This window comes from Mastigoproctus giganteus, chromosome 1 (assembly GCF_048544385.1).
Source record: "Mastigoproctus giganteus isolate SK-2022 chromosome 1, ASM4854438v1, whole genome shotgun sequence".
Lineage (NCBI taxonomy): Eukaryota > Metazoa > Arthropoda > Arachnida > Uropygi > Thelyphonidae > Mastigoproctus > Mastigoproctus giganteus.
The window spans coordinates 218,870,463-219,285,320 of record NC_143575.1 but is presented as its reverse complement, the minus strand read 5'-3'; the positions used below and the strand labels follow the sequence as shown (position 1 = coordinate 219,285,320).

The following is a 414,858-nucleotide window of genomic DNA, read 5'->3' as shown; positions in this document are numbered from 1 at the left end:
GTATACAGTACTAAAGGTGTGGCCTGACCATTGCCATATACAAGGGAATAATCACCTCCTTATCCCTGCTAGAAAAATTCCTGTATATCATTGACAAGACACCATGAGCTACTCTTGCAGCCTGTCTGCACGGCTCAGAGAACTTCATATCTGCCTGCACAATTACCCCCAGGTCCTTTTCATTCTCTACCACTGTCAGTGTAATACCACAGAGTTGATACATTGCTCTGGGGTTGCTGTTTCCCATATGTAGTACTTTACATTTGTCAATGTTAAACTTCATTTGCCACCTCTCAGCCCATCTGCTCAACCTTTCCAGATCCTGTTGCAGCAGCATAGTGTCAGTAGTGTCCTTGACAACCCTGCCAACCTTTGTATCATCTGCAAACTTGGACATTAAGCTTGATATACCATCATCAATATCATTTATAAATACAGAAAACAATAATGGACCTAACACTGAACTCTGAGAGACTCCACTAATAACATTAGTCCACGATGAGCAGTATCCATTGATTAACACTCTCTGTCTTCTCCCCCTCAACCACCCCTTTATCCATAGCGGCAATTTGCCTCCAATGCCACACTGCTCCAATTTGTGCAGCAGTTTTCCATGTGCAACAGTATCAAAAGCCTTTCTAAGATCCAAGCATATAATATCAAAGTTATTCCCTGCATCCATTTCTTTTGTGACTTCATCATAGTATCCAATCAAATTGGTCAGGCAAGACTTCCCCTTAACAAAACCATGCTGTGTCCGAGCTATAACTGAAGTCTTGTCTAGATGATCCTGCAGTGCGTCTTTAACCAGTGCTTCCATTAATTTTCACACAGTAATTATAGACTCACAGGTCTATAATTACTTGTGAGCCTTTGATCCTCTTTTGTGAATTGGGGTCACATTTGCACATCACCAGTCTGTGGGTACCTCCCCTAAAGTAAGCAAACCCTTAGCCATCATAATTATTGAGAGCTTCCTTGAGTCCAAGGAAGTTCTCATAATTATGGCTACGGGTTTGCTTACTTCCTTTGCTGCCTCCTATAATATAACTGGATAGATCCCATCCACCCCAGGTGCCTTTCTTGTGTTTATCTTCAACAATTTCTTCTTCACTTTACTCTCAATTATTACAGGATTATCTAGCTTACTGCCAGAGTTGAATACACCTCTGGCAAACCCTCGCTGAATAACTCCTCATGTATGAATGTCAATGCAACATATTCATTTAGTTTGTTAGCTACCTGAGCAAGATTATTAACAGTTGACCCATCGATATCAAGTGGACCAATCTGATTCATTCCCTTCCTTCTAGAGTTTACATAAGTAAAGAACTTTTTGCTGTTTTTCTTTGCATCCCTTGCCAAGGATTTCTCGTAATCTGCTTTTGCCTGCCTAACCTCCTTTGTAACTTGGTTACAGATCAACTTGTATCCATCATAGGCTTTTGTGTTATGTGTTAATTTATATGTATCCCATGCATTTTGGTTGGCAGGGTTGTTAGGGATGCTACTGATGCTATGCTGCTGCAACAGGATCTGGAAAGGTTGAGCAGATGGCCTGAGAGGTGGCAAATTAAGTTTAACAATGACAAATGAAAAGAGCTACATATGGGAAACAGCAACCCCAGAGCAACATATCAACTCTGTGGTACTACACTGACAGTGGTAGTGAATGAAAAGGACATGGGGATAATTGTGAAGGCAGATATGAAGTTCTCTGAGCAGTGCAGACAGGCTGCAAGAGTAGCTCATGGTGTCTTAACAATGATATACAGGAATTTTTCTAGCAGGGATAGGGAGGTGATTATTCCCTTGTATAAGGCAATGGTCAGGCAGCACCTTGAGTACTGTATACAGGTCTGGAGGCCTCATTTCAAGAAGGATGTAGAGCTGCTGGAACGAGAAGGGCAACAAGGTTAGTGAACGGAACGAAGGGTTACTCTTCCGAAGAAAGGCTTAAGTTTTGCAAATTACAGTGTCTGGAGACTAGACACTGGCGAGGTGATCTGATAGAGGTGTACAAAGCCTTGAATGGTTTGAGCATGCTCAATGCTGATGGGAGACTGCCTCTTGCTCAGAATAATCACCTGAGCGGGCAAAAATTCAAATTGAGAAAAGACAGATGTAGGATAGATGTGCGGAAATTTGCCTTTAGCCAGCGGGTAGTTGGTTGGTGGAACAGACTGCCATCCCTTGTTGTGGAAGTTGATAGCCTAAATAAATTTAAGGCTCAGTTGGGCAGGTATTTCGAACGAATGGAGGGGTGAAGTGGAAGGGTTTTTTTTTTTTTTTTTTGGCTGATGCTGCATAAGCTTGCTTTCTTGCATCATATGCCTCTACTAATGCTAATGCTAATTTTTCTTCTCTGTCATATGTCTCATTACTTCATCTGACATCCACTTAGGCCTAAACCTTGAACAATATTTCTTAGTTGATATGTAAAGCCTGGCAGCTTCCAAGATAAGTTCTTTGAATGCTTCCCGTTTTGAATTTGGTGTTGGTAACATCTTCAGTTGGTCCCACTGTACAGAATTTAAATACTGTCTCAGACCATCGTAGTCGCCTTTACGAAAGCAATAACCCTTCCCTTTACCCCTGATGGTAGTTACCTCTTTGAGTAAATCCTACTTCAGCACACTGTGATCACTGCCATCTAGTGGTTCATTTACCTGCAGATTCTTAATGCATGAAGAATCACTACTGATAATCAAATCAAGAGTATTACTCCCTCTAGTTGCCTCCCGAACATGCTGATGTAGAAAACAATCATCCAATAAATCCACAAAAGCCTTGCTAGTGTGTGAGTGACCAACCCACAAATTCCAGTCAATATCTGGGAAATTAAAATCCCCCATTATAAGACTCTCTGTACTGGCCCACTCTATTTCCCGGTACAGTTTCTTATTATGCTCATCGGAGTCATTAGGCGTATAGCACACTCCTACTCTGAATTTTGATCTCCCAATGCTTACGTCACACCAAACTGACTTGACACTGTACTGTCCAGCAATGTCGACTGGCTTCACTTCGTGGATTTTATTTGTTTCTTAACTAATAGCATAACCCCTCCTCCCTTCCTATCCCTCCTTTCTGTAGACGTTGTACTCCCCAAATTCTAGTTCTGTATTCCTTATATCTGTGTGACACCATGTCTCTTATATACCAACAATATCTGCCTTTGATGCCTTGAGCAGTACCTCAAATTCATCAAATTTATTTACCAAACTCCTAGTATTGGTGTATGCACAAGTATACATACACCTGTTTCTATTCTTAGCTACCCTAACACAACCCATGTGTTTACTTGTACCGCAATGACTCCCAGCAGTCTCTGAAATATCCTGCATCTTGTTTTTTAGGCTTCTGCTCATTCCAATAGAAGCAGTGCAAAAATCACTTTCACCTCTGCCAGTGGCTACTGTTAATCTATTACTCTTTGTATCCCCCCAATCTAGCAGTTTTCCGACCCACCTAACACTGCCTCGATAGCATCAGCAAATATTCTTGCACCCTTTCTATTTAAGTGTATCCCATCCTGTAGAAGCACTCTCTCCTGTTAACAAGTACAGTCCAGGCTGAAAAAAATTCAACCCCTTGAGCCTTGCACAGTCTTTCCAGGGCCGAATTGATCGACAAGGCTCTCATCGTATACTCCCTCCTGTCGTGTCTGGGCAGAATTGCAGACACTTTCAAATTCAACCCTAATTCACGGCTTTTTTTCAACAGTGACCTGTACTTGTTAAGTAATTCTGCCCGTCTCCTACTGTTGATATCGTTAGTGCCAACGTGTACAAGTATATCACCTTTTGTGCCCTTAAAAGATGATATCCGCTCTACAACGTCATCCACCTTTGCCCCCTGGCAGACATACCCTGGTCCTGTTCCACCTATCCTTTTTACAAAGCATGCTCCCTCTTTTCCCTGACAATAGAGTCACCAACAACTACTAGTTCCTGTGGGACCAGCACATTCTGCCTTGGGGGTTGCCACTGTGTTGCGTGATGAACAAGTGCAAATTCTAGCATTGATGTGGGCAGCTGAGAGCTTAATGGGCCCCTCAGTTTAGTTCCTTCGAGGTCATCCACCCTGTCCTTCAAGCTCTCATATAGGCCCATAACAATGCTGAGTTGTTGCCTGATTTCGTTACACTCCTTGCATCGCGCACACACAAAGACATCCCCCATGGCAATATCATGTCCCGTACCTGATTGCTCCACAAACATCATGCAAGTAGTGCATCTTAAAAGGCTGTGATTCAGAGAGCAACTGCCCCCCCCCCCCCCCCCCAAGTTCTCCTCTGAGCCACAGCACTTCCATTAGCTTGAGCTTTTTGCTTTGTGCTCTGGTCTGAGTCATGATTTTGATTTACTTTCAATAAAATTTCAATTTCAGTACAAAATTATAAGCCTAAACTTGTATCCCAACACAGTTATAACAGTATATATATTTTTCAGTATCAAGTATTAATTATCTATGAGTTCCCTTTATATAACTTCCGTATCAAATTATGTATTAATTAATTATGTTACGTTTGTAATCTGAGTCGTTATATATATTTAGTTAAAAGTACAATTTAATTGACAACGAAGTTTAACAAGTTTAATAGATTTTACTGATTAATTGACAATATTATACTATACTATACCAACGCTATCTCGTTCGGAATGTAACGTATCATATGACAAAGGCGGCAAGTTACGAACGGTAAATCTACAGACACTTAAGTATTAATTAACTTCCAAATCTTGCCTTCTCAATTCAGAATAAACTAATGATCCTGACTAGGTCTATAAGTTACTTATAGAAAATAATTTGATGTAAAAAATATTCAATAAAGTGGCTAAATATGGCTAAAAACTTCTCGTTCAGCGGAGTTGCAACTTGTGACATGTGGATTTGATACCCTTACCGATACTTTTATGCAATTACAAGGCCGGGTAAAGAATAAATACACCAGATCAATCCGAAAATCAATATATGCATGCTGATTTTGGTATATTGATTTTACTTGAAGATACCATAGTCGGAAAAAGTTATGGGGGAAAAAATTACCATGCATGTTGAATTCACAGTATAAAATGAATTTACATAGTTCATTCTTTCATCTGACCAGATAGGAAGGTTGCGGAAATTATTACTAATAACTCCTTATGAAATTATAATTATGTATCATCTTCATGATGAGTGAAATGTAATATGTCGATAATTTTATAAAACTTGTGTGGGATTGTATAGTCATGTACAAAGAAAGAATGCATATGGAGGATAATCTTTTCCACAGATCTCATATATTGAGCATTGGCTTAACTATCCATTATGGAGATTCGTGCATTGAAAAGCAGTGCAAGTTCCTTTTGTTCCTGTATATTAGTGCAGAAATTTTTTTTCTGTGAGGACTAAAGAAGGGTCTATAATCATTCCAAAGTAATAGTTCTATATTACCAAAAAAGTTAGTAAAAAGTTTCTTGCATAAGACCAAACAAAGTGAAAATACAGTGTACACCACTTATTGTGTTCATGGATAATATTAAAAAGGTAAACTGCAACAATTATCAACCCACTGCAGGATGGAAGCCTCCTGAACAATTCATGCTGAGGGAAATGGACCATAATCTGCCACACTGGTCCAGTGTGGGTTGGCAGATCAACCGTATTTAGCAGTCAGGGGCTTAAACCCCAGTCTACTCAAAGAGCGTGTGCTACTGCATTCCCGCTCCTGACCACTCGGCTACAGATAATATTATCATTTGTGTAATTAAATTTTATGAAATTCCAATCAAAAACATACTAATGCATAGGAATAAACAACATTTATTGTAATTGCCTTATCAAGATTTATACATGTGCAGTGGTAATAATTACTTAACATTCAGATTTGTTCTTCAACTTTGGCATGTTGCATATCTAGTTACTACCGTATGTTGGTGGTGTTACTCCGTGAAAAAAGTACTGTATCTGTACTATTGTCAATTTGATTTTTTTGCAGTAGAGTATTAACCCTCTTCTAATTCTTGATTTTAATATTTTCTTTGTTTTTAATGGTTTGTATGGATATTCCAGAATATTCTACTAATGCTAAAATGCTAAAAAACTTCCATCTGTTGTAGAAGTTGACAGCTTAAATAAATTCAAAACAAAACTTTTGGAGACAAGACAATTCAAGACAAACATTTGGAGTTAATGGATGGGTGAAAAGGGAAGGTTTTTTTTTTTTTTGCTGATGATGCAAGAAAGCAAGCATGCTTGCTTTCTTGTATCATATGCCTCTGCTAATGCTATTGTTGGTTTTTTTTTTTTTTTTTTTTCGAAAATAACATTCCATGCAGAAAAAAATTCCAAATTGACAAGTTCAAAAACAACATTGCACACTTTGGGCAAAAAGAAAATTGTGGTTGCTTTTAAGCCTAACCATGTACCCCAAAAGAAGAGAAGATTGAATTTTACAAGGAGCCATATCTTGCTTCAATAAGCAGAAAAAATATTGCATAAATCATTTATCTTAATGCTATTTGATATTGTAGGAGAGTGCATGTGGATATTCATAAAGAAATGACACAAATTAGATGCAAAACTTTCTAACTTGCATTTACTTGAAAGGTTCCCTAAAATGCAAATTTCTTCATAGTTCCAAGTTATATGAATGATTCTTTGAAGTTATTATGGCCAGACTGAGAATCAACCCATGGCAAAAATATCTCCTTTTTAGTGGCACTTCTAATATGTGACAAAGCGGTTTCTACATTACAGGTTTTCTATCCAACCCCGATCCACATTATTGTTTTCTAACCTCGTGTCTTATTTAGGCTTACAGAAGAATTTGGGAGAATTATATCATGTATAAAAAAGATCTTTGTAAAAGCTCCTGCACATGTAGCTATTTACAGATATTTGATCTGTCCTTCCTCTTTCACAAGCACCTATTTTTCCAAGATGAACATGGTTAAATTCATGGTTATTCTTTGTGCTAAAACTTTTGATTTTATAGAGAGTACTGTTTATGCTTGGGATACTGCAGCTCTGACTTTGCTAAAGCAGTTCTTTCCACTTCTTTAGTTAGAAAACATTTGCTGTTCATCGAGACACGTTTAGCTCGATAACCTAATTCTATAACTGAAATTGAGGGGACCTTCTTTGAGTGGTGCAATTGTGAAGAGTAGAGCAAGTTCAGTTAGAAATTTTGACACCCCAGGATACTTAAGAGAACTAATAAGAAATGAATTTGATAATATTTTTACTAAAGAACTCTAGATTTCAGATTTAAAAAAAAAAAAAATAGAATGACTTTGTTGATGACTATTTTTTAATTTAGCCACTCACTTCCATTAATGTGTCAGGATCATTCTCCAAATTGAATAATTTTGGATGATCAGCACCATAGATTTACAATCGCCACTTTGAAAATACGTTGTTGTTTACTGTAATAAAGGTTATTCCACATGTGAGTTGTAAAATGATCCTTATTTAAAACTTTTCATTAATGGTTTTGGTACTTTTACATTTTGAATACAAATAAATTGTAATTTATTTGTATTCGTATATCATAATTCAATTAATTATCATATAATATTTGTGCATATTTTCATATACAGTAAACTCCCGCGAATAGCGGGGGTTACGTTCCTGAGAAATGCCGCGAATACCGAAAACGTGAATACTGAGTTATGGCTCCCATAGTAATAAAGGGGTTCCGTTCCAAAGTATGAAATATATAAGAAAAACTAGTCTAAAATTTTGTCTATGTATGTATTATATGTACCTTCATAATGACTATGTACATAGACAGTACATAGTGAAATGCAAACATATGGCATCGAAATGAAAATAAGAAACAATTTAATATTAAATGTAATATTTATTAGAAATTTCAAACAAATCTTTCAAACCAGCGCCTTTGCTTGCCAGCAAAAAAAACATCCCGCCAGTGCTATCACCAGTTTCGCTAAAGTGTTGATAAAGGAGTTTTGCCTTTTCGCGAATGATGAGTGAACTTAACGGAATTTTATTTTGAGTTCGGTCTTCTATCCACGGATTTAAAGCTTTTCCATTTTTTCTAATTTAACATCACGAGTTACAGAGCAAATTTTTGAAGCAATTAGCGCGTTTTCACGGACACTACGGCGGATTTTTTCTTCCGATTTTTTGATTGATCGTACCGTTGACTCATTGATTTTATAATGTTTTGCCACTGAGGAGACACTTTCACCATTAGAAATTTTGTCTAATAACTCAATTTTATTCGCTAATGTCATCACCTTCTTTGATATTTTTACATTTCTCTTTTTATTCGTAGCCATAATTTTGAACTTGTCCACAATAAAGTCACTTTCTTCCGTTAACACACTCAAAAAAGTCTGTTTTACACTGCAAAATGGTAGATTTATCATTTTTGTAAGCATATCAATTTATAAATTGATAAATTTATTCAATTTATAAGCATATAAATTAAAAGCAAACGACGAAACCTTCCATGACAAACGCATAACACATACTGAACAAGGATTAGCGAGAAACATCCACACACACGATTTTTTGACCCCTCTCCCCCCACCCACTGAGCGCGTTTTGACTGGGAAAGATAATTTTAGCCATGCCCATGTTTTTTATGGCGGAAAATATTCACGTCGTTTTAAAATTCACATTTTTTTTAGGTTTCATTTTATATTAAATCGGCGATCACGAAACAGCGAATACAGATACCGCGAATAGTGGGGGTTACTGTATTTTATTGCATATTATCCAATGTCTATTTATAACTTTAATTAATGAGCCATTGGTGTATAAATGGGTTTTAGGACTTAGATGCAGGATTAACTCCAAGTTTTGTTACTGTACAAATTCCAATAGCTTGGATGTCACTCTATTAACAAAATTTAGGAACTGATATCTAGTTTACTTTCTAGTAGAGTCAAAGGAATAGGAGATGAGGGCAAAATATATGATTGCATGCCTTTCCTATAATTCTTTTATACAGTTCCAGCTGTTGAGGTAGAAAGTTGCTGAAATACAGAAAATTGCTGATTCCCTTTAATTTAGGCTGTAACACCAGTGCTCATCTTATTTGTTGGGGAGACATGACATGACATAGATTTGCATAGGTCAAAACTCTGCTTGACTACTTAGCTGGAGTGGCCTTGAAATTATAAATGAAGGTTATATATACTTTTGTAATTTCCAGAAGGTAAGAGATCTCACTGGCCTTACTCAATATTGGTCCTGGTTTACAAAACACAATAGGTTTCATGTAAGGCATCATCTGCAGAAATACATAATTAGCTGCCACATAATTAGCAGCTGCAGAATAGAACCTTGGCAATAACAGAACTCAGTATCACCTGGTTATCTTTGGAAAGATGCCTCAGGAAAGAAATTGGGAAAATTGAACCAAAATTTGAGCAGCAGGAGTGAGGTCCTTTGAGAAAACTCAGATCTTCAGGAACTTTTGCAAATCTGCAAGGAACTAAGGTATTTGAGCAGCATGATGTCTAAATAAACTGTTGTGTTTGAAGATAATGAAGCATTCAAAACCTATGTTGGTACTATTATGTTTAGTTTTGAATTGGAAATTTGTACATAATGGGGTAGTACCATTATGTACAAATTGTGGTATTTTCTTACTACTTCCTTCAGTGATTGTAAAGATGGTAACTAAGGATTATTATGTGGAGGAATTCTTGAAGTTTCTTTAGTTGAATTAAAATTTTGGTAAATTAAACTAAGATCTAATTCAAAGAATTTTGTTTTAAGGCCAACAACAAAATGTTCTACCCCATTTCTTCCATCATGCAGTATGATTGATTACTTTTGAGGTTATGATGAACATCATGGTGAGATCCAATATTCCTTACATTTCGAGGGTACAGCTCTAAAACAGTGTTCCCAGGCCGGCCGCTAGCTAGTACACCAGACCGAACCAATTGGTAACTCTCTAGGAGGCTTCTGGATCAACTAGTATATAATCTTGCTACTTGTACTCTGCCAGATAGTAACTGGAGGGAGTCAGAGTAGTGTGTATACGGGGAACATTGTCGAGGCCACGTTATGTAAAGGATCTGGGTATATTCTTACCATGTGTACACCATATCCAAAAATTTCATTATGTCATACAGCATGTCCCAATCACTTTTTCTTACTATTGAATACACCATGAATTGTCAAAATAATAGAGCAAGCTTATCTGTGAAAAGATCTAAACCTCCCAAGCACTTCCTGATTCATTTCACAAATATACGTAGTCTCATTTCTAATCTGAACGATGTCCATTTCCACTTGCAGTCTACCAAACTCACGTACATTTTCTAACAGAATCTCAGTTGTTTGTTCATTCAACTACTGCTCATCTCAGATGCCCAAATTATTCACTGTATGATTCCTTTCACCTCAAAGGTGGTACTTGTGTATATGTCCATTCTGATATTTCCTATCAGAGACTTAGCAATTTGGAATCTCCCCTCTTTGATCTTCTCTGGCTTAAAATCTCTCTACCTCGTTGTGTCAAATTCATCTGTTGTCTCTACCATTCTCCCAACTCCACTAATCACTTGGAGCTCTTTGACTTCCTCTCTTTGCAACTTGACTTTCTCCAGTCCAACTTTCCTAACAGTGAGGTAATTTTCCTTGGTGATTTTAATGTTCACAACTCCAGCTGGCTTCCGTTTTCTAGTCACACCGACCCAGCTGGTCGAGATGCTGAGGCTTTAGCAATTACTAATGACCTTGCACAGATTGCTCATTTACCTACAAGAATACTGGGATCCTAATCATACAGCCAACATGCTTGATCTTTTTCTCACAAACAACCCTTCTAAGTACACGGTCGAAGTGAGAGAGGTTCTTTAGGCACTTCAGATCACAACTTGGTGATTGTCTCTTCTCCAATAGAGCCTTTGTCTCATGGTGCTATTCCCAACCTCATGTTGTTTGTCATTACAAAAATGCAAAATGGGTTGACCTGCGAGATTTCTTTTCCTTGGTCGGATTACTGTTTTAAAACTTCTGATGTCAACCTTTGCTCACATCGTGTCGGTGATATTCTTGCAGGAATGGAATGCTTTATCCCACACTGCACTTTAAAATCTCATCCTTTATCTAAACCCTGATTTTCCAATAAATGTGTTAAGGCTGTTCAAGAGAAGAATGTTGCATATCGTAATTGGCTTGTTTCTAATTCTTCAGTTTCATTTTTTGCCTACACCAAAGCTCGCAATAATTGTAAAGCAGTTATTAATCAGTCCAAACTAGAGTTTGAACAGGCTAAGAGTAGAAAACTTGCTTCTTGCCCTAATGGTAGCTGAGCATTCTGGTCTCTTGCCAAAGCTATTGGCCGCAACTTTTGCCCACCTCTATCCAAACCAGATAGTTTGGTTGTCACTTCAGCCGAGCATAAAGCTCACCTGCTAGCATCCCATTTTTCTTTCAACTCATGTATTAATGATCTTGGTAAAACACCTCCCACCATTCCCAACATGCTCCATTCAGTGCCTCCTGTGGTCTTCCGCCAAAAGGATGTCAGAAGGATTTTGACGAATCTTGATGCTAAGAAAGCTCCAAGGCTCGATGGTATTTCTCCACTCTTTCTAAAGTAATGGAGAAATCAATTAACTGCCAACTCTTAAACTACCTAGAAACCTTCCATCTGATCAACGATCGCCAGTATGGATTCCGTCAATGTCGATCCACTGGTGATATTCTGGCTTATGTTACCTATTTATGGACTAATTCAATGGAAAGGTTCGGTGAAACACAAGTAGTTGCTCTTGACATCTCAAAGGCTTTCGATCGTGTTTGGCATAAAGGCCTTCTAAACAAGCTTCCATCTTATGGTTTGCCAAATGTTTTTAGTAATTGGTTATCCAGTCTTCTCTCTGATCGCTCACTGAGGGTGATGGTAGATGGCTCTCAGTCTTCTAACTTCTCCACTAATGCATGTGTCCCTCAAGGTTCAGTTCTTTCCCCCACTCTTTTCCTCTTGTATATTAATAACCTTTATCCATTGACTAGAAATTCTATCCATAGTTTTGCCGATGATAGCACATTGCATTCTACTTTCCATTTTGAGAAACCTTGCCCTACTCAATTAGCTTCAACTTCTCGAATATCTGCTTCCAATTCCTTAAATGCCAATATCCAGGTAATTCTCCAGTGGGGCAGACAACTTAGTTGATTTCAACCCTTCTAAAACTCAGTCTTGTCTTATATCTCGCAAAAAGGATTCTTCTGCTCCTATGCTTATCTTTGGTGACACTCTGATTTCTAGGCAAAATGATATATCTCTTTTGGGGATTACCCTGACTTCTAATCTCTCTTGGCACAAGCATATTACAAATATTGCTTCCTCTGCATCTAAAAAACTTGGTTTTCTCTTTTGCTCTCGGCATTACTTTTCTTCCAAACAGCTGCTCACTCTGTATAAATCGCAAATCCGCCCTGCCATGGAATATTGTTCCCCCATCTGGGGTGGTGCTCCCAAAACCTCTCTCAGGCTTCTTGATTCCATTCAGAAGAGGGCAGTTAGGTTAATTAATGATTCATCTCTAACAGTCTCTCCATTCGCTGTCTCATAGACGTACTGTTTCTGCTTCATGCCTCTTCTACAAATACTTCCATGGGCACTGTTCTTCTGAATTGGCTTCTATAATTCCCGCTCTCTCTCTTTCAAAACAGTCTGAACGTGTGCCGCCACCAGCCAACATCCATTTACTGTCCAACTTCAAACTCACAGAACCAACTTTTCATCTTTCTCGTTTATTCATTCATCTGCTGTTTTCTGGAACAACTTTCCTTCATACATATTTCCTGAAAATTGGTCTACAGAAGTTCAAGTCCAGTGTCAACAAATATCTTCTTTCGTCTTCTCAACCTCCAACCCAAGCATGGTACTAAGTACTATAGGTTCTGATACCTCTCATGTGTGGGGTTTACATAAAAAAATATATATATATTTCCAATTTGGAAATAAACATAATGTAGGCTTTGAGTTCTTTATTATCTTCAAACACCACGAGGAATTGCAACACATTCACAAGCACAAGCTGCAGCATACAACCTATGCAAGAATCTAGGAAATACTACTGTGAGGGGTATTGAAAAATATTTTGTCTGCTGCTGCTGGCATTTTTTAATTTGCTCTCACAATGGTACACCATTATTAAACAACTAGGAGACCCTCTGACTTCTCTTTGGAAAATATATCCCTTTGGAAGAGTGACACACTTAAGCAGCTGTTAGAGGTGTATTTTCCAAGCTCTAAGCTTTTGTAATAAGTGGCTCTTTCTGCAAAAGAGACTGACAAATGATTGCTCGTGTATTTTAACACTTTCTTTTGGCTTTATATACATTCAGAATAACAATGCAGTGTTCTTCAAGTGTTACCATTGCAGCAAGAGTATAGCTACAACTGCTCTTCTTCCCTACTGTGTTTAAAAAGGCTGATAGAGTTAAGAGCTTTTTCGCAGTGATTGAATCAGTTTAGCAACAATTGCATGGTTTTCATCAACAGGTAAGAGGATACATATAATTTACAGACACTATACTGACATCTTATCCCCTTAGCTGCCTTGGTACATGTTCTAAATAGTCCAACTCTTCAGATGACCACTGTCCTTAATTAAATGAGAAAATACTATTCCATTAGCTCATTCAAGTACCTTAAGAACTATTGGCTCTCAACTCTAGTTCTATCTAGGACATGAGAACTAGATAATACATTCTGCATAAGTGAGATCATAAATCACATAATTTATGAAATCTGAATAAAATATAATTATAAATCTTCAACATAGTCACCACCTACACTTATTATTAAGTTCACTATTTTTGGGGAAGATAACTACTGCCATCAAGAGCTCATTTCAAGCTTGATTTAATAATTAGTATTGCTATTAGTAAAATCATACAAGGAGAAGTAAACTTGTACTGCATTAGCCAAAAAAAAAAAAAAATAAATAAATAATCTATTTCTACAATAGTAGAAAGTGGAAGTGTATTCCAACAATTAATTGCTCTGCTGATGCAAAAAGTGCGCATCTATTCTGGAAATACCCCATTATTGTTGGTTTTTTTTTTTTTATTTAAATTTGTTTCCTTGTTTGTGTCTTCTGAAAAAGATTAAAGATGCCATTGGCAATTAGTTTGCTCAACCCATTTAAAGCTTTATACAATTCAGTTAGTGTACTATGCAGATGCCAGTTTACAGAGACAACTTTATAAAACTGCAGTCTTTCTTGGTAAAAATATCATATTATGCCCTAAACAATCTGTGTTGTCATTTCTATGTTCTTCCTAAAAGGAGGATTCCAAACCCATATGCAGAATTCCAGATGTGGCCTTATACAACAAGACAATCACCTCTTTGTCCTTACTGACACAGTTCTCATATATCATCGATTTGAGAAGGCAGTTATCCCAATTTCTGCAAATTGAAAAATTTCTATGCCACAGAAAATTTCAGATACCCGAACAGTTTATCCAAATCATTTGACAAAAGGAGGGTGCACCATGAAATTCCATCCTCAGTGCAATATTCCAATCAGAATAATTAATATACAATAAGAACTTCATACATGTTTGCTCAAAACCTCATTATCTTTCATCAGTGACAAACTATGAATACCATTAAAAGGCAACTTCAACCTTCCACAGCCAAAATAGAATCATACGCACTATGCATTGGCTATTCCCTGGCAGAAACTAAATCCACTGCAGTTCATTTCTTAAAAAATGCAAATTAAATCTGGATTTGAAAATATATTGAAAAAAACAATCTGATTTCTTATACCAAAAACTTTTGTTTAATGGGCTTCAGGGGCTCACATCTGGTGAGTATGGGCTTGGCAAACCCAGATTTGAGCTGGACATCATCATTCTTCTTTCTTGGTGATTCCCTTCTACTTCTGACTCTCTCTCTCTCTCTCAGGGTACACAGGAATTTTTTTTTTTTTTTTTTTTTTTGGCTTGTGCAGCATAAGCCTCAGGCTTTCTTGCACCATGTGGCTAATAATAATAATATTTTGATAATAAACTTAATTTTTCTACTCATATAACTTACCTTTGGGCTTTTTATCTAAAAAATTTGAACAAACCATCTTGTGTATTATATTGGAGATTATATTTGTAGAAGAATAAGAGAAATTTACCTCAATATGATACATAGAACACTTCCATATGATACTCTCCAGAAATTAAAATGAATAAAAGATTAACGCAAAAATATTACAGTAAAAAATCAATTGAAACAATTCCAAAAACAATTTTTTAAATTTAACTTAAATTATGTTAATATGTTAAAACTTTTGTAATTTTTTAAAAATTAATTTATGTAATTTTTTTTGTTTTTTTGAATTTTTTATTCATTTTTGAATTGTTTTCAATTGATTTTTTACTGTAATCTCTTTGCGTTACTCTTTTATTCGTTTTAATTTCTGGAGACTATCATACAGAAGTGTTCTACTTATCATATTGAGGTAAATTTCTCTTAGTTTTCTACAAATATTGATATAAACATATTGAGCATCATAGCTCTGTTTAAACACTGAGTGATCACTGAATTATGACCACCTACCTAATACTTCATAGGTCCTCCTTTTGCACTCAGTACAGCAGCTATCCAGCATGGCATTGATTCAACATGATGTCGGAAGCTTTCCGGAGGTATTGGTCAACCAAGCTGTGTGTAAAGTGGCTAGCTATGCAGGTATGGAGGTGATTGGTGTATCCAATGCTTGATATGCCTTTCCATAGTGTCCCACAAGTGCTCTATGGGATTGATATCAGGGGAGTTCGGAGGCCAGTCGATAGTTGATCCTCATGTTGATATGCTAGAAGTCAGAACTGTGTTCCTCAAACCATTCCTGCACTTCGTGCCCGATGGCTTGGTGCATTGTCATCTTGGAAGACACCATCGCCATTGGTGAAAAAAGTGTAACATGGGTGTACACAGTCAGCAAGCAGTTGACGGTAGCGGAGACCAGTGATATGTTGCTCCACATGCACCCGGGGTCCAAGTTGCTGCCAGTGAAACATGCCGCACACCATACAACCCCCTCCACTGGCCTGAACTTTTGATACCATGCATGACGGATGAAGATCCTCACGTTGACACCAAATTCATACACAAACATCCACAGTTTGGAGTAAATAATGTGACTCATCTGACCAGCACACCTTCCAGTCTCCTAACATCCAACTTGCATGCCCTTCGCACCAGGCGACTCTTTTATTCCAATGAACCTTGGTTAGGAGAGGATGCCGTAGGGGTCATCTGCTGGCATAGCCCATACGTGCAAGCGTGCAACACATGATCATGCCAGATATTATTCCAGGTTGGCCCATGTTGTATTGGGTAGTCAACTCTTCAACAGTGCTGCGCCTGTACGAGTCATCGGACCTGGTGCTCACCTCTAACATCAACCTTTGCACTTTTGCCATTGACTGCATTTTGACGCCAGTCCTGGTACACTATAACAACAACAGCTCTTGAACACACCACCAATTCAAGTCATTTGTGAAATCAAGGCACCAGCTCGTTGAGCTCCCACAATCTGTCCTTTATCAAAGACTGATAAATCCTTCTTTTTACTCACAACACTCGGAATTTTACTACCTACTGAATCACTGACACCTTATCTATGCTACGTAGATCGACTAACTGCGCACTCTCGTACCTTACATCGTCAACAGGTCACATTCAGTTTTCATAGGGATGATAATTCAGTGATCACGCAGTGTATACTATCAAATTCATATAGAGATTATTAATTTATATTAGCATTTAACATTAGTAGTGGCATACGATGCAAGAAAGCAAGCTTGCACAGCATCAGCCAAAAAAAAAAACTTTCCATTTCACATATCCATCCAAAAGTTCTTCCTTGAATCTATTTAAGCCATCAACTTCCACAACAACAGATGGATGTTTGTTCCACAAATCAACTACTTGTTGTATAAAAGCAAATTTCCACAGCTATTCTGCAGTTTTAATTTATGCTCCTCGAGTGCGTAATCTAGGCAATTGGAAGAATCCCATCAGCACCAAGCTTGCTCACACAATTCAAAGCCGTATACACCTCAATCTAGTGCATAGTCTATGGAACTGCAATTTGCAGAACTTAAGCCTTTCTTGGTAAACACACCCTTTTGTTCCATCACCAATCTCATTGCCCTTCTGTACTTATTACAACAGCTCTACATCCTAAAATGAAACCTGTATCCAGTAGTAAAGGTGTGGCCTGGCCACTGCTTTATACGTATACTCTTTATTGATGAGAGTAGATTCAGTCAGAAGAGAAAAAGCAGTATGTACTTAAGGTTTGAGTTCTGCAGACCTTTTTGGATCAAGATATCGATGAGGAATACTACAACTTTCTGAAAGTGATAAAGCCCAAGAAACCTATGGGTAAAAAGAAATCCAAAGAAGAGAAAATTAGTCAAGAAACACTTGTCATGCTGAACCGAAAACAACAAATGAAGAGCAAGATAAATGCTGACAAGGACAAAATTGACTATACTCAGTTAGGCAAAACCATTAGAAAGAGACTCAGAGAAGACATAAGAATATTTAACACAAGAGAAAGGTAGAACAAGCATTAAGGGAAAACAGGACAAAGCAGTAATATAGAAAGACAAAATGATACTGAAACTGAAGAACAGTGATGGTATACTTATAAATAGAGAAGTCATAATTCAAATAGAAGACTCATATAAAGAATTATATAAGGAGTGAGGGAATGATGCCAGCAGTGGGGAAGATGGACCACAAATTAGTAACACATACAACATGCCCGATATCCTTCCTGATGAGGTAGAACATGTGTTGAAGAATCAGAAATCCCCGGGGGCAGATGAAGTTCCTGTAGAGTTGTTAAAATTGGGAGGAAGAGAAATGACAGAAACTGGCAAGACTTCACAAAATACATTAGGAAAGGCATGATGCCTAAGGAGTGGAATAATGCAATCTTAGTTTTGTTGCATAAGAAAGGGGATAAATCAGAAATTTTAAATTATATACCAATTAGCTTGTTAACCGAATGTACAAGTTCACAAGGGTCATTACTAACAGATTAGAAAGAATAATACTTGTTGAGAATCAATCGAAAGAGCAAGCTGGCTTTAGGACAGGATTCTCAACTATGGATCACCTTCACGTAATATCACAGCTAGCGGAGAAAGCGAATGAAGATAAAACACCATTATGCATAGCATTTGTGGATTATGAAAAGGCATAGATACTCTTACATTATGATTTTGAAGAAAATGTATGGGAACGCTACCTCCTTTATTAGACTAGACAAAGAGAGTAGCAACTTTAAAATTGAAAAAGGAGACAATATCTCAGAAATTGTTTACTGCTGCCCTTGAAGCTTTCAGAAGATGTATAATTAGACTGGTCACAGAAAGGAGTCAATTGTGAATGGAGAGTACCTTTGCAGATGACATTGCGATCGTAAACCATGATCCCAAAGAATTAGAGGAAAATCATTATTTTCCTCTTTATTTTCATTATTTTCCTCTAATTGTGAATGGAGAGTACCTTTGCAGATGACATTGTGATCGTAAACCATGATCCCAAAGAATTAGAGGAAAATCTTAATCAGTTATGTAGAGTTATTAAGGATTTTGGACTACAGATGAATATGGCTAAAACAAAAGTAATGATGAACAGGTATGCCACAGAAAAGGATATAATTATTGAAGGAGCAGTAATTGAAAAGGTGGATTCATATACTTATCTGGGACAAGTCATTAGCTGTAATAATGATATATGGCTGGAAGTCATGAGAATAATAAATTTTGGATAGACAGCATTCAGGAAATATAGTCACATACTGAGGAGCAATATCCCAATTTGTCTGAAACGTAAAATAACAAACCAATGTATACTCCCCACAATGACATGGAAGTGAAAATTAGGCACTCACCAAAAGAATGGAAGGGAAGCTAAAAACTACACAGTGAAGAAGAAAGAAACAAATTATATTAGGAATCAGACTGTTAGATAAGATGAGAAACATATGTATTAGGCAGCAATCACGAATAAAGGATTTTCTTGTCAAAACTATAGAACTAAAATGGTCTTGGGCAGGACACATAGCTCGAAGACATGATGATAGATGAACTAAGAAAATAACAGAGTGGTACCCAAGAGGAGCTAGAAGAAAACCTGGAAAACAACAATGGAGATGGATAGATGACATTCAAGAGTTCATTGCATATGCTATGAACCTTCAACGCATGTTCTACCTCATCAGGAAGAATATCGGGTATGGTTTATGTGTTACTAACAATGGGCATCATTTACATAGCAGTAAATGGATGCCCATTGCACAAAACAGTGAAGTGGAAAGATGTTGCAGAGGCCATCCTGCAGTGGATTTTAAAAGCATAATGAATCGCCCTTTGCACCTGCACTTGCACTTGAGAGTGTGGACCGACACAACAGTCAGAATCTGAATCACACTTAAAAATTATGGTGGTACAACTTCATTGGCCGAGCCTGCACAATTATGACTACCCGATAGAAGTATTGAGAGTAGTGATATGATGCAATGATTTAGGGTAAATATGAATTAGAAGAAATGCATTTCATTTATGCATTCGTCTATTGACAAACCTTTTTGCGAAATTGTATCATTTAACCACACGAATTTCATTTCACGACGACGAGGCCATACTTGAAATTTTTAATTGCACTGTGCTCAACAATTGCTGCATTTCAATTAACGATTATTACTGTTTCCCCCAATATTGAGGCGTTCTTTGAAATAACATCCATCTAAAGTCCCTACTGTTCTTAAAACTAACATATCGCAAAACTTTCCTGGTAACCTTTTTACTACAAACAGTTGCTGTTCCAAACACAATTGAAAGCAGCTCAGTTGTTCATACAGGACGATCTGATTGTTGATTTGCACGTGAATTCTTTGGGTGAGTTATCTTTGCTTTGTCATAGTGTGTAACAATATTTGAATTTTTAATGGTACAGAAAATTTTAAATATAATAAAATTAATTATCATTATGGACACGGTTAAATTTTGTTTAAAAAGACAAAACTGGAAAAGATGTGATGGATGTTGGAATATCCTGAAGTAATAAAAGGACACAGGAATCAAATAAGGGCACACCTTGCACATCAGTGGCATAGCTACCATGTAGGCAGGCAAGGCAATTTGCCTCCAGCCCTTTAGGGGCCCGGCGTCTTTGGCTGTCTCCTGTTTTTGCAATTTTCATTAATTAAGTAGGGGACCGAACATGTTCTTTGCCTCTGGGCCTGAAAAAGGTTAGCTACACCGCTGCTGCACATACAAAAAAAAGGGGAAATATGATGAATCGTTTTTGCAATATGGATTTACTTTTATCTAATCGAGATGAACAGCAACCAGTCTGTTTAATTTTTCGAAATATGTGTAAGTGTTCAAGAAAAATATTTCATCACATCTTATGAAGTGTCATATTTAATAGCAAAAGCTAAAACACCATATACAATTGGTGAAGATCTTATTTTGCCTGTTGCAGTACAAATAACAGAAACGATTCATGGAAAAATTATGCTGGCGACTTACATAAAATTCCTTTGTCAAATGACAAGGTCGGTAAAAGAATTTCGGAAATTAGCAGTGACTAGTTCCAGATAGTCTTGGCAAGGAAAGCTCCAAATTTGCTATTCAGTTAGACAAGCAGACAGACATCTCAGGCTGTTAAAGATGGCAATGTGTACATGAGCACTTACTATTTGGTCCTTGAGATTGTCATAGACATTCTCTCAGATATGCCAGACAAGTTGTACTTGCTACCTGGGAGTCTACAACGCTGATGGAACTGATATTCAGGAGACACTCAAGTCAAGTGGACCCAATTTCGGCAAAGTCCAGATGGCCTGTGGCAGCCAAATGCTCTGCTTGCACCTTCATGATTGTGGGACGGTTAGTAATCCTGGGTGGTCACCCACCATGCACAAGTACATGGTGGGTGACCACCCAGGTGTGAACCAACGTAAGCAGGGGTCGTTGGTGTGATGCACCCACACCACATGGAGGAATGCTGCCCCTCTGTGTTACCAGGCAGTACTAGTTGGTAGATGACTCTCATCAACCAGTGCAATACCACCACTTAGCTTATTGGAGGCTTGAAGTGGTGGAACCCATGTTTAGTTTCCAGAGCTAAGTTCCAGTCAACCCTTCCCCATTTCTTAAATCATGCAGTATGATTGATTACTTTTGAGGTTATGATGAACATCGTGGAGAGATCCAATATTCCTTACATTTCGAGAGTACAGCTCTAAAAGGGTGTTCGCAGGCCGGGCGATAGTTAGTACACCGGACCAAACCTATTGGTAACTCTCTAGGAGGCTGCTGGATCAGCCAGTGTATAATCTTGCTCTAGAGGTAGCTTGCTACCTCTACTCTGCCATATAGTGAATGGAGGGAGTCTGGGTAGTGTGTATGTGGGGGTATTGTCGAGGCCACGTTATGTCAAGGATCTGGGTATATTACCATGTGCACGCCATATCCAAAAATTTCATTACTTCATACAGCGTGTCCCACCCACTTTTTCTTACTATTGAATACACCATGAATTTGTCAAACTAATAGAGCAAACTTCTCTGCAAAAAGATATAAACCTCCAAAACACTTCCTAATTCATTTCACAAATATACGTGGTCTCAATTCTAATCTCAACGATGTCCATTTCCACTTGCAGTCTTCCAAATCCCATGTACCTTTTCTGACAGAATTTCATTTATTCGTTGATTCAATTACTGCTCATCTCAGTTGCCCAAATTATCTGCTGTATTATTCCTTTTGCCTCCGAGGTGGTACTTGTGCATATGTCAGTTCTGATATTCCCTGTCAATGACTTGGTAATTTGGAATCTCCTCTTTTCGATCTTCTCTGGCTTAAAATCTCTACCTCATTGTGTCAAATTCATCTGTTGTCTCTACGGTTCTCCCAACGCCACTAATCACTTGGAGCTCTGACTTCCTCTCTTTGCAACTTGACTTTCTCCAGTTCAGTTTTCCTTGGTGATTTTAATGTTCACAACTCCAGCTGGCTTCTGTTTTATAGTCGCACCAACCCAGTTGGTCGAGATTCTGAGGCTTTTGCAATTACTAATGTCCTTGCAGAGATATTTCATTTACCTACAAGAATTCCCGGACAATGGTAACCATTCAGCCAACACGCTTGATCTTTTTCCCACAAACAAAGCTTCTAAGTACACGGTCGAAGTGAGTTGTCCTTTAGCCACCTCAAATCACAACTTGGTGATTGTCTCTTCTCCAATGGAGCCTTTATCTCATGGCTATTCCCAACCTTGTATTGTTTGGCATTACAAGAATGCAAAATGGGATGACCTGTGAGATTTCTTTTCCTGGTTGGATTACTGTTTCAAAACTTCTGATGTCAACGTTTGCTCAGATCATGTCAGTGAAATTATTCTTGCACGAATAGAATCCTTTATCCCACACTCCACTTTAAAATCTCGTTGTTTATCTAAACCATGGTTTTTCAATAAATGTGCTAAGGCTGTTCAAGGGAAGAACGTTGCATATCGCAATTGGCTAGTTTCTAATTCTTCAGTTTCATTTTCTGCCTACACCAAAGCTCACAACAATTGTAAAGCAGTTACTAATCAGTCCAAACTAGATTTAGAACAGTTGGTGCCTCCGTAGCCAGGTGGGAAGGAGCAGCAGTGCATAGCACATGCTTCTTGATTAGACCGGGGTTCGAGCCCATCACCACCAAATACGAAGGATGTGGAAAGGTCAGGGAATGACCACCGCATATCCCGGAACAATATGGCCTTAGTTGCTAATGCTCTTAAAAACCAAATAACTAACTAATTTAGAACAGGCTCAGAGTAGAAAACTTGCTTCTTGCCCTAATGGTAGCCGAACATTTTGGTCTTTTGCCAAATCTATTGCCCGCAACTTTTGTCCATTTCTGTTCCCACCTCTGTCAAAACCAGATGGTTCTGTTGTCACTTTAGCCAAGGATAAAGCTGACCTGCTAGCATCCTATTTTTCTTCCAACTCATGTATTAATGATCTAGAAGGTGTTTTACCGTGGAAGGTAAAACACCTTCCACGATTCCCAACACGCCCCATTCAATGCCTCCTGTGGTCTTCCGTCAAAAGGATGTCAAGGATTTTGACAATCTTGGTTCTAAGAAAGTTCCAGGTCCTGATGGTATTTCTCCACTTGTTCTCAAAACCTGTACTCCTGAACATACTCCTGTTATTTTCTGCTTTGACTTTCTTATTCCAAACGTGTTTTTCCTTCTCCTTGGAAATTTTGCTCACATCTAGCCAGTTCCTAAAAAGTGTGAAAAATCCCTCCCATCCAATTATCATCCTGTTGCAATTACTTTTACTCTTTCTAAATTAATGGAGAAATCAATTAACTGCCAACTCTTAAACTACCTAGAAACCTTTCGTCTGATATCAACGATCTGCAGTATGGATTCCGTCGGTGTCGATCCACTGGTGATATTCTGGCTTTTGGTGAAACACAAGTAGTTGCTCTAGAAATCTCAAAGGCTTTTGATAGTCTTTGGCATAAAGGTCTAAACAAGCTTCCATCTTGTGGTTTGCCAACTGTTTTTTGTAATTGGTTATCGAGTTTTCTCTGTGATTGCTCACTGAGGGTGATGGTAGATGGCTCTCTGTCTTCTAACTTCTCCACTAATGTCAGTGTCCCCCCAAGGTTCAGTTCTTTACTCCTCTCTTTTCCTCTAGTATATTAATGACCTTCTTCCATTGACTGGAAATCCTATCCATAATTTTGCCGATGATAGCACATTGCATTCCACTTTCCATTTTGAGAAACCTTGCCCTGTTCAATCAGCTTCAACTTCTTGAAAATCTGCTACCAATTCCTTAAATGCCGATCTTCAGGTAATTCTCCAGTGGGGCAAAGACAACTTAGTTGATTTCAATCCTAAAACTCAGCCTTGTCTTATATCTCGCAAAAAGGATTCTTCTGCTCCTATGCTTATCTTTGGTGACACTCTGATTTCTAGGCAAAATGATATATCTCTTTTGGGGATTACCCTGATTTCTAATTTCGCTTGGCACAAGCATATTACAAATATTACTTCCTCTGCATCTAAAAAACTTGGTTTTCTCTTTCGCTCTCGACTTTACTTTTCTTCCAAACAGCTGCTCACTCTGTACAAATCGCAAATCTACCCTACCATGGAATTGTTCCATGGGGGTTCTTCTGCTGGACATCATTAAATGGGAATTAAGGCAATCAACTCTTACTATTATTCAACATTCAATGTATACAATAAGGGTTCCGGGCAAGTTCATTCAGGTATTGATGTTCCAGAAAATGCCTGTGTTTTATATGATTGACTAGTGGTTTATATTTTAGGTCAACAATATCGTGTTCTTAAGATCTATTCTGAATCTTGGAGAATAGATTCGCAACATCAATATCAGCATTGTGTTTATTCATTCTGAAATCTTTCTATTAGTTACACTTCAAAATGCCGCATAACATGGGTCTTTTAATATAAAACTCGTGCTGTGGATAACATGTAGCAAGAGAATGGCTAGAGGCAAGGAAGATCAAACAAAACATGGTTTATTAATCATAGCATACAGATAGATGTAAGAATCAAATTGTTGCATCTTTCGTATAGCAAAATAAAAACTCTTTACCTCTTATTAATGAATAAACAATAGATTAATCGGATAATAGTGCATGTGTAGAAGCTTGTCTGCGTTCTTAATGTAATCTTTAATTAGCACTGCTGCTCTTACTCTATGGGGCCAACGATCATCTCGCTATTCAAATATCTGGATACAATTGTATGGGTGCCATATCAGTTTAACAATCATAACTGATGAAGTTTCATTACTACAAATGGATCTTGTTAACCTTAAACTCTAATTTCTAAGTGTGGTATAATAGATGCTACCATAGTGTGTTCCTAGGAGGAGGGTTGTTTGTCAGTGGACTTTAGTAAACCTTGAGGGTTGTTTGTCAGTGGACTTTAGTAAACAAGGAGTTAAGTCATAACGCTCAACACTCATTCTGTTAGCTATCGTGTTGCAAACATAGGGTGAAACTTACCAGAATAAACTTTGGTGTGTTCAGGACTTGATGATTAAGAGCAGGAGCCAGTGGCACAAGACTCTCAAGAGGTCCTTTTTGGTGAGATAGCCTCAAGAAAAGAAAATCTTACTCAGGGTTTGGCTCCCTTCATCTCATTTTTGTCTCTCCTCTAGATTTCTCCTTTTAGTTTTCTGTCTTGTCTCTCTGCGTCCATGCTCTAACTCTCCCTCTCCATCTCCCATCTGCATATATATATGTTCCTCCCTTTTGAGTTCCCAATGCTTCTATTGGTCAAAAAGGCTAATTTCGTGGGGAAAAGAAAATCCCAGGGACTGTTATTTTTGAGACCTGACAGTAAAAGATGGAATTTATGAGGAGAAAGAGGAACTTCACATCTGCATGGGGTGGCATTTTCAGACTGCCCAGCGATAGTCACTAGACCTAAAGTCTGTTCATTCCTATACAAGGAATTTCCAGACAACAATCACCCCATAGTTATCTGGTTCAGATTTCACCCTAAAGTATATTCCTTAATTGACATTACTCACTTTTCTTCAACGAAAGTCATACATTCTCACATTTTATAAATCATACATTTTATGTATGATTTATAAAATGTGTTATAGAAAGTCATACATTTTATAAATACTACATCCACGATGTTCATCCGATCCAATCTCTTGCTGTGAACCAGCCGGACTCATAACAATGGAATAGTGTTTCAACTGCTATTTTCCCTAGCACGGCGTCAACGAGCATACGCTAAAAAAAGGAAACCACCTTCTATATGAAGTAAATATCACCCTACAAGTACAGTAATGGCAAGAGTATTGGGTGACTTGTTGCGGTGGCAGCCCTCAAAGGTAAATGAAAAGTAAAATGACATTTTTACACTCCTCCCCTTCAACGCCAGATTTTGGGCAGGTTAAAAAAAATGCACCTGTCCAAGATCCAAGCGCTTGTACAGGCTCGAAAGGGTGTGTATGGAATCTTTTGGTGGGGGGGTAAAAGAATTAAAACATACCTCCTCTTACAATCTCATGTGAGTCTCAACTAATCCTAGATAGTACCTAAAGAAAACACGTTCTGAAAAAATTTCACTGATTTTACATACAATTATTTAAACCGATATCCCTTTAAAAGAGAAAAAAAAATTACAAGGCGTACTTCTTCATACAAACACAAAAGTGGATATAGACACTTTCTTCTTGGTCATAAAGTTCATTAAAAAAAGTTCATCTGTTTAATGTTTTTTTTTTTTTCTCATGTGTACAGGTGAAAATGTCCATAGTTCATAACAGTTTTATTTTGTCGCAACAAATCTCTGCTCCGATGCGAGTGAAATACACTGCTTGCAGCTATCCTTGGGGCACAAAACTTTTACATTGCGCTGAAGAGATGGCCTCCCACTGAACTGCAATGATGCATGGAGTTCATCTTCAGTGACTCTGGCTTCCTTTCCACTGGGTTTATCGACATTGCATAAAAACATAAACAAACACTGGGTTAATATCTGTTCTTCATTAGTATATCTATACACAATTCCATATTTAGCATTAATTGTCTAGTATAATGTTCACCAAATGGCATGTATTGATACAATAATAACATATGCATATTATTATTGTTATTAGCCATATGGTGGTGCAAGAAAGCCTGAGGCTTATGCTGCACCAGCCAAAAAAAAAAAAATTTGAGTACCCTGAGAGAGAAAAAAAGTAGGAGGGAATCACAAAAAGAGAGAAGAATGATGATAACCAGCTCAGGATCCTGGGTGTGCCAAGCCCATACTCATCAGATGTGAGCCCCTGGGGAGCCAGTGTGTTTCAAATCTGTCTATATAACATAAATTGTTTATATGTTGTATGTTGGTTAGGTGGAAGCTAATGTTGATTATTCATTGTGAATATCATATATAAATCATGTACTAGTTTAACATGGACAATTGCAAGTTAAATTTATGCACTAATCTAACATGGACAAGTTATCTCCACTTTTTTTTTTTTTTCTGGACTCCGATTCTCATTCATTCCACCACTCTGACTGGGCAGGACTACATCTAATCTTTACCAGTCCTTCATGCTCAAGCCATTGAGTGGTAATATTCGCTGCACACACACTGCACAGTGCTCTGTTGGGTGGTCCCATTAGCATTGAAATCGATCATTTTTCTCAGATGGCAATGACTATCAGGGCAGGAGAAGTCCCTGATATCGACCACGGTCTTAAATGGAAGGATTTCCTGAAGGTAGCATGCCCTCTCCTTCCCTTCAGTAAGAATCATCTGATACAACCTGGTGATCGGTCTGATACATGACCCGAAATAGGGTGCTGGGAAAACTCCACATTCCCATGGAAGGCCAAGGCGCTGGTCGCAGAGCCAGAGGTTGCGGAACTTCAACTGATTCGGGAGTGAGGAGAACTTACCTTCTCCCTTCAGTACTGTATTCTTATAAAGTTTGTCGCAACCTATGACGGTGACCTCTTCTTTAGGGGAGAGAGCACCTTCCCCATCCCTGCAGAACTGTACATCGACGAATGCCCAATTGTCAAAGGGAATTGGGAATGGCGTGAGGGGGCTGCCTGTTGATGACATCTGGGACAAGGAGGATCGCATCAGGGTCAGCTGAAAAGGGCACTCCACTACTCCAATGCAATGTGCAGAAACCTGCACTTCGCCCCTTTGAGGAAATCTCCAGTGTGGTTGTCTGGTGCACGGCGGGGAGAGAACCTTTCACAGGGGATTTCCTCTTCATATTTTCGTTTCAAGGCTCATTCCCCTACATTTGATCAGCTGTTGGTGGGGAGCACCAATTCTGCCCTGCAAAACTCTCGATGGGTATCCATGGCGGGGGAAGAAATGATTCCCAGCAGACAAACCTAGGGTCTTCATCACTCTCTTCTCTTTGGGGACTACGCCTTGTTCTAAGCCTTCATAGGCCAACAACCACCCACCACCAACATAAAGGAGGAAGGACCAAAGCTTGTTCAAAAAACTCTGGAAATTCTTAAGAAACAATTGAAGTGGCTATGAATAGGAAGAGAAAGACAGTAAGTGCAGTAAATAATTCCATTTACTCTTTCTTTCTTACTCATTCTTCCCTTTCAGACAAAAGATTTACCCCATTTGCATGCTTTCTCTCTTTTTTTTTTTTTTTTTTTTTTTTTGTATCTTATATCGTTTACATGACATAAGATAAAAAAGGGGTATCTTATGTTATTTACACTTCTCATTCACTCTTCTTGCTCTCCTATCTCAAATATAACTTTCTTTATCCCTTTTCCTTTTCAATTGAATCGGTTAATGTATTTTCGAAAGCATGCCATGCATGAAGAAACAACAAATATTCCCAATGGGAAAAAATGCAAACCATTTTCTTGCATTCTTCTCTTCCTGCCAAGTGTATCGTTCCCTGTATCACCTTCCCTTGTTGTGATGTAAAAAGAAACTTCAATGGTCCTGGAGTTAGCATGAACTCACGCGGTACTGCTGCCTTTAATGGTGCTTTATTTATTACGTAAATTCTTTCATTACCAAATTTTCTTATTATCAAGGTGCCCTTCTCTAATGTAGTGAAAACTGGGTCTGTAAACATGACCGCTAACCCTTGCTCTTCAAAATGAGCTTCCTCATCAGACAACACATGTCTTGTGTCTAACCTGATTCAAGTTTTCCATTGGTGGTGTCAAACACATTTTGTATGAGATAAGTAGCAGATTTCTGACAGTCTGTGATCCACACTCTGCTAGCCAATACGTTTTGGCTGCTTATCTCTGACATATACATAAAGCCTGCTGATTACACAGGCACCTCCGTAGCCAGGTTGGAAGGAGCAGCAGTGCGTAGCACACGCTTCTTGATTAGACCGGGGTTCGAGCCCGTCACCACCAAATACAGAGGATGCGGAAAGGTTAGGGAATGACCACCGCATATCCCGGAGCAATATGGCCTTAGTTGCTAATGCTCCTAAAAACCAAATAACAAAATAACAAGCTGATTACACTAAGTTTCGTAACAGTATTCAATGCTTCCTTTACACCGATCTTTACTGCATTCGCAACTCTCCCAATATCTTCGACACTGATAAATCACTGAAGTGCCATTTTCTTTTAAAGATTGTTTCAAGATAAAATGCGCTGGTGGGATCAAAATGTCATTTTTAAGAAGAATCCTGGATACCCACTGCTTAAGGCAATTTCCACAGTTCATAATGGAACAACTGTGGGGAATTAACTTGCACAGAGACATGGAGGGTCTCGTCATTTCGCACACATACACCCCATGCCTCACTTGACAATTCAATATCGGCTTGACTAAACCAAAAATATTCCTAGAGGTCGTCATACTTATTTCAGAACACAATAGTCAATCTATAAATAGAGAAAAAGAAACTGTCATTCTTATGTATCTCCTTTTCCTAATAGTTTTCTTAAACAAAAGAAACACAACAGCGAGCCTTCTCACAAAGCTCTCTCATTCTTCAGAGTTTTAATTTTAAGATTCATCACCTCCAAGCATCTCGAAGAAGACCTGTTAAATCAAAACCTTTGTCATTGTTTTCTGGGTCCAGTCTCGAGGCGAGTGGACCTAACATCCACTGTATTGTTCTCGCTACTCCACTTGGCTGTTCTACTTGACCTGCATTTCCTTGTTCTTCAATATTTTGATCTGGAGGTTCACCTCTCTCCATCTCTGTTTCACAGGTGGGATTACTCTGTTCTGTTTCCACTTTTCTGATAGACGCTGACTCGGGTACCATCATTTCATTTTGTTAAGGGGGGGGTAATAGTTACCATGTGGGGTATGAGTCACGCGACTGCAAATTATAACCATGTGACTGGGTTGACATATGGGCAATTCTGTTTTCACAGACTGCTCTATCTCCGATTGCCTATTCTGATTCTTACTAGGGAGAGACATCAAGGGGATGGACACTGGAATAGTTACAGTTTTAGTTGGCTGGGTTATCATAGGTCTGGGGACTCTTGGTGGGATCCAATCACACTCTTCCATTACGGGATCATCAAGGTACAGGTTTCTTTAGGCACTATCTCTGTACACGTTTCATCTGGGAGTTCAATACCTTCCAATTCCTCTATTCTAAGTTCGGGAAAAACTTTCCAATTAACTACCTTCATCAATCGGTCTACAGAGTGTCTCAAAAATATTGGTACAAACATTTAGGGGAGGTAGGTAACATCTAAAGGAATGTGAATCGCATAGGAACCCATAACCGGAAACATCACCGTAAGTCGGTAGACGGTGCAGTAGTCGCCGCACGAAGAGCATGCATTGATATATGAACTGTGAGCTGGCAGACGTGCACCTAGTGTATGGATGAGCCGCTCAACGAATTTAGGGAGAACACTTCCCAGACAGACATGTACCGGATCACCATTTCTTTGCATGTGTGCATCATAATTTGTGCAATTATGGGTCATTTAGATGTAACAGGAGTAGTGTGGGCAGACCGCATTCGATGTGAATTCCCGCCATGGAAGAAAGTGTGTTGAATGCCGTTGCCTCTGCCTTAGGAGTGTCTCGTTGAAATGTACATCTCGTTGAAATGTACATCATGTCTGGCAAAACGATTCCTTACACCCCTTTCATCTCCAAAGGGTTCAGTTACTGCTCCCCCAAGATCATCCTGCACATGTGGCTTTTGTGTAGTGGTTTCTCCAAGAAAGTGTTCAAGACTTGAATTTTCCAGCCTGTTTTTTCACGGATGAGGCTTATTTCATTCGGGAAGGCTTATTCAATCAGAACAATTCTCGTGTGGGCTCACGACAACCCACACGGTGTGTGCTCCCCATGCGGCACAACATCGCATTGCAATAAATGTGTGTGGGCAGGTATGATCGGTGACTGCTTAGTCGGCCCATACCTGTTACCATCCCACTAAATATCAGATCTTTCTTGAACAAGTTCTACCAGGGTTACTTGACGATGTTCCAGCAAATGTGAGATGCAACATTTGGTTTCAACATGACGGGGTGCCTGTCCATTATGGAAGGTGTGTTCCTGACCATTTGAATGATGGATTGGCTGTGGTGGACCCGTTGCCTGCCCCCCCATGTTCACCTGATTTATCGAACCTTGATTTCTTTCTGTGGGGCTCTCAAATCTATCATGTATGAATTGCCTGTGGAGACAGAAATTGATCTCGTTGCGAGACTCATCTGTGCTGCTGCTACTGTCAAAGAAACTCCAGGTGTGTTCGACCATGTCCGCCAATCCATGCTGCGTCGGTGTCATGCATGCATCACGTCTCATGGTGGAACCTTCGAGCATCTGTTGTAACATCATGAAATGCATCCATCTCATACGCCATTGTTAATATTATGTCAAATAAATGTTTGCCACTGTCTTGTGTCATTTCTGCTTCTTGTGCCTCTGCTACTACTTTTCCGTGACCTTTCCTGTTATGGGTTCCTATGCAATTCACATTCCTTTAGATGTTACCTACCTCCCCTAAACGTTTGTACCGATATATTTGGGACACCTGTATATGTACAATCTGCTTATCTTTTGGGTATACAGATTCTGTATTTCATAGTTATAAGGACCTGTACTCAAACGGCCAATTTCTTTGTAGTACCTACTTTTATCTTAGGAGTAATAAGATAAACAAGGCTTCCTACACAGATATTCTTGTCTACAGCTGTTGATGCTTTACATTGTTCTTGCTTTTGCACTGCTACCAAATGTTGAAAGGCAATCTCATAAGTTCTCCGTAGGCGTGCACACATCTACTCTGAATAATTTTCCAAAGATGTATAAGAAAGTCTTACTTTAGCATGCCATAGGTTAGAGGGCAACACCAAATCTCTACCATAGATCAAAAAATTGGGTGATTCCTGCATGGAACTGTGAGTTGCGGCATGGTACACAGCGACTGCCAGTGGAACCACGACATCCCAATCTGATTGAGCCTCGTTGACTGCATGTGACAAAATCGTTGCTAATGTGCGATTCAAACATTCTACTTTATCATTGCACTGAGGGTGAAAATAAGATGTGTGGAGTTGATGGACATTTAGCTTCTCACTACAGCTACTACCTTGATCTGTAAGTATGTACTTAGGAATTCCATGTCTTGCGATCACATTGTTGATGAAAGCTGTGGCTACTTCAGCCTTTTGAGTCTCGAGTGGAATCACTTCAACATAACGGGTAAAATTATCCCCTGCCATAAATAGATATTTATGTCCTCTAAAAGTCATTGGAAGAGGTCCTAGAATGTCCAGAGACACTCTTACCCAAGGTGAGTTTTCAACAGGAACTTTCAACAAGGCTGCTTTGGCCTTAGGGTTGTATCCTTTATGCTCCATTCAAGATGGACATGACTTGATGTAGTTCTTGACATCACTATACATACCTATCCAGAAAAAATTTTTTCTAATTTTCTCCAATGTCTTCTGTAATGCCAAATATCCCCCACTGAGAACATTGTCATGACATGATTTCAACACTTCTGTCTTCAAGCCAACTGGGACCACTAATTGTTCAATTGGTTCTTGATGAGTAGCTCCAGGGTCAGATAAAGTGAAATATTCCATCTTCACTCAAATAAAAGGAATCTGGGATTTTCGTTGATGCCTGGAGTACTCCCTCCAGCTGTTCAATTAACCTCTGCAAATTCGGATCCTCTCTTTGATGGGTTTTAATCAAAGTTCTGGTTTGTTGATCCAGCATAACCAGTGATTCCAAAGTTACATCTGCTGATATAGGAGCGACTAATTCAGTAGGTTTTGTTTTCTTTGGATTTTTCTGTTTTTCATCTTCCTCTAACACTGGTCTAGAAAGAAAATCTAGATTTGAATCCACTTTTCTAGGATGATATACAATTTTGTAGTCGCACTCTTGTAACAATGTACTCCAACATGCTAAACGTAGTGATGGATTTTTCAAATGGAGTAAATAGCTCAATGATTGGTGATCCGTTATCAGTGTGAAACTATTCGACACTAAAAAAGGGTCTGAATTGCATTACCATGAAAATTATCACCAAGGCTTCCTTTTCTGTGGTGCTATACATTTTCTCTGATTTCTTTAATAGTCTGGAAGCATAAGTAATAGGCTGTCTCAAATTTTCACCTACTTGCTGTTCCAAGACGGCTGCAATAGCGTATGATGAACCATCCAAAGAAACAAAGAATGGTCTTATGAAATCCGGATAAATCAACAGGTTGCCAAATATCCAAAACAGTTGCCAAAACAGTTTTCAGCTTGTCAAAGGCCTGCTGAATGGAGCTGTCCCAAACAAAAGGTGTTTCTTGGTAAGCTGCATCAAAGGATGTGCTATTTCAGCAAACTCTGGCTAAATTTTCTATAGAATCCTGCCATTCCAAGAAATGTTTGGACTTGTTTGACTGTCCTCTGAGGTCGACACTCTTGGATTACAGCGACATTGGCTGGATCTGGGCAGATACCATCTCCGCTATTCCTATACTTGTCAAATAACATTCATTTCCTGTAGGAGAGCTGTTTCTCTGAATGTTTTTGCACATGCATGGCGACGCCACCCTGGTAAAAGCACCAGCTGAACCCTTATTCCCCACCTGTTAAGTGTCCGGTTGATTCTTGCAACAGGTTGTTATTTGACCGGATCGGACAAACGTCGTAGATGCAATATTTACAAAAACGGGGAGAAAGTATCTGACTCTTGTCGGCAAAGGATAATAACACTAGACAGCAACATACTTCTGTGGTAATCTGAACCAAGTATCTATGGAGTGTGTTGTTTTGAGATTCCTTGGGTAGGAGTGGGTGAAATTTATAGCTAATAATCTTCACTTGGCAGTCAGAAGACAATGCTATACACATATGAGTTTCCCCTTATCTCATAAATTCCATCTTTGTTTGTGTCCGGTGGACGAAATTGACAGTTCTCTCAAGCCTTTCTACTTCCCCGGTTAATTAACCCAAACCAATGCGGGCTAGGTAAGCTCAAAAGTGGGGGGGGGGGGTGTATATATATATATATATATGTATATGCATATGGAAAGGAGAGAGAGAAAAAGGGCTTTTTTCCTTGTTCTTGGGCAGATATAATGGTGACAGAAAAAGTGTGTGAAAAAGTATATCTGATGGATTGCAGTCGGGAACTGAAAATGAAAAAAAGAAACAGAAGCTTTCTGGTAAGTTGTCTCTTGTTGCCTGATAGCAAACCATACGAAACTACCCAACAATAACACCTACCCTTAATTTTTATTGAATTAGTTTACATACATCTCCCCTCCTGTATACATAGTTTAAAGAGTATCTATGTTATCTTATTGCGCAATTAGAATGGCATGACCCATCACTATAAGTGTCTTAGTATTAAATATGATTATCAAGTTCACTTCTTCCCTTACATGTGTATCAAGATGATGGGATAGTGAGATGTCTGTTAGTTCACCCGAGTACAAGTTATAGCTGTCTTCCTGGAGTTACATGAAGAACACAGACAAATTCATAATAGTGTAACATTATCACATTAATCTAAAGATATGTATAACATGATGTTACTATATCGATGACATGACTACTAGTTCCTTTAACTATTTGTGTAATATGTGTTTATGTTTAATAAATTGTGTTTTGTTTGTTCACTTTTGCCTCCTAGCCATTCACTTGCTACACACTATCCATAGCACTAATAACAGAAAAAGAACCACCATTTGCGGCCGCTCTGGAGTCCAATCACCTGGTGGGACCCCTTAGTGGAAATCACAACGCAGTCTTTTGTTGCGAGTCTATTCTCCATGTCCTAGAATAGGTCTTGAGGGCACGAGACTCTGTCCTGTAGTGATAGAACTTGCCCGATAACTTTTTTTTTCACATTAAACATTCAGAGTAGTATGAGTTGATTGTCTTAATCGTTAGGTGATAAAGGTTGTCTGGCAAGCACACTATAATGGGAAAGCCTGTGGAACAAAATGCTATCCATAGTTTTGCCGATGATAGCACATTGCATTCCACTTTCCATTTTGAGAAACCTTGCCCTGCTTCAACTTCTCGAAAATCTGCTACCAATTCCTTAAATGCCGATCTTAAGTTAATTCTCCAGTGGGGCAAAGACAACTTAGTTGATTTCAACCCTTCTAAAACTCAGTCTTGTCTTATATCTCACAAAGAGGATTCTTCTGCTCCTATGCCTAGAAATCGGAGGGTCTTAGTGACCATCCGATTTCTAGGAAATATGATATATCTCTTTTTTTGGGGATTACCCTGATTTCTAATCTCTCTTGGCACAAGCACATTACAAATATGGCTTCCTCTGCATCTAAAAAACTTGGTTTTCTCTTTCACTCTCGGCATTACTTTTCTTCCAAACAGCTGCTCACTCTGTATAAATCGCAAATCCGCCCTGCCGTAGAATATTGTTCTCACATCTGGGGTAGTGTACCCAAATCATCAGGCTTCTTGATTCCATTCAGAAGTAGGCAGGTTAATTAATGATTCATCTCTAACAGAATCTCTCTACTCGCTGTCTCATTGACGTACTATTTCTGCTGCATGCCTCTTCTATAGATACTTCCACGGGCACTGTTCTTCTGAATTTGCGTCTTTAATTCCCGCTTTGTCTTTCAAAAGAGTCTGAACACGTGCCGCCACCAGCTAACATCCATTTACTGTCCAACTTCAAACTCACAGAACCAACTTTTCATCTTCCTCGTTTATTCATTCAACTGCCGTTTTCTAGAACAACCTTCCTTCATACATATTTCCTGAAAATTACAGTCTACAGAAGTTCAAGTCCAATGTCAACAAATATCTTCTTTCGTCTTCTCAACCTCCAGCCCAAGCACGGTACTTAGTACTGTAGGTTCTAATACCTCTCGTGTTTGGAGTTTTAATTAAGAAAAAGACTTCAGTTATAGCTCGTACACAGCATGGGTTTGTTAAGGGGAAGTCTTGTCTGACTAAGTTGATTGGATACTATGATGTAGTTACAAAGGAACTGAATGCAAAGGATAACTTTGATATCATATATTTGGATCTTAGTAAAGCATTTGATACTGTTGCACTTGGAAGACTGCTGCACAAATTGGAGCAGGGTGTCATTGGAGGTAAACTGCTGCAATGGATAAAGGGATGGTTGAGTGGTAGAAGACAGAGTGGTAATCAATGGACACTGCTCTTCATGAACTAATGTTATTAGTGGAGTCCCTCAGGTTTCAGTTGGGTTCATTGTTGTTTTCTGTATTTATAAATGATATTGATGATGGCATATCAGGCTTAATGTCCAAGTTTGCAGATGATACGAAGGTTTGCAGCATTGTTAATGACACCAATGACAGTACACTGCTGCAACAGGATCTGGAAAAGTTGAGTAGATGGGCTGAGAGGTGGCAAATGAAGTTGGGAAGCAGTAATCCCAGAGTAACGTATCAACTCTGTAGTACTGCACTGACAATGGTAGAGAATGAAAAGGACCTGGGGGTAATTGTGCAGGCAGATATGAAGTTTTCTGAGCAGTGCAAACGGTCTGCCAGAGTAGCTCTTGGGGGTCTTGTCAATTGTATACAGGAATTTTTCTAGCAGGGATAAAGAGGTGATTATGCCCACGTATAAGGCAATGGTCAGGCCAGACTTTGAGTACTGTTACAGGTCTGGAGGCCTCATTTTAAGAAGGATATAGAACTGTCGGAATGAGCACAGAGAAGGGTAACAAGGTTAGTGAATGGAACAAAGAGTTGATCTTATGAAGAAAGGCTTAAATTTTGCAAATTACACTGTTTGGAGACTAGGCACCTGCGAGGTGATCTGATTGAGGTGTATAAAGCCTTGAGTGGTTTGAGCATGCTCAATGTGGATTGGATTCTTCCTCCTGCTTAGAATAATCGCCTGAGAGGGCATAAATTCAAATTGAGGAAATACAGTTGTAGGATAGATGTGCGGAAGTTTGCCTTTAGCTAGTGGGTGGTTGATTGGTGGAACAAACTTCCATCTGTCATTGTAAAAGTTGATAACTTAAATAGATTCAAGGCAGAACTTGAAAAACATTTGGAGTGAGTGTATGGGGGAAATAAGGGTTTTTTTTTTTTTTTTTTGGCTGATACTATATAAGCTTGCTTTCTTGCATCATGTGCCTTTGCTAATGCTATAATTAAAATATCATTCAGCGAATGTTCTAACGTTCCAACTATAAGCATGTTATTGACTGAGGCTTGTTACTATAGGGGTATGCTTTTTCTCTGTACTTTATATATATAATTATTTAATTAATTTACATATATATATTTACCACCTACTGTTAATTTATTTAGGTAACTATATGTTACCCTTGGGCCTCTGACTGCATATACAAGTCCAGGGATTTTGGGTTAGCAAGCATAGAATGAGAGAAACTGACAAATACACATAGATAATTGCAACATAATATAAGGGTTCAACTTATGTACATCCATTATTGTAATTAAAAATAAGGGTTAATTTCACAACTAATTGTCCAATACAACAAACTCCACAGGGATGCACAGATGATAAAGATTTGGCCGACTGGGCTAGCCAGGTGGGTATAGCGCCTGCTTGGCAACCCAAAGGTTGCAGGTTCGAATCCCGCCTCGGGCTTGTATAAAAGTACTGCAAAAACCTTGGGAGGTGCATTATGGCCACAAGCCAATGCACCAACAACTACCAAAAAAAAAAAGATTTTACTAAATCTCATTACTACGAGGAATTATTACAGTTCTCAGTAGTTTTAAAGAAATCAGTTGGGTGTTCTTCCATCTTACAGGTTAATCAAGTCATTCACAGACAGGAATGCGGAGTGCCTCATTTTGTCATTCTCTTTAGTTCCAACATTACATAATTTCTCTCCCGAACTGTATCTTGGACTAGGTATAATAATGATAACGTACTCACAGTTAATTGTCCCCTTCTCCAGGTTGGGCCAACTCCTTGGTTTTAGAAGTATGCTTTAGGACTTTCCATTATTGTCTTGATTTTCAGAATTCCTTTGTTCTGTACTTCCTCAAAAAAACGCACCGCCCAACTCAATCTGTAAACGACCAACTCACCCCTTATACGACCTATTTACTCTCCTGTTTCCCGCTGAACAAATCCTTGTATATCCCATTGCGTCCAAATCCCCCCCCCCCAATTTTAATATAATCCCCAATTAATTCCTTCGTTCTTGACCTCCGAATACTTCTCCTGGCCCGGACCTTTTCGAGGAATTCTGACCTGACGTTCTTTCTGTAGGTCGAAGTTCACCATCTTCTGAGAAATTTGCCTCGCCCTTAAGCACTTTCCTACATCATTAATATGCCGACCGGGCTAGCCGAGTGGGTAAAGTACCTGCCCGGCAACCCAAAGGTCGCAGGTTCGATTCCCGCCTCGGGCTTGGATCAAAATACTGCAAAAACCTTGGGAGGTGCAATATGGCCACAGAAGCCGATGCGCCAACAACTACCAAATCAATCACATCATTAATACCTGATCCTGTTTTAATCGTTCATTGGCATGGTTAATTAAATGTTTACTGAATTGTAAGAATATATTCCAATGTTATTTAAAAACATAACAAAAGAAATATGTTTTATGAGCATCCAGTTAGTTTTGGACTATATTCCAATGTTAAATGTATATATTATTATTATTTTTTTTTACTAGTAAGCCAAAGCTTACATTACCCCTAACCTAGCCAACAAGCTTAAATCTCCTATTCTATTCCAAGACCAAACGGAATCCATTAAATAAATAAAGTCTTAATATCTTTAGATGTTTTGTTCTTTATATTAATAATGCAACATTGATCCCAACGAAAGTGAATGCAGTTCACTTCCCCTCGTTTAATTCTTGTTTCTGTAAAACCCGGTAATCCATATCTATTTACCCAATCCTGAAGAATAATGCGTAAATTCTCCTGCCCCTCCTCGGCAAACAGTAATAAGTGACATACCCCTATATATTGTTAAACCTTACTCTCTCCTGATCATAATAATTTACGTTGTTTTCTCTTTCAGTAATATGATCCACGTCATACATGACAGTCTCATTTTTACTTTCTTCAACTACCATAATGTTAAGACATGGAGCTATCCTTTAAGTTTTCTGTAGTGGAATTCCATACAAATTCTCTAGCATTTTCTCTGATCCCTCTTTACGTTCTCTTTTATATCCTTTAATCCTTTTACTAATTTTCATTTTTCTGTAATTAAGTTTTCCTGTTCTGTCTCCTCTCGCAACGCTCGTTTTAGAGTATTACTTGCATCTTTACACTCATCCGATGGTTCCCCCTTTTCCTGTAAGTCTGACATTTCCATGCTTGGCTCACTAGTTTCAATTACCTTTTGACCGGAATATTTCCAGCAGCATAACATCACTGATATCTAATTCTATCTTTCCCATTATTCACGACTGAATTTTGTTTCTCTTTACCCCTAATTGCATCTGCAAAAGACCTTAAAGAGCAGAGGCGGACTAGGTTAAAAATTCATACCGGGGAAAACTTATGGCGGTCTCATACTAGTATTTATGGCCAAAATCACACCGGCCGCCAGCCTCCGGGGTTTTCCCAGTAAGTCTTATGGCCAGTCAGCCTCTGTTAAAGAACATTCATTAATCTTATGGTCGCTAGGTTTATATTTGTCACAGTTAGCCTAAAATTTTGCTGAAACGAGTCCAGGCAACTGGCAGTAAAAACATTTTCATAAATCACAAATTAATAAGCTTAACTTGATCTTTCTCTCCATGTCGGATACACATCTGGTACCAGTTGTTTCATTTCCATTACTATTCCAAGCTTACCAGGCCATAATTCCAGACACTCTTCAAAGGTCGGCTTGACCACCCTCATTATTTTACCATATTTTTTTAATTCTTTAGTCTACATGCTATCTGGCATTTCCAAAAGAAATTTCTCAATTATTACCTACTTTTTAAAATTACAAATTTTGGATGAACAACTTTTAAGAAAAACCACCTAATTACTTATCCTTGGTCACTGTGTCCATACAGAATACTTCATATTTCCCATTTGCAAAAGGTGCGAGTCCTTGTAAACTGTTTAATAATAGGTCAAACGTCAGACGTCAAACCTGCCACTATTCCTCTAACCAAGCTTTCTATTTCGAGAACAAATTCTAAAGTTCTTTCTCTATAAAAGAGACTCATGGTTGTCAACTGCGCTACATAAAATAATAGAGACTAATTCCACACTAACTTGTACAGTAGTGTCAGCAGGAATCCTATACTGATTTAAGTAAAGTTAACAATAAAAATCTATCAAAATTATATAATGATCTCACCAAGTAGAAATTCCATCATCAAACTTTACTTTCTCTTTAGCACTCAGACTACGCTGGTTCGAACCTTGTTGACCTCTCATCAGTAGGCGGGTAGTCCTGGTGTTACAATAAGTGATAACCTAGTTTTATGAAGCATAACTCCATGATATGAGATGCCAGATGGTGTGCAACAGTAAAGACATAAAAAGGTTTTAGGGCTGAAAGCCTCAGACTATGGAAAATTGACTAATTGAACAATTAGTGCACAATACCACTCTTACACCAGGTGAAATTAATAATATAATTTATTAAGCCATTAACCTAAACTGCTATACATTAAGGTAACGTTTTAGGTATCTTACCGATACCCATTATCAGCCCATGGTGGGTATAGGTAATCTACCTGAAACGTCACTTTCATGTATATTAGTTTATGCGAATGGCTTAATAAACTATATTATTAATTTTACGTGGTGTAAGTGTGGTATTGAATGTAATAATAATCTTAAGGGAAAACAACCACATACCTTCCTTCTCTAGCTGGGTTTAAAATAAACAATGAAAAATCGAAATATATCATTTTCTCACCTAGAGCACAAGCAGACCTCAATCCAGCAGCCTCTCTGCAGTCCTCCATTGCGGGGCATGTTCTCGTCGCCACTCATTCTGTAAAATTACTAGGAGTGGTAATTGATGAAAACCTAACGTATAAGGAACAAATCCAGCAATTGCGTTCAAGAGCATTACGGGCTTTCTGGGGTATGAAACTGATCTCTGTAGAGCGCACAACAAGGAAACAGTCAGAAAATTTCTCCTCTACTATTTTAGTTCTAACTATTTTAGTTCTGTCATCAGTTATGGTATTGAAGTTTGGTCCGCTGCTCCTATGTCCAGTCTGAAGATGATCTGGAATTCTGGGTCCTAAAGTGGGCCAACAATTGGGCTCACCTACTCTATACAACATCAGAATCACAGCTCTGCATAAATCTGAGATACACCTGGCATATATGAGGAAGCTCACAATGGTGCTTAATCTGTGCTCCGCTGCTCTCGACTTCGTTAATATCTGGGAAATCGTAGGGTGGAAAATCCCTGGTAGAGCCCTCAGAAACCATGCAGTGCTCTGTTCTAACCTGCGGAAGCTCTCGACCTTCAAGCTGCAATTTCCGAACAGCATCATCGGCCCGCTAAACTCTGCAAACATTGATTTGGATGTGTGATTCAAGAGATTCTGCCTATAGAAGAGAAAAGCGCAAATCCGTAGTCAAGCATTCAGCATTCCTCAGCGGAATAACTCCTGGTGAAAGTTTCCAGTTTGTTTCAATATGTTGCAGCTTGTATATAATAAGTATAAAACCTACATACTGTAATGCATTATAAGCTCTGTATAATCAATCTATTATAATAACTATAAAATCTATTAATTGCAATATTAGTGGTGTATATTGCACTGTATGTATTTGCTGTGTACCCACGTAGTTTCTTATGTATTGAATGTAATGTGTCCAGTTAATTGTAAGATTCCTCTGGCTGCCAGTAGCGGGAATCGTGTCCTACATTTCTATGAATAAAGAATTTTATTATTATATTAGTGCATAGCATATTATTTCATAGTAAATCAGTGAAGTAGATGAAAAGGAATCGTTTGTATTATACCTCATATTGTAAATGCCCTCACGAGTTGCCCAGATATTGGAGAATAAGTAACATTAATCTTCTCCACCGGCGAAGTAGTGCAATATCAGGACAACTCGTTGTGAAGGCATTCACATGAGATATTAAAACGATGCCTTTTCACTTACTTCGGTGATTTACTACGAACTATGATGCTATGCATTAACTTGTTCGATTAGTCAATTTTCCGTAGTCTAAGGCATTCAGGCTTAAAACCTAGTTCCGTCTCTGTATGCATTCTATGCATTTTTATTCTCAGCCACAAGTGTCATCAGTTCATCTGACAGCCATTTCAGCCTAATCCTGGAATGACATTTCATTAGTTGGTATGAAAAATCTAGTAGTTGCTACTATTACTTCCCTGAATGCTTCCCATTTAGCCTTTGCTAATGCATCATATTGCATCATCAAAATGTATAGAATTTAAAAACTGTAATTAGTATTAAAAACTAATTCTGAATGCAATTATTGAGTATCCAGAGCCGAAACTACGGTGGGGCGAGCGGGGCCCCATTCCCAGCATTTTAATGGCGTAATCGGTTATTTATTTTAAAATAGCGTCATTTTTGATTTAACGAACTTCTTTATAGCGAATGTTTTTGAATTCCCCTTGATAATTAATTGATAATTGAATTCCCGTTGAACGAAGAAAATTTCCATGTAACGAACAGATTAGGAGAGACAAACTGTGTATGCATTGTTCTCGCCTCTGGCCTGTAGAAAGTGTGAATTAAGGATAAAAGGGATTACCGTTTCCCAATGTTAATGGTGGCTGTAAAACCTATGCAGTCACATACGAGAAATCGCGCTATGCTTTCCATAGCCAGTCAGGGGATTAAGAAGGTTCTCTACACGGAGTATACCATCTAGTTAACTTGTGTTGTGGTTCCCCTTTACTCCGACAAACGGGCATATGTTTTTCGGAGAAGTGAGCGATTCATGCCTTCCAGTAAATTTCTCCGATATTTGAATAGTAGTTGAATATTTGTGTTATTCCGACATTTTGCACTGTATTCAAAGAACTAGTGATAGTAGAAACGTTGGGGGATTGAGGCAACTAAGATATTATATAAACTTTACGAATTTAATAAATAAATTTTCTGTTTATACTCTGAAACGCTGGCAGATTTTGAAACTTTTTTGAGCCTTTCACTGTGTGGAAAATGTTCTAAAATATAATGGCATACAGGCAATAATTAAAAAAAAAAAAAAAAAAAACTATCACCAATCTCCAAAAAACTAGCACGAATTAAGGATGGTTGCTAAAGAACTTGATGTGGAAACTAAAGATCGGTCGTGTGTTCGTGCCGAATCCCGGAAAAAATATCCCATTTTCTTGTTAAGATTATTATTATACATAAACGTTTGATTATAATTTGTATAATTTTTTGCAACTTTTAATTTGTGATTTTGTTATAATTAAACTGTGGTTATTGTCAGTAACGTGGTGTTTGTGAAATAATTGTATACTGTCATTATTTTAGCATTAAAAAATATTTCTTTTTGTTTTCTCATATTGTCTTATTACAGTGAAAATGATGAATATTATATGATATAAATTCTAAAAGGTGAACAATTCGTAAATTAATTAATTTATACAGATATCTAATAACAATTGTAATTTTATATTTATTCAAACTATGAGATTCGAGGGGAAACCTCTTCGACCTTTGATTACGAATTATCATCTTTGCAATCTCCTCAACTGGCATAGGAGCTTTTATGGAATTTGGAAGCTGTGATACCGCTTCTGCATAAATCTCTAGAGGGTTACATCCACTACTAGAGGCTTTCACTTTCATATTAGCAACACATTTCAAGACTTCCACTTCTTCATGGTCAGCAGGATGGTTATGTTCACAAGTAGGAACAGGATCCAGTTTTAATGTTGAAGTTTTCAGGTCTCCTCTACACTTAAGGGAACCACATTTTGAGCAACGCCAACGAATGTGTGTTTTGCAAATCTTAGTAACAACATAAAAAAATCCGTTCTTTCCCTTTGTTCGCCTTAATTTCCATATTAGATGGAATAAAATTAAAAACATTAGAGTAACACAAAATAAAAGTCCAGTTTTAAACGTTCTTAGAAAAGTATCTCAGAATGTCATGTGCTCAGCTGTGCCTAATCCTCTGATGGCTATGGAAAGCATATTGACTAGCTGGAATTCTCAGTATGTGACTGATAGGTTTGAGCACAGAGAAGATATGTTACTACTCTGTGGGTTTTAGATACCACTAACATGGTGGAACGGTAATCCCTTTCACCCTTCGCACTTTCAAATGACCTAAATTGCCTAAAAGCCAGAGGTGAGAACAATGCTTGCAAAGTGTCTCTGGTAATCCGTTCATTGCATGGAAATTTTCTTCATTCAACGGAAACTATTTTAAATTTTAAAACAAAAAAATTCACTATAAACAAATTCCTTTAAACAGAAGTCCGACTGTAATTAAATCAAAAATGAAGTAATTTTAAAATACATAACTATAACTGGTCGGTTGCACCATTAAAATGCTACGGATGGGGCCCCAATCGACCCACTGTAGTTCCGGCTCTGGATACTCAATAATTGCATTTAGGATTACATTTATAAAATAAATGATCGTCTCAAAAATGGCCAAAGGAGGGAAACAGACCACCAGTATTAAAATTAACAAATTTAGAGGACGAACAAGTCCACTTCAATTTGTACAACTCATAACAATTTCTTACAAGTTCAATTTTTAGCGTTGAGAAGCAGTTTTTTGTTATTAAATTTAATTAAAAAATTTTGTCTTGCATTTTGACAGAATAAATCCTTATTCAAAATTAAACTTATGTTTAATATCTCTCTCTTAATCTAGCTGTCTTAACCCTCACTCGAATATGTATTAATATCTTTAATGATTGTTAACCATTTCTACCTTTCTTAATGTCTGTTAATCCTTGCTCTTAATATCTGTTAACATGCAGTTAAAAGCGATTTGCTTTTGATTTTATGGGAGAAAAGTCAGCCATACAGTATCTCAATTTTCCTTAAATATACAACTAATTTTTCCTTAGCGCTGATTGAATTTCGAAATTACGTATTTTGCCCTTGTATGTCATCCTTAATTAGATTATATAGGAAATTAAATTCTTCTTTATTCATCTGTAAATACAACTTAAAGCCATTTTCATCTTCTAAGTCCTGCAGTAAATGATGGAATTCGCCTTTTTTTTTTTTGTTCTCTTCCAGTTTATGTCCTGTATCCATTGCACACTCTTTTGTTTTCTCGGCTATAAGAAAAGCACATGCATTTTCTAAATCTTTTTCAAAATCAGAAGATGATGAACTGTGGCAATTCATTTCACTTCAGCTTTCCACAAAGAAAATAACACACATGCAACGTTACAGTAGGGTTGCCAGACGTACCCCTTTTCGGAATTATAATAAATTTTCAAGATACCCCCTTTTTTTTTTTAAATTTTAAATGGTATATTTGAAAAAAGCAGAAATCATAAAACACCCTGTTTAGATGAAAGAAAATTTGCTCAAATGAAAAGTATTGCTAGGTAAATATTTTCTTTTTTATAAAATAAATCAGGTTTATTGAATATATATTGTAAACAATTATGTAAAACATTTGTTAATATTTAAAAAAAATTCCTTTAGTGTTTATAAATCTTGCAGTAAAATTTTCCGAATTAAAGTACAGGCCATAATTCGGTTAATTTTATTATTTGACTAATTTTGCATTCCATGAACTTGTAAAAATCAAAAAAAATATAGAAATAAAATAAATATTAATATAATTAGAAAATAGGATATTTTTTCCGGGGAATATTTTTACCGGTTACCATTCGGGCCACGAGGAGAAGCTTGTAGCTTGCTGACGGCAATTGTGGGTTGGAGGCATTATCCTGCTTTGTGCAAACATTTTGAATCCGAAGTTAAATATTCCGGATTATTAAATCGACTTTTAAATTTGGAATTTCTTAACCATTTAGCACTAATGATCGACATCCTGCAGGAAGCTTTACAGAATCACAATGGGCATATAAATTAATTTTTGGAATTATTATATTATTATTAGCTATATGGTGCAAGGAAGCCTGAGGCTTATGCTGCACCAGCCAAACAAAAATTCCCGAGTTACCCTGAGAGAGAGAGAGAAAAAGAGAGAGTCAAAAGTAGAAGGGAATCGCCAAAGAGAAGAATGATGATATCCAGCTGAGGACCCTGGGTGTGCCAAGCCCATACCAGATGTGAGCCCGGGGGGTTATCAATGCTTTGCTAATTTGAAAAATTGTGAAAGAAATTATGAAGCTAAAATTGAGAGCATGTTGAAGTGGAAAGAATTTCCACTTCAACATGCTCTCAATTTTAGCTTCATAATTTCTTCAGTATTTCAATATTTCCCTAGTGGAAAGGAATCAAATCGAAAGTAAAAAAAAAAAAATTACCTCGTGACAAGCTATTAAATGCGCGTTTTATCCTTAAAGGATAAGTTATTAAATGCAACAGGGTGATTTTAAATTAAATAAAGAAAATAACGATACCATTTGAAAGAAATTTTAAACGTATGCTACCCGAAATCGTGGAATGCGAAAGAACTTTCGTCTCGATGGCAAGACGGTGAAAACCGAATAAGAAATTTAAGTTTTTTGATAAAATATGAAATAAAAATTAATGATTTTAGAGATTTTGTCAAAGACAGTTTATCTTTAAAATCGAGTGAAATTACCTTTTCAATTAAGAAAGCCAGAAAATATCTTTGAAACCATTGCGATTAGCAAAAGCTGAGTGAGCTTTCAGCGTAATGAATAATATTGTGACAAACACGTTGCAGATTACGATAACCATACATCTAAATGGAAAACCATTGCTTCAGTTTGATCCGGATCATTACGTCAAAGTCAAATCATCGACAAAAAATATTAATAAAGTAAATTCTATATGGCAATTTTTAGAATAAATTTTTCTTGAATAGTTGTGAAATAATTTTTTTTTCATGTAATCTGTGATTTTTTTGTCTACATTTTCTAGAATTTTTTTTTATTTATTTTTTTATATTTGTTTTTATATTGTGGAATGTTTTGTGATAGTTTTTATGTTATTTGCGATATGGGAAATATTTTATGTTATTTTTTATTCGCAATATTAAAATTTTATCATGAAAAAAATGTATCCATTATATTTCCCTAGTTGTTAAAAAAAAAGACAAATAAAAAAGTTGCGCGGTAGACGGTTTATGCGAAACATCCTTCGCGTTTCTTTTATTTTGATTTGTATATATCGTTTATGAAATAAAATAGCTATTTTATTGATCATTCACAGATTTTCATTTCTGGAAAACAAGATACAATGGATTTATGATAATTAAAGTAAGAAACTTAAGATACTTGCGAGTGCAATGTATCTAAATATCTCTGTAAAATAGCACCGATTGATGTACCGATCTTGTAGTTGAAGCGACATACACAGATGTTAGTGGAACCTAATAATGGAATGTGACGAAAAAAGAAATTTACAAGTATTTGTATTGTTGCAATCATACTTACTACAGTAGTAACTTTAGGAAGCATGATTGCGACGTCATACTATTAAAAAATTCTGAAAAGTTATAACTCCAGACACAGTCGCATCTAGTTATCATCGTAAGGGGAGTATTGACGACCAGGTTTTTAAGTTTTTTTAGATAGTTCTAGGAACGTTTTACACATTGTATTATACGCATAGTTAGGGGAGTAATAAGCCGCATCTGTCCACCCCCCTAAATCCTCCCCTGACTCGAGATATCATACCGATCACGAAAAATGCGTCACACGCTCTAATCACAGTAGTGCGAGGTTGGGAAGCGCCTCTAGCGGAAGCCGCCACTTCTGTGACCGCTCAAATTTACTAGTTAGAAAGTCGAAAAACTGCGAGCCCATTGTTAAAATATTCACATCTCACCCCTACTCTCATTTTTGTTTCCCAATGCTTGTGTCACACAAAATTGACTCAACATTTTACTAACCACTCATGTCAGCTGGATGCACTGCCTTAGATTTAATATGCTGTTTAACTGAGCACATTTTACTTCCCACATTCAAATTCTACCATAATTTTAAACATGTATTCATGAAAAATTAATGTAATACCTCATAATATCCACAAAATCATCGAAAACATGGCTAGCCGAAATATTTATTACATTTGTATAACGTTTTTAAATTAATATTTGTAACAAATCTTTTTTTTTTTGTTCTGTTTACAGCGTTTTTTAATACAATTAAATCATTATTAAAAAGGCTATATTTTTATTCTAAATTTCATTTCTTTATTCTAACATTTGTGCAGTGCAAAAAAAAAAAATTGAAAGTGGGCAATGGTTGAGAACCACTATTCTATGTGATGGATATTAGCAAAAGCAGGTAGTGGGGCATACAGTGGACCACTGACTTAGCAGCTCTCATTTCGAGGGTTTAGTATCAAACAACGTTAACTACAAAATCATTTTGTAATTAACCAAAAAAAGTCATTTGAGATTTTCTTGGTTTACCAGAAATGTACGTACAGCCTAAGCTAACTTGTAAAGTATTAGAAAGATACAATTCTATGACATTATTTGTATAAAGTAAAACTTAAGTTGATATGCAAAAAGAAAATGCAATTTTGTAGTTAACGTTGTTCAACACGAAACTCTCGATTTGAAAGGATAGAATCCATTCTATTTGTTTTAGATAAGGTTACCAGACATTTCCAGTTTCTGGGATTGTCCTCAGAATTGGCCACATCTCTCCAACGGCCTCCGTAGCAGAGTAATCAGGACCGGAAGTGCAGTTGGTTGGTTGGCACATCATCAACATAGGCTATAATGCGCCAATGTTAAATTAATAACAAACAGTAATGAAATCGGTAAAAGTAGAAAGCTGATAAAAGATGATAGTGACCCATTAAAATTTGTAACTATGACAAGAAAAGGTTTGCCATACATATATAAAATAATAAAAGTATAATCGATATTTAAATACAGTTAAAAGTATACAAAATAAAAGTGTATATTTTATATGAAAGGAACCGAGTTAATTTTAAAAATGAAAAACATCCGACACGTGATCGTTGTCAGATACACTCTGAGTGTACAGGCTCAATTTAGATGGTTAAAAGCGATAAACGATGATCCGTACGTCTAAAACGTGAACATTCCATTGAAATGTTTGTTAAAAAGATGTTCAATCCTCGCACATAGGAGGGTCATCCTCCCTCAGCAGAAAAGTGCGTGTAAAATGACTATGTTCTATGCAGAGGTGAGCAAGAACTTCCACTCTACGGTTCCAGTGCAGACTAGACTGCCATGTTTGGATTACAGGCTTAATCTAATACTTGTTTGGACTAGCCATGCCATGATTGTTGCCATTGGGAATGTAGTACGTTTCATATCACTTGCCTTTAGTCTGTATGTGGGACCATCCAGCTGAGATTTCTTTGGGATTGTGCTGATCTGGCTGCAGCATCTGCCAGATATAACCCCTGATCCCAATGTCTTGGGATCCAATAGAAGGGGATGTCAAATAGATTCAGTTAGAGAATGCAATTTCTGCTGGACCCTGAACAGGACTGAATGAGTATCATATTTCATCATTGATAGAGCCTGTTATGCACTCAAAGAACTTGTGTAAACCATACACCTTTGATTAGTGTTTATGTGGTCCAGATATTGTGCAGCATGGGAAGACTGCAGCCGATCCTATGGATGACTCCAAACCATCCATAAAGACAGGCAGGAAACCAGAGTAGGAAGATCGATGGGCAGCATAGAGTTATAGGTATACAGAAGGTGGCATGACTCACTTTCCCCCGTTAATAAGGGAAAAGTTGCATAATGGAAAGTGGGCATGCCAGGGTGGACGGGGCTGCCTTGGTGCCATTGTTCAGTTCTTTGAGCAGCTCTTGGACACGAATACCAAAGGGGCAGTCGGCAGTTTCACAGTTATATTTTCCTGTGGTTGGAAAATGGATGTCTACGTAGGTTTGTCCAGCAGGGACTTCAGTTTAAAAGTATATTTGAGTGACAATTGCTTTCATCAAAGCGACAAAGGTGGTCTATCTGCTTTGACATATAAACTCTGGAGATGGGACGTTCTAAATGCTCCAGTAGCAGTGTGTGGATGGTGAATTTGGTCTAACCACCACAGCAGTTTCTAGCCGATGAGTAAACTCGGGACCCATAATCTAATTGTGATCGGACAAGTGCACAATAAAGGCAGAGTAAACAATGGTCTGTTCCCATTATTAGAGATGGAGTTCAACAGATTCAGCCACAAGAAATTTATCTCCAGTGCTACTGGAATGATGTTTTGTCTGAGTTTGAGTTCTAGTTCAGGGTGAAGGTTCGATTTGCAACAAAATTGTATGTAAACGGTCTTCTGAAACGAGAACCTGAAACCATTACGCAAGAGTTGACATGCTCAAAAGTGTTTTGCAATTACCTTTTGATAACCTTCATGTTGCATGACTGAAAAGATAGTCATCAACGAAGAGGGCATTGTTTACAATTGGAGGAAGTTGTTCAGTAACTCCCACATGGACCTGGAATGTGTGGTTTAACAAAAAAGTGCTATATAAACTCCAAGATCAAGGTTTCGGATACCTTTTAAAATTTCAAATTTCCATGCCGTTATACGCCTTTTCCCAATAAAGAATATCGACACCAGGTACATTTGAGGAAAGCATCTCGGACAGATGTTTTCAATCTTGTTAAATAGTCGTGCTGACCTCTTTTTTTCAGTAGCAACATTGAATTCTGCAAGGGAAGTCGTTTGCTTCTAAGTACATGATGTGGGCAATGACCATCCTTTCCAGGATTTTGCAGACAGCTTGTCAGGGAAATTGGGCAGTAACTAGTTGTAATTTGTGGATCCTTCCCTGGATTGGTAAAAGGAAGCAAAATTGCCTTATGCTAGGAGTCCAGAAATTCAGTGATATATCCTGTTGTACAGAAGATCAATCCATAGATTCAGATGAAAGGTGTTTAATCATTACATAATGGATGTCATCTGGCCGGGCGTCACTTGCCTGCATTTGAGAGTGCTGCTTTCAGTTCCAACTGTGTGAAAGGGCGATTGTTTGAAAGCCAGAAACTCACAGGAGTAAGATGTTTCAGCATACACTTTAGCAAATGTTTCCCCTACTATCCACAATTGCAGCTGGGTCTGCAATTGCACATTTTGTTCCAGGATTGATGTAGCATGTGATGAACCTTCATTTTTCAGAATTTCTCCCAGACAGCATTAGGGACATAGTCTGGGTGATGGAAGATGAGAAATGGCTCCACGATTCTGACATCTAATTTAATGTGCTTTGGCACGCGCACAATTGAAGATTAGATTATATGTGGTGGGATCACGACAGTATATCCCCCCCCCCCCATTGTTTCGAGATTTTCTTGCTGCTGTGCATTTAACATTCCACCATGGTTTTGGAAAGTGGAAATTGGGTCGACTTTGGAATTGCTATTACTGCTACCTGGACAATACTTTCTGCAATGTACTTCACTGCATCATTAATTGGCCCCTTGCCGACATTAAATGATGTCAGATGTTTGAAGGCATTTCAATCAGCATTATCAATCATCCAGCGTGGTATCCCAGGCAGTTGACGTGGTCTCCCCTTACAAAGGGTGGATATCACGGGGAAATGATCACTACCATAAAGGTAATGCTCAAACTCCCATGTACACACAGGGAGAACGGGAGCATAATGAAAGGTCAATTGTAGTAAATGTACTGGTCGCCATGTGGAAGATAGAACCAACACTTAAAAAAGTTTTTCAACATACTCAATTGATAAACCCACTCCATTGATGTCAGCACTACCTCATAGAGTACTATGTCCATTGAAATCCCCTACTAAGAGAAAAGGGGGTGGCAATTGCCTAATGAGATCATCTGCCAGGTGGATGTTATTTCCAGGCAAATAGATTGAGCAGATGGTTAGAAGAAATCTCCGAAAAACATATGGCTATGGTTTCTAAATTATCCATCCCCAGTTGTCTTTCCGAATGGTAGAACAGCTACACATGAGGGTCCTCATTTGCCTTTAAATGTCTCCTGCAAGCAGAAGCATGTTGGTTTGTGCTTATGTAGGAGGGCCTTCATCTCTTCAGTTTCAATGGATACCACAGCAGGAATTTGAAAGTGGACATTATTTAGATTTGGTGGGTTTCCCAAAGGGCTGAGGGCTTTACTTTCTGTCTTGGATTTATCCTTTCTGGAAAAGAATCGACACTCTCCAGTATCCATATCTTTGTCTGCTAAAACTTCCAAGACTGTCACCATTTGTTACCTTCACCTGTCTCCATATTTTCTTTAGGTAGAGGTGGTATGGATAAGTAGCAGCTGACCCGGTGTTTTGAACTGAATTTTGAGCAAAGTAGTGTGCAACGGGAGCAAAAGATTCTTTTGGTAGGAAGGTCATAGCCATTTCAATTCCAACGGATTGCTTCCTTGAAGCCTTTTTTAGCATGTGTGGGTTTATCACTACTTACTGGCATTACCAGTTTTCTCGCCTGCTGAGGAACATTCAGCTCTGCCTTGTGTCGCTGCATCTTTGTTTCCACCTCCGGCATGCATCTGATTATGCAGGGTGCTCATCTTCACAGTTGACAAAAGTAGGTTTGGTGGCTCTACATGCATTGCTTTCATGGTCTTCTGCTCAATGACAAGCCATCTGCAAATGCCCATATTTCTGGCATTTAAACAATGCAATGGATTTGGAATATATGGCCTTACATTGAAATTTATGAATGCTGCTTTTATTGAATTTGGAGACTGAGAATTAAATGTAAGGATAAAGTTTCTAGTTGATATTGACTTCCCATCTTTACACATAGAAATTATTTTAACAGCTGTAATTCCCTGTGGCTTCAATTTGGAGAGGAGTTCCTCCTCAGTAACCTCAAGGAAGTCCCAATTTGAGATTAGTAGTAGTAGTGGCATGCGATTCAAGAAAGCAAGTGTATGAGCTTATGCAGCATCAGCCAAAAAAAAAAGATGGAAGTTTCTTCCAGCAATTAACCACCCACTGGCTAACGGCAAATTTCTGCACATCTATTCTACATCTGTCTTTTCTTAATTTGAATTTATGCCCCCTTAGGTTTGTAATCTGAACAAGTGGAAGAATCCCATCAGAATTCAGCGTGCTCAACCCATTCAAGGCCTTATACACCTCAATCAGATCCCCACACAGGTGCCTAGTATCCAGTCACTGCAATTTGCAGAACTTAAGCCTCTCTTGGTAAGAGGACCCCTTCATTCCCCTCACCAATCTTGTTGCCCTTCTCTGTACACACTCAAGCAAATCTACATCCTTCCTAAAATGAGGCCTCCAGACCTGTACGCAGAACTCAAGGCATGACCTGACAATTGCCTTATAGAGAGGGACAATCACCTCCTTTTCCCTGCTAGTAAAATTTCTATATATCATTGACAAAACCCCATTACCTGCCCTGGCAGCTTGTCTGCATTGCTCAGAAAACTTCATATCTGACTGCACAATTACTCCCAGGTCTTTTTCATTTTCTACCACCTCAAGTGTAGTACCACACAGTTGGTACATTTCTCTGTGGTTACTTCTACCCATATGCAGTACTTTGCATTTGTCAAGGTTAAACTTCAGTTGCCACTTCTTAGCCCATCTGTCCAAATTATGTAGATCCTGTTGCAGTAGCACACTGCCATTACTGTCATTAACAACCCTGCCAACCATTGTATCATCTGCAATCTTCAACATTAAGCCTGATATACCTTCATCAATATCATTGATAAATATACAAAACAACAGAGGACCCAACACCGAACGCTGTGGGACTCCACTATAACTTGGAGGCTACCAGGCTTTACATACCAACTAAGAAATATTGTTCAAGGTTTAGGCCTAAATGGTTGTCAGATGAACTAATGAGACATGTGGCAGAGAAGAAAAATGCATGGGATACATACAAATTAATGGGTGACATGGAAGCCTATGATAGATATAAGTTGGTCTGTAACCAAGTCACAAAGGAGATTAGGCAGGCAAAGGCAGACTGCGAAAAATCCTTGGCAAAGGATGCAAAGAAAAACAGAAAAGAGTTCTTTACATATTTGAACTCGAGAAGGAAAGGGATGAATCAGATTGGTCCACTGGATATTGATGGTTCAACAGTTGAGGATCCTGCTCAGGTGGCTAACAATCTAAACGAGTATTTTGCATCTACATTCACGCATGAGGAGTTATTCAGGAAGGAGAATGATGTAGGTAAAGTAAATATTGGCAGTGAGCTGGATGATTTTGTAATAACTGAGAGGAAAGTGGAGGAGAGATTGTTGAGGATAAACATAAAAAAGGCACCTGGGGTGGATGGAATCTATCCAGTTATATTAAAAGAGGCAGCAAAGGAAGTATGCAAACCCCTAGCCATAATTATGAGAGCTTCTTTGGACTCAGGGGAGGTACCCATAGACTGGAGATGTGCAAATGTAACCCCAATTCACAAAGGAGGATCAAAGGCTGACACAAGTAATTATAGACCTGTTAGTTTAACTTCTGTTCCAGGTAAATTAATGGAGGCACTGGTTAAAGAAGCACTGCAGGATCATCTAGACAAGAATTCAGTTAGAGCTCAGACGCAGCATGGTTTTGTTAAGGGCAGGTCTTGCCTGACCAATTTGATTGGATACTATGATGTAGTCACAAAAGAACTGGATGCAGGGAATAACTTTGATATTATATATTTGGATCTTAGAAAGGCTTTTGATACTGTTGCACATGGAAGACTGCTGCACAAATTGGAGCAGTGTGGCATTGGAGGCAAATTGCTGCTATGGATAAGGGGATGGTTGAGTGTCAGAAGACAGAGAGTGGTAATCAATGGACACTGCTCAACGTGGACTAATGTTATTAGTGGAGTTCCTCAAGGTTCAGTGTTGGGTCCGTTGTTGTTTTCGGTGTTTATGAATGATATTGATGATGGGATATCAAGTTTAATGTTCAAGTTTGCAGATGATACAAAGGTTGGCAGGGTCGTTAAGGACACTACTGACGCTATGCTGCTGCAACAGGATCTGGAAAGGTTGAACAGATGGGCTGAGAGGTGGCAAATGAAGTTTAACATTGACAAATGTAAAGTACTACATATGGGAAACAGTAACCCCAGAGCAACGTATCAACTCTGCGGTACTACACTGACAGTGGTACAGAATGAAAAGGACCTGGGGGTAATTGTGCAGGCAGATATGAAGTTCTCTGAGCAGTGCAGACGAGCTGCAAGAGTAGCTCATGGTGTCTTGTCAATGATATACAGGAATTTTTCTAGCAGGGATAAGAAGGTGATTATTCCCTTGTATAAGGCAATGGTTAGGCCACATCTTGAGTACTGTATACAGGTCTGGAGGCCTCATTTCAAGAAGGATGTAGAGCTGCTGGAACGGGTACAGAGAAGGGCAACAAGATTAGTGAATGGAACAAAGGGTTGCTCTTACGAAGAAAGGCTTAAGTTTTGCAAATTACAGAGTCTGGAGACTAGGCGCCGGCGAGGTGATCTGATAGAGGTGTATAAGGCTTTGAATGGTTTGAGCATGCTCAATGCCAATGGGATTCTTCATCTTGCTCAGAATAATCACCTCAGAGGGCATAAATTCAAATTAAGGAAGGACGGATGTCGGATAGATGTGCGGAAATTTGCCTTTGGCCAGCGGGTGGTTGGTTGGTGGAACCGACTTCCATCACTTGTTGTTGAAGTTGATAGCCTAAACAAATTTAAAGCTCAACTGGACAGGTATTTCGAACGAACGGAGGGGTGAAATGGGAGAGGGTTTTTTTTTTTTTTTTTGGCTGATGCTGAATAAGCTTGCTTTCTTGCATCATATGCCTCTACTAATGCTAATGCTAATAACATGTCCACGACCCATTGATTACCACCCTCTGTCTTCTCCCACTCAACCATCCTTTTATCCATTGTAGCAATTTACCCTTAATACCATTCTGCTCCAATTTGTACAATAGTCTTCCATGCGCAACAGTATCAAAAGCTTTCCAGAAATCCAAATACATATCAAAATTATTTTTTGCATCCAGTTCCTTTGTAACCACATCATAATATCCTATCAAATTTGTCAGACAAGACTTTCTCTTAAAAAACCCATGCTGTGTCTGAATTATTGCTGCAGTCTTGTCTAGAGGATCCTGCAATGCATCTTTAACCAGTGACTCCATTATTTTACCAGGAACAGAAGTTAAACTAACTAGTCTGTAATTACTCGTGTCACCCTTCGATTCCCCTTTGTGAATTGGGGATACATTTGCACATCTCCAGTCCGTGGGGACCTCTCCCGAGTTCAAGGATGCTCTCATAATTGTGGCTAAGGGTTTGCTTAGTTCCTTTAATATAACTGAATAGATCCCATCCACCCCAGGTGCCTTTCTTATGTTTAACTTCAACAATTTCTCCTCCATCTTGCTCTCAGTTATTACAAAATCATTAAGCACCCTGCTACAATTTGATAACCTTTTGCCATTTTCAAACCTTAACTCATGTGTGAATGTAGATGCAAAATACTCATTGTTTGTTTGCTATCTGAGAAGGATCATCAACAGTCGAACCATCGATATCAAGTGGACCGATCAGATTCATCCCCTTCCTTTTAGAGTTTATATAAGTAAAGAAATCCTTGCTGTTTTTCTTAGCATCTTTTGCCAAAGATTTCTCGTAATCTGCCTTCGCCTACCTAACCTCCTTTGTGACCTGATTACAGACTAGCTTATATCTGCCATAGGCTTCTGAGTCGCTTGATAATTTATATGCACTCGTGCATTTTTCTTCTGTCACGAGTCCCATTTAGGTTCATTTAGGTTCCCATTTGATAACCATTTAGGCCCAAACCTTGAAAAATATTTCTTAATAGGTATGAAACTTTTAGTAGCATCCACGATTAATTCCTTGAATGCTTCCCACTTGGAATTTACTGTTGGTAACATTGTCAATTGATCCCACTGTACAGAATTTAAAGCGTCTGAGACCACTGTACTCACCTTTACTGAAGCAAAAACCCTTTCCTTTACCCCTGATGGTAATTATATCTTTAAGTAAATCCCACATCAGTACACTGTGATCACTGCCACCTAGTGGTTCCTTTATCTGCAAATTCTTAATATACGAATGATCACTGCTGATAACCAGGTCAAGAGTATTACCCTCTCTGGTTGCCTCTTGAACATGCTGCTGCAGAAAACAATCATCCAATAAATCCACAAAAGTCTGACTAGTGTGTGTGATGAACCCACGATTTCCAGTCAATATCTGGGAAGTTAAATTCCCCAATTATAAGACATTGTGATTTACTAGCCCACTCTATTTCTCTGTACAATTGTTCATTGTACTCATTCGAGTTATTAGGCCTATAACACACTCCTACTCTTATTTTTGCTTTCACAGTGCTTATATCACACCAAACTGACTGAACAGTGCACCGTTCATCTATATCAACTGGATGCACTTCTTTTGATTTTATGTTTTTCTTAATTAACAGCATAACACCGCTTCCCTTCCTATCCTATCTATCCTTTCTGTACACATTGTACTCCCCAAATTCCAGTTCTGCATTCCTTATATATGTGTGACACCACGTCTCTGCTATCCCAACAATATCCACCTTTGATATCTTGACCAACACTTCAAATTCATCAAATTTATTTACTATACTTCTAGCATTTGTATACATGCAAGTATACCAATGATTAGTATACCAATCATCAACTAATGATGATTAGCAGCATCATTAGTTGATGCATATGATGCAAGAAAGCAAGCTTATAGAGCATCAGCCAAAAAAAAAAAAAAAAAAAAACCCCTTCCCATTTCATCTATCCGGTCACTCCAAATGTTTGTCTAGTTCAGCCTTATATTTAAATTTATTTAAACTATCAACTTCCACAACAGAGGGAAGTCTGTTCCAGCCATCAACTACCGCTGGCTAAAGGCAAACTTCTGCACATCATTTCTGCTACAACTGTCTTTCCTCAATTTCTATCTATGCCCCCTCGGGTTCTTAATCTGAGCAAGCAGAAGTATCTCATCAGCATTGAGCCTGCTCAAACTATTCATGGCCTTGTACACCTCAATCAGTTCACCTTGCATGTGCCTAGTCTCCACATGCTGCAACTTTCAGAATTTAAGCCTCTTGGTAAGAGTCCCTTTGTTCCTCTCACCAATCTTGTTGCCCTTCTCTGTTCTCGTTCTATAAACTCTACATCCTTGCTAAAATGGTCTCCAGACCTGTATGCAGTGTTGAAGGTGTGGCTTAACCGTAGCCTTATACAAACATATAATCATCTCCTTGTCTTTGCTAGCAAAATTCCTATATATCATTGACAAAATCCATGAGCTGCTCTGGCAACCTGTCTGCACTGCTCAGAGAACTTCATATCCAACTGCACAATTACTCCCAGGTTTTTTTCATACTTCACCTCCCTAAGTACCACACAGTACAAACGTACCACACAGTTGGTACGTTTCGCTTGGGTTACTGCTACCATATGGAGTACTTTGCATTTGTCAATATTAAACTTCAATTGCCACTTTTCAGCCCACATACCTAACTTTTCTAGATCCTGTTGCAGTAGCATACTGTCTTTACTATCATTAACACTGCCATACCATCTGCAAACTTGGATATTAAGCCTGACGTACCTTTATCAATATCATTAATAAATACAAAAAGAACAATGGGCCCAGCAACGAACCCTGGGGGACTACACTAATAGCCTTAGTCCATGTAGAGCAGTGTCCATTTATTACCACTGTGCCATCTCCCATTCAACCATCTCTTTATCCATTGCAGCAACTTGCCCTTATGCCATACCGCTCCAATTTGTACAGCAGTCTACTGTGTGCAACAGTATCAAAATCTTTCCCGAAACCCAAGCGTATGATATCAAAATTATTTTTTGCATCCAGTTCCTTTGGACCACCTTGTAGTGTGTGTGTGTGCGTGTGTGATGGGGGTTTAATGGCGCATGAGCTGGTGGGGCTATAGTGCCCCTGCCACATTGTAGTATCCAATCAAATTGGTCAGACAAGACTTCCCCTTAAAAAACCCATGCTGTCTGAACTATTACTGCAGTCTTGTCTAGGTGATCCTGCTTCACTTCTTTAATTAGTGACTCCATTATTTTTGCCAGAACAGAAGTTAAACTAACTGGTCTATAATTATTTGCATCACCCTTTGAACCCCTTTGTGAATTGGGGATACATTTGTACATCTACTGTCCATGGGACCACCCTTGAACCTAAGGATGCTGTCATAAATATGACTATGGGTTTGCTTACTTCCCTCGCTGTGTCCTTCCAGATAACTCGATAGATTCTATCTGCCCCAGGTGCTTTTTATGTTGAACTGCAACAAATTTTCCTCCACTTTGCTCTCTGTTATTACAAAATCATTTAGCTGTCTGTTAAAGTTTAGTAAACTTTTGTTCTCCCCTTCCTTACAGAATTCCTCATGTGTGAATGTAGACACCCCTTCATGAATTTACAGTTCTGTGTGGTGTCATGGTAACTGGTATTCCTCCAATTGATGTCGCTCAGAATGCCTGTCATTTTTGGTTTCAATTAAGAGGTCTCCAGAACAAAGCCTATAAACTGAGTCAGGGGAGCCTGCTAAACCATCTGAATTAAAAAGTTTGACATACTTGCAATAGGTTTCTTGGTATTGGAATGCATGATCAGAAATCTGGGTATGGGACCTGACAGAACTTCAGTTCCTGGTCTCTTTGCTGTAGTGGCATTGTCTGTTTATAAATTATTTTTGGTACCAGGTTGGGGTCCCAGAAGAAATAGTTTTATCAGGATTCATGAGTGTTTTTGTATTGGGTTGGTGTCTGGGCTTCCCACCCACCACGGAGCCCAAAGGGATGCCCACTACATGGGAAGCAATAAATGCACTTGGGAGTGGGATGCCAGCCAGGGTTACCCAGACACCATACTCACATTGTGCCGCCAGCCTGAATTCTGTCCCTCGGACCATAAGGGTAGGAGCGTGGCATCGACATGGTTGACCCTTGCAGGCGAACCCAATAGCCAAATGATCCTAGCTGGGCCACTAGTATTACCCATCTTGTTGAAGCAGGGACCAAAGTAGTGTACTGAAGCTGGAACCCCTCAACCAACACCAGGATCCCCCCCCCCCTTCCTGAATTTTCATGGGTCCTAGCACATGGAAAATACACCTGATTCCATTGATGCTAGTCTGAAACTTAGGCTGCAGGCATTAAGTCCCAGTGATGCTAATCCGGAGAATTAGCAGTGTCACCGGGAGGTCCCCTCAACACGCACAAGTGTTGAGGGGACCTCCCGTCAGGAGTGCAGGAGTGCAGCAGCACGCACTCTGAGTAGACTGGGGTTCAAGTCTCTGACTAAATACGGTCGATCTGCCAACAGGCACTGGACCACGTGGCAGATCATAGTCCATTTCCCTCAACATGAATTGTTGAGGAGGCTTCCCAGCAGTGGATTGATACTGGCTGCTGCTTATATTTTAAACCTTAATCGAAGGTTTAAAATATGTCCCTGGAAAGGCATCTCACAAACACTGCAAATAACCACATACTACGACAATTTTCAGGTCAATATTCTACATGTTACACTAGAAACTCTTGAAAAGATCAACATGACATGTTTACTTACCAAAACTATAGTGGCTTTAGTGCAAACATTCAATGGTGCAATTGTAGGCCAATTTGCCATATCTTTTTCAATTATTAAAGTCTATAGCTTTTATATAAAAGCTATAGGCTTTGGATAATATTTTGTTTTATAACTTATTTAATATTATAATGTAATAATTTATTTATTATGGCAATTTATTTACTAGCTGACAATTTTATTTATTTATATTGCATTTATATTGATATTGCAATTTCAAAAAAGAAAATGAAGATTTTATTTTTTTATCACATTGGAGTTTTCAAGCCTTGGCATAGCTATGCATTAGCGTTATATAACATTCAGTTACTGTATGTTATGCGGCTAATGAATAACTTCAATTCTTTTATTTTGGTAGAAAACAGATTTTTTTTTTGCAATGTTCAGGAAGAAATGGTTGATATGCAAGTTGAAAACTTGCACACTATGCTTGCTGTTTGGCACCTTCAACATTTCTTTGCATGCCATTAAAAAGAATGAAAATTTTAAAAAAGATTTTATTAAATTAACCTAAACATGTCTTGAATATTGTTATATAAATATAGTATTAATATAATGAAAATGCTGTTATTACTGAAATTTATTCATGACACGTTGAATACACACAACATACTGATTACTGCATTGGAGAGGAAAAGATGAAAAATGTGAATTAAAAAAAAAATAATAATAAATAAATAAAATAAGCTGAAGACAGTGTGTGAATGCACTGACAGACTGAATTTTAGAGCCTTTGCACCTTCAAAACTTCGAGTTGAATATAAAATAAACAAAACACCACCTGCATTGGAAATAATGAAAACAAACTGCACCATGAAAGATTTTTACACTTTAGTCTGTATCATGTTTCACAAAACCTAAACTCAAGAGAAAGAAGGATTATATCTGGATTTACTTCTTGGACCTTGAAAAAGGGATATAAATGGAAAATCTTTCATATGGGAACATTATAGATGTTAAAAAAAAGACAGACAAAAAATACATGGCAATTTTTTTTATGCTGATACAATCCAGTGAACTTCAAATATTTAATATATTTGAAGATATTCAGAAATAACTGTTAAATTTTGGGTTTGTTAGGTAATTTTCATCAACTTTCTATTATGAATTTCTAAGACCAGAGGATGTTTCCTTTTGGCAGTCAAAAGTCTGTTAAGTTGCCTGCTGGATTATCAGAGGCATTAAGTTAAATATTATAATTGTATTAGGAGAACAAATTCATCATCCACTAATGCTATTCACAGAACAAGTTTTTTTTTTTTTTTAACCAAATTGATAAAATGTCTAGTAGTAATGCTGTATGTCAGAGAATATTTGGGGCAGGGGCTGAACCCAGATCTCCTTCTCATGGTTTTGGAAATGTTCTTGACAGCCAAGTCTTAACAGTAGTGCTACTGTTATAAACAGAACTTTGACTCAACTTTTCTGAAGATCTGCAAAATCTCCTAGTCCTTTTCTTTTATATCATAATCAGTTGAGGCTTAGCTGCCAACTCTCAGGATTTACAAAGGAGAATCAGTCTTTTTAAACTTGATATTGTCCCTTCTCCATCACATTTTGCAAATACTCAGTTCTGGCTTTTACTTTTAACAAAAACAGAAAACTATTTTAAAGTTGTAAGTTTTTTTAAAAAAGATTCTGTGAATTCCTGCTTATTTTTATTAATGAATTAGATATTGGGTATGCTGTGCTAGTCTAAGTTGCAAAATAGAAACACACAGGATAATAACATTGTTCTCTGTTGTCTGATCATTTCATAGTGCTTCTGCAATGCAAAGCTAATTAATAGTGTCTTTCAGTAAGATGCCAAAGAAACACAACATAAAATTTTGGAAGATGCATATGATATGCAAAATTATCCATGTATTGTAAAATCTGAAAAAGTTAATCTGAATACTATACACATCTGCCTTGTCTACTGTATGCAGATGTGATTCCTTCAATTTCACAGTGGGAAATGCAATGTAATATTTATAAGCAAATAAGCATAACTACAGTGTATAGCAAGAAATGCAGAACTTGATGTAGCATGTCATAGTAACAATCATCATCATCATCAGCCATTTTCAATCCACTGCAGGATGAAGGCCTCTCCAGCAACTTTCCAGTTCCTTCTGTTTTGCACAATGGCCATCCATTTACTACCCACAAACTCGTGAATTTCATCTGTCCATCTCCGTCATTGTCTTCCAGATTTTCTTCTAGTTCCTCTTGGGTACCATTTTGTTATTTTCTTAGTCCATCTGTCATCATGTCTTCGAGCTATGTGTCCTGCCCGAGACTATTTTAGTTCTTTAGTTTTGATAAGAATGTCCTTTACTGGAGTTTGCTGCCTAATCCATGTGTTTCTCTTCTTATCTAACAGTCTGATTCTCAATATAATTCATTCCATTCTTTGCACTGTGTAGTTCTCAGCTTCTCTTCCATTCTTTTGATGAGTGCCCAAGTTTCACTTCCATAAGTCATGGTGGGGAGTATACATTGGTTCATTATTTTACGTTTCAGACAAAAACTGGGATATTGCTCTTCAGTATGTGACTATATTTCCTGAATGCTATCCATCCAAAATTTATTCTTCTCTTGACTTCTAGCCATTTATCATTATTACAGCTAATAACTTGTCCCAGATAAGTATATGACTCCACCTTTTCAATTACTGCTCCTTCAATCATTATGTCCCTTTCTGTGGTATACTTGTTCATCATTACTTTTGTTTTAGCCATATTCATCTTTAGTCCAAAATCCTTACTAACTGTGCATAACTGATTAAGATTTTCCTCTAATTCTTTGGGATCGTGGCTTATGACCATAATGTCATCTGCAAATCGTAAATGGTTTAGGTACTCTCCATTCACATTGACTCCTTTCTGCGACCAGTCTAATCTTCTGAAAGCTTCCTCAAGGGCAGCAATAAACAGCTTCAGAGATATTGTGTCTCCTTGTCGAACTCTTTTCTCGATTTTAAATTTCCTACTGTCTTTGTCTAGTCTAATAAAGGAGGTAGCGTTCTCATATATTTTCATAAAAATCATAATATATGGTGTATCTATGCCTTGTCTTTCCAGTGCCTGAAACATTGCCTTATGCTGTATGAAGTCAAATGCATTTTCATAATCCACAAATGCCACACATAATGGTGTTTTATATTAATTTGCTTTCTCCATTAGCTGTGATATTACGTGAAGGTGATCCATAGTTGAGAATCCTGTCCTAAAGCCAGCTTGGTCTTTCGGTTGATTCTCATCAAGTATTCTTTCTAATCTGTTAGTAATGACCCTTGTGAACAACTTGTAGATGTGGGATAACAAGCTAATTGGTCTATAATTTCCAATTTCTGATTTATCTCCTTTCTTATGCAGCAAAACTATGATTGCATTATTCCACTTCTTAGGCATCACACCTTTTCTAATGCATTTTGTGAAGAGCCTTGCAGTTTTTGTGTCATGTTTCTTCCTCCCAATTTTAACAACTCTACAGTAACTTCATCTTACCCCAGGGCTTTCTGATTCTTCATTTTCTTCAATGCATGTTCTACCTCATCAGGAAGAATATCGGGCATGTCGTATGTGTTGCTAATTTGCGATCCATCTTCCCCATTGCTGGCATCATTCCCTTGCTCCTTGTATAATTCTCTATAGTAGTCTTCTCTATTTGAATTATGCCTTCTCTGCTATTTATAAGTACATCACCGCTATTCTTCAATTTCAGTATTACTGCTCATGGCTGCTGATTTAAATCCTTTGTTTTCCCTTAATGCTTGTTCTACTTTTCTTGTGTTAAATCTTCTTATGTCCTCTCTGAGTCTCTTTCTAATGGCTTTGCATAACTCAGTATACTCAATTTTCTCCCTGTCAGTGTTTTTCTTGCTTTTCATTTGTCGTCTTCGGTTCATCATGACAAGTGTTTCTTGACTAATTTTTTCTTCTTTGGATTTCTTTTCCCTATAGGTTTCTTCGGCTTTATCACTTTCAGAAAGTTGTAATATTCCTCGTCGATATCTTGGTCCCGAGCAGTCTGCAGAAGCTAAAACTTGTTCTTAAGTTCCAGTACATACTGCTTTTTCTCCTCCTCTGTTATCTCAAAAACCTTTGTATTATTTACTTCAGTCAGTTTTTTCCTTTCCTTTCCTACAGCTATGTCAAGTATACATTTTACCATTCTGTGATCACTTCGAACATTTACCTTATTCAGGACAGTAACATCATTCACGATATATCTTCTGTTAGTGAGGATGAAGTCGATTTCATTAGTTGTTAATCCATTGGACTCTTCCATAATCCACTTTCTGTTCACCCTTTTCTTGATAAACGTGTTCATTACTGACAATCCTTGAAATTCTGCAAATTCCACAAATCTTTCACCTCTTTCACCAATTCCAAAATTTCCTATAGTTCCCCTTTCTGCACTGTTTTGTCTTTTTCCAACCTTAGCATTGAAGTCCCCGATAATAATAGTATAGTGGGTTTTCTGCTCATCTAGAAGACTCAATTTCGGTGTACATTTCTTCAACCTCTTCATCATCATGGCTCCATGTTGGTGCATAAATCATTATAACCGCTTAGAAATCTTGAGTATTATTCTTGACACCCTTGGTGATGTACTTTTGAATTCCCAAATGTTGTTTTTTAAATCTTTAAGGACTAGAAACCCAACTCCACCTTCACTCCTTTCACTGTTTCCATTGGTGTACAGCAGATTTCCACTTGATAAACTTGTGATTCATTTCTTCTTCTTGTTTCAGCCAAACTGATGATATTCCAATTTACATTTTCTAATTTCTTTTCCAGCTCTAATATCCTGTCTTCACCAATGAGCGATCTTACGTTGTAACAGGCCAAGTTCAGTTTCTGTGCATGGCAGCCTGGTCATACCCAGAGATTCTTAGCCTCCTCTGCTTCCACTCTGATCCTCTTGCTGCTGTAAGAGGGGGAGTGAAAGCCACTGGGGACTGAGGGCCATTTGTTTCATCATGCTTGTCATATGCTGGAGGGTTTGGTCTTTTCCTCTTCATGTTGACCAGACGTCTTGAAAAGAACTACTCTACACGCTTATTGCCACCTAAGTGATGTAACAGGGCTTACCATTGAGGTGTGCATGAGTGGATTTTAGGGAGGCAGGCCAACCGGACGTCTCCTAAATAGCAAGATATTGGATCCATCAGTGTTTTAGACTGAGTGTCTGATAACACACAGAATACCTATTCCCCTCCAAGACCCCATAGTAACAATGTCATATTTCAAATATTTATTTGCATTTCTGATCATAAAACATAATCATCCTTTGAGGTGTACTGATCATGCAAGTGCTTTGTTCAGAAATGTTTCCTGATGGTGAAATACCAAAATAATAAGGTGGAAAAACAAAAATAATAGGCAATGTTAGTAAAATTTTCACAGATAGGGAGAGAAGAGAACATGATGGGTCAGAAAAATGGGCCATTTTTGATTGCTACAGTTGGCTGTATTCAAAGTAATTCTATGTTATATCCCATTGTGGGATATAGCTTAGAATTTTACCTTTTGTAATAAAAATAATCATCAAATCAGAAGAAGTTTTCTTTCAATGCTGGCATTGGAAGATGACTCTGCAGGGTACAACACGACTTTTTTTTCCTGAACAACTCAAAATTAGAGTAGCAAGGGTATTAGAAGATTGAGCACTTCTCAGTAACAGGCTCTCCTTTTCATTTTATTAATTTCTGTGCTGAAAAGGGAGCCGCATGCCTGCTGTTAAAGTTGATGAGTACTTGGTTGACATTGACTGCTATCTAGAGAGGAGTGCTAAAAGGAGAGGTAGATTTAAACAATTTAAATTGTGCATGCCACTGAGGTAAAAAAAAAAAAAAAAAAAAAAAGATTTTGAAGCATGTGGGTACACATTGGCTGGGCTATTTTTAGTTAAATGTGTAAGCAGACTAATAGAACAGTTGCAACATTTGACAGGCCTGTATAACCCTGAGCCTATTGGGCAGGGCCAATGAGACCCCAGACAATATTTCGGCAATTCATGCTCTTTGATTAGTCCATCCACATAGATGAAACACCTAACAGCAGTTTTTGAAAATATTTTGATTTTGACAGTGAAAATTCCAGAAAAAAAATAAATAAATAAAAATAATAAAAATTCAAGAATTAAATTAAACCTAATGATGTCGATAGTTAACTGGCTTTATTGATACACACTTTCCTCAATCACTAATACTCACCAGTTTTGTGACATTGGAGGGTCACCTGGAATCAAACTTGGCACATATGTCATGTTTCATGCAGCAGCACCCTTGTTACTGATTAGGCTGGTGTCTAATTGCACGTGTTGATTAAAATGGACCATTTTTCAATTTGCATTTTGACACCAACAGGTTTAAAAGTTTTATTTCAAAAATTAATTTTTGAAAATATAAAACTTGGAGTTTTCACAGTTGTACTCAGAAAAGATTGAAAATAAAGGTAGCATAAACAAAGTGGACAGTTCTGATTTCTATCTTGCCGATTTTTCAGATGCACATGCATATAGGAAAAACAATCCTTTGTATGCCTGGTGACTGATAAAGACTAGGTTAAAAGTGGTCAGAAAAGGCCACATGAGTGTTTTTCTTAGTTACCAAATTAAATTACAAGTGATCACTAGTGAGCTCATATCCAAGTCCAGTTCAAAATGCAAAATAAGTTTTGAAAGACGATCAAGTTACTGAAGTCCATGAAAAAAGAAATGAATTACAAGCTTCTGGTCGAAGAAATCCTAAACAGATCAAGCTAGCTGATAATTCTAGGCACGTTATCCTCACCTATTCAGAAAATTGCGTGTTTCTCTCCACTCTGCCTTGAATATGCTGCTTTCTTTTAAATATTATGCCAACATTTGAAAAACCAAACAGAGTTCTTCAAACCAGTGTACCTTACATCTATGTACTGAGGTAATTACTCCTAGGTATGTTAAAGAATATTATGTGCAAATTTATTTACCAATGGTGTTTAAATCTTCCACTTCTATTTTGGAAACTGATTACCATAGCAGACTATACTACAAGGATAATTCTGACTCAATAAGGCATTTCTCCTGCCAAGCTCATGGAGAGTCTGAAAAAAGAGAAGTTTCTGTTCTTTTGCTCAGTGGAGAGGTACATTATGGCTGAATGTGAATAAATGGTGCACAAGTTCCCACTTAACAATATTCTTATAAATGTTGCATAGCACAAATTTCTTTGATTGGCAGTGTATTTTAAAATTTTATTTTAGTCTCTAAGTCTACTGTATTTCTCCTTTTATCACTTTTTGCCTTACTGGCCATAAGCATATGATATAAATACAAATTAAAAACTAAAATACAAACCACAAATAAATTGATGAAAATTGAGACAGACCACTGCTTGCTTGGCAACTATCCAATACAAAACAATTGATTGCATGATGGGATATATCCTCGTGTGATCAACTGCATCATCAGCTGATATTCCCCCGCAATCTTGAAAAAAATCTTGATTTTTTCCTAAACATGTACTTCATGGTCGTAAGTCGAGGTGGTCATAATTTGAGGGATACCTGTAATGGAAGATTTTAACTTTCCAGATATTGACTGAAACTTGCAGGTTGGTCACACAGAGTAGCAGAACTTTTCTGAATTTATTGGATAACTGATTTCTACATCATTACATTAGAGAGGCAACAAGGGAAAGTTGATCTGATTATCAGCATCAACTGAACCATTGGTAAAAGGGACTTTGCTTTCGCTAAGGTGACTCACTAGTCTTAAATAGTTTTTAAACTGTTTTCAGTGGTACCAACTGATAATGTTGCCAACTGAACATTCTAAATGAGAAGCATTCAGGGAAGTAACTGAGGAAGCTATGAAGCTTTTCATACCAAATAAGAGATACTGTTCAAAGTGTAGACCTAAATGAACAAATGAGTAACTACAGAGAAGAAAAATGCATGGAATGATTAAAAATTATTAGAGGACACAGAAACACAGTAAATACAAACTGGTTGGCAGTCAAGTTCACAAACTGGGGCTAGGCAGGCTAAGGCAGATTTCAGGAAGTTTTTTGCTTGTTTGCTTAAAATGCAAAAAGTAGCAAAGAGTTCTTTGTTTATGCTAATTCTAGAAAGAAAGGAATGAACCACATTGGTTCACTAGATACGAATAGCATAATTGTCTTAGTTGCTGGCAAACAAATATTTTGCATCTGTATTCATACATGATGAAGTGTTTGGAGAAAATGGCATACTAGAAGTATACCATCTTATAATTAAGAGATAAATGGTTTTGTCACAATTGAGAAGAAAGTAGAAGAGAAGAAAACGTTGAGGCCAAAAGTAAATAATGCATCTGGGGCTGATGGAAGATATTAAAAGAAGAAGCGACAGTAAGTAAAACTTTGAACATAAGAGAGAGCATCTTTGGATTCGGGGTGGCAGGGAGGTCTTATGAATCGGAGATGTGCAAGTGTTTCCCTATTCGTAAAGGTAGTCAAAGGGAGACGTAAGTAATTACAGACCTGCAAGCTTGACTTCTGTTCCTAGATGGAGTCGGTGATTAAAGAAGAATTATTTTTACAGGATTGCAATTATGGAGAAATCGAAGATATGTTAAGGGAAAGTGTAATCTGACTATCTGATTAGCTACTATGATGTATTAACAAGGATCTAGAGGCAAAAATTAATTTTGACATCATATACTTAGATTTCATCAAAGCTTTTGATAATTTTCCAAATGAAAGACTTTTAAAGAAACTAGATGTAAAAGTATTAGGGGCAAGTTGCTACTACGAATAAAGGGATCGTTGAGTGGCATAAGACAGAGTGGTTATTAATGGATGCTGCTCTTCACAAACTAATATTATTAGTGGAGCTTCTGATGGTTCAGTGTAGTGTCCTGTACTATTTTCAATGTTTATTAATGATATTAATGAAGACATCTTAATTAGGCAGGACAGGAGGAGTGGGGTGTAATGATCTTGGTTCCTAAGTCCATAGAATCTAAGGCAGTGAACCCATACAAAGTGGGTGGCCAGCTCAATGTTGATTCAGTTTGATGTGATAAGCACTGGAAAACTAAAATGAGAGGAGCGTGCTATAGGTAGGGTGACCATATACTTTTGGAACAAAACTGAGATAAAACGTGGCAAAGAATGAAATCCAGGACAACATTAGTGTTTGTGTTTTTTTAGTTATATGCACATAACTGCATGTAGTTGTTCACTAACAGTGAATTTTCATTAACATGGCGGAAAATAAAAATTATTTTATTAATTATTATAGTTAAGTTAAGCCTTCCCCAGTGGATTTTTAAATAATTGATACTTTTTAACACTGATCCGATCCCCTGGGTAAATATCTACCCAGATCAAATTACAACTAATAAATTCTATAATTTTTACTCTACTTACATAGCTGAAACTCGCTATAGTTGGAGCCAGAACTGTTTTCTTGAATTTTCCCACTTCAATTTTCAAAATCTTCTATTGAATTTCACGAAATTTACAAAAATGTGACATCAAGTGTGCATTAAACCCACCTAATTTGCCTATGGCTTATGAAACATGACACTTGATTCGTTCGTTTCTTTTGGAGGGGGAGTTTCTCTTTACAGAGCGAAATTGTTTTCGTGGCGCGGAGCGTGAGAAAACCGTTGGCTACGTCACACCGTCGCCCGTAAAGTTACGTCGAATATTGAAGGGAAGGGAAGGGAAGGGAAGGTAGGTAAATACTTTTAGTTGAGTAGCAGTGTTTTTGAAAGGCGAACAGATCGTATTTCCTTTCTTCAACGTGTATTGCTCCTACGAACAGAAGATCAAGGAAATTCATCTGTTGTAAACCGGACAAAACTGTAAAACTGATAACACTGCAAAGCGCATTTTATGAAAACAAAAAAGTTTGCTTTATTGTAATTATTTTTAGTAAACAATATCGGAACAGCAGTTTCCTGGGTTTGATCTTGTAACGAAATTTCGAGAAAGTATTTATTTATAGTTGCGTTATAAACTTCGAAAACTTGTGCATAAAAGGAAAGAAAAAAAATCATCCGCTATGAATAACGTTCTTTCTTGAACTGTGTATTCTTCACAAAACTGCAATATTTATAACAATTCAAAGCTAACAGATTACGACTAACGGCTGCTCAAAACCTATTGTTAGAAGATATTTGCTTGTTACGCTTTGATGTCATCACAAAGGGAGAAATTCATATTTAGTACAGAAGCGGAATAAATTCACTATCCACGGTCATAAAGCTGTTCTAGCTGCAATAAACAGATAACCCCGCTGAAAAAATATATTTTCTCCCCATCACTTCTCTTGTTTTTCTGTGATTTTTGGCAGATGGGTCGCTGACTGTTAAATGCGGTCGGTGACCGCATTTAGCAGTCTCCCTCCTTGTGGTCAAAGATCCCGAAATAGAGAGAGAGAGGTCATCCCGGAATATAAATGGAATTTGTTTGTCGGAATGCTGCCCACCAATTATCAACTCTTTTAGTGACCTTCTAATGTAGGTTGTGTTCAAATAATACACTTTGCCAAAATTCGAAATTGCTACATCAATTAGGAGCACAAACCGTTTCCCCCAACATAACGAATTACTTTATAGGTATAATAAAGGACGACTACTGATGATTTTTACTGACTGGAAGGAACTGTCCGCAATAAAACATCTGTACAAGGGCGCTCACTCAAAAGAAGCTATTTGCATTCAGGGACAAGCTATACAGCGATTTTTGAAATGCATAATGCAATTCACTCGCTAATATTTCCAGAGGGATTGTTCAAACTATTGTTCCTGAAAATAATTACGAAAAAGCTAATCGGCTTCACTGTAGGACTTAGGCGTCCTACGTTGAAGCTGACTTATTAGCATTTGTTGTGAAACTGAATTCAAGCATCGAAACATATGACTCTTTGTGCTGAATATTTCGGGCGTGTGTTCACAATGAACAATTTTTGATGGTATCGAGGAAATATCTGATTTAGTCCTCTAAAAACAATTACAATAAAGCCAACTTTTTTTTTTTGAAAAAAAAAAAGTTGGCTTTATTGTAATTGCGCATTGTGGTGATCAGTTTTTTCTTCTGTTTTCCTTCCGTTTCCAGTATGGCTTCCAATAGATGAATTTCCTTGATATTTTGTTAGTAGATACAATACATACTGAAGAAAAGAAAAGATATTTTTGTTTTTCAAAAATTCGTTGCAATTCTTTCGTACAACAATTACGAAAACCAGTAAAGCAAACTGTTGTGAGAGAGCCATGCGGGAGAGCTATGCAAATTAGTGTAATGATGCTCAACTGTTTGTTTTCCACGAAAATCGTTTACATTTTTACGTTCTCCTTGGATCACCTTGGTAACGCTAATTGACGTAAGCTCGATCAGTCAATTATCTCTCCGCTTGCGTTGATTCGTTTTAGCCAGAGGCGTCCAGATGACGCGCGAATTTTTGAACTAATGATATAACTCGTTTTATTTTCAAAGCTTGGATCTTGTTTTGCCGACATCAAAATTTAGTAAATTGAAATGTGATCGTACATTTTTGCTGTTTTAGAGTAAATTAATAGTTTTTGCTGAGCGCTAAAGGTAGGAAATCAAAGAATATACTTCTGTTTATGTATATTGGGAGTTTCAATTTTGTAAATTGAGTAGAAATTATGGAAATTACTTGTTTTTTTCAGGAGGGGCAACTTTCAAGTTAGGGTTAAAGTAGAGTTAAAAAAAAGGTGGACCGGTTCGGGGATGAAAAATATTTGCTCTGAAAGTAGCTAGAGAAACGTTCGCAGACGGCCATATGGCTTAGCTACTTTGCTATTTGGTTGTGTAATAGATAGCACTGCTCTGTTTGAGATTTAATACAGCATATTTATTCCATATTTATTGTTTGCGTATGATTCTACATTTGTGTATAATTCTCTTATTAATAATAAATTCCATTTATTAGCTCTTGGTCACAAGTTCCTACAATACAGAGAGGCAACAGATACAAATAGGCCAGTGGTTGCAGGTTTGTCCAAGAGACATTCTGGACAAAGTGACGGGGCCAGCGTGGCCATGTCGAGATGTACCATCTATACTGTATAGAAATATACTGAAGTGGGCCAGTCCCAATGGGGCACGTACTGTCTCGATGTGAGACTCTGACCCACCTGATAATGAAACAGCCATAGGGGCTTACAGTAAAGTTAGGAAAACTAAAATGAAAAAAGACATTCTGGACAAAGAGATGGGGCCAGCATGGCCATGTCGAGATGTATAGAAATATGCTGTACTAATGAAACGGTTATGGGGGCTTACAGTAAAGTTACAGTAAGTAACTCAGAAGCCATAAATTCCTTAGGAAGTTAGTGTTAATTAATCTCTATGGAATAGAAAGATAGATCAATAAAAAATTTACATTTGAAATAAAAATATTTTTAACCGGGACATATACTAAACTTGCTGGGATGTATGGTCACCCTAGCTATAAGCCAAATGACTGTGATCAGTATAATTAATAACTACAGAGAGAGAGTGGGCCAGTGGATTGGAATGTCATATAATGGGGGACTTGAACTTTCCAGATATTGAATGGAACTTGTGGGTTGGTCACTCACACAACAGCAAAATTTTTCTAGATGACTGTTTTCTTTAGCAGCATGTTAAAGAGCCAAGACAAGAAACCAATATTATTGATTTGATTATCAGCAGTGACTGCATATATTAACAAAATTCAGATAGAGGAAATACCAGATGGCAGTTATCGTAATATAATGATGTGAGATTTACTTAATATATACTACTGTGAATGGTGAAGGGTAAAGGGATTTTACTTTCATAAAGGCAACCTCAGTGGTCTGAGAGAGTTTTTAAATTTCTTTCAGTGGGACCAACTGATGATGTTACCAACTGCAAATTTTAAATGGGAGGCATTTAGGAAATCACAGAAGATACTAAGCTTTTTTGTACCAACAAAGAGAGACTGTTCAAAGTTTAGACCTAAATCGATGTCAGATGATCTGATGAGACTAGTGGCAGAGAAGAAAAATGCATGGGATGATTATAAATTAGCAGGGAATATGGAATCCTACAGTAAGTACAAAACAGTCTGTAGTTAGGTCACTGGGGGTTAGGCAAGCTAAGGCAGATGATGAGATCTTTAGATAAGAATGCAAAGTAGCAAAGAGTTCTTTACTTATGTTAACACTAGAAGGAAAGCAATGAACATCACTGGCACACCAGATATGAATCTCATAACTATTGACAATCCTGTTCAGATTTTTGATAACCTAAATAAAAAAATCTGACAAACCACTTTGAATCTACATTTGCACAGGAAGAAGGCTACTAGGACTGATGGAATCTATACATTTATATTTAAAGAAGTAGCAAGAGGTAAGCAGAACCAGGCCATAATAGATATATGTCTCAAACGTGTCTGCTATTCACAAGGGGGGGGGGGGAGGAAATCAAGGGTGACCTAAGTAATTAGACCAGTTTGTTTTGATTTCTGTTCAGGGGAAATAATGGAGTCCCTAGTTGAAGAAGTAATGCTAGCCAATCTAGACAGGAACATAGTTATATTGCAGCAACATCACAGATCAGTTAAGGGATGATCTTGTGTGACCAACCTGATATTGGATGCAAAGATATTGACATCATATACAGCAGACTCTCGATTTACGGGATCGCATTAACCAGGAAGGGGATTAATCAGGACACTTCAACTCCAAATAAAAAAAATCAACTAGAAATCATAAAATTCCAAGTAATAACTAAAATAGGTATAAACAGATGTTTTGCAAGTCATGTATAAGCAACAAGAAGAGGCATTATAAGTTGTCATTGGGAGATTATTATCTTGCAACAACCACTATCTTCACATTGGAAGCTCAAAAAAAAAAAAAAAAAAAAAAAGTTTACTTTGTTTTAGTGCATCGCGTTGATTGTTGTGTTCGTTATTTATGTCAAGGATGTCAAAAAAAATTTTTTTTATAATAACTATTATTGTTTTTTTTTTTGTTTAGAAATCACGAAAATGATGGGCAACCGCAAGGGTTGTGCTTTTCAATTAAACAAAAACTTGAAATTATTCAAAAGTTTGAAAACGGTGCATCCGTTAAATCAGTGGTTTTCAACCGGGGTGCGGTGGCACCATAGGTTGCCGCAACAACATTCCAGGGGTGCCACATAATTTGGGTTTATGTTACTTATAATCATTATTATTTTTTAATTTATATGTTTATTTCATTATAAAAAGGTGTACAGTATTTTTTAATTTTGTGGTGATCTATAATTGATGTTTACTTAGTACCTCTATATAAAGAATAAAATTATATACTGTATATATATAATTTGTATTATGAAATTTAATTTTTATAATTATATTATTGTAATAAATATCACATATATATATATATATATAATTACAAATAATAAAAATTAAGAATAAATAGGATAGGATGGTGAATATATAAATATCAGGTAGAAAAAAGAAATAACAAGTGTATATAAGCTGTTCTAGGCGGCGTGAGCTCAACCTGGATAAAGCTTAGGATAATAATTATTACGAATAATAAAAATTAAAAATAAATAGAGAAGTCGGATTTGAAGTGCGATAATATGGATTATTTTATTGTTATATGTAGAATTTAAATATAGAATTTAACTAGTGCTAATAATGAAAATACCGTGTATCCTGGTAACGATATATGTGTTGAACAAAGGGTGGAAAAAAGAAAAAGAAAAAGTGTAACGATATAAAAAAAAAATGTAACGATATAAAAAGAAACAAAATGCAAATTTTGAAAAAACAACGACCAATGTGGAAATAGCATTGCAGTATTTTTCATAATTTTTGTGTCTTCGTCAGAGGTCATCCACCAAAATTATGAAAAAGAACAGCAATACTCTTACTTCTGTTTCTGACATATTCTGTATGTCAAAGAGCACGTTTAAGAAGCCACGTGGTAAAAATAATTTAGAATACAAATTTAGAATAAGTAAAATACAAGTTATGTAAAACTATAGTAACACACAATAGTTTTATATAACTTGTATTTTACCTATTCTAAATTTGTATTCTAAATTATTTTTACCACGTGGCTTCTTAAACGTGCTCTTTGACATACAGAATATGTCAGAAACAGAAGTAAGAGTATTGCTGTTCTTTTTCATAATTTTGGTGGATGACCTCTGACGAAGACACAAAAATTATGAAAAATACTGCATTGCTATTTCCACATTGGTCGTTGTTTTTTCAAAATTTGCATTTTGTTTCTTTTTATATCGTTACATTCTTTTTATATCGTTACACTTTTTCTTTTTCTTTTTTCCACCCTTTGTTCAACACATATATCGCTACCAGGATACACGGTATTTTCATTATTAGCACTAGTTAAATTCCATATTTAAATTCTACATATAACAATAAAATAATCCATATTATCGCACTTCAAATCCGACTTCTCTATTTATTTTTATTATTCGTAATAATTATATATATATATATATATATATACAGAGAGAGAATCGGATCTAACAGGCAGAAAATTGAGTAGGGGTGCCGTTATTAAAAAAAGGTTGAAAACTACTGCGTCAAATCTCTAAAGAACCATTATAATGTTGGTGACCAAACCATACGTAATCTTGTAAAAAATATTGTGTTGCCGTTGATTGGTATTTTTGCAATGCTGCTGCATATGTATTCTTGGGTGCATTGAGCATAATTTTCTTTTTTGCCTCTTGGTAAGTAACTTTTCGCTCTATCCTATTCTTCTGGATTTTTTTCCGTTTTCCAGAGATCACATGATTTGGAATAGGCTGGATGTGCGCCTTTGCAATTCAGACAGTGCGATGTTTTAGCATCACAGTCTGATTGCGAATGATCTTTTGACCCACAGTTTGGACAGACTGGATCTCCTTGACAAGCCATTTGTGAGTGGCCAAATTTTTGGCACTTGTAGCATCTTATAGGATTCAGAATATAAGGTCATGCTTGGCAGTTGAGATAGCCAGCTTTGACATTAGATGGTAAGATAGGTGTTCCGAATGTCAGCATGATGTTACAGGTGGGAATAAGATCGTCATCTTTCCTAATCATGATGCGTTTGGCTTGGATCACTTTTTGATGTTTCAGTTCCTGGACCAGTTCGGCTTCTGTTACGTTCATCAGATCCCACTCTGCAATTACTCCCTTGGAGGTATTTAATGTGCATATGGGATGAATTGTATGGGTAGTCCGCCAAATGTTGATAGATTCATCAGAGTCTCAGAATGTTTACGACTCACCGTTTTGACCAATAGGTCTCCAGATCTGAGTCTTCTCACCATTTTGGGAAAGTACACCACATTTTCTAAGCATTTTTGTATGAGAAATGGTGATAAAGTACTCATAGATTTGTACGAGAGAGAATGAAAGATAAGGAATGATGGGCATTCCTGTTGTTCTGGCTCTTTTTGGCTTTGTTGTCATGGTCAATGTCATGATCGACATTGCTGATAGTACTAGATGAGCGCCTAGGCTGCTCAAGTTCAGGATAATTGTCGTATTCCATTGCTAGCTCCTTTTTTGCCCTGGAAGGTTTCTGGCCCCACCACGGGGAGGCAAGAGCAGTGCCTTAACCACCACTGTGTCTAAAGATTGGTAAGGCAACACTTTACAGATGAATGGGTCATCAGCTGTTGTTTCCAGACATCTTGGCCACCCCGATCACCGGACCTCACCCCATGCAACTTCCGGTTGTGGGGTTTTTTGAAGAACGAGGTGTATCGGGAAAGATGTCAAACTCTGGCAGATCTGAAAGACAGCATTAGACATCATGTGCTAGCTATTCCAGTTGACATGTTACATTCTGCTGTAGAAAATGCTGTTCTTCAAATGGAAACTGTTGTTGACCAAAATGGAGGACACACCAAACAATTGTAGTACTGTTCAATTGATTTGTATTGCCACAGCATCATATAGTGACAAATTTTGTAACTATTTTTTTTTCTTCCAATAAATGGTGAGTGCATTCTTAATTATACCTGTTGTCCAAATTTCTCTTTAGTATGAGCCTTAGAATTCACTCCAGAGCCCTCTATATAGGGATACTTTAATTTTAACAACCCTGTATAATAACCAAAGCTAGGAAATACAAACCAGTTTTTATAGTACAATAACGTGTTTTTTTTCTCTTCCTTTTACGTTTTATTTTCTTATATGCCACTCTGGCTGCTTCACCGCTGTCCCCAGATAAAGTTTTTAACTGAACTAATTAAAAATATATAACTATTTTTCTTCATTCTTCTGAGGATATCATGTGGTTTTTGTAATTTTAGCATATCAGAGATATAGTAGCAATATTTTATTAGTCATTTCCGAGTTAGTTACATAAGCAGTCCTGGAACGTATCTTTTACGTATGTCGGGTACTTACTGTAGTTTTGGATTAAATAGGGAAATCGATTACCCGGGAACTTTTTTTTACCATCTATCCTGGAAAATCAAGAGTCTACTGTATTTAGATTTCAGAAAAGCTTTTGATACTGTTCCACATAAAAAACTGCTATACAAAATTGGAGCATTGTGGCATCAGAGGAACATTACTGCTATGGATTAATAACATTAATAACATTAAACTAATGTTATTAATGGGCTTGCTCAGGGTTCAGCACTTGGCCCCCTTACTGTTTAAAATATTTATTAAAGTAACTGATGAAGCAAGCTTAATGTCTAAATTTGCATAGGATACAAAGGTTGGCAGGGTGGATAATAACAAGAATCAAGGCACCTTGCTGCAGCAAGACCTAAAAATATTAAGCAGTAAGCTGAGAAGTGGAAGATGAGGTTTAACATTGGTAAATGCAAAGTACTGCAAACGGGCAGCAATAATCCAAGAATAAAATGATATACCAAGAATGATGGTATATCGGGCTTAATGTCCAAGTTTGCAGACGATACAAAGGTTGGCAGGGTTGTCAAGGACACTACTGACACTATGCTGCTGCAACAGGATCTGGAAAGGTTGAGCAGATGGGCTGAGAGGTGACAAATGAAGTTTAACATTGATAAATGTAAAGTACTACACATGGGAAACAGCAACCCCAGAGCAACGTATCAACTCTGTGGTACTACACTGACAGTGGTAGAGAATGAAAGGGACTTGGGGGTGGTTGTGCAGGCAGATATGAAGTTCTCTGAGCAGTGCAGATGGGCTGCAAGAGTAGCTCATGGAGTATTGTCAATGATATACAGGAATTTTTCCAGCAGGGATAAGGAGGTGATTATTCCATTGTATAAGGCGATGGTCAGGCCACACCTAGAGTACTGTATACAGGTCTGGAGACCTCATTTCAAGAAGGATGTAGAGCTGCTGGAACGAGTACAGAGAAGGGCAACAAGATTAGTGAATGGAACAAAGGGGTGCTCTTACGAAGAAAGGCTTAAGTTTTGCAAATTACAGTGTCTGGAGACTAGGCACCAGCGAGGTGATCTGATAGAGGTGTATAAAGCCTTGAATGGTTTAAGCATGATCAATGCTGATGGGATTCTTCCTCTAGCTCAGAAAAATCACCTGAGAGGGCATAAATTCAAATTGAGGAAAGACCGATGTAGGATAGACGTGCAGAAATTTGCCTTTAGCCAGCGGGTGGTTGGTTGGTGGAACAGACTTCCATCCCTTGTGGTGGAGGTTGATAGCCTAAATAAGTTTAAGGCTCAGCTGGACAGGTATTTTGAACGAACAGAGGGGTGAAGTGGAAGTGGGTTTTTTTTTTTTTGGCTGATGCTGCATAAGCTTGCTTTCATGCATCAAATGCCTCTACTAATGCTAATGCTAAAAAAAAAAAATACCAATTAGGTGGTGACACCTCAAGGCAGTGAATGAAAGAGACCTAGGGGTAATTGTACAGTCAGACATACAGTTCTCTGAACAGGATGGATATGCTGCTAGAATAGCTTGTGCAGTTCTGTCAATGATATAGAAAATTTGCCAACAGGGACAAGAAAGTGCTTGTCCAATTGTATAAGGCTATGATTATGTCACATTTTGAGTACTCAATACAGGTCTGGAAGCCTGATTTTAAGAAAGGTGTTGTAATTCTTAAAATAGGTGCAGAGAACAGCAGTGGGATTAGTTAAAAGCACACAAGGGTACTCCTACTATAACAGACTTTGGTTCTGAAAACTGCACTGCTTGGAAACTAGGCACCTGCCAGGAGACCCAATTGAAATATTTAAGGCTTTAAATGGATTGAGTAAACGCCATGATGATGGTATTCTTACTCTCTCTCAGACAATAGGCACAGTGGGATATAAACTTAAATTGAAAAATTAGATATTATTAGAGGGGATGGCAGATGAGGTAGATAGTTTTTTTTTTTTTTTTTTTTTTTGCTGATGCTGTATAAGCTTGCTTCCCAAAATCATTTGCCACTACGACTACTACTAATAATAATTTCAAATTTCAAGCTCTCAATGCTTGAGCTTACAGATAAGATGAAGGCTGGCAGGTGGTTTTTGACAGAAATCAGGGTATGATGCTGAAGTAAGATCTCAAAAAATTGGCCAAATGGGCTGAAAATAGTACCTGAGTTTTAACTTTGAAAAATGAATGGTACCACACGTGGGTAGCAGTAATCTCATATTAATGCAAAAATTGTGTGGTACTACTAAGCTGAAGTTAGAAGAGAAAGAAATAACCTGGGGGATAATTATGCAGTCAGATATTAAGTTCTCTGAGCTGTGTAGACAGGTTTTAAGGACAGCTCATGGGATTTGTCAATGATGTGCAGGAGTTGTGCAGCAGTGATAAGGAGGTCATTATCCCATTGCATAAAGCAATGGTTAGGCCATATCTTGAGTATTGCATACAGGTCTGAGAGCCTTATTTTAAGACAGATGTGGATCTTTTGGATGGGTTCAGGGAAGGGCAACAAGATTAGTCAAGGGTGCAAAGAGGTTCTCTGACCAAGAAAGACTATTTCTGCAAACTACTACAGCATCTGGAAATGAGGCACCTGTGAGGAGACCTGACTGAAGTGTTTAAGTAAATCACTGTCTAATCAGAGTGACTAATTGATTGCTGGAAAAACTTCCATCCATCTGGTTGTAGAGGTAGCTGAAGTACATGTAGAGGTGCATGCAATTTGAATAAATTTAGGGAAGAATTACAACAAATTACACTAGCCCAACAAAAATTATTTTTTTCATACCTCTGCAATGAAAATATGTGATTCTGGAGGAAATAAACGTGCTGATTCCAAAAATCACCATAAAAAGTATCTATCATGTCTACATCAAAAGATGTACCAACGTTTAATGTTAAAATAAAAAGATATATATGTATAATTCAAGTTTGTAATACAAGTGTAAAAAAATATTATATGTTCTCTATAACTCATTTAACTTCAGAAAAATTATCATAAATCATAGTGAAATAGTTATATTTCAATAATATATAATCGGCATACCTGTAATTGTCCTTAAAAAGGTTTGCTACTAGGGGATTTTCTCTTGTATTCCTGCTTACTCTCCCTCACAAGGAACCAGCAGTAATCCCCGATCATTACAGGATCCCAGTGGCCTTGTTACCACTTTTCCCACCTTGGAAATATCTTGATGAAACCGCTCCCCTTGTTCATCACTCACATCTCCCAGATTTTCAGGGGAAAATTCGAGATGGGAATGAAGAAAATGGATTTTCGACGACATTCGACAGCCCATGTTTTTGTAGCATTCGAGTAAATTAGACACCAACATTTCATAGTTTTCTTCTTTCCTATTACCCAAAAAACCATGTACTACCACCTTAAATGATTGCCAAAGATGGTTCTCTCCAAACCACAGGGACTGCAAAAGGTAATGCTTTGAGTTTGTCATGTAACCACTTCCTAAGGTTTGTTATACAGGTAATACAACACTTGTGAGGTGCCCAAGGTTTGTCTTGATCATAAATTTTACATCCGAAATAAAAAGAATACGAAAGTTTTGTAATGTCATAGATATTTTTCCTTTGAATCTTTGTGGTAAATCGTCCACAAACATAACAAAAATTGTCTGGATGATTGAAACACTTCCTATTCGCTGTAGCACTAAATGAATTTCTGAAAATGTAAATTCAGTTTTGAACACTACAATATAAAAACAATGCAAATTCAATTTTTATCACTACACAGTACACAGACATGGCAACTTACTAGTTCTACTCATGTGAAAACACTGAAAGGAAAAATATTTGCAAATCAACAAGTAGAGCCAGAAATTATTTTAGTGCTACCACAAGGTTGGGGGCCACACCTTCCTACTTTCAAGGGGCTATTTATGTTTGGAGGATAGATTTACAACCCTGAAAATATGTCACAATCAGTTAATACTTGGAAAACCTTGGCACACAGACTACAAAAATCCTCACCAAAAATGCTAAGTGTGCTCTCTTCAAATTGTAAATTGTTGCATTGGAATTTGAACATAAGAACCATTACGTAGAAGTCTGATTATGTTTATCACAAAAAAACAGAGGCCAGAATCGATAGCTAAAATTAAGAGAATTGGCATATTTTGTTAAAATATAACTCCTCTATATATGATGTCTGGTGATGTGATATGAAACTATCATGGTGATTTTTGAAATCTATGCATAAAAATTGGTTAAAAACAGCATTTAAGTTCTTGAAGGTAAAATCATGTTGGCTAATGTTATTAGATGGGAAGGGTAGAGGGTTTTTTTTTTTTTTTTTTTTGGCTAGTACTATATGTTTTCTCCCTTGCATCATTTGCTGCTGATAACACTAAGTTCATTTTAACAGAGTTTTGGTGTGTGTGTCAAACAAAATGATAGAATACTGCAATTTTATAAAGTAAAGCTGGTTCATTGGAAATAACCATAAAACAATCAAATTTAACTTTAAAAATTAATTTTTAAAAATATTTGTGATCCCCAAGTAATCCCACCCCTTGAGGATTGGGTGCCATGACTTCCAGACTCCAACTGTTGCATGGTATTATGCTAGTACAGTTGAACCTCTCAATTCCAGCAACCTCAGGACCTGTTCCAAAAAGGATCTTGAATTTTCTAGATTTTTGGTGGTAATATTATAACAGCAGTATTCCCAGATTTTACTTTTTTTTCTTCTGGTGTGTGTGTGTGTGGGGGGGGGGTTATATCAGGGTTGCTGCTGCATTGAGTCATTGAACTAAAAAGAAAATTGCTCAGCTTTTTTTTTTGTTGTTTTTTTTTTTTTTTTTTTTCGTTACAAGAATCAGAAAACCATCACAGGCACCTTCCTGGGTTGTCCCCTGTATTATAGTCATAAAAAAGCAAAAAAATATCACAATTTTGAATAAAATAATGTATATAAATGCTTCCTCCCCTCAAGAAAAAGATAATGCACGATATAGTAGTGTTGATAATCCAAACTAACACAAACTGGGACCGGGGGTAGTTCAGACTTCCGGTTTGTTGGAATTTTCGAACTTATCATAAATACAGTTCTGGAGACTAAGAAAAAGGTTTAGTAAGTTTAGAAATAAAAACACTAAGTTGTACTTACATATTTTTATTCATAAGTAACAAAACAAATGGAACTTTCAGCCACAATAACACATATGTATAGGCCTTTAACGAAAATAATTACTTATTTTTTGCTGCACCATTTTCGAACTTTGTTTCTTTGTTGCCAGATCGCTCACTCTTTTCAGCAAGAGTAGTTGAGTTAGACAGAATTCAGCTTGTTGCTCATACCTAGCCCTTGTGAGTAGTACAGTTGGTAAAATCACCGTCCTCCCCAGCCTGGATTTAAAAGACCTGAGTTTGAGTCCTGTCAATGATGGCAGAAATTTTTATGGGTCCTTTTCACAACGTGGCTGAATTAGTCAGCCTCAGGCGAGGGTAGCATCGTTTTACTCCCCGAAACTCACTTTTTCGTCCAGCAAACAGAAAATCAACCACAGAACACAATTTACAGACAGTATACACAGAACAATATGGCCTTAGTTGTTGATGCTTACAGAACCCAACTATAACAACAAACAGCATCTTCGAGGGATGGGTCATTAGCTGTTCTCCTAGTTTTTTTTTTTTTCACCCCATCATCTGAATCAAGTTTCAATGCAAACTTTAAAATTTTCCTTGTTGTTTTTAATTTCTGTTATGGTTGACTTTTCCACCTCATAAAATCTTGCTAATGAAGACCCACTTTCTCTCTTTGAAAGTCTGTTTAAAATCTCAATCTTCAATTTATTTCTAAAAATTTCAACTTCCTTTTAAAAGAAGACCATAACTTCAGTACGATAAAATAAAACTGTAAATGTTCAGAATCTCTTCATTGCTATATCTAACCTTCATTAACATTTTACTTCGTATGTCACTTGCACGAATCGTGTTAGTTGCAATTTCTGCTTGCCATATTCTTGTTTATTGACTGACATCTTTTTTTTTTTTTTTACTGTTTTAGACTTTACAGCAAAAAAAAAAAAAAAAAAGTCAGTGAACAGAAATATCAGATTACAAATTGTTATGTTTACTTAGTACTGTGTGTATATTAATTAAGCTATGTATTGGTATTTAAGGGCACAAGGGCAGCTGGGGCCAAAATATGCCAGGTTCTTTGTTATTATTCTACAGTAATGTAATAATTTGTTCCATTTTGACATCAGAGGAATTCTTATATGTGTAATTGTTTCGGGAAGGTATAGAGTTCAGTTAGGTTACCATTATTTCCAATCATGTGGGTAAGCGATAATGGTTCTTGCAGTTGTGATTGACAGTGGAAAGTACTTTTCCTGAAATGGGAACAGTGAGGACAATCTAAAAGCTTGACTGTAAGTGGTAATGTACAATGTGTGCACCAAGGTGGGCCATCCCCCAAGAGTAGAAACATATGAGTTAGGTACGTAAGTCCTATCCTTAGTCTTTTAGGTACAACTTCTTCCTGTCTATTTTTTCTGAAGCTGGAAATCCATAATGCTGGGTCTTCTTTTATTTGGAGCAATTTGTTATTCCTTTGTGACTACCATATTTCTGACCACTGAAATGTACAGACTTTTTTATACGCTTCAAATAATCTATATATGGTACTTGGTAATTTTCTGGTGTTGTACTGTTTGGTTGCCTGATCTGCTCTCTCTCATTACCTGTAATACCAGAATGTCCTGGGATCCAGCAGAATTTTACTGAATGATTCCTACTTCGTAGACGGTGTAAACAGGAAATAATTTGTTTTTTGATGGGTTGTTGTTGTCATTTGGTTTTTAGGAGCATTAGCAACTAGGGCCATATTGCTCTGGGAATATGCGGTGGTCATTCCCTGACCTTTCCATATCCTCCGTATTTGGTGGTGACGGGCTCGAACCCCGGTTTAATCAAGAAGCGTGTGCTACGCACTACTGCTCCTTCCCACCTGGCTATGAAGGCGCCTTTTTGATGGGATGCGATATTGAAAATTGATTGCCCAAAGCTGTTTGTTTGTTTTTTAGGAGCATTAGCAACTAAGGCCATATTGCTCCGGGATGTGCGGTGGTCATTCCCTGACCTTTCCGCATCCTCCGTATTTGGTGGTGACGGGCTCGAACCCCGGTCTAATCAAGAAGCATGTACTATGCACTACTGCTCCTTCCCACCTGGCTACGGAGTCACCTATTGCCCAAAGCAGACACTGCACTCACGGAATCTGTGTATATCACACTGCTAGCATTATAGAAAGAGTTAATATTCTCCGAGTCCAATTTGATTATAACTCTGCAGTATAACTGTTACATTCAACCGGCAGTGATATGGAGACTGTAAAAGAAGGAAAGACAGCTGCAGCACCAACAGCGGAACTTGTTTTCGAGCCATCTGTATATATTTGGCAGCTTTGTGCATTGTTGAAGGCATGTTCTTGATGTAGTTGTTTGATATTTTCATCTGCCAGGGATTTCTTTCCCCATTGCTAACGGTAGGTATCACAGTAAGGGAGATTTACAGACCAGGTGGATCAGGTATATCAGTCTCTTGAAGTATGTTAGCAAAATCAATATTCCAGGTGTGAAGCAAATCTTTTAGTCTAATGCCAGTACTCTATTTTCAGTTGGCTTACTGTTATAGAACACTGTCCATTCAGGGTTTGAATTCAATGGTCGAACGGGATGTACTAGAAGGCTCCGAATTTTAACTGCATAATTAAGCAGCAGCATTTTCATTCTAAGATGCAGTGGAGGTTCATGTTCCTCTACATACAGAGGATGTTCTAAACATGCCCAGAGCAGTACAAAGGGCATTGTGTTGAATGGTATTAAGTCTGATTAATGCACTTTTCCTAGCTGAGTCATATACAACAGCACCATAATCTAAAAGAGACCTGATAAGGGCACGATACAAATGTAATAGACTGTATCTATCAGCACCCCATGCCAAGCAGAAATGGACCTAAGTATATTAAGTTTCTTTAAACAAACTGTTCAGAGGTATGTTATATGCAAAGCAAAGTTAAGTTTGGTGTCCAATATTAAACTAGGAAAAGAAGATTACCGGTAAGAGGGATCACATGGTTTTTTAATCTAAGTGCCAGTTCTGGGTGTATCTTATGTTTTTTGCAGAAGTGAACTGCAATTGTTTTTTGTTCTGATAGACGATATCCATTCTGCAGTGCCCATGTCTCCAACTTATTTATGGAAAGTTGCAGCTGTCTTTCAATGGTATGAATATTTTGTGAATGGCAAGATATAGTGAGATCGTCAGCATACATTTGTATAGTTCTACAGTATATTGGGGATGTTCTGCATTATGATGTTCAGTCTAAGTGAAAAAAAGGGTAGAACTAAGTATCTTTGTGGAACATCTTCTTCTTGAGTGTAGGACCAAGAAAGTATAGATTGATAGCGGACCTGAAAGGTTCTGCATTGAAGAAAATTTCTAATGAATTCAAGTGCCCTCGCAGTCCTATGGAATAAAGTTCTCTGAATATGCCATACCTCCAGGTAGTGTCGAAAGCCTTTTCTATATCGAGACTTACCATTACAACATGTTCATTTTTGACGTAAGCATTACGGATGTTAGTCTTGGCTTTCGCTATTAGATCCAAAGTGGATCTATTTTTTCGGAATCCAAGCTGATCACTGTTCATCAGCACTTTAGTTTCAAGAACCTAGGCAAGCCATCTATGTATCACTCTTTCTAGGGTTTTACTTAGACAGCTGGTTAGAGAAACAGGTTGGTAATTTTGTGAAAGTGAGTGATCTTTTCATGGTTTAGGAAAGGCTAAAATAACAGAGTGATGCCAGGAAGATGGATATGTACCTTCAAGAAAAATCCAGTTATAGAACATTAAGAGTAAATCCAAGGCTGTATTGTTTATACGTTTCAGCATTACATAATATATACCATCAGGTCCAGCTGCACTGTTGAGTGATCTATTTAATGTTGTTTGCAGTTCAAATAGGTTAAATGGTTGATTATAGGCTTGATATTGGGTAGTATGGAATTTTATCTTGTACCTTTCAGCAGAAGCTTTGATTTGAAGAAAAGAGTTGTCACATGCTGAAGTAGCAGACATTTGGTAGAAAGTCTCTGCAAGAGCATTAGCTATTTCTTCTTCAGAAGATAATTCCTGTTCATTTTTGGTTAAGATGGAGGAGGAGGGAGATATTTACCGTTTAATAGCTGAATCTTTTCCCAGATAAGTCAACTGCTAGTATCCTTTGTGATAGAGGAGGCATATTGTATCCATGATTCTTTTTTGGCTTTTCTTCTACAGATTGTGCCCACTCTGTAATGGATGTATTAGGAATAATTGATACCTCAGTTTGGGTTGAAACAGCTTGGCACTTTTGTGTAACAGAAGTGTACGTGCATTTTGGGATCGTTGACTTTTTTTTGTTTTCTTGCTTCTTGATATGTGACCTTATTCCCGATCTTATACGTTTGTATTCTTTTTACAATTTTCCAGAGGCTGCATGATTTTGAATATGCTAGATGGTCGCTCTTGCAATTTGGACTTTTTTTGGAGCCTTTGCAGTACACTCTGTTTGTGAATGATTTTTTTACCCACAGTTAGGACAAGTAGTTTCACCTCTGCACGTTGTCTGGGAGTGACCAAATTTTGGCACTTGAAGCATCTTAAAGGGTTTGAATGTATGGTCAGATATGGCAGTGTGGGTAGCCTGCTTTAACTGAGGTCAGAAAATTTGGTGTACTAAAGGTCAGTATAATATTGTGTGTTGGAACAAGCTTATCATCCTTCTGGATCATAATTCACCTTGATTGAGTTACTTTCTGTTCTTGTAATTCCATGACTATCTCTTCTTCGGTGATGTTCAATAAATCTCACTTTTATAGAGGATATTTTTAATAATAATTCAAAATGCCTTGCTTTTGTGTTGTCTCAATTAATAGATCTCTTGACTGGAGTTGTTTCACTATTTTTGGTGTACATACTGAATTCTCGAGACATCTCCGGATGACAGAGGGAGAGACTTTCTTACTGGCTGAGTCAACAACGAATGCATTATCAGAAAAGCTGGTGGAGTCCTTTTCTGATTTGTTAGAGTCCTTTTTCATTCTTTTTGGAAGACTGAGATCGTCTTCCATTCTGCAGGTTGAGGGTTCAGAATGCTGAGAGCCAGTTGGCTCCAGTAGTGGATATAAATCGCCATTCAATGTTGCTCCTTTTTAGCCCTGGGAGTGAGAGCTTTTCCTCTCAGGTTTCTGGCCTAGCCATAGGGAGGCAGGAGCGGTGCCACCTAGTGGCCAAGCGGCTGGGCAAGTTAGTTTTTTAAATATAAAAATTAATAAATATACTAGGAAAAGAAAGGTGATTTTCTTTTCTGGGTTCTTACTCAAGATCAGTTAAGTACAGAACCACTTACAAAGAACTGAGGATGTGAAAAGCACTGGAAAGAAAACAGAACAAGGTCACTCAGAAAATCACTATTTTTCACTCGAAAAAAATGGCTTGAACACTATGCTTGGCACTCGAGGCCAATTAAGCTATGTATGTAAGTTTAAATTTATTTTTATTTTGCTAACCTGCAGATAATATTCTTCTGATTTTCACGTATCACTTAATTTCATGTATTAGCATAAAAAAAAAATAAAACAAATAAAATAATGAGATTATTGACGTTCAGATTTTCGACGCTCTACTGTACTTGAAAAAAGTGCAGCAAATACTGCATAGTATTATGAGAAGTTTCACATAATCGCTTCACCAAAGTTAGAATGTGGACTGCCTAACAACACAAACTTTTCCACAGTAGATAATGTCTTAGTTTGCATTTTGAACAATTCTCTGTTGTTTTGGTGCTATTTGAAAACAATGTAAATGCTCCAAAAGCTTTCTCTAATGAACTTAGGTAACAATCAATTAACTGTATTTAATGAACTGTCACCGCACTCAAATAGCTGAATATGAATTGTGAAACTCAGAAAAAGAGTAATCCATTGTTTATTATCAATGAATTGCTGATATTATCCACAAATAGCAATTGGACAACTCCATAATCTTAACAAATTTTTTGAGGGTAGTGGCAAACACTTTCATGGCCCTGAGGTGAGATCTCCATCCAATACAACCAACTGTAACGTACTGCATTTTTGGTAAATGAGAAATCCGAGAATTAGTTCACAGTTTGGAGGTTTGAATGTATACATTAGAAGTCACTTAGAATAACTTTTTTTGTAGTAGCCTGTAGTAGTTTCCTTATTATTAAAAAAAGAGAGAGAGAGAGAGAGAGAGAGCTCAACTATATATAATATCTGTAACTTTTTATAATAGTGCATACCTACTGAAAAAGTTAAATCTCATTTCACTTTTTATAACAACAAATAATTAGAAAACAAACATTTTATTCTTCAATAACTTGCTTTTTTAAAACTTCTAAAAACAAAAATACCTACAAAATTTACAACAAAGCATAATTAATCTGACCATCTTTGTGACATTCCATGTAAAAGTATTGTCATTGCATTCTAAACAGAGAGAGAGGGGGGCAGGGGGAAGACAGACATAATACAACATAGTACTTATATATTTCCTGAAACATAATATTATCAGAGTCAGCTGATTTTTAAGAAAAACTGAAGCTGGTAAACTTTTAACTTTGGCAGTGTGGAAGCCCAGATATCAAACACTGTATACAACTATAAACCTCTAAACATGAGTACAAACGCAAGTGGTCTTAAATTTTTTACCTTTGCTTAAAATATGTGTTGTACAAACACAGAGGAAAAACTGACTCTCCTTTTTTTTTTTTTTTTCTCTCTCTCTCTCTCTCTCTCTCTCTCTCATGCACACTCGTTATACCTTGTCATACACAAAAAACAAAAGGGGGGGGGGGGAAGCATAAGCACAAAGTACAGTCAAAACTCCTTTCCTTCACTTGACTACAGATGAAGAGACTAACACACAGATACAACTATGAAAAAGTGAAAGCAGATGCCTGACACATGATGATGTACCACCAAGTGGAAAGATGTAAACAGATAAAGTATATCAATCTGTATTTTCGTTTATACCACAATTCATTAACATGTACTGTACAAAAATGTATGCTGCCTCCTGATAAGTTTTTTTCTTTGTTTACTGGGGAATAAAAGAAATGCCAAGTTCTGTTTTCTCAAAACAGACTTGTGCAGATGTTGGAGCTGCTGGAACTATGTGGCATTAACTAGTTAATTCTCTCGTGTTTGCACGTCTGTAATTACTTCTGTGAGGTTCCAACCTCTCCAAGGCACTCATACAAATTTACTACACTTAGTATTATCACTTAGAAAATTTCACTGCTACACGAAAAAGTGAGATTCATGTTATGTGAAGAGTTTCTTTCCCAAACACAAACACAAGAAGAATATAGTCCACAATCCAGCTCATCTGATTTTTTACGAGTATAGACAACAACACCTGCAACAGCACTGGCGTCAGACCTCTTGATGCTTTGAAGGAGAGGAACTGATAAATGGCTCACTCCACATACGACGTAAATCTCCCTAAAAATAGAAAAATTTGTGTGGAATTAGTTTTTTAACTGACTTAATATTATTCATATGCAGGTGGTTTGAATGAAAACAGCAAAAGTTAAATAATTCTTAATTTAGACTCAAGCATTTAGGGCATAAGCCTCGAGCTATGGAGGAGTCTAGACTATGTATAAATATAGTGCAAGCCCATCAGAAATACATAGCGATATCTGAATAAATCAGAATATTAGTAAAACGGCATCATTTTAAGTTCTCATATTGTGAATACCTTCACAATATTGTGAAGGTATTCACAATCTCACATTGTGAATACCTTCACGAGTTGCCATGATATTGCACTACTTTGAATAAGTAATGCTTCACCTAAGGAGAAGACTATTTACTTATTCTCAGATGGATGGTGGTATCCATCTGAGAATAAGTAACAATAGTCTTCTCCTTAGGTGAAGGGTTACTTATTCGAAGTAGTGCAATATCATGGCAACTCGTTGTGAAGGTATTCACAATATGAGATATAACTTAAAACGATGCCATTTTACTAATATTCTGATTTATTCAGATATAGCTATGTATTTCTGATGCACTTGCACTATATTTATACATAATTCTTTATTCAACTTTGATGCAGGAATTTTTCGATATGATTTTCTCCTTTTGCAATCTTTCATCACAAAACTATTATTCGGATACCATCAGAGAAGCATTTCTTTGGCTGCATGATATGACACTCATGAAACTAAACAACAACCTTAAGGACTGGAGAAGTGCTAACATATCTCCAATTCATAAAGTGGGATCAAAGGGTGACATAAAGAATTACAGACCCATTAGCTTAACATCTGTTCCAGGGGAAAATAATGGAATCGCTGGTTAAAGAATGCAGGACCATTTGGACTAGCATGTAAATATACTGAAATCACAGCATGGATTTGTCAGGGGGCAGTCTTATCTAACCAACCTAATATGTTACTATGATGCAGTGAGCAAGGAACTGGATGAAAAAACTAATTTTGACATGGTATACTTAGATTTCAGGAAGGCTTTTGATATTGTTCCACATAAAAGACCGTTGTACAAACTGGAGCAATGTGGCATTAAGGGTTACTGCTAGGAATAAAGGGATGGTTAAGTGGAAGAAGACAGAGAGTGATTATCAATGGGCACTGCTCTTCATGGACTAATGTTATTAGTGGAGTTCCAAAGGGTTCAGTGTTGAGTCCATTGTTGTTTTCAATATTTATCAATGATACTGGATGAAGGTATATCAGGCTTAGTGTCTAAGTTTGCAGATGATACAAAGGTTAGCAGGGTGATTAACGACAGTAATCATGGTGAGCTACTGCAACAAGATCTAGGAAAATTGGGTTGATTGGCTGGGAAATGGCAGTTGAAGTTTAACTGACAAATCCAGTGTACTGCACATGGGTAGCAGTAACCCCAGAGTAACTTATTAAAATTGAGCACCATTTTGTGCCCTTCACCAGATTGGTGAAGGAAACAAAAGGGTGCTCTTACCTTGAAAGGCTTCAGTTCTGCATGCAAACTGCAGTGTCTTGAGACCAGGCACTTGCGGGGAGATCTGATTGAGGTGTTTAAAGGCTTCATTGGACTGAGTAAGCTGAATGTTAATGTATTCTTTGCTTCATAAGCTTGATTTTCTTGCATCATTTGCCATTACTACTACTAATACAAGATGGTGAATGCTGCTCAGTGTGAAGTTGAGGAGAATGATCTCCTAGAATGTACAGCGATCAAGTGCGAGTCAAGGTGATAATTACTTTCGGCATGAAGCCAGCAAGCAATTAAAGAGCAGCATCATTCCAGAAGAAATTACAAGCCATGCATCATCTCCAGGAAAGATTATGTTCACCACATTTGAAATAAGAAAACAAAAATGGATATGGGATTATTTTGGAGAATTGCAGAATGAGGTTTGAGAGGGGAATCTATGGCATTATTATATTGGTAACAATCTGTATTTCAATTGTAGCCTGCAATCTGGAGCAAATGCTGAGGTTAATCCTGAAAGCGGTTTGTTGACAATATGATAATACCACTCACAGTGTCAATAAACTGTTGACACCAGCCTCCAAGTCCTGAATTCTAAAGTATTATTAAACCTTTCTCATCCTTCTGACTTGGCCCCAAATAACATCATCTTTTTGGACTACTCATAGAGGATTATTATTTTATTATTTTTATTTTTTTTGGGGTGTGGGGGGAGCACCTCCATTCCAATGTTGAAGTCCAAATACTGTAGGATGAGTGGCTGAACAAGTGACCAATGAAATTCTTCTCCAAGAGTATCCAAGCTTAGTTTCTCAGAGAAAAACAAGTATTGTAAGAGTAGGAGATTTTGTTGAAAAATAATATGGTTCCTTACCACAGGTTTGAATAAAGAATTATTTAACTTTTGACATTTTCTTTTGAATCACCCTTGTAACGTGTGTTTTTATTATTATGGCATTATTGCCTGATTATAAGTTTTTTTTTTAAGGTTTTACAGTTACTAGCAAATTTGTAATCACTTAATGCAGCAGATGGGTGTTTAAGGGAGTTGCCTTTAGTAAACGCTTAATGGCATTACCACCTAGCTATAACCCACCTTTACAAATTAACCCAATCTTTCCTATTTCTGATAATTTCCTTTAAAATAATCAACAATTCTTGGTAATAAGGCAAACATGGATATGAACATAACTTATTCAGTTGACACTCAAAGTCAAGCGGACCTAATTTCAGCAAAGCCCGGTCAGCCTGTAATAGCCAAACCCTCTGCTTACACTATCCTACAGGTGTTTAGGATTGTGACTTTCTGGAGTTCCACGTGAATGTTCTCTGGGATGCTTATTGCTGCTAGGTTCTTATGGAAGCTCTTTATCACAATGGTGGGATTGTTAGTAACCCTGAGTATAAACTCCCATGTGAGAGTCCTGAAATATGGCACCCAGCATCCAGATCAGCTAGTGTATAATCTCGCTACCTCTACTTTGCCATATAGCAACTGGATCGAGTCCAAGTAGTGTGTATGGGGGGGGGATCAAGGCCACATCACGTCAAGGAGCTGGATATATTATATATTCTTGCCTATGTACGCCATATTTAAAAATTTCATTACTTCATACAGATTGTCCCCTCCACTTTTTCTTACTACTGAATACACAATGAATTTTTAAACTAATAGAATAAACTTATCTGCAAAAAGATCTTAACCTACCAAACACTTCCTCATTCATTTCACAAATATATGTGATCCCAGTTCCAAACTAAATGATGTCCATTTCCACTTACAGCTGCCAAACCACCATGCATGTTTACTGACAGAATCCCAGTTATCAGTTTATTCAACCATTGCCATCTCAATTGTCCGAATTATTTGCTGAATGACTTTTCGCTTCAAAGGTGGTACTTGTGCATATGTCCATTCTCGAGGTGCCTTCGTAGCCAGGTGGGCAGGAACAGCAGTGCGTTACACACGCTCCTTGATTAGACCGGGGTTCGAGCCAGTGACTACCAAATACGGAGGATGCGAAAAGGTCAGGAAATGACCACCGCATATCTCCGGAGCAATATGGCCTTAGTTGCTAATGTTCCTAAAAACCAAATAAAAAACAATATGTCCATTCTGATATTCCCTGCCAGTGACTTAGTAATTTGGAATCTCTCTTTTTCGATCTTCTCTGGCTTAAAATCTCTCTTCCACATTCTGTCAAATTCATCTGTTGTCTCTATTGTTCTACGAACTCAACTAATCTGTTGGAACTCTTTGAAATTGGACTTTCTCCATTCCAACTTTCCTAACAGTGAGGTAATTTTCCTTGAAAATTTTAATGTTCACAACTCCAGCTGGCTTCTGTTTTCTAGTGACACAGGCCGAATTGGTTGAGATTCTGAGGCTTTTGCAATTATTAATGACCTTGCACAGATTGTTCATTTACCTACCAGAATATCAGACAATCCTAACCACACAGCCAACACACTTCATCCTTTTTTTCACAAAACAACCTTTCCAACCTCATATCTTAACATGCATATATATGCAGTAATGCATCTAGAGATGCCTAATTTAGGTGGCACCTGTGGCAAGTGCCTCACTTGTGCACCCCCTAGCACCAGCCCCTGTAACTTAATGACGATCTCTTATTTTCTGCCTATGCCAAAGCTCACAACAATTCTAAAGCAGTTATTAATCAGTCCAAACTAGAGTTTGAGCAGGATAAGAGTAGAAAACTTGCTTCTTGTCCAAATGGTTGTCGAGCATTCTGGCCTCTTGCCAAAGCTATTTGGCTGCAACTTCTGCCCATCTCTGTCAAAACCAGATGATTTTATTGCCACTTTGGCCAAGAATAAAGTTGACCTGCTAGCATCCTATTATTTCTTCCAACTCGTGTATTAACGATCTTGATAAACCACCTCCCACCATTCCCAGTATGCTCCATTCAATGCCTCCTGTGGTCTTCTGTCAAAAGGATTTTAAACAATCTTCCTCATCAGTACCTGGAGCTAAGAAAGCTCCAGGTTCTGATGAGGAAGACTAGACTGTTCTGGGGAAGATCACATATTGCTATTATCCTGAGTTCTAATCTCTCTTGGCATAAGCAACTTAAAACAGTGTAAAATTCTATTTGTGAACTGACCGTTTGGAATGGTACTGTTTATGAGTGTTTAAAGTTGGAATGTGAAAAATGTCAGTGCAATCATGACACACACACACACACACACACACACACACACACACACACACACACACACACACACACACACACACACACACACACACACACACACACACAAAATAAAATAACTATTGGCAAAGTAATGTAATATTTCAGTTCTAAAAGTTGTTTCTAGTATTATTGATCAAATAAAATGTAAAAAGATGAGACAAATTCATAAACACACATGCCAAAAACTTATTTTGTGGGTCAAATAGACCTCCATGTCACTACTAACATCATAAAATTGGGCTTGCCTCTTATTTCACAAATCAAGATATACTGTTTTATTCTGCTTTAAACTGTAACACCGACATGCTAATTTTACTACTGGGTTTCAAGGTTTTAGAAATAAAATGAACAAAAGGCAATGATCCTTGCATTTTGGAAATAAAATACATAAAAAGCAATCATTCAAGGCATGATGAATTTGTACAACTTTTCCCCTTTCCTCTCCTCTCCAAAATTTCAAGTTGTCCTAGAATTGAGGTAGCATATTAGATTCATTAAATATGGTATTTAATGAATTGGTTGAAATCATCACATTCCCAAACACATACCTTGAGGTAAGCCATTGTGAGAAGAGGGAGCAATGTAAAGGGGACCAGGTAAAGGAGAGCAGGCTGAGCAGCCTTGAAAACTTCTGATGATACAGTAGCTGTCAATAAACCTATGAAGGCAAAAATTGAAGAAACTCTTTAGTAAAATTATTAGCAATTGATTTTTAAACATCATTAAATAATTTTAATTATCTAATCAGATCATTAATTAATTCAATTCCAAAGAATTATTAACTGAAATGTTACTTTTGGCTGTTTACTGTGGCTCTAGGACAGTGATACAAATTAGAATATAGAAAATAACTATAATGGTCTTATAGTAATTTTTTCTTAGAATTTAGCCATATGGTGCAAAGGAAGCCTTGGGCTTCTGCTGCATCAGTAAAAAAAATAAAATAATAAGAATAATAATAATAAAAAAAATAAATAAAATAAACTACCCATTTGAATCCCTCCTATGCAGCTGACCTTTCAATTTCCTCAAGCTATAAGCTTCAATCACCCATGGAGGCAACTTATTCTAGCAATTAACAACTTGCTGGCTAAAAGAAAACATCCTGCAATCCAGGAAGTTTTCTTTTAATTCTAAACCTCTTTCCCTGTATTTTAAATTTATGGTCTTCAGTTTCAGAATAATTTATAGCAGCGAAAATTTTTCCCTCATTCATTTTATATTTATCTTCGGGGCCTTATACATCTAAATCATTTCCTTTAAATTGTCTAGTTTCCAAGCTCTGTAATCCACATATTTCAGTCTTTTCTTATGGATGCCTTTTGAAGAAGCTTGATGTCTGTTGTTTCCATTCAACACAGTATTAAAAGTGAAGTCTTGCAATTGCCTCATACAGAAGGATTATGAGCTCCCTATCTCTCTCTCTCTCTCTCTCTCTCTCTACAAGCGGAAGTTCAATAAATCATCAGTAAGACACTGGGCTTTCCTTGCTGCCTATCTACACTGCTCAGAGATCTTCATATCTGACTATAAACATAAACAAACTCCCAAATCCCTTTCTTTCTCTAGTGTTTTTAGTTCAAACCCACTAAGTGTAAAACTTTGCATTTTGTTGCATTAAAACATAGTTGCCACTTTTCTGACCATTCCAAAAGTCATCTTGAAGAAACTCTCCTTGACCAACCTACAAGTTACAGTCAATATCTGGAAAGTTACAATTCCATTATAAGACATTCTGATTTACTGACACTCTATAGGCCAATAACACATATCCTACTTTTATTTGCACTGGTCACCCATGTAAACTGGATGCACCTCCTTATATGTTACATGCTTCTTAACTCAGAGTATAATCCCTCCTCACTCATGTCCTTTCTGTACACATTGTATCCCTCATATTCAAATTCTGTATCCCTTATGTCTGACATCATATAAAAAACATTATTGGATTCCTATTTTCCTTATGTCTGAGTGACATCACATCTCTGATATCCTTACAATATCCACATTTGATGATTTAACCAGTACTTAAAATTCTTAAAATTTATTTACTATGCTCCAGCATTAGTGTACATGCAACTGTTTTCACTCTTAGTCACTGTTACACAGCTCATCTATTTGCAGGTTCCATGAGGACCCGCAGCAGGTCTTGAAATCCCCAATACCTTGCTTTCCAGACTGTTACACATTCCAATAAAAGCATTGCAAGAATCACTTATACCTCTGCCTGGAGCTGTGGTTAATCTTTTAGTCTGTGTCACTCACCAAGCTGGCAGTTTTCTGGCTCATCTAACATTGCCGTGCCGTTATGGTATCAGCAAATATTCTTACATTCCTTCTATTTAACTGTATCCCATTCCTGTAGAAACATATCTTCTGTTAACAAGCACAAAACACACAGAGAAAAATTCTAATCCATGAGTCTTGCATAGTCTTTCCAATCCTGAATTGATTGACAAGGCTCTCATTGTGTACTCTCTCCTATTGTGTCTGGGCAGAATTGTAGACACTTTCAAATTTATTCCTAATTTTTGTTTTTTTTTCAACATTGCCCTGTATTTGTTAAGTAGGTTCATAGATGATGTTCTACTTTTAATATCATTGACTATTTGTCAGGGGAAAAATTAGGATTAAATTTGAAAGTTTCTGCAATTCTGCCAAGAGACAATAGGCGAGAGAGAGAGAGAGAGAGAGAGAGAGAGAGAGAGAGAGAGAGAGAGAGAGAGAGAGAGAGAACACATGATGAGAGCCTTGTCAAGCTTCAGGGAAACGGGAAATATATTGTGCTAAAAGGAACTAATTCAAACTAATTGTGGGACCAGTGCATTCTGCCTTGGGGTTTGCTGCTGTGTTGCCTCATGCACAAGGGCCCTGGTATTCAGTTAGGCAGTTGCAAGCTTGATGGGCCCCATTTTAATTCCTTTGAAGCCATCCATCCTCTTCTTCAAGCTCTCATATGCACCCAATCTACATTGAGTTTGTGACTAATTTCCTCATACTATTTGTACCATACACACCATCTCTTTGCTGTATCATGTCCCATTCCAGACAGATCTGCAAAGATTGAACAAGTACATTTTGTAAGGCATTATCCTACGAATGTACAAAATGTACATTCGTAAGAGAACTGCTCCTTTCAGTCCCCCCTTCCAAGTCTCAGTACTTCCACTACTTTGAGCCCTTTGATGCCTAGTCCAAGGCATGATTTGAGTATACTAACAATTTAATTTGAGCATACTAACCGAACTAATATCTAAATGCAGTAAAAACACTACTTTATTCACAGGTTATGCAGCAATAAAACATATTAAGCTAGGAAGTTTTGTTATTATATATGCATATAAAATAATAATGTTGTTGTTGTTGTTTGTATTTGGTTTTAGGAGCATTAGCAACAAAGGCCATATTGCTCCGGAGATATGCGGTGGTAATTTCCTGACTTTTCCGCATCCTCCGTATTTGGTGGTCACGGGCTCGAATATATTAATGTATATATGCATATATATATATATATTTACACTATTGTGTTTACATTATATGCATTGCCTATATTGGTACACTTGTAAAGTTATAAATTAGTTATAATAGATAATAAAAGTATCTATTAATTAAATTGTCCTAACTAAAAACAAAAAAAAAATATGCCGAACTACGAGATTAGAATTTTTCAGCTACTTACCTACCACAGTTAAAAACTACAATTCCACTATGACGCACTGCACTACACTACAAGTTATGAGATAAGATATTTGTGCCAAATCACTAATACAAAGGTACCATGAATAATAAGTTGCAAAATCTCTAGCTAAATTTAAAAATAACCCAATTAATGTGAACTACTAAACTATTTATTGCACAATTTAATGTGTTAAGTAAAAAAAAAAAAAAAAAAAGCTAAATTTTTTCAAAAAACTTAAATGTTTCCAAGAGCTTGTACTTTGCCAGTTTATAGCCTCAAACCCATCTTAATAAAAAAAAAACTGATATGCATAAAATTACTTGTGAACTTACCCAGAAAATATCCTATGAGTGAACAATGGAAATAGGAGATCTTATTAAGATGATTTGGAGGAGGTACCCCTGTTTCTGCTGAACTAACCTGGGCTTTCTTATATGCATCATACCTTAGAACAAAACATAGCAGCAGACCAGGCATTACCTTAAAAAAGTTTAGAAAGAAATAAAACAATTATTTTCTATAACAGCTATGTTAGCTTTACTTTATTATCCATGTCAGTGATTCCCAGTCTTATAAAGCTGACCATCAATTATTATTAAATAATGCTAAAAAATGTACACATTAAACAAAACAACATTTTAATCATCTATATTTGTTATACTAAATGGGTACCACATCAGTATATAACAGAAATAATTTTTATGGACTAACAGTCTTTCATTCACTATTTTCTTCCATGCTATCCTGTTAGATTTTACCCTTAGTCAAATCAAGTCCTCTTTCTTTTCAATACTTGTACGCCATTGATGTACCTTTTCCCAGTCTGCATCTGGGCACATTACTATTCACGTTTTGCTTCATATATCTGTTTAGCTAATCTCCCCCTTTCGTATTCTTTCTGCATGCCCAAATCATCTTAAGTTTCCACTTACCATTGAATGAATATACTGAACAACAAATTTTGGGTCATATCTTGTTACCAGCATGAAAGTAAGTTTACTTTATACATTTTGGGGTGCTAAACATGGAAATAGTGCTTAAAATGGCACTATTTCCATTTTTCGAAAACAAGAGCCAATCTTGTTTTCGAAAAAAGTAGTTTTTTTTTAACAAAGATACAAAAGCAAATGGCACTCAATTTGCTTTTGTATCTTTGTTCCATCGCTGCAATGTCTTGATGGAAGCACTCACCATGTTCGTCACTGATGGCAGCACCACCGTTTGACGGAAAGAAATCGAGGTGCGAGTGCAAGAAATGCATCTTTTTCATAAGAAGTGATGAGATCTTCCACAAGCTGCCTGTAGTTGCCAGCTTTAACATTTCCTAGAAAAGTAGTCGAAACATTTCGAAAGGCGTTCCACGCTGATTTCTTGCTATCACTAAGGACACATTCGAACTGTCTTTGAAAAGTTGCCTTATTTGTAGACCAATGAAAGCGCCTGCCTTAATCTTGGGAATTTCTCTTGCAAGTATGTGAATGCAGGACCATTTACTTCCAAGGCTTTCACGAAATTTTTCATGAGCCCCAGTTTGGATGTGGAGTAGTGGAAGTCAAAACTTTATTTGGATCTACCAGAGGTTCAAATGCTATGTTCTTCATTCCAGGTGTTAATGATTTTCATTGAGGCGAACTCCTCTTCTCGTAGTCCATATCCTTGGCACGACTATCCCACTAGCAGAGAAAGCAACAATACTTTTGAGTCCTAATGTGTAACCCTTTTGTAGTCCTAAATAAACGGCGATTACCTGGCAAATAAGTGTTTTGCATCTACATTCACACATGAGGAGTTATTAAGGTTTGAGAGTGGCAGAGGGTTATCAAATTGTAGCAGGGTGCTTGGTGATTTTGTAGTAGCTAGGAGCGGAGTGGAGGAGAAGTTGTTGAGATTGAACATAGGAAGGGCGCCTGGGGTGGATGGGATCTGTCCAGTTGTATTGTTTGTTTGTTTGTTATTTGGTTTTTAGGAGCATTAGCAACTAAGGCCATATTGCTCCGGGATATGCGGTGGTCATTTCCTGACATTTCCGCATCTTCCGTATTTGGTGGTGACGGGCTCAAACCCAGGTCTAATCAAGAAGCGTGTGCTACGCACTGCTGCTCCTTCCCACCTGGCTACGGAGGCGCCTCCAGTTGTATTGAAGGAGGCGGCAAAGCAACTAGGCGGGCCCTTAGCCATGGTTGTGGGAACGTCCTTGGACTTGTAGGAGGTCCCCACGGACTGGGGATGTGCAAATGTGTCCCCAATTCACAAAGGGGGGATCGAAGGGTGACACGAGTGATTGCGGACCGGTTAGTTTGACTTCTGTTCCGGGTAAGGTGGTGGAGTCACTGGTTGGGGATGCATTGTGGGATCATCTGCACAGGACTGCAGCAATAGTTCAGACACAGCATGGGTTTGTTAAGGGAGAGTCTTGTCTGACAGATTTGATAAGATATTGTGATGTGGTTGCAAGGGAGCTGGATGCAAAAAATAATTTTGATGTCATATATTTGCATTTTGGGAGAGCTTTTATGCTGTTGCGCATGGAGGACTATTGTACAAATTGGAGCAGAATGGTATTAAGGGTAAGTTGCTGCAATGGATAGGGGGATGGTTGAGTGGGAGAAGACAGAGGATGGTGGTGGTGGTCAGTGGGTGCTGCTCTTTGTGGACTGGTGTTATTAGTGGAGTCCCACAGGGTTCGGTGTTGGGTTCTCAGTTGTTTTGTGTATTTATCAATGATATTGATGAAAGTATGTCGGGCTTAGTGTCGAAGTTTACAGCTGATACAGGGGTTGGCAGGGTTGTTAATGACAGTAATGGTAGTGTGCTACTGCAACAGGATCTAGATAATTTGGGCAGACGGGCTGGGAAGTGGCAACTGAAGTTTGACCTTGACAAATGCAAAGTGCTGCATATGGGTGGAAGTGGCCTCAGAGAAACGTGCCAACTGTGTGGTGCTGCACTTAAGGTGGTAGAGGATGAAAGGAACCTGGGAGTGGTTGTGCAGTCAGATATGAAGTTTTCTGAGTAGTGCGGACAGGCTGTTGGGGCTGGTAATGGGGTTTTGTCAATGATATATGGGAATTTTGCTAGCGGGGAGGGGGGAGGTGATTGTCCCTCTGTGTAGGGCAGTAGTCAGGCCGCGCCTTGAGTGCTGCGTACAGATCTGGATGCCTCATTTTGGGAAGGATGTGGATTTGCTTGAGCGTGTACAGAGAAGGGCAACAAGATTGGTGAGGGGAATGAAGGGATCCTCTTGCCAGGAGAGACTTAAGTTCTGCAAGTTGCGGTGGCTGGAGACTGGGTGCCTGCGCGGTGTTCTGATTGAGGTGTGTGGGGCCTTGAATGGGTTGAGCACACTGAATTCTGATGGGATCCTTCCACTTGTTCGGATTACGAACCTGAGGGGGCATAAATTCAAATTAAGAAAAGACAGATGTAGAATAGATATGCGGAAATTTGCCTTTAGCCAGCGGGTAGTTGATTGCTGGAACAGACTTCCATCTGTCGTTGTGGAGGTTGATAGGTTAATGGATTTAAGGAGGAACTGGACAGGCGTTTGGAGGGAATGGTGTAATTTTTTTTTTTTTTGGCTGATGCTGCATAAGCTCATACACTTGCTTTCTTGCATCACATGTCACTACTACTACTACTACCTTTAAAACACCACATATCTGCCACTTATACTTCTGATATAAGCGGCAGAGTGTACACCTAAGAGGATGTTCTCATTTGTGTATGTTTCTTTTTTGTGGATGGCACATGCAAGAGGTATTGAAGGCAGCACATTTCCATTGTGTAATAATACAGCCTTAAGGCTAACCTTAGAAGTGTCAATAAATAGCTGCCATTCTTTGGGAACATACCTCATGTTCATTGCTGCTATTAGACCATCAATATCCTTACAAACAGTGAGTTCACCTTCTGTTTGATACAATTTATCATAGTCTTTATTTTGAGTATGAAATGTTGTCACTTTCACAGACTTATCTAGAACAGCGTTTCCCAAACTGGGGTCCACAGACCCTTGGGGGCAGGTAAATCAATTCCAGGTGGTCGGCGAAACAGACCCTCTGGAACTGGTAAAATTATTCATTCTATGTATAGCAAACTGATGATAAATAAAGTTATTATTATATATTTATGTAAAAATAAGAATAAAGTTGAGTTGTTTTAAACGTAAAACTTTGAATTTTCTTTTCAGAAAACCCAATGTTCACACACACACAGAGTGAGTGAGAGAGAGAGAGAGAGAGAGAGAGAGAGAGAGAGAGAGAGAGAGAGAGAGAGAGAGAGACGTGTGCACACACACACATATATATATAGGGGTACAAACTTTGTTTTATTTTTGAAGTTTTTGAAGGGGTCGATACACTTTTTTGATTTTTGAAAGGGTCAATAGAGCTCAGTAGTTTGGGCATTGATCTAGAAGATTCCACTGTTGTAGCCTCAAGGACAAAAGCTCTGCCTTATTCTTCAGCAGTTCGAGGTCCCTGATGAGGTCATTAAGCTCACTTTCTGTGATCTTATGTGTTTCAGAAGGATAAAGGTTTAGACAAAATGATATATCAAGTTGATGCTCATTAGTGTCTTCATCTTCATCAGAGTGTACAGAAAAACAGTTGAGTGGTTCAGGAATAGGCAGTACTTCACCGTGAGGCATGGGACAAATTGCAGATGGTATATTTGGGTACATCACTGTCACCTTTTCTTTATTGTTATCCCTTTTCTAATACAAGGAGGCACCATACAGAAGTAACAATCGGTGATGCTTTGTTTTGTTTTTGTTTTGTTTTTATTGGCGCATTAGCTGCGGAGGCTATAATGCGCCAATCGGCGATGCAATTTGTTTGGGTGATACAGACATCCTGTGTCACCCAAGTATTCTTGTTTGACTTCAATTTTGACACATCTGATCCCAACTAAAGTGTCAGCCTGTCTTTTGATGCTTTAAAACCAGGAGCCAACTTTTCTTCATGGGCAATGAAGAAAAGTTCTTGAGGGCAACTTTTTCCAATAAAGGCCCATTTCATCAACAATGAAGGTGAGATCTGAAGGATATTCACCCTCCGCTACTATGGCCTGAAACTCTGCAAGGAATGCAGTAGCTGCCTCAGCATCTGCACTTGCTGCCTCGCTGGTAATTTTCACACTTCTGCATTTGGTTCTTGCTTTAAATCTCATGAATCAGCCATTTAAATCTCATGGACTAGCCAAAAATATTTCATTGCACTGACCTTCTTTCTTCTTTAAGTCTTCAAAAATTGACTTGGCTTTTCAGTTATTACAGCTTGGGTCAAATTGGTCCAGTGCAAAATGAGGGCTACTTGTATATATATATATATATATATATATATATATATATATACCCCTGATGGATACTACACCCTTTCTCTATTGCATTCTTAAATTAACACACACATAGGCACATGTATGTACAATGTCTAGTTAAAACATTATGACTATCCCCATGTTTTAGCAATCGGCCATTCCTCCCCACCTGCTGGCACACGTGCTGCAGTGAGAGCCAGTAAATGTGATACTGCAGGTTTGTCTCACGAAGTCCATACGAAGTACTTGATTGACAGACAAGGGGTATGATCTGACAGACTTCAAAAAAGAGATTGCTGTTGGGTACTGGCTAAAGAGTAGCAATATTACAGAAACTGTCAATTTTGCAGACTGCTTGTAGAGTGCTGTAGTTAAGATGTTCCAAGAGTGGGCAGTCATTGGGCCAATTTGGTTGGTTGGTTGGTTTAAAATTTTAATGGCAACATTGGGCAAATAGTGGGTGCCCATGCCTATTTGATGGTTGTGGTGAATGTAGCCCTTGCTTCTTGTGTAAGCTAATAGATGGAAATGGTGAAACAGCTGACCATGGCCTTTAACCAGAGGAATACCAGTGGTGTTCCTAAGACTGTGATCCAATGAACTCTCTTCCATATGGGCAATCCAGAGTAAGCATCCAGTCAAGGTACCCATTCTTATGGCCACCCATTGCCAACAACACCCAAAGTTCGCATCTGAATAGTATCATTGGAACATGGACGACTGGAAAAAAGTTTCCCTTTCTAATTACATTATTATATATGATCATGTTTCCTGCTATTTGTGTAGATGGTGGGTATGGTGACAAACTTAAGAGAGGAATCAATCCAATGTCCTGGTCAAAGAGAAACAGGTGATTGGCAGCAATGTGTTGGTATGGGGTACGTTTTCCTGGGAATCTCTTAGAGCTCTCATACCCCTAGACTGCACTATGAATGCTCAAAAATACTTACCCATTGTGGCTGATCAGGTACACCATTTCATGGTGACTGCCTTACCAGATGGCACAGATGTGTTCCAGCAGGATAATCCACGGTGACTCATGATAATTCATGAGTGACTCCACGATAATTCATGGTGACTGCCTTACCAGATGGCACAGATGTGTTCCAGCAGGATAATCCACCCTGCTATGTTGTTGGCATTGTTCGAGAGTGGTTTGCCAAACAAAAAAATGACTTCCAGGTGCTACTGTGGCTGTCAAATTTGCCAGATATGAATTCCACAGAACATCTATGGGATTATATGGATCGAGACATTTGGATCCTCCACCACAGACTATTACAGACCTACAAGATATAATCCTAGTGACATGGTATACCATATCTCCTACAACGTTAAGAGGTCATTAGAGTTCATGTCTCACCCTGTGGCAGCTGTTATAGGAGGCAAGAGATGGACATACCCACTATTAAGTAGGTAGTCATGTTTTGACTGTACAGTGTGTATGTGTGTTCACATGTTAATTTAAGAATGTAATAGAGAAAGTGTATAGTATTCAGTACACAGAGTGCCAAACCGAAAAAGAAGGCAGAAGAAAAGTAAGAAAGATGAAAAAAAAAAAAAAAAAAAAAGAAGGAAATAATATCTGATGGTCGCATATGTACTGAAGTACAAAGATTAAATTATAAAATGTCAAGATTTAAGTATCAAAGCCAAAATTATTAAATAAAGAATATGCCAAGTCTAAAGCATGGGGATGTACATAATAGAATGAGAAAATTAAGAGATAAACCATTTTGGCCATCATAATCTATCTGGGATGTAATTCTTTATTTCTGTGATTCTGGCCTTCATACTTAAATATTAGTCTTCTTCATATATTAATCTATGTTCAACCATTAATTTATAACTGATTTTTGCAATTAAATTATTTCCTGCAATTTACCTTTAATTCTAGCATTAGGCATTATTTCCTTTTTTTTTTTTAATACTTCCTACTTTTCTATTACCTTCTAAGTTTGGCAATCTATGTACTGGACATTGCACCCTTTCTCTGCTGCATTCTTAAATTAATATATATATTTTACTTTACATTCTTATTAAGATGCTTTGCACTTAGAGATATAATTTCTATACTTCATGTTTTATTTATATCTCTCATATCTGTCTATACCAGTCTTCTACATCACATTAAACTTTTTTCCCTACTTTATTTATATAGGTTTCAAAAGTATTTGTAATGTGTCTTGTGATTTTATTTATTTGTACTGCAAACCTGGAATTTTAAATAAACTAAGACAAAGTAATTTCTGGAATCTAAAGGAATGAATGATCTTCAGAAATATCAAATTGTCAAGTGGCATTTCATCTTTTTAAATGCCTAATCTTGTATGGCAACATGTAAACTAACCACAACTAGGTGTTTGTTTTTAACAAATGCATTTCAGATATTCAACTAAGCTTTAACTATAAGATTAATAAAGATCAATTTGTCTGAAAACTGTACTGAGTCTCATTTATCAAGTTCTAAGTTTCAATGGAAGTCACTTCAGTATATTTTTCAACATTTTTTTTTTTTACCCAAAAAAGCTTGAGTGATTTGTTTTCCAGTTTTGGAAAAACGAAGGTGATCTGAGTATCTCAGAGAATGAAGTTTTCCACTGAATTGTTTTAAGTATGATGTCGTATTTCTCATCCTGACTACTATCTTCTTTTTGTAAGACTCCCATAGATCAATCAGTATAAAGGGTCTGTTATAAGATAGATTTGAAATGGTATTAAAATTTGCCAGATATGAATTCCACAGAACATTTCTGGGATTACACAGAACAACATACTTGGATCCTCAACCATGGACTATTACAGATCTACAGGACACAATCCTAGTGACAATCCTGTACCTTTGAAATGTTTTGATTAGTTGGAAGAGTTTATTTATAAGAAGCCAAAGCTGATGATTGGCATACATTTCTGCTGGAGCATTTTTTATATCTGCAGAAGAGGATCTATACCACCTATTCCAAGTAAATATTGGGAATGATGTTGTTGAATTCTGATATCTGCATCTTTAGTGATGGGGGATGCAAATTGAATCAAAGAATCCACTGCTTTCTTTCTTATCTGTCATGCCTTTGCTTTCTGTGTTTCATAGTTAATAAGATTTGCAGTGGTGGGTTCTCTGCAAATTAGATTTTGTGCTTTTTTTTTTCTCTTACTACTATCATAAGCACAATTCTATCAGCATTCAACATAATTATGCTAACCAGTAATAGATTTAGGTATTACGGTGGAACATTTGTTTGGTAATGTCAACTGTGTGGCAATTTGAATAAAATAATCATCAAAGGACATGAAAGTTGAATATGTAACTTAATCTGCTTTGAAGAATTTCCATAGGAGGTGGTTGAGGGATAAAGTTATGAATGCTATTACAAGGGGGCTGCTAAGTTATTTATAGAATCAGAGCGGGAGTGCAGTAGCACACGCTCTTTGAGTAGACCGGGGTTCAAGCCCCTGACTGCTGAATACGGTCGATCTGCCAACCCACACTGGACCAGCGTGGCAGATTATGGTCCGTTTCCCTCAGCATGAATTGTTGAGGAGGCTTCCATCCTGCAGTGGGTTGATAATGGCTGCACTTTACTTTTTTTATTTTATTTCCCTCTGCATGAATGGGTAAAAACACCAATGGTTTCTATATTTAGTAAACAATGCATTGAAAGGCTTTACACCCTTCCAATATCAATTTTCTTTTAATATCAATTTTCTTTTACTATTTATGACACTGTAGCTATTTCATGAGTAGTATGTGTTTTTCTCTTTGAAATATCATTGGTTAGAGTTTGCCTGTTCCATGTGCCCCCTTGATAAAACTAGTTGGCAAAAAAAAAAAAAAAAAAACAAACACATTTTTTCCGTCCCTGTTAAAATTCAGGGTGATTATTGTAAATCAGACATTGCGGAATTCAAATATGGCAATCATATTGCTGTACCACCCACCAATTTTAAGGGAGAAGGGATTAAAGTCAAATAATAAACTGCTAGTAATAAGGATTTCATATATTTTAAGAAAATTTATGAAATCTTTGAAATCTAGTACTATATGAAATACGTACAGTACTAAATAATGAAAAATGGGTCTATTAACCTCATTCTATTTATAAAAATTTTAGCTGATAAAAAAACACTTATTTTGTAATTTTTTGCCTTTTGTAATCATCCATTGGTGTCTCCTGTACAAGATTCCAACAGTAGTCTGCAATCAAGCATATTTGGACTCCATTTTCTCTGGTATCTTTTTTCCACTTGAAAAATACCTTGGTGAAACCTTTCACCATGTTCATCGGAGACCGCTTCCAAGTTTTCAGAAAGGGGGGGAGAGTCTAAACGGGCACTTAGCAAATGAAGCTTTAAAGACATATTGCAGTAGCATGCAAACTTATTTTGCTTGTGACCCCTTTATTAAATATAAAATTGACGTGACTCTTCAGTGTAAACCCTGAGGTAGGATGACCAGATTTTTAGAGAAGAAAAATGACATTTTATAAATTATGTAGTAGATAGTATGACTCAGAGCTGTAATACTCAATACATTCTACGTTGATATTAATACAGTCCATTCCGGTTATTTGGGACACATCGGGCCTAGAGCATTTTGGCCCGATTAAGCAGCTGTCCCAATTATCCAAAGTTTCATGTAAATAGTTAAAAATACAATGCCCCCCCCCCCCTTATACAACTGGTTTACTGTACAGTAAACCCTTGCTATTCGCGGTATCTGTATTCACGGTTTCGCGTATTCGCGATCGCTGATTTAATATAAAATGAAACCTAAAAATATGTGAATTTTAAGGTGCCGTGAATATTATCCCATAAAAAAACATGGGCGTGGCTAAAATTATCTTTCCCGGTCAAAACAGCGCTCAGTGGGTGGGGTGACAAAATCGCGAGCGTGAATGTTTTTCGCTAATCCTTGTTCAGTATTTGTTATGCGCTTGTAATAGAAGTTTTCGTCGTTTGCTTTTAATTTATATGCTTATAAATTGAATAAATTTATCAATTTATATGCTTACAAAAGTGATAAATCAACCGTTTTGCAGTGTAAAACAGACTTTTTCGAGTGTGTTAATGGAAGAAAGTGACTTTATTGTGGACAAGTTCTTTCTAACCCATACAAAAATATGGCTACGAATAACAAGAGAAATGTTAAAATATCAAAGAAGGTGATGACATTAGCGAATAAAATTGAGTTATTAGACAAAATTTAGCATTAGCAGATGCATTTGATGCAAGAAAGCAAGCTTATGCAGCATCAGCCAAAAAAGGAAAAAAAAAAAAAACCACTTCCACTTCACCCCTCTGTTCGTTCAAAATACCTGTCCAGCTGAGCCTTAAACTTATTTAGGCTATCAACCTCCACGACAAGGGATGGAAGTCTGTTCCACCAACCAACCACCCGCTGGCTAACGGCAAATTTCCGCACGTCTATCCTACATCTGTCTTTCCTCAATTTGAATTTATGCCCTCTCAGGTGATTATTCTGAGCTAGAGGAAGAATCCCATCAGCATTGAGCATGCTCAAACCATTCAAGGCTTTATACACCTCTATCAGATCACCTTGCTGGTGCCTAGTCTCCAGACACTGTAATTTGCAAAACTTAAGCCTTTCTTAGTAAGAGCACCCCTTTGTTCCATTCACTAATCTTGTTGCCCTTCTCTTAATTCGTTCCAGCAGCTCTACATCCTTCTTGAAATGAGGCTTCCAGACCTGTATACAGTACTCTAGGTGTGGCCTGACCATTGCCTTATACAAGGGAATAATGGTGAAAGTGTCTCCTCAGTGGCAAAACATTATAAAATCAATGAGTCAACGGTACGATCAATCAAAAAATCGGAAGAAAAAATCCGCCGTAGCGTCCATGAAAATGCGCTAATTGCTTCAAAAATTTGCTCTGTAACTCGTGATGTTAAATTAGAAAAAATAGAAAAGGCTTTAAATCTGTGGATAGAAGACCAAACTCAAAATAAAATTCCGTTAAGTTCACTCATCATTTGTGAAAAGGCAAAACTCCTTTATCGAAACTTTAGCGAAACTGGTGATAGCACTGGCGGGATAAGTTTTTTTTTTCCTAGCGAAACTGGTGATAGCACTGGCGAGATAAGTTTTTTTTTTTTTTCCTAGCAAAGGCGCTGGTTTGAAAGATTTGTTTGAAATTTCTAATAAATATTACATTTAATATTAAATTGTTTCCATTTCGATGCCATATGCTTGCATTTCACTATGTTAAATGTAAAGAAATTACATAGTCATATTATGAAGGTACATATAATACATACATAGACAAAATTTTTGACTAGTTTTTCTTATATATTTCATACTTTGGAACGGAATCCCTTTATTACTATGGAAGCCATAACTCAGTATTCGGGTTTTCGGTATTCGCGGCATTTCTCAGGAACGTAACCCCCGTGAATAGCGGGGGTTTACTGTACAATCAAATCACATTACAACGAACTTGGGTCTGCTGACGAGGCTAGTACGGGCCAGACATGTTCAAAGCCGCTAAGTGGATTTTTCTTATTTATTGATTTGAAATTATTGTTTTTCTAAAACTTTTGATTTAAATTTAGTAGTATAGCATTATTTTGTGATATTTCTGATTAATCTGGTGTATTTATTCTTTACTCGGCCTTGTAATTGCATAAAAGTATCGGTAAGGGTATCAAATCCACGTGTTACAAGTTACAACTCCGCTGAACGAGAAGTTTTTTTAGCCAAATTTAGCCGCTTATTGAATATCTTTTACATCAAATTATTTTTTGTAAGTAGCTTATAGACCTAGTAAGGATCGTTGGTTTATTCTGAATTTGGACAGCGAGATTTGAAAGTTAATTAATACTTAAGTGTCCATAGATTACCGTTCGTAACTTCCGCCTTTGTCTTTGTCATACGATCGTTATATATCGAACCTAGATAGCGTAAGTATAGTATACGTTATAATATTTTCAGCGATCGGTAAAATCTATTAAACGTGTTCAACTTCGTTGGCATTTAAATTGCACTTTTAACTAAATATATATACCGACTTAGATTACAAACGTAATCTAATAAATACGTATAATTAATTAATACATAACTGATACGGAAGTTATATAAAGGGAACTCGTAGATAATTAATACTAGACTGATTGATTAATACTTGACGCTAAAAATATATATCCCGTTATAGCTGTGTTGGGAGATAAGTTAGGGTTATAAACTGAAATTGAAATTTTATTTAAATTAAAAGTAATCATGACTCAGACCAGAGCACCAAAACAAAAGGCTCAAGCTAATGGAAGTGCTGTGGCTCAGAGGAGAACTGAGGGGGGCAGTTGCCTTCTGAGTCACAGCCTTCTAAAATGCACAGCTTGCATGATGTTTGTGGAGCATTCAGGTACGGGACATGATATTGCCATGGGGGATGTCTTTGTGTGTGCACGATGCAAGGAGTGTATCGAAATCAGGCAACAACTCAGCGTTCTTATGGGCCTATATGAGAGCTTGAAGGACAGGGTGCATGCCCTCGAAGGAACTAAATTGAGGGGCCCATCAAGCTCTCAGCTGCCCACATCAACGCCAGAGCTTGCACTTGGTCATCGTGAAACACAGCGGCAACCCCCAAGGCAGAATGCGCTGGTCCCAAAGGAACTAGTAGTTGTTGGTGACTCTATTGTCAGGGAAACGGGGAACATGCTTTGTAAAAAGGATAGGTGGAACAGGACCAGGGTATGTCTGCCAGGGGCAAAGGTTGATGACGTTGTAGAGCAGATATCATCTTTTAAGGGAACAAAAGGTGATATAGTTGTACACGTGCGCACTAACGATATCAAGAGTAGGAGACCGGCAGAATTGCTTAACAAGTACAGGTCACTGTTGAAAAAAAGCCGTGAAATAGGGTTGAATTTGAAAGTGTCTGCAATTCTGCCCAGACACAATAGGAGGGAGTATATGATGAGAGCCTTGTCGATCAATTCGGCCCTGGAAAGATTGTGCAAGGCTCAAGGGGTAGAATTTTTTTTCAGCCTGGACTGTACTTGTTAACAGGAGACATTGCTTCTACAGGGATGGGATACACTTAAATAGAAAGGGTGCAAGAATATTTGCTGATGCTATCGAGGCAGTGTTAGGTGGGTCGGAAAACTGCTAGCTTGGGGGGATACAAAGACAAATAGATTAACAGTAGCCACTGGCAGAGGTGAAAGAGATTCTTGCACTGCTTCTATTGGAATGAGCAGAAGCCTGAAAAACAAGATTCAGGATATTTCAGAGACTGCTGGGAGCCATTGCGGTACAAGTAAACACATGGGTTGTGTTAGGGTAGCTAAGAATAGATATAGGTGCATGTATACTTGCTTGTACACCGATGCTAGGAGTTCAGTAAATAAATTTGATGAATTTGAGGTATTGCTCAAAACATCAAAGGCAGATATTGTTGGGATATCAGAGAATTGGTGTCACACAGATATAAGGAATGCAGAACTGGAATTTGGGGAGTGCAACGTCTACAGAAAAGACAGACTGGATAGGAAGGGAGGAGGGGTTATGCTATTAGTTAAGAAATACATAAAATCCAAGGAAGTGAAGCCAGTGGACATCGCTGGACAGTGCAGTGTCGAGTCAGTTTGGTGTGACATAAGCATTGGGAGATCAAAATTGAGAGTAGGAGTGTGCTATAGGCCTAATGACTCTGATGAATATAATAAGAAACTGTACAGGGAAATAGAGTGGACCAGTAAATCAGAGAGTCTTATAATGGGAGATTTTAATTTCCCAGATATTGACTGGAATTTGTGGGCTGGTCTCTCACACACTAGCAAGGCTTTTGTGGATTTATTGGATGATTGTTTTCTACATCAGGATGTTCGGGAGGCAACTAGAGGGAGGAATACTCTTGATTTGATTATCAGCAGTGATTCTTCATGCATTAAGAATCTGCAGATAAATGAACCACTAGGTGGCAGTGATCACAGTGTGCTGAAGTGGGATTTACTCAAAGAGGTAACTACCATTAGGGGTACAGGGAAGGGTTATTGCTTTCGTAAAGGCGACTACGATGGACTGAGACAGTATTTAAATTCTATACAGTGGGACCAACTGATGATGTTACCAACAGTAAATGCAAAATGGGAAGCATTCAAAGAACTTATCTTGGAAGCTACTAGACTTTACATACCAACTAAGAAATATTGTTCAAGGTTTAGGCCTAAATGGATGTCAGATGAATTGATGAGGCATATGGCAGAGAAGAAACATGCATGGGATACATACAAATTAACACATGACACAGAAGCCTATGATAGATACAAGTTGATCTGTAACCAAGTTACAAAGGAGGTTAGGCAGGCGAAGGCAGATTACGAGAAATCTTTGGCAAGGGATGCAAAGAAAAACAGCAAAGAGTTCTTTACTTATGTAAACTCTAGAAGGAAGGGGATGAATCAGATTGGTCCACTTGATATCGATGGGTCAACTGTTGATGATCCTGCTCAGGTAGCTAACAAACTAAATGAATATTTTGCATCGACATTCACACATGAGGAGTTATTTAGCGAGGGGAATGCCAGAGGTGTATTCAACTCTAGCAGTAAGCTAGAGAATCTTGTAATAACTGAGAGTAAAGTGGAGGAGAAATTGTTGAAGATAAACACAAGGAAGGCACCTGGGGTGGATGGGATCTATCCAGTTATATTAAAGGAGGCAGCAAAGGAAGTAAGCAAACCCTTAGCCATAATTATGAGAGCTTCCTTGGACTCGGAGGAGGTACCCATAGACTGGAGATGTGCAAATGTGACCCCAATTCACAAAGGAGGATCAAAAGCTGACACAAGCAATTATAGACCTGTGAGTTTAACTTCTGTTCAAGGAAAATTAATGGAGGCACTAGTTAAAGAAGCACTGCAGGATCATTTAGACAAGACTTCAGTTATAGCTCGGACACAGCATGGTTTTGTTAAGGGGAAGTCTTGCCTGACAATTTAATTGGATACTATGATGCAGTCACAAAGGAACTGGATGCAGGGAATAACTTTGATATTATATACTTGGATCTTAGAAAGGCTTTTGATACTGTTGCACATGGAAGACTGCTGCACAAATTGGAGCAGTGTAACATTGGAGGCAAATTGCTGCTGTGGGTAAAGGGGTGGCTGAGGGGGAGAAGACAGAGAGTGGTAATCAATGGACACTGCTCGTCGTGGACTAATGTTATTAGTGGAGTCCCTCAGGGCTCAGTGTTGGGTCCATTATTGTTTTCTGTATTCATAAATGATATTGATGATGGTATATCAAGCTTAATGTCGAAGTTTGCAGACGATACAAAGGTAGGCAGGGTTGTCAAGGACACTACTGACACTATGCTGCTGCAACAGGATCTGGAAAGGTTGAGCAGATGGGCTGAGAGGTGGCAAATGAAGTTTATCATTGACAAATGTAAAGTATTACACATGGGAAACAGCAACCCCAGAGCAACGTATCAACTCTGTGGTATTACACTGACAGTGGTAGAAAATGAAAGGGACCTGGGGGTGGTTGTGCAGGCAGATATGAAGTTCTCTGAGCAGTGCAGACGGGCTGCAAGAGTAGCACATGGTGTATTGTCAATGATATATAGGAATTTTTCTAGCAGGGATAAGGAGGTGATTATTCCCTTGTATAAGGCAATGGTCAGGCCACACCTAGAGTACTGTATACAGGCCTGGAGGCCTCATTTCAAGAAGGATGTAGAGCTGCTGGAACGAGTACAGAGAAGGGCAACAAGATTAGTGAATGGAACAAAGGGGTGCTCTTACAAAGAAAGGCTTAAGATTTGCAAATTACAGTGTCTGGAGACTAGGCACCAGCGAGGTGATCTGATAGAGGTGTATAAAGCATTGAGTGGTTTGAGCATGCTCAATGCTGATGGGATTCTTCCTCTAGCTCAGAATAATCACCTGAGAGGGCATAAATTCAAATTGAGGAAAGACAGATGTAGGATAGACGTGCGGAAATTTGCCTTTAGCCAGCGAGTGGTTGGTTGGTGGAACAGACTTCCATCCCTTGTCGTGGAGGTTGATAGCCTAAATAAGTTTAAGGCTCAGCTGGACAGGTATTTTGAACGAACAGAGGGGTGAAGTGGTAGTGGTTTTTTTTCTTTTTTCTTTTTTTTTTTTTTTTGGCTGATGCTGCATAAGCTTGCTTTCTTGCATCAAATGCCTCTACTAATGCTAATGCTAATGCTAACTCAACATAGTAAAGTACTGTTCTATACGACGTGCAGTAAGCCCCGGTCATTGTGATCACGTTTGTGAATTTAATTCTATTAAACAGCGATGCTAATTAGCGAAAATAGGAGGAATATTATCCACAGGCTATAAAAGCAAAGATATGTTAAACAGAAATTTACCTTTTATTACCTTACCAATTAAAAAATACGTGAAAATCGGAAGAATATACATCATTATCGGAATAATTAATACGTACTGTGATATGTGCATACGAACTAGTTGTCATTTCTGTTCACTGACATTTGTGGGTGGGAGTTAAAATTTAAAACAGTAAAAAGATAAGCAATCAATAACAAAGAACACGGCACACACAAATTTCAAGTAACACAATACGCACAAGTGAGAACCGAGTAACGAGTTACAAAGCTTTAAAAATACGAATGAAGAGAAGATCTGAAAATTAATTTTTTTATATGATTGAAGATTTCATGGAAGTGTAAACACATTTCACCATAATAACCCACAGAATTCCAGCTGTCGGTATTATCGCATATTCAGTAAGATCGAGTTTACTGTCCGTTTCACTAACAGAAAAGCCCAATAAACAGGTGACAGCTAATTGTTTTTATTATTTTATGGTTGTGACCTCCAGAATTTTGACCGAACCACGTGGTACCGTCAGAGACAATTGTAGGGTAATCTCCAGTGCTGCAGTCTCCTGCCCCAATTAAACGGCATGCTGTCCCAATTAAGCGAAGTAAATCCTGGCTATTTTCTCGATTGGTTTCTGTTTTTTAAGATTTGCCCCAAATAAACGGCTGCCCCGATTAACCGGTGGCCCAAATAACCAGAATCCACTGTATTTGTAAAATAATAAGAGGAGTTTACCTCAATATAGTATGTAGAACACTTCCATATGATACTCTCCAGAAATTAAAACGAAAAAAATCGTCAACTTACCGGTAAATTAGAGTAAAATATAAATAATTAAAAACCAATTTAACACATTTCAAATCAATTTAAAACAATTAAACATCAATTTAACGCAATTTAACGAAAAAAAAAACCAATTGGTTTTTAATTATTTAATTATTTATATTTTACTCTAATGTACCAGTAAGTTGTCGATTTTTTCGTCTTTTCCATTTTAATTTCTGGAGAGTATCATACGGAAGTGTTCTACATACTATATTGAGGTAAACTCCTCTTATTATTTTACAAATTATGTAGTAGAAAATTTTATTCGAGTACTGAGAAAGGAATAAAAAAAATTTGTTTCCTTTTTAATTTACACATTAAAATAATTGTTTAATATTTTAACTGAATACAACAAATCAAATTCTTATTCTTCAATTAAAATTACAAAACAAAACGATTAATGAGAAGGATGAATCTGGATAAACGATAATATTTGAAATTGCTAATTTCATGTCACCTTCTGGATGAAGTCTGGAATGCTGTTTTGTTTTAATAGTTGTTAATTTTGAGAAACCAACCTCTCATAAATACGTAGACCCAAAAGGTAGCAATGTTTGTATCACCATTAAGAGAAAGCCAAAATTTTTCACAAGTTGTAGTCTTAAAATGAGCACATAATGCTTTGTCAGATGACAGGTCGATAAGATCTTCCTTTTGCTGAATGGTGATTTCGGGGCATGAAGAAATTTCAAAAGCAAAGGGATCACGAATCCAATACAACTTTTTTTTCTGAAGATAAATAAAATTATTTGGAAAAATTCTTAATTAGCATTGTCATGTGAGTGACTGATATCCCTAAATTGTAAAATGTCAATATTATTACTATTAACATGGGAACATTTCAGTATTATTATGCTCAAATTCAGTTTTCCAAATATTAAGCTTCTATTTTATCACAGAGTATTAAAATATTTGTTCCCTGTCCCTGATGACATATTTAAATCAACAAGTTTTTCAAATATATCAAAAAGGTAAGATTTCCAAGCCATTTTTTAATTTGTAAACAATTGAGCAAGGTTCTGATTTTTATCCGATAAAAGCAAGCAGATTTTACCAGTAAATTAAGTGAGCTAAATTTGGAATTAAGAGGAAAAAATAAAAATATGGGTGACATGATTAGTAGTATTTCTGCATATAAATATCAATTTTTGGCAATGGTTAAGGATCTCAAAAAAAAAAAAAAAAAAAAAAAAAAAACGATCATTTTGCAAATATGCAAGGTCATTTGCAAAAGTATCCTTTTTTTGAATTTAATAGTGAGAAATATGTTTCTGAAATTGAGAAAGTTGTGGATGATTTTGAAACCAGATTCAGTGATTTTCAAACAATTGAAGACATTGTTCAATATATTTCTTGTCCATTTAAGGTCGACTAAGATACGAAACAAATTGCAGAAAAAATTGCTCAGATTTTTCACACTGAGAAAATATTACTTGAAAATGAAATTATTACACTGCAAAACAATATCTTCCTAAAAGCCAGGTCATCAGAAAAAGACTTTTGGAAATATGTTTGAAGAGAAAAGTACTGTAAAAAAATGCAGTGAATTTTTAAATACCTGTTTTGGTTCCACATATCTATGTGAATCGGCCTTTTCATATTTGGAAAAAAAAAAAAAAGAAGAAGAATCACTCTACTCTTAAGGACTTGCATACAGAAAATTCTTTATGGTTGGCTTTATATATATAATATAATCTTTATTGTATACAAACATGGTATATACAATCTTATGTTTATACTTATCACAGTATATCCCCATTTTGAAAGCTTGGCAGATGACATTAAGACACAAACTTCACATAAATTAAAAATTTATGTATGTATGAATTTATAATAAGAATTCTGAATGGTATTTAATTTTAAAATTTATAAACATTTTCCATTTTGTGTTGATTAACCTTTTTAACCATGTGCAATGAACTTCTTGAGATGGTAGATCATGGCATATTTTGAAGAAAAAAAGTCAATCGCATCATAAATTAAGTTGGCCACCCCTGCCTTTATCCATACCAGAAATTTGCCTCCAATGCCACACTGCTCCAATTTGTGCAGCAGTCTTCCATGTGCAACAGTAACAAAAGCCTTTCTAAGATCCAAATATATGATATCAAAATTATTATTTGCATCCAGTTCCTTTGTGACCACATCATAGTATTCAATCAAATTGGTCAGACAAGACTTCCCCTTAACAAAACCATGTTGCGTTCGAGCTATAACTGAAGTCTGGTCTAGGTGATCCTGCAGTGCTTCTTTAACCGGTGACTCCATTAATTTCCCTGGAACAGAAGTTAAACTAACAGGTCTGTAATTACTTGTTTCGCCCCTTGATCATCCTTTGTGATTTGGGGTCACATCTGCACATCTCCAGTCCATGGGTACCTCCACCGAGTCCAAGGAAGCTCTCATAATTATGTATAACTGGATAGATCCCATCCATCCCAGGTGCCTTATGTTTATCTTCAAAAATTTCTCCTCCACTTTGCTCTCAGTTATTACAAAATCATCTAGTTCACTGCCAGAGTTTAATGCACCTCTGGCTCCCCCTTCCCCTCCCTGAATAACTCCTCATGTGTGAATATAGATGCAAAATACTCATTTAGTTTGTTCGCTATGTGAGCAGGATCATCAGCAGTTGAACCACTGATATCAAGTGGACCAATCTGATTCATTCCCTTCCCTCTAGAGTTTACATAAGTAAAGAACTCTTTGCTGTTTTTCTTTGCATTCTTTGCCAAAGATTTCTCGTAATCTGCCTTTGCCTGCCTAACCTCTTTTGTGGTGACTTCGTTGCAGATCAGCTTATATCTATCATAACCTTTGGTTTCACCTGTTCATTTATGTATCCCATGCATTTTTTTTTTTTTCTCTGCCATATTTCTCATTAGTTCATCTGACATCCATTTAAGCCTAAACCTTGAACAATATTTTTTAGTTGGTATGAAGTCTAGTAGCTTCCAAGATTAATTCTTTGAATGCCTCCCATTTCGAATTTGCTGTTGGTAACATCATCAGTTGGTCCTACCGTATATAGTTTAAAAACTGTCTCAGACCACCACAGTCACCTTTATGAAAGAAAAAACCCTTCCCTTTACCCCTGATGGTAGTTACCTCTTTGAGTAAATCCCACTTCAGCACACTGTGATCACTGCCACCTAGTGGTTCCTTTATCTGCAGATTCTTAATGCATGAAAAATCACTACTGATAATCAGATCAAGAGTATTACTCCCTCTAGTTGCCTCCCGAACATGCTGATATAGAAAACAATCATCCAATAAATCCACAAAAGCCTTGCTAGTGTGTGTGACCAGCCCCCAAATTCCAGTCAATATCTGGGAAATTAAAATCTTCCCATTATAAGACAATCTGATTTACTGGCCCTCTCTATTTCTCTGTTAAGTTGTTTATTATACTCATCAGAGCCATTAGGCCTATAACACACTCCTACTCTCAATTTTTTTCCCCAATGCTTATGTCACATCAAACTGACTCGACACTGCACTGTCCACCAACATCAAATGGATGCACTTCCTTGGATTTTGTGTGTTTCTTAACTAATAGCATAACCCCTCCTCCCTTCCCGTCCTGTCTATCCTTTCTGTAAATATTGTACCACAAATTCAATTTCTGCATTCCTTATATCTGTGTGACTCCACATCTCTGATATCCCAACAATATCTGCCTTTGATGTTTTGGCCAACACCTCAAATTCACCAAATTTATTTACCAAACTCCTAGTATTGGTGTACACACAAGTATACATGCACCTGTTCCTATTCTTAGCTACCCTAACACAGCCCATGTATTTACTTGTTATGCAATGACTCCCAGCAGTCTCTGAAATCCTTTACACTTTGTTTTCTGGGCCACTGCTCATCCCAATAGAAGCAGTGCAAGAATCACTTTCACCTTTGTCAGCGGCTACTGTTAATCTACTAGTCCCTCCAAGCTAGCATTTTTCCGACCGACCTAACACTGCCTCAATAGCATCAGCAAATATTCTTGCACCCTTTCTACTTAAGTGTATTCCATCCCTGTAGAAGCAGTCTCTACTGTTAACATGCACAGACCAGACTGAGAAAAATTCCAACCCGTGAGCCTTGTGCAATCTCTCCAGGGCCGAATTGATGGACAAGGCTCTCATTATATACTCCTTCCTATCATCTCTGAGCAGAATTGCAGACGCTTTCAAATTCAACCCTAACTCGCGGCTTTTTTTTTTTCAACATTGACCTGTACTTGTTAAGTAATTCATTAGGAGGAACACAGTCATCCGAAGTTAGCGAAGCTTGAGAGCACTAAAAACAAATGAATCTTGATGAAATGAAAACTTTATTGATATATTAACATGGGAAAATCATTACAATAACCTCCTTAACGAAAATCGACTTCAATATCAGAATATAATTACCCATCCATTGGTGGATAAAGGGAAGATAGATTTTACAAAACATCAAGTACTAGATGGCACAAAGTTATTGAAGAAGAAAAAATCACCAGGCCCCGGGAACATAGCGATTGAACTTATTAAGTATGGACCACCAAGTTTAATTGATCTGATTGCACAGCTGTTCAACAGACATGTACAGCTAAGAAAAACACCGAAGGAACAGAAAATTAGTTATATATCATCCATTTATAAAAAAAGGAAATAGGCAGGATTCTGGGAACTACAGAGGCCTAAGTGTGAATTGCACAATGTCCAGATTGTACTCTAAGGTGCTTAAGTTAAAATTATGTGAGGAGGTAAAAGATAAGATTATACGAAGAACAAAGTGGATTTAGGGCCGGTCGCTCATGTGTGTACAATTTGTTTATTCTGCAGCAACTAGCAGAGAACAGAAGAGAAAGAAATAAAGATACCTACTTGGCCTTCATCAATACAGAATAGGCTTACAACTCTGTTCTAGGAAAGGAATTATGGAAAGCCCTACAACAGATGTCAATTGACCCAAAGCTTAAACTGATTAGGGAATTATACGATAACAACGTGGAATTTATTAAAGATGAAAAGTCTCTATCTAACCCAATCTATCCAACAAAGGGGCTGAGTTAAGGCTGTAGCTTAGCTTATCACCTTTATTGTTTAATGTTTTCTTGGAAGAATGGAAAAAAAAGTTCTTGTGGAATGGGAGTACCCTGCTATCATGTCTGGGCAGAATTGCAGACACAGTTCCAAATTCAAACCTAGCTTGCAAATTTTTTTCAACATTGACCTGTACTTGTTAATTAAATCTGCAGATCTCTTACTCTTAAGATCATTAGCATCAACATGTACAACAATATCACCTTTTGTGCCCTTAAAAGATGATATGTGCCCTACAACGTCATCAACTTTTGCCCCTGGCAGCCATATCCTGGTCCTTTTCCACCTATCTTTTTGCATAATATATTCCCCATCACCCTGACAATAGAGTCACCAACTATAACTAGTTCCTCTGGGACCAGCACATTCTGCTCTGGAGATTGCCGCTGTGTTGCCTGATGCACAGGAGTGAGCTCTGGCATTGAGTTGTGCAGCTGACAGCTTTATGGGGCCTCTTATTAATTTCCTCGAGGGCATTTACCCTACAACTCAAACTCTCATAGACACTGATCAGAACGCTGAATTGGCACCTAGCACACACACAAAGACATCCTCCTTGGTTAGAATCATGTCCTGTTCTAGACAGGTCCGCAAACATTTCACACTTCACGCATTTTTTAATACTGTGATGTGTTGGAGAATCGCCCCCTTCAGTTCTTCTCTGACACACAGCACTCCCACTAATCTGTGAGCGTTGCTTTGCTGCCCTAGTCTGGGTCATTATTCCATTTAAGTACAATTTAATTAACAATGAAATTTAATAAGATTAATAAATTTTACTGATAATGATAATACTATACTATACTAACAGATTTCTAATACAGTGCTATATGTTTCGCTATCTAGTTTTACGTTAAACATTACACTATCTAGTTCGGGATATACATTGTATCGCATAAAAATGGAGGCAAGTTACAAACAGTAAAATCTACAAACAGTAAGTATTAACTTTGAAATTTGCTATCTAAATTCAAACTAAACCAAGGAGCTTGACTAGGACTATAAGCTACTTATACAAAATAATTTAACATAACAATTAAGTCAATAAAAGGGCTAAATATAATTAAAAACTTAGCGTTCCATGGAGCTGCTAAATCTTGTCCAACACGTGGATACCCTTACCGATACTAGCCTGTAACACACTATAAATTTTATTTTTTAGAGCTGTTGCTAGTTTTAGAGCTGATTCTTATGATCAATAACTTTCATAAGGAGGAAAAAATTATAGATTAGCCTGCTGCACATTATCAAAACCAGTCTTGAAACTAACTAATATTTGAGAAATAGTGAAGTTTACTGGCTATTCTGATGGTTCTACTTCAAAGTGGTTTCTTTGTACATACTGATACTAATGTCTCTGCAAAGCCTTTAAATTCTGGAACTGCTAATAATTAGTATACCTGGTTCACTGTTTGACCGTGAGGTGGCTCCGTAGCCAGGAGCAGCAGTGCGCAGCACACACTTCTTGATTAGGCCAGGGTTCGAGCTCGTGACCACCAAATATGGAGGATGTGGAAAGGTCAGGGAATGACCACCGCATATCCCCCGAGCAATATGGCCTTAGTTGCTAATGCTCCTAAAAAAAAAAAAAAACTGTTTGACCATAGGGAACAAACTCATAATGAACAATGCCGTGTGGGAGTCAAAAATAATATAAACATTATCTCCACATTTGACTGAAATTGTCTTGCTGTTCTGGGCCTTGAAAAAAAAAAAAGAAAAGCATTTTCCCTTGAGAAGATATATACTCAATATATCTGGGTTATAGCCACATAATCAAAATTCATCACTAGTAATGATGAAAGAAACAAAGTGTAAGTCAGCAGCAGCACACCGACAAAAGATATCTTGGCATGTGAGAACTCATCATTCTCTGTGTTCATCAGTGAGAATCTCAGGCACAGCATGACTGAAACAGCTGAATTCTCAAATCTTGTGTTAAAAATGATTGATATATTTCATAAGAAATGCCACTCATTTTTGATTGGATCAAAAAAACAAGCAAACGAATCATTGGTTTTTGAAGTTGAAGGGAGGCCTGAGTTAGGATTACCCTCAATAGAGTAAACTTAAAACTTTGCAAACCAGTAAAAAGTCTTCGACTGACAAGGTATCCTCTTCAAATGCTGTTTTTAATATTATGGGTTTTTGTTGGACTTCTTTAATTTGAAACAAATTTGATGCCCAGTAAAATCACTAATTTTAAAATGCAATGAAAGATATAAAGCACCTTCAATCAAGGTAGATTCTGATAATTCAGACTGATTTTGCAGTTAACAGGTGGTTCATGTGCTACTTATGCTAGATCAGTTAACAAACATGTTGCGGTAAGTCAGCACGATGCTACAATTTCAAGATGTAAATTAAATCCCAGAGTTTTTTGATCACACCCCATGTTTGTTCACAATATTTGCATTGAGTTTTGCATCTACAAAGATAAATCATATATCATTCAAAAAAGCTCAATCAGGAAATGAGTTTATGATATTAACCAGAATTTAATGAGTTATTTTAAAATAGGAAATTAAGTACATGATGCATTTGCACAAGTGGCTACCTTTGTTTTTAATGTTTACAGGAGCGGTGAAATGGAGTAGTTCATGTTTTCATTACTTTGGGGGGGGGGGGGTATAAGTGATCAAATACGTTTTAGTGATGTAGATACATTTTATTTTTCTAACTATTCTTTTTGTAGAAAGACTGAACAAAGTGATATAAATGCAAGAAATTAATATACGAGTATGTCACCAGGAAGAACATTTACTGATTAAATAAACTAACCATTGGAACCTTATTTTTGACTTTATATTACTCATATCATTAATCTGAAATTAAAATATTTTGAAATTTTGATTTTTGTTTAAGATATTTGAGATTATGTGCTGGTAAATGTTAAGCATTAGTACTATGTTATATATTTAGCATTCTTTTATAAAAAATTCATATGAAAGGCAGAACTTTAAATCTTACCCAAGTGTCACTGGGTTAATTTAACTTATGTAAAGCTAAAGGACTGCTAGACTATTATAGACTAAGCATCCTATCAAGGACAATTACAGCGGGCTGTAACTTGGGAAATTTTAGTATGTGGTTCTGCCAGTAGGCATCAAGTTAAGTTTAGTGACACTTTTAAAAATCACAAAAAATTATAAAGTGCACATGAGCATTAGTCCATGTGCTAATACAGTGTTAGTTAGAACATGGCATCTATACTAAGCATGTGTATACTGATAGAGGTATAAGTAGTAAATAGGTTTCTGTGGGCAAAACACACACCCAATCGAGCAAAATCCACTTGGAACTCACAGGATGTGCATAGCTCTGATGTTATGTCAATATACATGAAGAAGTGGTGCCAAGTTTGCAAGTGGTCAGATGAACATGAGCAGAGAGAGCAGAAACAGGAATAGAGTCCATCCACATCATCTGATGTGGAAATAGTTGGGACACATTTCCTTATTGCTATCTTATTGATAATGATGAAAAATAGTGTAAGTGCTTGTATTCATAAACAACATATGTACTTCAAAGCACACCTTTTAGACTTAAAGTAAAAAATAGGGTACCTTCTTACTTAACTTCCCCTCATATATGAAATGAGTAATATTAAGTAGTGGGTGAGGTATTTTTATTTCATTCAATGTGTGTTACCACAGCCAGAGTTTTTTTTTTTTTTTTAATACAAGCAAAATCGCTGAAAGTTTCATAAAATAATAAAAACATGGGGAAAATACAAGTGAACAAGAATTTATATGATGTTTAAATTAGTTAGAATGTTAAATTTCACTTTTCATAATCATTCATTTTGGCATTATGGTTGCTTAAATGATAAGCCAAATGTGCCACTATTAATTCTGTATACAGTTCAATCACAAGACACTAGGTGGAAGTATATGGTTTGATGAACAGGCGATTAATTTTCACAAAACTTCTAAAAATCACAAAAATTATAAGAAAATGCAGCATAATACTTACTATGTCTCCAAGTCCTAACATAGAGAAGTGTCCACTGTTGTGCATACTGTAATAAATTTTTTAATTAAATAAGTGCAATATTATAATGCTTTAGTTAACTCTAGTGTAGAATATAAATTTTCCTAACGTGCAATATTTGCTATAAATACAAACTAAAATTGTGAGGCAAACCATACTAGTGACACAGCCATACATTTAGAATCATTACAGCAGAAAGCAACAACTTTTTTAACTGTTTTGGAGCCATGTGTATATCTTTATATATATATATATATATATATATATAATAATTAAAATAGAATTTTTGCCAGTAGCATGGCAAACCAGTAGAGTGAAAATAAAATGAACCAAATAAAAAATAACAATAACAGAAAATATAAGGGGGGGGGGAATAAAGAAGGAGAGGGTAGTGTTGAAGCAATGTTCCTAGAATAATTGAGAAAATAAGCCAATTAAAAGAAATTTAGCGGTGCCCCCTCGTAGGCACCCGTTTCCGAATTATGTGAAATCTCACTAAGGTAGAAACGTAGACTAACAACATTACATGACCAAATAAATTAAAAATAATAAAATTATTATTATTATTAGCCATATGGTGTAAGGAAGCCTGAGGCTTATGCTGCACCAGTCAAAAAAAAAATTTCCCTATTACCCTGAGAGTGAGAGAGAGAGAGAGAGAGAGAGAGAGAGAGAGAGAGAGAGAGAGAGAGAGAAGTAGAAAGGAATTACCAAGAAGGAGAAAAATGATGATATCCAGCTCAGGACCCTGGGTGTGCCAAGCCCATACTCACCAGATGTGAGCCCCTGGGGGTAATGAAATGAAATAAAATAGACTGACCATTATGCCCCATCTCGACAGAGGACCACGAGGCCAATAATAGTCAGGAATCACTGCATTTCGAACGCTAAACAAATCCATGCAGCGACAGAACGACACCAAGATCAAACAGCCGATGCAATAGATTTGCATAGCGGTGGTCCTTATGCAGCAAAAAATAATAAAACAGAAAGCCTAGTACTCACATGGCCAAACCACACCACCGACAAAACAATAGTTAAACTGAAAATATATAGAAATAAATTAGGCTATAGATGGCGGTACAAATGCAGCATTAGCACATCGTCAACGCTACCCCCATATAAATATAATCCAATTAATCCAAAAATTAAATAGAGATAAAAATTAATTAAAAAAATAAAAAAGAAAAAATAGTACGAAAGCTAACATCAGTGGCAGCAGAAAAACATAGTCCACTACATGTTGCTCATTATAATAATAATTAAAATAGAATTTTTGCCAGTAGCACGGCAAACCAGTAGAGTGAAAATAAACTGAACCAAATAACAATAACGGAAAATATAATGGAGGGGATAAAGAAGGAGAGGGTAGTGTTGAAGCAACGTTCCTAGAATAATTTAGAAAATACGCCAATTAAACTAATTTTCTTTTAATTGCCTTATTTTCTAAATTATTCTATATATATATATATATATTAAGAAGCTAATTAATATGGGGGTGGAATGTGCCTGTAAGATAACATAGCTTATGGATCAGGGACACTGCATTAGCAAAACTTTAGGACCCACTACTTTAGGTACATTGTTATCTTCATTATTATTTCTATTTTTATGTTAATCAATTTATTTCAGGTTATCTCCTTCACCTTACTAGCCTTCTCAATTTTTCCATGGTAATTACAATTGACAGGTCAATAGTTTTCTCAAAATGTAGGTGGTAGATGACTTTCATCAACCGGTGAAATACCACCACTTTGCTTATTGGAGGCTTGAAGTGGTGAAATCCATGTTTAGTCTCTAGAGCAAAGTTTCCGGCATCCCCCCATACTTCTCCTTCAACGCATGCACGGTACTAAGTACTATAGGTTTTGATACCTTTCGTGTTTGGGGTTTTCATAAAAAAAAAAAAAAATCAGTTTATTCATTTCTTTTCACTTGCTTCTGTAAGGTCATCCATGATCTGTATGCACCACGTAACATAACCACTTTTATTGGCACAATCTATTAGACTCTTACCGCAAACTTTTAAAAAATTTAAAATTGCTTTCTCAACACATGGCAACCGCTCACGTGCACCACAGCATACAGAACATGTCGGAAACAGAAGCAAGAACATTGCTGTCTTTTTCATAATTTCGGTGGATGACCTCTGATGATGACACTGAGATTGTGAAAAACACCGCAATGTTACTTATTTTGGTCGCCTTTTCACTTCTTATCTTTATTTTAATTTCCGGTCTATTTCTTCTTCTTTTTTCATACCATATATCGCTCAGTGCATACCGTATGTTCATTAGGTTTAAATCAAAATCTTCTTCACACTTTCTACTTACAATATATTTTATATATATATACAGTGGAACTTCTCTATTACGAACTTCTATTTAACGAATTTCTCTATATTACGAATTTTTTCGCAAAACATTGCACCTTGAAACGAAATTACATGTAAAATTAACCCCATATAGCGAAGTGTTAGTCTCTCTATAACGAATTTTTAAAAATATACGACCTCCTTCCCTCCGAAATTACGCATTAGCATCTGGAATTAATCATTCTTTTAGTGAATACTTGTGGTCATTGACACCCGTAGGAAGGTCTTTGTTTCATTTTTGTTACAGTTATAAAACCAAATGGGTTTTCTTAAAAGTGGTCATAAACTTTACAATAAATAGGATAGATTTGTAAATTGATGTTGGCTCAGGGGAAAACGAAATTCGCTGCGGTAAGCCTTTAGCGTGCTGCGGCGGCAATACATAGAATGATGCCATAGTCGATTTTTAGTAACAAACGTCTACTGAGTGACATTCGCTTCTCACCTCAACCGTACCACGTGACCTTCCTGTCAATCATTATATGATATGTCCGTTCTCATCTAACTGGACTCCTAGTAGATGGTTTTCATGAAATTTTTTTTTTTTTATTTAGTTCTTTTAGAACAATTTGTCATCAATCACATAGGCTATATGCTCTTGTTTTTTTTTTTTTTTTTTTTTGAAAAGTAACATACAGCATACATTAACCGTAAATTTTATATATGAATGAAAGTCGTATATTTCTTCAAAGTGATTGATAGGAAAAGTCACGTGATACTGTTGAATTGGCAAGCAAACGTCATTGAGTAGGCGGTACCTGTACTAACAATTCACTATATGGCCAGCGCAGCGAAGTTTGCGGTGTATGTATCGGCAAGAGCTACAGTCCAGTGATTTTTACATTTGGGGAAAAAATGTCGAAGAGAAAATGTTTAAGTATTAATGATAAAGTAAAGATTCTTCATGATATTGACCAGGGTTTTAAGAAAAAAGATATTGCGGAGAAATATGGCATACCTGCAAGCAGCTTATCTACGATTTTAAAAAATCAAGAATCAATTTTAAATGCAATTGAAGGAGCAGCAGACAAGAAGCGAATTAAGTTGTGTATATACGAAGATGTTGATAAAGCTGTTCTAAAATGGGTGCAAATGATACGTGAAAAGAATATACCAATATCGGGTCCGATAATTAAGCAACAAGCTCTGGAATTTGCACAGTCCCTGGGACATACAGAATTTAATGCGAGCACTGGGTGGCTAGATAAATTTAAGAAGCGCCACAGAATTGTGGAAAAAGTTATTTGTGGAGAAAGTGTTAATGTAAGTGAAGAAGATTGCAACAGTTGGAGGAACAATACCTTAAAGAAGATTTTGGAAGAATATGAACCTAAGGATGTTTTTAATGCTGACGAAATGGGTTTATTCTTTAAATGTTTACCGAATAGAACTCTTGCTTTTAAAGATGATAAATGTTTTGGCAGAAAACAAAGCAAAGAAAGAATCACTGTGCTAGTTGGAGCAAATATGACAGGAAGTGAAAAATTAAGACTTTTAGTAATCGGAAAATCAAAAAACCCAAGATGTTTTAGAGGCACAAAATCTTTGGAAGTTGACTACACCTTTAATAAAAAAGCATGGATGACCAGTGATATCTTTGAAGACTGGATATTAAAACTAGACAAGCGTATAACAAAAGAAAAAAGGAAAATCGTGTTGGTAACTGACAACTGTCCAGCACATCCTGCCAGTATTTCTGCCAAACTTAAAAGTGTGAAGTTATTGTTTTTACCACCAAACGTGACGTCAAAACTCCAGCCAATGGACCAAGGCATAATTAAAAATTTTAAATTTCATTATCGAAAGAGAATAATAATGAAGATTGTCAATGCGTTATCAGAAAATAGAAACTTGGAAGTTACAATTAACCTTAGAGATTGCATCTCTGAACTGGCAAAAGTTTGGACAAACGATGTCACTGAATACACTATTCAAAATTGTTTTTCGAAAGCGGGATTTGCATTGAATGCAGAAGTCGAACATCAACTGGATAAACAAGATGAACTGCCCCTTTCACAACTGAAAAACTTTTGGAAAATATTAGAATCGTCCGGAAACATCGAAAATGAAATAACACTGGATAGTTATGTTTATATAGATCAAGACCTGACTACAACAGAACATCCAAATGAAGATGAAATACTGCTGAAGTGTTAGACACGACCATGATCACGAAGAAATTAACGATGACGCTGAAGACACATCAGAACAACCCGTAGAAAAGCCAACTTGTGAAGAAATGAGTAACGCTTTTAAAACGGTTCGTATGGGTCTACAGTTTTGTGAAAATGTTCCTGATAATGTTTTTAATGCTCTGAACAAATGTGAGGTTTTCTTTGAGAATCAGACATTTTTTAATTGTACTGTGCAAACGAAAATTACGGATTTTTTTTAATTTGTGATACTTACTGGCGAAAATTGTGTAAGCGTAATTTAAATAAGTGTTTTTGAAATAAAATACATTAAAAATAAATGTAGATTCATTTTCATTTTCTAATTAAATAACAATTTCTAATAAAAAAGATATTCTCTGTATAACGAAATTTCTCTATAACGAATTTTTTCGCTGGATTTATAGAATTCGTTATAGGGAAGTTCGACTGTATATATATAAATATATCTATAATATTGATAAAAATAATTAAGTTACTGAATGAAAGTATTAAATCAAAAATATTAAGCTGATGGATCCGGGTACTACTATTTACAGTAGAGAAACCTGGCAACCATAATGAAATATAGACAAATGTTTATATTTCGTGTATAGGGAAGGGACGTTGATCTGTCAATTGTAATTACCATGGAAAAAAATTAGAAGGCCAGTAAGGTGAAGGAGATAACCTGAAATAAATTGATTAACATAAAAATAGAAATAGTAATGAAGATAACAATGTTACCTAAAGTAGTGGGCCCTAAAGCTTTAACTACTTCTTCAAAGGGTTGGCAGCCAAAACCACAGGAGTCACAACAATAAGCAGGGTCTCTCTGCTTCTGTTATGATGTATACATGTGAAATGTATAAATCATAGCTGACCCAACAGAGACCAAAAAGAAAAGAGTAAAATTTGAAAAAAAAAAAAAAAAAAATTGCGAAATAGAACTTGGGGGGGGGGGGGTTGAAGTCAAAAGGATAGATGTTGTTTGTTTTTTTAGGAGCATTAGCAACTAAGGCCATATTGCTCCGTGAACATGCGGTGGTCATTCCTGACCTTTCCGCATCCTCCGTATTTGGTGGTGACGGGCTCGAACCCCGGTCTAATCAAGAAGCGTGTGCTACTCACTGCTGCTCCTTCCCACCTGGCTACGGAGGCGCCTCCAAAAGGATAGATACATTACAAAAATTACTTCAACTTACTGCGTGTTTGGAATGGAATCTGTTGAAGTAATTTTTGTAATGTATCTATCCTTTTGACTTCAAAAAAAAAAAAAAAAAAAAAAAAAAAATTTTTTTCCCTTAAAGTTCTATTAGCCATTCCCCCCCAAATTTTACTCTTTTCTTTATATATATATATATATATATATATATACTTAGGTAAAAATTGAGAAACTGGGGAAAATATGCATCTGTAATTGCCTGATATTTGTATTTGGGATGACACTTTTTTCCTACTGTTGGAAGAAATCACTAAAATATAAGTGAGGAGTGTGCTATAGTAAAGAAAGTCAGACTCTGGAAGTATGTTATAAAAACTGGGACCTACACATGATCTGCAGCCAAATTCCAATTGGTTTATTTATAGCTGCTGTGTTTCGATAGAGATTTTTAACACTGGTTCAATAAGGCATTACCACACTATGACTTGGGAGGCTTCTTAGTTCTTCTGCATAATTGAACAGTGTAGTCTGTGAAGATGCAGGCACAATCACTGGCTTCTATCACAATGCACAAAGTATATTATGATGTATAAAATCATGCAATTTCATCATACTCTGATTGAGCTGAGGCATAAACAGGAGTACCATAATCTAGTGTTGATACAGTACAAATGGAACAGCAGCAAGTAATGTGACAGAGAAGATTTAGTTTCTATAATTATGCAATATAAATGAATTTTACCTGTTCCAGAAAGTTTAATTTTACCTGTTCTAGAAACTTCATAAAGTGATTGAAATAAATTTCATGAGCAAGATCTTAATTGTTTCAGGATCTGGAGGCAATCAGCATTTTCAAAAAAAAAAAATAAATAAAATAAAATAAATAAAAATAATAAAAAATAAAAGAATGCATCTGTTTCCTGTTTGGAGAGACTTCTTTTCATTCAACAGTCCAACTTATTTATGGTTTTGCCTTTCCATTAGTTCATATTTCAAGACTGGAATGAAACGGCAATATTATTAGTATAATACTACCGTTTCATTTGCATAGTCTGAGCAAGAGGAAGAATCCCAACAGCATTGAGTTTGCTCAAGCCATTTTAAGTCTTAAACACCCCAGTCAAATCACCTTGCAGATGCTTAGTCTCCAGACACTGCAATTTGCAGAACTGAAACCTTTCTTCGTAAGAGCACCCCTTTCTTTGCCACACCAATCTCGTTGCCCTTCTCTGTACCTGCAGTTCTACATCCTTAAAATCAGGCTTTCACACTGATATACAGTACTCAAGATGTGGCCTATCCACTGCCTTATACAAAGCAATAATCATCTCCTTATCCCTTTTACCAAAATTCCCAAATACCATTGACAAAACCCCATTATGTGTCCTAGTGACCTGTCTGCACTGCTCAGAGAGTTTAAAAACAGACTGCACAATTATTCCCAGGTCCTTTTAATTTTTCAACTTCAGTTACCATTTCTCAGCCCATCTGCTTATAAATTTTTATACTACATAAACGAGAGCTTACATATGTTCAATTTTTCCTACGTTCTATTAATATTTTGGAAATAAACAAGGAATTACCTTTTATTCAGTGCGTAGGATTTCTTCTTTCCCAAATCTCCTTATACGAATAAAATATGAAATGATACTTAAAACAAATTTACATAATTAAAATAATTTAAAATTCATAATGTGTTCCTCACTATTGACACACGGACAGTCCTACATCCCAGGATCACAGCGGAGAACCTCACTCCGACCCCAGAAATATTAAACCCCCCCATGCAACCTTTAGTGAAGGAAGACATTTTGTCATAAAATAAAATGCTATTAAAATAAGATGAAAGTTCAATAATTTTTTGAACTTATCAATCCTTTAAATTAATTTGTCTCATCATATATTAAATAGTAATTTATTGATATTCCAGTGAGGAATTTTAATTGCATTGTTTTACTGAACTTTCATCTTATTTTAATAGCATTTTATCGGTATTGTAATTTTGCATTTATGACAAAATGTCTTCTTTCACTAAAGGTTGCATGGGGGGGTTTAATATTTCTGAGGTCGGGGTGGGGTTCTCCACTGTGATCTTGGGGTGTTGGACTGTCCGTGTGTCAATAGTGAGGAACACATTATAAGTTTTAAATTATTTTAATTTTTAAATTTGTTTTAAGTATCATTTTGTATTTTATTCGTATGAGGAGATTTGGGAAAGAATAAATCCTAAGCACTGAATAAAAGGTAATTCCTTGTTTATTTCCAAAATAATTTTTTATAGATCTTGTTACAGCTGCATATCTTCATTACTGTCATTAACCACCCTGCCAACTATTGTATCCTCTGGAAAATCAGACATTGAGCCTGATATACTCTCATCAATATTATTAATAAATACACAAAACAAAAATGGGCCCAGCATCGAACCCTGTGGGACTCCACTAATAACATTAGTCCACGAAGAGCAGTGTCCACTGATAACCTCTCTCAGCTTTCTTCCACTCAACCTCCCCTTCATCAACAGCAGTAACTTTCTCTTAATGCCACACAATGCTTCAATTTGTACAGCACTCTTTTATGTGCAACAGTATCAAAAGCTTTCCTGAAATCCAACTTTACAATATCAAAATTATTTTTTGCATCAAGCTCCTTTGTCACTGCATCGTAATACCCAACCAATCAAATTGGTCAGACAAGATCTCACCTTAACAAACCCATGCTGTAACTGAAGTATAACTGCACTCCATCTAGATAGTCCTGCATTATTTCTTTAACCAGTGATACATTTGCACAGATCCAGTCCACAGGGACCACCCACTGAATCCAACAATGCAATCACAATCATGACAAAAGGTCTGCTTACCTCCTTTGCTGCCTTCTTTATTATAACTGGATAGATTCCATCCACCCCAGGTGCCATTTTTATGTTTAACTTCAATTTCTCTTCCACTTTTCTCTCATTATCATAAAATCGTTTAATTACCTGTTAGAGTTTGATAAACATCTGGCCCCCACCCTAAAGAATTCCTCGTGTATGAATGTAGATGCAAAATACCTATTCAGCCTGTCAGCAACCTGAGCAAGATCACCCACAGTTAAACCATCGTTGTCAAGTGAACCAATTTGATTCAGCCCCTTCCTTCTACTTTTAATATAAGTAAAGAAGTCTTTGTTGCTTTTCTGGGTGTTCTTTGGTAGAGGCTTCTTGTAATCTGCCTTGGTTTGTCTAACCTCCTTTTTTGCAGACTAGTTTATATCTACAATAGCTTCTGTAGCACCAAATAATTTATATGCATCCCATGCATTTTACTTCTCAGCCAAAAATCTCATCAGTTCATCTGACATCCATTTAGCTCTAAGCCTTCTAAGCCTTGAACTGTATTTCTTATTTGGTATGAAAAGCGTAGTAGTTTCTATGATTATTTCCCTAAATGTTTCCCATTTAGAATTTGTTGCTGGTGTAACAACACTAGTTGGTCTCATTGTATAGAATTTAAAAACTGCCTGAAATCACTGTAGTGTCCTTTACAAAAGCAAAAACCCTTCCCCTTAACCTTGATGGTAGTTACATCTTTAAGTAAATCCCTTATCAATACACTACGATCACTTCAACTTAGTGATTCTTTTATCTGCAGATTCTTAATGCAAGAATGTGAGTACAATATGTGAGAATGTATTGTACTCACTTGTTGTCTCTCTAACATGCTGTTGTAGAAAAAAATCATCTAATACATCCCCAAGTCTTGCTAGTGAGAGTGACCAGCTCAAGTTCTAATCAATATCTGGAAAGATAAAATCCCCCATTATACGACATTCTGCCTTACTTGCCCACTCTATTTTTCTGTATACTGTAGTTGTTTGTTGTACTCATCAAAGTCATTTGGCCTATAACACACAACTACTCTCATTTTTGTTTTATCAATACTTATGTCACACAAAACTGATTCAATATTGCACAGCCCGCCTATGTTAAATGAATGCAGTGCCTTAGATTTTATGTACTTCTTAGCCAAGAGCTTGTTTGTTTGGGGATTTATTAGGCACATCGGCAACTATGGCCATAGTGCACCATACAAATGGTAAGTATGTATGCTATTTCTTGTCAGATAGCGATAATTGCATAAAAATAGTACCATAAAGTTAGTTTTTAATTAACTAAAGGAGGTGGTATACTTTGATCATTTTGAGAAAGGTAAAAATGCTTGAGACATTTGTTTTATTATTGAAAAGTGAAGTAAGTGTAAGAAGAAGTTCTTCTGTTGTGGCTGGAGTGTAAAGATTCTGGCATTCTCTTGTATATTTTTGCATCTGAACTCACATGACAACCGATAGTGTGATGCTTGGAAAAACTGTAGCAATTCCAATGTGGGCATCATTCTCTGATCAATCAGTATGTACTATGATGAAATTGGGAAAATGGTCCACTACTGCATGGTCTAGTTGCAAGAAGTTTTCTCTATGTAATGTAGATTTATTCCATTCATGTAGGTGTTAAGTCACATGAAGGTGGAGTGATGTTCCAAGGAGCAAGAGAGAATGGGAGGGTATGCGCCACATTGTGTAAGGTTAAATTTAGTTCTTCTAAGAAAAGTTTTATTCTCATACCCAAAGGACGGTTAGCAGTAGGGCGATTTTGGTATAACCTGCTGTACCGTGATGTGAAAATTATCTGCCAGTTTGGGTGTTCTGGAATAGATCTAATTTTATATGCATAGCGTAGTATCAATTGTTGTCATCTGATTGAGAGAGGGGGGTTCACGTGCGTCAGCACATAAACTATGTATTAGAGACATGTGATATGTTCCTAAGGTAATGCGTATTCCACTATGATGGTTAGGGTCAAGCCACCAAAGGACACTAGGTCTTTCTCAGCTATACACTGGTGCTCCCCAGTCAAGTTTCGATCTTATTAAGGCTCTATATAACCATAATAAAGTAAGGCGATCAGCTCCCCATCTAGTTGCTGAGAGAACCCGGATGATATATAGTTTTTGTTGACAGGATGTTAGTCTTTTGATATCCTCTAGGAAGGTGAGTTTATGATCTAAAGTGAATCCTAAGAACCATATGCTAGGATGAACTGCTATTACTTGGCGATTCAGTTGTAGTTCCAGATTGTGGTAAAGTTTACATTGGGGGAAAAATGGGTGCACAATGTTTTATGTGGACAAAGTTGAAATCCATTAGTCTGTGCCCATGAGCAGATCTTAGTTATTACCCCTTGCAACTGTCTCTCAATGGTATTCATGTTTTTTGCATAACACCAAATACAGTCGATTCCGATTATTTGGAACACATCGGGACTAGTGCATTTTGGCCCGATTAAGCGGCTGCCCCAATTATCTGAAGTTTCACGTAAATAGTTAAAAATACAATGGATCCCCGCTTTACAATTGGTTCACTGTACAATCAAATCACGTTAAGATGGACTCACCATAGTAAAGTACCATTGTGATCATGTTTGTTAATTGAATTTTAATTCTATTAAACAGCAATTCTAATTAGCGAAAGTAGGAGGAATATTATCCACAGGCTATAAAAGTAAAGATATATTAAGCTCAAATTTATGATTCATTACCTTACCAATTAAAAAATAAAATGATATGTGAAAATTGGAAGAATATACGTGATAATAGGAATAATTAATACTAACTAGTTGACATTTCTGTTCACTGACATTTGTGGGTGGAGGTTAAAATTTAAAACAGTAAAAAGATAAGCAATCAATAACAAAGAACACAGTACACACAAATTGCAAGTAACATGATACGCGCAAGTGAGAACGGAGTAACAAGTTACTAAGCTTTAAAAATAGGAATGAAGAGAAGATTCTGAAAATTCATTTTTTTATGATTGAAGATTCCATGGAAGTGTAAACACATTTCACCATAATAAACCACAGAATTCCAGCTGTCGGTATTATCGCAAATTCAATAAGATAAGAGTTTACTATCCATTTATGATAGATTGCACTAAGAGAAAAGCCCAATAAGCAGGTGACTACTAATTGTTTTATGGTTGTGACCTCCAGAAATCCGACCAAACCACGTGATATGGAAGAAGACAATCGTAGGGTAATCTCCAGTGCTGCGGTCTCCTGCCTCAATTAAGTTAAATAAACCCTGGCTATTTTCTCAATTGGGTTCTGTTTTTTTAAGATTTGCCCCAAATAAACGGCTTTCCCGATTAACCGTTGGCCCAAATAACCGGAATCCACTGTACCAAGGTCGTCTACAAACAGTGTTTTATCAATAGTGTTTCGAAGTTGTTCAGCAACGGTGTTTATTGTAATTATAAAAAGTGAAGCACTGAGTACAGAACTCTGAGGAACTCCTTCATCTTATGAGAATACTTGGGACAAAATTTTAAATTGAACCTGGAATGTACGCTTGTATAGGAAGTTAGCATTAGTAGAGGCATATGATGCAAGAAAGCAAGCTTATTCAGCATCAGCCAAAAAAAAAAAAAAAAAAAACACACACACCACTCCCATTTCACCCCTCCATTCACTCGAAATACCTGTCCAGTTCAGCCTTAAATTTGTTTAGGCTATCAACTTCAACAACAAGTGATGGAAGTCGGTTCCACCAACCAACCACCCGCTGGCCAAAGGCAAATTTCCGCACATCTATCCGACATCCGTCCTTCCTCAATTTGAATTTATGCCCTCTCTCAGGTGATTATTCTGAGCAAGATGAAGAATCCCATTGGCATTGAGCATGCTCAAACCATTCAAAGCCTTATACACCTCTATCAGATCACCTTGCCGGTGCCTAGTCTCCAGACTCTGTAATTTGCAAAACTTAAGCCTTTCTTCGTAAGAGCAACCCTTGGTTCCATTCACTAATCTTGTTGCCCTTCTCTGTACCCATTCCAGCAGCTCTACATCCTTCTTGAAATGAGGCCTCCAGACCTGTATACAGTACTCAAGATGTGGCCTAACCATTGCCTTATACAAGGGAATAATCACCTCCTTATCCCTGTTAGAAAAATTCCTGTATATCATTGACAAGACACCATGAGCTACTCTTGCAGCTCGTCTGCACTGCTCAGAGAACTTCATATCTGCCTGCACAATTACCCCCAGGTCCCTTTCATTCTCCACCACTGTCAGTGTAGTACCGCAGAGTTGATACGTTGCTCTGGGGTTACTGTTTCCCATATGTAGTACTTTACATTTGTCAATGTTAAACTTCATTTGCCACCTCTCAGCCCAGCCCATCTGTTCAACCTTACCAGATTCTGTTGCAGCAGCATAGCGTCAGTGGTGTCCTTAACAACCCTGCCAACCTTTGTATCATCTGCAAACTTGGACATTAAACTTGATATCCCATCATCAATATCATTCATAAACACTGAAAACAACAACGGACCCAACACTGAACCCTGAGGAACTCCACTAATAACATTAGTCCACGTTGAGCAGTGTCCATTGATTACCACTCTCTGTCTTCTGCCACTCAACCATCCCCTTATCCATAGCAGCAATTTGCCTCCAATGCCACACTGCTCCAATTTGTGCAGCAGTCTTCCATGTGCAACAGTATCAAAAGCCTTTCTAAGATCCAAATATATAATATCAAAGTTATTCCCTGCATCTAGTTCTTTTGTGACTACATCATAGTATCCAATCAAATTGGTCAGGCAAGACCTGCCCTTAACAAAACCATGCTGCGTCTGAGCTATAACTGAATTCTTGTATAGATGATCCTGCAGTGCCTCCATTAATTTACCTGGAACAGAAGTTAAACTAAAAGGTCTATAATTACTTGTGTCAGCCTTTGATCCTCCTTTGTGAATTGGGGTTACATTTGCACATCTCCAGTCTATGGGTACCTCCCCTGAGTCCAAAGAAGCTCTCATAATTATGGCTAGGGGTTTGCTTACTTCCTTTGCTGCCTCCTTTAATATAACTGGATAGATCCCATCCATCCCAGGTGCCTTTTTTATGTTTATCCTCAACAATCTCTCCTCCACTTTCCTCTCAGTTATTACAAAATCATCCAGCTCACTGCCAATGTTTAGTTTACCTACATCATTCTCCTTCCTGAATAACTCCTCATGCGTGAATGTAGATGCAAAATACTCGTTTAGATTGTTAGCCACCTGAGCAGGATGTTCTGTATGAAAATCAGGAGGTGACCCCGAAGTCCATGGCAATATAATTCACAGAGCATTCCATACTTCCACGTGGAATCATAGGCCTTACTGATAGCAAAGCAGACCAATACACAATGTTTCGATCTAAGGAATGCATTCCAAATGGAATTCTCTAGTCTTACTAGTATACCTAGTGTTCATCTGCTTTGTTGAACACCGAATTGTGCAGAATGTAGCAGATTGAAATTTTCAAGGTACCAGATCAGTCGACAGTTCACCATCTTTTCAAGAATTTTGCAAATGCAACTGGTCAAGGCATTAGGTCTATAATAAGTGGGATTTTTTGGGTCGTTACCTGGTATAGGGAAAGCAAGTGCTGTAGCATGATGCCATAATTTATGGAATTTATCTTCCAGGTAGAGTCTATTGAATAGATGAAGAAGTGACTGCAATGATTCAGCACTTAGTTCCTGAATCATCGAATAATGAATATTATCTGGTTCTACAGCACTGTGTCTAGATGTTGACAAGGCTCTATGCAGTTCGTGGATTTTAAAAGGTAAGTTGTATTGTTCATCTCCTTTTGAAGAAAAGTTTAACTTTTTGTTTTTCTGAATTTGTTTTGAATCTTCTGAAGGTTTCTCCTAGTATATTGACAATTTCAGCAGGATCATTTACATTCTGTCCCCTCCATTCCATGGTAGGCAGAGATGTTGTTTGATATTTGCCACTCATTTTTCTGATTGCTTTCCAAATTTTATATGTAGGAGTTGCTTGATTGATGGTTGAAGTAAAGTGGATCCAAGCAGACTTTTTATTGCAGCTTCTAACATATCTCACTCTTGCATGCTTATATTGAATGAGATTGGCTGTAGTTGGACTCCGCAAAAAATATTCCAAGGTTTACTTTGTTCTTTTTTAGCCACAAGGCATTCATCACTCCACCAGATTTTTGGGTGTATTGGTAATTTTGAAGAGGATTTCAGTATGGTTTTTTTCTGCTCCATGTAATATTGTTTTTGTGGCATAGTCAACCGCTTCATCAGTTGTGGATTTTTGGATTATTTCGGGGTCAACTTAAGTTAATTTTTTATAGGTCTGCCAATTTGCTTTATCAGTGAGCCATTATGGAATTTTATTAGGATGATGAGAAGGCTTATTTAGTAATTCAATAGCCATGGGGAAATGATCACTATGTAGTGGATCATTGTTTATCATCCACTTAAGAGTAGGATACAAGTTTGCTGAACAGATAGACAAGTCCATTGCAGTATTTTTTCCAGAAGGATGGTGAACATACGTAGGTGGGCAGTCATTTAGAAGAAGGAGGTTGTTATTGTCTAAACACTGTTCAATTAGTTTTCCTCCTTGGTTGATGTTGTTGTTGTTACCCCAAAGAGTGTGATGACCGTTTAAGTCTCCCAGAATGAGGAAAGGTGTGGGGAGTTGAGCTATAAGATTGTTCAGATCATTTTGCTGGAAGGCATAGCTTGGTGGAATGTATAAGGAGTAGACTGTAATATGGATGTCAGCAGCTACACGGACTGCTATTGCCTCGAGGGTAGAGTTCAGTAAGACCTGTTTGGTAGGGATATGTGGGTTTGTTAAAACAGCTACACCACCATGTGTAATATTCTGATGGGTTCTGTCTTGTCTAAACATATTATACTGAGACAGTTTTGGTGTGTATCTTGAGGTTTTTAAATATGTTTCTTGAAGGCAGAGGCATATTGGTGAGTATTTAGAGGTAAGATTGTATAGGTCATCTATATCGGCACAGAAACAACTACAATTCCACTGTATTATTCTGTTCATTATTTATCTCTTGTTAAGCGTTTCTGAGGTTTTCTGTTTTTCACTCTTGTTTTTATCTTTTTTTGGGAAGGAAAGCCTTTCTGTGTCCATTTCTTGTTGGTGGCTAGAAGTAAAGATATATTTTTTTCTGCATCCTTGATCCAGGGTTTGGAGATTTTTGAGGGGTATGGAAATTGGCGTATTGACTGCTTGGGTTTAAGTTGCATTGTACAATGATTTTATGTAGTTCGAGAAAGACTCTTTTAGTTCAGTTTGAGATGCGGTTGATTGGAATTTTTTGGTGGCTTGGGCATACATAGGTCTGTTTGCATGAATTGGAGGTGAGATGATTCTCTTTGATTCTTGATAAGACACATTATGGTTGGTTTTATATTTCTGGATAAGTTTCTCACTTTTCCAGCGCTCACACGTTCTAACATAAGTGAGATGATCTTTTTTGGAGTTTGGACATACTGGTTGAGGAGCATCACAGGTTTTGCAATCGTGCTCTACTGAACCACACTTTCCGCAAGTAGGGGTTCCCTGGCAAGCTGTTAGGGAATGTCCGTACTTCTAACATCAGAAACACCGTAGCAGGTTTGGGATATATGGTCTGACATTGCATACCAGATATCTCACCTTAATGGATGTTGGACGATTCGGTGTGTTAAAGGTCAACGTCAGATTTTCGGGTAGGGATCAGATTGCCATCTTTTCTGGTGGAGATTCTCTTGACATGAATAACTCCTTGGTCTTTAAGTTCTTCTAGCATCTCCTCTTCAGATACATCTAGTAAGTCCCTGTCTGAGATCACTCCTTTAGAGGTGTTCAGTGATCTGTAGGGCATTACAGTTACTGGTAGTCCTGCAAAGAAATTAATTCTCAGAAGTCGCTCAGAATGTTGGGCATTAGAGGTCTCAATGAGAATGTCTCCTGACCCGAGTCGTTTTATGGATTTCGGAGATCAAGCTCTGCTTTCCAATTCCTTTTGAACTCTAAATGGTGAAAGTCTGTCAACTGCATTGTCACCAGTTGAGTGGATGATCAAGAAAGTTAGAATTGGGTAGGTAGGTCTCTGATTCAGTTTTCTGATGTTTTGCAGATCCTGCTATGAAACTATCTTTCTTTTTTAGATATCTGGGGCAGCACCTGGCAGCCCAGATAAATCCGAGTTTGACTTACTCATGATATGCTCTTTTTGGCCTTGGGAGATTATCTTTTTCTCCCAAGTTACTAGTCTCGCCACATGGAGGCAGGAGTGGTGCCACCTAGTGGCTTAAGTGAAGAAGAAGAAGAAGGTTAATATTAACTAAAAATAAAAGAGTTTAAAGAAAGGTGGCTTTCCTTTCTAAGTTATAGTATTTGAATAGATCTATTTAATTATAATACTCAGGAGTTAACAGACTTGCGAAACTCAGGAGAAATGTATTTACAGTTAAGCATACCAGATAATCACTATGAAAAGGTGTTGTGGTCACTAATACTGCTTAGCGCTCTGGGCCTTAACTAAGAGAATAACCCCCTCTCCTGTCCTATGTCCTTTCTGTATACATTTCACTCACCATATTCAAATTCTGCATCCCTTATATCTGGGTGACACCATGTAACCTTGCATCCATGGCAAAGGATGCAAAGAAAAACCACAAAGACTTCTTTGCTTAGCTAAACTCTAGAAGGAATCAGATTGGTCCACTTGATATTGGTGGTTCGACTGTTGATGATCCTGCTCAGATAGCTGCCAAACTGAATGAGTATTTTGCATGAGGAATTCTGCAAGGAAGGTGAGGACAGAAGTTTACCAAACTCTAACAGTGAACTAAATGATGCAAAATGGAGGAGAAATTGGTGAAGCTAAACATAAAAAAGGTGCCTGGGGTAGATGGATTCTATCCAGTTATATTGAAGGAGGCTGCAAGGGACATATACAAACACTTAGCCATAATTATGAGAGTATCTTTAGATTTAGTGTAGGTCCTCATGGAATGGAGGTGTGCAAATGTTTCCACAATTCACAAAGGGGGTAAGGAAAGAATACAAACCCTTAGCCATAATTATGAGAGCATCTTTAGATTCAGGGGAGATCCCCATGGACTGAAGGTATGCAAATGTATCCTCAATTCACAAATGTAGGTTCAAAGGGTAACACAAATAATTATAGACCTGTTAGTTTAACTTCTGTTTGGGGAAAATAATGGAGTCACTGGTTAAAGAAGTATTGCAGGATCACCTAGACAAGACTGCAGTAATAGTTCAGACGTGGCATGGGTTTGTTAAGGGGAGGTCTTGTCTGACAAATTTGATTGGATACTATGATGTGGTCACAAAGGAACTGGATGCAAAAAATAATTTTGATATCATATACTTGGATTTCAGGAAAGCTTTTGATACTGCTGCACATGGAAGACTGCTGTACAAATTGGATGGCATTAAGGGCAAGTTGCTACAATGAATAAAGGGATGGTTAAGTGGGAGACAGCAGAGAGTGGTAATAAATGGGCACTGCTCTACGTGCACTAATGTTATTAGTGAATTCCCCTAGGATTCGGAGCTGGGTCCATTGTTGTTTTGTGTATTTATTAATAATATCAATGAAGGTATATCAGGCTTAATGTCCAAGTTTGCAAATGATACAAAGGTTGGCAGGGTTGTTAATGTCAGTAAAGACAGTTTGCTACCACAACAGGATTTATAAAAGTTAAGCAGATGGGCTGAGAAGTGGCAACTGAAGTTTAATATTGACTAATGCAAAGTACTGCATATGGGAAGCAGTAACCCAAGAGAAATGTACCAACTGTGTGGTACTAAACTCAGGGAAGTGGAGAATGAAAAAAGACCTGGGGTAATTGTGCAGTCAGATAAGAAGTTCTGTGAGGTGCAGACGAGCTGACAGAGTAGATCATGGAGTCTTGATAATGATATGTAGGAATTTTGCTAGATAAAGAGGTGATTATCCCTTTGTATAAGGCAATTGTCAGGCCATGACTTGAGTATTGCATACAGGCCTTGTTTTAGGAAGAATGTAGAGTTGCTGGAACGAGTACAGAGTAGGGCAACAAGATTGGTTCAGGGAATGAAGGGGTCCTCTTACCATGAAATTCTTAAGTTCTGCAAATTACAGCAGCTGGAAACTAAGCACCTGCAAGGTGATCTGATTGAGGTGTATAAGACCTTAAATGGTTTGAGCAGGCTCAGTATTCTCTCAATTTAGACACCATTAAATTATTTATAAACAACAGACTTATCTCATAGTAATAATTGCAGTAAATGTTCAGTTTCTCCTTTGACAAAAGTAAATATTTATCTCTGAGAGGAGAACTAGTTACCTTATGTCAATTGTAATTCAATTATCAATTTTATAAACAACAGCACATGGCATCCTTTTCACTGTGTCCAATCAATGCTTAGCAGGAATCAAACTTGCCATAATGTTTGGCAATATACAGTACTGTATTCAGATCTTACCAAACATTTGTGTCATTTGTGACAAAAACCAATAAGATACACTTTGACAAAAATTGTGGAGATTTGTCCTTGAATAAGTAATGCATCCATAAATGAAAAGAGGTGGCTGTCTCTTTACGATAAAGTTGACAGTTAGAATATGGTAAAAAATATTGAAGTGGAAAAAAAAAATTTTTATTTATCGATAATTATCTATAGTTTAATGGAAAAACAAAGTGATTTTATCTGCACTGGAAAACCTTTATACAAACAAGAAAATGAGGACGTGACTTGGGTGACGTTACAACAGCTTGATAGCTTGATTGTTTTAAAAATCGGCACAACTCATGTGAAAGTCAGTGGAGAAACCCTATCAGCAAATTATAAAATGTCAAGTGAATGGGTGAAAAATATTTGGGTAGGATGTATGAATAGTTACAGAGAAAAAGACATGTTGTTGTTTGTGTGGTTTTTTTTTTAGGAGCATTAGCAACTAAGGCAATATTGCTCCGGGGATATGCGGTGGTCATTCACTGAGCTTTCCGCATCCTCCATATTTGGTGGTCACGGGCTCGAACCCCGGTCTAATCAAGAAGCGTGTGCTACGCACTGCTGCTCCTGCCCACCTGGCTACAGAGGCGCCGGAAAAAGACATCCACAATGCCCAAACATAATAGGAGGAAGTATATGATACAGCCCTGTAAATCAATTTGGCTCTGGAGAGATTGTGCAAGGCTCATGGGTTAGAATTTTTCACAGCATGGGTCTGTGTTTGTTAACAGCAGAAACTGCTTCTAATGAGATACACTTAAATAGAAAGAGCAAGAATATTTCATCCTATAGAGGCACTGTTAGGCGAGTTGAAAAACTGCTAGTTTAGGGGGCAATACACAGTCTAATAGATTAATAACAGCTGCAGGCAGAAGTGAAAGTGATTCTTGCACTGCTTCTTGGAACATGCAGCAGCCCAGAAAGCAAGGTACTGGGAATTCCAAGGTCTGCTGTGGGTTATCTTGGAAAAAGGAAATATTTATGAAAAGGAAATTTATTACCAATTTATGAAAAGGAAATATTTCCTTTTCATAAATTAGGGTAACTTGGAGCAAGAACAGGTGCATATATATTTGCATGTGTACACCAATAAACAAATGCACAGTAAACAAATTTGATGAAATGCTGGTTAAGTTATCAAACGCAGACATTGTGGGGATATCAGAGATATGGTGTCACTAAGATATAAGGGAGACAGAATTTGAATATGGGGAGTACAATGTGTACAGAAAAGACACAGATATGTTTTTATGTTTTTTTGGCAGTTTCCAGGGTTTCCCCCATTAGCTGCTGTAATGTCTGTTTAGGCATGGGTCAACGCCGGCAGTGTGGTGAGTGTGGATTTTTTTGCCAGCACCTGGCATCAGGCATAGAACAAGACAATCACTGCCCCCTGCCTCCCATCCATAGCCATGCCAGAGTCTACCACCAGAGCACTTCACTGGGTAGCCCAGGGAGTGGCTCCTCCTTAGAGGGGACCATCCCCCCCCAAAGTGAGAGTGAAAGGAAGATTGTATGTCAGTGGGAGAAGTCAGGTTTCAGAGGGGGGGGTAAAGTTTTTGGTGGCGAGGATGGAAGACAGAGGTACTCCCTGAGAAAAGTGGAACCTTTTGGTTTTGATCAGGATTCTTTGACTCGGCATCGCGCTTTGGTCTTTGTCATTGTTGGCGAGTGTCCAAATGGGTGTCCATCTGGGTCTGGTTTCTGTTGACAGTAGTAAGGATTCTTCGCTTGCGTTTCACGAGGCTGCCTTATTTAAGTCAGAACAAGGTGAATCTTTCAGGAGCTGAGATGAGATTTTTGATGTTTTCTTGATAATATATTTCAGTGATTACAGGTGGTGCCCAACTTTACATGTTAATTCATTCCTAGAATGCACTCACAAAGCAGGAATTTATGTCCCATATGTTAAAAACAGGGATTACGTTCTCAACAATGATTGGTTTTGGTTTTTTATGGCACATTGGACACTAGGGCCATGATGCACCATCTCAACAATGAAATTTGACCATGTGTTAAATAAAGGTAAACAAAACAATAGTTTATGCTTAAACAATGATTCATTTAACCAAAGAAATTAAAACGTCTTTAAATCAATCAAATTATAATAAAGTAATTATGTATATCATAAATGTTAAAGAATGTTTAACTGTCATTGTTGACCAAATGCACACCCGTTGATGGTTCGTCACTCATTGTTGCTTTGTTGGAAGCACAAGGTGTCGTGCATTAAAGCCAAAGGAGCTTATGCATCATCGAACCCCCATAACAACAAAGAGTCATCTTCTTCTTCTTCTTCTTCTTCAGAAATGCTTCAAGAGTCATTTGTTTCCAAGATAGTCATCTCTTTTATTTATAAATTTCACAACAGCATTTTTCACAAAGATCTTTAACAGCCATTCCGGCCACATTTTTGCTCATGATCTCATATTTTGTTTCCAGTGTTACTCCTCTTTGCTGTTTCTTTTTATTAACATCACTCTCCAGAGTATTTTTGGTATGCTGTACAGTATTAATAAGGAGGATAAATTTGAAATAAGACAAGACAGAAATATGATAAGACAAAATTGAAGAGCAACACAACCACTCTTTGTAACACCAGAGTTGTAAGTGCTTTGTGTTATGTGAGTCAGTCAGACGCGCATGGTTTGAAATGCCTTATTTATGAATGTTTAGCATTTATTTATTGCAATTAATATTCATATTTTCGATTTTGTTGGGGGAAAAAAAAAAAAAAACCTCGTAAACCTGGAACTCGTAAAGAGGCATCTGCCTGTATTTGTAGAACTCTTACGTCCTGATAAATGTGGCACTGGAAGATTAGGTGATTGACTGTCACTGGTGATCTGCAGGGGCAGAGAGATCAGTGGCCTGAAAGAGTATAACTTTGAGTTTGTGCTGCCATGGCTGGTCAGCAAAAATAATGAAGTCCAGGCCTGAACCATGTGGCATACTGTTTGTCGAATACTTTAGCTTCTGGCAGGAATTCATACGTGGTACTTGCTGGTGCAGAGCCAGTCCATTCTCTTTTCCACGCATCTGTCATTTCTTGGATTATTCTCTTATTGTCTTCTTTAGTTGATACGTTCAGGTTTTTGCATAGTCTCCATTTCTTGTGGGAGGCTCTTCCTTCTGTAGTACTGAACAAAGTAAGGCTACTTCACGTTGGAGTGGTAGCTTGCTGAAGATGACCTGGAGTGTAACTGTTGACAATGTTCTGCAGGCTCTCAAGATTGCAAGAAGGAAAAATCTTCAGGCTTGCAGTAGCTGTTTCTTCACAAAGCTATTGGTGATTCTGTGGCCCCAACTACCTGCAGCGTAACAAGCAATGGGGATGAAGATGCATTCAAAAGGTCGAAGGGAGATGAAGATGCATTCATAAGGTCTGAGGTTGAAGACTTGACACCCTAGTGATCCTGATTAGTTTTCCTGTAACCTGTTTAATCTTTTATATTATATACTTGGTGTGTGGGATGAAGCTCAACTTGCTGTCCAGCAGAATGATGATATATTTTTATGTAGTCTTCATCTCGATGGCCTGATCATTGACTTTGACTGTTGGTGGGCGGTTTATGTTTAGAGTTCCTCTAAGTAGCACCTGCTTTGTTTTAGGAATAGAGATGTTAAGCACCAGCCGGAAAGGCGATCCAAGACATCTTCTGCAAGGTCCTTCAATTCCCTCCTTGAGCTGCCGAGAAGCAGGATGGCCAGATCATCTGCGTAGGCCACTTTGATGACATTTTCCTGCTTCACCTTCAGCCACCCATCAAAGGCTGCATTCCAGCAGAGGGAGAGCCTAGAACAGATACCCGAGGGAAGTCTCTGGTGACTGTGCAGGTCCCTGAAGTGAAGTGAGGGAGGGACCTTCCCTTGAAGTAGCTAGCAATTAATTCATAAATCTGGGGCAAACCCCAGTCTCCTTGAACCTCTCCAGGATGCTTTGCCACCAAAGGGTGTCAAAGTCCGCTTTGTAGTCCATGAAGAGGCCGAGGATGTATTTGGCACTGGCAGTTGAAGCCGTGTCCACTACCATCCTGATGGCATCTACAGTGGATCTGCCCTTTGTAAAGCCAAACTGATTGATATATCCTAGTCCCTTATCGTGCTGTCTGGAATCTAGTAGCAATTACTTTCTCGAGTACTTCCTCTATTACGGGCAGCAGGGCAATGGGTCTGTATGAGGCAGGTGATTGTTCTGGTTCACTTGGATTCTTTAACAGGATTTTCAGGTTTACCTTTTTCCAGGTTATTGGGAAGCAGCCATCTTGTAGACATGTATTTAGAAGGTTTTGGATTAGTTGGGACCTCATAGACCAGACCCTCTTCAACACCTCCACCAGGTTATGGCCAGGGCATTTTCTTCTTCATTGATTTCACTGCTGCTTTAACTTCTTGGGGACTGACTGGTTCCTCCTCTGTATGGCCAATATACATCAGGTTGTTTCTTCTGATCTCAGTTTGTTGAAGGGTCTTGGATTGTTGGATTGTATTTTGTCCGCATGTATGAATTCATCTACGATGGCATTAATTGATTCCACCCAGGAGAGAGTCATTGAACCTCCAGAAGTTCATACAGAAGAGTATCTCTCTCTCTCCAGGGTGTATTTTTCCAGTAATGATTCAATAGGCAATGCCCCAAGGATCAGAGTCTTGGGGATTCTTAACAAACTTATCACAGGCTGCTTTTTTCTCTTTGTATTGTGTTGTAGTACTCTCTTCTGTGGTTTTTATAAACGTTTTGCAATCGGGTTGTCTCCTCCAGTGTTCTGTTTCTTATTGTTGTTGTTTGTGGTTTTATTGCGTAAAAGGTCTGTTTCTTCTTTTAGCTTTTTTGGTAGTCCCTTCGGGTCACCTTTGTGGCATTTCTCAGATGAGTTAGTTGCTGGGTCCATAAAGGGACATGGTTCTTTCTTCTTGTTTTCTTTTTGAACATATCTTTGCATACGGAAGAGATAAGCTCCTGAACCTCTTCAGCCTGGATATTTGCAGGTAGTAAGGCAATCCTATCTATTTTTTTTCTGGCATGGCTTTTTCTTTGAGGTTCATTTCAAATAATTCCCAGTTGATATTAAACATCTTAAATCCGAGGAACTTGTACAACAGTCTGGCAGGGAACACTGTTTGAGAGGGATGGTATTCAAAAGTGATCGAGTGGTGATTACTTCTGATCTATGAAGTCGTGATCAGCCAATATTTGATGCTGTTTTGCTGGTTAGTTTGTTATGGTCAAGTCTATGAATGACTGCTGTTGCTGAGTAAAAGGTGAGAGGGTATCCAGGTGTATTGCATACTATTAATCTGTTTGCCTGTATAAGTTCTAGAAGTTCACCTTTTGAGTCTGTTTTGGGGCTATTCCAAAGGGTGGAGGAGGCATTGGCATCTGTCTTGATAATTACCTTCTTCCCCGGCAGTCTGTGCAGGGCCTCCTCCAGGTAGCCCAGGTATGGTTTAATGGATTGTCTTTGTTGGCTGCATTGCATATAAATCGATATGGCATAGAGATGGAAGAAGGGACCTTCTGGGGCTGTAAAGGCACACTGTATGTACAGCCCTGGAAGTCTTGTCTTACCAATTTGATTGGATACTATGATGTGGTCACAAAGGAACTGAATGCAAAAAATAATTTTGATATATACCCCAGGGTTCAGTGTTAGGCCCATTGTTGTTTTGTATACTTATCAATGATATTGATAAATACAAAAAAGGTATATCAGGCTTAATGTCAAAGTCTACAGATGATACAAAGGTTAGCAGGGTTGTTAATGGCAGTAATGACAGCATGCTACTGCAACAGGATGTAGAAAAGTTAGGCAGATGGGCTAAGAAGCGGCAACTGAAGTTTAACACTGACAAATGCAAAGTACTGCATATGGGTAGCAGTAACCCCAGAAAAATGTACCTGTGAAAGGTACATTGGTAAATGGCTGTGAAAGGGTCAAAAATGAATCAAGGTGGAATATGCACTGTTATAAAGAATTCCAGAACTATGGGCCATAAATTCAAATTACAGGGGAAGAGGTTTAGACTAGACTCAGAAATTTTGTTTTAGCCAGCAAGTTGTTAATTACTGGAACAAGTTGCCATTGCAGGTAGCTGATTATTATTTTGTTATTTGGTTTTTAGGAACATTAGCAACTAAGGCCATATTGCTCCGGGATATGCGGTGGTCATTCCTTGACCTTTCCGCATACTCCGTATTTGGTGGTGACGGGCTCGAACCCCGGTCTAATCAAGAAGCATGTGCTACGCACTGCTGCTCCTTCCCACCTGGCTACGGAGGCGCCCCAGGTAGCTGATGCTGACAGTTCAAAGGTCAACTGGATAGTTACCTACATGAGGAGGGAAGCACATAATTTATATTTTCTGATATAAATGTAGATATATAGGGTGATTCAGGAGGAATAGTAAATATTTTGGGAAGTTATAGTATTGATTATTCCGAGTAAAAAATTTCATATAAACGTGTCCAATTCTCAATGGATACAGAGATACAGCTGTTTGAAACTGGCATGCACAAAACCATTATGAGAGGTATTAAAGAACAATAAATGACTTATTGTTTGCATTTATTCACTTTTTGAATGATAAAAAACACAAATAATTGACAAAAATTTTTACAGTTCACATTAAATGTCCGAAAATCCCACTGCCGACCTCAATACAGTTAGCAACTCTTGTGGTAATATGATGTGTTGTTCTTCTCAGGTCGTCTTGGCATTCCTTTATGAGGGCAGCAGTATCCAAAATGCGAGTGAGCAATTCATCTCTTGTATTCACCTTTTCTTTGTATACTACACTTTTTATCCATCCCCACAAACAAAAATCTCACAGAGTGAGGTCTGGAGACCTTAGTGGCCAACAAACAGAACCACCGCAGCCGATCCATTGTTCAGGGAAAGTTTGATTTAGATATTGTATCACCAGACAAGTATAATGTGCAGGAGCTCAGTCATGCTGAAAGTACATACCAATCCTTGTAGCCAAGAGAACATCCCCCAATAGTAGTGGAAGTTCATTTTGCAGAAATCCTAGGTAAATGGGCTCTGTAAGGCAATTTTTTACACAACAGGCCCAATCAACCGATCGTTGATGATAGTGCACCACACATTTACAGAGAAGCGATTTTGTTTCTACAGTGGCATGTGGATTTTTGTCTGACCACCTATGATAGTTACAGGTGCTGTTAATACCGTCACGGGTGAAAGTAGCTTCATCGCTGAATAGTATTAATGAAATTAATTAACGATTAACATTTACCCACTGAAAAAATTCCAATCGCTGGGCATTGTCTCCTAGTTGAAGGTGTTGCACCCACTGTATGTGAAATGGATACAAGCCGTACTCACAAAATATTCGCCATACTCTTATCTGTGGAACACCAATACGTGTAGTCTTCGTGTGCTAATAGTAGGACTACGTTCTATCCACATTTTGCTCATTTGCATGTTCAGAAGAAATACGGGTACTGGGAACTGTACCAGTCTCAAACAATATGGTGTAAACACTAGTAAATGCTCTTGAATTCGGTATTCTGTGGTTAGGAAACCATTGACAGTATTCTCTACAAGCAGCAGTAGCACTTCCACCACAAAAAACAACAGATAGACACCATATTGGCATATTCAACATGTGTGAAGATGTGCACTATTCTTAACAACTATTCCAACTGCAAACAGCATCAGGTTATAACTGCTTCTTGGTCATATCTGATTCAGGGAGCTATGCATGCCAGTTTCAAACAGCTGTATCTCCATACTACTCAGAATTTACTCAGAATAATCGATACTATAACCTCCCAAAATATTTACTGTTCCTCCTGAAATATTTATTCACCCTGTTTATTTATATCTACTCTTTTTTTTTTTTTTTTTGGCCAGACCAGCAAAAGTCTATAGCTTTTTCGCACTATATGGCTAATACTCCCTCATCAGATGAAGCTCGTGTGTGCGTACACTACTTCTTTAACCAGTGACTCCATTATTTTCTATGGGAAAAAAGTCACCTCTGTAATAACTCGTGTCACCCTCTGATCCCCCTCTGTGGGGATCAAAAAGGCTTGCTTACCTCTTTTGCTGCCTCCCTTAATATAATTAGATTGATCCCTTCAACCCCAGGTGACTTTTTTTAACACTTAGCTTCAACTTCTATTCCACTTTCCTTTCAGTTACTGTCTCTCAAAGAAACTGAGCACAACCAGGCAATGAGTGCAAAGATGATGAACAAGAGCTCACACTAGTCTTGATGATGTCGCTGTGTGGCTTTATATTTGCAGTTTGATGTTGATGAGAATGCCATTAATCAGTTCTCAAAATGGTTTATTATTATTTACAAATTAGGCCAGAGCAATAAGAAACAAAGCACTGTACTTATCTTTTTTAAAATGTTTGATAATTAAATACACATTTTTCTGGTCCTCTGAAAATTTTTTTATTATTATTATTTTTTTTTGTTTGCTTTTTTTTTTTTTTTTTTTTGCTGTTACTTAAACTTCACTGAACATATCGGGTGGTTATAAAATAAGTTTCCCTATTCAGAAGACCCTAGTGTCAAAACGGTTATAGATAGCGCTGTGAAAATCAGTGGGTATGTCATTTAGGGTACGGGGAAGCGATTTGTAGAAGAAGAAAAAATTAATTCAAAATTCTGCCATCAGGGGAGAAATTGGCACTGTAAACATGAGATGAAATATTTAACTTAGGATTAGATTTTAATAAACCTACAGATATTGTTCTATGTGCTTTCCTTCACTTGAGATAACATTCTGAAAACAGAGGACTGCGTGCGATACAGTTTCACGTAGTATCTCATTGGGGATGTTGGATACGTGCTGTTTAATGCTTGCTTTCAAATCAACAAGTGTCTGTATGCTGCCACAGTAAACTCTGTCTTTCAGGTATCCCCATAGCCAGAAATCACAGGGATTGAGATCTGTTGATTGGGCTGGCCAGAAATCACAGAGATTGAGATCTGTTGATTGGGCTAGCCAGAATTGCGGAAAGTCTCTAGAAATAATGCGATCATTTCCGAATGTTGAATGGAGCAGTTCCTTCACTTTTCGACCAACATGAGGAGGGAGGGACACCATCTTGCATGAAAACTACAGTTTCCAAGCATTGCCTTTATTGCAGAGTAGAAACAATGTGATCTCTAAGAAGAGCACAGTACCATGCACTAGTTACCGTTCACCTTAAGGGGGAGAAGGCATGAGGTGTAGACTCTTCAAAGAAAAATGGTCTGATTATAAACTTGGCTGTGAATTCACACCGTACTGTAATGTACGGACTTTGTATTGGTCTTTCATGCCGGGCAGGTGTATGAGAAGTTCCTCATATTTGGTAGTTTTGTGCATTTACAGCCCAAGAAGGATGAAATGCGCCTCATCAGAACACAAGATCATTCGAGTTCATGTATCATCAAGTTCCATATGAGCCAGAAATTGTAGAAGAGCAGCAAAGACCAAAATATCCAAAGCCAGTTAATGCTTGCTTTCAAATTGACAAGCATCTGTATGCCGCCACGGTAAACTCTGTCTTTCAGGTATCCCCATAGCCAGAAATCACAGGAATTGAGATGTGTTTTTTTTTTTTTTTTTGTTAGTTGTTGGCGCATCGGCTTCTGTGGCCATAATGCGCCTCCCAAGGTTTTTTTTGCACTACTCTGATCCAAGCCGAAGGCTGGATTCAAATCCGCGACCTCTGGGTTGCCAGGCAGGCACTTTACCCACCTGGCTAGCCCGGTGGGCGGGATTGAGATGTCTATTCATTGTTCCTGATCACAAGACTTGAGTTCTTGCATTATGTGCATCTTGTAAGGGAAACAGCATAAAATTATTCGAAGCACATACAGTAGACCAAAGAATGTTCAAGTCTGTTTTTTTTTTTTTTTTTTAATGAAAACTCCAAACACGAGAGGTATTAGAACCTAGAGTACTTAGTACAGTGCTTGGATTGGCGTTCGAGAAGACGAAAGAAGATATTTGATGACATAAGAGTTGAACTTCTGTAGACTGTAATTTGCAAGAAATATGTGTGAAAGAAGGGTGTTCCAGAAAATGGCAGTTGAATGAATAAACGAGGAAGACGAAAAGTTGCTTCTGTGAGTTTGAAGTTGGACAGTAAATGGATGTTGGCTGATGGCAGCACGTATTCGGACTGTTTTGAAAGAGAGAGCAGGAATTATAGAAACCAATTCAGAAGAACAGTGCCCATGGAAGTATCTATAGAAAAGGCATGCAGCAGAAATAGTACGTCAATGAGACAGCGAGTGGAGAGACTCTGTTAGAGATGAATCATTAATTAACCTAACTGCCTTCTTCTGAATGGAATCAAGAAGCCTGAGGATTTGGGTACGCTACCCGAGATGTGAGAACAATATTCCATGGCAGGGCGGATTTGCGATTTATACAGAGTGAGCAGCTGTTTGGAAGAAAAGTAACGCCGAGAGTGAAAGAGAAAACCAACTTTTTTAGATGCAGAGGAAGCAATATTTGTAATGTGCTTGTGCCAAGAGAGAGATTAGAAGTCAGGGTAATCCCAAAAGAGATATATCATCTTGCCTAGAAATAAGAGTGTCGCCAAAGATAAGCATAGGAGCAGAAGAATCCATTTTGCGAGATATAAGACAAGACTGAGTTTTAGAAGGATTGAAATCAACTAAGTTCCCTTCGCCCCACTGGATAATTACCTGGAGATCAGCATTTCAGGAACTGGTAGGGAATATTCGAGAAGTTGAAGCTGATTTAGCACGGCAAGGTTTCTCAAAATGGAGAGTGGAATGCAATGTGCTATCATCGGCAAAACTACGGATAGGATTTCCAGTCAATGGAAGAAGGTTATTAATATACAAGAGGAAAAGAGTGGGGGAAAGAATTAAACCTTGGGGGACACCAGTATTAGTGGAGAAGTTAAAAGACAGAGCCATCTACCATCACCCTCAGTGAGCAAACAGAGAGAAAACTGGATAACCAATTGCAAAAGACAGTTGGCACACCATAAGATGAAAGCTTGTTTAGAAGACCTTTATGCCAAACACCATCGAAAGCCTTTGAGATGTCAAGAGCAACTGAACCGAACTTTTCCATTGAATCTGTCCATAAATGGGTAACATAAGCCAGTGGATCGACACTGATGGAATCTATACTGGCGATCATTGATCAGACAGAAGGTTTCTATGTAGTTTAAGAGTTGGCGGTTAATTGATTTCTCCATTACTTTAGAAAGAGTAGAAGTAATTGCAATTGGAAGATAATTGGAGGGGAGGGACTTGTCACCCTTTTTAGGAACTAGCTGGATATGAGCAAATTTCCAAGCAGAAGGAAAAACACCTTTCGAATAAGAAAGTGAAAAAAGGCGGCAAAGAACAGGAGCAAGATCAGCAGCACATGTTTTGAGAACAAGTGGAGAAATACCATCAGGACCTGGAGCTTTCTTAGCATCAAGATTTGTCAAAATCCTTCTAACATCCTTTTGGCGGAAGACCACATGAGACATTGAATGCAGCGTGGTGGGAGGTGTTTTACAAAGATCATTAATACATGAGTTGGAAGAAAAATGGGATGCTAGCAGGTCAGCTTTATCCTTGGCTGAAGTGACAGCAGAAAAATCTGGTTTGGATAGAAGTGAGAGCTGAGATGGGCAAAAGTTGCGGCCAATAGCTTTGGCAAGAGACCAGAATGCTTGGCTACCATTAGGGCAAGAAGCAAGTTTTCTACTCTTAGCCCATTCAAAATCCAGTTTGGAACGATTAATGACTGCTTTACAATTGTTGCGAGCTTTGGTGTAGGCAGAAAATGAAACTGAAGAATTGGAAACAAGCCAATTACGATATGCAACGTTCTTCTCTTAAACAGCCTTAGCACATTTATTAGAAAACCAAGGTTTAGATAAAGGACGAGATTTTAAGGTGGAGTGTGGAATAAAGGATTCCATTCCTACAAGAATAATTTTGCTGATACTATCTGAGCAAACACTGACATCAGATGTTTTTAAACAGTAATCGACCAAGGAAAAGAAGAAAGGAAATCACGCAGGTCATCCCATTTTGCATTCTTGAAATGCCAAACAATATGAGGTTGGGAATACCCATGAGATAAAGGCTCCATTGGAGAAGAGACAATCACTAAGTTGTCATCTGAGGTACCTAAAAGACCACTCACTTCGACCGTGTACTTTGAAGGGTTGTTTGTGAGAAAAAGATCAAGCTTGTTGGCTGTATGGATGGGGTTGTCCGGTATTCTTGAAGGTAAAAGAACAATCTGTGCAAGGTCATTAGAAATTGCAAAACCCTCAACATCTCGATCAGCTGGGTCAGTGTGACTAGAAAACTGAAGCCAGCTGGAGTTGTGAACATTAAAATCAGAAAGTGGAACTATAGGAAATTTTGGAATTGGTGAAAGAAATAAAAGAGGTGAAAGACTTATGGAATTTGCAGAATCTCAAGGACTGTCAGTAATGAACACTTTTTTTCAAGAAAAGGGTGAACAGAAAGTGGACATGGGAGAGTCCAAATGGATTAACAACTAATGAAATCGACTTCATCCTCACTAACAGAAGATATATTGTGAATGATGTTACCGTCCTGAATAAGGTAAATGTTGGAAGTGATCACAGAATGGTAAGATGTACACTTGATATAGATGTAGGAAAGGAAAAAACTGACTCGAGTAAATAATACAAAGGTCTTTGAGATAACAGAGGAGGAGAAAAAGCAGTATGTACTGGAACTTAAGAACAAGTTTGAGCTTCTGCAGACTGCTCAGGACCAAGATATCGACGAGGAATATTACAACTTTCTGAAAGTGATAAAGCCCAAGAAACCTATAGGGAAAAAGAAATCCAAAGAAGAAAAAATTAGTCAAGAAACACTTGTCATGACAAACCGAAGACGACAAATGAAGAGCAAGAAAAACACTGACAGGGAGAAAATTGAGTATACTGAGTTATGCAACGGCATTAGAAAGAGACTCAGAGAGGACATAAGAAGATTTAGCAAAAGAAAAGTAGAATAAGCATTAAGGGAAAACAAAGGATTTAAATCAGCAGCCATGAGCAGTAATACAGAAAGACAAATGATACTGAAACTGAAGAATAGCGATGGTGTGCTTATAAACAGCAGAGAAGGCATAATTCAAATAGCAGAAGACTACTATAGAGAATTATACAAGGAGCAAGGGAATGATGCCAGCAGTGGGGAAGATGGATTGCAAAGTAGCAACACATACGACATACCCGATATTCTTCCTGATGAGATAGAATATACATTGAAGAAAATGAAGAATCGGAAAGCCCCGGGGGAAGATGAAGTTACTGTAGAGGTGTTAAATTTGGGAGGAAGAGACATAACACAAAAAATGGCAAGGCTCTTCACAAAGTGCATTAGAAAAGGTGTGAAGCCTAAGCAGTGGAATAATGCAATCATAGTTTTCTGCATAAGAAAGGAGATAAATCAGAAATTGGAAATTATAGACCAATTAGCTTGTTATCCCACATCTACAAGTTGTTCACAAGGGTCATTACTAACAGATTAGAAAGAATACTTGATGAGAATCAACCGAAAGAGCAAGCTGGCTTTAGGACAGGATTCACAACTATGGATCACCTTCACGTAATATCACAGCTAATGGAGAAAGCAAATGAATATAAAACACCATTATGCCTGGCATTTGTGGATTATGAAAAGGCATTTGACTCCATACAGCATAAGGCAATGTTTCGGGCACTGGAAAGACAAGGCATAGATACCCCATATATTATGATTTTGAAGAAAATATATGAGAGTGCTACCTCCTTTATTAGACTAGACAAAAAAAAAAAGACAGTAGGAAATATAAAATCGAGAAAGGAGTTCGACAAGGAGACATGATATCTCTGAAGCTGTTTACTGCTGCCCTTGAGGAACCTTTCAGAAGATTAGACTGGTCGCAGAAAGGCGTCAATGTGAACGGAGAGTACCTAAACCATTTACGATTTGCAGATGACATTGTGGTCATAAGCCACGATCCCAAAGAATTAGAGGAAAATCTTAATCAGTTATGCACGGTTAGAAAGGATTTTGGACTAAAGATGAATATGGCTAAAACAAAAGTAATGATGAACAAGTATGGCACAGAAAGGGAAATAATGATTGAAAGAGCAGTAATTGAAAAGGTGGAGTCATATACTTATCTGGGACAAGTTATTAGCTGTAATAATGATAAATGGCTAGAAGTCATGAGAAGAATAAATTTTGGATGGATAGCATTCAGGAAATATAGTCACATACTGAAGAGCAATATCCCAGTTTGTCTGAAATGTAAAATAATGAACCAATGTATACTCCCCACCATGACTTATGGAAGTGAAACTTGGGCACTCACCAAAAGAATGGAAGAGAAGCTGAGAACTACAAAGCGAAGAATGGAACAAATTATATTGGGAATCAGACTGTTAGATAAGAAGAGAAACATATGGATTAGGCAGCAAACTCAAGTAAAGGACATTCTTATCAAAACTAAACTAAAATGGTTTTGGGTAGGACACATAGCTCGAAGACATGATGACAGATGGACTAAGAAAGTAACAGAATGGTACCCAAGAGGAGCGAGAAGAAAACCTGGACGACAAAGGTGGAGATGGATAGATGAAATAAATGAGTTTTTGGGTAGTAAATGGATGGCCGGTGCTCAAAACAGAAGGAACTGGAAAGTTGCTGGAGAGGCCTTCATCCTGCAGTGGATTGAAAATGGCTGATGATGATGATTCTGACTATTGCAACCGCCACTTCATCCACTACCTCCATTCCGATACATGGTCATCCCCTGCCTGGAATTACGCCTAACTCCACGGTCGCTTCAAATTTCATTATAACAAAATGGAGACTATCCTTTTCAAGACATATGTTGAAAATGAAAAGGTCACCGCGAGGCTGCAGGCCTATAAAGACTGCGGGGCAAATAAAATGCAACAGCGTGCTCCCACATATGCTGAAACCCTGAGGAGTAACAAAAATCAGGGAAAACAAACTCAGCACGGGCCCCCAAAAAGGAAGCAACCTCTCTTGATGACACCCAACTTGGTTGTGCTTAGACCTGTGGCCACAGATGGCCCCCAGGAAAAGAGAACTAGTGAAGAAATAAAGACAACTGTGATGAAGGAACTAAAGGATGACCTCAAAGCTACTAAGATAAAGTCCATCCGGAAAACGAGGAATGTAGGACTCGTTATTGAAACGGAGGGAAACGAAGACATACAGACGATAATGGATAACCCAAAAATTGCCACCTTGGGTTTGACTGCAGAATTGCCAAAAAAGAGAGGACCTGCTATCATTGTCTTTGACATTGACAAAGACCTAACCCCGGAACAGTTAGCCACAGAGATCATAAACAGAAATCTGAGACCGACCCCCCCCCAGCAACTACAGGAACAGCGAACTCTGGTGCAGCCCAGATACTCCACCAGATCTAGGGCTGGCCCCGACTGTCTGGCAGCAACTAAAGAATCAAGAGAGAAGCTACATTGAATGGGGATCCCACCGATTCCGGGAGCATGTGGCAGTCCCGAAATGCTTCCGGTGTTGTAAATACGGCCACACAACCCATACGTGTACACAAACAGAATCAATCTGCGGTCACTGCTCTGGCAGGGAACATGAATATAAAACATGTCCAAACAAGGAGCAAGATCCAATCTGTACAAACTGCAAGGCAGGGAAAATGGACCATTCGTATTCTATCAGAGACCCGAACTGTCCAGTTTATCTTAAAGTAAAAGGGTTATACCAATCACCAATCGATTATGGAGAGACGCCCTAAAGAGTACAACAGATCCAAAATTGCAATAATACAGCATAACGCGCAGAAAGATAGAGCAGTGGCCCAGCAACTTAGGGTCATAGCGGACGAGGAAGCAGCTGACGTCCTACTACTACAGGAACCATATACCCACTCAAAACGAGTGTGCGGATATCCGGCTGCATACAAATTAGTCCATGACGAGAGTGACACCCCTTGGGCTGCGGTGTGGTCCGCAATCCCAATTATACTGTGACTAAAGTAACACAGCTTTGTGCACCCTGGGCAGCGTGTGCCCACATCTTAACGCCATTGGGCCAAATCTATGCTGTTGCCCTTTACAGCAGGCCGGGCGAGGACATCACACCCATCACCAGGTACTTGCAGGCCTTGACCGACATGCTCCCTGATCAAAGGATCATAATTGGGGCAGATGTAAACTGCCGCTCACCAGCCTGGCACAGTCTGACTCCAGACTGGAGAGGTACCAGAAATGGACAGATTTTAGAGGACTTTCTCTCGAACTCTCGGTTCACTATCCTGAACAGACCACACCAGATGCCTACATTTTGTAATACCCTGTGGGAGGCGACTATTGATGTCACGTTGTCCACGGGAAACCTTGCAGGTTACATTGATGAGTGGATCGTCAGAGACTCATGGACGACTTCCGACCACAGGGTGATTACCTGCCAAATCAGAAGATCATTAAACAGGCTACTGATACCTAAACAAACACTAAATCGCTTCGCCATCCGCTGGGCGAACTGGGAAAGGTTCAGAGAGGTCTTAATGCCTGCTGCAGCCCAACACATGGAAACAACAGACCAGAATGGGGACCCAGACGAGAATCAAAAGAGGGTAACGGAAATAATACTTGCGGCGAGTGAAGCATCAATGAAGAGGAGAAATCCCAAACCGGGAGCAGTCCCGTGGTGGACTCATGAGATCCAGCAACTCAGAAGGGAGACCGTGAGAAGAAGAAAATTCTTTCAATGGGCAAGACGCACATGGCCTGCTGCTGAGGTTCAGATACTAAAGGAGCGCTATAGAGAAGCAAGAAACAGACGGATGCGATAAACAAGAGCAAACAAAGAGCCTGGGAAAACTTGGCAGGCATAACAGGAAATAATGAGCCATGGGGGGTAGTCTATAGGATAATCACAAACAAACTCCCCAGGGGGGAAGTTATTTCTACCACATTGACACCACAGGGGAGCCAAACCACCACATGGCAACAGTCAATCACAAATATTCTGGCCACTATTTTCCTGCAGACTGCCATGCCTACTTCACCTGAACAACATAGAATATGCCAAGAAAATGACATATACACCACTGACTCCCGTGAACCACCGTTCACGCTAGATGACATCAAATCTGCGGCAAATCACGTAAGAAATAATAAGTGCCCAGGCCTCGATTATCTCGAACCGTAAATTATCAAAAAAGTAACGGATCTGACCCCCAGAACTCCTCCTAAATCTGTTTAATAACTGTTTGCATCAAGGCATCTTCCCAAGAAACTGGAAGACTGCGGGACTGAAGCTGATCCCAAAAACACCCACGAAGCCTCCACAACAGCCAACCACCTACAGACCGATAGCTTTGCTACCAGTGATCAGCAAACTATTTGAGAGAATGCCATATGCCCGAATTGACACACATTACAAGAGTGCTGAACTGCACATGTCTACCCAGTTCGGCTTTAAGCCCGAGTCTTCGACAGTAGAGGCACTTAGACATCTGCTGTACGGTGTGACCAGTTCCAACAGTAAATACTACCTAATCATCTCCATAGATTTTGCCAGGGCTTTCGACACCATTTGGTGGCCAAGTGTCCTGGCAAGGCTAAGGCGGGCCAACCTTCCCTGCAATTTGTATCTCACTATCAAGTCTTACCTTACCGACAGGAGTATTAGTGTCGTGGCACCCTATGGTAGGGTAAACCACAGTGTCTGCAGGGGTTGCCCCCAGGGTTCTGTCCCGGGGCCGCTGTTGTGGAACATTGTCTTGGATGAGTTCCTAGCCATGGACCTTGGTGACGTCCAAACCCAAGCTTTTGCCGACGACTTAATCTTGAAAATTGCTGCCGACAGTAGAACCCAGTTGGAGGTAAAAGCAAACCATGCCATCAAGATACTACAGGACTGGACCACCTTACACTGCCTAAAAATCTCACCAACTAAGACATCCTCAATCTTACTGAAAGGCACCCTTGACCTGCACAGGCCGCCTCAAATAAAGGTGAACAACACCACAGTGAAACTCCAAAGCCAGCTTAAGTACCTGGGGGTGATATTAGATTGTAATCTTTCCTTCAAGCAGCATCTCACACATCTAAGAACAAAGATAAGGAAGTACTCTGCACTGTTAGCACGTGTGGTCCGTCGTGTCTGGGGACTTAAACGTCGCGTCCTCTCCTTATATTATAAAACGACATTCCCACCAGCTATAACATATGCCTCTGCGGTTTGGTATCACAAGGCATCAACCGCCACAAATAGATGCATAATCGACTCAATCCATAGAACTATCCTGTTAACCATTACCAGAACCTCCTGCAGCACCACTAGCACTGTTGCCCTACAGGTCTTGGCCGGAGCCCTTCCCCTTGACCTGGACATCATACGTACTGGAAAAGCCTATTATATAAACAAAGGAATGCCTTGCACCCACCTAGACTACACAGTGGATAACAGTGCAACCCACAAGGCTGAAAAGAACAGGCTGCAGAAATACTTAAAAGAAACCTGGCAATACCGCTGGACAAACACAACAAAAGGGAATATCACCAAAAAGTTCATCCCGGACGTAGACAGAGTTTACCCTATTCTTCCAACCTGGCTGCAACCCAGACTTTACACGACTTACCTCCTTACGGGTCACGGGGCTTTCAATGCAAAGCTTACAGCATTGGGAATAGTGGAGGATCCGCGTTGTACTTGCGGGGAACAAGAAAGCTGGGTGCACATTATGTTTGAGTGTGCCCAATACGAAGACCTTAGATGCAGACTAATAACTAGAGTTCACTATCTACCGAGGGATCTTGAGTCACATCTACTAGATACACAAGAGGAATATTTAGCCTTAACTGATTTTGCCCAGGGATTATTTACCAGGCGCCAAACACTAACCGCCATATACAGAAGACTTTAAAGGAATGAGACAAAACAAACCTGCAAATAGCAGCGAGATGACACAGAGGAGCCGACTATACAGACCTTGGACTGAGTACAAAATGAACTGGGAAAAGACAAGTGACAATATATTGTCTAATCACAAGAGTCATGATTACCGCCAATGGAAGCGGAAAAAAAAAAAAAAAAAAAACACCTTTAAATAGTTGTGACATCAGAACAAAGGGACACTGCCCCCAGACCTTGCAGCATAGACCCACTATATAATGAAAAAAGGTAGCGTGAGGACTATCAAACATCACGGAAGGGATAAAACCCCATAATGACAGCCAGTAGACTTGATTATGACCCCAAGATAATGACCAGAAAATAGGACCCAGACCACATGCAGTCTGGAAGGATGACATCCCAGATTTAACCCCCTATTAGTGTCCCACCTAGATGAGACTCAACGGCCAGCTTTTTAGGGCCTGCAAACTGATGGAGACAACATACGGTGGCACTCTCCCGCCGGAACAGCCTATTGGCGACCCAAATCTGCACTCTCTTGAGCGGATCTTTCTTTCCAAACTCCTGGGGAGGAGAGGCTTGCCTCTCCTTGCCTCCCCAATTTTCTCACTCTGGCGGGGCACGGGCATGCCTCACTACGTGCAGGGGCTATCTACTCTGTCGGCCCCTTATTTCCAACTTCTTCCCCCCAGTCTTCATCCTTCCCCCAAACTTTTGTCTTGCACAGCGTTTAGCCCTACATTTCAAAATCAAAAGAGAACATCAAAATTCTTGCCCGAATCTATTTGGTTTTTAAAACTCACTTTCACCGCACAGCCCCACGTCGCGTACTATTAATACTAACTTGCTAAGTATCACTAATATCAACCTCGATTTATTTATTTATTATAATTATTATTATTTATTTATTTTATTTTATTATTTTATTTATTATTTTTTTTTTTGGTCCTAGCCACTGAAATCCCAGGAAAGTAAGTGGCAAGACCAGCCAGAGTACAAATATTGGTAACACCCAGCCGGCCTCCCTGTGGCAGGTATTGGTAACGTCGGGTCTCACTAGGGGCCCGGCGGCTAACAGGCCGGATGAACAATGGGCACAACAAACTACACAGTACATATTCAACACACACTTTTAAATCTCTGGCTTGTCCGATACAGAGAACATACGCGGAGATGGGAGAAATCCCAGGTGCCGTCAGACCCCGAACATACCTAATACCTAATATTAGTTTTCGAAGCCCCACTGACAACAAAGATCCTTTATGCAAACCTTCAGGTTTCTGATATTCGCGTAGTGCTGCATTAGTGCTTTTCCCCTGGTGACGGAAATTTGAAATAACTTTGTTTCTTCTACAAATCGCTTCCCCATACCCTAAATGATGTACCCACCAATTTTCACAGTGCTAACTTTAAACGTTTTGACACCATGGTCTCCTGAATAAGGGAACATTTTATAACCACCTGTACATCTGTTTAAGTTCACTTTTAATAAATCAAATAAGGGATATGATGAAGTGTGCTTTTTCAATCATTACCGTAGCTGCCAACTTTCAAGTTATGAAAAGGTGGAAATTAGGCATTTTTAAACAGAATGAAAAGAGTTTTTTTTTAGCCAAAAGGCAAAAAATAGTAGGTTTTTTGCTTGTTTTAATAAAAAATATCAAAAATGTATTGGGATAACTTGTTATATTTCATGCTTTCTTGTGCACATGTAAAACTGACAAAACTGATTTGAAAATATCTATTTCTTACCTTGAATGATACTGAGAAGTACTGGACACTTTTATTTTTTTTTTTTTTGCAAAATCAATTTGTTTTTTTTAATTTGGTTCAAAAAACTTCTCTGAATAGCATTATTGCATGACAAATTGGTTTCCAAATATATGCATAAATACATTAAATTAAATATTTAAGTTAATGCTACCAATAACTAATCATGTAACTTGCTACATATGAATTCTATTCATAGTTAGAAGACTTTCAACTGATGTAGGGAAACAGGCTTTGGTCTTAGGAATCCATAAAAGAAAGTCACTGGTCACCAAACAAGTCTGAAATTTGCCAGCTTTATTCATAAAGTCACACAACTTCTGCTGTGAGTGTATTAAATATTTTAAGTTATATCATTTCATTGTATCATATCAACATATAAATCACTTTGATGCAGAGTTAAACTTATACTAATGATTTAGTTGTTTGTTTGTTCCGCCAAATCCTTACACATCAACCTGTTTTGACATTCAACAAGAATGTCTCTGCACTTGTCTCTCACTGGTCTTTTGTAATTGCCATTAACAAAGGAAGATGACCTTTACTAATTTATTGTCAGAGAGGGCTATGTTTTGGCTCGCATTTCTAGACTATAAGTAGTGCAAGTTTGGAGTTAAAAATAAGTAATTTATTTATTTTGAAAACAAATCTTTAATTATAATAGTTTTTAATACATTTATTTCATTAATCTTTATTGCATTCTAAATTGAGAGAAAAAATTATCATCCATGGACCATATGTTTTGTATTTGGAATGAAAACATACAAAATAAAGTTTCCTTCTTTCATTTTTAATGGCTATAACTGAGCAATTACATCAAACTATTCTCTGGTGTTCATCATGGCCATATTCATTAATGGAATTATGGGTTTCAATTAATTAACAATTCCAAATTTTAATGCAGTTTTACTAATTATTGCAAAAAGAAAAAGATGAAGAAAAATAGTGCTTTTGCAAAAGATGGAGAAACTTTATGGTATCAACTCTATTATAATGGTGAGGTGGAGAAGGGGATCAAACTGAGTCAAAAAGAACAGATTTCTTGTCATAAATCCAAGTTGGCAGCTATGCATTACTGTGGGAATGAATCTGGTTAAAAAGCCCCAATGTAATCAAGCCAAATAACTGCCTCACTAAAATAATGCAAATATACATTATTTTCTCTATGCAAACCACGTGATAAAAAACTGGAACTTTAACAGCTTTAAAATAACTGAAATGAAGAAATAGTAAGGCCGAGAATAATTAATCTGAAGCAAATGCTTACCTTGGAAATACAAGTTTTCCAGGCAATGACAGCTTCGGAGCTTCCCTTACCACTCCTCCTAAATGGAACTTTTTTGCTACAATACCAACCTACAGAATGTTTCATACATTAACTTATCTCATTTAAAAATTCACGTGAAAAATAAAAGGGTTAAAATTATACTTGTACACAATACCCAAATATAAATATCATGAAAACATAAGAGAATGCTATTGAATTCTACAAAAAAAATAATAAATAAAATAAAGTGGATATAATTCTTATCAGCTACAAATGCACTGGAACTGAAGAACAGTATTATGCCGCAGAACTATTTAAATAACATAAGATGAAGTATTATGTATTAAAGATAAACAGGAAAGAAGCCATGTAAGGTTGTTCCAGGACTGAGTTGTTTACTTTCAAAAATATAGAACTTATCTCACATAAAGTGAGATGACGTTCTATATATCTGAAAGTAAAGAAACCATTCTGAAGAGGCTCCTAAAATGAGGATTAGCCTTCATCAACAAAAAATAATTCCGTTTCTTATTTCATCCTTTTTAAATGTTATTCTAATTTTTCCAACTGTGCTATTAGGGTAGCCATGGGCTAACAGATTTCCTTCTATTCTCTTTTTTTATGTGATGAGAAAATGTCCTAATGTTATGTAAATCAAAAGGTGCACTCCACTTATTCGTAATATATAAGGGTTTAGTTCTCTGATATAGAAAATGCTTAGTATCTTAGTTTATCAACTGTCAAATGATATTATAATTGAAAGACATCAAATGTACTGTCAATTATCTTGGCGAAATTAACTGTATTACAGTAGTTGGCATTTTGCTCAAGCAACTTTATGGTTTTGAATTTCAGCGCTGGAAGATTTTAAATCAATACCCTTGGTGAATATTAACCCTCTAGTAGTCATCTATGCTCCAATATTCGAGGGAGGGGGGGAGTGTAAAAAACTGGGAAAGGGTGAACTTTACAATTCTATTTATTCTGATAAAGAAAAAATAATACATTCAGTAAGCAGGCTTCTTACAAAAAAAAAAAAATAGCTACTTCACTTCCAGAACAGTAAAAGAAACCAAATACAATCCAAAACTATGAAAATAATATACAAGTGGGTCTCCAGCATGCTTTTTACACTAACACAAGTTTTTATGTCCATGCTTTGCCAATTAAAATATAATAAGTGATTAATATAAAAATTAAAGACATGCTAGAGAGACATTAAAATTCATACTGACATAATTCTAACAGATACCATATTTTAACAGTTAAATTACATTTTTATTTACTTATTTATTTAACTTTTTTTCTTTTCTTTTTTTTTTTTGGTACAAAGTCAACACTGCACCTGATTGTGGTCAACCCTACATTATTTACCTATCTGGTCGATGCAGGGTTGAAGAGATCTTAATTTTAAAGAAACAACAGGCATTTATAAAAAAAATTTATAGATTTTTTACCCTCTTTGGTCAGTAGTACTATTTAGTTATAGACACTAAAATATTTACAGTAATTACTGCACATGCATACACGTACACACCTATTCTAATTTGTTTCAATTTGATACCAGTTTCTGAAAGTTTATATAATGCAGCTGGAAATAGACTACCCTTTTTTTTTTTTTTTTTTTTTTGAAATTTTGTTAACAGATCAAATACATATCCAAGAGATACTATAACAATATATTTTTCCCAGAAATAATAAATCACAGCAGGATGCACTTATTTTTCTTTTCTGTCCAATGAAACATAAACAAAAATTGCTAAGTTTCTATTTAACATTAATTTTTGTCTATAACGTGGCTTCAATACTTGAAGAAAATTTGCTATTAGATTAAGTACACATCTAAGTGAGATGTTAAAACAATGTGGAGTTCAAAAACAGTTTTTTATTCCACACAATTTTTTTTTTAAATGAAAATCTATCTTTGTGCACAGCTAAAAAAACAAAAAGTAACTATAGCTAACATGAAAGAAACACAGGAAGGTCTTATCTGCACAAAAGCTCTGAGCCAACATTTTATTATTGCACAGCAAACTAAAATTAGCAATGCTTTTTTTTTTTTTTTACTTTTACCATAACTGATAGTTATGTATGTTAACAAATATCTGCGAATTGCTAATATTTCTGCAGGAGCCAGCCAAGAAGTAACATAAAAGATATACCTGTGAATGGAATGAACAACTTTGTCACAGTATGATTTAAGAATAATTTTGGTGTGAATAAGTACATTCTTTCCTGCATCATAAAATACATCTCAAACAGAAAAACCTGTGCACACATGAAATTCCGAAAGAAAAAAATAAAATAAAAATTACGTGGAACTATTTTGTGATAGAAAAATATCTTTTTCCAGACAGAACACAAAAAAACCACCTTATTAATACAAGTTTTTTTTTTTTTTTTTTTTTTTTTTTTGGCACATTGGCTTCTGTAGCCATAATGCACCTCCCAAAGTTTTTTCATTTTTTACTCTGATCCAAGCCGAGGCGGGATTCAAACCCACGACCTCTGGGTTGCCAGGCAGGTACTTTACATCTGGCTAGCCCGGTCGGCATTAATAAAGTGTTTTGTGTTCTGGCTTATGGTGTTTACAACAAAATGGAGCTGTTCGGATGATGTTTTATGACATAAGGGCAACTGTGGCCAAATTGTGTCCGTTCATAGTTCATTTAACTTATTACAGCTATTGAATTATATTGATGTGTATAAGCCAATCGACTCCAAATTTGTTTTCTTCTATGTTGTCACGATTTCCAAGGAAATGGGATAAATTCTGAGCTTAATTAAATCTGTAGAACAACTGGAAGGTGCTAGAGCAAATGGATGAGTAAAGAGGACACTACCAAAAAATGACTGAATGTGAGTTGAGTGTGACAGGAGGTGCACTGGGGTGGATTTTTCCCCAATAATAAAAAACAGGTGTGTAAGATGAGTGTGCCCAATCCTTAGTCTTGCCAATACCAGTTCTTGTCTGAATCTGGAGAGCCACAATTTTGGTTTTGTTTTATCTGGTAAAGTTTGTTGTTGCTATTACTTTGCCAAATCTGTGACCAGTTATCATAACTTGCCTTGCAAATTACAGGATTGTAATCCACATAAGCAACCTGAAGGTGTTGTGAGAATGGGGAAAGAGGTTGTTTAGTAGCAAGGTCAGTACTCTCATTTTCCAGAATTCTGGAATGTTCTGGGATCAAGCAAAATGTTTCTGATTGATTGGACTTGCTGCAGGAGATAATTGGTAGTGAATGATTTTTGTGGAATGAGAGGAAGAGAAATTTTCCTTTATGGCACAGACTGCACTGAAAGAGTCAGTATAGATTGGAGCAATTGAAATGGAAAGTTCAATAATCTGGTCAAGTGCTACTTTTATGGCATACAGTTCAGCAATGAAGATGCTGCATTCAGCTGATGATAATGCTGTAACTGTGAATAAAGGAAAATCTTCTGCAGCACCTACCATATTGTAAGTTTTCAACCCATCTGTGTATATTATACAGGCACTGGAGTCGAGGGTAACGAAGCTGCATGCAACTGTCCAATACTGGAAGATAAAAAATCCTTCCCCCATTGGCAAAAGTGGTTATCAAGAGAGGCAGGAGCATTTAACCATGATGGTATAGGGAGAGTTGTGGCCTGAGAAATGTTATTTAAATTAACATTCCAAGTTTGAAGAATTTCTTTAAGGCCAAGGTCCACAGGTTGGTTTTTCATTTGGCTTGATATCATAAAAGGAATCCCATGGCTATTATACAGGTATCAAAAAAAAATATGATGGGAAATTCTCTATCTTTGCAGCACAGTAAGACAGCAATGTTTTTCTTCAAAGGTGTAATGGGAGATCATGAACTTCAACATAAAGGATTTGGATAGGAGAAGTCCTGAAAGCTCCCAGGGCTTTCCTCAGAGCACTGTGCTGGATGCTTTAGCCATTCCAATGTGCTTCTCCTAGCTGAATCACATACCGGAGAACCATAATCTAAGCATGACTGGATTAGAGACTTGTAAAAGTGTAGTAGTGTGTACCAATCAGCTCCCCATGACATGGACGAGACTGACCGAAGTATGTTCAACTGTTTTACACAATCAGTTTGTAGATGAGTGAAATATGCTTGGAAATTTAGCTTTCTGTTTAATATCAGACTTAGAAATCTGATGATATAAACTAGTCCTATCAGACTGTTGTTTAGCTGTAGTTCAGAATCAGGATGGAGAGCACGTTGCTTACAAAAATGAGTAGTAGTATAGTAGATTTCTGCTCTGTTAGTTGATATCCATTGTGCGAGGTACAGGATTCAATTTTGTTTATGGTAAGCTGGAGTTGACATTTGACGATGTTCATGCTTTGTGACTGCCAGGAGATCTGCATATGTGTAAGCTTCAACAGTTTTGGGGATGTCTCGTGCCATGCTGTTGACTCAAATTGAGAATAAGTCTGTGCTGAGTATAGATCCTTTTGGAATTCCTTCTTCCTGAATATGAACTGTAGATAGTACGTTTTGATAGCGGATCTGAAAAGCGTGTAGGTGAAGAAAATTCTGAATTATCTCAGGGAAATGATCCCTTAACCCTAGATGGTAAAGGTCCATAATAATATCATGATGCCAGGTTTGATGAGTGTCAAATGCCTTTTCAATATCTAAGTTAACCATGACTATATGTTTCATGATAAAGGCATTATGAATATTGGATACGGCTTTAATGAGTACGTTGAGAGTGGATTTGTTCTTATGAAAGCCAAACTGATGATCTGATAAAAGATTCTCTAATTCTAAGGTCCATATAAGTCTCATATGAACCATTCTTTCAAAAATTTTTCCCATGCAGGTTGTAAGAGATATTGGCCCATAATTTTGAACTAAGGAAGGCCCTTTGCCTGGTTTTAGTAGGGCAAGAATGAAAGAATGGTACTAGGAAAGAGGATAAACATTTTCTGATCAGTAGAGTATATAAGTCCTCTTCAGGTAGTTGGTTTAGCATAATGTAATGAATGCCATCTGGGCTGGCAGCATTATTTGAAGAAAGTAAATGGTTGATTGTATGGAAGCAAAAGATGTGTGGAGAAGTTAATTTTGTGGTGTTTTGCATCTGATTTGATGTGTTGAAAGGAGACAGTGTAAAAGGAAGAAGCAGATACTGTCAAGAATGAATCTGCCGATGCATTGGAGATTTCTTTAGGAGCAGACAGATCTTTCCCATCCCAGCAGAATATTGGAGAGGGTAGTTGAAGGAATTTTCTATTTAGCATTTGTATTCTTCTCCAAATAAACCCTAAGTCAGTGTTTTTGCTGATAGTTGAGAGAAATATGATTCACAAGTCATGTTTAGCTTTCCGCCTAATTTGTCTTACACAATTAGATTACTGGTGGAAGAACTTATGAAAGTTGTTCCACGCAAGGCTTTTCTCACATTTGGCACCAGAGCAATTTGTATTCCACCAGTTGTTTCGGTGGGTGTACTTGTGAAGTCGTGATTTTGGAATGGAACTTACGCAGCAGTTAGAATCTGAGTAGTAATATAGGTAGTTACATCATCAACGGGCTGTTGTTGTTGAACCTAACTCATGTCTAACTGGACATGATGTATGGAATAGCTATGCCAGTTTTCCTTGTTGAACCTCCACGAAAATCATTCCTCAGGAAATGGAGGTGTCTGTGTTTGTAACAAGCAAATGATTGGAAAGTGATCACTGTGTAGAGGGTTGTTTATCACTGACCATGTCATACTCGGAAAGATTGATGGTCAGCAGATTGATAAGTCTATTACAAAGGTAGATCCTGTAGGTAGATGAATATAGGTGGGAGATCCACAGTTTAGTATATTTAGGTTGTTATTATTCAAGAACGTTTCAATCAATTTGCCTCTTGTGTCAACTGTGGGTGACCAGCGTAATGGATGGTGGCTACTGAAGCCACCAAAAACACACACTGGAGATTGGAGATGCTTAATAAGATTATCAAGTTCTGTATTTGAGTGGTTTAGAATGTAGAATATAAATGGAAACTAAGTTAACTGATATGCCAATTGAAATATGAGCTGCCACAGTTTCTAGAGCAGTTTGTAACCAAATATACCTAGAAGGTATATTTGAGTTAACAAGAACAGCTACTCCTCCAAGGGTAGGAGTTTCTGAGTTCCAGTCTTTTCTATACATGGTGTAATTTGCAGCTTGTGATGATAAGAATGTTTCCAGAAGACAACATACAGTCAGTCCTCGTATAACACGTGTTTACATCACACGAATTCGATTATACACGATTTATAAATAGTGGGAGGATGTCGTATGTAACACAAACCGAATTCACTTAAGCATAATTAGCCTTTGTGTTTACAAGAAATGGCAGTCGAACGTGGGAATCACCCTAACTGAAAGCAACACAATAGGAATGAAGAGAAGATTCTGAAAATGTATTTATGTTTTTTATATGATTGAAGATTTCAGTAAAGGGGAAACACATTTCACCATAATAAAGTAAAAACCCACAATTCCAGCTATTGGAAAATGCAATTAGATCCAATTTCCATTTGCAGAAATGCAAATTGTTTTTATTGTTTTATGGTAGTGCCCTCCGGAAATGTGCTTGAGTAAAATGTGAGCTAGTGAGGTGATAACAGTGTGTTTCTGCCTTTATGGTGTTGTTTATTCAGTTGCTACACGAGCGCAGCTTTGTTTATGTGTATCGAGCATACCTCCTCATTTTGTAATTGTGCTTTATTCCCTAAAATGAATAAAATACTTGAAAAAGCTGTGAAAAGGAAGCATACTGGCGATGATACTACAGATTCAGAGAGAAAAAGAAAACCAATATCAATAGATAGAGGCAGACTGGGTCAAAAATTCTTACCGGGGAAAACTTGTTGCAGCTTCATACTAATATTTATGGCCAGAATCACAATGGCCTCCATCAGCTTCGGGCCACCGGCCCACCACTGTTTCCCCCAGTAAGGTTTATGGCCAGTCCACCTCTGTCGATAGAGCAAAAATATGAAATTGTAAAGCACTTTGAGCAAAATGAAAGAACATGTGATATTGAGCATGGTTACAGACCTAAATGAGGCAACGCGAGAACAATTAGAAAGAAGGCAAAGAAAATAAAAAACAACTTTCATAGCAGGAACAACTCAAAGTGTAACAAAATCCATTAGATTAAGACACAAAGAATTGGAAGAGACGGAATGTCTGTCATCTGTTTGGATAGAAGATCAAACAAAGAACAAGTTTGCTTATGATAGAAGCAAAAGCATTAGCAATGTTTTACTACGTAATAATTGTAATAAAATACTTAGGAGTTAATCAGGCAGGTGAATGCCAGAAGTTTATCAAACTCTGGAAGAAAGCTAAATGATTTTGTAATATCTGAGAGCGAATTGGAGTAGAAATTGTTGAAAATGAATATAAGAAAGGCACGTGGGGTGGATGGGATCTATCCAGTTATATTAAAGGAAGCAGCAAAGGAAGTAAGCAAACCATTAGCCATAATGATGAAAGCTTCTTTGGACTCTGGGGAGTTCCCATGGACCGGAAATATGCAAATGTGTCCCCAATTCACAAATTTGGTTCCATAGGGTGACATGAGTAATTACAGACCTGTTAGTTTAACTTCTGTTCCAGGAAAATTAATGGAGATGCTGGCTAAGGAAGCAATGCAGGATCATCTAGACAAGACTACAGTTATAGTTCACACACAGAACGGGTTCGTTAAGGGGAAGTCTTGTCTGACTAATTTGATTGAATACTGTGATGTGGGCACAAAGGAACTGGATGCAAAAAATAATTTTGATATTATATATTTGGATTTCAGAAAGCTTTTGATACTGTTCCACATGGAAGACTAAACAAATTAGAGCAGTATGGCATTAATGGCAAGTTGTTACAATGGATAAAAGGATGGTTGAGTGGGGGAAGACAGAGAGTGGTAATCAATGGACTCTGCTCTTCATGGACGACTCCAGGGTTCGGTGTTGGGCCCATTGTTGTTTTGTATATTTATCAATGATATTGACAATTAATGACAGTAAACTACTGCAACAGGATCTGGAAAAGTTGAGCAGATGGACTGAGCATTGGCAACTGAAGTTTAACATTGCATATGAGTAGCAGTAACCCCAGAGTAACATATCAACTGGTAATTGTGTAGTGAGATACGAAATTTTCTGAACAGAGCAGACGGGCTGCAAGCGCAGCACATGGTGTATTGTCAATGATATACAGGACTTTTGCTAGCAGGGATATGGAGGTGATTGTCCCCTTCTATAAGGCAATGGTCAAGCTACACCTTGAATGCTCTATACAAGTCTGGAGGCCTCATTTTAGGAAATGATGTAGAGCTGCTAGAATGAGTACAGAGAAGGGCAACGAGATTGGTAAGTGGAACAAAGGGTTTCTGTTACCAAGAAAGGCTTAAGTTTTGCAAATTGCAGCTTCTGGAGACTACGAGTTATATCGCCTTGCACCTGCTAGGCGATATAACTGAGGTGTTTAAGGCCTTGAATGGTTTGAGCAAGCTCAATACTGATGGGATTTTTCCTCTTGCTCAGATTACTCACCTGAGGGAACATAACTTCAAATTGAGGAAATACAATTGTAGAATAGTTATGCAGAAATTTGCCTTTCTTCAGCGGATGTTTGATATTTAGAACAAACTACCATCTATTGTTGAAGTGGGATTTATTGGTGCAAGGGTTGCTATGGCCAAAATGTGCTTTTTACTTTGGAGTGTTAGTCAATATATGAAAGAAATTGTTCTAGAAGTGACTGTATATGTTTATCATTTTTAGATAATTAAACAGCTCTGATAGATTGGCATCATCTCCAAGTATATGAGCTAGTTGCAAGGGTTTGTGTGAGTTAATTAAAGAAATGAAACTTTTGATTCTAGCTGAATCGTAGTGTGCACTTCAATGATAATATGTTTCACTGTAAGAATGAAACTACAATGCGAGCAGATTGGAGGCTCTTCTCCTAGCAGTAAAAACAGATGTGTTAGATGTGTATGGCCAATTCGTGCTCTTGCAAGCACGACCTCTTCATGCCTGGTTAATTGGGAACTAGATCTCCATAGCTGTGGATTTTGTTTTATTTCAAGAAGTTTGTTGGCTATCTGATTATGCCACATCTCAGTACATACTGTATGATTGGCTTTTAGTCAGAATAAGGAACTGGGATTGAATCAAGGCGAGCAGGGTGTTTTGCTACTTTGTCTGCACGCTCGTTTCTTCGAATTCCAACATGGAATTCGAGGAAATGAGTTGAATGCTGCAGCAAAACGTGATAGTCAGCTTAAATCTATTGAGGTGACATAACTGTGATCTGATTTGTGTGAGAAATGGATGGAAATTTGTGGGTTTTTTTGTAGAGCATTCACTGCACTTAAAGAGTCTGTGTATATTATGACCTGGGTATTTAGAAGATCATTAACGAGATTTAAAACCATTTTTATTGCATATAATTCAGCAGTAAAACACTACATTCAAATGGTGATTGGACAGAAACAGTGGATGTAGGACTGATTACTGCAGCTCCCACGGATATATCAGTTTTGGATCCATCTGTGTATATCTGAAGATGGTGAACATTAGTCAATGCATGGTCCGCATGTAACTGTCTAAGATTGTGGTTTGATAGGAGTGTTTTTCCCCACTGAAGAAAATAGTTATAGCAAAGAGGTATTATACATTGCCCATGGTATTTGTACTACATCTGCAGCTTGAGAGATGTTTCCCAGACAGATGTTCCAATGTTGGGTTAGCTCTTGTAGCCGGATACCAGCAGGTTTGTTTTCACTGGGTTTATTTTTATACAAATTTTCCCACTGAGGTTCAAACAGATATGTCCAGATGGGGTGTGAAGGGAGGCTACGTAATTTGGCTGCACAGTTAAGAAGCAATACTTTTCTCCTAAGACGCAGTGTAGGTTCATTGACGTCTATATACAAACTTTGCACTGGGGATGTCTTAAAGGCTCCTAAAGCAATCCTGAAAGCACTATGCTGGACTGGATTGAGCCAAGCTAATGCTGTTTTATGTGCAGAGTGGCGCCTCCGTAGCCAGGTGGGCAGGAGCAGCAGTGCATAACACACGCTTCTTGATTATACCGGGGTTTGAGCCCATGGACTCAATGATATTGAGTCCATCCCTTTCCGCATCCTCCAAATATGGAGGGAGGATGCGGAAAGGTCAGGGTATTGACCACCGCATATCCCCCGGAGCAATATGGCCTTAGTTGCTAATGCTCCTAAAAAAAAAAAAAAAAAAAACATGCAGAGTCATAAACTGGAGCTCCATAATCTAGACAAGATCTTATTAAAGTACAACATAAGTGTAAAAGCGTGAAGCGATCAGCTCCCCATGTCACAGAAGAGATAACTTGGAGAATATCCACCTCTCTCATGCGCTTAGTCTTAGTTCTCATTTGCATTATATGAGCCTGAAAGGTAGGTTTAGTGTCCAGTACTAAACCCAAGAAGTGGATATTGTTGCTAAGTAATATTGGTTGGGTTCCTAACCTTAGCTCAGGATCTGGATGGAGCTGGCACTTTTTTACAAAAGTGAATAGCAGTTGTTTTTGTTCTGGAGAGGCGATAGCCACTGTGGGATGCCCATGACTCTATTTTGTTTATTGAGAGTTGCAGTTGGCATTCAATGGAGCGCATATTTTGCAAATGGCAGAATGTTGTAAGGTCATCTGCATATAGATGTGTCGACATTAAGCAGAATATTCTCTGTTGCATTGTTCAGCCTAACTACAAAGAGCGTAGCACTAAAAAGATAATCCTTGTGGGACTCCTTCTTCCTGGACAACTATTTGGGACAGTGAATTGCAGTAACGCACCTGAAATGTTCTATTTTGGAGAAAGCTCTGTATGATTAATGGTAGCTGACCCCGAAGATTTTGAAGAATCCCACAGTGCCAGGTTTTATCAAAGGCTTTTTCAATGTCCAAGCAGACCATGAAAAGATGTTCTCTATGGATAAAAACATTCCGTATGCTGGATTCTGGCTTGATCATAAAGTCTAGAGAGGACTGATTTTTCCTAAAGCCGTACTGATTCTTGTTCATTACCGAAAAAGATTCTAGATACCATACTAATCGAGTGTGAATCATTTTTTTCTATTGTCTTACCGAGGAAATTGCTAAGGCATATTTGCCGATACTTTCGTGGATCTGACTGATGCTTTCCAGGTTTAGGAAAGGCTAGGACTATTGAGTGGCACCAAGAACGAGGGAAGTAACCTTCTGAGAATAGCCGGTTGAAATATGTCAGTAGTGAATTCAGAGCTTGATTGTTTAGGTGTTTAAGCATCATGTAGTATATTCCACCAGGCCATGGTGCAGTATTAGCTGACCAGTTTGGGGAACTCTCTAGTTCCAGTAATGTAAAAAGTTGGTTATATGGAAGAGATGTCGTTGTATGGAAGTTCAGTTTATACTTTTCTGCATTGGCTTTTTGCTGTTTAAAGGCAGGCTCATATGCTGACATGCTATTAGTTAAGAAATACATAAAATCCAAGGAAGTGAAGCCAGTCGACATCGCTGGACAGTGCAGTGTCGAGTCAGTTTGGTGTGACATAAGCATTGGGAGATCAAAATTGAGAGTAGGAGTGTGCTATAGGCCTAATGACTCTGATGAGTATAATAAGAAACTGTACAGGGAAATAGAGTGGGCCAGTAAATCAGAGTCTTATAATGAGGGATTTTAATTTCCCAGATATTGACTGGAATTTGGGGGCTGGTCACTCACACACTAGCAAGGCGTTTGTGGATTTATCGGATGATTGTTTTCGACATCAGCATGTTCGGGAGGCAACTAGAGAGAGTAATACTCTTGATTTTATTATCAGTAGTGATTCTTCATGCATTAAGAATCTGCAGATAAATGAACCACTAGGTGGCAGTGATCACAGTGTGCTGAGGTGGGATTTACTCAAAGAGGTAACTACCATTAGGGGTAAAGGGAAGGGTTATTGCTTTCGTAAAGGCGACTACGATGGACTGAGACAGTATTTAAATTCTATACAGTGGGACCAACTGATGATGTTACCAACAGCAAATTCAAAATGGGAAGCATTCAAAGAACTTATCTTGGAGCTACTAGGCTTTACATACTAACTAAGAAATATTGTTCAAGGTTTAGGCCTAAGTTTATGTCAGATGAACTAATGAGACATATGGCAGAGAAGAAAAATGCATGGGATACATACAAACTAACACGTGACACAGAAGCCTATGATAGATACAAGTTGATCTGTAACCAAGTTACAAAGGTGGTTAGGCAGGCGAAGGCAGATTACGAGAAATCTTTGGCAAGGGATGCGAAGAAAAACAGCAAAGAGTTCTTTACTTATGTAAACTCTAGAAGGAAGGGGATGAATCAGATTGGTCCACTTGATATTGTTGGGTCAACTGTTGATGATCCTGCTCAGGTAGCTAACAAACTAAATGAATATTTTGCATCGACATTCACACATGAGGAGTTATTCAGCGAGGGGAATGCCAGAGGTGTATTCAACTCTGGCAGTAAGCTAGAGAATCTTGTAATAACTGAGAGTAAAGTGGAGGAAAAATTGTTGAAGATAAATACAAGAAAGGCACCTGGGGTGGATGGGATCTATCCAGTTATATTAAAGGAGGTAGCAAAGGAAGTAAGCAAACCCTTAGCCATAATTATGAGAGCTTCCTTGGACTCAGGGGAAGTACCCATGGACTGGAGATGTACAAATGTGACCCCAATTCACAAAGGAGGATCAAAGGGTGACACAAGTAATTATAGACCTGTTAGTTTAACTTCTGTTCCCGGAAAGTAATGGAGGCACTGGTTAAAGAAGCACTGCAGGATCATCTAGACAAGACTTCAGTTATAGCTCAGACACAGCATGGTTTTGTTAAGGGGAAGTCTTGCCTGACCAATTTGATTGGATACTATGATGCAGTCACAAAAGAACTGGATGCAGGAATGACTGAAATTATATACTTGGATCTTAGAAAGGCTTTTGATACTGTTGCACATGGAAGACTGCTGCTCAAATTGGAGCAGTGTGGCATTGGAGGCAAACTGCTGCTATGGATAAAGGGGTGGTTGAGGGAGAGAAGACAGAGAGTGGTAATCAATGGACACTGCTCATTGTGGACTAATGTTATTAATGGAGTGTCCCTGAGGGTTCAGTTTTGGGTCCATTATTGTTTTCTGTATTTATAAATGATATTGATGATGGTATATCAAGCTTAATGTCCAAGTTTGCAGATGATTCAAAGGTTGGCAGGGTTGTCAAGGACACTACTGATACTATGCTGCTGCTGCAACAGGATCTGGAAAGGTTGAGCAGATGGGCTGAGAGGTGGCAAATGAAGTTTAACATTGACAAATGTAAAATACTACATATGGGAAACAGCAACCCGAAAGCAACGTATCAACTCTGTGGTACTACACTGGCAGTGGTAGAGAATGAAAGGGACCTTGGGGTGGTTGTGCAGGCAGATATGAAGTTTTCTGAGCAGTGCAGATGGGCTGCAAGAGTAGCTCATGGTGTATTGTCGATTATATATAGGAATTTTTCTAGCAGGGATAAGGAGGTGATTATTCCCTTGTATAAGGCAATGGTCAGGCCACACCTAGAGTACTGTATACAGGTCTGGAGGCCTCATTTCAAGAAGGATGTAGAGATGCTGGAACGAGTACAGAGAAGGGCAACAAGATTAGTGAATGGAACAAAGGGGTGCTCTTAAGAAGAAAGGCTTAAGTTTTGCAAATTACAGTGTCTGGAAACTAGGCACCAGCAAGGTGATCTGATAGAGGTGTATAAAGCCTTGAATGGTTTGAGCATGTTCAATGCTGATGGGATTCTTCCTCTTGCTCAGAATAATCACCTGAGAGGGCATAATTTCAAATTGAGGAAAGACAGATGTAGGATAGACGTGAGGAAATTTGCCTTTAGCCAGCGGGTGGTTGGTTGGTGGAACAGACTTCCATCCCTTGTCGTGGAAGTTGATAGCCTAAATGAGTTTAAGGTTCAGCTGGACAGGTATTTTGAATGAACAGAGGGGTGAAGTGGAAGTGGTTATTTTTTATTTATTTATTTATTTTTTATTTTTTTTGGCTGATGCTGCATAAGCTTGCTTTCTTGCATCAAATGTCTCTACTAATGCTAATGCTAATTCTAAAAGCATTCTGCCAGGGCATTTGCAATTTCTATTGAAGAGGAAAACTCTTTACCCTTCCAGCTTAGAATAGGCATTAATTCTGGGAGGTATTTTCCAATCAGCTTCTTGATTTTGATCCATATTTTTCTACTCTCTGAATTTTTAGTAATGGTGGAAGCAAACCAGATCCAAGAGTCTTTTTTCGTTTTTTTCTGCACGTAACGTGCCTTGGCTTAGAGTTTCTTAAAATTAATCAGGTTGTCTGTTGTTGGGTGCTTGCGAAAAAGATTCCATGCTTTATTCCGTTCTTGTTTTTTTTTAGCATCATGGTAATCACCATTCCACCAGATATTGTATGTCAGTAAGGACCGGCTGTGGCTTTGGGTATGGTACTGGTTGCAGCTGTTATTATCTGTGTAGTAATGTGGTCAGTAACATCATCAATAGGCTGGTTTTTAACAACTTGATCATTGAAGGAAATTGCATTGGTGAACTTGTTCCAATCTGCCTTGGAGAATTTCCACTTTATGGGGCTGATTATATGTGAGGTTCTGTTTGTTTGCAATTTGCAAATAATCAGGTAATGGTTGCTGTCAGTGAGTTATTTGAGACTGACCACTGAATGATTGGGAACACTTTTGGGGAACATACTGATAAGTCTATGGCAGTAGACACTCCAGTGGGAAAATGAATATACAGGTGGCCTCCGCTTAACGCTGATAATTTGTTCCCGAAAAACAGCGCGCTAAGTGATTAGCACTAAGCGAGCACCGTATTCCTGTAATGTAACATATGTATCTGTGAGTTTCAGTCTATGCCATAGGATATTTCCTAATCAATAATAAACAGTAGCAAAAAGATGCACAAATATTTAATATTAAAAAATTTGTACATATAAAATATTCTCCATTACTTACATATATAATTATGTGGTAAGTAATTACATTACGTATCAAAATTAAACTTAAAACCATGAATTTATTAATCTGATGGTCCTGGGCTGTTGAGTTTTCATAACTTTGGTCGATTTTGGGTTGTACTTTGGCTGTCTTCCTAGTAAACTAAAAGGGGTTTTACTTTAAAATCCCAGCAGTGTTACCACCCAACAATTAAGTCAACTGATCCTTCGCCGCTTTGAAGCCTGACATGTTTTTTTTTTTTTTTCTTCTTCTTCTTTCGATACGAAACTTCTTTTAGGCATTCGTTTCCAAAAAGGTTTGTTTGTTTGTTTGTTATTTGGTTTTTAGGAGCATTAGCAACTAAGGCCATATTGCTCCGGTATATGCGGTGGTCATTCCCTGACCTTTCCGCATCCTCCGAATTTGATGGTGATGGGCTCGAACCCCGGTCTAATCAAGAAGCGTGTGCTATGCACTGCTGCTCCTTCCCACCTAGCTACAGAGGCGCCTTTCCAAAAAAGTCCTGTTTCACCTATGTTAAAAACTTGTTGAGAAGTTTAACACCACTCTTCAATAATTTTTAGAAGTTCTTTTTTGAAAGTTTTGGCTCCTTCTTGATCTGCACTTGTGGCTTCTCCCTGGATTTTAAATCCATCTTACCAGCCCTTACTAGTTTTAAATGGTTCCACATTTTATTATTATTTTTTAAAGGTGAGTTTTGTTCAGATCATCATATAGGCTAATCGATTTTTCTTTAATAATATTTAACTTAAAGGAATTGTGTGTTGGATATTACCTTCAATAAAATTATTTAGAAGTCTCTCCATTTCAATTATAATAGCTGGCCTAGTTGCTTTCAGTGGGACAGCTGTCTTTCCCGCTGCTAAAATTAATTCTTTATTTTTTATAATTGTTCTTACAGTGGAATCTGCCAGTCCTAAATAATTTCACACATCCACTTGTCATTGAATGGAATCGATTCACTTCAAAATGTATAATTTAATTTAATTTTCAAATTCAGTATTTTTCTGACCTTAGTAGGCTTTGTACCACATCCAGACATTCCTTTTTAATTCTTATCCGCCATTATTCATCTTCGAAAATGTAACTGTGTTGCATTAATTATGATACAATGTTCAAGTAAACTAACAATATCTAACACTGTACCCGAGTGATGACTAGACTTCGGATAAATGCATATAACGCAAATATTACAAGCAATATACTTGATAATTTTTTTAAAATGTTGATCTCGGAACTACATAAGTCACCATAGTGCAATTAAATTAGCGTGGGAGAAAATTTCGCAAGTCAGCGTGGGAAACTTTGCTATTAATTTTCAAGCTATCAAACTACATCAGATGAAAATTTTTCGTTAAACATGCCAAAAATTTAATCTAATCTGTACACTGGTAAAAAGAGCGTTATAATGAGTTGTGAAAGTGTTAGAGTGAGATATAGGTTATAATATAAAAACAGCTTTATAGCGAATCAGTGTAGAGTGAACCGCATTATAATGAGGGCTTGCTGTAAGTGTCAGCACCAGTATTTAATAATGTGAGATTCTGGTTATCAATAACTGTTTCAATGAGTTTTCCTCTTTTGTCTATCTGGGGAGATCCCCACATAGGGTGGTGCCCATTGAAATCTCCTAGCAGAATGAAAGGAGATGGAAGCTGCTTTATAAGTTCCTCCAGCTCTTTCACAGTGAATTCTTTGTTTGGGGAAAGGTACACAAAGACTATGGTTAACATAAAACTCAAATCAATTCGTACTGCTACAGCCCCTAATGTGGACTGCAGCGGGATCTGTTTTGTAGGAACCTTGTTGTCAATAACTCAACTTGTTGTCAATAACCATACTAACACAACAAGAGGAGGCTAGGCCTCCTCTTGTTGAGTTAGTATTGTTTCTGTACTGTTGATAGATACTATAGTTTTTGATCACTGGAGTCACCTATAGCAGAGTGGAGTCACCTATATGGAGTCACCTGTAGCAGATATAAGCTAGTCTGTAATCAGGTCACAAAGGAGGTTCGGCAGGCAAAGGCGGATTACGAGAAATCTTTGGCAAAAGATGCTAAGAAAAACAGCAAGGATTTCTTTACTTATATAAACTCTAAAAGGAAGGGGATGAATATGATTGGTCCACTTGACATCGATGGTTCGACTGTTGATGATCCTGCTCAGATAGCAAACAAACTGAATGAGTATTTTGCATCTACATTCACACGTGAGGAATTATTACAGTTTGAAAATGGAAGAAGGTTATCAAATTGTAGCAGTGTGCTTAATGATTTTGTAATAACTGAGAGCAAAGTGGAGGAGAAATTGTTGAAGTTAAACATAAGAAAGGCACCTGGGGTGGATGGGATCTATCCAGTTATATTAAAGGAGGCGGCAAAGCAACTAAGCAAACCCTTAGCCATAATTATGAGAGCATCCTTGGATTCAGGGGAGGTTCCCACGGACTGGAGATGTGCAAATGTATCCCCAATTCACAAAGGAGGTTCGAAGGGTGACACGAGTAATTACAGACCAGTTAGTTTAACTTCTGTTCCGGGTAAAATAATGGAGTCACTGGTTAAAGATGCATTGCAGGATCATCTAGACAAGACTGCAGCAATAATTCAGACACAGCATGGGTTTGTTAAGGGAAAGTCTTGTCTGACAAATTTGATTGGTTATTATGATGTGGTCACAAAGGAACTGGATGCAAAAAATAATTTTGATATCATATACTTGGATTTCAGGAAAGCTTTTGACACTGTTGCGCATGGAAGACTACTGTACAAATTGGAGCAGAATGGTATTAAGGGTAAGTTGCTACAATGGATAAAAGGATGGTTAAGTGGGAGAAGACAGAGGGTGGTAATCAATGGGTGCTGCTCTTCGTGGACTAATGTTATTAGTGGAGTCCCACAGGGTTCGGTGTTGGGTCCACTGTTGTTTTGCATATTTATCAATGATATTGATGAAGGTATATCAGGCTTAATGTCGAAGTTTGCAGATGACACGAAGGTTGGCAGGGTTGTTAATGACAGTAATGGCAGTGTGCTACTGCAACAGGATCTAGATAATTTGGGCAGATGGGCTAAGAAGTGGCAACTGAAGTTTAACCTTGACAAATGCAAAGTACTCCATATGGGTAGAAGTAACCCCAGAGAAACGTACCAACTGTGTGGTACTACACTTAAGGTGGTAGAAAATGAAAAAGACCTGGGAGTAATTGTGCAGTCAGATATGAAGTTTTCTGAGCAATGTAGACAGGCTGCTAGGGCAGGTCATGGGGTTTTGTCAATGATATATAGGAATTTTGCTAGCAGGGAAAAGGAGGTGATTGTCCCTCTGTATAAGGCAATGGTCAGGCCACGCCTTGAGTACTGCGTACAGGTCTGGAGGCCTCATTTTAGGAAGGATGTAGATTTGCTTGAGCGTGTACAGAGAAGAGCAACACGATTGGTGAGGGGAATGAAGGGATCCTCTTACCAAGAGAGGCTTAAGTTCTGCAAATTGCAGTGGCTGGAGACTCGGCACCTGCGCGGTGATCTGATTGAGGTCTATAAGGCCTTCAATGGGTTGAGCACGCTGAATTCTGATGGGATCCTCCCACTTGTTCAGAATACGAACCTACGGGGACATAAGTTCAAATTAAGAAAGGATAGATGTAGAATAGATGTGCGGAAATTTGCCTTTAGCCAGCAGGTGGTTAATTGCTGGAACAAACTTCCATCTGTCGTTGTGGAAGTTGATAGGTTAAATAAATTTAAGGAGGAACTGGACAGGCATTTGGAGGGTATGGTGTGATTTTTTTTTTTTTTGGCTGATGCTGCATAAGCTCCTACACTTGCTTTCTTGCATCAAGTGCCACTACTACTACTACTACTACCTGTGGGGTTAGATTGGTTTCTTGCAGGCAGATGATAACTGGACTATGCTGTTTGATTAGGTCATAAATATCAAAAATATTGCTTCTTAGACCTCTACAGTTCCACTGTATAATGTTCTGCATTATTTAGTTTTATAAATTGTGTATGGTTTCTTTTTTGGAAAAGTGGGCGTCCAATTTCCATATCATCTTCTGCATGTAGATCTAGGATTGGCTCATCCTGCAGGGTATCAGTATCAATATCCATATTTGCTGAGCATGGTTGGTCTGAATTGTTTGGGGGTGATGCTTTTAATTTTGCAGTTTCCATGCTATATGGCAGGGTATCAGGAGCAGTTGGTGGGACTGTTAGCACAAGCTACTTTACATTGTTCTGTAGGTAACTGCTGTGGGGATGATAGTACTGATCGAGCCCAATCAGCAATTGAGATGGATGGTGGTACTGTTACTGCCGTTTGTGTTGCTATTGACTGGTATTTTTTGGTTGCTGCGGCATACATAATTTTTGGCATATTGAACATAACTTGCTTCCTAGCTTCCTGATAGGTGACCTTTTTGTTCGACTTTGTACTTCTGGATCTTTTTGCCTACTCTCCAGATCTTGCAATTTTTTGAATAAGCTGGACGCTGGCCTTTGCAATTTGGGCATTGTGGCTTTTCTGCAGTGCAGTCAGTTTGTGCATGGTCTTTGGAGCCGCAGTTTAGGTATGTAGTGTCCCCTCGGCATACTGTTTGCGAGTGTCCAAATTTTTGACATTTGAAACATCTGATTGGGTTGGGAATGTACAGACGTACTCGACAATTTAGGTATCCGGCTTTCACACATGATGGTAAGGTTGGTGTATCGAACGTTAGAATAATGTTTCTAGTTGGAACAAGTTCACCATCTTTTTTAATCATTATTTGTTTTGCCTGGACAACTTTTTGCTCTTTTAGTTCTTCGACTATCTCATTTTCAGGGACATTCATCAGGTCCTACTCAGCTATTATTCCTATGGAAATATTTAGCACTTGGCAATTTAGGCATCCGGCTTTCACACATGATGGTAAGGTTGACGTGTCGAATGTTAGAATAATGTTTCTAGTTGCAACAAGTTCACCATCTTTTTTAATCATTATTCGTTTTGACTGGAAAACTTTTTGCTCTTTTAGTTCTTTGACTATCTCATTTTCAGCGACATTCATCAGGTCCCACTCAGCTATTACTCCTTTGGAAATATTTAGTGTAGCATGAGGGGTAGCATTAGTGTAGCATTTGACAGAATACCTGTATAGGTATTCCGCCAAAATTTTATAATTTTAGTAGAGCCTGGGAATGCTGATGTGTAGCTGCTTAAACTAGTAGATCTCCAGATTGGAGTCTTTTCATCATTTTCAGTGAACCAGCCACGCTTTCTAAAAATTTCTTTCTAAAAGGGCACTCATAGGCTTGGATAAAATAGAATGGAATATAAGGAATATTGGGAATTCCTGCTGATTCTCATTTTTACATTGTCTCTTTGATTGTGATAGGTCATGTTCATTTTCAATCAGGTCATGAGTTGAGCATCTAGAATCAAGTGCTAGATAATTGTCAAAATCCATGGTTGCTCCTTTTAGCCCTGGAGGATAACTTTTCCCCCAGGTTACCAGCCTCACCACGTGGAGGCAGGAGCGGTGCCACTAGTGACCAAGCAATAAGGGGTTAGTGGTTAGTGTGTTATATAGGTTAGTTCTACATACAAGGAGAAGAAAGATACCTTTCCTTTCCTTTTTTTGAAGAGCTTACTTCTTTATTCAGAAGAGCAGAAATGAAATAATTTTGCAAATAAAGACTTAAATTCTCAGTAATCTGCTGATTCTAGAGAAGATGCTTTGAAATTCGCTTGGCACTCAGGGCCGCCATCTGTTGTAGTGGAGGTCATCAACTTAAATAAGTTCAAGGCAGAAATAGACAAACATTTGGAGTGAATGGATGAAATGGGAAGTTTTTTTTTTTTTTTTTTTCTTTTGGCTGATGTATGCTTTCTTGCATGATATGCCTTTACTTGTGGTAATGCTAACTGCTGCTTAGTCCTCTGTAGTTCCACTGTATAATACTGGACATTATTCAGGTTTAGTTGTGACCGACAGGTCTGTCTGTTTTTTTTAGGTGAAGCATTTCTGTTTGTCTTGTTTTGTTTTGTCTATTGTTGGAAAAAGGCATCCAGAATCCATAGTGTCATTTGCATAAGAGTTTCAAAATGGGCTCCTCATTATCCTAAAAGCTCATCTACATCCATATTATTGGCGGGAGAATCAATTTTTTTTTTTGAGCCTGTGTCAGATTTTGATTGATCACTGTCATATAGGATCAATGGAGTACCACTAGGGATGCTGATAGGGTTATTTGTAGCCTTGCTAGTTTTCCCTGGAAGAATATAATTTTTAGTGGTTGTTAGTGTAGATTTGACCCAGTTAGCTACAGAGGTGTTAGGCAGAACTGATATTTCCATTTGAGCTGCAGTAGAAACAGTTTTTTGAATGCAAGCAGCGTAGGAATGACTACTAGGCATTCTCACCATATCTTGCCTATGTGCCTCAGGAAATGTGACTTTATTTTCTATTTTGTATTTTTGAATTTTATTTCCTGTTATCCATAATTCATAAGCTTTGGAAAAGGTTGGGCAACTTTCTTGCAGTTTGGACAAACAAGGATTGTGACTGAGCAATCTGCTTGAGTACGCTCTTTATATCTGCAGATGGGACATATGGCATCACCCTGATATGCCTGCTGGAAATGATTGTATTTCTGGCATTTGAAGCGATGAACAGGATACCGAGTGTAAACTTGAATCTGACAGTTTAAATAGCCAGTTCGAATTGTGGATGGTAAGTCCCAGTGCTGAATGTTAAAATGATGGATCTAGTTGGAGTGCGATTTCCATCTTTTTTAGTCATGATCTATTTCACACAGATTATTCTTTCACTGCCGAGTTCTTGGAGTAGTTCCTCTACAGAGACTGAAAATACGTCCCACCAAATGTTGTTGTCTTTAATAGCCACTCAGAATGTTTTGAGGTGACTGTTTCAATAAGGAGGTCCCCGGATTATTATTATTATTATTAGCCATATGGTGCAAGGAAGCCTGAGGCTTATGCTGCACCAGCCAAATTTCCGCATTACCCTGAGAGAGAGAGAGAGAGAGAGAGAGAGAGAGAGAGAGAGAGAGAGAGAGAGAGAGAGAGAGAATCAGAAATAGAAGGGAATCACCAAGAAAGCAAGAAAGAGAAGAATGATGATATCCAGCTCAGGACCCTGGGTTTGCCAAGCCCATACTCACCAGATGTGAGCCTCTAGGGTAATTGTAGCCTTTTCACCATTTTTAGTGATCTAGCAATAGATTCCAAATATTTTTGTATCGAGAATGGTGATAATGTGCCCACAGGTTGGGTGAACAGAATGTACCACCTGGAAATTTGGTATGTCATCTTGAGACAGTGCTTCTGCAAATTGCAGATTTTGGAGACTAAGCACCTGCGAGGTGATCTAATCGAGGTGTATAAGGCCTTGAATGGTTTGAGCAAGCTCAATACTGATGGGATTCTTCCTCTTTTAGTCTTTCTTCCTTCAAGGTCTTTTAGGTTGACAGGAGCCATGGTCAATGCCAGAAGGTTCTGGCCTTCTTCAGCTTGAAGGCTCTAAAGATGGATAACTGTTTATATCCATGATGGCTTCTTTTGGCCCTGGGAGTTTATCTTTACCATCCACGTTATGACCCTGCACGGGGAGGCAAAAGCAGTGCCATTTGGTGGCCAAGCATAGGGGATTAAGTAAAATTAGCAAAACTAATAAAAATTAAAGAAAAAGGATATCTTCCTTCTGGACTCTTTTCCAAGGACTTTAAGATAGAGCTATTTACCAGAGAAATGTAATAAGCAGAGAAAAAAACAAGGGAAACTCGGTTGCAAGAGAGAAAACCCCTTTTCAATCTCACTAGAAATGCTGTGCCATAGAAACGCTTCGTACCTGGGGACCAACTAAATGGAAATTTCTTGTATTTTCAATAGAGAATTCAAAGAAAACACTTTTTCTTTAAAGGTATATTAGAGTTCCATGGGCGAGGTAGCTATGTAAATAGTACAAAATAGCTAAATATACCACAGATGGATTAAAAGATTTTAGTGAAAGGATACAGAATAGCATGGTATATTTTTGTGGGGGGGGGGAATTGCCTGAAATCAGATATAGCCCAAATTTAGAGACAGTTCATAATCATAATATAATGCAGTTTTAAGTATATAAATAAGTGGGACCCTGGTACAAATGGAGCCAATTCATATCAAGGTGACATATATGCAAGATTATTCATGTTAACTGCAACACACTGCTTGCTATTAATTGCAGATGTAAGAACAAATGCATGAATGGATCTAAACTGAAATGTCTGTATTTCACTCTGGCAGATCCATTAAAAAAGCAATGGAAAATTATAGCAGATCTGCAGGAAAATCAACGAAAAATTATTCAGCTGGGAGAGAATTTTGGCAGAATCTCTTCCTTCAATTGTCAGTTAATGTGCCCTGGAATACCATCCTGCACAAAGATTACTTCCTCTATGCAATCTACACAAAGAAGAGGTGAAAAGCCATTACCAATGTGCCATATTATATTTTAAGATATAGATAAATATTAGTAATGAATCATTTAGTTTTTTACCCCCATCTCCACCTCAACGTCAAACATGCACTATTTTGGGACCCAGACTATTCTGGAGAATCAATTTAATTCTGGCTCTTGATACTATACTTTTCATTAATTTATGACAAACCTTAATAGAAATGACGCATCAGTCAACATTCAGAACTACAACTTTATAGTTAAATTCTGCAGTTCTTCAATTCAGCAGGACTGAAGTGACATATTCACTTTCATGGACAGATCTCCCTCATCCCTATTCTTCTCAAATAGGGATGTAAAAATCTGTGAACTCTAAGAACCACTCTACAGATTTCACATTGTTGTAGTTACACTAGTTTGAACTACAGGTGACCCCCGCTTAATGCTGATAATTTGTTCCGGAAAAACAGAGCACTAAGTGAAGCAGTGCTAAGCGAGCGCCATATTCCCGTAATATGTATTTGTGAATTGTAGTCTATGCCATAGGATATTTCCTATTCAATAATAAATGGTGGCGAAAAGATGCAAAAATGTCAGTAAAAATATTTAATATTCAAAAATTTGTACATATAAAATATTCTCCATTCCATATGTATATATTTATGTTTAATCTTTATTGTATACAAACATGGTATATACAATAGACCCTTCACAGCAGCAATGCCAGGGGTTTTACAACCAGGGGTTTTATGTGGTAAGTAACTACATTACATATCAAAATTAAACTTACAATGTCAATTAAAATCATGAATTTATTAATCAGATGGCCTGGGCTGTCAAGTTTTCATAGCTTTCGATTTTGGGTTGTACTTTGGCCCTCTTCTTGGTAAACTAAAAGAGGTTTTACTTTAAAATTCCCCGCAGTGTTACCACCCAACAATAAAGTCAACCAATCCTTCGCTGCTTAGAAGCCTAGCATGTTTTTTTTCTTCTTTCGTTATGAAACTTCTTTTAGGCATTAGTTTCCAAAAAAATTCCTGTTTTATCTATGTTAAAAACTTGTTGAGAAGTATAATACACCTCTTCAATAAATTTAACAAGTTCTTTTTTTGAAAGTTTCAGCTCCTTGATCTGCACTTACAGCTTCTCCCTGGAGTTCAAATCTATCCCTTACTAGCTTTAAATGGTTCCCCCCCCCCTTTTTTGAGGTGAGCTTTCTTCAATAATAATTTGCTTTTTCTTTAATAATAATTAACTTAACAAAATTCTGTGTTAGATATTATCTTCAATAAAATTGTTTAGAAGTCTCTCCATTTCAATCATAATAGCCAGCCTAGCCCTAACCAATTTAGTTGCTTTCAGTGGAACAGCTGTCTTTCCCACTGCTAAAATTAATTCTTTATTTTTTTTATAATTGTTTTTACAGTTAAACCTACCAGTCCTAAATTACTGCACACATCCACTTTCCGTTGAGCGGAATCGATTCTCTTCAAAACATCTAATTTAATTTTCAAATTCGGCCTTTTTCTTATCTTTGTAGTCTTGGTACCGCATCCAGAAGTTGCTGCTTTTTAATTCTTATCCGCCATTGTTAACTCTTCGAAAATGTAACTGCGTTGCATTAATTAAGATACAATGTTCGAGTAATTTGTCCGCTACAGACAATGTCTAACACTGTACTGAATGATGACTAGGACTTCGGATAAATGCATATAAAGCAAATATTACAAGCAATATACTTGATAATTTTTTAAAATGTTGATCTCGGAACTACATAACAAGTCACTGTACTGCAATTAAATTGGCACGGGAGAAAATTTCTCAAGCTGGCGTGGGAAACATTTTAATGTTGTTTTGCTATTCATTTTCAAGCTATTCATATTCATTATTTGCTATTCATATTCATTATCGACTACATCAAATGAAGCATTTTCGTTAAGCATGCCAAAAAATCAATCTGTATGCTGGTAAAAGAGCATTATAGTGAGTTGTGACAGTGTTAGAGTGAGATATGGGTTATAATATAAGAACAGCATTATAGCAAATCACCATAGAGCAAACTGCATTATAACGAGGGCCTTCTGTACTTCATTTTGTAGCAGGAACCATATGAGCATTCATTGTAAAGCCAAAGCAATATCAGTTATAACATCACATTATGACTCAGTTTTACACATTCTTTGAATCTCCCCCCCACCCTACTAAGACTATATATCTTATTACTTACTTAATAAGCCTATATATACAGTAAACCCCCGCTATTCGCGGGGGTTACGTTCCTGAGAAATGCCGCGAATACCGAAAACGCGAATACTGAGTTATGGCTCCCACAGTAATAAAGGGGTTCCGTTCCAAAGTATGAAATATATAAGAAAAACTAGTCTAAAATTTTGTCTATGTATGTATTATATGTACCTTCATAATATGACTATGCACATAGTGAAATGCAAGCATATGGCATCCAAATGAAAATAAGAAACAATTTAATATTAAATGTAATATTTATTAGAAATTTCGAACAAATCTTTCAAACCAGCGCCTTTGTAGAAAAAAAAAAAAAAAAACTTATCCCGCCAGTGCTATCACCAGTTTCGCTAAAGTGTTGATAAAGGAGTTTTGCCTTTTCACGAATGATGAGTGAACTTAACGGAATTTTATTTTTTTGAGTTTTTCGGTCTTCTATCCACAGATTTAAAGCCTTTCCCATTTTTTCTAATTTAACATCACGAGTTACAGAGCAAATTTTTGAAGCAACTAGCGCGTTTTCACGGACACTACGGCGGATTTTTTTGATTGATCGTACCGTTGACTCATTGATTTTAGAATGTTTTGCCACTGAGGAGACACTTTCACCTTTAGAAATTTTGTCTATTAACTCAATTTTATTCGCTAATGTCATCACCTTCTTTGATATTTTCACATTTCTCTGTTATTTGTAGCCATATTTTTGTACGGGTTAGAAAGAACTTGTCCACAATAAAGTCACTTTCGTCCGTTAACACACTCGAAAAAGTCTGTTTTACACTGCAAAACGGTAGATTTATCACTTTTATAAGCATATCAATTTATAAATTGATAAATTTATTCAATTTATAAGCATATAAATTAAAAGCAAACGACAAAAACTTCCATTGCAAGCGCATAACACATACTGAACAAGGATTAGCGAAAAACATCCACGCTGGCGATTTTGTCACCCCTCTCCCCCCACCCACTGAGCGCTGTTTTGACCGGGAAAGATAATTTTAGCCACGCCCATGTTTTTTTATGGCGGATAATATTCACGGCGCTTTAAAATTCACATTTTTTTAGGTTTCATTTTATATTAAATCAGCAATCGCGAATACGCGAAACCGCGAATACAGATACCGCGAATAGCGAGGGTTTACTGTATATATATATATATATATATATATATATGAGCTTATGAAAAGTAAGTAATAAGGGATCCCCGGCCATAATCAATTAACCAAACAGTGCATGACAAGGATAAACCTTAAACTACTGTACTGAACTATGAGAATTATCCTTTAGTCCAGGATTATAAATCAGCACTCCCTCATCTTTGGAAAATAAAGTTTAATTAAAAAAAAAAAAAAAAAAACTACAATAAAAACCTTCCTTTTGACCTTTTCACGAGTATGTATATAAATCTATGCTTGAAATGTATATTCATAGGAATCTACATTTCAATCTACACTTGAAGTGTAGATTCCCAAGAATAGGTACATAGATCTACATTCTTACATGGTCACTGGTACATTTCAAATGAGGCAGCACTTCTGTATGAACTGGCTTCAAACTTCTCCCATGCTATCTCTTATCTGTGTTTCCAACCAATAGTAGACAGAGTTTTAATATATGGTAACATAAAAACAAGTGAAAATCAGAAGAGGACATCATTGCATCTATTGGCCATTGTTGTTCAATTTTAGCTTATATAAAAACAATATTTTGTTTTTAAACTTATGAAGGGGGGGGGGAGGTCAAGGAGCTTCATAAGGCCCAGATGCTAGGACCCCTGTATAAAATAGTCATGTTACTATCAACACTTCTTGGAGCAAAGATGGTTTGCTTTTAATTTAGTACAGCAAAATATACAAGCCCTGCTGTACTTATGATTATCTAGACCAGGATTTCCCAAAGTGTGGTCCGTGGCCCAGTACCAGTCTGCAAAAAGAAAATACCAGTCCCCAAACAACTTATTTGAAATATACCCACATAAAACTATAAGAAAAATTTCCTGAAAAAATGAAAATATAATAAAATATCAAATACTCAGTTATTCTAAAAATAAATTTAATGCTTTTACAATTTATTAAATTTATATCAATGATGCCTCCAGAAGACACTGCTCTTAACAGAAAAAAAAAAAAAAACCTAGTGGCTGATGCATTCATCAATTTTATTATGCCATTAATTAGCATGCATGTGAACATCTTGCATCTGAGGTGACAGACTGCCTGTGCCATCTCTAACTTATGAACCATGTCACAGTCATCAGCAGTCAGTGAGAACCCGACAAGTGGAGTGTATGTGCCTATTGTTGTGTCTTATTCCTTTTCGTTGCTGTTGCCTGTGAAGTAATAAATTTAATACATAGTATTACACATTTTTTTAAAATAAATATTTATATAAACATCCTGTCATTTTTAATATGGATAAGTGACTGAAGAAATGTCCACCTAACAAGTCAAGTGATGTGCAGCCTAGTTGTTGTTGTTGTTGTTTTTGGTTTTTAGGAGCATTAGCAACTAAGGCCATATTGCTCCATGATATGCGGGTCATTTCCTGACCTTTCCGCATCCTCCGTATTTGGTGGTAACGGGCTCGAACCCCGGTCTAATCAAGAAGCGTGTGCTACGCACTGCTGCTCCTTCCCACCTGGCTACGAAGGCGCCTGTGCAGCCTAGTACAAGAAGAGATAATGAAAATAATATTAATAAATGCCCTGGCAATGGGTAGACTGACAGCATGAAAAAGAAATCCAAAACCTTGTTGGACAAGGCAATATTATGAAGATTATTTAAAATTTGGTTTTATCTGCAATAACCACATGCCATTGTGCATTATTTGTTTTGAAACATCAAATGAATGCATGAAACTGTTGAAACTGAAACAGCACTTAGATTTTGCATCCAAAATACTCAAATAAGCCAAAAGAATTTTTCATTAATAAGAAAAATAAATATATTTTGTCTAAAAAAAGTTTTGTAAAGACAGTTTCTGGGAGATGTTGCAATGAAGACTTGGTTATGGCTTTACATACAGTTGCAAAACTACATGTGAAGACATGTAGTTTTGCAACAGAATACCCTCATACTATTGGTGAAGTTAATACTTCTCGCATCGAAGCAATATGGCCTTAGTTGCTAATGCTCCTAAAAATCAAACAACAAACAAACTTCTCGCGCTAAAAGTAATTACATCTCACTTTTATAAAAAGAAAGAAAGAAAATCAGCTGCATTTACTCTCCTTATCAAATAATATGGTGAAGCATAGAATTGTGGAAATGGTGAATAATATTGAAGAAACTCTCATAAAGCGCATTCGAAGCTGTCAATTTTTTTCTTTACAAGTGAATGAAGGTACAGACATAGCAGATAATGCCAATTTAATGTGCTTTGTAAGATATGATTTTAAGGACAGCGTCTGTGAAGATTTTTTGTTTAGTAAACCCATACCAACGAGAACAATGGCTGAAGAACTTGTGACATATTGAGTTGCGATGGTGCCCAGTCAATGGCAAGTTCCCATATGGAACATTTTCCAAGGGTACAAGAGGTGGCTCCAGGTTGTTAATGGGTGCATTGTAGTATTCACAGAGAAGCGTTAGCTGTAAAAAAATGCCTTTGGTTTTGAATACAGCTATTCAAGAATGTATCAAATTTGTTAACTATATAAAATAGTTAACAAATTCCTCGTTGCCCATTCTTCAAATTCTAGAATCTTTACTGCTTTATGCAAAGAATTAGGAAGGGATTATAAACATTTTCTATTACACTGTTATATTTGATGGTTATCAAGAGAGAATGTACTGAAACGATTAATCGAAATGAAGAATGAGTACTTATTGTTTTTGGAGCAACATCCTCCATCAGCAAACGACACAGTATTAGAATTTAAAGACAGATTTAATGATTTTAATTGGTTAATTAAGGTGTCCTACTTATGTGATATTTTTGGTTTTTTAATTACCTTAAATTTACAAGGTATTGATATAAATATTTTTAAAGTTCAGGAAAAAGTAGAAGCAGCTACAAAGAAAATTCATCCGTGGATACTTAGAGTTGAAAAGGTAAATTATAATTTTTCCTAGTTTAACTAAATTACAAAAAGAGTATGTTCGAAGCTACATTCCAGCTGAGATTTCTAAGGCGATTAAAGAACACCTCTTGGAATTTGAGTCAAACCTTCAAGAATATTTTCCTCCAATTGACAGCAGTAAAATGTGGATTCAAAACCGATTTACTTTTAATGTGGAACATGTGAAAGAATTCTGTCTCAATGAACAAGAAATTGATTTTGTTATTGAACTGTCATGTGACAGCATTAAAAGATTGTTTCAATTCAGGTCTCATTGATAAATTTTTGGTTAAGTTGCCATGAAGAATATAAGCATTTATCAGAAAAAGCAGTGAAATTTCTTATGCCATTTGTAACAACTTACAAATGTGAAACCGGTTTGTCAACATTAGTTTTTTTTTGAAAAAACAAGTGCCAGAACAGATTTGACATCGAGCCAAATTTGAGAATCAAGTTGACATCTTTCCCACTTGATTTAAAATTACTATGTGATGGAAAACAGCATCATCCTACTCATTAAATAAATATTTATTTGCCCAAAAACAGACTCAAAAATATATCAATTTTATGTACACATTTGATAATAAACAAAGAAATGAATTACCTATCCTTTATATATATTTACTGATGTTAATTTGTTGTTGTTATTTGGTTTTTAGGAGCATTAGCAACTAAGGCCATATTGCTCCGGGATATGCGGTGGTCATTCCCTGACCTTTCCGCATCCTCCGTATTTGGTGGTGACGGGCTCGAACCCCGGTCTAATCAAGAAGCATGTGCTACGCACTGCTGCTCCTTCCCACCTGGCTACGGAGGCGCCTACTGATGTTAATGATTACCTAATTGCATTATTACTGGTATGTTAAATGGCCTAACGGTAGTGTCATTATTTCTTGAACCTACGAGTATAATTATTGAAAATACATTAATTTATAGCTATAGGTGGGCCACAAAAAAAAAAATCTGCAAACACCAGTCCATGCTTGAAAAAGTTTGGGAAACCCTGATCTAGACCATCTAGAAAAAGCTACTAGGTCAGTGGCTCCCAAACTACTGAGATCTATGGATCCCTTCAAAAATCAAAATAAAAGTTTGCAGACCCCTATATATATAAATGCATACGTTTGTGTATTTGTCTATATATGTAAGAACACTGGGTTTTTTTAAAAGAAAATTAAAGTTTTATGTGTGAAACAACTTTATTCTTATTTTTACATAGATATATAATATTCTGCACATTTTTAACATTTATGATCACTTTGCTATACATAGGACAAATAATTGTACACCCATTTCAAATTTGAAATATGTATACAATTAAAAGTAAAAAATATATATATATATAAATAAATAAATAAATTACATATATAAAAATATATATACCAAAGGTTCCCTTCAATCTGCAACTTCTGCAAGCTGTTTTCTACTAGCTGACTGTGTCAACAATTCATATTTGCATAAGTGTAAATGTGCACTAGCGGTGGAAATTGAACGTGCTCTGTTAGGGAAGCAACTTGTACACACTAATAGTATCAAAAATAAGTAATGTTCTATAAAACTTGTTGTGATTCTATCAGTAAATTTTTCAGAAAATAAACACATATTACTTAATATCCCCTCTGAATGTTTCGCATACACTCTGGAACTGGTCTGCGGACTCCATTTTGGGAAATGCTGATCTAGGTGTTATAAGTAGAGTTCCAATTCTAAGACATCTAAATCTAAGAACCATGTTTAGCTACATACTAAACAAAGAACCCATAAAGAACATTAATTTACTTTTCTAACCAATCAGTATGATTCTATTATACCTGCTTACTGCTTAACAGGAAAATAAGAAAGGCTCAAGTCCGTGACAGCATCACAAGTCAATGTTGGGTTCTATGAAAGAGGTGGAGTTCAGTTGTGCTGCTATGCTAGCCAATAGAGTTAGAAAGGCTTTTGTATCTGCAGAGGCAATTTGAAATAAACAATACTACATTCATAAATAACTGATCATGCAAAACCTTATAGATACAAAATCAATAAGTTTTGCATACAGCATGAACAAAAATTATAGAAATTATCAATGCATAACAAGGTTCTGCACATTTTTAACATGCCGAATAGTTCTTCGCATTACATGTTCAAGGTGTTCACTAAAGGTGCTGAATTATCCCATAAAGTGAAGCAAATTATTAACAACATTTATTTAAAACTTTTCTGTGTTGCATGAAACTAACAATAACAAATCCTATGAAACAAATATAAATGAGCAAAACACGATGTGATTTTTAATCTTGATGTATATGCGCGCGCGCGTGTGTGTGTGTGTGATCGTATCAAACGTGTAATCGTGTGTAAGTTTATTCCACACATCTTATATAATTAAATTTATATATGCTGCTGTAAATATATTTCCATTTGAAAAATCTGATCAAACAGGGCTGAACGGTCTACCCTTTTCCACAGAAAAAGTCTTCAGTGCACATTTGGAACAAGGTAAATAGGATGCCTCCACAGACTCAACATTGACTCACGATACTATTGCAAAATATACTTACAGGATTTTCTGCTGGTCTAGTTGCTACTTTCACCATCACATTGGCATTGAAGATATAGGAAGAAAAAAACACCTGTAACAAATAAGTTTTAACTTAAGCATAAACTTGAACATTTTAAACATTTAAAAATTTTGATATGGATGATTCAAAGTTAATGGGGAGTACAAAAACATTAAAATTAAATTTATTTAATTTTAATATTTTCAATAATTAAAATTTTCTTTACAAAACAATGCAGACAAACAACATCATAAAAAGTATTTTAATGGTAAAAGTGAGAATGCACACTGGATCAAGGACTGATATCCCATATTATAGCACTGCACATTCTTTTGTACTGAGTATGCCAATAAAATTTAAATAACAAAAATAATAAATAAATGTAACTAATAAATTTCTAGTAAACAATTTATTTCATAAAACTTGAAACTGATTATGAAATTTATTGCTCACAGGTAATATTTCATTATGGTAGTTATTATGATAAATCGGCAAATTTTTTTTATATATAATAAAAGCCTTACCAATCCAATCCTTAGGAAATTCAGAATTTCCCTTCAGTTTATTTTGTACTGCAAAGTGTAAGCTGGTTGTTACTAATTTAATAAATACAGTAGACTCTCGATTTTCCGGGATAGATGGTAAAAAACAAATCCCAGATAATCGATTCCCGGTTAATCCAAAAAATACAGAAGTCCCCGACATATGTAAGAGATACGTTCCAGGACTTTTACTTTGACGAGTTTTACGTAACTCGGGAATGACTAATAACATATTGCTACTATATTATTATTGACAAATCTGAATTCAGCATGATACTTGTTAATGTTTGACCATTTTCATACATCCTTATTATTTGAATTTTCTGATCCACCTCGGTCGCTTTCCTTTTCTTGGTTGATTTACTAGTAGCGCTGTCACTTATTCTCTTAGTCGGCACCATAATGGTCAAAATGAAATTTTCTGTAAAGAACTTCACCAGGTTTAGGCAAAAACTCATTATTATCACTCTGCGCAAGTTCACATTTTGCTAAAGCACATTTCTGAAGGTCACTACCATAAAACAATAAAAAAAATTTGCACTTTCTGGTTTATTGGGCGATACATAAAAAACGAAAAAAAAACTTACCCCGCACTACTGGTATGTCCAATACGATGCTTCCCTTTTTCTTTTTTTTTTTTGTGATGTCAATTTTAAGCCTATAGTTTTCCTATATTTTTTACGATGTTGTGCATGGTTTGGTCACCAACAATATAATGGTTCATTAGAGATTTAACGGATGCACCGTTTTCAAACTTTTGATTGATTTCAAGTTTTTGTTTAAACTAAAAGCACAATTCTTTTGTGTTTGCCCATCATTTTCGCAATTTCTAAAAAAAAAAAAACAAAAAAAAAAAATTATTATAAAAAAAAATTTCAACTTCCGTGACATAAATAACGAAACAAAATTTTGTGGTGTGACGGAACACAACAATTGATGAAACGCACTAAAACAAACTAAACATTTGGTCTCTCTCTCTCTCTTTTTTTTCCCTTTTTTTTTTGAGTGGCGGGTGGGTGTGAAGACAGCGGGGACTGCAAGTTAATAGGCACATTAACCTCCCAATGATGACTTATAACGCCACTTCTTGTCACTTATTTAGGACTTGAAAAATATCTGTTTATACCTATTCTAGTTATTACTTGAATTTTATGATTTCTGGTTGATTTTTTTTTTTTTTTTTAATTTGGAATATTGAAGTGTCCTGGTTAATCTGATCCTGGTAAATTGAGAGTTTGCTGTACTTTTAACTATGACACTGTTTAGTGCAAATGCTTCATTACTAGGTAGCTGAATTTTAAGATAAATCAAAAATTGTACTTCAGGCATCATTATTATTACATCTTATATTGTGAAATCTTTCACAATCAATTGCCTTCCTCTTATACTTTGAATAAGTAATATTTCCCCATTACAGAAGATAGTTGTTACTTATTCTCGGTTGAGTACCGCCACCTAGAGGTTGAAACTTGCCCACTGATGAGAAGCCAAACAACTTCAAAACTGTAGATGGGTTTGCCTACTTGCATTTGGTTTGGATATGTTGAATGGCTGGGTCAACATTAAAATTTACATTTTGTCTGCTGCATTTGCTTATTCAACCTATTAATGGCAGTGTCCATGATATATGATTTGGGTTTAGTTAATTTGTCATTTTCTTTATGTTTGGGTTGTATATGACATTTGGCCAAATAGCAGCCAACTCCTGAAATATAATCCTTTTCAGAGTTCACAAGCACTGATGTTCAAATGAAGTGACAAGACACTTTTGAGTTCCTGTCTTTATTTAATTCTGTTTTTATTATGAAAGTGGTACTCATATTTTGCCGGGTGTGACGGCATCTCCTCTGGGTGGGAAGTCATGCATCTGCACTGATGGGGAGGGTTGTAATAAAATAAACAATTTATTTTAGTATTATATAACAACAAAAAATTTAACAGAAAAACTTATACGTAAGTTTTTGCGGGACGGTGCAAACTTAAAAAATTCATGGAAATGTATTCTGAATCCCGTAGGAATAAATAGGGGTCTCATGAAAATATTGTAATGTGAACCCAATAACACCGATTGATTTTTTTTTTTTTTTTTTTTTGTAATTTGTTCCAAGTCCTTGGAAGTTGAACGCTATATTACTAAGCTATTTATCTCTCTAAAAAGGTCATTTTTATAATGGAAATTGCACTACCCTTTCATCATTATCATATGTTCCATTATAAGAATCAATTTCAAACGCCTTTCTGATATTTTTCTAAAGCACGTTTCTGGAGACCGAAAAACAACAAAATAAATTTGCACTTTCCGGTTTACTGGGCTTTTCTGTTCGTGAATCTAATTATAAATGGGTAGTAAACTCTATCTTATTGCAGTTGCGATAATACTGATAACTGCAATTGTGTGGGTTTTTATGCTGTTATGGTGAAATGTGTTCCCCTTCATTGAATCTTCAATCATATAAAAACAAATTTTCAGAAACTTCTCTTCATTCCTATTTATGTATTACAATGATGAAGAGAAAGCAGCCAACAATAAGTGCAAGTGGTGGTAGTGTCAAGAAACGAAACAAAATTGATTTAGAAATGAAGATGAAAATGATTAAGAAGTACAAAGCAAGACAAAGTTTGTCATCTATTACAAGGTAATTAGGTTTCACTGTTTCAACAGTGAATACTATTTTAAAGGACAGTACGTGTATGAAAGAACATTTCAAAGGATCAACAGTGATCACAAAACAGCATTCAGGTTCTATATCGAAGATGGAACAGCTGTTAATAATATGAATGGAAAATGAGATTCAGAAGCGAGTGCCCCTGAGTCTAATGACCATTCAAGCAACAGCAACAAGTATTTATAAAGATATTAAGGATAAGTATGGCGAACTCCAACCCAAGTTCGTGGCAAGCAACGGGTTGTTTAATAGGTTCAAGCATCGCACTAGTTTCCATAATGTTAAAGTATGTAAAGTATGCAGTGAAGTTGCCAGTGCTGATTCTGCAGCTGCAGAGAAATTTTGTGATGTGTTGGAAAAAAATTATTGATGAAGGCAGCTATTCAATGGAGTAAATTTTTAACGTTGACGAGACTGCTCTGTATTGGAAAAAAATTCTGGATCAAACATACATTGCCAAAGAGGAAAATACAATGCTAGGTTTCAAGGCGTCAAAAGATAGGGCCATGCTCTTGCTTTGGGATTAAAACTACTGCTTGTGTACCATTCTGTAAATCCTCGTGTATTTAAGGGCATCAAATAAAGCCACTCTACCCATGCATATCTGATCGAACCAGAGAACATGGATAACAATATCTCTCTTTGAGGATTAGTTTTAATGCTGCTTCATTCCCAACACTGAAAAACATTGTAAAGACAACGAAGTTCCTTTCATAATTTTGCTTCTATAAGATAACATTCCTGGACATCCTACGCATCTAGATGATTTCAATTCGAACACAAGAGTCATATTTCTTCCACCAAACACTACTTCACTCATCCAACCTATGGATCAGGGCATTATTTGGAATTTAAAACCATACTATTTATGCACAATATTTGCTCAGGCATTGTCTGCAGTAGACGATGAGAAAAATTTTATGTTGAGAGACTTTTGGAAATCTTACAATATTTGCCACACCATCTTAAACATTAAAATAAGGCCTGGGCGGAAATTACTAAAAGTTGTTTAAATGCCGCATGGAAGAAAATATGCCCACGGCATGTAAAAGGCTACGAAGGATTTCAAAAAGATGAATCATATGAAAAGGTTACAGATAAGATTGTAAAGGTTGCAGAGCACTTCAGTTGGAGGTTGATGCCAAAGACATGGAGGAGTTAATAAAGGAAGAAGAGAAGGATTTATCTAACGAATAACATATTGACTTGCAGGCAGCAATAGTGAAAGAAGAAAATGTTGACGAAGCTCAAGATGAACCAAATGAGGAGCCGAGATGCTTCATCACCAGAGAGATGCAATGGCATTTTGTGAAATTGCATCAGCAATGGTGAGGTTTGAGAAGATGGATCCTGACAGCAAACGATTCTTAAAAGTTAACAGAGGGGTGAATGATATGCTTGCTTGCTAGAAAGAAATCTATGATGAAAAGAATAAAGCCACCATTCAGTCATCCATTAACATGTTCTTTCGTAAGGTTGGGCAGCCGACCCCTTCTAAATCGCAACAGCCCTCAACCTCCACGCTGTGGAGGTTGAGGGTACATATCAGCTAAAAACGTTGATTCTGCCAACGATGCTCGAGATGTAAAACTTACTGATGTTATGCCTGTCTCCTCTCTTTTTTTGCAAAACATTGTAAAGACAACGAAGTTCCTTTTACGATTTTGCTTCTATCAGATAACAATCCTGGACATCCTACACATCTAGATGATTTCGAATTGAAATTTATAACTTTGAAATTTTTTTTAAATTGCACGCTTTTGTAATTTTTCCTGCGCATGAGATAAAAAATTGTATAAATACAATAAATAATTCTATTCACATGTTCGTCGAACATTTCTTTTTTTTTTTTTGATTCAATCAATTCAGCGATTGAATTGAGAGCACGGTTGCGAGTGCTGCACAAGCATGGGGGAAATTCCCCGACTTACGTAGCATTCCACGTAATGCAACCCTTATGTAAGTCGGGGAGTTCCTGTATTATTATTATTATATAATAATAATATATAAAGGTAACCCTCATATAACACGGTAGTTAGGCAATTATAAAATCTCGTGTAGGGCATTTATGGGACTAAGAACCAGCAATAAAAGGGAGGTTATGTTCCAAAAGCTAACGAAAATATACCATTTCTTTATAACTGTTGGAAACTTAATTTTTATTAAAAATGGTAATAACTGAATAAACGTCCTACAAACTGTGATACTTGTATGTCAGATAATGTACGTTCACTTAATTTTCTTCCTCTTCATCGCTGGTAAGCACAATCAAATGAGAACATTTCCTCTGTTGCAGAATATCTTCACCTTTTGAACTTTCTTCTGTGGCATCTAGATGTCATGTATCTTCTGCTCTTTTTAAAAAATCTGGGTTTTATCCTTAAGTAATCTGGATTTGTGTGATAGATCTTTGTAAATTTATGGCATGGAATTAAGCATTTTTGAAGCTCCCTTTTGAACTTTGTGCTCCTTTCAATCGAAGGATCTGCATTCAAAAAATAAGATTCTAATTGCTCGGCTAAGTTTATGCCTTCCCTTATACTTTTAGTGTAAAATTTGGAACTTCGGAATTTTCATCAGCACTATCACCTCCTGAATTGATTTGGTTTACCTCTGATGCCATTTCCACCATATCCACTTTGCTAGCCTCTTTTACTACCAGTAATTCTTGAATGTCTTCAGTAGTCATATCATCAAAACTTTACCCTCATACTGACTTAGCAAGTTCTACTTCGCACTGATTCCGTTTTATACCGGTTTGACCATATTTCCCGAATGAACTGACTCTGCCAATAATTTTTTCCAACAAGCATTTCATTTTGATGGTTTTACTTCTTTGAGCAATAAAGCTATGATTCCAATACAGTCCACAATTGAAAAATGTTCCATGGCTCCATTTCTTCAATAGATTCAGAATCAATTTTTTTCAAAATACATTGTAATGATTTTCTGGTTTTAAAGGTAGATATAATGACTTAATCTAATGGCTGAAATAAAGAAGTATTAGGTTGTGGGAACATTACTTTAACGTTTTGGATGACTTAAATGTTTTGGATGGCCTGGTCTCACGTTATCCAATAGTAATAAAACTTTGAAATCTATATTTTTCCACTTTAACGAGTTGACTGCAAAGCTAGTTTAAGAAAAAAATTCCTCCGGGGCCAAAAAATATTTAGTAAATACAGTCGGTCCTCGTATAACATGTGTTTACATTACACGAATTCGATCATACACGATTTATAAATAGGGGAACGTTATCTTATATAACACGAACCGAATTCGCTTATGCACAATTCGCCTTTGTGTTTACAAGAAATGGCAGTCGAACGCGGAATCACCCCAACCGAACGCAACACGATAGGAATGAAGAAGATTCTGAAAATGTATTTATATCACTGAAGGGGAAACACATTTCACCATAATAACGTAAAAACCAACACAATTCCAGCTATCGGTATAATCGCAAATGCAATTAAATGGAGTTTACTACCAGTTTATAACAGATTCCACTAGCAGAAACGAAACTGGAAATTGTTTTTATTGTTTTATGGTAGTAATCCCCAGAAATGTGCTTTAGTAAAATGTGGGGTGTTAATAGTGTATCTCGGCCTTTACGGTGTTGTTTATTCAGTTGCTATATGCGAGCAGCTTTGTTTATGTGTATCAAGCGTGCCTCCTCGTTTTGTAATTGCGCTTTATTCCCTAAAAATTAGTAAAATATTTAAAAGGTGTGAAAAGGAAGCGTCCTGGCAAAGACACTGCAGATTCAGAGAGAGAGAAAAAAAGCAATATCGATAAACAGAGGCGGACTGGGTCAAAAATTCTTACCCGGGTTTATGGCCAAAAATTCTTACTACGGTTTATGGCCAAAATCACACTGGCCTCCGGCCCACCGGGATTTCCCGGATAAGGCTTATGGCCAGTCCGCCTCTGTCGATAGAGAAAAAAATGAAATTGTGAAACGCTTTGAGCGAAATGAAAGACCATGTGATATTGCACGTGCTACAGACCTAAATGAGGCAATGCCGATAATTACAAAGAATGCGGAGAAAATAAAAACAACTTTCGTAGCAAGAACAACTCAAAGTGTAATTAAAATCCATTAGATTAAGACAAGAATTGGAAGGGATGGAACGGCTGTCATCTGTTTGGATAGAATATCAAACAAAAAACAAGTTTGCTTACGATAGAAGCAAAAGCATTAGCAATATTTTATTACGTAATAGTCATTACGTATTATAAAATACGTAAGTATTTTATTACGACTATTTTATTTAATATAATAATTTTTTTACGAATAACATATTTTATTCATAAAAAATACTTTTTAGTATTAAAAAATACTAAAAATACTTTATTATAATATAATAAATAATAAAAAATTTATTATATTATAATAAAAATATATTATATTTTTTATTACATATTTTAATCATTATAAAATACGTAAGATTTTATAACGATTAAAATTACCCGATTATTTATTGTGTTTGGTAATGTTTTGGTTCCAAATGTGTGTTCAATCTTGGGTGGTCGGCACCTAACCCCACTTTTCCCATAGGGCCTGTTGTTTATATTGCACGATTTTGCATTACACGAGGTTTTCTAGGAACACAACTATTGTGCTATACGAGGACAGACTGTAATTTGATTAGTAATTCTAAAACAAGTATTGTAATGTCAGTGTTATGTAGTTTTTTTTCGCTTAAAATATCAAAAAAGAGGGTTTTTTTTTTTTTTTTTTTTTTTTTTTTTTTGTGTAGCATACATGTGGCCAACATGGCCCAGAAGGTTACTTTATTTCTTGAGAAGCCATGTCTGCCACATACGGGTGACACTATTATGGCACACAATAAACTAATCACAATAAAATAAACTCACAAACATCACAATAAGCTTGTCAATATTGTTAAAGATTTTGTCAAAACAAGTTCGTTAGCACACTGTATTATCCATTATATTATGTTGTGCATTTCTCCACAAGTTTGTATAAGTGTATTGTAAAAAAAGCAATGGCTAAAAGAAAATTACTAAAAGAAGAGGAAAAAGAAGATTTTGACTCTGATGATTCAGTAAAAGATCCTGATTGGGATATTTCTTCAAATGAAGGAGGAGATACTAAAATACTGGAAAATATTGAAGAACCTGAGATTGAAGAGACAAACGAATGAAGTTACTGAATGGACTGAATACGAAGGATGCCAAATACGAATTCTAACAACCGCTGATGAGATAAGAAAGTTTTTCAGGCTTCTTATGTGGATAGGACTAGTAAGATTGGGCAGTATTGCATCCTACTGGTCAACCAAACCTATCTATAAAAATAACTTAGTAACAAAAATTATGTCTCACAACAGATTTGAATTGTTGCTACACCTCATTCACTTTTCAGACAATGAAACCACCATTCCAGGGAACAGACTCAGTAAGAGACAACACCTGACAGATTTTTTGCAGCTCAAATATCAGAAAATATTTCTCCATGGCCAAGATTATGTCATTGACGAAACTCTTATTTCTTGGAGGGGCAGGCTTATATTCTGACAATATATACCAAATAAAACTCACAGATATGGAATAAAGCTGTTCAAGTAATGTTACTTGAACTGAAGGATATACTTGGTCGAGTAAGATTTATTCGGGTAAATCTGAAAATTATATAAAATCCATAGGTTTAGCTGCAAAGGTCTGTGAAGAATTATCACAAGGACTTCTAAATGAAGGTTGCACCTTGTATGTAGACAATTTTTATATGAGCTACCTACCTGGCATTATCGTTTCTTCATCAAAAAACTCACGTTATTGGTATGTTATGAGCCAGTAAAAAAATTTATGCTTAAAGAAGTCATGTACTCAAAGCTGAATAGAGGGGAGATGATCACCAAGGAAGAAAAAAATGGAATTATTGTTCTAAAGTGGCGAGATGCTCGAGATGTGAGACTACTAACAACAAAGCATGCCCCAGAAATGGTTGCACCCTCCACCATTAAAGGAAGATGAAAAGAAGCCAAACAAAAACCATTTCCTAATCTAGCATATAATAAAGAAAAAGAAGGCACTGATCTGTCGGACCAAATGGGTTCATATCGCACAACTCTAAGAAAGGAGATAAAGTGGTACCGCAAATTGTGATAGAATATATACACTTCAAATGGTATGTTACTTGTCAATGCCTATGTAGTGTACAAGGGTGCCACGCGAAAAAATATACAGATAAGAAGCTTTCGGGAAGAGATAGTTTCAGATTTAATAAATATAGAATGGAAAAGAAATGTGAAAAGCCAAAATGTGGTAACACTCATGCACTAACTACAAAATTTGATGCAAACAACAAGAAAGTTAGAAGAATATGCATTTTTTGTTATGCAAAATTGAAAGTGTCTGAAAGAAGATCCATTGCTAGCAGAAAGGGGGAAAGTTCCTACTTATTGCCCAGACTGTATTCATCAGCCTTTCATTAGAGTGTTTGGACAACACCGTAAATCTACATAATTTTGTAATTGTAAAATTCATATAATAAAGAATTATTAAATGATGAGCAGTTACTTGCTAATTTTTTCTCATAGTGCTATGCAAGTTTCATCACATGTATCACCAAAGGACATAACATAAATTTCCAAAAATCGTCAGCACTATATAGCCGACGCAGTTCCCACTGAAACTGGATATTGGCAATATATGTCCAACGCGGCACCTGAAAATCCTAATGGTGTCAGATATATATTGCTGAAGCGGCAGTCAACATGTTAAATAGTTTTCCACAGAAGGCACAAAACAATTTAGAAACCATTCTCTAAATATATCGGCATTTACTCAAGCTTTTTTATTTGCTTTCCAGTATACCGTAAAGCATTTTTTATTTACACCTTTCACTGCACAAGGATTAGAGGATCTATAAACTAGCATGGGTTTTATTATGTAATCTCCTGAAGCATTACTGCACATAAGTAACATTACATGATCTTTTGATGCCTTAAAACCCGGAGCAGTTTTCTCTTTTTTTGAAATCACCAAAGACCTGTCACATCAACATTTAAAACTTGATGTGGTGTGTGTCCGTGTTCTTCAATATTTTTTTTAAATTCCTCTGCTACTTGGCAGTTTCATTATCAGTCAATACACCTTCCCCTTAAATTTTTATGTTACGTAATGAAAAGCAGTTTCTAAATCACTCAAACTAACCTTTACTGGCACAAACTCTGGGTTAACAGAAGATTTCCATTTTATTTTAAATGGTTATAAATTTTTAGTGCCTTTTGTTTAATTACATTGCCGTCTAATGGGATTCAATTTTTACTGCTATCATCAATTGAAATACTGAGAGCCTTTCCCATTTTCTAAATTATTGGCACTCGGAGGCAAACTGTTATATTTGCAGAAATGAAAGATCCTGCAGCAACAGCAGTTCTAATTTTCTGTTAATTTTTCTTTATGGTCCAGATTGTTGCTTCATTTAAATTTAAACTTTTTGCAATGTAGGATAACTTTCCCCCTTTTTTAAGACGATCCAAAATTTGTATCTTTGATTCTAGAGAAATAAAGTTTCTTTTGAGCAGTGCATAATTTAGGGCTGGAATTTTATTCAGAACAAAGAAATTATTCCAATATGGTTCTTAAGAACAAAGTTTAGTAATACATACCAAGGAAAAATTTATAAACAATTTTTTATGGTCTCAAACAAGCACAAGTTCAATAGCACAGAACCAAACATGGGAGTTCCCAATAAAATAAAACATGGGGATTTCCCATAATTTTTTCTGCATAATGACTAGCGAGCCAACAGCGATACACAAAAAAGAAGGGAAATGTTGAAAAATTACATCCAACGTAATAGCAGGGTTTTCCTGCACAAAAATACTTTTCACTGCGGTGTTATGCAAGGTTTGGAGTAATTCTACAACCTTGAGAGCAAAGCCATGTCATAAGTACCACATTGTGCAAAGATTGCTGCAATTTATAAAACGTGTTAGAGCAAAACCATGTTGCAGAAGTGCCATGTTATACAGAGGTTGCCTGTATATTCATTTAAGGTATATTGGTACTCAAGTAGCAAACTTGCACTTGGACCAGCATAGCCCTAAATGTATTGCACTTATTTCTTGGTCATTGGTGATCTTTTTTCTTGCACAGAAATTTGCCTTTAGCGAGCAGGTAGTTGATTGCTGGAACAAACTTCCATCTGTTGCTGTGAAAGTTGATAGCTTAAATAAATTCAAGGAAGAAGTGGACAAACGTTTGGAGCAAATGGATGGGTGAAATGGGAAATTTATTTTTTTGGCTGTATAAGCCCGTTTTCTTGCATCATATGCCTCAAATAATGCTAATGCTAAAGGGGCTTAGATAGAACCTAATGTGCCTTCATGCAGCATGGATGGTAGTCACGGGGAACTGGCCTGGTGTTATTTGTCCATGGGCTGCTAAATACCAGATGCTGGCCAATAACATAATCACAAAACAATACATTACACGGACACTCCTGACAATATACTCACACAGCCATCATATGGCTTATGCCATGTACAGAAGACACAGCAACAAATTGGGCAACCAGTACACAATGACAACATCCTTTCTGTACACATTGTACGCTCTATATTCAAATACTGCATCCCTTACATCTGAATGACACTGTCTCTGATATACCAACAACGTCTGCATTTGATGACTTGAATAGCACTTCAATTCATCAAATTTATTTACTACCCCTAGAATCGGTGTACATGCTTCTGGGTACAGCTGCATATACAAAAATACATGCAGCTGTTTTCGCTCTTAGTTACCCTAATCCAGCCCATGTATTTACTTGTTTCACAATGATCCATAACCTGAAATCCCTGGCACTTTGCTTTCCAGGCACCAGCACTTTCCGATAGAAGCAAGAATCACTCTCACTTCTGCCTGCGGCTATTAGTTAGTCTGTTAGTCTGTGTATCGCCCCAAGCTAGCAGCTTTGTGACTCACCTAACAATGCCTTGATAGCATCAGCATATATTCTTCCACCCTTTCTATATAAGTGTATCCCATCCCTGTAGAATCACTCTCTCCTGTTAACAAGCTGAGACTACATCGAGAAAAATTTTACTCCATGAAATGGGCAGAATTGCAAACACTTTCAACTGTAACTCTAAGTGAAACTTAAATGATTTTATAATAATTGAGAGCAAAGCGGAGGAGAAATTGTTGAAGTTAAACATAAGAAAGGTACTTGGTGTGGATGGAATCTATCCAGTTATATTAAAGGAGGCAGTAAAGGAAGTAAGCAAACCTTTAGCCATAATTATGACAGCATCCTTGGATTCAGCAGAAGTCCACATGGACTGGAGATGTGCACATGTATCCAGAATTCAAAAAAAGGAGAGATCAAAGGAGGACACGAATAATTACAGAACTGTTATGTTAACTTCTGTTATGGAAAAAATAATGGAGTCATTGGTTAAAGAAACATTGCAGGATCATCTAGAGAAACCTGCAGTTATAGTTCAGACACAGTATGAGTTTGTTAAAGGGAACTCTTGTCTGACCAATTTGACTGGATACTACAATACGGTTACAGAGGAACTGCAGGCATAAAATAATTTTGATATCATATACTTGGATTTCAGGAAAGCTTTTGAAACCGTTGCACATGGTAGACTGCTGTACAAATTGGAGCAATATTGCATTAAGGGCAAGTTGCTGCTATGGCTAAAGGGATGGTTGAGTGGGAGAAGACAGAGAGAGAGAGAGAGGTAATCAATGGACAACGCTCTTAGTGGAATTCCCCAGGGTTTGGGCCTATTGTTGTTTTCTATATTCATCAATGATACTGATGAAGGTATAAGTTTGCACACAATACAAAGGTTGGCAGAGTTGTTAATGACAGTACACTACTGCGACAGGATCTAGAAAAGTTGGGCAGATGGGGTGGGAGGTGGCAACTTTAACATTGACAAATGCAAAGTACTGCAAATGGGTAGCCGTAACCCCAGAGTAACTTACCAGCTGTGCAGTACTACACTCAGGGTAGTGGAGAATGAAAAAGACCTAGAGGTAATTGTGCAGTCAGATATGAAGTTTTTTGAGCGGTGCAGACAATCTGCAAGAATATCTCATGGTGTCTTGTCAATGATATACAGGAATTTTTCTAGCAGGAAGGGATAAGGAGGTGATTATCCCCTTGTATAAGGCAATGGTCAGGGCACACCTTGAATACTGTATACAGCTGGAGGCCTCATTTAAGAAGGATGTAGAGCTGCTCAGAGGCCTCATTTAAGAAGGATGTAGAGCTGCTCAAACGAGTACAGAGAAGGGCAAAAAGACTGGTGAATGGAACAAAGGGTTGCTCTTAAAAAGAAAGACTTAAGTTCTGCCAGTTGGAGACTAGTCACCTGCGAGGTGATCTGATTGAGGTGTATAAGGCCTTGAATGGTTTGAGCAAGCTCAATGCTGATGGGATTCTTCCTCTTGCTCAGATTATACAATTGAGGGGGCATAAATTCAAATTGAGGAAAAACAGTTGTAGAATAGATGTGCAGAAATTTGCCTTTAGCCAGCAGGTGGTTGATTGCTGGAACAAATTTCCATTGGTCATTGTGGCAATTAATAGCTTAAATAAATTCAAGGAAGAACTGGACAAACTTTTCGAATGGATGGATGGGTGAAATGGGCTTATACATCTTATAAATGGGCAAGAAAGCAAGCTTATACAGATGATGCTGTACAAGCTTGCTTTCTTGCATCATATGCCTCTACTATGCTAACTCGAAACGTTTTTCAACATTGCATATAGAATCAGTGATTCTACATGTATTAAGAATTTGCAAGTAAAAAGTCCCACTGGGTGGCAGCGATCACAGTGTACTAATGTGGAATTGAAGACATAACTACTGTCACATGGTAAAGCTTTTTCTTTCGTAAGAGTGAAGAAAATGTCTCAGACAGTTTTAAATTGTATGCAGTGTGACCAACTGATGATATTACCAGCAGCAAATTCTAAATGGGAAGCATTCAGGAAAGTACTCACAGAAGCCACTATACTTTTCATACCAAAGAAGAAATACTAGTAAAGGCTAGACTGACTGCCAAGTGAAATACTGAGACATGTGGCAGATAAGAAAAAAGCATGGGACACATAAATTATCAGGTGATACTGAAGCCTATGGTACATATAAATTAGCCAGTAATCAAGTCAGAAAGTAGGTAAGGCCTACATTTATGAGAATTTTCTGGCAGAGAATGCAAAAAAAAGCAACAAAGACTTATACGTTTATATTAACAGTAAGGAAGACACTGAATCACATTGGGCCACTTGGTGTCAGTGAGTTAACTGTTGATGAAATGTTGATGTCAGCAAGCTGAACATGAGTTCAGCTTGCTGACAAATTGAATAGGTATTTTGTATATACATTCACACATGAGGATTTCTTATGGGAGGGGGTGCTAGAAGTTTATTAAACTCCAATGGGGAGATAAATGAGTTTGTAATAACTGAAAGGAAAGTGTAAGAGAAATTGCTAAACCTGAACATAAAAAAAGGAACCTGAGATGGATGGGATCTATCCAATCATATTAAGGGAGGCAGCAAAGGAGGAAAGCAAACCCTTAAACATAATTATGAGAGAATTGTTGGATTCAGGGAAGGTCCCTGTGGACCGGAGATGTGCAAACGTATCCCCAATTCATAAAGAGGATCAAAAGGATCAACGAGTAACAGACCTGTTAGCTTAACCTGTTCCAAGGAAAATACTGGAGCCACTGGTTAAAGAAGTAATACAAGACCATCTGGACAGGCATGCCATTATACTACAATCAGAGCATGGATTTGTTAAGGGGTGGTCTTGTCTGACCAATCTGATAAATAACTATGATGCAGTAACCAAGGAACTGGATGCAAAAAAGATAATTTTTATATCATATACTTGGATTTTAGGAAAGCTTTTGATATTTGTATGCATAAAAGACTGTTGTATAAACTGGAGCAATGTGGCATTAAGGATAAGTTACAGCTATGGATAAAGGAATGGTTAAGCAGAAGAAGAAGAAGAAGACAGTGTTAATGAATGGGCACCGCTCTTCGTGGACAAATGCTATTAGCAGTGTCCATTTTTGTTTTCAATATTTATTAATGATATTGATGAAGGTATATCATGCTTAATGTCTAAGTTTGCAGATGATACAATGGTTAGCAGGGTGGTTAATGACAGTAATCAGGGTGAACTACTGTAACAAGATTAGGAAAATTCAGTCAATTGGCTGAAAAATGGCGGTTGAAGTTTAACATTGACAAATGCAAGGGCAGCATTTGTAATATATGGGTAGCAGTCATTCTAGGTTAATGTACTCACTTTGTGGTACTACACTCAGGGTAGCGGAAAACGAAAAATACCTGGGGTAATTGTGCAGTCAGATATGAAATTCTCTGAGCAGTGCCGATTTTCTGCCAGGACAGCTCATGGGGTCTTGTCAATGTTATACAGGAATTTTGCAAGCAGGGATAAGGAGATGATTATCGCTTTGTACAAGGCTATGGTTAGACTGCATCTTGAGTATTGTATACAGGTCTGGAAGCCTCACTTTAGGAAGCAGATCTGCTGGAATAGGTGCAGAGTAGGGCAACCAGATTGGTGAAGGGAACGAAAGGGTGCCCTTACCAAGAAAGGCTTCAGTTTTGCAAAATTACAATACTGGAGACTGGTCACCTGTAGGGTGATCTAACTGAGGTGTTTAAGGCCTTGAATGGATTGAGTAAGCTGAATGTGAATGGCATTCTTTCTTTTCCTGAGACACACAATGAGGGGGCATAAATTGAAGTTGAGGAAAGATGGTTGCAGGATAGACGTGCAGACATGTCTTCAGCCAGCAGATTGTTGACTGTTGGAACTGGCATTTCCAGCTGCTGTTGGGGAAGTGGATGGTTTGAATAAGTTCAAGGAAGAACTAGACAAATTTCTGGAGGGTATGAATAGGTGAAATGTTTAGTCCCCCCCTTTGGCTGATGCTATATAAGTTTTCTTTCTTGCATCATTTGCCACTACTAGTACTACTCCTATATTTACTCTGCTTTTTATGACTAAAACGAACATCACATTGTAAAGGCAGCAATAAAAACCAACGTGCTTATAAACAATGGTAATCTCATCCTTTTTTTGTTTGTGTTTTTTCAAAATCGTAGACATTATCATTTCTACAAACATTTATTTTGTAGAAATGAATGTTTGTAGAAATGATGAAATATCATATTCATTATACAGACTTCTGTAAATGTCATTAACCGGCGAGTAAGAAGGCTGCTGATCTAATGACTGTTAGTAAATCTGAGAACTTTCTGAGTTTTTTTCAGATTACATGCATGAAACAGCCTGTCAGGTGCCATATCACTGCTTAACAAAAATTGCTGCAAGAGCAGTTGCATGTCACTTTACAGGTGATGAGTGGAAAATCTGATTGCTTGTTTATGGTTAGTTTAAGGCTATTTGCTGTTATTTTCACTTTAGTTTTATAAATATTTCAAATAAACCAGCTCAAGTAAGATTAAATTATAAATATTTATAATTCAGTCTTACTTGAGCTGTTTTTGAAGCAATATATTGTTGTTTCTTGCAGGAAAATGTTAAAATACAATGTGATAAGATGTTCTGGACACTTCTTGTAACTGTTTTTATTTCAGAGAGAGAGAGAGAGATCAGAGTAATATGAAAAGTGATATTTTTTCTATCACAGTGCTTAATTGCTCTTTTTATGGTAAACTAGATACTGTTTGTTTTTAGAAAATGGTTTCTTGTTATTATTATACTTTATGCATTTGACAAAATATTCATTAGGGATTATCTCTTCCATCAACACTGCATAAATTTTTATTGGAGAAATGTAAGCATGCATGATTTTGAATTTCCCACACTTAGAATCATGTGAAATTTGAAATGAACCAAACTGAAAATGGAAGTGATGGCTAATAGTATAAAGTGTGTGTGTGTGTGTGTGTTTAAAATAAACTGAAAATGGAAGTGATGGCTAATAGTATAAAGTGTGTGTGTGTTTAAAATAAACTGAAAATGGAAGTGATGGCTAATAGTATAAAGTGTGTGTGTGTTTAAAATATTTATTTACACAATAAGCAAGAAATATGTGTGCATGTACAATTCTGAAAATTTGCACATTTTTGTTTTTTTAACTAAAAAATGGAAGAGATTAATAGGCACATTTATATTTTGTCTATTTTTTTTTTTTTTTTTTTTTTTGAAATAACGTGTATAAAATGACAATTTTAAATATCTAAATTTTTCATTAAAAACCAAAATTATATTTAAAAGTATTGCAAATTAGTAAAAGGTCAAACATCCATATAATCCAAACAGAATAAAAAAAAAAAACCTAAAGTTTCTCCCAAAATCCAATTCTCTTCGTAATGTTCTTTCAGCGGTTGGCTGATAAGGTCCTTGGTTAAGCCTTGTGACATGCACATTATCGTGTTGGAAGTACCCATTCGCATATGGATATATGCGAATGGGTACTTCCAACTGGGGCTGATGGCCTATGCTTCGTCAGAACAATTTATAACCTGTGGCATAAAATTGTTCTCTACTGATATAAAATGACCCACTGTGCACCATAAAAATACTTTTCACACCATTAAAACACTGCAAACAGACTGCATTTTTACACGTGGAAGGATGGGTTCATGGACTTGTGCAGTTTTCAGCATATTTTGGTCCTCCCACCAATGTGAAACCAGCAGGAACTAGGATTCATCAGACTAGGAAATGTTTTTAACAATCCTTCATTGTCCCAGTGCCAATATTCCTGGGCCCAGACTATAACCATACCTTCTTATTTTTGATGACAGGAGTGGAATGCAGTTTGGTTTCCAGAAACAATAGTCTATCTATAACAAGGTTACAAGTTGTACATTCTGAAATACCACTTTGGTTACAGTTGTACTGGGTTGTTAATTGGCTAACTAGCCTTTCTCTTGCCTTACATTATTCTTCTCAGCCTCCACTGATCACTCACATCAACAATCAACAAGATGTTTCCAACCAAAGGATCAACTGTTAGATCGATGTTAATCAGTTATTACAACAACCTTGAAACATCCAAGATACATTTAAATGCAAAAACTTCAGCAGAGCTGAAGTTTTTGAGATACACATACTGGCATATCTGGTGTTGACCACCATGTAATATTCAAAGTCATTAAAATCTTAAGTTTTACCCATTCTTGCACTGAATAAACACATACAGTATTCTTCAGTATCTGCCCACCTGCTTAACACTGGTAATGCTAATATGCGATGCTGTTACTAAAGCAGAGCTCCATTTCATGAACAAGGTGGGTATACCTAATGAAGTGGCTACTTAGTGTATATGTGTGCACACACACACACACACACATACATACACAGCGCTGCCACTTTATTAGGTACACCTACCTAGTAGCGTGTTCAGTCTCCTTTAGCCTTCAAAACAGCCTGAATTCGTCTAGGCATGGATTGAACAAGATGCTGAAAACATTGTGTAGAAATGGAGTACCATGCAGACATGAGTGTGTCACGCAGTGACACACTCATGTTTCAGTTCCTTGAAATTCGACGGAGGTGTAGGCCTGCAGTGAACAGCCCTTTCCAACTCATCCCAAAGATGTTCAATAGTATTGAGATCCAGGGACTGAGCGGGCCACTGCAGCAAAGAAAAGTCATTGTTGTGTTCCTGGAACCATTTCATAGTGATTTGGGCGTTGTGCACCGGTGCATTATCCTGCTGGAAGTAACCATCCGACTGAGGATAAACTGTCAACATGAATGGATGCACTTGGTCAGCAACAATGTTTAGGTACGATGCGGCATTCAGACGTGAATCTATAGGTATTAATGGACCAAATGTGTGCCAAGAAAACATTCCTCACACCATAACACTGCCCCCCCACCACCTTGCACAGTAGTCATTAGACATGACGGGTCCATGGATTCATGTTGTTTTCGCCAAATTCTGAGCCTTCCATCAACATGATGCACCAGGAACTTCAACTCGTCAGAACAAGCAACTGTTTTCCAATCCTCGATAGTCCAGTGCTGGTGTTGCTGTGCCCACAGGAGACGTGCTCTCTTGTTCTTCATTGATAACAAAGGTATGCGATGTGGCTGTCGGCTGTTGTAGCCCATTCCCGACAAAGTGCGACTAACGGACCATCGCGATATTTTGTTCTGCGCACCAAGGTTGTATTCTGATGTGATGTGCGACATTGTGGCCTGTCTGTTTGCTTGCACAATTCTAGCCATCCTCCTCTGACCTCTCTCATCAACAAGCGATTTTCTTCCACAGGAGTGCCGTTGAGCGGATGCTTTCTGTTCATTGCACCATTCTCGATACACCCTTAAAACTGTCTGTTGTTCGTGAAAAGTTCAGGAGAACTGCCATTTCAGAGATGCTTTGTCCAGCATGTCTTGCACCTACTACCATGCCACATTCGAAGTGCATTAGATCACCCCCTTTCCCCATTCTTGCTACGGTTTGTATGCTTAACTGATACTAGAAAGGTTGTTCTGCTGCATTGTGTGTGAAAACCCACAACTGTGGTCATGTGACTTGCAACATTGTGGGGCAAACCATTTGTGTGCACAGCAGGGGTGTACCTAATAAAGTGGCAGCACTGTATATATACACAAATAATAAATAAAATCATTTATATACAGATAATAAATAAAATTATTTATATACAAATAAATAAATACTTTATATTTTTATAAGATTTCATATACAGGGTGTCTCAAAAATATTGGTACAAACGTTTAGGGGAGGTAGGTAACATCTAAAGGAATGTGAATCGCATAGGATCTCATAACCGGAAACATCACAGTAAGTCGGTACACAGTGTTGTTCGTCAGTTCAGGAGAGGGAAAATTTCTGGTTTACTCATTCAAGCAGTAGCCACCACACGAAGAGCATGCATCGATATACGAACTGTGAGCTGGCAGACATGTACCTAGTGTATGGATTAGCAGAGGGCCCACACAGTGTGCGCCCACATGCAGCACAACATCGTTCGCAATAAATGTGTGGGCAGGTAACTGCCCACACATTTATTGCGAACTTAGCAGGTCATTTATTGCGAACTTAGCAGGTCAGTGACTGCTAAGTCGGCCCATATCTGTTACCATCCTGCATGAACTCCACTAAATATCGGATCTTTCTTGAACAAGTTCTACCAGGGTTACTTGACGATGTTCCAGCAAATGTGAGACAACATTTGGTTTCAACATTATGGAAGGTGTGTTCGTGACCATTTGAACAGGCATTTTGGGCGTCGATGGATTGACCGTGGTGGACCTGTTGCCTGATTCACTGAGCCTTGATTTCTTTCTGTGGGGGGCCTCAAATCTATCGTGTATGAATCGCCTGTGGAAATGGAAATGGATCTCATGGTGAGACTCGTCTGCACTGCTGCTGCTACTGTCAAAGAAACTCCAGGTGTGTTCGACCGTGTCCATCAATCCATGCTGCGTCGGTGTCACGCATGCATCGCGTCTCATGGTGGAACCTTCGAGCATCTGTTGTAACATCATGAAATGCATCCATCTCGTACTCCATTGTTAATATTATGTCAAATAAATGTTTGTCACTAATTACTGTCTTGTGTCATTTCTGCTTCTTGTGCCTCTGCTACCACTTTCCCATGACGTTTCTGGTTATGGGTTCCTACGCGATTCACATTCCTTTAGATGTTACCTACCTCCCCTAAATGTTTGTACCAATATTTTTGAGACACCCTATATATATTGACACAATCTACTATATTATTGATGGCAAATCTTGTCAATTTTATATTAAAATAATTTACTTTTTTATTAGATTAGTTAATTGGCAATTTTAATTGAAAATTATTTGTAATATAATTACAAATTATTACTATGAAACAGCAAAAATAAATTTTACTTACCCAGAAGACATCATAAATAAGTAGTCCAGTTAACAGTAAGGTAGATACTTTTAAACTGGGTAATCGAACAAAGGCTATGAAAGCTACACAGAGGCCCATGCCCATCGCTATACAAAATTTAATAAGAAAAATTTTACTACTTTATGTATACATTAAAACACACTCTCTCTCTCTCTCTCTCACACACACACTCTCACTCTCTCACACACACACACAGTAGAAGCCCTCTTAAATAACTCATTGGATTAACTGATGCTTTTCTCTTTAAAATGTAGTCTGATGCCCACTGCACACTGCAGTAGGCACTAGTCCAGTACACTTGTGGCTACTTGTGTGCACTATTTCATTTTTTGCATGGGCTACAAAACTAAATCTATCATCCATCATTATTCAATATTTTTTTGTTGTGCTGCACCCCGAGCCACCCAACAAGAATCATATTCCAGCAGACCAGTCCTAGGAGAGGGCCCCTGAATAACAGCATGAGAAACCAAGCAGACACCAGAATACACCACAAGACTACGACCATGTAAATAATCAGAAACTAGAAAAAGGCCCCTTTTCCCAAAGGCAACTTTGAAATCCCCAAAGAGGATGAGGACATACTTGGAATCCACATTAGAGACCAAGTCCATTGCAAACTTTATAGCATCCACAGTTGAACAGCCTTTTGTAAAGCCAAATTGGGTGTTTACTTGTAAATTTTTAGCCTGATATTTCATAAATCTAGTTACAACCTTTTCTAAAACTGGAAACTGCAACAGGATGACAGGAAGAAGGAACATTTAGAGGTTTGTTAGGAATTTTAACCTGAATTTTAAGATTGTCTCGCTTAAAGGGAAGTGGAAAAAGCCCTTTAGCCAAACAAGAATTAAGGCATTTAATTAAATGCCAGCAAAATGCAATGCCTGCTACACTGGAAGTACCACTACCAAGTACAGCACCACAAAAACCTCTAATACACGGGTTTATTACCACTACAAGTTTCAGAACAGAGCAATCCAGTACTGAGCTTACACTACACGTACATTCCCACAACCACACCCATCTAGTTGATTCAGCCATCACCATTATAAAATTAAAAACTAGTTACAAAATTTTTCAATACGAAGCCCTTGTTATAGAATGGTTCCGCAGTCATTCTAAATTAAACATCATAAATGCGAAACTACCCTCCAACCTTTCCCCGGTCTGGAATCTCACGCACCTTAGATTCGCGCATGTCACAAAGAGCATCACGGGAACATAGAAATTCTTTTAAATAACACGCGTTCCCTCCTCACTTAGTATTGCCAACTGAATACATTTAAAAAACAAAAGTCAGTCGTTATGACTTTTGGCTTCACCAGGTTTCATATATTTTAGAGTTTTTAATTAATTAATTCTTCAATGAAAACCAAGGACGGAGTTGTGCACTTCTAATTCCTTGAGCATATTTTAATTCCATTTTAATTTTAATCCCGTATAATTACTAATTAACTCATTTAAACTCTAAATTATTTAAACTTTTCAAACTCCAAAATTATCTATCCATCCCCACTCCAAGTAACAACTGCAGATTATATAAGGTGGGTACCGTCTAATTAAGCTTTACTATTGAACTTAGAATTAAGAAGATTAACAATTGTGGTTTGATTGACCAGATTCTTTTTAACACTATAACTTCAAGTAAATCTAAGCCTAGACATTTGTTATCCCTCAAAGAATCAATGGCTATACCAATTTCAAGGTTAGTAAATGGATCCTCATCATTTAATCCAGAATACATCAAGTGCTCCGTCCTTAAATTTGTTTGTTCCATACTCTCCGGTACAAAAATATCTTGGCAAATAATGCCATCCAATACTGCATTCATCAACTCTGTCCAAGAAAGTCTCTTGTCCATCAGCCAAGATAGAAGAAAAAAAGCTCGCCAGGGTGCAACTTCCCCACTACAAATTTGTAAGCAAGTCCCCATGATTCATCCTTTAGTGTCAATTTAACTAGTTTTAAGCATTCTTCTTTTCTCTGTAAATTTGATTAAAGTAGGTGTGCCTGGGCAACTTGTAAAGGTCACCCAGATGGTCCACCTCAAATCTCGCCCTATTATTTCTCTTGGCATGCTGATAATTATGCCGAGAAGTTATGTTATGTTATTTGGTTTTTAGGAGCATTAGCAACTAAGGCCATATTGCTCCGGGATATGCGGTGGTCATTCCCTGAATGACCTTTCCGCATCCTCCGTATTTGGTGGTGACGGGCTCGAACCCCGGTCTAATCAAGAAGCTTGTGCTACGCACTGCTGCTCCTTCCCACCTGGCTACGGAGGCGCCCCGAGAAGTTATGAATACATTTCTCAGATTTGTGAAAACCCAAGACCACCAGGGCACATAATTCTGTTTTCTCTTTTACAGCTACCAATCTCTGACATGCTTTATAATGCAATGCTCTAGTAATTTCATTTTCTTCTAAATTCATCGGTAACCCTCCAACTTGAATCCAATCTCCAAAGTAACTGTATACTGACATTATTAAATGTGATGCATCACTGTCCCAATATTTCAAGTCCTTTTTGAAAAAGCATTGTGAATCATATGTATATTGCCATGTTCCAATATCAAAGTTTCTCACCTCAAATTCTTTTAACTTATTCACTCAGGAGGCAAAATACTTTTTTTTTTTATTTCCATTAGTACTTGCACTAGTAACTGCAAGAAATTTATATAAGGGTGAGTCAACATTATTGATAATTATCAAAATATATTCTTTTAAGACCTTCATCATCATCATCATTAGACATTTTCAATCCACTGCAGAATGACAGCCTCTCCAGCAACTTTCCAGTTGCCTCTGTTTTGTGCAATGGACATCCATTTACTACCCATGAACTTGTGAATTTCATCTATCCATCTCTGTCATTGTCTTCCAGGTTTTCTTCTAGCTCCTCTTGGGTACCATTCTGTTATTTTCTTAGTCCATCTATCATCGTGTCTTCGAGCTATGTGTCCTGCCCAAGACCATTTTAGTTCTTTAGTTTTGATAAGAATGTCCTTTACTTGAGTTTGCTGCCTAATCCATGTGTTTATCTTCTTATATAACAGTCTGATTCCTAATATAATTCGTTCCATTCTTTGCTATGTAGTTTTCAGCTTCTCTTCCATTCTTTTGGCAAGTGCCCAATTTTCACTTCCATAAGTCATGGTGGGGAGTATACATTGGTTCATTATTTTACGTTTCAGACAAAAACTGGGATATTGCTCTTCAGTATGTGACTATATCTAACAGTCTGATTCCTAATATAATTTGTTCCATTCTTTGCTGTGTAGTTTTCAGCTTCTCTTCCATTCTTTTGGCAAGTGCCCAAGTTTCACTTCCATATGTCATGGTGGGGAGTATACATTGGTTCATTATTTTACATTTCTGACAAACTGGGATATTGCTCTTCAGTATGTGACTATATTTCCTGAAAGTTATCCATCCAAAATTTATTCTTCCCTTGACTTCCAGCCATTTATCATTATTACAGCTAATGACTTTTCCCAGATAAGTATATGAATCCACCTTTTCAATTACTGCACCTTCAATGATTATATCCTTTCTGTGGCATACCTGTTCATCATTACTTTTGTTTTAGCCATATTCATCTTTAGTCCGAAATCCTTACTAACTCTACATAACCGATTAAAAGATTTTCCTCTAATTCTTTGGGATCATGGTTTATGATCACGATGTCATCTGCAAATCGTAAATGGTTTAAGTACTCTCCATTCACATTGACTCTTCAGTTTAAGACTTTAGCTATTGCATAACCCACGTGTAAACTCTCCAGGCAATGTAAAATTACAGCTTGTTTAGTTTTAGACCAGTATCTTATAACAGTTTATAGTTCTTTTTGTCAGCACTGTTATTCATTGATGATCTGGCTTCTTAATAAAATCTCTTTATGGATGTTGTATTGATGAATCACTAATAATGTAGCCTACGTTCACAGGATTAAGTTTTTTTTTTTTTTTTTGTTATTTTGGTTTTTTTTTAAAGGAGCATTAGCAACTAAGGCCATATTGCTCTGGGGATATGCAGTAGTCATTCCCTGACCTTTCCGCATCCTCCGTATTTGGTGGTGACGGGCTCAAACCCCGGTCTAATCAAGAAGCTTGTGCTACGCACTGCTGCTCCTTCCCACCTGGCTATGGAGGCGCCACAGGATTAAGTGGAAATCCTTCTGGTATTGCTCCTGCTGGTTAGGAAATGTTAATTTTCAAACATTCCTAATCTGAAGTACATGAATCTTAAGACACAGACAGTTCTACTGCAACTACTAGAAGTTCCTAGAATGTTTTACTGTTTTACAATTTTTTCTTTGCACAAGTCAAGTGAAACTGAAGGTCCCAATAAGTTGAGCCTTATTTGATTTTTAAATATTCCTGTGTTGTAACCCTGCTGTATGCTAAAAAAGATTCTTTAGAGTCTTTATTAACAGCTTTAGAGTACACAATACAAGAGAGTTTACTGTTGCTGCTTTTCTGTTCATGATGAAATGAAAAGTTCTCTTGTGTCATTTTTATTTAGCCATTCCAATTCCAAAGCTACATCTGCTCATACTGAGAGTTCAGTAAATCCTGAAGGAAGACAACAAGCCATATTCAAACAAATGTTGCAGTCTTGAATCCCAAAATTAAAATACATATCACATTATGTTGAGAAAAATTTAGGATTCTAGTTACCTACTAAGCAACAAAAAGCCAGTGAGACTTCTTAAAACAACTTGGGGATGATTGAATGTTCCATCTTGCCAATGAGCACACAAATCGAAACAATGAAGAAGCAAGGATAACACTAGCCAACATGATTTTTACCTCCAAGAACTTAAATGCTGTTTTTAGCCAATTTTTAAGCACGGATTTTGAAAATCACCACGATAGTTTCACATCGTGTCACAGTTAATAAATATAGAGGGAGTTACATTTTACCAAATTATGCCAATTTTGCATAATCTAGCCAGTAATATATGACATAATGATTTATTTTAACAGATATAAGCTAATTCTCTTAATTTTAGCAATCGATTTTGGCCTCAGTTTTCTTGTGATAAACATAATCAGACTTCTACCTACGGTTTTTAAGTTCAAATTCCAATGCAACAATTTACAATTTGAAGAGAATACACTTAGCATTTTTGGTGAGGATTTTTGTAGGCTGTGCACCAAGGTTTTCCAAGTATTAACTGATCGTGACATGTTCTCAGGGTTGTAGATCTATCCTCCAAACATAAACAGCCCCTCAATAATAGTAGGAATGTGGTCTGCAACCCTTGCGGTAGCAATAAAATAATTTACGGCTCTGCCTGCTGACTCGCAAATATTTTTCCTCCCAGTGTTTTCACACGAGTAGAACTAATAAGTTGGCACACCTGTGTACTGTGTAGTGATAAAAATTGAATTTGTGTTGTTTTTATATCGTAATGTTCAAAACTGAATTTACATTTTCAGAAATTCATTTAGTGCCACAAAGAATAAGCTGGCACAAAGGAAGTTTATCAATCGTTCAGACAATTTTTGTTGTTTGTGGATGGTCTAACCCAAAGACTCAAACGAAAAATATCTATGACATTACAAAACTTTTGTATACTTTCGGATGTAAAATTGGCAATCAAGAGTTGTACTACCTGTACGACAAATCTTAGGATGTGGTTAAATGGAAAACTCAAAGCATCACAATTTGCAGTCCCTATGGTTTGGTGAGAAACAACTGTGGCGATTATTTAAGGTGACAGTACATAGTTTTTTGGGTAATATGAAAGAAGAAAACTATGAAATGTTGGTGTCTAATTTACTCGAGTGCTACAAAAACATGGATTGTTGAATGTCATCAAAAATCCATTTTCTTCATTCCCATCTCGAATTTTCTCCTGAAAATCTGGGAGATGTGAGTGATGAACAAGGGGAGCGGTTTCATCAAGATATTTCCAAGATGGAAAAGCGGTAACAAGGCCACTGGAATCCTGTAACAATGGGGGATTACTGCTGGTCCCTTGTGAGGGGATCTTAAAAACCAAATAAAAACAACATCAACCTTGTGAGGGAGAGTAAGCAGGAACACAAGAGAAAATAACTTAGTAGCAAACATTTTAAAGGACAATTACAGGTATGCTGATTATATATTATCGAAATATAACTATTTCGCTATGATTTATGATAATTTTTACGAAGTTAAATGAGTTATAGAGAACATATATTTTTTTTACACTTGTATTACAAACTTGAATTATACGTATATATCCCTTTATTTTAACATTAAACGTTGGAATATGAAACGATAGATACTTTTATGGCGATTTTCGGAATTAGCACGTTTATTTCCTCCAGAATCAGATATTTTCATTGCAGAAGTATGATAAAAAATGTTTTTTGTTGACTAGTGTAATTGAAACAAGGAATTTGTGCTGAACAGAAAATTTTTAAGAGCTTCCAAAATGCTTTGCACACTCCCCTCAATTTTCTATTACTGAAAAAAACTGAAGTAGAGATGGCAGTAATTACTATAAAAAAAGTATTAATTGTAATAATTATTTAAACCAAAATTAATGAAATATGATGGCAGAAGTTGAAGATTTCTTTCTTATTAAAGCCATAGCTTCAGAAAAAATTAAATTCATATAAAAAAAAATTTGATTAGTATTAGCCATATAGCGCAAGGGGGTGCAGACCTTTTCTCACTAGCCAAAAATAAATAAATAAATAAAACAGATAACTAAATTAAAAAGAAAAATGTAAAAAATAATAAAAATATATAAAATGCTGAAAATAAAAATTAAATAAAAATACAGGAAGTATCAACAAAATCAAAAATATGAACCTTAATTGCAAAAAATGAATGTTAAACATTCATAAATACTGCATTTTAAACCACATGTGTACCTATACAATATAGTGTACCCCGCTTTACGATATTAATCTGTTACCATCGTATTGCGAAAATATCATAATGTGAACCCAATAACACATTGTTTTTTGGTAATCCGTACCACGACCTCGGAAGTTCAACTTTTCGCTATATAACTCCCTAAAAGGTTGTTTTCATAGTGTAAATTGTATTAGTTACTAATTCAAATCATTACACTTTCATCGTTATCATATGTTAAAAAAAATAATTTTTAATGGCTCTTTGATATTTTTCTAAAGCACATTTCTGCAAGTCACAACCATAAAATAATAAAACCAATTTGCACTTTCCGGTTTATTGGGCTTTTCTGTTACCACAAGTAATTATAAACGGGTAGTAAACTCGATGTTATTGCATTTGTGAAAATACCGATAGCTGGAATTGTGTGGGTTTTTACATTATTATGGTGAAATGTGTTTGCCCTTTACTGAAATCTTCAATCGTATAAAAAACAAATTTTTAGAATCTTCTCTTCATTCCTTTTTTTTTTTTAAGCTTCGTAAACTTGTTACTCCATGCAAATCATGTTAGTGGCAGTTTGTGCATTCTGTTAAAAAATGTTTATGCATGCAATTGAAATTTATAAAGAAAAGAGAAAATTATCTTGGAAATAGATGCCTCTTGAAGCATTTCTGAAGAAGACGACTCCTTGTGCAACAAACCAATGAGTGCCAAGCCAATAATAAGTGATCAACGAGTGTGCATTTAGTCGATGATGATGATGATGATGATGAAGAAGAAGAAGAAGAATAAATATTCTTTAACATTTGTAAGTCAATAATTTTTCTCTATTATTATAATTTGCTTGATTTTACAGGCTACATTTTCATTTCTTTGGATAAATTAATCATTGTTTAAACATAAACTAATTAGCTAACTAATTTCATTGTTTATAAAGTAACCCCTATTTTTAACATTATGTCTATGGGAAATAAATTCCTGCTTTACGAGTTTGCTTTACAAGTGTGCGCTAGGAACAAATTAACTTGCAAATTCAAGAAACACCTGTATATAAAATTTCAAAAATAAAAATTAAATAAAAAATATAAAAAATGATAAAAATAAAGAATAAAAAATATAAAAGATGATAAAAATAAATATATATATAAAAAAACAGATAATAAACAACCTATGCATTTCCCTCCTTAAATAGTAACTATCCAACCAACCTTTGAATGTTTCTAGATGAGTGTCCTTTTGTAGATCTCACAAAAAAAAAATAGGGTGCCCATTTCCGGACTCATATTCAGATGCAGTATTTTTCAAGTGTGGTCTTACAATTGCCTTATACAGGGGGATTATGAACGCCCTATCTCTCTACAAGCAAATATTCAATAAATTATGAATATAAAATATTCAATATATTCAATAATTATGAGAGCTTCCTTGGACTCGGGGGAGGTCCACATGGCCTGAAGATATGCAAATGTTTTACCAATTCACAAAGGAGGATTAAATAAAGGGTTACACGAGTAATTACAGACCTATTAGTTTAACTTCTGTTATGGGGAAAATAATGGAGTCACTGGTTAAAGAAGCATTGCAAGATCATCTAGACAAGACTGCAGTAATAATTCAGACATAGCACAGGTTTTTTAAAGTTAAGTCTTGTATGACCAATTTTATTGGAGACTATGATGTGGTTACAAGGGAACTGGATGCAAAAAATTATTTTGCTATCATATATAGGCAATCCCCATATAACAAGGTACTTCGGCAACACAGTTCCGCTCTAACATGGTTTGAGAATTGCGGGAAATCTTGAATAACAAGGTATTTTGGAGCTTTTGTGCTGGGAAAACCCTGCTATTATGTTGGACGTAATTTTCAATGTTTCCATTCCTTTTTGTGAATCCCTGCTGTTCACTCGCTAGTCGTTATCGCCTTCATGGGATTTTCCTAAAGCACATTTCTGAAGGCCACTACCATGAAACAATAAAAACAATTTGCAGTTTCCAGTTTATTGGGCTTTTCTGTTAGTGTAATCAGTTATAAACCCTGTATAACAAGGTACTTCTACAACACAGTTTTGCTCTAACATGGTTTGAGAATTGCGGCAAACCTCACACAACACGGTTTGAGAATTGTGGAAAATCTTGCATAACATGGTATTTTTGAGCTTTTGTGCTGGGAAAACCCTGCTATTATGTTAGATGTAATTTTCAATGTTTCCATTCCTTTTTGTGAATCCCTGCTGTTGACTCACTAGTCATTATCGCCTTCATGGTATTTTCTCAAAGCACATTTCTGGAGGTCACTACCATAAAACAATAAAAACAATCAGAGCACCTGTGAGGTGATCTGATTGAGATAAGGCCTTAAATGGTTTAAGCAAGCTCAATGCTGATGGAATCCTTCCTCTTGCCCAAATTAATTGCCCGAGGGGACATAAATTCAAATTTAGGAAAGACAATTGTAGAATAGATATGCAGAAATTTGCCTTTAGCCAGAGGATGGTTGATTACTGGAACACATTTCCATCTGCTGTTGTGAAAGCTGATAGCATAAATAAGTTTAAGGTAGAACAAGACAAACATCTGGAATGAAATGGGAAGGTGGGTTTTTTTTTTTGGCTGATGCTGTATAAGCTTGCTTTCTTGCATAATATGCCTCTACTAATGCTAATCCTAAATCATTGAACTTCATTAATATTATTACAACTTATACAAACACTAATGCTAGACAGGTACACTACTTCAGTTTATATAGCCAAACTTGAAAATTAGACTCATACGTAAGTGAAGCATTTTTTAACTTTGGCCATTCTGGCTATTGAATTTTGAAGACAGTAGTACACATCAGGTAGCCTTATGAATCTAATAAGATAATGGATGCAATTTTTCCTTTTCAATGCATTTACAACATACTTTCTGAGATATCCATCATTCCATCTCATTGCTCTGCAATGAGGCCCAACTACAATATTACATGGAGCATTTTATCTCATTAAGTAGGCAGTTTATTGCAATAAAACTCGTATGTTTGAAAAAGCCTGAAGTTAACAACACAGACCCTGAAACAAAACAACAAAACAAAATGGCACTACTGTTGTTATATTTCTTTTGTTTAAGGAATTATATCAAAATAAAACAAGCATTACTTATCAGACACCCTGCATTATATTTTGTAATTCATGATATTTCCATAGCTGTCAACTTTTGCCTTACAAAATGCCAGGGATGGTGAATTTTTAAGCAGGAGGAAAATAGGAGGTTTTTGAACTAAAGAGGTAAAAATTAGGTTTTAGGGCTAAAACAGATGAAAGAAAGGTGCCTGGGACAGGCAAAAAAAAAAAAAAAAAAGAAAAAGGAAAAAAAAAAAAAGAAAAAAAAAAAAAAAAAGAAAAAGAAAAAGATAAAGAAAAAAAGGGAAAAAAAAGAAAAAAACCCAGGATTTTCTTTCCTTTTTTTTTTTTTTTAACAAAAGCAGTAAAAGTCCACAATTGGGAAAAAAAAAAAAAAAAAAAACAAATAGAGAAAATCTAATGAAATTATAAAATATGTAACATAATAAATTTTACAAATTTCTGCTATATAGAAAGAGGACAATCATCAACAATTTCTGGGTTCAACTGTATTCTTTCTTGGATTAGAAATACAGCTGCAGAAGCAGAAAAACCTTTTACACTGCTGGCAGGACTAATAAGAATGAAACAAGCCACAGCTGCAAGATTTTGAAAAAAGTCTTTTTTAAAGCCATCTCAAAAAATGAAAATACATTAAGTCCTCGACTTATGCGATTAATTCATTCCAGCGATTTCCACGCAAGTTGAGTAGTGCTTAAATATTATCTATTTTTAACTGTATATTCGTTTGAAAGAAAAATTCAAGCAAATCAACTTTTATTTAAGAAAACTTTGTGGAAATAAAACTTTATTCAATATCCTATGAAGTACATACTCATACATAAATATAAAAATGTATCTGATTTAGCTGAATACCCATTCTATACTAATCGTTTAATATGTTCTCAGACTGGAGATTTTGATGGTCTCTTGAAGCACTTGTCCAATGATGTCTGCACTGTAGCTCTTTTTTTCTCGTCGTAAATCAGTTTGTAGTATGCAATTGCATCATGCACTGTTCCAATCACTTTTTCAAACCATTCGGTGTCTGGATCCTGAGCTTTTAGGTCAGCTAGTCCTTCATCGATCATTTTAAAGCATTTTGCCATTTCCTTAGTATCAAATCGTTTTGATGGTTCAACTTCTTGTACTTCCTCCGACACATCATCTTCATTTTTATGGTCATCAAGCTCCATTAAATCTTCACTGCTTAATTCCTTTCTATGACTTTGCAACAATTCAATAGTCATTTTCCTCTAAATTTAATTCCAATGTTCTAGTCATTTTCACGTGCTCTCTAATTACACCTTCATTTTCTTCACTTCCCAAAGCATCTTGAACAATCTGGAGTGAGTTTCTTCCAGACGGCATTCATGGTTGATACTGTAATTTCACTCCAGGCAGCATCGATGTTTTTAACAGCTTTGTAAATGTTGAGTTCTTTCCAGAACTGCTTCAATGATCTGGCATTCTGTCCTTCAGTGGCCCTTACTGCCTGTCTAAATGTTGTTCGTAGATAAAACTTTTTGAATGTCTGTATTAGACTCTGATCCGTGGGTTGAATGAGGAAAGTTGTATTTGCAGGCAAAAATATAACTTTTATGTTTTCGTGATAGTCACACATAGTTGCTGGGTGACCAGGTGCATTATCAACCAGCAGTAATATCTTAAATGGTAGGTTGATTTCTTGGCAATAATTTTTAACTTCTTGCACAAAATGATGGAGAAACCAGTCCAGAAAAATTTCTTGTGTCACCCATGCTTTTCGATTGGACTCCCACACAACAGGTAGCGATGCCTTTGAAATATTTTTGAAGGACCTTGGATTTTCCTTACGGTAAACTAACAGTGGTTTTATTTTGCAACCTCCAGCAGCATTTCCACCAAAAAGGAGGGTTATAATCTGTCCTTTGATACCTTAAATCATGGCATAGCTTTTTCTTCTTGCGATATGTAAAAACGATCCGGCATTTTTTCCCAATATAAATCAATCTTGTCTACACTGAAGACCTGTTGTGGTAAGTAATCCTCGTTTTTGATTATTTCTGCCAAAGCCTTGGGAATCTCCGTAGCTGCTACTATGTCTGCACCAGCAGACTCAACTCTGATGTTGTGTAGTTTAGCACGGCACTTAAATCTTTGAAACCATCCGTGGCTTGCAATGAATGTTTCACTAGCAACATTCTCACCACATTTACACTTTAGTTCTTCAAAAAGACTCAAGGCTTTTTCTTGTATGAGAATAAGACTTATTGGCATTCATTGTTGTTTCTTGTCTTCTATCCAAATCATCAACAATTTTTCCATTTCTTCTATTAATAAGCCTCTTTTGGATATCATCGTAGATTGCATTGGCACAGAACATTTTATGTACTGCATAATCTGAACTTTATCTTTTATAATGGTTCTAACAGTCAATTCATACATTTTGTAGTAAACATGTACAATGTCCACAAATTTTGTGGCGTTTTCATGTTGTTTAATGATTTCGACTTTAGCCTCATTAGTTATAATGCGCCTCTTCTTATCACTATGATTACTATTCTCATCAATTTTTAATTTTGCAGACATATTCAGGGTTTATATTTATTTTGTTTTCAACAAGTATAAGCTCACAAGATACAACTTACACTTAAGTGGTTAAGGTGAAAACAAAGCACCAATGCCACTATCAATTCACATTAGCAGACACTAACACAATCTATTATATTTAAAGTGGCGCTTAATGGATGACGTGGCTATTCGTAAATAGAAGTAGTGCAACTGCTTATCTATGAATCCGTGTAAGCCGAGGACTTACTGTATTCTTCATTGTCAGAAATTGCTTTCGGAAATTTCTTCATGATATAATTTTGAATTTCACCAGGTGGAGGTTCAACATTTTCATCTCTTGATTCTTTCACATCAAATTTCTGCCTTCCTCCTTTTTCTTTCTGTTGAACCTTTTAAAAAAAAAAACTATTTAAATCTCTCTTTCCTTTATAACACTTCTTTCTGCCAAGTATTCATCTACTTTCACAAGGAAGGCATGCAGATCCCTTTTCAGCACATAAGATAACAAGATCTATTACCAACTAGTGCTCAATCTCCTTTTTTAATACCTTTGCTACTCCCCATTTTTAGGCATACACAATAAGAGGAGCATTATCAAAACTAAATATTAGAAATTTGTTTAAAGGCATCCCACATGCTTTCAGGTTGTTCAGAAGATGTTTGATGTACCCTGCAGGGTCACATCCAATAATGACAGTACTGACAGCAAACCACTCAATCTGACTTTTTTTTTTTTTTTTTTTTATTACAAAAAGTCACCAAAACGGTAAACAGTATTAATTCCATCTTCAGCAATCAAAATTAGCCCAGTTTTCAGAGCCATCAATAAATCTTCTTTCCCTATCCATGCAATTTCACTAACAAAATCTGCCACTTTTGTTCTTCCATAACGGTACTTTTTTGCTATTTCACTATCAGAAAACATTTCTGAACATCTTGCCTGCATGACCAGCATAACTCAGAGGAAGATTATATCTATTACAAAAGTTGCAAAACATTTGGCACATATGACATCATTACATGAAATGTGACATCTATTTTTTGTGATTATTTTTATGCACTGAATGCAGCCTCTATGCTTTTTTTGTAAATGTCTGATTATGTCATATTTGGCCACTGCTTAAAATTGAAAAATAACATCTCCATACAGTAGTACATCTTCATACATATGTTACCATTTTCAGATTTTAGAATACATAAAAAAAACCGTGAGTATGAGGTTTTTTTTTTTTTTTTTTTTAATTTGTTCTGAAATTTTATGTCATATTTCTTTGGCATCTTACTGAAAGACTGTCAATTAGCTTCGCACTACGCAACTGAAATGACATTACTGCACAAATGGCACATTTCTATTTTGCTATATTAGACTAATACTGCACATATGATGGCCAAATCATTAATGAAAATAAGCAAAAATTCACAAATAAAAAAATCCAAATTTTAACACATTTTATTATTATTATTATTTATTTATTTTTTTTTGTGAACATAAAAAAGGCAGAGAAACTCTTTGTAATCAACTATATTATGATAGTGAGATGGAGAAAGGTCTATCTGAGTAAAAAAAAAAAAAAATGAAGACTCCATCATAAATCTGGAGAGTTAGCAGCTATGCAGTAATGTAACATTATTCAAAGTTAGTATAACTACAGGTGACCCCCCCCCCCCCGCTTAACGCTGATAATTTGTTCCGGAAAACAGAGCGCTAAGTGAATCCGCGCTAAGCGAGCTAATATTCATATGTATTTGTGAGTTGTGGTCGGTGCCATAGGATATTTTCTAATCAATAATAAACAGTAGTGAAAAGATGCACAAATGTCTGTCAAAATATTTAATATTCAAATATTTGTACATATAAAATATTCTGCATTACATATATATATATATAATTATGTGGTAACTACTTACGTGTCAAAATTAAACTTAAATTCCAATTAAAAGAATGTATTTAATTGATCTAAATTGATTTAATTTAATTGATAAATTTAATCATGAAAAATGTGTCGATTTTGGATTGAACTTTGGCCCTCTTCCAAATAAACTAAAAGGGGTATTAATTTTAAATTCCCCGCAGCGTTAACACCCCAATACAGTCAAGCGATCCTTCGCCGCTTTGAAACCTGGCATGTTTTTTCCTTCTTTCAATATGAAACTTCTTTTAGGCATTCGTTTCCACAAAAGTACTGCTTCATCTATGTTAAAAACTTGTTGAGAAGAAACTTGTTGAGGATATTATAACACATAATATCCCTCTTCAATAATTTTAACAAGTTCTTTTCTGAAAGTTTCAGCTCCTTGATCTGCACTTGCAGCTTCTCCCTGGATTTTAAATCTATTCAACCAGCTCTTACTGGTTTAAAATGGTTCCACATTTTTTTTTTTTTTTAGGTGAGTTTTCTTCAGATCTTTATATTGGCTAATCTCTCTCTCTCTCTCTCTCTCTCTCTCTCTCTCTCTCTCTCTCTCTCTCTCTCTCTCTCTCTCTCACGTTTATAATTTTTAACTTAACTGAATTCTGCATTGGATATTATCTTCAATAAAATTAGTTAAAAGTCTTTCCATTTCAATCCTAGGGCCTAGCCCTAGTTGCTTGCAGTGGAACAGCTATCTTTCCCGCTGCTAAAATTAATTCTTTATTTTATTTTTTTTTATAATTGTTCTTACAGTTAAATTTGCAAGTCCTAAATTATGGCACACATCCACTTGTCTTTGACCGGAATCGATTCGCTTCAAAATGTCTAATTTAATTTTCAAATTAAATTTTTAGTCTTCATACTGTGCCCAGACGTTGTTGCTTTTTCATTCTTATCGGCCATTATTAACTCTTCGAAAATGTAACTGTATTGGTTGCATTAATTATGATATAATGTTCAAGTAAACTGTCCGTTACGCACAATGTCTAATACTGTACTGAGTGATGACTAGACTTCGGATTAATGCATATAACGCAAATATTACAAGCAATATACTTGATCATTTTTTAAAATGTTGATCTTGGAACTACGTAACAAGTCACTGTACTGCAATTAAATTAGCGTGCGAGAAAATTTCACTGAGAGTGGGAAAATTTCTCAAGTCGACGTGGGAAACGTTTTAATGCTGTTTTGCTATTCATTTTCAAACTATCGACTCCATCAAATGAAACGATTTCGTTAAATATGCCAAAAATACAATCTGTAAAAGAGTGTTATAGTCAGATACGGGTTATAATATATGAACAGCGTTATAGCGAATCAGCGTAAAGTGAACCGCGTTATAATGGGGGTCTGCTGTATATGAAATAAATAAATATATGTAAAAAAATAAAAAATAAAAAACTGCATACATGTTCTCTCAATTAGTTTATATTATTAATTTGTATATTCCTAAACTGCACAAATTAATAATACAAACTGATTGGAGAATATGTATAAATATTAATGCAATAACTCACCATCCATAAGTAGCCAATGGCCAGTCAATACCCATATACACACTATTGTTACTGAAAGGGCAAAAGAGACTAATTCTGCTGCTGTAAACCTTCCACACATACCAAATGAAATTCTGAAACGAGGAAATATTTAATTATGTCACTGTCACAAAATACTTGCTAAAATGATTTTACTAATGGTATATAAACAATGATGAATTACGAAAACTTGGTAATTGTGAGGCTCTGCCAAAAACATAAACCTCATTGATAATCTGCCAAATGATCCACTCCAAAACCCTGATATTAATTTTTTCTTTAAGAATCCTTTGCACAGTTAAAATGAACACAGATTAGAATATCAAATAAATAATTGCACAGAAAGGGGGGAGAATTAAAACTAATTTAGAAATACATCTGAGGGGGCAAATAAAAGTGGAAATACAAATTACACTGAGTGCTCACTGAATTATGACAACCTACTTAATACTTTGTAGGTCCTCCTTTTGCCCTCAGTATAGCAGCTATCCGACATGGCATTGATTCAACAAGAGGTCAAAAGAGTTTGGGAGGTATGCCAACCAAGCTGTGTCTAATGTGGTCAGCAATGAAGGTTATGGAGGTGATTGGTGTATCCAGATACCTGATATGCCTTTCCACAGTGTCCCACAAGTGCTCTATGGGATTGATATCGGGGGAGTTCGGAGGCCAATTGATATGCTCAAAATCAGAACTGTGTTCTTCAAACCATTCCTCCACAACAAGCGCCTGATGGTTTGGTGCATTGTCATCTTGGAAGACACCTTTGCCATTCGGGAAAAAGCGTAACATTGCAGGGTGTACACAGTCAGCAAGCAGTTGACGATAGTGGAGACCACTGATACGTAGTTCCACATGCACCAGGAGCCCAAGTTTCTGCCAGTGAAACATGTCCCACACCATACAACCACCTCCACCAGCCTGCAATTTTGATACCAGGCATTATGGATCAAGAGCCTCATGTTGCTGATGCCAAATCCATACACGACCATCCATGGTGTGGAGTAAATAATGTGACTCATCTGACCAGCACACCTTCTTCCAGTCTTCTAATGTACAACTTGCATGCTCTTTGCACCAGGCGAGTCTTTTACGCCAATAAACTTTGGTTAGGAGAAGATGCCGTAGGGGTCGTCTGCTGGTATAGTCCATACGTGCGATACATGGTCGTGCCAGATATTGTTCCGGGTTTGCCCATGTTACATTGGGTAGTCAACTCTTCAATAGTCTGCACCTGTTCGAGTCATTGGACCTGGCACTCACCTCTAACATCAACCTTTGCAGTTTTGCTGTCAGGTTGTTGTTTGAATATTCTGATGCCAGTCCTGGTATACTTTAACAACAGTGGTGCTCAAACACCTCACCAGTTCAGCCATTTGGGAAATCGAGGCACCAGCTTATTGAGCACCCACAATCTGTTCTTTATCAAAGTCTAATAATTCCTTCCTTTTACTCATCACGCTCGGAATTTTACTACCTACTGAGCCACTGACACCTTATGTATGCTACATAGGTCGACTAACTCCACACTCTCATACCCCACGTGGTCAAGGGGTCGCATTCAGTTTTAATAGGAGTGGTTATAATTCAGTGATCACTCAGTGTATATCATGCATATAAATTAAACATACTGACTTCGTTAACATAAGTCATTCAAAGACATTATGCTGCAGGTATTACTACTTGAGGACACAACATATAAATTGGTTAATATAAGTTATATTCTAAACCCTTTGTTTAGGAGCTAAGCAAAAACATGCAAAATTCTAATTTCTAAATTTTATATAGATATTTATGAGTAAGTCAATAATGCAATACATGCAGGCATGTATTGCATTATTGACTTACTCACAAATATGGCAAGCATTTTTTTTTTCCAAGTTTCAATCTTAAAAGTGACATTGTTCACTCTAAGAATCCTTTCTAAACAGTAACACACTTAGTAAGTCTACCATTCATAATTTGGTAAGTCAAGAGATTTGCACTTGAGAAGATCTATAAATACTAGGAGAGTGCCACAATTTGTCGGAAGATGCAAGATATTTCTGGTTCCAACAAGACGGTACCAATTGTCACAATGCTAATCTGACACCGAATCTTTCAAGAATTTTTTAGTTAGTAAATTATTGTAAAAGGATTATGGCTACCATACTCTCCTGACTTTTGCCTCTAGATTATTTTTTGTAAGTAACATAAAAGGAAAAAGTGTAGAACGATAATCCACAATAACGGGAGGAATTTAAATATAATGCTGTTAGTATCTAAATCGTAGGCCTTATAATACTTCAGAAAGTGGCACAATATGATAAACAGGAGAGATGCATTTACACTGGTGTTCAGATAAAGTGCATCACCCCTTAAAATTGTAATTATCGTCCAAATAATGTAAGTAAACCCCAGGGGCTCACATTTGGTGAGTATGGGCTTGGCACACCCAGGGTCCTGAGCTGGATATTATCATTCTTCTCTTTCTTGGTGACTCCCCTTTATCTCTCTCTCTCTCTCTCTCAGGGTAGTTCAAAAATTTTTTTTTTTGGCTGGTGCAACATAAGCCTCAGGCTTCCTTGCACCATATGGCTAATAATAATAATAATGGCAATATTTCTTACAGATTGCATCAGGTAAGATTGACATGCATAGGTAATGACGTAATATCGCATCAGCTGTTACTTTCAGCTATATAAGCATGCTCTGAAAGAGTTGCAGTCATTCCTTGCTTATGACGGGATGGCAAGTTATGTGCAGTTGACACCATGAAGAAAGAGTGCTATTGTTGCTTTACATGAAGAAGGATGTGCTTCCCATCATATTGCTTATAGAGTGCCTTGTAACCACTTGACAGCGGGTTGATTTCTTTCCAAACTCAAAAATACTGGTTCTGCTGATAGGAAAAAAAGGAACCGGATGCAAACCAGTCTCTACGGCAAAACAGGACCACGTTTTGAAGCGCTTATACATTAAAAACCATAAAGCTTCTTCGTCTGAGCTGAAAAGAGAATGGGAAGAACATACAGGAGTGGTAGAAAGTGCAGTGACAAGTCAGAAGACGCCTCTTCAAAAATGGATTTGTAGCCCATCATCCTAAGAAGTCGCTCTTCACACAAAAAATGAAAAGGGTCTGATTAATTTGGTGTAAGGAGCATATCAAATGGACCCCTGAGCAGTGGAAGTCAGTTATTTTCTTGGATGAGAAGAAATTCAACCTGCATGGCTCTGATGGGAGACAAACGATTTGCTGCAGATGGTGAAGAATACCATCCAGACTGTACGGTGTCTACAGTGAAATTCCCTACCACCCAAATGATATGGGGGTGCATTTCGTATCACAGAGTAAGTCACCTGCAGTTTATAAAAGGTTCCATAAATGCCAATGGATAACTGCCTATATTGGAAGGCAAATTGCTGCCAACCATTACAGACCATTTCAACCTGCCAAGCAACTGCATCTTTCAGGACTCTGCTCCTTGTCATCAGGCAAAAAGTGTAAGTAGGCACTAGTACTTGAGCTTCATTTCTCCATTAGAGGTTCGACAGTAATGTGTTTACATTTGTTACAGGTGAAAAAATGGTTGGAAGATCAGTCCATTACAACTCTTAGCTGGCCAGGAAACAGCCCAAACCTGAACCCTATAGAGAACTGTTGGCATCGTGTGAAATCTGCAGTTGCCAGAAAGAAACCAAAGACCCTTCGTGAACTTCAGGAAGCCATAATTTGTGTTTGGAACCACGAACCATCAGTTGATTATCTTCAGAAATTGATCTTGTCAATGCCTCAATGGTGTGCTGCTGTCATCAGGGCCAAAGGCGGTTTAACTAAATATTAGTTTGCACCTGGTGAAATTTTCATTTTGTTTTCCATCGAACCCTACTTTTGTCTGGTCCCCCAGTAACCTTAATTTTAAGCCTACTTTGAAAATTTCCCCCCTGAAAAAAAAAAAACTAATAATTTTCATAATTTCTACTCAATTTACAAAACTGAAACTCTCAATATACATAAACAGAAGTATATTCTTTGATTTCCTACCTTTAAATTGCAGCAAAAACTATTAATTCACTTGAAAACAGCAAAAATGTACGATCACATATCAATTTATGAAATTATGACCTCCAAAAACTACGGCAAATCTTTTTATCATATTACGAGTTATGACATTCGTTCAAATTTTGCGTGTCATCTCGGCACTGCTGGCTAAAACGAATCAACACACGCAGAGATATAATTGACTGGTCAAGCTTACGTCATTAGCGTTACCAAGGTGGTCCAAGGAGAGTGTAAAAATGTAAGCAACTTTCTTGGAAAACAAACAGTTGAGCATCATTACTTGCAAACAATATTTTGCATCGCTCTATCACAACATTTTGCTTTACTGCTTTTAGTAATTGTACGAAAGAATTGCAAAAAATTGTTTTTGAAAAACAAAAATATCTTATTTTCTTTCTTCAGTATGTATTGTATCTACTAACAAAAAAAAAAAAAAAAAAAAAAAAAGGGAAATTCATCTATTGGAAGCCACAGTAGAAACGGAAGAGAGAGAAAAAAAAAAAAAAAAAACTGATCACTACAATGCGCATTTCATAAAAAAAAAAGTTTGCTTTATTGTACAGTCGGTCCTCGTATAACACGTGTTTACATTACACGAATTCGATCATACACGATTTATAAATAGGGGAACGTTATCTTATATAACACGAACTGAATTCGCTTATGCACAATTTGCCTTTGTGTTGACAAGAAATGGCAGTCGAACGCGGAATCACCCCAACCGAACGCAACACGATAGGAATGAAGAAGATTCTGAAAATGTATTTATGTGTTTTATATTAGTGAAGGGGAAACACATTTCACCATAATAACGTAAAAACCAACACAATTCCAGCTATCGGTATAATCGCAAATGCAATTAGATGGAGTTTACTACCAGTTTATAACAGATTCCACTAGCAGAAACGCAACTGGAAATTGTTTTTATTGTTTTATGGTAGTAACCCCCAGAAATGTGCTTTAGTAAAATGTGGGGTGTTAATAGTGTATCTCGGCCTTTACGGTGTTTATTCAGTTGCTATACGCGCGCATCTTTGTTTATGTGTATTAAGCGTGCCTCCTCGTTTTGTAATTGCGCTTTATTCCCTAAAAATTAGTAAAATACTTAAAAGGTGTGAAAAGGAAGCGTCCTGGTGAAGACACTGCAGATTCAGAGAGAAAAAAAAAAGCAATATCAATAAACAGAGGCAGACTGGATCAAAAATTCTTACCCGGGAAAATTTATAGTGGCCTCATACTACGGTTTATGGCCAAAATTACACCGGCCTTCGGCCCACTAGAGTTTCCCTGGTAAGGCTTATGGCCAGTCCACCTCTGTCGATAGAGAAAAAAATATGAAATTTGAAACGCTTTGAGCGAAATGAAAGACCATGTGATATTGCACGTGCTACAGACCTAAATGAGGCAATGCCGAGAATTACAAAGAATGCGGAGAAAACAAAAACAACTTTCATAGCGGGAACAACTCAAAGTGTAATTAAAATCCATTAGATTAAGACAAAGAATTGGAAGAGATGGAACGGCTGTCATCTGTTTGGATAGAAAATCAAACAAAAAACAAGTTTGCTTACGATAGAAGCAAAAGCATTAACAATATTTTATTACGTAATAGGCGTAATAAAATACGTAAGAATTTTATTACAACTTACGTATTACAATTTATACTTATGTATTATAAAATACATAAGTATTTTATTACGACTTTTTTATTTAATATAATAAATTTTTTACGAATAAAATACGTATTTTATTCGTAACAAACACTTTTTTAGTATTAAAATATACTAAAAACACTTTATTATAATATAATAAATAATAAAAAATATTTATTATTTATTATATTATAATAAAAAATATATATTATATTTTTTATTACGTATTTTAATCGTTATAAAATACATAAGTATTTTATAACAATTAAAATTACCCGATTATTTATTGTGTTTGGTAATGTTTTGGTTCCAAATGTGTGTTCAATCTTGGTTGGTCGGCACCTAACCCCACTTTTCCCATAGGGCCTGTTGTTTGTATTGCACGATTTTGCATTGCACGAGGGTTTCTAGGAACACAACTATCGTGCTATACGAGGACAGACTGTAATTGTTTTTAGAGGACTATATCGGAACAGCAGTTTCCTGGATGTATATTTGATCTTAAGAAATTTCAAGAAAATATTTCTATTCATAGGTGTTATAAACTTCGAAAACTTATGTCGAAGGAACTTCGCATGCATCTCACCTGGTGCACAAACAAAAAAAAATACCCTACGAGTAACAGATTGTTTTCACAATCCGTTACTCATCTCGTAGTAACAGATTGGGAAATTGTAAATAACTGTTACCGAATACTTCGTTATTTCCTTGATATGCATTTGATACCATCGAAAAATTTTGAGGGAAAAACTGAATTTTTCATAATCACACGCCCGAAAAATTCACCATAAAGTGTCATACGTTTGGATTCACCATAAAGTGTCATATGCCTGAACTTCATTCTGAGCTGCAAATATAATTTCACTTCTCTTACACTGACAAAGTAGCTGTTTACTTAATGAAGGAAAATAGGGTTCGTTTTCCTGAAATTTCCAGTTTCTTTCAATCACTTGGGGAAGAAAACTCCTTAGGGGAGGGAGGTCACCTTTCTAGTCCAACCCTAAAGGAAAGAGACAGAGAAAGAAAAAAAAATACTCTTTTGGTGGGAGGAAGGTCAGGAGATTGTCAAAGGTCCAGAGCTGTAACTTTCATCACAGATGCTGAAGTTCTAGTAAGTCAGTTTCATTGCGGATGCGAAAGTTCTAATAAGTCAGATTCATCTTAGGATGCCTAAGTTCGGATAAGTCCGATTTTTGTCCATTGCACATTTGATAAAAAAAACCACTCTGCTTTATTGTAATAAATAAATAAATAATTGTTTTACGGAACAATATTTTGCATTATAGCTGTAAGTCAGCTTCATCCTGGATGCTGAAGTTCCAATAAGTTCGATTTTTGTCCAGTGTGCAATTTCACAAAAAAACACCTCGCTTTTTTGTAATTGTTTTCAGGAACAATATTTTGCTATAATCCCTCCGGAAATATTAGCAAGCGAACTGCATTATAAATTTCAAACATCGCTGTATAGCTTGTCCTTGACTACAGTTACTTTCTTTCGAGCGACTGCATGTTTTTGCCTTGTACAGATGTTTTATTGTGCATACTTCCTTCCAGTCAGTAAAATCGTCAGCAGTCGTCCTTTATTGTACCTAAAGTAATTTGTTATGTTGGGGGAAATGGTTTTTGCTCCTAATTGATGTAGAACTTTCAAATTTTTGCAAAGTGGATTTTCTGAACACAATGTAAATTAGAAGGCCAGTAAAAGAGTTGATAATTGGTGCCATTGGTGGGCAGCATTCTGACAAACAAATTTTCTGTTTATACTCCGGGATGACCACAAGGTCAGAGGAGATCCCAAGACACAGAGAGAGAGAGAGAATACAAGAAACAGCACCACATTTATCAGTCACTGACTAAAAAATGAACAGCAAATGCTTAGAAAATGGTACTCACCTTGTATAAATCTGCAAGAAATTTTTTGGTAGATGGTGGCCAAATTTGGTTGGAAGAAGCATTAAAAAGAACAAGGCGGGGTGAAAAGAATGGGGTGAAAATATTTTAAACAGATTTTAAAATGAGCGCAAGGAAGTAGAAATGCAGATCTCCAATCCTTGGTTGTCATAAAGAGATTAAAAGAAGTGAATGAAAAAATGAAAAAATGAAAAAAGAGAGAATACCGGTGGTGCCAATAGTTGTTACAAGGGACTTTCATTGAATAAACTGTCATCAGTTGGCAAAAGGGGGAGAAGTGAGCGCATGTTGTATTTAAAGTTTATCTATACTCTCGTGATGCACTTTTTGACACGTGGGAATTTTAGCCGTGAGAGGTTCCAAGCCAGTGAAAGGTTGAAGGGAAGTTTAGCGTTAATAATGTTGAGATCGGAATGGTGCCGGTACCATTCGATGGTGAGGGCTTCATATTGAAGAATTCTGTAGCTCGATCTAAGTTTAATAATAGTGATGGCAGAGTCAACAAGGGGGATGTGGTTGTGGGTTTCAGCATGGGTTGTTAACTCAGTGTAGGACTGACCTGTCCTGAAACTGTTGAAGTGGTAGTATGCGCGGGTATTGGAAGTTGTGGAGGAACCGAATTTGGTGGTAGTGCTGCCGATGTAACAGGTGTCACAGTTTGGTTGGCATTTTATGAGATATATTATATTATTGAGATCATTGATGGGATATTTGTGTGTATCTTTATAAGAATTAAATAGGGAACCTAGTTTATTGTAAGTAGAGAAGGTGAGGGAGATGTCGGTATCTTTGAATGTATGTCAGAATTGTGCTGCGAGTTCACTACGGTAAGGGAGAACTATGCGAGTATTTGTCTTGTTACTGTGTCTGGTGGGGTTATTAATACTGTTTTTAATGGTGGATATTGTGTGTTGGATGAGTTGAGGGGGGGTAGCTCCTGGCTATGAATTTATCAGTAAGGTATTGAAGTTCATTGTGTAGATCGTTTTGTGAAGAGCTGAATTTGATAGCGTTGTAGATTTGGTTGTGTAGGATGGCTGTTTTGGTACTAAGGGGATGATGTGAAGTGAAATGTAGATATTTACCGGTGTGCGTGTTTTTATTGAAAATCTTGGTATTTAAATTTGTGTGTTGTATAAATAGTGAGATTAGAAAAATTAATCTGGTTGTCCGTTGCGATTTTGAGGGTAAGGTTTAGCCTGTCATGTATTGTATTGAATTTTAAAAAAATATTGTCTATGGTTGTTCTGTTGCCTATTATTAGGATATCATCGGCGTAGCGGATGTATAATTTAATTTCAGAAGGGAAAGGTTGTAAAATTTGGTTTTCAATAGTGGTGAGATAAATTTCAGAAAGGGGGACAGAAATACCTAAACCCATTGGTAAACCAAATGTTTGTCGATAAATTTTATAATTGAATCTAAAGTATCTAGCGTCTAGTAAAAGAGTGGTAAGTTCAAGGATGTGGTCAACTGAAAGAGAGGTACGTTTCGTTAAAGTGTCATCAGCTGTAATGCTTGTAGGATGAAAGGGATATGCACATTAGTGTATAGGGATATGACGTCAAAAGAAGCTAATACGTCTTCGTCAGATATGGTGGTGTTGCTGATTTTTTGGAATGCTTGGTTGGTATTATTAATTTTGAATGTAGAGAATCGAGTGAGTGGGGATATAATTTTGACAAGGAAGGTGGATAAATTAGCAAAAGCTGATCTACTAAAAGAAACGATAGGTCTTAGTGGGTGGCCAGGTTTATGTAACTTGGTTATTCCGAACATGTGTGGCAGAATGTTGTTGCGAATACCTATCTGTTGTAATGTAAAAAGGTTGATTTCTTTGTTCTGTCTGAGTTTTCTGAGAATTGTGTCAAGTTTATTTTTAAGTTTTGTAATGTTGTGGTTGCTGTCATTTGTATATGTATCTTGGTTGGCTAAAATTAACTCCATTTTTTCTGTGTAGGTGTTCTTGTCCAGGATAACAATTGTGTCTCCTTTGTCAGCTTTTTGGATGATGATATTTGGGGTTTTGCTTAGTCTTTGTAAATCCGAGAGTTGTTGTTTTTTTATGTTAGGGAGGGATGTGAGTTTAGAATTTATTATCCTGTTAGACTGGTGTATAAGTCGCCACTTATCGGGATGTTGATCGAGTTTAGACTGGAGTTCGATTATACAATCTTTTATTGGATAGTGTTGTTCTTTAATGGTAAAATTGAAGCCAAATTCTAGGCCAGAGAGTTTGGAAGGGGTGAAGGATTTAGAAGAGAGGTTAATGGTGTGGATTTTTTTTGGGGGGGGGGGGGGTTGGATGTGAGTGTGTTCCATTTTTTGGTGTGTTTTTGTGCTATGTGTTGGATGGTGACGTTGATATGTATATTGTTGTGGTTAATATATTCAATCCAAGCATCTGGTGGCATGTCTCTTTTGAGAAAGAATCGTAATTGGTGTATACAGTTTAAAAGTTGGTGTTTTTTGTTAAATCTTTTCTTAAGTTCTTCATATATGATCACGATGGACGTGCGGTGTATGATATGTGGGTATTTTTTAGTTATTTTTGGGAAAAATGCGGGCGAATTTGGGGATGATGTTGTGATATAAGCATTTTTGTAGCATTTCTCCAACAAATTTTGTGCAATTTGTTGGAGAAATATTTGATAAGCGCTTTGGAGAGTTGTATTTTCCTATCAGGCATGTCTAAGGGCATCAAAGATGAGATTAGAAATATATAAAAGGTATTGACCCAGTGCAGATAAGGTGTTGATTATGACGTTAAAATATCTTACAAGTTTGACAATAGTGAAATTATAGTAATCTTATAATACTGTGATAAATCTGACTAAAAAATGAATAGCAAATGCTTAGAAAACGGTACTCACCTTGTACAAATCTGCAATAAATTTTTTGGTAAATGGTGGCTAAATTTAGGTTGGAAGAAGCATTAAAAAGAACTAAGGCGGGGAATGGGGTGAAAATATTTTAAACAGATTTTAGTTCTTTTAAAGAACCCGCCTTAGTTCTTTTTAATGCTTCTTCCAACCTAAATTTAGCCACCATCTACCAAAAAATTTATTGCAGATTTATACAAGTTGAGTACCGTTTTCTAAGCATTTGCTATTCATTTTTTAGTCAGCTTTATCGCGGTATTATAAGATTACTATAATTTTACTATTGTCAGTCACTGACTTGATTGTGTGAAATTGCACATCTGCCAAAAACCACAGTAAAACAAGAGAAGTGACAGGGAGTAAATCTATTTTTCAGCAGGGTATATCTTTTTATTACAGCTCAGAACAGCATATGACCGTGAATTTATTCAGCTTCTCTACTAAAACAGAATACATCCCTTTGTGATAACATCAAAGCATAACAAGCAAATATTTTCTAACAATACTTTTTGAGCAGCCGTTAGTCGTAATCTGTTAGCTTTGTATTGTTAGAAAATATTGCAGTTTTGTGAAGAATACACATTTCAAGAAACAATCCATTCGTTATTCATAGCAGATAATTTTTTTCTTCTTTTGCACACCAGTTTTCAAAGTTTATAACGCAGCCATAAATAGAAATATTTTCTTGAAATTTTGTTAGAAGATCAAATATACAGCCAGGAAACTGCTGTTTCAATGTTGTTCCCTAAAAACAATTACAATAGAGCAAACTTTTTTTTTTATGAAATGAGCATTGCAGTGTTATCAGTTTTACACCAGTTTTTTCCATTTCCAATAGATGAATTTCCTTGATTTTCCGTTAGTAGGTGCAATACACATTGAAGAAAGGAAATATGATCTTTTCGCCTTTCAGAAACAGTTGTTGCTACTGTTTCGCTTTATTGCTTCTTATGTCAACTAACAGTAGCTTGCGTTTGCCTTTTGTTCGTTTTCTTTGCCTTCTCGATATAGCTGTACAGGGGACTGCTGTGATGTAATTCTAGCTGGTTCCCGCGCTCCGCTCCATGTAAACAATTTCGCTCTGTAAACAGAAACTCCCGCTCCAAAACAAACAAACGAATCAAGTATTGTGTTTCATAAGCCCTAGGCTAGTTAGGATGGGGGGAAAAAAATAACTGAAAAAGGCCTTAAAAAAATGCGCACTTGATGTCACATTTTTGTTTGCGTAAAATTCAATAGAAATTTTTGAAAATTGAAGTGGAAAAATCGAAGAAAACAGTTCTGGCTTCACCTATAGCGAATTTCAGCTGTGTCCATAAAGTAAAAATTATAGAATTTATTAGTTGAACTTTGACTTGGATCCACTGGACCCAAGCGAATAAAAATACAGTTAAAATGACATACTGGAGCAAATTGAGGCTTCTGATAATACCTCAGCCGTAATTGTCATGTTTATCAAAACTGTTGTATAAAGGTTGCAAATGTTCATTTTGGAATATTTTGAGAGCACTTGTCAAATATTACTTGGCTTTGCCTTAATATTTCTATTTGTGATGCTAGTCACTAATGTCACTAGTCACACCATCGAGAAAAAGGGTTAGAAATACAAAATTCCTAGGTGATGCACTTTCTTTGAACACCAGTGTATATGTGCATAGGGTCGACATTTTCAACACTTATTATAATTAATAATATGTGTATAAAGCATTTTAATAAATACTTTCAAAGTTTTAAATTTGCATTATTTTAACTTCTGCATATAGAGTTTTATTATAAATAGATAATCTCGTATAATTAACAGTTCACAGATCTAGACCAAATCTTGAGGTCTATGTACTATTTGAAATAATGAGAATCATTCAAGTGAGTGAAAATCCTAGGGGAATCAGACTACTGTAAAATAAGATGCCATAATGATCTCAAAGACATGTTTTTTAGAAAAGCTACTGAGGTTAAAAGAGGGCAAAGCTCCAAGGAAGAAGGGTGCGTACTCAGTTATAAGTAAAAAGGATGAAGATGAGTGTATCAAACCATTGGGAATGTTACTGAGAGCATCATTAGACTTCAGATAGATTCCCATCAACTGGAGAAGTAATAATGCCTCCTTAATACACAAAAAGTGGCAATAAAGAGGAGTTGAGTAATTATAGGCCAGGTGAGTGGCCTTTTTGTTAGATAAGTTAATGGGGGTCTATTGTTAAGATACAATTCAGGATCATCTCAACATCTTGGACATGTGTGCATTAAGGGGAGATCATGTCTGACCAATCTGGTAAATTATTATGACTCATTAAACAGTTGAATGCACATAACAATTCTGATATTATATACATAGATTTTAGTAAAGTTCACCATCATTCATGGAAGGCTACTATATAAATTAGAGAAAACTGAGATTACTGGTAAGATCTTATGCTGGATCACAGGTGGCTAAAAAATAGGAGATAAAGGGTTCTCAAAAGTGGTCAGTCTTCAGAGGGTGTCAGTGTCACAAGCGGGGTTCCTTCAGTGCTTGGTGTCAGGTCCTCTCCGATTTTTAATTTTCATAAATGGTATAAATGAGAGTATGGGAGCAAGGGAGGCTGTCAAAGTTTGCTGATGATCTGAAGGTGGGAAGGGTGGTTGACAACCTGAGCCAGGCCATGATGCTTCAAAAAGAATTAGTTGGCTGGATATGTAGTCCAAAAAAATGGCAAGTAAAGTACAATGCTTCTAAATGTAAGTTTATATATTCCAGTAACAGAAATCTTGAGCTACATATAATTCTGGAAAAAAGGAGTTAAAAGTGATTCAAGACAAAGAAAGAATTAAGTGTTGTAATTCAAACCTAATATGTTATTTTCCATGCAATTTTGGTTGGTTGGTTTGGACTTTATTGGCGCATTGGAAACTATGGCTATAATGCACCAAAACCATATCACCCCATGCAATGTAAACAGGTGGCTAAAGCACACAGTGTCCTGTCCATGATTTACAGAACCACTGCTAGTGTGGAGAAGTGCATCATTATCCCCCTCTATACAAGATAATGGTTAGACTGCATTTGGAGTATAAATCATTTTTTATATGTGCAAATCAAATCAATGCACATATAAAAAATGATTTAGAAGATACAGAATGCAAAGTTGACAACCAGACATCTAAGAGGAGTATAAAGCACTGAAGGAACTGAGCAAAATGAATGAGGGAGGTCTGTTCTCCCTCACAGGTAAGACAGGAACTAGGGAACTCAAATATTAAATACCAAGGAAGAACAGAGATCTCATGAAATCCATCTATGGACAGCAGGTTGTCAAAAACTGGAATAAGTTGCCTCCCATAGTGGTAGAGGTGAGTCTGACTAAATGCAAAGCAAAATTATATGGCTACCATGTTAGAATAGAAACAGTATGAATATTCTGTTTTGTTTATTATTTTATTTTATATTATTATTCATTTAAATTTTATTTATTTTTTATTTTATTTATTTTTTTTTGGCCAATACAAAAATAAGCACACTTCCTAGCATTATTTGCCCTTATTAGTACTTTTCTGGTGGCCGATTTTTTTTAATGAAAATTTAGTACATAAATTCTTTAAAATATTAATGTGTTAAATTATCAATATGTTTATAATTATTGCCCACCACCAGAGTAAAATTACTGTCAAAAATCAAATCAGAATTTTTAAAAAATTCCCAAAAAAAATTAGCCACATATAAAATTACAACTCTAATCTATTTATGCATTATTTGATTCAGTATTATCACATTCCTGATCTGTTATGGAAGAATTTCATCGAAATTCTTCAATTTTGGTAGTTATAAGTCCAAATTGGATAAACTGAATTTAACAGGCACGATCTTCTCTTCTGATTTTCAAACTAATTTCTAATCAATTCTAATTTCATGCTAACTGTTCGTCAATTAGCTAGAAACAAAAGGCCTACAACTTCTCAGCCTTCAGCCCACGGTACTAAGTATAAGTATAAGTTCTTATAACTTTCATATTTGAGTTGACATAAATAAATAACCATTAGAAATGTTTTTCAGATTATCATTAGATATATGGATGTATCTAATGATACATCTAATGATACGTATCTAATGATTGCTGACAGTTAAAAGTCAATCAATCCTAATCAGATCACAAGTGGTCAAAAATTGGCTTTTGAAGTTGGAGTGCCAAGAGCAAGGTACATTGACTGAGAAGTGGTCCTCTTTAAATTTTGTAAACCACTGAAAAGTCTTTGAATGACATATAGGATCTTCTTCAAAAGCTGTTTAACATTTTGTGGGTTTCTAATTCCACTTTTCTATAATTTGCATTAAATTTTCATTACATTTTCATTTTAAAGTATGATAAAACATATAAAACAACTTACATTCAATATACACTAATTCATATTGACTGAAAATAAACAGCTGATTCATGAATACTATGCCAAGATGAGTAGTGAACGTGTTGTATTGCACTGCTGACGAGGCTAGGGCACTGCTGACAAGGCTAGTGGGAGCCAGACGTGTTCAAAGCCGCTAAGTGGATTTTTCTTATTTTTTGATTTGAAATTATTGTTTTTCTAAAACTTTTGATTTAAATTTAGTAGTATAGCATTATTTTGTGATTTTCTGATTAATCTGGTATATTTATTCTTTACTCGGCCTTGTAATTGCATAAAAGTATCGGTAAGGGTATCAAATCCACGTGTTACAAGTTGCAACTCCGCTGAACGAGAAGTTTTTAGCAATATTTAACCGCTTTATTGAATATTTTTTACATCAAATTATATTCTGTAAGTAGCTTAGACCTAGTAAGGATCGTAAGTTATTCTGAATTGAGACAGCGAGGTTTGAAAGTTAATTAATACTTAAGTGTCCGTAGATTTACCGTTTGTAATTGCTGCCTTTGTCATACGATACGTTATATACCGAACTAGATAGCGTTAGTATAGTATAGGTTATAATTTTGTCAGCTGATCGGTAGAATCTATTAAACTTGTTGAACTTCTTTGTCAATTAAATTGTACTTTTAACTAAATACATATAACGACTTAGATTACAAACATAACATAATTAATTAATACATAACTGATACGGAAGTTATATAAAGGGAACTCATAGATAATTAATACTTGACACTGAAAAATATATATACCGTTATAACTGTGTTGGGATACAAGTTTAGGGTTATAATTTTGAACTGAAATTGAAATTTTATTGAAATTAATAGAAATCATGACTCAGACCAGAGCAGCAAAGCAAAAGGCTCAACCTAATTGAAGTGCTGTGGCTCAGAGGAGAACTGAGGGGGGGCAGTTGCCTTCTGAATCACAGCCTTTTAAAATGCATTGATTGCATGATGTTTGTGGAGCATTCAGGTAAGGGACATGATATTGCCATGGGGGATGTCTTTGTGTGTGCGCGCGATGCAAGGAGTGTATCGAAATCAGGCAACAACTCAGCGTTGTTATGGGCCAATATGAGAGCTTGAAGGACAGGGTGGATGCCCTCGAAGGAACTAAATTGAGGGACCCATCAAGCTCTCAGCTGCCCACATCAACGCCAGAGCTTGCACTTGGTCATCATGGAACACAGCGGCAACCCCCAAAGCAGAATGCGCTGGTCCCACAGGAACTGGTAATTGTTGGTGACTCTATTGTCAGGGAAATGGGGAACATGCTTTGTAAAAAGGATAGGTGGAACAGGACCAGGGTATGTCTGCCAGGGGCAAAGGTTGATGATGTTGTAGAGCGGATATCATATTTTAAGGGCACAAAAGGTGATATAGTTGTACACGTTGGCACTAATGATATCAAGAGTAGGAGACCGGCAGAATTACTAAACAAGTACAGGTCACTGTTGAAAAAAAGCCGTGATGTAGGGTTGAAATTAAAATGTCTGCAATTCTGTCCAGACACGATAGGAGGGAGTATATGATGAGAGCCTTGTCGATCAATTCGGCCCTGAAAAGATTGTGCAAGGCTCAAGGGGTAGAATTTTTTTCAGCCTGGACTGTACTTGTTAACAAGAGAGACTGCTTCTACAGGGACGGGATACACTTAAATAGAAAAGGTGCAAGAATATTTGCTGATGCTATCGAGGCAGTGTTAGGTGGGTCGGAAAACTGCTAGCTTGGGGGGAGACAAAGACTAATAGATTAACAGTAGCCACTGACACGGGTGAAAGAAATTCTTGAACTGCTTCTATTGGAATGAACAGAAGCCTGAAAAACAAGATGCAGGATATTTCAGAGACTGCTGGGAGTCATTGCGGTACAAGTAAACACACGGGTTGTGTTATGGTAGCTAAGAATAGAAACAGGTGCATGTATACTTGTGTGTACACCAATGCTAGGAGTTTAGTAAATAAATTTGATGAATTTGAGGTATTGCTCAAAACATCAAAAGCAGATATTGTTGGGATTTCAGAGACGTGGTGTCACACAGATATAAGGAATGCAGAACTGGAATTTGGGGAGTACAATGTCTACATAAAGGATAGACGGGATAGGAAGGGAGAAGGGGTTATGCTATTAGTTAAGAAACACATAAAATCCAAGGAAGTGAAGCCAGTCGACATCGCTGGACAGTGCAGTGTCGAGTCAGTTTGGTGTGACATAAGCATTGGGAGATCAAAATCAAAAGTAGGAGTGTGCTATAGGCCTAATGACTCTGATGAGTATAATAAGAAACTGTACAGGGAAATAGAGGGGGCCAGTAAATCAGAGAGTCTTATAATGGGGGATTTTAATTTCCCAGATATTGACTGGAATTTGGGGGCTGATCACTCACACACTAGCAAGGCTTTTGTGTATTTATTGGATGATTGTTTTTCTACATCAGCATGTTCAGGAGGCAACTAGAGGGAGTAATACTCTTGATTTGATTATCAGTAGTGATTCTTCATGCATTAAGAATCTGCAGATAAATGAACCACTAGGTGGCAGTGATCACAATGTGCTGAAGTGGGATTTACTCAAAGAGGTAACTACCATTAGGGGTAAAGGGAAGGGTTATTGCTTTCGTAAAGGCGACTACGACGGACTGAGACAGTATTTAAATTCTATGCAGTGGGATCAACTGATGATGTTGCCAAAAGCAAATTCAAAATGGGAAGCATTCAAAGAACTTGAAAGCTACTTGGAAGCTACTAGGCTTTACATACCAACTAAGAAATATTGTTCAAGGTTTAGGCCTAAATGGATGTCAGATGAACTAATGAGACATATGGCAGAGAAGAAAAATGCATGGGATACATACAAATTAACACGTGACAAAGAAGCCTATGATAGATACAAGTTGATCTGTAACCAAGTTACAAAGGAGGTTAGGCAGGCGAAGGCAGATTACGAGAAATCTTTAGCAAGGGATGCAAAGAGTTCTTTACTTATGTAAACTCTAGAAGGAAGGGGATGAATCAGATTGGTCCACTTGATATCGATGGGTCAACTGTTGATGATCCTGCTCAGGTAGCTAACAAACTAAATGAATATTTTGCATCGACATTCACACATGAGGAGTTATTCGGCGAGGGGAATGCCAGAGGTGTATTCAACTCTGGCAGTAAGCTAGAGAGTCTTGTAATAACTGAGAGTAAAGTGGAGGAGAAATTGTTGAAGATAAACACAAGAAAGGCACCTGGGGTGGATGGGATCTATCCAGTTATATTAAAGGAGGAAGCAAAGGAAGTAAGCAAACCGTTAGCCATAATTATGAGGGCTTCCTTGGACTCAGGGGAGATACCCACAGAGATGTGCAAATGTGACCCCAATTCACAAAGGAGGTTCAAAGGCTCACAAGTAATTACAGACCTGTGAGTTTAACTTCTGTTCCAGGAAAATTAATGGAGGCACTGGTTAAAGAAGCACTGCAGGATCATCTAGACAAGACTTCAGTTATAGTTCGGACACAGCATGGTTTTGTTACGGGGAAGTCTTGCCTGACCAATTTGATTGGATACTATGATGCGGTCACAAAACAACTGGATGTAGGGAATAACTTTGATATTATATACTTGGATCTTAGAAAGGCTTTTGATACTGTTGCTCATGGAAGACTGCTGCACAAATTGGAGCAGTGTGGCATTGGAGACAAATTGCTGCTATGGATAAAGGGGTGGTTGAGGGAGAGAAGACAGAGAGTGGTAATCAATGGACACTGCTCATCGTGGACGAATGTTACCAGTGGAGTCCCTCAGGGTTCAGTGTTGAGTCCATTATTGTTTTCTGTATTTATAAATGATATTGATGATGGTATATCAAGCTTAATGTCCAAGTTTGCAGATGATACAAAGGTTGGCAGGGTTGTTAAGGACACTACTGACACTATGCTGCTGCTGCAACAGGATCTGGAAAGGTTGAGCAGATTGGCTGAGAGGTGGCAAATGAAGTTTAACATTGACAAATGTAAAGTACCACATATGGGAAACAGCAACCCCAGAGCAACGTATCAACTCTGTGGTACTACACTGACAGTGGTAGAGAATGAAAGGGACCTGGGGGTGGTTGTGCAGGCAATTTATGAAGTTCTCGGAGCAGTGCAGACGGGCTGCAAGAGTAGCTCATGGTGTATTGTCAATGACATAGGAAAATTTCTAGCAGGGATAAGGAGGTGATTATTCCCTTGTATAAGGCAATGGTCAGGCCACACCTAGAGTACTGTATACAGGTCTGGAGGCCTCATTTCAAGAAGGATGTAGAGATGCTGGAACAAGTACAGAGAAGGGCAACAAGATTAGTGAATGGAACAAAGGGGTGCTCTTATGAAGAAAGGCTTAAGTTTTGCAAATTACAGTGTCTGGAGACTAGGCACCAGCGAGGTGTATAAAGCCTTGAATGGTTTGAGCATGCTCAATGCTGATGGGATTCTTTCTCTTGCTCAGAATAATCACCTGAGAGGGCATAAATTCAAATTGAGGAAAGACAGATGTAAGACAGACGTGCGGAAATTTGCCTTTAGCCAGCGGGTGGTTGGTTGGTGGAATAGACTTCCATCCCTTGTCGTGGAAGTTGATAGTCTAAATAAGTTTAAGGCTCAGCTGGACAGGTATTTCGAACAAACAGAGGGGTGAAGTGGAAGTGTTTTTTTTTTTTTTTTTTTTTTGGCTGATGCTGCATAAGCTTGCTTTCTTGCATCAAATGCCTCTACTAATGCTAATGCTAACAAGTCAACTCACTACAAACTTCAATTTCAAGATACAAAGCTTTTTTTGTACTTGAAATTGTGATACAAAGAAGAATTTTGTTTCCCAAGCTTGAAATTCCCCATCAAAGGTCACAAATTTGAAATCACTGAGGAAGTTATTCAGAATACAATTCAGGAACTATTAGCAATTTCAAAGGAAACTTATCAGGACTCTAATCACACATCATATGTCATCCCTGATTTGCTATCCCCTTTCTATCCACTTTCTGATGAAAGTCATTGAAAAACTCATATAAAAAAACTCATATTGCTTGGGCTTTTCATTCAGTTTTTACAGTTTCATAAGTAAATGTTGTCCAAGAATATGCTAGATTGAAACATATTTAACAACTAGGAGAAGTCTTACAGGCTGTGCTGCAAAATTTCTTCTAGGTGTTACATTGCTTCGTGACATGAGGGTGACCAGAACTCCCCATGCAGTCAGTCATTACCTTCAAACTGCTTACAATAACTGCAACTTGACTCATGTTGTAGAAAGCCCTTTTTGTAAAGTTGCACACAAATAGCTAATTTGTTTTTGAAAAAAGTGGATGACACACAAAATGCTTTTTCCCATAGTATGCTATTTTATTCACGTAATGTTTCCAACCCCCCCCCCCCCCGGACATCAATGAAAATACACTTCTTTCAAGGATTTAAAAATTATAATAATAATAAAAGTAAAATAAAAAATGGAGAGAAAACAGAGATGCAACTGCCTAAAGCTAATAAAAAAAATCAAGGAGAAAGAGACTGTTTCCTACTATGATATTGAAAACCGAAACATCAAACGGAGGGATGCAAGTAAACATGCAGTACAAACATGCAGAAAAAAAAAAAAAAAAGGTTTTGAATATACTATCAATGAACTCAATCAATTATACAGATAAATATATAAAAAAATTTTTTTTTTTTAAATAGATAAAATACTCCTCTGCATTATAATTTTTCTGTCTTGGTAACAAATCTGCTTCTTTACTAGTAAACACAAAAATTAGAAACTTATAATCCATAAAAGATAAGCATGCTTCAAAAAAAGGGTAAACTAATTGCACTTAATTTCATATCACTGACATGTAATCATAATTACAAAAGACTTATAATGAATGAGTCAACAGTGTCCTACTTAAAAACAATGAAATCACTTATACTAATATGATAAGATGTATACAACTCTACCTATCACCGAGAGATTTCTTACTGATTTGTATTGTTTTATATAAATTCATGCTATATTTTTTAAATAACACATAAAACATAAAACTAAAAATAAGCAAAACACACAAAACTAAAGTTAAATTGAAGTTAAACTGGGATACATACTTATTTCCATCTGAACATGGCCTTATAATGTACTGGCACATGGGCAACAGTAAGAATGCTAGTGCTATGGTGGCTATAACTGAGTTGGTGGGGGAAGAGAAAAATATATGATCAGTTTATAAAATAATATGTTCATTTGACTTTAAAGAAAATATGAGTAATCACAACTGATGTAACAGAAAATAAGCACACTAAAATTTTAAACAGACAATATTTACATAGTAAAGTACTTTTATCAGTTACATGTTATTCACAAAGATATCTGTGTAACTTTTTTTAAATACTAAAAGGAAATATTAAATATTTTTTGTTCTATTCTATTCTGTGCTGTAAATTTAGCAACACTGCTTTAATTCGGTGTTAGCAAAACACGTGCTTCAAACATTAAACAACTGACATGCAAAGATATGTTAAAATAATATGCTAAAAATGAAAAAAAATTATAATCTTTATAAAAGATTTACCATTTGCTTTAGTTGAATAAAAAAATATATGAATGTACTCAAGCATTATTTGATTCAAATTTTCTCCAAGGAACATACACAAAATAATAGTAAGGTGTACTTAATTTATGGGTTGGAATAAGTTTGCGAAAACTTCTGAATATAAGAAGCATAAATGTACCCACAGAGGATCAATTCACTGATCATAAAAATTCCTAGTATATCAATCATTAGAGTTCTTCATAATAAGGGGGCTGTTCAATAAAGAATGATCATAATTTTCAAAATAACAGCACCTTCAGGGATTCAAGGTGCCATTATTTCAATTTTTCCATTATCTAGAAGATTTTATTTTTAATGTATTTAATACAGAAATAATGAGGCCAAATAAGAAACAGAGATTAAGAACGCAATTTTATTAACTGCACATAAAAAAACATGATGATCCAATGTTATATTCTGCCATTAATACACTTCTTCTTACACCCCTTTTATTTTCTTTATTACATCAAGTTTAGTCTGCATCTGTAGCACAGTGGTATTGTCACGGTCCTCCCCACACCGGGTGGAAAGGGCCTGGGTTCAAATCCCATCGATGATGCGAGGAACTTTTATAGGTTTTGTTTCACTCCATTGCTGAGTTAGTGGGCCTTAGACGTAGATAGCAAGGTTCCTCAACCCCCCATAAACTGGAGTTTTTTGTTCAGCAAAACAGGCAAATCAAGCAGAGAACACAATTTACAGACACTATGCACATGGGTATATGAATTAACATTCCAGGTGACCCTAATGTAATAGTTTGGATTACATAGAGTTTGTCACTAAGCTTTAATGTTGTTCTTCTTTTCTTCTCTGTTATGAAGTGTATTAACTTTAGGAGCCATAATGAGAGGTTTTTAATTTAAAATAAATGTAAAATAGTGGTATAATCCATGATATCAGTACAGATTTCACTTTCAAAATGGCAAACATAAACAAATACAGTAATCATGACTTGCCGTTTTCTTTTTTGCCACTGCAAGACATCTGTACTGTATGTATGCATCAGATCTCAATGTGCCATTATTAGGTGCCATTATTTCGGCAGTCTTCTCTGTAGGCCTTCCTCAGTGTGATTAATAAACAGTTTTTTAAAATCTGAAGTAGTCTACTGTATTTCTAACTGAACTGCAGAATTTAAGACTAACCAAGCTGCATCACATAGTAACTCCACAATTAGCTCATTTGTATGGTGTGACTATGACAGTCAGTCAAGTTTATGCTTGTTCAGTTTTGCCTACATAACAATGGACGTGGCATGCAAGGAACAGTATGCTGCCCTCAAATTCTGTTTCTGTCTCAAGAAAACATCAGCTGAAGAGTATGAAGTGTCAAAGGAGGCTTATAGTGAATCTAAGCTTCCATATAGCACAGCTCACAGGTGGTTTAAAGATGGATGTCAATCTCAAAAATTGGCGATCAGTGACTGCTGTGACCACAGAAACCATAAACACTGCTTCTGTAATCATGAGAGATCATCATATAAGAGTAAGGTAACTAGCAGAGATATTGAGAATATCAGTAGAAGGCATGCACGGTATTCTCCATGACCAGTTGCATATGACACATGTTTGTACATGCTGGGTCCCAAGGCTACTCACACCTCAGCAACAACAAGTTCGCATGGTAGTTTGTCAGGAGCTGCAATGGATGGTTACTGAGGTGGTGAGGTTCTGCACAAGGTGAGATATGACTCCATCATTTCAACCCAGTGAGCAAGCAACAAAGCTCTGTTTGGAAGTCTACATCATTGCCAACACCACAAAAAACAAAGGTTGTGGCTTCTGCAGGAAAGGTTATGGTCATCTCTTTTTTTGACATTCAAGAAATGGTTTACCAGCATATTGTGCCATGTCACCCAACTGTTACTGAACTGTACTGCACACTTTGCAGATCATATTCATTACTAATGGCCACAGCTGCACGCAGGTGGGTAGATGTTGCATCACGACAATGCAAAACCTCAGAATGCTCATACTGTCACCGAGTACTTAGCCAGCATTGATGTCAAACGTGTTTCTCATCTGCCCCATGGCCCTCACCTTGTACCTTGCAATTTTTTTATTTTTATAGTTAAAGAAGGAGCTGTGAGGAAAACATTTCCAGTCACCAAAGTTGTAAAGACATTGGAGACAACTCTCAAATGCATGTCAAAAACGTTGGAGTAAGTGAATTTTTTATCAAATGGGGATTACTTTAAAAGAACCATCAAAATATGGTTGATAATTAAGATTGTTGTGAAAAAAAAAAAAAAAAAAAAAAATATATATATATATATATATATATATATATATATATATATATATGCTCATTCTTTATTGAACAGCTCTTGTAGTAGTAACAGCACTAGAAGCTATTGTAGGTAACAGTCACTGTTTTAGAATAAGGTCATTTTCACTGTATACATTGTGACAATTTTAAGACATGGTTTAAAAAATATAAAGACTGACAGGGAGTTACATACACTAGTTATTAAGATGATAATATGGGCTCACATCTGGTGAGTATGGGCTTGGCACACCCAGGGTCCTGAGCTGGATATCATCATTCTTCTCTTTCTTGGTGATTCCCTTTTACCCCCCCCTCTCTCTCTCTCTCTCTCAGGGTAACTCAGAAATTTTTTTTGTCTGGTGCAGCATAAGCCTCAGGCTTCCTTGCACCATATGGCTTTAATAATAATAATAATAATAATAATAATAAAATAAACAGCAGTCTATTTCAGTAGTTCTATTCTATTCCTCTGTGACAATATAGTGTTTCACCACTTGTCTTAGTTAAAGTCATATCATAGACTTGAGTTTGTAAAGGCTTCTTTGATCAGGGCTGTAGTCAACTAATCTCAGTTGGAGGGGGGTTATTCTGAGTTTTTCAGTCTGCACAAAAGCTTGATTTTCAGACAGTGTGAATCGGCCCATAAACACACACTTGTACAGACATGATATACAATGGAACAATATGGTTATAGTCCAAGTTGCTGACATGACTAAAACCCAACAGCAACAATCTCTGTAGGCCTTCCTCAGTGTGATTAATAAACAGTTTTTTAAAATCTGAAGGTTAGCTATATTATAACTGACATAAAGGGTAATGAAAACAACAATCTGTAATGAAAAACTACAGCTAAGGAAGTATACACCTGTGAGACGATTGAAGGTCATAGGTCTGAAGACCTGCTTCTTACTGGCTGGAGGTGACCTGCTTGTACCACAGTCCTATGAAATTGGCTATAGTAATTACAGGAGTTCAGGAGTTGGTTGTGCCTGCAAATTGTAGTACATGAATGATTATTCCCCAATGAACACACTGCACCATCTACTGCTCTGCTAGGCGCACAAAATCCAGGCAGACCATTCAATCCGTGACAACAAGTGCCCTGTATACATAAAGGCCAAGGGAGTATACCAAACAAGACTCGACTATGGAAGCACGCTCTAAACAGTATAACCAAATAAAAGTTCAGTTCACACAGCTCAACGCGCAAAGGTCTAGGGCGGTTGCCGCCCAGTTGGTAAAAAAGGCCAACGAAGAAAATGTCGACATTATGCTCGTGCAAGATCCGTATACACACAGCAAAAAGGTCAGGGGGATACCCCATGCAATACAAGATTGTGCATACTGATGCTGAAACCCCGTGGGCAGCCATCCTAGTTAGAAATCCGGATTACACAGTGACTAAACTATCAAACTACTGCCTCCCCTGGGCTGCGTGTGCCCACATAGTCACTGCACTAGGGGAATTTTATGCTGTCTCAATATACAGTCGACCGGGGGAAGATATCCTCCCAACAATTAACTACCTACAGACCATGCACACAGAATTTCCTAATGCCAAAATAATTGTAGGCGCAGACGTAAACTGCCGCTCACCGGCATGGTATAGCGAAACCCCAGGACGGAGAGGCATTGTGAACGGGCAGCATCTAGAAGAGTACCTCACAAACAGTTGCTATAATATACTTAACCAGCCAAACAACCTCCCAACATTCTCCAGTACTATGTGGGAGACAACAATTGATGTCACCCTTGCCACAAGATCCATCACTGATCACATCACAGCCTGGACAGTAACGGAAAACTGGACAACATCGGACCACAGAGCAATAACCTTCCAACTAAACCGAACAATAGCCAGAAGCACAACACCCAGACAAATACAGCACAGATACGCCATAGGAAAAGCAGACTGGCCCAAATTCCAACAAACCATACAGGTGGCCGCCCACACATTCAATACAGAAGAGACAACCCCAGACCAACACTAGGCAAAACTGGTGAGACTTATCACAGAAGCGGCGGACAAATCTATCAAAAGAAAGAAACCATCTCCGGGGGCGGTACCCTGAGCTTCAGCAACTAAGGCAGGTAGCAAACACCTGTCGGAAAAAATTCCAGCGAGCTAGACATGATTGGCCTACTGCAGAAGTAGAGGTGCTCCGGGAACGATACCGCACTGCAAGGAATCAATACACAGCAAAAATCAGAGAAAGAAAACAGCATACATGGGAGCACCTAGTTTCCACGACAGGAAATGACAACCCCTGGGGAGTGGTCTATCGGGCGACTACAAATAGGCTTCCCAGAGGCGAGGTACTCCCAGCAATGAGGAAACCGCAAGGGGGGGGTTCACAAAGACGTAGCACGAAACTGTCAACAATATTTTGGATGCTATGTTTCTGCAGCACACTGATCCCGCTACGCCAAAACAAGTACTGCTCTGCCAACAGAACAGGATATACACAACCCAGCAAATTGAGGAACCTTTCACCAAGATTGCGTTGGAGATCGCGGCGGCCAAGCTGAGAAACAAAACGTCCCCAGGGGAAGATCTTCTAGAGCCAGAGATCAAGAAAGCAGTGGACACTATCCCGGAGGAAATACTGAAACTATACAATAAATGCCTCAAAGAAGGCTATTTCCCGTGCAGTTGGAGGGTGGCGATGCTCCGGCTAATCTTGAAGAATCCCACGAAGAGGGAGGACCTCCCAGGGTCCTATCGCCCGATAGTGCTCCTGACAGTTCTCAGCAAGCTTCTTGAACATCTCCTGCGAAACAGGATAGAGAAGCACTATAGAAACGCAGGCCTAGGGTCACCCAAACAATTTGGATTTCGAAAAGGATACTCCACCACCAATGCCCTACGCAGCATCATCATCAACGCTGCAACAAAAACAGACTGCAAATACTTTCTTGCCATCGCGGTTGACTTTGCCGGGGCGTTTGACACCCTCTGGTGGCCAAGCGTCCTCAGCAGGCTCCGTGAGGCCAAACTCCCAAGTAATCTATACAATTGCATCAGCAGTTACCTATGCGACAGGTCAGTAAAAGTCACTGCTCCTTACTGTACAATAACCAGATGCATCTACAGAGGATGCCCACAGGGCTCCGTCCTGGGCCCACTGCTCTAGAACGTGGTCCTGGGCGGATTCCTCAACCTCAACCTCGGAAATGCAACCTCCCATGCGTATGCGGATGACCTTGTCCTGACACTGGCAGAAAACTCCAGGGCACAGCTGGAAAACACAGCAAACCGGGCGCTCGCCACTCAATGGGCTGACGAAAATAATCTGAAGATATCATCCACTAAGACAAGCTCCATCCTACTTCGGGGAACCCTGGACACCAAGAGACCCCCCCCCCAAATAAAAGTACAAGGAACCACCGTCAAGCTGACCACAGAAATAAAATTTCTTGGGGTTGTCCTTGATAGAAACCTATCCTTCACTCCCCATCTTAACTATCTCAGAAATAAAATCAGAAATTACTCGTCACTATTTGCAAGAATCACCCGCAAGGACTGGGGCATAAAGAAGAAAACCCTTGCTGTTTTTCACAAAACTGTGTTCCTGCCAGTCATCCTCTATGCCTCGGGTGTCTGGTACAAGAAAGCAACCACTGCAACTAATAAAAGAAAACTAGAAACCATACAGAGGTACATCTTACTGACTATCTCACGAGCTTGCAAAACAGTGAGTACACACGCGCTTCAGGTGCTCACGGGTGCCCTCCCCTTGGACCTGGAAGTGATACGCAGTGGACTCCTCTACAGCCTTTCCAGAGGCATACCGGATACCTGCCTAAATTTCACATTAAATGTAGCCAGTGAACCGAAAATAGAGAAAAGAAGACTAACTGTACATCTTCAGCAAACCTGGCAAACACGGTGGCAAAACTCAACAAAAGGGCAAATAACGCGAAAATTCCTCCCAACTGTCTCGGCCGCATACCCAAAATACCCAAGCTGGCTCTCCCCAGGATTGCTGGCCACGTACCTCCTAACTGGACACGGCGCCATTAGATTCAAACTAATGACCTTTGGACTGAGCAACACTGCCCTCTGTCATTGTGGCTTAGTGGAAACGTGGAAGCATTTAATGTACCACTGCAAGCTTTATGAAGACCTCCGATGCCGACTAATTACAGAATTACATTATGTACCAGAGAATCAAGAGGAACGCTTATTGGAGGAACAGCATAGCTACAAAGCACTGGCAAACTTTGCACAAGATCTTTTTCACAGAAGGTATACTCTTCTGCCCCCACAGCCACAATAGCGTTTCTCAGGCCCACAATATATGACTTTGCAAACAACCATATAAGGTGCACGGACAGTCACCATCAAGACAATCCACAAAGGGATTGCATCCCAGGAAGAAATAGCATTAAAAAAAAAAAAACACACCCGGACTCGACAAACTCGGATCCAACAAATGGACCCAGGATCCAATAACTAATGACCATGACTCCAGATAGAGACATAAGTACAGACTGGACTAAATACCCACAACTACGGACCTGACTAAGGCACCTGTCCTGCTGCCAAGTGACAACCACAGACAGGAACCTACACACGGATGGGACAACAAGGACCTGACTCAAGCAGACATGCAGCCGCCAGGCCATATGGCGACCTGTGCCGGCTCCCTTGCCGGGCACACTTTCTTCCCTTCCCTGGCAGAGGGGGAGGCGACAGCCTTCTTGTTGCCTCCCCCCTGCCATCCCACATCTTTCTCTCTGGTGGGGCATGGGCATGCCCCACTGGCACATGCTGGGGTCGTCTACTCTATTGACCCCAGTCTTTCCTAGCTATTCCCCCCCCTAGCCTTCAGTCTCCTCCCCTCTCTATCTCTATGCCAGCGCAAGACCCACACCAAAATTCTAGCTTCTCTAAATTATTTCGCCCTCTCCTCAGCCATTAAATTTTCAAATGCAACCCCTTAAAACCGGGAAACATGTATGTGATCAACATACAACGTGCGAATTTTTTTTTTTTTTTTTTTTTTTAAGGTCTTAGCCACTGAAATCTCAGGAAATTAGGTGGCAGGACCTGCCAGAGTAAATTAATTATAATACTGGTGTACCTGGTCTGCCTCCACGGGGCGAAAGTGGGGCAACGTTGGGCCTCAGTAGGGGTCCAGCGGCTAAATGACCAGATGAACAACAGTACACAACACTACATATGAACAATATCCACACACTTTTAAATCTCTGGCATTTCCAGCAAACTGGTACACTTATCACAATGTAAACAACGCGGAGATGGGGGAAACCCCTGGTGCCGTATGACCCTAAATACATTTTACACTTTACACTTTACCTACTGCTCTGCTGTGACATTGTCCATGAGTCATATAGCTCACATTCGGATTTATTTACCAGGCATAGTAGTGTTGCAATTTTATGATAATAATGTGGTGCATTTTAGTTTATAATGCTGAACTGAGCAGTATATTGTTCTAATAACTATATGCGTCTTAGTGTAACTTATAAATACTACTCTTTTATTAAAAATGACAAGAAGCAGAAATGGCTTACTGCATGCAAAAGAAAGTAGTAAATTATTTAAAAAAAAAAACAACAACAACAAATATGTTCTCAGCATTTTATAAAGAATTCTTTCTTAACTTCATTACATCATGCTACATTAGTTATAGAGTCCTATGAAACCAGAAGAAATCCCAGCTCTAAAACTTCCAAACTCAGTTTCAGAAAAGAAAAATGCTTCGTGCAGGCAGGCAGGAAGAGGTTAAAAAAAAGGCAGAGAAAGAAAACTGTCAATAAAATTATTCTCTAGAGTGCACAAAATGGTAGCACTGTTTCTGAAGTAAAATCTTAACCCTTCTAAATAATGCAGAGAAATTCCCTACATGAGAAACTGAAATCTCAAAAAATGAAAGATGATTCTTTACAAACTACATGTAAAGCAGGGTTACCACAGCTCCTTGGTTACCAGAGCAATCCAATTAAATTAACCGACCCAGATTTTTAAAATGTGTTCCTGGAAAGATGGCGCAAAAGAGCTTCAATTCAACGTGTCCTTGAGACTACTCTCTTTCCAAGTGAATATTCCTCACATCATATTATGAGTTCTCTTCAAATAGTCAATGATCACATATTTACTTTATGACCAGTAGGAGTAGTGTCTTAATAAAAGGCCTTAACTCTTAACAGAGTAAGTTCCTAAAAGTAAAGAATCTGAGTAGTGAGTTTTGTTAGAGCCAGCCATGGGGAGTGAGTTTCTGAATGAAATTTTCAAAATTTGCTAAAAAATACTTTTAAATATTAATTTATTCTGATTTTGACTTGACTGTCCAACATTAGAGAGTTAAATTACTAAATTTCTGATAAAAATCAAATCAAAATTTAAAAAAAAATCATAAAAAATAGAACAGTTTATAAAAACAACTCATTGTCACTTATTTTTTTCATATTTCATTGATATTTTTCATTTATCAGTACTGTATTCACAAATGATGTACGGAAGCAAACTTATACAGCATCAGCCAAAAAATAAAAATTAAAATTAATAAATAAATAAATCAAAGAAAAAATAAACAAAAAACACTTCCAACATCACTTGTCCATCACTAATAATATGTAATTCTTCCTTAAGTTTATTCAAACAACTCATTTCCACAACACTATACGGAAGTTTGTTCCAACAACCAACTACTTTCTGGCCGAAAGAAAATTTCTACACATCTATCCTGCAACCATCCTTCTTTAGTTAAAATTTATACCCTTTATGTGTATTATCCAAGCAAGAGGCTGTCACAGACATTCTCTTGGGTGTGACAAGCTAAGAATTGCTACCTGGGAATTTAAAACATTGATGGATCTGGTATTTAGGTGATGCTTGTGGACCGAATTTTGGCAGTCTGGTCATTCTCTAACAACTAAATACTCTGCTGCACCTTCACGATGGTGAGAGTTAGTAACACTGGGTATAACCCTAGTATTGCTTGGTAACACAGACGGGTGGACGTGTGGGATCCACACAACACAGAGGAATGCCACCCCTCAGTTATCAGGCAATATAATGTGGTAGATAATACTCATCAACCCGTGCAATTCCACCACTTTGCTTACTGGAAGCTCGAGGTGGTGAAACCCATGTTTAGCCTCTAGAGAAAAACTCCAGCAACTCCCTCCATCCATTCTATCATGCAGTATACCCTTTATGTGTATTATCCCAGTATAATTGAAGTCTTCTGATGGGCAACATGGTGAAATCAAATCATCTGTAAATTTCGAGGGTATAGCTCTAAAACAGTTCGCAGGCAGACACTAAATAGTCCATCAAACCAAACCTATTAGTAACCTTCTAGAGGCATCTGAATCAGTAAGAGTGTAATCTCGCTGCCTCTACTCTGACAAATAGTGACTGAAGAGGAGTCCAAGTAGTGTATACACAGGGACATCGTCAAGGCCATGTTATGTCAAGGAACTGGGTATATTCTTGCTGCGTGTATGCCATACCCAAAAATTTCATTACTTCATACATGCTCACCCACCTTTTCTTACTACTGAATCTATCATGAGCCAAACTAACACAACAAATTTATCTGCAAAATGAGCTAAACCTCCCATATACTTCCTCATTCATTTCATAAATATATGTGGTCTCAGTTCCAATCTCAATGTTCATTTCCACTTCACTAAACCTCCCATATACTTCCTCATTCATTTCATAAATATATGTGGTCTCAGTTCCAATCTCAATGTTCATTTCCACTTAGCCCCACTTATTTTTTCTGACAGAATCTCAATTATTGGTTGATTCAATCATTGCTAATTTCAGTTGTCCTAATTATTCATACATTTTTTTTCACTTCAAAGGTGGTACTTGTGAATATGCCTGCTATGATATTCACTGTCAGGGACTTGGTAATTTAGAATCTCCTCTTTTCAATCTTCTCTAGCTTAAAATCTTTTTACCCCATTCTGTCAAATTCATCTGTGGCCTCTACTTAGACATTAATGCCTTCATCATTAATAAATACTGAAAACAACAATTTGCCCAGCAATGTTGTAAGAAAACAACGAGCCCAGGGGACTTCACTAATAATATTAGTCCACGAAGAGCAGTGCCTATTTATAACCACTCTGCCTTCTCCTACTCAGAAAACTATCTTCTAGTAAAGAAAACCCCAAATACCATGCTGCCCAAATTTGTAAAGCAGTATTTCGTGTGGAACAGCATCAAAAGCTTTTCTGAAATCTAAGTACATTATGTCAAAATTATTTTTTGCATCTAGTTCCTTTGTTACTGCATCTCAGTATCCAATTTCCATATAATTGTATTCCTGTCTAGATGGTCCTGCATTACTTCTTTAACTAGTGACTCCATTATTTTCCTTGAACAGAAGTTAGGCTTATGGGTCTGTTAAAATGTTAAGATCTTCTTTCTGAAATGGGAAGACATTTGAATCAAAGAATGCATTTGAATTTGAATCCCTTGAATCAAAGAATGGTCTCGTAACTGACTAAAGGGGTTGTTTACCTCCTTTTCTGCCTCTTTTAATATAATTAGATAGATCCCATCTGCCCTAGGGGTTCTTAATGTGCTCTCTCTCTCTCTCTCTCTCTCTCAGCACACAAACAAAGACATCTCATGTGGGATTATGTTCAGCTACAAAAACTCAAATTATTATTTTGACATCATCAGAGCTTGTCGCTCCTAGCTATTCTGTTTTTGCCATCTGCAGAAATCTGGTTCATGAGCCAATTTGCATTCAGAGTTAACTTGCATTCAGAGTCAATGATATATAGGAATTTTGCTAGCAGGAAAAAGGAGGTGATTATCCCTCTGTATAAGGCAATGGACAGGCCACGCCTTGAGTACTGCGTACAGGTCTGGAGACCTCATTTTAGGAAGGATGTAGATTTACTTGAGCGGGTACAGAGAAGGGCAACAAGATTGGTGAGGGGAATGAAGGGATCCTCTTGAATGGATTGAATGGATTGAGCACGCTGAATTCTGATGGGATCCTTCCACTTGTTCAGATTACGAACCTAAGGGGGCATAAATTCAAATTAAGAAAAGACAGATGTAGAATAGATGTGCGGAAATTTGCCTTTAGCCAGCGGGTGGTTAATTGCTGGAACAAACTTCCATCTGTCGTTGTGGAAGTTGATAGCTTGAATAAATTTAAGGAGGAACTGGACAGGCATTTGGAGGGAATGGTGTGATTTTTTTTTTTTTTTTTTTTTTTGGCTGATGCTGCATAAGCTCATACATTTGCTTTCTTGCGTCACATGCCACTACTACTACTACTACTACTACTAACTGAAAAACCTGGAATAACACAGGGAAAAATCCCACTCTCTCACCCGAGATCAGTCTCAATCGAAGAGGACCTAGGAAAACCTCTAGTCATCAATAGGAATTGAACCCAGACCTCTCCACCAAGTAACAGGTGGTAATGCACTGTGTCAGTTAAGCTGTCCAGCTATAGTTGGTTCCATATACAGTACATGCAACACACACAGTGCTAGCAATAATGTTCTGATTTGCAGAAATGCCTTTGACAAAAGGCATTTCTGCCCCTCCTCCCAACTAAGACATCACAGTTTCTTATAATAATTTCTTTTCACAAACCACACTTCAGTAAACCTCCACATGGTCACCTTTAGTAGCATGTAAAATGTCAAGACAGTAGCCAATTTCATTCCAAGTGTTTTGAAGCATTTCTTGAGAAATAGAAGTCACTCCCGGTTCAATCCAGTCTTTTAACTCTGTGACAATGTTAATTTATTTTTTTTCTTCTTTTGTATACATCTTTTCCTTTATGTAGCCACATACAAAGAAATCCATACGTGTAATATCTGGGGAACAAAGAAGCTGTGAAATGGAACCATCCAGGCCCCTCCATCAGCCATATGACTGGGCCATTTTGATTTCACAAAAATTCTGTGAACTCAGCAAATTACCTAGATATGCTCAAATTGTTGCTGAACCTTAACTAGAAGATAGGCAGCCACATGTTCTATCAGCAAGATGTGGCACCAGTACACTGGAGCTCTCATGTGTGTGATTTCTTCAATAAAAAATTTCCTAACCAACTGATCGGCCAGGATGGTCCCAATGAATAGCCTCCTTTGTTCCCTGGATATTACACCTATGGATTTCTTTATATGGGGCTACTTAAAGGACAATGCGTATGTGAAAAAAAAAAGGTTAACAATGTCAAAGAGTTAAAACACCAGATTGTACAGGCAGTGACTTCCATTTTTTAAGAGATGCTTCAAATACTTGGAATGAAATTGGCTATGGTCTTGACATTTTTCATGCTACCAAAAGTGTCCATGCGGAGGTTTACTGAAGTGTGGCTGTGTGAAAAGAAATTGTGATAAGAAATTCTTTGAGTTGCTTTATTAAGTGCAGCAAACTGTTTTACAATAGCTATTACAAAAAAATTTTAATCAAGCTTCATAATCATGTAAATAATTTATAGACAACCTGGTATTATATACATATGCTTTGCTACTCTAGTAAGAGGCATAATATTTAAAAAATTAAATCAGGCTCAGCAGCACTTAATGTCAAAACAACACTACTACCACAGTAACAATATGCAATACACAAGTATAATAATAATGCTACAGTTTTAATATTAGTCTTAGGTGGTGCAACAAAGCCATATAGTGCAACAAAGTCCTAGACTTTTATTGCACCAGCCAAAAGAATCATTGTTAGAGCAAGCCAAAAAGTTAGATAGCCTGATGCTCTCAACAATGCTCTGCATTTGACTTCGGCATCGTCAAACATTCAGCTATAGCAGTGTGGCATTCAGTCCCTTTCACTAATCAGAAAATTATTGATGTAAAAACATCTATAGTGGCACCTAACAACAATGTGGATTGCAACAATACTACTTGTATTGTTGCAATCATAATATTCAACATATGACTACAATGAAATGGGTATTTAAACTATTGGCTGGGATTTCTCTAACCGCTTCTAAATATTGATTTGGTAGAGTAAGTAGCGGGCGTAAGCTAAAAACGTTGCATCTTTCATACTAAATATTTCAGACTGAAGAATGGCGCTAACATCACTAACACTGATTTAGCATTAGTAGAGGCACATGATGCAAGAAAGCAAGCTTATACAGCATCAGCCAAAAAAAAAAAAAAAAAAACCTTCCCATTCAGTCCAAATGTTTGTCTAGTTCTGCCTTGAATTTATTTAAGCTATCAACTTCCAACAGATGGAAGTTTGCTCCAACAATTAACTACCAGCAGACTAAAGGCAAACTACCGCACATCTAAAACTGTCTTTCCTCAGTTTGAATCTATGACCCCCTTCTCAATCTGAGCAAGAGGAGGAATCCCATCAGCATTGAGCCTGCTCAACCCATTCAAGGCCTTATACACCTCAATCAGATCACCTCACAGGTGCCTACTCTCCAGGTGATGCAATTTGCAGAACTTAAGCCTTTCTTGGTAAGAGAACCCCTTTGTTCCCCTCATTAATCTTGTTGCCCTTCTCTGTACTTGTTCTAGCAACTCTAGATCCTTCCTAAAATGAGGCTTCCAGACCTGTACGCAGTATTCAAGGTGTGGCCTGAGCACTGCCTTATACAAAGGGATAATCACTGCTTATCTTATCTCTGCTTGCAAAATTCCTGTATATCATTGACAAGACCCCATGACCTACTCTGGCAGCCTGTCTGCACTGATCAGAAAACTTCATATCTGACTGCACAATTTCCCCAGGTCTCTTTCATTCTCCACTACCCTGAGTGTAACACCACATAGTTGGTACATTTCTCTGGGGTTACTGCTAACCATATGCAGTACTTTGCATTTGTCAATGTTAAACTTCAGTTGCCACTTCTCAGCCCATCTACCCAACTTTTCCAGATCTTGTTGCAGCAGCATACTGTCATTACTGTTATTAACAACCCTGCCAACCTTCGTATCATCTGCAAACTTTGATATTAAGCTTGATATACCTTCATTAATATCATTGATAAATTTACAAAATAACAATGGGCCCAACACCGAACCCTGAGGGACACCACTAATAACATTAGTCCACGTAGAGAAGTACCCATTGATTACCACTCTCTGTCTTCTCCCACCCAATAATCCTTTGATCCATTGTAGCAACTTGTCCTTAATGCCATACTGCTCCAATTTGTACAGTAGTTGTCTATGCGCAACATTGTCAAAGGTTTCCTGAAATCCAAGTATATGATATCAAAATTATTTTTGTATACAGTTGCTTTGCGACCACATCATAGTATCCAATCAAACTGGTCAGACAAGACTTCCCCTTTTCAAACCCATGTTGTGCTTGAATTATTACTGCTGTCTTGTCTAGATGATCTTGCAATGCTTCTTTAACCAGTGCCTCCATTAATTTCCCTGGAACAGAAGTCAAACTAACAGGTCTGTAATTACACGTGTCACCCTTAAATCACCATTTGTGAATTGGAGATACATTTGCACATCTCCAGTCTGTGGGACTTCCCCCAAGTCCAAGGATGCTCTCATAATTATGGCTAAAGGTTTGCTTACTTCCTTTGCCACCTCCTTTAATATAACTGGATAGATCCCATCTACCACAGGTGCCTTTCTTATGTTTAACTTCAACAATTTCTCCTCCACTTTGCTCTCAGTTATTACAAAATCATTTAACTCCCTCTTAGAGTTTGATAAATATCTGGCCCTCTCCTCCTATAACTCATGGAATGTAGATGCAAAATACTCATTTAGTTCGGCAGCTATCTGAGAATGACCATCTACAGTCAAACCATTGATATCAAGTGGACAAATAAGATTCAACCCTTCCCTTTAGAGTTCATATAAGTAAAGAAGACTTTGCTGTTTTTCTTTGCATCCTTTGCCACCAAAGATTTTTCATATTCTGACTTGATTACAGACTAGCTTGTATCTACCATAGGTTTCTTGTGTCACCTGACAATTTATGTGCATCCCATGCATTTTTCTTCTCTGCATTGAGTCTAATTCATCTGACATCCATTGGGCCCTAAACCTAGAGCAGTATTTCTTAGTTGTAACAAAAAGCATATTAGCTTTCAAAATAAGTTCCTTGAATGCTTCCCTAGAATTTGCTGCTGGTAACATCATCAGTTGGCCTCACTGTATAGAACCTAAAAAATCTGAGACCACTATAGTCGCCTTTACAAAAGCAAAAATCCTTCCCTTTATCACTGATGGTAGTTACATCTTTAAGTAAATCCCACATCGGTACACTGTGATCACTGCCACCTAATGGTTCCTTTTTCTGTAAATTCTTAATGCATGAATAATCACTGCTGATAATCAGATCAAGAGTGTTACTCCCTCTTGTTGCCTCTCTAACATGCTGCTGTAGAAAACAATCATCCAATAAATCGACAAATGCCTTACTAGTGTGTGAGTGACCAACCCACAAGTTCCAGTCTATATCTGGGAAGTCAAAATTCCCCAATATAAGACACTTTGATTTACTGGCCCACTCTATTCCTCTGTATAATTGTTCACTGTGCTCATGAGAGTCATTAGGCCTATAACAAACTCCTACCCTCATTTTTGCTTTCCCAGTGCTTATGTCACACCAAACTGACTCAATATTGTACTGTCCATCTATGTCAACTGGATGCACTTTCTTAGATTTTGTGTTTCTTAACTAACAGCATAACCCCTCCTCCCTTCTTATCCTGTCTATACTTTCTGTACAGATTGTATTCTCCAAATTCCAATTCTGCATCCCTTATATCTGAGTGGAACCACATCTCTGATATCACAACAATATCCGCCTTGGATATCTTCACCAGCACTTCAAATTCATCAAATTTATTTACTATACTCCTAGTATTGGTGTACATGCAAGTATACATGCACCTGTTCTTACTCTTAGTTATTCTAACACAGCCCATGTATTTACTTGTTTCACGACCCCCAGAAATTCCTGAAACCACCAGCAAGTGGCTTTCCAGGTTGCTGCTCATTCCAATAGAAGCAGTGCAATAATAATTTCCACCTCTGCCTGCAGCTACTCTTAATCTATTAGTCTGTGAATCCCCCCCCCACAAGATTTGGTAGAATAAGTATTGGACATGAGCATAAAATGTCACATAGTTCATAACTTTGGTTCTAGCCGTTTAATTTTAAAGCGGCTCTGATTTTCATCAAAGGTGTATTCTCATAAAACATCTTTCATGAGTAAGGGTACACACACATTTTTTTTTTGCATTGTTACAATATTCATTCTGTCAATGACTTACATGTCTGTAGCTGCTTGACTGAGGTTGTGGAATGGCAGTACACACAGCTGCTAGTATCTGATTTATAATGTGATCAGTGACAACATTAATAGGACAGAAATGATCTGATCATCAAAGAAACACTGATGCAGATTTATGAGGCAATGGATAATAAAATTTGTATCTCATATATCAGCAAGTAGTGGTCACTATTACACTGATCATCAAGAGCAATCCACTAGGAAAGAGGGCTGGAAAGCAGATGGAGAGATCTATTGCAGAGATTGTTTCTGTAGGGAGATGAATTTAAGTTGGTGAGCCAGTATTCAATATAGTTAGATTTTGTCTGTCAATCAGCATTTCAGTCCTTATCCACTTGCATAATAGATGATATCCACTGAAGTCATCCAACAAAAAGACAGACAGGAGTTGGTAACTGCAGAATTAAATCTTTAAGTTCAGATACGATTCAGAGGGGGGCTAGATCAAGACAAGTATTGAAGTAACACAAATTATTATACATGTAGCAATAGCTACTATGGAGATTTGTAAAAAAATGCATTTGCAAGAAACCATGAATCCAGGAGTATAGGTAATCCCTTTATGAGCAGATCTGTCTTGTTAAAAGATACTATAATTTTTTATCAAGGGTAATACCTGTAAGATTTGTCACTTGTAAGCAGATACCATCAGAAAATTATAATGCTTAATTAGCTCACAGATGTCATCAATATTGCTGCAAAAGCCTCTACAATTCCATTGGGTGAACTTGCTCATTGTTTAGATTTAAATAAAGAAGTTGAGTCTGCTTTTTGGAAGAGGAATGCTTGTGATGATCAATTTTTCTTTTTTCTGTTTTTGGGAAGACAAGTTGAGCATTAATGTCATCCATCCTCTGGATAAATCTCGAGGATGGCTTTGTCTTGCGTGGAATCAGTGTTTTTTTGAACAGTTCAAGTGGAAATTGAGACTGGTGTATTATCAGTTCTCTCTATAGCCTATTATTTTGGGCACAAGAACAAAAGTCAAGCCCATTCAAAAACTGAGATACCTTATGGAAATGATGTATATTAAACATTATCTTTATTTCTCAAAGGTTCCATTCCATGTCAGGTCAAACTGACCTGATATGGAATGGAACCTTTAGGAGGTTTCAGCATAACTGTTTTCTCACTTTTGAGTATAACACTTGCTTTTATATGTTGTACTTCTGGAACTTTTTTTTTTCTCATATTTCCACTGCTCACAACTTTTATAAAAGGCTGGATGGTTGCCTTTACTGTTTGGAACTATTGTCAGATTCTTTCTCTAACATGCTGGTACAAATAATAATAATCTAGTTTATTTAAAAAAAAAATTCTCCATGACTAGTTTCCTTCCCACTTATTCCAGAGTAAATACATATATTCTTTCATTTCCTTCCCATTATTGTAGTTACCACTTTCCAATTAAAAAAAAAAAAAAAACTTAAAACATTGATTTTGGTGGTTTTTTTTTTTGTTATGAAAATAATGTTTTAAAATTAATTAAGAGTCAACAGCCAAGAAAATCTGTTATTAAAAAAAAGGATAAATTATACTTACTAGCTGTACAAATGGCAAACAACATCTGCATTGAATCAAAAAAGAAGAACATAACCAAAAGTGAAATGGAGGCTCCTAGTGGTAGGCAGAGGGCCTGCATCGTATCAAGGGTCTGAACATCTGTTTTCAAAGATGAAAAAAAAAAAAAAAAAAAAAAAATTAAAATCAAAGCAATTTTCTCTGCATATATTAAACATTATCTTTATTTCTCAAAGAGAACAGCTGAGCAAATGAGAACATCGAGATTTTGTGATATTATTCTTAGTAGTAGCAGCAATAACAGTAGTCATAAGAGTGGCAAATGATGCAAGAAAACAAGCTTATATCAGTCAAAAAAAAAAAAAAAAAAAAAAATTACCTATCTTATCAGTCCACCCTCTAAAAATATGTCTAATTCTTCGTTAAATTTATTCAAACTACCCACTTCCACAACATCAGATACTAGTTTGTTCATAATCAATTACACTCTACCAGAAACCAAATTTTTCCACATCTATCCTGCAGCCATCCTTTTTTGATTTATGTCTCCTTGTGTGTGTGTTCATGCATCACTTTATCATTGACCTCACATACCGAAGAATAAGAATTCATCATGACATGTATTAAGAAATTGATTGCATTTTAATGTCCAGTTCAGAATATATATCTATCATGGTTTCAAAGTTAAAATAAAATGCCTCAATTTCAAAAGAAATTACCCATCTCTGTTTTTATCACCAGCACAAAACTTACTTTTTGACAAATGATAATCTTGGCTTTCATACATGCATACATATGCATATATGAAAGCATGTTGTTTTATCCTTTTTTGCTCATATTCTAGCACTAAAAAGCTAGACTGTCATGATCGCACGAGGTATCAGTGCCATGTGACTGTACTCCCTTGGCTCACATGAGATAAATTATTTTGGTGATTCAAAGTGATTCTCTGGTATCTCCTCAGCAGTGTAGGTGGGGTTGAGGATAAAAATATTGTTACTGATGCAATGGGAAGATTTGTTCTTGTTGGGGAACGGGAGTATTAGTATTATTTGAATGTTCGTTTTTAATCTTAGTCATTACACTTCTCTTATAAAAATGTATTTAGTTAAACAAAAGGATGATACAGAAAATATCTGCACAACAAAGTAAGACCCAACATGCCCCTTCATGAGAAAGCCATTGAAGGGTGGAATTTTCAGGAAACAAATCTTAAAAATGCAGGTTTTACAAAGAAGCTTTTATAATACAGAGAACAGATAACATAAACCAAAATAAAGGTAGCCACTTGGATAAAAAAACAAACCAGCTAATACTGACATCCCCACCGGTGCACAAAAGCAAAATCCCATAGCACAATAGTAACATTCATTTCATCCTTACCACCTACAGAGCTTAAAAAAAAAAAAAATCACGATGAATCACTGAAAGGCACCAAAATAGTTCATCTAGTTCATAAACAATCTGGACTAGTATTGTAAACACTAGAAGAAAACAAAATGAAGTTTTTAATTAAACAAATTTATACATTAGCACCATTATTGCGATATATATCGTGAAAACCTTCATGAGTTGCTATTATACTTCAAATAAGTAATACTTCACATTAGAGAAGACTACTCATACTTATTTTCATTTTTAGTTGATTTCCACCACTCAGACAGCACTGTTTCAAAGCCATTTGGCTTCTCATCAGGGAGGGGGAAGGTACCCAGAGGAATAAGGGATGACAACCCAGTTATCACTTATTTACACAATAGTAGCCCACAGATGGATGAACATTCCCACAGGAAAGTACGTCAGTTAGTGAAGTATAAGAGGATTGCTTAACTCTTAACTATATTATAATCCTTTCTGAAAATGTCATGTAATCTTTTGGGGAAAACTACTAGGTGTGTGTGTGTGTGTGTGTGTGTGTGTGTGTGTGTGTGTGTGTGTGTGTGTGTGTGTGTGTGTGTGTGTGTGTGTGTGTGGACAATTCATATCCTTTAGGATTTCCTTCAGTGAACGTTGTCAGTCTTTTCCCTTCAGTGAACCTTGTCAGTCTTTTCCCTTCATTTCACCCACTAACTGAGTGACAATCATTTCAGTGGACAGTCAAATCAGGAGCTTCACACATCTTTTGAAGCCATTTATTTGTGTATGTAATTATTTTAAATAAAGAAATAATAATTAGTGTTTACTTATTTATCATGAATACTGAAAGAGGGGAAGAAGTGTCCTATGATTCTTTTGTAGAAGGAGAGAGAGAGAAATGTGCCCAAAGGTGTAGTTAAAGATTTCATATGTTTACAAGGATCATCCTGCTTTATGGCAAATTAAAAAAAAAAAGAACTATATAGCAATAGAAATCTAAAAGTACAAGGACATGCTGAACTCGTGAAAGTTTGGAAGAATTAGGATCTGGAAGCCACCATAAAGACCATTAAATCTAAAATTCAATCCCTCAGAGGATCATATTGGAAATAAAAGAAAAATGTAAGACTACAATTATTATTATATTAATCAATTATTAAGAATAAGAAATTTATTTACACTTACATAACAACTTGAATTATATACAAACTGACAACACATATTTCGAAAGAAAATTAAATAAATTACTTTTACGGTTCAATAATATATGCACTCTAGAACTGGAACCGAAGGCATTTACATATAGCACCTATGGTACTTTGATCATTTACCTTTCTTGTCTCGTCATAAACTACCTATAGAGAGCACTGACAACATAAATGATGAAACTTCACCAAGCACTAAAGAACCCAGTACCAACGTGGATAAAGTAAAGATTGTACACACTGAAGTCGAAAAAAAAACGAGGTAAGATCAATTTTTTTTTAATAATTTTTTATTTTTAATAAGGTTTACCAGATGAAAGTAATTTGTCTTGCCATTGTACTCTACCTTTTCCAGAGAAAAAGTGAACATATCTTTCTCAGCTTTCCTTTCCTGCCCTTAACAATTTATGTCTGCTAATTTTCTGTACACATCACAATTCTACACTTCTAAGGAGCCATTCACCATCTCACGCCTGAACTCACGCCTGTTGATGTCTTTTGAATCTACCATACTATTATTGAAGTATGTCTGACTTTTACATCACAAGAAATTGTGTAAAACGCAAATGGCCGTAACTACATAATTAATACTTTTGGGTTTCAAATTTATGGCAGTATGTAAAATCCTAAATCTCAAATTGATAATTCCAAAAGCATTTCCAAAAACACTTCTTTCCCTTGAAAGACAATAATTGAAAATTCATAAGATATCAGGTTGGTTTGGGCGAACAGTGTCATTATGTTTCTTTCAAGGCTGAATGCATCATCTGCTACGAATACAAAATGCAAATTCTCTACACTTTTATTTTGTTGATACAGTACTCTGTACTATATCAACAAACAAATTCATAATTAGCATTTACTATTACCACCAATGCAACACTAGAATTTCTTTTAGTTGTAATATTCAGCTTCTGATCCTGGTGTACAAGTGATTTGAATGTGTTTCCCATCAATTGCCAACCCACAATTGGGAAACTGCCATCAAGAATAAAAATATTCACCGATTTTCTTCCGTTCATGTATGTTGTTGGGAAACTGAAACAAAAAAAATTTCTGTTTATTTAAGTCTACATTCAAATAATAAATTACTACCTATTTATTTTAATAATTAAATTTTTATTTTTCCAGAATGCCAGTAATAAATCACAGGTCAGTGACAATAGCATATGATGAAAAAGTAGACAGAAATATAATGAGGATATTGAGCAAAAAAAATTTATTCAGAACTTCAGAACAACATCTGGTTAGCACTGGATGCTAACCAGATGATACAGAGGCATTTGGGCAGTATATTACTTCAAAATTTAAAAAAGTGGAAAACTCAGAGCAGAAAATGCATACCGAAACCAGCAAAGTGTTGAATAAGGCAATATTAAACAAGATAAAGAAGATACTAATGTCATTGATTCTGCATCATCCTTCTCAATGACTTCACATCATTCTTCTTTATGTAGTTCACCACAAAGTTAACATTTGCATTAGTAGAGGTGTATGATACAAGAAAGTCAGTTTTTTTTTTTTTTTATAGAATCAGCCAAAAAAAAAAAACCCTCCTACCGTTTCACCCATCTATTCACTCCAAAAGTTTGTCTAGTTCAGCCTTGAATTTATTTAAGCTGTCCACTTACACAACAACAGATGGAAGTTTGTTCCAGCAATCAACCACCTGCTGGCTAAAGACAAATTTTTGCATATATATTCTAAAATTGTCTTTCCTCAATAATAAACTTCTGATCCCTCAACCTCAAATGTAATGTTCAAATGTAAATAATGATCAGCCAGCAGATCAGGTCAAATACAATATTTCCATAAGGTATTATCTGAATAATTTTCTTTTTAAATAAATTGTATTTTTGGTTTTATGGCTTCATGCTTAAAAAAGAATGATCTTATATTTTTTCCATTAATTTTGGAATAATACGGTCCTAATACGGTCAGTTTGGCTATAGGAACACGGTACACATGTTCCTAAAAATCTCTGCATTGTGGTATTTCACGCATTAAAAACAACAAGGCTTATGGGAAAAATAGGGGTGCAGGCAGAGCACTCAAAAAAAGTTCAGTCTGGTAAATAAAACACTAAAACAAAGTTAGAAATCCAATAAAATAGAAACACATCTTAAATTTCTAATAAATAAATAAATATTACACTAAATATAGCTGGTGGCACCAGCTGTATGCTAGCTAAATTAGTGTGCTATTAAAATTAATTAATAAAGAAGGTTTTTGGGAGTCTTGCTCAAAAAGAAGTTATATTTTAGATAAAATAAGTGTGTGTGAGTGATAGGTTAAGATTTGGGACCTAAAGGTGGTTTTATTTTTCGGACTGTGAACATTTTTAAAATGGCTATCATTATGTTCAGACATAGGAAAACATAGGAAATTTCAAGGTCATTAAATTTTTAAGGAACTATAATCTGGGAATTCTTAGTAGAACAGTTGTGCTACCTGATAGCTTTGATGTAGAAGTTTTCAGGATACCAAATTGTATTTAAAAATACTCACGTGTTGCTGAGTTATACATTATTGGTATTTTCAAGGTCACAGTAATTCTACTGAGTCAGCCATTCGGATGTTTCCAGGAGATAAAAGAACTACAGCAGTGCCTCCTGCTTGTTCAGTGGTGACTAGAAATTCGGCATAAATTACATAAAATTATTAAATTGTGACATCACAAGGAAGCTTCACCACTGAATAAGAGCTACTCCATTTATATGGATGCGGCAGGTTTAGTAGATCGGCAGCTTAAATCCCAAGCCCGGATAAGTGGTGAGGGTTGACGTCAGGAAGGGCATCCGGTCGTAAAAACTATGCCAAAACCAATAGAGGTGTTCTGGTTAAGAAGTTAATCCAACTAGAGGAGAAGAAGAGGATGTAAAGTGCGAATTGGGAACATTGAATGCCAACCCCATATAACGTAGCAAAAGGCGAAGACAAAGAAGAAGAAGAAGAAAAAGAAGACAGTAAATATAGCACTTTACCCTGACAAGATATGAAATTTGCTTGTTTGAAGTGGGTGTGGTGAAGGTCTGTAACTGGTGAGATTTATAGCAAAGAGGTAGAAGGAGGGTTATCATTCTTAGGACGAAATGTTGTATACCCGATGTATTAGTAGTAGTAGTGGCATGTGATGCAAGAAAGCAAGTATATCAGCTTATGCAGCATCAGCAAAAAAAAAAAAAATTTCACACAACCATTCCCTCTAAATATTTGTGCAGTACCTCCTTAAATTTATTTAACCTATCAACTTCCACAACGACAGACGGAAGTTTGTTCCGGCAATTAACCACCCGCTGGCTAAAGGCAAATTTCACACATCTATTCTACATCTGTCTTTCCTTAATTTGAATTTATGCCCCCTTGGGTTCGTAATCTGAACAAGTGGAAGAATCCCATAAGAATTCAGTGTGCTCAACCCATTCAGGGCCTTATACACCTCAATCAGATCACCGTGCAGGTGACTAGTCTCAAGACATTGCAATTTGCAGATCTTAAGCCTCCCTTGGTAAGAGGATCCCTTCATTCCCCTCACCAATCTTGTTGCCCTTCTCTGTCCATGCTAAAGCAAATCTATATCCTTCCTAAAATGAGGCCTCCAGAGCTGTATGCAGTACTCAAGGTGTGGCCTGACCACTGCCTTATACAGAGGGACAATCACCCCTTTTCCCTGCTAGCAAAATTCCCATTTATCATTGACAAAACTCCATGACCTGCCCTGGCAGCCTGTCTGCATTGCTCAGAAAACTTCATATCTGCCTGCACAATTACTCCCAGGTCTTTTTCATTTTCTACCACCTTAAGTGTAGTACCATATAGTTGGTACATTTCTCTGGGGTTACTTCTACCCATATGCAGTACTTTGCATTTGTCAAGTTTAAACTTCAGTTGCCAATTTTCAGCCCATCTGCCCAAATTTTCTGGATCCTGTTGCAGTAGCACACTGCCATTACTGTCATTCACAACAACCCTGCCAACCTTTGTATCATCTGCAAACTTCGACACTAAGCCTGATATACCTTCATCAATATCATTGATAAATATACAAAACAACAGTGGACCCAACACCGAACCCTGTGGGACTCCACTAATAACATTACTCCATGAAGAGCAGCACCCATTGATTACCACCCTCTGTCTTCTCCCATTCAACCATCCTTTTATCCATTGTAGCAATTTACCCTTAATACCATTCTGCTCCAATTTGTACAATAGTCTTCCATGCACAACAGTGTCAAAAGCTTTCCTGAAATCCAAGTATATGATATCAAAATTATTTTTTGCATCCAGTTCCTTTGAAACCACATCATAATAACCAATCAAATTTGTCAGACAAGACTTTCCCTTAACAAATCCATGCTGTGTATGAATTATTGCTGCAGTCTTGTCTAGATGATCCTGCAATGCATCTTTAACCAGTGACTCCATTATTCTACCCGGAACAGAAGTTAAACTAACTGCTCAGTAATTATTCGTGTCACCTTTCAATCCCACTTTGTGGATTGGGGATACATCTGTACATATCCAGTCCGTGGGGACCTCCCCTGAGTCCATGGATGCTCTCATAATTATGGCTATGGGTTTGCTTACTTCCTTCACCGCCTCCTTTAATATAACTGGATAGATCCCATTCATCCCAGGTGCCTTTCTTATGTTTAACTTCAACAATTTCTCCTTCACTTTGCTCTAAGTTATTACAAAATCATTAAGCACCTTGCTACAATTTGATAACCTTCTGGCATTATCAAACCTTAATAACTCCTCATGTGTGAATGTAGATGCAAAATACTCATTCAGTTTGTTCTGCTATCTGAGCAGGATCATCAACAGTCGAACCATCGATATCAAGTGGACCAATTAGATTCATCCCTTTCCTTTTAAAGTTTCTATAAGTAAAAAAATCCTAGCTGTTTTTCTTAGCATCCTTTGCCAAAGATTTCTAATGATCTGCCTTCGCCTGCCTAACCTCCTTTGTGACTAGATTACAGACTAGATTATATTAGGTTTCTCAAAATGGAAAGTGGAATGCAATGTGCTATCATCAGCAAAACTATGGATAGGATTTCCAGTCTGTGGAAGAAGGTCATTAATATACAAGAGGAAAAGAGTGGGGGAAAGAACTGAACCTTGGAGGTCACCAGCATTAGTGGAGGTTAGAAGACAGAGAGCCGTCTACCATCACGCTCAGTGAGCAATCAGAGATAAAACTGGATAACCAATTACACAAAACAGTGGCAAACCATAAGATGGACGCTTGTTTAGAAAACCTTTATGCCAAACATGATTAGAAGCCTTTGAGATGTGTAGAGCAACTGCTTGTGCTTCCCTTATCTTTTCCATTGAATTTGTCCAAAAAATTATAATATAAGCTAGAATATCACCAGTGGATCAACACTGGCGGAATCCATACTAGTGATCGTTGATCAGACAGAAGGATTCTAGGTAATTTAAGAGTTGGTGGTTAATTGATTTCTCCATTACTTTAGAAAGAGTAGAAGTAATTGCAATAGGACAATAATTTGATGGGAAGGATTTGTCACCCTTTTTAGGAACTAGCTGGATATGAGCAAATTTCCAAGCAGAAGGAAAAACACCTTTGGAATAAGAAAGTGAAAAAAGGTGGCAAAGAACAGGAGTAAGTTCAGGAGCACAGGTTTTGAGAACAAGTGAAGAAATACCATTGGGACCTGGAGCTTTCTCCACACAAAGATTCATGAAAATCCTTCTGACATCCTTTTGATGGAAGACCACAGGAGGCATTGAAAGGGAGCATGCTAGGAATGGTGGGAGGTGTTATACCAAGATCATTAATACGTGAGTTGGAAGAAAAGAATGGGATGCTTGCAGGTCAGCTTTATCCTTGGCCAAAGTGACAACAGAACCATCTGGTTTTGACAGAGGCGGAAGCAGAGATGGACAAAAGTTTCGGCCAATAGCTTTGGCAAGAAACCAGAATGCTCAACTACCGTTAGGGCAAAAAGCAGGTTTTCTACTCTTAGCCTGTTCAAAATCTAGTTTAGACTGATTAATAACTGCTTTACAATTGTTGCGAGCTTTGGTGTAGGCAGAAAATAAAACTGAAGAATTGGAAACAAGCCAATTACGATATGCAACATTCTTCTCTTGAACAGCCTTAGCACATTTATTGGAAAACCACGGTCAACATGAGGTTGGGAATAGCCATGAGATAAAGGTTCCATTGGAGAAGAGGCAATCGCCAATTTGTGATCTGAGGTACCTAAAGGACCAGTCAATTCGACTGTGTACTTAGCAAGTGTGTTGGTGTATGGTTACGACTGTCCGGTATTCTTGTAGGTAAATGAACAATCTGTGCAAGGTCATTAGCAATTGCAAAAGCCTCAGCATCTCGACCAGCTGGGTTGGTGTGACTATAAAACGGAAGTCAGCTGGAGTTGTGAACATTAAAATCACCAAGGAAAATTACCTCACTGTTAGGAAAGTTGGACTACAGAAAGTCAAGTTACAAATAGAGGAAGTCAAAGAGCTCCAAGTGATTAGTCAAGATGGGAGAACTGTAGAGCCAATAGATGAATTGAACAGAATGAGGTTGAGAGATTTTAAGACAGAGAAGATCGAAAAGAGAAGATTCTAAATTATTTGGGCAACTCAGATGAGCAGTAGTTGAATCAACCAATAACTGAGATTCTGTCAGAAAAAGTACATGGGGTTTGGCAGACTAAGTGGAAATGGACATCATTGAGATTAGAATTGAGACCACGTATATTTGTGAAATTAACTAGGAAGTGTTTGGGAGGTTGAGATCTTTTCGCAGATAAGCTTGCTCTATTAGTTTGACAATTCATGGTGTATTCAATAATAATAAAAAGTGTGGGGGGGGGGCATTCTGTATGAAGTAATGAAATTTTTGGATATGGCATACACATGGTAAGAATATATCCAGATCCTTGACATAATGTAACCTCGACAATGCCCCCCCCACCCACCCACATGCACACTACTCAGACTCCCTCCAGTCACTATCTGGCAGAGTAGATGTGGCAAGATTTTTCACTAGCTGATCTGGAAGCCTCCTAAAGAGTTACCAATAGGTTCGGTCCGGTATACTAACTAGCAGCCGGCCTGCAAACACAGTTTTAGAGCTGTACCCTCGAAATGTAAGGAAGATTGGATCTCGCCACGACGTTCGTCATAACCTCAAAAGTCATCAATCATACTGCATGACGGAAGAGATAGGGAAGGGTTGACCGGAACTTCGCTTTGGAGACTAAACATGGGTTCCATCACTTTAAGTCTCCAATAAGTAAAGTGGTGGTATTGCACTGGTTGACAAGAGTCATTTACCACTTAATATTGCCGGGTAACACAGAGGGGTGGCATTCCTCCATGTGGTGTGGGCACCACCCAGATTCACATCTGGGTGCTCACCCGCAGTTTGCTTGTGCATGGGGGTTATACCCAGAATTACTAACAGTTCCACCATCGTGAATGTGCAAGCAGTGGATTTGGCTGTCACAGACCATCCGGACTTTGCCGAAATTGGGTCCACTTGACTTGAGTGTCACCTGAATATCAGTTCCATCAGTGTTTTAGACTCCCAGGTAGCAAGTACAGCTTGTCTGGCGTATCTGAGAGAATATCTGTGACAACCACAAGGACCAGAAATTGTTGAAGATAAATGTAAGTAAGGCAGCTGGGTCTGATTGCACCTATCCAATTACACTAAAAGAAGCAATAAAAGAGGTAAGCACACACACAGCCTAATTATGTAAGCATTCTTGGATTCAGGGGAGGTTGCTATGGATTGGATTGCTCAGGAGTTCTGACATCTCATTTAAGAGAATGGATTCTACTGCATTTCAGCTGCAAGACATATAGGAAAAGACTTGTTGCTCATGCATATATTTTTACATTCTTGCAGAACTCCTCTGCCCTTGTTTGATCTGATTGATCTTTGTGAAGAAATTGGCATTAGTCACAATTCAAGAATGGCTTCTTTTCATAGACAGTTCATATAACAGTTTGAAAGCTTTGTTGCTTCACTATGGGAATATACACCCATAAATTCCTGTTGTGCATGCTATTCATATTAAAGAAGACTATAGAAATGTGAAGCATGTGTTAGAGAAGATAAAAGTATGAACAGTATAAATGGGATGTCTTTGGTATTTCAAGCTGGGGTTCCCTCTGTATTTGCAAGATGGCTTCACTAAATACCCTTACTTACTCTACTGTAAGCCAGCAGGTAAATAGATCAGTACTATAAGAGAAGAGAATGGTCTGGCATAACTGCATTGCAGCCTAGTGCACCCAATATAGTAAACAATCTCTTGATTTCAAGACACAGTCTTGATTACACTGCTCCATATTAAGTTGTGGCTGGTAAAAAATAATTTGGTAAAATATTGGATCCTCAAATACCTATGTTTCCAAAACTGTCTAATGCAGAAGAGAGAGGTGGCTTATTTATTGGTATACAATAGAGATGGGCTTAATGGTGATTTTTACTTATTGGTGACAATTGTAAGTGCTCCAAAAAAAGTATCAACTGTTTTTATCAGTAACAAAATCACCCTTAAGCACTTAAGAGTGACAATTACAGAATATTACATGTTACCAGTTACTACAAAGTAACCAAATTTGTCAATGATTAAACTTTGTGTAAATGCTACTGAATCTAATGTCCACAAAAACCAAGGTGGGGGGGGATGTGTTTTCTTTCCTTTTCTTTTTTCTTTTTTTTTTTAAATCTCCAAATGATTAACCACTGCAGGTTATCAGACAATTCTGGGAGCGACTACTCATAGTCAAAATGAATACCAAGAAGACACATGGTATTCATTATGAGTAAACGATGATTTAGTAGCAGATACTTTCACAAATTTCATAAACTATGACAGTCACTCTGTATTAACAGTGACAAAGTAACAGATATATGAACTTTGACCCACTGTTGGCACACAATTTATGCAGACACTGGCATCACAAGAAATGGAAGACAAAATGACTGTTGCTGAGGAAAATGGCTGACAGTCATTTCAATTGCAGGGAACAGCTTTCTCGGTAATATTAAGAATGAAAATTACAGAGAATTAGTTGACAAGTTTAGCAAAAATTACAGAAAAATGGGAGCAAAATGTTAATCAAGCTCCACTGCTTGCATCCTGGCAAGTAATGGAGCTTGACTGATTATTATTTGTACCTGGATTTTTCACACAAAATTGAGATGACGTTAGTGAGGTGCATGGACACAAATTAGCTGGCCATAAAATAAATGGAGAAGAGGTGCAGATAAGTGGGATGAAGTTATGATGAGAGGCAATATCTGTTTCAAGATAATCACAGTAACCTCAAAAAAACACAGACATTTTAATGTACATTTTTACTAGTGCAAAGAGCATGGCTATCCCCTTCACAGTGGGTAACACACTTTCCCCTAAGTGCTACCTTTTTAAAACCTGTAACTGGTAATTAAAAATTTTTCCCTTTTTATTGCCAATTATTCCATTTTTAATCTATTATGAACACAACTATGAATAATCTGCTTTTTATACTGAAAATGTACGCTTTTTAAATAATTTTATAAAATAACCTTGGGCATGAGTGTTTGTGCATGTTCAAGCTCACCTCCCTGGTTTAATTTGCTCAAATACTATAAAATACTAATTCTGGAAATAGCAGAAAAATGTTCAAATTGCAAAAGCAATAGCAATAATAATAATAATAATAATAATAATAATCATCATCAATTAATAATAATCATAATAATCAATCATCGTGTCAACCACAGATATGGTGCCAAAGACCCTACATAACAGGCTAGCAGCAATTGGTCTCCCAGCAAACACCAAGGAACTCCAGAAATTCGCAATCCTGAACTCCTGTAGGCTAATCATAGTTCCTCAGCTAACAGTAACACCAGACATATGTACCCACCCTGTGTACTTGCCAGCAATACCCAACACAAGGTGGAACTCCCCCCCCCAATTCAGGAAGAAATAATATAAAGAGCAATAATAATAATAATAATTCCAGAAACACACAGCAGCACTCCACCGGGCCATAAAGAAGATAGACAAGCAGTATACCCCACTCAAGGAGGAGTCCCCTCCCAACCAAGAGGCACAAACGAAGCTAGAAAGATGGGCAGAGAAGACACGCCATTGCAGACATTACAATGATCTCCATCAAGATCACATAGATAAAATTGCTTCCAATGCATGGATCACGAGCGGTATGCTCTTCCCCGACTGAAGGATTCATGCAAGACCAGGTAATCAATGCCAGATACTATAGAAAATACATCGCCAAGGAGCCCGGAATGTCCGATGACACATGTTGACGATACCACTTGGCCTCAGAAATAACCCAACACATCACCACAGGATGCAAGGTGATCACCCAGACTGAGAACACTTATAGACACGACCAGGTAGCCAGGATAGTACATCAGAAGCTAGCAAGTAAATACCAGTTGATCGAAGAAAGTGTACCATACTATAAGTACGAACCCCAGGCAGTACTACAGATCCCAACCCACAGGCTGTACTGGGACCGCGCCATAAAAATGGATAAGACAATCCCACACAACAGACCAGAAATAACCCTTGTGGACAAGAAGGAAAAGGCTACCTATCTGATTGACATAGCGGTACCCAACACTGGCAAACTGCAGAAGACCCATGGGGAAAAAATCAGGAAGTACACGAACCTAAGGCAGGGGATCAAAAAGATGTGGCATATGCAACATGTTACGATCATCCCGATCAATGTGCCAACCACAGGTATGGTGCCAAAGACCCTACATAACAGCCAAGCAAAAATAGGTCTCCCAGGGAACACCAAAAAGGAACTCCAGAAAGTCATAATCCTGAACACCTGTAAGATAGTCAGAGAGTTCCTCGACCAACAGTAACACCAGACATAACAACAACCACCCTGTGTACTTAGTATCAGTAGCTGTCACGAGGTGGAGCCCCAATCAAGGAGAAATAATATAAGAGCAATAATAAAAAAATACCATAAAGCACTTATGTAATTGTAAATCAAATTATACACATATACAACAGGTATTCAAATTTATAAATTAAGTTAACCAATTTGAAAGTGCTATGAAATAACACTGTCACTTTCAGTTACTGACAAATAGATAATATTAATCAAGGTACTTAATTTGTAAATCAATAAAAACAATTTGTCATACACATGAAGTAATCTATATAACCATATCACAGTGGAATCACAAGGATAAAATGTTGACTAGTAACCTAATTCATCATCAGTACATTGCTTAAACTGCTTATGTAAATCAGTACATAAGTTTAAACTGTAAACACAAAGCTCAGTGATACTTAAAACTGAAATAAATGTAATAAACAAGGGTGACTGTATTTAGATTATATTGTGGATATGAATAAATATTCAGGTACTGCAGATGCCCACAAAATGCAAATGCACAGTTACAAAATAAAATAAAATAAAAAAGAATAAAAAATCTGTTGATAATCAAGCTCCATGAGTTATACTTCATTGTTTTCTCCTAATCATGACCAACAATTAAGGTAAGCAGGATTATTTTATTTATTTTCTTCCTTTAATGCTTGGGGTGTGATGCTTAGAAAAAATTCTCCCATAGCTACTGAAGCAGCAGCCATAAAAAAGTTTTCCCAAGTGAGTGATAGACTACAACGGTCGTTGTTGATTAAAGCCCTATTAGATGCAACCAATAAAAACCACACATTATGGAATATGATTATCAACAAACATCCAAAAACTATAATAGCCAAAGAACAGTACCAGATGAGGTATGGGACCTGAAAAGTAATTTCTAGTTTACTTTTAGATCTTCACCAATATTAAACTGAACCAATAAATACTCACTTGTATCTGCTGCTTGTCCATTCCTTTCTTTCTCCTTTTGTTTGGCTTCTTGTTCCATGTTTAATGAGCTGGAAGAAATATCATTACTGTCAAAACACAATTATCATAGAATAAAACAGATTTACAGATTAGGCTTGACAAGATGGTCATCATAAAAATATCAGATACAGACAAGGAAAGTTTGACACACAAAAACAGAGGCAAAAAATGTACTCCTTACAGGGGGATAGATCATAATAAGAAATACAAATTAGAACAGAATACAAAGAATGTAAAACTGAAACTTCATGCTTTTATTTTATTATTTTTTAGAGAAAACATCTTTCAAACCTGAGGCATTAAAAGGTAAATAAATAAAAAAGGTTACTTCGTACAGATTCAAAATAAAAACTGTTCTGTTTGCTTCTTCATATAAATTGAAATTCCATTGAAACAAATGAAACATTAAAAATTCTTCAGAAAATAACTACTGTACATTAAAAACTGAATGTAAATAAAATTAAACCAAAACATTTAATACGATAATAAAACTTATTTAATAAGAAAGTGTCAGATATTTATGGATGCTTACATGTCTGATGTTTTCTCAATTTGTATATCAGACAGAAGCCCAAATACCAGGCTGTCAGGGTTAAAGCCAAACACTTGGAAATACTATTACAGATAGCCTTGGTGATCACTGAATTATGACCACTTCATTCATAATGGAGTATGCAGTATAGCCTGCAGTATAAAATGCTGAACAGCTTCCAATGCTAGAGTCTATACAGATAGAACTATGTATCTTAATATTACCATAGCTAGGCGCATTATGGCCTTTGCTGTCCTTGCGCCGTAAAGCCCTAAAACAAACAAACAAACCAATGCTAGAGAAGTGGTAATTTGCACATGTTCATGCAAGTCAAAGTCATAAAGTAGCAGTTATGAGGCAGTGAAGATGTCACAGAGTTTCAAAAGGGCACAATTATGGGAGCCTGTACATCAGGTGCTTCCATATCAGAAACAGAACATCTTGTTGATTCCTCGTGGCACACTGTGGTTAAGGTGTACAAAGAATGGCGTTGAACAGATCAAACCACCTTCCGCCGACATAACTAAAGGATTACACAAAATGGATGTTGGTGAGCGAAGGATGCAGCATGTTTTAAAGACTAAATGGCAGGTCACTGTGTAACAGTTAACATCGCAACATGATATGGGGAATGCAAGAACAATATCCCAAATGACTATACACTGCACACTCAGAGCTTTGGGGTTCCACAGCAGACGACCCAAGAGACCCTCTAGTCACTGCTCATCATCATTGATGGCGAAAGCTGTGGTGTCAACAACACGCTGGTTAGACACTGGAGGACTAGAAATGAGTGTGTTGGTCGGATGAGTCCAAATGCCTGGTGCAACATGCCGAGAGATGCATTTGCATGTGGCATAAGCAACCTGAGTCCATTGGCCCATAATGCATGGTGACCACTATCCAGGCAGGTGGTAGTAGCAGTTGCTTAATACGGGCATGTTTTTTTGGCAAGAACTAGAATCCCTGGCATACAGACCAACATTTCACTGGTATGGTCTATGGGCAGCTCTTAGAAGACCATGTGCACCCTAGTTGCATTTTTCCTTTACAGAAAGGGGATCTTCCAAAATGATAATGTGTCGTGTCATCAGGTCTGCATTCTGTTTCGAGGAACACAGTGAAGGCATTGTCCATCTTGAACACCTGTAGAATATTTTGGAATGGGAAGTGAGACATACGGACAAATAATCATCATCTATTCTGACACTGTGGAACGCCTTGAAAGCAGCATGGATATCTTCAGACATCTAGTGGAGTCACTGCCTAGGCAAACAGCATCTGTTACCTGTGCAAATGGTGGTCAAACATGGTATTAGCTAGGAGGTCATAATTCAATGATGACTTAGTGTACATACTCTACACTTAAGAGCATATACAAATTTCAAAGTATTCAAACTCTGAAGATATATATAGCTCGATTTTTGAAAAGCATATTTTTTTTAAAATCCAAACTATAGATCAAAAAATTAAATTGTACTGATAACATATTCATTTTATAATAAAACAGTCACAGGATTGTTAACTCTGGTACATTATACTTTTAAACATTAACTATCCAGATTGCAATAATCCTAGCTCCTTCTGTCTGATGATTTCGGTTTGGACTGTCTGTAAGATAACACCTGATTATAACTATTTGAGAAAAATATCCTTGAAAATTTGGCTATGAAAAACATTCAATTTTCTCCAGGCTCCTGGCAATTATATGCCAATTTCTAAACCTCCTCAAAGATGGAATTTAGATGAAGTTACCTTTTCAAATAACAATTCATTTTCTAATAACAAACAAAAGGAATGACAAAGAATATGATCAATAGGAAGGAGTAAAGAATGACAGAAAGGAGTATATGATAACAGCCTTTTCAATCAATTCAGCCAAGGAGAGATTGTGCAAGGCGCATGGGGTAGAAATTTTCACAGCATGGTCTGTGCTTGTTTAGAGGAGACACTACTTCTACAGGGATGGAATACAGTTAAATAGAAAGTATGCAAGAATATTTGATGATGCTTTCGAGGCAGTGTTAGGTGGGATGGAAAACTACTAGCTTGGAGAGGATACACATTAATAACAAGCCAATTTTGATATCATATACTTGGATTTCAGGAAAGCTTTTCACACTGTTGCGCTTGGAAGACTACTGTACAAATTGGAGCAGAATGGTATTAAGGGTTGCTACAATGGATAAAAGGATGGTTGAGTGGGAGAAGACAGAGGGTGGTAATCAATGGGTGCTGCTCTTCGTGAACTAATGTTATTAGTGGAGTCCCACAGGGTTCGGTGTTGGGTACACTGTTGTTTTATATATTTATCAATGATATTGATGAAGGTATATCAGGCTTAGTGTCAAAGTTTGCAGATGATACAAAGGCTGGCAGGATTGTTAATGACAGTAATGGCAGTATGCTACTGCAACAGGATCTAGAAAATTTGGGAAGAAGAAGATGGGCTGAGAAGCGGCAACTGAAGTTTAACATTGACAAATGCAAAGTACTGCATACAGGTAGAAGTAACCCCAGAGAAATGTACCAACTGTGTGGTACTACACTTAAGGTGGTAGAAAATGAAAAAGACCTGTTTTCTAAGCAATGCAGACAGATTGCCAGGGCAGGTCATGGGGTTTTGTCAATGATATACAGGAATTTTGCTAGCAGGGAAAAGGTGGTGATTGTCCCTCTGTATAAGGCAATGGTCAGGCCACACCTTGAGTACTGCATACAGGTCTGGAGACCTCATTTTAGGAAGGATGTAGATTTGCTTGAGTGTGTACAGAGAAGGGCAACAAGATTGGTGAGGGGAATGAAGGGATCCTCTTACCAAGAGAGGCTTAAGTTCTGCAAATTGCAATGGCTGGAGACTAGGCACCTGCGAGGTGATCTGATTGAGGTGTATAAGGCCTTGAATGGGTTGAGCACACTGAATTCTGATGGGATTCTTCCACTTGTTCAGATTACGAACCTAAGGGGGCATAAATTCAAATTGAGGAAAGACAGATGTAGAATAGATGTGCGGAAATTTGCCTTTAGCCAGTGGGTGGTTAATTGCTGGAACAAACATTTAGAGGGAATTGTTTTGTAATTTTTTTTTTTTTTTTTTTTTTTTTTTGTTTGATGCTGCATACACTTGCTTTCTTGCATCACATGCCACTACTACTACTACAAATGCAGAGGTGAAAGTGATTCTTGCACTGCTTCTACTGGAACAAGCAGCAGTCTGGAAAAGAAGGTGCCAGGGATTTCAAGGACTATTGGGAGTCATCATGGAACGAGTAAATACATGGGCTGTGTTAGGGTACTTAAAAGTAAGAACAGGTGGTGCATGTATACTTGCATCTACACCAAAGCCAGGAGCATAGTAAATAAATTTGATGAATTTGAAGTGCTGGTCAAGACATCAAGTGTAGACAATGTTAGGATATCAGAGGCATAGTGTCACACAGATATAAGGAATGCAGAATTTTATACGGTAAGTACAATGTGTACAGAAAGGACAAAGTGTAAAGTGTTGAGGGTCTCCCCCAACTCCACATTTATGTTGCTGTGCAGAGACAGATTCTGTAAAGGCCGGAGACATAGAAGTGTAGTGTGCAAGCTTACATAAGTGTAGTGTTTTGGTACACTGGAAGTGTTGTTGTTCTGGCCATTTAGCCATGGGGTTCCTAGTAGGATCCCTGTTGCCCATCCAGACCCCCCCCATGGAGAAAGACCAGGGAGTAGAGCACTCTGGCAGGTCCTCCCACCTAATTGCCTGAGCTTTCAGTGACAGGACCTAGGGAAAAAGAAAAAAATTTGGCCAACTTTGTGGTCCGGGAACATCTGGTCCCCTGCCCCCATCCCTTGCCATGAGGAGGGGCACCAGGGATTGTACACAAGACTCCTATTGGAGTCTTTCAGGAATTACCTGAAAACCCCATGGGTACTTTTGAGAATTGAAACAGAAATAAGTGGGAGAAGTAGGGGAGAAAGAAAAAAGAGGATAGAAAATTGAAGAGAAGGAACAGACTCCCTGGGAAATGAGAATTAGGTGTTTAGGAAAGGTAATAGAAAAGAGGACAAGCAGCAAAATAACCTGGTTAAACAAACCTTATGTTAACCTAGTATTCATAACAAAACTTATGTTATGGATAAAAAGAGTATGTTAAACCATGAATAATGTACAATAGATTATTTTCTATGTCAAAGCACTTAAAATATTAGCTAAACAGTTAAGAATCTTATAGAAAAGCATCATAATGACTATAGTCAAAAGTTAAAGTATATACAATTTAATTAGTAAAGAGAAGAGACTAATAGAGAAAACCAACACAACTGCCATTGACATTATGACAAAATATACACATCAGGTAGTTAAATAACTGACACCTACTCAGCCAGGTGTCAGGTTATGATCAAGCACCTTGCTATTGCAGTGACAGAGATACATCTTATAATGGTCTTAATAAAACATTAAAATAGCTATAGAAGCACTCACTGCAAACACAGCAGCAGACTTGACATCTTTAAAAAGGTCTTAGTTAAAATTATCACCGATCAGTACAAGCAATTGGTAGTACAATATCAGTTCTTATTTTAGATAGTATATAGTCACTTTCTATTAACGTCAATGGTAGGTCAAAGTACAACTCTGTTCGATATAAGTTGCAAGCCAAAACTCCAAACCAAACCAAACCAGGCAAGGTAAGGAAGTCACATGCTGAAGACTCTGCAATGGGAATAAAGTCCAATTAGTCATAGTCCATAATAAAACCATGCATTAGAAGCTGGTGGAACAATATCACTCAAATGCAGTCCTTGAGAGACAAACCAACAATAACTTAGCAGTTTTCAAGTTAATGTAGTAGAGATCAGCACCACTGCGAAACAAGCACAAATCAATATATTTGTTTCTGAGCCAATGCAACATTGGATCTTATAAGTATATAATCTGATCTTGATGGTAAATACACAGAATACAAGAAACAGCACCGTATTCAGCAGTCACGGGCTTGAACCCCGGTCACTCAAGGCACGTGTACTTATGCACCCGGGCGGCTGACCACTAGGCTACGGCGGCACAAGTAATCAAACTCAGCAAAACCATGATGCCGAGAAACTTCTTCTATACAAAAGAATTTAGATATTGGACTAAATATCTAATTATTACTCAAAATACATTTCTCCTTTTAAATAGTTGATCAGCATAAATAAGCTAGGGCAAGAAAGTTCTCTTTATTTGCCACTAATTGATACATATTCTCAGGTCTATATAGCTCAGTAATAGTTTGATTTGATTCCTCAAGTCAACATAAAAATTACACTAGAAAAGCATATGTTCTCTAGTTTTGTCAAGGCCACACAGGCACAAAGGAGAGGCTGCTAAACCCAAAACATGTAATTTATGCCTGTGTCCTGTTAGTGACACATAGGGTGTTAGGTCCAGGACAGAACCAATTAGTTTGTTTACTGCTTTCAACAACATGGGGAAAATATTTATTTCACTCTCTCCAAAGGAGCAGCAGACCATTCTGTCTGCCAAGCTTGTAAACATTCATTTTTAATACGAGACATATCTAGTTTTTCAGATACATTTAGGTCAATAAAAATTGTCTATTCTAGCTGGTATGTTTTTGCGTCGAAAGTAAAGTAAATAGTGAGCTATTACTTCAAAATGTATAGGAATTCTACTATATACAATCTGTAAGACAATGGTGGACACTGTCCTGAAATTACGAGAAGTGGAGAAAAGAAAGTATCTCTGCACTTGGAAAAAAAATTTTTTTTAACTGAGGAATGATAAATTTTATGTCCCCAAGTGCGTGCAGCATAGCAGACAATGGGGAGAAACACACATTTGTAGTATAATTTCAGTGTTTGATTTAATGCCCCAAACAGATTTACTAATTCTACCTTGCATGTGAAATAAAATTTAACCTGTCATCCAACATGACAGCCAAGTACTTATAGTTATGTTCCAATTTAATTGATTGGTTATTTAGTTTACCGTTAGGAGGTTAGCTTAAATTTCCCTTTAATAGAATCTGTTTTGTTTTTGAAGTGGAGATTTCCAAAATGTGAATCTGGCACGAGGTAAAAAGGCCCAATAATTCATTTAATGTGTGTTCTAGTTTCCATCCAGAATTCCCAGAAACTAGAATAGCTAAATCATCAACATAGGCGATTTTATGCACTGCACGGTGTTCAATAGAAAGCCATCCATCAAGAACGTTCCAACACAAAAGTCCAAGAATGGATCCCTGAGGGCAGCATCTAACATTCCTAGTAATTTGACAGGAATCAGCAGAAACCACAAGACTGCAGTCTTGAAAGTAGTCTGTAGTTAATCTGTAGAAAAGAGCAGAGATCCCGGCCTCCCAGAACTTTGCCAGGCCTCTTTGCCACCATAAGGTGGCAAAGGCCCCTTTGAAGTCCACGAAGAGGCCAAGGACATACTTAGAATTAGAGGCAGCAACTAGATCTAATACCCAATAGCAACAGTTGTACATTTATTTTTGGTAAAACCAAATTGCATATCTTGTCTGCATATTTTTACCCAAATAATAATTTTTGAATCTAATAACAATAAGTTTCTCAAGGAGTTTTCAAGGAGGGCAAGAAGAAGAAGTGCTATGGGTCTGTAAGAAGAAGACAAATTCACAGGTTTCTTGGGTTTTTTGAGTAAAATTTTGAGGTTGGCCTGCTTCCACGGTTTTGGGAAGCAACCATCTACAAGACAAGTGTTCAGCAAGGTGATGGATAGTTGGGGACACACTATCCAGACTGTTTTTAACATTCTTTTAACATTTTAACACGGCCACATTCTAAGAGATCGAATCCGGGACATTTACCATCATGCATAGTAGAGATGGCCTCAGAAATCTCAAATTGAGTAAAAGGGTCCTCATGGGAAGAGCTAGCACAAGTAAGGTGTGCAAACCTCATCAATGTCTGTTCCGTGGATTCTGGAAAGAGATGATCCTGGAGGATAATTCCATCCAAAATTGCACCCATGGAGTCATTCCATGTAAGAGTCTCTACGTTTTCAGTTGTGATCGAAGAAAATACTTCAAGAGGGTGAAGTCTTTCCATAACAATTTTATAGGCCATTCCCCATGGGTCTTTTTGAATGGTTGTCTGAACCAAATGATCTCATGCTTGTTTCTTCTCATGATATATTTCATTAAAGTAAGATTTCCGAGTCACCTTGCATTACTCAAGAAGATGAGTAATCTCCTCCTGTCTTTGGCTATTTCTTTTGGCTCGTTGCATGTCCAGTCTAACAGTTTTCATATTATTTCTTAATTCTGTTAAATGCTGAGTCCAACCAAGAAACCAAATTTAACCTTCACGTTCTCTTTTGCAAGCTTGCATCACACATGCCTGTAATCGACCTCATCACCTCATCGGCCTGTTGAGCTGCGAGCATTTGAGCAATAAGTTGAAGATTTTCTGGCAGAACAGCAGCTTTAAGAAACCCGGTCAGCATTAGCAGTTTTGTACCTGGAAAGTCATAGACCAGCCTCCAAACAATAATGTTGGGAAATTACAAGTCAAAGGTGATAACATTGTGGTCACTTCGTGACAAATGACGTGTGCACTTGCCAGTTCCTAATGCATTTACTGGACAGAATTTGAAAGTATTCCATAATGTTAAATTTTTTGTGATGACAAATTCTTCCAAAAGTGGCCCCTTTGGATTGGAAGCTGAACTATTCCAAAAGGGGGGGGGGGGGGTGCATTTGTAAGATTATTAATGATTATGCATTTTCCAGATAATTTAAGGAGGACATCTTCAAGGTAGTTTAGAAATAGTTCTATTTGTTGATGTGGCTGACTGCATTTCATGTATAGGGAAATAAAACATATTTCACCAAAAGGCTCTTCTAAACACAGACATGCTGAGTGCATGGTACAAGGACTAGTAATCCTAATCACTGTCATGTGTGGGTCCATCACAACCAAAGCCACCCAAACCCTGGTTATAAGATTACTACCAGCTCCAACGGTCTATGGGTTCAACTGAATTACAGAACAGCTGGAAGGCAGACCCGTGACCACACCCCTATACGAACGAATAGAGCTCTTGCAGTCCCAAAATCTTAATGCTATGATCTGTTATGATTTTTGCAATATCATGTCACTGAAATTGATCTCTGACAATTTAGCTGAAAATCTTGACGTTTCCACTGTTCTGAGCAACTGTTTGTGGTATACTATACATAGTCTGTGCGTAGTTTCATTGTATCCAAACTAAATACGGAGGATGCGGAAAGGTCATGGAATGACCACCGCATATCACGGAGCAATATGGCCTTAGTTGCTAATGCTCCTAAAAAAAAAAAAAAAATTGTATCCAAAGCTCTTACATACTCGTTACACTTTGGATCCCTGTAGTAGTGATCAGAGTTTCTTTTACAGGACTCGCAATTGGGACATACAATGGGAGTTTTTAATGGGGCATTCACTGGCCTAAAGCTCCACAATGACCACGGGTGTTCTCTATCTGTCAGCAGTTTTTCGAGGAATGTCCATAATTTAGGCAGTAAAAACATCGCGATGGCGATGACGTCTTTCATAGTGTGGAGCCCAAGTATAAGTTGAATTCAGTTTGTTGGCAAATCTCATTTCAACAAAGTGTATTCAGGTTAAAGGGTTACCTGGATCCTTTCTTATCCAGAAAAGCTATATATATACCATATTTTATCCAATAGAGATGCAATAAATAAATATTGATTTATTTAAACACATTTTCAGCAATATCCCATTTCAAGGTATATTATAGAAGCAACAAAATGGCGACCTCCATAAGGCGTTCACAAGATGGCAGCCTCCAGTACTATGATCCAGCCAAAAAGTCGTTCATTTCTGATATTTATTCTTTAATAAATCACTATGTAACTTCAAAATATTCATTGAAGAATTGCATAATGGCAGCCATCTACGGTATTCACAAAATGGCAGCGTCCAATACTACCTTCCTGCCAAGATATCATTCATTTCCACCATTATAGAATACTGGGGAAGATAATGTGGCAATATACAGGATTTGTTTGTTATTTGGTTTTTAGGAGCATTAGCAACTAAAGCCATATTGCTCCAGGGATATGCGGTGGTCATTCCCTGACCTTTCCGCATCCTCCGTATTTGGTAGTCACGGGCTCGAACCCCGGTCTAATCAAGAAGCGTGTGCTACGCACTGCTGCTCCTGCCCACCTAGCTACTGAGGTGCTTTAATATACAGGGTGTTTCAAAAGTGATGGTCAATAATTTAAAGGTGAACTGTACAGACTACAATATGCAAAAAAGGGCCTAGTAAACATGGGTCCTTAAGTGAATCATTTTTCGGATATTGTATGTTTCTAGTTGGGATCCACCACTGATAAGGTAAACTGCACAGAGTTGGGATCCACTGCTGACTTGTTTGTTTAGGATAGGTTATGCTCATTCTCTCCGTTTCGCCTTCTCAATGCTTTGAGACTTAGCAGGCATGCTAGTACTTGTCAAAGGATAGTTCAACATGGAAAGAGGTTACAGTAACGAAGAGTATGCGGACATGCACTTCATGTATGGTAAAGCCAATGGCAGTGCATTCGAGGGTGCATGTTTGTACCAAGAACCATTTCTCTGCCGAAGGCAGCCCAACAGGCACACATTCATCAGGATAAATCAAAGCCTTAGAGAACATGGGCCCTTCGCACATGGAGTATGAGCAGGTATGCTCAGAAGCATAACACCTGGTGTTGAAGAAAGGGTGTTAGAAAGAACATCCTGTAACATGTAACATCTGTTAAATCCTGTAGTGTTGAAACCAAAAAAGCTTTTTGCTAAACTAGTGCTCCCATAGTCAGTGGCAGATCTTAACAGAAAATGTGCATTATCTTGAAAACGGTTCATTCACAGCCCAATGTTCACTGGGACTTTTTTGCTTATTTTAGTTTGTACTTTTCACCTTTAAATTATTTACCATCATTTTTGAAACAGCCTGTATATAAAGCATTGTTGTTTAATGGCAAAGCCTAAGTTTGAAATAAAAGACTTGGCCAGCAAAAACTAGGAGGTCAAAATAGCAAAAAAATTATCCCTGACCTCATTGCAGCCACCCAAATATCTCAATTATACTGCTCAACCCAACAGTTATAGGTGAACAAGTAAACTAAACTTATAGTAATATAAGTTAACAGTTAAGGCTTCAATATGTCTATAGTAACTTCAAAATATTCATTGAAGAATCACATAATGTGGCCCTCTATGGTATTCACAAAATGGCAGCCTCAAGTACTACCTTCCTGCCAAGATATCGTTCATTTCCACCATAACAGGGGAAGATAATTTAACAATATATATAAAGTGCTATGTTGTTTAATGGCAAAGCCTAAGTTTGAAATAAATGACCTGGCCAGTAAAAACTAGGAAGTCAAAATAGCAAAAAAGATTACCCCTGATCTCATTGCAGCCACCCAAATATCCAAAAATACAAATTATACTGCTCAACCCAACAGTTAGAGGTGAACAAGCAAACTAAACTTATAGTTATATAAGTTAAAAGTTAAAAGTTGAAAATATAAGTTAAAAGTTAATTGGTGAAAGAAATGAAAGAGGTGAAAGATTTGTGGAATTTGCAGAATCTCAAGGACTGTCAGTAATGAACACTTTTTTCAAGAAAAGGGTGAACAGAAAGTGGACATGGAAGAGTCCAAATGGATTACGTACTAATGAAATCTACTTCATCCTCACTAACAGAAGATATATTGTGAATGATGTTACCGTCCTGAATAAGGTAAATGTTGGAAGTGATAACAGAATGCTAAGATGTACACTTGATATAGATGTAGGAAAGGAAAAAACTGACTTGAATAAATAATACAAAGGTCTTTGAGATAATAGAAGAAGAGAAAAAGCAGTATGTACTGGAACTTAAGAACAAGTTTGAGCTTCTGCAGACTGCTCAGGACCAAGATATCGACGAGGAATACTACACCTTTCTGAAAGTGAAAAGCCCAAGAAACATATAGGGAAAAAGAAATCCAAAGAAGAAAAAATTAGTCAAGAAACACTTGTCATGATGAACCGAAGACGACAAATGAAAAGCAAGAAAAACACTGACAGGGAGAAAATTGAGTATACTGAGTTATGCCAAGCCATTAGAAAGAGACTCAGAGAGGACATAAGAAGATTTAACACAAGAAAAGTAGAACAAGCATTAAGGGAAAACAAAGGATTTAAATCAGCAGCCATGAGCATAATACAGAAAGACAAATGATACTGAAACTGAAGAATAGCGATGGTGTACTTATAAACAGCAGAGAAGGCATAATTCAAATAGCAGAAGACTACTATAGAGAATTATACAAGGAGCAGGGGAATGATGCCAGCAGTGGGGAAGATGGATTGCAAATCGTAGCAACACATACGAACTACCCAATATTCTTCCTGATGAGGTAGAACATGCATTGAAGAATCAGAAAGCCCCGGGGGAAGATGAAGTTACTGTAGAGTTGTTAAAATTGGGAGGAAGAGACATAACACAAAAACTGGCAAGGCTCTTCACAAAGTGAAGAGCCTTGCCAGTGCAATGTGACGCCTAAGCAGTGGAATAATGCAATCATCATTTTTCTGCATAACAAAGGAGATAAATCAGAAATTGGAAATTATAGACCAATTAGTTTGTTATCCCACATCTACAAGTTATTCACAAGGGTCATTACTAACAGATTAGAAAGAATACTTGATGAGAATCAACCAAAAGAGCAAGCTGGCTTTAGGACAGGATTCTCAACTATGGATCACCTTCACGTAATATCACAGCTAATGGAGAAAGCAAATGAATATAAAACGCCATTATGCCTGGCATTTGTGGATTATGAAAAGGCATTTGACTCCATACAGCATAAGGAAATGTTTCGGGCACTGGAAGGACAAGGCATAGATACCCCATATATTATGATTTTGAAGAAAATATATGAGAGTGCTACCTCCTTTATTAGACTAGACAAAGACAGTAGGAAATTTAAAATCAAGAAAGGAGTTCAACAAGGAGACAAAATATCTCAGAAGCTGTTTACTGCTGCCCTTGAGGAAGCTTTCAGACTGGTCACAGAAAGGAGTCAATGTGAACGGAGAGTACCTAAACCATTTACGATTTGCAGATGACATTGTGGTCATAAGCCACGATCCCAAAGAATTAGAGGAAAATCTTAATCAGTTATGCAAGGATGAAATCTTAATCAGTTATGATGAACAAGTATGCCACAGAAAGGGAAATAATGATTGAAGGAGCAGTAATTGAAAAGGTGGAGTCATATACTTATCTGGGACAAGTTATTAGCTGTAATAATGATAAATGGCTAGAAGTCAAGAGAAGAATAAATTTTGGATGGATAGCATTCAGGAAATATAGTCACATACTGAAGAGCAATATCCCAGTTTGTCTGAAATGTAAAATAATGAACCAATGTATACTCCCCACCATGACTTATGGAAGTGAAACTTGGGCACTCATCAAAAGAATGGAAGAGAAGCTGAGAACTACACAGCGAAGAATGGAACAAATTATATTGGGAATCAGACTGTTAGATAAGAAGAGAAACACATGGATTAGGCAGCAAACTCAAGTAAAGGACATTCTTATCAAAACTAAAGAACTAAAATGGTCTTGGGCAGGATACATAGCTCGAAGACATGATGACAGATGGACTAAGAAAATAACAGAATGGTACCCAAGAGGAGCTAGAAGAAAACCTGGAAGACAAAGGCGGAGATGGATAGATGAAATTCATGAGTTTTTGGGTAGTAAATGGACGGCCAGTGCTCAAAACAGAAAGAACTGGAAAGTTGTTGGAGAGGCCTTCATCCTGCAGTGGATTGAAAATGGATGATGAAGATGAAGTTAAAAGTTAAGGCTTCAATATGTCTATGGTAGCCATTATGGGGAAAGACAGGTAAAAACGATCACAAAACACAATTTTTAAAACACTTTTTTTGGATGATAATTTGCCAACTGTCAATCCTCTAAAAACTGAATCACTGCACTCACCAAGCATTCATAGATCCCATGTTGTCATTTTTTACAAGAGGGGTGGCCACTGAACACAAGATTAAAATGAATTATCCAGGGCTAACTAAAGTCACTAAATCACAAAGCACGGGCAAGTCCAGAACAAGATAAGAGAGGATGGGTTATGCTGTTAGTTAAGAAATATATAAAATCTAAGGCAATGCAGCCAGTTGACAAGGTTGGCCGGTGCAATGTTGTGTCAATTTGATGTGACATAAGCATTGGGAAGGTAAAAATAAGGGTAGGAGTGTGTTATAGGCCAAATTACTCTGATGAGTATAACAAACAACTGTACAGAGAAATAGAGTGGGCCAGTAAATTAGAATGTCTTATAATGGGAGATTTCAACTTTCCTGATATTGATTGAAACTTGAAAGTCAATTTATTGGATGACTGCAGAAATTTATCAAATTGTAACAGGGAGCTAAAGGATTACATAATAACTGAGAATAAAGTGGAGGAGAAACTAGTAGTAGTAGTGGCATGTGATGCAAGAAAGCAAGTGTATGAGCTTATGCAGCATCAGCCAAAAAAAAAAAAAAAATCACACCATTCCCTCCAAATGCCTGTCCAGTTCCTCCTTAAATTTATTCAACCTATCAACTTCCACGACAGATGGAAGTTTGTTCCAGCAATTAACCACCTGCTGGCTAAAGGCAAATTTCCGCACATCTATTCTACATCTGTCTTTTCTTAATTTGAATGCCCCCTTAGGTTCGTAATCTGAACAAGTGGAAGGATCCCATCAGAATTCAGCATGCTCAACCCATTCAAGGCCTTATACACCTCAATCAGATCACCGCGCAGGTGCCTAGTCTCCAGCCACTGCAATTTGCAGAACTTAGCCTCTCTTGGTAAGAGGATCCCTTCATTCCCCTCACCAATTTTGTTGTCCTTCTCTGTACATGCTCAAGCAAACCGACATCCTTCCTAAAAAAATGAGGCCTCCAGACCTGTACGCAGTACTCAAGGTGTGGCCTGACCATTGCCTTATACAGAGGGACAATCACCTCCTTTTCCCTGCTAGCAAAATTACTATATATCATTGACAAAACTCCATGACCTGCCCTGGCAGCCAGTCTGCATTGCTCAGAAAACTTCATATCTGGCTGCACAATTACTCCCAAATCTCTTTCATTTTCTACAACCTTAAGTGTAGTACCAGACAGTTTGTACTTTTCTCTCGGGTTACTTCTACCCATATGCAGTACTTTGCATTTGTCAAGGTTAAAACTTCAGTTACCACTTCTTAGTGTATTCATGGTCCATTCAGGTATGAAGTTTTCTGAGCAGTGGGGACAGGTAGAAAGAGTAGCTCATTGTGCCTTGTCAATGATATACAGGAATTTTACAAGCAGGGATAAGAAGGCGATTGTCCCCTTGTATGATGCAATGGTCAGGCCACACCTTGAGTACTGCATACATGTCTGGAGGCCTCATTTTAGGAAAGATATAGAGCTGCTGGAATGACTACAGAGAAGAGCAAAGAGATTGGCGAATGGCACAAGGGGTTGCTGTTACCAAGAAAAGCTTAAGTTCTGCTGTGAGATGAATTATTTGATATGTATAAGGCCTTGAATGTTCTGAGAAAGTGCAATGCTCATGGGATTAGGATTAGTACAGGCATATGATGCAAGAAAGGGAGCTTATACAGATCAGCCAAAAGAAAAAAACAACCTTCCCATTTCACCCATCCATTCACTCCAAATGCTTAAATAAGTTCAGGGCCAAACTAGTCAAGTTTTCGACCTGCACTGCAACAGATGGAAGTTTGTTCCAACCATCAACCACCCTTTGGCTAAAGGCAAATTTTCACACATCTAATCTACATTTGTCCTTTTTCAATTTGAATTTATATCCTCTCAGGTGAGTAATCTGAGCAAGAGGAAGAATGTCATCAACATCAGCATGCTGAAACCATTCAATGCTTTATACATCTCAATTACATCACCTTGCAAGTGGCTAGTCTCCAGACACTGCAATATGCAGAACTTATAAAGTCCTTCTTGGTAAGAGCGACCCTTTGTTCCATTCACCAATCTCGCTGGACTTCTCTGTATTTGTTCCAGCAATCCTTCCTAAAATGAGGCCTCCAGACCTGTATGTAGTACTCAAGGTGTGGTCTGGCCATTGCCTTATACAAGGGGACAATCACCTCTTTATCCCTGCTAGCTAAATTTCTGTATATCATTGACAAGACACCATGAGCTACTCTTGCAGCCTGTCTGCACTGCTCAAAAAACTTCACATCTGACTGCACAATTACCCCCAGGTCCTTTTCATTCCCTACTACCCTGAGTGTAGTACCACACAGTTGGTACATTACTCTGGGATTACTGATACCCATATGCAGTACTTTACATTTGTCAATGTTAAACTTCAGTTACCACCTCTCAGTCCATCTGCTCAACTTTTCCAGATCCTATTGCAGTAGCATACTATTATTACTGTCATTAACAACCCTGGAAACCTTCATATTGTCTACAAACTTAGACATTAACCCTGATATACCTTCATCAATATCACTGATAAATACAGAAAACAACATTGGGCCCAACACTGAACCCTGGGGGGCTCCACTAATAACATTAGTCCATGAAGAGCAGTATCTATTAATTACCACTCTCTATCTTCTCCCACTCAACCATCCTTTTATCCACTGTAACAACTTGAACTTAATTCCATACTACTCCAATTGGTACAGTAGTCTCTTGCTCTGATTACTCACACAAGGGGACATAAATTCAAATTGAGGAAAAACAGTTTTAGAAAAGATGTGCAGAAATTTGCATTTAGCCAGCAGGTAGTTGATATTTTGAACAAACTTCCATCTGTTGTAATGGAGGTTGACAACTTAAATAAGTTCAAGGCAGAACTGGACAAGCATTTGGAGTGAATGGATGAGTGAAATTAGAAGGTTTTTTTTTTTTTTTTTTTTAATTTGGCTGATGCTATGTAAGCTTGCTTTCTTGCATCATATGCCTCTGCAAATGATAATATTGCTTAAGCCCCATTCGTGAGTTGATTGCAAACTAGTTTCTAATCACTGTAAGTTTATGCATCTCCTGATAATTTATATGCATCCCATGTTTTCTTCTCTACCATTTAGATCTAAACATCAACCAGCATCTCTTAGATGGCATAAAAAGCTTAGTAGCTTCTGTGATTACTTCTCATTTAGAATTTCCATTTGATAACATCATTAGTTAATCCCACTGAATAAAAAGATAAACTGTCTGAAACCACTGTAGTCACCTTTAAGAAATAAAAATCCCTCCCCTAAGCAGATCCCATATCAATACATGGTTATTACTGCCACCTAGTAGTTTCTTTATCTGGAGATTCCTAATGTAAGAGCCAATGCTGATAATCAGATCAAGAATCCTATTTTCTCTCGTAATCTCTCTAACATGCTGATGTAAAAAACAGTCATCAAATAAATCCACTAAATCTTGCTGCTGTGTGGGTGAAACTGACTCGACATTGCAGGGGCCACAGACATGAACCGTGTGTACTGCGTTAGATTCTATGTACTTCCTTTACCAAGGCCATAACTCCCTCCCCACCTCCTCTTTTCTGTACATGTGCTCACCATAATCAAATTCCATATCCCTGCTTAATGACCAGTATTTCAAATTCATCAAATCTGTTCACTATACTTCCAGCATTAGTCTATACAGAAGTAAACATTGCCTGTTTTTGCTTTTAGTAATTCTAACACAGCTTATGTATTTGCTTGCCCCATGAGTATTCCGAAGAGGCCTTGTTTAGTCCTTGACACCTTGTTTTCCAAGGGTGCTGCAAGTCCAGTGGAAACAATGCACAAATCGCCTACAACCTGCTTGGTGCTGCTGTTAATCTATTAGTCTGTGTATCTCTCCCAAGCTATCAGTTTTCCAGCCTATTTAACACTGCCTCAATAGCATCAGCAAATATTCTTGTACTACTTCTCTGTTTATGTTTATCCTATCCTGTAAAAACAGTTTTCCTGTTAACAAGCATAGACCATGCTGAGCAAATTCCTGAACAGAAGAATATTCACCATCTGCCACAGGCGATAGAAAAAATACTTTATTGTCCCTTCTTCATACCAAATTAGATGATGAAAAACCATGAAAAAGTGATAATCATATGAGTATTGGATGTAATATCCAATACTTGAAAAAAACAGGATAAAAGGAACATTCACTGGTTCTCAAATCAAGATGTTAATGAAAACTACTTCTTTTGATGACATCCTTGATATACAGAAAAAAACATTGTGGAATACATTCAAGGAACCCTTCCAAAGCATTTTTAAAAATCAGAGATCGACAAACTGTGAGGGCTTGCTGACCAACTTCTGCAAGTTTACATAGAAATGGGTTGTAATAAACTGCAGCCATTATTAATCCACTGCAGGACAGAAGCCTCCTGAATGATTCACCTTGAGGAAAAAGACCATAATCTTCCATGCTGGTCAAGTGGGTTGGCAGATGGTTGGTTGGTTATTAAGATTTTTATGGCGCATCAGCATCTAAGGCTATAGTGTGCCAAGGGTTCAGATTGACCATATTTAGCAGTCAGGGGCTTGAACCCCAGTCTACTCAAAGAGCATGTATCAGCTATGGAGGCCACCTCCATAGCTGATACATGCTGGGTTATTCATTTTCTACATTTACATATTAATTCCCAGCCTCTTACTTGGGTGATGTCAGTGATGAACAGAGAAATAGATTTTGTGAGACATTTCTTTCATATATAATTTTAAAATAAAGAAAAGAGAAAGCATGCAGAGTCCAAACATCCGAATTAAACCAAGAAAATAGCAACAGAAATCTAGGCTCAAAACATTTTAAACTCATACTCATAAAAATTATTATAATAAAGTATAAATTTAGGGCTTTTGGTCCTAAATTTTTTTTGAGTTTTAAAACAAAAATGGTAATTTTCTCAAAAAACCATAAATGGTAGTAAAATTACAGTAACATTTGTGTTCAGCAATAAAAATACATACAGCTAACAAATTTTATGACTGGATAAAATAAGACAGAAATTTCTTATAATTTGGTTCTTTAGTTGAAGGACAGTAATTCAGTTATAATTTTATTGTTTAGTACTACACAGTTGATAAGTTACTCTGAGATTACTGCTACCCATATGCAGTACCTTTCATTTATCAAAATTAAACTTCAACTGCCATTTCTCAGCGCATCAACCAAATTTTCCTAGATCTTGTTGCAGTAATCAATGATGATTACTGTCTAATCACCTTGCCAACTTTTGTATCATCTGCAAACTTTGACATTAAGCCTGATATACCTTCATCAATGTCACTAATAAATATTGAAAACAACAATGGGCCCAGCACTGAACCATGGAGAACTCCACTAGTAACATTAGTCTATGAAAAGCAGTGTCCATTGATAACCACTCTCTGTCTCATTCCACTTAACCTTTATCCATAGCAGTAATTTGCCCTTAATGCCAAATTTCTCCAGTTTATGCAGCAGTCTTTTATGTGCAACAGTATCTATCAAAAGCCTTCCTGAAATCCAAGTATATAATATCAAAATTATTTTTTGCATCCAGTTCCTTTGTCACTGCATCACAGTAACTTATCACATTGGTTAGACAAGATTGCCCCTTAACAAATCCATGCTGTGACCACAGTATAACTGCATTCCTGGCCAGATGGTCCTACATTATTTTCCCTGGAACTAGCATATTTACTGTCAATGAATGAATAATGATTAACATAACCAAATGTGGTGTATATTTCCATTAACTTTAGTAGATTAATTCAGAATTTTGAATCCCGATTAATATCGGAATTTTGGTGTATGATTCCTAATATATGTGTAACAGCCATACGATTCAACACTAAAGTATAATTTAACATATAATTACGCTTTACCTCTAATTTAAATGCCAGTTATTCATTTTATGTACACAAAAACATCTATCTATTTTCATTGCCAATTCCTTCGGTTTATTATTATTATTAGCCATATGGTGCAAGGAAGCCTGGGGCTAATGCTGCACCAGTCAAAAAAATTCCCGAGTTACCCTGAGGGGGGGAGACAGAGTCAGAAGTAGAAAGAAATCGCTAAGAAAGAGAAGAATGATGATATCCGGCTCAGGACCCTGGGTGTGCCAAGCCCATACTCACCAGATGTGAGCCCTGGGTTTTTATGTATATATATAATTTTTAAGAAACAGTATTCCTTTGGTTTTGCAAAGTTTGCATCGTGTAATAAAATACATGTTCAAAATGTGAAAAGAATATCATCATTCTTCTCTTTCTTGGTGATTCCCTTCTACTTCTGACTATCTCTCTCTCTCTGGGTAATCCGGATTTTTTTTTTTGTTTTTGGCTGGTGCAGTATAAACTGCTGTTGTTTAAGAGCAGCTAGGCTATAATGCCCCTAGCCTGGGTAACAGCATAAGCCTCAGGCGTCCTTGCACCATATGGCTAATAGTAATAATAACAAGAAGCAGAATCAGCAAAACTGAACTTTACAATTTCGTAATTTGTACATTCTCTAATCTTCTTTTGCTTGTGTACAAAACTAGTAAAAGTCCGTTCCGCTGCTCTGCACTGCCGAATTTTCGTTACTACGGTCGACCGATCACAGTTGTCGGTCTACTTCCTGTTTGTCCACTTGATGCAGCTTCCTGAAAAGGCAACACCCCGCTGACCTTCCGATAGGCATTCTCTCTCTCTCCAGAAAAAGATAACACGAATTAACAGCACTGTACTAAAAATGTACGTCTAGTAATTGCAACTGAAGTAGCGGTAACCTTGCCATTATTTACAGGAACAAAATTTTCTTCTGCAACAAAAGAAAAGAAAATATGACACAGAATGTATATTTAAAAAAAAACTGTCTGTATGGCAAGGTCAATGACTCGTGACGTCACCTCCCGAAGCACTCATCGGAACGAGAAATCGGTAACTGAAGCATTACTAGCTTCCGCAAATGGCATTACCTACTGGAAAAACTGCCCACCTACAGAAATCCACGCGATGAATTGACAACCTACACTTAGTTTCGTTTGGAACCAAGCGAAACAAGGGGAAATGTTTGAGATAATTCGTTGGCATTCATATCATATAAAATTGTGTGAGCCAAGTCGAAGATTAAGTAAGAATCACAAAAGTCGTATGGACTTTTATGATTCTTCATCTTCGTGTGATTCCAAAGCAGAGAAACTGTAGTAATCAAATAGTGGTACCAGTACCACTATTTGATTACACGCTTCTTGATTAGATCGGGGTTAGAGCCCATCACCACCAAATACGGAGGATGCGGAAAGGTCAGGGAATGACCACCGCATATCCCGGAGCAATATGGCCTTAGTTGCTAATGCTCCTAAAAATCAAATAACAAACAACAACTGCAGAACACATGGGTTTAACTTATGTGTACACGATTATAAAAGCTTATATAAATAACAAAGATAATTAGAATAGTAATTTCAATGGATAAACTAGGCCTTATCTAGGGGAATGCACTTTATACACTTCAGTTCATTGAACTGAAATTACGCAACAGAATGATTTCACTAAAAATTGTAACTACAGATGTCAGTTTCTAAGTGAATAAGTTCTAAGTAGACACAAAAACTGAAGGATATTTAAACGAAATCAGCCATGTAAATGAGGTGTCTGACAACGTGTTCTCCAAAAATATTTTTTTTTGGAGAACAATTATTTATTTATTGCCAAAACCATTTATTGCCAAAAAAAAATGGTGTTCACACCATTTTTTGGTAATAAAAATAAATATATTTTTATTACCATATACAATATGTGATCTACCATTTGCAGACCACTGATGTCCTAAAGTGGAAATCTATAATAAATAGTTTTCAGAAAGGCCCTTTTGATATTTCTCCCAATAAATAAAGTTAACAGAAGAATTTTTTTTTTTTTTTTGTTGGAAAATAATCTAAAAAAAAAAAATCTGAATTTTACATGAAAATATTTCAGGATTGCATTCATCCCCCCCCCCCAATCATCTCTTGGTCAAGATCTTGAAAAGGTTGCAACTCTAGATTCTACTTATATCCCAGCAGAATTTATCATGTAATGAAATAAATTTTTACCTGGTATTTCAAGAGATAAAACTTGTAAAAAATGTGACAGGTTGAGCTCGTGACTGGAAAAGCCTGTTGGACCAGGGTTAAAAGCACTGTTGTATATGTTAAAGTTTTTTATGTTATATTTATTTTATAAAAAATATAATAACATGTAATAATATCATATTTGCTTCAAAATGGGATGAAAATTTTATTTTTTCTGCATCATTCTATGACCAAGGAAAATTACAAAACCAGAGACCAAACAGCATTCTTAAGAGAATCTAATTCAAATAACACAAAATGAGACAGGATCCCTTACAGACAACACTATGTAGAAAACAGACAAAACAAAGTTCAACATTTTAAATTCATCCCACTGACCTGATTTGGACAGACAGACTTTCTTGCATGTAACATCAGAATTACAGTGTCCAGGGGGAAAAAAAAAATCTTTATGAAACAAAACCCTTAACCCTTAGACCCATTAGGCATATTTATATCAACTGTTTTCATAAATAAAAATAGTAGCTCAAAATTTTTATGTACATCAATAAACTTAAAACTCTTGAAGCTCTGAGAATGTCCAATTGCACTTGACCTCCTGCCATACACTGCTTAGCATTTTGGGTGAAACAGAATAAATTGCTTCAATTATTCTTGCCTTTAATGTTGGAAAGTCAGAAACAGTTGTTGATACCTTATTCTTAACATAACTATAAAAGAAAAAAAAATCAAGGAGAATTATACTGGGTGACCATAATAGTCATTTGAACAGTCCACCACCAGTAATCCCATGATTTGGGAATCATCAGGAGTGTTATGTATAGCAGAATACCAATTAAGTGGGACTCCCTCACCATCCTATTGAGAAGGGGAGGGGATGCATTCAGCTGATATTCCTGCAGTTAGGGAAGGAACACATGTAATCCCACAGATTCTTTTTCACACAACAAGTGGGTTCTCAAACCTTTATATGGGAATATTGTGCCAATTTACATGTCCCAAAAGATGAAAAGTTGCTTCACCAGAAAAGCACTTTTTTTTTTTTTTTAGAAAACTATCATCTAGAGTTGGACTTAATGGTGATTTGTACTTATCAATAACAGCTGTGACTGCCCCTTAAAGTAACATTTACAAAATCACTCTTACATATTACTTTTTTTCATTTATGAAACCCCAAACACAAAAGGTATCAGAAAGTATTTTATGTAGTACAAGGTGAAGGTTGACAAGACTGCGGATATCAGACTTGCATTTCTGTGGAGTTTTCAGGAAATAGAAGTGAAGAAAGCCTGTTCCAGAAAATCGAAGTGGAAGGGATAAATGAGAAAGAAGAAATGGTTCTGTGAGTTTGATGTTGGACAGTAAATGGCTGCTGAGTGGTTACATCACATGTTCACACCAGTTTGGAAGAGAGTTAGGGAATCGGAGGTGCCAATTCAGAAAAACAGTGCCTATGGAAGTATACATAGAAAAGGCATGCAGCAGAAACAGAAAGTTTATGAGATAGAATGGAGAGACCTTGTGAATGACAGGTCATTAACTAACCAGATGCTTCTGGTTAGATCAGAGTATTCACCTGACCAGAAGCATCTGGTCAGGTGAAGACCCCGATCACATGATGTCCCAACAGCTCTGGCAGCTCTCAACCACCTACTACACCATTGCATCACACAAGAAGTCAACCTTTTCCAGAGAACCCTATATTTACTTGTACTCTCCCAAAACCTGTAGACATCATCATGTACTTCCTTGGTAATGAGGTCCACAGCTCTTCTGCTACTACATCCCATACCAACCAGCTATGGGGGGGGAACATACCCATTTAGATAATTCCTCAACCTGGGCAAAATTTGTAGTGGATCTCGCATTGCATGCAAGAAGACTTCTCCAGCTACCCGCCTGGAACCCACTCAACGAAACACACCAATACAAAAGTGCCTAGTTGTCATGGGCATCTCTGTTACATCAAAGCTGCGTGCAATAGAACAGCCTACAAAAGCAAGAACAAGCATCTTCGTTTCAAAACTAGATCCACATACAACACCCACCGAAATCGCAGCTGTAATTGAAGAGTAACTCCAAGTATGCATTTCTGTAAAGCAGTTTGTTACATTCAAACTGGAATGTAACCAAAAGGTTTCAATAAAATCTCCTACCCATCTATGTGGCCAATCAGAACGATAATTCAACTATATTATGAGATCTCTCACCGAGAGAGAGAGAGAGAGAGCCCCTTAGCTACATCAAAGAACTGCTGGATGCCAACTAGCTGACTCTTACAGGACCCTGATAATAAATTGCCAGGCTGGGAATATGATCATAGTGCATTCGGTCGCACATATCTCGTACCTCCTAGTAAACACCAATCTTTTTCATCTCCTGCATGCATTCCACCTCCAAACAAAATTGACATGACTATCCCAAACAGGATTGCAAATCACTCCTACCATGAGCCCCTGAAAAATAAATATTATAGGCCAGCAACCTGGTAAAAATCCCTATGACTACTACGCTTCAGCTACTATACCAAAATGTGTGCAGCATCAAAAATAAAATTGAAGCCATAGAGCAGTTACTCCTAGCTGCACACTTGGATCTTCTCTGCAGCATGGAAACGGTTACAACTCAGTCAAGAATGTATTGCAATCACTGTTCCAGCAGGATACGAGTCCACCTTAACGTCAAGAGATAACTGGAGAGGAGGGGTACTATCATCTTTTAGAGACAAACCCTCTTTACACCAATATCTACCATTTCAAGTGAATTGCAAGATTTTGAAGCCACCTCTGTCAAACTCAAGTACAATCTACCACACATTCCAAGTGACTGTAGCCAATCTGCCCCGATCACCATCTCAAGACCTCAAAGGTCATCTGGATAGTACTTTCGGGTAAGGGAAGCGCATAGGATGATAGGTTTAATTTCCTTTTATTTATTTTTTATTTTATTTTTTTATTTATTGATTATTATTAATTAGTTATTTATTTTATTTATCTATTTATTATTATTTTTTTTTGTTTTTATCATTGTTTTGTTCGGATTTTTTTTTTTTTTTTTTTTTTTTGGCTGGTGCAGCATAAGCCATAGGCTTTCTTGCACCATGCGGCCATTACTAATACTAATACTAAGACCAAAAGTAGCAAACTGGATCCAGCACCAGCTGCAACCGACCACTGTCAACATCGTATGTGGTAACTTCAATCTGGCCCCTCAACTTGACCACCTAGAGCAGCAGCTCCTCTCTCACCTTCATACCACAGATCTCTGACTTGTCAGCGAACTCCCAACTCGTGAACCTAACCAACTTGATCTAATACTAGTATCCATACTCTGCACCACTGATAAAACTCTAGAGACTGTGCTCAACTCTGACCATGATGCACTTTTGATATTATTTCAACTACCAACTAATTGCCATCTTCTAAATTGGCTGACCAAAACCATGTCTCATGTCAGCTCCATATTCCTGGACATACCGAGATGCATCAAGGCAGCCTCGTTTATCCCTTGGTCAATCCTTGAGTCATGCGATGTCCAGTTAGCTATCACCCTGCTTACCAATTGGACTAACAGCCACAAGAAAGATCACAATCTCTCCTCACTCTAAAGCATGATGGTCCCATGACCTGAAGAAGCGAATTGACCTTAAGCAACACCTACACAAATTGTGGACGCAGTCTCACATTATGGACAGAACTGCCTACTCGAGAGTGTGAGCTGAGTTTAACTGCAAAATATCCAAAGTGCTTAAATCGTACCTTGACAGGGCCATACGAACAGGGAAAGTTCCATATAAGGATACCCCCCTTCAGGTTTCACCCCTCAATTTGATCCCCAAAAGCTGGCTTGATTACATCACCAGGTTTACTGCCAATGTCAACCCAAAAGACCAGCCCTCACTACTAAGACCTGACACCAGTTTTGATCCATTGACAACCATACTAATATCGATACAAGAGTTAATTACTGCCATCAACTCACTGCTAGCAACTTCTACTACTGGACCTGACAGGAGCACGCAATTTATGCTTAAGAGCCTGAATCCTTACATCCTACAACTTCTGTTACATATCTTTAACTCAGCATCTCCCTCAGTGATTTCCCTCACCATTGGTATGGGAAACCGCTGTTTCCCACACCAATGGAAGGAATACCCAGCCAAACCAAGGCCAAAAATTCGAATTCCATCACTTGTGAAACACTACAGATCGATCTCAAACTTACCCTGCCTATTGAAGCTGCTAATAAAAATACTGCTGCCGATTCTCACTAAACAAATCCTGCCGGACAACCCTCCCCCATAAATCCACTATGCACTCCCACACAGATCAACTGTGACCAACCTTCTAGCAACAACTAACAGAATCCTCAGAACCTTTGAGAACAGAGAAGAGCTGACAGCCACACATGTAGACACTGAATTTGCATTTGATGCCATACACATCCTGTCTCTCCTAAAGCTACTAAAGAACCACTATCAGATAGAAAGTGACATCTTAGCTTTCCTCACATATCTGTTGAATAACCACATAGTGAAATTGTCTGTAGATAACTCTCAATACTGCAAAGTAATCTCGGTTTGTGTCCTGCAAGGGGCAGTACTATCTGGCCTCCTCTTATTGCTCTACTGGTAATACAAAAGCTGAATATTCTGGTATATGCTGACGATCTAAAGATACTCAATGCCAATGAAGGCAAACCAAGACCCTCACCAAATCTCAGAAGAGCTAACCTCTCCTCAATATGTACCTACTTCAAACAATTTGGTCTGTGCATCAATCCTGAGAAGTCAGAAACCATGGTCTTCTTGTTAAGGCAACAGCCAGCAAACATCTATCCAGCCCTCAATGGAGCCTCCATCTCGGTTGTCCAAATTCACATTGACCTAAGGATCAGATTTCACCCAACGCTTATTTTCGGCCAGCATGTAGATAAACTCCTCGCAAAAGCTGCAAGATTGAGATGGATATGCAAGCAACATTCGACAGACAAATCCACCATGGTCAGATACATTTCAACAATAGTGTATCCTCCACTGCATCTCCCTTTACTGGTGGTAAAGGGAGATGCAGATTAGGGCATCTGCATCTCCCTTTACCATCAGTAAACCAGTGTTCTCATCTGAGTACTGGCTTCTTAAGTGGGCGTGCCATAAGCTTAGCCTGCCTTCCCAGCTCTGGACCAACGCTATGACCAACACACTTAACATCAAGGCTCACATGGCTCATTAATGAAAGGAGGCTTGTCACAACAGTCAAACTCATGACCGGTCTCACCTCCTCCCTCTCCTTCTGGGACAACTGTGCAAGGAGGATCCCAGTGGTGCATCTACCAGCAACTCTCTAGCTATGCCCTCTGCAAAGACACCACCTGTCGCACCGGTTTCTTCCTCAGCAGATGCTATCGAGTCCAGGACTTAGATGTCAACTTTAACAGGTTCTGTTAAGATCGACAATATAGGAAATGAATACTCAGTGGGGTGGCCAAGGCTACTGCTATTATAATATGAGTCTTTAGTAATGTATACTCTTAATCCAATCAACTATGTATATAATTATGCACTTCATTATATATCTTTATAGTATGTATTTTTGAAACGAATGGTTTGTACACTCACTTAATGTTCTATATGCAGTATACTCAAGTCATTTTTCTATCTTCCTGTACTTTATTTCACTTATTTATTATTTATTTACTTATGTATTTTTTTGGCTTATTGAGGCAATAATGTCTCTGTAGTACATTGTTGGCCCCTGGCCACTGTGCTGTGACGTGCTGTTGCAACTACTATTACTGAAATTATCATTCTAAGTTGCAATAAAGATTCTTCTTTTCAATGAAATCCAGACATATGACAGGGGATTTGAGGCCACTACCCCAGACATGGGAATGATATTCCATGGTATGGCAGATTTGAAATTTATACAGAGTAAAAAGTTGTTTAGAAAATTAATGTGCTGAGCGTAAAAAAGAAAATTCAGTTTTTTAGATGCAGAGTAAGCAATATTTCAACTCCACCATGAATGGTCCCAAGCCTGGCTGCGAAAGGAGGAGAGTGGTCATCCTGCCGAAATGACCAGAACCAGAAAACCGGAGAAACTAGGCAAGAAACCGCATGAAATTCGGAACAAGCTCTTTCAACAATGTTACCGCATCTGGGGTAGCTGATGCGCCAGCACTGGGGATCCAGGGTGCCGGTGTGAAGTGGACCACTGGCCACAGCAGTAAGCTTACTACGCTGAAAGGGGCAATTAACATTGGCAAATGGAATGTTTGACCGGGGCACCACGTTGGACAAAAGGAAACCCAAGAACTACTTAGATGCAAGATATCAATCGCAGCATTATCCGAACTAAGGCTCACCGGGTCTGGAACGATGATCATCCAACCACCAGCACCTAACGAAGCAGTTATGCTATTCTACTCTGGTGGTGAAAAACGAGAAGCAGGAGTGGGCTTTATGGTCGATGTTCAGGCCACCAGTAGCATGGTCACTTTCCAACCAATATCGGACCGCCTTGGCAGTCCTTACTGTCAAGGGCACCATCAAGACCCATATCATCTCCGCCTATGCACCAACTGAGACTAGCCTGAACCCAACCAAGAATGATTTTTTACAACCAGCTCCAACATACGCTGGATTCAATTCCACAGACAGAAGTTATCATCCTCGCAGGTGACTTTAATGACCACATTGGCGTGGACAGATCTGGTTGGGAAACAACAATGGGCAAGTTTGGTCATGGGAAGATCAACGACAACGGACTATGTCTGTTGTCCTTTGCCGCATCTAACAACCTGATCATCGGAAACAGCCATTTCCAGCACCCTCAAAAACAGCAATCCTGGACTACGTTTTGATCAATGCCCGATTTCGCTCATCACTCATGGACGTCCGTGCCATGAGGGGACCTGATTGCGGATCTGATCACTACCTCATCCAGGCTAAGGTGCCTGCCAAGCTGGACTGCAGGCAGCAAACAAACAAGCCAACAAACAAGCATATCAGATCGCCCTATCCAACTGCTTTGAGGCACTGGCCGTGTCCGAGGATATAAATGAAGAAGAAAAGCAGATCTCTGATGCCATCCTGGAATGAGCCAAGCCCCTATATGACCACCTGCCCAACACCGAACGCAACCACAGATACCAGAAGAGTTCCTCAACCTCGTGGACAAACGGAAACAGGCAAAATTGGTCTACTTCGAACGGTACCGGCAGTTAAACCGAGAAGTCCGACAGAGGATGAAAGCGGAGAGAGAAGCATACTGGAACCAAGTGGTAGACGATCTTGAAGAGGCGGCATCCAAGCACAAGTACCGCACTCTCTACCACACCCTCAGATGTCTGAGTGGAAAGACCAAATTGACTAGTGACAACATCAAGAACGTTGATGGGACCTTCGTGCGATCACCGTCCAAACGCCTGCAACGGTGGAGTGAATTCTTTAAAGCATTGTATAATCATGACCCGCCTCAGGGACCACCAGCAGCTGCACCACCGATCGATCCCCCTGAGGTCTCCATGGCAGAGCACCAGGAGTGGACCAAGTCACCACAGAAGCGATCAAAGCCGGGGGGAGATGTACTGCTTCGCCAACTACACTCACTCCTCAAAACCATCTGGTGCACTGAACAAATTCTGCTAACATGGAGGAAAGCCATTATTGTGCCAATCCACAAGAAAGCTGATAACCGAGATTGCAAGAACTACCGTGGCATCAGTCTCCTTTCCATCATCGGAAAGGTCCTTATGAAGATCATTCAGTCAAGGCTGCAAAAACATCGCGAGCAAACCAGTCGAGAAGAACAGGCGGGATTTAGACCCGGGCGAGGATGCTGTGATCAAATCTTTACCATCCGTCAGCTGATGAAGGAGAGGATCCGGTGTGGACAGCGAACCGTCATTGTTTTTATTGACTTTAAGTCTGCTTTCGACTGTGTCCACCGGCCTGCCTTATGGAAATTACTAGAGGTTGAACATGTACCTCGAAAAGTCATCACACTCCTCCAAACTGCATACAACGGTTTAACCAGCCAGGTGCGCATCCAGAACGATTTATCTGAGGCATTTACCATCCAAACTGGAGTCCGCCAAGGGGACATGGCCTCCCCATTGCTTTTCAACATCGTGGTCGACGCCATTGAGAGGCAATCATTCAGCAATAGATGGGGCATACAATATGGCAAGGATCACTATGTGCTGACTTGATGTTTGCCGACGATAGTGCCATCTTTGCCGGAAACGACGTCGAAGCCACAGACATCCTCTATGACATTGCCCAGCCATACGGGTTGAAGATCAATGCTGATAAGTCAAAGGCCCTGACAACAGATAGGTCGCAAGCCACCATCTATCTCGAAGGCGTCCAGATTGAGCAAGTGCAGGGCTTTAAATACCTAGGGTCGCTGTTCCAGGAGAAGAAAGTTGCATCTACCATGGAGATCCACAGCAGAATTGGACAGGCGGCCACTGCATTCACCTCGCTCAAATGGTGTCTGTGGAAGAGGACCAACGTTTCCTCAAAGACTAAAATCCGACTCTTCCAGACTTGGATCCTGCCCATTCTCCTTTATGGACTGGAAACATGGATTTGTCTCAAGCTAGATTTAAACAAACTTGAGGTATTCCAAATATGATGCCTGCGGCAGATCCTGGGCATCTTACTTCGCGACCGCATCACTAATGATACCATCCGCGCCAGATGCCAACAGCAACCAATCATAGCCAACCAAATCCAGAAGCGAAGGCTTAGATGGTTTGGCTACGTATGTAGAATGGACACGAATAGAATACCATCCACACTCCTTTGGAGACAATGACCCACCCAATGGAGCATTCAACGGACCGTGCCTAGGAAAACGTGGGCCAAGCAAGTGGAAAATGACCTGAAGAGCCGAAGTCTCAACCTTAATCAGGCCAGGACTGATGCCATGGATCGCAAAGCATGGAAGAACATCACAGAGCAAGTCCGAAACTCTGTGGCACCTACAGCAGCGTACTGGTTGCATGGCCAACCGCCACCTCCAGCCGCCAGCTAAGGACCAAAGAAAGAAGAAGAAGAAGAAGCAATATTTCTGCTGTCCTTAGGGCAAGAAATTACAACTCAGGGTAATTCCTAATAGACATATGTGATTTTATCTAGAAATCTGAGTATCATCGAAGATAAGAATAGGTGCAATACTCTAAAAGCCAAGACTGAGTTTTAGAAGGAATGAAATTAATTAAGTTATCTTTGCTCCACTGAAGAACAGCATTTAAAGAAATGATGGTGGATATTCAAGTTGAAGCTGTTCACAGAAGGCAAGGTTCTCAAGATGGAAGGCAGAATGTAATGTGCTATCACCCCAGGTGCCTTTCTTATGTTCAATTTCAACAATTTCTCCTCCACTTTGCTCTCAGTATAATCTAAAGTTATTGTGTAGTGACTGACTATGCTCTTTAATGAAATTCAGAATGTTATTTTTACTATCGTGAAACGACGCCTGTACAGTCAGTTCTGCTATAACGCGCATTTTCGCAAGAGAATTTGCTTCAACGCGACTGATATATTAGGGAACAATGCAAGTATAATGCAATTTTTGCATCAGCTCATGGGCAATTTTGTCTGCGAGTAACACCAGGTGAATGCATAACTCAGCACCAAGTTGAATGTAGTGACCTGTGCAGCGATATATACAAGTTTACGAAGCTTAAAAAATGTCAAATGTGTGGGAGCTATATTTCTCATTTACTGTAGTAGTATTGGTTGGAGAAAGACTGTTGTCATTTGCTGTATTCACAAGATAATAGGTATTGTAGGCCAACTCACATTTTCAGGAGCTCATATTTCTCTGTTCTAACAGAAATTTTGTGAGGCTGGATAGCATGAGCGGAGGAGAACATTTCTGGAGGTCACTACCATAGAACAATAAAAACAATTTCAAGGTCCCGATTAATTGGGTTTTTCTGTTAGCGCAATCTAATCATAAACAGGTAGTAAACTCGATCTTACCGCATTTGCACTAATACTGATAGCTGCAACTGTGTGGGTTTATACGTTATTACGGTGAAATGTGTTTCCCCTTCCATGAAATCTTAAATCATATAAAAAACATAAATAAATTTTCAGAATCTCTTCATTCCTATTTTTTAAGCTTCATAAACTTGTCTCACTTGTCCAATTTGTGCGTCCCATGTTCGTTGTAATTGATTGCTTATCTTTTTTACTGTTTTTAATTTTACAATCAAAAAAAAAAAAAAAAAATAGAAAATGTCAGTGAACAGAAATATCAATCATGCAAACTTCGTATCTTTTCAAGGTAAAGTGCTTAGCTTCATAGCTTGTCAAGGCAAAGCCCATTTACTGAAATATTTTTTTATTTATTAATTTATTAGAAATTTAAGATGTTTAAACCCATTAGCAATTTCATTGGGTTTCTCACTTTTGTTAGTGTTTTACTTACCAGACATTTTTTTGAGTGCTATGCCCCTATCCCTATTTTTCCCATAAACCCTGTTGCCTTTTAATGTGTGAAATACCATAACGTGGAGATTTTTAGAAACACACGTACCGCGTTATAGCAGAACTGACTGTATTAGCAAAACTACAGATAAGATATCCAGTCAGTGGAAGGTCATTAATATACAAGAAGAAAAGAGTAAGAAAAAGAACTAAACCTCAGAGAATATCAGCATTAGTGGGGAAGTTAGAAGACTGAGAGCCAACTGACAAAAAACAATCAGACAGTAAACTGAATACCCAACTGTAAAAAACAGTCAACAATCCATATGGTGGGGTCTTGTTTAGAAGACCAAACATGGTCAAAACCCTGAGAAATATCAAGTGCAGTTATTTGAGATTAATCAACTTTTCCCATTTAATTTGTCCGTAGATGTATAACATAATCTAATAAATCTCCAGTGGCTCGACACTGATGGAATCCATACTGGCAATCACTGATCAAATGGAAAGTTTCAAGATAGTTTAGGAAGTGGTAGTAAATAGGCTTCTACATTACTTTGGAAAGAATAGAGGAAATTACAATTTTTTTTTTTTTTTTTTTTTTTTGATTTGGTAGTTGTTGGCGCATCGGCTTCTGTGGCCATATTGCACCTCCCAAGGTTTTTGCAGTACTTTGATCCAAGCCCGAGGCGGGAATCGAACCCGCGACCTTTGGGTTGCCGGGCAGGTACTTTACCCACTCGGCTAGCCCGGTCGGCTGAAATTACAATGGGAAAATAATTGGATGAGAGGGATTTGTCACTCCTTTTTTTAGGAACTGGCTGTATATAAGCCAATTTCCCATTAATTAACAACTGCTTTACAGTTGTTGTGAGCGTTAGTGTGGGCAGAAAATGAAATTGGAGATTTGAATGCAAGGCAATTGTGATATGCAACATTCTTATCTTGAGCAGCCTCAGCTCAGCACATTTAATCAAGATTTAGACAGAGGATGAAAATTTAAGGTGGAGTGTGGAATAAAGAATTCCATTTCTACAAAAATAATTTCCCTGACACGATCTGAGCAAGCATTTACATCAGAAGATTTAAAATAGTAATCCAACTAAAGAAAAGAACAGATATCTCACAAATGATTTTGTGAGATTTCTGTTCTTTGCTTTCTTGTAATGCCAAAAACTGCAAGGCTAAGAATGGCCACAAAAGAAAAGCTCCATTAGAGAAGAAACCATCTGTAGTGTCCACAGGATCACTGACTACAACTTTGAAGAGTTGTTTATGAGAAAAAGAACAAAAGTGTAGAGTGCATGGTTAGGATTGTCTGATGTTCTGGTAGGTAGGTGACTGTTCATTTACCTACCAAAAAAAACCGACTATATAGGGTCACTAGTAACTACAAAAGCCTCAGCATTTCGACCAGCTGGGTGTGTGCGACTAGAAAACTGGAGCAGATGTAAATATGAACATTGATGTCACCAAGTAAAATTACCTCACTGTTAGAAAAGTTGAATTGGAGAAAGCAGAGTTTCAAAGAAAGAAAGTCAAAGAGTTCCAGGTGGTGATTAATGGAATTAGGAAATCGATAGAGGCAACAGTTGAACTGACAGAATTAGATAGAGGATACCAACTCTGAAGTGAAAGGAATTGTACAGCAAACCAATGAGAAAAACCGAGGTGAGCAATGGTTGAATTAAACAATAATCGGTGTTCTGTCAGAAAAGTAAGTGGGACAAGGTGTAAGCAGAAATGGACATCATTGGGATTGGAACTGGGACGATGTACATTTGCTTTTTTTGCTGATAAGTTTTTCTTTGCTACTAAATACTATTCATGATGTATTCAGTAGTAAAGAAAAGTGGGGGCATGCTGTATGAAGTAAGGAAATATTTGAACATGGCATACACACAGCAGTAATGTACCTAGCACCTTGACATAATATGAATATGGCCTTGACAATGCCTCCTGCATGCATGCACGCGCGTGCGCACACACACACACACACACACACACACACACACACACACACACACACACACACACACACACACACACACACACACACACACACACACTACTCGAACTCCATCCAATCCTTACCTGGCAGAGTGGAGGCAAAGAAATTATACACTAGCCGATCTCTAAATGTCTCCTAGAGAGTTACCAATAGGTTCAGTCAGGTCGACTATCTAGTGACTGGAATGCCATTAGATAGTCGACCATTTTAGAGCTGTACCCTCGAAATATAAGGAAGATTACATCTCACCATGATACCCATAACCTCAAAAGCATCACCCATGGTGTGGGGGGGTTACAAAAATATTAATACAAATACTCGAAAGGATAACTTTCAGACAAAGAATGTTATTAGCATTAATAGTAGCAAATGATGCAAGGAAGCAAGCTTTAATAGCATCAGCCAAAAAAAAAAAAAAAAAAAAACTTTCCCACATCACCATCAGCTATCTACTCCCTCAAATAATCTCTCTAATTATCCTTTAAATTTTTTGCAACTACCAACTTCCACAACACCAGATGGACGTTTGTTCCACCAAGTGTAAAACTTTAAACTTGGTGGAACTATAAAAGAGTTAGCAAAAGCTTAAGATGCCAAAGTTCATGAAAAGAAATATACATTTAGTCAAAGCTTAATAAAGAGATGGCACCACCTCAAAAATCCGTTGTGGTTAAATGAATCATGAAACAGTAGTGTGAAAAATCATTCGTTATACTAAAAATGGAGTCTTATCGCAATCTTTAAACTCCGTTTTTAGTTTAACCAATGATTTCTCACACTACTTTTTCATGATTCATATAACCACAACAGATTATTCAAGTGAGTGCCATCTCTTTATTAAGCTTTGACTAAATGCATATTACTTGGTGGAACAAAATGTAAAACTGTACACACTGCACATAAATGCACTTTCTGACTATTCAAGAAGGATTGTTGCTTGGCACTGATCAACCAACACTTCTTTAATGATGGTCAGAAAAGTGTTTTAACCTCAATATTAGTAATGGCAAATGATGCAAGAAAGCAAGCTTATACAGCACAGCAAAAAAAAATGCCAACACTTTCCATTTCACTTGTCCATCTCCTAAGAGTTTGTCTAGTTCTCCCTTTGATTTGATTTATTTAAACTACCTACTTCTAAAATACCAGAAAGAAGCTTGTTCTAACAATCAACTACCTGCTGGCTGAAGACAAATTTCCACACATCTATACTGTAACCATCATTCCTCAATTTGAAATTATGCCCCCTCATGTGTGGTCTGAGTAAGCAGGATTCCAGCAGCACTGAGCTTACACAATCCATTCACAGCTTTATACATCTTAATCAGATCACCTTGCGGGTGCCTAATCTTCAGACACTGTAATTTGCAAAACTTAAGCCTTTCTTCGTAAGAGAAACCTTTTGGTGCATTCCAACAAGATATTTGGTGCATATCTTGTTGTCCTTCTCTGTACTCGTTCCAGCAGCTATTCATCCTTCTTAAAATAAGGCCTCCAGAACTGAATAAAGTACTCAAGGTGTAGCCTGACCATTGCTTTATACAATGGGATAATCACCTCTTTATCCTAGCTAGAAAAATTCATATATATGATTGAAAAGACATCATGAGCTACTCTTGCAGACCGTCTGCACTGCTGAGAAAACTTCATATCTGCCTGCACAATTACTCCAGGTCCTTTTCATTTTCTACCACTGTCAGAGTAGTACCACACAGTTGATACATTCTCTGGGGTTACTGCGTCCCATATGCAGTACTTTACATATGTCAATGATAAGTCTCAGCCCATCTGCTAAACTTTTGTAGATCCTGTTGCAACAGAGTACTGTCATTAGTGTCATTAACAACCATGCCGACCTTCATATCGTCTGCAAGCTTAAACATTGAACCTGATATACCATCATTAATATCATTAATAAATCCAGAAAACAAATATGGACCCAACACTGAATCCTGGAGAATCCACTAATAACACTAGTTCATGAAGAGCAGTGTCCGTTGATTACCACTCTCCATCTTCTCCCACTCACCCATCCCTTTATTCAGAAAAGCCATCACCCATCCCTTTATTCTCACCCATCCCTTTATTCAGAACAGCAACTAGCCTTTAATGCCACGCTGCTCCAATTTGTGCAGCAGTCTTCCTTGTGCAACAGTATCAAAAGCCTTTCTAAGATCCAAATATATGATATCAAAATTATTCTTTGCATCCAGTTTCATTGTGACCACATAAGAGTATTTAAATCAAATATGTCAGACAACACTTCCCCTTAAGAAACCCATGCTGTGTCCGAGCTGTAACTGAAGTCTTTGTCTAGATAATCCTGCAGTGCTTCTTTAACCAGTGCCTCCATTAATTTCCATGGAACATTAATTTCCATGGAACAGAAGTTAAATAACAATTTTGCAATTACTTGTGTCGCCCTTTGAGACTCCTTTGTGAATTGGGGTCACATTTGCATATCTCCAGTCCATTGGTACCTCCCCTGAGTTCAAGGAAGCTCTCATAATTATGGCTAAGGGTTTGCTTACTTCCTTTGCTGCCTCCTTTAATATAACTGGATAGATCCCGTCCATCCCAGGTGCCTTTGTTATGTTTATCTTCAACTGTTTCTCCTCCATTTTGCTTTCAGTTATTACAAAATCATTTAGCTAACTGCCAGATTTAATACACCTCTGGCATTCCGCTCCATGAATAACTCCTCATGTGTGAATGTAAATGCAAAATACTCATTTAGTTTGTTATTTACCTGAGCAAGATCGCCAACAGTTAAACCATCCAATATCAAGTGGACCAATCTGTTTCATCCCCATCCTTCTAAAGTTTATATAAGTAAAGCACTCTTTGCTGTTTTTCTTTGCATCCTTTGCCAAAGATTTCTTGTAATCTGCCTTTCCCTGCCTAACCTCCTTTGTGACTTGGTTACAAACCAGCTTATCTCTATCATAGACTTCCGTATCACCTGTTAATTTATATGTATCCCATGCATTTTTCTTCTCTACCACATGTCTCGTTAGTTCGTCTGACATCCATTTAGGCCTAAACCTTGAACAATATTTCTTAGCTGGTATGAAAAGCCTAATAGCTTCCAAGGTTAATTCTTTGAATGCTTCCCATTTTGAATTTGCTGTTGGTAACATCATCAGTTGGTCCCATTGTATAGAATTTAAAAACTGTCTCAGACCACTGTAGTCACCTTTATGAAAGCAAAAACCCTTCCCTTTACCCCTGATGGTAGTTAGCTCTTTGAGTAAATCCCACATTAGAACACTGTGATCACTGCCTCCTAGTGGTTCCTTTATCTGCAGATTCTTAATGCATGAAGAATCACTATTGATAATCAGATCAAGAGTATTACTCCCTCTAGTTGCCTTCCAAACATGCTGCTGTAGAAAACAATCATCTAATAAATTCACAAACGCCTTGCTAATGTGTGAGTAACCAACCTACAAATTCCAGTCAGTATCTGGGAAATTAAAATCCCCCATTACAAGATGCTCTGATTTACTGGCCCACTCTATTTCTCTGTACAGTTGTTTATTATACTCATCAGAGTCATTAGGCCTATAACACACTCCTACTCTCAATTTTTCTTTTCCAGTGCTTATGTCATGCCAAACTGACTTGACACTGCTCCGTCCACCCACATCAACTGGTTGTACTTCCTTGGATTTTATGTATTTCTTAACAGCATAACCCCTCCCCATTCCTATCCTGTCTATCCTTCCTATACACATTGCACTTCTCAACTTCCAATCCTGCATTCCTAATATCTGTCTGACACCATGTCTCTAATATCCCAATAAAATCTGCCTTTGATGTTTTGATCAACATGAAAGTATACATGCACCTGTTCCTATTCTTAGCTACCCTAACACAGCTCATGTATTTACTTGTACTGCAATGACCCCCAGCAGTCCCTGAAATCGCCTGCACCTTGTTTTCCAGGCTGCTGCTCATTCCAATAGAAGCAGTGCAAGAATCACCTTCACCTCTGCCAGCGGCTACTGTTAATCAATAGTCCGTGTTTCTCCCCAAGCTAGCAGTTTCCCAACACACCTAACACTGCCTCGATAGCATCAGCAAATATTCTTGCACCCTTTCTATTTAAGTGTATTCCATTCCTATAGAAGCAGTCTCTCCTGTTAACCAGCACAGACCAGGCTGAGAAAAATTTTACCCCTTGAGCTTTGCACAGTCTCTCCAGAGCCAAATTGATCGACAAGGCTCTCATCATATACTCCCTCCTATCATGTCTGGGCAAAATTGCTATCTCTTTGAAATTCAACCCTAATTCACGGCTTTTTTTCAATAGTGACCTGTACTTGTTAAGTAATTCCACCGGTCCCCTACTCTTAATATCATTAGTGCCAAAGTGTACAACAATATCACCTTTTGTGCACTTAAAAGATGATATCTGCTCTACAACATCATTAACCTTTGCCCCTGGTAGACATACCCTGGTCCTGTTCCACCTATCCTTTTTTGCAGAATATATTCCCCGTTTTCCTGACAATAGAGCCACCAAAAACAACTAGTTCCTGTGGGACCAGTGCATTCTGCCTAGGGGATTATCTCTGTGTTACGTGATGTTCAGGTGCAAGCTCTGGCGTTGACATGGACAGTTGAGAGCTTGATGGGCCCCTCAAAATCCTTCAAGGGTATCTACCGTATCCTTCAAGCTCTCATATAGTCCCATAACTCCCACATTTCCACTTCACCCGAAGTGGAAGTGGTTTCTTTTTTTTTTTTTTTTTTTTTTTCCTTTTTTGGCTGATGCTGCATAAGCTTGCTTTCTTGCATCAAATGCCTCTACTAATGCTAATGCTAATAACAATAGTGAGTTGGCGGCTGATTTCCTTACATCGTGCATACACACAAAGATATTCCCCTTGGCAATATCATGTGCCATTCCTGATTGCTCCACAAATATCAAACAAGCAGTACATTTCTAAAGGCTATGATTCAGAGCCACAGCACTCCCATTAGCTTGAGCCTGTTGCTTTGCTGCTCTGGTGTGAGTCATGATTTTGATTCAATTTCAAATAAAATTTCAATACAAAAATATATCCCTAAACTTATATCCCAATGCAGTTATAACACTATACAGGGTGATTCACAACCAGTGCGACAAACTTGCAGGAGGTGTAGGGGAACACAAAGACGAATCAGAATCACATAGCATTGCAGGGTCCGAAATGGCTTCGTCATGCGGTAGAGGAAATTGAACGGGAGGTCGCGTGAACAGCGATCCGGCTCGAAGTCAGCATTTGCGTACCGGTTCCCGAGGTAGTAGGAAGAACGAATATTCAAACGTTGAACTGGCCGACATGCACTTCGCGTATGGAGCTGCGGACTGTAATGGGCGTGCCGCTCTGCGCTTGTACCAGGAACGTTTCCGCACAGGCGTGCTCCTCATCATATGATTTTTCGCACGTGTGCACAGAAGATTATGTGAGACTGGTTGTTTCACAAGAGGTACCATGAATCGCGAGCGAACGACGAGGACACCAGACAATGAGGAGAATGTCCTACGTCTTGCAGAAGGCAATCCGAGTACGAGTACTCGAGCGATAGGCCAACGATTGGGTATTTCCCAATCCACTGTATGGAGGATACTGTCAACAAACCAAATGAGTTCATACCATCTGCAACGCGTCCAATCATTGGAGCCTGCGGATTATCCACTCCGGAGGACTTTTGCTACTTGGTTTCTTCAACAGAAACGGTTCGCAAATGCTGACTTCCAGCAGGATCACTATTCACGCGACCACCCGTTCAATGTCCTCTACCCCATGACGAAGGCATTTCAGACCCAGCTATGTGATTCTGATTCGTCTTTGTGCCCCCTACACCTCCTGCAAGTTTGTCGCACTGGTAGTGAATCACCCTGTATATATAAATATTTCAGTATCGAGTATTATCTCCTAGTTACGTTATATGAATTTTGTACCTCCTATCAAGTTATATGTATTAATTTATTACGTTACATTTGTAAAATCTAGGTTGTTATATGTATTTAGTTAAAGAATTGCATTTGTAAAATCTAAGTAGTTAAAATAGATAATAAATTTAACTATTGCCACCCACATGGTTCAAACCCCTCTCCTAGCTATCTATGCCAAATGACCGATTCTAAAAGCTCTATGAATATTACTGTCCTACATTGCGATCCATGTGACAAGGTAAATTATTAAATCACACAAGTAGAGCTATAATTTATGATTTATAATTCTCTGCTGATACTGATTACACTGCTGCAAGTTACCAGTGTCTACTGTATCAAAATGAAAACTACTATCAATACAATACCGCCAGAAATAGATTGTGGTTTTCTACGCAATAACAAGGCCAAGTAAAAAAATAAATAATAATAATAAATAAATAAATTTTCTCTTTATACTCCGGGACGACCAAATGGTCAGAGGAGTTCACAAGATAGACAGAATACAAGAGACAGCACCGTATTCAGCAATCACGGGTTTGAACCCCGGTCACTCAAAGCACGTGTACTTATGCATCCGCGCGCCTGACCACTAGGCTACGGCGCATCAATTTAATCAGCAAATCACTAAAAAACTATACTACTAAATTTAAATCAAAAGTTATACAAAAACAATAATTTCAAATCAATAAATAAAAAAGTTCACTTAGCAGCTTTGAACACATCTGGCTCCCACTTGCCTCGTCAGCAAATATGATATACGATACGAAATAGTAACATATATACTGAATTTGATAGATATAAGATTTAAAGTAACACTAGATAGCAAAATATGTAGCAATGTATTAGAAATCTGTTAGCTTAGTATACTATTATCAATTAATCAAGGAAAAATTTATTAATCTTATTAAATTTCATTGTTAATTAAATTGTACTTAAATGGAAAATCATGACCCAGACTAGAGGCAGCAAAGCAACGAGCACAAAGTAGCAGTACTACTGTGGCTTGGGTAAGAACCGAAAGGGGCGATTCTCCAACGTATCACAGTCTAAAAAAAATGTGCGAAATGTTTGCAGACCTGTCTAGAACAGGACATGATCTAGCTTTTTTTTTTTTTTTTTTTTTGGTTTTTTTTTTAAGGAGCATTAGCAACTAAGGCCATATTACTCCGGGAATATGTGGTGCTCATTCCCTGACCTTTCCGCATTTGGTGGTGATGGGCTCGAACCCCAGTCTCATCAAGAAGCGTGTGCTAAGCACTGCTCCTTTCCACCTGGCTACGGAGGCGCCCATGATCTAGCCAAGGAGAATATCTTTCTGAGTGCACATTTCCATCAAGCAGTATGACTGATGTCTTTTCAGGTTATTACAGACATCATGGCGAGATCCAATCTTCCTTACATTTCGAGGGTACAGCTCTAAAATGGCGTTTGCAGGCCAGCTGCTAGTTAGTAGACCGGACTGAACCTACTAGAAACTATCTGGGAGGCTTCGGGATCAGCTAGTGTATAATCTTGCTACCTCTACTCTGCTAGATAGTGACTGGAGGGAGTCTGAGTAGTGTGTATGCGGAGAGCATTGTCGATGTCACATTATGTCAATGATTTCGGTATATTCTTACCGTGTGTATGTCATATCCAAAAATTTTGTTACTTCATACAGCATGTCCCTCCCCCACTTTTCTTACTACTGAACACACTATGAATTGTCAAACTAATAAAGTAAGTTTATCTGTGAAAAGATCTAAACCTCCCAAACACTTCCTTGTTCATTTCACAAATATACATATTCTCAGTTCTAATCTCAACGATGTCCATTTCCACTTGCAGTCTGCCAAACCCCATATACTTTTTCTGACAGAATCTCAGTTATCGGTTGATTCAACCATTGCTCATCTCAGTTGCCCAAATTATTCGCTGTATGATTCCTTTCGTCTCAAAGGTGGTACACTTGTGCATAGGTCTGTTCGGATATTCCCTGTCAGAGATATTGTAATTTGGAATCTCCTCTTTTCGAACTTCTCTGGCTTAAAATCTCTCTACCTCATGAGCGCTCACTGAGGGTCATGGTAGATGGCTCTCTTTCTTCTAACCTCCACTAATGCTGGTGTCCCCCAAGGTTCAGTCACTCTGTCAAATTCATCTGTTGTCTCTACCGTTCTCTGAACTCCACTAATCATTTGAAGCTCTTTGACTTCCTCTCTTTGCAACTTGACTTTCTCCAGTCCAACTTTCCTAACAGTGAGGTAATTTTCCTTGGTGATTTTAATGTTCACAACTCCAGCTGGCTTCCGATTTCTAGCCACACCGACCTAGCTGGTCAAGATGCTGAGGCTTTTGCAATTGTTCAAAAGAATTTACACAGATTATTCATTTACCAACCAGAATACCAGACAATCCTAACCATGCAGCCAATACACCTGACCTTTTTCTCACAAACAACCCTTTTAAGTACACGGTCAAAGCGAGTGGTCCTTTAGGCGCCTCAGATCACAACTTGGTGATTGTCTCTTCTCCAATGGAGCCTTTATCTCATGGCTATTACCAACCTCATGTTGTTTGGCATTAAAAGAATGCAAAATAGGATGACCTGTGAGATTTCTTTTCCTTGGTCAGATTACTGTTTCAAAACTCCTGATGTCAACATTTGCTCAGATCATGTTAGTGAAATTATTCTTGTTGGAATGGAATCCTTTATCCCAGACTCCACTTTAAAATCACCTCCTTTATCTAAACCTTGGTTTTCCAATAAATGTGCTAAGACTGTTCAAGAGAAGAATGTTACATATCGTGATTGGCTTGTTTCCAATTCTTCAGTTTCATTTTCTGCCCACACCAAAGCTTGCAATAATTGTAAAGCAGTTATTAATCAGTCCAAACTAGATTTTGAACAGGCTAAGAGCAGAAAATTTGCTTTTTGCCCTAATGGTAGCCGAGCAGTCTGGACTCTTGCCAAAGCTATTGGCCGCAACTTTTGTCCATCTCTGCTCCCACCTCTGTCAAAACCAGATGGTTCTATTGTCAATTTGGCCACGGATAAAGGTGACCTGCTAGCATCGCATTTTTCTTCCAACTCATGTATTAATGATCTTGGAAAAACACCTCTCACCATTCGCAATACGCTCTATTCAATGCCTCCTGTGGTCTTCCGTCAAAGAGAGTCAGAAGGAGTTTGAAGAATCTTGATGATAAGAAAGCTCCAGGTCCTGATGGTATTTCTCCACTTGTTCTCAAAACCTGTGCTTCTGAACTTACTCCTGTTCTTTGCCACCTTTTTTCACTTTCTATTTCCAAAGATGTTTTTCCTTCTGCTTGGAAATTTGCTCATATCCAGTCAGTTCGTAAAAAGGGTGACAAATCCCTCCCATCCAATTATCATCCCATTGCAATTACTTCTACTTTTCCTAAAGAAATGGAGAAATCAATTAACCCCAACTCTTAAACTATCTTGAAATCTTCCGTCTGATCAACGATCTCCAGTACTGATTCAGTCAGTGTCGATCCACTGGTGATATTCTGGCTTACGTTACCCATTTATGGACAAATTCAATGGAAAAGTTCGCAAAACACAAGCAGTTGCTCTTGACATCTCAAAGGCTTTTGATCGTGTTTGGCATAAATGTCTTCTAAACAAGGTTCCATCTTATAGTTTTCCAACTGCTTTTTGTAACTGGTTATCCAGTTTTCTCTCTGATCGCTAACTGAGGGTCATGGTAGATGGCTCTCTGTCTTCTAATCTTCAGCTAATGCTGGTGTCCACCAAGGTTCAGTTCTTTCCCCCACTCTTTTCCTCTTGTATATTAATGACCTTCTTCTATTGACTGGAAATCCCATCCATAGTTTTGCCGATGATAGCACATTGCATTTCACTTTCCATTTTGAGAAACCTTGCCTTTCTCAATTAGCTTCAACTTCTCGAATATCCGCTACCAATTCCTTAAATGCCGATCTGCAAGTAATTCTCCAGTGGGACAAAGACAACTTAGTTGATTTCAATCCTTCTAAAACTCAGTCTTGTCTTATATCTCACAAAAAGGATTCTTCTGCTCCTGTGCTTATCTTTGGTGACACTGATTTCTAGGCAAGTTGGTATATCTCTTTTGGGGATTACCCTGACTTCTAATCTCTCTTGGCACAAGCACATTACAAATATTGCTTCCTCTACATCTAAAAAAGCTTGGTTTTCTCTTTTGTTCTTGGTGTTACTTTTCTTCCAAACAGCTGTTCACTCTGTACAAATCGCAAATCTGCCCTACCATGGAATATTGTTCCGACATCTGTGTCCCCCAAAACATCTCTCAGGCTTCCAGATTCCATCCAGAAGAGGGTAGTTAGTTTAATTAATGACTCATCTCTAACAGAGCCTCTCCACTCACTGTCTCATAGACGTACTGTTTCTGTTGCATGCTTTTTCTACAGATACTTCCATGGGCACTGTTCTTCTCAGTTGGCTTTATAATTCCCGCTCTCTCTTTCAAAACAGTCCAAACACGTGCCGCCACCATCCAACATCCTTTACTGTCCAACTGTTCATTCAACTGCCATTTTCTGGAACAACCTTCCTTCATACGTATTTCCTGAAAATTACAGTCTACAGAAGTTCAAGTCTAATGCTGACAAATATCTTCTTTCACCTTCTCCCCAAAGGAGAGAAGGTGAACCTTCTTTCACCATCTTTCCTTTGGGGTTTTCATAAAAAATAAACCTTCAGTCTGTCATCTTGGAAGTTGACGGCTTAAATAAATTCAAGGCTGGACCAGACTAACTTTTGGAGTGAATGGATGGGTGAAATGGGAAGGGATTTTTCTTTGTTGTTTTTTTGCAGATTTATTTATTTTTTTTTTTTTTTTTGCTAATGCTAAATAAGCTTGCTTTCTTGCATCATATGCCTCTACTGATGCTAATTCTAATGTCTGCATTTCATGGCTATACCACCACCACTTCAAATTCTTGAAATTATTTACAGTGCCCCTAGCATTGGTATACATGCACCTGTTCTTACTCTTGCAGATTTTTTTTTTTTTTTTTTGTGCTAATGCTAAATAAGCTTGCTTTCTTGCATCATATGCCTCTACTGATGCTAATTCTAATGTCTGCATTTCATGGCTATACCAGCACTTCAAATTCTTGAAATTATTTACAGTGCTCCTAGCATTGGTATACATGCACCTGTTCTTACGCTTAGTTACCCTAATACAGCCCATGTATTTACTTGTTCCATGAATCACTGTAGGCCCTGATATCCCTGGCACCTTGCCTTCCAGGCTGCTGCATGTTCTGATAGAAGTAGTGAAAGAATCACTTACTATCTCTGCCTGTGGCTATTATTAATCTGCTAGTCTTCATCCCCCCCACAAGCTAGCAGTTTTCCAATCCATCTAATATTGCCTCTAAACCATTCACAAATATTCTTGCATGCTTTCTATTTAAATGTATTCCATCCCTGCAGAAGCAGTCTCTCTGTGAACAAGCACAGATCATGCAGAGGAAAAATTCTACTCCATGAGCCTTGCACAATGTATTGCTCTTTTTATACTGAATAAGAAATACTGTGCAAGGCTTATACCCAAATGAACTAATAAGACTCGTGGCAGAGAACAAAAATGCATATAAATTATCAAGTAATACAGAAGTCTATGGGAGACATAAGCTAGTCTGTAATAAAATCACAAAGGAGGTCAGGCAATCTAAGGCAGATTATGAGAAATCTTTGGAAAAGAATGCAAAGAAAAACAGTGAAGACTTCTTTACTTTTGTAAATACTAGAAGGAAAGGGGGTGAATCACACTGGTCCACTTCCCGTTTGTTCCAGATGGTTTACCGTTAATGACTCTGCTCAGGTTGCTGACAAACTGAATAAGTATTTTGCATTTATATTCACACATGAGAAATTCATTAGGGAAGTGGATGCCAGAAATTTATCAAACTAACAGGGAGCTAAGCTGTGCAGAGACAGTATTAGGCAGCATTAGTATCAGTTATTAAAGAATCTTTTAAGGTTCTGTAATAACTGATAGGTACCTGGATGGATGGGATCAATCCAATTTTATTTAAGGCATCAGAGTAGGTAAGCAAAACCTTAGCCATAATTGTCAGAGCATCCTTAGATTCACATGTAGTCCCCGTGGACTGGAAATTTGCAAATATGTCCCCAATTCCCAAACTTAAAGAAGTTTGTGAATTGGAGATACATTCAATTACTTCTTTTGGGGATTTATTACTTTAAGCTGTCTTTGTAAACATGCTTCAAGAAGCAGTGCAGTTACACTTTAGACACATGGGTTTGTAAAAGGGAAATCTTGCCTGACCAATTTGATTACCTACTATGATGCAGTGAGAAAAGAACTGGATGCAAAACAAACATAATTTTGAGATCATATACTTGGATTTACAGAAAGCTTTTAACACTGTGCAACATAAAAGAGTGCTGTACAAATTGGAGCAGCCTGGCACTAAGGAAAAATTATTATAGATAAATAGATAGTTGAGTGTTAGAAGACAGAAAGTGGTAAACGACTTCTAGAGACGGTGCGTGTTATCGGTAGTGGCAGTAGAAGTCGTTTTTGTATCGGGTTAAAACAGCAGGAATGGGGGATAAACACCCTAAGACTGAGGCAGTCTGGAGGGTGTACCATAAGTAAATTTCAGCCACGAAGGCATTGTGCTCATGAACTCTGATAATCTCCTTTTAATAATAAGAAAAAACTAATCACTACATCATTATCAACTTCTACTGCTATTACTGATAACACGCACCATCTGTTTACCGAGAATGCAGGAAACGATTTTGCACAGTAAGTTTCCCTGAACTTTCCTGTGGTTCTTATGTTGATTTTCTTTACCTTCACTGAATAATATCATGTGTCCAATATTTAGGCAAGCATAATGATGCTTTTCGTGGCACTAACAGCACAAAAAAATTCATAACGAGGCTAACTGTGTGCATTAGCAGAAGCATCTGATGCATGAAAGAAAGCTTATATAGCATCTGACAAAAAAAAAAAAAAAAAAAAAAAAGAAACCCTTCCCATTTCATATATCCATTGGCTCCAAATGTTTGTCTAGTTCTGCCTTGAATTTATTTAAACTGTCCACTTCTACAATGACAGATGGAAGTTTGTTCCAGAAATCAACCATCTGCTGGCTAAAGACAAAATTTCTGCACATCTATTCTACAACTGTCTCCCCAATTTGAATTTATGTCCCCTCAGGCGATTAATCTGGGCAAGAGGAAGAATCCCATCAGCATTAAGCTTGCTCTAACTATTCATGGCTTTATACACCTCTATCAGATCACCTTGCATGTGCCTAGTCTCCAGACACTGTAATTTGCATAACTTAAGCATTTCTTCATCAGAGCAACATTTTGTTCTGTTCACTAATCTTATTGCCCTTCTCTGTACTCATTCCAGCAGCTTTATATCCTTCTTAAAATGAGGTCTCCAGACTTGTATACAGTACTCAAGGTGTGGCCTGACCACTGCCTTATACAAGGGGATAACCACCTCTTTATCCCTACTAGAAAACTTCCTGTATATCATTGACAAGACACCATGAGCTACTCTTGCAGACCGCCTACACTGCTCAGAAAACTTCATATCTGACTGCACAATTAACCTCAGATCCTTTTCATTCTCTACCACCACGAGTGTAGTACGACACAGTTGATACATTACTCTGGGGTTACTGCTACCCATATGCAGTACTTTACATTTGTATCATTTCCACCTCTCAGCCCATCTGCTCAACTTTTCTAGATCCTGTTGCAGTAGTGTACTGTCATTAAGAAAACTGCCAAAATTCTGTATCGTCTGCAAACTTAGACATTAAGCCTGATATTCCTTCATCAATATCATTAATAAATATAGAAATCTATGGGTACCTCCAGAGTCCAAGGAAGCTTTCATAATTATGGCTAAGGTTTTGCTTACATTCTTTGCTGCCTCCTTTAATATAACTGGATAAATCCCATCCATCCCAGGTGCCTTTCTTATGTTTAACTTCAACAGTTTCTGCTCCACTTTGCTCTGTTATTACAAAATCATTTAGCTAATTGCCAGAATATAACACACCTCTGGCATTCCCCTCCCCAAATAACTCCTCATGTAAATGTTGATGCAAAATACTCGTTTAGTTTGTCAACTACTTGAACAGGATCATCAACAGTAGAACCATCAATATCAAGTGGACCAATCTGATTCGCTCCCCTTCTTTCTAGAGTTTACATAAGAACTCTTTGCTGTTTTTCTTTGCATCCTTTGCCAAAGATGTCTCGTAATCTACCTTTGCCTGCCTAATGTCTTTTGTGACTGTACAGACCAACTTATATCTACCATTGACTTCTGTCACCTGTTAATTTATATGAATCCCATGCATTTTTGTTCTCTGCCACATGCCTCATTAGTTCATCTGACATCCATTTAGACCTAAGCCTTGAACAACATTTCTTAGTTGGTATGAAAAGCCTAGTAGCTTCCAAGATTAATTCTTTGAATGCTTCCCATTTAGAATTTGCTGTTAGTAACATTTATCAGTTGGTCCCACAGTATAGAATTTAAAAAATCTCTGAGACCACTGTTGTCACCTTTACGAAAGCAAAAACCCTTCTCTTTACCCCTGATGGTAGTTACCTTTTTGAGTAAATCCCACAACATTATAACTTAAACTTGATAGGAGATAAAAAAATTTGGCTAAGGTAAAGAAAACCAACACAAGAACCACGGGAAAATTTTTAGTGGTCAAAAGCATTTCCCACTACCGCAGCTTCTCCCTGCATTCTCAGTAAACAGGTGGCACATTGTATTAGTAGTGGCAGTAGAAGTCGATAATGATATATTGATTAGTTTTTCTTATTATTAAAAGCAGATTCATCGGAGGTCATGAGTGCAGTGAAATTTACTTACGGGTAGACGATCCAGACTGCTTCAGTCTTAGTGTGTTTATCTCCACTTCCCGCAGTTTTAACCCGATACGAAATTTACTTATACAGACAGTGTATGTTATCAGTAGTTGTAATAGAAATCGTTTTCCTATCGAGTTAAAACAAAGGGAAGGGTGGATAAATACCCTAAGACTGAGGCAGTCTGGAGGGTGTACTCATAAGTAAATTTCAGCTGCAAAGGCATTACACTCGTGAACTCCAATAATCTGCTTTTAATAATGAGAAAAAACTAATCAATACATCATTATCGACTTATACTGCCACTACCAATAACATGCAGCACCATCTGTTTACCAAGATTGCAGTGAGAAGGTGGAGTACCAGGAAACGCTTTTGACTGCTAAAAATTTCCTGAAGTTTCCCATGGTTCTCGTTGGCTTTCTTTACCTTCGCCAAAAATTCACATAACGTTAATTTGGAAGGATTTAAAACTATATATATATACGACGGTGGTTCAGTAAAGAATCGCCTTGACCTAGCTACAGAGGTGCTAGCCTGTTGATTCTTGGTACAGGTTTTAGAGTCCTCTAAATAGCCACCGTGCAGATGTACACATTTTTCCCATTGATGGATGAAGCTATGGATACCGTTTTTGTAGAAGTGGTGAGGTTGGTCATTGAACCATCACTCTGTTGCAGAAATGAGTGTCTCGTCATCAGGGAAGTGCCCCCCCCTTGGCTAAAAATTTCCTGAAGTTTCCCATGGTTCTCGTTGGCTTTCTTTACCTTCGCCAAAAATTCACATAACATTAATTTGGTAGGAGTTATATATATATATATACGAGGGTAGCTCAGTAAAGAATCGCCTTGACCTAGCTACAGAGGTGCTAGCCTGTTGATTCTTGGCACAGGTTTTAGAGTCCTCTAAATAGCCACCGTGCAGATGTACACATTTTTCCCATTGATGGATGAGGCTATGGATACCGTTTTTGTAGAAGTGGTGAGGTTGGTCATTGAACCATCACTCTGTTGCAGAAATGAGTGTCTCGTCATCAGGGAAGTGCACACTTGGAATACTGTGTTCAAGTATGGAGACCGCACCTAAAGAAAGATATCGAGCTTTTGAAAGGGTGCAAAGACGGGTCACTCGCCTGGTGAGATCGGCAAAAGGGCATCCTTATGAAGAAAGACTTTGAATTTGTGGGTTGCAGAGTTTGGAAACTAGACGCCTTAGAGGAGATTTGATTGAGGTGTTTAAGGCTCTGAGAGGCATCAGTAAAATGAACGAGAACGAAATTTTCAAGATTATAAATGATGCTAGAACTAGGGGACATAAATTCAAGTTACGGTGGGAAATGTTTAGATTGGACTGCAGGAAGTTTTATTTTAGCCAGCGAGTTATAAATTACTGGAATAAGTTGCCTACATGGGTGGTAGAGGCTAACAGTTTGGGGAAATTCAAAGGTCATCTGAATAGTACCTTCGGGTCAGGGAAGTGCATAGGATGATAGGTTTAATTTCCTTTTTTCTATTAATTATTATTATTTATTTATTATTATTTTTTTATCATTGTTTTGTTCGGTTTTTTTTTGGCTGGTGCAGCATAAGCCATAGGCTTTCTTGTACCAGGCACCCATTACTAATACTAATTGCATTCAGGATTTAATTTGTAAAATAAATGATCGTCTCAACAATGGGCTCGCAAATTTTCAAAAAATATAACAATGGGCTCTCGCAAACCCACTATAGCTCATCACTGATCTTATTAAATTTCATTATCAATGAACCAGAGCAGAAAAGCAATGGGCACAAAGTAGCCGGAGTGCTATAGCTCTGGGGAGAACCGAAGGGGGCGATTCTCCAACGCATCACAGTTTAAAAAAATGTACAACTCATGAAATGTATGCAGAGCTTTCTGCATACATTTCATGAGTTGAAATGTATTCTGAAAAAGGACAATCTAGTCAAGAAGAATGTCTTTATGTGTGTTAGATGCAGAGTGTGAAGAAATCAGGTGCCCTCTCAGGAATTAAAATGGGGTCCCATCAACCTCTCAGCTGCCCAACTCAGTGCAAAAACACTTGTGTAACAGGTGACAGCTGCAATCTTCAAGGAAGAATGTGCTGGTCCCACAAGGGCCAGTTATTGTCGGTGACTCAATTGTCAGGGAAACAGGAAATATACTCTGCAATAAGGATAGGTGGAATAGGACCAGGGTATGTCTGCCAGGGGCAAAATTTGTGATATCGTAGAGCAGATAATTCTTTTAGGGGCACAAAAGATAATATTGTTTACACATTGGCACTAATGACATTAAGAGTAGGAGATCTGCGGACTTAACAAGTGCAAGTCAACATTGAAAAAAAAATCGCAAGTTAGAGTTAAAATTGAAAGCATCTGCAATTTTGCTCAGACAATGTAGGAGAGAGTATATGATGAGAGCCATTTAAACAATTTGACCCTAGAGAGATTATGCAAGGTTCATGGTATAAAATTTTTTTCAGCATGGTCTGTGCTTGTTAACATGAGAGATTGCTTCCACAGGGATGGGATACAATTAAATATAAAGGTTGCAAGAATATTTACTGATGCTATTAAGGCAGTGTTAGGTGGGTGAGAAAAATGGTAGCTTGAGTGGGATTCACAGACTAAGAGATTAACAGCAGCCGCAGGCAGATGTGGAAGTGACTCTTGCACTTCTATTGGAATGAGCAGCAGCCTAGAAAGCAATTTGCTGGAGATTTCAGGAACTACTGGCAGTCATCATGAAACAATAAATACAAGAGCTGTGTTAGGGTAACTAAGAGTAAGAACAAGTGCATGTACACCAATGTTAGGAGTATAGTAAATAAATTTGATGAATTTGAATATTTGTCTTTAATGTGCTGGTCAGCACATTAAACACAAATATTGTTGGGGAGACGTGGTGTCACAGATATAAGGAATGCAGAATTGGTATTTGGGGAGGAGGGGTTAAGAAAAACAAAATCTAAGGTAGTGCATCCAGTTGACATTGGTGGACAGCGCAATGTTGAATCAGTTTGGTATGACATAAGCACTGGGAAAGCAAAATTGAGGGTAGAAGTGTGTTACAGGCCTAATGACTCTGAAGAACAATGACTATGATGAACGACTACAATGAACAACTATACAGAGAAACTGTGGGCAAGTAAATCAGAATGTCTTACAATGGGAGATTTTAACTTCTCAGATATTGACTGGAACTTGTGGTTGGTCACTCGCACAATAGCAAGGTTTTCGTGGATTTATTGGATGATTGTTTTCTACAACAGCATGTTCAAGAGGCAACCAGAGGGAGTAATACTCTTGATCTGATTATCAGCAGTGATTATTCATGCATTAACAGTTTTCAGATAAACGAACAACTAAGTGGCAGTGATCAACAGTGTACAGATATAGGATTTAAACTACTAAGACAAATCTTTGGCAAAGGATGTAAAGAAAAACAGCAAAAACTTCTTTACTTATGTAAACTTTAGAAGGAAGGGAATGAATCAGATTGGTCCACTTGATATTGATGGTTTGATTGTTACTGATCCTGCTCAGAGCTGACAAACTAAATGAGTATTCTGCATCTACATTTACACGAGAAATTCTGTGGAGGACAGAAGCTTATTAAACTCTAACAGGGCGCTAAATGATTTTGTAATAACTGAGAGCAAAGTGGAGGAGAAATTGTTGAAGTTAAAACATAAGAAAGGCAATCTGGGTGGACGGGATCTATTCAGTCATAAAAAGGAGGCAGCAAAGGAAGTAAGCAAACCCTTAGCCATAATTATAAGAACATCCTTGTACTCGGGGGAGGTCCTCACAGATTGCAGATGTGTGAGGACCTCCCCAATTCACAAGAGGGGATTAAAAGGTAAAACGTGTAATTACAGACCGGTTAGTTTAACTTCTGTTTTGCAGACAATAATGGAGTCACTGGTTAAAGAAGTAATGCAGGACCATCTAGATAAGACTGCAGTAATACTTCAGACAGCATGGGTTTGTTAAGGAGAAATCTTGTTTGACCAGTTTGATTGGATACTGTGATGCAGTCACAAAGGAACTGGATCCAAAAAACAATTCTGATATTATATACTTGGATTTCAGGAAAGCTTTTGATACTGTTGCAAATGGAAGACTAGTATACAGATTGCAGCAGTATGGTATTAAGGACAAATTGCTACAATGGATGAGATGGTTGAGTGGGAGAAGACAGAGTGGTAACCAATGGACACTGTTCTTTATGGACTAATGTTATTAGCGGAGACACCCAGGGTTCGGTGTTGGGCTCATTGTTGTATTGTATATTTATCAATGATATTAATGAAGGTATATCAGGCTTAATGTCCACGTTTGCAGATGATAGAAAGGTTGGCATGGTTGTTAATGACAGTATGCTACTGCAACAGGATCTGGGAAAAATGGCTGAGAAGTGGCAAATGTTAAACTTCAGTTGCATGTGGGTAGTAGTAACCCCAGAAAAATGTACCAACTGTTTCGTATTTCACTCAGGTTAGTGGAGAATGAAAAAGACTTCGGGGTAATTGTGTAGTCAGACATTAAGTTTTCTGAGCAGTGCAGACAGGCTGGCAGAGCAGGTCATTGGGTCTTGTCAATGATATACAGAAATTTTGCTAGCAGGGAAAAGGAAGTGATTATCCCTTTGTATAAGGCATTAGTGAGGCCATAGCTTGAGTACTGTGTTCAGGTTTGGAGGCCTTATTTTAGGAAGGATATAAAGTTGCTAGAGCAAGTACAGAAAGGGGCAACAATATTGGTGAAGGGAACAAAGGGGTGTTCTTACCAAGAAAGGATTAAGATCTGCAAATTGCAGCATCTGGAGACTAGGCACCTGAGAGGTGATCTGATTTAGGTATATATGGCCTTGAATGGTTTGAGCAGGCTCAATGCTGATGGAATTCTTCCTCTTGCAATAGGTGTGTGGAAGTTTGCCTTTATCCAATTGATTGCTGGAACAGACTTCCACCTCTTGTTGTGGAAGTTGATAGCTTAAATAAATTCAAGGAAGAAGTGAACAAACTTTTAGAGCGAATGGGTGGGTGAAATGTGAAGTGGTTTTTTTTTTTTTTTTTTGGCTGATGCTGGATAAGCTTGCTTCCTTGCATTATATGCCTCTAGTAATGATAATGCTAATATTTAAAAGAAACAATGGAAGATTTCTAAATTTAGTGATTAATAAATGATTTTGAAATTTGATACTAGAATGGTTAAACATAAGACGGATAAAAAATAATGAAACAAATGATCACTATCCAGGTGGAGAATTCAAAATGAGATTATTAATTTAATGAGTACTAAACAGAGAGAAGAAATCATACATAAAATAAAAAAATTTAAATATTACAGTTCAACCAGGCTGTACCAGGGACAAAAGTCATGTTGAACAACTAACATTTATTATACGTATTGTTGAACTACCAGAAGAAGAAAACAAGGAAGTCAAAATTAATGAGTATTTCATTGGCTTTACACCTGTTGCATACAGGTTTTGACTTCAGTGAAGAACTGAAAAAACAACTTTCATTTTCAGGCATTGATTTAAAAAATTGTTGAGGGCAAGCCTACGATAATGGCACTAACATGGCTGGTAAAGAAAAAAGTGCAAAAGCCACAATTTTGGCTGAAAATCCAGAAGAATTCTTTGTGCCACATACAGTGCATATTTGAATTTGTTACTAGGAGAAATGGCCTCAACTGTGCCAGTAGTGATGACATTCTTTGGAATGATTCAAAGATTATATACGATATTTTCTGGATCTGCCCAAAGATGGAACATCTTGATGAAACACACAACAAATATGGCCACTCTCAGACACATGATGGAAATGCCAACTAAATGCTGTTAAAGCAATGAGATTTAATTTAGGCAAATACCAGATGCGCTAGAAGAGTTAAGCAAAACAATAGAAGATCCTCAAATAAAGAGAAAATCGTGGTCTTTGGCAGAAAATGAAATTAATTTTGAATTTGAGCTATCTACAGTTATTTGGTATGAATTGTTGCTTGCTATTAATAATGTTAGCAAAAACTTACAAAAAATCAAAACAGATCAAAGTTTGGCTATTTCACTTTTAAAAGGATTAAAAAAAATTTTTTTTATTAAAAATTTTAGAGAAAATGGTTTTTCTGCAACAAAAGTGACATTCCAATAAAATATAAGGAAATTAGAACAAGGTAAGAAAACGTTTGTATGACTATGAAGGACAAATAACCCCAAAGCTAATTTCTATAGACTTTTTCTAGCCACTATAGATCAAGGTATAGTCTTGATTGAAGAGAGATTTGAACAAATAGAACAACATACTGCTATTTTCGGTTTTCTTTATAATATAATAAGAAACATTATATAGATCTAGATATTGGTTTAAGAGACGGTGAAAATTGCGATATAAGTGATAACAATTTATATGATGAAATTAAAATATTTTGTAATAGTTTCCGCAATAACGATAATTTATCATATGCGACCCCATTACAATGTTTGAACATGATATGTAATATTCATTGTTCATTTCCGAATCTAAGTAGTGCTTTAAGAATTTTACTGACAATTCCAGTTGCTACAGTCTCAGCTGAGCAAAGTTTCTCCAAACTAAAATTAATAAAAAACTATCTACAATGACTCAAGAAAGGTTGTCCAATTTGGCATTACTGTCAACAGAACACAAATTATGTAAAAATTTTGATTATAACAACATAATTAGTGATTTTTTTGAAATAATGTAAAAAAAAAATAAATTTAATGGAATAAATTTATAATAATTTAAGATTTATATATGTCTTTATTTTATTACTCATCCAAACATCGCACCCATACCCATCAACAGAACACATAGACACGTGCAATAATAATTAAATTCAGTCACCTTTGATATTTTGCTGACTATCAGTCATATAAAAACCATAGTGTTACACATTTTTCGATTTTGTCGTTATAAAGGTATATTTGTCAAGGTAGGAGGAGGATGGAATATATTTTATTTAACGGTTTATTAGCTTGATTTATAACTTTTAAATATTTAGACATATGGTATGTGGGCCTCCATTTGTACTCTTGCCCTGGGCCCTGCAAATGTTAAGGGCAGGCCCGTAAATAACTTTGATGAATTTGAAGTGCTGGTGAAGATATCAAAGGCTGATGTTGTTAGGATATCAGACATGATGTCGCACAGAGATAAGGAATGCAGAATTGCAATTTGGGGAGTACAATTTGTACAGAAAGGATAGACAGGATAGAAGGGGAGGAGGCGTGATTCTGTTAGTTAAGACACACAAAATCTAAGGAAGTGCATCCTGTTGACATGGGAAGACAGTGCAGTGTTGAGTCAGTTTGGTGTGACATAACAACTGGGAAAACCAAGATGTGTAGGAGTGTGTTATAGGCCTAACGACTCTGATGAGTAGAATGATCAACTGTACAGAGAAACATAGTGGGCAAATAAATTAGTGTCCCATAATGGGGGTTTTAACTTCCCAGATATAGATTGGAACTTATGGGCTGGTCACTCACACACTAGCAAGACTTTTGTGGATTTATTGGATGATTGTTTTCTACAGCAGCATGTTTGAGAGGCAACCAGACAGAGAGTAATACTCTTGATCTGATTATCAGCAGTAATTCTTCATGCATTAAGAATCTGCATATAAAGAACCACTAGTTGGCAGTGATTGCAATGTACTGACATGGGATTTACTTAAAGATATAACTACCATCAGGGATAAAGGGAAGGGTTTTTGTTTTTGTAAAGGTGACTACAATGGTTACGGAGATTTTTTAAATTCTATACAGTGTGACTAACTGATGATGTTACCAACAGAAAATTCTAAATGGGAATCATTCAAGGAATTAATCTTGGAAGCTACTAGGCTTTTCATAACAATTAAGAAATACTGCTCAAGGTTTAGGCCTAAATGGATGTCAGATCCATTTAGGCCTTGAGAGAGAATAAAATGCATGGGAAGCAGCATATAAGCAAATTATCAGGAGACACAGATGCCTATAGTAGATATTATTATTAGCCCTATGGTGCAAGGAAGCCTGAGGCTTATGCTGCACCAGCCAAAAAAATTCCCGAGTTACTCTGAGAGAGAGAGAGAGAGAAGTAGAAAGGAATCACAAAGAAGGAGAGAGAATGACGATATCCAGCTCAGGATCCTGGGTGTGCCAAGCCCATACTCACCAGATGTGAGCCCCTAGGGTATATAAGATAGTCTGTAATCAAGCCACAAAAGACGTTAGAGAAACAAAGAATGATTATGAGAAATCTTTGGAAAATTAAGCAAAAAAAAAAAAACAGTAGAGGCTGCTTCTTTACTTACATAAACTCTAAAAGGAAGGGGATGAATCAGATTGGCCCACTTGACATCAAATGGTTCTATTGTTGGATGTACCTGCTGGGGTAGCTGATAAACTGAATGAGTATTTTGAAACTACATTCACACATGAGGAGTTATTCAGGGAGGTGAATGCCAGAAATTTATCAAACTCTGGCAGGGAGCTAAATGATTTCGTAATAATTGAGAACAAAGTGGGGAAGAAATTAATGACACTGAACATAAGAAAGGCTCCTGGAGTGGAGGGTATCTATCCAGTTATATTAAAGAGAGCAGCACAGGAAGTTAGCAAAACCATTAGACATAATTATAAAAGCTTCCTTGGACTCAGGGGAGGTCCCCATGGACTGAAGATGTGAAATGTGTCCCCAATTGACAAAGGGGATCAAAGAGTGACATAAGTAATTACAGTCCTGTTAGTTTAACTTCTGTTCCAGGGAAATTAATGGAGGCAATGCAGGATCACCTCGACAAGACTGCAGTTATAGTTCAAAAACAGCAAAGGTGTTATTAGGTCTTGTCTGACTAATTTGATTGTTGTTGTTGTTATTTGGTTTTTTAGGAGCATTAGCAACTAAGGCCATATTTCTCCATGATATGCGGTGGTCATTCCCTGACCTTTCCGCATCCTCCGTATTTGGTGGTGATGGGCTCGAACCCCGGTCTAATCAAGAAGCGTGTGCTACGCACTGCCGCTCCTGCTCACCTGGCTACGGAGGCGCCATAAAGTACTGCAATGGGTAGCAGTAACCCCAGAGTAACATACCAACTGGGTGGTACTACACTCAGGGTAGTGGAGAATGAAAAGGACCTGGGGATAATTGTGCAGTCAGATATGAAGTTTTCTGAGCAGTGCAAAAAGACTGCAAGAGTAGCACATGGTGTATTGTCAATGATATACAGGAATTTTGCTAGCAGCGATAACGGGGTGATTGTCCCCTTGCATAGGGCAATGGTTAGGCCACATCTTGAGTACTGTATACAGGTCTGAGGTCTCATTTTAGGAAAGATATAGAGCTGCTGGAACGAGTACAGAGAAGGCAACGAGATTGGTGAGTGGAACAAAGGGTTGCTGTTACCAAAAAATGTTGAAGTTCTGCAAATTGCAGCTTGTGGAGACTAGGCACCTGCGAGGTGATCTAATTGAGATATATAAGGCCTCAAATGGTTTGAGCAAGCTCTATGCTGATGGGATTCTTCCTCTTGCTCAGATTACTCACCTGAGGGGACATAAATTCAAATTGAGGAAATATAATAGTAGAATAGATGTGCGGAAATTTTCCTTTAGCACGTGGGTGGTTGATAGTTGGAACAAACTTCCATCTGTTGTAGTGGAGGTCTACATCTTAAATAAATTCAAGGCAGAACTAGAGAAACATTTGGAGTGAATGGATAGGTGAAACAGGAAGGGGTTTTTTTTTTTTTTTTGGCTGATGCTATATAAGATTGTTTTCTTGCATCATATGCCTCTTCTAATGCTAATAGACTTTGCACATTTATTGGAAAACCATGGTTTAAATAAAGAATGAGATTTTAAGGTGCAGTGCAGAATAAAGGACACCAAATAATTTCACTCACTTGATCTGACTAAACATTGACATAAAAAAAATTCAAAACAGAAATCCAAACAAGAAAAGAAGAAGAGAAAGCTTGTTGATCATCCCATTTTGTATTCTTGTAATGCCAACATGAAGAAGAGAATGGCCATGAGATAAAGGCACCATTGGAGACGAGAGCATCACAGTTATGATCTGAGGCAAGTAGAGGAACACTCATCTCAACGTAGAAGGGTTGTTTGAGAGAAAAAGATCAAAGTGTTGGGGTGTGTGCATAGGATTGTCTAGTATTCTGGTAGATAAATGAAAATTCAATGCAAGGTCATTAGTAATTGCAAAAACCTCAACATTTCACCAAGCTGGGTTCATGTGACTAGAAAACAGAAGACAGCTGGAGTTGTCAATGTAAAAATTACCAAGGAAATTTACCTCACTATTAGAATGGCTGGACTCAGGAAAGTAGAGTTTCAAAGAAAGGAAGTCAAAGATTTCCAAGTGAACAGTGGAACTAGGAAATCAAGAGAGGTAATAGATGAATTTGAAATCTTGGAATAGAGAGAGATTTTAAGAGAGAGAAGATTGAAAAGAGAATCGAAATCACTACATCTCTGACAGGGAATATTCTCATGAACATATGCACTTACACCACCTTTGAAGCAAAAGGAATCATATAGGAAGTAATTAGGATAACTGAGGTTAACAGTGGTTACATCAACCAATAATTGGGATTCTGCAAGAAAAAGTAAGTGGGCTTGGCAGACTGTAAGTGGAAATGTACATCACTGAGATCAGAACTGAGGCCATGTATATTTGTGAAAAGAATGAGGAAGTGTTTGGGAGATTTAGGTCTTTCTGCACATGTTTGTTCTAAGTCTGATTATTCATGATTCATTCAGTAAAGTAGAAGGTGGGATATGTTCTATGAAGTAATGAAATTTTTGGATATGGCATATACTCAGTGAGAATACATCTGGCTCCTTGACATAACATGACTTTGATAACGTCCCCCCCCCCATACACTATACACTACTTGGACTCCCTTTAATCACTATCTGGCAGAGTAAAGGTAGCAAGATTAAATGCCAGCTGATCCAGATGCCTTCTAGACACTTACAAATAACTTCAGTCCAGTAGACTATCTACCAGCTGGCCTGTGAAAACCGTTTTGGATGTTGTACCTTTGAATTGTAAGGAAGTGGACCTTGTCGTGATACCCATCCTAACCTCAAAAGACATTAATCATAATGCATTATGGAAGAGATGGGGAGGGTCCCTGGAACTTTTCTCTGTAGATTAAAGATGGGTTTTACCACTTCAAGCCTCCAATAAGCAAAATGGTGGTGGTATTGCAATCGTTGATGAGAGTCATCTACCAGCCTGCAATGCCTGTTAACACAGAGGGGTGACATTCCTCAATCACTGCTTATGTGGTTCACACCTTAGTGGCCACCTCCAGTATACCAGGGGCAGAGTTTTATAACTTGCACTTGTGGATGTATACCCAGGATTACTGAGTCACCATTATGAAGGCAAGCAGAGGATTTGGCTGTCACAGAATGGCTAAATTCATCCACTCAACCCATGAGTATCCCCTGAATACCAGTAACCTCAGTGTTTTAGATTCTCAGGCACTAAGTCCCAGATTATCATACTGGACAGAACGTCTGTGACAAGCTTCAGGGACCTGCATAAATCAAATGGTGATGGCATCTTTATTCTTGCTTAGACAACAAACATAAGGGGATATAAATTTAAACTGAAAAAGGATGGCTGCAGGACAAATATTCCAAAATTTCCTTTCAGCCAGAGAATAACTGATTGTTGGAACAAACTTCTATCTAATATTGTGGGTAATTGAATAAATTTAAGGATTAGTATTAGTAGAGGCATATGATGCAAGAAAGCAAGCTTTTGTAGCATCAGCCAAAAAAGAAAAAAAAAAACCATTTCACACATCCATTCCCTCTAAATATTTGTCTAGTTCCTCCTTGAACTTACTTCAGCTATCAACTTCCACAACAACAACAGATGGAAGTTTGTTCTAGCAATCAACAACTCACTGGCTAAAGGCAAATTCTGCACATTTATTCTATAACTGTCTTTCCTCAATTTGAATTTATACCCCCTAAGATTCCTAATCTAAGCAAGAGGAAGAATCCCATCAGAATTGAGCTTGGTCAACCCTTCAGGAGTAAGGGGAAGGGTTTTTGCTTTCGTAATGGTGACTACATTTGTCTCAGAGAGTTTTCAAATTCTATACAGTGGGATCAACTGATGATGTTACCAACAGTGAATTCTAAATGGGAAGCCTTCAGGGATTTAATCTTGGAGGATACTAGGCTTTACATACCAACTAAGAAATACTGTTCAAGGTTTAGGCTAAATGGATATCAGACAAATTAATGCGGCTTGTGGCAAAGAAGAGAAATGCATGGGATGCATATAAATTATCAGGCGACACAGAAGCCAATGGCAGATATATGCTAGCCTCTAATCAAGTCACAAGGGAGGTTAGGCAGGCGAAGGCAGATTACAAGAAATCTTTGGCAAAGGATGCAAAGAAAAACAGCAAAGAGTTCTTTACTTATGTAAACTCTAAAAGGAAAGGGATGAATCAGATTGGTCCACTTAACATAGATGGTTTGACTATTGATGATCATGCTCAGGTAGCTGATAAACTGAATGAATATTTTGCATCAGCATTCACACATGAGAAGCTATTCAAGGAGGGGAATGCCAGAAGTTTATCAAACTCTTAACATGGAGTTAAGTGACTTAGGACCTAAATTTAAAACTCCCTCTTGCTCTTCCGTAAGTTGTCTATTACTCAAATTGTAAACAAAATGAGTACGTCTATCGTAGTTTTAAATTTAGGTCCTAAGTTTATGCTTGTACCTCCCAAACCTCCCATTGCGGAGATAGCAATGGGTATTGAACGGGCCATCAGCAAGCTACCGGAGGCCATAGCTAATGAGATCCGGGTTAAATCTGCCGTTATTTTGAGCCAGGTAAAGAAAGTAGCTCCGAATCTTAACTTTAGTCAAAGAAAAGCCTTGAATGAACTGAGAAGAGACGATGGAATTGTGGTTTTACCTGGGGACAAGGGCAGATCGACGGTTGTCCTAAACAAAGAAGACTATCACAAAAAAGCAATGGACCTTTTACAGAACAATAATACGTATAAAGTTACTCAGAGGAACCCGTTGGTTGGCCTAGAGCGGCGCGTTAATAAACTGGTACAGGATTGGTTAAAGGCAGAGATTTCCAGGGAGACCTTTTGGTTCTTACATGCTACTGGATGTCAACTCCCGAGGTTTTATGGACTTCCAAAAACTCATAAGACAGAAGTCCCACTCAGACCTATTGTATCATTTATAGGAAGCCCCACATATGCTTTGTCAGGGTATTTGGCTAAATTGATTTCGCCTACAGTGGGCCAGTCCAACTATGTCATAAAAGACAGTAAAGAATTTGTGAATTTTGTGAAAGATTTGACTGTAAATGAAAACGAGAGCATGATTTCTTTTGATGTGGTGTCACTATTCACATGCATTCCAATTAAACATGGAATATATTGTGTTAGAAAATCTTTGAGTAATGATGTCTCTTTGGGTAATAGATTGCTTTTAAACGTAGAAGATATTTGTTCGGGTGTGGAACTTTGTCTGGCCAGCACCACTATGGTGTACCAAGGTGTTATGTACAAACAGGTTCACGGTACAGCCATGGGATCTCCTATTAGCGCCATCGTGGCCAATCTGGCCATGGAGGAGTTAGAGGACAGGGTTTTTAGTGGATGTCAGTTTCCCATAAAGAAATGGAAAAGGTATGTTGATGATACCTTTACCGTGGTCCAGAAGGGGAGAGAGGATGATGCACTCCATTGGCTTAATAGCTTCTCCCAATTTATACAATTTACCTCAGAGGTGGAAACAGGAGGTACCCTTCCTTTCTTGGATGTACTGGTCTCTAGGATAGGCCCTAGGCTAAAAACTTGTGTGTTTAAAAAACCTATGTGCAGAGGCCAGTACACCCATTATAGTTCAGCACAAGCTGGGCAGCATAAGAATAGTGTAGTGAAAGCTCTACTAGATAGAGCAGAGTCACACTGCACCACCTCTGAGGACAAAGAATGTGAAATTAGACGGGTCACAGCAGACCTTAGAAAATGCGGATACCCCCAGAGGATCATAGACAGATTTAGTAGAGGAATAGAGTCTAACCGTCAGGAACCGTTTGTTCCTGTCGCTACCGCATACATTCCTTACTATCCGGGCGTTACTGAGCATCTCGCTAGAGTTTTGCGGGGCTATAAAACACGCTGTGTGCAGCTTCCCGGGCGGAGGTTGCACACAGTGTTGTCTCAGGTAAAAGACCCAATAGCAAAGGACCTGAGTAGTGGAGTAGTATACAGGATAAAATGCCCGGATTGTGGGGAATGTTATGTGGGCGAGACAAAACGATGGCTCAAGGATCGTCTGGGGGAGCATGCAAATGCTATAAAAAACCGCTGATTACAATAAGTCTGCTGTGGCCGAACATTTTTGGGAGAAGCAGCATCAAATTTCCCCAGAGGATGCGGTTATCGTGGATCGAGCGCATGGGTTCTGGAACTGTAAATGGCTCGAGAGCCTACGAATCTGTTCATCCGACCACAATATTATGAATAGGAACAGAGGTATGCGTATGCATCCTCTGTTTGAAACTATCATCCTAAGTACGGATGAACGGTTTTGCTTAACACGTTCCCGAGCTATTTCCGCTTCCAGTTCAGACCATGCGCCGACTGCACCACGTGTATAGGTACCGTGAGCCTGTTATATATGGACGTGCTGCAGGAAGTTTTGTTACTGCTGAGGAAGGAAGCCGATGCTTCCGAAAGCTCCAGAGATTTTTATCGTTTTTATCGCTTTTAATTCGGTTTATTTTAGTGTATTTTATCTCAAGGATTTTATCACAGTTTTAATGTTTTTACATGTATATAATTTAATTTAATATAATAGCAGTTTTTGTAAATATTTATTTTATTTTATTTTAATATGTAAATATTTTAGTTACAGTAAATACTTATTCTTATGGTTGGTGTGAGCTGATTTAATGCTAAAATATGAATTTTCCCAACCTCAGAGGCCTTTTTCAGGAAATTTGGGTAAATTTTTTTGATATAAAAGGTTTCTTTTATTTTTCTGTTTTCTAAGACCCTTCCCATTACTGCAAATTTCCTATCACTATATGCCTGGGTGCACTGCAACACATGGTCTATGAATTCAGATTCTTTGTTGTTCCTTTTATCCATATAATTGTAATTTTCTTCTATGCTAGTTTCGATGTTTTAAATCATCTCCCAGCCTTGCCTATACCTTGCCACATTTACACTTACTTTTGTATATTACACATCTTCTATTATGATCTAGTGTTGGATTTTTGAAGGAAATCCTTATCTAATAAGCTTAAATATCAACTCAGGACTGTACTTTTTACACACTGTTTTTTTGAAAATATCTTTTATATACTACTTTTTTGTAATCCATGTTGCATTATTGTTTATGTTATTCAAATACGGTTCCATATTCTTGTTGATTAAATGACTTGGGTACCCATTATTTAATAATAATCCTTTAATAGTGTTGATTTCATGTGTTTTTTCATCATTGTCATATTTCAAACATCTTCTCTTGCAATTTTCATAATAATTTAAATTTTTTTTGGGTGATTAGATACATATTTTATGTACAGTATTTCCCCAAATCCACTGACTTCCTGAAAACCTGCAAAGCCAAAACAGTATTAGGAAGGCCAAATGATGCAGGGAAGTGAACTTTATCAGCATCAGTCAAAAAAAACAACAGAATATTAATACCATTCCCATAAGGTAGTCATCCAATTTTACATTAAACTTGACTAGAATCACTGCCTCCACCACACTGGAAGGAAACTTATTCCAATGTTCAACAACCCACTGCACACAGGTAAATTTCATGAATCCAATCTTCTGTTATTCCTTGATATTTTATATTTATGTCCCCTGGCTTGTGTCTCACCCACACAGGAGAACAATCCTTTCCATTCATCTCACTCAATCTCTTTAGTGCTTTATACACCTCAATTAGATCTCCCCTTAGATGTCTACTTATCAAACTTTGCTGTCCACACATTCTAACCTGTTCTTCATATATCTTGCACTCATTAATCCATCTGGTCACCCTTATGTGAAGCTTCTACAGAAGTTGACTTTTTTTTTATATTCAGTCTCCACAGCTGAATACAATATTCAATATTCCAAATGCAGTCTAACCACTGCCTTATGAAAAGGAACAATAAAGTCTTTCCTATTAGCAAAGGGCCTATAAATCGTAGACAGGACACTGTGTGTCTTCCTAGCCAACTGTTTACACTGCATGGGAACATGGTGTCCTGTCTATTATTTATTAAACAAAATACCAGTCTTTTTCATCTTGAACCAATTTTAGCTCCTCTCCCTCTAGCTTATAAGTGACTCTAAGATTTCTGTTCCCAAAAGGCAAATCTTACCTTTAGAAGCAGTAAACTTTAGTTGCCATTTTTCAGACCATATCTGCAACCGATTCAAGTCTTTTTGAAGCAATGGCCTGGCTCAGACTGTTAGCCACCCTTCCCATCTTTAAATCATCAAACTTGAACAGCTTCTCTTGGATACCTTTGTAGAAATTTAGAAATAGTAAGGGACACAACACTGATTCCTGAGACACCATATTTGTTACGCTCACTCCAACTCGCTGGTCAACCCTGAAACTGATCATTTATGACAACCCTGTCTTGTCTTTTAGCCAGATTGAAATCCTGTGTAGGATCCTACCAATAACTCTAACTTCTTCTAGTTTATATAGCAGCCTTCCATGAGGGAACATATCAAAAGCTTTACTAAAGTCTAGATATATAATGTCAGATTGTTACCCACATCCAACTGCTTAACAACTACATCATGCCGACTGGGCTAGCCGGGTAGGTAAAGTGCCTGTCTGGTAACCCAAAGGTCACAAGTTCGAATCCCACCTCAGGGTTGGATCAAAGTAGTGCAAAAACCTTGGGAGGTGCATTATGGCCACAAAAGCCGATGCGCCATCAACTAACAAAGGGGAGAAAAAAAAAAACTATATCATAGTAATTTATCTCACCCATTTTGGCAGCTTATGTTTAAGAAATTTGACCACTGGTATGAATACATTTTAGGTTTCATGGATAAATCCCTTAATCATTTCTCATAGCATATTTGTATCCATCACTAGACAGTATTCACTCCAGTTATCGACCCAAGAATTATCTCATTACATTATAATCCCACTCTCTTTAAGCTGAATCTCTTATCTTTTCCTTTGACTACATAGGTTTCGTTAGATTCAATCCATTTTATAGTACTGTGGTCACTGCTTGCTATTGGTTCTCCAACTGTCAATTTTTTGATACAATGAGAACTAAATCGGATCACAGCCCTTTGTACTCTCTCAGAGAGGTCGGGATAACTAGTCCCAAAACATATAGTGTATTTTTGATCGACTTATTCCAGTTCATAAGAGGTAGGTTGAAGATGCCCATTCAAATTGTCTAAAGAAATTTCTCATACTTCTTGGAGTCATTTGGCCTATAACTTAACTCCACAATCATCTTATCTTTATTGCAAGTTGTTTCACATCACCTCATATCAACAACATATTCAGTACTGACCTATACATAAAAGGGCACTGGTGAAAAAACAAGAACAATTTGGCTAAAAAAAAGAGTTTGGGGTGATTTGTAAGCAATTTAATAAGAAGAAAGTTTCTTCAAAGATCTAAAACTAGATTATACAAGAAAATGTGTAATGTATGATGGCTGCTCAATAAAGAAAGATCATAATTTTTCTTGAACAACCATACTGCTTGCTATTTCTGAGGCGTGGAATTTAAGACCAAATCAAGCTGCATCACATATGCTGATGGCTGAAGAACAAATCAGCTGAAGTGTATGAAATGTTAAAAGAGGCTTATGGTGAATCTACACTTCCATATAGCACAGCTTGCAGGTGGTTTAGAATGTTTAAAGATGGGCACAATTCAATCACAAAAATCGGCAGTCCTGCAGCTCTAACCACTGCTGTCACCACAGAAACCATAAACACAGCTTCTGTAATCATGAGAGAAGATCGTAGCGTAACAGTAAGGCAACTGGCAGAGACATTGAGAATATCAGTAGAAAGCACGCACGGTATTCTCCATATGACATGTTTGTGCACACTGGGCTCCAAGACTACTCACACCTGAGCATCAGCAAGTTTGCATGTAAGGCCATGTCTCATCTGATAATGGCAGATGAGACATGGCTTCAGTATTTCAACCCAAAGAGTAGGCAACAAAGCTGTTTGGAAATCTATGTTATTGCCAACGTTGCAAAAAAAGTTAAAGTTCTGGCTTCTGCGGGAAAGGTTACAGGCATCTCTTTTTTTGACATTCAAGGAATGGTTTACCAGCATGTTGTGCCACATCATGAAACTGTTACAGGATCTTACTCAGAACTGAACTGCACACTTTGTGGGATCACAACCGTCATAAACAACCACAACTGCATGCAGGTAGGTTGATGCAGCATCATAACAATGTGACATCCCACACTGTTCATACTGTCATTGAACACTTAACAATATTAATGTCAAATGTGTTCCTCATCTGCTCTGCAGCCCTGACCTTGCACCCTGCAATTTTTTTTTTATTTCCAAAGTTAAAGGAGCTACAAGGAGAATGTGTCCAGTCATCAGAAGTTGTAAAGACGTCAGAGGCATTCTCAAATACATGTCAAAAATGGCTTCCACCATGTTTTTGAAGAATGGCAGAAACATTGGAGTAAGTGCATTTTGTCAAATGAGGAGTACTTTGAAAAGGACCATCAAAATATGGATAATTAATAAAGGTATGTTGTGAAAAAAAATTATGATCATTCTTTATTGATATTATAGGCAAACATTTGGCTAAAGGAAATACTATTGTTGCCCATGTGTTTCTATAAATTACAATAATGTTATACTGTTCTCGTAGGAAAATGTGTCCCAAGTTTTGAACAGCCATTTATGAATAAACTTCTGGGAGAACTCTTTTGTAAACCATAAAAAGATTTGAATTTAACTACACAAGAGTTTCACGTAATGAATTTTTGCACTTACATGGTTGATAAATTAGAAATCAAACCCATCCCTGTACAGAGTGTTTCATATTTGAAAAATTTCGAAAAAGTCAAAATTTGAAATTCCTAAATCTATATAGTTGTCATCTTTTAGATTTATGGCTGTCTAATTTATTAAAAGAGTGTATAGCACTGATGCCATTTTCAAAACCCTTTTTAAAATAAAACTGCCATGTGACCTAAAATCTTAAACTCTCCTGCACAATAACACTGCCAGCTCCTTAATAATTATTAAGGAACTGACAGCTTTCTGCTGGAACCATGAATTGCATTCAAAGAAAATAAACCAATGCATTCTGAGCAAAAAAATCAGTTAAGTAAATTAAAACAGACAATAAGGTATATTTGTATAAGGAGTGGCCCAAATAAAAGTACAGTGATTTAGCTGAAGGCAACATTAGAAGTGTCATTTCTGTGTTCATCTTCTATCACTCTGTCAATGATACCATACATTTCTTTGCAGAAATGCATGCTGTCAAGATGTTTTAAAACTTCAAAATTGTTCTATATGAATTAAGTATTGCTTTGTTCCAAAATAACACCAATATAGTGCAGCTCTAGATGATTCTTTGAATGTTAAGATAAGTAAACTGCTACTCAAAGCTCATTCTGTGGTATTTCAGTTTTAAGCAAATGCAAGTCAGTATTTCACAGTGTTTTTTTTTTTTTTTCCTTGAAATAACACTGCAAATTTTTTGAGTTAGTTTTGTAATTAACTTTCTTTCTGTGAATTGTGAATCAAGGGTCAATCATGTACACTGCTTTTGGTTTCAGCTGTATATGAACTAAGAACCATACTTTAAAGTTTAGTAGGAATGATTGTGCTAATCACAATGCCAAATTCTATGAAGGCTTCAAAATGATTCTAAACATATCTGATCTTACAACTTTAGCCAAGTTAAAAGTTTATCTATAAAAATAATTTAAAAATTTTTTTAAAAAAGTGTTTTCTTCTTGTAAAGTATTTGCCACTTTTAAGAATTGTTTTAACTGTGACTATGACTGAAGCAAATTACTTTCTACAACAGCAAAAAAGAAGTTTCCCAAAACAAGTGCCCTTCATTCTTGCATATGTCAAGAACTATAGCTTGAACATTTAGAAAAAACTTGCACAGTACAAGTCATGTGCTTTTACCCATTTATTCATGTGTGGAATCCAAATGGAAAGCAAACAAACATTATCAGCCTACTTAGGTGCCAGTTAGGGCTATACACAAAATGCTTCAATGCTTTCCATCTGAAATGCTGCCAACAGTTGTTTCCGCAGAGGAAAGTGACGATGCATTGTCATCCAGTAGCAGATGTAGCTAAGAAATCAATGTAGAAGTACAGTAATGCGTGTGTTTCAGTCCATCACGTGTTCCTAATGGTCCAAATGTTGTTGTTGTTATTTGGTTTTTAGGAACATTAGCAACTAAGGCCATATTGCTCCAGGGATATGCGGTGGTCATTCCCTGACCTTTCCGCATCCTCCGTATTTGGTGGTCATGGGCTCGAACCCCGGTCTAATCAAGAAGCGTGTGCTACGCACTGCTGCTCCTGCCCACCTGGAACAGCAGTGCGTAGGAGGCACCATGGTCCAAATCCCAGGAACAAAATACTATTAATGATAATATTCTTGTCAATGTCTAATTGTAATTCCTCTGGTTGTCATGAAGTATAAACAATCCACCTTTACCAGAAAGCCAAGGATATTTTTCTTTAATGGCCATGTGGAAACGTGTCAGTGTTGATTGTTGTGCCTTTCTACATTATATGTGTGAACAAAATGCACAGAATAACTTTTCTTTATCTTTGAAGATAATTAGAAACATTGGATATTTTGTGTGTGTGTGCACGCATGCAAAATTGATTCTTTACAATTTCATTAAAAAAAAATTGTTTTCCGAATTATGCTACTGGATGAGAAGTTTGTTATACAAATATGATTCCATTTAAGTTAAATAATATTTAATTTAATTATTATTAATTTCAGAAGCATTAATTTAAATAATATTTAACTTAATGTTTCTGAAAACTTTGTTGGTAACTGTCTATGAATTCTGTTTGAAACCATTATGCTCCTAACTTTGAAACCAGTAAATTTTCAACTATCAAAACAAAAAAAGTTCCCAAATTCACAAGAGGAGAAAGTTAGCTAGCAACCAAACAAAGCCCACAATTCAGCAAATTTATTCATAAAGTGAAATATTTAATGCATTCATAGCTTCTGTTATGAGTATATTAAATATTTGAAGTTTTATTGGATTGTACCAGCAGACAAATCACCATGATAGCACACCACTGGTAGAACTACAATAACACTTTTTTATCATGTGTACTAAGGTAAAGTTTGCTGCGAATGTCAGTTTGTCATCCATTAACCAGTTTTGATATATTCGTGACATACTGTCTCAAATGGCTCATCTATCTTTTAAAACTGTGAGCCTTTTAATAATTTATTAACAGGGGAGGGCAGGCAGCATTTAGGCTCACATTTCTAGACTATCAGTAACACGAGATAGAGGAGTTGGTGTCTCATGCATTTATTTTCTTCGAAAATAAATCTTTAAATGAAATTTATTCTCTACTCCAGTGTATCTGAACTTACTAACCCCTACAAAATTTTTTCCTGTCTTCAAATCTAAGACTCCCAGATCCCCACATTCCTAACTTGCTGATACACTCTTCTGGTATCAGGTTTTCAAACCATTCAGTTCCACTTTAAACAAAGCTCAGTAAAACTTAGTCTGTAATACAAACAAAATGGAAACAAAATAATACATTTTGCTTAAACACAGTACCTAATGTGAAATGTCATCATCTATAGAGATTTTTTTTAATTAGAAAATTTACTCTTTTGTTCCCAAAATTTAAATGAAGAACTTCATTCTGTTTACCAATAATAATACAATCAATATACATTTTGTATAATAAAAAAATAAATAAAAAAAACACTTACCGAAAGCTGCCATATACTATAAGGAGAATTGATATTAGGAAAGTTGAAACTCGTGATGAATCCACGAGTGAATAAGCCCTGAAATGTGAAAATTAAAAAATGTGATACTTTGAGAATTTGACAGATTTAATGTAAAAAAAAAAAATTCTGGTATTTAACAAGTTGATACCCATACTAACCGGCAAGAGTGGTAATTTATACATTCATGTACATGATGAAAAAACTACAAACATGAATTGGAATATTATTTTTAAGGTCACTAACCAAAACATTGCTAAGAGAAAAATATGGTATATAAAAAGCATCCTTTAGCTTGCAAGGAAAACTGGATGGAAGTATTAATCCTTATGAATAGTAGATTTTGAAAAAATTCAAGCAAAAGAAAGCTTTACAGCTTGGAGGTTGAACATTGAGTGAGCAATGTCTAACTTTCACTGCCAATGGACTTTACAGGTTCAGTTAATTTATAGTCAAACTCTATAATTAGATAACCACCATACAGGATAACTGGAAATATTAATATTCAGTCAGTGTGTAAAAAATATATTAATACAGACAAAATAAATACTCAAAACAACTAAAAATTAAGAAATGAACATGAAAAGAAAATATAATGATATTATTATTATAAGGATATTTGGGTGCACACACTGTCACTAATATTTCCCATAAATCTCCAAAACTGAAACTATCTTCTATAAGAGAAAAATGTTTCACCTTTCCATTTTAATGGAGATTACTGGAATAACATACATATATGAAAACACGCATCACTTCCAAAAACAAATAGCATAATCTTTATTCCCTGAAATGTGAAAATTAAAAAATGTGATACTTTGAGAATTTGACAGATTTAATGTAAAAAAAAAAAATTCTGGTATTTAACAAGTTGATACCCATACTAACCGGCAAGAGTGGTAATTTATACATTCATGTACATGATGAAAAAACTACAAACATGAATTGGAATATTATTTTTAAGGTCACTAACCAAAACATTGCTAAGAGAAAAATATGGTATATAAAAAGCATCCTTTAGCTTGCAAGGAAAACTGGATGGAAGTATTAATCCTTATGAATAGTAGATTTTGAAAAAATTCAAGCAAAAGAAAGCTTTACAGCTTGGAGGTTGAACATTGAGTGAGCAATGTCTAACTTTCACTGCCAATGGACTTTACAGGTTCAGTTAATTTATAGTCAAACTCTATAATTAGATAACCACCATACAGGATAACTGGAAATATTAATATTCAGTCAGTGTGTAAAAAATATATTAATACAGACAAAATAAATACTCAAAACAACTAAAAATTAAGAAATGAACATGAAAAGAAAATATAATGATATTATTATTATAAGGATATTTGGGTGCACACACTGTCACTAATATTTCCCATAAATCTCCAAAACTGAAACTATCTTCTATAAGAGAAAAATGTTTCACCTTTCCATTTTAATGGAGATTACTGGAATAACATACATATATGAAAACACGCATCACTTCCAAAAACAAATAGCATAATCTTTATTCCCTAAAACATTCTGATTTCTTTAACAAAATCAATAAAAACTCAAGAATATGTCAATATCTCATTCTTTTTTCTCAAGCTATTACTTTGAAATCTTTTTTTCCAGACTGCAACAACTGTACTAACTATTCATAATTCACATTTTAGCATTTATTATCAGAATCACTAAATGTTACAAGGAACAGACTTTCTGCAGGTGCAAAAAAAAATTCCCAATCACTCATACTTCCATAATTGCCTAAAAAAGCACCCTTTTCTGCTTTAAACTTTACCAAACTTTCTGTCTCCACTACTGTAGCAGGTAAATCAATTTGATGATTTACAAAATGCTGGATGCAGATAAAATCAGCCCTTCTGTTATTCCCTAAAATTTTACATTTGTTCAATGAATATATACTTCATTTTCACATCTCTTTCCAGTGCATTATATGAGGTAAGATCAAAAGATTTGAGAACTGCCTTTGTATCTTTAAATTGTGAAGTAACTATAAGTAACAACCTGTCACAATGTTTTCAGTAACTCATCTAGACATTTTAATGAATGAATCACCCATTTATTTCAGTCAACCTAAATTAGCATACAATGAATAAAATGTGTTTTACGTGTTTTGTCCCATTTTTAAATGAATGATTTTACCAAGCAGTGAATTTACAACAAATTTTGTTTCTAATTAGGGAAAAGTGCAACAAAAATCCACAGAAGGTTAAAAACAGTTTTCAGAGATGTAATTCAAAGACTGTGTCATTCAAAGCTTTTTAGTGGTTTTCAAAATTCAAAGGAGGACTGTTGTCCTTTGAAGATGTTGTTGGCCCTGGCTATCTGTCAACTTCAAAAACAAATGATTAATTTTAATGCAAGCTTCAGGAATAATACATTTCAGCACAAGTTTGTGCCTGCATCATCACAGATAATGAATCGGGGACGTTTCATGCATTAGGTTCTTCGCCAATGTGCAACAAAACAACACCGCTGAACCACGCTTTGTTTCTTTCATCATTACTGGTGACAAATCATAAGTGTAAACCTATAATCCACAAACAAAGTCTCAGTTCTCTTAATTTAAGACTCCAGCTTCTACAAAGTCCAAAAAAAAAAAAAAATCTCAATCAAATGTGAAGTCTCTGCTTATATTTTTTTTCCTCACAGGTCATTGTTCATTATGAATTTGTCAAACAGTGAATCAGGAATACTACAAAACAGTTTTACAGCAAATTCATGATGCTGTTCAGAGAAAGCAACCAGAAAAGTGAGCTTTGGAAAATTGGAGTTTGCATCATGACAATAACTTTGCACATTGGGAACTTTCCATTCAATAATTTTCTGCAAATTATTTTATCATGGTGGTCCCCAATCAACAGATCTAGATACCTGTAATTTTTTCTTTTTAACCCAAGCTTAAAGTCCCCCCCCCCAAAAAAGGCCACAGATTTGCAACAATTGAGGATATTATTTGAAACAAGACATGGGAACTAATAGCAATTCCAAAAGAAACCTGTCAGGAGTGTTTCCAGAAGTTGCAGAAGCACTGGAATTGTATACAAAATCAAGGAGATTACTTTGAAGGAGATTTATCTGAATACCCAGTAGACATTCATGATTTCTCAAAATATTAGTTCAGTTCCTGAAATAAAAAATAAAAAAAAATCTGAGTAGCCCAGTGGCTTAGGTGACTGTCCATAAAGTATGCACACCTCATTTTGAGCCCAAGTTAAAAATAAAAGATAACTTGCATCATGGCCAAGAGGTTAGTATGTGTGACCACAATGAGGTTATGTGTTCGAGCCCATAGGTTGCCAGAAGAAATGCACTGCCATATTGTAACTGTGGCACTGAAAATCCAGCTTCTCTTAATAATCCAAATATGTTATCAATTGTGAATTTTTCAGTCCTGCAAATTGCAACAGCTGGAAACTAGACCTCTATGAGGAGACACAACTGAAGCATTCAGTACTTTTTTTCTTAGACAACACACATAAGGATGCAGAAATTTAAACCAAAAGAGGATGACTGTAGGACAGATGTGGAGAATTTCTTTTAAGCCAGAGAATAATGATTGTTGAACAAACATTTATCTGGTAGTAGGTAGTTTGAATAAATTTAGGGAAGGATTAGATAAATTGTTACGTGGGATGTACAGATAAATTATTTATTTTATTTATTTTTTTAAAATATTTTGGCTGATATCATATAAGCTTGCATGTCTGCATCATTTGAAATATTAATACTAAATATTTTTGATTATACCTAACATAATATTCATAGGAAATATTGTAACTTGGTGGTAAATAACACAAAAAATTTGTTTATATTTAAGTTTCTTATATATATTTTGTCTGTGGATCATTAGTTTTTCATTAGTGTCAATATTTTGGCAATTGTAGGTTTTATGTTTTTGCAACATTTGCATGTATTACATAATTGCTATCAATACTATGATATATAAGAGCCTGTATCATTCGTATAAGGATTTTTATTAGTTTTTGCCTACAGTTCACTGTGGAGCTGGTCCAAAGAAAGTGCAAGTTATCTCCACATCTGTAGAGAAAATGTTTGTTTGTGGATATCGTATAGGTTCAAAGCATGTAAAGCAAAACATCACTGGTTACACCAAGTTCTGCACTGAATACAAAGCCTATTTTTTATGCCTATGGGTGATCAAAACAAGTTGCAAACATCTTAGTTCTATTGATAAAAGTGGTAGTTGCAGTTACATATGCAAGCATATGACATAGTGTGTGGTATATATGCCTATACTTTGGATACAGATCTAGCCCACAAACATCACGATGACTGATACTTGTGTATCATGAACATATTGAAGTATAAAAATTTTACAAATCAACAAGCAATGGTGTAGCCCAACATACAGCCTCTTTTGATCAGGTGCTACACAATGAAGACCTGACAATTCCCAATTTGCCATCAAGAGGAGTCCAGAGAATAGGATGATGCATTGCATGAACAGAATAACTAGGATGGCACTTCAGAAGCATGTTATTAGTAATAGTATTAATAGTAGCAAATGATGCAAAAAAGCAAGCCTACACAGCATCAGCCAAATAAAAAAAAACCACTTCACCTACCCATCCCCTCCCACAGCTTTTAGTTTTTCCTTGAATTTATTAAAACTATCCACTTCCAAAAATACATGTGGAACCTCATTCCAGCAAAGTTAATACATTACTCTGAGATTACTGCTATGGACATGCAGTACCTTCCATTTGTCAATGTTAATCTTCAGTTGCCATTTCTTTGCCCATCTGCCAATTTTTTTTTAGATCTTGTTGCGGTAGCATACATTCACTACTCTCATTAACCACCCTTTGTATCATCTGCAAATTACGCATTAAGCCTGGTATATCCTCATCAATATCATTAATAAATACAAAAAACAAATATGGGGGCCAGCACTGAACCCTATAGGAGTCCCCTAATAACCTCAGTCCAAAAAGAGCAGTGCCCATTGACAACCACTCTGTCTTCTCCCACTCAACCATCCCTTTATCCATAGCAGTAACATTCTTTTAATGCCACACTGCTCCAATTTTTACAGCAGTCTGTTATGCACAACAATATCAAAAGCTTTCCTGAAATCCAAGTATATGATATCAAAACTATTTCTGCATCCACTTCTTTTGTCGCTGCAGCATAGTATCCAATTCAATTGGTCAGACAAGATCTCACTTTTAACAAACCCACACTGTGACTTCATATAACTGCACTCCTGTCTAGACGGTGAACTTCTGTATAAATGCAATACTTCTTTAACCAGTGACTATTAATTTCCCTGGAACAGAAGTTAACAGGTCTGTAATTACTCATGTCACCCTTTGATCCCCCCTTTGTGAATTGCATTAGCATTAGCAGAGGCATACGATAAAGGAAAGCAAGCTTATACAACACCAGCCAAAAGAAGAAAAAAAAAAAAAAAACCCTTCCCATTTCACTCAATCATTTACTCCAAAATGTTTTTATTTATATCCTTGAATTTATTTAAGCTATCAATTTCCACAACACAACAAATGAAAGTTTGTTTCAATAAAAAACCGCCTGCTGGCTAAAGGCAAATTTATGCACATCTATTCTATAACAGCTTTTCCTCAATTCGAATTTAGGCCCACCCCCAAAGTGCATAATCTGAATAAGAGGAAGAATCAGCACTGAACTTACTCAAACCATTCAAGGCCTTATACACCTCAATCAGCAAGTGCCTAGTCTCTAGATGCTACACTTTGCATGATTTAAACCTTTCTTGGCAAGACCCTGTTTCCTTCAACAATCTCGTTGCTCTTCTATTTACTTGTTCTAGCAGCTCTACATTTACAACAGGAATTATGATATACAGGAATTTTCTATCCCTGATAGCAAAATCTGTATATCACTGACAAGACCCCATGACCTGCTCTGGCAGCCTGCCCAGAAAACAAAATATCTGACTGCATAATTATCCCCAAGTCCTTTTCCTTCTTCACTACCCTCAGTGTTATACCACACAGTTGGTACATCAATCTGGAGTTACTGATACCCATATGCAGTAATTTGTCAATATTAAACTTCAGTTGCCACCTCTCAGCCCAATGCCCAACTTTTTGAGATCCTTTTGCAGTAGTGTGCTTGTATTAACTACCCTGCCAACCAGTGTTGGACCAAGGTATTTTCACACTCCGGGCAGAAAGATATTTCGGTGCCCCTTTACTTAGGATATATATATATATTTCATGATTTGTAAAATTCGCCACCCCTTAAAGAATAGCACTGCAGGCAAGGGCCCTGCTAGCCAGTGCCTTAATCCGGCACTGCTGGCAACCTTCGCATCATCTGCAAACTTGAACATTAAGAGTGATCTGCCTTCATCTATATCACTCATAAATACAGAAAACAACCATGGGCCCAAAACCGAACACCTGGAGGATTCCAATAATAACATTAATCCACAAAAACAGTGTCCACTAATTCCCTCTCTCTCTGTCTTTTCCCACTCAACCATCCCTTTATCCATAGCAGAAACTTGCTCTTAATGCCATACTGCTCCAATTCGTACCATAGTCTTCCACATGCAACAGTATCAAAAGCATTCCTGAAATCCAAGTATATGAATATCAAGACTATATTTTGTATCCAGTTCCTTGGTGCATCGTAGTATTCAATCAAATTGGTCACACAAGACTTCCCCTTAACAAACCATGCTCTGTCTGAACTATAAATGCAGTCTTCTGTAGATGATCCTGCAATGCTTCTTTAACCAGTGATTCCATTATTTTCCCGGAAAAGAAGTTAAACTAACAGATCTGTAATTAATCGTGTCACTGCTTGATCCCCTTTTATTAATTGGAGTTACATTTGCACATCTCCAGTCCGTGGGGACCTCCCCTGAGTCCAAGGATGCTCTCATAATTATGGCTAAGGGTTTGCTTAGTTGCTTTGCCGCCTACTTTAATATAATTGGATAGATCCCATCCACCCCAGGTGCCTTTCTTATGTTTAACTTCAACAATTTCTCCTCCACTTTGTCCTAAGTTATTACAAAATCATTTAGTGCCCTGTTAGAGTTTGATAAGCTTCTGGCCTCCACTTCCCTACAGAATTCCTCATGTGTGAATGTAGATGCAAAATATTGATTCGGTTTATCAGCAACATGAGCAGGATCATCAAGGTGTGAACCATCAATATCAAGGGGACCAATTTGAGTCTTACCCCTTCTTTCTAGTGTTTACATAAGTAAAGAAGTTTTTGCTGTTTTTCTTTGCATCCTTTGCCAAAGTTTTCTTGTAATCTGCCTTTGCTTGCCTAACATCCTTTGTAACTTGATTATAAACTAGCATACATCTACCATAAGCTTCTGTGTCACCTGATAATTTATATGCATCCATGCATTTTTCTTCTCTGCCATGAGCCTCAATTGTTCATCTGACATCCATTTTTGCCTAAACCGTGAACAGTATTTCTTAGTTGATATGAAAAGCCTAGTAGCTCACACGATTAATTCCTTGAATGCTACCCATGTAGAATTTGCTAATGTTTACATAGTAGTCTTTGCTAAAAATTTTTCTTTACATCCTTTGCCAAAGATTTCTGATTATCTGCCTTAGCTTAACTAACATCATTAGTTGGTCTCACCAAATAGAATTTAAACACTGTCTGAGACAAATGTAGTTACCTTTACAAAAGCAAAAACCTTTCCTTTACCCCTGATGGTAGTCACATCTTTGAGTAAATCCAACATCAGTAAACTGTGTTCACTGCCACCTAGTGGTTCCTTTATCTGCAGATTCTTAATGCATGAATAATCAGATCAAGGGTATTACTTCCTCTGGTTGCTGTAGAAAACAGTCATCCAATAAATCCATAAAAGTCTTGCTAGTGTGTGAGTGAACAACTCCCAAAATTCCAGTCAATATCTGGGAAGTTAAAATCCCCCATTATAAGACCATCTGATTTACTGGCCCACTCTATTTTTCTCTGTATAGTTGTTTGTTGTACTCATCAGACCTATAACACACTCCTACTGTCATTTTCCCTTTCCCAGTGTTTATGTAACACCATTGCACTTGTCCACACATGTCAACTGGATGCACTTCCTTAGATTTTATGTGTTTCTTTATTAGCAGCATAACCCCTCCTCCCTTCCTCTCGTCTACCCTTTCTGTTCATATTGTACTCCCCAAATTTCAATTCCACATTCCTTATATCTGTGACACCATGTCTCTAATATCCCAACAATGTCTGCCTTTAACATCCTGACCAGCACTTCAAATTAATCAAATTTATTTACTATACTCCTAGCATTGATGTATAGTAAATTACTATACTCCTAGCTGCATATATACTTGGCATATAAGTATATATGCAGCTGTCTTTACTCTTAGTTACTCTAACACAGCCCATGTATTTACTTGTTACATGATGACGCCCAGTCCCTTCCTTCTAGTGTTTACATAAGTAGTCTTTGCTAAAAAATTTTGTTTAGATCCTTTGCCAAAGATTTCTGATTATCTGCCTTAGCTCTTAACTAATCTGTAATCAAGTCAAACTGTGACTTGATTACAGATTAGTTTATATATACAATAGGCTTCTGTATCACCTGATAATTTATTGAAATATGAATCCTTTATAATTTCAATGACTATGGGAAGGCTGAGATGCCATATGTAATCAGCTGATGACATCAAAATACACTGGGGAATTAAAAAAGTTTTAACAATGAAACATTTATTAAAGAAAATCATTAAGAAATTGGCAAAACAAAAAGTGCTGTGAGTGGGGCACACTGCCTAGCATCAAGGAAAATAGTTACGATAATTCTTACATGATACTCAACGCCTGTTACAAAAAATGTGCATTTAATGAAATGCGTCCACAAAATCCACATGTAGTGACACATTCTTGACCCAACGTGCAAGTACTTCATCTCACACATTTAAAAATACGTTACTGCGTAAGATACAATTTTTATAACGACCTGAGATTTATTTAATAGGAAGTCATATGTTAAAACAGTAAAGTCAACTGATTAATGTAACGAAAATATATCATTTACCATTGATACTCAGACATTTCCAACGCCACCTTGGATGCTATGAGGCTGGAGTCAGTAACTACTGGCAACGCTCCCCAACTCCTTTCTCTTCCTGTGGTTCAACTTAATGAAGATATCCCATCTTTATAAACACCACTGTCTTTTTCATTATATATATATGTATACAGACACATATATATGTGAAAAGAAGCAGGGCGGCAAGCCACCGCTTGTTATAGCTATGCTATGTATATTGTATGCATAACTGGTCGACTGTGAGTATTATACATCCTTAGAGAGGAAATCTAAGTGTCGAACTTTCGTGCAGCAACAAATTGGAAACGATAAAAATAAATACAACGCCCGTCCATTACATGATTGATACATGTGAACAAAAGAAAACGGAGTCACAAACTATTTGCAAAATAACAGAAACACAAAGAATTCTACTCATCAAACTAAACACAATTCTACTCCATAGTTATCCGACAAGCTTCACTGTAGTCTACAACAACTACCAGAAGCCATACAGACATCTCACGTCATAGAGTCTCGTGACCTAACGCGGCTTCTCTGAGTGGTCCAAAATGTAACAAAGGCCAGTAAACTTATATTGGCAATACAGTACTGTATCTCACGGGGACCACGATTTGGATGAAAAGGAACTACAATAAATCATTTCTGTACTTAGTCACAGTAAATCATAGCTGGTAATACTGGTCCACATATATATTTAAATTCCATTATGCAGTTTCTGGGTGAGCTTTTCGTACGAATTCAAGAAAGCCAAACCTTTTTCATTTATCATGTACAGCTTTTTTTTTTTTTTTTTTTTTTGTAAAGAGATGAGATTGATCATCCCATTGCATAAGGCAATAGTCAGCCCACATCTTGAGAATTGCATACAGGTCAGGAGGCCTCATTTTAGGAAGGATGTAGAGCTGCAGGAATGACTGCAAAGAAGGGCAAGGAGATTGCCGAGAGGAACAAATGGGTGCTCTTACCAAGAAATGCTTCAGTTCTGTAAATTACAGCGACTGAAACTGAACGACTGCCAGGTGATCTGACTGAGTTATTTAAGTGTTTGAATGGTTTCAGCATGCTCAATGCTGATGGGATTCTTCCTCTTGCTCATATTACGCGCTTGAGGAGGTATAAATTTAAACTGAGGAGAGGCGTTTCCAGTATATATGTATGCAAATTTGCCTTTAGTCAGCGAGTGGTTGATATCAGGAACAAACTTCCATCTGTTCTTGTGGAAGTCATATACTTGGATTTCAGGAAAGCTTTTAATCCTGTTGCACATGGAAGACAGACTACTGTAAAATTAGAGCAGTATAGCATGAAGGGCAAGTTGATGCCATGGAAAAGGGATGCTTGAATGGGAGAATACAAAGAGTGATAATCAACGGACACTACTTTTCGTAGACTAATGTTATTAGTGGAGTCCTCCAGGGTTCGGTGTTGGGCACATTATTGTATTCTATATTTATCAATGATACAGATGAAGGCATATCAGGCTTAATGTCCACGTTTGCTGATAATACGAAGGTTAGCATGGCTATTTATGACAGTACGCTATTGCAACAGAACCTAAAAAATTGGAGCAGACATTAAAATGATGGCTGAGAGGTTGCACCTGAACTTTAACATTGACAAATGCAAAGTACTGCATATGGGTAGTAGTAAAACCAGAGTGACGTATCAGCTGTGAATTACTACACTTAGTGTGGTGGAGAACGAAAAACGTAAACTGCAGCCATTATCAACCCACCAGGATGGAAGCCTCCTCAACAATCCATGCTGAGGGAAATGGACCATAATCTGCCACGCTAGTCCAGTGCGGGTTGGCAGATCGACCGTATTTAGCGGTCATGTGTAGTATGTAGACATATTTAACCCCGGGGCTCACATCTGGTGAGCATGGGCTTGGCAAACCCAGGGTCCTGAGTTGGATATCATCATTCTTCTCTTTCTTGGTGATGCCTTTCCACTTCTCTCTCTCACACAGGGGGGTAACTCGGGAATTTTTTTTTTTTTTTTCTGCCTGGTGCAGCATAAGCTTCAGGCTTCCTTGTACCATATGGCTAATAATAATAATAATAATAATGTATAGTATCATATGTAGGACGGCACCTAAACGTCAATTCATCACCGCCTTTGTACATTGTGATGATTTCGGAAAGCGCTGTAAAAGGCCAGAAATGTGTGTAATATTATGTTCGTGAAGTGTGTGTGTTGTTGTTTAGTTTTTCTGGCCGTTTTGTCACAAAGCAGGCGATCACGTGGAAAGCCTGCCCAGTGTCCGTCTACACCACAGGGACGTAGGCCACAACTACGTATGTATCGCGGCCGCCCTCCGAACGCTCTGGTTTAACAGCTCTTACAGCCCTAATATCATAGCAAAAAATAAATAATAATAATAAAAAATAAATAATAAATAATAAATTTTGAAAAATAATAAATAATACATTTAAAAAATAAATAAATAATAAATTTAAAAAAAATAAAAAAATATATATATGGAGAAAATAATAAAAACTAGATAATAGATAATAAAATCCTGTCCATCGGGCAGCGCAAGCCAAGGGAACCAGCAAAAATAAATAAGTAAATAAATACAAATAAAAAGTGAAGAAGAAAAAGAAAAAACTAAATGAAAAAAATAATAATAAAATAAATAAGCGGTCAGGGACTTGAACCACAATCTACTCAAAGAGGGTGTGCTGCTGCATTCCAGCTCCTGACCACTGGGCTACGGAGAACGAAAAAGATCATTACTAATTTTGTAGTCAGATATTAAGTTTTCAGAGCAATGCTGACAGGTGGCCAGAGCAGCTCACGAGGTCTTGTCAATGATACACAGGAATTTTGCTAGTTGGAATAAGGGGATTAACCCTTTCTATAAACCAATGGTGGTGACACACCTTGAGTACTGCATACAGGGCTGGAGGCCTCATTTTAGCGATGATTTAGAGCAGCTGATTCGGGTACAGAGTAGGGCAACGAGATCGTTGAAGGAAACAAAGCGTTGATCAATCAATCAACTCAATGGTGATTGGATTCCTCCTCTTGCTTAGATTATGCTCTTGAGGTGGGCCTAAATTCAAAATGAGAACAGGCTGTTGCAGAACAGATGTGCTGCAATTCGCCTTTAGTCAGAGGGTGCTTCATTATTATTATTTTTTTTACCTGATTGGGGATTTCACGTCGTGAAATCCCCAATCAGCTAAAAATTGTTACCAAGTACACAGAGTGGTTGTTGTTATGTCTGATGTTACTGTTGGTAGAGGAACTCTCTAACAATCCTACAGGTATTCAGGATTCCGACTTTCTGGAGTTCCTTGTAGGTGTTCGCTGGGAGAGCTATTGCTGTTAGGCTGTTATGTAGGGTCTTTGGCACCATACCTGTGGTTGACATGATGATCGGGATGGTCCTTACTTGTTGCATATGCCACATCTCTTTGATCTCCTGTCTTAGGTTCGTGTACTTCCTGATTTTTTCCCCATGGGTTTTCTGCAGCTTCTCAATGTTGGGTACCGCTATGTCAATCAGATAGGTAGCCTTTTCCTTTTCCTTCTTGTCCACAAGGGTTGTTTCTGGTCTGTTCTGCGGGATGGTCTTATCCATTTTTATGGCGCGGTCCCAGTACAGCCTGTGGGTTGGGGTCTCTAGTACTGCCTGGGGTTCGTACTTATAGTATGGTACACTTTCTTCGATCAACTGGTATTTACTTGCTAGCTTCTGATGTGCTATCCTGGCTACCTGGTCGTGTCTATAAGTGTACTCAATCTGGGTGATCACCTTGCACACCGCGGTGATGTGTTGGATCGTTTCTGAGGCCAGGTGGCTTCGTCGACCTGTCTCATCTAACACTCCGGACTCCTTGGCAATGCACTTTCTATAGTTCCTGATGTGGATTACCTGGTCTTGGATGGAGAACATGAATCCTTCAATCTCGGGGAAGAGCATCCCGCTCGTGAGTTACGCATTTGAAGCAATTTTATCTGTGATCGTGATGGCGATCATTGTAGTGTTTGCCATGGAGTGTCTTCTCTGCCCATCTTTCTAGCTTCGTTTGTACCTCCTGGTTGTGGGGGGACTCCTCGCTTAGGTTGAGTGGGGTATACCACTGGTCTATCTTCCTTATGGCCTGGTGGGGTGCTGCTGTGTGCTTCTGGAAGTAATCCTTCAGGTTAACTGTCACTGTCTTCTGTTGCTCAATGATGTCTATCAGGCCCCTCCCACCCGGGCAATTGTCAGTCTCTCCAATGCAGATCTCGGGTGTTGTTGGCGGCTCTTGGACATAATTGTCCTTGACTTTCTAATGATACCCTCCAGCTCGGTGTTAGTCCAATCTATGACCCCGAAGGAGTATGTTAGCACTGGGACTGCAAAGGTGTTTATGGCTTTAACTGTGTTCCCTCCATTCAGCTTTGCTTTCAGCAGACTTCTGATCTCTGATCGTATTTTTCGGTCAGGCAGGCCTTAATTTCCCTGTGCTGTAACTGCTGAGCCTGCATCATCCCCAAGTATTTGTAGGCCTCTCCCTCTGCCATGGCTTCGATCTCTTTACCAGTCTGCATTTTGTAGTTTCGATTGACTAATTTTCCCTGACGCGATCCGTGGGTCCTGCATTTGTCTAGACCAAATTCCATCCTAATATCATTGTTGAATTCTTCGGTGATCTGGAGTAGTTGCTGAAGGTTCTTCTCGGTTTCCACGTAGAGCTTGACGTCATCCATATACAACGGGAGGGTGCACAGGTTCTTCCTTCCTTCTTTGAGCTTGATGTCATCCATATACAACAGGTGGGTGAGGGTGCACAGGTTCTTCCTTCCTTCTTTGTGGTTATATCCCTACTTGCTACTGTTAAGCATGGTAGATAGCGGGTTAAGTACTAGACAGAACCACAATGGGCTCAGTGCATCTCCCTGAGAGATTCCTCTCCTGATGCTGATTGGCCTGGTTGTGATACTCTTGACATTTCAAAAAAAAAAAATGTATTTATTTTTTATTTTATTGTTTTTATATATATATTTTATTATTATTATTATTATTATTATTATTATTATTATCTTTTTAATTTTTATTTTATTTTTTTTTTCTATTTTTATTTTTTTTCATTTTATTTTTATTTTTTTTTCCCCTCCCTGGGAAGCTCAGGCTAACCCCAGGGTCGGCCAGCCAGAGTTCTCTTCCCACTTACCTGGGAAGTTGAACCACCGATATCAAGTGGACCAATCTGATTCATCTCCTTCCTTATAGAGTTTACATAAGTAAACAACTCTTTGTTGTTTTTCTTTGCATCCCTTGCCAAAGATTTCTCGTAATCTGCCTTCGCCTGCCTAACCTCCTTTATAACTTGGTTACAGATCAGCTTATATCTATCATAGGCTTCTGTGTCACATGTTAATTTATATGTATCCCATGCATTTTTCTTCTCTGCCATATGTCTCATTAGTTCATCTGACATCCATTTAGGCCTGAATCTTGAACAATATTTCTTAGTTGGTATGTAAAGCCTAGTAGCTTCCAAGATAATTCTTTCAATGCTTCCCATTTTGAGTTTGCTGTTGGTAACATCAATCGTTGGTCCCACTGTATAGAATTTAAATACTGTCTCAGACCATCGTAGTCGCCTTTACGAAAGCAATAACCCTTCCCTTTACCCCTGATGGTAGTTACCTCCTTGAGTAAATCCCACTTCAGCGCACTGTGATCACTGCCACCTAGTGGTTCCTGTATCTGCAGATTCTTAATGCATGATGAATCACTACTGATAATCAAATCAAGAGTATTGCTCCCTTTAGTTGCCTCCCGAACATGCTGATTTAGAAAACACTCATCCAATAAATGCACAAAAGCCTTGCTACTGTGTGAGTGACCAGCCCCCAATTTCCAGTCAATATCTGGGAAATTAAAATCCCCCATTATAAGACTCTCTGATGTACTGGCCCACTCTATTTCCCTGTACAGTATCTTGTTATACTCATCAGAGTCATTAGGCCCATAGCAAACTCCTACTTTCAATTTTGATCTCCCAATGCTTATGTCACACCGAACTGACTCGACACTGCACTGTCCAGCGATGTCGACTGGCTTCACTTCCTTGGATTTTATGTGTTTCTTAACTAATAGCATAACCCCTTCTCCCTTTCTATCCTGTCTATCCTTTCTGTAGACGTTGTACTCCCCGAATTCCAGTTCTGCATTACTTATATCTATGTGACGCAACGTCTCTGATATCCCAACAATATCTGCTTTTGATGCTTTGAGCAATACCCCAAGTTCATCAAATTTATTTACCCAACTCCTAGCATTGGTGTACACGCAAGTATACATGCACCTGTTCTTTTTGTTAGCTACCCTAACACAACCCATGTGTTTACTTGTACCCCAATGACTCCCAGCAGTCTCTGAAATATCCTGCATCTTATTTTCCAGGCTGCGGCTGATTCCAATAGAAGCAGTGCAAGAATCACTTTCACCTCTGCCAGTGGCTACTGTTAATCTATTAGTCCTTGCCCCCCCCCCCCCAATCTAGCAGTTTTCCGACCAACCTAACACTTCCTCGTTAGCATCAGCAAACATTCTTGCATCTTTCTATTTAAGTGTATCTCTTCCCTTTAGAAGCGTCTCTCCTGTTAACAAGTACAGACCAGGCTGAAAAAAATTCTACCCCTTGAGCCTTGCACAATCTTTCCAGGGCCGAATTGATCGACAGGGCTCTCATGATATACTCCCTCCTATCGTGTCTGGGCAAAATTGAAGACAATTTCGTGTACGTCCTTAGTTTTCTTGCGTTCTAGTTCTATCCAGGTGGCTCGGCTCTTATGTTTTACTTCCCTGCTCCATATGTTTCCTCAGATATCCTCAATTGTCTTTTTCTCGGGTAGTCCGTTCTCTTGTTTCCCGTCTTCTCCGAGATTCCTGTAGAAGCCTCTTTGGTCCTCATCGAAGATTCGGTTGTTTATTTTTTCCTGGGAGCTCTCTTTGTATCGGCGTAGTCTCTTGCTGAGTGCAAGGAGGTTCTATTTCAATGTGCCCAAGTATTCTCCTATTCTCTTATTGTTTTGTCTCATGTTTGCTGTGGACGCTGTCTGGAGCCGATAACATCCCTCTTTATCATTAATTTTTGAAAGTTAGTATGTATCCTTAGTGACTGAATTCCCATTTATCGCCGATTGTTTTGGGTAGAGTTTTATTGTTTCTTGTGTTCCTGTATTACGTATTAACCAGTTAAATTAATCTAATAGTGTTCAATTACTAATTTAAAGTTTCTGCTAACAGCTGTTAGCAGAAGCGGCCATATTGGAACCTACTTTAATATTGAGGCCTAAGAAGTTAATTAAGCTTATGCTAAGCTGTGTTTAATAAATTTTGTGGCAGAATTAGAAGATTGTGTTTTATTGATCGGTGGTCTAAATACCGGATTATTGAGTGCATTCTGGATTATAGAGTAAAGGATAGTTGTAAATAGTATACTGATCATTACAGTGGGAAAGGCGCTTCCATAGCCAGGTGGGCAGGAGTAGCAGTGTGTAGCACACGCTTCAAGATTAGACTGGGGTTCGAGCCCATCACCACCAAATACGGAGGATTTGGAGAGGTCAGGGAATGACCACCACATATCCCCGGAGCAATATGGCCTTAGTTGCTAATGCTCCTAAAAACCAAATAACAACAACAGTGGGTAGACAGCAGTAAGTTTAGGTTTGGTTGTTTCTTATGGTTTATTTGTTGTGCCGTCTCAGATTATGCTATAGGAAATGGAAAGTAAACTTACGAGGAAGACATTGAGGGGAGGAAAAGAAAAGGAGGAGGAGATAGGTGCTTTCCTCCACTTCCTTATAGGATTCCAAAATTACATTCAGATCAAAATAAGAAGTTAATGGATGCAAAGTATTTAAAAGGAAAAATTGCAAAGTTAGGTAACAGTTGGATCAAATGGTGAAGCTTCTATAAGTGCAGGAGTAATGGATCTAATCCATATACAGAGCTTAGTCAGCCTGTTGAAAAGCAGACAGAGTATTCTCATCAGGATGTGCAAATAGAGGAAATTAGGGAAGGGATTGAAGATCTACAAATATTCTCAGAACCTAAGTCATTGGATAAGGCAGATTTTTAACAAGGGGATTTGGAAATTGATATAGATAACTTTTACTTAGAGGAGGCTTAGAGGGGAACAGGTATCCTGTGTGTTATCACACACTCAGCCTAAAACACTGATGGATCCAATATCTCTCTATTACAGAAGATTTAGGAGAAGTCCGGTTGGCCTGCCTCCCTAAAATCCACTCATGCACACCTTCTCGATGGTAAGCCCTGTTACGTCACTTAGGTGGCAACGAACGTGTAGAGTGGTTCTCTTCAAGACGCCTGGTCAGCGTGAAGAGGAAAAGACCAAACCCTCCAGCAATGAGAGCACAACAATACAAATGGCCCTCAGTCCCCAGCAGCTTTCACTCTCCCTCTTACGGCAGCGAGAGGATCAGAGTGGAAGCAGAGGGTGCTAAGAATCTCTGGGTACGACCAGGCTGCCATGCACGGAAATTGAACTTGGCCTGTTATAACGTACGATCACTCATCGGTGAAGACAGGATATTAGAGCTGGAAAAGGAATTAGAAAATGTGAATTGGAATATCATCGGTTTGGCTGAAACAAGAAGAAGAAATGAATCACTTATAAGTTTATCAAGTGGAAATCTGCTGTACACCAATGGAAACAGTGAAAGGAGTGAAGGTGGAGTTGGGTTTCTGGTCCATAAAGATTTTAAAAACAACATTTTGGAATTCAAAAGTACATCACCAAGGGTGTCAAGACTAATATTCAAGATTTCTAAGAGGTACAAGCTAAAGATTATAATGAATTATGCACCAACATCGAGCCATGATGATGAAGAGGTTGAAGAAATGTACACTGAAATTGAGAGTCTTCTAGATGAGCAGAAAACCCACTACACTATTATTATGGGGGACTTCAATGCTAAGGTTGGAAAAAGGCAAAACAGCGCAGAAAGAGGAACTATAGGAAATTTTGGAATTGGTGAAAGAAATAAAAGAGGTGAAAGACTTGTGGAATTTGCAGAATCTCAAGGACTGTCAGTAATGAACACTTTTTTCAAGAAAAGGGTGAACAGAAAGTGGACATGGAAGAGTCCAAATGGATTAACAACTAATGAAATCGACTTCATCCTCACTAACAGATATATTGTGAATGATGTTACCGTCCTGAATAAGGTAAATGTTGGAAGTGATCACAGAATGGTAAGATGTACACTTGATATAGATGTAGGAAAGGAAAGGAAAAAACTGACTCGAGTAAATAATACAAAGGTCTTTGAAATAACAGAGGAGGAGAAAAAGCAGTATGTACTGGAACTTAAGAACAAGTTTGAGCTTCTGCAGACTGCTCAGGACCAAGATATCGACAAGGAATATTACAACTTTCTGAAAGTGATAAAGCCCAAGAAACCTATAGGGAAACAGAAATCCAAAGAAGAAAAAATTAGTCAAGAAACACTTGTCATGATGAACCAAAGACGACAAATGAAGAGCAAGAAAAACACTGACAGGGAGAAAATTGAGTATACTGAGTTATGCAAAGCCATTAGAAAGAGACTCAGAGAGGACATAAGAAGATTTAACACAAGAAAAGTAGAACAAGCATTAAGGGAAAACAAAGGATTTAAATCAGCAGCCATGAGCAGTAATACAGAAAGACAAATGATACTGAAACTGATAATTTATGTAGTTTATAAGTAGTTTATGTACTTATAAACAGCAGAGAAGGCATAATTCAAATAGCAGAAGACTACTATAGAGAATTATACAAGGAGCGAGGAATGATACCAGCAGTGGGGAACATGGATAGCAAAGTAGCAACACATACGACATACCCGATATTCTTCCTGGTGAGGTAGAACATGCATTGAAGAAAATGAGGAATCGGAAAGCCCCGGGGAAAGATGAAGTTACTGTAGAGTTGTTAAAATTGGGAGGAAGAGACATAACACAAAAACTGGCAAGGCTCTTCACAAAGTGCATTCGAAAAGGTGTGATGCCTAAGCAGTGGAATAATGCAATCATAGTTTTGCTGCATAAGAAAGGAGATAAATCAGAAATTGGAAATTATAGACCAATTAGCTTGTTATCCCATATCTACAAGTTGTTCACAAGGGTCATTACTAACAGATTAGAAAGAATACTTGATGAGAATCAACCAAAAGAGCAAGCTGGCTTAAGGACAGGATTCTCAACTATGGATCACCTTCACGTAATATCACAGCTAATGGAGAAAGCAAATGAATATAAAACACCATTATGCCTGGCATTTGTGGATTATGAAAAGGCATTTGACTCCATACAACATAAGGCAATGTTTCGGGCAATGGAAAGACAAGGCATAGATACTCCATATATTATGATTTTGAAGAAAATATATGAGAGTGCTACCTCCTTTATTAGACTAGACAAAGACAGTAGGAAATTTAAAATCGAGAAAGGAGTTCGACAAGGAGACACAATATCTCCGAAGCTGTTTACTGCTGCCCTTGAGGAAGCTTTCAGAAGATTAGACTGGTCGCAGAAAGGAGTCAATGTGAACGGAGAGTACCTAAACCAATTACGATTTGCAGATGACATTGTGGTCATAACCGACGATCCCAAAAAAATTAGAAGAAAATTTAATCAGTTATGCACAGTTAGTAAGGATTTTGGACTAAAGATGAATATGGCTAAAACAAAAGTAATGATGAACATGTATGCCACGGAAAGGGAAATAATGATTGAAGGAGCAGTAATTGAAAAGTTGGAGTCATATACTTATCTGGGACAAGTTATTAGCTGTAATAATGATAAATGGCTGGAAGTCAAGAGAAGAATAAATTTTGGATGGATAGCATTCAGGAAATACAGTCACGTACTGAAGAGCAATATCACAGTTTGTCTGAAACGTAAAATAATGAACCAATGTATACTCCCCACCATGACTTATGGAAGTGAAACTTGGGCACTCGCCAAAAGAATGGAAGAGAAGCTAAGAACTACACAGCGAAGAATGGAACGAATTATATTGGGAATCAGACTGTTAGATAAGAAGAGAAACACATGGATTAGGCAGCAAACTCAAGTAAAGGACATTCTTATCAAAACTAAAGAACTAAAATGGTCTTGGGCAGGACACATAGCTCGAAGACATGATGACAGATTGACTAAGAAAATAACAGAATGGTACCCAAGAGGAGCTAGAAGAAAACCTGGAAGACAAAGGCGGAGATGGATAGATGAAATTCATGAGTTTTTGAGTAGTAAATGGATGGCCAGTGCTCAAAACAGAAGGAACTGGAAAGTTGCTGGAGAGGCCTTTATCCTGCAGTGGATTGAAAATGGCTGATGATGATAGTAGGAGAAGCACAGGACCCCATGTAAGAGAGGTGATATCATTGTTAGTAACATTCATAAGCAAAAATATAGGCTGGGAAATGTAAATTCAATATATGAGTTAATTGCTAAGCTTAAAACAATATTAGTGGATTATACAAATTTGTACAAGTGAGAGTAACACGGTAACAAAGGCAGTTTCAAAATTTGTGTTGGATAAGTGGATAGACATAGAAGTAATTACCACAGCATTATTAATAGATAATGAAAGACTAAAAAAAAAGTAAGGGTAGAGGAATTGCAGACAAGAGTTACTTTATTTGATTTAGTTAGAGGTCAATGATTTCTGCCTGTGATCCTGGAGAATCAACAGCAACAGCATCAAACGTATGCAGATATGGTGAAACATCAAGGTTGAACCAACATGAGGGTAATACTAAAGTATTAAAAGACTCTCAAATTGAAGAAAGGGGTATGAAAAGTAAGAAATCACATCAAAATAACATTGCTATATTGAGAGCTCAGGATGATACTAAATTTGCAACAATATAAAGGATGTTGTGATTACAACTCTAAAACAGGATTTAAAGCATGTAAAGATAAGGAAATTAAGAACAATTAGGAATAAAGGTTTATTGATTGAAACAGACAACAGGGAGGATTTAAGTAAGATTATTGAGTTAGAAGCACTGACTGAAAAGGGGATTAAACAAGATAAAATTAAATTGACTAATCCAAGTTTATTAATTTATGATGTACCGAAGGAGATGACACAAGAAGAAATTGTTAATGACTTGTATGGTAAGAACCTGAGAGATTATGGACATACTGAGGAAGAAGTGAAGGAGGGAATATCATTTAGGTTTAAAATTGATAATAACAGCAGGTTGATAAATTGGGTAATTTGGATTGATCCTCAGATGTATAAGAGTATTTTTCCGGAGGACAGGTTATTTATCTGTTATTCATCACAAAAATTTAGAAAATTCACAGTAACAGCTAAATGTTTCAAATGTTTAGGTTTTGGATACTCTGAAAACTATCGTTCCCATAAAACTGTTTCATGTGGATATTGTGCCCAAGGATGGCATGGTTGCTGACTGTATTAATAAAGATAAGAGTCCAACGTGTGCCAATTGAAAAAGGAAAGGTAAAAATTGTGATCATTCAGTTAAGGACAATAATTGTCCAGAGTATATTAGAGCTTTGGAAATAGCAAGTATGAAGGTTAATAATGGATAGTGAGTTTTTATTTGAGCAATATGGAGTCTTTAAATATCATAGTGAGGATGATTATATAAATATTATGCAATTAAATGCACAAAGGAGTAGGTCAGTAATGGACGAGGCAGGGGTATGGCCTATGAGATGAATTTAGATATTGTGTGTTTCCAAGAGCCATATATTGGTTGCTTTGGAGGGTATACAAGGTGACTGGTCTTCCTATTACAGCAAGGGCAGTGCATATAGGAAAGGATAAACCTAAATCAGCAATTGTTATTTTTAATAAGAGCATTAATGTCACTGTTATTTGTTTTATGTGCACACAGAATATTATCTGTGTGCACATATCAACTCCAGTTATATCATTCTATCTAGCTTCAATTTGATGTCCCCCCTCTCATGATATTGAGAATACATTGCAGTGTCTGGAATCAATTATGGAAATTGTGGGTATTGGAAAACTTTTGGTTGCTGCTGATGCAAATGCCAAGTCAAAACTGTGGCACAGTTCCATAGTTGACCACAGAGGTAGGATGCTGGAAGAATTTATTCTAAACCATAATTTAAGTGTTCTCAATGTGGAGGGGAAACCCTCCACATTTGATAACTTACATGGAAGTTCCAATATTGATGTTACCATTGCAAATCAGGAACTTAGCAGGAGAGTTTGTCATTCGGATGTGGTGCTTGGCGGCATCAACAGTGACCACAGGGCCATGTTTTTTCGAGTATTACTGACTGATCTCCATTTAAATAATAATTTGGCATTTGATCAGGTAAGATTTGGGTATAAAAGGATTAACTGGAATAAATTTAAATATTTTTTAGAAATATCTTTTGATGATAATATTTTGAGTCAAGTAAACAGTTTGAATGCTGTTGAATATGCATTTTATCTGCAAAATCTCTATATAGAGCTTTACTGTTAGGTGCTAATAAGAAAAGAGAAAATAAGAGATGTGTGCCTTGGTGGTCTAATAATTTGATGGTTTTAAGAAGGGAAGTGTTTACCCTTAGGAATAAATATCAAAGATGTAGAAGTAGAGATTAAGCTGATGCATTAGTGTTTAAAGAACTGTACAGAATTAAAAGGAAACAATATAACAAAGAAATATATGAACATAAGTTAGCTGTAGTAGTAATAGTGGCATGTGATGCAAGAAAGCAAGTGTATGAGCTTATGCAGCATCAGCCAAAAAAAAAAAAAAAGTTCCTCCTTAAATTTATTTAACCTATCCTGTCCTTAAATTTATTTAACCTGTCCAGTTCCTCCTTAAATTTATTTAACCTATCAACTTCCACAACGACAGATGGAAGTTTGTTCCAGCAATTAACCACCCGCTGGCTAAAGGCAAATTTCCGCACATCTATTCTACATCTGTCTTTTCTTAATTTGAATTTATGCCCCCTTAGGTTCGTAATCTGAATAAGTGGAAGGATCCCATCAGAATTCAGCGTGCTCAACCCATTCAAGGCCGTATACACCTCAATCAGATCACCGCGCAGATGCCTAGTCTCCAACCACTGCAATTTGTAGAACTTAAGCCTCTCTTGGTAAGACGATCCCTTCATTCCGCGCACCAATCTTGTTGCCCTTCTCTGTACACGCTTAAGCAAATATTCATCCTTCCTAAAATGAGGCCTCCAGACCTGTATGCAGTACTCAAAGCGTGGCCTGACCATTGCCTTATACAGTAGGACAATCACCTCCTTTTCCCTGCTAGCAAAATTCCTATTTATCATTGACAAAACCCCATGACCTGCCCTAGCAGCCTGTCTGCATTGTCAGAAAACTTCATATCTGACTGCACAATTACTCCCAGGTCTTTTCCATTTCTACCACCAAGTGTGGTACCACACAGTTGGTACGTTTCTCTGGGGTTATTTCTACCCATATGCAGTACTTTGCATTTGTCAAGGTTAAACTTCAGCTGCCACTTCTGCCCAAATTTTCTAGATCCTGATGCAGTAGCGCACTGTAATTATTGTAATTAACAACCCTGCCAACCTTTGTATCATCTGCAAACTTCAACACTAAGCCTGATATACCTTCATCAATATCATTGATAAATATACAAAACAACAGTGGACCCAACACCGAACCCTGTGGGACTCCACTAATAACATTAGTCCACGAAGAGTAGCACCCATTGATTACCACCCTCTGTCTTCTCCCACTTAACCATCCTTTTATGGATTGTAGCAACTTACCCTTAGTACAATTCTGCTCCAATTTGTACAGTAGTCTTCCATGCGCAACAATGTCAAAAACTTTCCTGAAATCAAAATTATTTTTTGCATCCAGTTTCATTGTAACCACATCATAATATCCTATCAAATTTGTCAGACAAGACTTTCCCTTAACAAACCCATGCTGTGTCTGAATTATTGCTGCAGTCTTGTCTATTTGATCCTGCAATGCATCTTTAACCACTGACTCCATAATTTTACCCGGAACAGAAGTTAAACTAACTGGTCTCTAATTACTCATGTCACCCTTCGATCCCCCTTTGTGAATTGGGGATACATTTGCACATCTCCAGTCCGTGGGGACCTCCCCTGAGTCCAAGGATGCTCTCATAATTATGGCTAAAGGTTTGCTTTCGTTCAAGTTTGCTTTCACCAGGCTTCTGAATCTCTGATGAAATTTTTCGGTCAGGCACTTCTTGATTTCCTTTTGCTCTGACTGCTGAGCTTGCATCATCCCTAGGTATTTGGAGGTCTCTCCTTCAATCATAGCTTAGATTTTTTTTTAAAAAAAAAAGTAAAGTGCAGCCTTTATTTACCCACTGCAGGATGGAAGCCTCCTCAACAATTCATGCTGAGGGAAATGGATCATAATCTGCCACGCTTGTCCAATGCGAGTTGGCAGATCGACCGTATTCAGCAGTCAGGGGCTTGAACCCCGGTCTTCTCAAAGAGCGTGTGCTACTGTCCTCCCGCTCTTGATCACTTGGCAACGGAGTCTGGTAGTTTCGGCCAACTAATTTTCCCTGGTGCAGTGTGTGGGTCTTGCATTGATCTAGATCAAATTCCATCCTGATGTTCTTGCTGAATTCTTAGCTGATCTAGAGTAGTTGTTAGAGTTGCTTCTCGGTTGTTGCATAGAGCTTGATGTCATCCATGTACATCAGGTGGGTGAGGGTGTACAGGTTTTTTCTTCTTTCTTTGAGGTTATATCCATATTTTCTGCCTTTAAGCATGGTAGATAGCGGGTTGGGTGCTAGAGAGAGCCACTTTGGGTTCAGAGCATATCCCTGAAAGATTCCTCTTCTAATCGGGATTGGCCTGGTTGTGATGTTCTCGACCGAAATGGTACTCTATTTCGCCGTTGTTGCTCCTAGGAAGTTTGCCCCTATCGGATTGACTTTGTAGATCTTCAGAGTCTCTATTAGTCAGCTATGAGATACGGAGTGGAAGGCTTTGCGGTAGTCGATGTATTCCGAGTATAGGTTGTAGTGATTCTTGTAGGCTTGCTCCATAACTCCGGTATCTATGGTTGATTGCTCCTTGCATCCTTTGTTCGTCCGCTTGCATCCTTTCTGCTTTTCGGCCATTGTGTTCTGACTCTCTAAGTGATCTGATATCTTCTTGGTTATGAAGCTGGTCAGAATCGTGTACATCTTTGGGAGGCAGGTGATTGGCCTGTATTTCGCCGGGTTTCTTGTATCTTCGTCTTTAAGTTTCAGATATGTGACTCCTTCGGTGAGAAACTTCCAGATTGTCTCCTGGTGAACTGGTCTGCTAGGTGCTTGTGTGTGCAAGTGAGCTTCTTATACAATTAGTTGTGGATGTTATCAATTCCTGGGGTTCGCCAGTTGTGGGTGTTCGTGATCAACTCTTTTACTTCTTATTCTCGAATCTTCCACACTCTCATGTCTTGTATGTCCTTGGTTTTCACCCGTTCTACTTGTATCCAGGGTGGTCTGCTGTTATGTCTTACTTCACTGCTCCAGATATTTCCCCAGAACTCCTCCATCGTCTTCTTCTCGGGTGGTCCTTTCCTGCTTTCTCATCTTCACCCAGTTTCTTGTAGAAGGATCTTTGGTCGTCATCGAAGATTCGGTTGTTTATTTTCCTATGGGAGCTTTTTTATCTGTGTAGTCTCTTGCTGAGTGCGAGGAGGTTCTGCTTCAGTGTGTCCTTCGACACACTGATTGAAGCAGAAACTTCAGTGTGTCGAATTCTGTTAGGACCTGCTTCCAGTTGTCTTCTGTTCTGGGGATATCATGACTTCGTCTCTTTCCACTCTGGGTTGTATTTCTTCTTGCTGTTCCACCTCTTGTTCCATAGTATGCTGTTCCTCCTCTGGTTCCATATTGACCATATTCTTTTTGCTTTGTAGTTGATCGCTGACATTCTGCTTGATTTTTTCCAAGATGGCAGGAGCTATTAAGTTCTTCGTGACTATGGTCCTTCTTTGGTCTGCTAATCGCTGTTCGGTGACCTTAGTATCCGGGTAACGTTCCAACCACTTGGTATGTATTCGAGATCTGTACATTGTCATATCGGTCTCTAGCCTGGTTATTTCATAGTATGCTAGCATGATGTACATATTCATTTCAATGCTCCACTTCATGCGTTGGCATTTTCTTCCTTCGTGGTGTGTCACTAGCGCAGTTGTGCAGAAAGCACTTCCAGTTGGTGGGGCTGGATGGTCTTCCCCTTCTCTTGTGGTAACCTTACGGGGGACAGCGCCACTTGCTCCACTGTCTTGCTCGGGAGACTCCAACTTTTCGAACCGAGCCTTCTGCCTAAGGCCTGAACGCGAGTGACTTTATTCTGCGCCGCACTCGATGCAGTATGAATAATATTTCTTTGCGACATCACCCATCTATGGAGGTGGACTTGTTTAGCTCCGGCTTATGTCCAGTGCTTCATTTAATTTATTTTTTAGTTCTCGCCAGTGAAACCAGATGGTGCCACTATCTGCTCAGCCGTCAGCCCGACCTTGGGGAAGATAAGTCCAATGGGGTAATTTTAGCGATTTTTTTTTTTATCACTATTTAATGTTATTATTATTATTATATCGGTCTCCCAGAGTAACAGAGCCGCGTTCCGCCCCTTTTTATTATTATTATTATTATGAACTATATGGTGCAAGGAAGCCTGAGGCTTATGCTGCACAAGCAAAAAAAAAAAAAAATTCCCGAGTTACCAGAGAGAGAGAGACAAAAGTAGAAAGAAATCACCAACAAAGAGAAGAATGATGATATCCAGCTCAGGACCCTGGGTGGATCAAGCCCATACTCACCAGATGTGAGCCCCTGGGGATTTTTGTTGTAATAAACTTCCACCTGTTGATGTGGAAATCGATAGCTTAAATAAATTTAAGGAAAAACTGGACAAACGTTTGGAGCGAATAGATGGACAAAGTGGGAAGGGTTTTTTTTGGCTGATGTTGTATATGCTTGCTTTTTTGCATCGTATACCTCTACTAATTCTAACGCTGATAAGTAAACATGGTTTAAGTAATTGGAGTTCATTCCAGTGACTGCTGAATATGCTGTTGTTTCTTATAGTCTCTCTATCTCATCAGCCAAGAAAAAAAAAAAAAAAACGCTTACCGTCTCACATATCCATCTCATCTAATAATTCTTCTAATCTTTCATTTAATTTATTCGCTTCCACCTTCCACAACAACTTTTGTTAGTTATATGACTGAAACCAAATATAGGAACATTTATCCTGAAACCATACTTTATCAATTTAAGTTTATGCTCCTTGTGTGTGTGTGTGTGTGTGTGTGTGTGTGTGTGTGTGTGTGTGTGTGTGTGTGTGTGTGTGTGTGTGTGTGTGTGTGTGTGTGTGTGTGTGTGTGTGTGTGTGTGTGTGTGTGTGTGTGTGTGTGTGTGTGTGTGTGTGTGTGTGTGTGTGTGTGTGTGTGTGTGTGTGTGTGTGTGTGTGTTGCTTGGGAAGGGCCAAAAAAACTATCATCATCATGTTTACTCAATCCCTTTAAACACTTCAATCAAGCTTCTAGCAAGCATGAATTGTTTTTATCTTGTGAATTTCTCGAACCATCTGGTCGTCCTTGCACATAAACCTGCCTTGAATCTGTTTACAGCATAACAGCAGAATTGTCCAATTCTGCCTTGAATCTGTTTAAGCTATCAACTTCTACAACGACAGATGGATGTTTTTTCCAGCAATCAACCGCCTGCCAGCAGACTTCTGCACATCTATCCTACAATTGCAATTAGAATTTATGCCCTCTTAGACGATTACTCTGAGCAAGAGGAAGAATCCCATCAGCATTGAGCATGATCAAACCATTCAAGGCTTTATACACCTCAATCAGACCACTCACAGGTGCCTAGTCTCCGGACACTGCAATTTGCAAAACTTAAGCCTTTTTTCGTAAGAGCAACCCTTTGTTCCATTCACTAATCTTGTTTCCCTTCTCTGTACTCGTTCCAACAGCTCTACATTTTTCGTAAAATGAGGCCTCCAGACCTGTATACAGTACTGAAATTGTGACCTGACCATTGCCTTATACAAGGGTATAATCAACTCCTTATCCCTGCTAGAAAAATTCCTATATATAATCGACAAGACACCATGAGCTACTCCTACAGACTCCCTGTACTGCTCAGAAAACTCATATCTGCCTGCACAATTACCCCCAGTTCCTTCTCACTCTCTACCACTGTCAGTGTAGTACCATACAGTTGATACGTTACTCTGGGGTTACTGCTTTCCATATGCAGTACTTTACATTTGTCAATGTTAAACTTCAATTGCCACCTCTCAGCCCATTTGTTCAACTTTTCTAGATCCTGTTGCAGCAGCGTACAGTCATTAACAACCGTGCCGACCTTTGTAACGTCTGGAAACTTGAACATTAAGCCTGATATACCATCATCAATATCATTGATGAATACAGAAAACAACAATGGACCCAACACTGAACCCTGGGGCACTCAAATAATAACATTAGTCCACGAAGAGCAGTGTCCATTGATTACCACTCTCTATCTTCTCCCACTCAACCATCGCTTTATCCATAGCAGAAATTTGCCTCCAATGCTGCACTGCTCCAATTTTGGAGCAGTCTTCCATGTGGTATGCTGGAAACGTCGGATCATGTACTATATGGCTGTTCCATTTGTGAAACGTATAATTATACATTAAGATCTTTGATACCAAATTTTGGTAGAGAGTCTGAAACTTAGGTAATGTTAACTCCAGATTACTTTTTGGTCTTAAAGAATTTTGTAGAAAGGCTTTTACAAAAAGAAAGCGAATTCCTATAATAACTGATTTTAGCTAATTACCTATAGATTTATTTATTTATTATTATTATTATTTTTAATTGTATGCTGAGGGTTCGTTCTATAACTCTCCCTCCCCCTCACGGTTTTTTTTTAATTATCACTTTATTTATTTTTTTTTTATTTCCCCCGATACTGTGCACCGACTGTGAATTTGTTCTACACTTTCTGCACTCTATTCTATCGGTAACAAACTCGCTTGTTTTTTTTTTTTTTTTCGCTGGCACTAGGGACGGCAGCTGATGGGGGGAATTTTGCTCATGCCGGTTTAGAATTTTTTTTTTTTGTTATTTGTTTTATTTATATACAGGGTGATTCGCTACCAGTGCGACAAACTTGCAGGAGGTGTAGGGGACACAAAGACGAATCGAAATCACATAGCATTGCAGGGTCCGAAATGGCTTCGTCATGCGGTACAGGACGTTGAACGGGAGGTCGCGTGAACAGCGATCCCGCTGGAAGTCAGCATTTGCGAACCGTTTCTGTTGAAGAAACCAAGTAGCAAAAGTCCTCCGGAGTGGATAATCCGCAGGCTCCAATGATTGGACGCGTTGCAGATGGCATGAACTTATTTGGTTTGTTGACAGTATCCTACATACAGTGGATTGGGAAATACTCAATCGTTGGCCTATCGCTCGAGTACTCGTACTCGGATTGCCTTCTGCAAGACGTACGACATTCTCCTCATTGTCTGGCGTCCTCGTCGTTCGCTCTCGATTCATTGTACCTCTCGTGAAACAACCAGTCTCACATAATCTTCTGTGCACACGTGCGCAAATCGTATGAAGAGGAGCACGCCTGTGCGGGAAACCTTCCTGGTACAAGCGCAGAGCGGCGCACCCGTTACAGTCCGCAGCTCGATACGCGAGGTGCAGGTCGGCCAGTTCAACGTTTGAATACTCGTCCATCCTATTGCCTCGGGAACCGGTTCGCAAATGCTGACTTCCAGCGGGATCGCTGTTCACGCGACCTCCGGTTCAACGTCCTCTACGGCATGACGAAGGCATTTCGGAGCCTGCGATGTTATGTGATTCCGATTCGTCTTTGTGCCCCCTGCACCTCCTGCAAGTTTGTCGCACTGGTAGTGAATCACCCTGTATATATAAAGTACTATAGGTTCTAATACTTCTCATGTTTGGAGTTCACAAAAAAAAAAAAAAAAAAAATATATATATATTTTTTTTTTCATTCTTTTTATTATTTTTTAAAATAAATATATATATTTATTTATTATTATTTTTATTTTTTCCGTTATTTATTTAAATGTTTTTATTATATTTATATTTATTATTATTATTTTTTATTTATTTTGCAGGCTTCTAGGAGTGGGCACCTTAGCAATGGGATTGCGGGTACCCTTTGGTCTGGCACTTCTACTATTGGGTGCGCCATATTTGTGGTGTTAGCACACACACACACACACACACACACACACACACACACACACACACACACACACACACACACACACACACACACACACACACACACACACACACACACACACGCACACACACACACACACACACCAGTGTATTAGACCCATGTTCTACATACCTTGGGATGAGCACTAGTTAGCAGTTATTCAGGTGTTGGCTGCTGTCTGGAGGCTAGTGGCCTAGATACAAAGTGAACACACGCATTTTGCACAACATAAATATTACAGTCTCTCTCTCTCTCTCTCTCTCTCTCTCTCTCTCTCTCTCTCTCTCTCTCTCTCTCTCTCTCTCTCTTCCAGGCCTGTGGTAATTCCGGCGTGGATGTTACACACAATATAAATAGGTGGATTTAGACCAATGCAGGTTGAATTTCGATTCGTCAGAAAAGATGACGGACGGTGTCCCAGTGCTCTTTTGTTCATGAAAATGCGTTTTAGCATAAGCAAGTCGCTTCTTCCTCATTTGTTGGGTCAACAAACGCTTCTTCTTTGGCAGAAAGGAATGCAGACTACATTCTGAAAGCCGTCTTTGGATAGTTCATGCACTTGTTTCAAAAACACGAGAGGCCAACTCAAAGTCCAGTTTTATATCAGGAGCACTAGCATGCCGATTACGAAGGCATAGCCGTTTGAAATATCGATCTTGGTAAGGCATAGTCACTCTATTACGGTCTGATCCAGGTCTTCTCTTCACATCACCGGTTTCACGCTTTAATTTCAGCATCCGGGATACTGTTGACTGGTGGCAGCCAATTTTAGCAGAGACAGTGCACGCAGAATGCCCTTCCTGAAACAGAGCAACAGCTACACTTTTTTTTCTTGATGTCAACTGAACATATGGAGCCATGCTTACACCTCCGCAAAACACCTCCGTATATCCATCCAGCGCTGTATTTAAGAAACGGCTGATGCAATAGCGTTGCAATTACTGTCTGATTGCACTAAAAGCGTTATCTGATGCAATACCTCTGCTTTGCGACAAACAAAGTGACCGTAATCAAACAATATCTTATACGTTTCGCTACACATGTTACCTTTTTTAAGGTGATGCAGTTTTTTTGTCCGCTGCTGTATGTTTGTTTCCTTGCGGCATTTGCTACTGCTTTTACTACTTCTAATGCTACTGACAAAATAAATCGACGTGGTGGGGTTTTCGAAGTTTTTATTTTCACCATGGTGGCGCTTTTTAGGTCTTATTGAATATGGTAGCTTAACCATGTGGTTGTTGTTTTGGTGTTGTTTATTTGACAGATAGTACCCTTGAAATAAGTTTTTCGAAGTATTCAGCATATGTTTTATTTAGATATCTGCTTGTTATAGATCAAGGAGTGATTGTACTAAGCTGTGTTTTGATTCTTTAAGTATTTAATTTGACCTTCACTATATAAATATGTCGTGTTTTGATATTTTTTGATACTGTCTTAATTAATTAGGTGAGATTCAGCATTATTCACGATTCATTTACTTTTGACCACTAACGTTCGATTTTCAGGAAGTCAAATGGTAACGTATCGCCTGATAGACCCGTTAGACTCTTCCTCCCCCCTTTTTTGTTCATGTTAAAATACAAAAATTTGCCTATGTAACGAGAAATGAAATTGAAACCAGCGTGCATGTGAATGCTTATCAGTTATAAAGCGAAAAACAGAGAATATTTTAGTACCGCGTTAAAAAAAAAAACATTTTATTATTAGCATATATAAAATGAGCACACACACACACTTACAGAAATACATTGTTAACTACAATGTACTTCAAATAAAATAAAAATAAATTATAATTAATTCTTTCTTAGGCGCCACCGTAGCCAGGTGGGTAGGAGCAGCAGTGCATAACACACGCTTCTTGATTAGACCGAGGTTTCAGCCCGTCACCACCAAATACGGAGGATGCGGAAAGGTCAGAGAATGACCATCGCATATCCCGGAGCAATATGGCCTTAGTTGCTAATGCTCCTAAAAATCCAACAACATAATTCTTTCTTAAAAATCCAGGAAGACATTCTGTTTTAATAAAAGGGGAAGGAAAAAAATTGCTTAACATGAGAATTTCTGAAATTTGCAAATGCTTGAGTCATGTTACATGCACAAATTTTCCATAGATCAGACCATAGTGACCAGATGTCCTGGATTTCATTCGTTTGCCTCACACTGCAAACTGACCCAGAAAATGTCCCGGATTGGACATGTAGCCTCCATACTTAATGGAAACAATGCAAATGATTTGCATTATGTTTGCCAGGAACCAGTGGTACAGCAGAAAGTTTTTTTCGAAAGTAAATAAGCTGTGGACGTCAACAAAAACATAGCTGACCGTGGAAACTCCAAAAGCAATACTAAAAGTTAAGTGCAATTTTGCTAATTCTTGTGAAGGATTTAGAAAGAAATAGCAAAGAAATTGCTTGTGAAAAAATAGTGAAAGAAATAGCAAATAATGAAGAATTATTAAGAAAAATTCAATCAGCAGAAAAATATATTTAATTATATTATTTTAATTTTCATGTTCATGTTTTTATTGTTAAAAGTATGTATTATTATTATTATTTCTCAGAAAAAAACCTAACCTTTTTTCACTAAACAGAAATGAAAATTGATTAAAAACATCACCCCTCTAATAACTGGTTTTTCCCTTCTAATTACAATTGTTTTTCCCAGTTCACATACTTTACACAACCTTCTGTTTGTTATGAAGTGTAACATGAGGGGTACATACTGAACTTCAGCATTTCTGTACAAAAAAAAATATATATATATATATATGTATACTGTATATATATATATATTTGTTTTTTTTTTTAAAAGAAGTATGATATTTTATTTTATAAGTTTAGTTCAAAGAAGTCAATGTATTTAATTTATATTTTGTATGTGATATTTTTTATATATAAGAATTTAAAAAAAAGTATATTGTTTCTGGTCGAAAAATCACCCCCATTAGATCTCTCCCATTGGAATGCTAAGGATCTGGTCACTTTACATAGATGAAAAATTTGTGCACTCTGACTTCTCTCTTTCTCTTCACTGTTATCACTAGAAAGATTTTAAAACCACTTTGAAATCTGTTTGTCAAAATTTATAGCATTAGCAAAGGCACATGATGCAAGAAAGCAAGATTATATAGCATCAGCCATAAAAAAAAAAAAAAAAAAAAAAACACTCACTCTTCTTATTTCACCCATCCACTCTTTGGATCACTTGAGCATTTTGGCTTCTACTTGTATGTTGTAGCAGACTTGCAAAGAGTTAATTATTAAGATACTGTCAAGGCTAGCTTGACAGGAATGTTGTTGCTTCAGGTCCTTAAGGTTGTGAGGTTCTCAGATGCATTATTGTAAGGAGTAGTTTTTTACATTTTAATGTTGCATTGCACTAGGTGGTGGCATGTTATTCTGCAAGCAAAAAAGATTTTGGGCATTGTGCCCAAAATCTTTTTTGCTTGTAGAATAACATACCAAAAGTACATCACCAAGGTTGTCAAGACTACTACTCAGGATTTCTAAGAGTTCAAGCTAAAGGTTATAATGATTTATGCACCAACGATTTATGCATCGAGCCATGGTGATGAAGAGTTTAAAGAAAGGTCTTTTAAACTCTTCATCACCATGAAGAGTTTAAAGAAAGGTCTTGATTCATAGGAAAACAACCTTGGAAATTACTCCCCCCTTTGCCAAGGTATCTTCAATGTTCTAGTCACTCAATATTTAATGTTGATGGGGCCCCCCAAATTCCATTTTGCCTTGGGTCCCATGAAGGTATAATGTGCCATGGCACCAGAGATCCTACAGCCCTAATTCATTGCTTTTTGGCAACCACCTCATACTTATAAAGCGAAGCTTCAGAATGATGACGTTTAACATCCTTAATAGCAGTGTCACCTTTTGTGCTTTTAAAACATGATGTTGTTTATCAATATTGCCAACCTTTGCCTCCAGCAGACACATGCTGGTTATATTCCACATATTCTTATTGCTTAAAATGCTCCTCTTTCCCAGAGAGCAGTCACCACAAAAGGATCACCACTTGCTTTTGGTGATCCTTTTGTCGAGCCAGATGCTTGAAGATGGGCTGTAATGTTAAGGTGGGCAGCTGAGTGCTCGAGCCCCCCCCCAATTTAATTCTCTCAAGGGCAAGAAACATTTTCTTCAAGTACTGAAATTTGTCCTATAAAATACTAAGCCTTCCTAAAATCGTTACACTGTACATTTAGTACACACATGTATCTCTACATCATATGTAAGTTTGCATACATACCACGCATAGACGGTGCATTCAGAAAGGTCTTTGTTCATAGGAAAACAACCTTGGAAATTACTCCCCCTTTGCCAAGGTATCTTCAATGTTCTAGTCATATGGTTTGTTGCTCTAGTTCTAGACATCTCATTTAGCTTAATTAAAAAGAAATTGAGCCCTATAGCACTGAACCTGAATACTAAACTGCAAACACAGTAACTCTACTCAGTATGCTAGTACATTTTCCAGATACTACAGTAATATATATAAATAATATTTATATACATATGAATACTGTAAGGGTTAGAGGGGAACAGGCATTATGTGTGTTATCAGACACTCAGTCTAAAACACAGATGGATCCAATATCTTTCTATTTCAGGAGATTTAGGAGAAGTCCAGTTGGCCTGCCTCCCCAAAATCCACTCGTGCGCACCTTCTTGATGGTAAGTCTTGTTACGTCACTTAGGTGGCAACGAACGTGTAGAGTGGTTCTCTTCAAGATGCCTGGTCGGCATGAAGAGGAAAAGACCAAACCCGACAGCACGACGAAACAAATGGCCCTCAGTCCCCAGCAGCTTTCACTCCCCCTCTTATGGCAGTGAGAGGAACAGAGTGGAAGCAGAGGGTGCTAAGAATCTCTGGGTACGACCAGGCTGCCATGCACAGAAACTGAACTTGGCCTGTTACAATGTAACAGGCCAAGTTCAGTTTCTGTAATATCCTGTTTTCACCGATGAGTGATCAGTGAAGACAGGATATTAGAGCTCGAAAAGGAATTAGAAAATGTGAATTGGAATATTATTGGTCTGGCTGAAACAAGAAGAAGAAATGAATCACTTATAAGTTTATCAAATGGAAATCTGCTATACACCAATGAAAACAGTGAAAGGAGCGAAGGTGGAGTTGGCTTTCTGGTCCATAAAGATATAAAAAACAACATTTTGGAATTCAAAAGTACATCACCAAGGGCATCAAGACTACTACTCGGGATTTCTAAGAGTTCAAGCTAAAGGTTATAATGATTTATGCACCAACATCGAGCCATGGTGATGAAGAATTTGAAGAAATGTACACAGAAATTAAGAGTCTTCTAGACAAGCGGAAAACCCACTACACTATGGTTTATGGGGAATTTAATGCTTAAGTTGGAAAGAGACAAAACAGTGCAGGAAGGGGAACTATAGGAAATTTTGGAATTGATGAAAGAGGTGAAAGATGTGGAATTTGCAGAATCTCGAGGACTGTCAGTAATGAACACTTTTTTCAAGAAAAGGGTGAACAGAAAGTGGACATGGAAGATCCCAAATGCATTAACAACTAATGAATTCAACTTCATCCTCATTAATAGAAGATATATCGTGAATGATGTTACTATCCTGAACAAGGTAAATGTTGGAGTGGTGGTAAGATGCACACTTGATATAGATGCAAGGAAAGAAAGGAAAAAACTGACTCGAGTAAATAATACAAAGGTCTTTGAGATAGCAGAAGAGGAGAAAAAGCAGTATGTACTGGAACTTAAGAACAAGTTTGAGCTTCTGCAGATTGCTCAGGACCAAGATATCGACAAGGAATATTACAACTTTCTGAAAGTGATGAAGCCCAAGAAACCTATAAGTAAAAAGAAATCCAAAGAAGAAGAAGAAGAAGAAAAAATTAGTCAAGAAACACTTGTCGTGATGAACCGAAGACGACAAATGAAGAACAAGGTAAACACTGACAAGCAGAAAATTGAGTATACTGAGTTATGCAAAGCCATTAGAAAAAGGCTCGGAGAGGACATAAGAAGATCTAACACAAGAAAAGTAGAACAGGCATTAAGGGAAAACAAAGGACTTAAATCAGCAGCCATGAGCAGTAATACAGAAAGACAAATGATACTGGCCCCGGGTGCCAAGCGTATTTCGAGGCCAAGCTATATTCTTGCGATTTATAAAGTGCTCTTGATTAGCGATTGAAATTATATTTTACGTTCACATTTCTATAAACAGTTTTACTTTAAAAACAGTTCTATACTTGAAAAGTAAAAAGTAGAACACAGGAAGGAAATACACCTTTCTTTACATTTTCCTCTATTTATATTTTTACTAATTAACTAACACTTCAACCGCTTGGCCTCTGAGCGGCACTGCTCCTACCTCCCCGTGGCGGGGCCGGTAACCTGGGGGAAAAGTTATCCTCCAGGGCGAAAAGGAGTAACGATGGATATAAATGACTATCCACCACTAGAGCCTTCAAATTCAAGGCCAGACATACCAAATGATGATGACCTAAACCAACCAAAAAGGCTCCAAATAGAAGTGCAGAGCAATGAGATGCCAAACTTCCTTGTAATACATTCGCTCTCCAACCAGCCTGTTGGCAAATTATCACCATTTGTCATCCAAAGATTTTTGGAATCCATTGCTGGTACACCGAAAATGGTTAAATGTCTGCAATCCGGAGACCTAATCGAAACAGCCTCCTCAAAACATTCAGAATGGCTGCTTAAAACAACAACCTTTGCTGGGCTACCCGTATCTATCACTCCCCACAATACGTTAAACTCGTCAAAAGGTGTCATCACAGAGTGGGACCTGATTACAGTATCTGAAGAGGAATTAGTACAGGAACTGGGCAATCAAAAAGTAATTAGTGCAAAACGTATAAAAACCAAAAAAGATGGAAATCTTGTTCCAACCCGATCCATAATTTTAACATTCAGAACCCAGATTTGCCATTCTCAGTAAAAGCTGGCTATTTAAACTGCCGAATACGGCCTTACATACCTAATCCTCTACGTTGCTTTAAATGCCAAAAATATGGACATTCGCAACAAGCATGTAGAGGTGATGCCATTTGTCCAATTTGTGGTTCCAAGGAGCATACACAAACAGACTGTTCAGCCTCAAGTCCCATTTGTCCCAACTGCAAAGAAAATCACCCAGCCTTTTCCAAATCTTGTGAAATGTGGAAAACGGGGAAGAAAATCCAAAAATATAAAATAGAGCACAAAGTTACGTACCCCGAGGCACGCAGACAGGTTATATCGACCATGCCCAGTCGTTCATATGCAGCTCACACTCGAAGCTTTAATTCAACAGCAGCTCAAACAGATGTATCCATACCTCCCTGCACATCTCTAGCTAACTGGGTTAAAAACTCATTATCAAACCCTGTCAAAGACACACATCAAATTAAAATCAGTGAATCGACCAACACTCCAATCAGTATCCCAGTTGAGACTCGGACAGTCCCGCATGACAAAGAAAAACTAAAAACTACTAAACACAACAATAAACCTGAATCATCCACTGGTAGTATGGAAGTAGATGTAAACCCAGATCATGAAGAACCAATACTAGAACTTCACGCAAACGATACTATGGATACCGGTCGCCCTACCTTCCCGAAAAGAGACCGAAAAAAATCCTCCTCAAACAAAAAACAGTCAGATGAATCATCCTCAACTAAACCAAAATGAACCACAGCATCTTACAATGGAATTGCAGAGGCTTTCGTTCCAACACAGACGATATTCAATACCTAATTAATCAATATTCTCCGGTTGCCTTTTGTTTACAGGAAACTTACATAACCACACAAATTTCTCCTTCGATAAAGAACTATTGCATTTATCGAAGAGATCGAAATACCGCTAGCGCTGCCCATGGTGGTGTGGCAATCCTAGTAAATTCAAAGATCCCAACTAAACATATCCCACTCCAAACTAAAATAGAAGCTGTTGCTGTTTGTATAATTCTCCATAGTGCAGTAACACTAGTCTCAATATACCTACCGCCAAACTGTACTAACTCTTTAAAAGATCTTGAAGACCTCTTTATACAGATACCTCCACCTCTCTGTACATTAGGAGACTTTAACGGGCACCACCCATTATGGGGCTCTCCTAAATTGGATAGACGAGGCCGACTAATTGAAAGTTTTTTGGATGCACTAAATCTCACTATACTCAATACAGGTGCACCGACACACGTACAGCTTCCAACAGGACACACCTCAGCAATAGATCTCTCAATTTGTTCACCAGTACTAGTCCCAGCCATAGAGTGGCATGTAATAAACGATCCCATGGGCAGTGACCACTTCCCAATAGTATGCAACTTTCTGAAAGCAAAGACTCCTTCAATTCAACCCTGCAGAAAGTGGAAATTTGTCCGAGCAGACTGGGCAAAATTTCAATCATCAATTGACCTCGACAAGGAAAAAATCCGCCTCCAGCACATTGATGATGTGACAGATTACATCACGTCGCATCTTCTAAATGTGGCTAAAGACACAATACCAATATCAAATCCACCGGGCCGAAAGCATTATAATTACTGGTGGAATGATAAATGCACCACAGCAAAGAGAGCAAAAAATAAAGCCTGGAATTTGTTTCGGAAATGTCCGAGCACAGTCAATCTCCTTAATTATAAGAAATTAAGGGCAAAAGCACGCTTCATACAAAAGAAAGCAAAGAAAGAATCCTGGACCCGTTTTGCATCCAGTTTTCACAGAAATACCGATCCCAAAATAATATGGAAAAAAATTAGACAGCTGTCTGGTAAGTTTCCTACCATACCTTCTCCAATCCTCTCCTGGAATGGGAAAGATCTCTCTAATCCTGTAGATATAGCTAATGCTTTAGGCAATACTTTTGCAGAAATCTCAGCAACGTCAGCCTATACTACCTCATTCCAAAGAATTAAAAACACTAAAGAAAAGCATGCTATTCATTTTCAAACTACCCGTCTTCTCACATATAACAAACCTCTGCAATATTCTGAACTTTTACATGTCATTAGAACAGCTTACAATGGTGCTGCTGGGCCAGATGGGATTTATTATGTCATGCTACAACATCTTGATGACAAAGCTCTGCGCTGCCTCCTGGTCTTTTACAATCGCATATTTTTAGAAAATGTTTTTCCAGCATCTTGGCATCACTCTACAATTTTGGCATTCCTGAAGCCTGGAAAAGATCCATCCAACCCAAATAGCTATAGACCCATATCTCTCTCAAGCTGCCTCAGTAAAATCCTTGAGAAAATTATCCACAGAAGACTCGTCTGGATCATTGAGTCGGAACATCTAATGAGCCATAGTCAATATGGCTTTCGTCCAAACAGATCATGCTTAGATCTTATGGTCAAGGCCGAATTTGCCATCCGTAATGCTTTTGTCAAACATGAACATCTAGTAATGGTTTCAATAGACATAGAGAAGGCTTTTGATACCACCTGGCGGTATGGTATACTTAGTGATCTTTACCTTCTCGGACTACGAGGCAATCTTCCTATATTCATTCAGAACTTTCTACATACTAGATCATTTCAAGTTCGATATCAACATGCCCTTTCCCCAACTTTCATCCAGGAAGAAAGTGTCCCACAGGGATCAGTACTGAGTGCCACTCTTTTTGCTCTGAGAATAGATTCTATTACTAAGCAGCTTCCAAATACAATTGAGACTTACCTTTATGCAGATGACCTTTCCATCTCTTGTCATTCTCAAAACATGAGGTCTATTGAAAGACAGCTTCAGATATCACTTAATAAAATTCAACAATGGGCGAGCCTCAACGGCTATCAGCTCTCGCAGCAGAAAACAGTTGCCATCCATTTCTGTAGACAACGCAAACTTCATCCAGATCCTGAACTTCAAATTTCTAACGTCTTTGTCCCGGTCACCAGCAACATCCGATTTCTAGGATTAACCCTTGACAATAAGTTAAATTTCCTAGATCATATTAAAAATGTACGAACTTCATGTCTAAAAAAGTTAAACATACTCAGAGCTTTATCTGCCCAAACATGGGGTGCAGATCGTACCTCACTTCTTCGGTTATACAGGGCATTAATCAGATCTCGTCTCGATTATGGTGCTCCAATCTATGTTCTGCCAGAAAGAGTGCATTACGCTGGCTTGATCCCATTCAGCACAGTGCTTTGAGAATTGCAATAGGTGCATTCAGAACGAAGCCAGTACATAGTCTCTACATTGATGCTCATGAGCCCCCACTAACTTTATGCAGGAAAACACTGTTACTGAAATATGCTGTCAAGATACAAAGTTGTGCCTCTCATCCCATTCGGTCATACCTTTTTAACCCACTGTTAGAAACCCTATACAGAAACAAACCTAGCATAGTAAAACCAGCTGGTCTTCGCCTTCTTGAACTGGTGCAAGTTTGGAATATTTCTATCCATTCCGTAAAGCAGGTAGCAACTTATACTCAACCTCCATGGACTCCTCCTTCTCTTCCAATCTGTGACACTTACCTCTGTTAATGGAGAAAGAATTCCTTGCAAGCAACAAATATCAACCAAATTCACGCAGTTCACATTCAAAGATATTCTGATTTCTCTCCAATTTATACAGATGGCTCTAAATCTAATTCAAATGTTGGAGCAGCTGCAGTGTTTCCAAATACAATTGTATCAGCTTCCCTTCCATCAGAATTTAGTATATTTTCTGCTGAGTTATACGCAATAAAACTAGCTTTAGAAAATCTTCATTCTAACTGTTCCTTAAAATCTGTTATTTACACTGATTCCCTCAGCTCAATCATGTCGTTATGTAATTCCTCAGATAAAGTTCACCCTGTTATAGATGAAATCAGAAGCTTATTACTGCAAATTAAAGAACCCAATCAACAGGTCACTTTTTGCTGGATTCCAGCACATTCCGGTATTTTAGGAAATGAACTGGCCGATAAAGCTGCAAAAAATCCAACTACCTTAGATCTAACCAACATCCCTGTTCCAGCATCAGATTATGCACTAACCATTCATGCTGCTTGCCTATCACAATGGACAGCACTGTGGCACTCTCAGACTAATAATAAACTCTTTCAGTTTAAACAAGACCCGAAAATTTGGCGCTCCAGTGTCCGTACATCGATACGAGAAGTAGTAGTCCTCTCAAGGGCAAGAATAGGACATACACATCTGACCCACCTTCATTTACTGAGAGGAGATGATCCACCACAATGTACACATTGTTCTAACATGTTTTAACATGTTTCATGTTTTAACAATTTGACTGTAAAACATATTCTTATTGTCTGCTCCTATTATAAACAAGCCAGAACTTCATCCTTGATCTCACTGGTTAATCTACATAAACCAATTACTCTTGAAAACCTGATTGGTGATAAGGCTAATATTTCTGAATTTTTTGACTTTCTCAGGCAAACTGGGCTTTTTAATTATTTCTGATTTATGGAAAACTCATGTTTTAATATAATAAGTGAATAGGCACATTATAGCCTTAGCAGCTTATGTGCCATTAAGCCTCCATAACAACAACAAATGATACTGAAACTGAAGAAGAGTGATGGTGTACTTATAAACAGCAGAGAAGGCATAATTCAAATAGCAGAAGACTACTATAGAGAATTATACAAGGAGTGAGGGAATGATGCCAGCAGTGGGGAAGATCAATCGCAAATTATTAGCACGTATGACATACCCGATATCCTTACTGATGAGGTAGAACATGCGTTGAAGAAAATGAAGAATTAGAAACCCCGGGCGAAGATGAAGTTACTGTAGAGTTGTTAAAATTGGATGGAAGAGAAGTGATACAGAAACTGGCAAAGCTCTTCACAAAATGCATTAGAAAATGTGATGCCTAAGGAGTGGAAGAATACAATCATAGTTTTGCTGCATAAGAAAGGAGATAAATCAGAAATTGGAAATTATAGACCAATTAGCTTGTTATCCTACATTTACAAGTTGTTCATAAGGGTCATTACTGACAGATAAGAAAGAATATTTGATGAGAATCAACCAAAAGAGCAAGCTGGCTTTAGGACAGGATTCTCAACTATGGATCATCATCGTGTAATATCACAGCTAATGGAGAAAGCAAATGAAAATAAAACACCATTATGCCTGGCATTTGTGAATTATGAAAAGGCATTTGATTCCGTACAGCATAAGGCAATGTTTCGGGCACTGGAAAGACAAAGCATAGATAACCCATATGTTATTTTTAAAAAAATTTTTTTTTTTTTTTTTTTTGTTAGTTGTTGGCGCATCGGCTTCTGTGGCCATAATGCACCTCCCAAGGTTTTTGCAGTACTTTGATCCAAGCTTGAGGCGGAATTCGAACCCTTGACCTTTGGTTTGCCAGGCAGGCACTTTACCCACCCGGCTAGCCCGGTCGGCCCCATACGTTATGATTTTGAAGAAAATATATCAGAACGCTACATCCTTTATTAGACTAGACAAAGACAGTAGGACATTTAAAATTGAGAAAGGAGTTCGACAAGGAGACACAATATCTCCAAAGTTGTTAACAGCTGCCCTTGAGGAAGCTTTCAGATTAGACTGGTTGTAGAAAGGAGTCAGTGTCAATGGAGAGTACCTAAACCATTTACGATTTGCAGATGACATTGTGGTCATAGGCCACGATCCCAAAGAATTAGAGGAAAATCTTATTCAGTTATGCAGAGTTAGTAAGGATTTTGTAGTAGTAGTAGTAGTAGTAGTGACATGTGATGCAAGAAAGCAAATGTATGAGCTTATGCAGCATCAGCCAAAAAAAAAAAAAAAAAATCGCATCATTCCCTCCAAATGTCTGTCCAGTTCCTCCTTAAATTTATTTAACCTTTCAACTTCCACAACGAGAGATGGAAGTTTGTTCCAGCAATTAACTACCCACTGGCTAAAGGCAAATTTCTGCACATCTATTCTACATCTGTCCTTTCTTAATTTTAATTTATGCCCCCTTAGGTTCGTAATCTGAACAAGTGGAAGGATCCCATCAGTATTCAGCGTGCTCAACCCATTCAAGGCCTTATACACCTCAATCAGATCACCACACAGGTGCCTAGTCTCCAGCAACTGCAATTTGCAGAACTTGAGCCTCTCTTGGTAAGAGGATCCCTTCATTCCCCTCACCAATCTTGTTGCCCTTCTTTGTACACGCTCAAGTAAATCTACATCCTTCCTAAAATGAGGCCTCCAGACCTGTATTTAGTATTCAAGGCTTGGCCTGACCATTGCATTATACAGAGGGACAATCACCTCCTTCTCCCTGCTAGCAAAATTCCTATATATCATTGACAAAACCCCATGACCTGCCCTGGCACCAGTCTGCATTGCTCAGAAAACTTCATATCCGACTGCACAATTACTCCCAGGTCTTTTTCATTTTCTACCACCTTAAGTGTAGTACCACACAGTTGGTACGTTTCTCTGGGGTTACTTCTACCCATATGCAGTACTTTGCATTTGTCAAGGTTAAACATCAGTTGCCATTTCTTAGCCCATCTGCCCAAATTATTTAGATTAAAGATGAATATGGCTAAAACAAAAGTAATGATAAACAAGAATGCCACAGAAAGGGATATAATGATTGAAGGAGCAGCAATTGAAAAGCTCGAGTCATATGCTTATCTGGGACAAGTTATTAGCTGTAATAATGATAAATGGCTGGAAGTCAAGAGAAGAATAAATTTTGGATGGATAGCATTCAGGAAATATAGTCACGTACTAAGGAGCAATATCCCAGCTTTTGTCTGAAACGTAAAATATAAAATAACTAAAATAATAACGTAAAATAAACGTAAAATAAATCTCTTGTTAACAGGAGAGACTGCTTCTACAGGGATGGGATACACTTAAATAGAAAGGGTGCAAGAATGTTTGCTGATGCTATCGAGGCAGTGTTAGGTGAGTCGGAAAACTGCTAGATTGGGGGGATACAAGGACTAATAGATTAACAGTAGCCACTGGCAGAGGTGAAAGTGATTCTTGCACTGCTTCTATTGGAATGAGCAGCAGCTTGGAAAATAAGATGCAGGATATTTCAGAGACTGCTGGGAGTCATTGGGGTACAAGTAAACACATGGGTTGTGTTAGGGTAGCTAAGAAAAAGAACAGGTGCATGTATACTTGCATGTACACCAATGCTAGGAGTTTGGTAAATAAATTTGATGAATTTGAGGTATTGCTCTAAGCATCAAAGGCGGATATTGTTGGGATATCAGAGACGTGGTATCACACAGATATAAGTAATGCAGAACTGGAATTTGGGGACAACGTCTACAGAAAGGATAGACAGGATAGGAAGGAAGGAAGGAGGGGTTATGCTATTAGTTAAGAAACACATAAAATCCAAGGAGGTGAAGCCAGTCGACATCGCTGGACAGTGCAGTGTCAAGTCAGTTTGGTGTGACATAAGCATTGGGAGATCAAAATTGAGAGTAGGAGTGTGCTATAGGTCTAATGACTCTGATGCGTATAATAAGAAACTGTACAGGGAAATAGAGTGGGCCAGTAAATCAGAGAGTCTTATAATGGGGGATTTTAATTTCCTAGATATTTACTGGAATTTGTGGGTTGGTCAATCACACACTAGCAAGGCTTTTGTGGATTTATTGGATGATTGTTTTCTAAATCAGCATGTTCGGGAGGCAGCTAGATTGAGCAGTACTCTTGATTTGATTATCAGTAGTGATTCTTCATGCATTAAGAATCTGCAGATATAGGAACCACTAGTTGGCAGTGATCACAGTGTGCTGAAGTGGGATTTACTCAAGGAGGTAACTACCATCAGGGGTAAAGGGAAGGATTATTGCTTTCGTAAAGGCGACTACGATGGTCTGAGACAGTATTCTCAGACCATCATCTGCATGCTATATCTGCATAATCTGCAGATATAGGAACCACTAGTTGGCAGTGATCACAGTGTGCTGAAGTGGGATTTACTCAAGGAGGTAACTACCATCAGGGGTAAAGGGAAGGATTATTGCTTTCTTAAAGGCGACTACGATGGTCTGAGACAGTATTTAAATTCTGTACAGTGGGACCAACTGATGATGTTACCAACAGCAAACTCAAAATGGGAAGCATTCAAAGAACTTATCTTGGAAGCTACTAGGCTTTATATACCAACTAAGAAATATTGTTCAAGGTTCAGGCCTAAATGGATGTCAGATGAGCTAATGAGACAGATGGCAGGGAAGAAAAATGCATAGGATACATATAAATTAACATGTGACACAGAAGCCTATGATAGATATAAGTTGATCTGTAACCAAGTTACAAAGGAGGTTAGGCAGGCGAAGGCAGATTATGAAAAACCTTTGGCAAGGGATGTAAAGAAAAACAGCAAAGAGTTGTTTACTTATGTAATCTCTAGAAGGAAGGGGATGAATCAGATTGGTCCACTTAATATCGATCATTCAACTGTTCATGATCCTACTCAGGTAGCTAACAAACTAAATCAATATTTTGCATCTACATTCACACATGAGGAGTTATTCAGGAAGGGGAATACCATATTTGAAGTAAACACTGGCAGTGAGCTAGATGATCTTGTAATAATTGAGGTCAAGTGGAGGAGAAATTGTTGAAGATAAATACAAGAAAGGCTCCTGGGGTGGATGGGATCTATCCATTTATATTAAAGGAGGTAAGCAATCTGTTAGCCATAATTTTGAGAGCTTCCTTGGACTCAGGGGAGGTACCCACAGACTGGAGATGTGCAAATGTAACCCCAATTCACAAACGAGGATCAAAGACTGACACAAGTAATTATAGACCTGTTAGTTTAACTTCTGTTCCAGGAAAATTAATGGAAGCACTGGTTAAAGAAGCACTGCAGGATTATCTTGACAAGAATTCAGTTATAGCTCAGACACAGTATGGTTTTGTTAAGGGAAGGTCTTGCCTGACCAATTTGATTGGATACTATGATGTGGTCACAAAAGAATTGGATGGAGGGAATAACTTTGATATTATATATTTGGATCTTAGAAAGGCTTTTGATACTGTTGCACATGGAAGACTGCTGCACAAATTGGAGCAGTGTGGCATTGGTGGCAAATTGTTGCTATGGATATAGGGATTGTTGAGTGGCAGAAGACAGAGTGGTAATTAATGGACACTGCTCATCGTAGACTAATGTTTTTAGTGGAGTCCCTCAGGGTTCAGGGTTAGGTCCATTGTTGTTTTCTGTATTTATAAATAATATTGATGATGGTATATCAAGCTTAATGTCCAAGTTTGCAGATGATACAAAGGTTGGCAGGGTTGTTAAGGATGCTACTGACGCTATTATGCTGTAACAGGATCTGGAAAGGTTGAGCAGATGGGTTGAGAGGTGGCAAATGAAGTTTAACATTGACAAATGTAAAGTACTACATATGGGAAACAGCAACCCCAGAGCAATGTATCAACCCTGTGGTACTACACTGACAGTGGTAGAGAATGAAAAGGACCCCGGGGGTAATTGTGCAGGCAGATATGAAGTTCTCTGAGCAGTGCAGACGGTCTGCAAGAGTAGCTCATGGTGTTTTATCAATGATATACAGGAATATTTCTAGCAGGGATAGGGAGGTGATTATTTCCTTGTATAAGGCAATGGTCAGGCTGCACCTTGAGTACTGTATACAGGTTTGGAGGCCTCATTTCAAGAAGGATATAGAGCTGCTGGAACGAGTACAGAGAAGGGCAACAAGGTTAGTGAACTGAACGAAGGGTTGCTCTTACGAAGAAAGGCTTAAGTTTTGCAAATTACAGTGTCTGGAGACTAGGCACCGGCGAGGTGATCTGATAGAGGTGTACAAAGCCTTGAATGGTTTGAGCGTGCTCAATGCTGATGGGATACTGCCTCTTGCTCAGAATAATCACCTGAGAGGGCATAAATTCAAATTGAGGAAAGACAGATGTAGGATAGATGTGCGGAAATTTGCCTTTAGCCACCGTGTAGTTGGTTTGTAGAACCGACTTCCACCCTTCTTGTGGAAGTTGATAGCCTAAATAAATTTAAGGCTCAGCTGGACAGGTATTTTGAACGAATGGAGGGGTGAAGCGGAAGGGGTTTTTTTTTTTTTTTTGGCTGATGCTGCATAAGCTTGCTTTCTTGCATCATATGCTTCTACTAATGCTAATGCTAAACCAATGTATACTCCCCACTATGACTTATGGAAGTGAAATTTGGGCACTCACCAAAAGAATGGAAGAGAAGCTGAGAACTACATAGCGAAGAATGGAACAAATTATATTGGAAATCAGACTGTTAGATAAGAAGAGAAACATACGGATTAGGCAACAAACTCAAGTAAAGGACATCCTTATCAAAACTCAAGAACTAAAATGGTCTTGTGCAGGACACATAGCTTGAAGATATGATGATAGATGAACTAAGAAAATAACAGAATGGTACCCAAGAGGAGCTAGAAGAAAACCTGGAAGACAACGACGGAGATGGACAATTTATTGTTGGAACATTGCTCACAAACATTGCTCATAAACAAATTGCTCCCCATGGCGGGGAGCAATTTATATTAAACCACCCCAAAGGGTGGTGGAATATAAATTGCAGATTACTGCACCAATTGCATATTATAATTTGGCTCTTTTTACCTGCTGTATACATTTTTCTGATAATTCCCCCCCCCCTTTTTTTTAATCAAAGGTTATTTTTCTGATGAAAAGCTGGGAATTCAGTAACAGGGTCTGTTAATAGAATGTATGAAAAATGCCTACAGCTCCAATGAAAAAGTGAAATAAATTTTGTAAGTTGCAATTTTTGCCATTTTCAGCTTGATAAAAAAAAAAAAAAAAGCGAAAAATGACAAAATGAGGGAATAAACTGCATTTGTCAGATGCCATGTGATCACATGTTCCTTTTAAAGGCACAAGAGGTCAAAGGTTAAATCTCAACCGTTAGTGTATATGTAAACATGAAAAATTGAAAACAGATTTGGCTATTCAAAAAAAAATATATGTTACTTAAAATTCTGGAGATTTTCATTCTCATATTGTTTTTTATATATGTAGAATAACAATTCCAAAGCAAATTAAATTTTTCATTTTGTATGAAAACAAGCATTATGAACATATGTTGCCATACTATTTACATCTAAATAATATTGGCTTAAAACTCTGCAGTTATGTTGCTTTTGGGTGCATGTGCACTCGCTTTACATGATTAATATTCTAAAGACCAGGGAGATATTGGAAATGTTGGAACAAACAGGATAGAAGAATATTTAAAAAGTAGAATACTTTCTTTGTAGGAAAAATGGTCAAAATAACTTGCATCTTTATTTACATCTTTTATTTTACACAGTTTACATGAATAATTTATGCACATTTATTAACATGTAAATGTGATGATTATCAAAATGTTATCACCCAAATGGTGATTGCCCTTAGCACATTTTACAGTTGAGATAGGGGCCAGTTAAATTTTTGAGGAAATTTGAATAGCAGAAGTTTGTAGTGAAATATATCTTATAACACAGAAAGATTTAATTGGTCCTTCTGTAGGCAATTGTAATGATTATTATTATTATTATCCATATGATGCAAGGAAGCCTGAGGCTTATGCTGCACCAGGAAAAAAAAAAAAGTTCCCGAGTAGCCCTGAGAGAGAGAGAGAGAGAGAGAGAGAGAGAGTCAAAAGTAGAAGGGAATCACCAAGAAAGGGAAGAATGATGATATCCAGCTCAGGACCCTGGGTGTGCCAAGCCCATACTCACCAGATGTGAGCCCCCGGGGTTAATGATGTCTGATGATTGAAAATTAAATAATCTCATTGTTATGATTTCTTGTGATTGACTGCAGTTTATTTTTGCTGTGGAAAGTTATAAGCACCATATAGTTTATAGCTAAAGTTTCTCATTCTTCTCCTGTATAATTGTGGTTCATGGAAATATTGTGGGTTATGAATTGTCTTTAAGACTATATTGTATGTTTTACCAGTCGAAAAACTCACAGAGTTTTTCAGCTAGTAAAACATACAAATCAGCCATGAACTCACTTGTATAAACACGTTACAATAATAAACCATATGGGTTAGCAGATTGTAACCAGGGTAGTCACAATGCTAGGAAAAACCTGATAAAAGCCAGCCAACTAACCAATCTTTATGATAATTTATTTCATTTAGAATAAAGAGAAATATTTTATAATACCTTATAATACAGAGTTTTTCAATTAAAACATACTGGAATCTATCTCGTTTACTCTTAGGTTTAGGCTGTTTGTTGACTGGACATTTTTTGTCATGTTTGTGATGAAATTTTGAATTTGATGTTAAAATCGAATAAGCTCTACCTTTACAATGCACAATTTTTGAATTGAATTTAAATTTTGCCTAATCAGCTGCTGTTGTCTCGGTGGGAAAGTCTCAGTTTAGTTTAAAAATCTCAAAGCCTCACTCTCAGTTTAGTTTAAAATTGTCACCTGTGTACTTTTGAACAAATATAAACCGATTTTATTTGAACCAAAAAACAAACAAACAAACAAAAAATGCAGTTGTAGTGTGAAGAGATGCAACACTAACTGCCCTTATATAGTCAGCTACATGCTATAGCTAAATGTCACGTAAGGTTGATCATTAAATAAACCTATTCTTTGTTTTGTTCTTCAAATAAAATTGGTTTGCATTCATTTCAGAAGTACAAAGAAGACAATTTTTGACTAAACTGAGAAGATAGAGAACAACTTTTCCATTGTGAAAAAAGCAGTTGATTAGGCAAAATTTAAATTTAGAAATTGTAAAATCTAAATGATGATATGTGTTTCACTTTAGCATAAAATTAAAAATTTCCATATTTCACTACAAATAGCCTAAACCTTAAAAATAAGCAAGATAGATTCCATCATACCTTTTAATTGGAACACTCTGGCATTCCATTTTCTGGCACCAGCCATTTTCTAGTTATGTTTAAGAAAATTTGGCGAAATTGTCAAAGCTTGGATTGGCTATTTACCAAACAGTACAGCATAGCTAATTGTGTATTTAGGAGATTTCACCTCCTAAATAGACTAGATGAATTAATGAGACTAGTGAAGAAAAATGCATGAGATGCATTTAAATCAGAGGATATATAAATTTACAGTAAGTATAAATAGTAAGTGAAATCAAGTCACAAATGAGTTAGGAAGCTAAGAAATGCAAAAGAAAGTAGCAAAGACTTCTTGAGATTTGTTAACACTAGAAGGAGAGGGATGAATCACTTTGGTCCACAAGATATGAATGATATAACTGATGGAAACTGAACTTGGCCTGTTATAACATAAGATCACTCATTGATGAAGACAGGATATTAGAGCTGGAAAAGGAATTAGAAAATGTGAATTGGAATATCATCAGTTTGGCTGAAACAAGAAGAAGAAATGAATCACTTATAAGTTTATCAAGTGGAAATCTGCTGTACACCAATGGAAACAGTGAAAGGAGTGAAGGTGGAGTTGGGTTTCTGGTCCATAAAGATTTTAAAAACAACATTTTGGAGTTCAAAAGTACATCAAGACTAATACTCAAGATTTCTAAGAGGTACAAGCTAAAGATTATAATGATTTATGCACCAACATCGAGCCACGATGATGAAGAGGTTGAAGAAATGTACGCCGAAATTGAGTCTTCTAGATGAGCAGAAAACCCACTACACTATTATTATTATGGGGGACTTCAATGCCAAGGTTGGAAAAAGGCAAAACAGCGTAGGAAATTTTGAAATTGGTGAAAGAAATAAAAGAGGTGAAAGACTTGTGGAATTTTCAGAATCTCAAGGACTGTCAGTAATGAACCCTTTTTTCAAGAAAAGGGTGAACAGAAAGTGGACATGGAAGAGTCCAAATGGATTAACAACTAATGAAATAGACTTCATCCTCACTAACAGAAGATATATTGTGAATGATGTTACCTTCCTGAATAAGGTAAATGTTGGAAGTGATCACAGAATGGTAAGATGTACACTTGATATAGATGTAAATAATACATCGAGTAAATAATACAAAGATCTTTGAGATAACAGAGGAGGACAAAAAGCAGTATGTACTGGAACTTAAGAACAAGTTTGAGCTTCTGCAGACTGCTCAGGACCAAGATAACGACGAGGAATATTACAACTTTCTGAAAGGGATAAAGCCCAAGAAACCTATAGGGAAAAAGAAATCCAAAGAAGAAAAAATTAGTCAAGAAACACTTGTCATGATGAACCGAAGACGACAAATGAAGAGCAAAAAAAACACTGACAGGGAGAAAATTGAGTATACTGAGTTATGCAAAGCCATTAGAGAGGACATAAGAAGATCTAACACAAGAAAAGTAGAACAGGCATTAAGGGAAAACAAAGGACTTAATTCAGCAGCCATGAGCAGTAATACAGAAAGACAAATGATACTGAAACTGAAGAATAGCAATGGTTTACTTATAAACAGCAGAGAAGGCATAATTCAAATAGCAGAAGACTACTATAGAGAATTATACAAGGAGCAAGGGAATGATGCCAGCAGTGGGAAAGATGGATTGCAAAGTAGCAACACATATGACATACCCGACATTCTTCCTGATGAGGTAGAAAATGCATTGAAGAAAATGAAGAATCAGAAAGCCCTGGTGGAAGATGAAGTTACTGTAGAGTTGTTAAAATTGGGAGGAAGAGACGTGATACAGAAACTGGCAAAGCTCTTTGCAAAGTGCATTAGAAAAGGTGTGATGCCTAAGCAGTGGAATAATGCAATCATAGTTTTGCTGCATAAGAAAGGAGATATATCAGAAATTGGAAATTATAGACCAATTAGCTTGTTATCCCACATCTATAAGTTGTTCACAAGGGTCATTACTAACAGAAAAAAAAATACTTGATGAGAATCAACCGAAAGTGCAAGCTGGCTTTAGGACAGGATTCTCAACAATGGATCACCTTCACGTAATATCACAGCTAATGGAGAAAGCAAATGAATATAAAACACCATTATGCCTGGCATTTGTGGATTATGAAAAGGCATTTGACTCCATACAGCATAAGGCAATGTTTCAGGCACTGGAAAGACAAGGCATAGATACCCCATATATTATGATTTTGAAGAAAATATATGAGAGTGCTACCTCCTTTATTAGACTAGACAAAGACAGTAGGAAATTTAAAATCGAGAAAGGAGTTCGACAAGGAGACACAATATCTCCGAAGCTGTTTACTGCTGCCCTTGAGGAAGCTTTCAGTAGATTAGACTGGTCGCAGAAAGGAGTCAATGTGAACGGAGAGTACCTAAACCATTTACGATTTTCAGATGACATTGTGGTCATAAGCCACGATCCCAAAGAATTAGAGGAAAATCTTAATCAGTTATGCACGGTTAGTAAGGATTTTATTCTAAAGATGAATATGGGTAAAACAAAAGTAATGATGAACAAGTATGCCACAGAAAGGGAAATAATGATTGAAAGAGCAGTAATTGAAAAGGTGGAGTCATATACTTATCTGGGACAAGTTATTAGCTGTAATAATGATAAATGGCTAGAAGTCAAGAGAAGAATAAATTTTGGATGGATAGCATTCAGGAAATATAGTCACATACTAAAGAGCAATATCCCAGTTTGTCAGAAATGTAAAATAATGAACCAATGTGTACTCCCCACCATGACATATGGAAGTGAAACTTGGGCACTCACCAAAAGAATGGAAGAGAAGCCGAGAACTACACAGCAAAGAATGGAACGAATTATACTGGGAATCAGACTGTTAGATAAGAAGAGAAACATGGATTAGGCAGCAAACTCAAGTGAAGGACATTCTTATCAAAACTAAAGAACTAAAATGGTCTTGGGCAGGACACATAGCTCGAAGACATGATGATAGATGGACTAAGAAATTAACAGAATGGTACCCAAGAGGAGCTAGAAGAAAACCTGGAAGACAAAGGTTGAGATGGATAGATGAAATAAATGAGTTTTTGGTAGTAAATGGACGGCCAGTGCTCAAAATAGAAGGCACTGGAAGGTTGCTGGAGAGGTCTTCATCCTGCAGTGGATTGAAAATGGCTGATGATGAACTGATGATCTTTTTTTAGGTTGTTGACAAGCTACATAAATATTTTGTATCTGTAGTCACCTGCAAAGAAGTTTTTAGAGATGGGGCTACCAGAAGTAATCTAAGTTATAACCGGAAGCAAAATGAATTTGTGATAACTAAGAAGAAAGTGGAAGAGAAATTATTGAATAATAAGGTACTTGGGCTGATGGGTCTATCCAATTAAATTAAAAGCAGCAGCAAAAGAAGTAAGCAAACCTTTAGCCATAATTATGAAAGCACTCTTGGATTCAGGGGAGGTCCTTATGGATTAGAGAGGTGCTAATGTCTCCTAATTCACAAAGGAGCAATAAAGGGTGAAGTGAGTAATTATAGACCTATAAACTTCACTTCTGTTTTAGGGAAAATAATGGAGTCATGGTTAAAGAAGTAATCCAGGACCAAATAGACAGGAATGCAGTTATATAAAAATCACAGCATGAATTTGTTAAGGGCCTTGTCTATCCAATCTGATTGGATACTCTGACATGGTAGCAAAGGAACTGGATGCCATATACTTAGATTTTTCATACCACTGTGTTAGTGCTATGG

The 414,858-nt window shown here is 37.6% G+C and overlaps 1 protein-coding gene across 2 annotated transcripts; it reads right to left on the bottom strand.

The window, feature by feature from the left end:
* Positions 1–89,818: 89,818 nt before the first annotated feature.
* SppL (signal peptide peptidase-like protein) lies at positions 89,819–370,437 on the bottom strand. Of its 2 annotated transcripts, XM_090384387.1 has the most exons (14): positions 369,966–370,437; positions 360,899–360,976; positions 289,885–289,966; positions 275,500–275,611; positions 256,935–257,017; positions 254,752–254,756; positions 235,952–236,064; positions 219,981–220,087; positions 198,862–198,933; positions 166,513–166,601; positions 125,465–125,510; positions 99,260–99,407; positions 95,797–95,906; positions 89,819–90,530 (listed from the first exon to the last, which is right to left on the bottom strand). In XM_090384387.1, the coding sequence occupies exons 1-14, from the start codon at positions 369,980–369,982 to the stop codon at positions 90,462–90,464; spliced, it is 1,131 nt and encodes a 376-aa protein (XP_090240513.1). In that variant the 5' UTR covers positions 369,983–370,437; the 3' UTR covers positions 89,819–90,461. The 2 variants fall into 2 exon arrangements, with proteins under 2 accessions (XP_090240513.1, XP_090240505.1); XM_090384379.1 differs by lacking the exon at positions 254,752–254,756 and having other exon boundaries at positions 256,939–257,017; positions 275,500–275,619; positions 289,899–289,966.
* Positions 370,438–414,858: the final 44,421 nt, after the last annotated feature.

What these genes read in the sequence shown, in the direction of transcription:
- SppL (XM_090384387.1), bottom strand. An exon ending in ATAGTATATGGCAGCTTTCG is followed by an intron (nt 289,967 to 360,898) that starts GTAAGTGTTTTT and finishes TATTTCTTCCAG; the next exon opens with CTCATTAAACATGGAACAAG. An exon ending in CTAGACCAGCAGAAAATCCT is followed by an intron (nt 166,602 to 198,861) that starts GTAAGTATATTT and finishes AACATTCTGTAG; the next exon opens with GTTGGTATTGTAGCAAAAAA.